Source organism: Solenopsis invicta, chromosome 11 (assembly GCF_016802725.1).
Source record: "Solenopsis invicta isolate M01_SB chromosome 11, UNIL_Sinv_3.0, whole genome shotgun sequence".
Taxonomy (NCBI): domain Eukaryota; kingdom Metazoa; phylum Arthropoda; class Insecta; order Hymenoptera; family Formicidae; genus Solenopsis; species Solenopsis invicta.
This window is the reverse complement of record NC_052674.1, coordinates 13,337,424-13,877,586: the sequence shown is the minus strand read 5'-3', so window position 1 is coordinate 13,877,586 and position 540,163 is coordinate 13,337,424. Positions and strand designations below refer to the sequence as shown.

Below are 540,163 nucleotides of genomic sequence, written 5' to 3'. Positions count from 1 at the left end.
AACTTAATGTTTCTACATACTTCTTATATCGACTTTGAAAACATATACTTTTCTTTTACAAATCTATACGGATATAAATAAAGATGCAGTAAAATTTATTACGAATTTTGCAAGTTTATTTCATGTGAATTATAAATTGCACACAAATGCAAAAGAAACCACTGTTGTTTCAATGTTGAATAACTCAGTGAACAAAATCGTACAACACTCAAATACGCAAATTAAAGGTAAAGGTTGTAAAAAATTTTGAGATTTGATGCATCCCCATTTGAATCCGCGTAACTTCGTAAACAATCTGTAAATCGTTTAATGAATTCATGCTTTCGAACGCTGTAAAGTGCATTTGTGTGCGATTTTTATTTCACGTCGTGAAACTTTGTAAAGTTTGTATAAAATTGTGACATTTGACGGATTTTTTTACGAAATTTGCAAAGCTTCACGGTGTGAACTAAAAATCCTACAGAAATGAAGTTTACAGTATTCAAAAGCGTGAATCTTTATTTTTAATTTGTATACTTTTTGAACATTGTACGATTTTTATTCATCAAGTTATTTAACATTGAAGAAAAAAAAGGCCATTTTTGCTTCAGTGTTGAATAACTCAGTGAAAAAAATCATACAATGAGTATGCAAATTCATATTGCTTTTGAATACTGTAAACCGTATTTGCGTGCAATTTTCATTTCACGCTGTGGAGTTTTGTAAAGTTTGTAAAAAATTTTGAGATTTGATGCATCCCCATTTGAATCCGCGTAACTTCGTAAACAATCTGTACATCGTTTAATGAATTCTCAATCTGGAATCTAGAGATTTCAAACTTTAAAATGCTTTATTGAATACTTTTTTTAACATCATTTTTGACAAAGTTACATTATCTTGAATTTCGCCTATTTTTGGTAGTCAGAATAGGTAATGTTTTAATTTTACTGTCGAGTATATAGAGATTATAAGCTATCATTAAAATGTTTTATCAAATCTCCCAACTTTAAAATTAGTCCCCAAAAAAATTTGAATATTGAAGTTTCAAACGTTGTATCTTTGGAGAGAGAAAGAGAGAGAGAGAGAGAGAGAGAGAGAGAGAGAGAGAGAAATTAAGGTGAAAATTCAAAATCTTCTAAATCGTTGTAACGCAAACAGATATGCTAGAACTCAGTAATATCAGTAAATTATCCCTAAAATAGAATCATCTGATGGAGACTGTTAGTGAAGTGCTCACGATGGAATATTAAATATTATAAATTAAAATTAGAATTTTAAAATTATAAAAAAAAATTGGATAATGAATACTTGTGATTAATATTAAAGACAATTTTAGTAAAAAAAGTAATTTTCTTACTCAAATACATACATAAGTGTATTCGATCATATCAAATTGTAATTTAAATTCATTTTAGTTTGACGTAATTTCACTAACAATAAGAAATTCACATAAAATTATGACGAAAATACACTACAAAAGTATAACTATAAATATAAAATATAAAATATAAATTTACAAAAATTTGGAGGTATTTCAATACTAGTATTTGCATGATTTTTATAGCATTTTTTTGTGTAGAATTTTGTAGAATCTTTTTTCAGGAGAAAACATAAACGTTCTTTCAACATATTAAACTACTTCTTCCCTACTTTTTGTTCCTTTCCTTATTGTTTTTATTGTATTAGCCTTCATTTTTGCATTCTTATATTTTCTTGTATTACTATGGCAAATATATAATTTTAATATTAAAGCCTAGTAATGAAAGAATTATATCTTGTATATACATTTTATTTTGGTTTGACGAGCAATTTTGTGTGTAATTATTATTTACAAAAATACATCTACTCAATAATGTTTCATATTAATATTTTCTGTTTAAAAAAATATATATTTTTAAGTATTTTATTTTTATCGAGTTAGAGTCGATTAAAAGTAATCACTTATAATGTATAAATTCTGCGCAATCAGATTTGTATATGTAGACCAGTATCAACTGCTTGTGTTACCAATTTCGATTTCATTTTCAATATAAATTAAAAATTTAACACTATTAATTACAATAATTATTGTAGTATTAGTACAGTAAATTATTTCATTGTATCTGCACCTTTACACTTTCTTACAAATATATTATTTTTAATCACAATAGTAATAAATTATATAGTATATATACATATTTATTTTGGTTGATGCATAATTTTGTAATATCATTACTCCTAAAAAATGGATCTACTCAATGATATTCTAATATTTTTTTTACATTAATATTAGTATTAATATAGTTATGAATTTGAAAATACATACTTGGGAATTTACTTAATTGTAGTTGAACTGATTTATAGGAAAAGGTCGAGAGGGGAAAGAAACGTTTTTTTCAAGTAAAAAACATAATATGTATTTTTTATCTTAGTACGTACGTATATATACACTAATAAAAATGGAAACTGCCTTATAATCTAATGCAATGTAACATTATAAGCAATAGTGATACAATATTTAAGAAAAAATATCAAACATTTTTTTAGCTTCAAACTTTAAATTATAAGCTACTTAAATACATGTAACTTTAAAACAATAATTGCATAAGTATTTGAATTTGCTGTTGCAGATGATTTATCATTTGTTATATTTAAGCTATTTGTGCACATTGATGTTACAGTTGTAATTTATTATTTGTAAAATTTTCTTTTTATAGAAATTACATTGTTTTAGATAAATATCCAATTATAATCAAATACTATTATTCGATTGAGAAATTTGAAGTAACTATCCAGCAAACCATTAATTCAACCATTTACTTTTATTCATGCGCAAGGTTATCATATTATTAACATAGAGTTACTTTTTCAAAATGTACACAAATTTCTTGGCTTTTATTGAAGAAAAACACCAATAATTATATAGAAGGTTATTTTTCGCAATTTTTTGGAATTATCTAAATATATATATCGTGTGTACTTTTCTTCTCCATCTTTTCCAGGTACTACATTTATCATTTAAACTGTTGTATAATGCTAGTTCACCGAGTTATTTTTTAACAGCAGCAAATAATTTTTCACATCACTTCCATTCCACCATTTTGCGTATTCTCTGTAAAACCTAATGTGGACGTGGGTGCATCCTGCGACGTATCTTCTAACGCTGGCGCATCCATGCCCTCAGGAAGATTGTTCGCCGTTCCAGTTGGACAGTCGTCCCAATTGATTTTAAATCTAGTAACACGAGGTTTATCACCTAGTATATTCCTCTGAACTTTATCAAATTGTGGCTGTGGAGGAGGATTCTCCCGGAGTTCTGGATCCGTATATTCGTTATTTATAAAGTAGCCTACGCGAACAAATTCGTGACCTCTGTACGAACAAGTCAGCAACACAACGGTTACACCTAAAGCATCATTGACGGGGATTCTGCTCACATCAGGTGGATCAGCCTAATGACAGAAGAAAAAAAGAAACAATCAGAATGCCAATCATTTAAGTTATTAAATTAAAGAAATTACAATATGAAACACATTTATAATATACCTGCTGATTCATATCTTACCTGAAATACAAACATATGTCTCCCTTCAGGAATCGGCCCAACATAAATAGTATCTAGGACTTGATCAAATTCCTCTGACTCTGCACTGCCCACATATATCATTTTCCATTCCAAATCTAAAAGAATATCAATGTTATATGTATATTAATATGGCTTATCTGCATATGTATATATAAAAACGTTGCTCGTATTTATAAAAATAAAAATTTCTAACTATTTTGACAGGCAGTTTTCATCACATCATGCATCTGTAAAAACGTTTCAAATAATTATAGATATTTTTATGATACTTTAATTTTGAATTAAGCTCTACATCCACATGTTTTCTATTTATGTTTGTATCACATTGAACATAATTTGCAAACAATTTTATTGTGTAAACAAAAAACGACTCAGGTACAATGTATGAAAGAGATGTTAATTTGTGACCAAAGAAACAGCTACTGACAAGTATTAAGTTTTTGGAAACGTCAGTTTCTTGAGATAATGGAAAACTATCATTTAATTTCTTTACAGACTGACTAGATGATATTCATGTTGTTTGATATCTTCCTTCATAGAGCAAATTTTATAAATGTAACTGTTTGACGAAATCTAAGCAATTATTTCTCATATAGTGATCATATTTTTATTATGTTTGTTAATTACAACAGTTTTATTATAGCACTCATATCTTTTAATATTGTTACTCTTGGATAATTTTATTATGTAATGCAATTTATTTTTAACTGATAGCTGATAAGAATCAAATAGGTCCATCTAGTCAAAATGGTCTGTCTATATAAATATTGAAATACAATTTTAAAGTTTTAATAAATTGAGTATAATCTAGTATAAAAATAGTTCATTAATTTGGTCTGGATTAAAAATTTTTATTTGTGTATATTCCAGACAACACAATATTTATGGTAAATATAAATATTTATTTACTTTTTTAAATATTATATAAATATTTTATAGAAATTTTATATACACAAAGAAGTCATAAAATCTTTGTTTAAAATGTTGTTAAAACAGAGACTACATATTTTATATAACATTGATAAGTAAGATTGATAAGTAAGATTAACATTTATATTTTATAAATATTTTTATATATATTTTATAAATATCTTTATATAATATTCATGATAAATCTGAATGATCTAATTAATCTAAAATCACAAAAATGTTTACGAAATGTTTTTGTAAATATTTATAAAATATTCAAACAATTATTATAAATATTTCTTAAATTTTTTTATAAATATTGTGTGCTGTCTGAGATATAGAAATAATATATAATATTAAGTGTTATATAAAATTGAAACAGCTGAAGTACCTGAGTCTACTTTATCTTTTAAAAATTTTATTTATAGAAATATTGTAATAAATAAATAATAAAATCTTTCACTCATAAAAATAAAATATATTTTCTATATGAAATATTTATAAATAAACAAAAGATTATTTTTGAAATATTGGATCTTATTATATAGTTATGTATATAACAAGAAATAAATTGAAAATAACAAAGAAACATTATCTTCTAAATTAATTTTAAAATGATTATTAAATTGAATGACTTTTATTTTAAGATCATTTGAAATGTTTTAAGATACTATATATAATATAGTTTGATAATATTTTAGGATAGTACTTAAGACAATCTTAAATATAAGAATTGACTGTGAATATTAGTCTTAATCACAAAGATAAAATGCTTTAGCACTCTTGAATATCACAAGTATTTTTAATTTGATCTTAATATATTAATCTTTGAAAATTTCTAGTCATTTAGGTATAATTTTATCTTTTCAATAGTTAACAATATTGAAAATTATTATTCTGATATAAACCCCATACATAACAATGGATACATAAGTGAGCCTTATTTGAGAAATGCATTGTTTCTAAAAAGTTTTTGGAATAAGTTTTATATATACATAATTATATACAAATACATATAAGTTAGACATGATTTTTATAAAAATGGCAAAAACCTAATTATATTTTTGTTGTATTGCTAAATATGGTCTAGTTTACACGTCACCATTAATCGAATTTAATAACATTCATACTTATGAAATTGATTAATTACAAATATTCTTTTAAAGAATGAAATAACTGTGATTGATCAGTTTCATAACTACAGATGTTATTAAACCCGAAAAATGATGCAGTGTAATAGAGATCTATATTACTGCTGATTCTAATTTCCCAGATCTTTTTTCCTACTTTCTATAACCTATCTTTTAAGTACTTATTCCAAGCACAAAACATGTTTTTAATTGATAAATTCAACAGTGAGTCTTATTTATGTTAGGTACTTAATAATAGAAGCTCGACTGATCAAAATTTTGATTACATTAGAACATTTAGCATTCTTTCAATCATAAATAAATTTTAATATTTTATGATTAAGCACATCTTATCAACGTATCTATATTATTGCTGGCATGTTGCTTACAATAATGTGTTGCTATCAGAATTACAACTGAATCTGTATGCATTGGCAAATTGATATCTTTATAATGACAGCTTTGGATAGTAACTTGTCCACAAAAAGGTTTTTTTAATTCATTAATCATGTTATGTACAAATGCAACTTTGATCTGTAAAAACTGCATTTGTACATATGATTGATAAAAGAAACTTGCCTCAGCTTGCCGGCAACTTACATTATAATCCAAAATTGTTCATCAAAATTTGTTGCTGTAGCTGTTATATTGTAATAACTTATAAAATCACCCAATGTTATTATATTGCTAACAATACAAGATAATTTTGTTAATGATATCTTGCTATCGTTAAACTGTTGGCAATACATACATTGTTGCCTGCGTGTTGTTTCAATACTGATATATTCAAGATTGTAGAAGACTAATATATGACAAAGTTATCAGTGTCATAAGCAATCACGGATTTGCATGATTTTAAAACATGCTTGATTATCTAGAATAAAATAGTTCTGCATCAGTGGCGGTTGTGATATTGGCGGGTGTGACTATTGCGAAATTAACCTTAAAGGAATGGATGTGCATGTGAAGGTCCTGCACGAATGAAACAACGGTATCAAATCGTCATATTTACAAGATCAAAATTCGCACCTTCTTTCAATTCCTCGATGCACTCGAACGTGACCTCGAACTGGAACGGATTTAGAAACGGCGAAGGATTGTCTAGCACAGCAACATTCGCCAACTGTACCTTGGCCATGATATAACCCACAAATTCGAAAAGTTTAAGTCACGAATCGAGTCCTAACAAACACGCGGAAAAACAATTCTGTGACACAACGTAATATAACGTGTAACGTATGCACGCGTTCGGCGTGATTTTCTAAACTACAGTCGTAAATCCGTAAGCCAACCGATAAACAACTTCATCGCAGCACGCAGGATAGTTTGGCGGCAAATGAACCAAAGTACGCTTCCGGTGATACTACGCCATTAAAAAGCGACTGTTTATTATTGAAATAATATAATATACATTACAACATACGCTAGTGCAGCAAAAAAATTATGTTACGATTATAGAACAACATGCATATAAGGTATTATTATATTTTCACTTTATGGTATTGGTTTACTTTACACCGAGCACTTGACACACGTGTTAACTAGTAATTTTCTGTTAAATTAGGCCTGTTCGTGTTGCTGCCCTTTTTGAATTAATTTCTTTGTCGTCTCTCTCTTTCTTACGATCGAATATATATTTATCTCATCTCGAGTGCAAAAATTTTTGGAGATTTCAAGCAACTAGAACAAACCTAATATCTTAATTTCAGCAATGAATTTAAAGAAGAGTATACACTAAGCTGGTATAATATTATGAATCGAGATAATTAAATATATGTATCATGTATACACGCATCATCGAAAGTAAGATAATTTAATAGAAAGTTACGAGTTAGTACGCGTATCAAGTGCTCGGTGTAAACTAGGCCATTGTTTACAGTGCCTTGCTGATATCATAGGCTTGTTTTCTATTCCTGCACTAGACTGCACTGGAACGTTCTTTCTTACTTTCGTTAACTTTGAAACATCTATTTATTTCATTTTAAGTGTACACTTATTTAGAGAGTTCAGGAACAGAAAACAAACGGCATGTTTTAGATGCATGTCATATTTAAATGATAATTGAGATGTTAAAAAATGTATGTTTATACTATTTGAAAATGATATTGTAAAAATGAGATTTACAGACAAGTAGTTATATATATTCATGTTATTGTAAATTTATTTCGAATAGTGCAAGCGCTTATTTTATGCGACATTCATTTGCAGCGAATCACATGTTATGGCTCCTGCGCACAGAACGCACCTATGTTCATCGCGGAGCGGAAATCGACGTAGTAGCCAATCAATTTATCGCTTTTTCATAAAGTCCGTTTTACAATTGCATAAACAGCTACGATAAGCTACGTTCAAAAATTCTACCCGTTGGGTTGAGTAAGGTCGGTATTCATAGGTCAGTATTTATATAGTGTTTTTGACTGCAGCGGGTTTTAACCTAGAGTATATTCCGAAAGTAGAGTCCGGGTGTTTACGATAACTAATCGGATCTCGGATTGGATTGAACAATGGTACTCAACGTAAGTATAGAAAATTTCCCTAGGCTAATCGGATTGACGATTGCTGTCTCAAATGTAATCCGATTGATGACGAAAGCGTGGAGACCGAGAAGCATGCTTGAAAAGTAAGTCTCTTTATTTTTTTAAATAATAACACAAAAAATCAAAGATTAAGTTAAAAAGAATGATTTGAATTTAGATTTATTGTAATTTTTTTTGTCTAAACACTGGATTTCGTTTAAATTTCTGTTTGTAAAAATTAATTAATCTATTCTAAAGTTTGTGGTTATATCGGAAACAAATCAAAATTAATAAAACAATTATTAATTATTAGGTACATATTAAAGCATATAATATTTCAAGCATATCATATAGAATTCCTGTTTATTGATGAATTATAAACTTAGTAAACATAACTTTGAAATTATTCAACTACATTATACATTAATCAATATTAATTTATATGTTAAAAATCAATAATGTTTCTAAAAATGTTCTTTTTATTCTTTTCCAGATCGTAAATAAACTTCAATTCTATGAATAAATAAAAATTACTGGAAAATGGATTTATATGAAGAGGGCATTATTGAACAATATATCAATTTGTGCTAACTTAAAATTTGTAAAATCTACTTTTCTTTATTAGTTGTTTATTAGAGAGTAATAATATAAAAATGTAATATACGCATCATATATGCATACAATTATTTTAATTTTATTTATGTATATTCCGTTCTTGTATTATTACTCTCTAATGAACAACTAACAAAGAATAGCAGATTTTACAAATTTTAAGTTAGCACAAATTGATAATGTTCAATAATGCCCTTTCAATCCATTTTCCAGTAATTTTTATTTATTCTTGGAGTTGAAGTTTATTTACGATCTGGAAAAGAATAAAAAAAACATTTTCAGATATATTATTGATTTTTAACATATAAATTAATATTGATTAATGTATAATGTAGTTGAATAATTTCAAAGTTATTTTTACTGAGTTTATAATAAACAGGAATTCTATATGATATACTTGAAATATTATATGCTTTAATATGTACCTAATAATTAATAATTGTTTTATTAATTTTGATTTGTTTCCGATATAACCACAAACTTTAGAATAGATTAATTAATTTTTACAAACAGAAATTTAAACGAAATCCAGTGTTTAGACAAAAAAATTACAATAAATCTAAATTCAAATCATTCTTTTTAACTTAATCTTTGATTTTTTGTGTTATTATTTAAAAAAATAAAGAGACTTTTCAAGCATGCTTCTCGGTCTTCACGCTTTCGTCATCAATCGGATTACATTTGAGACAGCAATCTTCAATCCGATTAGCTTAGGGAAATTTTCTATACCTACGATGAGTACCATTGTTCAATCCAATCCGAGATCCGATTAGTTATCGTAAACACCCTCCTATATAAAGAGAGAAGCGACATCGAATCCCCACCACAACCTTCAGTATCCAATTGAGTCCTCCACCGCCATTTTGGGACCGCTTAACTTCATCAAACACCATTCGTATCCACTGAACTCAATACATACAGGAAAGAGCCGTCCTATAGAAATCGTGTGTAAAAGGCCGGTCAGAGAGAGAGGTTTCCATTAAGTTGGTTGTTTCTTTTCTTCTTAAGCTCTTGAAACCCGCCATTTTTGATGGTACAATCATATCTAAAAGTTAGTTAAACCTCCTAAAGCCCCTCTGAATCGTTCTCTCTTAGAACATATAGTACTGGAAGGAGCGTAGCTCTATCAGCCCCGTGCATTTGATTGTCCGAGAGTAGATTGACAAGGATGGAGAGATGATGGTCCTAACTTGTAATGCGCATGCTCCATACAGATGCGTGCACGGTCGCCATCCAAGACTGCGTTCGAAAATTTTACTCGTCGAATAGAGTAACTTTGAGTGACCAATCAGGATAAAGAAATCTAAGAAATCTCAAAATTTTTTCATCCTGATTGGTCACTTAAAGTTACTCTACCCGACGAGTAGAATTTTCGAACCCAGGGCATCTAAGCTAACCTTTAATTGAGCTTTGTAAGTATTGAGTTGTATTGAGTTCAGGACGCGTAATCAAAAAACCCCTTTGGAAGAATTGAACACTATTCTACGAAATTGTAACAATAATGTATTGCTACATTTGCAAGGAACAAGATCGAGTGTCTACATATCACATGTAAGTTTAATTATTTACAAGATCTGTTTTTTAATCACAAAACAGAAATGATTAGATTGATTATTAAACAATATTTAAAGATTCGAATTCATCATACGAATAAGCAACTTTGCGAAAAAGATAATTATATCAGGCACAAATATACGAAACTTGTACTGTTTGATAACCAATAAATAAATATACAAATTATTATTCACATTTGAATGCGTTTTTATTCAGTTAATATAAATTATAATTTGTTACTTGTCACTTCAATATTTTTTTATCATAAATTAGTTTTTTATTGACCTTTATACATATACCGTTTTGTGCTATAATTCATTTGCCCGCGCTTCCCTGGTCATGCGCATTACAAACTAGTATCATCATCTATCTATCTCTGTCAATCTATTCGACGACACTTTCAAGAGACTATGCTCCTTCCAGTATTATATGTTCCAAGCGTTCTCTGAACTCATCAGTCAGCATACTTTTGACGATGCTTGTACCGCTAAAAAAGAGACAGAAAGAGACAACTAACATAACGTAACCCTCTCTCTCTGACCGCTTTTTTCCGGCCATGGCTTTTTCCTGTATGTATTCAGTTCAGTGTTCGTATCATTCTGCAAACAGTGTGGTCACAATATGGCTGCTCGCTTAGCCAATCAAGTATCAATCAGATTACCAATCAGAGCTTCGGACATCAATGTCGCTTTTCTTTTTAGGACTCTATCCGAAAGTTTTATCAAAAATATCTCTTTTAATAATAAAGTTGGTAACACTGTAACTAACTACGCTGTGTTCCGTAATAAAAGTTGAGTTTGTGATTTTGTTAGCTTGCAGAGACCATCGGAGAAGTTAATTTAATTTCTTGTAATTTAATTATTTATAAAATAATTTTAATAACGTATTATTTATTAAAATAATTCTATTCATGTATTATTAAAATAATATTTACTAACAATAATTTTTATTTTGAAATAGGAATTAAGCAAAAGATGGATTTCCAAAAATTCCGTGAAACTAAAAATTGCAAGTTCTGATTAATTTTAAATTATTAATTATAAGTAAATTAGATTATATCCGTTTGTGTGCACTAATGGTGCATGATAAAATTTATTTTGTTTAAATAGTTTGAGAGGCTACAGTAGCTTAGCTAGCATGCTTATAAATGTTAGACTTTTATTAAATATTATTATAATATAATTTCATATTTATTTAATACAAAATCAAATAAGATTTTTAAAAAATAATATCAATATCGGCAATATCAAAAAATTTATCCTACAAACAAACTTTAGTTAATTTTTTGCAGTTAATTTTCAGTCTTTGGAAGTTCTTGTGCTTTTTAATTTCTATTTTAAAATCAAAAGTATTGTTAGTAAATAATATTTTAATCAATAATACATAATTACAATTATTTTATAAATAATTAAAATACAAAAAATGAAACTAACCTCTCTGCTGATTTTTGCAAATCAACGATAATTACAAATTCAACTTACATTACGGAATACAGCGTAGTTAGTTACAGTGTTGGGAGGGTTCCGATAGCGCACACCCCGATAGCCCACCAATCAATCATCTTGATTTATTTAACCTAACCTACGGAAAATCTCTAGGCATCTGCCATTGTGAGTGGTTTGTATGCTATCGGGATGTGCTCTATCGGGACCCGCCGTACTGTGTTACCAACTTTATGATTAAAAAGACTATTTTTAATAGAACTTTCGAAATACACCCCCAGGTTTATCGCCGGACGGGATCCGATAGCGCACGGTGCGATAGCCCACCAACCAATCATCTTAACTTATCTAACCCAACTAACGGAAAAACTCTAGGCATCGGCCACTGTGAGTGGTAGTGGGCTATCGGTCCTGTGCGCTATCGGGATCCGCTTTTTATCGCCATTTGCCGGAATCGTCCAATTAGAACGGACAATCGTCAAATGGCGATAAACCTGAGTTAAAATCCACTACAGTCGAAAACGCTAATAGTCGATTTTTATTTCAAGACCGTTTTAAGTAACGTCTTAAAATACTAATACAGCTCTCTGATTGGTTGATGGATCTTAAAGTGATACTTAAGACAATCTTAAATACAGGGTGATTCAGAACGACCCATGTGTCCCTGTAAAGACGTATTCTTGAATAAATTCTGAGATGATTTTTCCTATACGAAAAATTTGTCCGATACTTACTTTTTGAATAATAAGAGGATAAAGTTAGCGAATCACGGGTCGTGTACACATGGTAGACAAAGGCGGCGCAACTCACCGTTAGAGTCCCTAGAAGTAGAGAGTCTGGACATCTCGGGGTTCCATGTGATTGGATGCATGTGATTGTGCACCTAAAATGGCAGCACCAATACGGATCCCTATTTAATCCTCTTTAGCCAATGCGATAACAGCATACAACACGTTCGAGTGCACACAATGATAAACATGCACACACATAAAGCTCACGTACATACACTGCATATTCATCACCGACATTTTAGGGGCAGATGTTCAGACTCTCTACTTCTAGGGACTCTACTCACCGTCCGACGCGGGCGCTTACCTGTGTCGGACGGTGAGTTGCGCCGCCTTTATCTACCATGTGTACACGGCTCGTGATTCGCTAACTTTATCCTCTTATTATTCAAAAAGTGTCGGACAAATTTTTCGTACAGGAAAAATTGTCTCAGAATTTATTCAAGAACACGTTTTTACAGGGACACATGGGTCGTTCTGAATCACCCTGTATAATAGCGTTTTCGATTGAAGTGGGTTTTAACCCAGGTTCGTCGCCATTTGTCAGAATCGTCCAATTAGAATGGACGATTGTCCATTCTAATTGGACGATTTCGGCAAATGGCGACGAACTTGGGTTAAAATCCACTGCAGTGGAAAACGCTATAAGGCCGGTATTCATAGTCGATTCTTATATTTAAGATTATCTTAAGTATCATCTTAAGATGCCATCAACCAATCAGAGAGCCGTATTAGCATCTTAAGACGTTACTTAAGACGATCTTGAAATAAGAATTGACTATGAATACCGGCCTAAGACATTATTTAAGACAATCTTGAAATAAGAATCGATTATGAATACCGGCCTAAAGCAAAGACTTTTATGGTGCGGTCTCATAGACGAATATTTTTCTTTTAACACGTATTGCGTAACCAATCAAAGGCGCTGCTTCTGGCGTATGAAAACTTGGAACACTTCTGATTGGTTACACAATACGCGTTACGCGAAAAATATTCGTCCATGGGACCGCACGATTAGCGTTTTGGAGTAAAGTGGGTTTTAATCCAGGTTTGACGCCATTTGCCGGAATCGTCTAATTAGAACGGACTAAAACTCACTGCACTTAAAAACGCTATTTATATATGCGGTGAAGCTGCGACAAATGATGCGATGACCAATCAGGAATCAGGCGCATACCGGAGCTTACCCTACGTCCAACGTGCGTCTGATTCCTGATTGGTCATTGAACCATTTGCCGCAGCTTTACCGCATATATAGGGTGATTCAAAACGACCTATGTGACCTTATAAAGACGTTCTTGGATAAATTCTGAGACGATGATTTCTGTACAAAATTTTGTCCGATGCTTACTTTTTGAATTATAAGAGAATAAATTTTACCGAATTACGGGCCGTGTACAGCCGTGAGCTAAAAGGTTGCAACACATTTTTTTTGATGGTTTTTGGAATGTAGACTTGCTCATCGAACGGTGAACGTAATTGGTTCTTACCTGTGAATCCAACCAATTACATTCGCCGATTGATGACATCAAAGAAAATGTGTTGCAACCTTTTAGCACAGTATAAAAAAGAACAGTAGGTCGATTCGGTGTCGGCACCTTTGATATGATGACTACAAAATCGCCATGTTGCTGGTTGTGCGTGGATTCAATAGCGTTTGCGAGCGCAGTGGTTTAACTTAACCTGGGGGTCAATCATGTAATTTCACGTGGAACTTTTCACGTTTCACTTTTCATTTTTTCATTTTTCACTCATAGAGAGTTCACGTGAATCTTTTCACGCACAGCGATTATGTATGGATAAAGCGCGGAAGTTTAGGTTGCGTTCCAAAATTTAGCCTTTAGAGGCTCGAATCTGTCATCGCTATTAAACGGTCGTGAAAAAGGTTTCTACCTGCTTTTATAGTATAACTTTTACTGTAAAAAATTAATTATATAAAAAAAGAAATTGTAAAAAAATATATTTATAACTAAATAGCAATATTTCTTAGTTAGATTGCATAAATTTAATTTACAAATATAATATATATTACATTTATTTTTGATGATCCATATATTGTAACAACTATTTTATTATGTAGTAATCTAATTCTAAAAATTACATTGTAATTTAATACAATGTTTTTCAAAAATAACTTTAATTTAGTTTTATATTTATGCAAATTTTAAAGTAAATTAATTTTATTAGTCATTAAATTTAACTTTGTTTAATTAAAAAATATTGAATAATTTAGAATATGGACTTTGATCAAAACTGAATTCTTCGCTCACATGTATTTTCTAAATTTATAAGTTATAAACACTTACATGATTGATTAATATTCTATTTCACAAGACGCACCTTTTTTATATCATTGTGTATCAAAACGCGTTAAAGTATATTTTTATCTAAATTTGCATTTGATGAAGCCTCATTCTATATAATTATCGAAACATCAATTTGTCAAATATAAATATCAAACTTAATTATATCACAAAAGCATTATTTTTATTTATGTATGTACATTACTTTATCCTATCAATGTAATACAATACCAAAAAGATTAACCTTTTCAATAATATCTCTTCAAACTGTTACCACACTGTTACCACACTTTCATTCTTATTTCAAAATACATACAATTTATTAATTCCCTAAATTTTCACCTTTTCGCCATCACGGCTGATGGCGAAAAAGTTCATATTTCCGCTCATGAGTGAGTTACATGATTCCGTGGAATCGTACATGATCGTACACTTAAGGACTTTGATTCTGTCCATGAGGAAATTTTCCAAATTGAGAAGTCACCACTTTCTACATACTCGCAGTTCATGATTAATGAAACGACTAGAGCTTATTGGTCGTTACGTTAATCATGAACTGTAAGTATGTAGAAAGATAGCGACTTCTTAGTTTGGAAAATTTCCCCATGGACAGAATCAAAGTTCTTGGGTGTACAGTTCACGTGAAACTTTTCACTTTTCACGTTTCCGCCCTAGGGGAAATGTTACATGATAGACCCTCTGAGGCCCAGTTTCACAACTTTGGGTTTAACCCGAGCTTAGTTGAACTACCGTCAAGTTTAACGCCACGGTTAAACTTCTATCGCGTTTCACAACCAGATTTTAACTCTAGGTTACGTAAACCTATAATCTATGCGAAGAAACTTCAACAGACTTATCTTTCTTCTAGAACAAGTAGTGTGATTGGTTGTTACCGAAGAGTAGGTAATGGGATATTACAGGTTCTATACACCAAGGTAAAAAATAATGAACAAATTTAAAAGTTTTAAGGTTTTCTTCTTACATGTTTCCAAATCAGTTTGAACTAAACAATTAAATTCAATTGTTACTGTAAAAATTTACACTTTATTAAGTACATTAAACATTGGAACACTAATTAGAAAAAAATTTCTCATAAAATAAAGAACAACAGATTAGAATAAAAAACAAAATTGAGTTTTGAAAAAAATAAATAAATCTAAAAGACAGCCACTCGAAATAAAAAAAAAATTGTTTTTTGGAAAAACACATATATGGTCATCGTAATTATAGTATGTAATCTATAAGTACTAATTTAATAATATTACAAAACTATTTTTACTGTTCTGTTTTATGAGAAATTTCTTCTTTGATTTCTCTTAAGACTGCAGTAACAGATTCCTTGGTTAAGCGAAATCGAGCATAAAAATCAATGTCATCAAATTCTTCAAAATATGACGGTCGTCTTCTAATTATTCTCGGGCGTCGATTTATTATTTGCACAAAATCTTCATTGTCAGATGACGATAACATATATTCTAGAGCCATATCTTGCAACATAACCTTTTTACAATTCCGTGGAGATATCAGCCATGAAGTACAATTTTCGAAAGATTACTGAAAGCAGTGGCGCTGCAGTATTAAACCTCGGTTATCTACCTTAAACGCCCGAATTTCGCCGTTCAACTTTAACCGCAGTTTAACAACGTTAACCGAGGTTTAAGCAGGTTTAAGACAGTTGTGGGACACAATATTTACCGTAAACCAAGTTTAAAGGCTTAAACTCCGGTTAAACTAAGTTGTGAAACTGGCCCTGAGGGTGTATTCCGAAAGTTCTATTGAAAATAGTTTTTTTAATCATAAAGTTGGTAACACTGTAACTAACTACGCTGTGTTCCGTAATGTAAGTTGAATTTGTGATTAATGCCTGTTCTACAATAGCAGTAAATACAAGAGCGTAAGGTTGTAACGTAAGAAATGAAAATTTTTCATTTGCTTACGAGCTCTTAAAACCACGCCTTACAACCTTACGGTCTTGTGTTTATGCTATTGTAGAACAGGCTTAAAGGGCCTCGCATATGAAACGCATAACATAACATAAGCATAACATAAAACCTATGGGTCAATGAGCATCCAGCATAAAGTCGCCATATTGATTTACATAACATTTTCATTGGTCCGTTAATCTTATGTTGTGCTTATGTTATGTTATGCATTTCATGTGCGAGGCCCTTAAGGGCCTCGCACATAAAATGCATAACATAACATAAGCACACATAAGACCGATGGGCCAATGAGCATTCAGCATAAAGTCGCCATATTGATTTACATAACATTTTCATTGGTCCGTGGGTTTTATGTTGTGCTTATGTTATGTTATGCATTTCATGTGCGAGGCCCTTTATCGTTGGCTTGCAAAGATCAGCAAAGAGGTTAGTTTAATTCCTTGTATTTTAATTATTTATAAAATAATTGTAATCATGTAATATTGATTAAAATATTATTTACAATAATTTTGATTTTAAAATAGGTATTAAAGAGCACAAAAACTTCTAAAAACTGAAAATTAACTGCAAAGTTTATTTGTAGCATAAATTTTTTGATATTGCCAATATTGATATTATTTTTTAAAAATCTTATTTGATTTTGTATGAAATAAGTATGAAATTTATATTAAAATAATATCTAATAAAAATCTAACATTTATAAGCATGCCAGCTAAGCTACTGTAGCCTCTGCAACTACTTAAACAAAATAAATTAGTGCACACAAACAGATATAATTTAATTTACTTACAATTAATAATTTAAAATTGATCAGAACTTGCAATTTTTAGCATCACGGATTTTTCGGAAATCCATCTTTTGCTTAATTCTTATTTCAAAATAAAAATTATTGTTAGTAAATATTATTTTAATAATACATGATTAGAATTATTTTAATAAATAATACGTCATTAAAATTATTTTATAAATAACTAAATTACAAGAAATTAAACTCTTTGCTGATCATTGCAAGCCAACGATAATCACAAATTCAACTTACATTACGGAACACAGCGTAGTTAGTTACAATGGGTGCTTTCCAACAAGAGTGCCACAGAGTGACACAGTGTCACACAGAGAGACACAGTGTAACATAGTTGTGTAGTCTAATTGGAACAGATAAGTTACCAAACACGGTGCTAGAGTGCGTAAAGATTGACTTACAAGGAAACATAGGGAAGTGTTGTAGGGAAGTCCGCCTCAGATTAAAACGAGTTTTTAATATGTTGTAGTACAGATAAAAATAAGGGACACGTATTTTTTTATACGTGCCCATACGCACTTTAAGGGGGTGAAACACCCCTTTGAAGAAAATCGGTTTTTTTTCTTTTGAAGCGTATACCGTCGAAACTATAAGAGATAGAAAAGAATGTTTTAAATAAAAGTTGAATGGCTCGAAGAGTAATTTATAACAGCAAAAAAAAATTTTTTAAAAAATTCTTTTTAATACTTTTCCCCACCACTTACCTATTTTTTTTCAAAATTGTTATTTTTTTTATAAGCAAAATAAAGCTTATTTTATTATGAATTCAACGGTATATGATAAAGTTACGATACAACATTCCCATTTTCCAAAAATAATTAAAAACCTTTCTATACGCACGGTACGCGCACCCGTTCGCGCGTTCGTGCGCTATGGAAGTGACTCCCTCCGATTTCGACGTGCCTTTCCCAGCCAGAAATGATTAGTCGAATCGACGTCGATTCGACGTCGATGCGTCGATAAATGGTCGATGGTCGAAAACTAGTCGATATTTTTATCATTTTCTACTTTGTCATAAAAATTGTTTATTGAGTAATTGCAAATATTTTTGTAAAATTTCTATTAACTTTTATTCAATTTTACGTAGATCAACTAATAAATTGGAAGGCGAAGTATATATTTTACTTTTTTATTACATTAATTGTTTTTATGCACTAAAAAATCGAGATATCGGAATGCGATATGTGTTCTTTTGCATACACAATTAAATCAACATATAATCTGTATATAATCTTGATCTGCAAATTGTGTAGAGATGCATACATCATTTGCATGATTTAACAACTTTTTAATAGCAATAAATGGATCTTAAAAATTGTTACATTTATTATAAAAGAATGACACTCGGGAAAAATTTTTTTTATATATTATTATTATATAATTATGTACACTTATATGTAAAATATGTCCGTATATATAATTATATTATATGTAATTATATACAATTTTATATAATTATATGTATATTTATTTACATACAAAGATACATAACACTAATATAAATTACATGTAAGTATATATAATCGTATATATTTATGTTTGGACATATTTTATATATAAAATATTTTTCCCCGGGCATTTAAAATGAATATATCACTAAGCTACACTAAAATTTTTCATACTCATGTAGATAGATAGATATTTATTACTTCGGCTTATTTTATATGCCAAGAAGGGACTTGGTTTACAATGAGTTCCTTACCACACGCATCCTTCAATAACCCATACTTTCGCCTCGCGACCGCTGCTTCCCTAAACTAATCTTTTACTCCCTCTTTAACTATACTTTATCACGCGCTTATGCGCATTTCTTTCCTTTCTTTGCGCTCTTGGTGCTAACTATACCTTCCTATACTTTTTTATTTACCTATCCTAGGTACAGCATGGCGCAACAGTCCGCCCAGGCAAACAAACACCGTACCATATACAGCAAGTCTGACCACTCGAACGAACCCCAGAACCACACCGTCCTCATTCCTATATCTATACCTATGCTTATGCCAAATTCTGTTTCTATCTTAACTCCTAATTTACATTCTTCTTCCGTGTATCCTTACAACCTTCTTTCTTTGTAACTCCATTCCTTAGTTCCTTCTTTCCTTCTTCTCGGTTCTTCTTCCCCCCCCCTTTTTCTCTCCTTTCTTTTCTTTTCTGCTTCCTATACCAAATATCTTTAATAATCCTTAATAATCCTTGTAGCCTCCTTTTCACCCAGTCTTACAGAGATTACTTAATATCTCCACGCAGAAATGCAGAATTTCAGAAATTACGCATCTTATCGGATCGTTCCAGTACAACGTGACAAGAATTACCCACAGTGTGAACTTGTTGCTGCAAGGGAGATCCACGGCGCTCTTCCGTCTCTTCTGCATCCACCTCTGTTGTCTTATTCCATACTATCCTTCTTCAACCTCTGTAAGTGCAGTCTCCAAAGGCGAAAGATTCGGCTCCGTTTCTCCTTCTCTTTTAATAATCCAACAGCCTCCTTCTTTCCAATTCTTACTAAAATTCCGGTTCCTCTTTTCTTTTTGCTTACCCCCTCTGTCGCCTCCTTATCCTATATATTTATTCTAGTTCCTTTTCCTTTTTCCTTTTTCTTTTTCTCCCTATACCACTTTTTCTATCCTTTATGCTTCATAACCTCAGTCTCCTGTATCTTTTTCTCCATCCTTTATGCTTCTTAACCTTAATCTCCAACGGCCGGTGATCAGAGTTCCCTCGGTCTCCTTCTTCCTATACCAAGCCATCCAGAGTCCTTAATTAACTAACTACTTATACAATTCAACTATACCTTTACATTTCCTTTTCCTCTACGTTTACTTTTACTTTTACAATTACAATATCTATATTTTCCTATAATATCACTCTTCTCACCGTCTCCTTACATTCCTTCCAATCTCCTTTCTTTTCATTCATTCATTCTCTCATGTACCATATGTCACTCATTCTCCATAAACCATTCTGCCTAATTCCTTGCATTACTTATCGCCTTTTCTTTCCTATAGCTGTTTCTGCCTTTATTTCTAACCTTTTGTTCCTCTAACCTATTCTCCTTACACTCTTTCTCTTTACCCTTTTTATTTTCCTTACCTTCCATGTTTAATTCCTACCTTACCGGCCCTCCCGGATTCTCCCACCTCATTGTCCGCCCTAACCTATTCCTGTTCCTTCCGCTTATGTCTCATAATATCTCCTCAATTCCTTTTCCCCTACATCCGCCTCCAATTACCCATCTTCTCTACCTTCTTATCTCTCTAATTCGTACCTCTTTACTTTCTAAAACTTCCTAATATACTACAAACACTCATACTCGGCCTCACACTATCTCCATCCACATCCACCATCGCGCCATCTAACCAAGTCTCATACTCATGTATATTTATAATAATTTTCATATCTTGTAACATTTATAATTATTATAAGAATTCATCATATTTGAAATTTTTCTAAAGGAATTTTTAAAAACCTTAAATATTGTCAAATTTTATAAGCTTTCTATGTAAAATGAGAAATGTAGAAAAAAAGATTTTTTTATTATTTTTTTTATTATTATATTATTATATTATTATATTATTATTAAATATATTCCCGAAATGCGCCCACATCGATCATTATCGTGCAAACAAGGTTGATAAATTACGACTATTACTATTATCGAACGGCAGTGTACGGTAATATAAATATGCATCACTTACGCTACGCTTTTAGACTTGGCGCGAATTGCAATTGTGTCCCTTGAATGGTTGCGTCTTACAGTTGAGTGAGCGCTCACTGTTATTGGTGTATTCTTCAAGAGCTAAAGGTCTGTTTGAATATTTTACTATGTTGATTTGATTTTATGTTTTAATTGTGAAATAGTTTGTTCTAGTTAAATAATGTTTTTTTTTATTTACATTATTATATTAGGTATATTATTTTTCACAAATGAAAGTAAAAGCCAAAGAAGAATTTAAAATGAATGATAGTGAAGTATTGTATTCAGTTATGGCTGCAGCTATTAGTAATTCTCTTGCATGTAAATACAATTTTCGAAGCGATGGCAATCAAAAGAGACCTTTTTGCAAATTACTGTTGTGGGAAGTGATTATAGGTGAATACATATTACTTTATAAATTTTATTTGTATTTTTTATAATAGTAGGAAAATACTTTGCCTTCAAATATTTCTTATTTGTGTCTAGTAATTTTACACAAAACATTTTATTTCTAGGCGCAATTCATAACAAGAGACCTAATGTATTTGTTACGGATTTATCATTATGCATAAGACAATGGTTAAAGAATGCTCTATATCAAAAACAAGATGATGAAAGTTTTGGAAAACGTGATAAAAAGTTCAAAGAAACAGATAAGCATTTCTAATTATATTTTGTTTGGCAAATACACATATGCATTTATATTTTCACTCAACATTTTATTCACATATTAAAGTAATATATTACAGTAATAAATAGCATTTTGATATTACTCAAGTTCACATTAATATTACCTGTTATAATCTCATCTCTAGATATTCCCAGTGAGAAATGATGACAAAATCGACGTCAATTCGACATCGATTCGATATCAAAATTATCAAAATGATATTATTTCGATGTCGATTTGATAGGTCATTTCTCGCTGGAAATTAGTATTAATTCGACATCAAATCGACATCAAATCGACTTGTCGATGATTGGTCGAAATTTAAGCCCATTTTTAAGTCGAATCGACTACACATTTCGACCGTCGATCGACCAGTGTTATCAACGTCGAATCGACGTCGATTCGACTAATCATTTCTGGCTGGGCAGGTAATTCTTTTTTATTATAAATGATATATTATGACAAAATAAATCAATTAAATTATTACTATTTAAACATATCTTTAATATATGATTGTTTTGTATCTCTTCAATCGTTGTTACTATCTGAAATTGTTATTCTGTTGCAAACTATAATTATTGTTTCCTGTAAAAAAGAAATTGAAATTAAGTTGTATGTTTCGAAACGTAGTCGCAACTATAAGAAGCTGGCTAATGTATACCACGTGTATCTGCATATATTGCTTTATCACAGGTAATCCCTTGTTTTATCATAAATTATATATTGTAACAGAATAAATAAATTAAATTATTACTTTTTGAACACATTTTTAATATATGATTGTTCTGTATCTCTTCAATAATTGTTACTATTATGCACATATTTAAGGTTATGTGTTTTCTATTCTAATGTGAAATTATTCTGTTGCAGACTATTGTTTCCTGTAAAAAAAGGAATTGAAATAAAATTGTACGTTTCGAAAGATAGCCACAACTATAAAAGAAGCTGGCTAAAGTATATAACATGTGTGCCTGCATATAAGTGCACGATGTCAGAGGACGATAAGCCTGTAAGTATTTTTTCCAAAATTACCATTATTAATTTTATTATCATGACTCTACTCAAAAGGTTTCTCTCAAGTGGTTTTTAATGGCCGTTTTACAATGAGTACTTTAGTCGTAATTCAACAGTATGGCTATTTGGGAGTCATAAGTCATTAATCGTAGCAAATTTATATCTAAAATGAAATAATGTAGTTTATAATTACAAATAACACAGTTGTATTTGCCTTATAACACGATTATAACTTAATTCCGTTGCTGATATCTGATCAACGACTAACAACTCATTGCAAAACGACTACATATAAGATTTATACATATACTTTGAAATAATAAATAATATAATATTTATGTTATCTAATAAAACTGCAACAAAAATGTATTGTGTGATGCAACTTTTCTTCCGTTGACTGTACACCCTGCTAATTTAATCTAACTGTAATTGGTAAAGTATACCTGATGAAGTATACCTTAGTTAACGTTATTTGTCGATATTTTGACGTCAAAACGACGATAAACAACGTCAGTTTGTTACTTAGAATATTTATGATTTCGGCGTCGAATTAATGTCAATTTCATTATTATTTTTTGGGTAGTGATCATGTAACTTTCCTTAGAGCGGAAAGGTAAAAAGTGAAAAATTTTGCCATTAACTTCAATCAAGGTCCGTGGATTGGCGTTGGAGGGGAAGGAAGGTCGTTGCATCCACTTCAACGATGTGGAACGAAAATGGCGGCGGCCATACTTTTACTGCACACTCGCTCACTCACACAACTAATAGCTGTAGTACCTTACTATCTACGTACATACACTAACACTGACTCGCTGTCTCGAAAATGGCGGCTATGCAACGACCTTCCTTCCCCTCCAACGCCAATCCACGGACCTTGACTTCAATGGCGAAAGATTTTACCTTTCCGCCCTAGGGAAAGTTACATGATCGATACCTGGCGGGTACACCCAAGGACTTTGATTCTGTCCATGGGGAAATTTTCCAAACTGAGAAGTCACCACTTTCTACATACTCGCAGTTCATGATTAATGAAACGACTAGAGCTTATTGGTCGTTACGTTAATCATGAACTGTAAGTATATAAAAAGATAGCAACTTCTCAGTTTGAAAAATTTTCCCATGGACAGAATCAAAGTCCTTGTGTGTACAATGAAACATTTTGTTGAATTGACATCGATTCGACGTCGATACGATATCGATGATTGGTGTCGAATTGACATCGATTCGATGTCGATGATCGAAACTGTGACCACCTGAGTATCGAAATCGATGTGAGGATCGATATCACATTTCGATATCAAATCGACATCAAGTTGATGTCGATTTGATATACTATTTCTCACTGGGGAGTGCGCACTAGAGTCTTATATAAAGAGAGAAGCGACATCGAACCCCCACCACAGCCTTCAGTATCCAATTGAGTCCTCCACCGCCATTTTGGGACCGCTTTAACGTTATCAAGCACCATTCGTATCATGCTGCAAACAGCTGTGGTCACAATATGGCTGCTCGCTTAGCCAATCAAGTATCAATCAGATTACCAATCAGAGCTTCGGACATCAATGTCGCTTCTCTCTTTATATAGGACTCTAGTGCACACTAATTCAGGGAGTTCAAGAACAGAAAACAAACGGAAACTGCGCGCATAGTGAGTTCACGGAGCGCGCATGCCGTGCGGATTATCGGCATGGTGTGAGCTCACCGCATCCGACAGATGCGTCATCATCCGTTTGTTTTCTGTTCTTGTACTCCCTGAATTAGTGTACACTTGAAATGAAATAGATATATATTTGAAAGTTAGTGAAAGCAAGAAGAAACGTTCCAGTGCAGTCTAGTGTAGGAATAGAAAACAAGCCTCATATGAGACTCATATTGGTCGCACGCATGCGGTACTCATGCGTGCAAGCGATATAAGCCTCAAATGCGTTTCTAAATGAGACTCATATTGCTCGCATGCATGCATACGGCACTCAAAAATTCTAATCATTGCCCATTTTTTTCACGTACTTTTAATGCATTATATATCAATATTTTTATTCATTTTTTTCTGATTACAATTAAAAATTAATATTATTATATCCTATACAGCACAGAGAGATTCCAGGAACATTGCAGAATGATTTCATTGAAACATTGTAATATTGCATTTTGATTGCGAAACATTGCTGCAACATTGTTGGAAGATTGCAGCAACATTAAGATGTCTGCTTTTTGAAATATTGCATTGAAACATCCCATTTTTCCAAAATATTCACATATCATTACCACATAATTCCAATGAACAAAACAATATTTGTGTAACATTTTAAAAAAACATTTTTTGCAAAAAAAAATCTTTCGAATTTTTTTCGGAAATTTCCAAGCGGTCACCCATCCAAGTCGCGACTCTAGTGAACGTTGTTTGACTTCCGTGATCGCTGCGAAATGATCCCTCATGATGACCTGTAAACACTTTATGCTGAAATGTGTATACAACTGGTAGATCAGGTCAATATGCGTTATCGAAAAAATGAAATATGTATAATTAAAGCTCAATATTTATATAAACAAATATAAAATTATAGTTCTTTTTTACTAATTTCGCAAATACAGAATAGCATTTGGAATAACTTTTCTGTTATTTGTTTAAATAAGAATGTAATTAGAAAATATATATCAATATAATACAATAATTAAATTAAATATAAAAAAATTTTTATTAAAAATACAATTAAAAAATATTGTTTGTTCATTGGGCTGTAGATCGAGGTTTCTTCATATAAGGACCTATTTCGTCTATTGATATAAATATTAGGAGTACAAATTGAAAACCGCCGTTTTCCAGTAGATGGCGCCAGCGGTAAATGCTGGCGCCAAACGTTAGATCAAAAATTTTAAATGTAAGGTTGGACATCTGGCAACAATTCCTTATCATTGCAGTTGTGAATTTTTATCGGCGTTATATATTTTTTTGTGATCGAAAATGTCGAAATTTGTGCCCAATAAGCGTCATTTGCGGGAAGTTTTGCTTTTTGCCTTCAATTCGAAAAAATCTGCGGCTGAGGCGCGTCGAATGATTGTAAAAACTTATGGTGAGGCTTCCATTAGTGAAAGAACGTGTCGAAAATGGTTCCAACGCTTCAAAAGTGGTGATTTCGGCGTAGAAGACAAGGAGCGTCCCGGACAGGTGAAAAAGTTTGAAGACGCACAATTGGAAACATTACTGAATGAAGATTCATCTCAAATGCAACAGGAGCTTGCAGATTCATTGGGCGTGACTCAACAAGCTATTTCACATCGTTTGAAAACCATGGGAATGATCCAAAAGCATGGACACTGGGTGCCATACGAATTAAAGCCGAGAGACGTCGAACGGCATTTTTTCGCGTGCGAACAGCTGCTCCAACGGCAAAAACGGAAGGGTTTTCTGCATCGTATTGTAACCGGCGATGAAAAGTGGATCCATTATGATAATCCAAAGCGAAAAAAATCGTGGGGCTACCGCGACCATGCATCAACATCGACGGCCAAGCCAAACATCCATGGCTCGAAGCTCATGCTGTGTATTTGATGGGACCAGCTCGGCGTGATTTATTATGAGCTGTTGCAACCGGGTGAAACCATCACAGGAGCTCGCTACCAAACACAATTAATGCGTTTGAGCCGAGCATTGCAGGAAAAACGGCCACAATACGAGCAAAGACACGAAAAAGTGATGTTGCTGCACGACAACGCTCGGCTACATGTTGCTCAGGTCGTTAAAACCTATCTGGAAACATTGAAATGGGACGTTTTACCTCATCCGCCGTATTCTCCTGACATCGCCCCTTCAGATTACCACTTGTTCCGATCAATGGCGCATGGCCTGGTTGAGCAGCACTTCCATTATTACGAAGAGGCCAAAAACGGGAGGGTCCCAGATGCGCACAGACCCAATTGGACATCACCAATTATAGCGGCCGATGCCTAGAGTATTTCCGTTGGTTGGGTTAGATTAGATTACGTGATTGGAGATGTCCGATTGGGTCCGTGCGCATCTGGGACCCTCCCCCAAAAACTGGGTCGATTCGTGGATCACCGCAAAAGACGAGCAGTTTTTTCGACGCGGGATTCGTATGCTGCCCGAAAGGTGGGAGAAAGTAGTGGCCAGCGATGGACAATACTTTCAAGAATAAGTATGTAACCATTTTTCAACAATCAATCCTCAAATTTTGACAAAAAACGGCGGTTTTCAATTTGTACTCCTAATATTAAAAAATTATGATATTTCAATGTTTCCGGAATATTACTGGTATATGCCATGAGACGTTGCAGGCATATTGTTAATTTATGTTTCTGCAATGTCTCCGTAATATTACATTGCAATCTGCAACATTGCAACATTGCTGCAATGTTGCTGCAATTTTCTGTGCTGTATGGGATACAATCTTTAATAAATTAGCATTAAAATTATTAAAAGCATAAAAAGTACTTGAAAAAAATGCGCAGTGATTGGAAGTTCATATAGTATTTTGTAAATTTGTTAATATATGGGAGGGTTTTGTTTTATTACGTTGCAATTGACTACTGCATCCATTCACAGCAAACGGTGTCTAGAGACTTTTTACTGTTCAAGCACTGCAGTGAATGGCTGGTGGTCACTCGCAACGTGGTTAAAAGAAAAATTAACATGTACACTATTAATACTTTGATATTATTTTCAAGTGAATTTTACTTTAATGAAATTCTAATTCAAAATTTAGTTACAAAGATATTGAAAGTTAAAAATACATACATTTTTGTAGAATTAAGCCTATAATAATTAGAGATTGTATATTCTAAAATTTTAATTTAAATGTAAGTAAATGAGAGTTTTTTCAATTAGCAATATCTGCAAATATCTAACATATTTTATATATGTTCATAAAACAAACCGTCCATACACCTCTTCAAGAGAACTTGTAAAATGAAATATGCGAGGTCTGTCAACAATAAAGTATGAAATGCTTGCTCTCGTATTGTTTCCAATGTTTGGCAATATTATTCCACAATTTCCTAGAAACAAAGAAAATAATATATAAAAATTAAAACATTTACAAAGTATGAAAACCGAGTTTGATAATTTTACAAGTATTCTACAAGTATCATTTCGTTATAGTCAACGTTGCAAATACACTGTACTATGAAATTAAATTCTATCTTCATACTTGAATCATATGAGTAATAAGTCAATATAAAATTAAAAAAGAATTAACAAATTGAAATTGTTTTATCGGTTTTATTACAATTGCTTTTGTAATATTATAAAAAATATAAATACTTTAATTATTACCTTTATACTTTATGACCTTGGTAGTAGCCGTTGAACCAGAAATTCTAATTTACCAATGTTTGGCAATATTATTCCACAATTTTCTAGAAACAAAGAAAAGAATAATATATAAAAATTAAAACATTTACAAAGTATGAAAATCAAGGTTGAGTGTAGAATTCTACAAGTATTCTACACACTTTATCATTTAATCGTTATAAAAAATTAATTTGCCCTTACAAAAATTTAATAAAGTTTAATAATAACAATAATAATCATAATAAGTAAAAATTTCGTAATAATAAAAAATTAGTACTTATAAACTATTTTGAGAAGAAAGCGTTTAAAAATTATTGATATAGAAATGCAAATTAAAAAAGTTAGCTTATGTAAAATATATTATACTTATATCAAGTAATAAACTACACATAAAAGCAAATTCAAGACCCAGACTTTAATTAATTACCTGAGGTTTTTTTATCCACGGAGATCCGATATTATGCAAAATACTCCAATTCAATGTAAAAATATTACATATAAGAACACGGGACTTGCAAAGTATTACACCACTATCACTGACCATGAAAACTACACTTAACTGACTCAACTACACTGCACTGTTACGATGACGAGTCATGATGACCATTACGGCATAGAGAACCATGTACACTAGGTTCCACCGATGCCTTAACACATGAACTTGTACGCGTGTCAAGGCATATCGATATAGTAAATTCGGCGTGTTCCGACTCAAGATATTTTTACATTTCATGCCTGTTATCTGACGATTATACTCAATTAAATTATTAACAACAATTTACCTCTTTTTAGTTTTAGTTAAATTTTTCTTACATTAAAGTATATAATCAATTTTTAAGTCGAAATTAAATGTAATTGGTTTACTTTAAGAAAATTAATAAATATTGATAATAATATAAATGTTATATTGAATTTTAAAATATATATGTATTTTATATGATTTTTAAATGCAATTTAAATGTTATTTAATTTACCTAATACTCTGTAGATGCTTGAATTTTTTAATCGATAGATTTTTCTATAAATTCAAGATAAAAACATTAAACTATTTTTCAATTTATATGATTCCATAACATAAGGTTTTCAATTCATAAATATGAAATTAGACTTGGACCTTAAAATATTACTCTTAGACATTAATAAAAATATTTTTTACATTTGCTTTCAATGCAAATTTCGATTTTTAGAAAATGAAAATAACTTTTAAACGTTTTTTCTACCGTGATTTCGTTGATTTACTACCTTGAAAAAACTACATGTGTTGTCTTTGTTCCCAACTTCTACAAAATATAGATATTTTTATCAGATTTTTTTAAAAGGTGCGCTACAATAAAAAAAATTAAAATAACATTTTTCTTATTAATTTTCTTCAAAAAATGAGCAGATAAATCGTTTCTACCAGCTCTTTAACGTTTTATTTGTCTATATTCCATATTGTAATGTTTTGCTGATCACAAGTTGAAAGTTAGCGATAACTAAATAACTTTAATTTTTATAATTCCACAACATAAGCATTTATTTCATATTTATGAAATAAAAACCTTATGTTATGGAATTATAAAAATTGAAAAAAAATTTAGCTATCATTAATTTTCAACTTGTGATCAGCGAAATATGTCAATATAAATTTTGTAGACAAATAAAATATTAAAGAGCTGGCAGAAATAATTTACCCGCTCATTTTGCGATAAAAATTAACAAAAAATGTTATTATTTTAATTTATTTCATTGTGGCTTACTTTTTGATAAAAATCTGAAAAAATATTTTTTGTAGGAGTTGTGAACAGAGTTTCACATGTAATTTTGTTAAGGTGGTCAATCAACGAAATCAGGGAGAAAAAAATGTTTAAATGTTATTTTCATTCTTTATAATCGAAATTTACATCAAAAATAAATATAAAAAATATTTTTATTAATGTCTAAGAGTAATATTATTAAGATCCAAGTCTAATTTCATATTTATGAATTGAAAACCTTATGTCATGGAATCATAAAAATTGAAAAATAGTTTAACGTTTTTATTTTAAATTTATAGAAAAATCTATTGATCAAGCATCTACAGAGTATTAGGTAAATAACATTTAAATTGCATTTAAAAATCATATAAAATACATATATATTTTAAAATTTAATATAACATTCATATTATTATCAATATTTATTAATTTTCTTAAAGTAAACCAATTACATTTAATTTCAACTTAAAAATTGATTATATACTTTAATGTAAGAAAAATTTAACTAAAACCAAAAAGAGGTAAATTGTTGTTAATAATTTAATTGAGTATAATTGTCAGATGACAGGCATGAAATGTAAAAATATTTTGAGTCGGAACACGCCGAATTTATTATATCGATATGTCTTGACACGCGTACAAGTTCATGTGTTAAGGCATCGGTGGAACCTAGTGTACCATCGAAATGTATGCGCAGAAGAAATCTTTGCTGCGATTTGTTGGCTAAAATCTCTAACTTCATTGACAATTTTAAATTAATGAATGCAAATAAAAATCAGAAAATATCAGAAAAAAATCAAAATATCAAAATTAAAGGTAACATATGTTATTTATTTAATTATATAATGATCGTTTTCTCACTCATAAAATGCAATAAAAATATAGTTTTACTAATAGTTTTTCTTCTCATAAGTTAGATTTTCTCTTTGTATAATATTTTTTTATATTTTATCATACACAGTATATTTAATACATTCTCAGATAGTCTCATATACAATATATTTTAATATTTTTCAGATTTTCTATTTGCTTATAAAAAAATTGTCATTTAAAAAAAATTAAGAAGAAATTAATTTTTCTACAATTTTTACTCTATTTTTTAGATTTTCTCTTTTTACATATTATACTTAAATCGTGTTTTTTCATACACAGCATTTTTATGTCTTATACAATTTATTTCTTCATATTTTTATTTTTACTTACAAAGAAAGATTAGATTTTTTCATCCAGTTCTGTGATTTCACGGTTCTTGAGATTTGTAAATCTTAAAAATTCCGTAAAATTACGGTAAGTTATAGATGAAAATTTAAAAAGATATAATTTGGAAAATTAAAATAAAAAAATCAGAAAACACGGTATAAAATTGTTTTTATAATTATTTTTCAAATTATTTTTTAATTTTTATCTATAATTTATCGTAATTTTATAAGATATTAAATCTGCAAACTTTGTAATAAAATTACAAAAAAAGTTAGTTTTTTTATAAACAAATAAAAAAATTCGAGGATTGTGAAATAAATTTTATGAGATATTCTAAGAAAATATAATACTAAATGCTGTGTATAATAAAATCTAAAAAAATACGATATATTTAAAAGAAAAAGATCTAAAAATGAGAGAGAAAAACTTATACACTATATATTTTCTTCATTTATTTTTATAAGAAAATGATCATTCAATGAGTAAATATGGTATATTATTTAAGAAATTACAAGATATTTTTTAATAAATTATAAGACATTTTTTGAAAAATTATAAAAAAATTTTTTTATCAGAGTTACGCGTGCCTCCATCTTATCGTGAGGGTAGCGTGATACGTTTTTGTGCGCACGGCGGGATTATCACGTTACCCTCACGCCGTATAATGTTTCCATCACGGCGTGATTGCACTAATAATAATGCGAGCTTTTACGCGTATACGCGTGCGCCCATCACATTGTGAGGGCACTGTGATGCACTTTTGCACGCACAACGTGATTACAACCATGATGTAAGAAACAAGGTGAAACAACGCGCATCGTCGGCGGCTCGATGCGCGGTAAGAGGCGTGGCTCGATGTGGTGAGCCAATGAAATTTGGGTCCAAATATATCCGCGCAATTTGAATACAAAATAATCATATGTAGTCACACGTACTTAAAATGTAGATGTTGTTAACAAAAATAAATATAAAAATGTAAAAATACTTGAAATTTATTATCTTTAACACAAATTACTGTTTCAATAAACACTGTTGTTATAAACATAAAATACAACAATTTAGCCAAACACATAAGCTCATTCTTATAATTTTCCAAATTTTTTCTAATTCAAGTTTAAAAAATTTGAAATAACAATTATCACAATTTTCATTAATGTACAAAGTCTCAACTTTACCTTCACATTCTTCCTTTTTTAAGTAGCTTTGAATTTCTCCGATTCACCGATTATTTCTGATTCACGTATAAATACAAGTATAAATACGCCCTACTACCGGAGCCGTAGCCATATTGAATCTCAAAATTTGGACCCACTTCTGATTGGTCTAGAGTATGGTCTACTGCGCATCTGGTTACTTGTTTCACCTTTCTTCTTACATCATGATTACAACGTCGTGAGGATTATGATGTAAGAAGAAAGGTGAAACAAGTAACTAAATGCGCAGTAGACCATACTCTAGACCAATCAGAACTGGGTCCAAATTTTAGATTCAATATGGCTACGGCTCCGATACTGAGACGTATTTATACGTGAATCGGAGATAATCGGTGAATCGGAGAAATTCAAAGCTACTTAAAAAAAGAAGAACGTAAAGGTAAGGTTGAGACTTTGTACATTAATGAAAATTGTGATAATTGTTATTTCAAATTTTATAAACTTGGATTAGAAGAAATTTGGTAAATTATAAAGCCCGTATCAGACTACGAATTGAAGATTGAAATTGAAGATTAAAGATTGAAATTTAACCAATCAAAACAAGGAAATTTTAACTCCTTTTATTTTGATTGGCCAAAGCTCAATCTTTAATCTTTGATCTTCAATTTTTAATTCGTAGTCTGATACGGGCTTAAGAATAAGCTTATGTGTATGGCTAAATTGTTGTATTTTATGTTTATAACAACAGTGTTTATTGCAACAGTGATTTGTATTAAAGATAATAAACTTCAAGTATTTTTACATTTTTATATTTATTTTTTTTAATAACATCTACATTTTAAGTACGTGTGACTACATATGATTATTTCGTATTTAAATTGCGCGGATATATTTGGACCCAAATTTCATTGGCTTATCACATCGAGCCACGCCTCTTACCGCGCATCGAGCCACCGATGATGGGCGTTGTTTCACCTTGTTTTTTACATCATGGTGAGGATAACGTGAACTCACGAATTGTTATCTGGGTCCTTAGCGACAATTCAGTATCGTTAAAAAGGTGCCTACCATCGACATACAGAATGGACTGCTGATGACCGTGGTGGGGGTAGAAAGACACATAGAGTGAGAGGCAGACAATACGAAGAACGTTCGTTCTCTGTCTACTAAGTCTGATTGGTTGCTGGGGCCACAACAGAGGCAGACAATACAAAGAACGTTCGTTCTCTGTCTACTACGTTTGATTGGTTGTTGTGGCCCCAGCAACCAATCAGACTTAGTAGACAGAGAACGAACGTTCTTCGTATTGTCTGCCTCTCACTCTCTGTGTCTTTCTATCCCCACCACGGTCATCAGCAGTCCATTCTGTATGTCGATGGTGCCTACTAGGCTTGTTTTCTATTCCTGCACTAGAACTACTGGAACGTTCCTTCTTGCTTTCACTAACTTTCAAATATATATCTATTTCATTTTAAGTGCACACTAATTCAGGGAGTTCAGGAACAGAAAACAAACGGACTGATAGACGCCCAAATGCCGCGCGCAGCAACGCAGCAATTCAGAAAGAACTAGATCTAGGAGCTTCTAATTCTGATGCCGCTAGCCGTATGAACGCGGCGTTGTTGAATTTGCCGCGTTGAAATGAAATAACATAAACTCAATTTTTTAGTTGTAGTGAGATACAAACTGTAATAAAAAATATCTCAATTGTAAATATCTTATTGTAGGGACTGTAATTAATTTAATCAGCAAATCATGTCTGTGAAAATGAAAAATTGATTCGACAATGCGATGATGCATAAAGAAATTAACTAATTGCATTTCTACTTAGGTAGGTAAGGTAAGGTACTTTATTCCTTGCGGAGTGCAGATTGCATTTCTACTTACATTCCTACTTTTTCATCGTTCATTTTTATTATTTATTACATGAAAGAAAAGTAGAATGATTTTTGCATGTAATCATTCAATTTATAGAATCATTCGACATCGATTTGAACAATAATCCCAGTCGGCACAGAGAATTAAAAAAAAAATTCAGATATATGTCATTCAAAATTCAATTTTAAAACTCAATTTCAATGCAAAAACTCTTAAAAAAAAAAAAAAAATTTTCTGCATTTCAAAATAAACACTAAATTGATGACATAAGTCTGAATTCTTTTTTAATTCTTTTTGAATCTGTGTGCCGACTGTGATTTTATTAGTTAACTGAAATTTTTTTCAGAATTTTTATATAAATTTAAACACTTTAGAAATATTGAGAAATCCATATTTTTTTCTCCGAATTTTTCATACATATGTGTATTTTTACATATTCTAAAGTTTACATTAAAAAATCTGAGAACTATTCTAAAAAATATGTTATGCAGAAAATCAAGAAAATTTCAAGAAAAGTTTTCATCAAAGTATATAAATTTGTCTCAGATTTTAAATATAATTTTCAAAATTTTTAGATATTTTTTAGTCATTTCCAGAATTTTTTAAAATTTCTGTAATATTTTATAGTTTTTAAAAAATTTTTTAGTTTTTTTTACAGAATATTAGAATATTTCAGAATTTATGCATACATGAAAAATTTAAAGAAAAAACTTAATTATTTAATATTTTTGAAAAATGTTCTGTAATGTGTAAAAAGTATATCTCAGAAAAATTTTTATCAGCAATAGAGTTAATGATGTCTTTCTTCTCAAACCGATTTTTCTAGTTTTATCTTTTTTGTATACCAAAATTATTACATACGTTTATAAACTATAAAAAAAAGAAATTTGAAAAAAAAAAGAAAATTGTAGCAATATTGCAGCAGTGTTGCAATGTTGCAGATTGCAATGCAATATTACGGAGACATTGCAAAAACATAAATTAACAATATGTCTGCAACATCGCACAGCATATGCCAGTAATATTCCGGAAACATTGCAATATCATAATTTTTTAATAAAGTAGTGGCAATGAAAAACCAAAGCAAAATTAAAAAATTAAAAAAGGTAAAAATAAAAATAAAAAATTAAAATTAAAGTTAAAATTAATTATTAATTTTATTAATTATCCATCAAAATTAATAAAAATTTCAAAAAGTTTTGACTTGCATTTTTGACATCAAAACGACATCGTTTCGAGAAACTATTTCTGACTGGGTATATTTAACCTTTAATCTTGATGATTATAAACAATCATATGTATATATATATTACTTTCCTACCCACAAAACACATGAACGTCCCCGGACGTCCAATACATGTCCACAAAAGTCTTTGTAATGTCCTAGTATCTCGTACGTCCATAGGACGTTCCAAAGACGTCCGAAGGACATCCTGGTTTATCATAGCTGCAGTATGACGTTTGTAGGACATCCGCAGGACATATTTGGGATGATTCGTAATATTTAACATATTATGTATATTAAACATGTTTCCAACATACATAATAAATATGCATTCGAAAATTGCGTTGTTCTTTATATTAAATAAGACATTTTGAAGATGTTCTAAGGACGTCCTTTAAATATCTAGCAGATATTGGTGATACGTTCCGAAAAGGTCCGCTATATACATATATGTCAACAAAGTTGAGTATTTTTATTATTATCATCATTATCATTATTATTATAACACAAGAATTTTATAAATTATAAAATTATAAAGATAATTTTTCGTGTTAAAAAATATTTAACAAAAGATATATTTAACCATATATAAACATAAACTACAAATTTTGATAATATGAGAAGCTTTAATATACAGTATATAGCTTTTTAATAAAATATATTCGTTAATATTTAATATTTTATTATATATAATATTTAAATTATGTAATATTTAATACATATGTATAATACTATAACGATTAATTTAATATGCTATTTAATGGTTATTTTATTTGTGAGGAAAATCCTACTCAAAATATAAATAAATAATAACGTATATTATATCAAGTAAAATTTTTCTTGAAAAAAACGTTTTGAAACGTAAACTTAAAATATAAAGAAAGTAATTATACATCTAGCAGCAAGGTATATATATTTGATTTACAGAATCATATCTATTTACATGATTCTGTGAATCAAATACATGTATATATTAAAATTCGATTTAATTATAATTTATGAAATCCTGTAATTTTGGATTGAAATGAATTTAACAAGTGAGTGCTGGCACCATCGCTAGGCGGCCACGCCGCGAGAGATCTTCTCGTGAGTCGAATGCGGCCACGTTATATCTAGGCGCCACCGCGGCCGACTCCCCAGCTCGTAACTTCAGTAAAACTTTTAGGAGCTGTTTGTTGTAACCTCGAGACGAATACTCGCTCTCAGTCTTTTCAAATGTGACGTGTGTGTGGAGCGCTGTTCCACATAAATTTTTATAATTTTTACATGTAAATAACAATTTGTATTGTTATTTAATCTTGTACAAAAATTAAATATTTAATTCAAATTTAATCTTTTTTTAGTCCTTTTTAACGAAAAGGATACAAGAAATATTTTTTTGTAAATTAAACATTTATAACGTTTTATATTAATGTATTCTGTTTTAATAAATCTATCTGGATTCCGATTTTATAATATTTTCAATCTGTCTTAACACCATATTTTCGGTGCAGAAATCTCGATCGATTCGGATTACTTTTTTTTTAATCGGTTTTAATCGCACATTTTCGGCATGGTTAATACTACTTTTACTAATAAATATCATTTTTTACTAAATAAAGTCCTAATCGCGCAATATAAGATAATGTCCAAACAACGTCCATAAAAGTTCTTTTTATATCTTGCTGAGACATCCTAATGACGTCCATTTGACGTCAAAAGGTAGTACATTGTACGTCCGAAGGACGTCTACAAGACACAATTGGTATGTCATCTGGACGTCAAGACATGTCCGACCGCGACGTCCATTAGACGTCCAAAGGACGTCCTTGTGTTGCGTGGGTAATTGCTATCTTAACTAACATATTAGTATGAAACTCCATATTACACACAAATATAGAACAAATATAAACATCTACTAATCTTTGGAATCTCCATATCCACTTCGGCTATCGTTACAACCTTTCAAATTTCGCTCTTGAAATCACTTTTGCGATGCCGCAAGCGAAGTTAGATTAATCCAACTTTATTTGCGGCAACGCAGGAGGATTCAGAAGCCTCTAGAGCTAGTTCTTTCTGAACTGCCGCGTTGCCGCGTGCGGCATTTGCTGTGTCCATCAGGCTAAAGTCCCATGGACTGATATTTTCCGCGTAACGCGTAATGCGTAACCAATCAGAAGCGTTCTGCGTCTTTTGTTGAGCCTTTTTATAAAGTTGATTGGTTACGCGATACGCGTTACGCAAAAAATAGCAATTCATGGGACTTCAGCCTCAGTAGGCACCTTTAAGCGTCGTTGTGCAGATATTATACATGGTAAAAAAACTGCGCAACGACACGTAACGATATCCCTAGCTGTCATTAAAAGTTACAGAATTCCGCTACTGTAGCAAGATTCTGTAACTCCTTAACAACAATTCGGTATCGTTACAGCGTCGTTACGCACGGGAGGGTTCCGATAGCGCACATCCCTACCAACCAATCATCTTGACTTATCTAAGCCAACCGACGGAAAATCTCTAGGCATCTGTCATTGTGAGTGGTTTGTGTGCTATCGGGATGTGCGCTATCGGGACTGGCCGGTTGCGCACATATTATACATAGTAGAAAAGCTGCGCAACGACACGTAACGATATCCCTAGCTGTCGTTAAGAGTTACAGAATACGCCTACAGGGGCCAAATTGTTCCATCATATCAAAATTTTATAATTAAATTTGCAAAGAGCTCTATTTTTACCTATTTTGTCAGCTGGTTGAAGTTTGGAACGTTCTTAGAGCGAGTTTTTAACAATTATTTTTGAAGATTCTACTTTATTATACAATGACTTCTAAGTGCTATAAACTTGAAAACAAAACACATTATACAAACATAAACGTCGGAAAGCACCCTTATGCTCGAAAAACCACCTTTCAAAACACTTAAAAAATTCTCTTTACTCTAAAATTAATTTGTACCATTTGCCCTTCCGCAAAGAGGCATTACTAATTACCAGCTAACGGATAAAAAATACTCGGACCGAATACGTGCGTCGGAAGGCATCCTCATGTTTGAAAAACCGCCCTTTAAAAGAATCAAAAAATTTTCCCTATTCTAAAATCGATTTGTACCATTTGCCCTTCCGTAAAGAGGCACTACTTAACAACTAACTACGGATAAAAAATACTCGGACCGAATACGTGCGGACATAAGGGTGCTTTTTGACGCAGGTATTTGGTCCGTGTATTTTTTATCCGTTAGCTGGTAGTTAATAATACCTCTTTGCGGAAAGGCAAATGGTACAAATCAATTTTAGAGTAGGGAGAATTTTTTGAGTGTTTCAAAGGGCAGTTTTTCGATCATAAAGGTGCTTTCCTACATTCGTATTTGTACGATGTGGTTTGTTTTCGAGTTTATAGCGCTTAAAAGTCATTGTGTAATAAAGTAGAATCGTGAAAAATAATTTTTAAAGAATCGCTCAAGGAACGTTTTAAACTTCAACCAGCTGATTTTTAATTCTCAAAAGAAATTTTTGGTATCGACTATGGTTAATAAGATATTTATGACTAAATGAGGTAAATTGCGGAAAGCTTCGAATTTAATCATTGATAACTTACTATAATTAACATTAATTTTATTTCAACAATTTAACGTTTTTAGGTTTTTAGGTTGTTGAATATAAATCTGATGTCAAAGTTGACATATTCAAAACAAATGTCAGAACTGAAATACCTTCAGATTGTTGCAAAAATTTATATATAGATATTTTTATGCCCGTTTCCTCCAATGTGGTTCAACTCAGAGTTCATGTAAACTTCGTTCAATTTTGAACGCAGTTTAATCTTCGGTCAATTTGTTTTGCTTTCCTTCAACTTTACCTTTGTTCCGATCAACTAAACGTACACTTTGTGCATGTTAACTCAAATCAAATTTGTGTCAAGTAATGTGATTGGTGCACAGCTAATGATTGTGACGGAAAGAGAGAAAGGTTGGGCAAAGTTGGATAACTGGCATTGAAACCGCGGCGGCATAGGTAACGAATTCCGGAAAAAATCTAGACGGCAATAAGTTTTGAGGTAATTAAGTAAAAAAGTTGAAAAATATTTAAATAATCTTTAATATTGTGAAATATTAAAGATAAAAATTAAAGATATTTTAAATTTTATTTCGTTTAAATCCTGGAAATAATTCATACGTAATTTAAACCTTTTGGTCTCCTATTTATATATCTTATTATATCTTCATCATCAGATGATGATAAAATATTATATGCCATAATGACTTCAAAACTAAGAATAAATACAGATGACAATATGCATAACTTCAAACAATCTCAAATGTCGGCGTTTTGCGTTATCTTCTGCTTAAACGCCGATCAAACCAATTAACCGGCCAAAAATGAGCGTTCAGAGTGAACGCCATTTAACTAATTTGAACCTTTAGTAAAAACTTGGTGGAACACAAAATGTCGTTGATCGGAGTTTAAACTGGGGTCAAATTTTGAACCACGTTGGAGGAAACGGGCATTAATAATACTGAATACAAATTTGATGTCAAAATTGACAAATTTAAAATAAAGAATAAAAATGAAATTATGTTGAAATAAATATAATTCAAAGTTAAATTGTCAACGATCGAATTCACAGCTTTCCGCAATTTATCCCATATTTATGAATATCTTATTAACCACAATCGACATAAAAAATTCTTTTTAAGGGTTAAAAGTCCTAAGTCTATACTTAATTTAATTGCAATCAAACTTCTCTAGTGCGTTATACTTTTCATAGTTATAATATGACAAAATAGGTAAAAATAGCCTTTTCTTTTTGCAATTTTAATTGCAAATTTCTCGAAATTGTGACGTGATGGAGCAATTTGGACTGCAAATATGTTAGCAACCAAAAAAACTGTAGAAAACGGCTAGTTTTATTTCGGGTTTCTTTTTGTGTCTTGTGTGTTAACAAGATACATAATTGTATCTCTTGTTTCGATATTATCATAAGCCATACTCAAGTAGAACAAGTTATAATAATGTTAAAATGACATAAATTTATTGATTAATAAATTATTATACTTTTAATAATTATTTTGCAATTATTTCGACATTATTTTGATTTCATGATGATTTTTTGTTTTGCTTCTGTATGTTTTCAAATTCAAATTACTGCATGTGATAGATTTTAAATACATTTTATATAACATTTTGTAAATTGTTTTTCAAAATTGTTGTACGTTAAATAAAAGGTGAAAATGTAAAATGTAAAACCTTTTTAAAAATAAGTTTCCATAATAATTCAGTATTATGTACATTAAAAATACATTGAATAAACTTTGAATCAGTATATTATATAATGTTTTTAAATGTTGTATTGTAATATCTGTAAAACATTCACTAAATGTTAATTTAAGAAACATAAGACGTTTCTGAAATGTCTTTCTGTTTTAAAACGATTCAATATTTGCTATGTTATAATTTAATGTTTTTGAAATATTAAATCAATGTTTTATCTGTGCTGTATGGGATATTGACTTTCGCTGTTTAATCGGTCATCTATTGTGAGATTTGTAAGAGAAATATCTTTTAATAGAAACAATCATAAATAATAATATCTAAAAATCAACGCAATATCTAAGAATTTTCGCAATGTTAAAAGGTTTCTAATTGCAACCACCAATTGGGTGCAAGAAGTTTTATCGATTTCCGACCTCGACATTTCACGTAGCCTCAATACTATCATTACGTGCGTCGTCACCAGTGAGTAAAACTTTCAAAAGTCTAACTGATTCCTGGAAGGTTGCCCAATCCGATTTTGTCTGTCTAAAAAAAGAATAGCAGAAAAGATGAAACAAGCTACCTTCACGCACACTATTTCACATTAAATCCTGGCCAATACTCTTTGATACTTCAGCTTATTGCAACGAGAGAAAAAGGAGTCTAAGGAACAATAAAGAATTGAGATAATGATATGCACTCTTCTCCACCTGTGATTTATTGTTAGCAACATTAGTTTTTACGGTATAATTGTCGATTTCCGCGTATCGCACATGATCGAGACCCGGTGCATAGAATATTTCAAATCCTTATCAGTCGGTCGAGCTTAAAGCGACCGTGACCCATGCAAAAAAAAGAGAAATAATCCGAAACTTACTGGAGTTACGGGCGTAGTTATCACGGGAGGAAGAGAGAGGACCGACAGGTAACCCAGCACCAATAAATCCTTCGAGCGTGGCGCGCGCAACAAAAAGCGTCCGGCAAAAAGGGAAAAAGTAAAGTGCGCTTTATCCCTTCCTCCCGCTCTGCAATCCTCCGGTCCAGAAGGGAAAGGTAACCACTCCATTCCCTCGTCTACGTTTTCTCTGCGATGGGCATGAGAACTAATAAAAGGGAATGTTTATCCCAACGGTGACCATGACTGCCGCGCATGCCGGAAGTAAATTTGCGAGTTTATTTGTTTGGCATTAAGCCGCCATAAATTAAGGACTGAGTATAGCTGCGTTGGGTTGCGTATCGGATGCGCGCCGTTTTGCCGGGTGTAGCTTACATAAACCGCGACCATTGTTTGCGGACCGTGTTATACTCATTTAAGCGGACGTATGACCGAAAAAGCGACCTTTCCACCTTGCAACTGGTCCCAGTTTCGATGTTATACGGTGTTTGTTCATTTTAATGGAAAAGTAAAAGAATAGCCAGTAACCAAGATTAATGACCGCTCTATTAGTTCCGGACCCTGGAGATATGTAAAGCAATTGAATTCAACAATAACGGATACAGCAATGTTCACGGAGATATATCATGCATTGAATATTTTTCAAATAGTTTGTGTTGAAAAATTGAAAACGAATAAGAATATCTTTTATAACTAATATTATCACCTAGGGTTTGGAAATAAACAAAGGTTAACGATCATTAACGAGCATATTAATAAGAATTATTTGATGTGTCATAACATTTGTTTATTCAAAAACATATAGGAATTAAATAATATCAAATTCTAAATTCATCGAACGTTTGGAGTTTGGAAATAATGCCATCCAGAGTACATGAAATGATTTTCTCGCACAGTTTGGCTGAACAATATCCAAATTCAAATATACTTTCAAAATATATTTTCCATACGCGTGTTGGCAAGTGTTTTTTGTTACAATAGAGGAAAAGAGAATGGGCACGCTTTATTCTCGAAGTACCAGTTGCAATGGTGCTGATAATGACATATTAACAGAGTTAAATCTCAATTTTGGCATTACAATTTGCTGTTTAATTTAGAGAGAAATTTCGTGCTTCTGCATCCCCTGAGAAAGTGATTACGACTTCGAATTTATGAGAATTGAAGTAAGGGTGAAAATGGAGAGATACTTGTTGCGTTTGTTGCGCTAATTAGTTGTGACGTAACAGTAGCAAGTTGTACAGTGGCTTACGTATGATACTTTGTATTGCAAGAATGCGGTTTTCATAATGAATCTTGTGAATGTGCGTGAGTGCGTGCGCGCGTGCGCGCGCGCGCGCGCGTGTGTGTGTGTCTGTGTGTGCATGTATATATTTACCATTGTGTCTCTAAAATAATAGCAAAGTACCAAGATGGAGGAAAGTTATCGAGTGTATACTGACCGCCTAAATTATATCTCATATCAGTATCTCTAATTTTTACTTAAGGATATGTTATCATTATTAAAATATTGATTTTCTTTTTATGGATTTTATGAAAGTACATTTAAGAATTTTCTCTTAAATTTTTATCAAAAAGTTCGGAAAATTACAGAAGTTGCACTATATTATCTATTTGAAACGGTATGCAGGTTAAAATCAAAGCGCTCACTGGGTGTCTTCAAGTTTCAATACAGTCGACGATGTCCAAAAAACAGGTAACTGTGTTTTGAATGCTGACTGAAACCTGTGTTTCGTGCGCGTGCGTGCGCGTGTGTGTGTGTTCAAAGTAAAGTCATAAGAAGTTCGTGTTTTTGAAACTTTGCTGAAACTTATGTATACATATACTAGAAATATACTATCAAAGTACTCATATGGAATAAAAATTATCAAGTGATTTTTCACTTTACAACTACAAGATTAATAGAGCATACATCCAAAATGTTTAAGAATTCGTTTAATTTAATATTTTTAATAGAGGAAAGTCATCAATATTAGTATATTTACTATTTTGTTTTAATATTTCGTAGATAAAAAATAAAAACTTTAAAAAAATATAAAGTAGGAAGTGTCTTCTATCAGATAATGTAACAATTTTTGTAATACTGTTTTCATAATATTATTTTGCATATTCTAATAATCGTTTTCATAACGTAACAAAAATAAAGATATTGGGTGCTAAAATTGACATAGTAGTGACATATAATTCAAACATAGTTCCGTAGAAGAGTTAAATATAAAATAAATGGATAAACTAAAAGTAATAAAATATATTTCTATGTATTAAATAATAAAAAATATGAAAAAAAATTGTACAAATTTTATTCTCGCTTTTCAAAAATTTGTTTAGTAGATTTTATATAGATTTTATACATAAGTCAATGTATCAACTATGGGCTTTTACTTTCTTAATTAACTAGGTAGATAGTGTTTTTATCAGCATTAATACAGTAAATACAATGTTTAGTTATCAAGAAATGAAGGAGTGCTGCTTTAGAAGATCTGTGCCAATATTAGTGACCTTTCTCTAATTAATTTGGAGTATATTTAACATCTATATCAGTTTACCTTACAAAACAAATACGTACGCCACTATATTAGTGTCAAATAGCTTGAGTTACTAATGATAACGCAAATGCTAAAATTTGTCTCGTTCTTGTACACAGAGCAGTCCAGAGAAATCCAGTCAATCTCATGATGCGGCTGCGAAGTCGCCCTTAATTGACGCCAAGCACCTTACTAACGATTCTTTAATTCCAGAACATGAGCCTACCAATACTAACGGAAAATATCATAACAAAGGCTGAGCACATTTCAACTAATTTTTAGCTTGCTTTTCCCTTACCTCACTATTCCGCGTGCATTCCAAATGTCAATTGATATTTGGACGCGCGAGTTAGTAAAGGAAAAAGCGCTAGCTAAAAATCGATCAAAATGTGTAATTCGTACTGAGCTCTGTCATACAGAATAAAAATAACGTTTGAAGTCTCGTTGATACAATCTAATGTACTTATTTTGAAAATCACGTAGTAGCCTGAGTCGAAATTTCATTCTATTTTCAATCTTAATTAGACCTTGTGAATTTTTATTTTGTATTACAAAATGATAATTATCGGAAAATTTTTCACTTTGACAGATTTTTCACGACTTGTAAAAATTTTTTAAAACTTTCCACAAAGACAATAGTCAATAAAAGAAGTTGAAAAGGGATCAAATAGAAGTCGAAAGTAGAAGTCTTTCGACTCGGAATCATATGAGTTCAGCGCGAACATAAATCAATGTATCAATATACAAGTTTACAAAAGTTTACAATATTAATACAAAAGGCGTTAAAAATATAAATGTTCAGATACGCATATGCAAAAACGACAAATCGCACGGACCTTTAACGAGGTCCACTGGAAACCGCTGTGCAGAAGACGTCAGGATTTTTAGATCTAGTGGCAATGATTGTAAAATTAATGTCAGATCCATTTAAGCAGTTAGAATACAAACAACCAAAGATCTGTAGCTACCAACAAGTGCCTGCAGGAAAGCCAAGAACATTTGATACTAATACACTATATGCAACAAATATAACCTATATGTTGCCATATAGGTTTAATCCGCCTAAAAAGAGATATTAAAACTCTACAAAAAGCGACAAGTATATCTTTTTCTTAATATGCAACAACTGCAATATTAATATAAATGTCGCTAAGAATATGAACGTTCCATTGTAAATATGCATATGCAAAAACGACAAATCGCAAGGATCTTTAACGACAGTGTCGACTGGAAAACCGCTGTGCAGAAGACGTCGAGATTTTTACATCTAGTGGCTGACTTCACCTTTCTCGGGAATGTAAACCCTGAATCCTTGCTCTTCAATATCATATCCAACAAATATGCCTCGACTACTTTTTTTGTCTAACCTTTTGCGCTGCTGTTCTGAAATTAAGACGTAACATTCATATCTAAATAGTTTAAATTTCTTGATGTCGACACGACGACCAAATCACAAGTCAAGCTGGGTTCTTTTCTTTCTGTTTGATTTATCGTAAATACTGAATAACTTAGAGCTTCCGCCTATAGTTTTTTATTCAAATCTTTTGCATATATCTGCGTTCGTGCATCTTCTACCAATGTGCGCATTTCCCGTTCAACTCTTCTATTCTGTTCGGGTGTGTATGCTGCTGATCGTTGATAAAGAATACCTAGCCTTTCAAATATGTCTTTACATTTAGTGTTCTTAATTTCAGTTCCATTGTCAGATTTTAATACTTTCATTTAACGATTAAATTAATTTTCGACCAGATTTAGATATGCTTTTAACTTATCTATTGCTTCAGACTTGTGTTTTAAGAAATAGATTGTTTTAAAGTGACTATAATCATCTTTAAAGATTAAAAAATATTTAGAACCTCCTAAAGAGTATTCATTCATCTCGCCTAGATCTACATGAACTACGTCCAAATATTGTTTAGCCACTATTGGATTCAACTTGTGCGAAACGACATTGCTTACCATACATACAGCATTGACATACATATACATTCCAATTATCGATGTAGGTTATTTTATTTCTTTTCAAGATATTTCTGACATATTCAACATTCTGATGAGCAAGACGTTTGTGCCATACCTTTATCGAGACTGCAGACAGACTGTACTCAGTTTCTTCAAGAAATTTCATGCGAAATAGATCTCCGCATCTTTCAGCGACTGGCTTTTCATCTTCTAAAATTATTGAAGTCTTAGCATCTGCTTGCTGGGTATAACCTTTATCCAACACAGTAGTAAGTGAAAATAAGTTAAACGACAAATTTGGTACAAATAATAGTTCACGAAGAACAATAGGATACCACTTTTCTCCGTCATAGGTTGACAAGTGGACATCACCTGTACTTACAGCTTCTAATTCAGTCAAATCACCAATCTTTACTGATATTGTTTCTTTCAAGGACTTTACATTTGTCATTCAATTTAAGTTGCCTGTCATGATGAGTGGCTCCACTATCTTTGTACCATGAATTTTGATCATGTAAAATGCTTTCTATTACCGACAAAGACAGACTTACCGAAATGAATCTTTTGCAACAGCTTTCTTTTCATTTGTGCATTCTTTCACAAAATGACCAGTCTGGTTGCAGTTGTTGCATTTATAGTTATTCTTACAGTCAATATATGCTTGGCAAGGTTTTCCATGACACATTGTTTTCTTGTGACCTAGTTTTCCACATTTGAAACAATTATTGTTATTTCCTAACTGCTGACTTGCACTTTGTGTCTCTGACATCGACTTTTTTTTATTTTTTTGACTTTTCTTCGCTTGAGACTTTCCTTTTCCTTTAGTCATGAAAGCATTTGCAGTGTTTTGATAATTTTTTGTACGCTGTTCTTCTTGCTGAAGACGTTCAATCAATTTTGGAAGAGTCCTTTCTGTCTCTTGCATCGAGTCCCAAACTGTACAAAAATGTTGATAGGATTCTGGCAGACTACTTAATATTTTTGATACAACCCATTCTTCTTTAAGTTCTTCACTTAAAGCTCGTGCTTCTTGCGCTAGCCCGTCTATTGCTAAACAATTATCTGTCACTGTTTTATTGCTATCAAAAATATATGTAAAGAATTTGTCACGCAGTCCTTCTTTCGATGCTTGTGACTTATTACCATATAACGTTTCTGATCCTTGTATCATTTCTGATGACGAGATGCACATGCTGATTTTCAATGCTATTTTCTCTTCAACATTCAGACCAATAATAGTTTGAGCTTCCATATCCTTATCACACTATTCTCCGTACTGGCTGTCAGTTTGAGCTGGTTTTGCTTTTGCGTCCGTAGCAATATCATAAATTTTCTTCATACGTAACAGTAAATCTAATTTGAAACGCCAGGCAGTATAATTACTCTTGCCACTGCTCTCCGACAACTCTACTAATTTGTCCAGATGTAGTTTTGTATCCATTTTACGACTTTCAGACTGCTTGTACAAGACTAATACGATGCTGCAAACACGTACCTTTTTCTGACTTAACCTTGCTTGAGGTTATGTTGCTGATTTTCAATTGACAATATTTAACCTTTTGCACTCCTGGGCCCATAACCTGATATAATTTGAACAGTTTCCAGCAAAGGTAGAATGAATAATGATTGTTTCTATCAAGTAGATATATATATATTCTCATGAAATTACATGTGCAACCACGTGGCAGTTTGATATAAAATTTTCTTAAATAAAACTATATTCTTCGAGTTAGCGCCTTACTGAGCTTATTTTACAAAACGCTTTTATTTAATAAATTCTTCCAATTTTCTTGAATTAAGCAGATGCTCTCGTTCTTTCTTTTATCTCTCAATCTATGTTTATACGTTCTCACAGATACGCAACCATACAACAAAAGAAACTACTCACTCTTACTAGCTCCCTCTTATTTTAAATCCAACAATGATTCCTTACATTTTTAATTATTTTAATTTACAAATTCAATACTTTTAAAATTTCTGAATAGTCGCAACGGTCATATTGATCACAAACAATTGATGTTTATTTCATGACGCCGTAAGCAAGAAGTTACATGTAAAAGTTTTTTGCGTGCCATTTGTAAATAAAGAGAATTTGGATAAAACAAAATTATCAGGTGGCTTTAAAATATTTATAAAATTGAGCTTTAACTATTCTTTTTCTCCTCGACAGTCAGTAAGTAGTCGTAGAAAGCATGTGAAGTGAAGCCTATTCAAGTAAGAAAACACACGAACAACTGTTAAAAGAAGTGAAAAATATGCTTTTATATATAAAATTCAAAGGTATATAACTTTACTTGCGGCACATTTTTACAAATTTGATAAGTACAAGACAAGTCACATTTTCACAATGAAACACATAACAAAATAAAAGGCCAGACAAAATTTCATCATTAACACATGTTACGTTTCACGTTTATTAGTTTTAATTTTTTTCTCGATATTACATTGTCATCGATCAACGAGAAGTTCTCGGACATCTTCTCAAGAATCTTAAAGGTAGTACGACTCAGAAGAGTCAGGTACGATTTAGGTTGCAACATGTTGCAAAAAGGTTTACACACACACACACACACACACACGCGCGCGCGCGCGCGTGTGTGTGTGTGCGTGCGTGCGTGCGTGTATACATGTATACGTGTGTGTGTGTGTGTGTGTGTGTGTGTGTGTGTGTGTGTGTGTGTGTGTGTGTGTGTGTATGTATACAGGTAAATTAATTTGTTATTGAACAATTAAACATTATAATAATAGAAATATCAAGCTACGACTTCTACCATTTTGTTGCGTGTAAATTAGTATATCAAATAAAAAATATGACAAGAAATAACTTAAGTGATACATATTTGGCAATTTTCTCCTATAATATATAATTGACAAAATATTATTTAAACAATATTAGAATATATGAATCTATTCTTAAAGTACACACTGTGATAAAGATTTGTTATAATAAATATTCGTTGAATATTCAAATTACCAAATTGTATTAGAATTATCAAAAATTATAATGAGAAATGGAAAAGCTATCATGCGTACATATCAGAAGAAAAATATTTTTAATTGTTAAAATATTTTCTATAGTTAGAAGAGAGTAGAAAAAAAGAAATAATTCTTACTTCTCTCAGGCTTGGATAATAATTAGTTAAAAAGTTAATAACTTTTAACTTAATCCATTTTAAATCAATTAATTTTTAACTTTAACTACTTTTCTTTTTCTTTTTAAAATACAAGAGCTATAATGTAGTCATTTTTTTCCTAAATTAAAAATTTATTTATGTAAAAGTAAAAAATTATAAAAGAAAAAATACAGTTTTATGTAAAAAACAATATTTCTTTGTTATTTTATATGAACTTAATATACCTACAAATAAAATACTTTTGTTTGGTGATTCGTATTACAATTGTTTTGAGTAATTTAACTTTAAAAATTTACGAATTTCTAATTTAATGTGAATAATATTAAAAAAAAATTACTTTTAATTTAACTTTAGCTAATTTAGTCTCAACATAACTTATAACTATTTAGTTTTATGGTTTTATAACTTTTTAAGTAACTTTATTAATAAAATTAATTTTATAAGCCGTTAACTTTAATTTTAATTTAATTTAGATAAAAAATATATTTCATGAATTAGTTCGTGCTCTTTTGTGTAAAAACAATCATTAATCATTAAAAGGTCCAATAAGAGCAAGAATAGATAAGATGTCAATAAAATTCTATAATTAGATATTTACATAAATGAAAAACGCTGGACGTTTCGGGCTAACTTGCCCCTTATCAACATAAAATTATTTACATAATTAAAACGTTCGCGGTGTGAATGGGAACGCAATAGATGGAACGTTGATGTGATGTCGTCCGTACAATGTCATCTCTAATAGTTGGATGAAAACGAGAGACGTAAAGACGGTTATATGTATCGTTATCCTAATCAACATAGATTTAGTAAAAAAAACTTAAAGAAAAAAACGCGATCCGATCAGAGAAGAAAAAAGTAAGAACTTACATGAGATATGTGTGTATATAATAAGATGTCTTATCCATGGTCAAAGTTTTTCAAATTCACGGAGCACATGACAAACGAACCGTCTCCGAGGAGAGATATAGCAGAAATGAGTTTAAGTATCGGTTTCAAAATCTTGTAAATGTATTGAAGTGTGTATGTGACTTTCGTATAGATTGTTGTGGTGTTGAGAGGTTATTATTCTTATTGTGCAAACTTTACGAGAACGTTAGAATAAGATTTATCTAGAAATTCAGTATCTTTCATTAAGTTAATGCTATTCTTTTGCTCTTTTATATGTATCATTTCGGAGACAAGTCGTTTGTGATGATTAGTTTCTCTGTCTAAAATCCTTACGTGTTCCCAGTCGAAAGTGTGATTACATGCAATTATGTGTTCAGAAACTACAGAATGTTTGTCGGGGTCTAAATTGATATTCTTCCGATGTTCTTTTATACGTGTTTTTAATTGTCTCTTAGACTGACCGACATATGTGGCGTCGCAATTTTTACAAGATGTTTTATAAACTATGTTGTTGTTTTTAGTAAGCGGGATATTATCTTTATGAACTTTTATAATGTTGTTTAATTTGTTGAGACAGCGGTAACCTATCGAATGATTATGACCTAGTTCATTAGTTATCGCATCTGTAGTGTACGGTATGTAAGGAAAAATTAAACGAGAAATAGTTGTTTTTTTATCATCATTGAAATTGTCATCTATTTCATTACTTGCGCTATGTATCCCATTGTTGATCAATTTTTTGATTCTACGGTTAATTTCGATAAAGATGGTATCAAGAGGGTATCCGTTGTCAGTTAGGATTTGAATACATTTCTCAAGATTTTTCTTATGATGTATAGGATGTGATAGAAGTAATGCGCGGTCGATTAAGTTATATAAGTATATGTATAATGACCAGGGTTGAGTAAATAAATATATAAAAATATATTTATTTACTCAACTCTGGTCATTATACATATACTACAGATACAACATTTTATTTGTCAAAAAGCGGAGAAAAGAAAATTAAATTAGGAGTTATGATGGAATTCTTATCGATCAGACCGTTTTGCGAAATAATTGGTATGTGAGTGAGTTCAGGTTCACTCTACAGAGACATTGGAAAATGGATTTCAATTTACGTTATTCGATCCGGGTTAAATTCTATGTATGTACAACAGATGGAGAAAAATGTGGAAGAATAAGGTTGAATAGCTATGTCAATATTAATTTTATGTAACTGCGTTCTGCAATGTTTCTTGTTTATTGAAATATACCGAAAAAGAACAGTTGTACATAGTGATGCTTATGATGTTACATTCTTGCAGTATTTTGCTTTAGCATAACAAAATTTTACATTTTACATAAAAATGACACTCAAGATTTTATCATTTTTTATAAAAAATTAGTAATCGTTAATAACCAAGCAATTATTAAAGATAAAAATAAATTAAAATATTATAATTTATTCTCTCCCTTCAATATTAACATTTTATTTTTGTTTTTAAATGGGATTTTATTTTATTATATAATTAATATCTGAATCTAAAAGTTATGAATAAATGGCATTCGATCAAATTTGTGTTGGGATAATTTTGTAGTCGATGCGGTGATATTGCGAATAATCAGATTTGCAAACACATCGGGAATCGCACGAGCATCCTTACAGTTTCGGGCAAAGCGGAGTATCCGATTAATATATCGCTGTGTGTCGTATTATCTGGAAAACGTTCCGCAAACATTTCTGCTTGTATTCTATTACAAGATGTCTGCAACATTATCTCTAACAGGAATATCGTACAGCAATGATATCCGTATATTTCGTTCGCAAATAGAATCCGTATAGATTGCGATATCGGGACAATAGCCCGGAGATTTTGTTTGAAAAGCCTACTGTTGGTTGCAAAGCATATGGGAAGATATGGTTTATTCAGTTCCACTCGATCATCCTTTTTCACATTTTTCGTCGATAATCAGAATTAATTGACGCGATTAAGCGCGAAAACAGCGCGTGTGCGGATAACGCTTATCGAAAAACGAAAACAGAAACACAGCGGTGTCATAACTTCAAATATCATCCGTGCGAAAGGTACGCATAGAAATGATTTTTATTTTGATTAAAAAAAAGAGGTGGGAGGTGATCGATGTTACAAACGAATGTACTCGTGTTTCCGCACGCCATATCTACGATATTATCTGTTGCGCCAGAATTGCGGAACTGCCGCACTCCGTGTTTGTACCGCAAACAGAGATCGAATTGATTCTGACGGACACGTGCTGTACACGATGGAAAGCAATTTAAACCTTGTTAAATATGATGCAAAACAATAGGTAGACGAGCAGGTGAAACCTCGTTTCGTTTTTCCAAGCTTGGTTCTCATTGCACTTTTCATTGAATTATAGATCGTGATTGGTAGCGATATAATTACTTTATCAATTTTATTGTTTCTTGTATATATCAATTTTAATGTATGTTTCTTGATAGGAGTTCCTTGATATGTTATTTGGCAGAATTTTTACTTTTTCTTATTTCTTAGAAATAATAATAATAATATAAATACTTGTAGTACATAAAATATCTTTCTTTTATCGAAGAATCCTCTGACAACTTTCAATCAAAATTATTTCTCGGCAAACTTCTGTTATTACAAATTTTTTTGAAGCAATTTTGTTATTAAGCAAAGCTGTATCGTTAATTTACATGCACACACGCGCGCATTCATACATACAAAATTAAATTTTGTAAAAATAGAATTTATTGAAAAAGTTTTGTTATTAATACACTCATTTAAACTTATAAAAATATTTAAGCATTGGCGTTTTGAAGTTTTGTGACTAAATTAATATCAAATTGGACAGAAAGCAGAAAAAGAAGAACATTCTTTGAGAACGTCTATATTTTTAAATTGTTAAATATTGAAAGGAGATTGTACGTATTATAGCTTTCAACAGACATAACTTACTTTCATGAAAAATTTTGTATAGTTTTATTTAAAAAATATATTTTCAACTGTTCAATAATAATTTTTATGAAAGGGAAAAGTATCAGATAGAAAATAATAATACTTTCAAACCAAAAATAAAAATTGTTTAATATTATTATTAGCAAAATAATGACGTAATATTATATTTTTTAGATGACTTTTGTACAATAATATTGTATAAAATATGTTTTACTAAAATTTAAAATGATTCTTAAAAAAAAAAAATTATGTAAACGATATAATCGTTATTTTATATAATATGTATAAGCAAGAATATAATTTCCAAGGAAATATTAAAATAAATAAATATGTATAAATAAAAATGTATATAACTTTTAGGATTTAAAATAATAAATTGCAAATTAATATTATTTAGATTTAATTTTCATATAGATTTGGTTAAAATATCATATTTTACTTAAGGTCAAGTATCAGTCGCTGAATAATCACTAGTAAATGACTATTTAAGAAAAATATTAAAATGAGATTTTAAAATAATAAATTACACATTGATTAATATCTTTCAAATCCAATTTTCATACAGACTGAAAATGTAATTAAGTTATTATAAACAAAACTTATACCACTTGCTTATATATGAAATAATGATTGTAAAATATAATACAATAATTTTATAATAATTTGATACAAATATTTTTTTGTGCATGAAATTTAAATGCTGTATGTATATAATTTCATATAATTTATAGAACACTGCTTGAGAAGCAGTGTGCAGATGTTTAAAAATATCGTAAATTGTTAAAATACAAAGTGTTAAATATGAAAAATCTAAAAACGACTTAACGCTTTAATCAACTAGACCAAATTATAATCATTAGTTTAGGAGCTACTGTTTTGCGGTAGATAACGAGTCAATGGGGAGTTGCTATATTAGAATATCCTTATGTTACTAGCATATCTTAAATACGAAGCTTTTAAGAAAATTGAAAGTACAATTTTTAGTACTAAAATAATAAATTATGATGTTTTTCTTATAGAAGATTATTTATTGTTTGTTTATAATAATTTATAAAGTTAACGAATATACTTTCAAAATGGTTATAGATTATATTATTTAAGAACGTATGAAAGAATGTGGTAAAAATTAAATTTGCATCTATTTTATAAGGTAAATCTTGATAAACAGAATACTTAAATATTTCTATTAGTAAGTTCAAAGATAGAATAAAATATTTAAGAAAAAAGTTGTGGTGTTTAAATACGATACAAATTACATCTGTTCTGTAAAGTTGTTTTTAAAAATGTATATTTTAACAACTGTCATTTAATTTATTTGTATTTCTAACTTTGTGTAACTTTCAAAATGCGAATTTTGAAAATTCCAGACTTTTGTAAGAAAATTCTTGCAACTTTATCTTTTCACTTTCTAAATATGGACAATTTTGATAAGGTTTTTGTAGGGTAAATTGAGGTATTATGGCCATAGTCTTTAATTTCTCCAGTAATTGCTAAACAGTGTATTTTTATAGTCATTCTGAAAAATAATCAATATTTACAGTATTTTATATGCATACACTATTTGAAACAATCTTATTTTTAATATTAAATAATACTTTTACTTTTGACTACTTGCAAAGTTTTGCATGTATCCTCTAAAAGCTGCTTTAACGTCGAATAAATTACTGTTAAGCTATCATAATCAACGTTACATATATAATGAAGGAACTTAAATTGTAATGTGACTTATAATTTGTGCTTTTATTTACACTATTTATTTAAATACATTATGATCATCTTTTTCTTACAATTCGGCCAAGATGGTCTACTTTGTTTTTTCATACATTATTTTTCTTTAAATTATAAAAATCTGTTTTTTTCCTTACTTTAAAAGACTTATAATTGTTATGTTATTATCGCAATATCAAATTTGAAAATTTTCATGTTACTATGGCAATATTATAATTACCATATAACTAAGTCATATATAATTATATATATAATTATATATAAATTATATATATATATATGTACGTGTTTATACTAAATATATAAAATTATAAGTTTTATTTATCACTTTAGAAAATATTACATTCATTTTTAATATGAAACGTGTATAGCCAACTGTCCCATAATACTGTGGCCATCTTTTCCTTAAAATTTTGATAAGATGGCCAATGCATGTTTTATAATATTTTGTTAATATTAGATTTCTAATAAGTGTTTTCTTTTTAAATTCAGTAGTATTATTAACTTTAAGATTCAGTGAAGTGATATGTCAAACATTATCAAAAAATAACAAAAATTAAAATATGTTTTTTGCATTCTAAAAAACTATGGCTATCTTACCCGAGTTTACCCTAATCCATGATCAAATGAGAAATTGAACCAGTCAACAAATAGAAATAATTTAATGTAATCATAATTACATTTTCAAGTAAAAAATTATATTTTAATCAAGTCTGTATGAAAATTAAATATAAAAAATATTAATTAATTTGTAATTTACTATTTTGAAATCTCATTTTAATATTTTTTTAAAAATAGTCATTTATTAGTGATTATTCAATAATTGGTATAGTGACCTTAAGTAAAAATAAGTCTTACTATAAAAAGCTTAGAAGTATTGATATCGTAACATATCGTTAGGAGCCACATCAGTCAAAAAGTAGTACAGCTAAAATATAGTAGATATAATTAATCGTCAATCTTAACTTGATCAATTACATATATCACACATGTCCATCTGGTCCATCATCAATCTACTTTTCTTGTATATAACATCATATCATTCGCTTTTCGTTCGGTTATTAGGCTTGGAAAAAAGATATAAAGCATGAATCGTTGAATCTGTTGAGAAATAATCGTGCCATTGGCTGAGGTTCTCATACGTTAAAAAAACACATAATTCGTCGCCGTGAAATGTCTTTTATTTCTCCCGTCGGTATCAAGAGACTATTTCGCTTTGCAACTAAAGTAGTCTCAAGAGGATTGAACACTAATTACACCTCTTAAAGCAATAAATGGTAGTAAATGAAAACTTCAGCAGCATTGGGTGATCATTTGACTCAATTCTTGTGGGTGTGTGTGTGTGTGTGTGTGTGTGTGTGTGTGTGTGTGTGTGTATGTGTGGGTGTACGTGTGTGCGCGTGCGCTTGCATGTGCTTTGCGTCGCCAATAACCGTTACACGTATTAGATTGGTATTAGAAAGGGAGATAGAATGCCTTTAACTCAATGGAGCAGAGTGCTTTTCAAACTATATTTTACGGAAATCTTAAATTCTGTAATCCATTACGGCAGGATAATTTGTGGTAGGTATAACTATTAATGGCAGGAACTTTCAGAATTGTGTCACTTGAAATCCTCGGGGCTTGGGATTTACAGAATTCTGATATTTATATGTTATCAATTAACAAGTGAGTATGTGTTTGTACATGTGTGTGTGTGTGTGTGTGTGTGTGTGTGTGTGTGTGTGTGTGTGTGTGTGTGTGTGTGTGTGCGCGTGCGTGCGTGCGTGCGCGCGGGGCGCGCGGATGGGCGGGGGCGCGTGCGGTGCGCGCGTGCGCGTGTGCGTGGGAGTGCGCGGGGGGGGCAATCACGTGTGCGCGCGGGTGCGTGGTACGCGGGGGTGCGCGGGTGCGCAGGTCGCGTGCAGTGCGCGTGTGCGCGTGCGGCGCGCGAGGCGCGCGAGGAGCGCGTGGGGCGCGCGGGTGCGCGGGGCGCGCGAAGCGCGCGGGCTCGCGCGGTGCGCGGGAGTGCACGGGCGCGCGAATCACGTGTGCGCGCGGAAGCGCGCGAGCGCGCGGGTGCGTGATACGCGGGGGTGCGCGGTGTGCGGGGGGGCGGATGCGCGCGGGTGCGCGGGCGCGTGCGGTGTGCCTGTGCGCGCGAGGCGCGCAAGGCGCCCGTTGGGCGTGTGGTGCGCGGGGCGCGCGAAGCGCGCGCGGGCTCGCGCGGTGCGCGGGAGTGCGCGGGGCGCGGGAGTGCGCGGAGCGCGCGAATCACGTGTGCGCGCGGAAGCGCGCGAGCGCGCGGTGCGTGGTACGCGGGGGTGCGCGGTGCGCGCGGGGCGCGCGGGGCGTGCGGGGCGCGCGGGCGCGCGGGTGCGCGCGGGCGCCCGGGGATGCGCGGTGCGCGCGCGGGGCCCGGGGATGCGCGGGCGCGCGTGTCGCGCGTGTGCGCGCGGGGCGTGCGGGGCGTGCGGGGCGCGCGGGTGCGCGCGGGCGCCCGGTGATGCGCGGGTGCGCGCGCGGTGCGCGTGCGCGCGGTGCGCGCGGGTGCTCGATTGCGTGTGTGCGCGCGGGTGCGCGGGTTCACGCGAAACGCGCAGATGCGCGCGTGTCACGCAAGTGCGCGCGGTGTGCGCGTGTGCGCGGTTGCGCGCGTGCGCGTGGGTGCGCGCGGCTCTACCGTGCGCGCGCAAGGCGCTCGTGTGCGCTTGTGCGCACGGGTGCGCGAGTTTGTGCCGTGTGCGCGCTTACGCGCACGGGTGCGCGTGTGCGTGCGCCGTGTGCGCGCTCGGGCGCACGGGTGCGCGTGTGTGCGCGTGAAAGATAGAATGAGTAGGAAGAGGGGCAAGAGAGAAGAACGAAAATAGGAAAAGGAAAAGAGAGAAAGAGAAAAAAGTAGGAGAGGGTAGAAGAGATAGAGAGAAAGTATTACTGCATAGAGAGAAAGTGTTTGATATTTATCATTATAATTGAATGTTAAAATAATGATAAATGTTAAAATTATGCCAAATAACTCCATTTTTATATGACTACTGTAATGTTGATCATATCATGACAATGCGAAACTACACACAAGTTTGATCACTTGTCAAAAATTATTAGAGCTTGGATAGGATGTATTGCCATACCCACTATATTCGCCTGACCTTATGTCGTCATACTTCCACTTGTTTCGCTCTTTTCAAAACACTTTGCGTTGTATAACATTCAATTTAGATGAGGTTGTAAATCAACACCTTATTCAGTTTCTCGCCGATAAAGACAGATCTATGAAGGATCTATGAGGAATTATAAAGTTTATTGTAAAATGGCAAAAGGTTATTGAACAAAACGGGCAATATATTATTGATTGATTTTTGTTCTTTATATAAATAAGTGACCTTTGAAAAACATAGAAAAAAATGCGCCATGATTTTTCTGACAACCTATATAATCATAAAGATTGTAAAAATTATAATAGGTTTTCGACATTTCAGGCGGAATGAAGTCCATCTTATTGTTAGTATTATTCCACATGGGTTTGCGACTTTTCCACGCGCGAAATGAGATTTATCCCCCCACACCCTTTCTAGCTTAGGCGAAACGAAGTTTATGATTGTACTGTTTCACATTAGTTTGTGACTTTGTAAGCAAAGCGAAGTTTACTCCACCTCCCTCCTGTGAATGCATTATTTGTGATTTTAATGATAAATAAATATATCTATTAAATTGTCGCTTTCTATGTAAACTCCTCTATATCATGTAAATTATAGAGATTATTTTTACAAATTTTAGGATTATTACTTTTTATCGGATAACGGTCGAAACAACGGCTAAAACCTCTTGGTGGTCACTTAAGGGCATTATCTTGACAACATATATCAAGGTCAAGGTGATAGGAACTGCTTCTCCTAAAGTAAATAATTACTTTTTCTTTATCTTTTTTCTTTATTTTATTATAATGTTAGTAATAATAACTTATAATGTTATACTAATCGTAAAAAAGAATAATTATAATTATCATAATTTAAATAATTGGTTTAAAAAATGACTCTCATTTATAATCATTTTTGATATCAACTTTATTTAAATTATAGTTATAATCACTTTTTGCCAGCATAATATATTGCATGTTGTTATTAATATTATAATAAAAATAGTTATAAAAATAAAGCTCTTAACCAGAATTATTTTAACATTCAATTATAGTTATAAGTATCAATTAATTTTCTTCTAATGTTTGATTTACATAAAATAATGATCTTAAGCGGTTTGTTATAAAATAAATTGTTCTTTCATTTTTAGCATCAAGAGACATATTTTTTATTTTAAATTAAGGTAAAAATTATATAGAATTTACCAAATGTAATTAATATTGTACAATCTTACACTTGTGTACTAGTTATAATTTGTATACAAATGTATCTGTACATATTTATAGTGGTAGCTAAAATTAATCCACATATATAATATAATTCTAAACCACAGAATTTAGAATTAACTCAATTAACCACAGTATACCAGATTAATCTTGCCATGAAGTATGTATATAAGTTTTTAACAATTCCTTTAATTATATATAAATTTCATAATTGAAATGAAGATATATAACAAATAAAAAAGTCTAGACAAACATAGGAAATAGATGCATTTGAAATTATACGTAAAACAGATTACGGATTTTAACTTTAATGAAATACATTAATAATGATGATGCATATACGATTTCTAAATCTAAAATAATACTTTTACTATTGCACTAACTCTCTTTCTTTACTTCTAATGTATGGCACTAGCGCTTTCCTGAAGCTTTGCAGTTTTAACTCAGTTTTAATTTCATTTGGTAAATTGTTGTACATTTTAAACCCATCGTATAACAACATTTTTTGCTCCTCTCCGCTTAAGGGTGAAGTACCTTTTTGTCTAGTTTGTACTCCTCCCTCTATTCACACTAACCCTATTTTGTTCTTTAAGTAAATCGGACACTCTCCAATTACCATTTTATGTATAAAAATACAAACACTGTATGCAATACTTTCTTTAACTGATATAAATTGCAATGCCTCCAATATGTCTTTAATTCTTGTTTTAATATTGCATCGTAATATAATTCTCATGCCCTTGTTTTGCAATTTTTGTATGTGTATATATATATATATATAGAGAGAGAGAGAGAGAGAGAGAGAGAGACTCTTACAATCATTCGTTGTACATATATCTCTAACTGTATTATGTCGCGCGCATATTTTGTAAGATACTGGGTTCTACTTTAGGGTGGATTTACACAATAAGTTGACCGCTTAATAAATACAAATGCACATACTTTCAGTAAACTAAAAATAATACTCCCATCTCCTCAACGAGCGCCCATTTTGCCCGTAAGTACGATAAGAAATAGCTGCTCCTGGGGAAACGTCATAATTGTGAGGTAAATCGGCGAATGAAAACGTGATACCGTTTTGAGGGTGGATGTAGAGATCAATCGTGCTCTGTTTCACGGCTAAATACAAGATCAAAGCAGAATAAATTCTGTGACTGTAATTTTTCTCCTCTTTTTACATTGCGTGAAGATTTTTGCGACATTAATAAATAGCTATTGTTAACGAGTTTTGTAAAAAAAAGAAAGGGTAGACGAAAATAACTCCAATGTTTACAATACATCATGCAAAATTTAGTGTCAAAATATGTAATTTCTAGCGTGTTTGCTGCATAAACTCGTTAGAAATCCTAATTAAACCACACACGAATGACAAATCTGTCCTGAGGCGCTTCGGACCACCTTACGGTAACAAGTTTACTAAGTTTCTTCTTGCATACTTGGTAAGGAAGAAGATTATCGTCGAGTTATTATAATTATGGACCTTAAAACGTTTCTCTACCTTAGTAAACATGCGACTTGCATCGATAATTATCCAAACTAAAATCTTTATTCGGATAAGGTTTTATTTGTTATGGCGATGTAATTTGTTACTGTATTATTGCATAGCTTCATTAAAATGTAACAGATAAAATGTAATAGATAACGTGATTTGTTCTATTTAACAGAATGCGATATTAGTTTAAAACGATAATATCTTACATATTTCAACTGATAATAATACAACTGCGTAAGATATATACTCAAAGGATGCGGATTAATTTTAAAGTACGTTTGGAAATTCAAGAATGTTTAGAAAGATGAAGGGCTGGCATTGCAACTGAGACGTTGGTACGGCTAGTAATTTCAAGAATCCGAGAATAATTTTCAGACTCTGTTCACTGTACTACAAATAATACTGCCGAAAAATAATGCAATATTGCAAAACTTGCCTCAGTACGAATAAAATTACAATTATGGATTTGATATCTCCCATATTGTTAGATATTGTTTTAAAAACTTTAGAATTACGCTCACTTAAAGAACTTTCCGTCAAGTTTTATTAAAGGTATGTAGATGATATTAGATATCTAGCTTTCGAATAAACACATACAATACAATATTGATTACTTTCAATGCATATCATCTTTAGGTGAAATTGACATTAGAAATGGAAGGTGTGAGAGTCTGAACTTTTTGCTGCCTTGATCAAACGATGAAACTTTTTTATAATTTAGTATCACAAACCTTTCTCGAGGCGATATTTCTTCTGTTATCTGTTTTGCCAAAAGATAGATGTTGTTTTAATTTTTCTTTTATCGTGTTCTATTTTTCATTATAATTTATATAGAATTATTAAAATTTTTCTTTCTAATCAATATCTATTAGACATAATTTTTGATAATATCAGAAAAAAAAAAATTTTAACAACATAACAATAGTTACGGTTCAATAGGTAATAGACTCAAAATAAAGCGGAGAACTAGAAGGTGCTTTTTATCATTTTATTTATATTATTTCAGAAAAATAAAAAATTTTTTTAGTAAGTTTACAGTAAGTTTGACGTATAAAGATATAAATAAATAAAATACTTATATTTATTAAAGTGTAAGGACAAACTTCTTATTCTCTTTTGTTTGAATATAGTCTGCGAGATTAAATTGGAGGTATAATGGACGTCCACTGCAATGTTCGAATCTCCATGGCAAACGTCTAATGGATATCCATTGGAGGTTTTTGTTCTATTAAGATTAATGGCTTTGATTTTGCTTGAATTCTTTTTTTATCTTCTTATGTTAATTAACTACTATTCATTTGTAATTTTTTTAAACTTCTTTCGTTAATGTATTTTTGTTTTGCTAATAATTGTATATTTATAATGCTCAGATATGGTTTTAAATCAGTTTTTTACTGTCCTATCTGCCTTATGCACATTATTTACATAAATTTTTTTCTTTTTGTATGTATTTATCTCTGAATAATTTTATTTGTAATCTGATACACTCTGTAAAGTTATTATTATTATTTCAATGCCGCCAATAACAATGTGAATTTCGTTTTTAAACGCGTCGGTGATGATTTGCGGACTGTTGATATACGCTTTATTTTATATGTAGTTTCAAAAAAATAATCCAACAGCATGAAGCTGCAGAGGAGGAAGTAATATGATATATATATTTATTTTATTGGTTTGTTAATAATCTATATTTTATATTAAAACTTAAATGATTATATTCGTCAAAGTGTTGTGTAACAAATTCTACATTCAAAGTAATGAAATATTTATTACTTAGGATGTGATTTATAAAAAAATATAACTCATTGCATAATTGGTGGAGAAGAAAAAATATTTAATTTGATCAAATACAGATGCTCATTTGACTAGTATTATTACATATCCTTAACAAAATCCCATGTTATTGTTTAACTTTGCGTAACTTGATATGTGTATATTTGAATAAAAAGATAAATAAAAAAAAAACACTGAAATATAGATACATTCGAGTGATAATACGACGTTCAAGTTTAAAAACACTGAGGAATTATGTGTAATTAAGTACTAAAGTGTACTTTGAAAAAGTTTTGAAGTGCTTAAAAGTAAAAATGTCTTATAATAATTGTTAGCTATTGTATATTGGCATATTAATGCTACTAGAAAATGGCGGGTTATTAAACGAATAATTCCATAAGCAATTATTAGAATTCATCAACTAATAACGCAAATAATAGGAGTAGCCATAATGTCCATAATACTCTGTTCTCTACAATTTTAGCAATCAATTGATATCACCGTTTTGATTGCAATAAAGTTTTTTACCGATAATGTTTGATAACGTTTTCGTTAAAAGAAAAAAATAATAAGGTTTATAAAAAAAGTCTTCAGCACATAAACCGCCCTAAACAGTGACATGTGGTGGATGCATTTCCTGATTAAAAACACCGATAGAAAATGATAGAAAGTGTGAGAAACCTGATTCAAAGTAATAGAATTCTATCGTTTTGAATCAGGTTTCTGACACTTTTTATCGTTTTCTTTCGGTTTTTTTATCAGGGTTGGCTATTAGATTTTTTAAAAATTTTTATTGCCTCAGAACAATTTTTCTTCTTATCGTAACTATTAATATAGAAATAGACTTCGTGCTAAAAATGATTTTTTTGCACATACTGTTATTAACTTGTTTTCAAGCACTCAATCAACAAATGCACGACACTACCTACGATTTATTGGTTTTAATTCTTCTGTCAACTAAATTTTGTAAGGGTGAAGAACCAAATGTTTCGTTAAAATTTGCCATGTGATTTGGGCAATGCTTAATTGCTGAATGGCATGGAATTGGCATTCTTGGAGCTTCAACCATATTTTTACGAGCCGCGGCAATGTTTTCAGCTGAACGATTTGAATGCACAGGCCTCTGTATATTTAATTGTGCATAGCTTCCTCAAATTTATGCATTACACTGCAAATTTTTTTCTCTGTTGAGCGATTATGCGGATTAAAAAAAATCATGAATTTTATGAAATACGAGTATATTTTTCACAGAAGACGAATTTCCGTAATAAGTTTTTAATATAATTTCATACACTTGTTTTACTGTGTATTTTTTACGATTAAAATTATAATAACCTACAAATGACAAAGGTGAAATACAATTATTACAAATGTGTTGACTTATGGTAAACATAAATAAATTATAAACGTTTGAAACATTCTGTTGGAAAATCTTGAAGCCATGAATATATGAACTATGGATCTTTACTTTTTTAATTACGTAAGTAGGTCATGTTTTTATTAACCTAACATTAATAAAGTATAACGTTTAATTTTTTGAGAAATGAGGGATGCAGTTTTCAGAAATCTATCAGTATTGACGATTTTCCTTTAATTCTTTGATAAATTATAATTATGAATATAAATGACAGTTGTCTTTATCTTATTAATATAAGATAATATAATATAAAATAAAGATAATAAAGCATAGGAAGTAATTGATGCACACTAAATTATTTAAAAAAAAATCTTGTTTATTAGTATTAATAATCCGGAAAATTTAATATAATCTTAACTCCCCACACAAGGGTCTGACAAACATTATGCGAGTACCCATTTTTTGCGAGTTTGTGCAACACAATTTAAAAAATATTGTAATTACTTGAGAATAAAATATTTTTGATTTAGGTCTCGTTTATCGTCTTTATCAGATTCTCATATACCGATTTCATATATTATAAGCTAACAAATATGCTTTCTGTTCAGAGATAAAGTATGTCAAAGTTATAGAGTTCCATAAACTCATAAATAAGGAGGGAGGTAACCAAAAATATATGTGAAGAGCTAGGGTTAAATATCTATAAAAAATATTCTTTTATGCCAGATTAATCTTTTATTCAAAATATAAGTATGGTATTCTCAAGAATGTCAAACGAAATCCATTAAACGGCTAATGACAGTAAAACGCGGTTAGTAAAGCGTAAAAATTGTTACATTAAGTTTATTTATTCTTCACAACGTAGAACGTTCTGACTATATTTCGAGTCATCCTCAACTACAAACTTTTCACACAGAATCACTTTATGGGAGTGTACGGATGGGAAGTGTACTTCTGCGGATTGCTCTCCGGTCAAGCAATTCTCTGGTTTCTAAGTCAAGGATAGCATCTTTTTCCCTGATTGACTGATGTAGTGAACAGTTTTTTTTTAACCACTATATAAATTCATCATAAAGTGATTTTTGACTCCATACATGGATCTAAGATATTCGATACAGCGTAATATCTTTTTAAGTTACGTTGCAAAAAACATGAATTATTACAAACTACAAAACAATATTATGAAAACTGCTATACCGTTTGATAGAAGACACTTTCTACTTTGTGTTTACGTATTAAAGTGTATTCCATTTTGCCAGGGGAATATTCTTAACCTACCTGTAGGGCAAAATGGGGAGAAATGCCTTTTTTTTTATTTCTCTTAAAGTTTATATTTTTTTTAACGCGTTGTTTTAAATAGTCATATTAAAAGATAAATATCTAAGGAATATTGTACAAGTAAAAATAATTTGTTAATTATAAAAAGTTTTTATTTATCATCAAACCTTCACTCCCTGTTTTATTCTACTCTTTCCTATATTATAAATTACGTTGTTCCATATACTCAATAAACTTTTACTTATAGGATGATTAGTAGAACTCTATAGCTAACAAACTAACGTTGATAAGAATTGTATCGCATTACTATTTAGTGTTATTTTAAAAAAACAAATTAATATTTTACTACCCTCATTCTTCTTTTATACATAAGAATGTAGACAAATATGCAAGTATAAGAGTTATTGGAGAAGCTTTTCGAAGTTCCGCCATTTTGAATTAATAATTTCGTGTAATAGCGTGTGTATTCAAAATTTACTCAAAATTCTGGCGTGCTATACAAATTCTGACAATGATATGTTGTTCACTGAAGAAGAATTTTGGAAACATGTACCATGGCGGAGAGAATTTTGGCGTTTGAGTAGTGTAAAATAGCTGTTTTTCTTAACTTTTTGTTCTTCATTTTTTTGAAGAAACTGCAGTATTCTATTTTATTTGCACACTGTTTTGCTTATTAAATTAAAAGTTTGTCAATGTCAAATTAGTTTATTAAAAGATTGATGCTTATTACTGTTCATCGGTATCTATTGTATCAATGATATTTATCGGTTTTTATTTAACCTTACAGTTTTCTTGATAATCTGATTCCACACAAAGACAAATAAATATTTGGAAGAAGAGGCTGCTTCGTAAAGCTTACTAAAATCAATGGCATGTCGTCCCGCGGATGCGCATTATTAGATACGCTGTCCTATATGAAAGCAGTATCTCAAACACTTGATTTGCATATCAATTTCGGAACGGTCCGATAATTAAAACATCAATCGACCCTGCCTCGCGTTCACACACTCTATATGTATATAGGGTAAATACTTAATGCGTTTATTCTGATTAGTTGTTTGCATCTCATAAAAGTCTCAAAGAAGAGATTTCACTATGTTAAACACATTGATTATTATTATGTGAAGGAAGAGGGACGGTTTTTAATTAAATTATAAGTAATGTTGGATTTAGTTTAATTTATTTACATCAGCTTTATGTGTTATGTTTAGTCAAATCAGTCTTGTTTACGAAAATTTTTACTGTTTGTGAGATTGATTCAATAGGTATTTAATATAATTTTGTAAAATATTGCATTTTTTAAATTCTTATTACTATAAGAAAATCATATCTTATTTAGTTCATAATTATTTATATTTCATAATTATTTGTATTATTTTTGTCAGAAAGTATATTAAGAAGAACCAAAGTACTTTTTTGAAAAAATCGCTAAAGAAAAATTGCTATCGTGTTTATTCGAGTTTATAACAAAAAGATTATTTTATTAAAAGAGTTCAAAGAATGTCGGTATCTTTTTTTTAGAAATAGTTACTGGACGATTGGGTAGTCATATATTTCTTTGTGCTATTGAACAGTATAATACTGAAAAAAATTTAAAGAGTAACACGGATGCGTTATAAAACGCGTAATGGATGTTATATAGTAAATAGGAAATAAAAAGGAAATAGATGGTAATAAATTTACGCTCATGAACTATGTACTGACTATATTGATTATACTGAGTTTTGAATATTAAAATTACTGTGATTAGTTGTTTGTTGCAAATTCTGTTTAAAAATCCAAACGCTAAAATTTTTTTTATAAAATAAATTTTCGTTTTTAATTGATCAATCATATTTTAAAAAAGACCGCAATACAAATTGATACGTCCGCCGATCAATAAACGTACGTTTATTTGGTACTTTATTTGTATCAAATTTCCGAACATTTTACATCTTGTTATTCGAAACAGAATTATATTGCCAGCAGTACCTTCCGTTAACTAAACGTCAATCACCTTCTTGACTTGAAAGCGGCGTATATATTCGGTAAAAAGTATAACTCGAGTAACTCGATTAAATGACTAAATGGAGTAAATACCGCTATAAAGATATTCGTAAAACTAGAAAATGGATCAAAATGTTATAACTACATTTATATTCTCAGCGACGGAAATTTATTCAAAAACTTTTTAACCGTGCTTTTTCGTATTATTTTTGCATTATCTTTGTTTGCAAATGTACACAGAAAATTTTATATCTATTTAACTGCTTACACGTTTTTATCAATTTTAACTGGATTCTTTTAAGAATGTAGTAAAGGTAGGTAATATGAAATAGGTTTCCAAACAGCACCGAGTCGACTATAGCTATTAATCGGCTGTCAGCCGGCACAAGGAGTCTAATGTCGACTTCAAAATCAGACTAATGCTAACTTTGACAAATGATCCGACAATAGTCGGCTAAAAATCAGCCTATGACAGTCGACTTTAAATTGACTTCATGGCTACTATAAACTGACATTTTTTTGAAGTCCGAGAAATAGTCGGCCGAGAAATAGTCGACATTAAAAGTTGACTTTAAGTTGACTGAAAAAAGTTGACTATTAGTCGACAGTCATTTGTGCTGTGTTGGCTACTAATACTAATACAAAATAGTGACTTACTTTTTTAAAGAACGCACTATGTTAAAGTAGAAATCGCTGAAAGTTGTTGCAATTATTACAAAATGTATTATAAAAAATAGTAAACTTTGTTCAACAACATCTTTTTTCTAAAGAAAGATGGGGTAAGACAGGGTAGTTAAAGTTTGATGATGAAAGCTAAATTTTTATAACTAACAAATCATCTTTACTTTTTAAACTTACGTTGAATTCATTTTAACCCTTTAACGCTCGTTTTTTTCGAGAAAAATGATCTAAAATAATAAATTTTTTAAATAGAAGATAATGACATTTAAATAATTCTTTATTTGAAAACGAGTATGTGAGCTCACATCAATTCTTACAAGGAAACCCGCGACTTCGGTTCATTGATTTTAATAAAATTTTATGGGTATGTGGTACTCATACAAATATTTATTGTTAAGGCGATGCTGGAATCGTTTGTATACGCCGATTGATAAATCTTTTTATTGAAGACATGGATTAAAAAATCCTCTTATAGAATTAAAGTGTAGACAATGACAAAACGTAGTGGACACAATTTGATATAAAAAACAAAAAAAATTATAAAAATATAACATTTGCAGAGAAATTTTAGATTTTGTATGAATAAAATAAACATGTGGCGCCATGGAAATTACAATAAGGAACAATACTGTGCTCTTAAAATGAGCTTAATAGCTTTAGTATAAGAGAATTTCCACTTCGGGAATTTCATGTGTAAATTGGTGTGCGGAAACAGTTTGAATAGTAACAGAGCAGTAATTGTGTAACATGGTAGTTGAGAGATATTGCATTAGATGGTGCTAAAGTCGAAAAACAAGGACAGATTAATACGTTTGACAAAGAGCGTTAGCTTATTCCCTTTACTTTTCGCCTCGCGCGCGATCACGAGTCGCTCGACTTTCCGTCAAAGAAAAATATGTAGTACCGACGTCGAGTGAGTTTCATCGTTACTCTAGCATCGCCTTAAGAGGATGCTAAAGTAACGGAAGAATTTCCTCGACATCGATACTGCAGATTACTTTTCGAGCAAGACCAGGCTATCGCTTTTTGTCTAACGCATAGATTTGTCTTTGTTTTTCGATTATATCGTCATCTGCAAAAAGACCTATCAAGCACTTGAACACTATTACTGTTTTGTTTATGACAGTTTAGCTTCGCTGGACAAAATATGCATACGGTAAATTAGGATATCTTTTTTGTTAGCTATTCAGTCGTAATTGCACACGGTCAATGTTAATCGTGCGTGTTTTCTAAAGCGTGCTCTACTCTTATTTTGTACGTACAAGCTACACAACTTCTGTATTAAAGTTAATTTCAGGTGACGGCTATACTAATTTTTAATGATTTATTAACTTATGGTCAATTTTCATGTAAAATTTATTTAAGTACTTGTTCTTTTCACGCGTATATAAATTTCTATAAAAAGATTTTGTGATTCTGTAACGCCAATTTGAAGACATTTAGATGCTGTAAATGTCAATAATTCGTTGTACTTTAGCATCCTCTTAAAGTCATAAGTTGCAGAAATTAGGCATTCTCGGAAAAATGACGACTAAATATTTCCAGTATCTCGACGTCGAATCAATGTCGAAATCATCATTTTAATGTCAATTCGATGTCGATTCCATTATCGCTGGAGTATCGAAGAACAATTGTAGAGTCAACGGCGTAGCGTCCGGCAATAAAAAAACCGTTATGCCCGAATCACATTAGCGATTGGTGATTGCGTTTGCGTCTATGATTATTTTTGAATAGACGGATGGCTAAACGGTAATCGCGAATTGCAATCGCCAATCGTTTCTTTCTGATTGGTCCAGAAATATTCGTAAACACAAACGCAAACGCAATCGTCAATCGTTAGTGTAATTTGGGCATTATACCTACGTGGTGCGGTAAGGAAAGAGAAGCTGCCATTGTCTACTGGCCAGCGCGCTGGCGCTCGGCTGTCACACACGCGAAGCCGCGCACGTGTCTCGAACTTTACTCATTTTTATTTCGGTAACTATTGCGAATAATGAAAAATGGTAAAGAACATTTCTTCTCAGTTTTACTTGCTCTATCAACCCATGAGGATATGGGCAGATTTGCTGAGTCACCCTGTATAACATGTATAAAGCCTGCATTATTTTTTTTATTTAGTTTTTAAATTTTTTTATTACTTAATTTTTTGTTTTCTAATTTTTTGGTTTTTAAAGTTTTTTTGTCTATTTTTAATTTTTATTTTCTTTATTTTTATTACCCTTTTTCGGAATAAATTAAACAAAAATTTTTTAGGGGCGAGAGAGGGAAAAAGGTTTCTCACATTTAGATGCTTGTCAGTATCAGTTATTATTAAATTGATTTTTAATTTAATATCGTAATATTGTTATTTTTTTGTTCTTAGAACTGTGAACTTGAACTTAGAACTGTGTTTTAAAACCGAAAAGTTATTTAATGCTCAGTTTCGTGAATTTGAAAATAAATATATCACACAATTATTAGTACTACTTGTAAGATCTAGCTATGACCTGCGCTTGATCATGGAAGCGGACCTAAGTCTCGATATATATTGAATGTTGGATTATTTCTTTATAAAAGAAAGTAGGATGATTAGCAATCGATACTTATAATCAAAAGTCACTTGTAATAAACAATTCCCCGCATTTCTTGCAACTTCGAGCGTCGAGCTGTTCTATCTCACTGCCCTCTTTTGGCGAGAATCAGTAATTTTTAGTAATATCTCGTTAATTATTGGGCAATTTGCAAAATGGTAGAGGAGATTTTTGCTCAGTTTGATCTTACTCTATCAGCTTACGAGAGAGAAATGATGCAAATACTTTGTATATATTTTCAAACTGTTGCAATTATTTAAAAAAAAAGTGGTATGTATTTTTGTATTCCTATTAAATAAATTTTATATTTCATTAAAATGCATCACTTGAATTAGAATAAAAAAATTTTAAATACAAAAATACATACTATTTCAATTATTTTTGAAAAGTAGCTGTACAATAGTTGTATTTCAAGAAGAAAAAAAAAATATATATATATTTAAAGATTTCATACGATTTTTTGAAAAATACATATTGAGTACAGTTAGATTACACAACTTTATGATATCATTATTTATCTTTTAATGTTTTTACTAAGGTAAGTTTTTACTAACGTATCATTCGAGTTTTATTTGTATAAATAATCAAATATATAGTATAATATTTGTTTATGCAGTTTTTTCTTAGAGCTATTATACTTGATTTTCATACTTTTTTTAAATATTTTAAAACAGGTAATTTTGTTTCATTTATTAAATATAAAATTCAAAAAATGTAAAAACCACGTTACGGTTAAATATATATTTTACGTAATGTCATTATTTTTAACAACTTTTTCAGTATTTCCAACATAAATTATTTTAGTGAGTAGAAATTATTAAGTTATATACGTAAATTGTGATGGAACGTAAATAGAATTGATAAAAATAAAGTAATATATTTTATATATTTATATTTTATACTTTGGATAATAATTCAATTGATGTTAATTTACCGAATCTACATTTTGTATAGTTGGAAAAAGTTCCAAGTGAGATTAACGTATTATAATAAATGAATTTAAATACATGTCACGCTACACGACAAAGTGTTAAAAAGTGTGATATATAAATATATATTTCTCGCTTCGTTGGCTTTCGAGTTTTTGCACATTTCGCCGAGAATCTACCCCTGTTTCACCGACATGCTTTACACATATACGCAGATGATGCGCATGCAGGCACTCTACAGTGAGTGTGTATAAGGGTATCTCTATTGCGACTGTGGCAGCTGTTCTCTCATAATTTCCATCTAGGATATTCGTAATACTGTGTAAACGTACGCATGTTCTAAATAAACTAAAAAGAATAGATACGTATGTTAGACATAGAGACATTTTCATTTCACTAATTTCTCTTCTGCTTTTTTTAAATAATATATCGACTTTTTGAATTCTAATTATTTTTCACAAATAAACAAGGATCACAGTGTCATCCGCTTTCTTTTAAGTAGTGGATTTAATATGTAACGATTATATGATTTACATTACCACTTAAAAGTTTCAGCACGCTTGAGATTTTCTCGTATTTCACGAAAAATTAAAATATAAAAAAGTTTTTCAAAAATTTGAAAAAATACGCAAATGAAAAAAATACATTATAAGAAATATTTTTCTTAATTTCTTTACAAATTCTTTAGTTTTAAAAACTAAAAAATATTTTATAAAAAACTATATTTTTACACAAAAAGTTCAATATTATTCGAGAAATTATCGCGTCAACTTTTACAAAGCATTCCCATACAGCACCAAAAATTTTTAGAGATGTCTCAGAAATAATTCAATAAAAAAATATAAAACATTTCAGAAAGATTTCGAGATATAGGTGCAACGTTTTAAAGGTTTCTGGGATAATAAAATGTCCGTGATTTTTATACTTGAAATATTGCAGAAATATTGCTAAAAAGTTACTGAAAAAAAATTCTCTGGTTACTGAAAAAAATCTGAAATTTTTTTGAAATACTACAAAAAGTTATTGAAATCTGTCAAATATTGCAAATCATATTTCTCTGAATATAATAAATTTAAACATTAATTTTGAAGTCTGATACTTTAAATTTAAAGTACTTTAGAAATTATATACTTTATTATGTATACTTATAGAATTTTACATATTAAAAAATTCCAATAAAAATTACAAATAAAATGCAATAAGTGTTTTTATTTATTATTTGCAATCTAATTAATATAATAAACGTAAATCTGATTTCTGAAATATTTAATAAAATAAATGCGCTATACATATACAAGAAAATAATATATTTATTAATAATATTTTATTTGCGACAGTCCGCACTTATCCACTTGATAAAAACAACACTACGCGAGAGCTGAATTGTTGAAAATTTATTGCATGTGATAGAGGTTAGAAACATTTTTGTTGCAATACTTCATATAACATTTTGTAGAATTTTTTCAGAAACATGAAATATAAAAACTTGAAATCTTTCTAAAAGATATATTTAAAGCTTAGGAAGCCTACTTTAAACTAATTTTTTGTTAATTTTGTATGTTTTATCAAATTACAGCGTTTCAAAGTATAAAATAATATTGAAAAAAACATTAATTTTTAATTTTATATAATTTAAGAACAAAATATTGTAGAGATAAAACTAAACGACAAATTCAAAGTTTTACTTTTTTTTAAAGTATTTTTGAAAACTATTTTTTTTAATTAAAATACTTGATTTTCCGAGAGATGCGAGAAAATTTTAAATTTGCTAAAATTTTTGATCCATAATGTATATTATTTAGAAAGAATTATTCTAAGAATATAGATTCTAAAAATATAATTTGCTATTTATAATTATGCATATAATTTTCGCATAATTTATTTCAAGTAAATTGTGTGGAAATGTGCCGTAAAACATTATATTATATTTTACTTCGATATAGGATATAGAATTAAGAAAAAAAACTAATAATTGCAGTACAATGTAAAATTGGAAATTGTTTATTTTTATAAAATCTTCTCACTAATTTAATCTATCTATTACATAGGTAAAAAAACTGAATTTGGTAATGATTTAAAAAATTTCGTTAATAAAATTTTTGTTTAATAAAAATATTACTTCTTTTCCAGAAGAATGTTTTCAAAAGAATAACTTTTTACGGAATATGTGACATAATATTCCTTTTATAGTACAAAGCGAGCGTTAATAGCGTAAAGAATCAGTCGGCAAACTTCTTGCCTTCATCTAAATTCGTTTTGTACATTGTGCTATATATATATCTGTGAGAAAAAGAATTCTGGAAGAAGCATTTTCTTTAACTTGCCACAACCATATGGCACCGCATAACGGCTTTCTTATCAGCGTTTAATTTTCTCAATCAGTTGGTATGTGCCGTCGATACCTCGTATCGATATTGCTCGAAAAGCAGAAAGGCAACGTCTCACAATACACTGATACAGCTTTTCTCCCTTTAGGATCGAAAAATCGAAACAAGACGTATAAGTCGCGGACTCATCCTGGGATGAAAAAAATTACCGGTAATAAAGCGAAGTGCAAACGGTACGAAGTTTTCGCGCTTTCATCTCACTGGAAGGCGTCCCCTGAAAAGGACGCTCATGGCCACATGTGTACAGTGTACACACTGCTCGAGACGTCGGCAATAGTGTGATGACACGTCAGTGAGGACTCCTATAACTGGGTGGTGCGGTGCAGGGATGGTAGAAATGGATGTATCCAGGAACGTATCCCTTGGATTACACCCTTAAAATATCCACGCTATCCTATTACCACGAAATTCGAATCACCGACGACTTGTCATTAATCTTATTCTCTCTCTGTCTCCTTCTCTCTTCAATTGATGGGTGACGATCGCGCGCGAGTGATCTTTTCTTTCTCGCATAGGCTGCGTTCAGATTTCCCACCCGGGTGCACCCAAATGTCGTTTTATCTTTGTTGTTTACCGAATGTTAAACAAGGATAGAATAATGTCTGGGTGCACCCGGGAGGAAAATCTGAACGCAGCCATATATCGGTCTTATAACCGGCCGCGTGCTCGCGCGTCACGCTCGAGCTTTCTCTTTCTCATAGTCTATCTGTGACCGCGCACATCCCCCCCTCTTCACCTCTGCCACACATCGATTCACCTTTTTATTCTTACTCTGTCTGTTCGGCAAACCTAGCACGATTCACGCTGGTCCGCTGCGCAAAATGATAAATCTACGAACGATGAGCGAAGTGTTTGCTCGCTTTCGTTCTTACGGATCGACTTTTATCTCGAAGGCTGCCGGTTAGAGCACGACAGTTAAGGACCAGATAGTCAGTAGTGATAGGAAAGGGAGAATTTATTGGCGCCGAAGACAACATCTTTGAAGACGTGTGATCTATTGCCTCATGAATATCTGTGTGCGTAATGTCAATAAATTTAGAAAAAATATTGTACCAACAAAAAGCTTGCGCTAATTATCTGTTAACTTTCAACAATCAAATATTCTGTTTTCTTTTCTTTTAATATCTGTTAAATTCTGTTTGTCTAGTACATCTACATACATTTACGATTCATAGAATGAGAAAAAATAATAAGGAAAAGAATTTCTCTCTCTCTCTCTCTCTCTTTCTCTATTATATTAACAGCATTGCTTTTTATAAATATTTTGTTACTAATACTTTATTTATATAAAGATTTGTCGATGTTTATATTTTATTGTATTTTTGCAATTATAGAAAAGATGATATTATGATCTTTATAGATATTATGGCCACTTGTAATATCTTTATTATTAGGTGACGAATTCTAGTGATTACTTATGAAATTATTTTTTTAGTAGCTCGCCGTTATGCAGTAGTGTTAATATGTCAAAATATAATAATCGACATTATAAGGCATTTTTACTTTTGAGCATTTCAAAAGTATACTAGGCGTTTTAAAAGTATACTAGGCAACAAAATTATCGCAACACTTATTTATATCAAAATTTTGCACAACTTTAAATAATTATAGAGTTTTGGTGTGTTTACAGTTTTTATGGGAATTAATGTAAATCGCTACATTTTACAGCGTTTATCTGAAATGCAAAGTTTATGCAAAACTGTAAATATCAAAACTCTATATACGTAAGCGTAAATTTATTCTTTACTGTATCACTTAAGAAGCAAACGATAAAGTCGTAACAATGCCTCGTTTGAACGAAATTCAATGTGCGCAAATCATTGCTCTTTTGGAAGACGGATTGAATGGAGGTTATGTTGCAAGGAGAATTGGTGTTCATCGATCTTCTATCTCTCGAGTTTGGGCTCGTTATCAAGAAACAGGTGCATTTCGTCGAAGGAGAGAACAACGTCGAAAACCAATAACGTCAGTTAGGGAAGAGTGCCTCATCATCAATGAGGCAAATCAAAATCCGGGTAATACTACTAGCGGTAATTGACAAAAATGCATACATAACTTTGATACATCTAAACTTCTCGACAAAAAATCATACGCATCTGTTTTTTTTTAATTTCTAGGAAAAAATCCAAATTTTACGATGTCCATCGTGACATTTGCGAAAAAAATTTATCCTACCCCGTTGAATGCGTCAAGCAATTCAAATGTTTGGAAATAAAACACGTCTTTACTTTTAAAGAAACGGAAAGAGGAAAGAAGAAATTCAAAATTGACCAAATGCATCTTAAAGGAGAGACTTTAAGTTTTAAGTTTTTTTAAAATAAAAAAAAAACTTTCAAGTACGATAACTTTTAACAAAGTTATGATTATTTAAATGTGCGAAATTTGGGTATAAATGCGTGTTGCGATAATTTTATTGCCTAGTGTATATAGTATATATGTGGGTTATTTGATAAATTTCGGGTTTGAAGGTAACATTATTGATCGAAAACTGTTACAAGATATAAAAGTTGCATGTTTTTAATGGCTGCTATCAAATTTTTAACTATATGCAATGTTTAGTTTAGTTTGGATTCTCAGTTGTATTATAGTACGTATGTACAGTTTATTGTTCAATGATGGAAAAAATCAAATCTTGTTCCATATGATTATTACATACTTGAATTTGAAAGAAAAAAATCTCAACGGAAATAAACGAGTTTTGTTTACAATGCTCTTTCGTTTTTAATGGTTGCAGAAGTTCTATATAGCGTTTAATTAAATATAAGATAAGTTAGTAATATTAATATGTAATGTGAAAGTTAATTGTATTAATAATAACTAGAAAAAAATTTTATTAACTTTTACCGTACCGTTTAGAAATAATTAATTCTAAACGTCAATTTTTTTACATTACTAGTATATGTAAAACTCTTATTCCACAGGCACTTTCTTTAAATTTGAGACGTTTACGTATAAAACAGAAATTTAAAAATTATTTTAACTACAAAGTAAACATTACAGTTTGATCTAGTACAGTTTTGTTCAATTTATTAGAGAGTTTATTATTTTATTTGGTTGTACATTTAGTTAAGCAAAATTAAACATTAACATAGGATTTTACTAATATCATTTCTAATTTTGCTAATGTAGATCTCAACAGATTTAATACGATTTTTCTTTCGAAATTTTTATATTAAAGTAATTATTCCATAAATTTTTGTAATTCTACTGCAAATTTATTTAGTTTACATATATTTAGATTACTTAGTTAGATATAAAAGTTGCATTTTAATTCTATTAACATTTTTCTCTAAAAGTATTTTTAAAAATTAGTCTTTTCTGAGATCCAAAGTAGAATACCTGTTCAATATTAATATTACCCTTCAAAAGGTACACTTTACTTGAGTCTAGTAATGGTACACAGGTGCAAATTGGAATTTGACATTTTGAATTGTAAATTTATCCATGAGGATTTAAACAGAATTTGAATGATTTGTCAATAAATTTTACCCTGGAAAACACCTTTTCCGGAATAAAATTTTCTGACAAATTCAATGGTATCACTCAAATTTATGAAAAAATTATTTTGCAATTGAAAATTCATTATAAGTAAATTATAGTTTTGAAAAAAATCATTTTTTTTAAAAAGCGGTTATTTTTTGTAATTTAATAAAATTAAGTAAAACTTACTAAATTCTTTAGTTAAAAAGATATACTTTAATGAAAACTTATTGTTGTTGTCGAAATAGAAGACGAAATATTTCTTTATGTAGCCAGAAGAGTGAAGGTATTTTCTGCTTATTTATTATAATAGTAATTTTTCTGTCTAGAATCTTTTAATAATTTCAATGAAAATTAACTTTTTTAATGAAAATATAATACCGCTTTATAGTCTTTTATTCAATTTTTTTTATATAATTCATGTTAAAAATCAAGTTTTTCCAAAAATAATGTTTATTATTTTAAAATAATTAATGAACAATCACTATACAAAAGAATATTTACTTTAAATAACAATAGCATCTGCGAATAGCAGAAAGCGGCACCGACTTAACAAACTGTATTAGTAAGTGTTGATGCACATCGCAATAAATCCGCTAATAGTTCAAATAGTTGAATGGGATTGAGCTTTACATGTTTATGCTTGAGAGGGCAGGCATATTTAACGCAATAAGAATAAACCGCGGCAATTGTTTTTGTGTAACTGGGCCATAGAAAAACTTAAGACAGTAAGACGTATGCAGTAAGAAAATCAACGTGCTGGATTTGCTACTGCTTACGTTATGGTCTTATATCTTCGACTGTCATTGGGTAATTCGTTTATTGTCTAAGTTTTACTGCTCAAGTTTTTTTTATGTCATGGTTTTTAGCAAGTTAAAAATTTTCGTAGTGCAAATGCGTATCAAAGTAACATTTAAAGATTAATAATATTTGGAAAGCTTAAGGCCAACCGATTCTTATATGTAAAAACGTTTTAAGTATCAGATTAAGATGTCGTCAACCAATCCGAGAGTCGTATTAGCATTTTAAGACGTTACTTAAGACAGTCCTGAAATAAGAATTGACTGTAAATATCGGCCTAAGAATATTGTTATATTTTATTAAGTTTTAATAGAACATTTGTGTGAAGAAGGAAGAAAAGGGGGTGAAAAGCGCAAAGCTCTTACTTGAAATTACTTTAAGGCAATTTCGAGATATTCACGATGAATGTTTGATAGTTTCAAGGTTTTGAGATTTGATTTGAGAGATACAGATTTTTCTATAAAGATTGGTTCCGTTTGTGAAACTTTAGACTATTCAGCAAAGATTTCGCATTTTCTAACATGGAAGACAGAAAACGTGATAGTAAGCAGTTGGTTACTTGTATGTGATGCAAAATTTACAGTCCGTTAATTTGGCGAGAACATAAAACATTCTGCTGGGTTAATTGCACGGAGCATTTGCGCGCGTTACTCCTAATAAAAGACCTATCTTTCGCTTTTTGGACTGCGTGATGAAAGAGTGAACGTCGCCAGAAACATTAATAAGATACGCACGGGCAGAAGTTTCGCGAGTTCGGCTTGCCTTCCTTCGTGCGAGAGAAAGTTGTGGGAACTTATTACTATCGGAGCGCGTACTCACTTATCGCGCCAGACGTATTGCGTTTCTGATGATAGGCGAAGGTTCCGGGGGATGGTGTAAGGGAAGGCGGATGGTGGCTGTTAAAGAAAGGGCGGATAAATCTCGACAGAAAGAACGGATAAATCGCGCCCATCCACTAAGCACCTACCTATCCGCAATAAGAGAGTACCCCTCTTTTCCCACGTAAGCCGGCTGGTACCCGAGTCCTCTTATCTCGTGAGTGGGCGCAAAATCCTTTGCAATGATATAAGGGCGCGGTAGAAATTTTTGATATGAAAAATAAAAAAAGTTACAACCGCGTGACGTATAAATAAAAGAACCCCATCTCATAAGAAGGGAAACGTGCGTCATCGTACCGGTGGAATTAAAGCGAGGGTAGATCGAACGATAAAACAAGGGCGATGGAAATTGTTCTGCATTGCTTGTTCATAACGAGTTCTTTTCTTGTCTACATGAACTTCAGCCATCCCTCAACATGGCTCATTCTTCCAGAAATTTACAAAAGCATATTGATTAGTTGGCGCGTTGCTAAAATTTCCATCTCTAAACGCGTCAGGCTGATAAAACATCAGTTTTATTAATGTTACAAAATTCATAATATGTATAATATGAAAAAATATAATAAAGATTTTTTTTACTTTTTTTATTGTAAAATTAATATATTAAAAAAAATATTAAAATAGAAATATGTACAGGGTGCATCAGCAAAATCAACAAAACAAACAATTTATTAAAGCACTTGTTTATTTAGTTAAAACTTGAATTTACAAAAAAGATTTATACGTTACTTAAGGAATCCTTCTTCAGTCTTGTTATTCAATATAACCTTTTTTGGCTGTGATCACTGCCTCGATCCTTAGTCTAAAGCGCGAGCACATGCTCTTTGGACAACTGCTCTTTATCCAAATTTGCGAATGCTGTTTCAATAGTGGTCTGAAAGGATGCCATGTTGGTGGACTTGTTAGATACCCTTTCAATTATGCCTGAAACATAACAATCCAAGATGAGGTTTAAATCTGGATTATTCGGAGACCAGAATTCTTTGGATTAGAACATGTCCACGTTGTCAGAAAACCAGTTTTATACTAAATAGCTCGCGTAAACCGGTGCATCATTCTGTTGAAAGATGTCTCAGATCCTCTTCAGCGTTTCGACGTATGATAGCCTGACTCATCTTTAAAATCATGGATGCTAATTTCTTAACTGACATTTTTGTGTCTTCCGAAATGAGCACTTTGGACAGCAACCGGGATCCTTAAAGTCTTGTCTTTCGAATGATTTTGTCATAGAGTATTAAGAGGGAGTAAATTCTCCATAGAACGAGCACCTTAAAAACGATCCCATTTCTTTTTATCGACAGAGGGCACTGATAGTCATAAACGCTATCTTGAACATCTGGTTAACGCGATTTTTATTCTTTGTTTCCAGCGCTTTATTTGTTTTTCTTGTGCGTTCCTGTCCGTTTCAATAGTGCAAAACTGCACAAACACGTTTTACAATTATAACTAATTAGGATACTAATCATCTATCAAAATACTGTAAATGGCGTCTCATGATGTCTGATGCATAACGAATAGTGCGCAGACGCTGACGTCACAAACCGGAAGGATGGGGACACCTTTGACGCCATTTTAAGTATCGATAAGAGGATCGTTTTTATAAGTGGAGATTTTACTTCTTCTTAATACTCCACAGATTTTGTCTCGTCGGGTTAGTAGAATCTTCCTTGGACTTTTCCGTGGCTGCATACTTTTTTGCAATGTCGTAAACGGTCGGTTTAATCCAGTTATCCAAAGAACTAAATAATTTCGGTCGGCGATAGTTTGACGCGAAGCGCTTCAATTATCGCCTCTTTTCAATTATTCTTTCTTACTTGATCTTATTAACTCAGCTATTTTGAGATTATGCACGTCTTTTGATACAGTTTTAGGCCATTGTCAGCATACCAAGTACAAAAAACGTGGATCTTTAAATCTCCATAGCGAAAAGCAGTTAGGGTATCTCTCTGATATCCATTCAGTTGATATATTTAAATGGCAATAAACAAAATGAATATTAACTAAATATTTAGTTAATATTCTATATACGATAAAACATTATGATAAACTGATGAATTGCTCAAGGACATGCAGAGATAACTCACTACGTTTGCCAAAAAGTATTCATTATAATGTGACAAAATATTTAAAAATTTTGTTGATGTCAATTTGTATAAAAATTCGCTAATGTCAATTGAAGTGAAAGTGGAAAATTCGCAACACGAGTTAAAGTGAATTGTTTCCTACAGCAGTTGAACAAATAAATTGCGCGCTGGTAATGTATAATTTTAATTGTGCAGTTAAATGATCTTAAGTGAAATTAATAATAATCACAATAAATAGATAAAAATAAATAATGAAGACATTATTACAATGTAAACATTTAGCCTTAAATTATAAGTCTGTTTTTTGATTATTATATATGTAGGAAGAGATATATAAGCATGATATAAGAACTCTGTATCTAATTGTTAATTAATATAGGGTTTTTTTTACTTTTGGATGCATAGCATTTAGGAAATTTTACTATTTACATTTATATAGCAACGGTTCACTATTTAACTACCTTTCTCAATTGAAGTATATATAATATAGTATACATGTATATATTGTAAACAAAAGAAATGTATAAACATATTTAACTTTAAATTTAATTTATTATATTTGAAACGATTAAAATAATTCTAATAACAAAGAATAAAATATTGGTAAAAATTTAAATCTTTTTTACATAATATTCTCTATATTCCATTTGCAAAGAATCAAAATGGTATTATCTCGAGGAGAGAAAATGCATGAATGGATTAAGCTCAGTTTACGATACGCATGAAATCTTCGCTGAAGCGTATGACGTACGATAAAATCCGCCTGGTTAGCTCGTGTGCGCACCGTTCTCGATTCGATTTTATTCCTAACAGTCACACTGAAGAATTAAAAAGACGATAGAAAGTCTTGCGAGGAATAGCGAAAGAGTCGCAGACGTTCTGAGAGTTTATATGTTCTCAATAAGATGAGATCCATCCTCTCGCTTTCTCTCTTACTCGCTTCCATCCCTACGACTTCGATTTATCGAAAATGTGTGCGCAAAGAACCTCCGCCTGGCACAAAGGGTGGGCGCGAGGAAAAAAATAGTTTGAAGTCGATTAAAAAAAGATAGCGGAAGTTTCTCGGTGCGGCACGATGAGCGGGCGGCTTGGAAAAGGATTAAAGAATGGGTAGATAAATCTCGTGAGAAATAGCGGATAAATCGCGCTCGTCCACTAAGCACACACCTATCTTCAATAAGATCCTGTCTCCCTTGCCTCTCCTTCTCGCGTTGCAAAACTCGATTTATCTCGCGCGCGGGCGCGAGATTCTTTCCGCAATATGAAGCTTCGCGAAAGAATTCTCAATGACATATAAGTGAAGACAGTTTTATCCGTGCGTATGAATTTTCCACCTTGAAATTTTTGCTAGTTAAGAAGTTTATCGCGGCGGTGAGAGACAGTGGAAAGAAAATGCATTATACATAAACTTGGGACGATAGTAAAGTGATGCAAATTAAATAATGAGTTAGCGCAATATCCATGACACGCTTTGACACGATTTTGCAGCTGCAACATGTTTTGTTTAATGGTGATAATGCATGGAGATTAAAACACATGATGTTATGCTGTATGCGTAGACATGATAATAGTCATAGCAATATTTAGACGCATGTACGTACGAATAAACTTATATACCTATTAACTTATAATATTTTTATATTTTTTGCAATATTGCAACGTTGGTAACAGTTTATGTCAGCCGAAAAACAAATGGAAAACATATTTTATTATTGCTAATTCTGTATATTTTCAATATTTAATAATCTCTTGGCAAAATATATGACAGAATAGCAACTAACAGGAAGCAGATGTCGAACATATTGGTGGTAGATTGATGGCAAACGCCATATATGCTGACACTATTTGCAATATCATTTGATATTGCAAATAGTATCAGCAAATATTTCGTAAAAATGCAATAGCGTCTGTTGATCAAAATATATGAGAGATTTGTCAGTCGATAACAAGCAGATCCATCGAATGTATTGACGACAGATTGATGGGGCAAAAATTTAAAAGATCTGTCTTCATTGTGGAAGAGTCAAACTCAGTCAAAAAGCTGAAAAATATGTGATCTTTGGAAGTTCTTTTTGGAAAAACTATGAGACTTTTCAAAAATATGTATATAAATGTAAGAGTATATTTTCATAAATTAAACATAATTTTTAATAAAAATGGTAATAAATAAAATATATATAGCCTTTTAAAAAGATTATTTTAAAAAGTTATTTTGTGACTACTCATAAATGTTAACGCGACAGGTACAAGTTCATTGAACATAACATGTAGGACGAACATAATTTATAATTTATTGAAGAGGGAATAAAGGATGCATTTTTGAGATAGGTGGAAGGTTGTAGCATATATAATTAATGTCATAAAATGCACTTTCAATAAAAAAAAATTATTAATTAATGATTTTTCGAAGATCATAAGACACTAATAAATATCACAGTAAGGTCGTATAAACATTTTATAAAATATATTTTATTTAAAAAAAAATTTGAAAAATAATTATCCAAAATACTCCCACCACTAATTTTGACAAAATTAGTCTCATTTGATGCGTTTTGTACAAAACGAACTATGCTGCAAGCTCAGTAATTTTACATTAAAAATTATAAGCTATTTTGTCGGAACCAAATGACAGTTTCTTCCATTTCATATAAATGAAAGCTCAAAAGTGAGACAAATATTCTTCAAAACTTTCTTCATCCATCCGATGATAAAATATTAAAGTAAAATTATCGAAAACTGAATGTTTTATAAGATATTTTGAATTTTATGTCAAAATACTGTAACTTTTGAGTCTTATAACTCATAAAATACTTAATGAAAATGAATTTCATTATAATGTTTTGAAAATTCTTAACATCAGCAATTAGATTCAGGAATAATGAGATGTTTTATTTAAAAAAATCGGTCTTGACTTAACCTTGGTTATGGCGGCCAAGATCAAATCAAAAGTATATACTTTCATAAGTATCCCTCCGAGCCATATAACTTTTGTCTGAAAATTTCTTTTCGAAATGCTTAGTTTCCGAAATATAGGAGGTGGGAATGGACTTTGTGGACAGGTGTATACATATGTTGCATTTTTACAATAACATGAAAGTCAAATACTTTTATTAACTCTTAGACACATTCTATCCGAAAAATTACGTTAACACGAAAATTGCGTTCTTGTCACTACTAACTACCAGCTATGGATAAAAAATATATTGACCGAATACGTGCGTCGGAAGGCACTCTTATGTCCGCACGTATTTGGTCCGAGTATTTTTTATCCGTTAACTAGTAATTAGTAATGCCTCTTTGCGGAAGGGCAAATGGTACAAATCGATTTGAGAGTAGGGAGAATTTTTCGAGTGTTTTGAAGGGCGGTTTTTTGAGCAAAAGGTGCTTTTTGACGTTCATATTTGTACAATGTGTTTTGTTTTTGAGTTTATAACATTTAGAAGTTATTGTGTGACAAAGTAGAATTGTGAAAAATAATTTTTAAAAAATCGCTCCAGTTTTTAAAAAAACGTTCCAAACTTCAACTAGCTCAAAAATCCACTCTTTCTTTTAAAAATTATATTTTTACAAAAAACTTTTAAGGACTTTATAATACGGCATATTAAAGCTAGAGTCATACTTTAAAAAAAAATTATAACATTGTCATTTTTTTAAAAAGTATAATGTAACAAAGAGAATATTTTTAACTAATTTAAAGTGTTTAAAATTGAAAATTGATGTGTTTGACATATTTTATTAATGTATATTTATTAATGTGTGTTGGAAGAGCACATTTGATATATTTTTGCCATGTGGTTTTGGCACACGCGCGCGTACGCGCGCGTGATAATATGTACTTGCCGTAATAATTTCGACCAGGAACCTCGACAATACAACACAAACTCTCTGCAAGATTGAACTTCAACGAGAAACTGCACATCTTCCGATCGGACGAAAACTTGTATGCTTTGCACGGGCCTCGCACAGAAGCCCCCTTCTCCACAGCACTATATAGTATTCTAACTTTAGACAAAGTATATGCGAGTAACATACACGTACGGACCTGTTCGAACGTGTTTTGTCCGGCAAATTCCTATATCGGATTACTCCAGTGAATTATAATTGGAATGCTAACTGCCATACTCGAGCCCGGAACAGATACGTAAAAAGAAATAGATAGTTGTCGTACATCGGCAACTATCTCTTTTTTTCGTCTAGCGGATTTGTGATTGTTTAAAAGCATGTTCCCGTCTCTTTGTAGTCTTTTTTCTTTTTCAGTAGAAAGAGACGAAATGCATTTCTTTTTCTTCTTTCTTGTCCCGCATCTGTCTCTTTTTCTTTTTATTAAATTTCAATATAGATTATACAGTCTGTTAAATAAGAGCGTGAGTCTTATTAACAACTGGTAAAATTACCGCTCTCAATTTTTTGTGAGCCGGTAGAGAAAACCTTTGTCTTCAATGCATTTTAAAGAAAGATTTGTTGTTGTTGATTTTTTATAAGAAAAACACAAGCGCCATGAGTGCCAAATACGCGACGTGCTACGAGGCTGTGTTTCTGTGCAGCCATCTAAAAGGTTTGAAAATGTCTCGAGATATTATATGCTTGTTGAAATTGACTAAATTTGTTTGAAGCTACCATATGCTCATATAGAATATTTGTTAGTAAAAATTACGTCATTAAAATCTCGATTGATGTTCTAGCTCGTGCGCCCAAGCGGATCATTTTTCATATGTTTTTCACTCAACAGAAGTTTATTGCACTGCGACATTTCATGCTATGAGCACGGATATGAGTTTGAATAGTTACATACAATATATCTAAACTTTTGCTTTAATTTTGCTTATTTTTGGCGCAGTATTAGGCTATAATTCCGCGAAAACAAATTTGCGATTATTTTATCGTTTTTTTCTTCAATTTTCTTATCGATCCACGTTCCGATAAATCATCAACAATTTTTGTGACCTTATATCGCTGAACCCACTTCTGCACAAACTGTTTCAACTTCCCCATATATTTAGCAATCGCTAATTACAACATTTTTGGACTTTTCGGATGACTGCACAGAAACACAGTCTTGTAGCATGTCGTGTATTTGGCACTCATGGCGTTTAATTTTCTTACAAAAGACCAACAACAACTGAATCTTTCTTCAAAGTGCATCAAAGACATAGGTTTCCTCTATCGGCTCACAAAAAATTGAGAGCGACACTTTTATCAGTTGTAAATAAGGTTGACCAGTCTCTTATTTAACAGACTGTAGTTAATTAGATTATTCACAAAAAAGTTACATTGACACACTATAGGGGTTTCATTAATCCCAACAAAACTTTGCTGTTGTGTTGAACTTTAGTTGACCAAAAATTTAATTAATCATATCAATCAAAAAAGGAGACTTCAATTTTTTTTTATTCCTTAGTCTGAATCTCTTATCTCATTCCGTCTTCACATAGCAAGCGATCGAAATTTTATAGGGGGTCCCTCAGATTCCTTAATGTGTTTAAGGATTAAATCAAGATTCCAAGGACAGTGCTTTTCTAACACAAGAAAATAGAAAAGTTCTTGGATGGCATCAGAAATTAAGATATCTTAAAAAAGAAAATATAAACTATTGACCACATCAAAAAGTATGATAATAAAAGATAAGACAATAATTAACGAACACTTGTTTGCCTAAAAATAGAATAATAATAAAAGAAAGGTCATAGATGAGCTATTTGAGGACGTAAAACGTATATTCTTTAATCAATTTGATTAAAGAATATACATTTGACATCCAAATAGCTTGTCTATGACTTTTCTTTGTTATTTTAACAGATAAAAGCTTAGACATCTTAAATAGTTTATATAAGACTTGTTTTAAAATCAAACAAACTTAAATATCTTTGTGTATCAATAGATCTTGTTACTTGAAACAAGAAGGAATATATAATAATAATAATTTATATCGGACTGTCGAAATTAAAAACACATAATAAGGAAGCCTTTGATAATTACAATGGTTCTTAGTGCTGAATAATAATTTTTAATTTTTACAATCTCCAACTTAAGCTGTGCGTCGCATATTTATTGGACTTGAAACACTGTCATGAAATGTCGGCATATATAATATATAATATCTTTGTTAATGCTTGTAAAAGCATATATAAGATCCCTTTTATAACTTTCATAGATGACTTTACACATTTTGTTATGATCTATCTTATCAAAGAAGAATATGAAGTAGTTTATGTAGTAAAAGAACACTATGTGGAAACGAAATAGAATCTAAAGATTTCGAAATAAAGATGTGATAATGGACGTAGGACGTCAACGAAGATCTCAAAACCTAGCGCACACGAAAAGGAACAATTTTGTGATGTCATAACACGTTATGCTCAACAACTCAATGGAAGAGTGGAATGAACGAATAGAACGTTAATTGAAAAAAAACGAGAGTCTTACTTACAGATGCTGAAATAGATAAAAGTTTTTAAAGAGAAGTAATTTGCATAGCTGCATATTTAATAAATAGAAATCCCATTGATGCAGTCCAAAAAACACCGTTTGAAAATTAGACCTCACAAAAGTCAAGTTCATCAAAAATACATTTTTTTGGATGTAACGCTTATATAAGAATATTAACATCATTAAAGAAGCTATTTTAACTAAAAAAGAAGAAACACACTAGAAAATATGTTTTTGTTGATTATGTTCTAAATGAGTACTGACTGTATAATAAAAAAAAAATAATTTCAAGAGATGTAATGTCTTATGCTAATGGAAGAAAATAAATCAGAAAACAAATGAGCTAAAATAAATATACATATATACAGAAGAACAATAAAATGAGGAATTAAACGAAAAACAAGAGAAAGTTGAAAATAATTTCCAAAATTATTTTCAACTTTTTCCAGAACGCATTTGGAAGCTAATAAGACTCTTTTAAGCTGCGTCTTCACTTGGGTCACTGTATTGTATCAAGATAGAGTACCATGATCAGCCAAGTGTGGACGGGACGCCGTATCGTATCTACGTATTACTTTGATACGCAGGTATAATACGTGTCTGCGTATCATTTTGATACATAGGTATAATACGACCATGATCCACTTGATGTCAATATTTTGCGGAAACATCAAAGAAGTGATACGTGATACGGATACAGTTAGGTGGACGTATTATTTCCTGTTCTAATTGACTTCTTCTGACAACGTAGCATTGCTCACTTTATTACAGAGATTCAGTCGCGTTGACTCGTAAACAAAAACTGCATAGAGAAAAACATTATCTCCATAGCAGGCAATTTAAGATGCGGATGTACGAACTAAAAATACCGACGTACTAAGTGGAAAAAGATACAGATACGGAATACGAATAGGGGTTGAAAATAAGATCTTGGCGTATCATGATATAAAGACACGTATCTGTATCACGATGTGATTATGATACGATACGGTGATACAACAGTGAGGACATGCTTTTAAAGAGTGCCAAGATGCAGTTGCAGACTTAGAGACTGAAAAAGAGGAAACAAGAAGAACAAGAACTTGGTCATAAAAAGTGGATAAAGAAGATTCCTAATAAATTTAAAGATTATGTACAGGATGTCTTATTTTAAAAAACGCATCTCGATAAATTCTTCAACGAAGCATTTTTAGCAAAATGTTTCAGACAAAAGTTGTATGGTTTCAAGGGGGATGGTGTCATTAATTTGACCTTGAATAGTTGCTTGAAGGTTACGCCAAGGTCACCTTCAATTTTTTAAATGGAATTGCCCATTTTTTATTGCATATTCTTGTAGCTTATCTTAAGGCCTTTCCAAAACATAATTAAATATTTCTTCGTTAAGTATTCTTCGAGTTACAAGACTTGAAAGTTACAGTACTGCCGGCATTAGCATCACTCAAGGTATACGTAGAGGTTGCCCGATCGGATTTACATCTCTTTTCTGTTCGAAGAGAGATCGGAGGATGATCCAACTAGTCAAGATAAGATTGGTTGGTGATTCAGTCAGTTCGTTGAATCACTGATCAATCTTGTCTTGACTGACTGGATCACCGACTGATCTTACCTTGACTCCCACATAGAACTAAAACCTCCAATGGACGTTTAATGGATGTCTACCGTGGGGGTTCGGACCTTCCAGTGGATGTCCCATGGACATCCAATGGACGGCCATTAGGCATCCACAGTTCCGCATTCCATTGGACGTCCATTAGACGTTAACAATGGATGTCCATTAAACGTTACGTGGATCAATAATAAAGGATTCATAGAGCCTTAGTGGATGACAAACCGACGTCACGTGGATTATTAGTAAAGGCTTTATAGAATCTCAGCAAACGTTACATGGATTATTAATGGACGTCTGCCGTGGAGGTTCGGACTTTCAGTGGACGGCAAAAAAAATTTTTTTTTAACAGATTTTATTATTTTTATAGCTTAATCTGTATTTACTCTTTTACATATAACATTTTAATTCACTAATTACAATTACGTATTATTTTATAAATTTTTGAAACGCATCGGCGCCGGCGGGATTCGAACCTAAGATCTTCGGAACGATAACCTAGTATCTTAACACTGAGCTAAACGTGCACTTGTGAGATTGTTAATAAAAAGTTATATTTGAAGTAAAGCTGATTTGAACAAGGAGAAACTGGCGTCTTGAGTATCGCGCAAACACTTTTATTAACTCTTTGTTTATTTAGCCTTAGATATTTTTAATATAAATTATATAAATAATTAAAATCTGTTTCTGCCCATGGCCAAATCGGTCAAAAAACAACAATTAGAAATAGTATCGGAGCATGAAAAAACATTAATGACGTAAAGAACTCGTTGCCAAAGTTAATTTTGCAATTCATTGTTATAATCAAATTGTCAAAAATGACTGTAGAGGAGAATTGATTGCGCCAATCGATTTACCGGGAAAAATTACTAAAGAAACATATATGACGCTTTTTTAATTGTCATAGTTATTATAATTGTTATAAACAAATTAGTTGCATAATTGTTTTGATAAAGAGATAATGATCAAATTCCGTAAAGAGAGCGCATGATGTATGTAATATAACATTTTATCTTTGTTTAACTTTTGGTGATCAACAAGGATTACGTCATGCGCATTATACGTTTTTAAGAATCTATCTGACTTCTATGATGAAAGTAAAAATCTCATAAAGCTATAGAAATTTTATGGACTTTTAATGGACGTCCATCTGACTTCCACGATGGAAGTAAAACCCCATGGAGCTATGGAGGTTTCATGGGCTTCTAATGGACGTCCATCTGACTTCTATGATGGAAATAAAATCCCATGGAGCTATGGAGGTTGGATGGATGTCTAATGGAGATCTATTTGACTTCCATGATGGAAGTAAAATCTCATGGAGCTATGGAGGTTTCATGAACTTCTAATGGACGTCCATCTAACTTCCACCATGGAGATAGACGTCCCATGGAGCTATGGAAGGGCGATGGACATCCACTGGAAGTCAATTTCTATGTGGGCTGGTTGGATCATCGATCAATCTTGGCTTGACTGACTGGATCATTGACCGATCTACGTTGCCTTTACGTCTCATTGATCTGTTTGAAATGCGGAAAACGCGGATTTTCTTGTAGAGGGAAGGGGGAGAGGGAAAGTACGTTTACGGTTGAAGAAGATAGAGTTCATGTCAAGCGCATTTTGCGCTTATATCTTCTTCTATTGATTCTAATCGTTTTAGTTGATGCGTGGCGTATTTTTTCCTTTTAAAATTTTCAATTTTCTGAGTCATAATTTAAGGAAGTAAGAGAGAATTTTGATTTTAGAATTGAAGTTTAGAATTTCTTTTTTCGGTGTTAAGATTGCTTTTCAGAGAAGAGAGGCAAGCGGTTTAAAGTTTCCTTGATCTTTCTTGAAGGATGTTGGATCGGGAATGTCGTGGGTGACGTTCGGTAACTCGTGGCAGGAGCCGGATAGAGCAGGAAGTCGTCGTGTTTTCCTGAGAGTCCTCGCCTTAAAAGATGGGTTCAAAGGACTGTTCTTTCGTCGGAAACTGGGAGGAAGCTTCAGCCTTGGAATTTCTTCATTCAGCTAGCTTAAGTTTTTCTTTCAGCGAAGAGAGGAGTCAGTCTTTTAGTTTTTTTGGATTTTTTGGAAAGGCAAAGGATTGGGATTGCGGCGGACGACGTTTGGTTACACGTAATACTACTACAGGAACCTGTAGTAGAGCAGGAAGTTTTATTGATTGAGATTGTTGCGGATGACGTGGCAGGAGCGCGGGATAAATCGGGAAATCGTATTGGTTTGGATTGCAGAAGACGATGCTCAGTAACCCGTGGCAGGAGTTCAGAGTGGAGTAGAAGAATGTTGTATTTTGTTTAAAGTCCTAGCTTTAAAAGATGAAATGAAAAACTTCTTTTTCTACGAGGCTAAGAAAAAGATGTTTGTTTTTGTATAAGAATAAAATTCTTCTTGTCACAGATGCATTGAAATAAGGTCATGTGCGAGAGGGTTTTATTTTGGAATTCTGCTTTAAATGGAGAAAGGGTCATAAATATCAGGGTTCAGAAAGAAAATTATTCGAGATATTCTCCTGCGGAATTTTATTGTTTGAAAATGAGATACTGGTTAGATGTTTTAATTTGTTTCAGTCTGAAAGTTCATGTGAGACAATATTCTGGGTGCAGGAGAAAATTCGTTTCTAGCAGAGTTTAACTTTTTTTTAAAAAAGAAGATCGCTTTGCCATGGTTTCTTTGACACGAGTTTTTTTCGTGGGCCTTAGAGAAAATGTCGAGGCGGGGACTTGGAAAGCCTTAATGGCATTGAGTCCTTGGTTAGTTAATCTCCTCCCCTCGTCCGAAGCGTTAAAACAAGGCGAGCAGGCTAGTGCTCTTCATCAAACGCACTCATGAGTATATTATTTGTTTTTGTCTTCGACTTCAACGTTATCTAATACAAGATCTCTCAACTACTACGTTACACAATTACTGCTCTTTAATCTATCGATACTGCATGAAAATTTACACCTAAAATTTTTAAAGCATTATTTTACTAGACATACTTTTATTAAAACTTCTACTCAGTGAGAAATGATAAGTTAAAAAGACGTTTATTTGACGTCTATGTCGTTGATAGTTGATATTATAAGTTGAAAAGACGTCTATTCAATGTCTATGTTGTTGATGGTTGATATTAATAAGTTGAAAAGACGTCTAGTCAACGTCAATGATTAATATTAATAAGTATTTCAATTTTTCAACCACTTAAAAATTTCTTTTCTATTAAATGTAGTTTTGCAAATATATAATTAACAAAAATAATTAACGTCACTATTTTCTTCTTTTATCCAGATAACATAAAGTTGAAAAATGGGACATGCAAGACGTTTTTTAGACGTCTTATATAAACCTGACTTCCTAAATTTTTTTTATATTTAATTTAATTATTGTATTATATTAACACAAAATGTCTAGTTGCATTCTTATTTAAACAAATAACAGAAAAATTATTCCAGATTCTATTCCGCATTTGTGAAAATAGTAAAAAAAAACAATAATTTTATATATTTTTTTATAAATAATATTCTTTAATTACACATGTTTCATTTTTTCGATAACATATATTGATCTGTTCTACTAGTTATTTACACATATAACTACAAAATGTTTACAGGTCATCATGATGGATCAGTTCGAAGCGATCACGGAAGTCAAGCAACGTTTACCGGAGTCGCGACTTGGATGAGTGACCGCTCGGGAATTTACGAAAAGAAATACCTGAGAATACTTTTTACAAAATATGTTTTTTAAAATGTTACAAAAATATTGTTTCCTTTATTGAGATCATGTGGTGCAATAATATAATAGTTATGCGGATATTTCAAAGAAAATATTTATAAAGAGTTTATGCAAGACGTCTAATAGTTGTTTAATTTTGATGACACAAAAACGTCTAATCGACCAAATTTTAAATGTCTATATTAACTGGTTTATTAAATGTTGATTAGACATCTTTTCAACCTGTCATTTCTCACTAAATAGGCTTATTTTTGAAAGCACAGTATTATTCTTTTTTTTTTAAATCTGAGAACGAGCGCTTTTATACGTACAGAGTCTAAAACTTTTATGTGCAACAAATGTTGTCACGAATCGACTGCAGAAGTCGACAGATAATTAAACTGTAATTTTATACTTTTTTTGTGTTTTATATAAAGTTGTTGCCATCGTACTTTGTTATTATTGTGTATGCTTAAATTCTAGAGAAGGATTTTTTAATGTGTGTCTTCAATAAAAAAATTTGTTGCTACAAAAATATTTATATTTAAAGACCGATCCATATCTCCTTAAAGAAAATTTTAAAGTTTGTTTTATCGATTAAATGCAATAATTTTGTGTCAACTTTCCGTAACTTTTATAGATTTGGAAATCTTATTCCAGAATTAAACCATATGCATTAACATATGTATGGATATATGCAGAGTATGGATTTATACTCTGCATATAGTATGGATTTTATGCAGAGAATGAAAAAAGTTTTTTAATTCAGATCTTTTTTGTTATTTCTCAAATAAATATGGCATCCAGAGCTATCAAGTTGTCACAATTGGCTTGATATAAAAGCTCTGCAGTTTGTATTTACGAAATCGGAGTATTAAAATATGCAGATTACATGAAGAGATAATGTTTAACTTTTAGAATCAGATGTAGATACTTCATTCAATACAAAAAGATTTTATACGAAAATTTATCCGTATGTGTGTGTATGATATCAATGTAGTAGTAACCAGTCAGAAATGTCTAGTTGATACAACATTGAATCAACGTCAAAAACCAAATGTCGAAATTCTGGTCAATTCGACATCGAAAACGTAACAAATATCAATGACTATTCAACTATCGTTTCGACATCGATTCAATGTCGAAGTAACCCGATAAAAACAAGAAACGTTTTTTTTCACGTGGATCGTCCAAGTAGAATCGACGTGAGCAAAACAATATTTTTATAATATTTTAAACAATTTTTGCAAAATTTCCATTCTTAAGAATTTTTTTATCGGAAATTCCCAAGTAGTCACCCATCCAAGTCGCAATCCCAGTGAACGTTGCTTAACCTCTGTGATCGTTGCGAACTGATTCCTCATGATGACCTGTCAACAGTTTGTGCTGATACGTGTATATAATTGATAGATCAGGTCAATATACGTTATCAAAAAAATGAAATATGTATAATTAAAGCACATTATTTATATAAATAAATATAAAATTATAGTTCTTTTTACTAATTTCACAAATGCGGAATAACATCTGGAATAACTTTTCTGTTATTTGTTTAAATAAGAATGCAATTAAAAAACATATGTCAATATAATAATTAAATTAAATACGAAAAAATGTCGGGAAGTCGGGTTAAAGATGTCTAAAAGACGTTTTACATGACCCAATTTTCAACTTTATGTTATCTGGATAAGAGAAGAAAATAGTGACGTTAATTATTATTGTTAATTATATCCCACATAACAAAACTTGATTCCAGGGATATCCCGCGGATGTATGTCAAGGGATTTCTAATATCCTGAGGATGTGCTTAGATAAACTTAAGAGGTCCTAAGGATATCCTGTGGATGTCTGAATGTCCGCTATATAGAGCCCTAGGATATCGTAATTCAGATATCCTCAGGATGTCTTTGGATAATCAAATTCGATCCTGAGGATGTCCAATGGATGTTTTAAAATAACTTTTAGGACTTTCTAATTCTATGAATTTTTCCAAAATATTTACATAAATATTATTGCACCACATAATTCCAATGAACAAAACAATATTTTTGTAACATTTTAAAAAATATTTTTTGCAAAAAAAAATCTTGGGAATTTTCTTTCGAATCGGGTTGCTTCATCAAGTAATTTTAATTTTTTTAAATCTTTATTTATAACAGAAAAGTTATTCCAGATGCTATTCCGCATTTGTGAAAATAGTAAACACAATAGTAAAAACAATAATTTTACATATTTTTATATAAATAATATTCTTTAATTATATATGTTCCATTTTTTCGATAACATATAATTGAACTGATCTATCAGTTACTTACGCGTATCAGCACAAAGTGTTCACAGATCGTCACGGAGGAATCAGTTCGCAGTGATGGAAGTGAAGCATTGTCCACTGCGGTCACAACTTGGATGGGTGGCCGCTCGGGAATATCCGAAAAAATACCCAAGATTTTTTTTTACGAAAAATGTTTTTTAAAATATTACAAAAATATTGTCTTGTTCATTGAGATTATGTGGTGCAATAGGTGTGTGTGTGTGTGTGTGTGTGTGTGTGCGTGCGTGCGTGCGTGCGTGCGTGCGTGCGTGCGTGCGTGCGTGCGTGCGTGCGTGCGTGCGTGCGTGCGTGCGTGCGTGCGTGCGTGCGTGCGTGTGTAGGCGTGTGTGTGCGCATGCTACGTGACTACAGCGCATACTCAAGTCGCTACATTTTGTCGATATGACAGGTATTCTAACCTCAATAGTCGTCAACTTTGGTGCTTGATATCTCGATTTACAGGACAGAGCAACACTTTTTTTGCCAGATTTGTTAGTTTTATGTGAAAACGCGTCAAATGAACTTAATTTCATCAAAATCGGAGGTAGTTGGGGTATTCTTTACATTTACCGTGAAATAATATAATAGTTATGCGGATATTTTAAAGAAATTATTCATAAAAGATGTTTAATAGTTGTCTAATTTTGATGACATAAAGATGTCTAATCGACCAAATTTGTGACATTTATATCAATTGGTGTTGATATGACGTCTTTTCAACCTGTCATTTCTCACTGGGTCATTCCAATGGGGAAAAAAATTTATAATCATGCACATAATGATATATAACTATTACTTAATACATATTTTATTAATATATTTACATTTCTAATTAATAATTATTTAAAAAATCTTTTTACAACATTGCTGGAACATTTAAGCATAATATTGATATCGTATTTTTTTGAAATCTCTATGCAATATTATATTGCAATTTGCAATATTGCAATGTTGCAATGTATCTGAAATGTTACTAAAAGCTTCTGTGATGTATGCGAGATGAAGATTATCTTCTCATATGTATTTATATATTATTACTATTGTTTTTATAGACGTAATGTTTGCAACAAAATTACTACGAACAACAAAAATGTTACTTAATGATTAAAATAATTTTGTGTTATTAATAAATATGATGGCAAATAATAATTGCCAACCTAGTACACGCAAACAAACATTTCCGAATAACGCTGAAAATATGATCCGTATTGATGTAACTTCTGATAGTGACATTTCAGATACATAAGATACAGGTAAGTTCAAGTAATACCCTGGCAAAAATAGTATTAGATGTTTGTTTAAGTGTTGAGTAGAAGTTAAAAGACCCATTGAATGTTTTTCAAGATTCTGATAGCATAGAACATTTTTAATAAAACATGCAAAACATGTACCCAGCAAACATCAAATTACTAATGTTAGTTATTATTTCCTACTCAACAACGCAAGTGTTATATAACACACTTATTATATAACAGTTACATTGTTGAGTGGTAAATTACAATTAACATTTGTGTTACATGTCATTTTGTGTTTGCTGGGTAGTTGTAAAGTAAAATATAGTAATTACTTTTTCCACTTTAGAAGTAAAGAAAGAAAAATGGAAACGTAGAGCTATACTTCTTATATGGTTATACAAATCATATATGTTGGGGAAAGGTAATCAGAAAAAAATGTGGACAAAAATTTTAAAATATATAAAGGAAAAATGTCCAACTTTACTAGAAATCAGTGTAATAATAAAATGGATTAAAAAGACAATACGTCAAATTATTGACCATAATGCACAAAGTGGGAATGTCAGAAAGGAATGGATATACTTAGATGTAATATATTTATTGTCACGTACAATAGTAATTGCAATGCTAATTAATGCTTAACATAATGTCAACAATAATTAATGTTTTAGGTATTACATGACATATTTTAAAAGAAAAATTGAATAAAACCAGAGAATGGAAAGTTACTTTTTAAAAATAACTTGTTATCGTTACTCCTTACCAAATCAACAAAGTAACTAGTTACCGTTATTTGTTAATGACTCTCAAAAGTAACTCGTTACCGTTACCGTTACATAAATAGTAACGATTCGTTACTTTTTTAATTTTAAAATAAAATTAGATTATGTTTAAAAATTTTTATATAATTCTAAACCCACAGTTCTTAAAATAAATAAAACTACAAAAATTATATAAGATTTTCTCAATAAGATTCATATAGAATTTATTAAATATAAAGTACATACACTTTTATCGATATTTTTAATAAGAAATTAAATAATTACGTTACAAAGGTTAATTGTGTCACAAAGTTTGACTTTTGTCTGAAGGTTTTACTTTGTAATGTAAAAGTTAAACCATAAAAATGTTTTACTTTAGTATTACAGTTTTATCGGTATTAATTTACTATTTACTTTTAACAAAAGTTGACATCTGTAAAGTTCTTTTTTGTGCTAATACAATTCAACGATTGGTTTATTTTATAACTATTCTTCAAAACAATCTAAAATATAATATAATAATAAACTATGAATATTGATTGAAAAATAAAGATTAAAAATTATATTATAAATTAAAAAGTAACGATAAAAGTAACCATTAAATTTGTTACCGTTACTAGAAAAATGGAACTACGTTACCGTTACAGTTACAAAAAAATAAAAAGTAATGCCGTTACTAATTCGTTACCAAAAAAAGTAACTGTAACAATAACGGCGTTACAAGTAACTCGTTACTTCTAATCCCTGGATAAAACCATTAGCTGTAACAGGATCGAGTATTAAAGAACCTGAACATTCACTATTAAGTGATGAAAATAATGATGAAAATAAATCACCAATTAGTAAATAACTATAAAAATCTATTTACTCAAGTATATATATTTTATTGATTAACATTTCTATTATATGATTAAATATATTTTATATATAGAGCAAAGAAAGATCTCATTAAATGAAGCAAGAGCGAATTATTTGAAAATTTCATTGGAAAAGAAAAATTTAAAAAGAGAGAAAACTGCAAAATTACAAAGCAACAAAGTTGCAATTATTATTATAAAGAAATAAAAGAAGCATTAGTAAACAAGGACAACAGTAATTATTTTTTTTTCAATGAACAGCCAAAGGGTTAATATTATATTATTTTCTAATTTAGTAAGAAAGCATTGTATGCAGGATTATATAACAGAAATTAAGTTTTATACATAAAAATTCAAATGTGAGTTTTTATATAATTTAATTTAAGCATTAAATAAAGTGTTCATGTTAATAATACAAATATACAAACATAATAAATATTTTTAAAATTATGAAATCCATATTGCTCTTTTAATTCAACTTTATATTAATATTTATAATACAAGTTAAATTATATTATAATTATTTGCGAATAAAAATATACGAAGAAAATGATTTTGTGTCAATTGTTTAAAGTAAGAACTAAAGGTTACAATAAAATTATTTTTAATACACATATTTTATAATAGGTTTTTAAATATATTACATATTTTTTATTATTATAAAAAAAAGATTATAATATATATACCGAGGATAAGGCGAAAGAAAACATCAATAATTTCTTGAACAACTGAGAGAAATATTAAGATCGGGCGGATCCCGATAGCACACGGGACCGATAGCATACCACCACTCACAGCGGCCGATGCCTAGAGTTTTTCCGTTGATTGGGTTAGATATGTCAAGATGATTGGTTGGTGGGCTATTGCACCCTGCGCTATTGAATCCCGTCCATTAAGATTAGTGAAAACACACAAAATTAACATGATTATTAGTGACTTCAACGCTAAAGTAGGTAGAGAGATAACTGAAGGAGTAACAGGTGGATTTGGCTTGAGATCCAGAAATAAAACAAGAGAATTGCTCGTCCAAGTGTACAAAGAGGAGAAACCTTGTCATAAAAAATACCTATTATTACCTTCCCCCAAGACGGTTATATACCTGGAAGTCTCTCCAAGATAAGGACACACACATTGTAAGGAATCAAATAGACTACCTAATCATAAATAAGCGTTTCCAAAATAACATCAAAAGAATGGCAGCCTACCTAGGAGCCGACATAGGATTGGACCCGGTGATCGCCGATTTTAGGTTTAGAAGAAAGCTAATCACACAAAAAACAAAAGGTGCGCTGCTAAATATCCAGGCATTGAGAGAAAACGGATATAAAGAATAAGTAAAAAACAGGATGGAGAGGGCGTGTCAACGGAGATCGGACATACAGAGGATGAGCGTGAAAAAAGAATGGGCGAGCATTAAATTGAATATACAAAGATCCGCAGAGGAGGTGATAGGCTATGAGAAGAGAAAAAAAATCATGGATGATTGAAAGCATACTCACTTTAATGGAGGAGAGAAGAAGAGCAAAAAACAATGAACAAGAATATAAGGAAATCTATCAAAAAATAAGACGAAAAATAAAAGCAGCAAAAAGCAAATAGCTAGTCAAACAGTGCAAAGAGCTGAGTGCATGCACGCGGTGCATGGTTCTTTTCACTTTCATAAAAAATTGAAGGAAATAACAAACATCTTCAGGAAAACAAGTATAATATTGTTAAAGAAGAACAACAAGATACTAACACATGCACAAAATATTCAAGACACATGGAAGGAGTGCATTCAGGACCTCTTTGATGACAACAGAACGCAACCAACGGACAACAATAACGAACTGTCTGGCCCACCAATGATTCTGAGGTAAAATATGCGCTTTCAACGTTAAAGGATAGGAAGGCACCTGGGCAAGACAACATCCATGCGGAAATACTTAAGCTATTTAATGTGGAACAATTGTGTGCTCTATTCAATAAAATATATAATACCAGCGACATCTCCTCGGACTGGTTGGTTTCGACCTTTGTTGCTATCTCTAAAAAAGCAAACGCTACAACATGCGAAGAACATAGAGTCAACAGCCTCACGCCCTTAAAACATTCCTTAAAGTTATACATGGTCAGATCTACAGGAGATGCGAAAAAAATAGTGGAGAAGCACAGTTTGGTTTTAAGAAGGGACTAGGTACGCGGGAGGTCCTTTTCTGTATGTAGTTGCTGGTTCAGAAGTGTTATGACCAACAGAAAAATGTGTTCATGTGTTTTATCGCCTACCAAAAAGTCTTCGACAGTTTGCGTCAGGATTTGTTGATGCCGCTACCGAAGGAGATTGGTCTCGATGGTATGAATATCAGGATAATCCATAGACTATACTGGGCGGATTGGTGAAACGCTAATCACAGACAGAATTAAGGTGTGCAAAAGAGTGCGGTAGGACTGTATCTTTTCCCCATTGTTGTTCAACATATATGTAGAAAAGATCTTTTAGCAAGCCCTCAAGAACAAAATAAAAGGAATAAAAATTAATGACATCCCCATCAACAACTTGCGGTACGCGGATGACATCGCCATTCTGGCGGATAATATACAGGATCTCTAAGACATGATAAATTCAATAAATAAGGTCGGTAAGGAATACGGACTTACTATAAACATCAACAAAACCAATCTCATAATTGTCAGTCGTGGAGAACGCAAGCGCAAATAAAGATCGATAATCAGATCATCCAAACAGTAAACAGTTTCAAATATCTCAGGATTACTTTGAATAGCGAATGGGATTGTGATGCGGAGATAAGAAAACAAGTTGCAATGGCCAGGAACACTTTCACTAAGTTCAGCAAATTCCTACTGTGTCGAGAGGTGGCGTTGTCCTTAAAATTTTGAGTGGTGAAATGCTATATCTGGCCAATTTTGTTATATGGGATGGAAGCGTGACCATTCAAAGTGCAATCGTTGAATCGCATAGAGGCCTTCAAAATGTGGACATTAAGAAGAATCCTAAGAATATCCTGGACACAGCATGTAATCAACAATAGTGTTCTAGAAAAAGGTCACTGAAAGAAAGATCCTCAATACAGTAAAAAAGAGAAAGATAGCCCACCTGGGACATATACTCAGAGGACCGAGATACGAACTCTTAAAGCTGATACTAATGGGAAAAATAGAAGGAAAAAGAGGAAAACAACATTCATGGTTCCGCAACATCCGTGATTGGTGTAACGAGAGGAATGTGGAATCAATCTTCGGCGAGCAGCCGATCGTCTACACGCTGACAAGCGTTTGGCATTAGAAAAAAAGGATAATATATATCTTATTGTTTTATACTAAATCTTAATTAGGTTTTTCAAAATTATTATGAGCAATTATTTGCATCAATCTATTCCTTTTAATATTTCCTTCTTCTTTTATGTCAACGATACCTAGTAGTTTCATTTCGTATATCATTTCAGAATTTACAATAAGAAGAATTTCAATACGATCATTCCGTAATAAACATATATTATGCAATGTGTAACAAGTGATTATATAATAAGGATTTAAATTTGTTTTGTCATAGCTAATTTATCTAATAAATATCGCCATCGTTCTTTTAATAATCCTATTGCTCTTTCAACAGTTTTTCGAACAGATGACAACAAATGATTAAATTTTTTTTGTTCTCTCGTTAAATGACCGTTATTATGAAATGGCACCATAACATTTTTTTTTAATAGTATATGCTGCATCGCCTAATAAATGACTGTTGTCAGGAAAATATTCCGGGGTGCAATATCGTTGAACTCCAGAAAAAAGGAACACTCGCATATCATGGACATATCTCGGCATTCTAGCAAACATAAATAATAAATCATTTTTACATATTACCTAAACAAAATGCAATTTATTGTGTACAATAGTTAGCCAAATGTTTAACTAAAATACTTCAAACTTTGTAAAATATATTTTATGCAAAGGAAGCATGTTTCTCACGACATTCTGGGACAGTTGGTAACATGGCCGTAAATGGGCAATCTTTGGGGTGGGGGATATTGCCGTTCATGGACGGCAAAATCAATATTTTTGTACGGTTTGCATGCGCAACCGTGTTTTTGTCAAGAAACTGTGAATGTTTTGTGGTGCATGCGCTAAGTGTAGGATCGAATGCACGAGCAAAAGTATACTGATCTCTCATAACCTATAATCAGGACAGGCAGTGATAGGAAAACGTGCTTGTTCTCCCTTAAATGCCGCAAAAAACTTACTTTCTTTGTATAAAATATCGTATGCAACAATGGGGTCAAGCGCGTAGCTGTGTCTCGTATTAAAAACATTGTTTTCAATCGAGAACGACAAAGCTCGGCCCAATGTTGTATGATGTACTCCCAAAGACTTTAATTCTGTCCATGGGAAAATTTTCCAAACTAAAAAGTCGCTATTTTTCTACATACTTACAGTTCATGATTAATGTAACGACTAATAAGCTCTAGTCGTTTTATTAATTATGAACTGCGAGTATGTAAAAAGTGATGACTTCTCAGTTTAGAAAATTTTCCTATGGACAGAATCAAAGTCCTTGGGAGTACAGTGCGCGCATTAAATGCCTTCCAATATGGCGACGTCACGTTCACTGATGAGTCACCGTGTTTATCTCTCCGCGTTTATCCTCTCAAGTTTATCCTCTCATACTAGTAGTGCTTAGTAGTATTGTTCTACAAGGGGTACAGATCAAAATAAGGGACATGTATTTTTTTATACGTTTGTTTTTAATTATAAGGGGTAAAACACTTCTTAAAAAAAATTGCTATTGTTTTTTTTGAAGCAAATATTATCGAAATGAAATGGAAAAACATCAAAACTATGAAATGGAAAAAAATGTTCTGAATGAAAGATGAATAGCTTAAAGAGTCATTATTTTATAACAGTAATAAAAGAATTAAAAAATTTTTTTTGAAAATAAAAATTAGCAAAAATTTTTTTTATTACAGTGATAGTGTACTTCTGTAAAAGTGAAAACGGGTTTGTATAAAAAATATGTGTTCTCTATTTTGATCCGTATTAAAGGCTCATCAAAATTAAAAGACAAGACTTTCTTTTCTTGTAAGTTGAAAAAGAATTAGTAATATACTAACATAACAATATTAAATTAAAAATCAATTTAATAATAAATAATGTTAAGAAACATCTAAATGTAGAAATACTTTCCCCCTTAAAAGGATGTTGGATCTAAGGCCAAATTTACATGACGTCGGTATTACAGATTCTTTTTTTTGAGCAAAAGCGGCACGCGATAGCGCGCGGGATGTAAGGTCACAGGCTCTCGCTCTTTGTTCAACATACTCATTTGTCCTTATTCTTCAAATTTATCGCTATCTATCACGGCACCCAGGAATTAATCTCTGTCCATTTTTATAGATACAAGCATACCATTCTGCCTCTATTTTGTGTGCATGTATGTACGTATATATAATTTTGTTCAAGTAAAATCTTTTTTTTACAAGTTTTTGATCTAACAATAAGTTTCAATGATTTAGTGTTGTTCTGTCGTGCTGTCCAAAATGGGGCAATGTTTTGTTTTGCCCAGGATATTAGTACAACTGTCAAATTAACCTGACATTGTCGTAGCTTGACAACTCTGTGTGGATAAGTGTAGATGTAAGTGATTATTATTGTAATTTTTTATTTTTTTGTTGTTATTAATATGAAATTGATCCCTCAAGATTAATATGTATATCTTAATCGTGTAAAATTATTTTCAATTCTGTAAATTCAATTTGAAGAAAATGATCGGAGAAAAAATGTTGGTAATTGTCAGTCTAGTATTTCCTTAAAAAGCTAAAAAATTTGTTGTGAAAAATAAAACTTTAGGCTTCAAATCTGGGACTTTCTTTTTCGGAGCGGGTGTTAGCTAATTCAAAGCATGTGGTAATATTTTTCGCAACAACCGATAATGTGTAATAAAAACGCTAAGAGTGTGTGAATAAAACAAATTAAATATAAGACAACAACCCGTATGTGAAAACACATTAAACGAAACGTCTTATAGATCGTAGCTAGATCTTCATGCTGATATTTATTGTACGAGTTTATATACATTTTCAAGTTTTCACGAAACTGCACGCCAATTAACTTTATAGTTTTGTAAGGGCGAAAGGATTCTTACATTTAGATGCTTGTTAGCTTTCGTTATTATTAAATTGATTTTTAATTTAATATTGTTGTATTACTAATTCTTGTTCAACTTAGAACTGTTTTAAGATCAAAAAATTATTTGACGCGCAATTTCGTGAACTTGAAAATGTATATAAAATTATAATAGATATCAGAACAAAATTTTAGTTACGACTTATAAGGCAGTTCGTTTAATGTTGTGCTTTTACATATACGAGTTGATATCCTATATTTAATTTGGACAATTCTTTTTATTCAATTACTACTTCTGTGAATAATTAAACTTGAACGATAACATTATAAAATTTGCAGTTTTTAATGAAAAATGAGTATTAGTAGATTGTAAATACTTAAATGCAACTACGAAACATCAAGTTAATAATAAATCATAAAATTAGTATTATATTATCTGTTTCTTACTCTTAATCACTTAAGTTTTAATAGTCACGTAACTCCCGTAAGGTCAGTAATCTTTAGTAGGGGAAAGTAGGTAAATTGCACGCACCTAAGAGAAATTTATCGCAGTGAAGTGATTTTTGAAGTTGAAATCGATACGAGTACAAAAATAGAAACTTAAAACATTTTTTTATCATTATGTATTGTCATATTGAACAATTTTTCATTTGGTAATGTTATATTTAGGAAAAAGTCTCAAATAGATAAACAAAAAAATTTCTCGCGCCTTGAGTAATTGTACGCGCGGTTGGATAAATGTACGCGGAGGAAAAATGAGGTTATAGTCCATTCTTTTAGCTATACTACACTGTACTACACTGTACTAGTGGCACTATAGTTGGTCTCACGTCCCAGCAAACGAGAAATAATTGAAAAATATTTAGGATTATTAAATAGAACAAAATCAAATTCAGTTTTTGAATTTTTTGAATCCGTTTTCTATCCGTAATCCATTTGAATCAATAATTACGGATTGGCTATTTGCTTTCTGTATCTTATTCAATATACATAAAAGTAAAACGTGCGACCTATTTATTTGAATCCGTAATTGTGGATTGGTTATCTGCTTTTGATATCATATTCAATATTCAATGCAATGAACGTGAGTCTATTCGTTTGAATCCGTAATTGTGGATTGGCCATTTGCTTTTGGTATCTTATTCAATGTACAATGCAATGAATTATATTTAACTACCCTAACAGCACAACCATCCATATGTCAATTGTAAATCGACTTTTCTAAGTCAGGCTTTCGGAGTTGACTGCAAGTCGACTTTGCATAGACGTCTGCAGACGTCCTTCAAATATTGACTTCACGACGTCTAGAAAAAGGCATGTAGTCCTGTGTGCATCATGTATTGTTGAAAAACATAAATACTCACATCAATAGACAAAATAGGTCCATATATGAAGAAACCTTGATCTACATTCCAATGAGCAAACAATATTTTTTAATTGGTTTTTTAATAAAAATTTTTTCATATTTGATTTAATTATTGTATTATATTGATATATATTTTTTAATTGCTTTCTTTTTTAAACAAATAACAGAAAAGTTATTCCAGATGCTATTTTACATTTGCGAAATTAGTAAAAAACCTATAATTTTATATTTGTTTATATAAATAATATGCTTTAATTATACATATTTCATTTTTTCGATAACGTATATTGACCTGATCTAACAATTATATACACATATCAGTATAAAGTGTTCACAGGTCATCATGAGAGATCAGTTCGCAGCGATCACGGAGGTCAAGCAACGTTCACCGGAGTCGCGACTTGGATGGGTGACCGCTTGAAAATTTCCGAAAAAAATTTCTAAGAAATTGATTTTTTTTGCAAAAATTGTTTTTGAAAATATTACAAAAATATTGTTTTACTCACGTAGGTTCTATTTGAATGATTTACGTAAAAAAAAATGCAATGAATTATATTTAATTAGAGATATAGGAAATGAATTCAATGTGTTCAGTTTCTATAAAATTCAATACTTTTTCGCGGATTCAGAAACATGATTCATATGGATTTATCCAATCTAATCATTTCTCGTTTGCTGGGGTGGTCTTACGTCTTTCAAGGGGGTCGATCATGAAACTTTTTCCCTAAGGCGGAAACGTGAAAAGTGAAAAATTTCTCCATTAACTTTAATGGTAAAGATTTTCACTTTTCACGTTTCCGCCCTAGGGAAAAAGTTTCATGATCGACCCCAAGATGGATGCGTAAAATTGTCTACGGCAGACTTGATTTGATAAAAAAACAATTACTTGCTGATGGTTTTGATTGGATGTTGACTATAGTTTGTTTTGTGAGATAAATGTTCCTAGCAAGGCGTTGTTAGTGTAACTTAGGGTACTAGATTCTGAATAGTTCATGACCGAACTCTCTCTCTTCGCCTCGCTACGATCATAAGTGGCACGAAAAGCAAGCTCTCCTGTAAAACTGTAATAAAGCAAGTTGTACTTAACACAGAGCCCAGCAAACACAGTAAAATAACATATACATTTTATATACATAACAGTAGGTATCACTAGATAACAAGTTATGTAGCAAGTAACATACATGTACGTTACATGTACTATTAAATATCAGCAACAAAATTACGTCTTTGATCTATTTCAGATATGTAGCAGAACACTTTAAAAGTTATATCTATAATATATAACCGTGCCAATACTGCGATGTAACATATTTGTCTTTAAAACATATATGTTACATTAATGTGATGGTAAGTTTTTGTTCTCTTTGCTGCTCTTTTATTTAGTGTTTGCAGAACGCAAATTATATTTTGATATACACTGCCGATACACTGAGAAAAGAGAATGGTTGCAATTACCATAATTCAATTTTATGTTTATACGGTTGTAATATTGCAAGTTTAAAAATGTTAGTTTTAATCATTAGTAAATCAAAACATCTTTCACTTGATTTCATTTTCAACTCATCAGAAAAATTATTTTACTATAACAATACCAATATTCTCATCGGTGAAAAATCTCATAAAGCTCTGCCTTTCATATCATTTATGTGATTCCTTTCTTACGAGAAATAGAACGACATAGTAGCCATCTAGTGACGATTTTGTGTACTATCATACGCAGAGAAAAAAGTATGTAATATTTGTGACTATAATTGCATGGTTAAAAAAATAATTATATTCACTATGATTGTAGTTGCGTTAACAATATAAAAATAGTTATTTTAATTTTTATATATATTTCGATATTTTACTATATTAATAGTTGTGATTATCATAATTTAAGTAAAATATTTTCACAATTGACACAACTATACATATACGAGGGCGGTCCGATAAGTACGTAGCCTCACCGCCCGATGGTGCCAGTATCGCAAGAAAGATTTACTATCGTGTAGTACATTCTCGTAGACGGCTATTGTCAAAATTTCAGCCGAATCGGACTTATCGGACTCGTAGGACTAGTTTTGTTTTGACCGCGTGTGGAAGCGGGCGTGTCCGTGGATTTTAGAAAAATAGAAAAAAAGCAATATTGGTCGGTGATTCGAATCTTGTTTTTGGAAGGGAAATCGCGCAACGAAATCAAAGAGCGCTTGGATGCTGTTTACGGTGACTCTTCTCTTTCGATGGCGACCGTCAAAAATTGGTTTAACGAGTTTCAACGTGGTCGCACGTCGGTTTTTGATGAGCCACGCCCAGGTGCCCCAAAAATGGCTATCACGGAGGATAACGTGACAAAAATCCACGATCTTGTATTGGCAGACCGCCGATTGAAGGTGCGCGAGATAGCTAAAACAGTAGGCATCTCAAAAGACTGCGTGGGTCATATCCTGCATGAAATTTTGGGCATGAGAAAGCTGTCGGCGCGATGGGTGCCGCGTTTGCTCACTCCGGACAACAAGCGCAACCGTGAGACCACTTCAGAGCAGTGTTTGACGCTGTTTAAGCGCAATCCGAAGGAGTTTCTGCGTCGTTTCGTGACCGTCGACGAAACATGGATCTACTGGTACACATCAGAGACCAAGGAACAGTCGAAACAGTGGACTTTACCCGGCGAATGTGCTCCGAAGAAGGCGAAAACTGTCCTATCGGCCAGAAAGGTGATGGCCACCGTTTTCTGGGATTCACAAGGTATGATTTACATCGACTATCTGGAGAAGGGCAAAACGGTCACAGGGCTCTACTATGCAAAATTATTAGGCCAATTCGACGCCGAATTGCAGAAAAAACGGCCCCATTTGGCGAAGAAAAAAGTGCTCTTCCACCATGACGACGCACCGGCTCACACCTCCGCCGTCGCCACGGCCAAATTGGTCGAATTGCACTATGAACTGCTGCCCCATCCACCGTATTCTCCAGATTTGGCCCCGTGCGACTTTTTTTTGTTTCCAAACTTGAAAAAGTCACTCGCCGGACAGAAATTTGAATCGAATGAGGAGGTCATCGCCGCCACGGAGGCCTACTTTGCAGACCTCGAGAAAACGTATTTTTCAGATGGGTTAAAGAAGTTGGAGCATCGCTGAGTCAAGTGTATCGAGCTAAAAGGAGACTATGTTGAGAAATAAATTGCCACTTTTCCTAAATTTTTGTTTTTCTTTTGTAAGCTAAGTACTTATCGGACTGCCCTCGTAAGGTTGTTCTTATTAACAGTAACTATAAAAATAGTTCTTTTAACCATAATTTTCCAACTATGCAATTAGTTACAAATACTACATACATTTTTCTCTGTGTACTAAAAATTTATATATGAACTACAGATTTTTAGTACCAACATTATTTATCGAAAAACACTCAACACATAGTTGCATAATTATAATATAATTAAACTCATATGAAGAGTTGCAAAAGATGTTTAATTCTCTTGGTAACTCAAGCATATCTTTTAGCAAAAAATTAAGCAAAAAATTTTTTCATCGTTTGCATATATTTTATGAGATTACATTTTTACATTATATTATGAGTTATATACGTAACAAAGAAATATAATTTTGTTCTTTTAGAGTGCTCTCAAATTTATATAATATTTACGTCTCATCCACATAACAGTGATATATAACATTGTTTTTTTTATGTGCTCTCTCAGTTATGTAACAAAAAAATATAATTTGGTTCTTTTAGAGTGCTCTCAAATTTATATAATATTTACATCTCATCCACATAACAGTGATATATTACATTATTCTTTTCATGTGCTCTCTCAGTTATGTAACAGTTATGTGTTGGTTTATTGGGAGAAGTCTACAAGATTATTCGTCTAAATGAACAGCTTCACTTCAGTCAAAAACAATTATTTACAATGACTATTTAATTAAATTTAATAAACAATAGCTCAAAGAACGCAGGAAAAAACGCACTTTTGTTAGGTATAACAAGATTAAATGAATAAAGTAAAAATACGGACTTATTGCCTTATTTTTGAACGCCGAAATCGCAACAAAAATTATGATTTTACTTTTTTTTATTTTTTCAATTAACTACGTTTTTAAATGATATAACGTATAGTTATATATTAAAAAAATACCTTCAACCTACAAATATCGTCGTGTTATAATCTCTATTCATCGGGAAGATACCAAACCACGAAGCGTACAATTACTCAGTGTGTACAATAACCCTACTTTTCCCTAGTATCTTGTCGGTGATAGTAGCTATATTACGAGCATACATAGACATAAGATACTTAGTTTACGCGATCAAAGAGTAGGAATAAAATTCAGATAGAAAAGAACATATTTTGTCTGTTACCGTACGTTCTCTCTCGTTTGCATATGCGTACATATATAATGTGTGAGGGAGTTGAAAGAAGAACGAGGAAGTAAAACAAATGTATGCGCGCGTATTTATACGCATGCGCGAAGAGAGAGAGAGAGAGAGAGAGAGAGAGAGAGAGAGAGAGAAAGAGAGCGCACGGTCACAGACAAAGTGTGTCCTTTGCTACCTGAATCTTTATCTTCACTTCTTAGAAAGTCAAGGATTGCGCAGTCTAAACTATGTTTATGCGAGTACTCTTAGGTAGCCATATTAATAAAATGCTATGCTGTTAAATAATTTTGTATAATTTTGAATGTTTATAGCCGAATAAATAACAAAAAGAGTCATTCAAATTTATATATCATATTCATGTGATAATACACTATAATTTAAAAACAATAAGAAAGTATGTGTAATTAAATATAAAAAGAATGTTAAATCATCGGGAATTATCGACATATTTAGAGGAGAAGAGGATATTATAGCTACTGTCGACAATATGGCTATTCTTATTATTTCCGTTATTAGGTGACGTATTCTAATAATTGCTTATGGAGTTATTTGTTTATTGGCGTGTTTTAGTGATGCTAATATGCCAATATATAATGACTGACAATTGTTATAATTTTTACTTTTGAGCACTTCTAAACTTTTTCAAGGTACACTTTTAACCTTTAATTACATACACTTCCTCATTATTGTTGTCAAACAACACTCTGACGAATGTAATCGTTCAAGTTTCAATAGAAAGTATTAATTATAAACAAAGTTATTCAATAAAATGAAAATAGATGTCATATTACCCTTTTTCTTTCTAATATGGAATTTTGTTAATATGCTTAATAGAAATTTTTATATCAAAATATTTTTTTGATAAATTGATTGTCATTCTAAAGAGCGGTGTTTAAAAACATTGGAGACATCATTTTATGCTTGTTGTTTAATGTTAAACAGGGATAAAATGACATTTTTAATGAAATTTCTAATGGTATTTCTAAAGCTTCTGAACGCAGGAAAATTCTAAATCAGGAAAATTCTAAATCAGGAAAATTCTAAACAATGAAAAATTAAAAATATATAATTTTGTACTGTGTTTCTTTTAAACTAAACTAATATTTAAAAACTATTTTTATGAATAGCCATAGTACAACCACTTTTTTTCCATCGATTATGCAGTACATTAGATTTTTATAAATCACGTCTTAAATAAGAAATATTTTATTATTTTGAGTATAGAATCTGTCAAACAATACTCTGACAAATGTAATCGTTTAAGTTTCAACAGAAAAATATTAATTATAAACAAAGTTATTCAATAAAGTTAAAATGAATGCCATATTATCTTCTTTTTCTCTATATTTTTTATTTTTTTAAAAATTGGTTTTACACATCACAAAAGCCTTTTATATAATAAAAATAGGCGCAAAAATATATTGAGTAAGATTAGATTTATGATAAAATCGGAAGAAAAGAATAAAAATTTATTTATTTTTGGCTTGTGTAGCAGTCACCTGACATTATAATGCTTATGCTATTGAAAATCTTTAGTTTGTATGTTCAAAACAAGATACTCTCCTCAACCGTAAAAGAAAACAGGGATAAGCTTGAGCTGTGGAATTGCGATCAAAGGTCTAATAAAAAAGATTTTAGTTAATATTGTATCACGCGTATACGTTTAAGTTAGAGGAGATAAACAATGGTAAGTAGAGCAGTAATTGTGTCAAACAGTATGCGACAGAACTTGCGTTAGATGGCGCTGAAATCGAAGAGGAAGGACAGATGATAATATATTTATAAGTACGTTGAACAAAGAGCGCTGGCTTTGAGTGGCTTTAGCGTTATTTCCTTTATTTTTTGCCCCGCGCACAACCACTCAACTCTCGAAAATTCCCAAGCGGTTACCCATCCAAGTTGTGACCGTGGTGGACGATGCTTGATTTTTGCGACTGTTGCAAACTGGATCTCTCGTGATGATCTGTGAACACTTTATGCTATATGTGCATATGACTAATAGATTAGGTGAATATATATTATCGAAAAGATGAACCACGTATAATTAAACTATATTATTTATATAAATATGTATACAATTATAGTTTTTTTATTGATTTTTACAAATGCGGAATAGCATCTGGAATAACTTTTCTGTTATTTGTTTAAATAAGAATGCAACTAAAAATATGTCAATATAATACAATATCTAAATTAAATATAAAAAAATTTTTATTAAAGAAATATTAAAAAAACATTTAAAAGTATTGTTTGCTCATTGGGATGTAGATCAAGATTTTTTTCATTCATGGACTTATTTTGTCTACCGATAATATTTATGATTCTTAATAATACTTTGTTCAAGATAGAAATCTTGATCTTTAAAATCAAAAGAGCACAAGCATAAGTTTCAAATAGTTAATATGCGCTGTTCAGAAACATATGTATTTAAAACTAAACGGAATAACTCTGCAGATGGAAGAATCATAGGTGTTATCAAAATAATAGGTTCAATATACGTGTTTGACGTGTTTATAATCTACACGGAAGCCTCCTAGGGACGTCTTAAGGATATCCATAGGATGGTGTAACGCTCTAAACCCATCCCATTCATGTCCCTGGATATTTAGAACGGATTCAGGATCGTCCTGAGCACGTTTTGTGCTGTTAGAACTTAGAACTACTTTACAATGTATCTTGAAAAAATGTGAAGTGTTGAAAAGAAAAAAATGCTTTATATCATAACAATTGTCGGCTATTGTGTATTAGCATATTAGCGTGACTATATAATGATAGGCTATTAAGTAAATAATATTTTAAATAATTACTATTGATTTGTCACTTAATAATGATAATACAGACATAATATAAATAATGTACTGTAATATTATATTTACAGTGGCTATAATATCATCTTTTCTTCTTATTTATGAAGTTAAAACTTTTTTATTAAATTCTGATAAGGATCTTATTAGATAAAAATGAGAAAAGCTTTTTTATGGCATTCCTAACAAGTAATGATCGGGACCTTATCAGATTAAAATAAGAAAATCTTTCTTATGGTATTTTTATTAAATAGTGATCGATGCCTCATGTTATATAAGACCATTCTCCATAAATTTCTACATAGGATAGTTTAGGTATTGGCAATGTGAATATAATTGTTGCTAATTTGTTGACATATGCACTACAGATATTTCGTTAAATGACATAAATCGTATACATAAGAAGGATCACAATATATACTCTTTACTTTATGTCAAATCTTGTAAGTTGATGTTAATATTGCTGCTTCCTATTTTATTGCTGTAATGAAATTGAACTCTGAGTGCTATGTAACTATATCTTATAGATCTCTCCAATTATTGTTTGTTCTGTATACCACATTAGAAAGATAGCAATAATCTTTCGATTCGGCATCTATATATGTATGAGGATATTCCAAGGATGTACCAAATGTTACTTATTGCAAGAATTATGGTTGACAATCCTACAGATGAGTATATCTTAATAACTGTATTTAATGTATCAACATAACATACATTTTTTTAAATATAAAAAAATTGTAACAGTAAATAGCAATTTTTTTCAAGTATGAATGCTACAATTACATTTATATTTATATTATATTTATATTATTATATTTATGTTTATTACAATGTTTATTACAGTATACTGTAACTTTCAAGCCTCACAACTCGAAAAGTATTTAATGAAGAATGACTTCATTATAGCGGTTGGAAAAACTCTCGAAATCAACTGCAAGAAAATACAATAAATAATATAGAGTGTTAAGAATGTATCGGTACCTCTTAATATTTCCGATTAAGAATTTCTGAAAGAAATGTTTTACATAAATGTTATAGGATTTGAAGTGACGCAGTATAGACAAAAATATCCGTGTGACCCTGGCTGACGCTGTTAAGATCATGTAAAAATTATCTTCACAAATTTTCAAGTAGAAACTTCTATCTTTATTGCATTTTGTTATAGTCAATTTCGAAAACTTTTCAAAACATTATATTTAAAATTTTTTAATTTTCTTTTAAAACTTTCCAACATTTATAAGTGTATGTAATATTTATACATTATATACTTTGAAATTGGATTCTACATCAAACATCATTGTCAATTCATATTGAAAATAGAGCCATTTACCAATACACAATAGAAAAATACAAGAGATAAGAATACGTAGTAAGAGAAACCGTATCCAACATGGTGCAAGATAAGCAAGTGAACACAAGTCTAATATCGATTAATGATATTGATCAGTTTAATCTCAACGTCTCCAACCCAAATTTTCGAGTTTTCTACGATAGCGGCGCCGCGAAAGAAGAATGTTCGATGGCAGCTGGAGGGAATCAGGCGCGAGAGGAGGGAAAAAATTCTCGTCGACACCTTCTTGCGCGTCTTTTTCGAGGACGAGCGTGTCGGCGGGTAACGTACCACTCATAATAAACGATAAAGGAAATAAAAGTACCTTCGCCCAACGGAGAAGAGGAGGACCGATGCGGAAAGCACGCGGACACAAGAAGGATGGCCATAACGCGGCGCGTGATGAGGGATGGAGACGTAGGGGAGCACGTCGGTGTGTATACGAGTCCGTTTCCAGCGACACGGCGTGCTTTCCTATGCTTTTTGTTTTAATTTTCTAGAGGCCACCGGCTCCATCTCGTTCGCCTCTCTGTCCTCCCCCTTTTTTTTCCTCTTTGCTCTCCCCCCTAGTCGCGTGTTCTCCTATCCGCCGCGCCGTCACGGCTTCCGCCGCCACTGCTCTCGCCGTCGTCCCTCGTGGGAGCTCCGCGAAATGTACCACGGTGGTTTTCAGCACTGTGGATACTGCTAGGTATATATCCTCATCCTCCCTCTCCCGTCCAACCCCCATCTCCCTCACGCCTGCTCTTCTCCATCCTCCCACGCCGGTCCCCCACCGTCCCCACCGCGCCCTGTCTCTCGCTTTCCTTTCCCTCCCATTCCGTTTATCCCTTCCTCGCGACGTGCTCTCTCATGCCGCCCCTCTGCCACGGAGTAAAGGGCTGAACCAGCCAGTGCAATTCCCGACGAGATCGGCGTCGAATCCGCGCTCCCGGCCGGCTCGCACACGTCGCTGTGACGTCGCGCGTTATCGTTTTATTCCGAGCCATCGGGGGAAATCATCTCTCTTTCTTTCCGTGTCTGTCTCTCTTTCTCTCTCTCCCTCTGTCTCTGTATCTCTCTTTCGCGACAAGTCACCGTTTTAATTCAACTGACGAAAAGTGACAATCTCTCCGAAATGTCATCGGGACGTCGCGGACATTCCGAATTTGAATGGATGGGTGGAGATTAGCGATAAAAGCGATAAAGCGGTACGGTTAAAAAGTGAAGTACTGGTGTCGGCGGGTGAACGGCGCAGCTCCGGGGAATATAGACTCGCAACCGGAGTCAGGCTCATACTCGTATACACACGCACACACACACGCAGAAGGGATTAATAGCCGTAATGTCAACACCGTGCGACGCTCGCCGCAACGTGCGGAACCGCGATCCAGCGATCCGATCCAGCGACATCGTGCCGCGACACGTAAGTTCCGTCCCGTCCCGTGGCAGATGATCCTCCGGAGGAATTGGGGGAGGAGGATCCTCGCCAGAATCCGGTGGGCGCGTTGCGGTCTTGTATTGATCGGATCCACATTGTGGATCGCGGGCGATGGACTGTTGGATCCTGGCGCGGGTGGGCTTCCTCCTACCTTCCTTCCGGCTGAAAGTTATTTTCGGCACCCCGCTTGTGATGGACGGCATTCCGAGATTTCCCGCGGTGAAATTTTCACGGCGCAATTCCATTCCCGACGTTCCTGCTAATTGAACACGCCCGCGAATCGACCGATCGACCGAATCCGCTTAACTCACGAATCTGGGATTTGGCACCCCTCTTCCTCATTTTTCGCGGAATCCTTACGACTGTCGCCCGCGGGCGCAGACGCGCTCGCCTGCGGCGATTAATTAAAATGATCCTTCGCGCGCGCTGCGCGTGAATTATTCCGGGGATACTAGCATGTGTGTCCGAGAAGTTCCTAGGACCGAATGAATGAAACGAGGAATCAGAGCGGACAGGAAACGTAGATTGATATTGGCACAAATGCCAATCAATTGTTCGGAGATCAATTTTTGCCGAATCTGAATTACATTCAATTCGCTGCCGAACAATAACTATCACCATCCTGTTAAATCAATCTCTGAAAGAACATAACATAGCCGTTGTTTAATTTCAATTCAGCGTTATTTAATTTCTGTATCTTGTTACATCGGACGCTATTGTGCTAGAGGCTATCATCGTGACGTTACTTTTCGTGAAAACTTCGTCGGAAAGCATTCATCATACTTACACAGACTCGATTGACTCAGTTTTAATAATATTTCATGACTGCGTTCGAAATTAACGTCAAAAGGAATAAGTTAGTGCATTAAAATATTACGTTTTTATATCATAAGCTATATAATAAAGCGTAAAAGAATATATTCGTAATTTTATTGTGTATCAAGAGCAATCGCGCGCGCGCAAAAAAAAAAAATAGAATGAGTATGAATCATAATTAGGAATAAAATAATTTGTGTAAAATAATTGTCCGTCACAGTATGAGTGTCGAAAGCTATTTAATGTTTTAATTTGCTTTTTAACGAAAAAGATTATTAAAATTTATGAAGCGTTATTAATATTAGACATATTATAATGTACTTTAATCAATAATTAAAATATTTTATATTATGTTAATTTTAACTAAAATGTATAATAAAATATCTTTTTTATTTTCATAAAAATAATATACATTATATTATTTTAAATTCTTAGAGTCTACAATTGCAATTAAAAATATGATAAAAATACACTCCGTACAATATTTTTAGAACAAGTAGGAAACATTAACATCAAACAATTATTGATTACAATTATTAATGTTTTTTTATTTTAATATCGCGCTATGTTATTTACTTTTTAAAATACAAGAGAAAAATGACTATAAATAAATGATTAAAAAAATATATGGAGCATAAGAAGCAAAAAATTGTTGCTTTATGGAATATTTATAAGAGTTTCTTGAGGTCTTAACACATAGTCTCTGTGGTAATCAATAACTGTGCATTACATTTCTGCAGTGAGAGATTTTCGATGTTCCATCCGACAAGTCCTGAAACTTTTATTGGGCATACCTTGTAAAGCCCCGTGACATGGACGTTCGTCGTTACAATACGTTGCGCTTCTAGTGGATGTCGGAATCGTTGCTGCTGTATTAATTGAATCTCGAGGTAGACGAGACCTTCCTGATTTACATCCTGGGGAAATGGCTTGATTCCTTTTGACGACATTTTACTTCGGTTTTTCCTACAATGCATATAAATATATGTGTGAAATATTTGCATTGGACTACAGATAATTCTGTATAAAGTATATTATATATGAAATATAAATATATCTAGTTAAATATGTTGCAAGAGTAATTTAAAATTTATTAACTCCTTTATGAAAGTCTTACTTAATTTTTATGTCACAGAATTATACATATTATAGAAATTTTTATTTATTTTATAATTGTTATATTTTAGCTGATGAAAAAATAAAAAAATATTGCTTTTGGCTTTAAACGTGTTATTAAAAGGAAGAACAATCAATAATTAATTATTAATTAATAAAAAATTAATTAAGATATTTATACTGATCTTGATATAATTGTATGTAATACGTTTTCAGATATATCTTTTATGGAATTACATATTACATATGTATATAATTAATTTAATTTATATTATTCTTTCTTTTTATTATAATAATAAATCTGTAGATAATTATGCCTCAAATGAATAACTTTGAGTTTCTTTGCTCAATTTTGAATCAATTTTTGTATTTTCAAAAAGTAACAAAATCTTAATTAAATTTTATGTAAACAAATAAAAAAAATTATAGAAAAACGGCTTTAAAATATTTTTTATAATAAATAGGGATAAAAACTTAAACTAAAGTTGAGCCTAAAATTTTTTCAGGCTAGCATAATTATGTGTGATACACATATATGTAATAAATATAATTGTTATGTACAGTGATTGAGCCAATTATATTTTACAGAAATGTGATTTTTATTATTGCCCATTCGTGATACAGATTGCGTCGCGTACTCGTCCGTTCTTGCTGCAATGAATTCCAGCTGATTGTTCAGGCGTATTAATTGAATCTCGTCGCGAATTAGAATCAGCCTGCTATCATTAATTCAGAACGTATTTAGGAGCCGCGGAAAATATTCCGTTCGTTTCCTCAATATCTGCTTGTTATATCATTCACGTGAGCATTTAATTACGTACGTTTATCTTTGCAATGTCGTTGGAGACGTGAATTTCAGCCGCTCGGTGAGGTGTACTAACAAGATTTTATCGTAGATCAGGATGGACTAGATCGCATTAATTCACGTGAAGCCTGTAAGCCCTAAAAGATGCTGCCGCATCTTCCGCCTTTCTCGTGTTCAAATTTTTACAAAGATTTATGGAAGATACTTGTCAGACAGATTTGTCGAACGGCTTGACACTTTTTGGAATAATTTTCTTTTTTAAATATGTGTATTTTTATTCATTACGATCATGTACACGTTTTCTTCTAAAATAACGATAACATATACTTTGATGAATCAATGACTTTGAAGTGAAATAATTTTTGTTTACTAAAATTTGATTTATTTTTCAACATAGTTGCCTTTTAGCTCGGTATATGTTATTCAATTCTATTCCAACTTCTTTAAGCCTTTCAAAAAATACGATTTCTCGAACTCTGCAAAGTAGACGTACGACTACACGAAATTCAGCAAATCACTTGTGAATCATTCCATGCGGAGAAAAGTCCCCATAATAATTTTTAATTTTTTTTCAGTTTTCTTTTAATAGTATTTCCATTTTAAAAAAAATTAAAAATTGCAAAAAGTAATACTTTATCAATACACTTTTTCCTTTTTTTAGCAAGAAAATAAAAATTTAATTGCTTTTAAACGCTGTTTAAAACTAATCAATTATTACTTAATGGAGCTACTTGAAATTTTGTATATGCCTAAAATATATGGCAAACGTCAAAAATAAAATCAAACTCGCAAGTACAATCTCTTATCAAAGTTATTGATTTATCAAACATCCTACGTATATATTATACATAATATACAGCATTTATAATGCCGTATTAATTATTTAAGTTTACTATTTAATGTAATTTTTTGTATTATAGATTGTTAAAGCCCCGAATTTAATATTTTATCGAATTTATATAAATTTTTATATGAATTTATATGAATTTTCATAAAGTTTAGAGTTTAAATTTTTTTTATTTTGATTTTGTTAGTTTGATCTTATGACTAGAATAACTATAATCATTTTGAGAGAATTTCGAGTTTGCAAGCTAATTTTAAAGCATCAGAAAATTTAGTTATAATCAAATCTATTGAAACGTTACTTATCCATAGTCCAATTATTTTTTTGTATTAATGAATCGACTTACAATTTCTGCATCTTCTACCTATTTGTTGTATAAAGAGAATATTTTATGCGTAATTGAAATGTCGTATATTTGCATATTTCTTTGTAAAACTTACTATATTATAGTTTATCTGACAATGAGTTTAATATTTAATTATGATTTTTTATATTACAAATTGCTAAATTTATTAACATTTTCTAAATTTTTATATAAAGTTCAGAGATTAAAATTCTTCCGTAATTTCATCTTATACAATTTTTTTTTTTTGAGAGAAAATTCAAGATTGCGAGATAATTTCAAAAGTCAGAACATTTATTTATGATCAAATCTATTGAAATATTACTTATCCATAATCCAATTGTTCTTTGCTTATGACGTTATAATTTCTCCATATTTATAGTATAAAGAGAATATTTTACGCGTAATTGAAACGCCTCGTGTTTGTACGCATTACAAACGAATTCCATACGGGATTGCCATTTGTTTGTGAGCGCGGGGAACCGCGCTAATGTAATGTACTTAATCATTTATTCATCTGTGTGATGTGGCCGCTAATTAAATTGTTATTTTAAACAACATTTTAATTTAGCATTTCTATAGAAATAATAAACGCTCATGCTTTCCTGTAACAAGCGTATTTCCTCTCTCGGTGAGTCCTTTGTCGTAACGGGCGTTCGTCGAATTTTGTCCTAGAAATATGGCCGTCGCGCGACTGTAACGCGGTGCTGCACACACTTCACCGTCGAATTATTTTCTACCCTCATGAAGGTTGCACATAAGTTCTCCCTGGAGTTGCGTAAGTTTTTTACATTGCCGGGTCGTGCTCCTCTGTGCTGTCTTTAATAATTGCCCCACTTGGATTTGCGCTGAACCTCATGATGTGTGGCATTTTATATCTGAACGAGTTAATAATTTCACCGAATCAGGGTAAAACTGATATTTCCTTTTTATTTCTCGCAATTTCTTCTTTAAGCACGTACTCGCCCCATAAGTTCGTTCCGAGACTATACACGAATTATTCCGTTCTCGCATAGAACGTACAAGATCTTTTCATACATATATCCAGTTGGCTTTTTTAAAATTAAATTCCTTGTTAGTTTTTTTTTATTTTTTTTTTTAGTAAGATTAAATGGTGTCAGATTTTTTTATATCTGCTTTCCTCCAGTAATATATGAAATGAATATTAAACTTGCTACGTAACGTGAAGTTGAATAATAATAGAAAAAAAAAAATACGGCGTAATTGGAAAAAAATCTTATGTGAAGGAAATATTTGTAAGTAATGTGAAAATTATTTCTGAGGTTAAAATTTATATGTATTACAAATATATTGAAAAATTAATTTTATTACAGAAAGCCTGGACTTTTTGCAAAATGTCGGCATAATTATAATGTGCAATAATAATTTTACAATTTGACTGAAAATTTTTAAGTATTTTTGTAAATATGTTTTGAAAGTATTTTATAATTTATACAGTTGAATTGTAATTAAAATCCAGTTTCACACTTTTAACGTTCTATGTAAAGTGAAATTCATTTTATATTATCTGGTACTTTTATTGCTAAACGAATTCTATCATTTAGGCAGTTCCACTTTTGGGCTTTCAATTTTACATGGTCTATCAACTTTTCATGAAATGATTGGTTATTTTTGGAAGAGATTAATTGTTTAAATAATAGATACGCTTATGATTTATGCACGAACATGCATTGTGCATGGATATATATGCCTAAAATACAGTGCTTTACAGGATAGCTAATCTCGAATCATATATTAGCAAATTATTTGATTACTTTATATTATGTCCTCGATAACAATTTTCTAAAGTTACTTTAAAAGAATGCAATTGCATATATTACAGTTTTATTTACAATTAATTTATTTCATTATTTTGTACATAAAATATTGAGATATGGTTACGAAAAAATTAACAGACAAAATATTTATATGTCAATATACAAAGCACAAAATTTTTCGTAAATTATTTATTTTTTGATAACTACGTTTTAATATTTATATACGTAGAATAACTATAATTAATGTCACGAATGATATCGAGGAAAGGCCAATGTCGATCATAGCAAGATCTTAGTATTCCACTAACATTTCTTATGTGATTTTATATACATTTTCTAATTCTTTGAATAGCGCACTTGGCTGAGCTAATATTTTTCGCAAGAAATTCTTTATAGATTTTCGAGGATACAAAGGAATTTTATAGATGCTTGTTAATATTAATATTATTAAATTGATTATCGATTTAATATTGTGATATTGTAATATTTTGATCCAATTTAAGAGCTGCATTTCAATATAAAAAATAACGGTGTATAGTTCAATGAATTAAAAAATATAAAGAAAAATCGCTAATATTAGTATAGGTTTTCTAAAACAACACCCTTTTATTTCTTGTAAACTAAATGTTGCACTGTATTAATACTGACAAATACATGAGTCGCCTAGATAATTACAAATAAATAAGCCATAGTTTATCATTTATGGTTGTTTTTTATATAAAATTTGATAAAAATAAATTTTTGAAAAACAGGAATATACTTTTTATGATTTTTTTTGCAAATTGAATAATTTAAATAATACTTTATCAGAAAACAATATTTTTTTAAATGATTTTAAATATTTAAAAAACTTTATAATGACGAATAAATATTTAAAAACCATTTAAAAAACATTGTCTGCTGATAGAGTAGGGAGTATGTTGAAAATATTAGTTTATTTTACATGTTTGTAGCTTTCTAAAATTGTTTTGTTTATACTATTCTCTTTCCATATTTTTCTCATAGTGCAATTTGAAATATAAAATCGCTGTGCAGAGAAAACCGGTACACTTCTCTGTGAGAATAGCAATAACTACGACATCTTCAATTACAACGTTGACAGATGTCTTATGAATATTTTCACATTTTTTTTTAAGGAAAAATAGCGTCAGCTGCGACAAATTCATGTAGAGTAGACCGAAGTAAATTGGATCACAGAGCGAATTGGATCGTTGTAGGTTTTCAGACAGTTATCATTAGTTTTTTATTTTATACGATCTGTTTTATTATGCTAGTTACTTTTACGCATTCTTTCTGCAGTGGACAATAATTTTGTATCAATGTCAGTCGATGATGCTAGCACAGAGTTAGTGCAAAAATTTTGTCTCTAATGTAAAAATCACGATCCCAATTTTGTGAGTTTGTATAGAAAAAATAATAGATTCTTTCAAAGAATTTATTATTTATTTATTTTAGATTTTATTTCGTTTAAACTGACGATTTGCTTTGTTACCAATATTGGAGCGCGAATCAGACAATTTTCTTCTTTTCATTTTTTTTGTTGTGTAATAAGAAATATAATATTTATACATTATTTTGATATATAAAACTCAAGTCAAAGATGTCAAAATTAAAAATTTATAGTAAAATTTAATAACAAAATTAACTTTTTATTATTTTTTTATATTATATAAAAAATTTATATAATTTTATTTAAAAAGTGGTGATAATCTTTATTTGTTTAAAAAATCGATTTTATCATTTTATTTTATCATTTTTTGTCTCTTTTTAGATTATTTTTGTTTGAAACGTTTTTACCTGACGGAGTTTTCGAGATATTTGATTGAACTGTTTAAAATGTGACACTCTATACATTATCTGTATTATTATATAATAAAGGGTACGATTTTTGTTAAATATTCTTATTAATTATTTTCAGTGTTTCTTAATTTTTTTCAACATTGGAATATTTTTAACAACGTAGATATCTTTTAACCAAGAGATATTCAGAATATTGCCTAATTGTTTTGATTGCAGGTATGCTGCATTTACAAATTAAAATTATAGTATATATAACACGGCACATAACTTTCAAATACTAATAATTAGCTTTATTTCTAAACTTGTCCTTATTTCTCTTGAAGTCTTTTATTTCTATTGCATTTATTATATTTTTTTGTAAGAAATGGTTTTATCTTGGGTAACACTATGATTTTCTATAATATTTTCTGTAATATTATTTTATTGTAATGATGACATATATTAGTACGCCCGTACAATACGCGACATAACTATGTGCACATTAGGATGCTACAATCGCCATAGTCATTATATGCACAGTTGGACGGTATTCGCGATGTTAAAGTTTGGTTGATATAGCAGCACGTGATATGTTGTTATTTGTATGAGAAACTGATTTCTATTTACAGAACTATTCAATATCGCGAGGTATAATTTGGAGCTGCTTCTGAAAAATTGTTTGATAGTGTTGCAATTTAGAGTGCTATTTTTCTCATATATTAATATTATCCTGAGTGGATGAAAATTCACCCACAAAATTAAAAACTTTTTTTACACTTTCGAAAATATTTTACACTCTTTTATTTTATAGGTTGTAAGGTATTAGAATAACTAAAATAACGAAAAGACTATTTTAATTTAAACAAAATTTGATTAAACTTTAGTTCACTCTATTAAAATTTTAATAACGAAAACTTACTAAATTTGATTAGCACTTGGATAAAAATTCCCCCGTCAAAAATTAAACGTAATGTTTTTCTTTTATTAATTTATTGACTTAAAATATATTAGTTTTAAAAATTGTGTCTGTAAATCTTTGCTTATAATTAATAAATTTTTTCTAAATATTATATAAACATAAAAAATTTAATTTTACAACAAATTCCTTATCTTTTATTATAAATAAGTATTATAAATAAATTTCTTATTACGACTCATTATGTGTGAGCTTTCAAAACATATAATTTTCAAGTTACTTAAATATTCTTAACTGTAATTTAACTTTACACTTGTTATTCACAATTACGAAAATAAGAAAAATAAACAAATAACATTTGTTTAAGTACTTTAAATAAATAGATATAAAAAGTGAAACATAGCAAACTACTATAAAAACTGATTTTCTTTATTCTCAAATAGTTTAAAATACTTTAATATTAATTAAGAAGTAAGTTATTTTTATTGTCATTCTTAATGCTATAAAATTGAAAAAATATTTACTTTGTAATTTGAAATTAAATTGTTGTCTAGTATTTTGACAAAACATTTTGAATATAAAAGATTTTTATTTTGTTCATTATTTGCATATATAAATATCGGTAAAATATGTTTTGCATAAAAAAAAGAGTATGGATGATTTGGAGACGAAAGTGAACAGTAAAAGTGTATGTATGTAGATATATGCAAGGCAGGAAGTCGTGATTGAATTTAGTAGTAGAGGCCAAAGTCAAGGAAACATTTTTCTTACTATTTATTTTATCGACTTGTTTTACTACTACAAGATAAGCTGCACTTGGATTTCGCATTATTATCAAACGATCGCTCGGAAAAAACTTTAGAAAATAATCGTATCCACAATCATTTAAAGTGTCCCCACAATTTGGTTAGCATAATGAGAAAGTAATGATTATTAAGTAAGGTTTTATTTATCGTTGTTATATTCGCTAATTTTAAAATAAATTCCTTACTTTTTATTTTAAATAAAAAATTTCTTAATACAACCAGTTATAAGTAATAGCTCTCATAACGTATAATTTTCGAGTTAATTTGATTAAATGCTTTCAACTGTAATTTAACTCTACACTTTTTATCCACAATCACGAAACTGTTTCGCTATCACGAAATTGTCACGCTCGTTTTAGGGAAATAGCTCTTAGTCCTTAGTCGTTTCACTTTTTCAATATTCCAACTTACCCGACACCTTCCACCAACCCAAATCATCTACAACATTTCACAGCTCGCAAATTACGTCCCGAAATTACCTCCTTCATTAACCTCCCTGCCTGATTGCTCAAGATAACTTGGATGCTTTCCACTCTTGGGAATTTATAACTCGATTTAAAATCCACTTTTGGGTCGATTTTTTACGCTAAGTAGACTTTAAACGGAAATACGAGAATAACCAATATCTGAATAGCATATATATTTCTTTATCTTCTCGCCTGTTTATTTAGAAGAAATCATATATACATGCAAATTTAATAGAACGTAAGAATTAGCGCCTCGAGCAGTAAATATTATTTTAATGTAAAAACTTATCTTTTATATTGTAATTATTTTAGATATTTATATAACTTACACAATATAAAAAAATATAAGATATTGATAAAAGTATTTCTAAAAATTTTACTCTTATATATAAAACTCATTATATTAAAATAATAATATAAGAACAATAATATCTAATATGGAGCAAATTTTGCGCAGTATCATTTCACTTTTGTTTATGTTTTTATTAAATCTTAAAACTTTATGGTTCTCTAGTTAAATGTTTATAACGTCGTTAAAATTTATAAAAGTCATATAAATATTTCAGAAATATATATATATTTTTAAATTGCTTTTTTAACATCTAAAGCTTGATGAAAAACCCAAACAAAAATATTAAAAGTTTTGAAGTTTTTTATGAGAAAAGTCCTTTAATACTGATATTTCGTGTGCTCTCTCTCGTCTTCATTGAAAGTAATAACAACCTGCGACAACGTCGTAAATGGACGGGCAATTATATTGGAGAGGAAAAGAATTTCGCGGAGAAATTTCGCTTCCGTTGTTTCTTTTGTCCTCTGTATTTCTTGTCGCTCGCGCTTTTTTTCGTCGCACGAGTGGAAGATGCGCACGGGGGGAGTTCGGTTACACCGTATTTTACAAGATTACGCGCCATAACCGGACGGGTCGTTCGCCGAAAAAAGTTCCCCTGAAGGCCGCGGTGAAGGGGACGGACGGGAATATTGAGGGTGGAGAATACGCGACGACGGGAACTCATTAATCCCCGTACCTTCGCGCTAGATAATACTAATTCGTCGGAACTTTCTTATTTCTTCCTTATCCACTCTGTGCGCGCGAGTCAGCAGTTGAACAAGTCCCGACGTTCTTTCAAAACTAAAAGAAGTTATCATTTGATGGCGACGAACATCCGAAAAGAGAAAAAGCACGGAGGGTAGAAGTAATTAAATGCTAATAATTGCGGTAATTACCATCGATTCATCGTCGTTATCGGCAGCTTCGTTTAGGGCATTAATTTCTCTGGAATTGCACAAAGCAGATTTGTAAACGATTATTTGAATTCGCGGAGCCGCTTCTCCTCGGGATAATTGTCCGTGAGCGTGATAATATGTAACAGAAATATCACGGAAGTGGCGAAGGCAACGTCAGGAAGCTAGGAAAGGGCCGACGAGAGTCTGAAGAAGAGGTCGAATCGTTTAATATTTGCGCAGGCGGTTGTGAAAGATAAAAGGGAAAAGCCAGTCCGCACAAAAGAGGGAGTTCTACCCCTACCGCACCGGACAACACGGTGGGGTTTGCTACATTATAAAAGGAGCTGATTGTTTGAACGGACTCCAATTTTAATCGCACGCGACTTTGCGAAACTATACCGCGGATACGTTGTTTGTGTGCTCGTTCCTCCTCTAAATAGTAGATTAAAGGTGCACAATGCTGGCTTCTAAGGCATAATCTCTTCGTTGAAGGAAGAAAAAATACAATGCACCATTGGAAATGGTTACTGCCTGTTTGTCGAAGTTATTTTCCCAGAAGATAGTACGCGACCAGATCTCGACAATTTTCTGTTTCTTTTTTTTTGTTTATCCTATCGGATACGTTTCGGTTGGATGCGCGAACAATCGCGCCGCACAGCGGCTCTCAACTCTTGTAATGGATGAACTGCATATTCGTAAAAGCGTGAAAAATTAATAAATGAATAAATGAATAAATTTCGAGATCACAAGATAAAAATAATATTTTTATACTGAAAGAATTTTACGGCACTGTTTAAAAATTTAATTAGATACGGATTAGAGTATAATTTCATGTTGGATTATCAAAATAATTATGTAAGAGTTTAAGCATAATATTGCTGTAAAAAGTTTTGGTGTTTTAGCAATCAGTTTAAACGTCTAATATAAAAATATTAATTTCAATACTATGACATAATTATTTTCAAATCTGTTTTTCAGCAAAGTCTTTCTTTACGTGTGCAGAAAAGTTGTAAAAGATTTTTAATTTCAACGTATATACTATTTTATTGATACCTTTTTTTTCAAGTGCAAAAATTAATTTAACTATTAGAAACTAATTTACCATGCCAAAATGTAAAAAAGATAGTATTGAATCTTACGCAACCAATGTTTCGCGTTTAAGACTTGAATGAAATCGGACAGTTAACATAACGAAGGGTATTTGTATAAATAGAGAATTGGGAAACACTGATGTAACATATGTTTTTTGTGGTGCTCATCGGCTTGTACATTTTATCGCCTTTAGTGGCGCGATATTTTCTACATTCAATGCAGGAAGAACCGCAATCTCTTGCACAAACCCGCACACATAATAAACTGTACGATATATGTAGATTTTTGTTATCTTGATATATATTTTTATAAGCGTAAATTAATACAGGCTCGATAATTTTTTTACTAAATATTTATAACGATGTTTAAAAAAATATATTCCAATCTTTTTTTTTAAATACTCTCAATCGATCTTTTATGACTGAAGATCATGATCTTCACTTGATGCATGCTCTTTGGTGACTATCTTTTAGCAAAAATACTCTTGGCAATTTGCTATTATTTTCTAAGAAATGGTGATCAATTACAAATCTGATATTGTTATGGATGGATTTAAAACTGTATTTTTGGCACAGAGGGCACACAGACGCGCAATTCAAAGAGTTACCGCATACACTTTCCATAACCGTAAGACATGGGAATTAGCCAATCAAAACTGAGAATTTAGAAATAATGATAGTTTTAATAATTCTCAACTATATGATTGGCAAATTCTTATGGTACGTGTTACGATTTTGTTAATGAACACAGTTGATCTGTGTTATATCAACAAAGTCTTGTAAAAGCAAAAGAATGAAATGCTCGATTTATCGCTTTGTCACAATAAATTAGAGATGTTAGATAACAGCACGAGGCGTCGACTGTACGTATTTGTTCTCGTCATAAACACCATGCTTATACACCGTGCTTATATGTACCGCACGTTAATACTTTCAAAGTCTTTAATAAAACAAAGTAATTATTTCAGGACTCTCAAAATTTAAAACATTTAGCAATTGAAAATAGGCTACTGAGAGTCAACGCGGGTAAAAGTGCGCAGTTATAAGTATTAATATTATACCAGTTATTTATTTATTTTTTAAAATTGAACGTCTCGACTCGCTTTAGAGTCATCTTCAGCGTATCAATAAAAAAATATAAAAAATTTCTAGTCGTTTTCAGTCACCAAAAAACGGGGAGATATATTTTTTATTGATACGCTGAAGATGAATCTAAAACGAGTCGAAACGTTCAATTTTAAAAAAATGAATAACTGGTATAATATTAATACTTGCGCACTTTTACCCACGCTGACTTTATTCACTAACTTATTTTCAATTACCAAATCTTTAATAAAAATTGTATTTAGCAAAATTATCATACCAATATAGTCTAGAAGATTGTAAGTGAGAAATCAAAAGTTTTACAGTCAATTTTATGCAATTATAAAAATTAGATGTAATCTGAACTTTCGCCTCATAATGGGACAATGGAGAATTAAATACCACGAGATTGTATAGTAGAGCTTTTTTTAATTGAAAAATTCTAATTCTATGTCCTTTTCTGTTTTTCTCTCTCTTTCTCTTTGTCCAAACAAAATTATGAATCCGGATTTGGAATTTGAATATCCGGGTCTGAAATTTGGGTATCCGGATCTTAGATCTGGGATTCGTCGCAGAATCCACTTTCCTAGAGTCTACAGTTTTACGTGTATAATGAAGATAAGGAATTTGCATTTATATATTTTATATATTTATATCGTAAAAGCCTTGTAACGTTGTTCAACAAAAATGACTTCTTCGAGCATAAGAACAAACAATAATTAACACAGCATTTTCTTTAATGGAAAAAAGTCAACACATTAAATTTTGATTCCAATAAATTTTTCCAATACATTATATATTATTGTCATAATATATTTATAAATCCCTTTTTGAAATTTTAACTACAAATTTCTCAAATTACGATGTAAACAATTTAATAAATAAAAACGTTTACAGCAAAAAACTACGTGAAATAATTATTTTAATCTTCACGCGTTTATTATTGAATAGTATAAATAATAAAAAGGCAATATTTATATTAAGAAGCAATTGCTTATTATTAAACGGTTGAATATTAATCACTATTAGTTATAATTATTTAAAAATTTTTACATTTCCTATAGTCATACTTCACTCAGCTTTGTAATTTGTCTTGTAGTGAGAGAAACTAGATTGATGAATTTAGATCTCAACGGATCTAACTTACTTATTGGTTAGATTCAACGAGTAAGTTAAATTTACTCGTATCTACCGAATCCGGCTTATCAAATTTGAACATTTGCGCGTTTTGACTTTGAAGTACAGAATTATACTAATATTACTCTATGTGATGGTAGAAAAGATTATTAAGATTTTGTAGAGATGTTAATATATTTGTGGAAATAATATTTAAAACAATTCCAGACACAAAGCAACAGAGACCTTATTGATAATATCAATAAGTAACATTTAGAAAAGCTAAGTGAGTCAGGCTGGTTTAAAATGTCAAAATATAAACAATAAAAATAAAAATACTAAATTTAATAAACAATTGATGTTTATAACGCAACGTCAGACGTTTTGATCCTTAAAATGAAAGTCATCTTAAAGTGTTACAAATTATCATCCTAGATGTTACAAATTCAAATTAATAAAACAAACAATTATATTCGCTCTAATTGCACCTGAACAATTTGGCAGCATGTAGAGAGAATGTAATTGTTTATTTTGTTAATTTAAAATTATTTAAATTAATAAAAAATTTAAAATTTGTAACATTAAGAGACACTGAAGACGATTTAAATGTTAAAGGTCAAAATGTCTGTCATTTTGTTATAAACATTAATTGTTTATTAGATTTAGTATTTTTATTTTTATTGTTTAGATTTTGGCATTACCAACCGGCCGGGCTCACTTAGCCCTCCTAAATGTTAATTACTGAAATAATATTTTACTAATTAATAACTATACCGTTTATATAAAGTATGTATATTAATATACTAAATTATTTTATACGATCAATCATGTAATATTATACATACAATCAATCATGTAATTTAATGGATTTTCTGTATACGTTATACAATGATATATTTTATATCAACAAATTAAACTAGATTTACCTGTTTATTTATAAAACTTTGTTTATATAAAATATAATTGACTAAATAATTTAGCTTCGGATTTTATTTAAATAAACTTTTTATTTTTTATTTAGTTTTAACGGATGTTCTAAATAAATTAACAAATTTGATATTTGCAATAATAGTATGTGTTACAGTTTGTGTTTGTTGTCTTCTTTGTCCATTTTGCGCGCACGCGCAAAAATAAAATTTACATTATTTTTTTTACAAATTGCATAGTTTGAAAAATGTGAACATATTATTGATAACTTGGGTCATTTTATATGTTTGTAGACTCCTAAAACTGTTTTGTTTTTTCTTTCTTATTTTGGTTCTAATGCGGATTTCAACATAAAATTGAGGTACAGAGTGTACTGGCACATATGTCGATAAGACAAACTACAATGAAAACTATATAAAATAAAAGATGGAACATTACGAAATCTATAACATATATATTAAGTTAAACACCTAATGTAATCTTTATGTAATAACGCACTACATGCTGCGTTTTGCAAAACAGTACAAAGTATTTTATATCAAAGTAAGAAATTTCTAGAAATTCTTAAATACATTAAGTTGTACGGAAAAGAAATACTTTTATGTTCCAGTAAATAAGTTTAATATCATTTTCTTTATCTGAATAAATATTGGCAAGTGTATAAAATAATTTTTTTTAAACTTAGGAAATATTTTTTTAAATCAAGAAAATAATGTAAAAATAAATATATTTACTTGAAAATAAAAATTTTTTTTCGGTATATATTTTATACAGATAATGTTAGAGAAAAAGGAAAAGAAAATATATACTACAACGATTTTAGAGATCATTTCATTATACTTATTTTCGCTTATCTTTCGAAAAATTCAATTGTTACAAAATTTGAAATACTACGTGTATTAAAATTGTTATATTATTCGATAGAAGTACTTTTGTAATTTTTATTTATATTTCTAAAGTTTTATTTTTAAATGTTGTTTAAGAAATGCAAAAACTAATTAAAAAATTAAGGATGTAACGAGTTATGAGTAACGCCGTTATTTTTTTGTAATAACGATTTGGTAACGACGTTATATTTTTTCGTAACAGTAATGATAAGGCTAGGGTTGGAACAATTACTTTTAATAAGTTAGTCATTACTATAATATAATATTACGCGTTACTGAAAAAAAAGTAATTTGAAACTTTATTGTTTACGTATCAAGTCAATTTCAGTAAGAAAGATAATATCGAAATCATGTCGAAACAACGTCTTGGATATTGAAAGTAACTCGATAGTGCTGGCAAGAATAAAAAGACTAGTTTGTTTGAATTTCGACTTGTTTTCGAGTTGTTTCAAACTATTTGACGTAAATGATGGATAGCTACCTTTGTTACTGCTTTGTTCAATACTTTTGTAACTCTGTATACATTCGTTTATACGTAAAATCTTCATTCAAGATTGAAATGATATAGATATGATACTTTGATTTGATATTGATATGATTTATCGACCGACATTAATTTGAGATTGATTTGAAGAATCAATCATTAAACTTATTTTTTTTAACTGAACTTTTGTATGAGTCATCTTTTTTCTTTTTTCATATTAGAGAAAAAAAATAAATTATACAAGAAGTTTAGTCCTAGAGTGTAAAGAAAGAACAAATTTTAATATAGGAGTTGGAAGGTAAGGGAGAGAAAGAAACGAGCGAAATTACTCGCCGATTCGACATCGAAATAATGTTGAATTGAAGTAAATTTAATGATTTCGATATTGATTTGATAAATTATTTTATACTACAAAGAATTAAAAATTAATGATTTCTGAAGATGTTACAGATTCTTTCAAGTTTCATAGTCATTGTCAAGTTTCATTGTAATTTTAACATAAAAAATTTCTCGAAATTTAGCTGCTGTTGATTTCAAAGATTATTCAAAATCGAGCTGTTTTCGAAAATTTCTCGAAACTGAACCTGTCTGAGAATAAATCTCAAACTGATTCTGGATCTCTTTTCAATAATCAAATTTCGATATCGTTTCGACTTTTTAGTTCTCTCATTGAGATGTAATGTGTTAGTTACACGTTACGCTTATTTGTTACATAACGAGTCAATAAGTTACTTTTTTTAATGAGTAACATGTAATGGTAACGAGTCACTTGTTTAAAGTGATTGTTCCAACCTAGACGTTATTATTGTCGTATCAAAAAGTTGTTTTGTCGTTAACAAATTGTCATTAAAATTAAATAAAAGTGACTCTCGCTACTTCTCATATTTGCTAAAAAAAAAAATATGTCACAACCTACATTTTCTCTACATTTTTTTTAGATTTTTATATATTTATATAATTATATATTTATATACAATATATTTATATATTTTTATTATTATGTATTTTTAAAAACAAAATTACTTATATAAGATCTTATATATAGTACATAAGGTATATAAGATTTTATATAAGTAAAATTTTATTAGAGATTCAAGATTAGAGATTCTTTTAAAAGATTCAAAGGAGAAATATTCAAAGCAATATAATAGTGTCGTGCCAAGTTCATATGCAATGAAATTATGTGGAATCACAACGAAATGCCCGTGGCTATTTACGCGACGAAATAAATAAAATTTGTATTTTCATATCTTAGACCAAATTAAGATTTTCTTAAAAAAATAATCATGCAATTTGCAATGTTTTACTTACATATATTTTTTGAAAAGCAATTATATATATGTGTTTTCTTCTACACTAATTAATTTATCTCATTAGTCTGTACATAAAAATAATTTAGGTACAATTGTCAAAAAATGAATAGCTTTCGAAATATATATTTTGTATCAAAATATACCAGAATAAAATAAAAAATATTTCGTGAACTATTAATTTTTTGATAATTCTACTGTAATACTGCTATTATGCAGAATTACTATAGGAATCATATTATATAAACAAAACTATATAATTTCAATTTTAAATAAATGAAACCTTCACATGACTTGAAAAATCGAAAAAAAAAATTGATTTTACCGATTACTTGTGCTCATCTTGAGATCATATAACTTTTATCTCAATCTTTTTTGTAAATCTAATTGGTTTCGTGTTTATTTCAGTAGATCATTTAAAAAAAGTCTATTCTGTCTATACTATTTGATAAAAACATAACCTTCTGTTTTTGTAGCTATATAAATAAACTTATGAATTAAATAAATTAAAACATTTCTCGCTTTTGTTCGACAAATATAATCGAGGAATGTCCTTATTTGATTGATTAAGTAATGAAGATAATATAATCATCACGTGCAATACTTGCTATAAAGTGAAGTGCATTGTCGAGTTATTACTTGTTTCTGACCGACCGCCCTTTCGTTGTAGCCACATTACTCTTTACTACATTTTAGCGTTTAACTTGGTTATCGGGGTCGACTCGCTTGAAACTTTAATGGCATCTTAAAAGCGCGACGTTTTATACCATAATTAATGTACATATATGTATGTGTGTACGTGTATGTGTGTATATACGTAGATATTTCTAATTTGTTCTTTCATTATTTACTTAGCATCACCATTTTTGTCGAGCAAATATTCGTCAACTCGGATACGATCGGAACAAGGAACCCCTCGGTTGTACATTTTATCGTTTAACTTGGATTGTGGAAGATTTCATTACTGTTAACAGCATTTTCTATGTTTGCCATTGACATAGACAACACAGGAACACGCGGGGTTCGTCGGTGAGATAGATCGAATGTCCTCACTGATTGCTTCCTTCAGTTGCCTTGGCGTTTCACGATGATCAATGATACTGTCGATAATGATGGACGACATATCAAAGCCACATTTTTCTGTGGTCTGCACCCTCACAAACTTCCCAATCGAAATTTCATAAGCTGCTTAAAAGAAAAGTAAAGATTTGTAAATGCCTCGTAAGATTTCAATGAAGCTTCATATACAGGGTGAATCGAAATACCCTTCATAATACCGTTCAAAATATCGTTGCAATAACGACAAAATCATAAAACAAAGTTTTCAGTTTAAATGTTTTAAATTATTAAAATTTTGTACTGTTTTTAAATGCAATTTTGACGTGATGGTTTATTGATTACTTAGAAATAAATATATCATTAGATTTTATTTTTAAGTAATCGCTAAACCAATTAGATATTAGTATTGAATTTTTATCAGTATTTTTTTTTCAGGAAATTGAAAATTATTAGCTTTTTATTCAGTGTGTAGAATTCTTATCAGGATTGTTTTGCAGGCAATTAAAAAACGATTTTTTAAGTTGTGATGTTAAATAAGCGATATGTGATACAACTGGAAAGAGGATGATTCGGCTTAAAATAAATTGAAATGATAGAATACGTTTTTTTTGGAATAAAGCTTCTCGTTAAAAAAAGAAACTTTGAGGAAATAAAAGGATAGAATACGATTAGGATCCAATCCATTCCTATATCATACAGAATATTGAATGTGAATATTATTGCTTCAAACGTTATTAGTCAAGTGACATATACTCCGTTAATTGTTCAAGTTCCTGTTTTCAAAAACAAAGTCTTATTAAAAAAAATTTGTTCTTTTATTTTGGCTTATTTTGATTTTCTTTTTCACATATTTCGATTCTGATATTTACGATAATTCTTAAGTTCTATTGGAAATCTAATGAGGCTATTGGCCATTGTCAAGTCGCTGTAGCATAATAAATCTTAAAGATTTCTTGGCTCTGTAGTAATAGCCAAAAATTATCAGAATATAAAAACTATAAATAACTATAAGTAACTATAACAAATAATTTTGATTAAACATTTGAATTTTTGTCCTAAACCAATTACAAAAGAAGACAATAAAAAATTTGGTTTATATAGACTTACAAGGAGAGGCCGCGAGATGCGGGTCACCGATTTTAATAAAATTTTATGGGTGTGTAGTATTTACTCACACATTTACTGTAGTAAAGCAGTTTGTTGTGGATATTGGGTATTCTCGAGAAAATAATTTCCTTTTTTTCTAATTAAATCTTATGTCTTTAAATTGTTATATACAATTTTTAGACCGTTTTTAATTATTTAATATAAAATATGTTATTAAAAAAAGAATTAAGGAATTTAAAAATCTTCCCCTATTATTAAATAAATTAAAATTTCTCATAAACATAAAAAAAATATTTGCAATAAAAATTTACAATCACTGTTTTACAACTTATTGTAAACTTATTTACAACTTTTAGGGTGGTGCTCATCGTAAAAACAATTAAAACGTAATGGTTGCATCATGCACATAAAATTATTGACATTTTATGTGCACAGTCTTTACATTTTATTTGATTAAGAGAATTTGAAAAATAAACTTAACGTTTTAGAAAAGACTTCTTTTATTTGTTATTTGAGATGCAACCCATGCATATTTAAACATATAACAAAAGATTGGTACGCTTAATCAATTGTGAACTAAAGAATGTATTTTAATAATATCCTCACGATTAGCTATTTCTCTGTCGTTGTTAAAGAGATAGATACAATTTTGTAATTTTTTGATAAAATTTTTAACTTGTCTGTAAAATTATACATCGCAAGGCTGGCATAAAGGAATATATTTTGGCGGAATAATTTTTATTTGACAAGTTGGAATATCATCACGTCGATTACAAAAATTTCATTGTACATTTGTGAACTTGTTTGACCCAATAATCAATTATTAATAAAAACATTTCTTTTTTTACATATGGCTTTAATATTTATTTTAAGAAATACGGACATATGAAAAAAAAGAAAAACAATTATTTTCTCGGAGAATGCCTAATATCCGCAACGAACTGCTTTACTACAGTAAATGTGTGAGGAAATACTACACATCCATAAAATTTTATTAAAATCGGTGACCCGCATCTCGCGGTCTCTCCTTGTTAATAAAAATAACATTAGTTTGAAGTATTATAATTTTTAAACGATTAAGTGGATTTAAATAAACTTTTGTATGAATATTTATTAGAGTTTTATTAGTATGTATATTAACAAAATTTATTTAATTTCGTAATGCTACTTTCTTATCAGTTTTGCAAATAGATATAATTATATAATGCATTTTATATAAGAATTAAAAGCAAACAAAAGATTAAAAAAAATAAATTTTTAATTAATGAGATGATAATGTTCAAAGTTTACACAGATGTTCAAATAATAGAACATTATAAAATTAAAAAATTTTTGGTTATACTTTGAGACGAGACACATTTTTTTAATCAGAGTTGCGACCAAGTAAATAATAATAAAAAGAAAGATCTATATCTAAAAACAAAAACAGTCTTTAAATTTGCAGACAGATTTCAGTTTAGAAGATAAATGAAAAAAAACTCCAAACGAGTGTACGGAGTAGTTTTTTGACTAAAGGGAATGTTTAATCCATGATTGAAACGTTCTAGTTCTTTATTTCTAACTCGTTTGAGAGTTTATTCACAAAAAAATGAAAACTTTTGTAGGGCCAACAAAAAGATCGCCGATCGGCGAACGTGCGCAATCGGCGACTTTGAAGGGGCACCAATAAAGGTGGCCGGTTAGCGTGTTAAGTCGCGAGTTGTCGTCGCGAGATTGAGATAATTTCACAGATTATCTTAATCTCGCAGACATTTTCCGCCAAAGCGCCGCCTTTTGGTGCGCGAAAGATCGCTGTTCTTTCGATTTCGCCGTTTTTTGATTTAACTGAAAAACCGCTATATAAATCGCGAACTAACGGGTTCGAGAGCTCAGTCTTTCGCTGCTTGTAATCACGTTAAGTTCTTTCCTACAACTTTGGGCGCTCGTCCTAACTTATCCGTCTGTGATATTTCTTTAATTAAGTTGGTACAGTAAATGTTATACTGTGAAACTATGGCAGAAGACGAGTTGGACATCGATGAACTACGCGTTGACAAACTGAAGGAGGAACTAAGAAAATTAAATCTTCAAATTAGTGGCAGCAAAGCAGTACTATGCGAACGAGAGCGGCCACCTGCAAAATAAGAACCTCAGCGGAAGAAGAAGACGAAGGGAAATCGAAGAATGAAGAAGAAAACGAAGGGGACGGCGAAAGAAGTGAAGAAAAAACCTGTGAGGAAGATATTAATAGTGACGATGTTGATAGTGATAGCGGCGATAGCGACGATGATAGCAAAGAATACAGTAAGAATAACACAACAGTGACAAGAAAGAGGACAATGTGGCTACCACTCTCGTTCAAGGACGTTGGAGATTTGTTACAAACATTTAGTGGCGATGGAAAGCAGAATATCCGGAAATGGATGGAAGAGTTCGAGGAGACAAGTAAAATTTGTCGGTGGTCTGAAGTTCAAAATATAATATACGCCAAGAAGTTGCTGCGTGGATCAGCGAAGTTGTTCGTTTCATAAAAAATGCGCTACTTCTTGGAGAAAACTAAAGTAACCTCTAATCAAAGAAATTGCTAAAGTAGTCAGCAGCAAATCAGTATACAAAGAGTTAGCACGCGCAAAAAAAGAAAACACAATGATGAATCATATCACGAGTACACGTATCGCATGATGGAAATTGTTAGTCATGCCGATATCGAACTCGAAGCCAAGATTCAGTATATAATCGAGGGAATCCCAGGTGAACCTATGAATAAAACTATATTGTACGGCGCAAAAAGTATCAAAGATTTGAGAAAGCGACTAACGCAGTACGAGGTTATCAAAAACAGCCAGAAGAATCAATCCACAAAACCAGGCAAGGAGATGCGACGGGAAACATCGCAAACACAGGATGGCAAATCCGTAGACGTCAGAAGATGTCACAATTGCGGAGGAATAGACCATAAAGCGGCAAAGTACCCATTCAATAACAAGGACATTGAGTGTTTCTAATGCAGGGAGTTTGGTCATGTGGCAGTCAATTGCGGAAAGCGTGCGAACGTCAAACAAGTTAATGAATGTAGCGTTCCTGTTAAGTACGATCAGAAAATATTTATAAAGTTGTAAGTATTAAAAGAAAACCGATAGTTATTAGATACGGGTAGCAATCTGCATTTAATAAAAGCAGAAGAGTACATACATTAGGATTTTCTCCGCTACTCTCTGGTCCGTTCATGTAAAAATTTGAGTAAAAATTGCGTATCAACAGTAGGAAGTTTTGCAATTAATGTAATAATAGACAACAATGATTTTCATTTAACAATATATATAATTTTAGATACGTATTTAAATTATAGTTCAGTTACTTCAGATTTGTTAAAAAACGCAAACATTGAAATGATTGGAAAAAATGCAATAATAATCAAATGCGTTGATGAAGTAATTGACACATTCAAAACTTTTGAAATACCTTCAAAATTTTAAAAATTTTTCGCGTAAATGTTGAAGAGTTTATATGCGAAACCAGCAATCAGCAACTAGTAAAAATTCATGACATTAAAAATTTAATGCAAAATAGAAGACATGATAAAAAATTGCATGCCGCAGAAATTAAAAGAAACTACCGTCAAAATGCAGATTGTACTAAAAGACGGAATACCCGTATATCAGCGTCCGAATGCTCGCGTCGGTCGATAAAGTTCAAGTAAACAATCAAATCAACAATTGGTTGAGCAAGGAAATTATCAGACCTAGCACTTTAGAGTTTGCTAATCCAATAACACTCGTTAAAAAGAACATAATAAAAGAGCAGATATCTCCCGTTAATAAACAATCAAGTAGATCATTTGCAAAATGCAGTACGATTTAGTACTCTCGATTTAAAAGATTGTCTCTTTCATGTTTCCGTAAGCAAAAATAGTTGCAAATACACAGCGTTTATTATACCGGATGGGCACTTTGAATTTTTAAAAGCTCTGTTTGATCTTTGCAATTCACTCACAATATTTTAAAAATTCATAAATACCACATTTCAAGAATTAATCACTAATGGCACCGTTTTGACCTATTTAGATGAGCTGATAATTCCTTCGCGCAACGAAGAGGAAAGCATGCGAAAATTGCGAGATGTTTAATCCGTGGCGAGCGAGCATGGTTTAAATATTAACTGTAAATGTTGTTTCCTTAATGACTGAATCGAGCACCTAGGTCTATTATTATTGAAAATGGACAGATCGAGCGTATCAATCGAACTGTGATCCCGATTTTAACTAAACTTTCTGCTCCACATTTCAAGAAACGGCATAAATTTGTAGATTGTATAGATCAAGAATATATTAATGTTTCTGTGTCTTGCCGTACGAGCCAGTCACTTTCGAATTACTAATCAGAAAAACCATGCTTTTAAAAGATGATCTATAGCTAAAGAAGATAACTGAAAGTGAAACAATTCGATTGCTGCAAGAAAAACACTTATTCTTACGCGAATAAGCAAAAATTACAATAGAAAATAATATAGAAAGAAAATCAGCGTTATAATCGTAAGAAAAAGCGAACCAATATTTATTCGATAGGCGATTTTGTTGCAATAAAACGCATCTAGATCACATCCGGCAGTAAACTACATAAAAAATTTTCGATTCCACATGAAATCACTTATATTTAGCGTGCTAACCGGTATGTAGTAAGTAAAGTAGGAGAACACGGAGGACCCCGGTCAACAACCACTTCAATTGACAATATTAAACAATAGCTGCAGTCCATTTGATGCTACAAATACTTCGTAGCATTTGATTAAACAATCGGAATAAAGAATTTTACAAATTGACCAATCAAAGAATGCTTCGAAGCATTTGTAGCGTCAAATGAGCCGTAGCCAATGGTTATGAAATGGGTGTGATTTGAGTGACTTGGATGCCGAATCATTACCAGAGAATAAAGATACAGATGATATAGAACTAGAGCTCTATATTATAAGAGAATCGCAAACGCCGCCCTGTTGGACTTAATGCTAATTGGCTGAAAAGTGTGGAAACTAAAATCACTGAATGTGTGTGTGTGTGTGTGTGTGTGTGTGTGTGTGTGTGTGTGTGTGCGCGCGCGCGCGTGTGTGTGCGTGCGCGCGTGTGTGTGTGTGTGTGTGTGTGTGTGTGTGTGTGCGTGCGCGCGCGTGTGCGTGTGCGTGTGCGTGTGCGTGTGCGTGTGCGTGTGCGTGTGTGTGTGCGTGTGCGTGCGTGCGTGCGCGCGCGCGTGTGTGACCTCTGTGAAGTTGGCATCCGACTTTTACGAAATCAGATTTCAAAGTGTGTTTCTTGTAGGATTTTGTCTGTAGATGATTGTAGTAAACATTATTTTGTTTGTAGTTAAAAAATAAATGTTATCGGTTTTTAAAAAACAGTAAGAAATTATTTAATAGCTACAGCTCAAATGGCATCAGATTTCAATCTGAAATCGTTTGTAGTTGTTTGTAGTTCAAGAATTTTTGTTTATAGTTTAAAAATAAGAACATTATCAATTTAAAAAAAAACAGTTAGGAATTATTTTATAACTACAGCACAAATGGCATCCCACTTCTATATAAAATTGTTTGTAGTTGTTTGTAGTATCAAATTTTTGTTTGTAGTTAAAAAATATGTTTATAATTAACTTTTAAATAACAACTGGATATTAAATTACAATAAAAAAAAAAATTACATCATATTATCATTAAAAATCGTTTGTAGTTGTTTGCAGTGTAAGAGTTTTCGTTCGTAGTTGATTGTAGTTCAAGAATTTTTGTTTGCAGTTGAAAAATAAATATGTTATCGGTTTTTAAAAAACAATAAAAAATTATTTAATAGCTACAGCTCAAATGGCATCAGACTTCAATCTAATATCGTTTGTAGTTGTTCGTAGTTCAAAAAATTTTTTATAATTTAAAAATAAGTATATTATTGATTTTTAAAAAACATTTAAGGATTAATTTTTAACTGCAGCACAAATGTTATCACAATTTCTGTTTTTAAGCATGCTTACTTTTAACCTACAAAAAAATTCTTGAATTGCAAACAATTTCTACAAACAATTTTAAAAGTATAATACCATTTGAGCTATTGTTATATAATAATTTATAACTGGTTTAAAATAATCGAAAACATACTTATTTTTAAACTATAAACAAAAATTCTTAAACTACAAACAACTACAAACGATTTCAGATTGAAATTTGATACCATTTGAGCTGTAGCTATTAAATAATTTCTCACTGTTTTTTAAAAACCGATAATATACTTATTTTTTAACTGCAAACAAAAATTCTTGAACTACAATCAACTACAAACAAAAACTCTTTCACTACAAACAAATGATTTTTAATGACGATATGATGTAATTTTTTTTTATTGTAATTTAATACCCAGCTGTTATTTAATAATCAATTACAAACATGTTTTTTAACTACAAACAAAAATTTGATACTACAAACAACTACAAACAATTTTATGTAGAAGTGGGATGCCATTTGTGCTGTAGTTATAAAATAATTTCCAACTGTTTTTTAAAAATTGATAACGTTCTTATTTTTAAACTATAAACAAAAATTCTTGAACTACAAACAACTATAAACGATTTCAGATTGAAATCTGATGCCATTTGAGCTGTAGCTATTAGATAATTTTTTATTGTTTTTTAAAAACCGATAACATATTTATTTTTCAACTGCAAACAAAAATTCTTGAACTACAATCAACTACGAACGAAAACTCTTACACTACAAACAACTACAAACAATTTTTAATGATAATATGATGTAATTTTTTTTTTATTGTAATTTAATACCCAGTTGTTATTTAAAAGTTAATTATAAACATATTTTTTAACTACAAACAAAAATTTTGATACTACAAACAACTACAAACAATTTTATATAGAAGTGGGATGCCATTTGAGCTGTAGCTATTAAATAATTTCTTACTGTTTTTTAAAAACCGATAACATATTTATTTTTTAACTACAAACAAAATAATGTTTACTACAATCATCTACAGACAAAATCCTACAAGAAACACACTTTGAAATTTGATTTCGTAAAAGTCGGGAGCCAACTTCATGGAAGTGCGTGTGTGTGTGTGTGTGTGTGTGCTCGTTGGATGAGAGATTTTTAGGTCCATCAGTCGGCATCGCTAAAAGATAAAAAGATTGCGCTACTCTTATAATATAGAGCTTTAATAGAACGGTATCAGAGACTAATGGCTTTGCAGAATGGCCGAGATGTAGGGCTGACAAAGAGATCGCCAATCAGTGCACGTGCGCAATCGGCGGTTTTGAAGCGGCATTAATAAAGGTGACCAGTTAACGCGTTAAGCCGCGAGTTGTCATCGCGAGATTGAGATAATTTGACAAATTATCTTGATCCCGCAGACATTTTCCGCTAAAGGGTTGGTCGCCTTTTGATGCGCAAAGGTCTCCTTCCAACTTCGCCGTCCTCTTTTTGACTTAGTCAAAAAACCGCTATATAAACCGCGAACTAGCGCGTTCGAGAGCTCAGTCTTTTGCTGCTTGTGAGCACGTTAAGTTTTTTTCTACACTATATGTATAAAAATTTTTATTTTATTTGACCTTTTTCGTCTAAGACATCTATGCTAAGCCGTATATGCGTACAGTACATACGTGTGTGTGCGCATTTGTACGTGTGCGTGCGTGTGCTTGCGTGCGTGTGCGTGCGAGTAGAAATTTTACTTAAAATTCCAAATAAAATTAGAAAATTTTTTAAATACAGTTTTAAAATAAATTTATTTAAAATAAGAATGACATATGGATATGAAAATTTCTCAATTTTATTCCAAGAGCGAATATATGTCCACATGTATATCTTATGAATATCTTTTAAGGTCGATGGACGTCCGATAAAATGGATGTCTATAGAATTCTGTGCTGTCTGGGCTATCTCTTCTCTTCTCTTTCGTTTTTCAAAAATGTATGAAGTTATCCAAAAGTGGAATGGGTCATAAATAAATAGAATCAAAAGACTGGTAATCTTGTCGCAATTCTGATTAAAAGATAACTCTAACAAATTTGAAATGCTTGGAACAAATGCTGCAAACTATGACAACTTTTAAAAAAATTATTATTCGGCTTTAAGAATTGCTATGACTGACATAGGCCTACTAACATTATGTTTAAGATTTTTGGCAGTCTGGATTTAACTTATTATTGTACAAGGTTTGTCTAGCACTCTTTTTGCGATAATCCATATTCGATTACTGTCAAACTTATGCCTTGTTTATCCCTTCCTGTGAAAGTTGGCTATCACATATCTAACACCTAAAGTAAAACATTCGTTAAAGCTACGCAATTATAGATTAGTCTCCAAGGCACTTGAATGAATAATAGCGGATCACATTATTAACACGGAAACGACTTATTAGATCCATTTCAATCAGTATATAAAAAAGGTTTTTCAACACACAAATTGTGCTCATTAAAGTATTAGATCAGACATCAGACATGCCGCAAATATGAAGAAAATCACTACTGTGACATTTTTTGACTTTAACAAAGTATTTGATTATGTTAATAGTAGTATATTTGTTTACAAACTAAGACACCTTGGCTTTTCTTATTCAAACTAATAATATGTATCTCAGGAATCTCGAAAATTAAAACAACAAACAATGAAGAATAAGGCTAATGAGAGTCAGCGCGGGTATAGGTGAGCAATTATAATAAAAAGATTAATGTTTTTATAATTATTTATTTATTTTAAGTGAAATAACAAAACCAATCAAACAAACGTTTCAAATCGCTTTGGAGTCATCTTCAGCGTATTAAAATATATAGTAAAATATATAGTAAAAAGCATAGTAAAAAAATATAATAATTCTAGCCGTCATTAATTACCAAAAATGGGAAACGGTTGAATGACCAACGGTTTGCCAAATCCACAGTGGCATCTTTACCAGTAGCAGTGTCGCAGGAAATGATACTTCTCTGTATAACAATCCTATATTTTAGAGAGAGATAGTGAATAATTATCTTATTTAAAACTATATTTCCGCGACTCACCCATTTGAACTGATGAAAACTAAAGAAGCCTTGGATAATTTTGTTGATAAGGAAATAAATTTCTTCTGTCAAAATATACACTCAAAAGTTTATCATTCCGCAATAACGCGTGCTCTCTGTTTTTTCTTATTCATTTTTATGCTATATTTGTATCTACAGAACAGAAAACGGGCTGTTCGTGACCTTACTACTAGTAAAACATCGATAGGGAATTCCGCTTTGATCAGCGTTCCGTAAGACTCTGTCCTAGGTTTACTACTATTTATTTTTTAACTGATCGACTTTAATAAAAATCTACATTATTGCAAATTTTTACGCAGATAATCTTCTAACATTAGAAGTGTTATAAATTGGATAACCACAAATGAATGCTTAATCCACAGAAAATTATGCTCATAATTCTCGGTACATTAAGGTTCATAAATAGGATTTCTTATGATGATTCATTTGTTTTGTGCGATAGGGCTGTTACTTTTGACTTACTTCGAAGATTCAAAGCTTCGAAGCTTTGAAAGAATTCGAAGCTTCAAAGTTAACTTCGATCTTTTGAAGTTTAAGACGTCTTCGAAGCTTTAAAATAACTAAAAAATGTTTTTTCGAAAGTTTTTAGTTACATCTATAATTGTTTGGCTCGTAAATTTGACCGGTTATTAAATTATTATTGTAATTGTGTTATATCTTGTTGCAAATAATGTTTATTTTACATTTTTTAAAGATTTAAGGATTTATTACATTTTTTATTATCTATATGCAATAATGTTTTTTTTTTTTAGTTTATTATTATATCAATATTACATCTCATTTTTTAAATTCTTACACTTAGACTTTTTACTTTCATATGTTGATACTGTGAAGTTGTAAATTTTGAAAAATTTATTAACTGTGAACATTATAACTAATATATTTTTTAAGATTTTTGCATTAAAAGTAAAAGTTTAATGCATTCATATTAGAATAATGTTTGTGTGTGTTAATTTAAAAACGGATATACCTGCTTTTGCCTTACGAATATAATATAACGCATATAGTACATACATTCTTAGATTATATATCATTAAAGTTTCCTTATTAAGAATAAAATAAACATGTGAATTACTTTTTTTCCTTAAAAATTAAAAATTTTTTAAACAGCAACTTTGTTATTGACACTGTTTCGTGTACAGTACGTTTTGACATGTTAGTTTAATTTTGTGTGTTCTTGAACTTTTTACAGCTTTTCCATCGATCATGTTGACTTTGGCTCATGCTTGGTTTCACCAAAAATTTTCAAAAAATTTGATCGCAGAGACGTGAAGATAAAAAAGAAAAGGGCTCCTACGATACAAAAAGCGAAATATAGTTAACAGGAATTTTTCTCCTGGCACTTTAATTTCTGTGCCACCGACTCGGTGAGAGATTGCCGTGAACAAAAGGAGAGTATATCAAGGTCTAATGGAAAAAATAAGCGCGGCGATGATATATATGGCGTTATTTTCTGCGAAGCTTTCAGGAGAGATGATAATGCCAGAAAAGCAGAGTTAAGCAACGTATAAGCAACTTACTGGTTGTTACGACAACGTTTTTTTGTGCCGATCTTAAGTAAAAAGATAGTGAGGATGTTTCCATTTTGTTTCGTATGATAATGCATCAAACGTATCACATATTTTTCTGGCCATTTTCATGCTCTTGATAGAAAGTCTCAGGGTACTCTTTAATGGTTTCTGCTTTTATGAATAAAATCAAAAATTTCTATATCGTCGCTGTTAAAATGCGTTGAGGGGAATTGAAAGAAATAATAATTAGTGATAAATTCTAAATTCTCGTATTACGTTCATATTATAGCTGAAATCATTTATTCTGTGCACAATTATTACAAGATAATAACCGCGTGGTAATGTAATTACAAAAATTATTAATACGCTACCAGTGGATACCTCATCAAAATACTTACATAAATTAATGTGAATTTATCTTGCTGTAACCAATATATGTGTATATATATATGTATGTGTGTGTGCGTGTGCGCGCGCGCATTATGTGTGTGTGTGTGTGTGTGTGTGTGTGTGTGTGTGTATATATGTATACAGGGTGTCCCAGTATAAGTGGCCACCCCCCTTTATCTCGTAAGCTAACAGAGATAAACTCAATAAATATAATATGAAATTAAATGGTTTGAACTAAACTTTATTGTGAGCACAGTGGTTACTTAAAGAAATTATCTATGTTAAAGAACGAAGAGATATGCACAACTTTTGCATGATAAAGTGAATATTTTTCTATAATAAAAGTTGTATCGTTTTTTCTAATGAATACAATGATGTATGATTTATCAAAATTATTTTACAAATTATAGAAGTTATGTTGGTTTAAAGTTTTGCGGGTGACTAATACCATTTCAGTTTCGCCCCTGCGGTGTAGCTAACTTCCGACTCCCGCTTTGGCGATTGTGTAACATGTTGACATTTGATTATAATATTCGTTGTATGTAAAATGTAAGTAATAGGAATACGAAAATCTACAGATTTATAAAATTATTACATCAAATATTATAATTTCAGTAAAAAAATTAAATTGTTTATAATTTGTTATTAAGTTTAATTTGAGTTTATATAATTTAAATTTAATTTAATTAGGTTAACTTAGTTTTAGGTTTAGTTTCTAGTTTTAGTGTTGTTCAGTTTAAGTTCAGATTAGTTTAAATTTAGTTTTACTTGCTAATTTTTATTTAATTTAAGTTTACATTACCGTTTTTCGAATAATCATTAGTCATAATGCACGAATATTTAGAAAGGAGCGTGTGTTTTGAACTTCTCTCGATACTCATACAAATTCAGATGGCTAGGCATTTCTGTCTTCGTATACAATATTCTTAACGCGTCGTAATAAAAAATTTTATTTTACATTGAAAATTACATTTTTTTTATTAGAAGCATCTTCTTAAAAAATTTTGACAAGGGATAGAACTCTTATCAAAACGTATAAGATTACACATAATATTTACATAAAAAACGATTTTTTTTTGCTTATAAATTACTTCAAAATTATTCTTGACAAATTCCCTGTGCGTTCTTTTACATAGAAAAGATACATAATTTTTTGCTTATTATTTCTTATTTAAATTATACTTTAAATAACTTTGTAAGCAATTCTTTCATAAAATTTGTTCTCTATGTATTGTAACTACAGATGGCTTTATTACATTAAAAATTTATTTCTGAAACAGAAGATTCTACAGAAAATGTAGGAATATTAAAAACCATACAATAAAACAGAAAACAAGACAAACTTTCTTATTATCAACATATGAAGATTTGGATAAGCAAAAAATAAGTTTTGTTTTATGTTGAAATTTTTTTTAAATAATCCATTTTTTATATAGAATCTTCGTATTAACACTTAAATCCCGAAAACACATCGTGTAATGAATATTCTCGCATATAGTTTCGTCCAGTCAGTCTAAAATAATGAATTTTTTTTTAAATTTAATATAACAATTTCGTACAAAAAAAAATAATCTTAAAATACAAGAAAATCATAAGATATTAAAAAAGAAAAAAAAAGAAAAATGGATTATCTAAGAAATATTTCAATATAAAATAGAATTTATTTTTTTGCTTATCCAAATTTTCATATATTGATAATAAGAAAGCTTGTCTCGTTTTTTGTTTTATTGTGTGGTTTTTAATATTTCTACATTTTCATAAAAACGTCTGTTTCAGAAACAAATTTTCAAAGTAATAAAGCCATCTGTAATTACAATACAAGGAACAAATTTTATGAGAGAATTTCTTAAAAGATTACTTAAAGTATCATTTAATGTCAAAGGACACACAAAGTTTTAAATTTATAAAAACTAATTTTAAAATAATCTATAAGCGAAAAAATTGTAGGTTTTTTATGTAAGCGTTATGTACAATATAATCTTATATGTTTTGACGAAAGTTCTATCCCTCGTCGAAATTTTCTGTAAAGAGATGCTTCTAACGAAAGAAATATAATTTTCAAGGTGAAATAAAATTTTTTGCATCATTACTACGCGTTAAGAATATTGTACGGTATCGGCAGTGCGAAGTTGCGAGACAACGAGCGCTCACGTATACTACCAGACGCGCGATTCACCGACGTATGTCTAAAGGACGGCACTAATTGAATTAGCTTTATTCAATAATTACTGTTTTATTAAGCATTATAGAAAAAAATGGTTCAGCACTTTTCGATTCAGTTTTTAGCAAGGAATAACACTATATAATTAGTGGGCACTTTTTAAGATACACCTTGTATATATGTTATATATATATATATATATATATATATATATATATATATAACAGTAATATTATATGTGTCTACATATAGTGTATTCTATTCTTAGTTAATACAATATGAGTGTATTTTATATTATTAGATTTGTCTCCTTAATCTGCCATACATGATTTAATTAAAGTTAATTATTTGTTTTGTCTTTTATCTTTGTTAATTCCACATGTTTAAGATTTTAATTAAAATGCTTTTATCTTATATTTTATTATGTTGCTTTGCTTTTTCTTAGTTTGAACATTTAGTCTGAAGTTATTGGTATCATCCCGAAGAAGTTTCATTGACAAAATGGAAAATTTGCAAGAAACAACATCAAAACAAAAAAGTGCTCTACAATCTTAAAAACACCGACTTTTATTTTTTACTTAATTATTACGTCATGGAAAAGTTTTTTTTGCCAAATATAAAAAAAAAATTTGTATTGAGAACTTAAAAACTTTCACGATTACGGAGTTTCTAACTTCTTTTGTTTTACATTTACCTTTTTTTCTTTTGTTTTCTTAATATAAATATATTTGTATATGTTTAAGTAATGTATATACATATAATTAAATAATATATAAATAAATTTATATCTTTAAATATAGGAAAGTAAACTTTTTATACATATAATTATAAATAATTATATGTAATTATAAATAGTTATATACAGAATATTCCAAAATTTGAGAATCAAAATAATATTGCAGATAATTCTCAAAAAATTAAGTAAAGAAATAGTTATTTGTTGATTTTGATTTTAAGTAATTTTTGAGGTATAAGAAATTAAGTCAATCAGAGATTAAGTTCATTTAGGCGGTCGCCACGCAAACACTACTGTTCTCCGTGATAGTAGTGACTTACGACTATCTAAAAAGCGCTTGTCTAAACGTAATTTATGATTAGCCAGTTATAAACTTTTATATCTTTTTTATATCTTAAAAACTATTTCTTGAAATAAAAATCTACGTAAAAAAACTACTTTTTTAATTTAATTTTTGAGAACTTTCTTACTATAGTATTTTGAATCGCAAATTTTGAAACGCATTTTATATAATTATAAAAAAAATTATATATCAAATGTTCATATACAATAATTATATATATATTAATGAGAAACTTTAGTGAGACTTTTATATTACTTTGACGATTGCGGAATATTCTCTGTCATGAGAAAAATTTAAATTTGAATCGACGAATGTTCGTTGTTACCTAATTATTTAACTTTGTGTCAATAAAACATGTTGGACAACAAAGAGATTTTCAGCCATCTTCAGTCATGGGAATTATGAAAATTATATTTGCTTATATAGAAGAAGATGGCACTATATGGCCAATAAAGAATTAATAAAATTGGTATATGTATTTCATCAACAAGAATTATTTGCACATCGAGTACCACGTGGAAACTCTCATTAGTCATTTTATTATTTCTTAAATTCGACAATTCTAAGAGTTTTTAATATTATTTATTCATTCCTTATGGTTTTTGAGTCGAGAAACTCGTTATTTAAAATTATGTCATGTGACGGCAATATATAACAAAAATTCAATTAAAATTGGTAAAACGCGTGATGTCACAGTTATTTGCAAGATCGCAATATTATATCGATAGTACGGAGAGTGATGCATCAGTTTTGACAATACAGTTTTTAAAAATATAAAATATTTTATAAAAATATTTATGATTGCGGTTTGTACCGTTAAATCTGGTGGAGTGAAAAATCACTCGAATAATTGCACAACTCAATTTTCACATTATAGGAGTGAATTTTTGCTCTTATTAGAGTGACAAATCACTCGAAAAATTGCACAGGATCAATTTTCACTCGTTTAGATATTTCACTTTATCGTTATCGGTATCGTTTTATTTTACGAGAAAAAATATAACAATCATGAAAGTTAAAATTTTAATTAATTTATACATTTTTAACGCATAGAAATAAATACAATAAAACATAAACTATAACTATTAATTGTAATTAATAGAGAATAGCGAATTTATAAATAAATTTATATTGATTAGTAAATATATGAGAAACAAGCCAAAAATACAAAACTCATGAAGATTTTTATTATAAAATAAAATTTTCTTGTTATTAGCTTTTTTTTGTATATATTCTTGATAAATTTGTCTATAAGTTTAAATCATGATCCGCAAACAAGAGAGTATGAAATAATTATTATATTTCTATTGCTCCGTTTTATCATGAATATTTAATGTATGATAGACATCTATATATTCTATACCACGCACACATACAGATACTACAACTCGTTAACTTACGGCCACTAGTAAATCTATATTTTTGAAGTCAAGTAAATGGTAGCGACAGATGTATTAAGTGCAGATATGATCCCGTCACTAACACTAGTGATAGAAATCACATATAACAACATCATATATGTATACTGTCACCGCCATTTACTTGACTTCAAAATGAAACCGAATATTCGGCCAAAAATAGTTTTTGACAATACAGTTAGCGATCTATACATGATATCGGTGTGTGTATATGTGTGTGATCCATAGTGCTCTCGCATTGGATGACCAATCGTATCCCGATTACACGTAACATAAAAAATAGTAAAATAAAAAAATAAGTGATATGTGATTATCTATATTGTAATAAGATGAGAAATGATCAAAACTTGTCCCTCATTTGTAATATGTACGTCTTATTGCAAAAGCAACATTAAATTTTTTCTAAATGATTAAAAAAAAATTATTTTCTCATCACGAATCATTAATGGTACATGCGTCCCATACGTTACAATTAATGTTCAGATAACAGAATTTGGACGTTGTTTCCTAGATATGAGAGATATGGGTAACAAAGTAACGTGTAATACTATAATGGTTGTGTACCAATCTAAACATTCTTAGGGATTAGCTCTAAGTCCTAAGCCCTGAACAATCGACTCATGACACCTGGTGATTTATGGTATCTTGGTCTCCCTTCCCAAAGCATATATATGTACATGTATTATATATACACACATACGTATACATTTTTTGTAAGAGCAATACATTGTTTAATTTTTATCTCTCAAATCAAGTTTTTCATCGATTAAATTACTTATTCCCCGTTGTTAAGTTCAATAAAATCATGATCAATTTAAGTAAATTAATAAAGAAATGGTCTCCATTTATTAGAAACGAGTGAAAATCAAACTTGACACCGAGCTTTTGTACGTGCTTCGTTCCGAAGTAGCGTTTTTTTCATGGCGCCAACATTTTTCGCTCTCTGAAAACCTCGAGCATGAAGCGTTTCACGTTGAGGCCAACGTTACATACGCAGAAGGCTTGATAATCGAATGCTGTGCGCACGAATTTTTTATCAAAAGCATCTTTTTTCCAAGATCTCAAAACGTTTTACCGGTATGCATTTTTTAAATGTACCTATGCCCGTTTGCAGTGTTAATTGTAAAATTTTTTTTTGCATTAACACTTCTGCGGCTAGCTCATTTAAAAAGAATTTCCAGAACTACGCCGGTTATACTTTGAATATCCGTGCAATTAGTTGGCTTTTGTTTTCTATTTCAAAAAGAATACTAAAGTATTTCTTTGAGCTACAATAACGGCGATATAAAATTAAAAATTTTAAATATAATTTATTTAAATATCTTTTTTTACATTTATATTATGCATATATTTAGAAAGAAGTATTTAGGAGAAACGAAGCGTGTACACTTGATCTCCATTGTTCTTATTCGACAAACTTTTGCATGAGCGCCGCCTGTGTATGCGTGCCACTGTTTGGTACGTTGCCATATATTAGTTTCTTTCCAGATCACATGGAGATAATTGTTGAAAGAAAAAAAGAAATAAAAATAGTAAAAGCGTACACACAAGGATGAAATTGGCATTGATTCGTCGAATATTCGCAGTAAATCAACAAAATAGGCAATAACGTATCGATAACGTGCAAGTCGCGTCGATGTATTTGCTTTTATCGTGATTGCCGCTTAAATATAATATACCACATGTTAACATTTTCAAAGTCTTTAACGAAAATTGTACCAAACAAAATTGAAAAAAAAACAACTCTGCAAATATACTCGAAAAGAAGTAAAAATAAAAAGGTAGAAAGTTTCAGAGTAAACTTTTATGCCACATCTGTGTAAGTAAAAAAAGTCAAATGTGAACTGAGCGTTTGTTTCTCACAAGAGCAATGGAGAGTTATTTTTTATTATATTTCTCATTTGATATTATAATTGTATATACATGAATGTTGGAAATTATAGCTTGATGTTCTAGGTATTTTGCCTATTATAACGTTTTCTTTCATTAATAACAAATTGATTTATTATAAACCTTTTATAGTAATATATTATATAATTTATATAATATTTATTATATAATATATATTAAACAATCTGTTGCATGTCTCTTAAACTGTATTGCTTCTGGAAGTATCGAATTTATGAATGAAAATAATTAAAAATATTAGAAATCGTTAATTAATATCTCCTTCATTAATAATTCATCAAAAAAGTGATAAAATATTTAATATTTAATAAGTAAGATTAATTAGTAGTTAATAAAAAGATAATAGTAATAAAAAATAAGGATGTTGAAATAAAATTGTCTTAAATTTATTTTTGCATTGATCTATTTTCATATTCATCGTTAGTTCATATTAATGATATTATTCATATTAATTATTATTTTTATTACTAGCTTTATCATTTATCAGATTTACGTTAGTATTATTTATTATAATAAAATTTGAGATGGTATTTAGGAAATTTTAGATTTTATAAAAATATAAGATTTAATCTTTATAATAATTGCAACTGAAAATGTGAAAAATCTTTTACAATAAATCTTTTACAAAAATATAAAAAATTTAGTAAAATTCAGTAAAATTGCACGATTACATTCCATTGGCTATACAAATTGATCTAATGTTATTGTCTTGTATATTAATAGTTGTATTTGATTTTTAAAAATATTATTAGAACGTACAAAACAAGATATAATTTGTTAATTTTTTTTATTACATTACCTATTTCTTATTCATTATACATATATTTTTATTACTAAATATTGCTTATATTAAGTAAAATGTTGATCAAAAAGCGATTTAGCCGGTCGATACTCTTTGGAGTGTTTATTTATATTTATAATATATAGTTGAAAATAAGGAAATTGAATTTAAATGCAAAATTGAAAATGATTTATATGTCTACGTTTTTAAAGTCACTGATAAATATCATTAGTTATAGCAAGATAAATTTGTAAAATATATTTTTTATTATATTATACTATTAAGATATATATATATGTATATATAAATAATTTAATATTTTCTGGAAGCGCTTGCCTCGGAACGCTTCACGGAGAATGAATGTCAGTCCTATTAGCAAAGCTTGTAAAAAACGAGAAAGAGAAGAAAAGCGCAATTGTTGCATGGAGGTAATCGTTACTGTATTCCATATCTTGTTTGGTATAATACAGTACTTTCGGGATTAATTGTGAATTACGCGGTATGACATAAATCTGAATATTTTGCGAATACCTGTGATAATAAATGCAGTAATATTATTACTAATACTTTGTTTTCAAACATTTTGTATTATTTTCGGTATAAAATAAATTTACTTGAATTATTTATTTAAAATGTTATATAACAAATTAAAACTATGTTCGCATTACATCTCTTGAAATTTAACATAATAATATAGAATTTATTTCTACAAATTTTATTTATTAATTTATCAAACATATGTTTTTATAGAGAAAAATATGTAATTCTATTTTTATTATATTTTTAATATTTATTATAACTCTTTTTAAAATTGCTTTTATAATTTATCATTTTATCTATGATATTTTATTCTGCAACAAGTTGTGAATTTTTTAGAACATGTTCGTATAATTCTGTCAATGAAAGCTTAAATAAAAAATTAAAAGATTTTAGTTTCTATCAGATGTGATAGAAGTTTCAATTCAAAATGTTTTACGTCGTTTTATTTCGCTTAAAAATTTCCAATTAAAGTTGTAACGACTAATTCTATACAGAAAGGGTGAAATCTTCATGACTTCCTCATGAATTTCCATTAAAATTACTTATGAACCATTAATACATGTTTCATGTATGTCTACTAGATTTTGCATAATATTCGCTGATTAAAAACAGGACGTCAGCGAGACGCACAGCATTTGTGAGACAAATTATGCACATATATAATACAAATCGATATTCCAGTGTATGAGATCGTGTAATATGAATGAATATTGGATATCAAGAATACAGGTTTTCAATTGATTACTTTTGTATGCATTATGAAGTTTATAAGTTGATACGGTATAATTGATAATGTTAGTATAGGAAAAAATACTTTCAGTTTTTAATGTTACTTTGAAACGCACGCGTAAATGGGCGCGTACATGGGCGCGTGCGCGCGCGTGTGCATATATACCTGTGTATTATTTATAAATGTTTGAGCTAATTAAAAAAGCCTTCTAACGAATTCAAAGAGAGGCAGAAATGTAATGTTTTAATCCCTCTGGTAGCTCATAAGCTTCTAATTAACTGAACGAGTGAGAAGAATGGGCGACAATGAAACAATATACAATATATGATAATATTGCTACATGGTCACTTGATTATTTGTTTTATTTAAACTATATTAATAATTGCTTTTTGTTGTAAATGTGTGCATTTATGTGTAATTTGATCGTTAACACCGTTGGATGCAATATTAATTGCTAGTTAATATTAATATTTTAATATTAACTTACCTTAGTCACGTTTAAACCAGTAGCAAATTCTATTGGATTATATTAGTGGACTTCAAAATCATTGTACTTTGATCTAATTTAACAAGGGGAAAACTAATCTGATGGGTTTCGCTAAATTTTTAATATGTTACACTTTATTCCTACTAGTAGGCGGTAAAACAATTCTGTCCAACGTACAATTTGGAGAAATCGTTGATTAAATTTTTTTGTATGGTGTACCGAGTTTGTAAATTCGATTTGCAGATAGTAAACGTGATCGAGAGGCCAGAATGCTGGACGTCACACGTTCGAGTCCTACTTTACCCCAACCTTGTTGTTTCCCCCAGTTTTTCAAATGTACAATAAATCAAGTAAATCATTACTGAATTTATTTGCATGCTTTAATAAAATAGTTTAAATCAATAATTGTAAAAACAAAGTAATTTTTTATTAAATAAGGAAATATACAATTATTTAAAAATACCAAAGTTTATTTATTTAAAATTCTCGAATTTAATTTTGACAATCAAAATCCTTTGTAAATCAGTGTTCAGTTTTATATGTTTTTATGATAATTATTATTGAAAAACTTGTAAAGATTCTCGTTTTGATTGTAAACGAAATTGACGAGTCTGATTGTAATCTCGAAATTGATACGATTAAAATTATTATAATGTTTTATGTAATACATAAAACATGATAAAATAATACTTCCAAAAGACTAATTAGAGTCAAGGCGCAGTTACAAAAGTGCAATAATATTTAAAAATTATTTTTTTATCAGATATCAATCTTCTTTTTATTAGATATCAATAATGAACGTTACAACTCTCTTTGGAGTTATTCTCAGTATACAATATTGAAGGATTCTATAAATAAAACATACATAAAACATACATAAAACATGCTAAAAAATGAGTGAAATTTGTCAAAGATTGGTTTCCTCTTTATAAATGTGAAATGCAGATATCTTGAATGATAAAATACATATTTCATGAAACGTCATAATAAAGTATATTGAGGAGTTTACAGTTTAACTCGTTTATCTATTTAAAAAGTTTCTAAACTAAGTTTATTATTTTTTTTAAATTTAATCTGTGGCCATCAAATCTTCTCTAATAGTGTCACATTGTGAGTAATTTTGGTAAGAATTAAACAGAAAATAAAGTAAATATAAAATTTCCGAAAGAATGTCATGCACGTACGCACGCACACATCCAAAGTTTTTTTATTGTATTTCTCTGAATAAATCCTCAAAAAATTACTTAAAGATTAAACCTTCGTTCTTACATGTGCCTCTATTCCCATATTTAAAGAAAAATTACCATATTTACGCAATCGGCGATTTAAAGATTATAGTAAAAAGTTTTTTGTTTTCTAAAAATTTAATATTTTTGACTTACCTATTTGGCTTTTATAGGAAAATTTTTATTTGTATTGAGTACATGTTTTTACATTGAGCTGTGTACGACGGTTTTAATGTATTAGTGCACACTAGTGGTTCCAATTGAATTTATAATATTTATGTAGGGTGTAGTGCTTTAGATTTAACGTTTATATTTGTTATCTAACGCAGCGTAGTTAAAAAAAACCTCTTTAGCAATATGTCATAAAAAGATAGATTTATCCAATATATAAATTAAAATGTTAAAAATCAAAGTTAACATTCAAGTGGATAAACATTATTTTTGCTTTTAAGAAAAAAATTACAATTTAAATACTGTTAAGAATTTTTAGCAAATAACGTTATTTGTAAGTACTAGAGTATTATATTTCTTTAATACAACGTAATTTTTAATTATACATATAAATTATTATATTAATATATTAATCGATTATACAAGTATAATATTTATTTCATGTAATTGAAATAATTTTTATTTTTGGAAAAATTCTTGACGGTGAAAAATCCTTTTGTTGGTTCTTACATGTTAATATAACTTTCTAATTACGTTTAACGTAAAATCTAATAATTAATAATTAATCTTGAATACAATTTTTGTAGGAATGAAGAAAAAATTTGCTATTTACATTAATTGAAAACTAAAAGATCCGTCGTTACGCGGAAGAATCTTTTCATGTGATATTTTAACTTTGCAAATTATAAATTAATTCTTAAGAAACAAAAATAAGATTTTGCCAAATTGATATTACTGAGTCGTTTAATTTATTTTATTTTGTTTACTTGAAGCATCGTCGTTGTGAGCTAAACAGTACAATTTTATTCCTGCTTCTTTTGACCGCACATAAGTCACCCATTAAACCGTGTCATTCGATGATGATTGACTTTGATCACTGATACAGAGCCGTAGCTTAAATTCGTGCTTGGAATCGCTGTGTCTTTAATCGATGTGAGCAACCGCAGTGCAATTTCGCACACAGGCGCGGAGACACGAGACGGAATTCAACTCTAGTAGAGCAACGACGAAATACAATTTCGGTTGGATGCGAAGCGGTACATTCAGTAGACTCTCGATACTATCGGATTAGAGAACGGGATATTTTATTTGCCTCTCGCGCATTACGAGACAGGACTTGTAGAATTTTCGCTTATCGCAATACAAATCGATCCAATAATTTTGTGTTACGGGCCACTGCGTTTGAGGAATCTCACGATTCCTCTGTTCACTGCAGGTGTTTCAGATCTGAATCCCAGGCGCGTTTAACTTTCGAGTACGCGATGCTGCGCTTTGTAATTCAAAATGTTGCAAACGTAATGCCAAATATTTAAACACAACAAAATTTATTTAAAACTTGTCTTTTTCTGCATATTTGTATTTTATGTATATTTTCTATATGCAAGTAGATATTTGATAAATGTTTTTAAATGTTTTAAATTGTAAAATATAAAATAACAAATTAATCAAATAATATAATAAGATTAAAAATTAACGGAAATTTTTAAAATTTATTCAAATGCATGTTAAAAAACTAGATTAGAGGCAAGTGGAGCAAGCATATGGAACAATTCTAACAGACTACTGATATGGAATAGCTAGGGACTTATTTTTTAAAGAAAGCACTGCATTCAGATGACAATCGCTAGAAGTTGTTACAATTGTTGCAAAACATTTTCTAATCATCAACAAACATTGTGTGATGCGCGCGCGCGCGCGTGCGCACACACACACACACACACACACACACAATTGCGCGTGCACAACAGCTCTCTTTTATATAAATACTTATTTATTTTTATTGTTTCTGGAGATATTATAGCATTGTCTTAAAGCGTGTTCTCACAAGTTTAAAATAAATTACCGAGCAAGTACAGCTGTACACAATTCTTTTCACATCTATAAAATTAATTTGAATGGTCAACCAATTAATTGGTTATTCTACAGTACTGGATACATAATTTTGTGCGCGGCTATACAAAAATGAAAAAAAAACGATGAAGATAAGAATCAGAGAAAATTGAAATAACTGTCCTACAGGAATAATGAGATTCGCAGAAATCCTACAGAGAATTCCGAGAACGCTACTTATACGTAATCGCATGTAATCCGCAAAATTTATGTATGTATAAAACTGGCATTTTGTAAATTATTAACGACTGAAATGGTACTGAGGATGATCCGATACAAGGGTCGAAACGTTTGCATTTGAACATAAACATGTTGCATGTTTAAAATTATAAATAAATATTATTATTAGCACTAACATCCAATTAGACTTTGACGATCGGTTGATTATTTTTATTTTTATTTTCAAAATAAATTCTTCAGGTTGTACATATTTTAATAAACGCTTTTAATAACGTAGTATAAATAGTGATATACTGTTTAATTGTAACTCTCAACTATTTGTTAACGCGGATGATTTTGTTTGTCATATTAAGACAAGTAATGTGAAATACTTCAAGGATAGAGAACATCAATTTATAACGTTATATTAATATATACATTATACATTTAGATACTATATTTTTTCAATTTTTTAAAATATAGTTATACAATAAATATGCCGTTGGTGACTCATTTGATTCCCGGTAACGGACTGATGACGATTAGAATAGCTTCCACTTGTAATTGCGTTGAAGATGACGATTAAAATAATTTTTTTCCTTTTGTAATTTCGCTGAAGAGGGCTCCAAAGAGAGCCGAAACGTTCGATACTTCTAATTCATTATGAATAAATAACTATTTGAACACTGATTGTGTTTTGCGCTCTTATACCCGTGCTGACTCTCACTAGCCTGTTTTAGCTGTTTAATTTGCAATAAATATGCATTGGTTTTTAGTTTATACGTATAAACTGTTATTTTAGATTACTGTTGTACAATTATATTTTTTTGTTGTGTTATGAATAATAATATTTATTTTAAATGATAATGTTTCTTTTACGTAATGATTTAGTGAGAATTTAACTTTATGTTTTTTGTTTCCAATATAGTATTATTTTATTTTTTATATGCAATTGTATAGACAAGATAGAGATGAACTAAATTTAACTATTCTGATTAATTTACACAAACAAGTTTGCACTTTATTTCTTGTGTTAATCATTACTGTTTCTGTTTGGTTCTATATTCTATATTATATCTTATTTTTTAGATTCTTATTTTACCCTTTTTACCTTTTTGTTAATATCGGAGTTGCATTTAAATTTTAAATACTTTCATTAATTGAACGTTACAGCTAATATTTTTTATAAGAGCTTTGCATAAATTAGAAGCCTTAACATACATTTATAATTTACATAAATTAGAAGCCTTAATATACATTAATATTTTGCATAAATTAGAAGCCTTAATATATATTTACATCGGACTGATATGTTAATTTAAAAACAAGTATTTCATGTTACCTGTCTTTATTTTACAAATAATTTTTTAACATATTTCATAGATTTATTTTAAAATACTTACAAAGAATTGCTCGCAATTATTCAGAACCAATTTTATCTTTCTTAATATGTCATTAAACACAAAAATTGAAAACATGAATTTTTTTTATATTGGTTAAATTTGATTTAAGAGATGTGAATCAATCCCTCAATAACGAGTTATGATAGGTCCCTTGTTAATCCATCTTGCTACAAGTTTAAATAAATTCGTAGAAATATTTTATCTTAATTTGTGCATCATTTCTTATTTTAAAGCAAACTGACGAGCTCTTTTCGCATTTTTCAAAAATAGAATTGGAGATATTGGAATATCCTCTTCGCATTCTTGATCTTGTCCTTCTGTTTGCTGCTTCTTTCACTTAAAAGTGTTTTGAGAATTCGTCGAAACTGTGCATAAATGGATTGTTTCCCAACTTAAACTTTTTTTATACAAAAGTTAGCGACAAAGTAGATCAAGTATTTTGAAAAGTTAAAAACTATGTTAAGAAAAGACGTCTTTGTTCTTTGAGGAGATTTTCCAGTAAAAAAGTGAAGGGGAGTTATATGACTTTTCATTAATATATGTATATCTTTTAACAAAGGACCTTTTATCAAAGGAGCTGTTGCTGTCGCCAAAATAATAAACAATAAACAAGCAACAAGAACAATTTGTTATTTAAAAATATTTTTTTTATAATATTGAAAGATTGTAAAGAGAAATTATCATAATGATTTAACTTCAGTAACAATTAAGTGCTGTTTCATCACATTTTTACGTCGTACATTTAAAAGTGTACAGACTATAGATAAAAATGGTGAAAAATTAATGAAATTTATTTGGAAGATAGATTTTAGGTACATATGAGCATATATGTTCAATTTCAAAAGGGTTTATAAGCTTCTTTCAAAATAATGATAGGTCATTATGATTTCTTAAGGAGATTCGCTAATATCTACGACATGTTAAACTAAATCTCTAAAAAAAATGTTTAATAAAATAGTGATTGGTTTTCAAAAATTTTTTTAATTACTCACCAAATGTTAAAAATAATTAAAAAAAACATACAATTTAGAAAACATACTTGCAATTTAGGAGAAAAGATACAAAGATAATTAAAAGCTATGCAATTATAAAGTTCTAGAAAAAGTTTATTATTGAACCGTAGCAATGTCTCAGGTTTCTAGTTGCGCAATACTTCAAATTCGTTTCTTTCAACATGGGGAAACCTTGTATAGATCTCTCTTAGTTTCCGGGGAAAGACCGAGGGGTATGTGAGATTTTTATTCATTAAAACCCCAGGAGAGTCCTTCCCTGATCTTAGCAGGGGCGCTCAGGGAATTTCAACGGAACACTTCTTGAGTGCCCTAAGTGCCACAACTGAAAATTTCCAATCTGCTGATGACGAGGAATACCACCGTCTGATATTAAGGGATTTCGTGATCCAAGGTTTCGTGATTCCTCAATTTCGGAGTGAAGGCAATCGGAGTGAAGGCAAGAGAGCTCACAAGGTGCCAATTCGTCCCGTCGCGTACTTCAAATGATTTGATTATTTCTGTTAAAAATTTATTTTATAATTGCAACATTTTAGAAATATTGAGAAAGTCTATATTTTTTCTTAAAATTTTTCATATAAATGAAGTGAATTCTGAAACATTCTAGATTTCTAAGAATTCTCATCCTTCAATATATATATATAATATTTTAAACTTTTCTAATTTTGTTTTGTTTTTTCAAATTTGTTTTTGATTTTGTAAGATTTTAATGTAAATCATAAATGAGAAATCTTAGAAATCATATGATAAATTCATATCTATGAATAAATTGAGAAAGTCATTTCTAAAATTTTTTATATCTATGTATGTATATACATACATATATATATATATATATATATATATAGATTATAATTAATTTGTATATATATATATATATATGTATAATTTTAAACAATTAAATTGATATAATCGATGAAAAATATTTATTGGGTTCATATCCGAACAATGATGAATTAAGATAAACGAATGGTGAAAGAACGACGAAAATACGCGTTAACATTTTTAAGCGCATTCTGAATTACTGACCGAAATAATAGTAGGTTCACTATTTGCAATCATATGTTCACTGTTTGTATCTTCATTTATATTCTTAAAAACATATGGCGGTACTTGATACTGTTCCTTAAAAATATGTTCTAACAATGCTGCATCATTTAGTGAAGCTAACAGTCTAAACATTAAGACTGCAACTTCTTCAGAAATTAAAAAAATTTATAATATTGATACAAAAAGTAAAATAATCTTAAAATCAAGGTATTATTTTCAAAGAATATATTTGATGCTGCAAATTATGGACGTTTTGTTAGGTACAAAATATATGCTTTCGAAGTATTTTATATTGATTTTTAGATTAAGTTTAACTTTTTATGACATGATTGGTCGTAGAAAACTTTTGATTATGAAACGGGTCAGATCATTGTTTTAAAGGGCATAGGCATTTCGAATAGAAAAATTACAAAGAAACTTCAAAGATCCTTGTTATCAATGATTTCGTAAAATTAGACGACAAATATGCCAGTAAAAACATTAACGGACTCTCCAAGAAAGCTTTCTAAAAGAGATAGAAGAAGAATTTTTCAAGAAACTCGAAAAAAAATAAACTTAATGCAAGTCAAATAAAGACTAAATTAGACGTGACAGTAACTATACGATATGTTCAACAAGTTTTAAAATTGAGTGGAACTCTTCAGTATAGAAAACGAGCAAAAAGTCTTCTCTAACAAAATTTCATAAAGCAGAACGGTTGAGATTTACCGAAGACTAACCTACATGGCGTGGGTTAAAAAATAAAGACTTGTGATTTCTTCCAATAAAAAAATGTTTAACTTGGATGATCTAGATGATAAGCTTTTAATACTACTGGCACGATCTACGTGATAAAAAAGAAAACAAGTTGCATGGAGGAGATAAGAGTATGGCTTGCGTTGGGATATAATGGTAAAATTCCGGTAATATGGTTTCCGCCAAAAGCAAATGCTTAAAAATATCAAGAAATATTGGAATTTGTGTTAGACGAATATGGTGACAAAATTGGAGGACAATAATTTATATTTCAACATGACATGCAGCGGTTCATCGTGGAGGAGGACTTATTAAATATTGAATTTTTCTTTGCTTTTATGTTTTAGCACTATTGTTTTGTTACTTTTTAAAATTTTTGTTCAATGTTTATTAAAAATACACAAAGTAAACCTATGTTTATTTCGTATAAAAATAGCAATTGTTTGTAATAGAAAATTTCTTATTAATGTTAAGAATTTTTGGTAAACTTTTACAAAAGAGGAGTAGCCTCTGACGATCTTGACCTTGACATATGTTATAGAAGCGAAGATACTGAATAACTTTTTCTTATAAATTAATCGGCGCTCTTGTACAGTTTTCGAGATATACTTAGAGAAAGAAAAAAACAGTTTTTCTGAATTATTTCAGAAAATATTCATTTTACAAAAAAATGTGTCAAACAAAAAATGAAATTTGTAATAAGCTCTATAAAAAAAGTTATATACATATTTCACCTAGTTGTAATACTTTTGTCGTTATAGTAGAAAAACTGTTTTAAAATAATGTTTTTTAATTTCCAATAGTTTTGCGTGAAAAGTAGATGCTTGGGGGGCGAGGGAGGGGCGGAGCCCTAAAGTGACACAGGGTTGTGTTACAAGTTCGCAAATTGCGGCGTCACATTGGTTCAGACGTTTTAATTATTAAGTCGATAATTATAGCGAATATCCTAAAATGGTGAAAGACTTTTTATTCCTCTTGACCGCTTTTACGTTCAATGTGGTTCATACCTTATTTCTGGGACACTGTATAATTTGCAGAAACATCTTATGTTCCTAAATTAATTTTTATACAAAAGAATTAAAAATTTTACTCTTAAAATGCATCTTAATTACTTTCATTTTCGAATTTAATTTTGGAGACTTGTCCTATCAAGAACTCATTTCATTAAAGGGCGGAAAATTTCATAATGCTGCGCTTTATTTTATGTTGGGTAGTTTCCTTAGAGGTTCCTACATTACCAATGTTCTTTTATATTAGAAATATATTTTTAAATTATATTCACAGAAACTTTTTGCGAAGTCTTTGCAGAAAATAAAAACGGATACAATTTTGTCTTTCCAAAGAAATTTATTTACTTTTCATATTTTATTATATTTAGGCATTTTTTTAACTTTTAATTTAAATTATAATTGTGTCTGACAAAATAATCAGTAGCAAATGTTTATATCAAGAATAGGTAACATATATTAAACACAAGCAGAAGTATTATCTATTGAAGAAAAAATCGTGGTTGCTTTCCAGCTAACACACAACAAAGGCAACACTGTAATACAGTAAATTATTTTATTCTTGTTTAATATTGATAAACAACAAGGATAAAATTATTTACTGTGTTACACAATGTCGTAGCTGGAAATCATCCTATGCCTAATTTCCTATGCCTAATATACTTCAAATATTCAATTTTTAAAAATTGCATCTTATCAAGATTGTAAAATTTATGAATAAAATATAAGTATTTTTAACATTTTTTACTTTATATCACAATCATTATTCTTTGATAATGAATTTTTTATTTTATTTAGATTTATTTAGATTTTGTTATTTTAAGTTGGATTAAGTGTATAGTTCGACATTTTTAATGGCTAAATTAAAAAAAAAAAAAATATATATATATATATAAAAAGTGTGTAAAATTGTTATTAATAATAATATCAAGCATTTTGATTCTTATATTGTATATCGGAACTGGAACATAGTAGCACCGGCCGACTCGGTCAGGAAAGGACCCCGGGCCCAGCCATAGGGAAAATGGATCCCGGTCAAATTGGTTGAAACTGTAGTATGTTGTACTTCATAACCTCCTGATCAAAAGTGTTAATGGGCACCAAGTCCGAAAACCATCTACCTTTCGAGTTATCAGACGTTGAACATGGTACAAATGAGGATATTGGGGATATTCTATTTTAGAGTATCCACGACAATAATTCTTTAGAGTCACACTTTTGTGTGTATGTGTGTGTGCGTTTGCGCGCGCGCGCGCGCGCGTGTGTGTGTCGGGGGGGGGGGTACGTCTGTGTATGCGCATGTGAATGTAGGTGTGTGTGTATATTCTTGATCAGTGCACCAAACCAAATAATCGAATCCATTCGTGATTCAGCGAACCGACCGCAGCCACGTAACATCAACGAGCGACCCTAATCATAGACCCTAAACATTGACCGGTCTTTTTCAGGGCCAAAAGATGTACAAAATCCGATCGCGCAACCTCCACGCGGTGTACATTGGGTGATGCTAATGCCGACGGTGCACTGATCAAGAATATACACACACACCTACATTCACATGCACATACACAGACGTACCCCCCCCCCCGACACACACACACACACACACACACAAAAGTGTGACCCTAAAGAATTATTGTCGTGGATACTCTAAAATAGAATATCCCCAATATCTTCATTTTTACCATGTTCAACGTCTGATAACTCGAAAAGTAGATGGTTTTCGGACTTGGTGCCCATTAACACTTTTGATCAGGAGGTTATGAAGTACAACATACTACAGTTTCAACCAATTTGACCGGGATCCATTTTCCCTATGGCTGGGCCCGGGGTTCTTTGACCGGATTTAGAAATATTTTAATAAATAACTCATTAACTGTTATAAGTCATTAAATTTGGAAATTTGGAAATTTATTAATTATTGATTTCAATTCATAATATACTATTTAAATTTTCTTAAATTTTTTTTTAAATAAAATTTGTATTTTCAATTGCTCGATTTTTACTCAATACTAAAACAAAAAATACATTAAAATCTTGAAAAAAATCTAAAATACTAAAAAAAAAATAAAAAAATAGTAGTGTTCTATTTTGAACAAAAAGTGGTCCAATTTGCGAACAATGACTTCAATATAATTATAGATGAAAACAAGTGAGAAATACGTCAAAATGGTTGCAGCAAAAATGAAAGAAATTTTATTGTCTTTCCAATAATAGCTTCAGCTTAACGATCGAATTTTATTTGCATCTTATTGAGAGCAAATAAGTCTGATATAGACCATTTTCTCTGCGTTACTTTTTGTTCATCCCTAAACAGAATTATTGTATACAATTAATGAGTTATTATACATTTATGTTGTACACAACAATGTTAAAATCTCATTTTTTTTAATTCCAAAATGTTTTTTATGTATAACTCCATTCCTTTGTACAAATATAATTTTTTAAAATTTTTATTTTTGTTTGCGAATTACTTGAAATTCTTTTCTATAAGACTTGTTGCTATTTTAGAAAGATATGTTTTAAATTAAAAAAAAAAAAAATTAAAATATACAATGTCGAAGAATAAAAAAATCTTCAAGAGAATGCCTATGTAATAATTATAAACTTATTCTTTAAATTTGAAGTTCTTATATTATGTATATAGAAAGATTAGAGAATTTCTTTAATGCTGTATAAATTTTGAAATACATTATAAATGTATTTTGGCTTACCGTTTATATATAAACATATATACATATATATCTGATTATAGAAATGTTTATGAATTTAATTTCTGATATATTAACGATAATCAATGATTTAATTTCATTCTATTCGTAATTGGATTAACAATAGCGCTTAAATCATAGGTATATCATCTGGAAATTACCCAGAGATGATAGCTGCGGGGATTAATTTGATAAAAAATTCGGTGTTCGCAACACTGTGGAATACGCGAGGAAATGGTTAGCGATCGAGGGATTTAACGCTTTGATGCAGCTTTGTAGGTGATGCTGGAGTTAATTGCTGGCTGCAATTTCCAGATCCACACGGGCAACCTGCATGCAGCGTGCGTGTAGTGCAAGGACTCCTTGTTTCAACATCAGGGTGATATTATGAGGGTGATACGTTTTACTATTTCTATTCAAAGTAACCAGAATTCTTTAAATTCAATATACTTTTCAATTGTGTTTCTTCTTATGTACACGCGACGTCTTAAAAATTTTTGTAGATTTATTATTTATTTCATTGTATTTCAATTTTTAAGTTAGGAACAAATTGTAATTTCATCATGTAATAAAATTACTTGAATTATTATTTGTACATATTATATGAAATAGATTATACATATATGTTGAAATCAAGTTAGAATTTAATTTCAATAGTGTGATTGCTCGGTTACTAGTAAATGAAATTTATTTTATTTATTATTGATAAATGTTTAGTTTTTCAATTTTACTAGGTTGTCATAGTACTCAATTTACTATGTTGCTAAAGTTATCTTGTTTAACTGATCAATTACAATTTTTTAGCACGTTATTTTTCTATCATTTTGTATTTACAGATTTAAAAATAATCACAAAATTATCATTCTTCTAGTGTGCTTTTTAATTTTATAATAATATATGAATTGATGAGAGTGAAAAGGGAAAATTACATTTTGCCTTGTACATAGTAGTGTGATTGTTCATTTTATACGTACATTTAATTGATGTGCTCGTTGAAAACCTTATAAACTATGCTGCTTTATTATCTAAATTGGCATGCTGCTGTAATTTAAATTAATGTCCAAATTGTAAATAATTATTTTTCCAGCTTTTTGCTAAATTTAATTTTAAAATCGAATTGGCGTTGATTTTATAAACATAGCTTTAAAGATTAATTTGAAAAAAGAAACTAATAAATAAATAAATAAATAAAATAAAAAATCATATAATTTTGCTGTATTTTTGAAACTTGGTTTTATTAATAAAATTACATTTGTTTAATAAATAATTTTATTTTCTGCCTATTAATAAATATTAATAGATATAAAAAATTAGATAATAAAACATAAAATATTAATGGGTATAAAAATTTTAATGATATAGCTTAAGCAAAAGATATTTGTAACAAAAATAATATTCTGTTTGAAAAAGATTGCAATTAAAAAAAATTATAGACGTACATACTAACGTATATTATAACTGTTTAATATACATGCATTTGAATATCTAGTAAGATATTTTTTAAAACATCAAAATGTATGAAAATATTTAAAATATTTAGAAATATTATAATTTTGCTTTTGAATAAGAAATTTTTTTATTTTTCATAAACAACTGCAGTCTGTACAAAATGAATTTCAAAAATATTATTGCGGTGTACATTTACTACATAGAAATGAATATAAATTATTCTGTAAATTCAAGCAAATATACACGTCAGTAAAATTACAGGTGTAATGAGGTAAATTGAACACTGGAAAATTGAACAATTATAAAAAAATGCATCTTTTATTTTTTGCTTTGAAAGAACGTGAATTAAAAATTTAAAAATGTATGAAGTAGCAGCTAGTAGAATGCAATTTAGTGCATTCGGGATAAGTATTTTCTACAATTTTTGAAATTTTAATTAATTCTTTACGCTTGAAAAATATATCAAATAGAGGAGGAGGTGGCCACCCTAGAAATTAATTTAACAAATTAATGTTGCTTAAAAAATATGTAGTATTTTGTTACAAAATTATTGTTGTACTCGACGAAACGAGTACACAGTTCTCGCGCGCAAAGACACTCGTTTTCACGATGCAAAAGGAAAGAACACTCTTTTATAAAAAGGAACACTAACTTTAATCTAATAACTTTGTACAAATAAATCGTGGCGGAATTATTCTAAATATCTCGTGACAGCTCTCCGCGTCTCAGAACAGAACGAAAGCTGGCCGCGCTTCTTCCGTCTAATCGATGTTCCTTCGGCCAGCTTTTCAAGCTCAGCCGAAGAACGGGCATAACATTATATATTTTTTAAAAAATAAATTGTTAAAAACAATTACAATGTAACTACAAAGTTTTAATATAGATAGAGATAAATATTGACTTACTTCAACTGAAAGATAGACTACCGACAAACTATTGAAAGAACAAATGTTTAGACTTTTAATTATAAGAAAAATTTTAGCTATAGAAAAAAAGAATAAAATAAAACATTACACATAACTTCCTACTGTCGACATTACAAATCTATCCCAAGTAGAACAAAAAGTTATCACAATCAAAATGCCATCAAAATTATTGTAAAATAATGTTTGAAAGTCTTTTTAAAAGTCTTTTTGATCAATCATAATTCATTTTAATGTCATTTTGATATCATTGTAACTTGTCGCCATCTGCTTGAGTATGCTCGTCAGGTGCACCTGAATACATTTTATTCTTGTTTAACGTTTGTTAAACAACAAAAATAAAATCTGTAATGTTTCTGTGCATAACCCTTTAGAGTGATAATCGATTTATCGAAGAAACACTTACCTATTGAATAATTTTGCATAACTCAAAAAATATTGATAGCCAAATAAAAAGTTAAATAACAAAAAAACACTCAAGTGTACATACATTCGTATGATAATGCGCTCAAGTTTAAAAACAATGCGAAAGTACAGTCGAATCTCAATAATTCGTACATCTATAACACGAAAACCTCTATAAGACAAAAATTTTGTTTATTCCCTTCCGCTCCGCTGCGGGAAATCTTTATAAGTTGAAATAAAATTTACCTGAACTGGAATTATTTGTCAGATACTTAGATATATTATTTTATCTTTATAGCTCGAATTAAGTAGCTAGATCTTCACAAGTCAAAGTTTACTTTTAGAAGTTAAACTTTTATTGTCCCTACCTCTGTAACTCGAAGTTGTAGCTAAGGGTGCGTTCCACTTTATCTTTGTTGTTTGCCAAATATTAAACAAGAAAAATTACAGATTTTTTAAAATAATTATGAGTAACATATTTTGGTATTTGTTTTATAATTACATTTATTATATATATGCAATAAATAATTCATTGCCAAAAATTAAATTTTTTTCCTTTATAATCGGAAAATTATTAATTCTCCTATAAAACCTTCATAAGTCGAATTTTCATAATTAATCCTTTTTTATTCGAAAATTTCGATAAGTTAAAACCTCTATGATTCGAAGATTTTAGTTTTTCCCTTTAGATTCGAGTTAAATAGCACTTAGCGAAGTAACATGCAATTACATCTTCTAAACTAATTGTAAATACAAATATAAAAAAAATAATTGGTAGACATGCAATGTTTTGAAATATCATAATCACGAAAATGGAAAACTTCAACAATCCCGAAAGTCAAAATTCTGGAATTTAAGTAACGTGACAACGAAAAGTCATAATTGAATAATCGTAATCCCGAAATTGTAGAAATGAGGTAATGTCCCGAAAAATTAATCTTGACCAGTTCGGAGAAATTATTGATCGAAGTGAACATATCGAGATAGCAGCGCATCTCGAAATTCAAAAGAGAGAGAATAGACAAGTATTTCAGAATTGTTTTGACATTTCTGAAATTCCTTGTCTTTTTTTCAGAAAGTTTTCAGAAATGTCACAAATTAATTGTTACATATTACATCATTTCAATACATTACAATTCTTATAGTAAGAAAAAAGAAAGGAAATATATGTATGAGTGCGTGTGTGTATATAAACAAAATATCTTAAATATTTTAACTATTTAATTAAATTATTTATTATTATTTGATAATTTTTTTATAATAATGCACTTGTCAATAACAAAAAATTATCTACAGAAAGGCTATTGTCTAATCCGTCTATTCATATATGCACTTCTGAATATTTTGTTTTCTCTCTTTCTTTTGAAATTTGAAATACGTACGGTACTCAATATATTTATTTTGGTCAACAAATTTTCCGGATCTTATCCTATTTTTCCAAGATTGTTTTTTTTCGGGATTTTGATTTTTGGGACAATATACGTTTTCAAATTTCAGAAACATTTTTTTTCGGAACATCGCATGCCCACCAAATAATGCACTTCTTTATTTTTATATACATGTCATGTGTTTGGCTCTTTCCCATTTTGCAAAACCACGGATCTCGACAATATAAATCCACATTTCCGCAAAGCCGCTTGCAAACGGGCGTTCCACACGAGCTGCTACACCTGCAATGCGCTCGTAACTATGAGGCTAAAAACGTATTCAGAAATTTAGTTTATTAAAGCATTTGTTTGTACTCGTAATCATATGAAATACATAATGCGCATTACAAATGCTGAATCAAAAGTGCAACCTGGAAAAAAATTTGTTATATATAATAATTATGTATAAATAGTCATGTGTGACAAAGTATAAAACAAAGTTTTATATAAAATATGTTTATATATAATTACATATAGTTATTAGGGTATATCAAAAGAACCGAAAAATGTATTTGAAGAGAGGGGGGGGAGGGTGGAAAAGTTGTGGAACTTTGATACTAATACATGTAAAAAATTAGTTCAAACGAATAATTCTTACTATCCCCGATTGAGCCTCAAAGTTTCGAAATTTTATGTAAAATTGTAATGTACTAAAAGATATTTTGGATGGATTCTTTGGGTGTAAATTCAAACCAATTAGTATGTACTGGTCACAAAAATGGAGGTTAAAGGCCGGTATTCATAATTGATTTTTATATTTAAGATCGTCTCGAGTACTGTCTAAAATGCCATCAATGAATCACAGAACTGTATTAGCATCTTGAGACATTACTCAAGACAGTCTTGAAATAAGATTCGATTATAAATATCGGGCTATAAGTATACTTTGAACACAGAATTGAATTTTGGAGGGATGTAGACTCCCTCTTAGAGGGAGTTCTTATCTCCTACAAACATTTCTAAAAGCTTCTAGTTTTCATTTAAATTCGAATGTGGGTTATGTCTACGGCATTGATACAGAAAGTACAAACTCCTATTCAGAGGGTGTTTGAAATTCGGATTTTACTTCTGTTAATTTTGATAACTATGAAAAATTCTCGATTTATATCTCTGTTCTTTTTTGTTCCACTTATTTTCCGACATGTTTTATTCTTGGTTTACTGTTATTTTTTCTAAACTCAGTACTTTAATCTGAGTGTTTACACTCAGGAGACGTTGAGACAAATATAAGTAAATTGATATATTTGAATTTAATTTCAATTAAAAGTTTAATTACTTGAATTGAAAAAAACAATAATGCTATATAATTAGCGTTAATATAATATTGATTTATACATATGTATGATTCATATGTACAAATATTATTATCTTTAAACCAATTATAAAATCTGCATTTGTATGTTTACTTATTTAGTAAAGATTTAAAGGGACAAGTCAACAACTTGGTGGTTCCTGATGGTAACGGTGAAAAGAAACTATACACAACATACAGAAAAAACAACACATTTACGAATAAGGAATGTTCTTTCCAAATACTTCAATAACAATAAAAATTGAATCTTTTTCTTCAAAAAAATCTGATTCACTCATCGCCGGGGTCGCGCCTATATAAGTAAGCTTCACTTCATTAACGGAAAGGATTGCCACGTAGCGACAAGTACGAGATTTGTGCAAAGCAATTTCTCAAGTCATATGTGTGTAATTGGTTCAAAGATAATATTTGATTTGTATATACAAATAAATAATATATTAATGCTAATTATGTAATAACATGGTTTCCTAATTCAAATAATTAAACTTTTAAAAAAATTATATTCAAATATATCAATTTACTTGCTCCAATATCCCAATTTTTCTGGATGTAAACATTTTAAAGTTAAGAAAAAAATAACAATAATCATAAATATGTCATATTAAAAGAAAATTGATGAGATGTAAATCAAGAAGTTTTTATAATTTTAAAAGTTAACAAAATTACAATCGGAATTTCGGATTTCCTCTGGACGAGGTTTGTATTGTACTTTCTGTATCTACGTCATGGATACAACCAAATTCGAATTTATAGATAACAAATAGAGATTTTTGTAAATTTTTGAAAGGAGTAAGAGTATGTGCTAATTTATCCGAATTTACATCCGAAGAGTCTGTCCAAAAGCGTCTTTTAGTATATTTTACTCCTAGATATCTAGGACATCCAGATTTGGATTCAATCTAGTAACTTCAATCCATAAACTTAGTACGAATGCTTTAAATATTTGCATTAATCAACTTACAAAGTATATACATTTGGACATTTAAAAAATATTCATTTTATGCAAAAAATTTTTTAAGTCTACTCGTGACGTATTGCTTTCGCTAACTTGATAAGCGAAATTTTTTTTTAAGTCCGCACGAGTTTTGTTTTTGTTACCTCCGAAAATTTATCAAATTTGCCTCAGTTGTTCGATATGAGTTAAATTTTGCTGAGTAATATCAATATTTTAAAACGAGACTCAGCAAAAAATGCGTATGTTGGCCGATTATCAGCTAATGCTGTTCCCCTTACTTTACCATAGCAATTTGCACGCAGTCCAAATGTCAATCAGCATTTGGACTGCATGGAAAGTAGTAAGGTAAGAGAAAAGCTCTCTTTAAGCTGAAAATCGGCCGAAATGTGCACACCAAAAAATTACGCACAAGTAAATGCCGTAAAACAAAGTTTTACTATCATTTCATAAAATATATTTTATTAAAAAGAAATCTCTTTAATAATTTTTTGGTTAAAAAATTTTTTAAAGTGAAACTTAAAACTTCTCTTAAAATAACTTTCTTTGCTTCTAATAAATATTATACAACTACGATGAGATTGTAAAGTCATAAAGAAGAAGCTTATAGCGAATGACCATATTCCACTTGCTTATATATAACATAGCTTATATATAACATAACTTTACTTGCAGAATTTATACACACTTTACGACACGCATTAAATTCAACAATGTTATTGAATATAATATAGTGTGTTTGCATATAAAATATTGGACAAATTGATATAGAATAAAGGCCAAATTAACGAGCAATATTACAATTTTAATGGATCGTAAGTTTAATTTTAAATAAATGTTAACAAAAAATCTCGGGATATGTTTTGATCTAACTTGATCTTCCTCAACCGACGTATAAAAACAAGATAAATATTAAACAAAAAGGTAAATATTGTAATTACACGTATTAGGCGCAAGAATTATTGACAATAATCGCATTTACTTTGGAACGGCTGAATAAGTGGACCATAATTACAGATAAAGATAATGGTATTACCCAGCTTATCAACGATGTTTGCGGACTCAATTTATTTTATGTCGTTTAAGTCCATTGCGTTAAAAAACGCTGATTGGTTGACATTATGTCAATAAATTTTCTTTTTTTAAAAAAATTTTTAATGTAAGTCAGATGTATAAAATGTCAGAGTATTAAACTGTGATAAGCTTTATGTCACAATTTAACATTCTGACATTTTATACATTTGACTTACATTAAAAACTTTTTTTAGAAAAAGAAAATTTATTGACGTAATGTCAACCAATCAGTGTTTTTCAGCGCAATGGACTTTAACAGCATAAAAATGGATTGGGACCGCAAACAACGTTGACGAGCTGGATAATACCATTATCTTAATCTGTAATTATGGTCCACTTATTCTGTCAATCGTTTCAAAATAAATGCGATTATTGTCAATAATTCTTGCGCCTAATACGTAATCACAATATTTACCTTTTTGTTTAATATTTATCTTGTTTATAGGCATCGATTGAAGAAGATCAAGTTAGATTGAAACAGATGTTTCAACAAGATTTTTTGTTAACGTTGATTTAAAATTAAACTTACGATCCATTAAAATTGTAATATTGCTCATTAATTTGGTCTTTATTCTATATCAATTTGTTGTTTACTTAAACGAGTTTGTCTATTTGTTATAATATATTGAATATAATATATTATAGAATAAATAATAAATAAAGGCAAATGAGAGTCCGGCGCGGTCAGTGATGCTCAAAAACAATTATATTTATTAACCATAACGTTTTCATCATTCGATTCGATTCGTACGTTTTGAACTCTATTTTAGAATCATTTTCAGCGTGACTAATAATTGTTTTTGCGTAACATTAACAGCACCGGACTTTCATTTGCCTTTATTTATTATTTGTTAAATCTTGAGAGTCATTTACTGCTTCATATTATTGAATAATATATTGGGACTGACTGAACAAACATTAAAGAGATCGCGAATAATCGAACTTAAAATGATATTCAGAGAAACATTGACAAATAACATTTCGTTTATCACTATGTAGCATAATCATGACTTTGACTGGGAAAATATAAATATTTGAGACAATAAACGGTTTCTTTATAAATACCGTATTTCTGAAATGTTGCATATTCAGATGCAAAATAACGGATTAAATTTGCAATCAAATACAGATTTCTTATACTACGATTATATTTTTATTTTAAATAACTTAAATTGAGAGAAATTTTATTTTTGAACGACATGATTTGTATATGAAAATTAAATTAGGAAAGGCTGTGAAGAAGTAAATCAAAATATGAATTAATACCGTGAGAACCAACACAAGATGTTCATGTGTGAATTAATGTAATTATCAAGCAATTATTATTACAGTACAGATGTTTCAATCCTCAGTTTTGGATCTCCTTCAGTGTAAAATTATTACTCCATTTCACATGGTTGATAAAATCAAGCTTGTGTAGCGCAAGTACAAAAAATTGGTATGTTCGTAACCGAAAATGATGCAATACAATGTGTAGACAATGTGGGTGTTTTTTTTAATACGTTATAGTCCGCGTCGTTGCATAAAACGTTTTTTGAATAATCATAAAACAATTATGCACAATCTTTTTCTAAGAATAGCAAAAACATCGAATGACAGAAAATGAATGAAGAAGAAATAATAATTTTGCGGAGATAATAAATTAACTTACACGATAAAGACCGTTGTTTAACAAGTAGAATTGGATGAATAAAGTAACAGCGATGATTTGTATATGTAAGAGCTTGACAATCGCGCGCGCGTTTTATTTATTTATTTATTTATTTATTTTTTATGCGTCCTGATGTTATTGATTTCCTGTTTCTGTCTTCAATCGGTCCGTGTGTCAGTAACAAATTTGTTTCCCATTTATATTAGTTGTTTTTATATTATATTACATGGAGTTCTTAATTTCTCTCAATTAGTGCGGTTGTACAATGGTTTTTGAATTTTTTAGTATGCGCCTCCATGGCATGGATCGGTGAGTTCTCAAGTTTTTTTCGTCCACGATCTCTAAATTCATCAAAATTGAACTTTAGAATCACTAAATCCGATTTGTTGTCACTGGTCCTTTCAACCATGTGCCAACGCAACATCATGGACTCATTGAGAGATACTCGTTGATCCTGCCACGGACATTACAATCAGAATGTATATTGTTACGCTGAGGATGGCACGAAGCGGGGTCGAAACGTACATGTAAAGAAGTTGATTAAACGAAATTTTTTGCGCACCAACTATCAAGCGTGTACTTTCATTAGCCCTTTAAAGTTTAATTTTTGACAATTTCGAGAGTTAAACATATTTGTTATTTTTCAATAATATTATTTAAAATTTACATTCAAGGTCTTCAAGTTAGACTAAAATAAAAAAATTAATATGCAACATACTTTTCAAAATTAGATAGTATAGATCTCTGAAAATTTCTGCTACTTTTGTAAAACTGAAATTCAGATTTTATAAAAACAAAGCGGACACTAATAACCAGTAATTATTCTATAATATCTGAATAGACCGTATTAATTTAATTTTAACGCTTGCTTTTAGAATTCAACACGAATTATACAAGATATAATATTCCACCACTTCAGGTATTAATATTCCACGACCGCCGTTCTACTAATGACTAAAAATAGTCGAACTTGCCCAATCTACTGGCAAATACAAGATACGCCAGCTTAGCACTCGTTGCTAAGCGCTTGGGAAGTTATTTTCTTCAAACGGCATCATGCCGTTTGTGTATTGGTGTTTGTAATAAACCATTCTCCGTACGTCTCTTAGCTTCGAGCAGTCCTATTTTGCTGCGCGCTTGATTTTGCCGGTACAGAACCATACTTTTAATTATATAATTGTATATAACAGCTATGCAGATAAATGTCTTATATTTTGTATAAATCGTAACTATTTATATATAAATATATATTGTGTAATGGGGAATTTATGTATAATTATGTATGTATAAGAATTAATCAGCTAAGAATTAATCAGCATTATATAAAATTATAATCATATAACGAAATATATTTTATATACTTCTCATAATTTTATGTAATTAAATATGATCATATGCAAAACATTTTTTACCGGGAACACATATATAAATACCCATTTGTTTGTGCATTGCAAAAATATAATTACTATAGTTTTAAAGGTTCAAGGAAAAACCTATTTTATTTTCAATTTTTCCGCAGATTTTTTGGTTTTTTTCTCAAGGGAGAGAAAAAGTCAAAAAGTATTGTGGTACATCATCAATATCAAAGTTACTTGTTTTACGATATGATTTCTTGACTCTAGCTTGCCACATTTATTTTCGAGTTTGTAGTTCGCTATATTCCGATTCGTGAGATAGCTCGATTTTTTGTCTCTTGTCACTTTCGTACTAGTTAATATTTCAAAGCTTGTATTATAAAAATTAAAAAATATGTAGTCTAAATTAGAGCTCTATATTATAAGAGTAGAGCAACCAATTGCTTCTTGGACCTAATGCTGGTTGGCTGAAAAGTGTGGAAACTAAAATCACTGAACGTTTATTGGATGAGAGACCATTAGGTCTATCATGGCGATTGAAGCCGGCATCGCTTAAGATAAAAGGATTGCGCTACTCTTATAATATAGAGCTCTAGTCTAAATACCGTGCTCAGAAGGTAATAGTAGGTTGAGAAAATAATTTGAAATAATTAAATGTATAACAGCATACCGGAAAAAGTAAACCGTGAAACGAGTAGACTTTAAAAGATTAGGATATGGCGAATTAAAGTTAAAAATCTGTTAAGACGATGCTAAAGTAACGCGAAAACTTTCTTGACATTGGTACTGCAGATTATTTTTCGAGCAAGACCAGGCTATCGCTCTTTTTCCAACACACAGATCTGTCTTTGTTCTTCGATTATATCACCATCAGCGAAAAGATCTATCGACTATTGTTGGACACCATTACTTTTCCGTTTATGACAATTCAGCTTCGCTGAGCAAAATATATACGTGGTAAAAGCACATTAGGATACTTTTTTTGCTAGGCGTTCAGTCGTTATTTCACACGGTCGATTTTTTTTTGTAAAATTGATCTAAGCACTTCTTCTTTTTACGCGTATTTCAATTCTATATAAAGTTTGTGTGATTCTGTAACGCCAAGTTGAAGATATTTAGATGTCGGTAATTCGCGGTACTTTAGCATCCTCTAGAGACCCTCTAATAAGGCTACGTTCCGTTTCATGCATAATGCGCATGGCACATCAATTTATCCTTGTAATTCCCCACATGTTAAACAAGGGCGAAATGATACATTATGCACATCATGCGTGAAACGGAACGTAGCCTAAGAGTCGCGACACAAGGTGACTACTTTTGATAGGTGCGACATATTTGAACGAGAGATATGAATATAGACAGAGATGTGTATATTAAAAACAAAAATATATTTCCTTCTCTGTCTAATATATTTCTCTCTCTGTCATGGATTTTTGAACAAACTACTACCCTGCCTACAAAAGTTAGCTTGTGTCGCGACTCTTTTTAGAGGGTCTCTAGCATTCTCTTAACTATCTGGAAAATAATTAAAAAATGGGGTCCTAATAAAGTTAGCAATCTGGTAAAAAGAAAAAAATGATTTGAAATGGATAAAACTGAATTCATTTCGACATTTTCGAATTTGTGCTTTACATTCTTTGAATTTAGTTGAATCTAAAAATAATATAGTCGAGATTATATTATTTTAATATTAATCCATCCGAATTCAAAATGATAAATAGTGCATTTCGTATTTCCGTCAATTGAATCCAAAATATTCCGGAACATTAAAGCGTGACCTCGTATAAATTAAAATGAATTAAAATGAATTACAATTTTCAATTCATTTTAATTCATTTTCGTTTACTGGAAATAAAATTATAATTTGTTTCTGACTTGAAAAGAGAAATGTAATGAAAAAAGTTACATTTACAGTAATTTTTGTGATATTATATGAGTAATAAAGAATAGAATGGAGAAAAAATATAATTGAAAAGTATATTAAATCTGAAAAATTTTAGTGTAGCTTTTAACTAAAAACATAATTGAGATGTGATAACAAAGGATCTCATGCGTATTCACTCTACGTGCAGCTTGACGGTTTGACATTGAGGTCGACAATTCTTTCTACGTACGTCACTTAACGAGAAAGTCAGAAATATATAATTTGCTAGATAATATGGGCTTGTTTGCGCATTACGACCGTTCTTCATATCTTCCTCACGAGGATATTTCTTTTCAATGAGGTCCTACGGGATATGACGGGAGCGTCCGGTTCCGATAAAGCCGATAAATTTCCACAGCAAATGTCTTCTCCGATAGCAATTAGTATTCATAAAGTGCGGTCGCGGGTACCCCTAGGGAGGGGCTTCGGCTGAAACTTAATCCACCGTATTGCCGGACAAATGTCCATCGGTTAATCTAGGCGGCGCTGTGCCTGATCTACCGTGTGTATCCGTGCCACGTCATTACTTTTAGTGGCTGGCTGCTGCTGCTGCTGCGGCGCTGTACTGTCGCCACTGCCGTAATGACGATCGCATCCGTTCCGCCTCATTTTTTTTTCTTTATTGCTTGTTCTTATACTGTCTACCTAAGTCGCTCGTTAAAGTTTGTGCTAGATGCTCGTCTTCCGGAGCTTAACGCTCGCCCGTAATAGAGATACGAAAAGCCCAGCTACTTGTCGTACGGAAGCTCCCTTTCAAGAATAGCCGTTGATATCGAGACGTTTCAGAATGATTAACACATATCGGAAAACCCTTCGGCGGGAGAGTCGCTGGTTGGCCGTGTACCAGTAAGCGTGTTTGTAATAGAGCGAAAAAGCGCGGTTAGGATTGCTGACGCAATCCTCCTTATTTTTTGCGCAATCATATCCTGTATTCCCATTTATTGTTTCGTATTCCACATACTAATTTTGTTTAATGGCCAAATTGTCCCCCCCCCCTTTCTTGATTATTGGGTACGGGTCCCAAATCAATCAAAAGAAGAAGAAGAAGAAGAACCCTTCGGCGGTGCGCGCGCGAGTACCACTCACCGTTTTTCGTCTGCTTAAATCAACGAGAGAGCGGCTACGATAACGAACGGCCGGATTGCGAAACGCGTTTCTTGTCATACGAAACGTGCACCAAGTTATTCAAGTCCTTGAATAATCGGCTCAAAAAGAGAGGTTTTGAATAATCCGCAATTGTTCAAGACAGAAATGTGTCGCTCCTTCGTGCTTATCTCGCATCACAATTACGAGGAAGTTTATCTTAATTTATCTTAATTTTAACGCTGTCAAATTACAGTTAATCTAAATTTTGCTTCTGCGTCTCATTGATCTAATTAAAATCAACCATTTCTACGAATAGCATATATGCAAATTAAATTGTACACGTACAATGCTACTTTTATCACTTGCCGTTGCTTCTTTTTATCATCACTACACTACGTTGTTACTCCGATATATGTGACATACTTATAAAAGACATAAAAATTGCACAGAGCCCGTTGTAAAAGGAAGTGAATGTTACAAAGAAGATTTCTCGAATATTGAAATGTTTCTAACGTATCATCTCACATTGTTCTTTTATCGTTGTTTGACATCGTAAACTCGTTAAGAGAAAATGGCTTTGAAAGCTTTCCTCCTTTTTAGAGGAGGCAAGAGATTTTTCGAAAAGCTTATCCGAACGCGTTAATTAAGTTGAAGCGTTTTATTCCTTTCCTACGAAAAGCTTCTTTTACAAAATTAATGTGTAAGTAATGCCCTTCTTAAAAGATATTATAGAGTAGGATCATTATAATATAATAATAAAAGTATATTGACTGATATTAGGTTAATTTGAAGGACACTAATTAAAATATACTTTGGTAGTATTAGCTACGTAATAGCTAATTATAAGTAAGCGTGAAAAATTTTTTTCCAATAATTATATCACAATTTCAATTCTAATATACCATTTTTTTTTGTAAATTTATTTCTATGGACAATGCGAAAATTTCGGTACATTACTTGAATATTTTAATTAACCTTTGATGAAATAATAAGGGTGTGACACACCCCAGCAGGATTTAAACTCTTATAACACTTATTTATTGTTTTAAAAAATTAAAGAGTTTATTCCCTTTTTATTTTACTTTATTATATCTTAAGTGACAAGAATCGATGCTGACAGAAATTGCTGTTGTACTAAATTAATATAGTGGTAGTGATCAAGTATAATATGGGTCGCACGGAGTATAAGATACTCTACACGGTTTGACATGTTTTCTTCACTTTGCGGAAGTTTAGAGGATTTTCTATGAAAATCAAAATCAAACTAGTTTATTTTCTTAAAAAAGTCTGGGTTATTGCGTCAAATTATTCACTGTAAGTAATGTTAAATTATAAACAATTTTTTTTTTAGTAAGAATTAAATAAATCTATAGAGTCTCTTTTTATATTTGTTTTTTAAAATAAAATAAAATTGAATGGATCCTCCAATATTAATTAAAATCTGAAACGTTTTTATACTTGTTTTTTTTGTCCTAAGAAATATTACTATTTTAAAAGAAAGAAAGGGATTGTGAAAAACCATTTTATTTTTTGACAATAATTCAGGAAATATTAACGTGACACAATTTTAACCAACGCTAGTTTATTAGTCATAGAGTTCTACCGATTACCTATAGGTTGCAGTTTATCGGATACAGAGAACAAACGTAATTTATAATTTACTGAACAGTGAAGAAAGAATGCGTTTGTGGAATAGCAGAGGGAGGATCATGGAATATTAACAACAATGTTATAAAAAACTTTTATTTATAAAAAAACATAAATTAATGATCTTTCATAGATTTTACGCACAAATAAGTGCCACGAAACAAAACTTTACGAACACATCATAAAATATATTTCATAAAATATATTTTACAAAAAAACTTTGTAATAACTTTTATGGCTTAAAAGTTATTTTAAATAAAACTTAAAACTTTTGAAAATAATTTCGTTGCTTCTGATAAACATTATTCAATCGTCCATAGTCTATATTGTCTATAATGAGATTGTAAAGTTGCAAGGGAGATGCACATGGCTGATCATATTCCACAACTACAGCTCACATCATGATTTTATTTGCCGAATTCATACGCATATTACGACACACTTTAAATTCAATAATATTATTTGAAATTCAAGGTCTGTAAGTTAGATTAGAGTTAAAAACTTAATATGTAACATACTTCACAAAATTCTGTTGAGAGTACATATTAGTAATTTCTGCTATCTGCAAAACTGAAATTCAGCTTTATATAAACACAGTGAACATTAATAACCAGTAACCGTCCTACAATGTCTAAATAGATTGTACCGAAATAATTTTAACGGCTGCTCTTACACTTCAACGCAAATTATAGATATTATGATATTCTACCACTCCAGATATATTCCACGACCGTCGTCTTTCCTCTATTACAAAGAAAACAAACATGAGGATTTTATTAAGAGTAATTTGTAAAATTTCATATATAAAAAGTAAAAAATTATTGCTTCACATTTATTACTTATCACAATTATTATTATAAATAACATTTTTTTTTCTTTGCCATCAGCATTATTAATGTTATAAAAAATATAAATGTAAAATAATAAATGGTACATAAAAATTCCCGCAAGACCCAAACAAGTCCAGATAAAGGTTTTTTTAATGGTTCTTCAAAATATTAATTGAAACCTATTATTTTTTTAAAAATATTTATTATGCTTTCAAAGAAAAATACCATATTCATTGAATAAACAATTTAAAGATAAAAAGTTTAAAAATAAACCTTTTTGGATCTGTTTGATTTTTATGGGAATCTTTTAAATTGTACATAAGTAGCTCCACAAGTTTCGCAAAATAATATTGGGCATCGTGTCACATCAAGATTCTTGAATATGTTTGTTAATTTATTTATTTAATAACACTTTGCCTTTTAACGCATTAAAAAATATTTATTCGTTCATCCGTAAGACATGTTCAAAGTTAACACTTTCGGAAAAAATAAATTTATCACAAAAAAATGTCTGTGTTATGATGTTTTATGACTTTAAGAAGTCGCTAATTCCGTTAAATTGCGTCGAAAGTCTTTGTTCAATTTTTGATGAAATATCATCCTAAAGGACTGTTTATGAGTGATACGTAAACTTCAAACGCGGTCGAGTTGAACTTATAATTAGTGACGAATTCCGTGAAGGCCGTCCTGCCATGAGAGTTCACGCCGATACTGTGTACAATTTACTGCAGGAAGACTATCGTACGACCTAGAAAGAAATTGAAGCATCCAAGAATTCGTATGACAAATCGAAACAATTCTGCATGAACATCTTGGCGTCAGAAAGATGTACGCCGCAATATTTAGCGAAAGCCGAAAAAGAATGGCGCGTGTCAAATAAAATAAAATAAATGCTCAGAAAGTACGATCGCGATTAGTCCAGAGCAGTGTATGTAGAGGAGAAGAGGGTATTATGGCTACTGTGTACATTATGGCTACGCGCATTACCTCCGTTATTAGGTGACTAATTCAAAGAATTGTTTATGGAATTATACAATTAGTAGCCCGCCGTTTTTTAATAGCGGTAATATGCCAATACAATAGCTAAATATTGTTAAAAAGCATTTTTACTTTTGAGCACTTCTCAACTTTGTCAAGGTACATTTTAGCACTCTTAATTTTACATATATTCTCATGTTGTTTTTAAATTTGAGCGTATTATCACACGAGTGTATGTGCACTCGAGTGTATTTTTTTTTGTCATTTAACTTTTTATTCGGCTGTACACATTTCGAGTTATGCAAAGTTAAACAACAACATGGGATTTAGTTAATGCGGTTTTTTAAACGAAATTTTTATATCGAAATATTTCTTTGATAAATCGATTGATATTCTAAAGGGTGATATTCAGAAACATTAGAGATATTATATTTGATATTTAAAGTTAAACAGAGATAAATTAATATTTTTCAAGATATCTCTAAAGTCTTTAAACGCAGAAAAATTTTAGATTAGGAAAACTCTAAACAATGAAAAATTAAAACTATATTATTTTGTAACAAAATACTGTGTTTTTTTAAACTAATCTGATGTTTAAAATAATTTTTGAACTAGCTATATTGTAGCCATACACTTTTATTTTCCCACCGATTATGCAGTGCGTCACAATTTTTATGAATTACGTCCTAAGTAATAAATATTTCAGAGTAATAAATATTTCACGTCCTAAGTAATAAATATTACTAGAATTTATTAAATAGCACTTTGACGGATATAATCGTTTTAATATAAAATATTGATTATAAACAAAGTTATTCAATAAAATAAAAATGGATGCCACTCTTTCCTTTTCTATATAAAAAATGTGTGGTTTGAAGTTTAATATGGCAAATGCGGCGGTAGAGGTCCAAAAATCTGAGGTGCTTTCAGTAAAATAGACACAATTCTTTGACGATTGGTTTCATCGAATGGAAAAATACATATTAATTGTAATGGAGAGTATTTTGAGAAATAAGTAAAGCCAATTTTAGAAATTATTTATGTTTTTATATGATTTTGGTTTCGGAGCAACCTACGTATCGATCCTATATATTATTAGTAAGCGTATCCTTTATTAAACTTGTCAACATTTTAACAAAAGATAGATTACTTTCAACATTTTAATACATTAATAATATTTTGATCAGTTATATAACATACCATGTTACATAAACTGTTGTGATTTGAGATTTGTTATAAAACGGAACTATTATTTTAATGTTTATTTAATGTCGAATAAATGCTTTGATTGGTCGAATTGGCAGACCTTTTCGCGAATATTCTTCTTATAAAGATAACGTCTCCGCATTTATTTTATGTATATCGTAAAATTCTTCTTAAGTTCAGCAATTGTGAATATATATTACGATAAATCGCGCGTGATGTACGCGCAATTATATTTTTACGAGGAGCTCTTTAAAGTTAGCGCCGTGTCGTCGTCCCGAGAGCGCATCCCTTACATACCAAACTCTCCAGGCTTTCGACAAAAAGCAGCTTACCCTCAACATTTTACGACAGCTCAAGCATGTCCCGGCTACAGTGCGAGGCCGAATTGCCCCCGCGAACTATATCCACTTTGCTCGAATTTCAAGAGAGACGATGGGATCCTTAAAGAGGTAACTCCCTCGTAATCCCCGAAGCCGCACATTCGAGGAAGGCCTTAGTCTGGGATATCTTTCACAAACCTCGGCTCGAATTCCACAAAGACGTGAACTGGCCGCGACTTCGGATCGACTCAATAAAGACACTTGTAATAATGTCTTCTTTCAGCGCGGTGAAACGCACTCCCTTGATGATTTACTTTATTTGTTGTTTCGATGCTTCGATCTTATTTTTAGTATTTCAGTGAATCATCTACATTGAAATTTGATAGATATTTTTAAAAGAATTCTGCTGTCGATAATGTGTTAATAAAGCATTTTTTCTCTGATATTTAAAAAAGTGAAATTTAGGAACATATTATACTGTATAATGCAGTTTCATTAATATTGTCGAACAAGTGACAGAAATTTAAATAATTATTTGCAAACGGTATTTGCATATGGACAGCGAATTGCTTACGAAACGTTAGTGGATTATTCACATGCATGTCCCTTTAATACTACCTTTTTTCACGTATAAACAAAGTAAGAAAGAAAATGTTTTTCCACCTGCAATTTTACCCACGTGTAAAAGTAGAAAATGTCTTTCCGCACGCTTACCTCTGAATTCTCCTCGATTTTCCACGCTTTTTTTTCGCGAGCAATTCTGCCTGTGCGAAAAGAAGTGTGAGTTTTTTTATGATTAAGGATAAATTATAGTAATGATAAAAAAGCTGCTTCTAAGTATATATTCAGACGATAAAAGATTACATGGGGGAAATCAGAGAAAGTAACGGTTTTGCTTCTAACGCCTAAATTATTACTTACGTTCAGATTTTTCTTATTTTGAATATTTATTTAGTTATTATTAAAGATTAAAAAATAAAAAAAGTTTTTTTTAAATAAATAACTAAATAAATAAATAAATATGCTTGTTTCTTATATAGTATTATTGCTACTTATGTCCTTACCTTTAAAGCCACTTGTAATAATGACTAGGAACAATTATATCATATTTCCAGGTTTTCCGAACTATGTATTGAACGCGTGATTTGAAGAACTCGAAAGTGTATAAAAATTTACATAATTTTTAAGTAGAGGAGAAGACTAGGTACTATGGCTACTGTAAACAATACGACTACCTCTATTATCTTCGTTATTAGATGATGTATTCTAATTAACAATTACTTATGGAGTTATTCGTTTAGTAGCTCGCTGTTTTTAGTGATATCAATATGCCAATACATAATAACTGACAATTGTTATAAAGCATTTTTACTTTTGAGGCACTTCTAAACGTTTTAAAGGTACACTTTTAACCTTTAATTATACATACTTTTTTATTATTTTTAAACTTGAGTGTACTATCACACGAAGGTACGTACACTTGGGTGTTTTTTTTTTGTTATTTAACTTTTCATTTGGCTGTACACATTTCGAGTTATACAGCTAAAACAATAACATGGAATTTTGTTAATATGGTTTTTTAACCAAAATTTTTATGTCAAAATATTTCTTTGATAAATCGATTATCATTCTAGAGGGCTGTGTTTAGAAACATTAGAGACATTACTTTATGCTTGTTGTTTAATGTTAAACGGGGATAAAATAATATTTCTAATGAAATTTCTAACAGTATAGCTAAAGTTTTTAAACGCAGACAAATTCTAAATCGGGAAAATTCTAAACAATGAAAAATTAAAAATATATAATTTTGTAACAAGGTACTGTGTTTCTTTTAAACTAAACTAATTTTTAAAAACTATTTTTATGAATAGCCATATTACAATCACTTTTTTTCTTCCACCGATTATGCAATGCATTAGATTTTTATAAATCACATGCTAAATAATAAATATTACTTTTAGTCTAGAATCTGTCAAACAACACTTTGACAAATATAATAGTTCAAGTTTCAATAGAAAATATTAATTATAAAGTTATTTAATATTTTGAAAATGAACATCATATTACCCTCTTCTCTTCCAGAGACTGAAATGTTACATAAAAATTTGATGTTGAAGTAACTTTTCGGCACGTACGCATAATCGGTTTAACGTCTCGTGCATAACCAGAGTAGAGCGGGATCAATCAAAGTTAAAATGCAAAAAGAAATTCAAATTTTTGTATTTATTTTATACATGTTTGCAACATTACAATTATTCTGTTACTTCTATTTCTGGTCTTTCCTAGAAATTAGTGTTCATATATTTATTTATGTCTTATTATCATTTTCAAATGATGATTGTAGGATACTCGTGAAATGAAGAGCTCATTTTGTTATCGCAGGATGATGCATGCAATCATATTTTTATGCTAAATCACGAACAATTTAAACAAAAGAATGAACTTCTTACGTTGAAACATGAAGATATTATTCATTGTCATGAAATATGTGGAAATTATTCACTTTCTAGGATCTGGAAGTCAGGAAAACGATATTTTAAGACAATTGAATTAAATGGCACTACGTGCAATTAATATACCTTCACAAATGAAGAAAGAGTTAAATAGAAGAGTCATTGCATTTAATTATTCTTCTTAAAGTATTTTTTTTGCGTTTTTTTAAAATTATTATACTTATAACTTATTCATATATAAAAATTGTATATCTACGATAAAAATTGAAAGATCTGTATACTTACATCTACTTATATATATATCGTGATGACAGTTGACAAAGTTAGGCTCGAGGATACATACGATACCTCCCTGAAGGGCATAACGTTAACTGCGTGTTCTAGGGGGCTTCTGCTAAAGCGTAACTCGTGCCTACACTCGCGCAATATCTCCAAAACTTGCACAATATCCGCGGGACCGGGAGGAGGTCCACGCGGATCTTCGAGTTTGCGTCTTCCGTACTTCCGAGAGAGGAGAAACTTTGAAACGCTATCCGTAGAAGAAGTTTCCATGACCCAGAGCGCTTCATGTCTCTTGTAATATTCCGACAGACGTTGCACGCTCCCGAGAACATCTGCGATGGTGGTGTGTGAAGTAATGAGCGAGAATTAATATTAATTACGTGATTGTCAACGCATAGTTGACTTTCGGTAACTCGCTCGAGTACTCGTCGGACTACTCAAAGTCCCAGTCTCGAAAGCGGAAGTTTGACTTTCAGTCGAATGACAGGAACTTCCGCGCGAGTCTGTATGCTCAACACAAAGATGTACAACCTAAATAACGAAGTAAAACACGTCGTTCTGAATTATCCATTCATTTTACACGTTTGGTGTTTCAAAAAAGGATATGGAAGGCGGAAGTTGAAGCCTACGGTGGGGGATGGCGTCTATTCTCTCGACAGATTTGCCTACTTAAGCATCGTTGCATCTCTCAAGCGACGTTTGTTTCCTTCTAAGTTACGCGTTGTTGTACGTGTCTTCGCTCACAGTTATCTTTGCTAAGTTAGAATAACGCAACGTAGCTTACGTTATGCAAATCACATCTACTGTTTGCTTCGGGTCTCTCTTGATGTTTATGTTCTTAAAATACATTCTCTCTCTCTCTCTCTCTCTCTCTCTCTCACACTCTCTCTCTTTCTCTCTTCTCATGACTTGATGTCACGGTTCATTCGCGGCACGAAAACGTAAACTACTATCGATGCTACCGCGAGTCGCAGTGACTTACCGTGACAAAGACAAGCGTTGACAGTTAGATCACGTAGTTAATATCATGCCTCTGCAAGGAAACGTCCTAAGTGACAAAGCTAATGGCATCCCATAAGCGCTTTCTTGCTCAACGCGCCGTCTGTCTTTCCGATGTCGCGAATGAATGTCTTTGAGACATTCCAGGATGGCGTAACCTCAGTGTGAATATTATGAGAAACATGAAATGCTGCAAACTACGGAATGCAACCTTCCGTATAGATAATTGCATAGTCGATACGCGAAATGTCATCATGCATTTCTCAGTTACAAAATAATTTTGAGGAAAATAATATGACAATTTATACTTGGAATTTCTGAAGTTTCCATAAGCTGATGCAGGATGATCGTCGATTACTATTTGTTTAAAAAAAAGTTAGTGTTTTTAGAAATATTTGAAGGATTATTTCAATGTCAAATTTAACTTGAAGAACTTGCATACGTCTTATCACAAAAGAAAATTTATTAAATTTATTTTATATGTACATATAACTATAATATCTGCAACATCGTTATTTTCTATATTTTAACAAGCCATGATTTCGCGCAGACAATATCATACCGTAAATATAAAAAGTTCGAGAACAGTAGTTTGGGAACTTTCTTGAGACTGTTAAGACGGTTCGGAAAGAATCCAAGAATAAACGAATTAGTCAAAGATATGGCTTTGCTTATTGACAAGATGCTATTTATTTCGTAAATAACCTTATTTATAACCTTATATAGATCTAGGTTTCTTTTATATCACATATAACACTTTTTTATTCAGATGCTTAATAATCGAATAAAACAAGTACTAAATTGTATAAGTATGTGTACATGTGTAATTTTACATGTGTACATGTATTGAAGATCATCTCAAGTATTCTGACATATTTTAAGAGATTTTGATAAATAAAAGAATAAAAAACATTATTTATATTATATATATTATAGTATTTGTATCAAACTATATATGTATATGTATATGTATGTATGTGCGCGTGTGCGTGTGCGTGTGCGTGTGCGTGCGTGCGTGCGTGCGTGCGTGCGTGTGTGTGTGTGTATGTGTATGCGTGCGTGTGCGTGTGTGTGTGTGTGTGTGTGTGTGTGTGTGTGTGTGTATATATGTATGTATATATATGTATATATATATATATATGTATATATATAGAGAAGAGGAGAGATATACCTACATAATAAAAAAAATAATTATTATTTTATTTATTACATTTAGAAGCACTTTTTTAGTGTAATTCTACGTGATTTAAATTATAATTCATTACAATTATCTATAAACTGTGATAAGAATATTGAATAATTCTGAAAGCGTATGCTAACGCTTGATGAAAAATAATGAAAGTATATGTTTATGATTTTAGCAATTTTTCATATACTCTATTCTTAATTAAATTTTTTACGTATCGAAGACCCTCTGAGGATACTATGACATTTCATTTTATTAGAATATTTTGGACTTTGTTTTTTTTCTTTTTTCCTTGATTTTCCGTATCACGAAAAAGTACGTTATTGCAATATTAAAGTTTCCGTTCTTTGAATCTTACGTGACACGAATTTGAAGAGTCGGCTCACGTCATATCGTATATAATAAGCGTGGAAGTGTTGCGTATGTCGAAGAAAAAAATGTTATAATTGAATTACGAATTTTTACGTGAACGTGTTTCTTAGATAAATTATCTTTTCTAAATTGTAAGTTATCGTGTATTTTGTACTTTCACATGCAATGCCCATAATTTCCTTTTAAAAAGATCTTGAAGACGCGCGGTAAGCCAACTATTATTCTCCTTAAACTGTCGCGAGGCAAGAAATATGAATACTTGAAGGAGTCTCAAAAATCCTCTTTCCACTCATCGTTTTGCTCCCGCATTATTTCTTCATTCGAACTCTCCTAAAACATTCTTTCTTACGGGGATTCCGAGCGATGGTAGTGCGGTGCGCGCCGCAGCGTAGAGTTCCTTCAACTCTTTACTCAGTAACGATGCTGCTCCTCGAAGCGAAACATCAAAGTTCCCGGCTTCCAGGGTGAAACGCCAGGTGAATGCAAGCTGCCAAATGGAAGATCCGCACGCACAGCATCCGCACCGCGGCATCGCCGCTGCAACGGCTTGAAGATGCACCGCTGGTGAACGCTCCGGCGCACGCTGGAAAGCTTCTGGGTCACAAGCGAATGTCGACAGGAGGTGTTACGCCCCGACCGACGTCTGCTCCGTTATTTCCAACGCGCGTGAGAAATACACTTGGGCAGAGAGACGAAGCGGCGCGGCGGAACGGAACTTGGAAGTTTCTTTCTCGCCTCACGGAAGTGTCTGCGCGAAGAGGGCTGTGCGCTTGTAATGAGCAACCAAGATCCGGTTGCAAATGTAAACGTGCGGAACTTATCGAAGTAGTCGACGAAATGGGGGAGATCATAGAAGCGCTGTTCCTTCACGGTCTCGGAAACGAGCAAAATGCGGTCTGTAGACCAGCTGCACGCTGCCGGAAATCTTACGATTATGGTCATTACGCCAGTTTGGACACCGTATCGCCGCTGCGAGTGCTGGGATAAGACGTGCAAAACCCACCCCGAAACCCTCGCCAGACCGTTAACGCGGTTCAGACGGCGCTTTAGATGATGAAGTTATCATTGCGCCGAAGGTGACGAAGTTAATATCGCGCGTCTCGAGCGAGACATCGTGATTGCGTAGCGACACGGTCTACTAATCCAAGCTTGAAGATATTCTCAGAAATACCTCCGGATCTGGAAAACGGAACGTCTGCCTTTCCTACCGTCGATTGTCAAGTTTCGGGAGGAAACGGTTGGATTATATGTCGTTGTATGTCGATGAACTTGTTGAACTTAAATATATCAAGATAGTTGAACGTTAAAGTTAAACAATGTTCCAAGTACGCGACCAATTCTAGCTAACGTTGTACCTACGAGAATTCGTTGTTCCCGAATTTCAACTGACAAAGTTGACAGTATCTCTTCGACTCAATCTTTTCGCTTCGTATTCTAGGTCAAGTTTACATTGAACTTGAGTTAGGTCAGCTGTTAGTGACTATTTACTTAACGTCAAACGCTTACGTTGCGATTTGCTGACGTTATTTTCGGTCGTAGAGCAGGGCTGACTCAGACTTATCGTAGTTACTTTACACGGGCAAGAACATTTAGTTTTGCTGCGGCTTCTTACAAGGACTGGAAATGCGCTTTTGAAACGCGGTTTACCACATAAGTTCTTCGCACCCATATCAAGACTCTTAAACCTTAACTTTATACATTCCTTAGTTTTCTAAAAAATTAACAATAAATATAAAAGTTTCGAATTCATTGAATCAATGAACTACTTGGCAGGATAACAGATTTTAGAGAAAAGAGAGAAAAAAAGAGCATCATAATATTCTAGAATTAATCGATCTTTTTACGATACATGTAAACATAACTTTGACAATGTAAGTCCAGATTTTCTGAGCACTAATGAACACTGCTACTGTTGTACTATCAGGATGATGAAGATCTAAACTGTATTTATATCTGTGCATTTGAAAACGTTGAATGGTTTTAGAATATTGTAACGTTTAACTTTTTTCCTCCTTTCCTTGAGATCTAGGATTTTATTAAGTTATTAATCTATCCAATGATTTAAAAAATTTTGTATTTATTGTTAATTTCTGTCTAAAAAAATTAAGGAATAAACTTTTGTCTAAAAAAATTCAGAGATTAACTAAAGTAACGATCAAGGCTTAAAGAGGTTTGCTCTTTGTATCGAAAATCCGGGTTCAAACCTGACCTGGAAATATCTGATTTTTGGTCGATCGTTACCTCTTGGAAGGTAATGGCAAACTACTGAGAGTATCTTGCCATGGAAACCCCTCTAATTAGGCCATTCGAAATCGGCGTTTAAACTGTATATCTGTGTAAATTGTAAAAAGCACACTCTACAGAACTACGTTGAGGAATCACGTTTCTGATAAAAGACTAAGGATGAGAAAAAAGTCTGAAGATAGGAAGTTCGAGATCTTTAATATAGGCACGAAGGACTATCTTTTGCAGTAAATTATATTAAAAGTGTGTTTCCTCTATCCCCTTTCTCTTATCAGGCTTCTCATAGTACTTTGACAGGCAAGAACATTTGGCTTTGTTACCGTTTCTTGGGCAAAGTTGCCTTTTCTTATTTGCTTTTATTACCACAAAAGTGAAGTTAGTAAGAGTGACAAGTCGACTCGCGAACGAAGATAATTTAATACTTACAAGGAACGGCCTCCAACTTGAAAATTTAAAAAATCGTGTAACTTTGGCAGTATATAAAGGATGTCTTAACATGTAATAAATAATTTTTTTTTACCCAAATTTATTCTAGAGGTAAAATCGACCTTCTGAAGATTAGCCCATTTTTATTTTTATTTTTATTTTATTATTTATCAACAAAAGGAGACGAAACAAAATTTTTGAGACAATTAATTTTTTTTGATAAGATTTATCGATTGGAAAACTTATCAGTTGTTTAAAAAATTATACAACATATATAAATAAAGACTTAAATTGTTAAAATAATTTTTTAAATAATAAGTTTTTTGATTTATAAGTCTTCTAATGAACAAATCGCTTTAAAAGAAATAAATTTTTAGTAGAGAGATAATCGACCGATAATGTGACAACACAAATTAAAGAAGAACGCCTTTAACTGCCCCTCGTGGGCTGGATCTTAGTGCTTATAATTATTTGTGTGACTTTATATACTTCTTCAAATTCAATAAACTGCGTGCCGAATTACTTTTCCGGTCATAGCACAACTCTAAATTGAACATGAATTAGTAATATCACGTTTTTATTAAATTGAAATTAATTTAATAATACTTGATGCTAATAACTAGCATCTAAATTTTAACCCTTCCCCTGCTGAAAAAACTGTAAAGAATTTATTGCGAAAAATATTACCCCAGCCAGGGTGCCAAAATAAATTTTCTCTCTAAAATTTTGTTGCGTTTCCCTTTGTTGATGAATAATAAAAATGAAAAATGAACTTCTTCAGAGGTCCATTTTACTCTTTTATAGAATGAATTCGAGCAGCAGAAAAATGGTTTACTACATACTCTGTGTTCTATCAAAGTTTCGTAATATCACGAATTTTCGAGTTTGGGGATCTTTCCCTCTAAGAAAAAGAATAATGACCAATAATCAGGATGCAGGAAACACGGGGGAAATCTTCGTAAAGGTACAATGATGCTTTTGACTTTGCTAGAAGCCGACCGGAATAACGCTCGAGAGGGAGCGGAATACGAGAACAGAGGTTTGCAAGATGTAACGTTAACTCGCACGTGATTCGCCCGGTCATCAGAATAGAAGCGCCGCAGCAAAACGCCCGCCCGACCCTTTCATTCGACGTTTCGCATTCGAAATTAGCAGAGGAGAACTTTGATGTTCGAGTCGCTGGTAGGTTGTCACGTTGTCGGTGCGACGGTGGTCTTCGAGTAATTGCGTTGGTGGAAGGTCGTTCTACGTGACGTCGATAGACGCCGCGAGGCAGAAAAAAGTCGTGCCAGAGGTTCGTAAGGAATTCGTCTCGTTTCTCTCTTGGATTTTATATTAATTTTCTTCGTAAGCCGCTGAAATTATGATTATATTGGGTAAATGAATTGCAAAAATATTTGATTTATATTCGGAAAGAGCGATTAATTACTGAACGTTCGGTTTGTCGAGGCAGACTTGTTTCTTCTTGCATTCCGACTGAAACACACGGAAAGAATGCGCAGAAAGAGCCAAGTGACAAAAAACATGAAAAAAAGCTTAAGTTAAAGAAATTAACTCTTTTTCGTTTTAAAGAAAAGTTTTAAATTGAGATATTAATGATGTATGAAACATCAAGCAGAAAATCTTATCAGCATTCGATGCTCGATGATGCGTGAATGAATGATTCCTCCGCCAATCTTTCTCATTGGCGATTTACATAATTTAATTCAATTTTCTTAAATTGATATATTACATGTATTTCCTGCATTGTACACTGTTATGCGTTGATAAAGCCACAGTCGACAGGAGGTAGGTGTGAAAGAAGATTTAGGTAAAGATCTCCGCTCGTCGAGGTGACGCGTTCCAAACACGCTCTTACGCAAACGAGTTCTGATATCTTTTGTTCTACGAGAAGAAAACTTTGGAGTTTACAACTCGGAACTCGGTTTACGCCACGTATTTCCTTAACGTATAAAGGATGCAATACATTGGACTGATTTACATGATATTAAATAACAACTTAAAAGCGTATAATATCCCATAATGTTAATATTGAGAAATTTCAAATTATTTTTAAATTTGAACTACTTTGTTGTACATGGTAAAAAAAATATAGTATTTGTTAAAATCAATGTTTTATAAAATTTTTGTGTTAATGAGAAATAAGAAGTGTCATTTTTTTCTGGTCAAAACGAATCTCATTATTTAATAATGTTTCTATATTAATTATCAAATACATGTGTTAGTTCTGCGTGGTTGTTAGACTTACGACGTAACTGTTTTTGTGTTGAATTTTTAATGTACTTATTAATTTAATATAATGTAATTGTGATATTTGAATATTTTATATTAAATTGACATTCAATATTTTTTAGTATCAAAATAACACAATGTACGAGTAATAAATAGAAAGATAATGTCATTTTTAAACGTAATTTTAAATGAGTAAAATTTACGTGTAATATATAAATGTTTATTTTACTGAAGAAATATGCTTTTACAATTTTTTTATTTCAAAATATTACATTCTTTGTGCAAATTTTTTACGTAATATTTGTCTTATTCACTTTAGCAGGTCTATGTTAATCATAACGCTTCTTATTGTTGTATATAATAAGATAAATTTATTGCGAAAAATTATTTTAAACCGGACAAGATGTTTTTTGGAAACTATGCTGCAAACCAAATTTCACTAGCACGTCAAGTTTCCAACATAATCAAAGTTAAATATAAAAAAAATGGCTTTTTACGATATTTGAGATTATTTTATAAAAAAGATCAATATTGTCTGTAAATTCAGTGATCAAATGTGATAAATGTATTGTTCATTTCCTATAATTTTTAAATTTTTTAATCTTATTCTTTATCCATGCTATATGAAAGATTAATGTTGGGAACTGTTTCTGCGGTTGCGTCGTACGCACGATCGGTTCAGCCAGAATTTTTATATTAAATATAAAAACACATAAAGCGTTTTGTGTAAAACATTTTATGCTTTATTTAATGTTATATTTCAAGTATTTTAAATATTTCAAACGCATTATTAGAATACACTTCACGCTTTTTGATTTAAAGTATTATAAAACATAAAATATTTTACAAAAAACGCTTCATGTATTTTTATATTTAACACGTTTCTAAAAAAGTGTATTAAAATAAAATATTTAGATTTGCAGTGCACACGCCCCAGTAATTGAATTGGAAGGAACCCGCACGGAATATAAGAAGATCCGTGTTCGAATACTGCTATCTTTTCGCAATAAAATTGTTTACAGTTTTTCCGAGGAAGGAAATTTTATAAATGTTTCTCTGAAACATTAATATTCATAACTGTGTTTCAAGTCCGACGAATATGCGGCGCGGAATTCGAATAAGCTGGAGATTGTAAAAACTAAAAAATTTTATTCAGCACTAAAAACCGCAGTGAATGACATAAGCCTGCTTTATCAGTTTGAATTTAACTTATTGTTTATTTATTTTGTCTAATGTTTTGCATTGCTCAATATGTACTGCGTGGAGGTTCTTGCGATTGACCTTGAGTAGCGTACGTGAAAGTCGTGTCAGAGTCGACTTGAATTTTTACATAATAATCCTTATTCTTTACTACACATTTTTATTACACATTTTTATAGTTGACAATTTCGAAACTGCATACAAACTTTTCATTTGAGATCTTCCTGAGTTATGATACTTCAAAATTTAAGTACCGCCGGCGTTAGCTTTACCTAAAATGTACGTGGAGATCACACATGGTCGCATTTACATCTCTTTGAGGTGTTTGATTTATGTGATCAAAGAACGATATCAAGATAGGACGAAAAAATGATGGCTGATTTATATTGGCTGTTTAAAAGAGACAGAGAATCAACTAGAAGGAAGACGATTTGTGGATTGTTTGAAAATAAAAAAGTCGATGATATAAAGTAAAATTTAAGGGAACATGAGAGGGAAGGAAACTCACGTAATCAAGCACCTCAAAAGTGAGAGGCAAGGAGACTCACGTAAATCAAGCACCCTGAAGAGATGTAAATCCGACTGTGCGACCTCCACGCGATACATCTTGGATAATACTAACGCGCGCCGGCGGTACTTAAAGTTTGAAGGACTCATAACTCAGGAAAATCTCAAGTAAAAAGAGTTTGTATGCAGTGTTTCGTAATCATCTTGATGTTCACTATAACATATAAACGTGCAATAAAAAGTAAGTTCCCATTTCAAAGTTCCTATTTTTATTAAAAGTTTTTATTTAAAAAATTCAAGTCGACCCTGACTTTCACGATGCTATTTAAGATCAGTCGCATATGTCCACGTAATATTTTACTTGACCTTCAATAACTTTTATCTGAAACTTTTATCAAAATAATCACTTTTCATCGTTTTTAAATGGGGTCAGTTTTCCATAGTTTTCAAGTACGGATGGTCTGAAAAATCCTGTATATATATATTTATACGTTAATTACCAAGGATGGAAAGTCGTTACTTCAACTCGTTACTTTTACTTTTTGAAATAAGGATTTGATAATGATGTTACAATTTTTCTTAAAGATAACGATAACGCTAGGATTGCAGAACAATTATATTTTTAACCACTTGTTGCCATTATGCATTACTCATTGAAAAAAGTAACTTGTTAGTTGACTCGTTATGTAATGAGCAAAAGTAACGCAAAAAGTAACGCGTTACTTTAACTCGTTACGTAACGATATTTGTTAGTAAAATTACAAGTTAGTATTTTTAATGCATAATGATAACAAGTTGTTTGTCCAAAGTAACTATCGCAACCGCAGCCTTATTATTGCTATTATGAAAAATTGTAATATTATTATCAAATTATAAAAAAAGTATTACAAAAATGTAACAAATAATGGCATGTCTTACTGTAACTCGTTACTTTCCATTCGTGTTAATTACATTACTGTATATTTGAGTTTTAGGCTCAGTTTCAGTATATCTGCCAAAATGTATACATAATAAACAGATGAATTTTTTTCAGAACGGTATATATTTTTTTCATGGAATCATAAATTTAAATGTCCTTAACTTAATTAAAACAAATCGTACAGACAATATCAAAAATTTATTTGAAAGGTCTTTTATAGTATTCTTTAATTATACCTTTAATTACGGAATTATGAAGGAAAATTCGGTTATGCCGCAAATAAATCGCGAATATAAACGAAAATGCCATTTTCGGTCCATTTAACCCCAAATTACATAAAATCCTGACCTGACCACAAATTTAAACGTCGAATTTGTTTTTAGTACCCTAAAATAAGGATTAATTGGCCAAAATACGAGATATGACTTTTATTTTGTGATCCAGTGTAATTTCCTAAGAATTTATTGATACATTAGAAGCTCCTCCAAACAATAGACACTTTTTATAGTTTTCGGCTGAGAGGGAATCATAGAGATACTATATAGCATACAAATTATTAAATTAATTAATTTCAATTTAACTTCACGATATTATATTATTTAACAATTGCGTTTTAAAAGTTCAGTAATCAGTTGCGTGCTGTATATTACGAAATTAAATTGCCAACTAGCTTAATAATTTTGACGCTACTTTATATTTCTGTAATTCCGTTTATTCCGAAAACTGTAAAGAGTAATTATTGAAAGAGAATTTATTATAAAATCTTCACCTGCTAATTTTAGTGCATAATTGTTAAATGAGTAATTGTTATAATTTCGCTGGAATTTATATGAATATGTTGGTGACCCATATGTTCCATGTGTCCATTCTATAGATATGTAATAAAATAGAAATATTATAATAGTGTAGGGTTAATTTGTATAATTATCTTGAATGCGTTGTGTGAAGTTATCCGTCGATATGATTCTCGCTCTTCGAGCAAGCGAAGACGGCGTTAGAAAGCGTCGTTTAGCAACGAATGAAAACTATTTAGAAGAGAGAGTTTGAGTTTTGTTTTTGTTTTGATCTGATCTGTGAGTCAGACACAATAAATTTTAATTACATTTATGCTTGTATTCTTTCCTTTCAAATATTCTACAATAGTTTAAATTTTTATTGATTCTAAACCACTTTACCATCCAAAAATTCAAATTTATAATTGGAATTGATATATTGAGTAACTCTAAACCGAAACGTTTTTTGCATTGGCAGAAATTAATCGGAGAATTTACTTATCTAATATCTCGCGACGGAATTCAGAAATTTCGAGATCGACGAACCTGTTTACTCACATTAATAGGCGTTATCGGTTTCCTTCGCGGCACATAGTAGGATGATCACCGAACTATACCGCATCTCAAATAGCCTGATGCGTTCCAATCGATTCTCATCCACCGCAAGTAGAATTGGGTGATCAATACCCACTATTCTCTTGAAGACTCGAACATCAGCAAATTAATCTCAATCAATTTATATATTTCTAGCACATCAGTCTTATATGTACAATTGGATAAATCTTACTTATAAAAACATATCACGCATAGTGCTAAAAAATTAAAAAAATGTAGAGAAATAAAGTATAAAAGATGTTCAAAAACCTGCGTATTTTGTCGAATAAATTGTAATTCAACAGTGATTTTATTAGTCGGTTAGAATTTATAAGATTTGAAATGTCTTATAATTCGAAATTGTTGATACTTGTTATATCGAGAGAAAATTATTTGAAGCGAAATGGACGCATAAACGTGCAATCTCTCTTATTTGAATAAACATCAAATTAATTGAGCATATTATATAGTTAATGCAATCAATACGTAGTTAATTCAATAGATACGATTATTAACACAATTATAACAACAAAATGTGTTGCTATATCAACACAATGGTTTGATTGTTAAATTAATAAATTATTAATTGCCTCCTTCGCAATGTATATTTGCACCGTAATTGCACCTTAATTTCTGTTACTGTTCGGTATATGCGCCATTATACAATCTCTCTAAATAATGTTAATATTTTTATCCAACGAAAGAAAACGTTAATAATTCCCATAAATTCAATGTTCCATTTTTTTACAAGAATAATCCTAATATATGAATTCAAAAGTCGTCCTTAAAATAATCTATTTTTATTACCCCTTGAATAAAATGTTGCCGTTAAAATCCATGTTAGGATACGAATCAGATATAATCAATAAAATAATATGAACATCTGAAAAAATATTATTTATTTTATTAATAAAAGATTGGCTCGTAATTTTTCTTTAATATAAATTTTATTTTTGTTTGGATAAAGTAATAGAATGTTTGAATAGCCTACGGCAATCTTATATCATATTTTAACAGAGCACCTTATAAAGATATTGGAGGATGCTCAGGAGATATTAGAAAAGAAAATGTTTTTCACTCACAATCTGTCCTTCAAAACTACTTAAAGATTCGATGATATTTAGATCGGGCAGATCGGTCAGGAAGAACGTTGAAGTTTTAAAAAACAGAGTAATTTTAGAATAGTTTGAGAAACAAACTTTCTCCAACATCACTTATATTAACCTTAAGATTTTGTTAAATAAACAGCATTTTATTGGTGACCATTCAAGCGTATTATGATTTAATTTCAACAAAGATAGAATCTATATATCAGAAACAAATGGTTGATTGCTCTTTTATTAATGGAAAAATAATACATTTCCTAGATATTCAGGTTATTTTATTTATCTCCCGTAGAGTAAGTAAGGTTGCCGAAATTACCACTTTTGACGTAAAGGTTTATAACTAAACATAAGAAATTATGAGAAATATTTTTAATTTTCCTACGTTATAATAAAGTACAACATTTTTTCTTTCATATTTATTTCTTTTCAGAATTTAATGTATTGTTATAAATTTTTAAATAATAATTTTTAAGAAGCCTTTAAACAGTGCGATTTAGGCAACTAGTCTCCTAAATCGCATCACAGATTAATATTACTCTTTTTGGGGTAAAACGACACTTTTTCTGCTAGATTCTTTCTTCTTGAGCAAAAATGCGTTAGAGAAGCAAAATTTTATTAATATTGAAGATAAATACCGTAAAGTAAATATAATTTCCGTCAAAGTTATCATTTCGATAACTTTTCAGTAATATTGCAATAACATTTCTACATTAAGGCAATATTGTTACAATGTATGCTCTGTATGATTATTATATTTGATTTTATATGTATAACCACGATCAAAGCAATAGTGCGATTTAGAAGACTAAGACATGGTGCGATTTAGGGGAATCGAGCATTTCGTAAAACTTTATTTATTTAATTTACAAATAAGAACACAAAGTTATTTGAACTTTGTTAATCTAATTTTAATAATATCATGATCATTACAAATTATCAAACTTTAGATTATTTATTTTATCCTTTTTGCAATCAAGCTACGCGAAATGTGTTGAAAAAGCAGCAAAGTTACGATTCCTCTATAAATATTAATAACAAAATTTCTAACGTTCTTAACATGTTGACTTCAATGAAGGATGACGATAATGTTAAGTTCCCAAATAATTTTGGGACAAATAACAAAGAGTGTACAAGTACTGTGCTTGAATTTAAACGCGAGATGGTGCGATTTAGGAGCCGGTGCGGCAACCTTACCTTATACATTGACGTAATTATAGGAATTCGAGCGTCTCAAAGCGACGTTACGACTATCCCATTGTTTCTCTCGCAAAACGAACGTCTCGGTTCGCGTCGTATTGCGGTACGAAAGCTCGACGTAGATGCGGACGGAGACACGAAAAAAACTGAATAACACATCCGTGTTACATCATTTGATGTTTACTCTGTTCGTAGAGCGCCGGTGAATGAGGGCGCGTGAGACGCACACGCGGGTCGACGACGGCCTTGAGGCAGACTCGAACGGAAAAATATGGTGCACGAGGGCACGGGTTTATGGCACGCGGCGGGATTCAACGCATCGAAGTGGCTGATGATCATAATACATGGGTACCGGGTCACCACCCTCGTCCTGTATATCCTGCTCAACGTGCTGGTGCGCACCGGTGAGTATAACCATCTTCCGGCCCCCTCTTCGGCACAGGGCATGTTTTTCCGCGGATTGTTTGCGCACACCCTGTCCCCGTCGTCAAAGCCGAGCGGATTCCGGCGCTACGTAAAAGTAGAGGCTGCTCCCAGCGCTACTCGTATTGACTGCTTCCTTTTATTTTATCCACTTGACATTCGCGTATTCTCTCGAAAGTTTATTCTGCAAATATCACGCTTCTTTCACTTTAAATATTGAATTAAAATTTTTTATTGATTGATGACCACGCGTGAATTATTGTCATAACAATGACGACGAAACGAATAAAAAATTAATTTGGCATTGCATTGATTAATTAATTTTGTTTAAATGTAAAAAAGAAACACAGAGTTCATTTTTGTTTTTAAGTCTGTTTATTACATTTCGTGAAGTTTATGCTTTCTAATGAAAATTATACATAACATTTAAGTGATTTAAAAAAAACCGAGCTTTTAAATATATTAACTACTGTTCACAGTAAAATCATTTAAGTGTTTAAAGATTATAAACTCTTTGATTTTCTCAATCCTCTTAGGTATAAAATATAAATCTTTAATCTTGTTAACCATTTTCGTAAAATAATCCTTATATAATAAAATTAAATTTCTTTGGTCTGGTTTGGTATAATGGATGCGGTTTTTTCGCTTAGTTTAGCTGTATATGTATAATTCACAGGCTCCGCCTGTCATGTGCAGCTTTAGGGTTGTTTTATATTTATAGAGGGGTGGCTTTCTTTTCGTTCTTTTAACGAATTTTATGAAAATTCATGTATATGTGTTTGGATGAAACGGGTTTATTTCCATTTCCTTATAACCGTTCCTTTATTGCATTTTAAACTTATTTGTGATATAATTTTCATATACTTAATCTTTAGCTTTTGATTGAAATTTATAATCCGTAATTATATTTTAGATTGTTTTAAGTATAGTTTTAATATAAACGTAAAATCGCATTAGCATCCCAGCATAGCATTATGCTTAAAATAAAAAAATTTATTTGAACTTTTATCCAAAAAAGAATTTTAAAACATTTTTTAAAATAATTTTGAAATAAGAATTTTTATAAATACTGACCATCTAATTTGACGAAAGTGATTTCACGCTATTTTGTTATGACGCACGGCTTATTTTCCGTCTTCAACTATTGTATCATCGTAAGTTTACGTGCGAAAAATGTGAAAAGCATTTTCAATAAAGTGTTTTTCAAAAAGAGATTATTGTAGTAAAAATTCAATTTAAAATGGAAACTGTGAGAATAATTATAGACGAGTGCATCTTAATTGAGTGAAATAGAATATGTTGAGTGCCGTGGCTAATGTCGTAAGAAATATTTACGTTTGAATCAAAACTAAATTTTTTTTATTTACATTTCAAACATTTTAAAATGTTTCTCTTAAAACCTTTTACGATCTTGCGGATTAAAAATACGAAATTATATTTATATTTTATCAAAATATTTTATTGAAATTTTTTATTAATAGTTTAATGGATTTTTATTAGTATTTTAATGAAATGCAGGAGAGTAATTTTTTATTTGATTCGACCTTTGTTTTAGCATTAAAAAATAACGAAAAAATTAGCAAACACCAATATTTTTTGAATAATGGCATTTTTAAAAAGTGACTTCTTTAATTCTGCTTATAATTTCATACAGATTATAGTTCTTATGCAATTATATGTGTATAGCTATTGATACGATTAGAAGAACCATACGATATACTACAATAGATACATTGATATGATTGACATTTTATTCTTCTAAATATCATTAGTCCCTTTCATTAATAATTGTCAACGCTTATAAATAATTACATGCTTATAATCTGCAAAAGTTAATGATTACTCACTTTTAATGGGAGTTTAACGAAATCTCGTTTAAAATTCAAGTATTCCTATCTTGTTTATCTCTCGAATGTTGCAGCAACGACGATAAATCGATGTTGGCACTCCAGGCGCACGCATGATATGACGATACATCATAGTTCGCCACTCAAAGGATTAATGCATTTAAATTACGTCCTAGTATGCGCAGATATACTGCTGCATATCGATACGAGCATTAAAAGTGGTATCTGGCGGCATGCGTGTATCTGTCATATTATGTTTTATGAATTCGATGTAACATCATTCGTAAACAAAACATGATGGCATACTTGCCACTTAACTACTGTAATAAAATTTATAGACACATTTTTATACGAATAAGACGTTATCGAAGGGAACTGAAAGGACGATGGGTAAAATTGACTGATTTTGGTTTTAAACATAAAACGTAATCTTATGTATTTTAAGTCGTCTGAATATGATGAATAAATATGACGAATGCGACATTTTTCCATCTAAATTTAAACTCCATCTAAATGGGAAAATGATCAAATAAAACTGCGTTTAAAGAAGTTATTACAATAAAATAATGTTTTAATGGTAATTCGATTAGAGATGATTTTGTTTCAATTATTGAAATTTTATAATTATAGTTTTATAATTTTTATTTACTGAAAACTAGGCACTTGAAAATAAAATGTTAAATTAAACATGTTTAATCTATTCTAGCAAAATCAGTATACTACAATTAAAATCGAGATACACTATTTTTTATTCAACGAATCTCAAGTTTCACCAGATGTGTACACATCTGCATATTGTGCAGTTTTGCGAATGTTAAATGGATGGATTTCTATATCATAATAGAGATTTCACTTAAAGGTGTGTTTGATTTTTCAATATAAATTTTCACTTGGAGCCTTTTTGTAGTATTTTTTATTTTATAGATATTGTATAGCAATGATCGGTACGATTTGCAATTTTCGGCTAGATTCCCAAGTTGACGCCCACTGCTTCATTCTTTGCCGGTTATTTGGCAGCAGCAGCTTGCTGATTGTGCCTCTAATGATTTTCCTCGAGAGCAGTGGTATTACACGAATATGAACTGTACTTTTTGTCAATCCGTTATTAAAAATAGTTTTCTTTTCATTATTTCTATTTTCAAATTATTAAACATTATATTATTTATTATTATTGAAATAAACATTTTCCATAGCAATTATATAATCGTTGTTATAACGTTTAATTTAATATAATTAAAGTTTTTCTGCAATTGTATTAAATTTTAATGTTAATTTATTTTAATTATTATACAATTATACAATATTATTATTATAATTCTATAATAATAATATTATGTAGTATATGATTGTATGTATGAGTTTTATGCACAAATCTATATATATATATATATATATATATATATATATGTGTGTGTGTGTGTGTGTGTGTGTGTGTGTATATTATTTATATTTTTTATTTATTGTAAAAATAAATTAAATTTTACAAATTTATTTGTCATAAAAATCTGTGAAACTTTGATATGAAATATATTATTAAAATATTTACCCAGAATAAATATCGATATCAAAATACGAGCATGAACGAAAAACCAAAAAACCGTAGCTACATGTTAGCAAATAGTCTTGTACACATTGTACAACAACTCTACAATTACATGAATGAGATACTATAACTGAAAGACTAGATGTATTTTTTGCCTTATTACTTTTAATATTTAAACAAAACATTTAATTGATTTGAATGACAATATCGTATTTTTCATAGAAAAACTTTAATAGAATGTAAAGGACGTTTTGACTATACAGTAAGAGTTAAAAGTTATCAAAATTTGAAAACTGAAGGCTTCTTAGGTTTACTTGTTTACTTTTTTTAAATCAACAACAACAAATTTTGGTCGCAAATGGTCTGAATTTTAAATGCATGTTTATAATGTAAATGAACATAATTACAGTGTATTAATTATAAAATATTTTGCAAAATTGATGACATTTTTGACGTTGATCGATATTTTACACGCTCCTAATTAGCTTTTTACAGTCAAGTAGTATAGCACTGTGTCACAGTTAGAACATTTTGTGTTGGACACAGTGTTACACTGTGTCATCTGTGCACCTTGTTGAAAACAGTTATTGCCTATTCTCATGAAGAAGTGTACCGGTTTATGATGAATGGCGAGATGAATGAATTTTATGTTTCAAACTGCACTACGAGGAAAATATGAAAGAGAAAAATATAAATAATATTGTTTTAGGAAACAACAAACATGTAAAATCTAATATTACAAATAATGTACTCACTCTTTTTTAAACTAGACAATTTGCAAAAAAACATCGTAAACATAAATTTTATTCCAAATTCTTATTTTCCAAAAAATTTGTTTTTAATGGATTTTATATAAGAAAGGCCATAAACTATGAATTTTTATTTCTTTAATAATCAGATCATGTTTCTCAATACAATATTTAATTAGAAAAATAAGAAGGTGCCACTTTAGATCTATGCATTAATAACTTTTCTTTATTATAATAAACAAAGTATGAATTTTTGGCATAAAGATTACTTAAAATATTTACTTAAAATATTTGTAATATAAATCAAAATATATAATACGTAATTTTGAAATTAAAAATTAGTAAAAAAATTAATTATGTCTAAGAGTGAATATACTTATATGTGCCATCTAAAATTTATTTTAATACTATAATATAACACTAATTCATAACCGTAGTTAACATTTGAAATCCAGTTTAGCGATGATCTTACGCGTTACATTAATGGTTAACAATTGAACAATGTTACCAGACAATCGTTTCGGTTTCTGAATCAAGCCCTCTTCAATGGATAATCAAATTCAAATCTACGTTGCTATTGTGTTACGCATTCTAGTCGGTTTTGCATGAATCTGCAATTATCTAATTTTAAATTGTGGTTGAGATCGGTGAGAGTCGTCGGTTAAAACTTTTAAATCATCAGAACTTAAAATAAACGTGCCAGTAATATAGAAATTATATAAAGGTGTAGAAACGGTGAAGGTGTTTAAAAATTGATATTTATGCTTGTCAGTTGTAAAGGATAAATAATAATAGAGCTTAGATAGTACGAACGACCAGCTTGTCTCTTTGCTTATAATTTATATCTTTATTAATTTACAAAACTTGAGGAAACAAGGGTAGTAGAATATTATTTCGTTTTTTAAAATAATGCAGTAAATATTAATGCAACATTTTTATCAACACAAATTTGTTAACCATAGAGTTCTACCGATCATCCTATACGTAGAACTTCATCGGGTATATATGTAGAATGAACGTAATTTAAAATTTAATGAAGAGAAAAAAAGTGTTTGTGAGGTAACAAGAGGATTTAATTACTAATATCATAAAAGGCATTTTTAATTATAAAAAATCGTAAATCAATGATTCTAAGTAGATGTTGTATACATATTAGTAAATGCCACAAAACAAGGTTTGATGAACATTTTATAAAATATATTATTAAAATATATTAAGAAAACTTTTTTAAAATAATTTTTTTGCTGCCAATAAGCATTATGCAACATCCGTTATTAGATTGTAAAATCGCAAGAAGGGCTTGACGTTCCTAATGCAAATGGCTCACAACCCTTCTCACTACATAATATAATTTATTTTGTTGAATTCGTACATATGTTACGGAACACATTAAATTCAATTGCTTTATTTGAAAGCCACATTCAAAACATTCGAGCTAAATTAAATTTAAAAAATTATTATCTAACATCTTCTCGTCTTTCTAATAATCTTTCTAATAATAAATACATAATACTCTTCCTAAATACTTAAACACTCTTCTTAAAATTACATAGTATGTACATCTAAAATCTCTGCTACTTGCAAAACTGAAATTCAGCTTTTGTAAAAACGCAAGTATGTAACACTGATGACCAGTAACCATCTTATAACGTCTAAATAGATTGCAACAAAGTAATTTTAACCGTTGCTTTTAGAATTCAACGCGAATTATATGTGATATCATAGTATCTCACCATTCTATACGTATCTCACAATTCCCTCGTTTTATCTCTAATTTTGGAAAGTAAATCTTGTTTAAATTATGTAAAACACATATAAACAAAGAAATATGTGTGAATATACAATATGAGAATCAGTATTCTGAGCTTGCGCACCGCTTAAAACATTCATTCAAAAATGTAAAATTTCGTATATAATATATATGTATAAAATACAATTTTTAAAATCTGTGCTGCTTTATTTAAATATTATGAATTTGTCTCCATTTATTTTTTTTTGTTATTTAAAATATATTTAACTTGTAAATGTTGTACGAAATTTCTGTGGTTTTTGAAAATTTTTAAAAGAGATATCTGAATATTAATTAGTTCTCTATTCATGTGCAGAGCAATTTGTGTTAACCAATATTCATTCAAATATTGTATGCACCCATTTTGAATGTAATCTTAATGAATCCATCGTGTTTTGCATTAGGTTCATTCGCATTAGCAAGATAGAGAGTGTATCTGTGCGAAATGGCAATTATACTTGAGAGTATAATTGTGATAATCTAGGAATTTACTTTTAAAATTCATTAAAAATTATAACCGTGGGATAACATGGATTTCGAAGAATTTTATTAGAATTTTAATAAAATTTAATAGATATAATCATAATTTAACCAGTTACAATGGTAGTTGAAATTCAGTGTATGAAATTCCATTGCGTGAAAAATTCAGCTAACAATATTGTTTGTTGATCATGCTTATTATCGTTTGCTATAAAAATTATGTTTGATCTCTATTCTTGCAGAATGATAATTTCTGAATCTCATCAGACAGTTCAATTACTTTATTGGAAAGAGAAAAAAATCTTATGACCCTTGTACACTGGAATAAGCAATGAGTGATGAAAACTCAATTCAATAAGAGCTCTCTATTTTACCATCAAGTGGCGATACGACGTTATGTGAGTAACCACAATGTCAAGAATACCAACAATTACTGTCGCAACTGGTTAAACTGCTATTGTTTATAATTGCTATAAAATAAAATTTAAAAAATTTTAGTAAAATTTAACAAAATTTTATATTTTAATAAAATTTTTAGTTTACATTGGTTTAGTTTACATTTAGTGTATTAAATTTTTAATTTAGTACAACTTTACTAAATTGTACTAAAGTTATAATAAAATTCTTCATTAGAACGAAGAGTTTGATAAGTTTTGGTAGAATAATTCTAATTAAATTGTTTGATTAATTAGTATAATTAGTATAACCAAATATAATAATAATAACAACCAATTACTTACTAAACAATTACCAAACAATTATTAAGTATTATTAAATATTTGGTTATATTAATACTTAATTGAAATTATTTCAATAAAGCTTAGTAACTATCATCTAGACTTAATTATTATTACTTGACATTTTTTCGATGTTTGAAATTTATGTTGCTCCACAATTATCATGATTTTAGAGGTCAATTCTAAAAGATAATTTTCTTTGTGCACTTAAATTTCGATTGAATTCGTAACAGGTTTATTACCCGCTCTTTCTATTACATTATAAAAGTTGCATTACTTTTTTCTATGTGTACTCTGAATGCTGATTAAAGATGTAAGTTACGAAATTTTCATTTAAGAAACGTCGTACTTGAAAAAGTACTACTATCTATAATTTTTTATTAAAATAATAATGGAGGAGCTTACAGGTGGTATTAACTATTATTACATACACAATAAAAGGTTATAAGGTTTCGTGCAGGATACGAAAATATTCTGGAAAGAGACGGAAAGAAATAACGCAGTGGACAATCAACCTTTACGGTAAATTAATGATTAGTGCATCGTGTAGGTTTACAGTTATTTATATTTTGATAGCACAAAAAATCAGTTACCGATAAGGTAATCAGTTTATTGTAATATTTTATCAGTTTTAAGAGCATAAAAAATGTGCCAAAAATGTGCCTCATCAGAACAAATAATTTCTTGTTAAATTTCTTGTTAAATTTCTCGGTTTTAGACAACTGAGACATTGTCTTGCAAAATTCTACGAGTTGCTCCGTTTTAATAAGAAATGATGTTACTATTTTGTAAGAATGTAGTTTCTAAAAACTTTATAGAATCCTATGTAGCGAAGATGTAGAGATCTCAAGTACTTGAGCTGCTTTTTTAATAAAAAAATTTTCTTCGAAATAATTTTCTACGTTGTCTACTGTTTTCTCCGTTATTATATTGTATGAAGATTCCGATACATCGTGCTTACAGTCTTGAATAGTATCGCATTACATATAATAAAATTGTCGTTTTCTCTACCTACAAAAAATGCATATAAAATTATTTTAATAGATTAGAAATAAAACAAAATCGTATTAGACAAATAAAATACACAATTGTACACAAATATAATCAAATAAATTTTTTAGATTGTTTTTACTTGCAATTCTGCACGAAATGCTTTACATGCATTAGTATGTACACTTTTCCTATAGAAATTTTTTTTAAAGGAAAAAGTTTTCGATAACATAACTTTTTTTCTGTTATGAGGTTATTCATTTTTTAATGTACATTTTGCTTCAAAGAAAGTTTGAATAAAACTTCGCAGCTTCAGACATAAGACTATAGACAACAGAATATCTACGTGAAGAGGAAAAGTATGCTTTTCGGCAACTTTTCGTAGGATACCCTATATAACATTAATGACACACACGTTTATATAAATATTATAATGTTTTAAAATATATTCACAGTATTATATAAATATAGCATTGATTACATGAAATTTTCAAAAAAATTCTCGTGTTTTTGCATTTAAATTTGCAATAATAAATTTAGATAATAGAACATATATATCCTTTATAGGTCACATCTGCGTTATATAAAATAAAATAGCGTGAAAAAATAATATTATGATATAATACGAATGTGCATGTTATATATTTGGTTTAGTAATACCAAGTTTCTTCTATTAAATATTATTTTATTGTAACCTGTTTTGTTATCATTCATTTTATTTAAGTTTTTTGTTTTATTGAAATACACATATTTGATTGTTTACATCTTTAAGAATATTTTATAGAAATATCTTAAAATGTCACATATTTATAAAAAAAAATATTGGTTTTATATTTATGTACAATGCAAAAACATGTTATACTATATTGGATATAGTATTTTTAATGTTAAATTCTGGCGTAGAACCTGTTAGAAGTTCGCTGAATTCCTTGAAATTCGTTGAATTCCTTGAAGTTAAATGAATTCCACGTGTTATGTCACGAGTTTTTGGTCGAAATCAGTTACCAGAGATTACTCGATGCTGTCTTTAAAAAAAAAATGTCATTAGAAGTTTTGATTGTGCCATTTTGCAAAGAATAAGTCATTTAAAATTTTTCTAAAAGATAGTACAATCAAAACTTTTGATAACCTTCTTATTAAAAAAAATTATTATTAACCGTGATAAATTCCAATGAAATTCTATGGACTCTAATAAAGTCCAATGAAGTCCAGCATAGTCTAATAAATTTCACCGTAGTCCAATGAAGTCCACGTAGTCCGGTAAAGTCCGGTAAAGTCTTGAACTTTGCAGTCCAGTGTATACCTATTTTCTGAGTGGTTACTCCCTCGAAAATTACATACAATACAATATACGACGTATAAACTTTATTTTAGTCATCGCACTAAATTTTTTAATGTTTTATTATTAGTAAAAATTAGTAGAAATAGATTACTAGAAATTGGATAGATATTTATTGTTTTCAAAGATTACTCATATGTATCTTATATACGAAAAGGTAAAACTGCTGTTCTTTTTACTGTTGTTTTATGATTTATATATATGCATTGTATTTATACGCAAAGCGTCTTGTTGATTATCTTTATTGTTCTTAATTTTTCAGAACAATAAAATTGGTGATAAATATCAAGTGTCTCAGCTTTTCCTTTTTTTTTTAGAAAAATATGAAATGAAACTTTTGTAATAAAATAAGTGTTCTTAATTTTCCAGAAAATTGAGGAAAAAGACCGAACGTTTTTCTATTTTTTTTTTTAAATACGAAGAAATACGATTGTGACAGTAATAGAAAGCTTTATTGATTATTTATTAGAACTCTTAAACGTGTAAGAAGTCTTAAAACCATTAATATAGGATGCAATAAAAGCGAGATTACTTTAAAAGCAAAAAAAAAGTAAAACTACGACAACAGAAAACTATTCTTTTTCTGGAAAATTTCTGAAAATTTGTCCAGATGAGAAATGTTGTACTATTCAATACGGGTTAAGAATGATGTAATCGTAGTTTTCACATTTTTTAAGGGTTAAATAATAAGATTATAATTTATGTGTTTTACTTTAATACTTTTATTTAAATACTTTAATACTTTTATTTTCTGCTTTTTAATGTTTTCAAATTTATTGTTGCGTATATTGGACAACTTCCTACAATATTTCTAAGATAATAATTATTTTTAAATATTTTTTTATATAGAAGAATTGTTATTTTATGCATTATTTTATTTTTATTTTTAAAACATTTTAATTTTATATATCTTTTAAAAATAATAATTAACATTTTAAAATTGTATAAGCGGTATAATTGTATATTGATAAGGATAATGTTTATTACAATTTTAAAAATCAATTGATAATTGTGTGTGTAATTTTTTCTTATATTAATTAATATAATCGCTTAAGTATCGTTGAAACAGAGATTTCTTAAAATTTTACACATGTAATTTTTGAAAATATAGAAAATATAAAATAGAAAAAATTAATATATCAAATGTCCTCGGAACCATTTTTCCGTACAATTCTCGCGATGACAAATGGACAAGTCACCTTCTTGCTCGCGTCTAAAAATATCGCCCAGCTGGTTATAAGGCGTTTCTTCTTAAAAAATAGAGTCTATAAATCGACATAAAAAAAACAAGTCTTGCGACGCGATAATATCCACAGTAAAAACTGAAAAAAAGGATAAAATGTAGTTTTATTGATCTCTAGAGAATTTTGATGGAATGTGCTTAAATGCATCGTGCATAATAAAAGTTTTACGGCTAATTAAATCTGAACTTTTAAAATTATTACTTTCTGGCGATAGCCACGAACTTCCGCGTCCGATAATTATTCTAAAGTCTTTTTAACAGAGACAATATCTATAAGAAAGATCCGGTAAGAGCTGCGCGCCGTTTACTGCCGAGTCAGTTCTTAGCGGGCGCGGCAGCCCTACAGTCAACCTGACAAAGCAACACGATTGCATCCATTCGGATACACGCCTCGGTAGCGATGGCTGCGATCCAATTATCGGCCTGTAAGTTTCAATCAGTTCTAGCAGAAAGTATTCGCATCCGACAGTTTCGATCAGAATCTCGATCTGAGGAAAACTTTCGAACAGGAAATTTCCGATAGTAACTTGGATATTCACAAGAGCTCTATCTATAATCAAGTCTATCTTTCGCAGAAAATTGAACATAGATTAATGTATAATGACTGTCTCTCTCTCTCTCCTTTTTTTCGCTGTGCGCGCGGGCATCTACGTGTGCGCGTGATAGTAAACTCAAAAGATTTGTCAAAAATTATCGATTTATGTCGCGTACGTAATTCTATTTATGTAACTTTATTGAGATATATAATAATATGAAGATCCATGTATAATAAGCGCAGTAGAAAACATTTTGTATTTATGTTAAAATCGATCTTTGTTAAAATTTTTAACACACTTGAGTGTCAATTTAACATAATGTAATTGTGTTACTTGAACAATTTATGTTAAATTTAATATATCCTAATAGTGAAGCAATTGTAGACATAATTTATGGATAAAGAATCAAATCATAAAAATAATGTAGTTTTGAAACGTAAATAATTAAATGTGCGCATCAATATATTATGAATGTCAATTTTACTGAAGAGATATGCTTTTGAAATTAGTTTACAAAGTGTTATTTTTTTGCGTTGATTTTCTATGTAATAAAAAATTGCATTACTTTCTAAGATATTCATCTTATATTTTATTGACACAAAAGTTTGAATGGATTATTCGTGACATGTGCTATTATTTGCAAGATATTTTAAATTTGACAAAAAATTTTTAATTGTGTGGTTAACGATTTCGAAAAATAGATAACGAGTCTCGTTTTCTGCGTTACGCAATGAGAGAATAAATGCTTCGTATCGCGTTCATCAAGATTATATTATTTCTTGGATGCTGAGTTGATAGTTCCAGGGAAACGTATTTTCCGCGAGAAATGGTGAAAACTACAAATCTTTGCGATATATGGAACTTGAGATATTTGAGATGTCGTTCCCCGTAAGTGTGAACGAATGAAGTACTACAAAGATGACGTCTCGTTTAGTAGAAATGACGTTCAACCTCCATTTCTCGAAACAATACGTGTAAGAGAGATTTCGGTGATAAAAACGAGAATTATTTTTGTAACACTTGTTTAAATTCACGTGCACGTTTATCGGTTGTACTTGAATATCAGCTTAGAGTTACGATACAATTAATTTAGTTTTGATATTTTAGACAACGTGTAATTATTTGTTATTAATATCTGTTTGTCTTCAAACATTTTCATCTCTCTCTAGTCGGTCCTTCAAGACTGAAGATCGTGGTAAAGTTTTAATCTTACGACTGCTTATTGGTAAGTTGGATGTAATGTCGACACTATAATCCATTTGATATATGCCCATGCATGCTTTATGGTTAATGTATCGGAAAGAGATTTGCCATCTGAGAAGTGATTAATTAAAAATCCAATATGTTCAGGATTTGAACTCGGATCTTAGACGGTGAATGTAGTTCGCAGCTCTTACTGTCACGATCATCACGATCATTTCAAATATAATTGTTAGATATTAAAAAAGTTTTTCTAATAACGAGGAAACTGAAGTGACTCCTTCTCTCCTTCGAACAAGCTTTGAATTTGTTGAAATACAAATAAAATAAAAGAGATAGGTATTTTTTTAATAAATGCTTTCTCACGTGTTGAGACATTCCTTTGAAAAATATCGGTTATTTTCTTTCGTAGCGAATATCGTCGAAACTATCAAATAAAAAAAAATTTTTACAATAAAAATTGAGTAGTTTCAACAGCATTTTATAATAATAATAAAAAAATTTTTATACGTTTATAAAAAAAAAAAAAAAATTTTCAAGTATCATTTTTATAGAACACTTTTGAAAACATTCAACTGTTATTTAAAAAATGTTTTCTGTGTGTTATAATTTCTAGAGTATTTGTTTCATAAGAAGAAAATAACCAATTTTTTTCAAGGTATTTCACTTCTTAATGTAAAAGTTAAAAGCTTGCTTATAAATCGTGAAACTTATAAAAAAATGCGTGGTTCTTATTTTTATTTATATTTGAATATATTAAAAGCTTATTAAAATTGAAAGAAGATACCTGATTGTGACTCCTTGTAAGTAGAACGAGAAATTATTTAAATGATTCTTTCATCACATAACTGTATGCAATTTGTTATGGTTAAAAATAAAATTTTCATGTTTTGTTGCGGTTTTGTTACGAGAAGCGATTTTACTATTAATCTTCAGTGACTTACACAAACTCTGTTAAAAGAATAAAATGACCTTTGGGCTGAAAAGTTATCATCTAAAAACATAAGTGCCATAAGTAGTTTAAGTTTGAGTAGTTGAAAACTTCGTCCAATAACCAACCCCGAAGTAAATGGCAGCTGTATATCCATCATTAAAGACCCCATGCAGTTTTTATCATTTACGCAAGATAAAACTATCTCAAAGAAATAAATATTTATTCACAAAATTGCTATCGAACCAGATGTTGGAGCACACCTCATGTTCTCAAGTGACGAACAATTTTATTGTAAGTGAAACAATTATTGCGAAAAAACTATTGGCTCTTCAATGATATACGATTTTAATCAGAGGAGATTTCAAAGCTGGTAAGGATATAATATATCAGAGTTTCCCAACTCTCTTATGTGAACCGCGACCCATTATTTAAAACGGGTAAACATCCCCGTAGGGGATATGAAGAAGCGGAAGGGAGAGTAAATTGATAATTTTTTTATACCACTTTATTTTTCTTACTTTTTAATTTTTACTAAATATAATTTTGTTCTCTCTAACTTTATTTCTCTCTCAAATAGTCGAGGTTTGAAAGTGTAAAAAATGCGCTTATTTCTTACTTCTGTTGATGACAGCTTTGACATCATATTAATATGAATTATTTTCATGTACAAACAGTTTGCTAATTGTTCAGTTTAAATTTGATTTCGATTTCTATCGCCGGTGAAAAATTTTTTGCTACTTATTAAAAATAGGCTTGCAACTCTATTAGTCGGTCCATATTTGGAAAATCCCTGACGTATATATGGTTCAATAAATATTACGCCCTTTACATCCCTTTAAGTACCCCTATCTTCTACGTGCTCTATCGTTCATTTACAGTTTGCTCGCACATAAATTATGAGTTCTAATTTAGTGGAAGATATATCTATTTTGGGTGTCATTGTTATTTCAAGCAATAAATTATTTTAACATCAATATTTAAATGACAGCTTATTCCGAAATGGTTTCGAAATTTCGGGCATTTACTTTTGATTTATTTAGCCGGTGGATGCATAATTATTTTGGTATTCCACAATTTAGTTTACGCTTTTCATTATTCTTGCACTTGACGGGCATGTAATTCACTTTAAACCGATTCTTTTTTCTTCCGCGTTACTCTTTTTTTCTTACTTAATATTTCCAAACGTAAACTCCAACTTTCTATAAATTCATGTATTCATTCGAAAAACGACGAATGCGTCCGAGACTTACTTGCATAATCACACATTTCCATATTGCCACTTGTAGTTTTAGTAGCGCATAGCGAGCGAACGCTTTGCGTTTCTTATCTCGGCTTTTACCGAGTTCGGCTCCATTTTATTATATGACTAAAGATATAAAGAAATAAAAAAATACATAACGCTTACTTTTTAATTAAGAGATTTTTTATTAGCAAATAAAAATGATTCGTACACATTATAAGTAGCAACTTTCTTAGAAGTTTAAGATTAAAAAAAAATGAAACTGTAATTAACTGTTTTATTCTATGTATTACTAATATCAACTGAATAATGCACATGTTAACTTTGTACCCGATAAACGAATATAATTTTCTAAAATAATTTTCTAAAATAATTTTCCTTGAAATATCGATTAGGACACTACCAATTGTGAGAACTTTCTCTTAAATGTGATTGTTGTTGATTACAAAAGAAAATTAAAATGATAGTCACTTAAAGTGATCAGTGCTTCCTTGTACTTACTCTAGCGTGATATCGAAAATTACAATTGAATTACAGATTGATTGTTGCGAGCGATATTTAACAATCTAAACTATTTTATTCTTAAACCATTTTCGATTTCGTTAGCAGATTTTGCAGGTAGCTCACGTGTGAGTTGAGTACAACAACCAGATACGCATTGTGCGCGCAGGGCTACTGTCTGAATAGAGTTTCGAAAGTACTGCTTTAGTTCGAGAATAATTCAATACTGGCCAAGTGAACGCAACGTGGAGAGTGCAGTGTCATTGTTTTCGATCTCGAGACAAAAAGCTCGATATGCGGACAGCTTCCGGAGTAGTTTATAGTCTAGACAGAAGTGTCAACGACTAGAGTTATATATTATACTATACTTTTCGAGGTTACGAAAAATCATGCAATGCAAAAAAGGATTGAAAGGATTTACATGATTTCTTATATACTATATGCCGTTCATAAATTCGGGATCATCTGTGATCTCTTCGCATCTTACGAAGAATCAAGTATTTCAATAAAAAAAATTATAGAGACGTTTTTAAAAATGCACATTTTAAAGACAAGATACAGAACTATACATTTTGTTCTTTAATTAAATAAAATTGAAAATTCATATTTTTTATTATTTTTATTTTACTTTGAAACGTTATAGCTTGATAAAACAACGAATAAAAATTAACGAAATAGTATTTAAAGATAGAATTTCTAAGTTCTAAAAGAATTAAAAAAGGTTAATTCGATGACTCTTCGTACCTGAATTTTTTATGTATTATAAAAGCTTATTTATACAAAATATTTTTTAACTTTGAAATTAAAGAAATTAAAGAAATTACAGAAAATAAAGAATAAAGAAGAAACATCTTTGACGTAGATGTTTTTGCTTAATATAAATAAAAATTAAAAAAAATTTTTTTTAATTTAACTTTTTATGAGATGCGAGAAAATAGCAACAGTAGTGTATGTGAAATATACAGAATGAGTTAATAAAAGTTTGTTAGCCCGTTTTTTTGGTAATCGATTGATTTGTGCTTAAACGTTGAACATATCGATTTTATTTTAAGGAGAATGTGATAAATTCATCACATTCTGCTGCTTTATTCTCTTGGTTAAAATAGCTATCCCTTGCAAAATCTTAAATGGCAATAAAAATTATTCCATAAACACATTTTAAATAATATCAAAAAAGTTAAGTAAAAGTTTTTTTTAAGAAACCTGTCTGATGGTACTCTACTTGACATGTTTCTATTTAAAATTTCAGACTTTATCCAGGTTTACCCTACATCCGGTAGTTTCCGGAAAACTGAAATGTTACACACACACACACACACGCGCGCGCGCGCGTATAGGGTAAAAACAGGTAATATGGAATACTTGTTTTTTTTTTTAAATTAACATTACTCCGTTATAAATATATAAGACTTTTAGTTTACGCAGAATTCTTGAGAAAAATGCCTATAACGTCTAATTAATGAAAATTTTCAAAATTCAAGTTTAACTGTTAACAAAAAAGTAAAAAGTTAGAAAATGAGAGAATCTATAAAATGGGCTATAATATGGAATATCGGCAAAATTTGAGAAATAGTAATAACACAACAAATAAAATGTAAACTTGTTTATTTATGTAAATTAATGAAAACAAAGTTAAAAATAATTCATATTTTTATGATTCATATTTATATACAATAATATATAGAAAGTAAAGTAATATTTGCATATGGACAATAAAAAACATAACATAAAATTTTATACAATTAATTATATAAAACATTGGAATCTAAAACAAATGTTATTTATACAAGGACAATAACATATTTTATATTATCTAACTTGTACATTTTAATATAAGAAACAAAATCTTTTCGTGTTAATAATAAATAGATTAGATACTGTAATTAAACAGCATAATATTATTCAAACAACAAAGACGTCTGTGTACTAAAAAAGTGTGTAAAAAAGAATTACCTTGAGCTTGTGATACCAATTTTTAGACCATTCTAGATCTTTTTTAGACAAAAATAAATAAATGCTTATATTTTTGGTAATACACGTTGTCGCATCGAGTTTGCTATTTGTTGTAACACATTTAGCAGCAATTATAGTTTTTAGCAATTACCGCGAGATTGTAAAGCTTTATTTAAAAAATAAGCTGCTATTCCGTATTAGTAGCCTATTTTACATAACCTGCCTTTATCCTATCTATTAAATAAGGGTCAGTATCTTTTTTAAAGTGGTATAGTTTTCCTAAAATAGCAGCTTATTTTAATTAAAATTAAACATTGCCTACAATAATACTGATAAAAGTATAATCTGCTTCGATAAGTGAAGGCACAGAAATCCATAGTTTATACATTTGTATCTTTTTTTCTACGTAAAATTTGCTAAAAACGTATTTTTGAAAAGTAAAAATAAAATTTGCACTGTTTTCTTTTACAAATTGCACAGTTTAAGTAATAGTGAAAATACTATATAAAATATTATATCAAATATATAAGTTTGTAGATTCCTAAAACTGTTTTGTTTATATTTGTTTCTTTCTTGTATTCTTCATAGTACGCTTTGGATGATATAAAATGCCGTGCACCGTAAAACGATATACGTCTCTCTCTGTCTTTCTGTGAAAACAGACAATAACTGCGAAATCTTCAACTACAATATTGACAGATATTTCATGAATTTTTTCACATTTTCCGTAATAACTCACGGAAAGAAAAATTGCGTCGGACGCAATAGATCTGCATTAACAATAAGTGCCAAAAATTGTATAAAGTGGGAAGGTTTATTTAGTCTTCTAATTTTATAAACTTTGTTGTTTATATATATATATATATTTTATTAGTTTTTTTATTTTTATTTTATAGTTAACTTTCTTCTTACGGGATCATGTCTAAATTCTATAATCGCCTAATATGCCAGTTTTGCGGCAGTATCTCTCAAACGTTTTTTTTATATTGCTGCGAAAACATTAATTATGGTAAAATACGAAACACTATTGCAAAAGTTGCTATACTATCTAATAGAAGACATTTTCTGGTATTCACTATTCACGTTTGTAGCTTTATTTTTAGCTTTGGCTTAAGAAATATTACGGGAAACAAAGTGGTATGCTAGTATTGGTGACTTTCCTCTTTATTTATATAAAAACATCATGTATTTTGCGCGTCTATATATATCGCGAGACAAAGTTTAGATATAAATCACTATGTAATTCCGAAAGTATTATTATGTTTGTCGCAAACATTGTATCAATCTCCCGCAGAGATGCACTCCACTCTCAAATGCAAAAAGAAAAAAAAACGAGCGAGGCGCGAAAAGCTTAATGGATCGATCACCGTCCGTCACGAATGTATAATAGAACTGCTCGCGCGCGCGCGCGCGCGCGAGGTGGTGAAGAGTTGCGAATTACTTTATCGGAAAAGATAAAAAGTCGGGACGTGAAAGATTAATCGGTGCGCTGGCGCGCGACATGCTCCTTCATCAAACCTAGGTGTGTATTCATCTTCGAAAACTGTCGCGAGTCGGCACGCTCGTCCCTGCGCGCGCGTATTTGCGATTCAAATGAGCGGTGGGACGTGTCGATAGAAGTCTTTAAGTGTATAAACGATGGCGGAGGGTGGGAATGGTTGAGGCAATGCGCCGGCGATAAAGCGTCGGTCGACCGCAAATTACAGAAGACGAAGTCGTTTCGCATCGAGCACTTCGCCGGCCGTGCTTACTGATAATCGGAGGCGTCAATAAAGTAGCGGCTTCACCAACAATTAATTACGGATATCGACGCGGCGCGCACGTAAGTACCGTTGCTAACGTTGAGCTGTCGTTAAATTGGGATGGAATGCGGTGGAGCGCCAAGACGTGGAGTACTCTCATGCTAATGTTGAGAGGGCTGCATGTCTTTGGAAGGACAAAGTAGTAGCAACATCGCAGACGAAGGCGTTCCTCCTTAAAGAAGCTTTTCTATGTGTCAGTTCGTTTTTCATCGCGATACGCTTCAATGCTGATTGACTGTTATTGAAGTTTATCCCTTGACTTACGTTCTCTTTGAAAAATTGTTAGCTTTCTTGGTTTTTTTTTTTTTACATTTAACAGTTTTTTTCCAGAAAAGATTGCAAGTATTAATATCAATCTTTTTGTGCACAGTAAAGTATCAAATTAAAACTAATGTATTTTATTCAACAGTTATTGTTACATATGTATGGTATTATACTTTTTGAAACTATATACAGGAAAATGGAAAGAACCATAGAACAAATTACCAGTTGACGGAAATTGTTATGAGAGTCGTCGAGCGGTCGTGGTACAGCATGCTAATTGTAAGTGCTAGGAATAAAAATCAGGAATCCCGAGTTCAAATTTCGTAGGCGGTTCCGTTAATTTTTTCTATTTACATATATGTACATATTGTACATAATATATACAATATATGTATATATGTATGGAAATATTGATTATTTTGCTAATTTTATTTTCTTTAAAGAATTTGATAAGCTTAAATTTCAACAAAACGTGATATTTACAATATAATATCGATAACTGTGAAGTGCATCACACATACAAATCAAGAAATAGCCTATGCGTTAATGGATGTCAGTGCTCAAATAATTTCCTAGATGATTTTGTATACATTTTCTAGTTCCCTTGAATTGCGCCGCGTACTCGTCGGTCTTGAAACGCACCTCCTAAATAGAGCAAGAAAAACAATATTATGATATTAAATTGCTAATCAATTTAATAATTTTTATGTTAACAAGCATTTATCCGATTGCCCATTCTGAAAGCAAAATAAAAAATTTGTTGAAAAATATTATATCCAGGATTATTTTATTAGAAAAAGGTAAGACAAGACGAAGTAGTTATGGTTCAATGATGAATAAAAGTTAGGTTTTCATCAACAAATCACCTTTATTTCTTAAATATTTTTTGGACAATAATCTTTTAATATAACTTTTTATTATTATTATTATTAAATAATTGAATTTTATTATTAAATAAAATCTTCGGATAATTATAAAATTTATTTTAAAACAATATTAAAAAAAAGCATTTCTTTTCATCTTGCCTCATAGATAAGACGAGGTGTTCCCGCGGGCAAGATGGGATATTCTTTAAAAATATACTATAATTTAATACTAATAACATAAGTAAAAAAAAATGGAATAAAATCACAAAAAAAATTATAAATTATGGTCTAACTCAATAACGCAGCAGCTGACTACTTTGTTGGCTCGTAGGTACCTTCCAATGATAGAGGGATCACATCTAACGCATATGATCGATTGTGATATTTGCATTTGAATCGCGCAATATGGGGAATACCTCGTCGTACCTTACCATTCTGTCATATCCCACCTACCCCTATATATTTTAATTATATTTTACATCAATATTTCATAATTCTTTAAAAAAAAACAAATTTTAATAAAATTACGTTAACAAATATTTTAATTTTTGATTTGAATATACTGCTATTTCCTGATATATTTTTGTTTTTACTTCAAACAATTAAAATTGAATTAAGATGAATATTCTTCTCGGTAAAACTATACAAAATTTCTTCACGTGAGCAAGTTAATCTCTTTAAGATTATCAAATTCTTTAAAGAAGATTTTTGATTCTTGTTTATGTATGACATAAACGATTGATGATTAAATACTAATTTAATTTATTTAATAATAAAACTGTATAAAATTTCTTCATGTAAGCAATTTGCGCTATATAATTAAATCTTGTTTCAATATTGAAAATAAAGATATTGTTAAAATAAGAATATCTTTTTCCACGTATACAAAATTAGAAGCGTTTTCCTTGTTATTTATTTTAAACAAAGTGCTTTTCACGCGGAAAAATATGACAAAATCGTTTGCGTTAAACGTTATAACAGCGAGCTTATACGTTTTTCATATATTCAAGCTTCGTTAATTTAAATAACGTAATTTAAATAATTTGTTAATTTATGCGCAAAGTTAATAACTGATATGGCAATTATAATCTTGTGTATAAATTACAGGTATGTTATAGGTGCACGTGAAATTAATTCATAAATTTACTTGCCGAGTAAATCCCGCGGAAAACCTCCGCTGTAAAAAGCACTTCTGAATGATTAATCCCGTCGCGCTCGAAGCCAGAATATCTTATTAATGCGCATTAGAAGGCGTACGAGATCCCGACAGCAAGAAAGTGGATTTAAATTGCCTGGTCCGTTTAAGAATTAACACTCGGGAGTCATTAAAGTCGGAATTTGCGCTCGTTCGCGAAATTATTCTCACGGGTGTGCTCTGTATTCCTTGAGAGGAGCGTTAATACGATGTAAATCGTCATAATACTTGCTTTACGTGCCTCTTGCTTTACGCTCCGCGATGCAAATAAGACAGCTCGTGCGTGTACATGCGAGAGTAAAAGTTTGTCTGTTTGTTGCGAATTACGTTGCGCCGTTTAACACGCGGGGATCGCACGCAGCGGCGGAATTTCGTCTTCGCGAATTAGTCGTGCTCTGATGCTCACTAAGAAATTCCGTCAGATTCAACTGTGACAGCGCGATATTCATTGTGACTGCGTAATGAAGCGTGGATCGCGATTTTGATACGTCGCGAACATCGATGACTTTCGCGCCGGAGGGAACGACGGGCGATGGCACGGCGACACGCCAGGTGTGTAAACTTCCGTTTATCTTACACATTGATTTGTTTCCGCAGTGGCTTAAGCGCTCGCCTTCGAGCTACGAGCGTTCCGTGTTCCCCTCGGGGGAGAAATTTCGCTGCTCTAAAAAGCTTACCGCCATAAGCCCGGTCCCAAAGAGTTTCAAACGGGTACGGAGTCCCTCGAGCTGTTTAAGGCAGTACGTGGTGCGCGCTGCAGTGGCGATCGGTGGCTTCGGGATCCAACTCACCTCGCATCCTCCCCCTTACCCCCAGAGAAGGGATAGGAGGAATCAGAATTTTGAAGGGACGGCGCTTACTTCGTTAAAGTTACGCCCGCGGCAGACTTCTTGAGATCTCTTCGTGAGTTCGTTTAGAGACTTTCGCTAGTGATTGGTGGGAACGTTAGATTCTAGGGTGGGAGGGGGCGGAGGGGGCTTATCCGGAATGATTTGAAGTAATTGGCGGAAGCGGTGGACTCGGAACTTTTGGGGAAAGTCAGATAAACCAGAAAGATTTGAAATTTCTAATTGAGGATGGTCTAATTTGACATTCGATAATTTATGATGGAAGAAGATAAATGTATTAAGGATATATATGTTATATCTCAAAGTATTATAAAGTACTATGAAAATTTTATACATTATCTTGTTAAACTTGAGTATCTGTAAAATTTAGAAACAATCTTCTTATTGGTTTGAAAGTCATCTAATATTTTTTTTATCTTGATTCTTACATAAAATTACGGTTTATAGTACCTATTTATTTTGTGAGAAAATAGCTTTACGAGTTAAATTAAATTTTTTATAATATCACAATATGACCAAAATTTTATGATCAAATTTTTTATATAAACTAATAAAATTTTACGATTTTTATATGTAGGAAAAGAGGGCATTGTGGCTACTGTCGACAATATGGCTACACCTATTATCTCCATTATTATGGGATGTATTTTAACAATTCCTTATGAAGTTATTCATCTAGTAGCCAGCCGTTTTTTAATGATGCTAATATGTTAATGCATAATAACTGACAATTGTTGTAAGGCATTTTTACTTTTGAGCACTTCTAAACTTTTTCAAGAAACACTTTTAACCCTTAATTACATTATTCTTAAACTTGAGTGTATTATTATACAAATGTACATACACTCGAGTATTTTTTTGTTGTTTAACTTTTTATTTGGTTGTATACGTTTCAAGTTATACAAAGTTGAAACAATAACATGGAATTTTGATTTTTAAAGCAAAATTTTTATATCAAAATATTTCTTCGATAAATTGATTGTTACTCTAAAGAGCGGTGTTTAGAAACATTAGAGATATCTTTTATGTTTGTTGTTTAATATTAAACAGGGATAAAATGACATTCTAATAAAATTTCAAATGGTATTTATAAAGTTTCAGAACACAAGAAAATTCTAACCAACGGAAAAATTAAAAATATAACAATTTTGTAACAAAGTACTGTGTTTCTTTTAAACTAAACTAATTTTTTTTAATTATTTTTATAAATAGCCATATTACAAACTTTTTCTTCTTCTACCGATTATTCAATGCATTAAATTTTTATAAATCACGTCTTAAATCATAAATGTCATTACTTTGAGTTTAAAATTTGTCAAATAACATTTTAACGAATGTAATCGTTCAAGTTTTAATAGAAAGTATTAATTATAAACAAAGTTATTTAATAAAATGTAAATGGGTGCCATATTATCCTCTTCTTCTCTACTAATAAAATACTAATAAATATGCATTGCGTAAACCAATTTATAAACAGAATCATACTGTGACATTTTTAAACCTTTTTTTTAGACCATAAACTAAACAAACTGATTCTTATAGATTTATTTACGGATTTATTTTCAGCGATTTAAAATCTATAAAACACACGTATTATATAACTGCTTTATGCAACATTTATAGTTATTTATAAGAAAGAAGATTAAAAGAAAAATGCATGATAATTATTGGTTTATGTTTCATCAGCTGCACGATTTGACGATTGAATTCATGGTCAAAATTGTCAAATATAATATATAATATGTCAATTATAAACAAATTTTTCATATATTATTTAAACAATTATTGCTCAAATAAATTATATTTGACAATTTTAATTATACGTTCATAATCGGCGATTCCAGAAATCGTTATGTAGGTGAGTATTTAAATTGCATAAGCAAATCATTTTTCTTTTCTTTTAACTATAATTATAAATTTAATTTGCACAAAGCAGTTAATACAACACGTAAAAGAGGTTTGGTCTGTCTTCGCACGTCACTTCGCATGAGACGCGACCGCGCCTCTTGATACGTGAATTTTATAAATTTTAGATTGCTGGAAACGAATCCGTAAATAAAATTATGTGCTCCATCACATTTTTGAGCTATTTTATCTCAAAAGTGCCATTTTTGCAAATTTAAGTAATAAAATTTTTTCAAATATGTGACGTGATACGAATTTCGTTTGCGGATTTATTTTCAGTGACAAAAAAATATTTTGATTAAAAAAAAATCTAATAGTTCCATTGAATCCTACGCGTAAAATACATATAAATATTGCATTATTTTCCGCCTTCTTATTTATGAAACAATGATTATTTATATTTGACATATTACATATTATATTTGACAATTTTGACCATAAATTTAATCGTCGAATAGTGCAGCTGATTATAAACATTAGTCATTAATTATCATGCTGCTTTCTTTTAATCCATAACTATAAATTTTGCATGAAGCAGTTATACAATACGTGTATTTTATAGATTTTAGATCGCTGAAAATAAATCTATAAATAAAATTGTTTTGTTACGTTACATTTTTGAGTTGTTTTGGCTCAAAAGTATTAAAAAATGCTATTTTTACCATCTGTAAATCTAATTTTCACTGAAATGTGACGTGATAGAACAATTTCATTAACGAATCCGTTTTCAGCGATAAAAAATCTATAGGAATCATTTTGTTTGGATTGTGGTCTAAAATTTGTGTCACATAGTATTCGTTATCACAGTTATTTTGTTCTTTGCAGTAGAATAAAAATTCGGGTTTTTATGATTCAAATTATTTGTTTTTGATAGAGAAAAAAAAACACTAACATAATAAACCTAAGAAGCCTGTTTTTTTAACTTTGATAACTTTTAGCTTGTATAGCCAAAACGTTTTTAATGAAGTATGTACATACTTATAATACTAGAGAGTCGCTGAATGCGTACTGGTTACTTAGATCGTATCGCATTAATATTTTATGTACGCATATTATATGTATATGTATATATATATATAACAGGGTAAAGTCGCCTATTATGAAATAGCTTTTTTTAAACGCTTGTAACTTTTTAAGTTTATAACATTGACTTCTATTTTTATATCAAAATTATAAGAAATGTTTAAGTTTTATCACAAATAGTAATCGATAATATCTATACTTTATTTTATATAAATTTTTTTATCCAAATTATCGATTTTGCCATTATAAAAAGGGGGGTTTTTAATATGAGACATAAAGGTTTTCTTATATCAGATGATATCTCATAATAGAAAGCCAAGGAGAAGAAAACTTAGTTAAAACTGGATGCTTACTAATACATCCAGGATGCCAGATTATGATTCCTGGTAGCACGGTCTTATGCCGCAGGAAGTGTGCGTACCGTGTATGTGAATGCTGAAGTGTGCTTGCAACGTTGACTAGCAGAAGACGAACGTACACGGGCACATTTCATACACATACACGGCACATACGCTTGTGTGCAGTATGCGACCTTGCTACAAGGAAGCGTAGTCTGGCATTTTTACATTTCGACAAAATACAGAACTTGACAGGTTACACCGATACAATATGCAATAAATTTATAAAACAACGTGATAAATTTATAGTGCATGTGTATGTACACCCATGAAATTTGATTCTGCCCATGGGGAAATTTTCCAAACTAAGAAATTGCTATCTTTCTACATACTTACAGTTCATGATTAACGTAACGACCAATAAGCTCTAGTCGTTACATTAATCATAAACTGCGAGTATGTAGAAAGTGGTGACTTCTCAGTTTAGAAAATTTCCCCATGGACAGAATCAAATTCCATGGGTGTACATTAAAGCGACAAAAAAAGAACAATAAACCCTTATATAAAAGTATTACTCAAAAAAATTACACACAGACTTTGCTATTTTCTGTGATTTTTTTAGATTGGCAGTAATACAAAATGTACAATATGTGTGTGTGTGTGTACATATGCATACACAAGCAACACATTGACGAATATAATTGTTCAAGTTTCTAAAGAAATCACAGAAAATAGCAGATTTTGTGTGGAATTTTCTGTATGTAATTTTTTCGGCAGTAATACTTTTTTATAAGGGAAACTATGATATGTGAAGTGTTAAATAGATACCTTTAAATCACGATTATTATTTTGCGTTTCCGTGCGTACGAAGAATACTCTGAAGTAGGGAAAGTTTTTTAATTCGTCGATTGATCAATCGCATTATGCGCAAGTGCAACGTTGTTTTGTGAAAGCTGCATTTGCGCATAATGCGATTGATCAATCGATGACTTAAAAATTTGCCCTGCGAGATACAAGCTACAACCGCACCACTTGCGGCGCGACTGTAGGTTATGTTTCATATTAAGAGTACCCTGAGTTTCTCATATTACGCTTCGCGCCTTGAGGTTTCACGATCACCAAATCTAACATTTACAATTAAACCAATCATTATCTCCCAGATTTTCCTGTTACAATCTTACGCTATCGATGTAGAATTTATTATCAAATATTTATTTATTTATTATGTAATAAACAAAGTTAAAGAGTCACCTAAGAAAAATGTCAGTATCCAATTTCATAAATATTTTTTCTAAATGACTACAAACGTGATCTAATAATAAATTTTCTACTTAATAGATTTCACTCCAAGAGTAATACGTTCATGAGAGAATCAATCACGTACGCTTATTAGTTTAACAGAAACGCTGTCTCATATTAGAAGCTTATCCCTAATAAGATTAATGTGTATGAATAATTTTAAAACTATGCATAACACAATTCTTGAGATCAGTGATTGCAAATTTGTTATAAAAAAATAAAAATTTTAAATGTCGGATTTATTGTAACGATCAAAATGGGATGATTAGTTGTTCATTTAAATTGATTACTTTGAAACTGTATCCTGGGATTTTCGAAATTGTTGATTATAAATCTGGTGTCAAAAGGACAAAATACAAGATGGCTAATCTTGTATGATGGATATATCGACAAGGGCCGGACAATGGATCCGTATGAAAAGAGTATAGTCGAAACAAGGAAGTAAACACATACTGGCAGTTGATAGACATGTTTATGTAGTATTTTAAGCTTATAATAAACATTTTTTTTATTGTTATTTAAGTAACGATTTTAATATATACAAAATATGAGCAACAAGCTCGAAAATAGATTGTTTATTTAGATATAATAAAAGAAATGAAAATATATATTGAATCTATTGAACTGCCAGTCAATATCCTGAATACTGTAACCTGATTATTGCCACATGTATATTCATGCATAATACGGGACTCATTTACTGCCGGCAATAATACAGGCTAGCTCAAAATGAGTGTTCCTAATAATATTGCTATCTTAATAAATTAAATTCTAAAAGTAACCTACTACATTTTATGTTTATTTTATTTAAATGTTATTTAAACATTATCATAATTGCTTTGGTAGATATAAAAAAGTAAAAATACCATGTTTCATTGTATTGGTAAAATATGCAGTTCTATTGTACTTTTATTTAGAAAATAATGGCGCGTACATTTTCAGATGCATTACTAACTTTTTTAATTATTTTACAAATATAAAACTCATTGATTTTATATTGTTATGCTTAAGTTTATATAATAATTTTAGTACAACATTAAAACATTTTTAATAAATAACGTTTTCATACTTTTTATTCTAATATTACAATTTAAAAAAGTAATTTAGAACACTGTCAGTAATTAGGGCAGTTATCCTATAATAAATTAATTTGTTACTGGTAAAAGATTAAACATTTTAGTAAAAAGTACCCGATATAAAGTATTTGAAACATAAAGTTATAATTTCCAATTCATTTATTTACAAGTCAATGCCAAATGGAAAATATAAAAACATAACTTATTTGTTGGGATGCATTCGGCAATTCTTTCCTACTTATAATACGTAACGTTATAATACTTAAAATTATTTGCAATTACGTAGAATATTTTGAGAATTGTATATTGAATTGCATTTGTTTGTTTTGCGTTTGTGTACCTACATTTTTTAATCTCTTTCGTTTTACATATGCCTGTGTTTTAAGTGTGACTTTACCATTCTTTTTTAAATCCTTTAAGCACGGCGAGTTAAATGATGTAACAAAGTTGTCTTTTATTCTTTTAAATTTTAAAATAACTTTTAAAACAATTCCACCTCGTATGTGCGAGTCGCATATGGATATGGCTGTAGGGAATTAAGTAGTCGCGAAACAAAAACTTCAGCTTTGGTGAGACTTTTATATAATTACTTTAAAATTAATGCAAATACCTCGACTGTAAAATCTGAAATATACGTAACTGCGAACTGCGGGATTCGCAAATGCGATATTAAGCGAAAACTTTTTCTCTGGAACCCGTTGCAGTTACCTTGCGCGCTCGTCGCAACGAATATAAACGTTTCGCCGGAAAGAGGAGGATAGGAGCGGGGCGGGGAGTGATAAAATTTTATTTTTATCTGGGTTATAAATTAAAATTTTTCACCTCCCCGCTATAATTCCCCGAGCTTCTCACTATGCATTAAATTTCACGTCATGCGCGCCTGTGTGACACGCATTGTTTAATCTGGTTAAACATGAACATTTGCACTGCCCATTGTAAATACAGACAGGAATATTTCCCTTAAAATATATTAAATTTAGAATTGAGAATTTTTTTTTGCGTTTTATAACTTGTTGTTGAACGAAGTTGAATGAAGTGTTTGAATGTCAAACAGGATCGATCAAATTAATCACGGCTTCGACGATAGAGAATTAATGTCCTCTATAAAACAATGGTTTGTTTAACGATATGCCAATAGCGCTAAAATCGTAAAATGTCCTAGGGCACTTCGCGATACATTATACGTAAGCCTCCAGCGAGATTTTGAAACGTAATGCGAACTGAAAAGCAAATTAATCCACAAACTGTAACCGACGTTCTTTTGCCCATCGGCTAAATTTATCGCGATTTATTTATATACGAACACACGAGAAATTCGCAACGTGAGCAAACGCAATTTCGTAACACTAAATAAGCTCCATCGTGGCGAATAGTAAGTCGGAATGATACGTCGTACACATAGAGACGCTCCGTCTGCTAAATATACTTACGTGAACGCTGGCGTAGAGGGATCTGGGTATGTTCCATACTTCATAATATCAGAGACCATCTGCACATCCGCTCAGTTGGGAGTACCCCCGTTCTTTCATTCGTTTTTGAATTCCCTCACTTCTCTACATAAATCATCCACGCAAAAATAGCGTATTTAGGTGAAACAGATTAATAAGACACTTCAAATAAATTTAACTAGATGTACAGTCTTCATGGGGATGAGGGAAAGAAATGGCAAAAATGTGTCAGGATAAAAAAAAAAATATAAATATATATTGGCGATATTGCGCTGTATTCGTTAAATGCACTGTAAAATCGAGACCCCCAGGCGTACTCTTCCTCGCAAAACCGCTGCGACCTCGTTGCAAAAATATCGACAGCATTTTTCACTTCCGATCCATTTTTTATATGGAATAATGTGTCCCATCGGATAACGAATTGTAGTGACATTGCAAATTATTAGATTGAGAAATATCATATTATACATAGAAAAAAAAAATTCTCATTTGAGAATATCTTAATTTTCAAAATGTTGAGCATTGAATTAAACACATGAGTCTGGAAGACTTTCTCAAAAAAACTTTACTTTTGTACCATTTTATTTTAGTTAAGTAATGAAGTTGGTCAATCATAGCAGACGATAGAGGAGACTTCAAACTTTATTTCCACCTAGCCCAAATCTTTTTTCTCATTCCGTCTTCATACAGTAAGCGATCGAAATTCTAGGGGAATTTTCAATATGTGTTTAAAGGTTAAACTTAACTTGAAGTTTTAGCCAATAAGCTTCACCTATAGCATCATCATAGATGAAGCCCATTGGGTAAAACATCAGGTAAAATTTAATCATCAGTTAATCAGATAATGAAAAACCGAGCCTTAGAGAATTGAGCCATGAATAATAAAAACTAGTCAGATTGGAATACATATACAAGAAATATAACCAGGCCAACTTCTTATAACGAAACAAATTAAAATTATTACAATGAATACGTAAATCTCCACAAGAAGGGGGAGGGACAGAAACCTTTCAGATTTGTTTGCTGGGAAATATTCGATTTTTCTCGTCGTTGGCGAGAAAATGCAATCGTGCCTCCTCCCCCGAAACCTTTGTACACCCTCTCTCCGGTATTGGATATCTGTATCGACGGCTTTGTATTGCGAAGTCACACGCGCGAGCCTATTGGTGCTTTTACCAAATTGGTGCTTTTACCTACCTGCGTACAGTTGTGCAATATTTAGGAAACCAATATATAAAACATAAACCATATTTCCTTTAAAACAGCTAATAAAAATCTAGTTCCTCACAACTCCACACAAGTTTTTTTTTAGTTACAGCTTTAATAAGAAAATCCGCTTTCATTGAATCTGTATTAACATAAGATATATAAATACGCCCCTCGGCAACCTCATCTTTAATATATTGAGATTTCAGTGAAATGTGACGTAATTACGTGATGACCTTGCATCTTTGAGTACTTTTATTTCCGATTGACTATTGCTTGCTATACATATACATTTTGGTAACTTATAAAAAGTTTTGAAGCCGAGTTCCGATAATAATCCGATTAACCTTATGTTTTTAGTTATATCTTTAATCGCAAATAATTCTGCTTCGCACGTAGAATCCGCTGCACACTTTTACTTACGACAGTTCCACATTATATGCGATTTACCTAATTGAATCACGCCATCGGAAAAGAATTTCATTTGACTCGATTTCTCCAACTCGCATTACCACTTCCGTTCAATCTGCCCTGTTCTCGATTATCACAAAGCTTATAATTCAAAGTACCTGATAGATAAAGTAAAATTCTTTTGGCCATTATATAGTGACGCTTCTCTAGATATTGAATTGTGACAGATAATTCATCGCGAATGTGATGTCTGATCTAGATCTTACTTAAATAAAGTAATTTCCCTATTTTTTTCTGGAAGTCTTTTGACTCAACGATATTATCAGGTAAATCGGGTTCTTTATCCTGTCCTGGTATCCCTACAGATTTACAATATAATATACCTTGTTTTTCTAACAACGTTTTAATGTAATTCTTGAAAAATTGTTATTTTCTTTTCGGATTCCTTGATTTCCATACCTAAAAATATATCTTTATTTGTAGTTTCAGTAAGTTTGAACACTATGCGTATTTTAATGAATATTTCAATGAATATCACTAGTTTTTGCATTATTATCAATAATAGATAAATTACACAGCTACACAAAAAAAAACAAAAGTGTCATGCGACAGATTAGACCTATGTATTGTATTTTGACGCTCTGAAACCTGACTTCAGAATTGCTCCATCAAGTCAGAATTTTTTTTACCTTCAAAAATAGTGTAATTTAAAGGAATTTTCGCCATTTTTTGAAGATAAAAAAGTCTTGATCTGATGGAGCAATTCTGAGGTCATATTCGATTTCAGGGCGTCAAAATACATAAGGATACATAGGTTTAATCTCTCGGACATAAAACTTTTTTTGTGTGTGTGGCTGTGCATAACTACACACAAAGAAAAGTTTCAAGTTTCCGAGAGATTAAACTTATGTATCCCTATATATTTTGAGGCTTTGAAACCAAATATGACCTCAGAATTGCTCTATCAGATCAAGATTTTTTTACACTCAAAAAATTGCTAAACGTTCCTTAAAATTACACACTATTCAACCCGATAAAAAGAAATCCTGATCTGATGGAGCAATTCTGAAGTCATATTCGGTTTCAGGGCGTCAAAATACATAGAGATACATAGATCTAATTTCTCGCGCATGACACTTTTGTTTTTTTGTATGCCTGTGTTATCAGCACAGACCTTCATACAAATGAATACATTATCTTTGTTATACATGAAGATACAATTATCGCTAGCTAACAGTTTGAGATCTAAGCTTAACAATTCTTTACAAAGTCGTTTAAATCAATTGCGCCCGGATTGTGGATACCATAAATATAATACTTTTTTGCAACCTATGTATTTTGTCAGGACCAACCATTTGTTCAAATCCTGAGGGTGTCGTCATAGGTACAGTTTCATCAATAGATCCATACAGATACGCTGTCTTTACGTCAAAGAATTGCATATGCATGTCTCGTTTAACTGCAATATTCAACAACATTCTCTATGCTTCGATAGTTATTACGAGAGAATATGACTTCTCATAATCCCTATACTTTACTTGATTAAATCCCGCGGCTACAATCACGCTTTACATCTTTTAGCTTTATGTTCAGGTTCGCTTTTAATAAAAGAAACTCATTTACTCTTTATGGTTTTTATATATACCAGAGTAATCATCTACTACCCGGTACTTTATTAACAATTTTCCACATGTCATAGGAGTTCAACGACTCTATTTCATCCTTCATAGCGGTATGCCAATTTATTCATACTTTCTTCTGCTTCTTTAAAATTATTAGGAACTATCTCATTGTCTGTTTCGTTAGTCTCAAAATTATTGGTATTGTTTCTAAGAACATTGCCATTACTTGTACTAGCAATTCGTTTTGACTTACGAGCACCCAATAATGTTGCTTCACGATCACGTTATTGTTCAGATAAACGAGTTTACATTATAGCTTTCATCGTGCCTTCTGGTCTTTTGTTTTTCATTCGTTTATGTTCTGAGGTGGATCAACTATATTATCTATTACATTTGAATCGTTATCGGATCCCGCATCTATATCATCTTCGGGTATTCCGTCTTTATCTTCAATTAACTCATTAGTTTTTTTAAACAACGACTTGACATCAAAAATTTTAAATTGCTCATTAAGTAGATCTTTAGTATTAAGTAATGCAGAACCTATAGTGTTCTCATAAAATTTGACTATTCGCTCTTCTATTATTCTTTGATTTTTAATATTGTAGATGCGATATCCACTATAACTTCTACCACGTCTACCATTATTCCGCTTTCACTTTAGGTTCTAATTTATAGCGGTACTGTTTAAGTATATAGAAAAATGCAGTACCAAATATTTTTAAGTGTTCTAGTGGCTTATGCCTAAAAAATAATTCGAATAGGATATTCTCTTTCCCTTTCCTTGATGTTAAATTTGAGACGGAGGCAATTTGCTACCATTGAGTATAGTACGAGCCCTATCTAACAATACGCAATTCGCCTTTTCTATATTCCAGTTGCTTTGTGAGTTAAAAGGCACTGTCTTTTGATGAATGACATCTGATTTATTTAAATGCTTACGAAAATTTGCGTTAATAAATTTTTGATCGTTATCGGTTCTAATGCTTTTTATCTTAGTCTCTAATCTATTCTCGAATTTTTTCTGAAATTCAATAAAGTAATCCAATGCGTCACTCCTATGTTTAAGAAAGTATACGAAATACATACCAGAGTAATCATCTACTATTACCATTATATATTTTTAGAACTTTTAATCGAATTAGTTGGCATAAGTCCACATAAATCAATGTATATTAATTCTAATGGTTTACTTGTGACTTTATACTCTACTATTTTGTGAGATCTTTGTGTTAACTTTGGCGCGCTACAAGATTCGCATTTAATTTTACCTTTAGAAGTTTTATGAGCATTTTCGACAAGAGATTCTTTGATTGACCTATCAATATATTTAGGACTTAAATGCATCAAGCGTTTATGCCATAATATTTCATTAATCATGTTTTCCTTTATATTTTCTATACCTATGAAACATTAATTGTAATCTCTCTTCTATAACGTATTCAGGCTCGTCTTTAATTCCTTTCTCTACAAGCGTTTTATTGCTATCATAGATTAGTGCCAAATTGGGGCGGATCTTGATAGCATACGGAACCGATAGCACACCACCACTTACAGTGGCTGATGCCTAAAGTTTTTCCGTTGGTTGGGTTAGATAAGTTAATATGATTGGTTGGTGGACTATTGCACCGTGCGCTATCAAATTTCCGTCGCCAAACCGTTACCAAATATCACTTTATATCCCATTATCTCCAACTTTTGTATGGAAAACAAGTTATTTCTCATTCAATTCAAGTACATATAGGGTACCTTTGAGACATACGTTAGTCCGTATTTATTATCAATCTCAAATTTGCTATTAATCGAACCAATTTCTTCTGATTTTTTCACATTTCCTTTACCCGTCAGGAAAATTTCACCACTTGATTAAAATCGTTAAGTACAAATTTTTCTTTAATCATATGACTACTGCAACCGTTATCGAGTACCCAACTCACTATATAACAGTCGTTCGCACAGTATTCGTCGTAGCCTTCAAATGCATAATCATCAGTGGCTTCGTTGGCTTTCTCGCTCCGATCGTTGCGTCCCTCCTGACGATTTTGTTGTGGGTCTTGATGTTGCGTGTCACTGCGCTGATTTCCGCGTCTTCTGTCCTGTCAATCTTTTTTTTCACTATTGTTGCCATTGGATTTTTGATGCCAACATACCTTTGCTAAATGCCCAGGCTTTTTACATACGTGACATTTCTTCCCGACGTTACGTTTTCCATCTCTTGTTGTGTAAGGCATCATTGCGTTTCTTCTGGTTATTCAGCTTTCTTTCCTTTTTTTGTAGATCTTCTAATACGTTGTCGAGTTTTTCATCTTGTTGTGTTTTGAGCGTATTTCTTATACGGTTGAATTTACTATTCAAGCCTCTCACGACGTAATATACAAGCTCGTGATTCAAGATATTAACGTTTAGATCTTTGCATTTTGATGCTAAACCTCGTGTACGTGCAATATAATCCGCTGCTGTTTTCTTATTGTTCATTGTTATGCTGCGTAATTCAACTATAGCGTCGATTTTAGAATCTTCGAAACGTCCCAGTTAATTCTCTCTAATTTTCGTCCATAGTTTCTTTGTGTTAGTTTGGTTTGCAAATTACATGGCTTGATCGTCGGACAAGATTACTTTTATAATACGAGAGGTGATCAAAAAGTAAGGTTACAAGGCTTATATTTCGGGAAAGGACGGGATCCGATAGCGCACCGTGCGATAGCCCACCAACCAATTATCTTGACTTATCTAACCCAACCAACGGAAAAACTCTAGACATCGGCTGTGAGTGGTAGTGTGTTATCGGTCCCGCCCTTCAGGAAGTACATACGTCTGCGTTAAATAAATAAGTGTGCATTTATTTCAGTACATTCGGCTGGCAACACTGCAGAGTTTCCTTCATTTGTCACCTACAACGCTAGCTACAAGTCAAATCAAAATAGCGACTTATTTGGAAAACTGGTTTCGCAAAGAAATCCGCTCAGTTATTCGGTTTTTGTGGGCGAAAAAGGTATCAGCTCCCGAAATTCACCGGCAGTTGGTAGAGGTTTACAGAGAGATTGTAATGTCTTGTCAGCACGTCGCAGAATAGTATCAAAACGCGGCCCCATATGGCACAGAAGATCACTACGCTGTTGGAGCAGTTCCGTTGGGACGTCATCGACCACCCTCTCTACAGCTCGCACCTCGCTCCAAGTGACTTTTACCTGTACCCTTACTTGAAGGAGCACTTAGGAGGTTGACGATTCGCTTCGAACGAGGAGGTGAAAGACTTCGCGACAACTTGGTTGAACGCGCAAGGACAGGAATTTTACAAGAAGGGAATTTTCAACTTCATCCCACGAAACGACAAGTGCCTAAATTGCCACGGAAACTATGTCGAAAAATAATCCTAGGGATGATACTTCAAAGTGACTATATTGGTTTTTCTGAATAAAACATTCCTTTTTCACTTCAAGCTTTGTAACCTTACTTTTTGATCACCCCTCGTAGATACGATGTCATCGTTATTGTTATCCCATCTCTCGCGTTCTTTATCGCTTACAGGTTGTAAGATCGGTCGTGAGAACATATTTTGCCTTTTTTAGACCTAACACTGCTTCTAATTTCATAGCCCATACGTACTAATTTGTAGTCGTAAGTCGTGGAATGGAACTCATTGGTATCTTGTCCATTTTTTTCCGGCGTGGTTGCCTCTTGCCTCGGTCGCTGCTCAAAATTTTTCTATTGGTTTTCGCTCTCTTTCTCGGCAGTTTCTTTTATCAATTGCGGCAATCACGTTCTGCTACCAGAATTGTTGGATTAAAAAAAGAGAGTCGGTTTGATATACAAGCACACAATTTTCTTATAAGCTTGCAATTGTGCACACGTTCTGACGACATATAAAAGTAGTTTGTGATTTTGGGAGCCCTCTCTTACGCCTTGTATACACGATGCTAAAAATAGGTCCGAGATGTCGGACAGAGAGAGAATTGACCAATTGTATTTAAACAATTAGGTCAATTGATTAATGCGTTTAGTCAATTCTCTCTCTGTTCAAAATCTCGGACCGATCTAGCATCGTGTACACAAGGCTTTAAAGACTTGAGTCATGAATAATAAAAACTAGTCAGATTGGAATACACATACAAGAAACGTAACAGGCCTACTAACCTCTTATAACAAAATAAACTAAAATTATTACAATAAATACGCAAATCTCCGCAAGATTGTGGTAGAAGATAATATTTTCAAACTAAGAATTAGAATTTTTTAATTCTGTTATTTAAATTATATTTTGCTCTTTCTCTTTAGACTATTATAATATTGCAATAGTAATATATATTATAAAATTTTAAACATAAGGGTAAATAAGACAATTAAAATTAACGGGCAAAACAGACAAAGATTGTAATTTAAATATAAATAATTATTATTATTTTAATAAAAAAGACAAATTTGAATTATAATAAAAAGATACATTTTGGATTTACCTAGTCTTTTTCAGCCAAATAATTCTTATTGAAACTAACAAGACATTTTTAACAATATTTAAAAGAATCGAATCTCATAACGCTTGTATCTATTCGATACAATAATTTAGTATCATATCGAACATTACAGATATTTTTCCGATGGCGAGCAAACACTCCTGACCATACAAAGGATTTTGGAAACGACATTGCTACTACAGTCAACTGCCTTTATACCTTTATGCCCTTTGATAAAATTATCGATCTTGTTTACGCATCTATAACCTATTGTAAATTTATCTTTGTAAAACAAAGATGCTGTTCTCTTAGAAATATTGCGGGTGTAAGGAATGACAAAAAAATTTTTTTGTTTTCTCCTCTTTTTCTTGCTGATTCTGAGTGTTTGCATCTCTGATAAAAGTTGGCGCGAGTTTTGTATTTAGTAATTTCTTAATTTTTATCCCAACATGGTTGAAGATAAATTCCAGTGGATACCCATTTTTCAAGAGTTCAACTATTAGTTCAACTATTAGTTTTTATATTATTTTGTTAAAAAATGGGGTGACAAAAAACAAATTATATCTGTTTAAGATTATAAATTCTTTCAAAAAAATTTCATATTCTTGCTTATATATGAAATAATAAATTGTTGATTTAATGAATTGTTGATTAACTTTTTTTCTATAATCTGCCGTTATATACTGGTGCTAATATGCGCCAATACACAATAATTGACAATTGTTAAATTTTTTCAAGATACATAACAATTAATCCTAAAACTGTATCATTCAAAAAAATTACACTATTGGTAAATAGCGACCTGACAGACTGCTATCATGTTTCTGCTAATAGTAAAGAATTTTATTCCTTCACGCAAAAAAATAAATTTTTAATGAAATGTTAATATGCTTTAATCCAAGAACATTTTATGCTTAGAATAGCGGCAAGAATAAATAATCTCCGATAAAGAATAAATTATTCTTAAAGTAAAGTGAAAATATATCTTTAATTTAAAACAAATTTTACTTTATTTAAAGAATAGAATTACGCCCGTTCTCAACGCTAAATACGTTTGTATTAGGATTATTTTTTTTTTCAATGCGGACGGATCTGCTGTAGCGGATTCATTGCTCATGTTACCTGTGGGTAGCAGATCTGCTGCGGCAAATCCACCACGGCAGATTCGCCGCTGTAAATCCGTCTGCGTGTACAGGCAACCGGCGTTTCTCTGTCGCTGTGACAAAGTCTGTTAATTATGGACATAGATTAGGTAGGACGAGTTGAACATTATACTTACCTTTGAAAGTTTGAACCACATTTTAGAGGTATGTCCTATGAATATAATATTTCACTTACAAAACTATCCTTATTTACTTCATAATCATTGAATTATCTTGCTTGATACTGGGATTTACTGGGTTGTCATGCACACTGTTGTCCGTGAACGCAAAACAAGTGAGCTTTGAATATATAAATCGAGCGCATTTTCAAATATGTAATTCTTAATCCAAGAATAAATATCTTTCAAATAATGTGATTGAGTTTGTTGTGAGAACAATATGCTATTAGAAACAAGAACATGATTTTAAGAATAAAATATACTTTGCACAGATCTATTTATTATTGATGCAAGTGAACAGTTGTAATTGAAGAGAGCATTTCATACACACTTAAATGAAAACAAATAGCATTCAAAAATAAAAGTATATGTGAATTAAAAATTTATTTTTTGTGTGTTATAAGAAAAAATTTATATTTTCAATTATTCTGAAGATGTTTTAATGTAAAAATTAGCAAAAAAATCTCATATACAAGGTATCTTTAAAATCTGTAGAACTTTACCTACTGTATTGTGGAAATAACAATTTAAAATTATGAAAAATTCCAAAATATATGTTTGATCATTTCGTGGAGCTTTGCTTTTAAGAGTTGTAAAGATTGCTCAGTGTCAGAGCAATTCCTTAAGGGATCCCAACTCAAATATTTCAAATAGAACCTTCCATATTGTAATATATCATTTAAAAGAGCATAAAAAAAAATCTTATATGTAAAGTGGAGGTTGATACGTTGATCAGTCTGGGAGATATTTAGAGTAAACGTTCGAAAAAAGCCAATTTTCAAACAATTGTTACTTTTATTCAAAAAATTTAAAAAATCCTAAATTTCTAAGAAAGTTAAACCATAAAAATTTTTCTTAAATATCACACAAGTGAATAAGAGTTTAAGTGTGTAAATAAGACGTAGATTAAGAAATACATATATGCCCAATATTGCGAAAAAGTAATGTAAACGGTAAACCCTGATCTGTGAGACCGCTACAGTTTTACACGTAACATTACACGTTCCCAGCGAATGATAATGGGACCACTGTAGTGTTTGATGGGGACAGATAACATATAAAGGTACTATTAGAGTCCCTAGAAGTAAGAGTCTTGTCCTGTTTTTAACTGGTTCGATGAAAAATGGTGAAACCAATGAGTGATGACTGAGTACGCGGAAAAATTTAAAAGCCGAAGTGTGAAAAATAAATATAAGAATATTTTTTTTTACAACCTAGCAAAGATAGACAAGTTTGCTCACAGAAGCAAAAATTAATCATACATAAGTGTCGAGCATGTGAGTAATCGGAAGAATCAATTTGATGTACTTACATATGACAAGTGGTTCGTATTTTCAGGAAAATGAATTGGAAACAATATCATGAGCCGATAATTAAAATAGAAAAAAAGATTATTGAAAAAGAATAAAAGAATTATAAGAAGGATTAATCACTAAATATACAAAATACATAATAAGAATATAATATTTATTAATAAAACAAAGAATGAAATACAAATAAAATACAGAGTATGATTTATTGAACTATATTACATTAACAATATACAGTAATACAAAACATACAATAATATTATATTAATCATTAAACTATTCATGAACATTCAACAGACTCGTATAAATAAACATTCAACATAAACATTCAATATGTTGATAAATAATATATTTTTTTTATAAAATGTAATATAATGTGACATATCTTTCAATAAAATGAAATGATATAAATGAAATGTCTATTGAATCAATGAATGCATAGCCATAGTCTTGCTGTTAAAAACGGGTTTATTTAATTGTCCTGGCTGACAACTTTTTTTTTTCGTTGAAATTTGATAAATTGAGTTGTTATTTTATGTAGAAATTATTGTAGTAACTAACACTCCATTTTTAATCGAATTAGAAGATTGGCCACACTCTTACTTCTAGGGACTCTAGGTACTATAAGTTTAAAGCGCCTCTTAAGAATGTCAAGGAAGTTATCGATAAGCAAAGTTTCAATAGTGGTTTGTAAGACAGACATTATAGTTAAAAGTTAATTATCATACTTCACTGTTTTTAAACTTAAGCGTATTATCATATGAATGTATATGTATACACTTAAAATTTTTTTGTTATTTAACTATTTATTTGATTATACATATTTCCAATTATGCAAAGTTATTTAATAGCGTAGTATTTTGTCAATGTTGGCATAGAATATAGGTACTATCGAGATTTTCATATCGAAATATTTTTTTCGATAAATTGATTGTCATTCTAGAGAGTTGCATTTAGAAACATTACAGATATTATTTTATCTATGATGTTTAATGTTAAATAAGCACAAAATATCTTTAATATTTCTGAACGCAGTAAAATTCTAAACCATAAAAAATTAAAAATATATTATTTTGTAACAAAATGCTGTATCTTTTTTAAACAAATTAATTGAAAACTTTTTTTGTGTTACTCCATATTATAATTCCTACCCCTGTAGATCATTATGCAGTGTCGTCAAATTTTTATAATCACGTTTTGATTAACAAATATTTCATAACTTTGAATCTATAATCTGTTAAACAACATTTTGATGAATATAATCATTAAGTTTCTATAGAAAATATTGACAAAGTTATTGAGCAAAATGTAAATAGATACCCATAATATCACTTTTTTTAATAATTTTTATTGAGAAGAGAAAAAAGATGTGAAATAAAATATAACAACACCTTTAAACTAAGAATTATAATTTCTTAATATCAATTTTTTTACACTCGTATCAATAAAATATGAATAATATAAGGTCAAGAACGAGCTATTCTTTGGTTTTTTGAGTTACAATTTATTTTAATCTTGACAATCAAGATATCTTGGTTGCCAAGATTAAAATAAATTGTAACTTGAAAAACCAAAAAATAGCTTGTTCTCGGCCTTATATTATTCATATAATTTTTTAATACTATTATTATCAAAATAATTATATTAAGCTCTTTAAACTATTATAATATTAATATAAAAGTATAGATAGATATTATTTTGTTAAAATTTAAAATTATCAAATTCTTTAAAATAAATTAGACTAATATTTAAATAAAATTATTATTGTTTAATATATAGGATGTCTCACCGCATTTCTTCCTAATGATATATTCCTGAGAAAGTTTTGAGAATGGTAATACAATATGTTAAAGCTATAGGGAAGAGTAAACTAAATCAGAGTAAACTAAATCGGACCGGGCTTCAAATAAGACATTTTAATTTAATTAAATATGATTAAGCAGATTTTCATGCTATTTATAATGTAAAGTTCCTTATAAGACACTGAACGTGTGACAGCAGTTTGACAGTTCTCTAGCATAACATTCATAGAATAGATGCAAATATATATTTTCAGCTAGCGTGAGAAAATAAAAAAAATATCCTTGTAAATCATTATTTAAAAGATGTTAAAATTTTGAAAAGTAATTGATTTAAGATAATTAAATAGTATAGAATTCAAAAATATCAGGCGCTTTGTGATCACTTTTGCGGTTTATTGTATTTGTTTTAAAGTTTGAAAAGACTTGTGTCCAAATTGGACTTTTATATCGAAATTGCAAACTAATTGTAGCACTGATGATCGGCCGACCAAATTCGTTCCTACAAATGTTAAATTAGTAAAATATTATGAGTCATCAAACTCGAAATATTTGAATCTTATTGAATTCAACTCTAATTATATAATAACAATAACATAATATGATCAGGAAACGTCTAATTAAATAAGCTGTCACTAATTTTTTTGTTTAATAAAATTGCATGTTTTTACTATAAAAAAAAAAAAAAAAAAAAAAAAAAAAAAAAAAACTTTTAAAATTCTATCTAAAAGACAATACCAACAGAATTGTTCAATTTGAACTAGGGGATGGTCCGATTTGGAACTAATGGTTTCAAATCAGATTAATAAAAGCGTTTTTACATTTTCCATTATAATTCAACACAAGTGAGAAGTATAAATTCGTCAAAATAATCTGAAGCAAAAATAAAGAAAATCAAAATATCTTTCTAATGGCATTTTTAGTTTTACGATTGGACGTTATTTTGCACCTTATAGAGAGCAGAAACTGCAAATAGGTTCGATTTACCTCCACTCTTCCCTAATACTTTCGAAATTGTTAGCGATTACAGTTTACTAATTGTAGCGACTAATTGTAGTGTAGGCCCACAGTAGTACAAGTGAAATAAAGTTTCTTTTTTCACAATAATAAAACTAAAATTTAACATATGAAAACTTTATGTCTTACATTATAATATAAATTGCCGTCATAAAGAAGACCGTGATAAATAATATTAAACAATATGTTAATTTTCATAAAATATTAAAACTATTTTCTGCTGTGATAAAGTTTAAAGATTAGTTAAAATTTTTTCGTATTAAAAAATTGCTACATCAAATATTATTATGCAATATTTATTAATTTTGAGAAGTAAATTGTTACATGAGAATTTATGCTTAATATAAAAATAGCTAAATAAATTTCTAAAAGAATTGTGCAACACGTAACGGCATGTTTCTCATAAATAATAAATATTGTGTAATAATTGTATATTTCATCGGTAATATTTTTATAAAATGATTATTATCTGTATTTATTCGGATAATAAAATTTTATTATCATTATGTATATAATTTTAATTCTTTTGTATTGAAAAAGAGGCTTTTTTTCAATCATAAGTTTACATCATTTTGAGCTGTATCGTGTTTGAGCGCGAGAAATTAGTCACTACAATTGATAAATTTTAATATAATTAGAAAAGTATAATACTATAGCTTCTACATTTTTGTATTAGAATTTTCCTTTATAAATTACCTTTAGTTCTAGCAAATAAATCGCATAATATGAGAGAATTTCCTAATCTAATGTATAGATGACCTTCGTTTTTTTTTGCGGCATGTGGTCGAGCATTATTGTACATGTAAAATTACTTGCCTAGTCTTTATTTTCTTTTTGAATTATTCCGAGCTGATGTATACGATAGGATATGCATTGGTGGGTAACTCTCAGTTGTAATGTAAGCTTCTGTTGAGTTTGAGCGGAGTTTTTATTCAACAGTTGCTCGAGTTCTACGTTTTCAATTTTTTTGGTGAACCTGAATGTTTTCGATTCGAAAAATCAAAATCTTCATTTTGAAACTTCTGATATCATTTTCTGTACGTTTTATATGTCACAGCGTTTTTATCCAAAGCAGAACAAATTGTTTTTGTAGTTTCAGCGGAATTTTTTTCAATTGAAATACGAAAAGAATGCAATTCCTCAAATGTTTTTCGATCGTCAGCGTAGTTACAGCTGTTTTGTTATGTTACCTGCTTTGTTAAAGCATAGTATAGGTCTATATTTAGAACACATTCATAAAGAATTGGTGCTCTTTCTTCTATATCCTCTTAATGAATAACAATAAGGATAGAATGACAAAAAACGCGCTGACGTATAAGCGCGTTTTGACTAAGGGCCACAGTGTTTTGAGGGACTTGGATAATTTCTTCACTTCTAGAACACTTTATCCATGAGACACTTCTCTTGAAGAAAGTATGATAAGTTCGAATAAAATTTCAATACATTTTGTGTCGAAAGTTAATAGTACGAAGAATATCTATTCGTTATATGTATACGTAACCAGACGTATTAGCGAAGAAAATAATTTTTTAATTATAATTTATGAATATCTTTATCTAGAAGATAATTACCAGGAGTTGAGAAGAAATTGTGGTGCACACTTGGAAACCTCAAAAGAACGAAAAATTGTTTAATTATAAAACGCAGTTAGTCTAGTAAAGTATTGCTCTAACAGAACAGATCTTCCAGGGATGTTCATGGGATGTCCAAAGAACGTCCGTACGTTTTAAGAACGTCTCTGGGACATCTCCTGGATGAAGTGTTAAGGTTGGATGTTAAGGCACCGAAATAATTTGTATACTGTTAATAGTTTTAACTTGGTATTGATACTGTTTCTTTTTCTGTATAGGCTTTACTTTATGATAATTGTTAATTGTTTTAAGATTACTGCTACACAAAAAAATTAATATCAAATCGACTAAAGTTATCGCAATCATTAAGGGAATATAAAATCTGTAAAGAATTTGATAACCTTAAACAGATATAACTAACTTAGGGAAAGTTTGGGAGACATGACTACATGGAAGAGTTGAATCACTTTAAATATCTCGTTCAAATTCGCGTCAAGCGCGCGATTATCAAATCGCGGCGAGCAGGTCATCAGCCGCTACTAGATATATCAGGTGACTATATAACACTCGGAATCCGTTCAGAGAGCACTCTATTACGTCATTCTATTTTTAGGTCATCGTAAAATAAGGATAAAATGACTAATAGCTCCACAAACGCGGCCGAGAATGAGAACTGCGTGTTTAGCACGAAATTTTGGACGAGACATTTGAAGTGGCTCTACTCTCCCACAAGTTTCTTAGATTTCTTCTGCATGAAAACATTTTGCATAGTTTTATTGAGAAGAAACATATTCGACTTTATTTAACAATAATTTTCATGAGTTGAAAGGAAAAAATATCAGATAAGAAATAAAAGTATCTTCAAATAAAGAAATGGAATATTTATACTATACTATAATATTACAATCTATAACAACAAACAATTAAATTATAGGTTTTATCAGAACTTAACGCATTGAATCAACTATTTGAATTTTTTTTTAGCTATTTAATTCTTTTTTACAATTTTATATCTTTGACTTGTACAGCATTTATTTTATTACATTTCTTACTTTTTGTTCTTATTTATTATTTTTTATATCTTGACTTTAAATATAAATAGTTTAATTTATTTGTAGTTGCCTTTTTTATATTTTTTACATATTGTTTTTGCACTGTGTGTAGTTGCACTAGATTCATGTTCCGAAAACAATGTCTCTTTTCACGTTCCTTGAGATTACCAATTAGACTTATTAGAATTAGGCGCTTTCGATACATCTTGTAAGCTTGATTTAATCTTGTACGTTTTTGTAAGCGGATGTCCAAGGTTCATATCTGGTAAGATTTTAATTATTAGTTAATTTGTTATTAGTTAATTTGATGCGTTAAATTTGTGTTAAGACGTATAATTTAATTGTTTATTGTTATAAATTCTAAAATTTGTAATAATGAAGACTGTTTATTAAAAGTCAAAACGTTTGCTTTATTTTGATCATTATTTTTGTTTTGACGCACAAGATCCAGCACGGCTCTTAAGCTTGTCTTTCTTATTTTAAATTGTTATTCACAGGAGCCCCAATTTTTCGTATTTGTTGTAATTTGGAATATTTATTATTTTATCAAAATAATTATATTGTTTTCTCCGGAGAATTATAATATTGAAATAAAAGTATAATATTGTTGACAAATAAATTTTCTTGAAATTTAAAACAATTAAACTCTTTAAAAAAGATTTTATAGTATATATAATTTTGTATATGAGATCGTGATTGTAGATTTAATACTAATTTTTTCTGTTTGTACTTATATTGATTTTGTAACGAAGAGATAACCAGCCAAAAACATGCGAAAACAATTATATTATTACATTTGTGAAAATGTAAATTTTATTAAGATATAAATTTTTAAAGTGTATATTTTATCTCTCCATGATTGTGCAATATGATTTTTATTAAGCACTGCGGGGAAATGTGTTAATTGTATTACTATTAGCAGCTAGAAGAAACAATGGATATATAAAAAAGGTCATAATGCCTTAATGCGATTTCTGTGTCGAGATGGAAATCCAATAAGTTATTTTTTAATTTGGAAATTTTTTTATAGTTTTTATAGGGCAATATGCCGACTTTCTAGTAAAAATCGGCAAAAATTGTTTTACCGTGCAATAATGGTGGCGGTTCTCAGTTGTATGCAGCTGTCTACAGTCAGTTCAATTTAGTATTGTTCAGTGTAAACATATCCATCTTAATTTCAGTGTAAATACATCTGCAACTGTCTCTCTTCAAAAGCACCGTAGGATACTCGCAAGTGGATTAGTTTCTTAAGAGTAGAATCGATTGGTGCTCACAATGAGTTACGAGAATGGAACTGGAAATAACGTTTCATTTACGTTTTACTTCTTTTAAACAATTGCGGCGTTTAAATATTTGTAGTTTAGTGGCGTTAAGTGAATTCGGTAGCCGCCTAATTTTTAAGGTCGAATACAGTTTTCATAGGGCTATTCTTTGGGTTGGCTGTGCAGAAATACAAAAGCTTTTATCGACGAAAGGTACGCGCACAAATTTATCTCGGAAATTCGGTTGAAATTGTATCCGAAATGGAAAACAGAATAATGACAGTTTTGCATATTAGTTTGTAATCCAATACAACTTCAATTATCACTTGCAAAGTAACATGCAAAAATCATAATATCATAATTGTTTTTCATTTTTGCCTCAGTGACAGATTTCCGAGGATGCAGTTGCACACTGCGTTTTTATGGCATAAAAACTTTACAATTTTACAATTTTGTGCTAATAGCGAGAATACGTAATCCTATCGAAATTGTGTATTGTTTAGCAATCTCAGATTAATTAATATTTAAATTTAAATATAGAATTTATATATTTTATTATTTTAATTAAATTCAATATTTTCAAGAATTATAAAAACGTTTATTAAATAATCGACATAACATTTATATAGAATAATTGTCATACTTTATATAGAACAATTGTTATAATACTTCTATAAATGCTTGTTATTAACGGTCAAAAATAAAATCTATCAACTGCTATTATTATTATTAAAACACTATATTATTAAAACACTATATGCTTCTGCTGTGAAAAGATAACGCGTATATTTATATTTATATGTTTTTAGAATTGTTCAAGATAAAAAGTAAGGAAAATTTCTAATATTGTAAGAGAATATTTTCTCTCGGTTTCTATTTAAATATATATTTTTCTATTTTTATTATCACAATGAATATAATTTATTATTATTCAAAATATATTTTTGAAATTTACTGTATATTTTTAAACTTTCCAATGTAAAATAAAGTTATTATTTCTTTAGTTAATATGTTTACGAAAACTTTATGTAAAAGAAAATGAATAAAATTTTTATCTTGCTGCTTAAGGAGAGTCATTTTTATTTTCTTTTGAAGTATACAAAGTAATTACGCTCTTCCGGGCATTGCAGTTTGGACAACTGCGTTTGTATTTTCTGCTGCATGTTGCAAAAGTGACCGCATATCAAAACACCCATGCATAATGTATCTAATTATGAGACAAATTTGAGTGACCGCAATAAAATTCTGAACGCGAGCGAGTGAGGCAAAACGAATGTCCGAGACTCCAATATTTTAGCTCGGCTTAACCTACGCCGAGGGAAAGTTCGTAGCTGAAATTAGTGCGAAAGATGCACGTTACGCGGAAATTCAAGGAAATTACAGTTGCTTAACCGCATAAATTTCCAAAATCTCGGGGTGCATGCGAGCAATAAATCATAATTAACGAATTTTGCAGCGGAGAAAAATTTTTGCTCGCGCGACCTGCGAGAAATTTGTCGAGAGTCCGGTCGCGTTTCTCGTGCATTAGTCAAGATTTAGATCGCAAACGAAAATGAACATTAGTTATTTATATGTTTGATACCCAAAATGCTAAATTTGTCACAAAATGTCACAGAATATATTTTTATAAAAACTTAGTTTTGTTTTTTTATCTTCAAGGATGTGTAATACCTATTTCTAAAGTAATGAAAAAATATGAAAAAGTTATTGATTTTTCTGTATTGCAATTGAAAGTGGTATAAAAATTTAGTAGCAATTTTTAGACTGAAATAAAAATTATTGTAATAGAAAGAAATAGAAATGCACTTTAATGAAAATTTATTAAGAAATAATTTAAAATTCAATATAATTTAATTTATTTTTAATTTAATCCTCACTAGCCAACGTAATTTTTTGTTCTTTACTCGTCAACGTGAGGTCACTCGCGTTTTACGGTTCTATTAAAGAATACACGGCAATGAGATGACTTTCAATAGTAATTTTACTTAATATACTTTCAACCTTCTAATATACAATTAAAAAGTGAAATGGTAATAACAATTGGTGAAACTATGTAATTTTGGCATGTACTGTACCGATGTATGCGACGCAGAAAATTTTGCTCGGACACCAATGACTCTACGTTGGCTAGTGGGGGTTAATAATAAAAACTAAATTTTTTTATATAAGTATTTTAAGAATTTAAAATGATTTGTGTAGAGTTTCATGCAATGTAGGGAGTAATTATTCTGTAAATTAACAAAATTGTTTTATTTATAAATTATTCGAATATAAAGGAATACTAAAGTTATCAGTTTTACTGATTGAACAACAATTTATACACATCTTATCAAATAATACCTATATTTAAATGATGTCAACGACATATCTTAAAGACTGCATACATTTTTATGATTTTACAATACATACATACGATTTTTTATATCAAATATTAAATCAATATGTCATTACATCCACACAAAAGATTTTAGATTCAATGTTATTATCCTTTTATGTTTTATTATAAAATAAAATTGATATAGAGGCAATTATAATTATCATTAGGAAGAAAATTTTTTATTGTTATATGGAAAAATTCTTAAATTTAGCATAAATTTATCTTGTTGTCTTATTAATTTTTTCAAACGGATTTAAATCAGATAATGGGACTTTGTGGCAAATCCTATAGTATTCTTAAGTTAAGGATAAATTGATATGAAGAAAACTTGAAGAATTTTCTTTCTAATAAAATATCATGAAAGCTCCCAAGGAAGCTGCTTGCTTTATAAGTATTAAAAATATTTTGTCTCATAATCAAAAGATTCATAAGGACTTACACTGTATGATTAAGCAAGGGGTATTATCTTCATGAATATGTTGATTACAATGCATCGCGGATCTCTTATGAGAAAACGCTTGTTTGCACGATCTCTTATCGATGATACCCTGAACTTCGCAGTAGTTAATCATCGGGCGTTATAACATTGAGCAAATTCTTATTTTAATGTAAGAATATATATATGCTGAAATTTATATGTGTTATTTTTGCCTCAAAATAATAAGTCAATCTTATTTAATTAATTATGGAGAAGAATAGGAAGTATAGATTTTATCTGCATATTGCTTTATTTTTATATTACACAAGGTAACAATAAGATTAAGTCAAAAATATTTTTAGACTTGTTATTAGAAATCTTTTTTGAAAGTATACGTACTATTATAACATTATCGCACGTATAAAGACACAAATTGTCACTTTCCAATCTTTTATATTATATGATATACTGAATGAAAAAAATTGTAGTGGTGCAATTATAAAGGACTGCCATACAAATTTCGTAATAGAATTATAATGGAATTATAATATTTAGTGATAGAATATTTAGTAATAAAATTATAGTAGAATTATAATTTTCAGTGAACTATATTCTAGTTATTGCAACTAAGTTAATGATTAAGAGAACTAATAAAAAATAGTTGTAATATAATATACAATATAATAATTTCAACAATCTTTTTGGTAGTTTTCTTAACCATTAACTTACAATTAGTTGCAATAACTGTAATATAGTTCACTTAATTCACTGTATATTATAAATCTATTAACAAAACTCGTTGTTCCTTTACAGTTGCCACCACTGTAATTTTTTTTCTCAGGATACGTACAATAAAAATATGCACAAAAATAGATTTTGGAAAATTAAATTTTATGAGGAAGAAAAGTTAAAAATTCAATTACTTTCTGCTCGTGCAGCTGTTATTTAAAGTTTTAATCTGACGTGATGACCGAATTCACTCGACATCGATATTACAGAGCTTTCTTCAACGGAGAGCCGAACGACCCGTGATAAGGCGAGCAGGTTAGCGCTCTTTGTAAACGCACTTATAAATATATTATCTGTTCTTGTTTTTTATTTTACCGCCATCTAATACAAAAACTCACAATTATTACATTACACAATTACTGCTTTGTTTTACTCTTCATACCAATTCCGCATGAAAATTTAGAAATAAAATTTTCAAAGCGTTATTTCTCTTGTATTAAAGCCTTCAAATTCATTCTAAAAGCACATTTGTTCTTTCTTGTATTATATTGTTCTTTCTTGTAAACCTGAGGGTGAGCAATGTTTGTTTTATACGTACTGACTAAAACTTCAATGTACTGTAAATGTTGTCACAACTTGACTGCAGAAGCTGATAATTAGAATACAATTTTTTTCCGCTTTTTATATCAAATTGTTGTCTTTATCTCTCGTTATTGTCTATACTTTAATTCTGGAGAAGAATTTTTTAAATCTATGTCTTCAATAAAAATATCTATGTCTACAAAAATATTCAACAATATTCATGTAGAAACCGGTCCAGCATCCTCTTAATCCCTACATTACAGAAGATTTGTAGCTCATACATTTGTAGTTCAAAATGAGAAACATCCAGGACATGTATAATATCAGCTTGAGTATGTGAAACTGCAATTAAAAACGTAAAAAGAAGATTTTTCTGATTTACGTTTTACGCGTATATATTCAGATTAGTGGAAATAAACAATGTTAAAGTAGAGCAATAATTGTGTTTAACAATAGAGAGATCTTGCGTTAGATGGCGCTGAAATCGAAAAGCAAAAGCGGATAATGCGTTTATGAGTTGGACAAAGAATGCTAGCCTGTTTCCGTGGGCTTAACGCTATTTTCTGTACCCTTTGTTCTGTACGCGACTGCCTGTCGCTTAACTTTCACTTGAGAAAATCTGTAATACCGACGGAAACTCGGTCTTGGTATTCTTTACAAAGTTAATGTAAGGTACCTGAGTCAAATAAGGTCTAGCACTAAATTAGGCGGTAAACTTTTAAATTTCCTATTTATAACGCACTTTATTTCTAGAGTATATGTTTAAAAGATATGTCATAGGTAAAGAAAGGTTGGAGAATTGGAATCGACAGTAACGCATTTGTTTAATGCAACAAAAACTTGTGACGAAAAGGGCAAACAATCGTTTTTATATTTTTATCAAAGTTTATCATAACATGATAAAATATTATTCAACTTTCTGACTATAGAGAATAATAAACATATACACAGATTTTTTGGAGTAATTATTTTTTAAAAGCAATATATTTAATAGAACCTTTTAATGTATAATGCTAGGAATCAATTTGAAATAATACAGATAAAACATTTCATATAATTGAAATAGATGTAAGTGTCTTATAATTTTGGTCAAAACTGTATACATATGGCCCTTATTATGATCGTTGTTATTTGTTTATTATGTGAAACTTTCACCAGAGAATGCTGCTTTCAATTTACTACTCAAGCAGGGAAAACATATTTAAAAAACGTTTTTAAAATTATTTCAGAAATGTTTTTAAAAACGTTTTTAAAAACGTTAAAAATAATAAAATAAGTCCCTTTTTTTCATAAAAAAAACATTTATTTTGATATTAAAAAATGATTTCTTAAAATTAAATAAAGTACAAATAAAAACGTTTTTTAAATCAAAAAAGTTTTTTTTCTTTGCGAAACTAGATACTATGGTAAAATTTTATCATATTTTAATTGCGGAAGTGTCAACTTCGCAGAGATTTTTCCTCAGGAATTTTTTTCCTGAAATTCCCAAGCGGCCATCCATCCAAGTCGTGACTCCTGTGAACGATGCTTAATCTTCTACGATTGCTGCGAACTGATCCCTGATGATGATCTGTGAACACTTTGTGTTAATATCTATATGTCACTGATAGATCAAGTCAATATATGTTACCAAAAATTTTAAAAATATATCTATGAAAAAATTCTTATTGTTTTATTTTAAGTCGTTTTTCCAAATATTTATGTAAAATAAATTAAAACTAAAACGTTTTATAAATAGATTTTAAAATAAATAATAATTGAAAACTAAATAGATTAAATATTAAAATAAACATAATTTTACAAATAAAAAATAAATATAAAAATTATCATTAAATAAATATTAAATAAACATTTACCTAACGTTTACTGAAATAATTTTCTCACATAAGTATTTCATGAAAAAAAATATTTATGAAATATTAAATAAGTGTTAGAAAAATATTGATTAAAAAAACTTTTACCAAATAAATAATTAATGACAAATAAATGTTTACATAATAATAAATAAACATTTAAAAAATATTTTCTAGTATTATTTTCTTAAATGAATAATTAATGACAAATAAATATTTACAAAATATTAAATAAACGTTAAAAAACGTAAACTGAAATTATTTTGTCAAATAAATAATTAATGAAAACTAAATATTGAAAAAAATATTAAATAAACATTTCGCAAATGTTTACTGAAATCTTTTTGTCTAATGTATAATTAATGGCGCATAAATGTTTACATAATGTTTAATAAATGTTAAAAAAATGTTTTCTAAAATCATTTTCTTAAATAAATAATTAATGACAAATAAATATTTATAAAACGTTAAATGTGGGATATTGTTTTTATCATTTATGTTATATGTTTTTAGTCTTTTTTGTTCCTAGAGATATTGATAGATTGCTACTATAGATGGCTGAAGGATGTGTGACAGGAGGCAGCACTAAGAATTACGTTTTTTTTTTTCCCACTTGACAACGCACAGTGTTACTTCGTTGCCCCGCTTACCTTCCTGAGATGTGCACGTACATACATGACTGTTAATATATAATCTGTATAAAAGTACTCTCAAATATATCTCTTATAAAGAATACACGTGATTTGCATTCTTGATTAGCTACAATCAACCACATTAAATAAATGTTTAAAAAATGTTAACTGAAATAATTTTTTGAAGTGTATAATTCATAAAAAATGAATATTTATAAAATACTAAATAAACATTAAATAAATGTTTACTAAAATAATTTTCTCTAATGTGTAATTAATGGCAAATAAATGTTTACATAATGTTAAATAAACGTTAAAAAAACGTTTTCTAAAATCGTTTTCTCAAATGAATAATTAATGGCAAAGAAACTTTTATAAAACATAAAATAAACGTTTAAAAAATGTTAACTGAAATCATTTCCTCAAATGAATAATTAATAAAGACTAAATATTAAAAATATATTTAATAAACGTTATATGAATATTTACTAAAATTATTTTCCGTAATGTATAATTAATGGCGAATAAATGTTTACATAATGTTGAATTTCCAAAGATTAAAAAATTAATTAAAGATGAGATTAAAGATAATTGTAATAAATTTAACAATAAAATGAACCCTAATAAAATGAAGAAGGAATTTTATTTTTGCAGTTAATAACATGTAATTTTAAAACCCCCTTAAAAATATTTGGTTTTTTTGTTATTTTTTATTTATTTTTGATTCGGAGTTTATTATTCATAAGCATATAATAAGGTCCAATGTCAGAGTTTTAAAAAAATGTTTTCCGTTTATTTCCCAGACAACAATACATTATCAAAAAGATTTTTATAAAATATCTAATTTCTGAGCCTGATAACATTAGATTCATTTCAGAAAGATTACATAAAGATATTTGAATGTTATCTAATGCGTCGTTTTTTAAAAGCAGAAAGTTATCACAGAAATAACATCTAAAACATTTTTCGAATGGCACGTCTTTATAATATCTGAACCATGTTAACATAAAGCGTTCTTATTTATGATGTCTAAAAGAAATCTGTTATATGTCAACATATGAATCTCTTATTTATGATAAAAGATAATATTGTAAATATTTCTTACATTAAGAGAAAAAATTACTAAATTTCAATAAATATTTATTCTAATAGTACTAGTGAAATTAATATTTACAACACATAAAGTATTTCTATAACTTATACATCGCTAGATTAAATTGCATCATTAACAGGATTATATAATACATTAGAAAGGAAGGAAGAAGGTTGTTGTTTGTAAAAATAAGTCCATCGTCATTTAGCCGCGTGATTACATAATTCATGAGAGTGACCAGAGTTTGCAAACTGACATCAAACTTTTCTAGATACGTCTAATTCCACGCGGCATGAGGGCGTCATGTTATTCCGGCTGTGTGGGCTGTGTCACTCGGGAGCTAACGCAATCGTAGTCGCGAAGTGGAACGCGCGACCTTAACGTCGCAATTTAACGTGCCGCGTTTCACGGGGAAGTGCATAGTAATCCCGCAGCCGGCACTTTTAACGAAGTCAAAAAGTAATTAATCGAAAAACGCGATGTAATTATGGTTACGTCAAGAGACGCAATCGTTGAAATTGCGTTTACAAAGAACTATAGTTCTAAACTGTTTTATTGCGCTGTATTGTGTTGGAAGTCATAATAACAAATTCAGATAAATAAATCAAAACAAGTTTATTTAAAGAAAATACTCTGACAAGAAAAGGCACGGAAGTGTCGTCTATTTTTGACGAGCCATTAATGTGTTGTAGCACGGATAAAAATAAGGGAGACGTATTTTTTTATGTGCTCGTCTTTATTTTTAAGGGTGAAACACCCCTTTGAAGAAAATCGGTATTTTTCTTTTGAAGCGAATATTGTCGAAACTATAAAAAGTAAAAAAAAATGTTCTAAATGAAAGTTAAATGGCTTGAAGAGTAGTTTATAACAATGATACGATTTTTTTTTATTTTAAATAAAAAAATTATTTTTGAAAATCAAAAAAGAATTATATTTGATAACTTGTATAATGAGCGTTGAATTTCAAGAGCAATTGTTAAAATTGGTTACTATTAATTGCATTTTTATAAAAGCTGAATTTCAGTTTTGCAGGTGATAGAAATTTTTACTTTGAATGTGGCTTTCAAACAATGTAATTGAATTTAATGTGAGACATAATGTGTGTACGAATTTGGCATATATAAAGTTATATTATGTATAAAAGAGGATCGTGAATCATTTATATTACTGATATTATGACCGTATTTGCAATTTTACAACCTCATAGAAGACGTGACATAATAAGCATATAAGCACGAAAGAAAATATTTAAAAAGGATTTTTCTTTTAATAAAATACAGATTATAAAATATTCATCAAACCTTGTTTTGTGGCACATATTAATAATGTAAGTTCTACGAAAAATCATTAACTTTGTGATTTTTCTATAATTAAACTTTTATGTCTCTTATGATATTAATTGTTAGTATGCCATGACCTCCCTCCTATATGTCACAAACGCATCCCTTTTTCCTACTACAATAAATTATAAATTATGAGTTCTGTATACTTAATGAACTTATAGGGTAATTGGTAGAATTCTATGGTAGAACTCCTAACAGTGTTCATAAGAATTATGTCGCATTAATATTTATTGAATTATAATATTTTTAGAAAATAAAATTTTATTACTCCATTCTCATTTCTACTAAATTTAGTTATACTTATTAAATATTTAGAAAAAAATTATTGTTGGTTACACGTAAAAAAGATACAGGAGGAGAGGGTATTACGGCTACTGTGGGCATTATGGCTACCCCTATTATCTCTGTTATTAGGTGACAAATTCTAACAATTGTTTATGGAATTATTCAATTAATAGTCTGCCGTTTTTTAATGGTGCTAATATGCCGATAATAGCTAACAATTGTTATAAGGCATTTTTACTTTTGACCGCTTCTAAACTTCAAGGTATATTTTAGCGCTTAATTATACATACCTCCTCATTGTTTTTAAACATGAGCGTATTATCATACGAATGTATGTACACTCGAGCGTTTTTTTTTTATTTAACTTTTTATTCGGCTGTACACACCTGGAGTTATACGGAATTAAAAAATAACATAGAATATTATTAATACGGTTTTATAAATGAAATTTTTGTATTGAAATGTTTCTTCGATAAATTGATTGTTATTCTAAAGAGCAATGTTTAGAAACATTAGAGATATTATTTCCTGTTTGTTGTTTAATATTAAATAGAAATAAAATAATATTTTTAATATCTTAAAAGTTTTTGAATGCAGAAAAATTTTAAATCAGAAAAATTCTAAACGATTGAAAATCAAAAATACAAAATTTCGAAACAAAATACTGTGTTTTTGTAAACTAAATTGATTTAAAAAAAAAATTATTTTTAGGCTAGCCATATTATTATCATTTTCTTTCTTCCACCAAATATGCAGTTTGTAACATTTTATAAATCACATCCTAAATTATAAATATTTCATTACTTTGAGTTTAGAATCTGTTAAACAACATTTTGACGAATAAAATCGTTCAAGTTTTAATATAAAATATTCATTATAAACAAAATTATACAATAGTAAAATAAAAATGGATATTATTCTCTCCTCTTCTATTAAATTAGTATTATTTTACTTAATATTTGATATCTATTGCTAAACTCTTGTTTTAGAGTATTTATTAAGATAACTCCAGTATTTACACTATATATAGAAATTAGGAAAAATAGAAAGAGTGAGGGTTATTTATACGCAATCTCTCTTGTGTTTTTATGTCATATTAATTTTGTGTTGTGATTTCAGTTTTTTATTGTTAAATATTTTTGAGCATATTTATAAGACAATAAAAAAAGTTTAATTTTGTAAATTTTTTATGATAAAACGAAGTGGAGTTTATTTCATTATAAAGATTGTACTTTTTCATCTTTACATTTTATTAAGAAATAATAAAAAAATGGTGTCGTTGTTAAAATACTTGTAAAACTTGTTTTCAAAAACACGGTTTGTGACTACTGTTATTTGTATAAAACTCATTTAAATGTACAATGGCATAGTTGAAACATAAATCTAGTATTTGATGTAGCCGTTTTTTGAAATATTTTGTTTGAATAAAATTGATAACTGATCAAAGTCAAATAATCGATTTTTCAAAAATTTTGTTGACTTTTGGCTGCGATAAAACCAAGCATCATAAAAAAAATTTTATGTCAAAAACTATTTTTTAATACATACAAAAGTGTTTAAAATTAAAAGTTGAGCAATTAAGGTCAAGTTATCTTCAAGATACAAATAATAGGCACGTGTTTTTAAAATACAAAAATTTCACAAAAATTTTAATAACAATGAAATTTTAATAACAATGTTTAATTATTATTTAGTAAAATATAAACGACAAAGAGAGAAAAATTCAATCTTTACAATAAAATAAATTAAATTCTTCTTTTTTCGTTTCTCCACAAAAAATTTTTGACGTTAAGCATTTGATGTATCTAGTTATTTTATGTGAATATATCCTTAATATTAATGAAATTAAAGTAAGTTGAATCAATTTTTCAACATAGTAAGTCACAATCATTTATTATAACCTTCATAAAATTAACAATTATTTTATGATATGCAAGTGTAGAGGGAAAGATGGAGTACAGTAAGATAGAAATGCTTAGCTCTCGTATTTTTTGTTTAGTCTTTTACATCTCATCTGTTTGAGGTATACGACACCTTTAATGTTGCGGAACTAATGTTGCGGTACAAATGCTCTAATTGGGAGGCAGCACTTGCGTCTGTGCAAAGCATACAAAGTGCACGTACTTATACTCAATTGCTATCTGCACGTATTATCCTTTCTAATGTTACATTATTATTATTTCTTATACGTATTTATTGTTCTTATTTTCTAATAAATTTTGTACACATTTTATAAGTTATTATATTACTTTACGTCTTATTTATAAGTATTTGTAAATTATCTACGCGCCCCATATCCCATATATAAGTGGTCATATATTCTATCTTTATAAAATATGTGGCAAAAATACAAGGGTTTATATAAGTCTCTTATTAAATATAAGAAAATAAATATTTCTAATATTTTCATTTGCTAGTAGTAGATTTAAGTAGACAATACAAAGTTTTTATTGATATAAGGTAAATGTATGGAATTGCGCTACTGACCCGAATGACTTCCGTATTTTATTTTATGCCCATAATAAAATACTTATTAAAAGTATCTGAACATTGGCGGAAAGCAGCCATCACAAGGTATCGAATGGCTCTGTAGTAAGTAAACGCATATATTTTTGTGAAAAGCGATTTCCAAAACCTCATGTCAAGAATCTGTTACTTTTAACTGTTCATGGTTGAATTTATTCTTAAATTGTTACTACGACAATGTAACTTGTAAAATGATAAAACCAAATAATTTTAAATTGTAATACAAAGTATTAGTTTTGCATAATTATGTTAAAAAATGATAAAATAGTAAGATATCACATAATTGTTTTACGTAAAATATAATAGGGGTGGCCCATGACAGGGTCATTTGATATTATATTAGTGACGTAAATTGAAATAATCTAAAATTTCGATGTAGAGTAATTCAAGACTTGCATTTTACACTTAATTTTTTTGTACATAAAAGTATTTGGTTTATTTTCAACTTTTATATACGTTTTCGCTTATTTACAATATTAACTTTAGATAAAATTTTTAGTTTTACTTAATATCACTTTATTTTATTTTTTAATAACCTGTCAAAAAATCTGTGCTTAAGGTGGCTTAATTCCATACATTTACCTTATAGTTAATTTTTTTTAAACATAGTAAATAACACTTGATAAATTAAATTTTAATTAAACTCGATATATATATATATATATATATGTATATGTATATATATATATATATATATATATATATATATACATACTAGAGTTATTCTATATGTATTTATAGAAAAATTCTCATATTTGACACAATGAACCTCTCGAAGATAAATTTTTTATTTTTTTCTGGAAAGTTAACTTTTGGATTTGTTCTTTGTAGAAAATACTTTAATTAATTAATCGAATATATCAATTCAAATTATTTCTATATTTTACGAAAGTTGTTTTTAATCTCATAATGAGGAGCATATTTAAATATAAACTAATAAGAGAGAGAGAGAGAGAGAGAGAGAGAGAGAGAGAGAGAGAGAGAGAGAGAGAGAGAGAGAGAGAGAGAGAGAGAGAGAGAGAAATGTGTGGCAAAAGTTAAGGCGGAAAAAAATACTTTCATGCTAACTCGAAACATAGAGAATTTAGATCGCATAGCTTCTAAATTGACTATATGAAGTTGCACGAGTTCACGTTTCCCATATACGCGGGAAAAAGTTGGTGCAACTTTTGTTCAGGAGTTAACTCAAGCAGAGGTAGTCCTTAAATAGTTAAACGTTGAAAATACGAAATGAATTAAACAATTTTGACTTGTTACAACATCACGGTGTTTAATAATAATGACAATGTAATTATGACATTATTCGATTTATTTGTAATTTTTGTTTTGCAGCTGACAATAACTTACAAAAAATTAAAATATTATTATGAACAATAAAATGGTATTGTTATAAAACGTTTAATTATTAATTTTGAGGTATTTACATTAATTGTATTTACCTTCTCAAAATTCTAACTCTTTGTTTTAACATTACTTCAGTTGTTGTACATTATAATTGAATTTTGAAATTTTTTGACAGAAATACTCCACAAAATATTAAAATCAATTTTTAAAAATTGTTAATATTCTCATGAATAAAAAAATTACGAAATTAAGTTACATGGAGACTGATTAACACTTTATTAACGAATAACCACCCTCTAGAGGATCACTCTCTTTTTATTTTGCTTGCAAGATTTTTATGAAACTTGCTCTGGGTGTAATTTGATAATGCTCTATTTGAATTTAAGATTAACAAATAATTTTAAATGGCAGATTCAATACAGTTAACAGAATTTAAAAAAATCTGATTATCATAAAACTTAGTTTTACGAAATTTGTAATATTGCTAATTGTAAGTAAGCAAGCTTTATTTTATTTAATGCTTATGCCAAGTGGTATAAACGCCTATAAACCCATCAACTTTTAATCTTTGTGAATTCTGTGACACAAGGTACTCCTTCATTAAAGATTACTATTTTTTTAATTTTGATATTAGGATTGCTGTAACACTTTTATGTTATAGCGCTCTTGATATTTTTATGTTACATCGACCTAAGGACTTCCTAAAACTGAATTTTATGATAACATTTTTTTTAACTTCATTGAATTCGGTCGATATTAAATTTTGAATTTTAGAATTCTGAGGCCAGAATCAAATTCAATGACCCCTAAAGTTTAGAAAAGGTTTTCCATAAGTTATTCTGCTAGAAATCTTCGATCCTCAAAAGAATAATACAGAAATTTTATATTTTTTAAATATTTTTTAGTATTTTTTAAATTAATACAGGAATTTTATACTTTTCAAGTAGCAATAACAATAATAGTTACTTTCTAAAATCAGTAATGAGTAACAGTAACAAGTAATTTTTTTCAAGTATTGTCCTTAATATGGACTATCTTTTGTATTTTGGATTATATTTTTTAAACAAAAATTAATAATATAAAACTTTGAAAATATAAATATAAATTAGAAATTAAAGAATTGTCTTCTAGCTATTGCATCGTATAGCAGTTTTTATAATACGGTTTTGTACTTTGCAATAAATAATATTTGTAACATAACCAAAAATGAATGTCTGAGCAATTCTCTCCCAAAATAAATATAATAGGCAATAATGACAGATTTTATACACGCAGTTTTGTAATGGAATAGTTAATTAGAAAACAAGTTGACATACTGTATAATGAAATTATTTCCACATATTAAACAAAAAATTTTATAAAGCTATAAAAATAAAGTTAAATGTTTTAAAAAAGATTATAAAATAAAAATGAATTGCTTCAAAAGTAAACAATTTATTACAAATTAAGTACATAAAAATTATTTGTTATATGTGCACTAACATTTATTGTGGTGCACACGATGAAGTGTATGGACAAGTATATTGATTTACGGCGATTTTAAATTTAAAATTCTGAGAAAATATACATATATGTATACAGGATGTAACAGAGCGACTAGTGCGTGCGCGTGTGCGTGTGTGTGCGTGCATCAGGAGAGATGAGACCCCCTTATCTCTGCTTAGCCTTAGATAGTTCGTCATACACATACGCACGCACACACGCACACAAAAGATGAGTAAATCCGACCGGGCAATCTCCGTGTAGTATATCTCGGGTAATGCTAATATTGGAGTTACTGTAACTTTCAAGTTTCATAATTTGAAAGAAATTTAATAAACATAAGCTTTAATATAGTGTTTTAAACAAAAACTCTTGAGGTCAGCAAGAATATGTAATTAAAAATAAGAATTTTGATCTTTACGTGATCTTGACAATGTTATTCAAGACTAGGTTATACTTGTACTTTGATGTAATGCGTCACTTGAAACCCAACTTTTGTCTGAAACATTTTTCAAGAAAATGCATATTTTTCGAGAAATCAACCTGATATAGTCGTTTGCTACATCTTGTATATATAATTTATACAGGGGATAAATGGGACCGTGTTCCAAATAGGATCTTTTTAATTTAAATGAAAACAGATATGCTGTTTTACGTGCCGTTTGTAATGTAAAGTTCTTATAAGACATCGAATAGGTAACAGCAGTTTGATAGTTCTCTGTCCTGACATTCATAGTCTAGAATAGACGCAAATGTGTATTTTCAGCCATTGTGTAAAAATAAAAAAAAACAAGTCCCAGTAATTTATTATTTAAAAGATGTTAATATTTTGAAAGGTAAAATTGAATTAAGATAATTAAAGAGTGTAAAATTCAACAATTTTAAATGTTTTGTGATCGCTTTTGTGCTTTATTGTAAAATTTGCTCCAAAGTTCGAAAAAACTCAAGTCCACATTGGAATTGCAACCTGATCGTAGCACTGGCAATCAGTCGACCAGATCTGATCCAGTATCCCAGAAATGTTAAATCAGTAAAATGTTATGAATCATCAAACTTGAGATAATTGCAACTCTAATTACGTGAACTGTCACCATTTTTTTTTTGAATAAAATTTCTATTTTCACTGTCAAATTGCTCGTTGTTTCTCAATACTAAGAACAAAATACATTAAAATTTTTTTAAATTCTATCTAAAAATCGACAAAAGTAGAATCTGATTTACAACAAAGAGTGATCCGAACCAGTGGTTTCAAATTAAACCGGAAAAAGCGTTTACACATTTTCCGTTATACTTCAACACAGGTGAGAGATACGTCAAAATGGTTTAAAGCAAAAACAAAGGTAATTAAATTATTTTTCCAACGGCATTTTCGATTTTACGATCAGACTTTATTTGCACCTTATAAAAAGCAAAAACTGTAAATAGGTCCGATTTATCTGTGTATATATACATATATGTATGTATACATGTAATTATGTAATGATAAAAACAGAATTTACTTATTGTTGGATAATTAAAGAAATAAAAGTCCATAATTTATACATGATTTTTATTTCTTTAATTACCTAAGTAGATTATGGTTTATCATATTTAATATAATACGAATACAATACTGAATGTTTAATTTTCAAAAAGTAATGAGGTGTCATCTTAGGAAGCTTATTAGTGGAAGTCAGTATTAACGTTTTTTCTCTGATTGAACGCAGTAGTAATACAGAAAAATTATTGAAAATTTGTATTCAATTTTATATATTGCACGTCTCAAATTTTTGATCCATTGAAATTTTTGTGTCAATTTAAGGAAAAATATCAATCTTGATGCCTAAAAATGATGTTTAACTTTGGCAATTTTTTGCAGTAAATCAATTAACTTAATCAAAATATGTTTTTAAGGACTCTACTATATGCACTTTTGAGAGTACAGAAACATTTTTCTGAATTTGTATCATATAAAATGGTGATGTTATATATCAGCAGCATCAAGCCTTCTTTTTTGGCAAATGCGGTGTACATGAAATTTCCTATACTTTTTGGAACAAAAATGCAAAAAGTTTTCATTATTTACATACTTAAAGGTAGAGTATTACGTAGAATTATTTCCAAATATTCATTTTTGTAACAATGGTGGATGTTTGACGAAAAGTATAATTTTCAACTAAAATTTTCATGTTTAAGTGTTAATAACAAAAAATTTTCATATATTGCAAAAGTTTTAACTTCTCTAGATTAAACATTTGAGAATAATCTGTGCAAATTTTAAGTAAATGGGTTAAGAATTGTAAAAATGTTGTGTATACTAACGTTAAAAAACTCGTTTTGAGAAAAACGTGTTTAAAGTTTTTAGTACTGATTTTTTGTTCATAAGATTATAAATCGGAATTGTATCTTTAGTCTGCAATGCCTGCGCTATACAATTGTACAAGTTGTAACTTCTATAGTTATTTGCCAAAACTTGTTTCTTTGGAACTTAGGTTTCTTTTTACCTGTGAAGCTTTGTTGCGTGACATTGCTTGGAGCAGACTTAACGTCTAAGTGAAGCAATGTAAGATATTGGATTACACAGTTGAGATACCGATTTAAAACTATTGAAAAATTATTCTAGGAATATAAACTGTAAAGATAAACAAAAAAATTTCGACTTTTTCAAATTTCAGGGATGGTATACTCTCTTAATGTAAAATGAATATGTTAGAAAGTATTATAAATATTACGTAAAAATTAACACAAAAGATAAGACGAATAGACACAACTTAGAACAGATTATGAAAGTATATGTTTTATCAGTAAAATTAATATTTATAATATGTTGACACATTCATTTTATTTATTCATAGAATTCTTAGAATTTATATTTTAAAACTATATCTATTATTTCTATGTTTTTCATTCATTTATTTATAAATTGTTATTTTAACACTAAGAAATATTGCTCACGTTAATCTAACACAAAATATTTGAATCATGTATTCTCATTATACTGAATTAACACTCGGGTATGTTAAAAAATTAAAACAAAAAAATTGGTTTTAACGTAAATACAAAACGTTCTCTATAATATATATAATTTTTAGTAATGCTTTAAATATCTACGTGAAAGAAGTTTATCTATTCGTGAAATAGAGCCAATTAGTTGACATTATTAATATAATTTGTCAAAAGATAACTGGAAATCTTTTTTTTATAGGGTAAATTGGGATATTATGGCCATACGGAAAAAATGGCCACAGTCTGTAATTTCTCCAGTAATTGCTAAATAGTGCATTTTTATAGTCATTCTGAAAGATAATCAATATTTACAGTATTTTATATGCGTATACAACGAAACAATCTTATTCTGAATATCATATAATACTTTTACTTTTGACTACGCAAAATTTTGCATGTATCCTCTAAAAACTGCTATAAAATCGAATAAATTACTGTAAAGCTGTCATAATCTACATATATAATAAAGGAACCTAAATTATAACATGACTTATAATTTGTGCTTTTATTTTCACTATTTATTTAAATACACTATAATCATTTTTTTTTACAATTTAGCCAAGATGGCCCACTTTGTTTTTTTATACATTGTTTTTTTTTAAATTATAGAAATCTGTTTTTTTTCCTTACTTTAAAAGAATTATAATTGTTATGTTATTATTGCAATATTATAATTATAACTAAGTCATACATAATTATATATATATATATATATATAATATATATATATATATATATATATATATAATATAAAATATACGTGTTTATACTAAATATATAAAATTATAAGTTTCATTTATCACTTAAGAAAATATCACATTCATTTTTAACGTATATAGCCAACTGTCCCATAATACTATAACCATCTTTTTCTTAAAATTTTGATAAGATGGCCAATGCATATATTATACTATTTTGTTAATATTAGATTTCTAATAAGTGTTTTATCTTTAAATTCAATAGTATTATTAACTTTAAGATTTAATGAAGTGATATGTCAAATATTATTAAAAAATAGCAAAAATAAAAATGCGTTTTTTGCATTTTGAAAAACTATGGCCATCTTACCCGAGTTGACCCTATGCTCGAAAAATTTTATTGTCCTGCAGTTAACGTAAATATTTGAAAAAGTTCTTAATCCTAAGAATTTAAATGCTTTCAAAATGTGTAATTGTTATTCGCAAATTCTAGCAGATACGCCTCTTTTTTTGGCCGTAACTGAAAAACATACGTTTATAAGCTTTCAATCAATAAACAATAAACCGCGCAGAATTACGATCATTTATAGTTGATAGTTTCGTTAAACATTTATCCAGCATTGTTTTAATAAAAATACGCGGCACGTAACCTTTTGAAAATAATGAAACTTTCTCGATGGCCTTAAACTTTTAGTATTTGTTTTGGTGGGTCTCTTGAGGTTTATCCCCGTGTATCTCACGGCAATGTGATGCTTGAGATTTAAAGTTGAACGTGAAAGGAAAACGAACAAAAAAAGAGGGAAATAAGAAAGAAAAAAAAAAGCGAAGAAGGAGCGATACAAGCGATGTATTTCACCGAATGCAATTTTACCGCAATAATAACCTTGTCCTCTTGTAGCTCGTTGTTTGCCACTTGTCAGAATGCAGGTCAATTTTATTGCGACATCGTTATACCTATTGAAGACTGTTCGCTTTTTTTTTTTACCGCGGTCGAGATCAGTGCACGACTTTTTTTTTGTTCTCCCACGAAGTGGGGGAGCAACGGTTTAATAATCCAGCCTGTAACTGAAAGTAACGATCTCTCCTTGTAAAAAGTTACTGCGAGAGGGATGATGTGACTCACGAGTATAATACAACAATAGAATGAAGCTTCCGGTGAATTGTCAATTGAAATCACCATTAAAATTGTTCGCAAAAAGCGCCATGTATCCCTTTCTCCATTACGCGCTGCAATATCGAAAGTTAAACGCAGCACTTTTTTATTAATTAATTTTACGTTATAAATATAAGGTAAAAGCAAATAATGGAATTATCTATTAACATTATGTAGGGATTTTTTTAAAGAAAGCATTTATTTAGTAAGTGATCACTAGAAGTTGCAGAAATTGTTGCATAAACATATGTCGAACAATCAATGTCATGGAACTCTTAAAATTGTCGTTTTTATCACATTGAAATCACTTTTTTCAAAATTCCAACGTGGTAGCCAAATTCCAACAACGGATTCGTGTGCAGTATGCAAAAATCTATAAAAATCACCTAGTCTCATTACATCTGTCGCAAAAATGTCTATTTTCGCAGGCTAGCGTGAAATATTGCTATTTAAGAGATCTTGGAATATTCAGACACTTTGTATAATATGCAAAACAATCTTTCATATTCTCTACCTTTTGGAGCACATAAATGCGCAATTAATTTTATTTTAATAGTATAAAACACTCATATGATTACTTCAGCAATTAATAATAAATCCTGATTTTTTATAACTTTTCCAGGACCTGGGATAAATAATTATTTTCTTCTGCTTTTAGAAGGTCCAATAAACAGCTTCTAATAAATAACTTAGGTGTCGATTCAGGGCGAAAAATGGCTTTCGTTTAACAACCTTCTTTATAATGAAAAATCGTTATGTTGACTTTGACTAGCTACCATTTTGTTCAAACACAATATTTCGAAAAACGGCTATATCAAACATTAGATGTATGTTTCAATTTTATAAATTTTATACCACTTTGTTGTATGATGAGTACGAGGAAGTAGCAGTAATCATCGTCATTTTTAAAAAACGATTTTGAAACTTAAACAGCGATTAATATAAAACGTCATTTTGTGTTAATTTTTAATTATTTTTTATCGTGTAATATTAAACTGTAAACATTTCCTGTTTGAAAGTTATAATTCAATGCCATAAATAAACAATCAGCCTAGCTGGTTCATATAGCCCATTTTGTTTCGTTAATTTTTAATAAAATTTAAATGACAATTATGAGAAAATTATTAAATAAGAAACCTATGGTTTTTTAAATAAAATAATCATTACTTCTCAATCTTTTTCCGTTTTATCACAAATAGTTCGCAAAATTAGTTCTTGCTTGGACCCGTCTAAAAATATATACCCTTTAAGAATTCTACATATAAATTGAAATTTTAATATATATATTTATATCCCTTACAAAACTATTTTACCGTTTTTAGCCCAGGAGAACGGTTAGTTCGAATGAAAACGTGTATTTGGCTCAATAAATATGATCCTTTTCGGCTCAATGAATGTAATGATTTTTAAGTCGCAAACAGGAAAAATGAGTAATTAAAGGATTGTATATGAGTAGTTTCGAGTAGTATTAATGTGTACTAATGAGTATTTTTAAGTGATAAACACTTGATGTATAAAACTGAGGTGTAAAAACATATATTCAGCTATAAGCGCGCTAAATACTCGTTTAGCACTCGCAAGCATTCACATTGCACATTTTGAAATAGCACGATTTGGCAAAAATTATAATTATTATATAATAAAAAGACAAAAGATATCAGAAAGACATTGCACTAGAAACTTTTGATGCAAATTTCTTGTGAATATTTGAATATTGCGTCGCACAATGGTGCCATACATGCAAATCGCGGAAACAATTATATAACTGGTTAACCCTCAGCGTACACACTATAGCGGATTCGACATTTTACCACACATGAGTGTACGTCACCCGATCATTTTCAATTGCGTGTGTCTTTGTATGTAATGCATAGAATTTAAACAATTGTTTTTTTAATCGATGCTCCAGAAGGTCAAGAAGAAGAATAAATAGGTGCGAAAATTGAGGAATTGAATATATTTAAAATATTCAAGAGAGATGGAAACGTACTCGCGAAAAAAAACGGTTTGTTTTTTTAAATTCGTAGTTTTGAAAGGAAAATTATTAGAAAGATTTTTCCAACGAATTTTGAAAGGTAATTGAACTTTAAGAAAAAAATATTGTTATTTCGATTATTTTCAAAAAGTACATTTATTCTGCAAGTTAAGTGGTTTTTTAGCATAAGAAAAGATGAATTAATAGAATAAATTATTTGTTTTCGATTATAAAACTTGAAAAACCATAAAATACAATTATAATATACTTTTTTATTATTTATTAAAATGAAACATTTGCAACAAATTTTTGTAATATGTTGCTTACACATCGGTTTGTCACATTTTAAACACTTACATGATGTTTTTCGGTCAAGGATAGACATAATGAGAATCTTTTTGGTTTGGCCATTTTACTTTTTGCCAACAAATCGCGAGAATTTTGAACTTCGCAAATGTCTGTACAATCTAAGAATCTTTCAATTTGTACAAGCAATACCGTTCGCAATGTTGAAGAAGTGAGACGATGTGTCAGAAATGGTTTGATAAGAACTATATTGCAGTTAGATCTCGTATGTAATTTTTGCGACACTTTTTCGAAGTATCTTTCAGTAAGTTATAAATTATGAATGAATTAACGCTAGCCTGATCTAACATCTTATAAAATTATCGCATATGCCATTTACATATTTTCCTTGCAGTAGTAAAATCGTGACATTTTTTATCAAAACGCAGAAACGAACCAGTCTCTGGTTAGTCAGAACATAAAAATAAAATAAAAAATTAAAGAAAATGTTGTTAATCAACTTATTTTTGTTTGTTAAAGATAAATCTAATTTTTTGTATTGATGATACATACGTTTCTGACACATTGGGTGTAGTGCACTCGTAACTTGAAGAAACACGACTGTGTAAAATTTTAGTCTCGGAGACTGTTATCATGGAGAATTAGTAGTGGGGATATTGATAGAAATATTCCCCGACTAATTTTGTTCCCCTCACTTTTACATTTTATAAATACTAACAATAAGTATTTTTGTAAATTTTCCGGATGTACGACACCCAGTGTGTACGCTGAGAGTTAATTGTGCAATGTTTGTTCATAATATCTTTTCAATGTATATGTAATAATTAAAAAAATGAAAATTTACATATATAAGGTGAGCAAAAAGTATTGGATTGGCAAGTCATTTTGAAAAAAGTGACATTTGAAAAACACAAATTATCTACTGTAAGAATAAAATAAATACCGTTTTTTAAAGTTATTTTGTTATACTTCAAATCTTACATAAGATTTTTAATGATAAAATCTTTAAAAAGTTGTAAAAATGTGTGAATGAAAGCTTTTTCCGGTTATTAATAATACATTCATTCAAATACTTTACAATGAGTACATATTAAAACATACAAGAACAATAAATTACATTAAATAATAACCGTTTAGATATTTCTTTCATATATGTATTATCCTTTAATGAATACTTTTATAAATATGGATTTTTTCCTTTTTGATTGTGCGTTGTGCTATTTCCTCATGAATTAGTGGACGGTAACTACTAAACACATTTAGAGTTAAACGAAATCCGCGGATTGAAAAAAGAAGTTGTTAATTTGGCTGAATTTTCCTATTTGATTAAATTTTATTAGTTTAAGTATTTAACTAAAATATATAAAATACTCGAATTTTAATTTAAATATTTATACATTTAATTTAAATGCGTAAATACTTGAATTGAAAAAATTTAATCAGATTAACAATTTTTTCCTCAGTTAGGTGTCCTGCTTGTTCTTTTTCTTGTGAATAAAAGATAAAAAAAAAATTTTATAATATTTATAATTATTTAACAATAATATTAATTATTATATAATTATTTATAAAATATATAATTATATGTATATAAAATCATACATAAATATATATATTTTAATATATATGGATATATTTAAAGTTTAATTATATATATAAAAATTTTTTCCCAGGGAAAAATGTATTAACATGTTACTCATCAACTAAAAAATGAATATAGAAAACGAGCAATCTACTCAAAAATATACATATGCATACTTGCGTATACTCATCTTATTTCTTCACAATAAATTGCGCATGCTTGCTGACTGAGAGTGCAAGAAACGGGTATAAAAATGATTAAAAACGGTCTACATAAAGCGTAAAAGCAGTGAAACATTTTTGTAAGGAATTAGAGTAATATTAATTTAAAAATGGATATTCTTTCTGTTTGTGTATTATCTGCTTTTGCTTTTTCATCTGTGTCTGATTAATAATCTTATTTAATTCGTAATGCGTTTTAATAATTAGGTTTGAATCAGATTTGCCCTGTTAAACTGACTTTTGAGGACTTTTATAAAGTCTACTTGAAAAGCACTTTTCTATAAAAAATATTACCAGTTATGCGCTACATTAAATAAACTTTCAAAAATAATGTGTGTAACTATCAAGGTAGCTTTTCTTTTGAATATGGTAATCAATCACAACTTTATAGTATAGTTTGAACGTTTTATTTTACGTCATTAATATATAATTTGAAAAATTGCAGTCACTTTTTCAAATGCTAAGCTTTAAAATAAGGATTAAAAAAATAGAAGCATAGTAGATGAGCGCTTGGCATATACGCCTCATAAACCTTAAATTAATAATGTTAAAGCATTAAAGCGTAATGTGTCGCTCGCAACAACAAAAAAGTTCATTAGATGCGCGCTAATGAATTGATGGATCTCACTATAAGAAGGACCCGAGGAAATTCTTTTCTTCAGTATAAATTTGCGCTATTTATTCTTTATTCTTTATTAAATGATATCTCATCTGTTAATTTGTATCAAATTATATACAATTGTACGTACGTATTTGTATCATTCAGAGTATAATTATGGTAACCTATTTTGATTAATCTCGAATTGTTATTAATCATCATGGAATAAGGTTTACCGCAGTTATGTGATAATGAATATGCGATGTATTGGGTAATGCAATAATTGCATAAAAATTAACAATTCAGATTTAACATTTATTTTTAAATTATATATATTTATTTTGATAATAGCTTTAAAATCTCTTTTACAATATTTTTACATAACATATTATATATTTTCATTCTTTGTATAAGAAATTTATAAAAAATTTTTTATAAGGTAAAAAGTATTAGATAGTGTACTGTTTACAATTATTTCAAAATATTTTTAAACATTCTATTTTCGGTGAACCAGATATTATTAAATATGTTTTACAATTAAATTTTGATTTTATCTTTGACTTCTATTTCCTTATTATTATTTTGAAATGTGTAGTTACATCTGCTATGCAAAATTTCCTATGCTTTTAAACTTACAATTTACATATGTATCATTGAGAAGGGGAAAGGAAGTTGTCGATATTGCTTTATACATTTGATGACATTATTTATGTTTGACATCTCGCTTTCAAATGTTGTTTCAAAATTTTGAAGATATATATTTATTTTGTTATATCAATTTTGTACAAAAAGTGAACAACGATAAATTATTTTTAAGTCATCACTCGAAGTTTTCTTTATGCGAATCTCATTTCGCATAAGGCAGTATAATGAATATCGCATATATAAGACATATTATAAATTTTTATTATGTAAAATTAGAAAAAATTCTTTCTTTCTAAATAAAAAATTGTATAATTTTTTTTGATATATTAAATAAAATAGGTTGGAAATTTCTCATTCTAAGCCTTTTATTTAGAATAATTTTATTATGTTAGGGAGCTACAATATAAACTACGAAAAATTAATGCAATATTCTTGAGGCTTTAAACATACATGTTTTATTTATTTACAATGAACAATTAAATTTAAATTATAAAAACTCAAAAATAAGTGATAAAGCATAAATAGGTTACATAAATGGGTTAAAAACCAACATTTTATATTTTCATTTTATATTTTTATTTTATATTTTCTTTACCTGTAAATTTTACAGGTTTAAACAGCAAATTTAAAACGTTTAGAATTATATAAAATATCTAAAATTTTATTTCACAAAGGTGTTAAGTTCGAAGAGTTATATTTTAAGGTATATATATATATATATATAATAATTTTTTTATATAAGATACCCGAGCCGAATATGGCCCACCTAACTTGTTTTACTTTTTATAAATTCTATTTACAAAGATATTGAAATAAAATAAATGAGAATAAAATTTTATTTCAACCACTCGCCAAAATAAAATTATCTTCTATATAAAACATTTTTATGTAAACAAAAAAGAAATGTTTTTAAACTCTGACATTTTAAACTCTGACTTATTAAATTCTTGTGCTTTTAATAAGGCCCAAATTAAAAATAAATTGAAAATAACAAAGGAATTAAGTATTATTTTCCAACTCACTGTTAAAATGATTATTAATCACAAATACAAAATCCTTTAAGATCTATTTTACTAGTAAAACATCACAATTATTTTTAATTTTGTCTATAATTAATATTTTACCTTTAAGAAATTCTGTCTATTTTAGTGCAATTTTAGCTTATGGAAAGTTAGTATCATTGAAAATTGTTATTCTCTGTTGCAAGCCACATACATAATAAACAAATGACAATAGCTATAACAATAAATGTACAAGTGGGCCTTATTTATTAATACATTATTTATAAAAAAGTATATTTATTCCAAAAAATTGATATACATATTTGTTTTTTCCTATAGTTAGAAAGTTGAATAATATTATAATATGTTGTAATAAACTATAAAATAATGTATACTTATTAAATTTACAACACATTTTTATAAAAACGACTGATTTACTCACTTTGTTACAAAGCTTTCGTTGCACTAAATAAACGTGTTGCCTCCGGTATTAATTTTCTATTCAGTCTTTATCTACTTCCTATGACATATCTTTTAAGCATATATTTTAAACATAAAATGGGTTTTTAAATGGTAAATTGAAAAGTGGGCCTTAGTTAGTACTGGGCCTTATTCGGCTCAAGTACCTTATGTGTACTGCTTATATCTTTTGTGTACATTATCGTATATCGTATATAGCGTATATCTTTACTGTACATTAAACATTTTTAACAATTTCTATACAATTTCTATACAAATTTGCAACATTAATTATGAATTTGTAATGTATGTATAAACGTTAACTGGACGCTACTTTACTATGATAAAAAGAAAGTCATTTTGATCAAATTTTTCTACAATTATCAACCTGTATTCTACGAATTTACATTTATGAACAATTCAGTCTTTTGGTGTCGATAATGGTTTTCTTATCTTGAACATAAAAATCTTTATAAGAGACTTGGTCGCGAACGAGGTCGCTTTTAAAAAGGAACATTTTCCTTGACACAATTTTAAAAATATTTTCGGGGAACCGGGCAGGTTGCAGGTTGCAGGTTACCGAATACGCCATCATCTCGGGTGAAAAACGGGTCAAGAAAGACTGGCAAGTTAGATCAAAGGACACGAGCACAAAGCTAATATCTCGAATGCATATCGTACTCATACCTCCGGGGTTGCAAGCGGCAACGTTTCCAGGAAATCGCGAACGGAAATTTCATTGTCACGAAATGCGAACAATATTCTGCAGACATCTCCGCGGAACCGGAATAAGATCCTTCGTATGCCGAAATGTGCGTCTTATATACCTAACCTACCTGTGTTGTGTAATTAATTACACATTTCATAAATTCATAATCACGCACCGTCGAGAAGTGATCGCGGTAGGAAACCACGCAAATTCTTGAACAATTAATCAATGGTAATTAGTGCTTTGGCTCTGTAGTTCCAAACTTTGACACCCGATATTTCGACTTGAATTTCACATGCTAATTAAGAGGATTTGAGGAGATTCTATCACTGAAGTTTAAGTTACAATTTATTGATCGTTATCAAGAAGCTTTCGAAATGATTTAATTTTCCACGATGTATATTATTATTTATGTTGTTTATATTCAGGTAAGGATTAACAACTTTTTTATCAGGCTGCCATACCTTTTGAAATATTTTACACTTCTTCCATATATGTATACCGATTTCTTTCTCGTACTTTTTCTGTATTTTATGTTAGAACTTGGCGTAACTCCAAGCATCAGCTTCCACATTTAAACTTTTTACATTCGGTATCCTTTTTATAAATTTTCGTGGCATTTCAGCCTCGGATGTCAGCTTTAAAGTTATCATTTTTCTAAACCTTCATCCGTCCGGAACGCGTGTGATCGTTAAAGGCGTAGTCTGTCAACAAAGGTCGCCGACCAGGCGGCTTCCTCATGAGCACTTCCCAACCGAATTCACCCCGCCGATTATATCGCCGGCCGTGAGTAAATGCCAGGGCTCTGAAAAAATAGACGTTAAATCAAAGCAGTCGTTACGAGATCGAACAAGGTTTAACGGTTGCCCGCTCAAAGCCTCGACGACGGCACGGCGTGGCGCGGCGCGTCGCGTCGTAGGGATCCTCGTTAAGAGGCTTTCCGCTTGGATTTTAACCACCCTCGCATCACGATCATCCCTCTGCACAAACATTTGTACGCGCGGGACATAGATTTTTTCACTTGGTATCTTCTTTTACGGCGGCAAAATAGATGACGGTCTTGCGGGAATCCGAGTGACATGGACGAATAACCACCTCGCTTTTACTGCTTCCCTCTAACCAACATCGGGAAAAATAAAAATTATTCTGACAAGATGACGCATTCAATGTAACGTAGCCACAAGCGCCATGCATGACTAGTAACATTCTGTAAGTTTTCATGGATGAAGAGTGATGCATCCGGTGGAAAGTACTTTTTAGCCCTGTTCATGGGCATTTTCAGTGTAGTGAGATGTTTGTAGAGTTGATAGGCAAAGTAACGCGGATGCGAAATGCGTAGAAAAAATTTGTTGCGTCTGCAATATTTATTTCCACTTCCAATGATAAAATATATGAAATTTAATGCGCGCATGATAACTAATAACGCGAATAAATTTATAAATACAAGCATTACATTTAAATTAATAAAATATGCAAGAATTTGTATCACGTTTTAATACTTTTACTTAATATTGTAATTAAAATTTTACTGAATAATATTTGTTTTATTATATCTTATATATATTATTTTGTTGAATGTTGTAAAATTCTGTTATGTTTAACAAATAAAAATAGAAATTTTATATTATCAAAAAATTAAATTTTATATTTTTCATAATTGTAACGTCAAAAACACAGGTATTCGTATAAATATCTGGAGTAAATGTGTCATTTGATTTATCTTAAAAATATGTTAATATCTTTTGAATAGTTTATTATTTAAATAGTTTTTAATTTAAATGTAAATTAAATTAAATTAAACGTTGATCATAAATTATTAATTAAAATATTGCAATATTGATATAAATTTATTTTTTCAAAGGAACAATATTTATTTTTCTATTTTAGTTCAGTATATGTTTTTACAAAATTTTTTAACTGTTCTGAAATAGAATGTTTTAAATAATTTTCATTTCATAGGTATATTCGTTCTTCTATTCGTTATTATTACGAAGACTATTAATTACAAGTCATTTAGTAATGAAATTAAATTTTATAGCTGCAGGCAGCATTTTAAAAGTGAAATATGAAACTAGGTGTCCGGCTCATATTCATGCGCAGGCGAGCTCATATTGTAAGGAAGTTTGACTTCATAAAGACCATCGTGATTTAATGCCAATTTCTCGGTGCATCTAACGGTGGTTTCCACGAGGATAGTCGATGACCTCCGGCGCCGAAAACTGCTTTCCTCATCCGTGATAAGAGATTAGATTCGTTACATTGCATGGAAAATTGTTGATGATGGTGAATTAGAGATATATGATTTTATTTTTAATCGTAATTAACATTGCAAAATATCTACATAGACATAATTCTAATATTGTCGACTGATTCAACTTATTTATAAAAAGATACAATATTAAGTTGAAACTTATATATATATATATATGTACATCCTTTCTAAATAGAAGCATATAAAATCGATATTCGCATTTATCGAAGTTTATTAATGTATCAATTTTTAGCAATGTCGATTGGTTCCTTCGATGCCTGACTTTGTAAGCTATTGCGATTGCGGAGTGATTGCAAATGACAATTTGTCGAAATGTGTATTGATAAAATTTTCTAATACAATTTATTTTCAAAAATAAAGAATAAGTAGCTAAATGGTGCGCGCAAAGCGCTCGTCTGTAATGTCTCTCGTGAAAAATAAAACACTAATTACAGCAGAAAGTGGTTACGTAATAATTGACAACCGTCCTAATTTAAACACATACATACACATATAAGTTAATTGTGGAAATTATATATTTATGCAACCGTAAATTTCATTAACGCATCAATTGTATAATAATTATAGAATTAATAATTATTTCTTGCATTAATTACGTACACGTAATTAATTAATTTACTAGATTAAGCTGATACTTGTTTAAATAAGATTAATGTAATTTATTCAAACAGTTTTTCATTCATAACGTTTCTTTGATGTTTAATCAGATGTTTTGTTATACTGCAGATTCCTATGAACTTTTTTTTATCTGCGAATTAAACAAGCCCGCATATCCCTCTATTTATAGATCGTGGGAAGTTTGTTTTTGCGAAAATAATCAATAATTTGTTTCAGAATATCCAGTGGCAGTAACCGCGGAAATAGTCGATGTTAATATGAATTCATTGGACGGCACGACGGGAAAGCCATTAGATGTCGATCTACCACCAACCCTGCCAATGACCTTCGGTACGGAAAATTCAACATCGGTTTCAGCGCAATCAGGATCCACAGCCCTGATGCCATGTGTGGTCCACAATCTAGGAGAGGGCACGGTAAGAGCTTGTTGAAACAACGTAATCCGTTGATTGACGCATGCGAATTTGATGTACAAACAAATGGGTGGATACAATGCTCCATTATTCGTTATTTTGTAGATGTCAGTGAGACATAAAACGTGTCACATTATATACAGGGTGTAAATGATTAAGTGTCAAATTTTCCAGAGACGTATTCTTATCGATCAATCATTAAAAAGTATCTATTTCAAAAACTGAGTGGATCCACATATGAACTTTTTTAATGTTTGATTGATTGGATTGCGTTCGTAGAATTTAACACTAATTTATTATCTACATTCTGTATACATGATTTCTTAATAACGTTCTTTCCTTCAAAATATCAAAGTTTATTCAGTTGTACATACGTAATATAGTAAATATGTATGTATCGCATACATATTTGTAGGCAAGAGAATCGTTTAATGCGTACCGGTCACATAAGTCATATTTTAACCATTTTACGAATTTTTTTATCATTATTTAATATAAATAATATTTAATGATTAAAAGTATAATGTAAATAAACAATAAGAATTATAAACAAAAGTTTCTCAGATTACACATCTTATAATTAGTTTGTGCGTTGTATAAATATAAAAAAAAATATTGTTCAAGAGATGATACTTTTTCGGTCTTTATTTGTTACTTGTTTGAACCTGTCATTATTACTAACTGCGTTGCGACTGAGTAAGCGCTCCTTAAGATATGAGCGAGAATGTAATGAAACACTGCTCATTTGGCCATGGCCGGTGGGAAAAAGAAATTGAGTCTCGGGTTTCTCTCTTTTAAAAAATTTATTTATGTAATTCCTTTTAGCGTTTCTCTGTAATATGCGGCATTTTTCTTTGAAAAAAAAAAAATTGTGTAGAAAATAAATATATATGTATTCGAATAATGATTTCGTATGTCGCTTGCGTATTTAACTTTATCTCTTTATAATAAATCAGTGCGTTTTTACGTGACGAGACACAAATACAGTTTAGAAGATCTGCTAATGGTTGAGAATCATTATTTTTTTTTTTAATAACATTCACGTACGTCAGCATTTTTGCGCGCGCTTGATCTGCTAACAACCATTTTTACTAATTTTTAATTTTCCATCCATCCATCATATGTACATTTTGTTTTATTTTTCAGAAACTTATCAAATGAAACAAGTGCCAGATAGTAACATATCATTATTATGACCCTTAAAATTGTACAACTTTCAACCTTTATATCAGCTCCCCTTGTACCCTCTTATATCTTTTGCCTAATCAAGCAATACGGAAATTTTTTAACATTTTATGGTGTAAATAACTTGAGTACCAAATTTTAACTGGTAATATCCGGACAAATCATGACTTTTTATTTTAGTTAAAATTTTCACATGTTAACGCGAGCATAGTGATCTTTTAGGCTCTCTTGAACAATAAACAGTAACATGTCAGGAAAAAAGCAAACAAAATTTTTTACATCTACAATCATGCGTCATTAATTATAAAATCGCAGGAGGTCTTATTTGCGTTTGCTTCACCTTTAGCACTTAAATGACGAATTAAATTTCAAGCTATAACAAACTGAGATTAAAAAAGTGTCATTTTCTGCACAGGTAATATTGATGTAATTTTTAACCAATTAATTTATATAATCGATAACAGCACAGTTAAAAAAAATAACAGAAAAACGGGATTAGTCAATTTCTGTAATTTTTGAACACCAAATATGAATCCGATTTGCAAATTGCCCTATCATGTCACAACTTTGAGAAATTTACAATTAAAGTTACAGAAAAGGATCGTTATAATATGACATATTTCGTAACGTTATAATTATGACATGTGTTGTGCTGAAGAAGTTTTATTCAATCATTCAATATTAAATATATTGTTTGGACTTTCAACCATCAAAAAGATTTTTTACTGTCGATTATAATTAATAAAAAATTAATTTATAATTAAATATGGAATTTTTGGTGGAAATAAATCGTTGGAAACAATTTTAAAATCGTTAAAACGACAAATAAAAGTTATTAAAATATATTATGAATTCATAAGATAATTATTGAAAATGATGAAAAAATAATGAATAGTGATGCAAAATATATAATATTTTTACAGATTTAATATCAAAATTTGAGCACGTGAATATAAAAAATCAATGAATTCTAAAGATAATTATTAAAAATATTGGGGAAAAAAGTAAAAAGTATTGCAAAATATATATTTTTACAGATTTATTAACAAAAAGTTGAACATTGAAATATATTGAATTCTAAAGATAATTGCGTCTATATTTAAATAAAACTTAGAAATAAATAATACAAATATATATTAAAACATATTACATTATTTACTTCTTTATAATTTTAAAACTACTTTTATTCTGATCCATTCATATATAATATTGAATTTTAATAAATTTTGTTAAATAATTTCATTAAATTTATTTTACGTTTACTGATTTTCGTTGAAACTTTTTATAACTCTTTGAACAATTTGTATTAAATTCTTTTTGAAATTTTAATGATGATGTCATTTTAAACAAGGTTTCATATGTGACTCGTGTCAGTAATATTTCAACGTTACACTAGTTCGGTAAAATACTTCCATTAAGAGTATATTGCAAGAAAGCAGTGAACTAGATTTTAGATGATTTATTAAATAACTTTTAATTATATATTCTGTCAATTTAAGCATTTTTTAGGTTGCTCAACACAAATATAATGTCAAAATTGACAAATTTAAAATGGATTTAATACGTGGTGGATGTTTAAAAAATGTCCGATTGTTTTGCCAAAATTTATATATTATTGAAACTAAACTGAGAAATTAAAAATAATGGAATTATTGGAACAGATAAAAATTAAATCTACTGAATTAAATTTACTGACAAAGTTATATATAAAAATATTTTATTTATAAACTTCATGTTCAATCATAAATGCCTCATTAATTTTAGCCGACACAACAAATTTGTTTTGGGTGGTGTAAAGTTCTGACAATGTAATTTTTATTGAAATAAAATTTCTTTAGTATGTCGTATAATTATACTATCTAAAAGTACATAAATCAGCTTTGTACAAATTTAATTGTAAATTTTTCAAAATTATGATAAAACCATTTAAAAAACAAATTTGTATTTAGTATTCAAAAAGATATAGAAAATAACTAGTATTATTCTGATGTTAAAGTCTTTTTTTGAACTGTGCTATTTAACAATGCGGTTTTATTCCACATGCTAGACAAAAGAAGGGGTGGTGGAATACCATTTTGTTTTTTCTTTTTTTACATAACTCGGTAAATATTAACGTAACACAATTCTTATCAACATCAATTTGTTAACCATAGAGTTTTACTAATCATCTTATAGAAAGAAGTTCATTGGATACATAGAACGAACCTAATTTACAATTTATTAAAGAAGGGAAGATGCGTTTGTGACACAGCAGGAGGGTTGTGGAATACCAATAAGTAATATCATAAAAAGCACTTATATAGTAATTATAAAAAAAATTAAATTTAGTTCACGATATTTTTGAATATTAACAATAAAGAACTGAAATCACAACACAATATTAATATAGCATGAAAGCATATAACAGAGTGGTTATAAGCAAACTGTCTTTATTCCTTCTATTTTTCTGATGTCTGCGACGTACGTCCCAGCGCGGCGCCCGTAAATACCGATTTTACCCTAAATGTGATAGGGAACGTGTTAAGCATGAGTTTTCAAATCATGTTATTCATCATGTTATGGTTAAATGTTAGATTATTATTATTATTGCACGTTTCTTTAACACAATAAAAATAAGTAAAAGACTAATGAGAGTAACGCGCAGCTATTATTGCGTAAAGTGAATTAATCAGTCATAGACAAAAAATCCCTTTATTCATTAAGATAACGTTCGAACGCTTCGACTCTCTTTGAAGTCATCATCAGCGTGAGACAAATTTCTTTAATTTGTTTCTGCAATTTGTCATTGATATCTATGATGTATAAACTTTCTCAATATTTTGTAAAATAATACACAATATAAGAACATATAAACCATGGCTTACGTTTATTTCTTTTTATCTCTCTTACAACATATTATTTTTTAATATTGCCAATATAACTTAATTGAAAAATTATTTAAAAACCAGAAATAGATGTTTCGACCTTTTTTTTGGAGGGTCATTTTTAATGTTTCTACTTTTTGTTTTATATATAAAAAATAATTATTTTGTCTCTATTTATTACTCTATTCATTATTTTATCTGATTATCACTTTAATTATTTTGGAGGCGGTCATACAGTAACATGTGCTTATTTACTCGTCCTTTGACACATTTCTCAAACTATCTCGACACCGTTGCAGAATGTAAATATTTATATAAATTTCATAATTTAATTCTAAGAATTTTTAAAATAAAATTCAGATTGTTTAATTTGTGGATAAAATTTTGTATTATGTTCTTTCACAAATTTATTATTTTTAAAAAAAGAATAAAAACCTAGATAGTTCAAAACAAGGTTCTAACTTTACAAATTTTTGTCAAAAGAACGGAAAGGAAAAAGAAATGATAAAATTTATGTTTATTCCATTTTAATAATCATACACTAAGAAAAAATTTTTTTAGGTTTAGTAAATGTATTTACTAAATTTAAATTTACTTAATTAAAGAAAACAATTTTTTAATTATTAAATTTTGTTCTTAATTATAGTAAACCGTTTTATTAAAATAAAAAAAATAATTTTTTGTTGAAAAATGAAATCTTAGTCAGATTTATTAAATTACGATAAAATATTTGTTGAAATATAGTAAATGAATTTTTAAAATATTAAATCCAAATTTTTTAATTTTAAAAATAACGTTTCAGTAAATATTTGTTTACATTTAGTTTTTCAAAGTTATAAAATTAACAAATAGTTTATTCAAAAGAAGTAAATATCTTTAAATACAATTTGTTACTTTTAAAGAGAGAACGTAAACTTGAATAAAAGTAATATATCCGATAAAAAACAAAAAAAATTTTATTTTCAGAAAATATATTTTTTTAGTTTTAAAAGGCATTTTTTAATCTACAAGTTTTTTTTTCTATTAAAATATTTTTTTTTTTTTGTATAAAATATGAATGATTTAAGATTGAGCCTATATATATTTCTTTAGTAATTTTTTATGTAGAATCGATTGGCACAATCAATTTTCCTCTACAGTCAATCTTTAATAATTTGTCTGTAACAATTAATTGCAAAATTGATTTTTGCAATGTGCTTTTTACATCAATAATATTTTTTCAAGCTCCGGTACTGTTTTCAATTGTTGCTTTTTGACTATTTTACTGATATAGCCATGGGCAGGAACAAGTTTTAATTATTTATATAACTTAAAAATACCTAAGGCTAAATAATCAAAGAGCTAGCGAAAGTGTTCGTGCGGTACTCAAGACGCAAGTTTCTTCCTGTTAAAATCAGCTTTACTTCAAATATAACTTTTTATTAACGGTATCACAAGCGTATGATTAGCTAACAATCAGTGCTAACATATTAGATTATTGTTCCAAAGATCTAGGTTTGAATCTCGCCGATGCGTTTTCAAAAATTGTAAAATAATGTGTAATTATAATTAATGAAATAAGAATCTTATATGCAAAACAGCGAATACAGATTAAGTTATAAGAATAATAAAATCTGTTAAAAAATTAAACAAAATTTTGAATTTTGAATTAAATTCAAGTAAATATTTTGTTCTTTTATAAATGTTTATTAAGATTTAAACTGTAAACTTTTTACATTGCAAAATTGTTTATTCAAATCTAATATATATTGACTATATTGAAGAAACTATTTCTTATAATAAGGGAACCCAGGGCATAACGAGCATAGTTATTTTAAACTATATTTAAATATATTAAAAGTAAACAAATTACATTAATTCTTTACTTAAATATTCCTTGGAATATCTATTTATAAAAAACAAGTTTTATTGTAAAAATATAGGTTATAAGAACAAAATTATTGCTTTATTGAAAACGTGAACTAATCTCATTATGCCCCGTTATGCGGGGTATAATGGGGCACCTCATAAAACTTGTTTATTTTTCAAAAATAATGTTAAAAATTTTATAAAAGTAACTTAGAACACCTAATATAAGTAGAAATATATTATTGGACTTCCAATTAATAATATATGTGTATATTTTATTAATAATTTTGATGATACATTATATTACTGATATTAAAAAATTAATAAAAATAAAAATTTTGTAACATCTATGATTATATATTATATAAAATTTAATGCAAAACATTATGTATATAAACATTTTTACTCGTGACTAAAGTATGCCACCAGCGTATAGTACCACGGCGCACTATTTTGCCCCGTGTTCTAGTACCCCATTATGCCCCAAAGTGTATAAATTTACTTTAGTAATATGGAACATTACAGGGATTAAATACATTTGCATAAATATTTTATTAAAGTGACAAGAAAAGTCATTTAATAACATAAATGTACTTGCGGTAATAAAAAATAGAATTTTATTACTGTTTACCGTACGCAAATATACTCAGAAATTCTAACACAGTTGCGGAGAGCACAACAAATACATTAAATAATTTCTAACAATTATAAGCTAAAAATAATATTAAAACTGAAAACAGCATATGGTAAGATACATCTAATAGTAGTTATTGCATAACATTTCATTACATAGTAGCATCTTTGTGAAAACTTATCAACTATGCCCCATTATACCCTGTGACGTCATTATGCCCCGGGTTCCCCTAAATGAATCATTTTTTTAATAGAAAAATTATTTTCTTAAATTAATGGGAAAATTACTAATTTATAAAAAATAAAATTTATATTGCAATAAATATTTATTGTATTGCATAAAATAAATTTGATAATTAGTGAATAATTCATTAAAAAGAAGAATTGCGTTTTTTAAATTAGTAAATACAATTCCTTATTTTAAAAAAATGCGTTTGCAATACTGTAAAAACACATGATTTACTAAAGTTAAGGAACATTTTCTTTTAGTAAATTTTTTTCTCAGTGTAGTATTCTTAAAAAAGACTATATTTTGTTCATTAGAGGAAAAGTAAAAGACATAATAAAATCTTATAGATTTTGACCTGCTGAATACAATAGTGCTATTTTATTGAAAATGTGAAGAAAATCAACATTTCATAGGTAGAATTCTATTTTTTATTTCTAATAGAGCAAATGGGTACAATTTTGGATATTTCATTTTGAATTCATGTTAGTTATTAGATTTCCATTCAACAATATCAGAAATCTTTACATACTAAGTTTCACATGAAATATTTCACTTGTAAAAAAATCGATCTTTATTCCTATAAAGGAATCGTGCATAAAAAGGGTGAAAAATAGAACTCTAATCTGAGAAATGACTGTGCTCTCCACATTTTCAACGAAAATAGCACCATTGTGTTCAGCAGATCAAAATCCATAAGATTCACTACGTATTTTTCATGGACAAAATGCGGCCTTTTTTTAACCGTCGTTCTCTTTTTTTTTTTAAATAGAGTTGCTACTCAAGTTCTCCGAAATCGTGTTTTCGAAAATGCGTGACCACTAATATCTTGAAGATATATTTGAACCTATTAATTTATAATTTTACTCACATTTTTTAAGCAATAAAGCTAGTTGCTAGGTTAATTTGAGGTTAAGTTGAGGTTAAGTTGAAGGTTAATTTTCATGATGCTTAGTTTTTTGTTGCAACTAAGAAACAAAATTTATAGTGAAAAACTATTATGTTACTGCTACTATTTTATTCAAACATAATATTTTGTAAAACGGATATGTTAAGCTACATTAAACACTATTGCATTTCAACTTTATGAAGTTCGTAACACTTCTGATTTCCGATGGGACTAATTAGAACCAGTGGTCACCATAAACCCCGTTTTTAAAAGCATGATTTAAGAAACTTTGAATAGCGATGCTATATTATATTATTTTTTTAATAAAATTTAAATATCTAATAAAGAAACGTATGATTTTTACAGTGGAATAAACATGATGCCTTTATTTGTCCTTTTCCACAAAAGATTCACAAGTTAGGTATCGTTTTGACCTATCAAGGTGTATATACTTAAAGAAAATACGTTTTTAGAAATCGGAAGGAGTACGATTTAGGATACCAGTTGCTTAAAAACCATATCTTTTGCATAAAAATACTTTTAATTAATTTCATTTATTCTTGAAGAAAGATTAAACACATAATTGATAATAGTATTTTAAATATCAGGCTACAACTTTCAAAATTAACTTACGTGTAAATTAGTGGAATAAGGTCGCCGACCTAAAAATGAAACTTCGGCAACATAAATACATTGTAGAAAGTATAAATAATTGACAAGCCTGAACGGTTATAGATCTTATTGTTAGTGCTAAAATAACGTTTCTTGTGTGATTGATATACAATTTCTAATTTTCTCGAACTATGTGCTGTTAATTTCGGTTTCAAATACAGGTTCTCAAATTAAAGCAGAACTGTAATATCATGAAGTTAAAATAAATATCAATTTAATATTACCGATGCCAACAGGTATTCATACAAACCCCTGAAAATCCTGAAAACTGTAAAGAATATTTTGCGAAGAATATTATCTCGGCCAAGCTTTGAACTTGGATTCCACTGCATTTCGTGTGAATGCCTTAGTCAGTTCAACCACCGAGGCACTTGGTAATATTCGTCGCAAAAACCAGGATTTTTTAAATTTAAAACACGCGCCTTGCGTTTTTGCATTACTGGTTGTTTATATATATTTACACAGTAAAAATAAAATGCTGATTTTAACATTTTTTGCATGTCCCAGAAAGTCCATTCTAAATTTTAAGTTAAAATAACTCTTATTCATTATGTTACTTGTTGACAAATTAAAAATGTTAAGCAATTAGCACAATATTTTACATTTATTTATGTTATTATGACTTGAAATGTGATGTATATATAAATTATGTTAAATATAAATTATTTAAAAACTACATGGAAAAAAAGTTAAAAAACTCAAAGGAAATGTAAATCATAAAAATGGAATATTATTTTGGGTACTCTTAACATTCTAAAAGACGTTGAAGTATCTTTGAATTATTTTCAAATAATCATGTTAAAAGTACTCAAAATAATATTCCATTTCTAAGATACATACACAAAGTGTTAATTTATAAAGTTAAGATAAATATAACACATGAAAGTGTTATAGAAATAATAACATATCAGTGGTATGTTAATTTTACATTGAAGTAGTAATTAAAATGTGGTAACACGAGAAAAATTCAACATATGGACTCACAATTTTTTACTATGTATATATTCACCATTGTTTAAATTACAAAGAGGAAAATCGTAAGATTATTATTTTTGCATTTAAAGTATTTGTTTTTAGCTGATTTTATAAAATAAAGTCACGGATATATGAATTACAGATTTTTATTTTTTTAATTATCTAAGCAGGCCATACTTTTATCGGCATTAGTAAAATGTAGTGTTTAGTATCTGAGAAATACAGAAATACCGTTTTAAGAGACCTGTATAAGTATTGACGACTTTCCTGTACCAAATGAGAAATAAAACAAATTATTATAAGTAGTGTATACCTTGGCATACGAGTATATAATCTCATATATAATTATATTTAATTGTATTAGAAATATTTACATTTTTTACTTGTTTCTTTATAGAGAATTAATAAGAACCGCTTAATTTTTTTCGTCTCATTAACGCTGCATGTGCTATGTGAAAGATTAATAGTTTTCGAACAGAGCGTAACCATATGGCCAGTATGGCTTCTGCAATTAGTACAAACGAGCTTTCTCTGTAACTGATATCATTATCGAGAAGCTATATTAATTAGACCTGATTTTGTGATAATCAATGGTGTTATGGTACGCTAGAAAATCAAATTTTCATTTAAAACGTGAGTAATATGAGTGTGACACTATAATTAATGAAAATAAATTAAAGTCTATTAACTAGTAGTATTTAATGTGATATCGTAACTTTGCAGAGAGTAGAGATAAATGGTAAATTAAATACACTGCTAATAAAAATGTTTTACCTTTAGTGTAAATTAATAATCATTTATTTGAATATTAGATTCTATTATAATTTGACTTTTTGCTTTTCTACGTGAAAATATTACAAAAATGCCGGTGATCTTCAATATTATATCGTTCGAATAGTTGGGGTGGTATTAGTAGCCAAGCGCTCAGCGATATCGATGTAAAAGTCGACAGAGAATCACAATTGGGTCAATAGTGATGTAGGAACAAATTTAACATCGATGTTAGAACGAATGTTATTCTCGACACTTTGCGGTTGATGTCAGCCCGACATTGTCGTACATATCGTTTAATATTTTTCGAAAGTTACGCCGCGTAATTAACGAAAATATAAGTCTGTCAACGATATCAAAATTCCGTAAACTTCTTTGAATAAAGTCTAGGCGATGGATTGTTTCGCCGCGCGCCATTGCACGTTCCTTTCCTAGTTGATCCCGAGACAAAGCAGCGTTACGCTTATTTGCACCTTAATTAGGTATGCAGGACCAACCGACGAGCTACAGCGACGTCTTTGCAATTGTACAAAGTAAAAGCATTAGTGTCATCTAATTTCGGCGCGACGAGATAACAGCGGGGATAAACAAGATTTCGTCGGTCCCAGGAAATTTTCAGCTTCACTGCTTCTATTCATAAATCTTAATAGCAAAATGACAATTTTGTGTAGGTTCGATGATAAATTGCCTAAATCTTTGTAGACGGGAAAGACGCATTCAACGAATTATATCTCTGCAGTTTGCAGAGATATAGTTTACGGACAATTAAACACATATTATTTTTTTTTTAACGAGATGATGTACATACACTAAAAAAAAAGACTGGTAATAACTACCAAATGTATAGTAAAATAGTATCAATTAAATATTTCGCTAATATAACCAAAAATAATTTTGCTTTTCTAAATATTCAGTAACTTACATCAGATTTGATAATACTTACTAAACATTTAGAAACACAAAATTATTTTTGGTTATATTGACAAAATATTTAATTGATATTATTTCACTATACATTTGGTAGTTATAAGTAGATTTTTTTTTCAGTGTATATAGGGTAAGGTTGTTGATATCGCGCCGACTCTTGAATTGCACCACCTCGCGTATAAATTGAACCAGGGTACTTTTGCACTTTTTGTCGGATTATTTGGAAACTACATAACACTATCATCATTCTTGATTGAACTCAATATGTTAAAAACAATAGAAATTTTGTTATTAATGTTTATAGAAAAATCATAACTTTATTGCTATTTTTTAACACACTTCATAGTTTAATTGCAAGAAAGATAGAATAAATAATCTAAATTTTGATAATTTGTAATGATCACAATATCATTGAAATTAGATTAACTATGTCTTAGTCTTCTAAGTTGCACTATTGCTTTGATCGTGGTTATATATATGTAAAATTAAATATAATAAGCATACAAGCATGCATTGTAACAATATCGCTATAATGTAACAATGTTATTGCAATATTATTGAAAAATTATCGAAATAATGACATTGACGGAAATTATATTTAGTTTACAGTATTTATCTTCAATATTAATAAAATTAAGCTTATCTAGAGCATTTTTACTCGAGAAGAAAGAATCTAGCACTATTGCTTTACCCGAGGAAGAGTAATATTAACATGCCGTGCGATTTAAGAGACCGATTGCGCAAATCGCACAATTTAAAGGCATCTTGAAAATTGGCATTTAAAAATTTATGTTAATACATCAAATTCTGAAAAAAATAAATTTGCAAGGAGAAATGTTGTACTTTATTATGACGTAAGAAAATTAAAAATATTTTTCATAATTTCTTAGTTACAAGCCTTTATGTCAAAAGTGGTGCAACTTTGGCAGCCTTACCCTATAAGATTTTTGTAAAAATTGTAGTTTTCTGTTTTTGTATTCTTTTATATTGTTCTGTCATATTGTCTCTTACGAAGGAAAGTCTTCAATTCGGAAATTTAAAAATTATGAAACTTTGGAAATATAGGGAAGATATCGTAATGTGTAATAAACTGTATTCTTTTTGCTGTTTTGAAAAGAGTACAATTAATCCTTAAAAATAGACCCACTTTTTATTTTATCATTTATAACAAAAGAATAAAGTTTTATAGGAATTTTATCTCTTTTAATGAGATTTATTGATTGAAAAACTAAAAAAAGGTAATTGTTTAATAATAAAACAAGAAGAATGAATTTAATTAGAGGAGTTGATTTTATCTTTTCAGGATAAATTTTGCAAAAAAAGTTTATTATATATCTTCTATATTGCCAGAGTTTCATAATTTTTTGAATTTCTGAGTTGGGAACTTTTCCTTGTCAGTTATATTTAATTAATGTTTTAATGGCATGCATTGTTTAAAGTTTCTCACGAATAATAATTTTAATGAGCACGCATTATGTATATTATTCCCGCAGAGCATTAAAAATACGTATTATTTTCTAAAATAAAAGAATGAATAAATAAAATAATATGCATCATCAGCAACATTAAGGTATCACATTAATTATCTTGCATAATATATTTTAATATATGACATAGTGTCTACTGGCTAACTTTTTAACTGCTTTTCCAAATGTAGCTTGTTCCGTCGCAATATTCTCTCTCTCTCTCTCTCTCTCTTTCTCTCTGTGTATGCAAATTGAAAGGTATAATAATATTATTCAAGTTGTACTTAATATTAAATACATTTATTCGCAATATTTCGCACGCATAATATTTTATATTGTACAATTCATGTGTGCGAGATGCAACTTTGTGTCTAAATTGAGTCGCTTATTTGGAAAGTTGTGTAAGTTGTGTCCAGTTTTGAAACATCATGAATTTCAACGAGATGCGAATATAAACCGATACGCAATGTGCCGATCATAGACGGATTTTCGGAGCTGTGGTTGCACCATTTTCAAAATGGATTTGTACGCGGGATACAGATACGCTGATATATTTAAGACATAACAAAATGGTAAACACAATAAAATAAAAGCATTTAGAAAAACTTAACGTAGCCCGCTCACCGCCTTTGCCGCATAAAATTCTGCGGTGTAATCTCGCTTTAGAGAAACGCAATTCGCGGCGAAGAGAATTAATGCAGCGATTACAAGTTTAAAGCGCTGTTTAATTAATCCGATGTTTTCACAATTGCATTCGCGGTTTCTTATGGGCGGTGCCGCGACTTTACGTACATATCTACGAGGCAACCGCGCGAGAACTCCACTCTGCCTGTTCGCTGTTAACGTTGTTATCAAGTTTGTTTTCTTTGTTTACATGATAACTTTGCTCTCGCGTGTATCAACGGCAAAGTTTTTCACACAGCGACGCTGCGGATTTACGGTACCACGGCCGTGCGCGGTATCCAGAAAGTGGGAAAAATCCTTGTGCGCGGAAAATGCGCGAATAATTGGGAGGTCTGTTAAAATATCAAAAGCACAGTTGTCATTCCAGCGGATGGATGTCAGTGTAGCTTGTCATAACTTAATACAACTGGCATTTGCCCGCCGCAATGTTGCGCTGATTTAACATGCGACGCAAACATGGAGCAATACAATCAAATAGAGTTTAATGAACCGTTTAATGAACCTATTGCTTGTTCAACTTCATTCACCACTACACTTGCGCGCGTCAAAGTTGGATAACATGACGTAAAGTATTAATTACACTGGGCGACGTGGTTTTGTTGTTTGAACAAAATTTATCATTTTCCATGTATTGTTCGCTGAACATAAATCTGGTAAGCAAATTGTTCTATCGCGTCGGATTTTTGAGAAAAGTGAGGTTGAAATGGTGCGATAAAAATGATTATTTTTGATACTTTTAACATTACTTTTCTCAAAAATCTCACGCGATAGAGCTACACAAGTGATAAAACTACACAAGGATTAAGTAAAAGAAAAACGTATGGCGTTAAAAAAAAATCTATTTTAAAGGTAACAGTTGACATTTTAAGATGGGCGTAAGCGGAAGAAGAAAAAAAAATTTACTTTGCTAGCAAAAAAATTACGAATATGTTAAAAAATGTTGTTTTTGACATTTTTAAATTTACTTTTCTAAAAACATCTGACGTGATGGAGCAATTTGCTTACCGGATTCGTGCTCAGCGCGCAAAAATACATACGAAATGATGAATTTTATTCAAACAACAGAAGCAAAGTCTAAAAACGGCGCCTGTGTTATCAATTATGTGTAAAATAGTCGGCAATTAATTGACTCATAAAAGTGATGATAAAATTGTGCAATAGAAAGTTAACGATTTAAAAATGTCTGTTCAATAAAAAACAATTAAAGAGTTTTTTTACAAAAGTCAATTTAGTTTATTAAAAAAAATCTGGGCTATGGGCCAAATCATTCGCTCTTAATAGTGTCACATTGTGAACAATTTTGTGCAAAAATCGGGCAAAAATTAAACAGAAAACGGGAAATATAAGTCCAAATAGGTCATACAAATATAATGAATAATAATTGAAGAAATATAAAATTATGCAGTAACTAAAAATGTCCAGATGTTCCTTATTCTTTTTTTTTTTAATGGATTCTCAATATTAGTCAAAGCCAATTTTGTTCTTATATATTTATTATATCTTCTACTCAAAAAGTATTCGGAATTAGTTAAACAAAATTTTACTTAAAGCGATTAAATCGAAAACGAAGGAAAATCGTCAAACAACGGTCAAATAGTCAATAAGAATACTACTTTAAGCGTTAAGCAGCGTTTATATGAGCAATCCGCAAAAAAGGCTCAATTTCTAGATAGAGAATTTATGGATTTTGCACCACGATGATGCATTTAATAAACTTACACATTGATGCTGGTACGCAACTTTTAAGTCGCAAAAAGATTCAACTCAAATATCATTACTCAAGTACAATATTCGCTAGAGTTTGGGCTCTTTGTGACTTTTTCCTGTTGCCAAAACTCAAATTATCACTTCATGGAAAGTGTTTAGAGCCGTCAGCGGCAGTAAAAGAAAATCACCTTATCAAAGATTGACTAATGTAAGCAACTGCTGTAAACTAATTAATACACTATAATACATCGAAACTCAGCATGAAAGTCGCGTAGTTAAATGGTCGCCAACTTAATGGCAAAAAGGAAATATCAATTTCGGCTCAATTTACTTCGTATAAATAGACAATTTCAGGTATATTTTGTGTAAAAGATATATCTAGAAAAATATTATTATATTTATGTAAAGAGAAATATAAAGTGATCTTTTTGTTAAGAGCAATTTGTAAAATTTTGTTAATAAAAAGTGAAAAAGTTATTACTTTGTAGATTAAATAATATTTCTTTTTCACCTTACCATTGTACCTTTATATTTAATATTATAAGAAAAACAAATGTAAAATATTATATAAATAAATAGTTAACACGGCAACTCTGGTATATACGCCGTACCTATACAATGACTTTATTTATCAAGTATTATTTATTGTGATTAAAGATAATGAATTATATCAATAAAAACTTTATACTCTTATTAAAAAATTAGAAATTTGAAATATTTCTTTGCTTATATTTGATAAAGAAATTTTAATAAATTCGTGCATTTTTGCCATATATCCCGCAGGAGTGAAATATAAGGCTACTTGTATGTTGAATATGCGGCGCGTAGATAATTTTCAAATATTTATAAATGTGATGCAATGGACATAATAACTTACAAAATGTGTTTACAAATTTGATTAGAGAATAAAAGCGATAAATATACTGGGTTTTCAACTGTTTTTATAAATTAATAATTCGTTAACTAATGCGAAAATTGTATAATAGTACGAAACTTTTCTACTCAGTTTAGTCTGTTCTACATCTAGTGTTTTGTCAATAATTATCAGACACCATGCATATATGAAATAATAATAATGCAATATTGAAGAGATTAACATGTGAAAATAGCAACAGAGTGTAGATACATGCCTTTTGTGTTCTCTACGCAGGCGCAAATGCTGCTTCTCGATTACGAAGCATCTGTTTTACGGCATAAATCCGCACGGTAAAAATATCGCAAACAGGTAGGATAAAGAGGATATCAAGCTAAACAAAGAATATAAGCGCTAAGCACTTATATTTTGATATATTCCATCCTATACTGTCCCTCTTGCGCCTCGCGAAATAACTATTAAGCCTTTTACACTCTCTACAGTAATCATTTTAATCAGATCGTTATGCATGATTGCTCTATTCACTAGATTGAGAAATCAATTTCACCGCCGATGGTTTCGTTGATATTAACAATAAATTGAAATCATAATACAAAACTAACAAAACATAAAGGCACATAAAAAATGGTTGCTAAAAAATGGTTCCTTTTGCTTTTCTATTTTTTTTTTTTACTTCTATGTTGTAAATTCCCGAGTGGCGTGAATACTAAAGTCCTCCCAAAATTCTTGCAAAAACCGAATAAATCTAGACTTTTATAATTTTTGTCATTTAAATGGATTCTTAAAATATGAATTCAAGCTGCAACTTCGTTCTTATACTTTTCGTATTCTTCTTGTTTCCTATTATTTTTGTTTTCAGATATTTCCAGCGTAACATTATCATATTTATACAATGAACGATTTGAACATAAGAAATTCTTTGTTTTCTGCAAATTTTTGAATAAATTTTTTGAATTTGTTTAGTTTTGCGAAAACTCTTCAATTATTTTATTTTACAATTACAAACAGATTATCCTTTTTGCACACAAATTATATATTATATAAAAAAGAGCATTTCCAAATATAATCATAATTTTAAACGTTAACACATGAAATTTACTTTATGACAATCTATTTGTAGTTCTACGGATATAATAAATCCTCGATTTTCTTGAAGGATGCCTTAAAAAATGGTGCCGCATGGAAGAATGCAATCCACTTTCGTGTAAGACGTTTGACCATTTCCAGAATTTCAAGAATTTAATTAATTAATTTGCAGTGTCCTCGCGGTTGGATCTTATTAGAAATAGTTCCTTTTGCTTCCAAGGGGAAGATGTAGTTACAGCTAGGCGTAAATTGCCGCGTGACCGAAATTCCGAACTGCAGTACTGCATTAACGCAACGATAAATTTAAAGCGCCATTTAATTAATTCAATATTTCTGGCATTTTTATATCTATGTATTCGCGGCGTTATATGTACATAAGTGACGATGCCGTTACACGAATAATGTGTGAAGAATGGCTCGTAAATATTTTACTGCCCTTCTAATTCGGAAAGACATTGGATTGATGTTCTTTGGCGCTCACGTACTCTAAGAAGATATCCAAGAAAAATATATTGGAGTGTTTCATAAGTAAAGACAAATAAGAATTGTGTTTACGTACTATTAGAATGTCTCTGACGTAAGAAGCAAATCCGAGGTGCATTTATCACAAAAATGGAATTAAATATATTGTTTACTGTGTTTTTAACACATATTTATTATTATACACTATTTATTAAAAGAATGTGTAATTTAATCTGAAGAACTAAACATTGTTATTTTTTGACAACTTCGATGGATACTCTTTTTAATACGACTTTATTTCAAAGAAAAGAAAAGATTTCAAATAACAAGATAAAAAATATTCTTGACGTATTTATTCTTATCGTAGTTTTGTGCAAATAAAAATAAATTATTAAGATGATGTCTATAATTCTTGTTCTCCTCCATCGAATTAAATAACATCGATTTGTTATTTTGAAATAAGAGTGATACGTATAAACTTACACATTCTTACATTTAGAATAAAAATTTGCTCGCTGTTATAATGCACAATGATTAAACGCTACGCACTTCGTGATATCATCGATTGGAGACCGTGCGAACAAACTGTCGTAAGAAAGATTCGAAGACATGCGATGATTTATAATCAACGTATCCGCGGAAGCGGCTTTTGCTTACCCTCCAGCGAAAATCCTTATGGACCTTCTGACTATGGGTCGAGGTATTTTTGGTATTTACGAAGCGAGCAGCTCTCTTGTGGATCTTTGTGATATTTTTTATTAAAAAAATTCTTCAAATTTTCCTTAGATCAGTGTATTGTCAAATTAAGAATATAATATAAGGTACACACATTTTCATTTGTTCTTAGCACAAATTTCCAGTATCTAATTTAAATCTGTCTAAGCAAATCAATGGGACAGCACCAAGATTATTTTATTCTAGATATAAGAATTTTTCCACTTGAGAATAAAAAATATTCTAATTCTATATAATAATTATGATTGTCCTTATATCAATCTAATTTCATGATATATAGAAGAGTAATAGAACTGAATCCAGAAATGTTTTCTATGGATGTACAAATGGAAGTCTTCTGATCATGTTGTGAATGACCACTAGCTGTACTTACAATCAGTAGAAAAACTCAAGATATCACCGGCCACTGAGTGGCTGCGGTCAATCGCTCCCGACGTTACTTTTGAAGATAGAAACATACTATTATCACATTCATGTTATACGTTCATGTTTTTTTCATATACAATCGAACAAACGTGATAGATTGTATTCTGGAATTAATATGTATATTAAATAATTATAAACTAAATAATTATAACATGTTTAAATTTTAAATTTTGTGTAGATTTGGGTTATATAAAAAATATAAAAGAGTTGTACACATGGGTATCAATTACAAGAATGTGATATTAACGTATACTACTATTAATGATAATTTTAGAGACATTTATCTTATCAGGAAACATTTTTTAAATATTTAAAAGACATTATAATGAAATATATATATATATATATAAAACATTTAAAAAACATTGTCTACTCATAGGGTAATAATAAATCAAATCATATTCTATTTTTATTTATTCATAATCTGTCATCAAGAACATGATCTGTTATTTGTCATCGTGAACTGTATTATTCTTAATCATGAATGTATAATTTTTGAAATTCTTATTATTTATATTTAGTTATATGTAAACACGAAATTAAATAAATGGCGCGCGCTTAGCGCGCGCTTGTGTTGTTCTAGTTAATATAAAAAAGTAGATTGACTAAAATGTAGTAGGATAGATGGAGAAGTATTATATATACGAACGTAATGAAATGTTAAAGGTAACAATATGCAAAGTTAACAGTGGGTTTTGATTCTTAATTGCTTGGCTTAAAACTAATAATCATTAATAAATACTTATTTTACTTATTTTACTTAATTTAAAGAAATGATAAAACATTTAATAAATAATAAATAATAATGGAAGAACGTCAAAATAAAAATGACTTTAAAAAATTAAAAACAAATACAAATTCAAGGCTTTTATGAATAATAATTCAAATAAAACAAGATGAGCTAAGGAACCATGCTGGGTGTTGTGCGCCAAAAACAAACAAATGCTAAATAAATGTAAACGTTTCAACTTTTAATCAACGGTCTTCCTCAGTACAAGAACTTAGATTCAATGAAAATGCGACATCTCTGCTTACAAAAATCGTGATATGTCGGAAACGCCGTAGTCTAAATGATAATCTCGAGGACCGTGAATAGATATCGTTTTCGGAACATGATCTATGACTTCCGAAAACTACATCTTGCAAAAGGTTACTAAGAATGTTACAACACAAGTGAAAATAACTTTAATTTATATTTATAATACTAAAAGATGTGGACTCTTGAAATTCCAAAATAAAGCAAAAAACAGAGGTAAATAAAAATCAGACGTGAGCGGCAATGCGCAAATTATTTTTAGTTAATCACAAGGATGGGAAGTGACGAACAGTACAGTTACAATAAGTAACGCCGTTACTCGATACTTTTTTATAATTTGGTAATAGCGTAACAATTTTCCATAGTAGTAATGGTAAGGCTAGGATTGGAATAATCACTTTTGATAGTTATTGTAATTTGTTATCATTATGCATTATTTATTGAAAAATACTAACTTGTAATTTTACTCGTTACGTAACGAGTCAAAGTAACACGTTACTTTTTGCGTTAACTTTTCTTCGTTACGTAACGAGTCAACCAACGAGTTACTTTTTTCTATAAATATTGCATAATGACAACATTTGGTATGTGAAAAACGATTATTTTCCAATTCCTTTTATTACTATAATAAAAGATTGTAACGTAATTACCAAACCGTTATTATAAAAAAATAACAGAAACAATAAAGTAACTAAGAAGTAACGACTTCTCATGTTAATCATTAAATACATATCAATATTGAACGAGTAACAAATAACGACTAACAAACATACATTCCGGTTCCGCTTTGAGCCATTCTCAGTGACTTTATGTAATTGCATCGGAGAAAACGAAAGAGAAAAAGAGAAAAAGACAACATTATATAATATCCCGATATCATATCGGCGATGTGAAACGTAATTCACGTTATTCGTTCAGCCGATAAGTGTAAGTTCATGTCCAAACTGTCCAATGTGTGAAATTAGATATCGGTCGTTTTTATTTTTGCAATTTACACATTTTTATTTATATAATAATCTGGTAATTTATTTATTATTAGATGATAAATTCTAGTGATTATTTAAAATTATTTGTTTAGTAGCCCATTGTTGCGTAATGGTGCTATATACAATAACTGTTATTTGTTACAAGATATTTTTACCTTTGCACTTTTCGAAACTTTTTAAAGTAGAGGAGAAGGGGGGGGGGACAAATAATGTCAATTTAAATTTCTCCTTCTTCCCGCGCTTATTCACCACTTACCATCAATTAAAAGATAATTATTGTTATTTAATAACCCTTCTTCTGACATTTAAATTTTTTACTAAAATAAAAAAAAAATATATATATATATTTAGGCATAAAACAAATTTTTATTGATATCTGAATGCATTCACAAATGTTACATGTGCGTACTAATACTATGTATCAATAGATAAAATTATTGCGTATGGCAAAGAAATAAGGTTCAATCAAAACGTCGAAAGGAAGACCGAACAGGGATTAGGAATTATGAACTTTTGTAATTATCACCACTTGCCTAGAGTATTATTGTTTGTTTCTAGTGTGGAGCAAATAGTGACAAATATAGACTTGAGTTTTTTTTTAAATCTAGCCTTTATATAACCTCCAATTATATTTTTCGTATATTTGAAGGTAAAAAGTAGTACTTTTTTTTTTTAGTAAAAAATCATATCTTGTAAACCTAAAATTAGCTTGCAAGGGATAGAGAAAAAAATCCATCATTATTTGACATCCTCGCCTTTATATTATAGAATTTAATAATAAATAATTTAAAAGTATTGAGCTGAGGGAATTAAATTAAATGTATGAAGTAATGCCAAAGAACTTAATAATTATCACTATAATTGTTAATAACTTGTATTAAAAAAATGATCCGAGCTATAGGACCAAACGAATACATTATTAAATTATTGAATAATAATGTTATAGATTACACACAAACAACAAAATTTTTTATTTGTGTGTGTGTGTGTGTGTGTGTGTGTGTGTGTATTATATCTTAAATATATCCATAAGACAGCTGTAATTATATATTTATATAAATAAAACATTTTTTCTCAGGGGTAGTGTCGGTTCTTCATTGGCATACATTTAATTATCGAATTAAATCACATACTTCTTCATTCTTTTTAAACTTGAATAAATTAGCACATATACATATATTTAAGTGTTTTTTTTGTTATTTAACATTTTACTTAGTTTTACACATTTTGAATAATGTAAAATTAAACAATAGCTTTTGATCTTGATAATGCAACCTCTTAAGTGTGCTGACGTCTCAGCACGCTTGACGCAGCTTCTTTTTTAAAGCTTTCGTGTCAAAGTAAAGGAAAATCACTAATACACGAGCATATTACTTCATTTTTGAATAATACATCTTAAAACATTTTATGTATTGAATATTTCAACTGAGTCTACAATTGATTGACTTATCAGCTTTACATCAATATTATTTATTTACTGGAAAAAAATCTTGCCGTATTATAGAAATCTGATAGATTCAACCAATACGTTCAAAAACGGACAAATCAGAAATCTTGCAGGAACTACTAGATTATAGTAAAATTTATCAAACGTTCTGATTATAATAACCAGAATCCTATTATAAAAACCAGAAATTCTGTTTGGTTTCACCAGAAACACTCAATCATACAAATTTTGTTAATATAATCAGATCATTTTTTTCAGTATTGTAATAAAATTTGAAGTAAAATTAAAAAAAAAAATCAAAATATATTAATATTATAAAAGTAATAATTTAATTTTTATAATAATTTTTATAATTGCGAAGATGTACCTAATACAATAAGTATAAAATCTACAATAAATCTAAAACAAATCTTTTATAAAAATACGAAAGTTCAATATAAAAATGCATGTGATTACATTATCAGTTTCATAAATTGATAAAAAATTAATATCATCGATATCTGATTTTTAAAGTATAGTCAGAACATAAAACAAGATGTAATCTATTAAACTTTTATCTGTATTATCTTTTTCTCATTTATTACACACTTTTATCGCTCAGTGTTGCTTGTATTAAGTGAAAATATGAAATATTGATGAGGTACAATTTTAGCGACCGGTACATATTCAGCATGAAAAATAACGAATTACGCGTAACACGATATTACCATTACTGTTTTTTTTTATATGAAAATTATTTGGAAACGACGTTATATAATTTTTTATAGCGGCAATGATAAGTGACTTTTGACAAATAACTCATTATTCAAATAATACATTATTTATCAAACAAAATAATTTGTTAGTTAACTTGCTACGCCACGAGTAAAAGTAACATGTTATTGTTCTAATAAGTTACTTTTGTTTTTTTTTTTCAGTGAGTAACGGCAACAAATTATTTGTTAAAAGTGATTATTCTAATCCTGGTCTTACCCTTACCATTATAAAAAATTGAAACGTCATTATTGAATCGTTATTAAAAAATATGAAAAACAACATTAATATAAAGTGATCCGTTAGTTATAACACGCGTTGTTTTCAATTCCTGACATTCGTAACTCTCATCTAGATGAACGCGTAATATGTAATTTACACATCAAACAACGATAGTATGCAACGTATCGGCACAGAAGTTTAAAAATCGGGTATAAATTGCAGAGACACGTATTGCTCCGAAAACTGATTGAAATCGTTCACGCGGCATCTCGTTTGTCAGTTATGCGGCCGTTCGCGATCGTTCTCGCTATTCCTCGGGCGATGTTCCGGAAGTTATTACGGAATTATTACGCCCTTCCCACGAGCGCTCGAGAATAATTGGCGCGTTATAGGACAGAGGAGAGCAGGCGCGCGTGAGTCAAACGGACGCAGGTGGAAATCGATAGGGGCGGCCTCGTCGAACGACTCGCTCGGCTTGTTATATCTCTACCCGGCCGTTGTTGTTCGATGCTACACGCGCGTATCGTTTCGCGAACATATAAGATTTCATAGCCGCAAACTAGAACGAACGAGATGGCGGGTGCAACGCACCGGGGTAGGTACATCAAGAGCCACAAAGGGAATCGAGAGATGAACCGTGATAATAAGGGTGCGCTTTTCCATTTCATCGAATTGATATTTCAGAGAAAATTAGATTCACGTGGTAAACTCGCCGGTGGTCACGCGGCGGTGGCATTTACTCTGCTACACGACTAACACGACATTGTGAGAGCCCCTCCGTGCATACGTTTACAGTCATGATAGACGTGAATTATGATGCGGCGCGTGGATAACAATGAAGATAATAAATGATCTATCGCACTCGGGATAGGATATTCCTGATATAACTAAAACTTTCTTCTTTCAACCGAATAATGACGTTGCTATACAGTATACAGGATCGGTCAAATTTTTCACTTTTTGAGTGAATCAAATTGTTTTGAAAAAGATATTTCACTCAAATAACGAGATTTTGTTATATTTGAATGTCAAATCACGATTTGTCATTAAACCTAACTGATAGAATTTCTATAATGAGACGAACAATTAACGCATTATATGTAAACTTGAAAGAAATATTTAATCGCTTTGGACAAGAGTTCTTTAACAAAGTGATTTATGGAAAATCTTGTCTCCTAAGGATTTTTGAATTGTTGAATTTGATTTTAGCTTTAGAAATCCAAGATTCAAAATGGTAGACTAAATTAACCCTTAAACACACCGATCCTGTAAAATACGGAAACACATTTTCGGGACTGGGAGACTTTTTTAACTTTGAGAAGCTATAACTTTGATTACAATCAATATTTTTCTACAATTTTTTTTTAAATGAAAGTTCAGAATCTTGGGAGTGTGATTGCATAATCGACATTGCCGAAAAATAATTTATTGGAATGTTATATAGGAAAAACCATTAACTAAAAATGAGAAATTGGTTAAAAATCCACTTTTCCTTTAAAAAATCATATCTTCGCAACAAAAAACTTTTAAGGACTTTCAAATACGGCGTTTTGAAGCTAAAGAGTCACATTTTCAAAATAAAATTTGGCAAATTTTTAAAAAGTATAATTATGTAACATAGAGAATATGAAGTATTTTTGAGTATCTAAAAATCTACTTTTTTTTTAAAATCATATCTTTGCAACAAAAAACTTTTAAAGACTTTACAATACGGCGTTTTAAAGCTAAAGATTCATACTTAAAAAAAAAATTATATCAATGTCATTTCTATTAAAAAATGCACTTATGTAACAAAACGAATATGAGGTATTTTTGATGAAATCGTGTCTAAAATTGAAAATTGATGTGTTTCATGATATATTTCGGAAAAACTCCCTTTTCTACAGCATTTTATAGTATTCCAACTTTAGACAGAGTATATGCGAGTAACATCCGCGACCTGTTCGAACGTATTTTGTCCAGCTTTTTTATGTAAAATACTCACAAAAAAAGTTTCACTTACACACTATATGGGTCGCATTGACCCTAACAAAACTTTGCTGCTGTGCCGTTCAAATTTTAGTTGACCAAAAAAGTTGATAAACCATATCAATCGAAAGAGGAGATTTCCAACTTTTTTTACATCTTGGTCCGAACCTCCTATCTTATTCCGTCTTCACACAGGAAGCGTTTGAAACTTCATATGAGGTCTCTCAGACCCACTTACGTGTTTAAGAGTTAAAAATAAATAATCTGATTATCGTAAAACTTGGTTTTAGAGAGATACATTTTTAAGGAAACGTCAAGTAAATCTCAAAATAATATCAAATCTATATAAATCTAGGTACAAATTAATGCCGTGAGAGCCAACACAAGATGTTCGTGTGTAAGAATCAATATAATTAACGATTACTATATAAATCTGTTACTTGGATGACCAAAAAGGGAAATTCATCATTCATAAGCCTAACCATTTTTATTATAGTGTTTTCGAAACGTTTTGATTTCAGCTACAAGAATATGTAATAATAAGTAAGAGTTTCCGTTAAAAATTTTAAAATGACTACTCTGACCTCGGTAATGTCATCCAAGGTCAAATTGATAAAATCATCAAATAGACATTTTTAAGCCTTACAACTTTTGTCTGAAACATTTTTTCGTATCTTGCGCATTTCTCGAGATATATGTGTATCGGCCCAAGATGATTAAAATACCAGCACGTATTTAATATTTGCTCTAGCTTATATTGTAAAGGTTGAACTTTTGAATGATGAATTTCTCTTTTTGGTCACCCTAGTAACAGATCTACATAGATTTGCCATTATTTTGAGATTTACAGTTGGCATTGTTCCCTTGTCAGAAGGAAAAAAATTGTATTGGCTGCTATAAATTTGAGATCAAATAGAACTACAACTATGTATTATAAAGTTGTATTGTAGTAAAAAATGCAATAAACTATATGAAGTAACAAATATAGTGACATTAACCATTTGTAGTAAAATTGTTGGATAAACTATAGAAAAACAATACAAATGTAGGTGACTTGGAGGAATAATTGAACCGATTAAGATTCGAACTTGGGTTCTTATTCACATAGCACTTAGGGCACCACTGCTATCATAATTATTCTGGTCATACACTTAATCGGCAGTATGTAAATTGGAAGTACCTAATTGTTATAACTTATTTGTAGTAAACTCGATATAACTATGTAATTATATTTAAGATGCAATTTTGTTATAAACTATCAGTTGCGCAAATATTGTTGCTGTAGGGATACAAACTATTTTATAGTTGCTGCAACTAAAACTTTAATTGCAACAAATATAAAACAGTTTATTAAACTATGTACATTAACTTCAAATATAAAACTTGTGCAGTTCTCACTTTTATAATTGCCACCACTAACAATAAGAATTTTTCTCTATAAAGGATTGCTGAATCTGAATGTAACCTGAAAAAATCAAAATTTGAAAACAATAATCCCCAATGAAAGGAAAATTGTATTATAGAATTCAGAATTTAAAAGTTAATGCGCTTATAGGCATCTATCCCACTAAATTTGCAAGAGCTTTAAATAAATCAAAACTGAAAATTTAGTATTACTTTGCAATATTAAAAATGATCTAAAACCGAGTTTAATGATAAATGAAGTATTTTTAAAAAGTTCTCTCCGTTATAATTATCATTTTTATCACTTTATATCTATCATTTTTAATTTTTATTTTGACGTTAGATTTGATTAAAGCATTATGCAGTGGCACAAAAAACTTTGGAATAAAATCAGCCGTTTCCTAATTTTTTTGATTGTTGAATACGCATTACGCTATGCAAATTGCTCTATTACGTAGTTTTTCAGAAATTTGCAATTAAATTTGCATAAAAAGGGTGATTTTTACGTATTTTGTCAGATTATAACTAAAAGATGTGACGTGCTAGAGAAATTTGACTGCAATTAAATAAAATAAATAAAATAAAGTATGTAATTAGGACTTTCAATCCTCAAAAGAAATTGATGTTGGCTATGGTTAGTAAGATATTGATGGTTATCGGAGTAAATCGCGGAAAGCTGCGAATTTGATCATTGATAATTTACCAACTACTAGCTTTCAATTACATACATTTCAACAATACGGTTTAAGTTTTATTCTTCATTTTGAATTTGTCAATTTTGACATTCGTATTGAGTATTATTAATTATGAAAAACTTTTACACATAAATTTTTGCAACAATCCGGAGATTTTTCAATTTTGACATTCACCATTTTGAATCCATCATTTTGAATTTGTCAATTTTGACAAATCGGATTTGTATTCAACAACCTAAGAACCTTTAAGTTGTTGAAATAAATGTAATTGAAAGCTAGTTGGTAAATTTTCAATGATCGAATTCGCAGCTTCTGCAATTTATTCCATATTTAACTACGAATAAATCTTATTAATCAGCCGATAAAAAAATTCCTTTCGAGGATTAGAAATCCTAACCACATTAATTTTGATTTTAATAAAACTCCTTCAGCACATATATATTGTATGACAATATAACAAAATACATAAAAATAAGCTTTTATTGCAACTTTAATTGCAAACTTGAAATTGTGAAGTGATGGAGAAATTTGGACAGCGATTTGTATTCAGCAATCAAAAAACTATAGGAAACGGCTGATTTTGTACCCGGGTTCGAAAAAAAGTCATTTTTTTGACACAGCGTTATCACATTACCTCTTTTATGTTTTTATAAAAGTTGAAAATATAGTTTATAAAATAAAAAAGGTGATCTAAAAAAAGATCGCCCACGCGTTTACAAAGGGTTAACATAATAAAATTAAAAATCTAAAAATTTCTTTGGTTTATTGTTCAACAATGTTGGACAAACGGTATAAGCAGAAAGATGTGTGTAACTATGTGTAATAAAACGAGTATGAACTGTGACATTGATAAGAGTGCGGAATATCGATACTTTCAGTGAAGACTTAAATCCTCGTTAACGCGGAACCCGGATACGTCGAATTCATCGTAAGTTGTAAGCTCACATAGCTCGATCGCACAAACTTGCTCCCTTGCGTCGTTTTTTTTTTTTTTTCACTATTCGAGTGAACGGAAGTAACGATGTTACTATTCCGAGTGCTGGTAGGTTGCGAAAATACAATCACAGCCGAGCGAACTAGGTCGCACCGCCAGCCTTTTTATCTGTAATTTACAGCAATATTTGGAATTCGTTCAAGAGAAATGAACGCCCAAGCATAAATCTAATTATAACGACGTCGGCTAGATTACGGAGCTCCGCAATCCGGAGGCGTCCCAATATGAAAATACACGAATGCACGGTTCCTCAGCGGTGTGTCGGTGATCTTAATGAAGTGCGATTGCGTGTATTCTCCAGCCGGATACAAAAGACGTCAAAAGATCGTAGGAATGACGATAAATCAAGCGGCGCCGGTAATTTATGAAATTCCGCGATTACAGCGGTGCCGACGCTGGATCAGAGAATAAATGAAAGGAGGTGGGATATTCTCGGTTGCATCCTCGATCGAAAGTGTTCTAATTGCTCATCAGAATTTTTTGTGCATTGATTGAATAATACTTCAAATATATGATCATTGTGAGATCAATTATTTATTTAAAATTTCAAGATTTTAGTATACGATACCAGTTAAACGTTATCATTTAAAATTGCAGGCTTCTTAGAATTATTCTTTTTTTTCTACGACAAAAAATTTGAGTTGTGGATACCCGAATTTTGGACCAGAAAGAACAAAACAACGAATAATTGTACCTAAAGTAGTAACTTATAACAGCTTGTAAGTTACTACTCTATTTTTTGCTACAGTTTTGTATAAATAACTTTTGAACGAGTGAATAGATTTAAGTAAACTTTTGCAAAAATATTTATTAGAATTTTATTAATATAAAAATTGTGACGTGATGAAGAAATTTGGACAGCGATTTGTATTCAACAATCAAAAAACTAAAAAAAAAAAATTGATTTAATTCGTAATGTCTTCTTATTAAATTTGTAAAAGTACTGCAAAATATGATTACATAAGAATGAAGAGCAAACGTAAAATTTGATAATTTTTAATTCTCGATTGTTCTCGTTCAACAAACGCTAATGCGTACCGCATTGCGCCTATATGTGTGTCACTGTATTCCTGCGGCGTTGCCACATAGTTTTCTCACAATCAAATCACATAGAGGTGACTACTGAGAGAAAGAAAGAAATTAATAAAAGAAATAGAAATAATAAACAATCAGTCCGTATTACATTAATACAATCAAAAGCGTAAAAGCAAAAGCGTTCATCGATCCATTACAGTAAATCAGTAAAGTTCAGGAGTTGCACGAGCTGCATTGCGAATCGCCATGTACATATTTGATTTCGACACGAACACCACACTCATTGTCAGATATATCAGAGAGTAACAATTTTAATGTTTTTTACAAAAATTGTACTAAACGAAATTAAGAAATTAACTGTGAAATATAATCTGGAAAACTCTAAGTGAAAAATTTCAGAGTTAATTAATCTACATCTATGTAATTAAAAAAGTCAAATGTGAACTGAGCGTTCACCTCATGCGAGAGCATTGGAGGGTTAAATCAATAAAAGAATTGTAATTTTATATAGATACTTAAACGTAGTAATAGAACAATCTACAAAATTTTTATATTTTTGGTAATACTTTCAGATTTGACACATGCAGCCTTAATACATTTTTTTATTATTGAAATATAATTGTAAATGGCCTTTAAGAGCTACATTAATTAGTTTTTGTTTTAGATATAAATATTATTTAATTCCCATGTACGTGCATATATGCATCTTAGTATATTTGAGAAAGTTTCATATATACATATTTATCATAAATATATTTTCTGTTGTTTATCATGCATGTAAAAATAGTTTTTTACTATTACAGAATAATTTTTTTTTTAAATTATATTTGAGTTTTTAAAAAGTTTTGTTTGTTAAAATATACGTATAATTTTTAAAATATTCATTTTATTAAAAGTAAGGAATAAAATTATAAGTAATAATTAATAATTTCAAAAAAGTTAAATTAAGTAAGAAGATTGGAAAATTTGTAAAGTAAGTAAGAAAATATTGAAATATGTAAAGCAAATTTGAAGCAAAAGTCATTTTATATGCAAGAGGTGACCTATTTGACGTCACCATTTTAGGAAACATTGAATATTGAGAAGATATCTACTTGATTTTCGTGATTGTGTAAGTTCAATAGGATAGTACGTATATATCTTTCTCCTTCTCTCTTTCTCTCTCTTTCTTTCAAATCGATCCTTCATGACAGAAGACTGTGATCTTCATTTGATGCATGTTCATGCGTGCTTTATGGCGATTGTATAGACGAAGATACTTTGAGTCCAATATTCATAATTCATGTTTATTTTAAGATCATCTTAGGTCTTAACATGCTAATACAGCTTTATTGGTTGATGACATCCTAAGACAGTATGTAAGAGAGGATCTTAAATATAAAAACAGACTATGAATATCTCATACAGTATACAATATTATGGAATATTTTTAAAATATATTTTTTAATCTTTCCAAAGAGAAATATTTTAAAAAAGTTTTAACAATATTTTAAAAAGGTTTTAAGAAATAAAAATGATAACATTTTTAAAAGCATTTTAAAAATCTGTTAGAAATATTTTCAAAATTATTTTTTTTATACTACGCAACAAATATTATGAAAAATATTTTAAAAATATTTTAACAATATTTTGAAAACATTTCTTCTAACGATTTTTAGAATATTTTTGAAAATTAGAAAGATATTTGACCGATACATGTAACATAGTTACTAAACAAGAAAGCCTCTTTGGTCGTAGCTGGATCTTAGGGCTTTTATGTATTCGTGTGATTTTATATACTTTCTCAGACTCAACCAAACTGCGCACCGTTACTTTCGGTCATATAATCGAAAGTTATAATCGAATAAGAGTTAGTAATATCACTTTTATTAAATTAAAATTAATTTAATAATACTTGATGCTTACTAGCATCTATATTAACCCTTTTCCCTCTGAACAAACTGTAAAGAAAAAGGTTAATATAGATAATCTCAAAACCTATTGTTATGTTTTTAAAACTTGTATACGAATAACTTTGTACATGGGAGAATAGCAAAAATATGTAAAATTATTTTGAACTAATAATAAGTTATAAGCAATAGGAGTCAACATTAATATTTGCACAAAATTTATGCTGGAATAAAAATAATAACAAAAATGTATATCTAGAGATTTTTTAATGTTTTTATGATTGTTGATTTCAAATTTTCATTCGTAATTGAAAAAGTTTCAAAGTGCAGATTCGAATAATGGCCAAAGTGATTATCAAGGAAAAAATTGTTTGATTTTAATGAAACAGTAGGACAGATTGAGGCAATTCAAAAAATGGAAATATCTTTTTATGGGTACGTATTAAAAATTTACTTTAAATACTATAAACGCGTTCTAATGTAACGATGTTGCTAACAAAGTTTTGTTGGTAACGGTCATATTGGAGTCGTACTAGTGAAAAATATGTTTTGCGATAGTCAATATAATTTTTGATAGTCAGCATTTCTTAGAAATTTAAGTAAGATAAATAAGATTCTTTTTGAAAACTTTGAATGTATCATATCCAGTTGAATGTATTTGAAACATTTCGTGTTTACTTTTTGCTGTGTGATGTCTATTTTTTGTCGATCATACATAATAATGCGCACAGTTGATGTCTGGACTATTCGAAACACCAAACGTCGAATCGTCGTTCGGACGACTTTTTTCTTTCATATTTGTGTTCTATGTACCAAATACGCAATTTAATACTCAACAGATGTAATTACACGAACTACGAATAGTCCCTAATTTGTTCCGAAAACGCTAAAATAATAAAATTCTTTATTGTACGTCTATATTCTTTTATTGTATGTAACATTTCTTTATAATACTATATATCCTTTTTTGAATACAACAAAGTTTTAACAATAACTTTTCTTTACATTCCTTTCATCTTAAAGCGTAAATTTCAGAATATTTTCGGACTAGCTTTGAATTATCCCGGGCTTGGGGCTATTCGAAATATTTGGTATTGATCGATATTTTTATATGTACTTCAAAGCAAGTACATTTCTGAGTTCTATCTATAATGGCATTGTAAAGGGTAAGGTTCAACCTTTCAAACCATCCAACTTTTTCTTTTTAATGAATCTGGGACTCAGAAGACGCAAAAGAAGAAAAAAGTCTTCCGAATTGCTCCGGTCTCCCCTATACATTTTTTTTAACTTTAGATTTGTAATCAACAACTCAAACAATCCATATACTACATATAATTCAGCAAAATATGTTAAGCACAAAAATTTATGGGAAGTATTAACAAGCAACGTTTTCTTCATAACTGCATTTTTAAAGATAGCGTCTCTGACAACTGTAAAATATTTTGAATGGATTGTGTCAAAATTGGTCAAAATTCGTTTGCATATTCATATGTTTCCTATCTGAAAGTTTGTTGATGAAATAATCAATTCTTTTATTGACAGTAGTCAGGCTTTTTCGTTATATTTTAACTCTACAAATTTGAAAGCATGTTTTGTTAATAAACTTCAAAATTTTCTTATATATGTATATAAATATTTATATGTTATTATTTCTTGAGTTTTAATTCAGGAAATTTGATTGTATAAATTGGAAATTTAAAAAATTTAGCCAAAAAGATACAAATCAAATATTTACTAAATCTATGAAATATTCTAGCTTTACATTGAAGTAATCATAAATTTAAACACAATAACAAAAAACTTTGATTAATATGACTTTTGAAATAAATTTTGTATTTATTTTTTATTAGTATCGCCAAAACATTTCTCTCAATGAAAGAATGAAAAAAAATTTTGAGTTTTATATTTAATATTAATGGTTAAATTAGTGCTTAAGATTTAATCTAAAATTTAAAAACATTATTTCAACTTTTCTCGAGCATGAGTTTCTTTTAGGAATAATTTTTTTAGGATAGCATTTTATTTACATTTTATTGAAGGTTATTCGGATCGTTGATATACAAATTTGTAATCAAAATTTCAAAATTTAGTTTGACAGACTAAAATATAAAATTTTCTTGAACTTTGGGATTGCAGATTTAAAATGTCAGTTGTTTTCACAGATACTTCTTATTTGAAAATTTCAACTTTTGATTCTTAGATTTTATCAACTTCAGATTCGTAATTAGCGATTCAAATAACATCGGGAAGAGTTTCACTCAAATCCAATTAAGCTTAGTACTTTGATGTGTCATAATAAATCCGCTATTTTAAATTTTGGAATTTTTACTACAGATTCGTCATCAGCGACTTTAAAAACTTATATTTATATATATCAACTTATGTGCAGGGTTGTCAGAAATGTCGGCCGCTGCAATATCAAATGAAAGTAATGGCTACGGATACAAAGCAAAAGCCAATCAGCGTGGCGCTGAAAGCATGGATATGATTTCTATGTAGCTCCTTTGTGATGTTGCAGTGACCGATTTTCGACAATTCTGCTTACATGTGAATGTAACCAAATTTAGCATTTTTGTTCGCAGTCTATCACTTCTGTTGCACATTAAACTTTATTTTTAAATTAAACAATATTTTTTTTATATAATCCTTACATTTACTTTCAAAATAAGCCCAGAAAAAATTCGCTATCTTAATTTTTGTGAAAGATGTATGTATTTTTCATTTTACAAGTATTTGACGAGATATATAGATCAACGAATGAAACTCATACAGTGTTGATTTCTTTTTGTAAAAAGTTTTACTCTTTACTTTTAAAATAAGTTGCTAGAAAGAAGGTATAATATTATCTATATTTTTGTAGAAGATATGAATTTTTAAAGGACAGTGACACATACCCACCAAGCACAAAAGAGTTAAGAAATCAATAACTTTAATATTTTTATATGTTTCAAATTTTATAATGTGAAAAGTTATAGTTAAACTTGTAATAATATAAATCCTTAATATTAAAACAACAAAATGCTACGGCTTTTGACCAAAAAAAGAAAAATCATAAAATTAGTCTACTTTTTAAATAAATTATAGTGATTCATTTTTATACAAACTATTACGATTTTATGAAATAAAAACATATCATGGTTGAAAAATAAGCATACATAGTTTTGTTAGAACTTATACAAATAAATAATAAATAATAAATAATGATAAGCATTAATAATAAGGAAAGGAAAAACGAGAATAAGAAATATAAGGTTTGTTTGTGTTACCTGAAATCCCGTATTTTTTGCATTTAAAACGAGGTAAATATATATTTAGCATCAAAAAGAAGGATAGCGGAGATTTTGAGAGTAAAAAGTGTTAGCAATGCAAACAGATTATTTATATTAATATAAAAATAAGGAAACACTATTGTAGTCAAAGTTCACGAGTAACAAAGTTCGTAAAGAATAACGACGAGATTGTGACTATATTTTCACGAGTCACCGTGATAAAAATTTCTAGTTGTTTATATATTAATAATGGCTGAATCAAGAGTTCTAATTTTGAGTGTTCGTTAAGTTTCATTGAATGTTTTAATTAGCGAGTTCTGATTAATTATAATCGATAGTTGGGATTTAAAGTATATAAGAGAAAAGCGTTTTTTAGTTAAAATTATAATAATATGTGTAGGCTCTTTTTGAAATATTCAAATAATAAATGAAATGAGCTAGAGAGCCAAGATAATTATTGATGTCAACAAATGTGTATAAATAAATAAACAATAATTATTCGCATTCGTGTTAATTAAAGTTAAGCTTGGATCGATCAGGATTGCAGAGCAACGTCTAAATACGATCTTCCTAAATGAGATTACCACTATTAAAGAGTTAGCAATGAGAAACAAAAATTAAGACCACACATACACAGACATTTAAAATGTGACTTCCATATAGAAAAAGATTTGAACTATTTACCTAAAAATGTAGAATATAAATTGAAAAGAGTTGTACAAATAGATTCCGTTTATCATTGTAGAATGCGAAGACATTATACCTACTTTGTAAAAATATATAGAATTTTGATTATTAAAACTGATGAAAAGTCTGTCAGCAAATAGGTTAAAACATATGTTACTTTAGAGAGGAAAGTAGGGCAAGACGGGGTAATTAAGGTTTGGTGATGAATAAAAATTAGGTTTTCATAAACAATGAATTATCTTTACTTCTTAAATGTTCTTTCGATATAAATTTTTAATATAACTATCATTAAATAAAATGTTTAGAGAATTATAAACTATCTTTAAAAATAAAAAGTTCTCCCCATATCGCCCCAGGGGTGGGGTAAGACGAGGTATCTTCGTAGGCAAGATGAGATTCACTTTATAAGTGTACTATAACTTAATAATAATATCACAAGCGGAAAAATGAGAAAATCGTAACGAAATCGCAAGAAAATATAAATTATGGTCAAATTTAATAACGCAGCTGCCTACTTTGTTGACTCGTAGGTAACTTTCAACGACCGAGGGACCACATCTAACGCTTATAAGCTTGATTGTGATTCCTGTATTCGAGTTGCGCGATACAGGAAATATCCCGTCTGATCTTATTACTTCGCCTTAGCCCATTTTTCCCTAATATTAGTTTAATTAGCACAAATGTAAGCAGTTGTTGTTCATTTATTTAAATACATTCGTTTGACATCAACAACGATTTTGGTTCTTTAGTCTATTTAATTTATTATTTAAATGTTTCTAGTTATTTTCTCTGTGTTTTAATAATCAAAGATAATTTTAATGTGAGCCGGGCGTGCAAAGTTTCAATTTGATTTTTACACTTTATACAATTTAGATTTTAAAAATAAACTTTGTAACTTTACACTGCAATTTTATTATGCAATATTGAAATTATGTTAAAAATCAGGTCAATAAACAAGCAAATTATAAATCAGAGCCATATAAAACAATGATATTGAAACTTAATGTAACACTGTTAGATCGAATTTTTTTTAAAATGTACGTTTTAGACTAACTTGTCTTTCTTTAGCATGTTGCTATTGTAATAAATTAACATTAGTAAAACGTATAAAACATATAAAATAAGATTAAATCGCATGTGCAAAATATAATAAGAAGGAAAAGAAAACTACGTAGTTATGATGTAGGCTCTCGTACACGGTCCGAAGATGTCACAAATAACGTGTCATATGGATTCTTATAGGAGATTTTTTCTTGTCATGCGAAATCCAAGACGTGAAATGATAGGCTCTTGGTTATTTATCAGGAATTTTATTTTGTATGTTTCGCCCATGCGTATGCTCCCAGCAAATACCAAGTTACATGTAATACAAATGTTTGTTGTAATTTCTCACTCAATAATGTAACTGTTATACAATTCACTCGTTATGTAACAATTACATTGTTGAGTGGGAAATTACAACTAACATTTGTATTACACGTAACTTTGTGTTTGCTGGGGGTTACTAATTTTCTATAGTTGTCGATCGTTGTTCAGCCCAGAATAGATATCCTTTCATTATAATGATTAGATTCAGTAACAATACAACGTTGACAAATTAAGCAATTAATGTATTTTGCGAAATATTATTCCAATAAAATAAAGTCTTGAGAAGAAATACAAAATTAAAAGTGTAACAATAGACAAACTTTTAAAAAGTTAAACTCGAAACGATTATAATTATAATAAATAAGACAGACTTATTACAATGATAGTAAATGAGAGACTGTCGTGGAACGCCATGTAACGGAACTTCATAGTTATGTTTAGACAATATTCCGTAAGATGATATTCCGATAAAAACAATACGCTTCATAGTCGAAGATATTTTAATCCTGTAGTCTAACTAACAATTGTTATGGAGACAATGCTTCCAAAATATTAAAATATGTTTTATCTGTGTCCCTCATTAGATTGATCTTTTTGTTTCTTAATGTGTATCACCTCCGACACTAATTTTTTTAAATATTTAGCTTTCACGTCTAATATTAAAACATTTTCCCAATCGAAATTATGGTTACGTTGTAAAATGTGTTGTTTGAAAACTACTGAGTGTTTTGATGATGCTAATTTAATATTATTTTTATGTTCCTTAATTCTAGCACCGTTTCTTCGATTGTCCGACATATGACTTTTGAGCCAGAGGATTTCTGTCTCTTTGTATTTTAATAATTTGGTTAGTTTATTAAGGCATGGATATCCAATTCTGATCTATTCCATCTACTTATTGACATAAATCTAAATTTGCAATTTAGATATATTTATGAGATCTAGATATATAAAAAATTACTATCGTTTCGTATAAAGGTATTTTACTATTAAATATATTGGCATGTTCCAAATTGACTACATTTTTTAAATTATAGTGTTAGAAAAAATACCAAACATAGTTTTTCAATAACATATATGTATATTAGTTGTTTACATATATTATACGTAAAATTTTTTAGGTATTACAAGTACAATAATTATATTTGATGTTACTGCAAACCACTACATACAAATTGCTCCTAGCTTTTGTACGAAAGGTGCGCGTATTTGGCATCGTTGTTTTACCTTTTTAAAAATATTTTACAAATGTATAAAGCACGTCTATTATTTGCAAAGAGCTAAAGAGATTAAAATATTCGAAACGCATATATCGGTTCGACAGAGAACAAATAAAAGAAAAATATGAAACAATTATTCGAATAATGCACACGTACTCTGCTCGACACATTTGCATGTATGTAGAGCTCCATCAAATGCAATTTTTCTTCTCTTATTATAATAGCGCCGCACTTGAAAGAGCGATTGATTTATAAAAACAAGAAATTGCGTAATAACTCGTCTGTTTTCCTTTTCCATCTCTCGCTCATTTTTTCGTTCATTAATATCTCGCTGGAACACTGTGAAGAAACATGTGTACGCCATTAAAATATTTAAAAACACGCCGCTTTTGTTGTTCGCATTTCTCGCTCGCAACGTTCTTTTCATCTTCCTCTTCCTCTCCTTTCCTTTTTTCTCACCTCTTTCTCTCTCTCTGTCTCTTTTTCATGCGCGTGAAAAGTCGATTTTCATTTTGCTTCTTCGAGACCTCGTGATTTTCCCACAAGTAATCTTCGGAAATATTGCGATATTTTTGCACTGGCGAAGTTCGAGGTATGTGACTCGTTACAACGAGAAGATATTTCGGCGGCGAGTGATTGACGAGGAGGAGGGGGGGGGGGATATGATTAAAAAAAAATCAGCTACGAGGAATGGTCGCATTGTGCGGTAAAAACTCTTTGGGAATCGCTAACGACCTGTATCCCGGTAATTGGGCTGCCGCATGAGGAACCGTCTGCGCGTGAAAGCGACGCGAGGGTGTAGAGGCGTTGGCGCTAGATATGCCTTTCCAACACTATCCAACCGTATCCGGATACCGTTCAATAAGCGCGAACCGCTTATGGTTCGGAGAGAGATACGCTCTGAGGTAGATAGATAAACATGTATCGGTCCCGAAGGCATTCGGTATTCGATAGGTGCGAGTGCGCACCTGTGCTCTCGCCTGCGCATCCATAAAGACACCGCGGCGTCTTGAAAAATCGCGATGCGACCGATGGAGAGCACGGGGAATAATGCGGACGACTTTCGGAGAATTTTAACTTCACGCGGTTTCACACGGAGGAGGAAGCGCATTGGATGTGCAGCAGGTGCAGCCTTCGCCTGGCAGATGAAATCGCGCACGTTTCCACGTTATCTTTGTCACACTATTTTCCTTGGGCGTTAAATAACGGGTATTATCATCGAATTTGTGCGCGATAACGCCACGCGTGCGTTTAGCAGACACCGTTATGTATTTGCTTATTTATTTAGGCAATTTAAAATCACTCACTCTTGTTAGTTTGCAGCTTTATTGATAAGATAATTGCATTCTGTATGGTTTACCTAAGCTTTGCGATTTTTTTAATTTTTTGCTTAATCCGAAATTAAAAAAAACTGATGGCCAGATTCAAAGTCGGAAACGTTTCTAAATATCAATTTAAAGTATTGGACAATTTCAAATATTTACAGAAGTGCAGTGAAAATTTTTAGAAAAAGTATTATTTACGTAGGAAAGGGGAGGGGGGGGTAAGATAACGATATTGAGGTTTGCCGATTGTTGCTAATTTTTGTGATAATATGAAAATAACAATCTATTTTTTTCAGATTCACTAATTTATCAGCAGTAAAAATTAGAATTTGTTAAATAAACTAGAATTCTTTTTATTTAAATTTTTTTGTGACACGTTGTCTTACTACCATATCCACCAGTTTCGTTATCTTACCACCATATGCGGGTAAGATTGAAAAACAATCAAATAAAGTTAAAAATATACTCTTATGAGAGAAAATAAGAAAGATTTGTTATGATACAATATATAGTCTTATACTATTTTGATATTACAATGTAGTTAAAGAAAAACATGATAATAAATAATCTGTGGTAGTCTCTAATAAATTAAGCACCGGTTTGTCATTTGTTATTAACTTGAAATAATTAATAATTTATCATCTTACGCCTTTTTTTCCTACTCAATATTATAGTCTAGTACGGGTATATGTTTTTCTCTTTTTTACAAAAAGTATTAGAAAAATAGATAATAAAGTTTATTAATATATTGACATGTTCATTGACATATTAACATATAAGAATATACGAAAAACTATCGGCAACAACCTATTAAGTAAACAATTGACTCATCTCAACTTTTCCCCCTTGAAATTATGGCTTATGAATCGCAATTTAGTAGATGGATTAAAACTTATGATCTGAAATAATAAAAATACCAAAGAAACATTACAGCTGATATGTGTGTACTCAATATTGTTGTAGCAGAGAGAAGGGAGTAAGATGACGACCTTAAGATTGTGGATTTATCGATTTTTTCTGTGATAATATAAAAATAACAACCTTTTTTCAAATTCAAACCATTATTACTACTAAAAATTAGAAGCTGTTTTAAATAAACTAGAATTTTTTTATATTTAAATTTTTTTAGAATATGCCAATTTTGTTATCTTGCCCTCATACACAGGTAAGATGTCGAATAGTCAGATAAAATTAAAATTGTCTTATAAGTAAAAAACTTATAATATAATTTATATTATTCTGATATTACGATATAATTGAAAAAATATGTAAATAAAAAAAGTATTTATGTCATTTGCAAAAATAAAATCACGTAGAATCAAATTATATCACACAAAAGTACACTTAATATTATGCTTATCTCAGCACTTATGCTAGTATTTTATTTTTTTAAATGGAATAAAACTAAAAATTACTTAAAAAAAATATTATGTAATATTATATTTATTTGGTTTAAAATCAGAGTCACAGAAATAAAATTATCACGTAGAATCCAAATCATGTCACACAGAAATATGCTTGCTATACTTATTTTCAATCTTATACAGCACAAATTTAATTATTACATTGAAAATCGATTTTGTTTATTTCTTGGCATATTATATGTGTCACACACGATGTTCATCACCTTACTCATAATTGTGTTTATTTATTTTTGTCAAATGTTCCCATACAAAGAAACGAAAAATATGAATACGTTATTGTAGACGTTTTTAGCCATACAATATTGTAATTTCATAGAGAACATAAAAATCTTTACTCTAATTATGTCTTTCTTTATGAAAAAAAAAAACTCAAAAAGATTACATATAGGTACTTCCAAAACATATTTCTTATCATATTATCCACTCTTGTAGACAAATTAAAATGAAACTATTATAGATTATTTATTATCATCTAAAGTCTTTAACAAATAATCACCGCTTTGCCAATTGTTTTTAACTTGGAAAAATTAACAATTCGTAATTTTATTCACTTCGTCATTTTACCTCACTTTTCCCTGGTGATCGTGGCGCAGAGAATCGTGCCGTCTGCTTTTCGTGCCGAAGATTCGAGTTTCCGAAATCCCACTGATCAGAAATATCTGATTTTATTCGATTGCTACTTCTCGGAAGGCAGTGGCAAACAAACATTTTGGCATGAGAACTCCTCTAAATTAGGTCGTTCGAAATCGGCGTTTAAACTGTAAGTCCCATATATCTGTGTAAATTGTAAAATGCGCACTCCACAGAAATACGTGATTACCATGCTTTGATAAGAGCTAAGGACTGGAGAGAGATTATTGATGTAGGTCATGTTGGTTCTACCTTGTGAAACTTCTTTCTTCGGTTATAAGCAGAACGTAATGACAAAAATGTAAATTAAATACAGCGTTGTAAAGCTTAAATATAGAGCTACAATACGATCCGTGAAAATTATTAACCATCACTTGATGATTATACAAAGTAGTAACTTCCTCATCAAATGTTAGATCATGAGAAACACAATCACTAAAATTCTACTTTTGACTTCATTGCCAACAACAGAACATACAAACTAAGCAGTCAACTGTTGCAAACAAGTCACGTTGATAACCCGTATGGTATACTAGCATTATTTGTTCAGTTTATCATGTCACTTAGAAACAGCAAGTAGGCCATTGAGTACTAACAATAAGCAATGTTGGGTTACTTAGATAGCACATTGATAAATATTTATCTTAAATATTTTTCATAAATGTTATAAAAATATTTTATACTTGTTTTATGCACATAAAGAAAATAATTAAAAATCTTTATCTAAAATTATTAAAATATTTATGCTAAATAAAAAATAAATATTTACGAAAATATTTCATAAAATATCTTTGCAAATATTTATGATAAATAAAAAGTAAACATTTTATAGTAATATTTTATAAACTTTTTTTATAAATATTTTGTTCATTTAGATTTTCGAGCAGTACGCAGCACTGCCGGTAGGTGGACACGGGAGTTTTGTATCTCGTAATTAAAAAATCTCAGAACAGAATAAAAGGCGTAGCAGCATTATGTGATCTTTCACTTTTGTATTAAAAAGAATATTTGTTAATGACGAGTCCCCACAATTGGATTTCGGATTAAAAAAAAAATTTAAGCAATTTCAATGGAATTTAAATAAATGACCATCATGGGTATAAAACTGTTTGGAATAAATTCCGATCAGAATTATTTGATACTAAAAAAATTTTATATAAATTTTGTAAAGATTAGATAAAACAGGCGCGCGCTACAAAACTTTTAATATTACCTAATTTTTTATACAAATTACACTAATTTAATGTTACACTATTAACCTTTCAATACACATAGTCAAAATATGCAATCTCCACGATGACAGTCGCTCACGAAGTAAGCGCTGAATGAGAACTAATCAACACATCAGAAAAATGATAACAATAAACGTCGAGAAATCGAGTATCGATGCAATGCACTTTTTCAGATAAATTTTCATCATAACAGTTAATAAACATTTTTAAAATAATTATCATAAAATTTATCATAAATATTTTTGAAACGTTTATGATAAATATTTATGACCTGTCAAATTTAAAATCATAAAAACATTTACTAAATGTTTATGATAAATGTTTCTAAAATTTTAAAATAAATATTATAAATATTTAGCAAATGTTTTATAAATATTTTTTGTGTTATTTGGGTATTACATTTTACATATTGATAATCAAGATGCGTTTTCATCTTATTAATTTAGCAAGATTTCTCAATGACGTTCAACGCAGCTTTTATCGTTTGTCGCTTTATAAATATTAACTAACAATATAAATTCAATTCGGAAAATTTTAGTTCTTTATAAAACATTTACAAAATAAATAGAAATTTTTTAAATACATCCCCGGAATTCCTCGCTTAATAAATATTTACGTTTCTGTTGCGCCGCTTATTGATACATTGCCAGTTTTCTAGTACATAAATCGATGTCGCAGATGACAACCAGATAATTCTTTTTTACGAAGAAGCTTCCGGGACGTTGCGGGGCATCGTGGATTGTGAAGATGGACAACGGGAATTCGTGCTGTGAACCGGAATCACGCGTGGGCCGTTTCGTTGCACATAAATTGTACATGCACGATCGATGCAGCCGATACTTTCAGAGCAATAAGACTCGCGCGCTCTCGCACGCGTATGATGGCTGCGAAAAATCGCTTCAGAGAAGCGTGACGAGGTCGGTGGATGCTGGATATATTTGACGTGAATTTCTACTGCCGCGCGCGCGCGCGCGCGACGAACATGTGTGGCATAACGTGAGAATTGACAAATACCGCGCGAGTTCACTGGATTTCAGGATCTGCGAAATTCTGGCGATGACCGACCTTCGGCCGGGGTAAGAGCTGAAATAGCAGTAAATCGCAGCGGTATAAATCAATTTGCGTGTTTTGCGTTGCCAACTCTGCCATTATCGCGAGGTTTATTCTTCGAACGAAAATATATTGTTTATATTTTCGCGATAGTAGTTGTTAGAACGTTTCGGGTAGGTGAAAAAACAAAATTACAGAGCTTATAGTTTATATATCACTGTTACTTATTATTTGTTAATCATTTTGTTAATTAAAAATATTGAACTTTTATATAGTTTTTTTATTATCAAATATAATTTATTAATAACATGCAGTGTTCTAATTTTTCATAAAAGTGAAATTGAGGAAAAAGTTCGGTGTTTTTGTTTTTGGCAAAAATGTGGGAAAACATAGCTGCGATAGCGAGCTTTATTGACAAATTATTGCACTTGTTATTCGTAAACAAAATCTCGAAACCATATTAACGTGGATGATAATAAAAGTGATATTTGAAAGAATTACAAATTATATGTAAAATAATACAAAGAACATAATATCAACATTAATATTTTGCTATCATATATTAGTTTCTTTGTGTTTGATTGTATTATGTACAAATCGCAGTTTCGATTCTAATATTAATCTTTGTGTATACATGTCAATTTTAAGACTGAATATTATTTGTTGCAATAAATATTGTTAAATGCTTTGGTGATTGTACTGGCACAGACATCGATTCGCACGGAATGTAAAGAGATTCAGGTTTAAATCTTATGGTAATATTTTTCAAAACAGATTTTCTACTTTTTCCGAGGTGGGCGGATCTTAAAGCTGTTAGTTAGCGTTAGTAATATTAAATTGATTCGTCAATTCAATTCTGCAATTTCTCAAAAATTTCTGAGAATTTGTCCGGGCTAAGGACACTAATGACATGTAATAAAATAAAAATGACAGAGGTTAATGTATTGATTAAAAATATAACAAATGCGCTTTTGATAAATTGATACAACTAATCTATACAGATCACTTGTATATTATTGTAAACGTATGATTTACATTAGCCTGATATCATCGCAAGCAAATGTGTGATGCAGTTATTCATGTGTGAAATGCGCACGATACATTTTATACATAAATAATGCATTCAAATTTTACACTCGGAGGAAGTTCACACACGCGCGAAATTACAGTCGCATCCATCACCGCTGTGCCGCCGTGTATCTCAAAATGCATCAATATAATGAAAATGTTCGAAAATAAAATTCCAACGAATGCGCAAGGAAAAAAGAGAAAAAAATATGATGTGTTAGGACAATGAAATATCAACGCAATGATTTCTCTGATATTGTAACAGTCTTAGAGAGAAAAGCCACAATGATTTTGCAATTTACGAGCCGCGGATACGTCAGGATATCTACATAAGTATTCGTTCGTTCTCCGTGTGCATTTGCATTTGCATCGCATACAAACAGATAAAGTTGTGTCGTACTTGCTCGCGCGTATGCATACATTGCGAGCATTACTCGAAAATTCGTGGATGTGCGCGTGGGCGCGCGTGAGAAAGAGGAAGAGATAAAGCACGCGGAACATATACAACCGCACGAATGGCAACCGCGGATTGCGTAAAACTGCGAGTGCACTACGTATGGAAATATAACTGCGCTCGTAAATATAAATAAATATAATAAATAAATAACGAATTGCATAGTAGACCTCCCTTTCGCATTTGGTAAATGCATCAATTTGTGGCACTGATTATTCGCTGATCACTACGACAGCAGTCCGTGTCGGCGAAATGGAGAAAAATAGAGTACACCATAAAAAAAGATTTCTGAATTCAATGCTATTACTCTTTTATGTATCATAAAATATGATTAATATAGACGCAATTAGAATTATTATTAGGAAGAGAATATTATATTATATTAGAAATATTATTAAATTAATACGGAAAAATTCTTAAATCTAGAATAAAATGATCACTTGATGCTATCTCATTAATTTTTTCACACAGATTTAGATTAGATAATGAAAATGTAATTTATGATGAATCTCAAGACATTCTTGATTTAACAATAGATTGATCTAAAGAAAATTTGAATAATTCTTTCTGATAAAATATCACGGAGGTCCACAAGGAAGTTGCTCACTTCGTGAATACCAAAGATATCACGATTATCTTATAGCCAAATGATCCATTAGACTTCATCTAAATGATTCATAAGGACTTATACGTAAGCAAAAGCTGTTACACTAAGAAAAAAAATTTCTTGAAAAACTAAAACATTTAGTCCGATACACGCAACTAAATATTGAGTTGATTTAATTAAGCCTTAATTAAAAAACTTGAAAAGCTGATATCAATAAATTATACCTTTTGTGTTAGTGTTTTTAAATAATTGTTAAATCAACCTGATATTTAATGGATCGTATCGGACTAAGTATTTTAATCTTTTAACAAATTATTTTTCTCAGTGTAAGTCTCCGTAGATACGTTGATTATGATGCGTAGCATGCGAACGTTTTTTACGAGAGAGTGCTTGATCGCAACGTCACTCATTAAGTCACTAGATTGATGAAGTACTGCAATGGCAGAAACATTTTTTTTTAGCATTTCAAGCCAAAGTGGCGGAAAGTACACATAATGCATTATTTTATCTACACAGTTGCTGCAGCAATCCTAATTTGTGCAAAAGTTATGTATTAATCTATGCGTTATCAGCATCGTGTACAAAAAAACGTGAGAAAATATAAAGTATAATGCCTGGTCATTGCGAACAACTACGTGTTCTTTCATTTTCTGAACTGCACTCACATGTATCTTTATTCACTTTAATGCATTGAAATTTTAACAACAAATAAATCCATATTCGATTAAAGAATAAATACATGAATTAAGCATTGGTACATATTTCTTTATTCATAAGTAAACTGATTACAATTAAAAATTTGATTTACAAAATTTGTTAGCTGCTTTATTTTCTCTCACAAAATACGTTATACGAATACACAAGTTTGGAATGGCTGCGTTTGGAGTCAAAATGTTAAAGAGTTTGCGGTACTTTATAAATCTAGTGACTTTACTCTTTTATCAATAATATCCCGAACTGCATAGCGATTATTATAACCGTGCATTACAATATCGAGCGATAAATTTTTATTTTAAATGTAAGAATATATAAGTTAAAATTTATATGTGTTACTCTTGTCTCAAAATAATAGAACAATCTTATTTAATTCAATGGAGGAGAATGAGAATAGACTCTTAATATTATTTTATTTTTATATTGCACAAGGTTGCAATTAAGTACATAAAATTACTTTTAGCCTTGTTAGTAGAAATCTTTTTTGAGAGGATATTGTTCTTAAACCAGAAAAATAAAATTGACGAAAAAATCAATTTTTCCTATTTTTTCCGAAAAATACGAAAAAAATATTATTATTATAATGACAGCTTTATCAGTGAATTAATTACTTATAAGAGCTTCTAAATATAAAAAAGATCTTAAAACTATTGATGTAGAGGACCGTAAAGGTGACGTTATCTTAAGAGAAAAAACTCGGAAAAATACAGTAGGAGAAAACCGTTATTTTTCACATAAACTTCTAAAAAGAGTTAAAAACTACTTAAAACAGAAAATTTGGGAAGGTGGGTGGCCGATATATGCGTTCATTCAAAGGGACGTTTTCATTGGTGTTGGCGGAATCTGTGCAGGTCGATTTAAATTGAGCTCTCATTCGGCGGAGCTCCTAGAACAATGAGTACGCAGTTAATTCATTTTTTCTTAACTGTTGACTCTTTGCCGATATTGCGATGGTCGTAATCCCGGGCGCAGTCCGTAGACACTCATCGATGCGAAAAATCGATGGCGAGCCTGCGCCGTGGAGAACGAAAAATGCAAATACAGAGACGAATAGAATGCATGTATGTTTCGCGTGTACATGACGCTATTAAATATTTTGTGAACGTGCATTTTGCGTGCGCATACTATATCTATATGTCTGCATTCAGCGGGCACATTTGCACATGTGCGTGCCTTTCATACACCGAATAAACGCAGTGCGTTTCGGAATAGTAAAACTGTATGCCTTAATGTACAATATCGTTTTTAATATGAACTTATATGGCTTTCCATTTGTCTCCATTAATCGCACTCACCAAATCGCATAATTTACACCTTTAATACAACTATATATATAAATTTAATATAATTTATTAAATAGAATCAAATTTATACTCATAAGCAATAATAACGTTCCAAGAGAGGTATTAGCATGTATTAATATTCATTTTATTGTTCTCTTCTCCGTTGTATTTTTATTTCGAAGCTTTTCAATGTGCCGCAGAAAAATATAAAAATAAATAAAATATTGACCATGTACTGTGCAAGTCACCATCGGAATGTATTTTTCTTCTTTTTTTATCTCACTGTAAAGGACGGTATTTGCATTTTCGAATTTTAAGTAAAACTTTATAATACAGCACTGGTTGGCCAAAAAAGTGGAACGAGTACAGCATAAAATGCATAAATCATGGTGCAATGTGAATTACGAGTGATCTGCAAAAAAAAAAGAACAGTACACTTGGATATGCATATTATTTGCATCGAGTCAATGAGTTACACAAGTCGCGCATTCAACAATCGCAGCACATATACGCAATAACCGGGAAGAAGTATTAACAAACCGATGAAATGCATATTTTATTGAAGCATAAGTGCACTTGGCTAAAAAAAAAAAAAAAAAAAAAAATGCAGCGGAACGAAAGCGCTAATGAAAATTAATCTTAAATAAGAAAGTGTGTTAAAAATGGCTGCAGAGTAAGGAAGAAAATTCACAAAGCGGAGCGTAATTATCGCCCATTTATATCGGCGATAAAATTGGTCCTTTAACGTTTAATGAAGTGTCACGTAACGCTGTTAAGCGAGGACTGAGCCTTACGTCTACCATCGGCTATTATTTGAAGTACGGTACATTTTCATAGAAGTATATTCCACATACATTATGCTTCTTTATTCCTCGAGACTGCCCCGAGGAAGAAATTGCTCTGAGAGAATATTGGGGAGATACGAAAGAATGGTATTATAGTTAAGCAGCGCGTTACAAGTACGCGAGATGTCTTATATTTATTATATTACTTTGAGAATGGAGATAATTAAGAAAGTAACTAACGCGGCCATAGAAATTGATGTCATGATGGATAATACAACTTTTAATTAATGATTTTATTACTTTGCACGTAACTACACTGCAATAAGCAAAAATCATTTATATAATTATTTGATGATTGTGTCTGACTGTCTCTTTTAGAATATAATGGTTTCTAGATTTTTAACAATAATAATTAACTGCGCTTAATAGAATATTAAATTGTAATGTTATCTTTGCGTAATGAATTACGGTATTGACATCATTACTAATTAATTCGTGAAACAATAAACTAACAATTTCTAAATAAAATTATATTACGTAATAAGAGATGAATTTTGAACATGATACTTATTATCAATTTACTGTGTAATAATATTAAACTTTTCAACTCTTTCTGTTTGGAATCACCTTTCATTTTGCGAACTCACTCGATTTTTATGAAACTTGGAGCAATTTAACAGTACTCCAATCGAATTTGAGGTCAAAAGTAAAAAATTCAAAATGGATCCAATGCAGAATGTGAAAAAATAATTTGATTATTGTGTAAAATTCGATTTTAGGAACTTTTTGACATTGTTTTATCATGTTTCCGGTTTCATGTTATTTGAAGCTCATATTAGCCGAACGGGCACTTGTAAGGACATCAATTTCCAAGCTCTGATTAAATATTCTATTATATTAGGGTTGACAATTATCCGTTTATCCGGATATTCGGATATCCGAGATAGAGATAGATCCGAGATTAAATATCCGATTGAAGCGGATATTTTTTAGATAAGATGAAAAAAAATAATTCGGATTGATTCGGATATCCGGATCTTCATATTCTATCCGAAATATTTGGATATAGAATCCGGATAATATCACTATCCGGATACTCGGATATCCGGATATCCATAGATTCGGATGAAATCGTCAACCCTATATTATATAAGTACCTTCTTCACTGGACATTACTATTTTTTTGAATTTTTGTACTTTTATGTTACAATGATCCTAATTTAAAACCGAGTCACATAATAATCAGATTATTTTAAAAAATTTTGTTCATTGAATTGTGTTGATCGGTCCATATTGAATTCTAAATTTTAGAATTCTCAGACCAGAATTGAATTCAGTGACCTCGAAAGCTTAGAAAACAAAGTCCTCCATAACTTATTTTGCTAGAAAGCTTGGGTACTCGAAAAATTAATATAGGGATATATGGAAAGTCGTCAATATTGGCCTAGCCCTCTTAAAGCAAGACTTCCTTATTTCTCGGAAACTAAACATTGCGTTGTGTTAATACTGATGAAAAAAGTCTGCTTAGATAATTAAGAAATAAAAGTTTATTGCTCAAAAATTATCGGCTACTTCTATATAAAATCTGATACAAATGAATTCTGGAAAAGCAAGAATAAAGCTTTCGCGATTTTATCTTGCAAATTACGTAGTTTAAACAACAGAAAGTACATTATTAATAATATTAGATTATTTTACATGTTGATAGCTTCTTAAAACTGTTTTATTTATATTTAAATAAGATATTTACCTTTTTCGTATTTTTTTATTATACAACGTAAACCGATACAGTTCTCCGTGAGAACCAGACAATAAGTCCATTTGCGTTGTGCTTAGTTGATGTCGTCAACTTGACGAGCTTGTCTGCTAAAAATAGTAAACCATTGTTAACCTGTAAAACAAGATAAGTAATTAAAGTAAGATGCCTAGTTCACAAAAGAAAATATTAACTCTTCAATTGTAAACGTAAAGCGACACGATATTACAGGTTAACGATAAGCTTATCAAAGATGATATTCTGATGTCAGACCTATGGTCTATTTTATAGAGAATTTACCGTCATTTTTCCGTTTACGATGCACAGGAATTTTATGTTTCAATTCCAGCTTTTTAATTTTATAAATCTTGTTGTTTAATACATACAACTATTTTATTATATTGTTTATCAATTAATTACATTAGTTAATTTCTCCATTACGGCTCATATTTAAATTTTGCCTAGTGCTTCTGTTCAGCGTTTTTGAATTATATTACAAAAGCTTTAATCATTACAAAATACGAAATACGAAATAGTATTATGAAAATTGCTATATCATCAGACAGAAAATACTTTGTATTTATGTTTCTGAATTTTACAAATGTAATTCTCTACAAATTTATTTAATATAACTATTATTAGATAAAATTTTCAGAGAATTACAAACGAGAGAATTAAAAAAAGCATTTCTCTTCATCTTGCATTTATCTCATTGGATGAAATAAGACGGGGTAACTCCGTAAGCAAGATGGGATACACTTTAAAAGTACATTATAATTTAATACTAATGTTACGAGTAAAAAAACGAGATAGAATCACAAGAGGAAATCTCAAAAAAATATAAATTATGATCTAACTCAATAACGCAGCTGTCTACTTTGCTGTCTCGTGGGTAATATTCAACGACCGAGGGGTATAAATTCGATTGTGATTTCTGCATTTGAATTGCATGATAGAGGGGATATTCCGTCTTATCTAACTACCTTATCTTGTCCCACTTTCCCTTACTAATTGTAAAATTTATTAGGACGAATTATTTATAATTTTTATTTTAACCTTCCGCAGACACCGTGGGTTTTTCAAAATCTAGGTAATTTCTCGATCTTGAATTATTCGATGATAAATTGAAGTGTTCGATTTCCTTTCTAAAAGAAGGAAATCGTTGTTAACAGTGGGGACTTAACGGCCAAAGAATGTTGTGTTTCGTCATGTGTCTCTACAAGCGACAAATAAAAGTGAGCGTGTGTCGTCAGCGACTGGCAACCAACAAAAGTTGTTTTTGTCAAAGTAAGTCGATTACATTCGTTTTATATTTAGCCTTTACTTTCATGTGTAACGTGAATAAATGGTTATTTTCATTACAGTAGGTATAGAAATTCGAAGTAGATCTATATTTAAGATGGGTAGAGGCTCTGTTGAAGATGCACATTAAAATGTTATTTCTTTCTAAACTATTTATACTTGTTTTTAACAATTATTTTTGAAATAAAGTTTTTTTTCTATTACTTCTTTATTTATCTCTTATAAACCAAATTACTGATTTTAAGAATATCAAAAAGTTATACTTTTTTGGAGCAATCATCGTTACACTATTTTTTCTTGTAAGTACTATTTTGATTTGCTAAAGTTTTCTTTTATACGCATGTATAAAAAGATTATAAAATTTTTACTGCAACAATAAGTTTTATCATTTCTGTTTCAAATTTGGACACGTACAAAAACAATAAGACTCGTTGGATCAAATAACGGTAAGCTCGTATTCCTAAATATTGAAAGAATATATCAGAATTTTTTTAGATTTTTTGAACTTATAAATCTTTGGATACGTAACGTTTCCTCCACGATCTACGATATTTAACTAATTGTAAGCCATGAAATTTGACCGGGAATATCTGCGGAGGTTTAAATAAAACTTTTAAATAAAAAATATGTTGGTATTGTAAAAATTTATCCAGTGATGATAAATTTATGATTTCTTATATATTAGTACATTTTTATTACTATATTTATTAATAACTTGAATTATAGAGTAAAGTCGATACTTACGCACTGGAATGTATGCCGCAGATGTCAGGAAAAATAGAAGGAATAAAGACGGTTTGTTTATAACCGCTCTATTATGTGTCTCCATGCTATATTAATATTGTGTTGTGACTTTAGTTCTTTATTGTTAATATTAACGAAAATATCGTAAGTTGAATTGATTTTTTCATGTAGAAGTAACGCGATCGTGTATTATGATCTATGTAAAATGATTACTGCACGAAATGTAAAAGCTATCATGATTATTTTGTGATATGTAAATGTAGAGCAATAGTAAAGGATGGAATACAAGCAAGATACAAGCGTATAATTCTTGTATTTTTTATTTAGTTTGATATCTTGCGTATCCCACTTGTTTAAAATATACGGCATTTTCAGCAAGCGGGATTTATACCGTAATACAGACGCTGCGTGATTGGAAAGCAGCACTTGTCCCTATGTTGAGAACACAATGTGCACAAATCTGCACTCTGTTGAGGTCTGTGCATATTAATTTTTTCAATATTTTGTATTATTATTACTTTGTATATATATATATATATATATATATTTATTACTCTTATTCCTTAATAAACTTTGTAAACGCATTTTGTAAGTTATTATGTTATTTTCTATCATATTTGGAAATGTTATTTGTAAATCATCGATGCGCCGTATATTTTACACATGGGTAGTCGTAAATCCCACCACTTTTTTTACGCGACAAAAATGTAAGAGTTTCGTCAAATTTTTTCTTCAAGTATAATAAAAGAAATATTTTACATTAAAAATTTTTTTTATAATAGTAAACAGTATGAAGTTTTCATTGGTATAATTTATTTTCCTCACCTTAATTGGTCACGCTAATAAAAAAGTCTTTCCTGGAATGCACACTCGATTGAAAATCAATTGAATTTAAAATCAGATTAAGAAGAAGCAACTCACCATTACTGTTAACAGCGTGTGCTAAATACGCTCCGCCGTTTCCGCCACCCGTAAATGTGTATATTTATCACGATACTTTGGGGAACAAAGGAGAGAATAGAGCTACATTCCTGTATATTGGAACGAATTCCGTTAACCCGTATATATGCGGTAGTTCAAGCGTTATAGTACAGACGGTAGATCGATTTCAATTGGTTGATTGTGCTATGCATTCTCGGATTTCCTTCATGAACGACGAGTTAATTTATTTTATTTTCCGTAACTTTCCGGTCTTCCATCACTACGCGGTGTATCGTATTTGCCTGTTCAACTGAAGTTGCCGACGCATTATATGCCCTGCGACGTGAAAGAATCAGATATGGATCGGCGGAGAAATTATGTAACAAAGGATTCAAATGTGCAGATAATTCCCTCTCCGTTTATTCTCGCTATGCGACTATTTTTGGACCTTTGAGAGATGTCCATCAACTAAATGGACGATGAAATCGATTAGAGTGAGGGCGTGGTTATTTCAACTCCTTCGCCGTGTCGTCGCTGCAGTGTGCTTTGCATCTCTCCTTGTATTTATCCCTTCGCTGAATTTCTTTGGAATAGAAATCTTTACTCTTCTCTAACGGGAAAGTATGTACCGCGATGGATGACATGATATTTGTTTTACCGCCCGAAAGGTCAGATAGAAAAGGGAGGGACGAAGCGAAAGAGAGATTGTATCTGGAAACTGTAAAGTGCACGGGTATTTATCACTTTGCTAAAGCAGCTTAATGATCCGTGGGAGCTCGTACCGAACAGAGAATCCGCCTGCGCGCGTAGCGCGCGCGTCCTGTCCTACTGTCTAAGAGACATTAACATGCCAAGCGCCACTCGCAGATAAAATATTTACGGAATGATAGAATGCTTTTAATCGGAAACTTTATAATAATGTTGCAGGAAATACTCTAATTGTTTGGAGAAAATACAAATATTTCTCGAGGGGTAGCGTTAAAAAGGATTTAATAACAATGTTCATTACGCTTCTTTCAGAGATTTAAGAAAGGGTAAAATTTAAAGTCACTGCGATACGCTATTCACGGATTATAGAATACGGAGCTTTTGCTTGTTTTTACAGAACATCAATTATCCTGATTATCTATATAATACCTATTAACTGCATTTTCTCAATTAAGAAATATAGTTTTATGATCTTTAATGCGAATTCTCTTTTATTTTGCCAATTTAGCCCAATTGAATTTTTCTTGGGAAAAGAATCGTCGAAAAATATTAAGTTACAATTCAAATGTTTCCTACAAAAACCAAACAAATTCGAAGAATTAAATTTTCAAGAAACAAAAACTGTTTTTATCTTCAAATATTTTTATCTACAGTTTAATGTATAAATACGGTAGTTTTTCTCTAGATATATAGTAGATATAAGAACAAAGTTGTAGGTTTTGATTAATATTTTATAGATTCATTTAAAAAGGGAAGAAAATAAAAACTCTCCGGGCCCGTTTGGTTCTTGTAAAAATTTTATATTAACTAAATATTTATGCTATAATATTTTAAATTTATTTTTTCGGGACATAACAATACGGGTTGAGAGTGTTTGAATGCTAAAGCAAAATAATGAATATAGCGTGAATGTAACGTGTTTATGGCGAAGGGTTGTGAATGTTTTCACAGTGAAGATTTTTCTTTTTTGAGAGAAGCGACGAAATGTTATTGCAACGCGATTGGTTACGCGTTCTTAAGAAATAAAACGATTAAAAGTACGTTTTCAGAATTACGTGTGCGACTGAACCATTAATTACGCAATTTAATTTTATATTTTCGATTCTATATTTATAATAAGAGCGAAGAAAGAAATATTATTTTAAGAGATTACATATCTTCTCGACACTAAAAAATTACTGATTTTAAATATATTCTTTTTAAATAATAAATAACTGTGATATCTACGAAAAGGTCATGTTTAATTGATTGTTAGTGTCTAAAAAGTTATTTTTAAAAATAATTTTAACTTATTAAAATAAACTTTTATTGGAGTCGTTCTTGGCCGTCCGACAAAACACCCCTCCAGTATTTGCACCCTAATACTCTGCAAAACAAATGAAAAAAGAAATGATTATGATCTTGTAAAATAAAGTTGCCATTAAAATTTGACAAGCCAGATTTTCAAATTTTGAAAAAAATCGAAAAGTTATAGTATTTTAAAGAAGAAATGTAATCTTTTCGACAAATGTTATGACATTTGGATGTTTATAAAAATTGTTATGATTAAAAATTTAAGAAAATGGTTGGTTAAATATTAGAGAATTGCATTTTACATAAGTGAAAACTTGTTTAATCAAAAAAGATTGAAAATTGTTAAAGTTGCCGTGAAAAGACTTCGTGGCTCGAAAGCAACTTTACTAAAAGTCAATTTAAATAAAATAAAATAGTTAAAAAAAAAATTTTTTTTTACGCATTAATAATGAATAAAACATGTGTTTTTTTTAAAAAGAAATAAATAAATTAAATTTATTTATTTCTTTTTAAAAAAAAATTCACCAAAATCAATAATTTTTCAGCATCGAAAAGGCATGTAACCCTTTAAATACAAAACGACTTTTTCATTTTTTATTTACATAAAATAATAACTTTATTTATGAAAAAGTTATACACAATTGACTCAGAGAAATGACTCTATTTCTAACAAAGTTACAGTTAGATTTATTTTTTTTAATTACTAACATAACTTAGTTACATTTTTTTAGCTAGTAACTAAGTTAATAGTTATTTTTATAGTTACTTTATATATTTTAAATTTAATTGTCAATTTAATGTGATTGCTTGCATCTAAAGGTAAGAACGAATCATAATCGACTTCCATTTAACCGCTTATTATTAGTGAGCAAGTATAATATATACAATGCTGTGCATTAAATGTCATGTATTAAACGCATCTTCTGTGAAAAATTGCCAAAAATCGGTCGGTACAACGTGATTCTCAAGAGATGCCACATTCGTGAAACACTACGCTAACACCTCACACAATTAGAGATATCTTACCTAGAGGGTTTTTCAGCAAACGACGTAAATCAATACAGGAATTGATACAATAATTTTATCTTTATTTCTTACTCAATTTTAAACAAAGACAAAATAATTCTTCTTATAAAAATATTTCACCGTTTTTACACCTAATACGGATTGTTTTTAAACTGTTCTTAATCCTTTTTATGCAAGTGAATATTTTTGAATTGATTGATCGTTTTCAACACTAATTTTTCTGCTGATGAATGACAATACGTTAATACATTTCTCTTTTACTCACAAAAAAAGGATCAAGTAGAATACTTATGGATTTTGCTTAACATATATGTAAGTGCGTACTATTTTAGCATCTAACATATTATACCATCTCCGCTAATTTATAAATAAGTGACACTATGCAATCTTCAGTATTCGCGAAAAATTTGCTTCAAAAATTTCTAATATAATATCTTTTATGTCTTTTGTATCTTTATTGGATTAATTAATCTTTATTGAAGCGTGTTTCAAAATGTGCAATGTGAGCACTTGTAAGTGCTAAACGAGTATTTTGTACTCGTAGCTGAATATACAATTGTTAACATCTTTTTACACGCGTTTAGCAATTAAAAATACTCGTGAGTACGTTATTACCACTTGAATATACTCGTGTGCATTTCACTTTAATCACTCGTTTTTACAAAAAAGTTCTTGTTTGCGACCTAAAAACGGAATCATATTCATTGAGTCGAATGCACGTTGCTCACGATAAAACACCGTTCTCGCAGACTAAAAACGGTGAAATATTTTTGTAAACGTCGATTGTGTCGATTTGTGTCTCTTATTAAACAGCTCTTATAGTAACTTTCAATAGTAATCGTTTTTAAATTTGTGTCTGAATATAAATAAAATTAATCAATAATTTTAGAAATGTGTGTAAGCAATATTTTAAACAGCAATACATTAAGATACTAATTGCAGAATTGATTTTTGCAACGTGTTTTTTATGACAATAAAAAACACGTTGCAAATTGCTTTTGCGCTCTTATTTCAAATTGTTATTCTTTTAACTGTATTTATTGGTCTGGCCATGGGCAGAAATTTAATAATGTTTACAGCTTATTTTTTTACATAAAATAATAATTATTAAATATATATATATATATATATATATACACTCGTATTTAACAACTTTTACCGTAGAATTGATTGTTGCAATCAGTTTTCCTGTACATTCAATTTTTAATAATTTATTTATAATAATCAGTTCCAACATTAATTTGTGCAAAGTGCTTTTTATGTCAATAATAGTTTGTTTTACTTTCCGGTTCTATTTTCAATTGCTACCCTTGTTCGTTTAACCATGGGCTTTAATGGATTAATGTTCGGTACTCAACGTTCTCTTGTAAGGCTGTAACATACAGATAGATAGCGTATGGAAACTCTTTATATGATGTAATTAAACCTGCAACGTTTTCAAAAAACGTTAGTTAAAAAAATAAAAACTTAGTCTCAGGATTATTAATACTCCAGTCGTGTTGTAACATTGCAAATTGAATACACAGGATACCAGGCCTCGCATGACAACGATAAACTCCTGAGATCCTTTCGAGATGATAATCCTAGTATTAAAATGTTGGGGTTACAGTAAGATTTTAAATGAGAAGGGTTTAATGTTGGCAAATCAAACTGTTTGAAATTTGTGCGCTCAAGTACATTACGCAGTAGTGAAGGTATTCTTAAATATGAAATCCATTTTCCATATTGATTTTGCATGTATCTTTGGGGTATGGTTTGCCGCACTCTGAATATTGTACTGAAAATAACGTTTTTGCTTTTTATTTACAAAATTTTACAAATTATTTATAAATTGTTTACAAAAATTATTTATTGTTTACAAATTGTCCTAATAAAAATATTTTTTATTTATTCTTTTGTAAAAATTTTTTCCGAACATATAACAGTTAGGAGAATGAAGTTTTAGAATTTGATTAATGCTTTGAGGATCTATTTAAAGAAAAAGCTAAAAATTTCTGGATTTGTTTAATTCTTGCAAAAATGGTATATTTTCTACTTTTTTAATTTATATAATACTTTCAGTTTTCTGTTTGATTTTTGTTAAAACAAAATTGTTTACCATGTAACAATACTATTTAGTAGAGAATGATTTAGCATAATCGATGTTATTTAAAAAATGGACTTGTTTAATTTTTGCAGGAAACTCTGCAATTATAGATATTTATGTACCTTTTTATATTTTATAAATTATTTATAAAGGAGGTCGGGGCTATTTGGAACACTTTTTTTGCGTCTCCTGAATCCTGTATTAATACACAAAAAATATATATTGGATGGTTTGAAAGGTTGTATCTTACCCTTCACAATGCCGTTATCGATAAAACATGAAATTGTACTTGTTTTGAGCTACATATGAAAATGTCGATCAGTGCAAAGCGTTTCGAATAGCCTCGAGCCCAGAGAAATTCGAAACAAGTCCGGGATTATTCTGAAATTGGTGTTTTAAAATCAAAGAATGTGAAAAACTATTTTTAAGACTTTGTTTTATTAAGAAAATAATATACAGTATTATTAAGAAAAATTGCATACAATAAAAAGAACAAACAGACAATAAAGAATTTTATTGCTTCTGCGTTTTCAAAACAAGTCAGGGACTATTCGTATTTCGTGTAATTACATCCATTTAATATTAAATTGTGTATTTTGATACACAAATGCGAATACGAATAAAAAAATCGTCCGACCAACGATTCAACGTTTGGTGTTTTAAATAGCCCCGGCGTCAACTTTGCGCATTATTGCGTATGATCTACAAAAATAGATATCACACAGAAAAAATGTAGATACAAATTGTTTCAATTACATTCAATTGACACGATATATTCAAAGTTTTTAAAAAAAATTGTATTTAATAGAAGAAATGCTGACTGTCAGAAATTACTTCGACTGTCGCAAAACACATTTTTCACTGCCACGACTTCAATATGACGCCGTCGCCAACGAAACTTAGCAGCGTTATTACATTAGGACGCGTTTACAATATTTAAAGTAAATTTTTAACATGTACCTATACAAAGATATTTGTTTCGAATAACCCGGCGTTCCAAATAGCCCCGGTCTCCCCTAAACATTTAATATAAATATGTATGATATTTTTATCGCAACATTAAGTACAGTCTAATTCTATTTTGTAATTGTTTTTTTCTTCTCATTGATGTGAAGATTTAACCTAGTTATCCCGAAGAACAAGCCCGAAAGAATTTGATCATTCTCGTTTAATATTTATATGAAGAGATCTGTCTTTATACATACAAGATACATACTCTAAGAAATTTCTTTGCAGGCAAGAAAGATTGAAAGCACTCTGTAATAAGCTTTGAAGGTGCTATCAATAATTCTTCCTCCAAGCGCGAATAAAATTGCAGCCGGTGGCTATATAATACTCTTTTCGCGGGTGCATCGTAAGGCAGGCACGTCCGCGTTCGATACGCTTTTCATGGAATGTGCATCACGTTTGACGCGTTAAGCGCGTCTCGATTACTTACTACATCATCGATTCATATCGTTGTCGTAGCTGGGATTTGCTGTAAGCTGCTTTAAATTTCCGCGACGACGCGCTGGTTGATATGGGTCCCTCGCTCACCCACCCCACCTTATCATTGAACCTCCTCTCTTCCGTTGCTCCTCTCTTCCGAACCTCCTCTCTTCTCGCTGATAATTGGTCGGAAATCGAATTTGCTGCTTAATGAATCTCCCATTACGCGCAATACGCTATTAGCGCACTCGCATTTCAATGGCACGCCAGTGCGATGCATTCTCTTCCGAAGCGTTACCCAGTTTCGATGTTCAGTCACGGAAAGTATGCAAGAATTCGCCGATGGCCATTCCCTCGATATCTATTTATCCATCCCTTCTCCGTCATCCAGCTATTCCGCCCGCATCTGCACTACTTCTTCCCTTCCATCCTCTCTATTTTTCTGGCAACACGGCCAATTCTGTTCGCGAACTATGCAATCGTTCTCTTTCCTGCGGTTCTTCTAGACGGCTTTTAAACGGCGCATACCGTCCTCACTCCTAACTTTCTCTATAAAAGGCTCCGCGAAGAAAATATCCGCAGACAGTGAGTAAACATTCAAAGCCTCATCTCGGAAATTGCGCGAAACCGTTCGGGGCATTGCCAGTTTTAGCGTTGTGACGCTAGTTGATGTCGAAACGAGGAGAGATTGGAGAAGAGTAGTTTAGGAAATAAGGCGAATAAGAAGAAGAGTAGGGAGAACGTAAAAGATCTTATCGTCGGAAAAAATGTCTTCCTTTTTCCGGATTTCGCAGTCTATTAAAGCTGCTTGGAAACTATGTCGCGGCAGTCCACCGCTATGGAATTGCGTTTTTATATTTTAGTTAATGAATCGTGAATTAATGAATCGTGAAAGAAAAATGGATGGTACAATTTTTGTAAAGAGATTCTATATTTAAGTAATATGCGATATATTTTAAATATTCATATGAAGATGATACAGTTTGTTTTGGTCAAAAGTTCGTAAATCGATTGAATATTAACGCGAGAAACGTTTAATGCAAATTTCTATGAATAATCATGAGTCTTTATTTCATCCATTTCATAGTTTCTGGAAATAAATATAGTGATGACAGAATAAAAATAATTATACATGATGCGGGAATTGTGTGCGTTAAAACAATAGAGAATTTATAAATTTTGATTAAGGGTGGGAGCTTGGTTTAAATTGCTAAAATGAAGCTTATGTTTCTTTTTTTTCTAAGAAACAACGCGTCTGATCTTTTTAATAATTTTCAGTTTTATTACTTATTTTAAAAAGTAAAAAAAATTGTTTTTGTAAAAAATAATTGGTTTTATAGCGGCTATACATACATACATCTTGATTAGACTCGTCGCTGAAATTGTGAATTGGAGCGAGTTGTAGCGCCTTTATACTCGAAACTATAAAAAACAAAACAATTTCTATAAAATTACTTGTCAATGAACCTATAAAATAAGAAAAATTAAGAAAGTGGTGGTACTTGGAAAAAAGTGCAATTTTAACAAAAAATGTTTTATTCTACTTATGCAAGAAAAATTATTTAAATTAAATATTATATTAAATTTGTCAATCATCGATAAATGATGTTAATAAACTATGACAACTTGAATAGGTTTTGAGTAATTTTTCTCACGAATTTAACAAAAAAAAACAACCAAACATTTGGTTTCAGAAAAAAGCACGTATAATATTTGCGGAAAAGTTATCAAAAAGTAAAACAAACAAGTCAGTTTTAGAAACTTACCATTGGTATTATCTAATCTCCCGTATTCAAGCCTTCAGTTGCTTTGTAGAATTCGTTTAATTCGATTTGTTCATGTCTTCTATTCATTCGATTATCTTTAGTGCTGCTTAAGCTGTGTCACTCCTTTTATTCGCTGTCAGGCATCTTGTGCATTAGCAAAAAAATTTACATCGTTGTCAAATTTTAATTTCTAGCGTTTCTATTACTTTTATTGATGAATAATATCCTTCATTCAAAATGCCAGTTATATAAGCAGAGATTTCAATAATTTTTATACCATAATGAAGGTGTTTTGGAACTAAACGTTAACAGTAGTGTTGAAAATCTTGTTAGCATTTTGTATATGCTTGCTATAAGTATTTTTCTAATAAATCTTTCTGTGACAGATCTTGATTAAAAAAATCATAAATCCAGCTAAGCAAAGAGTTTCAGCGCATCTCGTCAAGCGCTCGTATATCTGCGCAAAAAATAGAGATTTTTTATAAAACTTTTGCTCTATAACTTTAGAAATGTATTTTTTACATGAACTATAATAATAGGAGTAAAAAAAATTTTCAATTTTTTGAAGCGGTTAAACCAGACTCTTTCTTTAAGTTGATAATAAAATTATATAATTAATATTAAGCTTGATTTTACCAAAGCAATAGAAAACACGAAAAGGAGGTTAAAGAATGAGCAATCGGTTAGATAAAAAATGAAAGATTATTATTCAAACGTTCAATAAGGAAATAAGTTTCAACTTTACTCATTATCAGCCGCAAAAAGGAAATAAATAAATGATATACTTTATGAAAATTAATTAGAAATTAAAATATTAAAACAATAATGTCGGATAAAATTAATAAAAGGAAAAAAGAAAAAAGCCTAAAAAATCAGACGCATGAATAATATAAGTAGTTGTAATAAAATAAAATTGAGATAGAATGAAAACGCTGTCCGTGCAAAATTATATAAATTGGACTCGTACGATACATTTATATTATACTTTTTTACATTTATAAATGTTTGCAAATATAAATATTACATTCTGTTAAAGTTAAATATATTACACAAAATATATACATATATAACGTATATTGATGAAACCAATAAATAGATAGGTTAAGTACACGTTAGAAAAAAAAGATTTAGTACCGCGATTGCGAAAGGAAGCGATATCGGGAAGAAAGCTAGAGGAAATAGAAAGAAAGAAAACATTCGTGTAAGAAATAATCTGTAGTAGAGAGCACATAAAATGTATCCAATGTGATACGGAAGAAACAGATACAGGAGAGAAACGGAAGACGAAATAAATTATTTGTTGCATACAAATTCTAAGTTGGGAAAAATTAGAATGCTAAATTTTATACATTTAATTACGGTAGATGCTTTTCATTACAATAGGGGAGAGATGATATTATGGGCCATTCGTTTTGTGCAATTTGCACTTGTGCACTTTGTTAATAATTAATAGAAGAGAAAGTTATACGGTTCCTGTAAATATAATGGTCACTCGTGATATTTCCACAATTAGGTGAATTCTAAACGAATTCTATATTACTAATGAGATTGTGGCAACTGTTCGCCACATGCCCAAACGATAAATTCGAAAAATAATATTCACGGAGACAAATAACTTATTTGGCAGCGTTGAGCAGTTGAGATAAACATGGTTAGCTCGATAGCAAGCAACACGGCAGAAATATATACAAAGTAGAGAAGATTCGAATAGGTACGAAAAATAATAAACAGCTTCGAATTTACGGACCAAACCGGTTATTCGGAGGGTATGCAAAGCGGGCGACAGAAGAAACGCGCTCTCTCGCCAAGTATTCGCTAGCCTCAACAGACATGTATCGTACTTGTAACTCGGGCATCTTAAAATTTCTTACATTAAACCAAAGCGTTTTATTAAACTGATATAAAAAATTACTCGATTTCTTGATTAATTTATTCATTACATCACACTCATAATCGACTTAATCCCAAAACATCATCTATTTAATAGCTCGCCAAAATGTAGTAGCGTTAATGTTACAATATGTAATAACAGACTTTGCTATAAGGAATTTTCGTTTTCGAGAATTTCAAAATTTTTCCAAGATATATGTTAGCATTTAATTGCACATACTTTCTCATTCTTCTTGGTATTATCACAGGAATCTATGTATTATATAATTGAGTATCTTTCTTTCCTATTTGACATTTTATTCGGTTGTATACATTTCAAGTTATGCAAAGTTAAAAAATAACATAGAATTTTGGTAATGCGGCTCTTTCGGTGTGCTGCAAATAAATTGCCATTCAAAGTTCTCTGCTTAAAAAGTTCGATAGAAAAAAAAGTAAAGATTATTTTCCTTTACAATCGTGTTTCTGATTTTTGATTTTCATAAATAGTTTAATGTATTAGTGATAAAAATTCAATGTAGTGTCGATAGAATATTTCACGCATCATACAAATCAAAATTTATGAGACGATTTCACATATTATACGAATAAAGCTTGCAATAAAACTATTATTTAATAGTATGTCATATTTTATAAGAACTTTATCAATAATAAGATTTTATATCTAATAATGTTTAAATAGGATTCTATGCAATGCTATCCAAAATTAAAGAATTAAAAAGTTCTCTCTGCTTGATATATCCGATAAAATAAAGAAAAAACTATCAGATTGAATCGTGTTTTTGGTTCGTAAAGACCCATCGCAGAAATGATGGATTTTTTGCCCATTTTTTAGTTCTCGGTTTTGGAATCGAATTTTATACCAAGAGATAGCTAATGATGAGACATTAATCATAGAAAAGTTTTATAAGCATACGATTGGTTTCGGAGATATACGAGTAAAGAGACAAAGTGGTCACCCCCCCCTTCTCCTAACAATAAGAAAGTATAACATTAACAGCGCTTTATAGTACAAATTTTTGTTTATTTTTATAAAAAATCGGTATCCTTGGGTTTTTTGAGTTGCTGATCACGAATTTGATGTCTGATCACATTAAAAAAAGTTCAAGATCGCGCAATTAATATGGCGGACTCACATATTAAAACAATTATTCACTTTTCTATAAAAACAATAAAAAAAAAAAATATCAATGTCACTGCCTTATAATGTCCAAAACACAGTATTTTGTTACAAAATTTAATTATATCTTTTTATTTTTACATTGTTTAGAATTTTCCTGCGTTTAGAAACATTAGAGAATTTTCCTGTGTTTAGAAACATCATTATTACTTGTCATCATTTATACTTGTTTAACATTAAACAACAACATTAAAATGATAACTCTGATGTTTCCGAACACAGCCCTCTAGCGTGAAAATCGATTTATCAAAGAAATATTTAATTTATGAAAATTTTGCTTAAGAAGCCATATTAACACTTATTATATCGTAATTTTTTGTTCTTTACTAGCCATTGTGGGGTCACTCGCGTTTTACGCTTCTATTAAAGGGTATAATACACCGTAATGCGATGGTTTCCACCGTAATTTTACTTGGTTTCAACCTTCTAATATACGATTAAAAAGTAAAAGGGCAATAACATTCGGTGTAACTATGTAATTTTGGCAAATATGTGAACAAAGTTACGGCAAATGCAGGGTAATTTTTGAAAAATTGCAACTTTCTTAATAATCATCATAGAAAAGTGATTCAAAAAAGAAATTAAAGTTAAATGATCCAATTTTTATATAAAAAAAATGTTCCATTGATTTGGATTTGTAATTTAATGTTAATTTTGCAGCATAATGCTTACAATTATAATATAAAATTACCGGTAATATGGGTAATATTTTAATAATTATATCTTTAGTTCTGTGAGTTTAATAAATTTTAATAAATCGAATTTAATATTAAAAAGTAAAAATTACATCTCTACATTTATATGTATCTTTAAACTATACATATATATACGAGTATACATATGATGCAACATTTCTATAATTAATTAATAACATAAAAATTAAATACTTTTATTAATAATAAGTTAAAAATTACAAATATTGATAAAATAAAACATTATAAAAAATAAAAAAATCATTTGCTTCCAATTTTAACACCTTCACCAATTAAGCTGGAGTTAGTCATGCACTGTGAATTTTTCACACCGATCTAATTATTAAATCACTTAAAAATCCTTTATTATATTGTAATATAAGAACTTCCAACATTTATAACTTTTTTTCTTACAAATACAAGAATAATCATATACAAATTTATAACCATTTTATGATACACACATTTCAGGAATGCTGTATGCTTCTATGCCATATTTATTTAATAATGTTGAATAACATTCTATCAGACTACGGTCGAATTTTGATACCAATGTAAATCAATCCGAAAGTTTCCATAAAGTCTATTGTTTTCTATACGAGTTTTATCATACATATTTTTTATATTCTATTGGATTGTTATATAAATTTGTGCAGATTTTGCGCGTTTACTTTGGCGCCTAGCGAGAAGGGAAAGGTTAGATGAAAGAGAGTTCATTGTTAATGCTGCATTGTAGAGTTGTGTATATTTTAATGTACAGTTTCTTTAATTTAGCAATTTAGTTAATTAGTTTGTTGTAAAATAAAATGGGGGAACAAAATGACATTTTCGGCATATCATGCTATATTATGTTCGGAAAGGAAAAAAACTCGATCCAAGTGGCCGAAAAGATCTGCAACGTTTACGGCGCGCATCTGGAGTTACCGATTGTGTCGTACAAAAGTGTGCCCGGTGCAGGAAAGGTGAGTTTGAATTTAAAACTCGGGAAAGGCCTGTAATAGCCGACACAGCCACAAAAACGACTGTAGTAGGCGAATACCCACATATCTTGTCGCAAGAAATAGAAAATGATGAAGAATACATTTGTTAATAAAAGACTTCTATGTTTTATTAAAGAAAATTAAAGGAAGCAAACGAACTTGTGTAACATTCTCTGCATTCGTATAAAGTACCTACCACACCACGTATGCGAATCTACCTATATAGATTCTATCGTTTTCTATCAGAACAATGCTACGCTGAGTTCTATAATGGTTCCCAGAACGATTATCTACCGTGTTCTATACAAGTACTGTTGAACCTTGGTATCTATGTAAATGAACCTTAACTTCATGACGGCTTATCGCGTTTCATATATGAATTTTATCATATATATTTCTTCTATATTACGTTTCTTGCATTTGCGTAGTTATCATATCACATACGACTCGATCTATAGAGATTCTATGATTCTATGATTTCTATAACGGTTCTTGGAACAGTTATCTATAAGAATTTTATAAGATTACTGTTGGACTTGCATTCGCGTTATTATAACTTCTAAACTTATATTATTTTGTATCTTATTTTATTTAAGTGATAGCACATTTATTTGAGTACCTAAGTTTCTTTATACGATTCTATCATATTATTTTATTTAATATCTATAAAATGACAGATACGATGTTTATAAGAAGGTTCTTATAAAAATTGTATCTGTCATTTTATAGATATTAAAAAAGATAATAATAAGATAATAATTATATAGGTATATAATTTAATCCGTAAATGTCTCTGTACGTTTGAATAAAACACACGTTAGACAGATAAATCATATCCTATCGTTGTCAGCGTTACATTTAGGTTATTAAATAATTATTTCGCAGATTTCAACATATATAAATTGCATAAGTTTTTCATCTGACGTGATATCTTATGATAGGTATGATAGGTTCGTATAAAATCATATAGGATTTGTATTAAATACAGATTTTCATCATTTCGTATTGGACTTTTTAAACAGGGGTGCGAGATATGTATGTAATATTACAGGATACAGAAAATGTGTACGATAAAACTCATATAGAAAACGATAGACTTTATGGAGACTTTAGGTTATTGTATTAATATCAAAGTTCAATCGAATATTATTCAACATTATTAAATGATTCTGATATACAAACGTTATAGTATTTAACAATTTTCTATAAGCCTTTTCAAGCAGGGGTTGCCAATCCTGGTCCGTAGGCAACCATCACCACCATAGCAAAATCTCTTTGACTAGAGGATAAAGCCATTAGTAGTAGGTTTTAGCTTTTTGTTGTCACATTCAGCTCGTTAGTAATCATCTGCTATAGCAATATCTTCTCTATAGAGGATTACGCGCCGCATCGCTAGACTGGTTAATTGTAAGTCTGCCGTGGAAGGAGTGCTGCAGTAGTAGAAGATTGCTGGCGAGCTGAAAGTGGCAACTTTGGCGTGCTGATTCTTCAATAGGCCTGATATAATCTCTTTTTCGAAGTTCTCAAGTACTTACTTCAGTAAATTGACTGTAATTCTATTGCTAATTTATATTTTATATTAGCTACATTCATTATAGATTTTCAGTCTCTATGCAGAAGGAGTTAAATATACGTACGTACATTTGCACTTATTCTGAAATATTTTCTCTTTACTTTAAACAAATATTTAACTTTATCCGAAATAGAAAAAACGAGAAAGAGCCGTGCTGGATGTTGTGCGCCAAAACAAAACTGATGACCTAAATAAAGGTAAACGTTTTGACTTATAATGAACAGTCTTCATCGGTACAAATCTTAGAATCTATAACAACAGACGATTAAATTATACGTCTTATCACAAACTTAATGCATCAAATTAATTAATAACTAGAATCTTACTGGATATAAATCTGTGACATCCGCTTACAAAAACGTACAAAATTAAATAAAGCTTACAAGATGTATCGGAAGCGCCTTAATCTAAGTGGTAGTCTTAAGGTATGTGAAAGGAGACATCGTTTTCGGAATATGAATCTAGTAAAACAGCACGCAGTGCAACATAAAAACATTATTTTCTTACAATTCTTTTTAAGCTGTTTAATTCTTTTTTATTAATTTTACAACTTTGACTTGTGCTGTTTTTATTTTATTAAATTTATTACTTTTTGTTCTTATTAGTTAATTTTGCATCTTGACTTTAAATGTAATTAGTTTAATTTTAGGGTAGTTGTCTTATTTTATATCTTTACATACTGTTTTTATGTTGTTCACTGTGTGTTGTTTCACTAGATTCACCAAAAACGATGTCTCCTTTCACTTTCCTTGAGACTACCACTTAGACTAAGGCGCTTCCGATACATCTTGTAAGCTTGATTTAATCTTGTACGTCTTTGTAAACGGATGTCATAGATTCATATCTGGTAAGATTCTAATTATTAATTAATTCAAAATGATTAGTTAATGCGTTAAGTTCGTGGTAAGACGTATAATTTAATCGTTTGTTGTTATAGATTCTAAAATTTGTATTCATGAAGACTGTTTATTAAAAGTCGAAACGTTTACCTTTATTTGGGTCATTAGTTTTGTTATGGCGCACAACATCCAGCACGGTTCTTAAGCTCGTTTTTCCTATTTTGAATTGTTATTCACAGGAGTCCTAACCTTACGTATTTGTTTTAATACTTAATTTTATAATTATAATGAAAAAAGCTCTGAAGAAGTAAATCAAAAGATGAATTAATGTCAAAAGTGCCAACACAAGATGTTCATGTGTGAATGAATGTAATTAACAAGCAATTATTATTAAAGTACAGACGTTTTGATCCTCAGTTTTGGCTTATTTTTAGTGTAAAATTTTCTCTGCTCTTTCGACATTAATTTATATTTTGATTAATTTTATAACAAAACACTGTGTTTCTTAAACAAAACTAACTTGTTAAATCTATTTTTGTGGCAGAATTACATTATCTGTGTTTCTCTTCCAGTCATTATATAGTGTCGTCATATTTTATTGTATAAATAACATTCTATAAATAACATTCCAAGTAATACAGATTTCATAATTTTGAATCTAGAATAGATTCAATAATACGTTGATAAACGTAATCGTTGAGTTTTTTATATAAATATTAATTATTAATAAAGTTGTTGTATAAAATGTATAAATAGCGGAAAGACGTATATGTAATATCATCTTCTCTTCTAATAAATAAGTTGGTAAAAGTATTGTTATGTTCAAGGTGTTTAGCAAAAATTAGCGAAAGTTTTTATTTAGATTTTGTTAAAAAATGCAGTTGGTACAATCCATTGAACTGTGAAAAGTGATTGGAGAAGCAGCATCTAAAGTTGTTTGTGAAACCAGGACAAGAGATTCATCTTCAATGATAAGATCTTGCAGAGTTGAAGTTCATTACTGAATCCCGGATCTTCGTTAAATAGCTTGAATACCTTTTCCATTTCGGTAGGGATAGTAAAAAATGGTTTCATTCAAAATAAGCCATTTAATTTGTCGAGCGTAATGATGTTCCTTTCATAAATTTTCTTCGGAGATTTATTATTAAATTGGAATTGATTAATTATTGAGGGATTGATCTAAAATATTAATGACTTAAAATCCAATTTTATTATGATTAACGTAAAATTGATTGCTTTAAATTATGCCTTGTATTAAATTAAATAAAAGAATTGAAGTGTTTTTGGAAAAAAACTGAACAATTTTTTTTCTACAAAAAAATGTATCAGACTGTAACAGCAACTTTATTTTGGACATTGCTAAAATTTTATTTTTGTTATTGGAAATATGAATATAAATTATACACATTATATATTGTTATATTGCATAATTTTGAAAAATGTAAATCTCTTTATTTTTCATAACGATATGATTTAACAATAAACATTTTTATTAAATATTTAATCTCAGCTTCTCGCACATATTTTTAGTTAGCTTCTTCCATAGCTATAGGTTTGTGAAAATCTGTAACTTTGACACGCTATATCTTTAAATAGAAAGCATATTTTTTAGCTCATAATATATGAAATCTAAATCTCAGAGTCTGATAAAGACGATAAACAAGAACCAAATCAAAAAATTTTTTTTTTTTTCAAGTAATTACAATTTAAAAAGAAATTGTTGCCAAGATTCATAAAAAAATAGGTACTTTGGATAGTTGAAGTTTTTCTTTGAACCTCAATCCTAGCCTTCAAATTATACTATAAAAAAGTTACAGCAATGTAAAAAAATGCATAGGGTACATCGTGCCCATGTATGGGGCGCTAGGGTTAAGTGCACAAATTAAATTACTTTTTTTAAAGTTTTATAAAGGAGCAGGAGATATTATAATTACCGTCGACATTACGACTATTTTTATTATCTTTGATATTAGGTTCTAACAAGTTTCAACAATTGCCTATGGAATTATTTGTTTAGTAGCCCGCCGTTTCTAATGGTGCTAACATGCAATACATAATAGTATTGTTATAAGGAATTTTTACTTTTGTATTTTGAAACGTTTTCAATGTAAATTTTAGCACTTAATTACACATATTTTCTCATTTTATTTTAAACCTGAACGTATTATCGAACGAATATATGTACGTTCAAGTGTATTTTTATTATTTAATCTTTGTTCAGTTGCGTACAACTTTTCAAATTATGCAAAGTTAAATAATAACATGTGATTTTGTTAATGTGATTTTTTAAGCAAAATTTTCATATTGAAATATTTCTTCAATAAATCAATTATCATTCTAGAAGGTTGTGTTCAGGAACATTAGAAGTTTTATTTTATCCTTGTTTAATGTTAAATAAGAATAAAATAATATCTCTGATGTTTTTGAAAGCAGAAATGTTCTAAGCAATGGAAAATAAAAAATATATAATTTTGTAACAAGATACTGTGTGTTTTTTAAATTAAACCAATTTTCTAAATTTATTTTTAAATTAATCATATTATCACCACTTTTCTTCTTCTATCGATTATGCAGTGCGTCACATTTTGATAAATCATGTCCTAAGTAATAAATATTTCATTACTTTATGTCTAGAATACATTAAACAACACTTTGACGAATATAATCGTTCCAGTTTTAATACGAAATATTGATTATTAATAAAATTATTCAATAAAATAGTAAGGGAGAGGGCATATTACTTCTTTCTCCTTTACATTTTTATTTAATACTTGAAATTTTGTATTGTATACAAAATTACTAATTTGTAAATATCGTAATTATTTTTTATATGATTGCATTGATTAGGGTAAAGTATAAATACACAAATAAGTAAATTGGAATACGTTGAACAGGTCAAATCTAATTGATAATCTAAGCAAGTTAGTGACCGATATCTAACGCTTCACGAACTGAATGGGGAAGTGTACAACAATACCGCTATTCGCTATGTTCCTGTTATACGAAGCGACAGGGCTATGTCATCCAGACAATAACAATTTCTGTCATTTACATTATTACATCTCACGGGCGTCTTCCGACAATTTCACAATCATTAACTAAACGGTCCCTAAACCCACGTCACTCAACTACAACAGTGACTATTCATGTGGGTTTTACAATCATAGTATATAAACTGTAGTTTGCGGTCCTTGAAATGGAGTTTCAAGTTTACAAATGTAAATTAATTTTCTTTCTGTACTTTTAAAATAAAATTAGCATTCTTAAAAGATAACATATTTCTGAATTTTTAATGAATCGGTGAATGCAAAAAAAGGGAATTGTGATATAATGTTTAGTGTTAACAAAATCTATTTAATTTTAGTTCTAATGAAAAAACTAAAAAAAATATTTTTGGGAAATTAAATGAAACATTTAATATTTTTGATACATTTCTAATTTTTAAAATAATTACTTATCAAGGAGCCATTTTAGTCTAGCGAGTAAAAAAATTGAGTTTTTCATATTTTGCAAGTATTTGATATGAAAAATATGTCTGCAAAAGGAGAAACCCGATTCGCAAAGTCACCAAAGTTATAGTTAGTTTCGATTAAGGTCGGAAAACCGTTAATTTTTAAAAGGCACACATTTGGAGTAGGGTCTTTCTAGAAGGTCTTTCTAACAATCGATTTTGACCTTTCTGAAGGAGATATTTGCTTTTTCGGCTCTGGTGACTTTGCATTTTAAAATAAGCGGAACTGTTTATTTACACGTTAAATAATTGAATAAGATATAATAATGGATAAGAAAGGTGTGAGAGGTAATCAAATTCGTGTAAATTGTAAAAAAAAAACTACATTTTCACCGCAACACACAATGAGAGTTAATGCAAATGACGGCAAAAGCCAAAATCGAACGTACATCGGTTCCATAATCTGCCATTTACTGACACGATATTGGAAATAATTCAGTCTATTTATGAGGATTTGTCAATGGATGATTTGCTGGACGTTATTTAGGAGTAAAAACAAAATATGAACGAATCTTTAAATATTGATTTAGACTTTTGCTCTAAAATACCTATATTTTATAGCAAAGCAAAATAGCAATTTTTTAGCAATTACTATCTTGAATAAAGGATTTAATTCCGATTTTAAAAATTATGAATGTGATGGGAGTGACTTTTGGTCAGCACGCGGAAGTGTACGCAATCTTGACGTCTCTCTCTCCCGGAACGAAGCTTGTATCATCCGCTCGCAGCGATGCCAAATGACTTCGCTGAAGAGAAAAGAACAAATCATAGGGAAATAGAGCAGTTCTGCAGGATTTTTATGAGTAAGACGAAGGTGTCCTCTATAATCTTGGACTAGCTGATTGATCGTAAAATTATCCGTGTAATCAGTACGAAAAACTTAAAATACGTTTTTCTCAAAACTACGTTTTTCAAATTCGTTCCCATGATACCTTAAAAACTAGTTGAATAGAGTCGAGTTTGTGCACACATCTTCGACATATGTATGACCCTTACCACGATTAAGTTGCAATATTTTTTTTACTTTTATAACTTTTTAATGGTGAAAAGAATTGCAAAAATCGAAATTTTCAAAATAAAGTCATTTTTTTAAATTTCGAGTATTTATTCAAATTTTTTTTGTTCTGGTACATACAATAATTAAACTTATGATAATTAAAAATTTCTTTTGTCTTTTTGAGTAAAAAATAGTCGGCATCATGGAAACCATAGATTAAATTTTTATGGTCTCATTCAACATTGTATATAAAATGCTATTTTTATAATATAGTATTACCTTCTAATTAGAAAATTTTGAAATATACAAAATTTGAAATATACATATATATTTATTCAAGTATAAATATGTAGCACAAAATCCTGTTCTAAGAAACCTTACACTTTCCTTTTAAAACGATTCGCAAAAATAGTATAAAAATTCGACTAGATTAGAGTACCCGCTTAAATGGAAACTTAATTTTCAAGTTTGGATTTGTCTTCTTCATTTAACATTGGCAATAAAAATCAAAATACAATTACGTTACTACAAATATTTTATTTTATTTTTGAAAACATTAAACTTGTATTCTAAATGTACAATTACAATATATTTATGATGTAAGGGATTATTAGATATAAAAAAGCATACTTAACATTGCATTAAATGAAATTACAAATACAAACACTTTGAAACAGTTCCTCACAAAGATACGAAAACTTTGACACTTGCACTGTGCTTGAAAACTGTAAAGAATTTAATATAAAAATAAGAGAGCAACGTTAAACAAGAAGATAAAAGAAAGAAAACGAGAAGAAAGTGAACGAGAAAGTGGACTAGTATCTTTTCTGCACTCATTTTCAGCGTCTACATTAGGATCTTAAAAACTTAGGACAACTTCTCTATTTGCACTCAAAGCGTATCTAGCTAATCATTTCGAGGTTAATAACAAGAAGAATTTATTTTCGAAAAAAATTGGGTTCATTTTGTGCATACATAGATTCAAATATTTTATTTATAATCTATATGTTAAAGTCAATTTCGTTTGTAAATTACAAATCAAAAATTGTTGAAATACATTTGGCTAAATAATAGCGGTTGCTTTGATTTAATTTTAAATAAGAAATGCTTTTTAATTGAAAGATGCAAAATGATATTTTTGAACATGAAATTGCTAATAAAACAACACTGTTATGTTAATGTTTGAATCGGTTCATACACTTACCATAATATAACTTAATATAATTATTAGGTGTACAACTTAATTTTTGGCATTTTTAACAAAAATATGTTATTTATTACTTTATTATTTATTATTTATTTATAAAATCGAATAATCTTTCAATCGTCAAAATAGTCCCCGCTATTTTCTGCACACTTCCCATATTTCGGGTAACTAGCAAAATCCGGAAATTTTCGGAAGAATGATGCTGGTTTCAAGTAGATAAATTCGTTGATGCTTTAGTTGACCTCCTCGGGAGACCGAAACGGGGATCAACTAGGTGATGTTGCATGGATCGAAAAAGATGGCCATCTGAAAGGGCGAAGTCTGGAGAGCATGCCGCATGAGGGAGAATTTTCCAGCTCATGTCGGAAATAATTTTCAAAATTGTTTTTAGCGTATGGGTATTGTAAAGCAAAATTGTCTTCCTCCATTCAACGCCAGTAAATGGTCTTTTTTCTTCAAGTACGTCAACCAATCTAGTCAATTACTGCTGGTAACGCTTAGAAGTGACAGTTTTATCTGGTGAGTAACTCATGGTGAATAACGCTCTTCCAAACGTACCAAATACACTGATACGTTTTTTTTCATGAATCTTGTTTTACGAGATTGGTCGGGAGCTCATCCGGTCGATGACAAAACCCATGATTTTTGCCTCTTCCGATTGTGATCTTCATACAGTATCTATTCTTCATCACTAGTTATTATTTTGAGTAAAAAAATCGTTTTTTTTTTAATTTTTATTAACAGGAATGTAGCTGGGTCGAAGCGTCTCTCTTTGTTTTTAGGACTCAGCACATGCGAATACTAACGGTCCGTTTTTTCAATCCTACCAAGCTCATGTAGACGTTTCAAAATAGCTCGTTGAATACACTTCGAATGTATTTGCAAGCTCTGATTGAGTCTGACAAGAATTTTCTTCTAAACGTTGTTCCAATTTTTCGTTCTTTAATTTTTTTGATTGTTTAGGGCGTTCTTACTCTTGGAGATTAACATTGCCACTTCGCAACTTTTGAAAGCACTTCTTACATGTACTATAAGACATAGCATTTTCACTTCACTAAGGCTGAGCAAATTATTTTTTTAGTACACTTATCAATATTCTTCTTCAATTTTGAACGATAATCGCTTTTACTATTGTGTTTTGAGATTATATCGGCAACACTGTCAACTATTGTACTCGTTTTAAAGTTGAAAGATGACGCTTTAAAATGACAATATGGTTGAAAAAAAATTTTTAATTTAAATAGGTGCTGTAGTCGGTTAAATATGGTGGCCGAGAATTAAGTTGTACATTTAATATTTATGAAAAACATGCAAGTTAATTGTAAAGAGTATTTAAAAATTATTGTGAATAAGTACTATGTAGATAAAACTAAAGAAAAAAATGATTCACATGACTTAATCGACTCATTTTTTACAATATTGCCGGATAAATTTTATTTCATACTGTTGACAAATTGTTTTGTTTTGATGACAGTAAGAGTAAATGTTTATTTAAAGCTTTTGAAAAAAAACGCAGAAATAGAAAATTGTGTTGTTGTGCTGTTATCAAATATTTTGCAAAAGAAGAAGTGTGATCATCTGAAAATATTGCATATCTGGATAAAAGGTGAATTGCTTAAAGTCGCGTGAAAACAAAATGGAAAGAAGATATTAAACCCCAGCGTTACACACTTTCTTCCAAAGAAGATTCACTCCAGATTCAAATAAAATAATTGTTAAACATTAGTAAAGAAAAAAACCAATATAAATAAGTCAATTAAATTATATATAAACAAAATTTTATTGATTTACTTTAAACCGTCTTTTTAAATTACCTATTACTGTAAAATACATGTTAAATAAAAGTTTTTTAAAACTATTATTTCTTAAAATGATTAATATAAAATAAATATTCAATTAAAGCTAAATTAATGTTAAAAATAATTATTTCTTTAAATCATTATTTCAAATGTAATTAACAAAAAAATATTTAATTAATATAGAATAAATATTATTTTTACAATGTATAACTAATAAAAAAGAAAGCTGTATAATGTATAACTAATAAAAAAAAAAAAACATTAAAGAACATTTATAAAAGTTTATTTGTACATCGGCTGCTCATTGTCTGCTTAAAAGCTTGCGTACTCATTGTCAGATAAATATTCAATCGTGTGAATAAAACGATAGAAATTTATAGCTGTTTTATATATACTGAAACGTATATTTATTCAAACGATGGACATTTTTGTATTAAATCATATACGTTCGTATAACAATTATAACGTTTATTAAATCAGATAATGTGATAGAATCATATAGAGAAGCTTGTATACACACATAAATATTCTTTTGTTTGAATAAAATAAGATAAAACAACGATAAAAATTTATAGCTTTTAATCTGACATGATATTTAATGTCCGATATGCATCATAAATTTAGAAAAAATCATATAGGATTTCTATCAAATTTCTATAAGTTTATATCATTTCTTATCGCATTTTTTAAACAGGAAAGATACTTATGACATCATTACGTTATTCGATGATATCCTGTTATCATTATCACTTCTGTGTTTTAATTAAGTTTGTGATAAAAAATACGAAATGTTAAGTTACATCTAAATTACAATATATGAAATCCTAATATGATTGAAAAGGATCAACGTATTTAATTAACGACTATACCAGTCCAAAGTAGATTTTAGTGTTCAATAATTTTCTAGATGAATTTACAAACATTTACTAAATTCCCCAAATTGCGCGCCGCATACTTGCCGCACTTTAAACACAGTTTTTGAGGAGAACCCAAAAATGTAATATCACGAAAATTAAATTTTTGATCAGTTTAATAATTTTAATATATATGTAAAAGTGTGTGAGTAATAGGTACAGGTATCAGTATTACTGCATAGAGGAGATAGTCATAATTCTCGTTTGAGTGATTCTAGGGAGGATACCTGGCATACGTTTGGGGGGATGTTCCAAAATTTAATGACGGAGAATGTAAATGAGCGTTTGTAAAATTCAGTGCGGCATTGTGATAAGATGAGGGCGTTAATGGAAGTTCTGATATCCTACGATAATTTGTCGCTCCTACGCTCGAGTTTATAGAAGACGGCCTCAGAGATTTTGTTATGCATAAGTAAGTAGGTTAGACAACTGACAAAGTACAAGCGTCTAGCTCTGATCTTAAGCTATCTTAATTCCTGGTAAAAAGGAATAATATTCTTGTCACGCTTCCCTGAAACATGAACCGAACACGGATGTTCAGAGACCTTTATGAACGGAGATTATGTTTACTAGAAATGTCAGCGAGTGCAATATACCAATCAAACAAAAGTAGTACTAAAGTAATAATGAGCTGCAATTCAAGAGAAGGTGGTAACAAGTGTTTACAAACTTTGAGCTGATAGAGAGCTACATAGATTTTAGCACACGTTTAATGACGTGTTTTTTTCATGAAAGTGAGTCTGAAACATGGACACTTGGATATTGCGCAGTGTCGCAAAAGGGAATAACAGAATCATATGGATCCAGAGTCCCTAATTATTCTGTCGATAAATCTGAAGGTATGGTCTTCGTCTTGTTGGGATTAAAAATTAATTTATTGGTATAGGCTTAGTTGTGATGCTGTTGATGTCTTCGTTAACTCTGAGAATGGCTTCTAGTACATGTTTTGATTCCATGTGTAGATAGATTAACAAATCGTCCGTGTAAAAATATTTGTAGTGTGATAGAGCAAAATCGAAGTCTCTCAAATAAAGAACAAATAAGAGAGCCCCTAAAAACACAACTTTGAAAGCACCTCAAAAGTAACCGCACGCTGAGAGAAGTCTATTATAGGATTGCATATGGCTTGTCTTCTATTGTTCAGAACAAAGTCATCGAAGTACTGGAATAAAGAAGCCGATACTTTTATACTGCAAAAATTATTTTTTAAATTGCAACCAAAATATTTGGTACACACATTATAATTGACAATTCAGAATATTTTACTTACACCAATTAAATTTATTATAGATAGAGGAAAATTCACAAATTTGTTTTTATTAGTAAAACCAAATTATTTGCTTAATATTTTTTATTAACATCAATTTAAAATTCGTTATTAATAAAACAATTTATATTATTGAGTTTAAGTATTTCTAAAGGTTTTGCAAATTTTCACACTTGTTAGGATTTGTTTAAAGAATTATTGTATAAAAACTTACACAATTGTTTTATAGATTAAAACTAAAAATATTTTATTTATACTACAATTTGTGTTAAACGTAAGTGTAATAGATATGTTATCTGTTTTTGGTATTATCCATTTTACTTGCTTAAATAAAACAAAAGGTCTATTTTACAAATGTTAAAAATATTTAGTTTTTCAGTGGATTTGTGTGCTTATATTGTTTTATTTTTCAACAAATTAAAAATTGTAAAATGTAATAAATCAACAATTAAAACATGTTGCAACGTTACTTCTTTATTAAAATCGGGTGATGCAGATTATTTTGTAAAAAAATAAAATTTTTTATTAATAATTTAATCTTTTATATTTGCTTAAACTTTTTATTTATTAATACTGGAAAAGATAACCTCAAGTAAGGTATAACTCTACACTGAAATAAGAATTTGGTAACTATTACCAAATTTTTTAATAGGTATCAAATTTCTTTTTTAATGTACTAAAATATTATTATCACAAATATATATTTTTTTAAATCAAGCAAAATATTTTTGTAGCAAAAACTAAATAAAAGGAACCAAATATTTTGAGTAGAATTATTAAACATTTGGTTGAGTCTATATTAACCACAGTATACCACCAAATTTTTACGATAACCAAGTTATTTTTTCAATGTAGCTCGATTTGATTATTACAACGATCGATATAATCAAAGATTTTTGTGAAATCGAAGAACAATAGTTTTTCTGTTAACAGCTCTATTCTCTAACATTATTGAGAATACAGATCAGTGTTGTCTGAGTAGAATGTCCCTTCTTTTCATACCTTTCGATAGGTTTTTTGACAAGGAGTATGATGAAAGGAGAGAAGGTGCTATTTCTGTGGATGCGCAGTAGTAGTAAAGAGCTGACAGACAATCATATTCTATCCGTGTGATGAAAATCCATATGGCTGACAGTGCGCGCTTCAGAATGTAATTGGTTGCCATTTTATGTCCCCTTCCCTCTTCTTTTATGCACAATAACTCACCTTATGTTCTTTCACGATGAACAAAGATCTAGAAAGCAATCGCTTTCGCGATTGATCGTAATTGTCAACCGCGATGCAGTTCAAAGCTTTGGAGACATCGCAAAGAATCAAAATAGGCCTATAATCGTTATACATTTTAAACGGGCATTTCTGACTTTCGAAATTGCAGATACGGCCAGAAGAACACAAGGTAGAGCTAATAAAGCTCCGAGATAATAAAGCTCTTATTGCCTTAGATTTATTTTGCTGTAGAACCCTAATTATATCATGTTCAATGTCTATCCAATAGAATTTCCAGTCTTCATAAGCTTTTTTGCCGAGATAGAATCGCGAATATGTTACAGAACCAAACCTCCTGAAAAGAACTCATTAAGATTTTCAACGAAAAAATAAGTGTTTGGTTGAGAATTTTAAATTTCAGAAATCCGAATTGTCTGAATTTTTTCCAAACTAATTGTAAGATCAATTCGTTCACATTCTGAAAGGTATTCAGTTAGTATTTTTCCTTGGAAGGATATATTGAGGCCTGAAATATCTAAGGATTTTAAACTTTGTGCAGTTTGCCTCATTCCTATTTCTTTCTCAAATTTTGTTCGCCTTGTTTTTTGCTTGAAGATTTAATTTCCTGCATTAACAAAAGGGCAAGCGTTTAGGTTGAATATTTTGAAAAAGAACAATAATAATTTTCCAAGTGACCGATGAATATATGCGACTCGCAATTCGAGGAATTATAAAATGTATATAAAATTACTTAGAAAAGAACCCCGCTTCAACTTTATGGAAATTGACTTTTTATCGGATGTGCTAAAGTTTGAAAATATGCAGTTCTGATCATTCTGAATAAATGGGCACAACTTGATTCTATGAGTCATTTCTGCGCTACAAGCTGTGATACAGTTCAGATTGAAGCCGTTTTTAAAACCTGGGTTTCCATATATTATTGATATTGTACTATTATTAACATATGCGATAGTTATATGTATGTATATATTAATACATATTGTACACACACACACACACACACGGACACTCCCATTTTTATCAACTTTTAAATAGAATTTTAAAAGATTATAACGTATTTTTGTTTAGTATTGAATAAAAACGAGCAATTTGACAGTAAAAAGTAAAAATTTTATTTAAAAAACCAAATTAGTAATAGTTCGTATAGTTAGACGTTTCTCGGTCATATTATGAAATTGTTGTTGTACCATTAAAGTTAAAGTTAATAAAATTTAATTATTCCGTGTCCGATGACTCATAATATTATATTTTACTAATTTAACATTTCTAGGATAAGATTTGATCGGCTGACCAGTTACCAGTACTACGATCAGGTTGCAATTCCGACGTAAAAGTCCGATTTGGACATGAGTTCTTTCGAATTTTAGAACAATTTTTACAATAAACCGCAAAAGAGATCACAAACTAATTGATATTTTTGAATTCTACACTCTTTAATTATATTAAAACAATTATCTTTCAATTTTTTAACACCTTTTAAATAATGATATACAAGTATTTTTTTTTTAATTTTTACACGATGGTTGAAAATGCATATTCGCGTGCATTCTGTAAGTGCTATGACAGAGAACAATCAAACTGCTGTCGCATGTTCGGTGTCTTATAAGAACTTTATATTATAAATGGCACGCAAATCTGTTAAATCGTATTCATTTAAATTAGAAAGATCCGATTTGAAACACGATCCGATTTACTCCATTTTTCCTTATATGCATATGTATATGTATGTATGTATGTATGTATGTATGTATGTACGTATGTATGTGTACACACACACACACACACACACACACACACACCACATACACACACATGCGCGCATGCATACATACATACATACATACATACATACATACATACATACATACATACATACATACATACATACATACATACATACATACATACATACATACATACATACATACATACATACATACATATATATATATATATATATATATATATATATATATACATATACATACACATGGTGTTCGATAATGTTGTATCAACGTTTTACCATAGGAGCATGATTTACCGACGGATATATATTTCTAACATATTATTATAGGGGAAAGTAGGTAAATTGCACGCACCTAAGGGAAATTTATCGCAGTGAAGTGATTTTTAAAGTTGAAATCGATACGAGTACAGAAATAGAAACTTTAAACATTTTTTTATCATTATGTATTATCATATTGAACAATTTTTTATTTGATAATGCTATATTCAGCAAAAAGAAGCAAGTGGTTAAACGAAAAAATTTCTCGGGCCTTGGGTAATTGTACGTGCGGTTGGATAAATGGACGCGGAGGAAAAATGAGGTTATAGCCCATTCTTTTAACTACACTACACTGCACTACACTGTACTAGTGGCACTATAGTTGATCTCACGTGGTCTCACGCCTTTCAAGATGGATGCGTAAAATTGTCGACGGCGGACTTGATTTGATAAATAAACAATTACTGGATGACTATTTAATTAAATTTAATAAACAATAGCTCAAAGAACGCAGGAAAAAACGTACTTTTGTTAGGTATAACAAAATTAAACGAATAAAGTAAAAATACAGACTTATTGCCTTATTTTCTGAACGCCAAAATCGCAAGAAAAATCATGATTTTACTTTTTCTTATTTTTTAAATTAACTACGTTTTTAAATGATATAACGTATGGTTATATATTTAAAAAATGCCTTCAGCCTACAAATATCGTCGTGATATAAGTTTTATTCATCGGGAAGGTGCCAAACCACGAAGCGTACAATTACCCAGTGCGTACAATAACCCTACTTTCCCCTATTAGAAATTACAAATGCGTGCTCCTATGGTAAAACGTGGGGACAACCATTATCGATTATCGAACACCCTGTGTATGTATATATATACACACACACACACACACACACACACACATACATACATACATACATACATACATACATACATACCTACACACGCACGCACGCACGCACGCACGCACGCACGCACGCACGCACGCACGCACGCACGCACGCACGCACGCACGCACGCACGCACGCATACACACACACACACACACACACACACACACACAACACATGTGTCTGCGTGTGTTTGTAATTATGTTTTAATTACACTTTAACTTTACATGTTAGTCGATTCTATTAAAATACCCTTTCTTAGCATGATCAGGTTGAACGACATGAACGTGATAGGGCTTTCATCCCTTTGGGGTGCTTGATTTCCTTGAGTCCCCTTACCTCTCACGTTTGGGGTGCTTGATTTGTGTGAGCCCCTTGTCTCTCTCATTTAGGGTGCTTGAAACGCGCTACGGTCGACTGGAATTAATACGTCGGTCGGTAGAAATTTCGAGCTTGAATTATATGTACGAATATGTAGATGTTATCATATACATATATGTTGATATAAATATAATATACATATATCTATTACGTATCTATCAATAATGATACAATATCAATAATCAATACACGGAAACTCAATTTTTAAGAATAGCTTGAATCTGAAACTTTCAAAGTTTTAACATGGAAACGGCTTATAGAATCAAGTTTTGCCCATTGAGATATTTATTCAAAATGATCAGAACTACAACATATCCAAAATTTAGCATATTCAACAGAAAGCTAATTTCCATAAAGTTGGTGCGGAGTTCTTTAAGTACTACGATCTTTAATTATTGTATTTATATTTTATATATACTGATAATATCATAAGCAGACAAGTTAGCGTAGTTGTTTATGTGAAAATAATTTGTCAGCATTGTTAATGATGCGTAAGTCTAGATATGTAAAAGCAAGTGTGATATGTACGAGCGTATAAAATTAATTGTTAGAAGAGATTTGTCTCGAAAATAGGTAAAATCTGTGTGGAGTTGAAGGTAATCAACACAAGTTAGCTTTAAAATGCTAAAAATTGACAGTAGACTACATCAAACACAAATGCATTAAAGAAATGTGAAAGATATTCATAATAAAGAAGTTCGTAAACTTGCAACAGGTCAGGAGCGCCTTTGAGGTCTCATAAGCCATAACGAGCCTTGCCAAGCCACGCGTCTTAAGGATGTATAGATAGTTATTATAACAATATCTTTTATACCAATAAGAATAAAATAAACATAGTTAATATAAATTATATTTTTTAAAGAAATACACAGATTATAAAATATAAGTAAGTCACCATAATTTACGAGAAAAGTAGAGCAGAAAAGGGTAATATGGCATCCATTTTTATTTTATTGCTTAACTTTATTTATAATCAATATTCATATTAAAACTTAAACGGTTATATTCGTCAAAGTGTTATTTAACAGATTCAAAGTAATAAAATATTTATTACTTATAGGACGTGATTTATAAAAATGTCCAAAAATAATTTGAAAAAAATTGCTTTAGTTTAAAAGAAACAGTATTTTGTTACAAAATTATATATTTTTTAATTTTTTATTGTTTAGAATTTTCCTGATCTAAAATCTCCCTGTCTTATCCTTATTTTATCCCTATTTAACATTAAGCAACGAACATAAAATGATATCTCTAATATTTCTTAACACCGTCTTTTAGAGTAATAATCGATTTATCGAAGAAATATTTTGATATAGAAATTTTGTTTAAAAAACCATATTAACAAAATTCTATGTTATTTGTAGGCGATTTAATCATTTCACGTAGATCACGGCCGTAGATTATGGTTGTAAATAGGTTGAACAGAGATGTCCTGATCAAACTCATTGCGCAGGATCGTTAGCGGACGCTTCCCATTTTGCGATACAATAGGCGATTTTTGAGTAAATCGATTCGGAGAACCCGGCTAATTGTAAGTCATATGTGTTTATTTTGACTCCGATGTTATTGTCGTGGCTCGAGACTGTGAAAAGTGAAATATAACAAACGTTGCTAAGTGAGAACTTTGAATTTAATCGTCTTGCACACTATTTTGTTAAATAATTATCCTAACTCTTTTTTTTATCTTTTTTATTTACCCTACATATTGTTTAACTCTGCGTAACTCAAAGTGTATACAGCCAAATATAAAGCTAAATAACAAAGAAACACTTGAGCGTACTTACATTTGTGTGATAATACGCTTACATTTAAAAATAATGAGAAGGTATATAGTATGTGATTAAGTGCTAAAATGTATTTTGAAGTTTAGAAACGCTCAAAAGTAAAAATGACTTATAACAATTGTTACCTATTGTGTATTGGCATATTAGTGCTACTAGAAAACGACGAGTTACTAATTGAATAATTTCATAAACAATTATTAGAATTCGTCACCTAATAACGGAGATAATGTGGGTAGCTCTAAAGTCCATTGTAACCATAATGTTTATAGTACTCTATTCTTCTTTAATTTCCAATACCTGAATTTAGAGAAAATGCCAACTTTGTTGATAAGTACCTTCTGAAACTTGGCAACAACGAATAAAACGCGCGTAATCTACTATCGCAAATTTTTCTTTTAATTCGTTTGGAGAAGAATTATTATGGGTTTCCATATTTTTCTACACTTTTAAAACTTTTCATGCTTTTTATTCAATGTGCAGTCTCCAAACATTGCAGTAATCAGACCAGGTTTGATAGGTTAGTAGATTATACAGATATCAATACTAGGCTAGATCACTAATTTAAACCAACATCCAATTAGAGTCGGATTTCAGCCATTTTCATGGCATCGATTTAATGGCAGATCAGAAAGTAAGAGAGCGAAAGTAAGAGTGCACCGATGTAGTACCTTGTAACACGTGTAAACGTAAAACAATTTAATCTTAAAAATTACTGAAAAAAATAAACGCGCTATTGCATTTAAATTACAAAAATAATCGGGCTAAGGGGTTTGGTTTATTTAAGAGTTTTGTTTAATTTTTAGTTAATTTTCTATTGTAAATTAAAAGAAAAGAAGCGGGAGAGCAGTCATTAAATTGGCGTGGCCTGCTATTGGCTAGACCTTGAATTAGCAATCTAGTTCAGTATAAACAAATGTGTAGATTATCAAGTTAGAATAGCCACCTTTATTATTTAATTTAAAGTTGTCAAATTTTATTAATAATATAATTTAATTTTTGTGGTAATGTAACTTTTTTTTCAAAGAAATAATGCATACATTTTTTAATATTATATATAAAATAATACGAAAATAAAGTTATAATAACAAATAAATAATAAGATATATAGTATGCTTTTAATTTTGCTGATAAATAAATGATCCACAATACAAGTTTGTACATTATAAATTGATATAAAAATCAAGAGAGCTATTACACTTCATTTTATAAACAAATTTCTTTAAAATTGGATAGTAATTGATAAATGAATAGTTAACTAAAAAATTAACATGATAATTACGTTCAAAAACTACCCTGTTAATTAATAATATTTATATATAAAACTATTATTTTGTTATCCCAAATTTTATCAAATGTAGATTCCCAAATAGCACATGGACATCCATCAAATGTCCGTCTGTGGACATTGGGACGACCTATGGATGCCTAATTAGGGCCCGATAGACGTCCGATAGACGTCCAATTTGAGGTACGCAAATCCGCTGGACGTGCATAAAACGTTCATGCGGGACGTCCATTGGACATCCAAAAAGACCTAAAATGGATATAATTTCAATACCCTTTAAAAAAAAAAAAATTATTTATAAAAATTTATTTTAATATTGTAAAAAACCGTTTTCATAATGTTAAATAAAATAAAAATGTTATTATTTAAAATTTAAAAAATCGGAATATTTTCTCAAGAATTTTTTTTCGGAAATTTTCAAGCGGCCACCCATTCAAGTCGTAACCTCGCCGAACGTTGCTTAAGCTGTAAGACCGCTGCAAACTGATGCTTGGTGATCTATAAACACTTTGTGTTAACACATGTATATCAAACCAATATATGTTATTGAAAAGATGAAACATATTATATAATTAAAGTATATTATTTATATAAACACATATAAAATTATATTTTTTTAAGATTATGATTGGGTGAGCGCTTGGAAATTTCCGAAAAAAATTTTTGAAAAACATTCTCGATTTTTATTACTTTAAAACATTGTTATTTTATTTAATGTTAAGAAAACGTTTTTTTAAAATATTAAAATAAATATTTATCAATAAATATATTTTTCTTAAAAAAAATTGTTAAGTCTGCAGCGAAAGAAACACGTCACGAGCAAACTTAGAAAATTTTTTAAATAAGACAGACATTTTTAAAATGTCCAAATGTAAACATACTTTGTATTTGCGACAAAAGACGCATGAAACATACCTGCGCAGTAATTGCGCGCTTCCCGATTGACATCCAAATACGAGTATTCTATGAACGTCCAAAAATTGGTCATTAATAGACGTCCAAAATCGAATATATGATGGATGACTGTTTCATGTCCATGAACGTGTGGACCTAAAACGAATGTCCATGGGATGTCTTATGCTATCTGGGTTGTAATTTGACAGGAGAAGTGCTATCATATATTCTTAAGGGGACATTGCTCTCACTTTTATTCGTGCCTATTTATTATATCTGAAGATCTGATACCCGTAAAAAGAGATGTGGCCATTCAAAATTTGATTTGAGCCAACTTTGATATTTGCATATAATATGATACCTTAAATTGTAAAAATAGGCACGAAACTTATCGGTAAGTAACCATTAATGATTGACAATTAACAATTGACGTAACATGCATATAAAGACACGCGTGGGTGCGTGCGCGCGTGCGCGCGTGCGTGCGCGTGCGTGCGTGCGTGGGTGCGTGCGTGCGTGCGTGCGTGCGTGCGTGCGTGCGTGCGTGCGTGCGTGCGTGCGTGCGTGCGTGCGTGCGTGCGTGCGTGCGTGCGTGTGTGTGGTTGTGGGTGCGTGCGTGCGTGCATGTGTGTGGTTGTGGGTGTTGGTGTGGGTATGGGTGTGGGTGTGGGTGTGTGTGTGTGTGTGTGTGAGAGAGAGAGAGAGAGAGAGAGATTGCACTTATTCTTGATGAAAAATGACTGGTTTGTGAAGTAAATTTTAAATACAATCTGATCGAATAAACAAGACAAAATAATATATATGGCTACAATATTTTATGTCGTGCAGTTTGGTCGTCATATTTTCATATTGTAGCAGAACTGATCATTTAATGTATACATTTCAATCGTACATTGATAACGTATCAGTGACAAATTTACTTACTATGTTACAAGAGAATAAACAATAAATCCTATTTATTTTATATAAAAGTAAATATATTAATAGTAATAAAAAAATGCTGATAATTTATTATAAATACAGTAGAAGTATAGAAAGTAACTTATTATACTCACTTTAAAATAATTTTTAATAATAGTTTTTAGTTTTTATTGTTCTAAGATCTTCAAACTTCTAAATATTAATATTGTATTAATACATAAGGCACATATATATAAAAGTATTTTCTTTTAAAAGAAATGATCAAATACACTTAACAGCAAAATTAAAACATCACCTATTTTGGTTTCCAAAAATAGGCGAAATTCAAGAGAGTATAATTTTGTTAAAAATCATTGTAAAATGTTCAAAAAAGCATTTTAAAGCTTGAAATCTCTAATTTTGAAGTTGATAAAATTTATTAAATAATTTACAGATTGTTTACACAGGTTTAAATAGGGATGCGTCAAATCTCAAAATTCTTTATAAATTTTGCAAAGCCCCACAACATAAAATGAAAATTGTACGCAAATACGATTTACAGCATTCAAAAACGCGAATCATTACCTTACTTTAATTTGCGTACTTATTGAACAATAATAAGAAGGCATACGTTTCGATCCTCGTTTGTTGTCTTCAGTGTAGGTATTACGGTCAAAATTAGAAATAAATAACGGGTAACTGAAATGAAAACTCTAAGGACAAAACTATGTAAAACCAGAAAAGACTGAATAAGGAACGCCAACATTCGAAAACACATTTCTATAATTATTGGCAGATAAAAAAATGTATGAATTTAAAATTAATTGGTCATTGGATATAGTCAAATTTCACATCTGTGAAATTTACTCGAGAGTACTAAAGTTAGAATCTATTGATGTGAATTATGAAGGGCGTTGTGGGTGGTGCTCTTTTTTTATGCGTATGTGCACGCGCCTTTTCTTTGCTGGGCTTGTGCCTCGGCTACGTGAATGATTATAATGACGACTCTGAGTTGCTTGAGCACGCTTGACTTTATTACGAATACAAACTATGAGCTTCCCAAGCTCTTACGGTGACAGAGTGACAGAGTAAAAATGAGATAAAACTTAATCGTGGTTACAAATTACTGATCGTAATGAATGCTCGTTCGCACATGTCTTGAAGGATAATGGCCGAACGACAGACTCGCAAACCAGGCGAACGCGGACTTGACTTGACGATCGGCAAGCGCAGGCAGCCAACCTTTACTTAGAAAAGCGCGGCAACTAACTCTAGGAACATTGCGTGAATTGGGCTCATCGTTTTCTCACGCGAAAATTTGAAATTAATTTACCATATAGCGTGAACATGCCGCCGCCCTTGAAACAATCATCTTTCAACGAAGAAACATAGAGGATGTGATAAATTAATACAATTGGTACGGCTTTAAAATTAAACATAATGAATATAGAAACATATATGAATATAAAATAAAAAACTAACTGCAAATGTCATGGCTAGCCCTTCTCCTCAATCGGGAGTAAACATAGGCGGGTAATAGGACGTTTGTAAGTTCCACCAGCAGTACGCACAGTAGCAACTTGAGCTATCCCATCATTGCCAAGATGGATCTTTTGGATTCTTCCCAACGGTCAGGTCAATGGAGGACAGTTATCAAATTTTATGATGACCATTTGGCCAATCGCTATGTCGCTGTGTCTTCGCTGTGTCTTCGATTTGCCACTTGTTTTGTGGCATTGTTTTAAATATTCCCGCGTCCAACGACGCCAAAATTGTTGCTGCAATTGTTGCACATATTGCCAACGTGATAGTCAATTTTCTGGTGTCTCCACCAAAGATTGCTCTGGATAAGACGTGATTGGAGCTCCTATTAGAAAGTGTCCTGGAGTTAATAAACTTAAGTCCTGAGGATCCAATAAAATTGGTGTAATAGGACACGAGTTTAGAATCGCTTCGATTTGGATAAGAAGCGTTTCGAGTTTTTCATACTTTAAGTTGGCGTCTTTAGTCATACGAACTACATGATGTTTTGCAGCTTTCACTGCTGCTTCCCATATACCACCGTGAAAAGGTGCTCTAGGAAGTATAAAGTGCCAACGCACTCCTTGGTTGGCCAATTAATTACTGATTTGCTATTGCATTGTTTGAGGCTTGAGGAGTTCTGCTAATTCGCTTAATTTGCGCGCAGCACCTACAAAATTCAGACCGTTGTCCGAATATATGTCCGAAGGACAACCCCGTCGAGCAGTGAATTGCTTAAAAATATTTAAAAATGCCTCTGAAAATAAGCTGTGAGCTAGTTCAATATGAACTGCTTTTGTAGCTAAACAGACGAAAATGGCCATGTAACATTTTACTAGTTTAGTGTTTCGTCTTTTATCCTCTTTGTGAAACAGGGGGCCTGCATAATCTACCCCATACTGGTCGAATACTCTTGTTGGAACGTTGATTCGCGGTTTTGGTAGGTAACCCATAATCGTTGAAGCTATGCGTGGTCGACTACGAAAGCAGATTACATATTTTTGAACAATATGTCGAACAATATTCCGTGCAAAAGTGAGCCAGTATCTCTCATGAATTGCTGCCAGAGTTGCCTGTAGTCCGGCGTAAAAGTATTTTTCATGTTCATGTGTTACAATAAGTTTAGAAAATGGATGCTGTCCGGGCAATAATATAGGCTGTTTTACCGAGTATGACAGTGACGATGCCTTCAAACGCCCTCCCACTCTTAGGATGCCAGAATCATCAATGAATGGGTCCAATCTCAGGAGACAACTGTTTTTGTTCATAAATCCTTGTTTGGCAAAGAAATTTAGCTCATCTCTAAAGTAAGCAGCTTATATTTGTTTGGTTAAACAAAGGATGACCTGAATTTGTTCTTCAGGTGTAATTGACAGAATAACATTATTCTCCTTTGCTGATGTGATTGGAATAATCTGAGATACCCCCTTTCCTTGTCTTGCGTTATTTGCGAATCGAAGAATATTGCCAACAACTCGAATGAGTGTCGTGAACCTCGAGTATCTTTCAAAAATGTCACATTCCAACGATGTCGTTGCCATTGCTGTGATAGTTTTTGCTCGCCGTTCTGGTAAGTCCTTGACTTGTGTAGGGAAGGAGCTCTGAGGCCATTTTTTTTTATTGTGCTTGAACCGTGGGCCTGTCCACCATATATCTAATTGTATTAAAGACTGGCATGACGCCTCTTGACAAAGGGTCTGCGGGGTTGTCTCCGCTGCATATATGATTCCATGATTGAATTAATGTGAGCTGCTGAATTTCGCCAATGCGGTTTGCCACAAATGCTGACCAGGTTCTACTAGAAGATTGAAGACACGACAAGACGACATAGTAGAATCCGTTCAAAGATGAACTGAATTTAATTTGAAGGGCAGACATTTTGAAAACTTATCAGACAGTTGCGCTAATAATAATGCCCCGCACAATTCAAGGCGTGGCAGCGATAAGCTCTTTAATGACGCTACTCTGGATTTGGAGCAGAGCAGACGTGTATGATGTTCACCATTGATAGCGGTGGAGCATAAGTAGATGCACGCTCCGTACGCAGCTTCACTGGCATCTGAAAAACCGTGCATTTCTACTTGAGTGTAGTGTTCTATTGGTATGACGCGGCGTGGAATGAATATAGATTTGAGTTCTTGTAGCTCCGCTTCTATTTAAAATTTAACTCCAAGGAAATTGATTCATCCCAGTTTAGCTTGAGCCGCCAGAGTTCTTGCATTGTAATTTTTGCTACTAATGTGACTGGACCTAGTAGTCCAAGTGGATCAAAGATTAGAGCGATTCGTGACAGAATGCTTCTTTTCGATGGTCTTTCCAATGGTGCCATGAGCAATACTCGCAACCTTGAGCGTGTCGGAATTACAGCTCCAAATGATGCCCAAGGTACGTCTTTTTGATTCTTTGTCGGTGGATAATATGAACTCTCTTTGTTTGATCATCGATTGCTTGTCTTGGAGAGAAGGTGCACTGGATGCCCATTTTCTTAACTCAAATCCTCCTTCGTGCAATAGTTGAATAATTTCTTTCTTTATTGCGAGAGCTTCCTGTTCGGTATTGGCGCCTGTGAACAAATCGTCGACGTAGAAGTCTCTTAAGGCAATTTTTGTGACGATAGACTACTGAATTGCATGTTCTTCGGCGAGCTTCCGTAGAGCCCTGATGGCTAGGAATGGGGCCGCCGATGTACCGTAAGTCACGGTAAGTAGTTCGTACGTTTTGATGGGTTCTTCTGTTGAATTATGCCACAAGATGCGTTGAAGGTTTGTTTGATTTGTATCAATTAATACTTAGCGATACATCTTGCTGATGTCTGCCATGAGGGCAATCGGAAAAGTGAAAAATTTTGTTAATATAGAGAAGAGATCTTCTTGCAAGGTAGGATTGACTAATAATACAACGTTCAAGGATATGCCTGTGTTAGTCTTGCTTGAGCCGTCAAATACTACCCTGAACTTAGTTGTGGTACTTGTTTCATTTCAAACCGCATGAAGCGGAAAGTAAAAAAAGCTTGAGTAGCTGACTCTGGTTTCAAGTGATTAGTTACTTCGCGCATGTGGTTCAAGTCTTTGTACTCGTTCATAAATTTTCTGTATTTGTTGTACACATTTGGCTGTGATACGAGACTTTTTTTTAATGCTATAAAGCGTTGTAGAGCAATTTCACGAGACTTTCTCAACGTGTTTAGTTTGTCTTGTTTTATTGGAAGTTTGACAATCAACCGTCCATCTTCGTTGCGCCTTACGTCTTGTAGAAATAGTTGTTCGCATTCTTAATGTTCTTTGGAGAACTGCTTCTGTGCCATGTGCTCAACTTCCCAAAATTTATTTAGTACACTACTCAAGTCATCTATTGTAGATACATGAAAATTAACTGCGGAAATTGGTTTAGCCATAGCATTCGCAGTAATACCCGATATGATTCATCCAAAATGTGTTTTTTTTTTGTATAATTGGCTGATTCTTGGATTGTCTGATTTGATCTGCGCATATCATTCTCCAAAATAGTTCTGCGTCTATTAACATGTCGATACTCGACAGTACATTAAAATTAGGATCTGCTAACTTAACATTCTTTGATATCACCACATTTTGCATGGGTATAAAATGCTGAAGTAAATTTTGCGTTATTTTTGGCAATATTACGCACTCTAGATTATCGCTAAAATTATTAAATGACGCATACGCTAACAAATTTATTTGCTTGAACTGTACCCTCCATTACTCCTGCGATGGAGATGTCAAGTGATTGTTCTTTAAGCTTCAAACAATTAGCTAATTCTCGTGTGATAAAGTTTATTTGGGATCCGCTGTCTAATAATGCACGGCATGAATACATTGTATTATTTGCATTATATACGTTTACAATTGCGGTTGACAACAAAATACTTAAGGAACGATGACTTGATGTGTTGATATTGGTAAAGGATTGATACTGCCGTCTTGATTTGAAGAAGCGTTTGGATTTGATACAGATTGTTCCGTTTTTGAATTGACTGATGACTTTTCTAAACTGGTTTGATTTGATATGTGTAGCAACGTATTATGCTTCTTGCTACACTTGCGGCAAGTACTAACAGTGCAATCCCTTGCTTGGTGCGCTGTGGATCTTAGACAGTTAGAACAAATGTGAGCCTTTTTTGTAACTTTGAATCTATCCTCAGGTGATAGTTTGAGAACTTCTTCACAATGATAGAGCTGATGGCTCGATTTACATAATGCACAAGAAAGATTAGATGTAGCAATATTCGTGACTGAGTTATTCTTGTACTTACCACCTTGCTTTTGGATCGTATTATTTGTTTGACTAGTGGGCGACCTACTTTGTATGGATTCCAACGCTTGACATCTCTTTAACAGAAACTCCGTTAACGACTTTAAATCCGCAATATTTGCATCAATAATGCAATTCTTACTCCTTGGTGGTAGCCACGTCGAGTTTAGAGACAATTAGGTGTATTATTAGATCGTCCCAATATTCAGTAGGCCTCCTGAGAGCCTTGAGTGCGTAGATGTTTGAGGACGGTATCGAATAGTTCCCTGAGGACTATGTGGTTTTTCTTGTGGAGAGTAGGCACGTCGAATATGGCTCTAATGTGCCTCTGGATGATTCATCTTTTGTTATCAAAACGTTCCTTGACTGTTGCCCATGCATCATGATAATTATCGGTCATAGTTTCTATGGATTTTATCACCTCGGCTGCCTTGTCCTTTAGAGAGGACCTTAGGTAGTGAAACTTCTTTATGTTAGTAAGACTCGTGTTTAAATAAATTAATTTTTTGAAAGTGTTCTAGTACGAATACCAATTTTTGTAGGCACCTGAAAAAACTGGCAACTCTATTTTTGGCAGCCTAACCCGCGTTTTCCTTTCCCTCGTTTGGACCGACTGATTGCTATTGATTTGCAATGTTGTTAAAGCTACGCTTCAATTAAAGTGTTCAAGGGCTGTTTCGTACCGAGCTATCAAATAAAAATACGCGCCTTGAAACTAGCACGTTGTTCAGATTGTTGTTCGAAAAGAGCTTTTTTATCTGTATTCGCGAGTTCTGCGTTTTCCAAACGTTTGATATGTGATTGTACCGTCTCAAATTGAAGTCTTCTGCCTTTTTCATTCGTTCTGCGACCTCATGAGGTGAACCGTGATTTAGACCAAAATTCTTGATAAAAGTTTTTAGCCTTGTGGCTGCTGAGCGTATGGTCGTTCTTTTAGACTTAGTTTTTGCTAACGTTTATATTGAATGCTAATTTTCGTGTGAGAGGTTGAGGTTATAGCGACTTGACTACCTTGTAGCAAATGACTCTTGTGCTCTTGTGAGCGAAATGACTGATTGACGTGCGTTTTCGTTAATTATAACATGTACCGACTGCTACTCATATACTCGCAATGGCTTGAGCCTACCGCGATCTACAACAATGGCTCGAAAACAACACTACTGCAAAATGGCGGAAACACGAATGTGCAAGCTCGCGCAAGATTCAATAGCTACCGCGTGGCGATTTTCTATCCTTGTCAGACAAATGTTCTCTTTAAACTATAACCTTAAATATGCTTGGGCGTACTTACTGCTTATTGGATGAAACTACTGCTTGTTAGCTGTGCTTATATGCTTGTGCATCGACATGTGCTTTATTACCAATTGACCTTTTATGATACCTGTGTATTTGTATATCTCCTTATCCGTTTGCCTCTGTAATCTCTATACCTCTTTATTTGAAACCGGCTCAAAGGACCATGGAATTATGAAGGGCATTATGGGTGGAGCCTTTTTTTTATGCGTATGTGCACGCGTCTTTTCTTTACTGGGCTTGTGCCTCGGCCACGTGAATGATTATAATGACGACTCTGAGTTGCTTGAGCACGCTTGACTTTATTACGAATACAAACTGTGAGCTTTCCAAGCTCTTACGGTGACAGAGTGACAGAGCGAAAATGAGATAAAACTTCAACGTGGTTACAAATTACTGATTGTAATAAATGCTTGTTCGCACACGTCTCGAAGGATAATAGCCGAACGACAGACTCGCAAACCAGACAAACGCGGACTTGACTTGTCGATCGGCAAGCGCAGGCCAATCTTTACTCAGGAAAGCGTGGCAACTAACTTTAGGAACATTGTGTGAATCGGGCTCACCGTTTTCCCACGCGGGAATTTGAAATTAATTTATATAGCGTGTACAATTGAATTTAGTTTTGCAAAAGGCAAAAAAGCAAAAAATGACACTATTAGAGGTGCACATTCTTGACGGATTGATAAAGAAAGAGAGGAACAATAATTATTATTTCAAATAGAGATTATCTTTGTCTTGAGTACTTTATACAAAACTCTACACAAGAACCAATGTGTATGGTAATTAGAAGAGAGCCAGACTGACTCTCTTCATTGTTTTTCATCTTTCATTGTTGTTTCATCTATTTTTAATTATACTTTCAATATTATAAAGATATTTATTATTTGCAGGTAAAAAGAAGTTTTGAATTAGCCTAACATGGTCCATAGATGTATTAAAACACAAGAATTGCCAACAATAAGGTACTTGAGCGGAATAAGCCCCACTTAAAAATTTAACATTTAAAAATGCACTTTATGTTTAAAATATATACACTTAAGAGGATGCTAAAGTAACAGTAAAATTTTCTTGACGTCGGTCCTACAGATCACTACAGATTATTTTTCGATGGACAAAGAGCGAGACCAGGCTATCGCTCTTTGTCCATCGCAGATCTATCTTTGTTTTTTGATTATTTAGCCACCTGCGAAAAGTCCTATCAACTACAATTAATGACCATATTGCTCTGTTTATGACAGTTCAGCTTCGCTAAGCGAAATATGCATGTGGTAAAAGCACATTAGGATATCCTTCTTGTTAGGTGTTTAATCGTAATTTTACGCGGTCAGTGTTATTCGTGCATGTTTTATGAAGTGCGCTCTACTATCATTTTGTACATACGACCTACACAACTTCTGTGTTAAAGTAAAGTTAACCTCAAGTGACGGCTATACAAGTGAATTTTTAATAATTTATAAATTTTTGTTCAATTTTCTTGTAAAATTGATTTCAGCGCACTTTTTTTTACGCGTATTTTAATTCTAAAAAAAATTTTTGTGATTCTGTAACGCCAATTCGAAGATATCTAGTGCACTGTAAATGTCTATAATTCGTGGTACTTTTGCATCCTCTTAAAAGATATGTCATAGAAAGTAGATAAAGAGAGACTTGGGAATTAATACCGCTAGCAACACATTTATTTAGTGCAACAAAAGTTTGTAACAAAGTGGGTAAATCAGACGTTTTTATAAAAATTTTTCTGTAAATTTAATAAATATACATTATTTTATGATTTATTACAACATATTATTATATTATTCAACTTTCTAACTATAGAAAAAAACAAATATATATACATATATATATATATATATATATATATATATATATATATATATATATATACATATATATATATATATAAATTTCTTTGAATAAATATTTTTTTATAAATAATGTATTATTAATTAAGGCCCACTTATATATTTATTGTTATTACCATTTGTATGTATATGGCTTGCAACAGAGAATAACGATTTTCAATGACGCTAACTTTCTATAAGCTAAAATTGCACAAAAATAGCCAGAATTTCTTAAAGTTAAAATATTAATTATAGACAAAATTAAAAACAATTGTGATGTTTTACAGTAAAATAGATCTTAAAGGATTTTGTATTTGTAATTAATAATCATTTTAACAGTGAGTTAGAAAATAATGTTTAATTCCTTTGTTATTTTCAATTTATTTTTAATTCGGGCCTTGGTAAAAGCACAAGAATTTCATAAGGCCCAATTAGAGTTTATAAACATTTTTTTTTGGTTTATTTAAAAATGTTTTATATAGATAATAATTTTATTTTGGCGAGTGGTTGAAATAAACATTTCACTTTCATTTAATTTATTTCAATAACATTGTAAATAGAATTTATAAAAAATAAAATAAGTTAGGTGGACCTTATTCGGCTTGGGTGGACCTTATAACAAAAAAACTTAAAAAAAAAGGTTTTTCTTCGTAAAGTTAAACATCGTAATGTAACTGTTGCGCCAGCGCGAACGGGTACATGCCTGACGGCGCGTTTATCTTGCCACTAAGGCACTAGATATGCAGGTATTCTCATCCGCCATTTTGGTTCCTACTAGATGGACAGGCAACATGGATTTTAATGTAAACTCCGTGTTTACTTTGCAGTAAAGTTGGAAATTAATGATTATCTCACTGTTAAATGTCAAAAAAATACATGTATTTTGCCGATATAACAATTGCCTACACGTTCACATATCCGGGCTCGCGAAATCGTACACATTATTTGAAAAAAATGTTACACAGCAAGCTGTTGTCCGTTCCATAACTTGACAATGTCAAAAGAAAAAGCAGTAAGTGATCGCAACAAAGAATTGTTTTGTAGTGAAAACAAGAAGATTTAGATTAGTTTAGAATTAAATTTGTTATTAACGCTGCAAATTTGAAATAATTATTTAATTCAACCTTACAAACTCAAAAATAAAGGAAATAATTGTCAACCCATCGACAATGACCCTAATAGCACAGTACATTGGCTTTACATTGGTTAACATTGGCGAAACATTGGTTATTTTGGGAATACATTACCAATATTTCCCAATGAAGAGCCAATATTGGTAATAGAATTAATTGCACATGTACTTGTAATATTGCTCGCCACTTAATATACAATATTGCACTTACATTGGAAGTGCATTGGCCAAGATTTGCCAATCAAAAGCAAATATTGTTTTTTTAAAAAACGGTAATGTGCTGCCAATGTTATAAGTCAACAATTGTACAATATTGCACTTACATTGGAAGTGCTTTGGCCAAGATTTGCCAATCAAAAGCAAATATTGTTTTTTAAAGAAACGGTAATGTGCTACCAATGTTACGATTCAACAATTGTACAATATTGCAGTTACATTGGAAGTGCATTGGCCAAGATTTGCCAATCTAAGACGAATATTGTTTTTTAAAGAAACGGTAATGTGCTGCCAATGTTACGAGTCAACAATTGTACAATATTGCACTTACATTGGAAGTGCATTGGCCAAGATTTGCCAATCTAAAGAGAATATTGTTTATAAAAAGACTGGTAATGTGCTGCCAATGTTACGAGTCAATAGTTGTACGATATTGCACTTATATTGGATGTGCATTATTGGTCAAGATTTCCCAATCTAAAGCAAATATTGGCTATAAAAGAAATATTAATGTGCTACCAATGTTACAAGTCAATAATTGTATTGTAAATATTATCAATAAATGAAATAGGTCCATAAATGAAGAAATCTACATCCCAATAAACAAACAATATTTTTCAATTGTTTAAAAAAATTTTTTTTTATAAAAATTTTTTATATTTAATTTAATTAATGTATTATATTGACATATATTTTCTAATTGCATTCTTACTCAAACAAATAACAGAAAAGTTATTCCAAATACTATTCCGCATTTGTGAAATTAGTAAGAAAACTATAATTTTATATTTGTTTATATAAATAATGTGCTTTAATTATACATATTCTATTTTTTTGATAACGTATATTGACCTGATCTATCAGTTATATATACGTATCAGCACAAAGTGTTCACAGGTCATCATGAGGGATCAATTTGCAGCTATCACACAGGTCAAGCAACGTTCACCAGAGTCGCGACTTGGATAGGTGACCGCTTGGGTCCAAAAAAAAAATTTGACTAATATTGCAACTCCAATATTGGTTAAATAAGATAAAGTGTCAAACTTCAAATATTGGACTAATGTTAAAAATCTAATGCACAACCAATATATAATATCGTATTTATACTTTTTTTTCAATATTGGACCAATATTGCAACTCCAATATTGGTTAAATAAGGGTCAATATCATACTTTGCAATATTGGACCAATATTGAAAATCAATTCACACTCAATAGATAATATTAGTTAAATAAAGGTCGATATCATACCCGGCAATATTGGACCAATATTGAAAATCAATTTACATCCAATATACTCGTAGAATATTAGGCTTACATTATTTCTCAATATTGAACTAATATTTTGTGCTACTAAGGGAAATGCTGGTTTTATTAGCTGAAAATCAAGCTATGAAACAGAAACTGAAGAGGTAACATATTTAACTTATTTAGTAATTTTTTAATTTGTTATATTAATATCTTTATTTTTAACTTTATAAAAATTTAAATTATAATTTACGAACAAAAATTTTATCACCAAATTTTACAAAAAATTTATTGTTTTTAAACGTTAATATTATTAACAATATATTACAATACATTTACTAATACAGATATTTGCACTGTTATTACAGAAAATCATTTTAAATATAAAAAAATATTTGTATATACACACACACACACACACACACGCGCGCGCGCGCGCACGCACACACACACACACACACACACACACACACATACAGCACAGAGAGATTGCTGGAACATTGCAGAATGATTTCATAAAAACATTGTAATATTGCATTTTGATTGCGAAACATTGCTGCAACATTGCTGGAAGATTGCAGTAACATTAAGATGTCCGCTTTTTGAAATATTACATTAAAACGTCCCATTTTTTCAAAATATTTTTTGTGAAACGGCGGAAACTTATTTATACTCCTAATACAATAATTAAATTAAATATGAAAAAATTTTTATTAAAAAAACAATTAAAAAATATTGTTCGTTCATTAGGTTCTTGTACGAGGTGTGTTCAAAAAGTAACGGAAATTTTTAAATTTCGCGGTTTGGAGAGTCCGACAGTCAAATTTTTTTTTTGTTTATGTTGGTATACATGCCCCTGAAGTATGCTGAAATGTTAAGCTGTATTCATTGTTTACTTTGTCTGTGGCAGCCGCTAAAGTTACACGTGTTTTTATGAGCTCGGCGATTTTCCTTTCTGAAAAAAAAATGGATCAAAGAATTTGTATCAAATTTTGCGTAAAAAATAACATAAAGTGTAACAAAGTGTGTGAAATGTTAACAAAGGCCTATGGTGAGTCTGCTATGAGTAAAACAAGAGTTTACGAGTGGTATAATCGTTTCCAAGATGGACGTGAAGACGTTGAAGATGACGAACGCCCCAGCACATCAAGAACCGATGAAAACGTCGAAAAAGTGAAAAAAATGGTTATGAACAATCGCCGAATCACAATCAGAGAAGTCGCTAATGATGTTGGCATATCAATTGGCTCATGCCATGACATTTTTTCGAATGTTTTGGGTATGAAACGCGTGGCAGCAAAATTTGTTCCAAAGTTGTTGAATTTTGAACAAAAACAGCGGCGAATGGAAGTTGCTCAGGAGTCATTAAATGAAGTCAACGACGATGCACAATTACTGAAACGTGTTATAACAGGTGACGAAACATGGGTTTACGGATATGACGTCGAAACTAAGGCTCAATCGTCCCAGTGGAGACGAAAAAGCGCATCGCTGAAAGAGCTAAAGGCTATCCCAAAGATCGAGTTTGAGAAGTGTTTCGGGGATTGGAAGAAGCGCTGGCATAAGTGCATAATATCTAATGGTGACTATTTTGAAAGCGACAACATTAATGTAGACGAATAAATAAATATTTTTTTCAAAAAACGAAAATTCCCGGTATTTTTTGAACACACCTCGTAGATCAAGGTTTCTTCATATATGGACTTATTGATATAAATGTTCATGTTTCTTAACAATACTATAATGTACACAACACCACGGGATCGCATGCCTTTTTCTAAATGTCAGAGTCAACATTTAAAGGATGTCTGCAGACGTCTATGCAAAGTCGATTTGCAGTCAACTTTGAAAGTCTGACTTGGATGAGTCGACTTAAAGTCGATATATGGACGGTTGTACTGTTAGGGAATGTAGAGATTCAGCGGAAAATTTAGTATCTTAGTTTGCTAAATGTGGATGAATAATTATGGATGAGTTAAATTAATATATTATTATACGCGAATATTCTGCTTTGACTCTTTATTGCCACTACTTTATTAAAAAATTATGATATTGCAATGTTTTCGGAATATTACTGGCATATGCCATGCGATGTTGCAGGCATATTGTTAATTTATGTTTCTGCAATGTCTCCATAATTTTTCATTGCAATCTTCAACATTGCAACATTGTTGCAATTTTCTGTGCTGTATGTGTATATATATTTATCTATATATTTATCTCTATATATATATATATATATATATATAGAGATAAATATATAGATAAATATATATTCTCACATACAGCATATATATATATATATATATATATATATATATATATATATATATATATATATATATATACAGGGTGTCAGGTAACTACCGCCCGTGGTTTCGTGGATTGATAGATCAAGTAAAACTGTCCAGAAAAGTCCTTTACCATTTTTTAATATTTGCCATAGTTAACAAAAAAAAAAAATTAATATAGTCTGCGAATAAGCGCGTATCACCGCGCGCAAGAACCGCCCGCCGGTCGCCGAGACGTAGGCAGCCGCGGCTGTAGGCGCGGCGCTGTGCGGTGAGGAGGGAAAAGCAGCAGTAACTGTGGCCTGCGAGCGGCACGACAAGGAGGGAGCTTTTCCCTCTTCACCGCACAGCGCCCCGCATACAGCCGCGGCTACCTACGTCTCGGCGACCGGCGGGCGGTCCTTGCGTGCGGTGATAAGCGCTTATTCGCAGACTATATTAATTTTTTTTTCGTTAACTATGGCAAATATTAAAAAATCGTAAAGGACTTTTCTGCTCAGTTTTACTTGATCTATCAATCCACGAAACCACGGGCGGTAGTTACCTGACACCCTGTATATGTGTAATAAACTTGGAGCTGGCAATGAAAATTCTAAATCAATATCAACCTCCTCATTTTTACTACAAAACAATTCTTTGCTGCGATCACTTACTGCTCTTTCTTCTGACATTGTCAGGTTAAGAAACAAGCAACAGCTTGCTATGTAACACTTTTTTCAAATAATGTGTACGATTTCGCGAGCATGGATATGTGAACGGGTAGGCAATTGTCAAATTGGTAAAATACTGTAATGTATTTTTTGACATTAATGGTGAAATAATCATTAATTTCCAACTTTACTGTAGAGTATTATACACACGGAGTTCACATTAAAATCCATGTTGCTTATCCATCTAGTAGAAACCAAAATGGCGGATGAGAATACATACATATCTAGTGCCTTAGTCGCCACTATACGCGCTTGCGAGTGCCAGGCAAGCGCCACGGCGTCACCGATAGATGGCTCGCTCACTCGTAAGCCAAATGCATCTACAAAAGGATATAAGACGATTACGTGTCTTCTACTAACATACCAAATAAAAACGTGTATTGATGCAATACACACAATACACATAATACACAAGCGGTCATCAATGCCTTTCCCAAGGAGGTTAAGCGCGTTCCAGACAACGCGTCGCATCTAGGTTTTTATCACGCATAATTGTCAAATCTAACAACGTTGTTGCTTCCTAATGTATCGTAACGCGTTAAATTCAAATTATGACAGATAATATGTGACAGGTTAAATTAATTTTCAATAATTTATTGAACGTTGAAAGCACATAAAAAAAGAATACTTAAAATCTCAGTCAGAAGACAATTACGCCAGAAATAAATTTAAACATTTTCATTAATAATTTTTTTTTAATTCAGTAAGATAAATATAAAAAAAATTATTTTACTGAACTAAAAAAAATTATTAATGGAAACGTTTATATTTATTTTTGGCGTAAGATAAATAATTAAAAAAGTTGATCTAACTGAACTAAAGAAATTATTAATGAATACGTTTATTTCCGAAATGTAGATTATATTTATCCATTTGTAGCAATTTATATCAGAGTAAATGTTAAACAACATGTTCTTTGATTATTATATAAAACGTGCTACATTTTTACAGAAAATTAGTTTGCTGTTTCGGAGGAAAGTAATTAAGCTCGACATTTCGAAAGAAAGGTATTGTTGCAACGTGAAATCATCCAAAACACTTAATGCTAACAATTAAAAGATGTAAAGTGAAATATATATATATATATATATATATATATTTATTTATATTTATATTTATATTATTAATTTAAAAAATGTTTTTAAAAGTTACAATATATATAAAATATTATTTCAGACACTCGATGACAACGAAGAGATTGTTAGATTTAAAGAATCCAGTAAATAGTGTGATTGAAACTTGTAGAAACATGAAATTATGCAATGAGGAACAATTCGGATGATCGGTTTTATTTAACAGTCTATATACAAAAACGATGGGACAACGCTGTTTTCGAATAAAGTTCATAATCAGAATATATTCTTACTTATACACTAAAAGTAATATGTACACACACACACACACACACACACACACACACACACACACACACACACACACACACACACACACACACACACACACACACACACATATATATATATATATATACACACATGTTAATATGTACAATTAAACATGTGTTAAGTAAATACAGTATAATGCAAATACAGGAGTAGGAAAGCAATTAATTTATTATTAAAGTCATTATGTACGAAGAAGGCGACTATGAATTGTTAAAAGATCATTAAAAAATATATAACGCCAAATCACTAAATAAGTGATTCGTGATAATGAACAAATTATCCAATCGTTGGACGCAAATTCTTAATTTTGTTAGTACTGCAACAATTCTCCAATAATAATATTTCAATTTCTGAAAGAACTGTGACGTCTTGATTGAATGCTGTCAATAAATTTGCATACGGATGCCTCTCGTTCCTCTCCATTATTATTTAACAATTTCTAAATTCTATATATTACTTTGTTTTGCATTATTTTATAATTATCGCGGCAGAGTATGGCGACTAGATGAAAAGCGGAAAGAAATCACGTATTTTGGATTTAAACATTGCCGCAAAAATCATAAACAAATGCGAAGCAAAGTAACATATGGAACTTAGAAATTGTTAAATAATAATGGAAAGAAACAAGAGGCATCGGTATGCCAAATTATCGAAAAGCCAGCAAGGCTAGATAATTGGTTTATATCAAGCAGAAAAAGGAAGACTATGTATTGCTGATATAATAGGCTGCAGCAAAAAAACGGTTCCCCCCTGGGTTCACAAGTATGAAGAAGGAGGTTACGAAAATTTGAAAGATCATAAAAAGTTAAACACAAAACCGAAGAAAACTCTGCCACAACAAACTGAAGAAATTATTCAGTTTATAGACAAAAATCTTTTTGTTAGTTCCGCAACAGTTTTACAAAATAATAACATTTCAATTTCTGAAAGAACTGTGAGACGTCAATTGAATGCAGCTAAAATTCGTTTACATATTCCAGCAAAAAAAGTTGCACTCACAGAAGCTCATCAAAATCAAAGAGTCGAATATGCTCGCCAGCATTTAAATACTTCCCAAGAAGAATGAAACCAGATAATATGGCTAAATAAGAAAGTGTTTTCTTCATCAGAAGATGGTCGTCGCAGAGTATGGAGACTAGATGGAGAGCGTTTAAATCCAAAATACGTGATTCCCTCAAAACACAGTAGAAGAATTACTTTAGGATTTTGGAGGAGTATGACATCTATGGGATTAATGGATATCATAGAGATAACACCGCATATGGATGCTGAAGAATATGTAGAGATTTTGGGGGAAGTATTAAAACCAAATGCAAGACGTATATTTCCCGAAGAATAATATCCGATTCTCAAGATTGTACAGGACAACAGTTCGGTGCATTCTTCAAAAATGGTCCAGGAATAGTTTTATAACAATCCAGATTTTCAATTAATACCTTGGCCACCAAAATCTCTTGATTTAAATGCGATAGAAAATGTTAAATCTATGATGCAAAAATCATACAAATCTGGTGAATTACGAATCAAAGAACCACTTACAGAACATATACATCAAGTCTGGAATAACTTATCATTGAGACCAGATTATACACAACATTTGGTTAATTTAATGTCAAGACGGATGCAACTAGTGATATAAAATCATAGTTACTGGATTCCATATTAGTGAGTAACAAAAATTAAAAAAAAAATTAAAAAGAGAAAAAAATTATATATTAAATTTATGTTTCAGAAATGTAAAACGTTTTCAAGAAATTGACACAACAGCTCAAGCAGATGGGGAAGTCTTCATCTACAAGCCCAAAAATACAACCAAGATTTAAGCCAAAGATATATATATTTAATTTTGTCATTTTTTAGTACTTTCATCCGCCTTAAATTAATCTAATGTTGTGTATAATCCGGTTTTTAGTTGATTCTATTTCTGATAAACATGATTTTTTTGGTGGTTTTTTGATTCGTAGTTTACCAGTTATCTGCAATATTTTTATCATAGCCCGCACAGCACATAGTATTGCAACAATATTGCAACAATATTAAGATATTACAATAACATTACAGCGATATTGTAATATTGCAGTGATATTGCAGAAATATTAAAACGCGATATACAATGTAATATACAATGTAATATTGCTATGACATTGTAACAATATTGCAATATGATATTTCACATTGCAATATTGCAGTAATATTGCAGAAATATTAAAATGCAATATATTACATTATAATATTGTTATGACGTTGCAGCAATATTGCAATATGATATTTCACATTGCAATACTGCAGTGATATTGCAGAAATATTGAAATGCGATATATTGCAATATAATATTGTTATGACATTGCAGCAATATTGCCATATGATATGTCATATTACAATATTGCAGTGGTATTGCAGAAATATTAGAATGCGATATATTGTATTAGAATATTGCTATGACATTGCAACAATATTGCAATACAATATTTCACATTACAATATTGCAGAAATATAGAATGCAATATATCACATTATAATATTGCTGATATTACAGCAATTCTGCAATATGATATACCCAGATAGCATACAATATTTATGATAAATAATAATAAATACTTATTATAAATATTTTTCATAAATGTTATAAAAATGTTTTATACATATTTTATGTACATGACAAAAATAATTATAAAAATTTTTATCCAAAATGTTATTAAAATATTTATAAAATATTTTCTAAAATATTTATGTTGAATAAAAAATAAATATTTACTAAAATATTTTATAAAATATTTCAGAAAATATTTATGATAAATGAAAAATAAACATTTAGAGTAATAATTTATAAATTTTTTCTTATTTAATTTAATTATTGCATCATATTAACATATATTTTTTAGTTGTATTTTTATTTAAACAATTAACGTGACCTGATCTATTAGTTACGTACACATATCAGCACTAAGTGTTTACGGATCATCATAAGGAATTAGTTTGCAGCGATCTTGGAGGTTAAGCAACGTTGACCGGAGTCGCGACTTGGATAGATGACCAATTAGGAATATCAATATTACTGCAATATCTCAGTAACATTACTGCAATATATTATGTCTGCAAAAATTAATCACAGGAATATTATTGCAATATATCAGAAATATTACTGAAATATTGCAGTAATGTTACAGCAATATTACTGAAATATTGCAGTAATATTCCTATGACAATTTTTTGCAGACATAATATATTGCAGCAATATTATAGCAATATGTCTATAATATTTTTTAATATTATCTAATATTAAAGAATATTACTGCAATATCTCAGTAATATTACTGCGATAAATTTTTGCAAACATTAGACATTGTAGAAATATTGCTGCAATATTACTGCAATATATCTTTGCAATATTACCGCAATATTGCAATACTGCAACTATATTGCAGCAATATTACGTGCTGTGCGGGAGTCCAAGCATCAGTTATATTAAAATTTTTCTGGTCAAGATACTAGTTGAAAATTTGGATTGGTATGAAACCATTTTAGAATCATTCTTGAAGACATGCTGAATTTTTACAATCTTGAAAGTCAAATATTACTCTCTGAGATATTACCTCTTGCATTAAGTTTTAATTTGTCTTCTAAAATCTTCATATATTTCTCAGTAATCATATGAAATGATACCATATGATATTCATTGATCCAATAGAGATGTCATATTCTCTCAAAATCCTAATACAATTCTTTTACTGTGTTTTGTGTACAACGTATTTTGGATTTAAATGTTCTACATTTAGTCCTTATATCTTAGGTCATCCGTCTTCTGACGAAGAAAACACTTTATTATCCATAGCTACATTTATTTTGTTTCATTCTTCTTGTGGAGTTTAAATGCTACTGTGCAAATTCGATTATTTTATAATATTTTGATGAGCTAGGAGCATGTGAATGAATTTATCAGCAGCATTCAATCAAGATGTCACAGTCCTTTCAGAAATTGAAATATTATTATTATTATTAGAGAATTGTTGCAACACTAACAAAATTAAGAATTTACGTTCAACGATTGGATAATTTTTTCATTATCACGAATCACTTATTTAGTTTTGCGTTATATATTTTTTAATGATCTTTTAACAATTTGTAGCCGCCTTCTTCATACATAATTACTTTAATAATAAATTAATTGCTTGCTTACTTCTGTATTTGCATTATACTGTATTTACTTAACACATATTTAATTGTACATATTTACATATATATATATACCGGGTGTCCCAGACCACCCGTCCCACCCGATTTTTTCGTAAATGCGACATTTTAAAGAAAAATGTTTCAGACAAAAGTTGTAGGGTTTTAAAAGATCTATTTACTGATTTTATCAGTTTGACCTTGGATGGCGTCGCCAAGGTCAGATCAAAATAACATTAACTTTTTTAAATAGGACACCTCATTTTTGGTTCCAGAATCTAATAGCTGGTGTCAAGACCTTTCCAAAACACTATAAGAAAGTTTATTTTTGTTGAGTACTTTCCGAGTTGTGAGGCTTGAAAGTTACGGTGTACTGTTACCTTCAAGCGTCATAACTCGGAAAGTCCTTAACCAAAATAAACTTATTTATAGTGTTTTGGAAAGCTCTCGAAATCGACTACAAGAAAATGCAATGAAAAATATACCTGTTTCAGACCACCCGTCCCACCCTTTTAAAACGTAGGGATGTGCTTGTACAAAAAAATGGCTCAGACAAAATTTGCATGATTTCGAGGGATCAACCTGATGATGATCTTGAATTCGACCTTGAGATCGATCTTGGGCATAAAGGTATAAGTCAAAGTAACATTTTTAAAATGTAAAAACGAAATAATCGGTGCCGCCTGTAGGTATTAGCGTTACCTAAGGTGTACCACGTGTAGGTAACAAGATCGTACTTACACCTTATCGGGGTGCTTTTTTAAGGTGGTTCCCCTCGCCGTCACCTTTGTCGGGGTGCTTTCATAAGGTGGTTCCCCTTGCCGTCACCTTTGTCGGGGTGCTTTCATAAGGTGGTTCCCCTTGCCGTCACCTTTGTCGGGGTGCTTTCATAAGGTGGTTCCCCTCGCCGTCACCTTTGTCGGGGTGCTTTCATAAGGTGGTTCCCCTTGCCGTCACCTTTGTCGGGGTGCTTTCATAAGGTGGTTCCCCTTGCCGTCACCTTTGTGCATACGCATGTTGTTCAGTCTCGATGTTCAAAATGTCCACCACGTGCATTTATACAGGCTGTTACCCTACTTTGGAAATCATCCGTCGCCCGACGAATTTCGTCAGTATCTAGAGACTGAATGACTTGTCGAATTCTGTTTTTCATATCTTCTGCAGTCGTAGGTCGTTCGCGGTATACAAGGTCTTTTATTCGTCCCCACAAATAATAATCTAAAATTGTAAGGTCCGGTGATCGTGGTGGCCAATTATGTGGACCATGTTTACCTATCCATCGGCCGCGAAATATGCGGTTCAGTTGATGACGAGCAATGACAGACGTGTGGGCGGGACATCCATCCTGTTGAAACCACATATTTAGACGTAATTGGAGTGGAATATCTTCAAGTAAACGTGGAAGTTCGTTTTCGAGTAAATCGGCGTATAAAAAACGGTTTAAATTCTCTTGAAAGAAAAATGGTCCCACGATATGCGTATCAACAATTCCGCACCAAACATTGACTTTCCAGATACGTTGATGATCCATTTCTCGATACCAATGTGGATTCTCTTGTGCCCAATAACGAAAATTATGTGTGTTTATTTCGCCGTCACTTTTAAAGGTGCACTCATCAGAAAATAAAATACTTCTATGGAAATTAGGTAATTGTTGAGTAATCCAATTACAGAATATCAGTCTTTGTCTATGATCGTTCAATGTCATGGCCTGGTGAAGTGACATTCGATATGGATGGAATGAATTTTCACGAAAAATTCGACTGATCGTGCTTCGACTTATTCCACTATCTCTTGCTCGTCGCTTTAAAGAATCATTCGGGGTTACAAAGGCAGATGCAATTACATCAGGTGCTCTTACTGAACGAACTGATCGATGAATTTGCCTTCCCTTATTATGATCCGGCTGAACAATACCTTTTACAATTATTCGACGTTGTAAGCGACTGAAAACTTTGCGCGAATGTGGTGTATGATCGGGATATTCATTTCGCCACATTATTTCAGCTGCTCGAAAACTTCCAGCTCTACCCAAAACTGACATCATTAACGCAGCTTCTTCGTTCGGGTAAGGCATAACTACAAATTACGCTTACGACCGGGTTGCTTATTAGAAAACGTGAATTGGTGACGAGTTGCGTAATATTATGAATTCTAAGCAATGACTTTTAGGAGTGGTATGTAAGGGTGCTTTTTCGTGAAAATTACTTTATTGCTACAATAATCAACATTAAATGAAGATTAATATTAATAAATCAAGAATAAACGGCATCATAGAGCTGTACCGAATGTTAGAGATCTCGGTAATTAGGTATCTTCAAAACTCTACGCGTAGGACTATAGGTACACGCACCGGCAGAAATGGTGTCTCTCGACGCTAGCGCTCGGCTGCCGCACACACGCGGAGCCGCGCTCGTACGTGTGTCTAGGCTGCGCGGCGACGATCGGGGTGCGGGCGGAAAGTGGTGGGGGCTTTACGATAGTGCATCCTCCTCGCTCGACGCTGGGTCGAGAGAGAAAGCATTATTCGACGTGATACCATGGGCGAAGTCGGTGTCCTCTGCTTATATTTTTCATTGCATTTTCTTGTAGTCGATTTCGAGAGCTTTCCAAAACACTATAAATAAGTTTATTTTGGTTAAGGACTTTCCGAGTTATGACGCTTGAAGGTAACAGTACACCGTAACTTTCAAGCCTCACAACTCGGAAAGTACTCAACAAAAATAAACTTTCTTATAGTGTTTTGGAAAGGTCTTGACACCATCTATTAGATTCTGGAACCAAAAATGAGGTGTCCTATTTAAAAAAGTTAATGTTATTTTGATCTGACCTTGGCGACGCCATCCAAGATCAAACTGATAAAATCAGTAAATAGATCTTTTAAAACCCTACAACTTTTGTCTGAAACATTTTTCTTTAAAATGTCGCGTTTACGAAAAAATCGGGTGGGACGAGTGGTCTGGGACACCCGGTATATATAGGGGAGACCGGGGCAAATCGTTAGATCTTTTTTTCTTTTGTGTCTTCTGAGTCCTATATTAATTAAAAAAAAAACATGAGCCAGTTTGAAAGGTTGAACTTTCCCCTTCACAATGCTGATATAAATAGAACATGCAAATGTACCTGCTTTAAAGTACATATAAAAATGTCGACCAATGTCAAGAATTAAGAATAGCCCCAAGCCCGAGGTAATTCGTAACTAGTCTGGGAATATTTCGAAATTTGTATTTTAAGTTGAAAATCTGTAAAAAAGCTGTTGTTAAGACTTTCTTTTATTTAAAAAAGGCTGTAGGTACAAAAAACAAATGCAAACATAAACGTTTGCATGTTCTTTTATGCCATCGGTGTGACAGATTTCCTAACCTCACAAGTGTCAATCTTTAACGCTTTATAACTTTTTACCTGCTTAAGAGCGACGATTTTATATTTATATTCATGTTCTATGTGCTAAAAGATACAATATTATCAAGTTTGAACTAAATCAATGAAGAACTTTACCACAATGTTTAACTCTGCGTAGCGCAGACGTTCGTAACACAGCCGAAGGGTTAGGGTTACCCAACTTAGGTTAGGCGCTGCAATCAGTATTAACGAATCGCCCCGGTGCTCAGTATTACGAATACTCCAACATCAACTGTGCGCATTATTGCGTATCGACAAAAATAGACATCACACAGCAAAAAGTAAATACGAAATGTTTCAAATACGTTCAACTGGACACGGTACATTCAAAGTTTTCAAAAAAAACCTTATTATCTTATATGGGTCATTCCATGTGAAATCGAACACCGCAGGTCCAGAACAATTCTTCACCTAACAACTTCTATCTGGGCGCAAAAAATAGGTATTGATATAGACTTTTAAATGCCGTGTGGCCCGTTCCCGGATTCAAAATGGTTGATCCAATATGGCGGCTGAAAGCAGTAAAATTGCGAAAAAATGTAAATAATTGATTGTTAAACCTTTGTGAAAATGTTGTTCATGTCTCTAGGGGCTTTTTTGGCACGATAGAGATATGATATGCCTTGATGTTCAAAAAACAAGATGGCGGATGCAATATGGCGGACAGAAGCAGTGAAATTGCGAAAATGCAACGACCAACTTGGCGTAGTAGATTTGAAAAATGCTTGACATATTCCCACAGCCTCTTACGGGCACGATAGGGATATTACATGCCTTAAATAATTATAAAAATCAAGATGACGGATCCAACATGGCGGTCAGAAAAAGTCAAAGGTACATTAAAACTGAAAAACGTAACGAAAATTATAGGAAAACAGTGTTCATTACATCAATTGATCAATTTTTTCCGAGATAAAACCATATCGGCTGTCGTCCACATTGTAATGGTCAACATAATGAATTGAAAATGGCGATATTTTACGCAACTATACTGATCACCTTCAAACTTGATTCGTGGTGGTTGTCGGGGTCGCTAATTACGATTTTGATATCGAAATTTCGGATTTCGAAATAGCACAACAAATATGATCCGTCAGGACTAAATGAAAAAGTTAGAGAATAGTGACAAATGATAAGGATCCGAGAATCAAAAGAGGACAAAGTATTTTCAGTGTCTCCATTGATCATTTACGCTTATTCATCAGATTCCCGCTCTTAGCTTTATCCAGGATCAACGACGAGGACGTGGCGGATATCTGATCCCTTTGTTTGTGTGTGCATGTACGTGTGTGTGTGTGTGTGTGTGTGTGTGTGTGTGCGCGTGTGCATGCGTGTGTGTGTGTGTGTGTGTGCGCGCGCGCGCGCGTGTGTGCGTGAGAGTATGAGCATTCTCACTCAATCTCGTTCGGTTTTTTATCTCTTCCTAACCGTTTCTGTTTTTTTTCGATAATATTCTTTAACTTCAAATTTCAAATTCAAGAAAATCATGTTTACATTGTCTTTCGTTTTTTTGTATCATGTTTGGGAAATATAACTTCTGTAGCAGAATTAGAAAATCTTTTGATGACAATCTGCTTGTCAGACGTTGGTATGAAAGAATGACTTTTCTGTATATTCGGAATCGATTTAGCTATGCTGAATCTTTTCTCAAGAGACTGCTTTACTTGTTCATATTCATCTTTCGTATAGAAATATACTTTTATATTTGTCAAATTTTTCTTGGCCCATGTGAAGAGAGCCTTTGAGGTTAGTATAGCATGTGTGGCAGAAGCTTGAAGACTTGCTCGTGTTGCTCCTCTTTTCAGGGCAGCACCCACGCCATCGCATGCTCCTTTTCCGTATGCTGTAGCATGGAAATGCCATTCCGCCCTCACACCGAAGTCATCTTCATGATGTATTAAATTCGCCATATTAAAACGATTCTTATAATGCTGTTTCGCTCCATCTGTGAAATATATTAATTTTTGTACATTACAATCTTTTCTTATTTGCTGCATTATAATCTTCTGGCTAACGTAAACAGCTGCCGTGTCGTGGGAAAGACAGTCTGATAAGATGAAAATGCTGCGATGTTTGACTTCACTTTCCTTCCGGTAATAATAAACAATTGGATGCACAGTGCACTGGTCGTTATTGTAGTGGAATGCCTGCGCTGCATTTTGCACGATAAATGCATAATTTTCGGAAAAGTCGCACTGAACGAGTACTTCCCCATTTTTTAGATTAGTCCTTAGGTTTTCCAAATAAGATGACTGTTCTTTTGCGATAAAGTGATGAGTCTTTAAGTTGATCAGTTTTTCACACAATTCTTGCATGAAATCTTCCACAGGAAAATTATCAGTCCGTAGAGTGGCTCTATCTGTTGACTCCCAAACGCTAAAAAGAACTTCAGTAACCTCAGCTTCATCGAGAAGGCGAGTAAAGAGGTTATAAAGTTTATCTGTTCCAGGACAGGATACACAATTATTCAAATGGCATTCCGATTTCGGTTTCTGGCACATAATAGCCTTGAGACAGTCTTGTAATCTTTAATTGGTTCTTCCAAGTTCTTCGTTAAATAAGCTACATTGATCGCATCAAGCATCAGCTTACAGTTCTGATGCGTAACACAAACGCACACGGAATGAGTACCGCATGCACCAGCAAGAACACAATATTTTGGACGCAATTGGCAAAATTTGGAAAAACCAACAGGATGATCAATATTTTCTTCTTTGTACTTAGCATGAAGCTCTTTCAGATTATAAAGTACAAGACGTTTTTGTTCTATAGTTTTTTCCCATCACTTTTTAAAGAAACTACTTTTTTTTTTCCGGACATGATTCTACTATTTGAGTCATTGACGTAAAATTGTTTCACTTTCTCAACTGTCTCGTCGGGTAAGCTCTGACCAACTTTAGATGTTATTTTTGGTAGAATCCCTTTTGAAGATCTGAGATCTTTCGCTTTTTTAGCCATGTGTATTGTGGTACCGAACTTTGACGCAATCTTTCGAATGGACCAACTTAGAGGAGCGATAGTTAATATGCGCATTCGATCAGGGTCATTGTATGGTAAGCTGGAGAACTTATCTTTCAAAGCATTCAATATCTCTTCCAACTCTTCTTCTCTTGAAATCGTTTTTTGATAACGTTTCCCTTCTGATTGTTCAGTACTAAGATTAGTGGTGTTGAGGTTTTCATCACTGACATCAAGATCGGATGTATTCAATGCATATGCTCTCTTTCTACATGAATGGCAAATTTTTGATTTCGGATCTAATGAAGGGAATTTTTTGAGCAATGACGAAGTAATGGAACGTAAGTTTTTTTCCGATATGATTATCAGCGTCGTTGGTCATAAAAGGATTAACACACCTATCACCATGCCTCAATTTTTGAGAAATAGTGCTCATCGTTACAGATAGTCCTTAAAAGGACTAATTCAAAGAGTAATCTTGAAAAAACTGTTCTGAAGGGTAGTCACAAGAAAGAACTGATTTAAAAAGTATTTCTCAAAAAAAGTGATTGAAAAAGTAGTCCTAAGAAGAACTGTTTGCAAATGTAGAAAGTACTGACATGGAAAATTTGTCAAATATATCCGTAGCTGCGAGCTCCACAGCCAGTCATACTTAAAAACGCAGGGTCGCAATTTCTCTTGCGAGTGCGCCGCTACCTATGCTCGCCTCCTAGCGGACGCGAACGTAACTACACAACACAATGTGTGAGAGCATGATTATATTATTACAATAAGAATTAATTAATTATGATAAAACTTATATAATTAAAATAATAATACGACAATGATTAATATTATTAGAACAATGCTTATTTAAACAAATTACTAAAAATTAGTAAGGTCTCAAAAATAGATTTTCTATCCTTTTGAGTAACGAACTTTTATATAAAACTAATTTTGATGTACCTTTGACTTTTTCTGACTGCTATGTTGAATCCGTCATCTTGATTTTTATAATTATTTAAGGCATGTAATATCCCTATCGTGCCCGTAAGAGGCTGTGGGAATATGTCAAGCATTTTTCAAATCTACTACGCCAAGTTGGTCGTTGCATTTTCGCAATTTCACTGCTTCTGTCCGCCATATTGCATCCGCCATCTTGTTTTTTGAACATCAAGGCATATCATATCTCTATCGTGCCAAAAAAGCCCCTAGAGACATGAACAACATTTTCACAAAGGTTTAACAATCAATTATTTACATTTTTTCGCAATTTTACTGCTTTCAGCCGCCATATTGGATCAACCATTTTGAATCCGGGAACGGGCCACACGGCATTTAAAAGTCTATATCAATACCTATTTTTTGCGCCCAGATAGAAGTTGTTAGGTGAAGAATTGTTCTGGACCTGCGGTGTTCGATTTCACATGGAATGACCCATATAAATTTCGAAGAAATTCCGACTATCAGAAATTACTTCGACTGTCGCAAAACACATTTTTCACTACTACGACTTCAATATGACGCCATTACCAACAAATCTTTGTTAGCAACATCGTTACATTAGGACGTGTTTACAGTGTTTAAAGTAAATTTTTAATATGTACCCATAAAAAGATATTTCCAATTATCGAATTATCCCGTCTAACGATTTGCCCCGGTCTCCCCTATATATATATATATATATATATGTACATATTACTTTTAGTGTATAAGCAAGAATGTATTCTGATTACGAACTTTATTCGAAAGCAGCGTTGTCCCATCATTTTTGTTTAGACTGTTAAATAAAGTCGATCATCCGAATTGTTCCTCATTGCATAATTTCAAGTTTCTACAAGTTTCAATCACAATATTTGCTGGATTCTTTGAATCTAACAATTTCTCCGTTGTCATCGAGTGAAATAATATCTGAAATAACATTTTATATATATTGTAACTTTTAGAAACATTTTCTAAATTAATAATATAAATATAAATAAATATATATATATATATATATATATATTACACACACACACACACACACACACACACACACACACACACAAGGTGTTTATTAATGGTTGTCCCTACGTTTTATCATAAGAGCACGCATTTGTTATTTCTAATATAATAATATGTTAGAAATACATATCCGTCGGTAAATTGTCCTATGGTAAAAAATGGATACCATTAATGAACACCCTGTGTGTGTATGCATATATATATATATACATATTTCACTTTACATTTTTTAATTATTAGCATTAAGGGAGACGATATGCATTTATAACCTATAAAGTGTTTTGGATGATTTTACGTTGCGACAATATCTTTCTTTCGAAATGTTAAGCTTAATTACTTCCCTCCGTGAAGCAGCAAACTAATTTTCTGTAAGAATGTAACACGTTTTATATAATAACCAAAGAACATGTTATTTAACATTTACTATAATATAAATTGCTACTAATGGATAAATATAATCTACAACATTTTGGAAATAAACGTATTTATTTTTATTAATAATTTTTTTAGTTTAGTTAGATTAATTTTTTAAATTATTTGTCTTACGCCAAAAATAAATATAATCGTTTCCATTAATAATTCCTTTTAGTTTAGTAAGATAATTTTTTTTAATATTTATCTTACTAAACTAAAAGGAATAATGAAAACGTTTAGATTTATTTCTGGCGTAATTATCTTTTCTGACTAAGATTTTAAGTATTTGTTTTTTATGTGTTTTCAACGTTCAATAAATTATTGAAAATTAATTTAATCTGTCATACATTATCTGTCATAATTTGAATTTAACGCGGTACGATACATTAGAAAGCAATATCGTTGTCAGATTTGACAATCATGCGTGATAAAAACCTAGATGCGACGCGTGTATCTGGAACGCGCCTAATGTGCCTCTAACTTCCTTAGGGAAGGCATTAATGACCGCTTGTGTTCACCCAAGGACTTTGATTCTGTCCATGGGAAAATTTTCCAAACTGAGAAATCGCAATCTTTCTACATACTTACAGTTCATGATTAACGTAACGACTAATAAGCTCTAGTCGTTTCATTAACATGAACTGCGAGTATGTAGAAAGTGGTGACTTCTCAGTTTGGAAAATTTCCCCATGGACAGAATCAAAGTCCTTGGGTGTACAGTCGTGAGCTAAAAGGTTGCAACACATTTTCTTCGATGGTTAGATGGTTCGATGCTTAATTGGTTGGATCCACAGGTAAAAACTAATGACGTTCGCCGTTCGATGAGCAAGTCTACATTCCAAAAACCATCGAAGAAAATGTGTTGCAACCTTTTAGCTCACGACTGTACAATACGTTGTATTAATCTTGATTTTTTTGTTCACGGGGAAATACATTACGTGCATATAGTGCGATGCAATGATTTGCTGGGTAATAGAAGGTATCTTTATTTACCGATGCTGACTTGATAACGATAAATGCCCGCGCGCGTTTAGAAGAAACATGAATAATATTTGGCACAAAAAATAATACGTCACCGATTCTCTTAGTTACACTCTTAATGTTTCTTAGCACAATTTAAATTAAACGTTTTATTATTTAGATAAGACATAGCATTAGATAAGACTTAGCACAATTTAGATTAAACATATTTATTAATTTACATGTTAAGCTGTATAATAAAATAAAAAGTAAGTTCAAACGAAAAGTAAAATTAAAATTAAACACTTTGATATTTTATTTTCAATGTCAAATGTGAATTTATTCTATTTAAATTAATTATGTTTTTTTTCTACTGCGTATAAACAACAAGGTATTTATGTAATTATATATGCAAAATTATTAATGTCGAAATGCATGAATAATCTCCATTACATTTACACCGCTTTTTAGATCTATAATATCTGTATAAAATAATTCAATACTGTGTTACAAATTATATATTGCATAGATAGATATACACATAATATAACAGAGATAAGCGTGTATTAGGAAGTGGAAAAGGTAAAGAATTAAATCACTTATTAAAATTAAAACTTTGTTTTTTAATATTATTTTTTAACTAATAATAAAATTATGCGTTTGGATGAATGTTCCACCGTTAAATAAGTTGGTGGTTCTGAAAAGAATCATTTAAATTATACTGGAATCAACTTAATAAACAATGCAGAACTCTTCTGACGGAACCACTTGTTGCAATCTTGTATTTATTGGAAATACCGCGTATATTTTAAAAAATATTTTTCCAAAATCTTCCTGTATTAATTATGTCTTATATATAGATACATATACTGCAAAAGAAATATAAAAATGCTAATGTATCTTTATATTTCTTCTTGATTATTTGCGTTTTAACTTTCGTAATTTTGTTAAAAAACTTTGCTGACAGACCCATACAGCACAGAAAATTGCAGCAACATTGCAGCAATGTTGCAATGTTGCAGATTGCAATGTAATATTACGGAGACATTGCAGAAACAAATTAACAATATGCCTGCAACGTCTCATGGCATATGCCAGTAATATTCCGAAAACATTGCAATATCATAACTTTTTAATATTTATATCAATAGAAAAATAGGTCCATATATGAAGAAACCTCGATCTACACCCCAATGAACAAACAATATTTTTTTATTGTATTTTTAATAAAAATTTTTTTATATTTAATTTAATTATTGTATTATATTGATATATATTTTCTAATTACATTCTTATATAAACAAATAACAGAAAAATTATTCCAAATACTATTCTGTATTTGCAAAATTAGTAAAAAAAAACTATAATTTTATATTTGTTTATATAAATATTGAGCTTTAATTATACATATTTCATTTTTTTGATAACGTATATTGATCTGATCTACCAGTTATATACACATATCAACATAAAGTGTTTACAGGTTATCATAAGGGATCAATTTACAGCGGTCACAGAAGTCAAGCAACGTTCACCAGAGTCGCGACTTGGATGGGTGACCGCTTGGAAATTTCCGAAAAAGATTTATTTTTGTAAAAAATGTTTTTTTAAAATGTTACACAAATATTGTTTTGTTCATTGGAATTATGTAATATTTATGTGAATATTTTGGAAAAATAGGATGTTTCAATGCAATATTTCAAAAAGCGGACATCTTAATGTTGCTGCAATCTTCCAACAATGTTGCAGCAATGTTTCGCGATCAAAATGCAATATTACAATGTTTCAATGAAATCATTCTGCAATGTTCCTGGAATCTCTCTGTGCTGTATGGGAAACAACACAAACATTGAATTGATAATTTCTGCAGATTATTTACATTTTTATATAGTAAAAATTTCTTAAATAAAGATTAAATAAATTACGGAACACGAAAATATGCAGCATGATCTCAGTAAAAAATTTTTCTACGCATTTAAAGCTTTTTCATATTAATTACAATACATTTCATACATGTGGCAAAAAATGTAAAGACAAATGTACGTATTTTCGCTTTTTGTAGTTTATTAATGTTATTTTAAAAATTCTCACTAAAAGTAAAGATAACGTGCAAATATTATTAACTATTATTAACCTTATTGATTATACGTAGTAAAAAAAAAACATAATTAATTTAAATAGAATATATTCACATTTGACATTGACAATAAAATATCAAAATGTTTAATTTTAATTTTACTTTGATCTTACTGTTTATTTTATTATGCAGTTTACATGTAGAATAATAAATATAAATAATAAAAATGTTTAATCTAAATTGTGCTAAGAAGAAATAAGAGTATGACTAAAAGAATCAGTGACGTATTATTTTTCGTGCCAAATATTATTCATTTCTCTTCCAAATGCGCGCGGGCGTTATCGATTCAGGGTCGGTAAATAAAGATACCTTCTATTACCCAGCGAATCGTTGCACTGCACTGTACTCCGGGGCTTGTAAGCAAATATAATTATAATAAGATTAAATAATTGATGTACAAAATTCATCACGTTTTTGCACCACACAAACAAATTTGGCAGAAATAAGTCTGTCCCGTAAACCAAGATATTATTGATGATTTAAGTTAGGAAACCTGTCAATCGGCAATCACGAGTGCGGCCATGATATATCACATGGTCGCATCCAAGTTGCACGTGACACGCGTGGGAAACACATTAGTAGAGTTCCTAAAACCCATACAGCACAGAGAGATTGCAGGAACATTGCAGAATGATTTCATTGAAACATTGTAATGTTGTATTTTGATTGCGAAACATTGCTGCAACATTGCTGGAAGATTGCAGCAACATTAAGGTGTCCGCTTTTTGAAACATCCCATTTTTTCAAAATATTTACATAAATAAGATTACATCACATAATTCGAATAAACAAAACAATATTTGTGTAACATTTTAAAAAACATTTGCAAAAAAAGTTCTCGGGAATATTTTTTCGGAAATTTCCAAGCGGTCACCCATCCAAGTCGCGACCGGTGAACGTTGCTTAACCTCCGTGATCGCTGCGAACTGATTCCTCATGATGACCTGTGAACACTTTATGCTGATATGTGTATATAACTGGTAGATCAGATCAATATACGTTATCAAAAAAATGAAATATGTATAATTAAAGCACAATATTTATATAAACAAATATAAAATTATAGTTTTTTTTTATTAATTTTGCAAATGCAGTATAACATCTGGAATAACTTTTCTGTTGTTTGTTTAAATAAGATGCAATTAGAAAATATATATCAATATAATACAATAATTAAATTAAATATAAAAAAATTTTTATTAAAAAAACAATTAAAAAATATTGTTTGTTCAATGGGCTGTAGATCGAGGTTTTTTCATATATGGACCTATTTCATCTATTGATATAAATATTTATGTTTCTTAACAATACTATGATGCACACAGCACCACCGCATGCCTTTTTCTAGACGTCTTAGAGTCAACATTTGAAGGATGTCTGCAGACGTCTATGCAAAGTCGATTTGTAGTCAACTTTGAAAACCTGACTTGGATGAGTCGACTTACAGTCGATATATGGATGGTTGTATTCTTAGGAAATGTAGAGATTCAGCGGAAAATTTAGTAACGTCGCCCGACCTTAGTTTGCTAAATGCGGATGAATAATTATGGATAAGTTAAATTAATATATTATTATACACGAATATTCTGCTTTGGCTCTTTATTGCCACTACTTTATTAAAAAATGATGATATTGCAATGTTTCCGGAATATTACTGGCATATGCCATGCGATGTTGCAGGCATATTGTTAATTTATGTTTCTGCAATGTCTCCGTAATATTGCAGCAATGTTGCTGCAATATTGCTAGAATATTCTGTGCTGTATTGGAAGTAAGAGTCTGGCCAATTTTTTAGTTCGATTAAAAATGGAGTGTTCCCAGCAAACACAATTGCATAACAGCAATGTTAATAGAATAAAATCGAAAGTAACACGCAATATAACATGCGCGTTACATGTAATGTCCATGTTAGTTGTAATTTCCAACTCATAAAAGAAATAACAGTTACATAACAGTTGTATCATATTTGTTATACAGGAGTCGTATTAATAATTCAGTTATATTATTAAAATAAAATGTTTGTTATATAAACCTGATAAATGACAGTTATATGACTGTTATAAGTTATGGTGTTTTAATATCAACAATTCAATTTTACATAACTACAATATTGCTAGAATGTAAAAATTCGTTATATAATGTGACACATATATAACTATTATTTTCTGTGTTTGCTGGGTTAGTTACTATATAGTTACTAAAACAACTCGATTTATCAAATTTTATCTAAGAAAAAGTTGTCAGCTAGGACAATTAAATAAACTCATTTTTAACAACAAAACCATGGCTATGCACTTATTGATTTAATAGACATTTCATTTATATCATTTCATTTTATTGAAAGATATGTCACATCATGTTACATTTCATAAAGTAAATATATTTATGTTTATTATTTATCAATATATTGAATGCTTATGTTGAATGTTTATTTATACGAGTCTGTTGAATGTTTATGAATAGTTCAATGATTAATGTAATATTATTGTATGTTTTGTATTATTGTATATTGTTAATGTAATATAGTTCAATAAATCATATTCTACATTTTATTTCTATTTAATTCTTTGTTTTATCAATAAATATTATATTCTTATTATGTGTTTTGCATATTTAATGATTAATCCTTCTTAGAATTCTTTTATCCTTTTTCAATAATCGTTTTTCCTATTTTAATTATTGGCTCATGATATTGTTTCCGATTTATTTTCTTGACCGAAAATATAAACCACTCGTCATATGTAAGTATATTAAATTGATTCATCCATTATTTACATGTTCGACACTTATGTATAGTATGATTAATTTTTGCTTCTATGAGCGAATAACTTGCCTATCTTCGTTAGGTTGTAACAAAATATATCCTTATATTTATTTTTCACACTTCGGCTTTTAAATTGTTCCGCGTACTTAGTCATCACTCATTGGTTCCACCATTTTTTATCGAACCAAAAACAGGACAAGATTGACCAGATTCTTACTTCTAGGGACTCTACACATTAGTGCTGCGCAGCGCTTTGAAAATAAAAAAAATTACAGATTAGATACACCGATCGCGTTATTTCAAATTACACGAAAGAAATATTATTCGTGTAATTGCTCTTCCAAAGATACAAATACAAAAACGCAATATACAAATATTCTGTTATTAGCTATTACGGAAAAATAACGGCGTCGTCAATTGTTATGACGCATCAACTGCTTTAAGTCAAAATTGATGCAGTCAATGCGCTAAGAGGGGTGCTACAAATTCAGGACAGTTAGTACAATCTAGGGAATCCTTAGCGCGCATTGGTTAACAGTCTATGACTCTTCATGCGTAATTGGAACGCAATCTACACCCACGGAATTTGATTCTGTCCATGGGGAAATTTTCCAAACTGAGAAGTCACCACTTTCTACATACTCGCAGTTTATGATTAATGTAACAACTAGAGCTTATTGGTCGTTACGTTAATCATTGTAAGTATGTAGAAAGATAGCGATTTTTTAGTTTAAAAAATTTTTCCATGGACAGAATCAAACATGCTGGGTGTACGGCTAACTAATGTTATGTAATCGAGCGTCACTCTGTGTCAAAAAGATGAAATGGACATTGCTGAAAAGGGCGATGATGATGACGATGTTTCTTACATAAAATTTTGACACCTAAATTTGTGTCGCGATATACCTATCTTCGCCTTTAGGGCATGGAGAGAAAAAATAAAAATACTTTTATTATGCAATTTTCTCCAATCTGTTGTTTGAGATTACTCAGGATTTGATTGGTTTAGGCGTTACTGAGATTTACTGACAATTATTAGATCTTGTGTGCATGAAAATCGCTGATTCGTGTAAAAGAGACGGTTTGCTAGCTGCGCAGGATCGCTGCACGGGACTTGGCGCAGAGGCGCAAACGCGCCTCTTGATCTTATTACACTATGGTACAACACATTGTAAGAGAAAAATAGTTGTAAAAAATGAAAAAATAGAAGATGTAGACCACAATCGTCCAAGTTTACCTTATATAGGTGAACAACATAAAACAAAATAAAAAAATCTTTAAATTGTGCGAGAAAATCAATATGGCAATTTTATATACGAGGTGTGTTCAAAAAGTATCGCAAATTTTGAATTTTCGCGGGTTACGTATATTCGAATTTCGATCTTTTTGTGGCGTTATGTTGGTACTCATGTCTCTCACTTATGCCGACAAGCTCGGCCATTTTGAATGTTCACTTAATTGTTGACAGCTGCTTTGCTTGCACGTGTTTTGGATCGTCTTCGATTTTTACCTATTCAAAAAAATGGATCAAAGAACCTGTATCAAATTTTGTGTGAAAAACGAAATTAAGTGCGCGGATGCATTCCGAATGTTGACTGTGGCATACGGAGAAGCTACCTTGGACCGAAGCAACGTTTATCGGTGGTACAAAATGTTCTCAGAAGGCCGAGAAGATGTGAACGACGAAGAGCGTGCCGGACGCCCGAGCACTTCAACAACAGACGAAAAAATTAATGAAGTGGAGAAAATGGTATTGGCCAATCGTCGAATCACCGTTAGAGAAGTTGCTGAGGACCTAAACATATCGATTGGCTCGTGCCATTCGATTTTTATCAATGATTTGGGCATGAGACGGGTCGCCGCGAAATTCGTACCAAACGCCCCTGCTCACACATCGTTGCTTGTGCGCGACTTTTTGGCCAAAAACAACACACTAATGATGCCGCAGCCACCGTATTCCCCAGATCTGGCCCCCTGTGACTTTTTCTTGTTCCCTAAACTGAAGAGGCCCATGAAAGGACGACGTTACGCTACGCTTGACGAGATAAAGACGGCATCGAAGGAGGAGCTGAACAAGATAAAAAAAATGATTTTTTGAAGTGCTTCGAAGATTGGAAAAACCGTTGGCACAAGTGTATAATATCTCATGGGGATTACTTTGAAGGGGACAAAATAGATATTCATGAATAAATAAATAATTTTTGAAAAAAACACAAAATTCGCGATACTTTTTGAACACACCTCGTATATATATATATATATATATATATATATATATATATGTACAGTTTAGATACTAAAAGGTAGAATTAATTTTGTTTTATATATATATATATATATATATATATATATATATATAAAATGGTCTTTTTGTTTCAATGTTAAATAACTTGGTGAATAAAAATAGTATAATGCTCAAAAAGTATACAAATTAAAGGTAAAGATTCATGATTTTGAATGCTGTAAACTACATTTCTGTGAGATCTTATTTTACGCTGTGGAGCTTTGCATGTTTCGTAAAAAAAGTCTGTCAAATGTCACAAGATTATATAAACATTGCAAAGTTTCACGACGTAAAATAAAAATTGCACACAAATGCAGTTTATATCGTTCAAAAGCGTGAATCTTTACCATTGAGTTGCGTATTTGTTGAGCGTCTTACGATTTTTTTCACTGAGTTATTCAACACTCTAGCAACAATAGTTTTTTTTGTTTCAATGTTGAATGATTCAGTGAATAAAAATTATATAAAGCTCAACAAGTACGCAAGTTAAAGGTAAAGATTTACGCTTTCAAAAGCTGTAATAGTACATTACGTATCCTAGAGCCGAACTTTGCCGTTCTCGATTTTGGACGCTGTTTTCAGTCCAGACGTCGCGCGCGTAGCTACACCTCGTACTGAAAATAGCGTCCGAAGTCGAGAACGTGCTCGGCTCTATGATGCATATGGTATTTTATGCAAAGAAAGTACGTTTTTTTATGTCACACCGCAGAAGAGTATTGCAACATCTTCAATTATGTTGCGCGAGAAGGTTAATTGATCACTTTAAAGAGTTTCTTGAATTTTCAACTTCATATTAATTTAAATGACAAAAAATTTGCAACTCTGTAGATTTGTGTAAATTTGTAAAATTTTTAATTTTTTAAAATCTTTCTTGAATTTTCTACTTTATTGCCTAGTGTAAAAGAATCTTCGAGAAAAATCAACTCAGATAATCGAAAGGCTTCGCTTTAAAATGAGCACAGGAAAATCGTTTTACAACTTTCTTTTCAAATATCGAAAAAATTAAGTGAGCGTTTAACAGCAGAATTAAAAAATCATCTACAGTTACTCTCCAAAAGAGAGTGTAACATCGACAAAAATAATAAATCATAATAAAATTGTTTACAAACTTTGCGAAGCTCCACGGCATAAAATAAAAATTGCACGCAAATGTGGTTTACAGCATTCCAAAGCGCGCATCTTTACCTTTAATTTGCATACTTGTTGAGCGTTGTACGAATTTTGTGAGTTTATTTCACTTGAATTAAAAATCGCACATAAATGCAGTTTACAGCGCTTAGAAGCGTGAATCTTTATCTTTAATTTGCGTACTTGTTGAGCATTGTATGATTTTTATTCACTGAGTTATTCAATATTGAAGCAAAAGAGGCTACTTTTGCTTCAGTATTGAATAACTTAGTGAAAAAAATCGTACAACGCTCAACAAGTATGCAAATTAAAAATAAAGATGTGCGCTTTTGAATGCTGTAAACCGCATTTGCGTGCAATTTTTATTTTATACCGTGGAGCTTTGCAAAGTTTATAAAAAAATTCGAGATTTGACGCATTTGCATTTGAATCTATGTAACTTTGTAAACAATTTAAATCGTTTAATGAATTATCAATCTCGAAACTAGAGATTTCAAGATCTAAAATGTTTCTTTGAACATTTTTTACGATCACTTTTGATAAAATTACATTCTCTTGAATTTCGCCTATTTTTGGAAGCCAGAATAGGTGATGATTTAATTTTGCTGTTGAGTATTTATAGATCTCTCCATTTCATTGTTTAAACATGAAATTGTTTTTGTAGGACTGAAAGATATATTTACTGTCGTCTTTAGTTATGAGGAGATAAAAAGAACTTGGATACAAATTTGTAATAAAATACGATTTATAATTGTGATTATTAACAAAGCCATATAGGATTAATTGAAGCGCTTTGATTAAAACCTCCTGGTGTCCACTGTCCCAGAATTGGGGGATGGCAGCGTGGCGTGGTGTAGTGCGATCGATTGAATTCAATTTTCTCCGAGAAAAAGTCCTTCAATCTCGCTTTAGCAGGTGCTTAGAACTTTACGGGGAATATAAAAGCATATATGGGCAAAAAGATCTTATCGTCACGGACAGACCACTTTCCGATTTCCACGGTTAGTTCTGTCTACGAACAGTGCCCGTTCAGAGGGCCACGTTTGTCGGATAACTCCCACTGATAGCTGTTCTTGCAATGGCACTGACCGTTTTTAAGCTTCGTACATTTTTCGAAAGAACAAGCGTGCGGATATTGATTGTTATGTCTCTTCTTGTTTCATGTAACCGTCACCGTCGATATCTTCGAAATATTTTCTAACAAGCTAGTAAGAACTTAAGGAGGTTTTAGCGGTACTTCCTAGTCAATAAAGTTTGTTCTAAAAATTGTATAAAACAATTGTATAAAATAGTAATAAGAACATTATCAACAACAATATTTAATTTGGTCTTTATACATAATTATAATTAATATTATTAAATATTTTTTAAATGTCAAAGTAAAAGTTATAAATTACTCATTTAAGTGCCGGTAATAGGAAACAAGATATGAACATAACGTTTATTTATTATTATGCCTTAAAATGTAATAATAAATAACATTTAATCTAAATAAAAGATGTATAACTTGTAGAATTTTTATATCAAAAATTTATTATATTTTTATTTATTACATTAAATATTTGTCATTTTATAATTCGTATTAAATTTAGCAACATCGCATTATTTAAGAGTTGCTAACATTGCACATTAATTAACTAAAAATCCTTGGTGTGCCTTATGCAGTGTACCTTTATCATTTAGAAGAATTAAAAAAGAGAAAATGATTTGGTCAACATATTTCCCAGTCAGAAATATTTCTTTGAAACGATATCGTTTCGACATCGTTAAAATTGATTTTAAATTTACGTCAAAATTACAACATTATTGAGTAACCAAAAGTTGCGTATGTAAATATTATAATGGAAGTTTTATATATTTTTTAATATTTTTGGAATATATGTATATGTAATAAATAATCTTATATTCTGAAAAATTTTCGTTTAAATACCGAATCGATTTCAATTCTACTTTTGCATCGTTTATTTTTATCGTTTATTACATGAAAACAAGTAGAATGATTTCCGCATGTAATGACGACTTGTAGAAGCGACATTATTTGAGATCGATTTAAACAATAAATATTGGTTATCTAAAAATATTTTTTAGAATTTTTATACAAATTAAAACACTTTAGAAATATTGAAAAATTTATATTTTTCTTAGAATTTGTCATATATATGTGTATTTCAAAAAATATTTTAAGGTTTACATTAAAAAATCTGAGAACTGTTCTAAAAAATATGTTATACAGAAAATCAGAAAAATTCCAAGAAAAGTTTTCTTTATTCATTTCTTATTTGTTAAAAAAAATAATCATTTGAAGAAATAAAAGTTGTTTTCATTTTTAAACCTGAAAACAAAGCGATTTCTGAAAAAATAAGTTTAATCGAAAACGTTATTATTTTAAATAAACAAAAAAAAATATCTTCAACAATAATCCTAACTCGAACAATATTGAAATAATCTCGATTTTTAAGTCACTTTACCTAGTAAAAAATAATTAAAAAAAAAAAGAAATTATTTTTTTCGTGCTTGACGGGATGTTCTTGGAAAACATAAAATAGCTCCTCAAAACGATGTTTCGATACCGAATAAAAATTTAAAATTACTCAAAATTGGAGTAAAAAATCCATCGAAATTAATGAAAATTTCGAAAATTTTCAACTCGTATTTTTGACTTTGCAACGACATCGTTTCGAGGAACTATTTCTGACTACGTTGATGCTCTGTGCCGTCTATACCTTGGTGTCAAAATAATATACGACAAAATATACAAATGAAAATAATGTGACATTACAATTATACGATATTTAAAAATTGCCAGTTTAGTATTAATATTTTATAAGTGTATATTTATATATTTTAACCCTCAATAGACTAACCTGAATCATCATTGAATCAGACAATTTTTCCCATTTTGTCCACTTCAAAAATGATATGCTGTTCTGGATTAGCAGATGTTTTAATCAAAACGCATCAAACAATCTCATGTGATTTTGTTAACAATAGCAATTATTAATTGGATTTCATAATAAATATTTGGACCCAAGTTCTTTTTATTTCTTGTTAACTGAAAACAAGAATAAATATTATTTTTTCTCCAGTAAAAATAAAAATGATATGATTCTATGTTGTATATTTATTATATAACTTATTATTATTCACTTTGCATCGGAACATTTCAATTTCAAATTAACAATAAAAAAAGTTAATAAACAAGCAAAAATTACACGTTAGAAATAAACAAAGTATTAAAATGTGCAATTTAATATTACAAGTTTACATTGATATAATTTTGATATGTACGATTTATACAATTTGATATGTACTTATTTATCGTACTTCAGTATATCACAAATTACATTTATGAAATCTAAAATTTAGTATATAAAATAAAAAACAACACTTACGAAGCAATTATTATCTTAATATAAACGCTCGCATAAGGTTCGACAAACATGTCTTAACATATTGCCGTAACTAGAAACGACAAAACAGAATGGATGGACTTAGTCCTTAATCAGGAACTTTGGTTTTTTCTTCAAATGTAACAACCATTATTGTTTCGTTGTCGAATAGTCTAGCAATTATCATTGTCAGAAGTCGGCAAACATTTCTTCTCTGTCTAATAATAATTAAAAAGTATAAGTATGAGGAACAATAGAAAAATATATTTTTCAATTATTCTAATTAAGAGATCACAATTCTGTTGAATACAATAAGATATTTCGTAACAAAAGAAAACGAAAAAATAAATTTATTTTTGACATCACCGGACCTTATACAAATGTTTACTTAACAACCATATTTGCTTTGTAGGTATTGTTCTTTATTTTATGTATTCAATTTTAGATTTTATATATGTAATTTGCGACATACAGAAGAAAGACAAGCAAATCTGAAATGTACGTAGTAAAATTGTATATATCAATGTAAATTTGTAACATGGAATTATTAATTTTTTTTTATTTTTCATGTATAAATTTTCGCTCGTTTATTAATCTTTTTTATTATTCATTTACTTATGTACTGACCTGCAAGCTTTTAAAATGATTTATATTGTTATTTTTAATTCAATTTTATAAAAAATGATAATGTATTAAAATGTATGTTTGGCGTTGAGAGTCACGTGTCCAACGTTACAATACATGTTGTTCATTTAATAAAAATTCTTTTTTTCTTTATTAAAAATATAATTTCTCTCAAACTATATGATCAAATTAGATAAAATTTTACCAGAATAAATTTTAATGTTTATTTTGTAGTTATGATTTTTAAATTTCTGTCCTATATACAAATGTCTTAAATATAGAGAAAGTGTCTATAGAATAAGGGTTTTGCATATACTTGTAATGCAAAATCCACACATTTAGAATTAAATCTAAATGATACGATAAAAGTCAATGAAACATTTTTTAAATTATTTTTGTTATAATTAACTTTTGTAATTTATATATATTATACACCCTCTCCCCCCCCACACACACACACACACACACACACACACACACACACACACACACACACACACACACACACACACACACATACACGGGAAACCGGAGCTATTTGGAATATTTTTTTTTACGACTTCTAAGTCCTGTATTCATATAAAAAAATATATATATTGTACGGTTTGATAGCTTGGACCTTATTCTTCATAATGCCGTTATAGATAAAATACAAAATTGTATTTGTTTTGAACTACATATGAAAATATCGATTAGTGCGAAATGTTTCGAATAGCCCCAGGTCCGGGAAAATTCGAAACAAGTTTGAGATTATCCTAAAATTTATGTTTTAAAATTAAAAAATAAAAAAAAACAGTTTTTAAGATATTATTTTATTAAGAAAAAGATATATAGTCGAATAACATTGTTTTTTTTCTATTTTAAAGAAATCTTGAAGTCTATATCGTGTTTTATCGATTAAACGCAATAATTTTATAATCATTTTTCGTATGTATAATTTTTACAGATTTTAGACAGATTTGAATAGATTGCATGAAAAAACAATACCAAATGTTCAAAATTAGACTTAGATGCTTAATTTCATGCGAACATTTTATAGGTATGTGTGCGTGATATTGTAAGTATAGTATATAATAACGTACTAATATTTCGTAAAGCATACGTACGTATGTATGTATTGATATAAATCGTTGTGCAGTCGCTAAAACTCACGACATTTTGAGATAATAAATAATATACTTTGTGTCGTAACACACACCCGCACACGCACACGAACACGGCCACGCACATAGACAATTATATTTGTTTAAAATATTAATTATAATATTCTATATTCTGAAGTACGATTATGCGAATAAAATATAATCAAATATTAATTATGTAATTACGTTTAAAATACGATGAAAGATAATGATCTGTAAACTTCAAAACATTTGTCTTTTTAAACATTTTATTATTATCTAATTTTCTCGAGATTTTAAGATGTTTATAGAGTTGGGAACATATTATGTACATATGAACCTCTCTCAGGTGCTTTTAATATTTATGTTCTTTGAGTCTGGCGTACTATTTCGGACTGAATTTAGGGTTTCTCGTAACTTTTCACTGCATCGGTCTTGTGCTTCCTCGCGAAGAGATTATGTCAAATCTTTTCATGTAAATCGATTAGAACACACTATAAAGCTTACAATGACATATACTATATTAATGATGCTTTCCGCGTTACACTATTTTGTAAAATAGAGCTCCATTAAAATTACAGGTTAATGGGTATCGGCCATCCAAGTGACACATAAAATATTTTCCTGTTAAGATAAAAGATTCTGGTCTATTAATGTAAAGAATATAAATAACGGATTATTGTGGGCGATAAATCGATTATTTGCTTTTAGACGTTACAAAAAATGGTTTTGTAACTTTGAAAGTGTGCCAGTATTAAATTGTACTGATACACAAACTGCATATCAAGTTTTAATTAAAAAATGATATATGTAAATAGTATGTAATTATTGCAAATTTTGTGCAATTATTGATTTTGCATTTATATCGTACATTCAGCGATAAAACTATCACATTTTCAGTCTGATATAATTTCTCTTTTTGTGAGACAAATAAAGTTTAAATCAAGAATTTATATTCAATTTGAAATATAACACATTTACATATATGTTTTGTCTATAAAAGTTCATATAAATAAATACATTTTATTGATACACACACACACACACACACACACACACACACACACACATCACGCACGCACGCACGCACGCACGCACGCACGCACGCACGCACGCACGCACGCACGCACGCACGCACGCACGCACGCACGCACGCACGCACGCACGCACGCACACGCACACGCATACACGCACACGCACACAATAATCAATTTATAATAAAGAAAATAAAACAATATTAATGTGATAAAAGATGACAACGTGCAGAAGCTGAGAGATTCCATTCGTAGTAAAAAGGGTTAGTTATATTTAATTTTCTTCGGTCGTTCTTCCTCTCTATTTTCCAACATTCCGCGCTACAGGGTTCAACAGAAAAATTTTTACCTTCATTTCTTATGTAAATTTCTTGGTACTTCTTGGTACTTCTCAGTGTATATACATGAATTTATCACAAATATTTCGTTCTGCTATTTGCAAAATATTCTGTGTTTATAGACGTCACCTCGTATATCAAAAGTACGGAAGCGTTCCAGTTCGATTGACGTAAATTTGTCGGGGCACTTTTCAACGTTTATGATCATAAATTTTAATGCGATTCTTTTTTTTCTACTTTAAATTTAATGTTTAGCTGCGTTCTGAATTATGTTCGCTTTTTATGAATCACGATCGAAAATAGATCTTGTTTGGAGCAGAAAATCACTTTAAATCTCTTTAGCGTTTGGCACGTTTAAATGCGCAATAAAGTTAACTAACTCGTGACGTGTGTCCTGTCTTGCAAACGACTCGTTTGCTTGGTTTTATAGACAGATTGCGAACTTCCGTTCGACGAAAATGCGAAAATGGATACTGGCCAAGTCGTATCAACGTAAAATATTTTCTTGCGGAAATACGTCTTCTGATCGACTACGTAGGATATTTCTCTACGGTATATCTCTCTTCTGCGAGCAAATATCACATCGGTTTATGATGCGCCGAAAGATGCGAAACGAACTATCGAACTGGAGCTAGAACAGTAACGGAAGAACATTTCGGAAATGGATACATTTTTAAGCTTTCATTTTCACATTATTTCCTATATGTTTACAACATTTAAATACATTAAAATAAATGTGAAGTCAATTTACATCATGTTGCCCATATTTTCAATGCAAATACTTCTTGGTTTATAAATATCAAATGTTTTATGCATCGCAATATTCTTCATTCATCATATATTTTTCTCTCTATCGTAAAGATATGATAGAGCGTGACAAAGGGGTAAGAAATATGTGGTTATCAAAGGGGATCTAAACGTCTTTGAGGCTCATGATCAATTCCGGTCACGAGCCCTACAATCATCTCGCGGCACAGTCGTCGGATTATTCTGTCTGACGGCGTTTCTTGGGCTTTCAGGTGGTCTGAGTTAGATGGAAGTACATATGATAGTTGCCGCGCGTTATTGACGTGTCGTAGTTACTGACCGTATCTCGTGCATACGTATAAATTTGTAGTAGCTACTGGCCGTTACAGGTTTCATTTACTATGAGAATCCAATACGTAAGGGAGAGTTGTTAAATGAGTACTTAAGTTATTTTTTTATTAGAGTAAAGTTGCTAATACTGGCATAGCCCTCCTAAAACGGCACCCCCCTATTTTTAGGAAACTATTACTATAACGTTAACCTGATCTGGTGACTGATCATTATGATCAACTGTTATAATTGTAAGTCACATTGAAAATTTTGTAAAATTTGTATAAGATATCGTATAATATTTATCACTACTTGATCATTTTTCTATTGAAAAGAATATAAGAAATTATTAACTGTTCAACATATCTTAAAATCATCGAAATTTATATAACTCTAAAGTAACGTACCGGTTTTTGGACATGATCCAATTATTGGACAAAATGACATAAATTTTAAATATTACCCACGTAATATGTAATACAACAGCAATATTGCAATTATATTATTGTGCTATTGCAATGTTACTATAAAATATAGCAGAAATATTGCTGAAATATTATTGAAATGACACAGTAATTATAATGTCCGCAAAAATGATTCACAGAAATATTATGGTGACATATCACAATTATATTACTGTAGCAATATGTAATATTCTTGTGTTATTTATGTAATATTTATGTAATATTTATGTAATATTGTGAGAAATGAAATAAATTATTTTAATTATGTATTTTAATCATTTTGTTTGTGTTGGATTGTTATTCTGAATAATAATTATAAAATTGTTATACATGGAGGAAGGACGGCGGTCATGGACACTCATGGAATATCCTTGGGGAGATGGAATGTCTATAAGTCACATTAATTTCTAAGAGCAATTATTAAAATTACTTCGTCACAGTCCCTTTACAATAGATATTTTAGGATTGGTCATTAGTATTCGTTGGGTTTTTATAAAAGCTAAATTTTAGTTTTGCTGGTAGCAGAAATTTTTACAGGTGTATACTCTCTACGTAATTTTGAGAAGTATGTTACATTAGGGTGGTCCTTATTTTGGATATTTTTGGTTTAAACGCTTCCAAATTAATAAAAAAAAGTTCTCTAAAAATTTGAGCTCTTAATATCAACTCTAAGATAGTCCGCATGACCACCTAAGTTTCTTATGGAAATATTATGTAAAAAACTTCTTTTATTCTTTAAAATTTTATATGTCCTTTACAAATAATCCTAAAATTATGAGAAGTAGATATTTTTGTAGAGAATTTGACGCTCTACAGAAAAGGTCTTACGATTTTTCGATAAATCTTCTGGTTCAAAAGTTATTTGAGGTCAAAGTTCAATTAAAATAAAATCATCAATGTTTTTAAGTATATTTACAAAATAAACAGTTGTACCATTAAATATATTACATTGTAATATATTGTAACATATTACATTGTAATATATTTTATGGTACAACTGTTTATTTTGTAAATATACTTAAAAACATTAATGATTTTATTTTAATTGAACTTTGACCTTGAATAACTTTTGAACCAGAAGACTTACCGAAAAATTATAAGACCTTTTCTGTAGAGCGTCAAATTCTCTACAAAATATCTACTTCTCATAATTTTAGAATCATTTGTAAAGAACATAAAATTTCAAAGAATAAAAAAAGTTTTTTACATAATATTTCCATAAGAGACTAAGGTGGTCATGCGGACTATCTTAGAGTTGATATTAAGAGCTCAAATTTTTAGAAAATTTTTTTTATTAATTTGGAAGCGTTTAAACCCCTGGGAACATAAAAATTCGAAAATATCCAAAATAAAGACCACCCTAATGTTACATATTAATTTTTTAACTATAGTCTAACTTGAAGGTCTTGAATATGAATTTCAAATAATGTTATTGAATTTAATGTAAGTTGTAATGTGTATGAATTCAACAAATAAACTCATATATGGTATGTACGAGCTGTAGTTGTGGAATATAATTGTCTGCCATGTGCATCTCTCTTGCGACATTACAATAACCTCATTGTAGATGTTGTATCATATTTATTAGAAAAACAAAGTAATTATTTTAAAGTTTATATAATTTTTTTTTCAAAAGAATTATTTAAAGGTTTTTTAATAAAATATATTTTATAAAATGTTCGTAAAACCTTTATGGGACTTATTTATGGCACTTATTTGTGTGTAAAATCTACAAAAGGTCATTAATTTATGTTCTGTTTATAAATAAAAGTGCCTTTCATATCACTAGTTGTCAGTATTTCACGAGCCCCCCTGCTATTTCACAAACGCACAGTTTTTACCTATAGGGTGATTAGTAGAACTCTATAGCTAATAACTTGGCGTTAGTTAGAATTGTGTCGTGTTAATAATTACTAATTGTAAGTTATTGTAAAAAAAATGGTATTCTTCAACCCCCTTGTTTTCTATCAATAATTTTAAAATAAAAAAAGAAATGATACTAAAATACAATTTCAGAGAATGCAACTCTAATCAAAAGTTTATCGCAATTATAAATATACAAAATGTAATTTTAATAAAATTAATTAAAATTTTATCAATTTTATAATATAGGTAAAGCTGGGACAACACAATGTAGTTAAGATTTAGTGATAAATAAAAACTAGGTTTTATTAATAAAAGCTAGGTAAAAGCTAGCTATCAACAAATCATCTTTACTTCTTAACTATTCTTCATGTTTTTAGTATACTATAATTACTATTATAAAATTTTTAGAGAATTATAAGCTTCATATAAAAAAAATAAGAAGGCATTCTTTTTGTCCCTGAAACACACTAAAAATAAGAGAGAGTGGGGTAAGTCGGACCTATTTGCAGTTGTTGCTCACTGTAAGGTGCAAATAAAATTTGATCATAAAACCGAAGGTGTCGTTGGAAAGATAATATAATTCCTTTTATTTTTGCGTCAGACTATTTTGATGTATTTCTCACTTGTGTTGAACTGTAAAATGGAAAATGTAAAAACGCTTTTTTCAGTCCGTTGGAACCACCCATTCTAAATCGGACCACCCCCTGGCCCAAATCGGACATTTTTATTTTTAATGACTTTTGGATAGAATTTTAAAAGATTTTAATGTACTTTTTTTAGTATTGAATAAATTGAGCAATTTGACAAAGAAAAAATTTTTATTGAAAAGAAAAAAATTAGTAACATTTTATGTAATTAGACGTTTCCCAGTCATTATGTTATCATTATTATATAATTAGAATTAAAATCAATGAAATTTAATTATTTCGAAATGACTCATAATATTTTACTAATGGAACATTTCTAGGACTAGGTCGACCGATCACCAGTGCTACGATCAGGTTGCAATTTCGATGTAAAAGTCCGATTTGGACACAAGTCTTTTCGAACTTTGGAACAAATTTTACAACAAACCGCAAAAATACTTGATATTTTTTAATTTTACATTTTTTAATTATCTTAAATTAATTTCTTTACACAATTTTAATACTTTTTAAATAATAATTTATAAGAATTTTCTATTTTAAAAAATTTTTGCATGCTGGCTGAAAATACATATTTGCGTCTATTCTATGAATGTTATGACAGAGAACTGTCTTATAAGAACTTTACATTATAAATGGCATGAAAATCTGCTTAACCGTATTCATTTAAATTATAAAGGTTCTATTTGGAACACGATTTGGTTCAAATTAGCCCACTCTCCCCTATTATAATTTAATACTAATATTACAAGTAAAAATAATGAAATAAAGCAAATTGCAAAAAATATAAATTATAATCTAACTGAATAACGCAATTGTCTACTTCGCTGGCTTGTGGGTAACTTTCAACAACCGAGAGATCACATCTAATGCGAATGTGATTCCTCCGACTTACTAAATCATGCGATATAGACGATACCCCGTTTTACCTCGCCGCCCTGTCTCGCCCACCTTCCCCTGTTTGAACATGAAATGTTACATATATTCTAGTTACGGATCTTACAGATGATAAAAAACCGATTTGTCACGATTACCGCATAAAACAGTATACATACGATATTTTTGATATTCTAATATCATATCATTTATTTTAAAATTATGTCAACTCTTTTAAGAATGAATATAACAGTTAATATGACAGCTAATACAAACGATATATTTTGATATCAAGTATCGTCTTTGCAATGCTGATATATACATACATGCGCATAAAGGACGATTATTTCATGTCCATCTTTTTCTGTCACACATCTTGGACACATTTTTGAACCATACGAGATGAAGGCAATGTATGCCAATGTATGCTCTAAGTATACAGTGATGAGTACTTCTCAGTATAAAATTAATTAAATAATATCAAATTATAATATTTGTTAAAGTTAACAAAAATGTTCAAATTAATAAAAAGAATGTCCAGTAATGTTGTGTCCAGTTGTGTATGCACACACATACGTGTAAATGTCCTGGGACAATTGTCCCAATGGACGATTGTCCATGAATAGGCGCACCGCAATTTGATGCTTGTACTAGCCATTGGACAGTCAAGTAAATTGTAATACAAACGGTATTTAAATAAGAAGTAAGAAATAAGAAAGGAAAAAGCGATAAAAAACTTTTTTTTACCAAAAATTGAAAAAAGGTAACTAGAACAATTTGTAATTGAAATATTTTAGTGTCAATTTAATTCTGTGATAAAAATTTTGGACTGTTAAAAATGTAAACATAAGGTTAGCAGATCTATATTAATCACTAATTTTTAGTGGTATTTTACAATTTCCAGTTTATATGACTGCGCACTGCATATTTGTTGAACTTGAAACACAGTTATTGTATAAAGCCGGAATACGTAATTATTAATGCTAAGAAGATTCTGTAATAAGCACTTATAAGCCCAATTAAAAAATTTATTGCATGTACTAAATTTTAAAAATATTTCTTATCTTTATTGCAACATTTTCTATCACAAATTTTAGAAACATTTGCATTTTTAAAAACTGGTACAACATTTTATATGACATTTTATAAATCATTTTAGAAGTGTTGCACATAAAATGTAAATGATTGACGTCTTTCTGAAAGCTTTGCAGCAATTGTTGCAGTATAATCGGATACAAATCGCAGTCTTGATTCTAATATTAATTATTAAAATATTTTAGTTAGCAACTATCTAAAAAACCATATAAATATTATTATCTAAATAAGAATGCAGAAAAATTTGCTTACTTCAATTATGTCTATTTTGTTAAAAACAGATTTTGTATTTACAACAAATAAAACCTTATTTAATTTATTATTCAATTTATTTACTAATTATTTCGGCTTTTTTATAATACTGACAGTGGTGGAATACGATCTTTTTTCTATAATAAAGAATTATTTAACATTTGTACAATAATTGAGTCATATTTATGTAGATACAGAAACATGTTTCTTTGTCCAATAATTAAGACGTATGATTTGTATCATATTTAAGGCTAAGAATAATTTGCAATTAACACGAATAACATATTCATTAATAAATGTAGTTACAGAAAAACATCCATTTTTCATACTGGGCATAATAAACTAAAAGTTTAGAGTTTAGTGAACTTAAAAGAAAATAATTTCGTCATGCAATTCCTTAACTGTCCAAAAACCGGTGCATATATCTTACAGTTTAGTAAAAATACTCAAACACATTTTACATTTTACTGTGTTTAAAAGAAAAATGTATAATAAAAATTAATAAATTATAAAAATTGCATATAAAATTCTTCCAAATATAATGTTGTTTACCACGATTTTCAGGATAAATTTTGTAAGTAAAATCCGTGTAAATCTTGCTTATTGCTTGCATTGAATAAAAACGTAAAATGTTAATAAAATATAATTTAGACTATATTCTGGACTCCTACCTTATTTGTTATTGCTACGGGTCATACAAGTTTTAACCGATGTCTGCTATGAGCATTTGCTACGTACTAATACGTTGTCGACATTGAGTGGGTCATTGACGTCACAACTTTATAATGCCTAATTTGGGGTAGGTGGATAGATATGCACCTCCCGCACCTCACGCGAGACGCTCGTAATTAACCGCAGCGTGATGAAGGCCAGGCAAATGGGAATATTCATTGTTTAAGCTTCTAAGCCGATATCGCACGATAAAGCGACCGCATGCGGAAGTGCGAATTTTACGAAATAATTGACGCGTACAAGTTTTAGGATGCAGAAAAAGCATGTGTTCTGCAAGAAAGCAAGGTTTAAAAAATATGAAACGTATATATTATTTTCATATATAAAAGAAAGTATTTATAGATACAGCGACATTTTTTTTTTTACGAAGAAATGAAAATCCATGTTCAAAAATACAGAAAGCGTACAAAACAAATATTGAAATAGAATAAAAGTTATTAAAATGTTATTAAAACAGTCACTAAAATAGTAATTATAATATAGCGATAATTTAATACTATTTTAGTAGAATGTAATAAAACAAATGTAGAAACTATGTTTTTATGTAAAAATAATATTTGCGTGTTAGATCGTATTTTTGTTTAAAAATATGAAAATTTTATTTGTGTAAATCTGCAAGTCATATGCGAGGAAGTAAGGAAATTGTACTTTGAAAATTAAATATGCACATTACAGTAATATAATGTGATCATGATAAATTTGAATATACTGGATCTTCCAAATATTTCTCACTCATTGTCAGTACTGGCATGAAAAAGGAATAAAACTTACATTCTATATTATTAATTTTTTTTCTAATACTGAGTAAAACATTTAGTATTTATAACAATAATAAACGAAGAAAGAATTATGATAAGCTCTATTTTTACAATTAAAGGAGAAAAGAGGAATACTTTTCTCATAAAATAACTCAGTAGACAAACGCGACATAATTCTTATGGACATAAGTTTATTAGTCACAGAATTCTACCAATCATTTTATTGGTAGAAATTTCTTGAGTATATATGTATAATAGAAATATTTTATAAGTTTTTAAAGAATGGAAAAAGATGCGTTTGTAAGATAAAAAGTGTTGTGGCATATACTAATAACTAATATTATAAAGTATTTTTATCTATAAAGAAATCACAAATTAATGATCCTTTGTAAATCTTAAAAACTAATAAATGCAATAAAAACAGGTTTTATATACGTTTTATAAAATATATTTCTGTTTGCAAAAAAATTTTGTATTACTTTTTTTAACTTAATAAAATAAGTTTTAAAATAAATTTTTGCTGGACTAATAAGAAACTAGTTTTATAATGTCTGTAATGCGGTCACAAAGTCGCAAGAGCGGTCATAATGCATGTGACCTATGGACCTTCTCCCGTACATAATGTAACTTTATATGCCGGATTCATACACACATTAAATTCAATTACATTATTTGAAAGCCAAGCTTCAAGTTAGACTAAAGTTAGCCCTCAATTACAACACGTATTTCATTTCTCTCGTTACAGTATGACATCCTGTCGATGTTCAAATGTTTCCTAATTTTCGTAAAATGTACCGATTAAAGTAATTGTATTATAATAAAATTTTTATTTTGAAGGATCTAAAAAAGAGTCTCGGATAAGTAGAGTTGCTAAAAATTATAAATTACAAAAAAATAATGAACGAAAGTTAATTTTAAGAGTCACAAAAAACACTTTTCTTAGAAAAAAATTAATCATATTTAATGTGGACGTAAAAAGAGTTAAAGAAATGAATACTTGAAGGTGTAATTTTAATAAAAAATCGTGTTAAAATTTAAGTAGGTTTATTTTGTTAAGTAAGTTTATTTTGATGAGTAAAATTTTAAAAAAAGACATGAATTAGCTTTGTACCTCAAAATACTATACTGAGAGAAAAATATGTGATATTTGTGACTATAATTGCATGGTTAAAAAATTATGTTTATGTGGTTATGTCCATTTTTTATAATGATTATTGCTATAATTTTGATACTAATATACATATTATGAATGTGTCTCAACCACATCAGCATAGTAAAATTTCATAAACTTATTAATTGAAACTTACTATGATTAAACTATTAACCTTTTTAATCTTACAGTATTGGAACTATACAAACATAGTAGATGCAACTATACATAAAGGGTAGAATATTATTATTAATGTGAATATGGTTTACTATTATCGCGTATGATATTTCGTTTTCTTACTTATGCTTGTTGTTACCCAATTTTAGTATAATTTACTACATGCAAATGCCATTGAAGTGTAATCATATTATATAGTCGCATCAATGCATATCGTAGTAGTAGTAAGTCTATGCCGATTCAAAGCCATGGGGCAATGAGGGGGGGTGAGGAGCGAGGGGGGAAATGTAGGCGCGGGGGTACCTGCGGTACGTACCGCGGAGTGGGTGGTGACCCGCAGGGTCTGACGTGGGAGGTGGGGGTCAGCCCGCTGAACTGACCCGCGCGTGGGAGTCAGCCCGCGGTCCTACCCGGGAATGATACAGGGAGTGGGTGGTGACCCCCGAGACCTAACTTGGGAGGTGGGGATCAGCCCGCTGAACTGACCCGCGCGTGGGAGTCAGCCCGCGGTCCGGGGAATGATACAGGGAGTGGGTGGTGATCCTCAAGATGCAGAGGGTGGTGTCACCCACTGATCTAGAGGTGGGATTGAAAGGTGGGGGTAAGTCGCGCGGCAGAGCGGTATGTACCGCCGAGGATGATGTTGGGGAGAGAGAGGAATCCCATGGCTTTGAACCGGCATGTATTTTTAAAATACCGCGGCGGTTTTCCGCGGCGTATTTTGCGGCGGTTCTCCGCGGCGTATTTTGCGGCGGTTTTCCGCGGCGTATTTCGCGGCGATTTCGCGGCGCTCCTCCGCGGCGATTTCACGCGGGGCCCGCCGCAGCCCGCGCGCAATTTCCGCGGGTCCCGCCGCCACCCGCGGGCAATTTTCGCGGGGCCCGCCGCCGCCGCCGCCGTCGCCCGCGCCCGCCGCCCGCGCCCGCTGCCGCTAGCGCGCGAATTCGGCGGACAGAGAAGAAATAAAAATTTCTTTAAAAAGAAACTTACCGCTGCAGCCGCCGTCGCCGCCGTGCCACCGTCGCCGCCGCTGCCACCGTCGCCGCCGCCACCGCCACCGCCACCACCACCACCACCACCACCACCACCACCACCACCACCACCACCACCGCCACACTGTTAGTGTATTTGTTCAATATTCGTTCGGTACTATGCGTACCGAACGATGCCCCGTTGTGGTGTCCACCACAACAATGTAGTTTCTGTAAAAAACTACACGTTGTCCGCTTGTGGTGTCCACCACAACGATAAGCGGGACGAATTCCCGCTCTTCCTCCGCGCGACGATCCATTTTTTTTTTCGCGACACGACTGCGCGACGGTATAATTGCGACTGACGAAGGGCTCGCTCAGCGAGAGCATCCTCCGTCGCATCGCGTATTTTGACGGCGGCTAATCACAAAGGTATACGATTACATCGAAGACAAACGATATATGATTACATTGTAGGTGAAGCAAACGCCGCTACTCTATGCTTGCAATTATATTATATTAATTGTTTTATTTTTTTCTACCTAATTTTCGTTATTCTTCCTGCATCCACTTGGAAGACAGTATTCCACTACGTATAACTGTTCAAGTCTCGTAATTTTCTAGCCTTCCGTTCGAGAGATACAGAATATTCTTTATGCAAGTTATATTTGCCGATGCAGCTCTCAGGCCTTGCCGTGTATTTTGACGGCGGCTAATCGCAAAGATATCAAATTACATCGAAGACGAATCGTACGATGTATCAGTAGCCTTGAACACGTATGAACAGGTTCGCACACGCCGCTGCAAATATGCGCGCAAGTCTCTCTCTGCTCGATCGAGATTTCTAATGTAGAGTGTCACACACTGATGCAAATGTATATGAATAATCTATGGGATCTTCTAGTGGTGGTGGTGGGGGATAGATCTTTCATGCCCCCGCTAGATGATGCAATTTTTCGTCAGACAAAAGAACGTATAATAGATATGTAATTAGCGCTCGGACATCAGTAGATGTCTTTGAAGCGTATCGAATCTATCATCGGCGGTTAAAGAGATGGCCAATCGTCACGAAGACAATGAGAATAATTTGCAAGTGAACTTTGACGACAGTAGTGTAGACAGTGTTATCAGTGAAGATCGTGAGAATCGTGTAGTAAAAGTTATACCTAGTGTGGAATTACGCGCTTTGGATGATCGCACGAAACACTGCATTATTCAATTCTGCTATTCGACTGGAGGAGCTCTATCTGTGTGTGCATATTGTATGACTCAACTCAATGACATTGATCTAGGATCTATGAACGCTATCCAAACTCACTGTACAGATTCTCTCGAGCGACTTGACGGTGATTACTGCTCCAACTGCAGACAACCCATGTATGTGTACATTCCTACCAAAATGTGCCCAATATGTAGAAATATATAGACAATATATTTGATGAAAATGGAGTTTGACGGAGAAATGCCCGATGTAGACTTTGATGTAGAAGATATCCTGGAAGTTCTCGAAACTGTGCCGGAAAAAAACGATCAACAAGTATCTGTGGTAAATTTCTTACGCAACAGAGAATTGGGTATACGCGGGACCAATGAACGTGCCGTGAGACAGGGTGTTAGCATTGACTACGTGCCTTGTGGCGATTTGTCATTTACAGCGCGAAGAAAAGTGTATACGTGGACACTAAAAAATTTGTGCACTTTTAACAATTTTGATGATGAATATGATATGTATCGCAATGAATATGGACATACTCGTATTGTATACAATGCTCGCAAAACTGTTGAAAAGAAATACAAGGTGGCAAAGGAAATTAAACGCCATGCCTATTTCCAAGATTATCTGCAAATTACAATTCCCGCTGGTAATGGAAAGTGCACCGAATTACTGGCGATAAACGTATACTCATGGTTCTACAACGACGATGAACCTAAATGGAATCGTGCGTATATGAAGTGGCGTAATGCATACTATATTAAATGCGACGAAATTCCAGTGAATCAATATAATTACTTGTACGACGACGACGACCAAATTCTGCTGGATCGAGTTGATCAGTGGCCGGAAATAACAACTCGCTTTTTTGAAGCAAAGTTCGCACGAGATCAATATCGCGCTCTGCACATACAGCGGTACTGGAAATCATGTAAAGCATTAATTTGCGAGTGCCCCGAGTCAACGTGTGATCTGTACTAATAACGGAAAAAGAAAAAAAATGGAGAACATTGAACGCGAACTGCTCGAGCGATGCTCGCAGATCGCTACTCAAGAGGAGTGTCGTGCATGGGTAGAACGATGCGAAAAGTGCCTCGCACATCTCGAAGAATGTTGTAGCAGTGCCAAACGTCCTCGACTCACCGTTGGCTCCAGACAATCTATAGTGGCGAGAATCGCGCGACTCGCGGGTGCAAAAGCGCAATTAGAAAGACGTTTCGTGCACGTTGGAGGTGGTGCGCACGCTAGCACCAGTGGTAAAAGATCGCTCATCTGGCGCGAGATTGAGACCGCGTTTGAATCACGTATTCTTACGGGTGCTGTCATAAACGCCGATTATATTGAACCGCGACATTTCCTGGAAGACGCTAGTGATTTGGTGATCGAGCAAGTGCGAGACGCTATCGCGAAACATGGAAATGTGAAGGTGAATACCGTATTCAACGGTGAATTTGTAAACATTCGTGACGACCACGATAATAAAAGTCTCGCGACGAAGAACTATGAACTATACAGAGCGTCAAATTTGCGCGAATGGTACGAGCAGCGTGTAATCGAAGTGATATTAGCGATGCTCGACGAGTTTCAAGAACGCGATAGCGGCTGGGCGTTACACCGAATCCAAAACCTGATGGTAAATATAAACAAGCTTAATCCCATGCACGCAGGATGTTACATCAAATTGCCGCTGTCGGTAAGTGACAAGCGTGCAATAATTAATGTACATTCGAAGGACAATGCTTGCTTCGCGTGGTCCATGGTTGCTGCCCTGTACCCCGCCGAAAATCATGCAAACCGAGTGTCATCTTACCCGCATTATTCGACTGTGTTAAAGTTTGAAGACATTCAATTTCCAATAAAAGTAAAAGACATTGGAAAATTTGAACGTTTAAACGACGTGTCTGTGAATGTGTACGCAACCGAATTGGACAAAAAAGAAAAGATAGAATACGTTGTGCCGTTACGACTGACCGAAGATAAGAAGGGGAAACATGTCAATCTCTTCTATGTGGAAGATGAACACGACGTCACCCACGGCCACTTTGCATGGATTAAGAACCTGTCGCGACTGGTCAGCTCACAGCTAAACAAATACGGACACAAGAAATTTATTTGCGATCGGTAAGTGTAATAATATAAAAAAAAACTTTCACACTTTTACTTATTGTTTAGTAAAAAAATAATTTGTTTATTACAGTTGCCTGCATTACTTCCACTTAGAGGAAAAATTGCAATCGCACGAAACGGAGTGCAAGAAAATAAATGACTGCGCCATCATACTACCGAGAGAAGACCAGAAATGGCTAGAATTCGACTCATACAACAACAAGGAGCGCGTACCATTTGTAATTTACGCTGATTTGGAGTGCGTATTGAAGAAGATGGAGAAGAACGAAACAGAGAACACGTCGAGTTTCGCGTATCAACACCACGAGGTATACAGCATAGCTTACTATGTTAAATGCTCGTACGACGATGCGTTATCGATGTATCGTTTTCGCCGCGATAAGGACTGCGTCGCGTGGTTCGCGAAAGAGTTAGAAAATCTTGCGCACGATATGAAAGCTCGAATATCCGCCAATGTTCCAATGGAACAATTAACTGTACAGCAGAAAGAGGCATATTTAAACGCGACGAAGTGTCATATATGTGAAAAACCGTTTATATCAGATACGGGCCTTACCCGTAACGAGTGGCTTGACAATCGGCGGGTGCGTGATCACTGTCATTTGACCGGCAAGTATCGCGGTCCCGCCCATAATAAATGTAATTTAAATTATAAGAATACGTACGTTATTCCAGTCGTTTTTCACAATTTGAGCGGTTACGACGCGCATTTTATAATAAAAGAAATTTCTACCGCGTTCGAAGGCAAGATCGACCTACTACCGATTAATAAAGAAAAATATATTTCGTTTACTAAACACGTCGCAGCTACCGGTGTAGGAACAAAATCGGGCGAGGTACGAAATTGTATACGATTTCGATTCATCGACTCATATAAATTCCTAAGTGCGAGTCTCGAAAAATTGGCGTCGTTTCTAGGTATTGAACAATTAAACATTACTCGTTCCGAATTTTCCACGTTGTCAAACGAGGATTTCGAACTCCTCACGCGCAAAGGCGTTTTTCCGTACGAGTACGTTGATGATGCCGAAAAGCTTTTAGAAACGCGTTTACCACCGCGCGAATCTTTCTACAGTTCACTGAGCGGACAGACGGTATCAGAGCATGATTACGCTCATGCCGAGAACGTATGGCAACGGTTTGCAATTGAAACGCTGGGCGAATACAGCGATTTATATTTGAAAACAGATGTCTTATTATTAGCCGACATTTTCGAAAACTTTCGCGACAAAAGCATGCAGAGTTACGGTTTGGATCCCGCGCATTACTATACATTGCCAGGCTACACGTGGGATGCAATGTTGAAGAAAACGGGTATAAGATTCGAGTTGCTCACGGACATAGAAATGCTACTTTACGTGGAACGTGGAATTCGTGGCGGTTTAAGCCAGTGTTCGGGCAGATATGCGAAGGCTAATAATAAGTACATGAAATCGTACGATCCGTCAAAACCGTCGACTTATTTGATGTATAATGATGTGAATAATCTGTATGGGTGGGCAATGTGTCAACCGTTGCCATACGGTGAATTTAAATGGGTCGAAAACGTTGACAATTTCGATGTAAACGCGATCGCATTTGACTCGGACACCGGATATATACTGGAAGTCGACCTTGCATATGAGAATCAGCTGCACGATCGACACAGTGACTTACCGTTTTGTCCTTCGAGCGATAAGCCTCCAGGGTCAAGGCAGAAGAAATTACTAGCGACAGTGCATGATAAAAAGCGTTACGTCATCCACTACCGCAATCTTCAACAGTGCACGCGTCACGGGCTTCGAATCGTAAAGATACATCGCGTACTTCAATTCGCTCAATCCACCTGGCTCCGTGATTATATAGAATTAAATACAGAGTTTCGAACGAACGCGAAAAATGATTTCGAGAAAAATTTATACAAATTAATGAATAATGCAGTTTTCGGTAAAACCATGGAAAATGTACGTAATCACGTTAATATAAAATTAGTAACGCAATGGGAAGGCCGTTACGGGGCAGAGGCCATGATTGCTGCTCCGAATTTTCATAGTCGCAGCGTTTTCGCAGAAAATCTGGTTGCCATAGAAATGCGTAAACTATCGGTAAAATTTAACAAACCAATATATGTCGGTATGTGTATTCTCGACATTTCGAAAATCTGCCTTTACGAATTTCACTATGATTATATGCTGCCATTGTATAAAGATAAATGTAAGATACTCTATACAGACACAGACAGCCTCATCTATGTCATTGAGTGTGACAATGTGTACATGGATATGAAACGTGATATCGCGAGATACGACACGAGCGATTATCCCGCCGACAATGAATATAATATGCCTCTCGCGAATAAGAAGGTTCCAGGGCTAATGAAAGACGAGAATTGCGGCAAGATTATGACCGAATTTGTAGGGCTAAGAGCAAAAATGTATGCGGTAAAAGTAGAAGGGAAAAACGATACAAAAAAGGCGAAAGGTGTAAAGAATAGCGTTGTAGAACGAACTATAACGTTTGAAGATTATACGCGTTGCTTGCACGACGGGATAGAAATGACTCGTCAGCAAGCGTGTATACGTTCGAAGCTCCACGATGTACACACAATCAAAGAGAGAAAGATTGCTCTCAGCCCGTTCGATGACAAGCGTTACATCTTGCCTGATTCTACTGAAACATTGCCTTGGGGACATTGGCGTATAACATCGTAACACATTTTTTATACTTTTTAATACTTTATTTATAACATTGTGTATTACAATAAGACAATTAATGCGATGCTTATTACTAATTTAAGTTGATTCTGCGTGACTTATTAAACAATATAGTATATAACAATGTAAGTTGATAATATTTCATGACTTAATATTATTGTAACAATAAAAGGTGATACTTTTGTGTGACTTATTGTAAAAAAATGAAAAGTGACATTTTTGCGTGACTTATTGTTGTAATAACAGTTACTGTAGATTAATTTTGCGTGACTTAGTACGAGTATATTCTTTCCGCTCTTTTGTATACGTTTGTGTATAGTTTTAACGCTGCTTGAATTTTTTACAATGTTTTTTCTTACAAATATATATATGTATAAAATCAAACAACGTCTCTTTTATTTATCCACGAATTATGCGATCCATCGAATCCCAGCCATTTCACGTAGACTTTATCTCCTTTCTTTCTCAAAATTTTCTCGACAAGGAAAACGTCCGGATACTTCGCTTGATGTAACTCATGTTCGTAGAAAGCGCCCGCGATGCTTTTTCCACGATAATCTTCGAGGAGGTATGTGACGGGGTTCGTTCTTTGCACTTTAACGATCGTAAACACCTCGGTGGTCCAATTTGGTGTAAAGTTTTTTTCAAAAATTGTCTTGTGCTTGCTCACGCGTACCTTAGCTCCGACCTTGAATTTTGCAGGAGCAGCGATCTTAACGTGACTATACACGGTGTTCAACAGCTTTTTAGCCGACGCCGGCGTTACATCCACAGGTCGCATGCCTATCGTTCTATGCAGCGTGTCGTTGTATTCGGAAACCAGACGCGGTAGCTCGTCGACCCACTTGTAAGATCCTTGCAACGTAAACATCTTCCACATCTTATCTTTCAAAGTTCTATTGAAGCGCTCGATTATCGATGCTTTTAACACCGAATACGTGGAATAATGATTAATATGGTGGTTTCTCAAGAGTTTCTGCACATCGGCGTTGTAAAACTCCTTGCCCATATCCGTTTGCAAGTTGCGTGGACATCTTCCGCTCTTCCGAATTATCTCGGCGATGACGTCAGCTGTCTCTTTTCCGCTCTTGCTCTTCATCGCTACTGCCCATGCGAATTTGCTCAGCGCATCGATCATGGTAAGTATATAATGATGACCTTTGTTAATATTTGAATACGGACGCATCTCGACGATATCCGCTTGCCACAAGTCGTCGAATCCTTTGATTATAACACGTCTTCGTGGAAAATGTCTTCGAGCAGATGCATGCAATTCCTCGACGAGGCGTCGTCTCTCGGAGCTAATTCTCTTCGATGAACTCATGTTTTTTCGGTGTGTAAACTCCCGATGTAATGTATATCAGCTTCGTTTATTTTCTATCATCCTTCAGTAACCATTCCTTGTCTTCCGGTCTCTGTCGATTAGATAATTTTTCATACTCATTCTTCACCCGGTCTACGACCGTTCGATATCCATCCTTTACACGGTCTTGAGTCTTTTCATAACGATCCTGAGCCGTGTGATATTTATCCGTCAACCGTTCTTGAACCGTCCGATTTTTATTTAAGAACCGTTCGAAATCATTCGTCAATCGTTCGTACCCGTCTTTGCAACGTTCCTCTTTGCCACTCATTTTGTATTACAATGCTCGCACGTCCTTCTCAAACAGAGTCAGTCTCTCGTCTGACTCCTTTCGCGGGTACACGATTTAATTTATAATAATGCCGGCCTCACGAAGTTCCTCGATAATGGACAGCATCTCGTTGCCATGGGCGTCATTGCCCGCTCTATATGAAGCTTCGAGTAATCGTAATCGATCCACTAGCTCGTTGGGATCGTCCCAGTGTACGTAATCGATCTTGTTATCGTTTAGTATCATAGCGCGAGGTATTCCCTTTCCGGATTTATTCTTTCTCTTTGGTGTAGATTCACTTGACATCAATGGCGCAATCACGTATTTATACTTGTATCCTCTGTTGCCCCGTATTCGACTCTGCGCGGTGAAATTTTTTCTATGTACGTTTGTAGCCAACAATATGCTCTTGTACTTTTGCAAATCGTCCTCCTTATAGAGAACATCATCGGGCAATCTCTTAAAAATCAACTCATAAAGACCGGGTGTGCCAACGTATCGCACGCCATCGATAATAATGTTATCATTGATGTCTACGTCAAACTTTTTATTACCAAGCATCATTTCGTCCCTGTCGAGACGAACGCCATATATGGTGTCTATACTTTTCTCGGATCCACCACCGCTGAGGAACTCGCCGATGTACTTTTGACCAAGCGGACCCAAATGTTGCGACAACGTTTTTTGACCTTCCAACGTTTGCATTTGATGGTGAATAGTTGTTCCGAATGAATCGTCTGTGGTTTCGAAGACGTCCTCGAGAACCTTATTCGTTGATTTTGCCGCTCCAATCGTAGGTGTTTTCGTCGACGGTCCTGGCGATTCTATCATTGTAGAATGAAGCACAGGTGAATCCAACGCGACGTTAGAACGTTTCCGTTCTCCCGATGGTAATTTTGAATATTTGTGAGATGCTCCATCATCGTCGTCGTCTTCGTCGCTATCCCTGTGTTTTTTCTTAGTATATTTCGACTTTTCCTCCTTGATATCCTTAACCTCTCTCTTAATCGGCTGGGATTCCTCGACAATCTGTTTCAGAGGTTCGACGATAGGCTTGAAACGTCTCTCCATCGCGATATCCTCCTCGATTTTACCGGTTTTTAGTGCGCGATGCTTCTTGCGGATAGCCTGGCTCGTCTTTTCAATTTCTTTCGCGAGTTTCTCGCGATTACGTATATTAGCCATGATGAACGTCTCTGTTCAAGGTATCGAGAACAACTAATCGTTTCGCGGTACCGCAAACTCGTTAAATCCTCTTCTGTATCGTCCATTAGTGAGCGAGCTATCCTTGTCTATCACTAGAAATCCGTATTCGCGCTGCCAACAATCACGGCACAATGCGCAAAATTCGTCGTACGACATGTCGGTGTTCACGTGGTCATTGTAAACGTGTCTCAAGTTGGTACCATCCTGTTTAAACAGGATTAGGAGATTGGCATTATCGCGAATCAGATGTTTCGGTATCCTCGCGTACGTTTGACAAAGGTAAAAGCAGTCGACTGAAGAGTGGCGACCCATTGAAAAGTATTCTCTGATCGCATCTTGCTTATCGCACGCAACGTCGTCGAAGACGAAGATCGAGTTCGGACGAGCCTCGATTGGCGGAACGACATCGCTATTATTTGAGAACGTAAAGTATCCAATTTCGTCGATCGATGTCAACAGATTGTCGAGGAATCCCAGCCGATTAAGAGAGAGGTTAAGGATATCAAGGAGGAAAAGTCGAAATATACTAAGAAAAAACACAGGGATAGCGACGAAGACGACGACGATGATGGAGCATCTCACAAATATTCAAAATTACCATCGGGAGAACGGAAACGTTCTAACGTCGCGTTGGATTCACCTGTGCTTCATTCTACAATGATAGAATCGCCAGGACCGTCGACGAAAACACCTACGATTGGAGCGGCAAAATCAACGAATAAGGTTCTCGAGGACGTCTTCGAAACCACAGACGATTCATTCGGAACAACTATTCACCATCAAATGCAAACGTTGGAAGGTCAAAAAACGTTGTCGCAACATTTGGGTCCGCTTGGTCAAAAGTACATCGGCGAGTTCCTCAGCGGTGGTGGATCCGAGAAAAGTATAGACACCATATATGGCGTTCGTCTCGACAGGGACGAAATGATGCTTGGTAATAAAAAGTTTGACGTAGACATCAATGATAACATTATTATCGATGGCGTGCGATACGTTGGCACACCCGGTCTTTATGAGTTGATTTTTAAGAGATTGCCCGATGATGTTCTCTATAAGGAGGACGATTTGCAAAAGTACAAGAGCATATTGTTGGCTACAAACGTACATAGAAAAAATTTCACCGCGCAGAGTCGAATACGGGGCAACAGAGGATACAAGTATAAATACGTGATTGCGCCATTGATGTCAAGTGAATCTACACCAAAGAGAAAGAATAAATCCGGAAAGGGAATACCTCGCGCTATGATACTAAACGATAACAAGATCGATTACGTACACTGGGACGATCCCAACGAGCTAGTGGATCGATTACGATTACTCGAAGCTTCATATAGAGCGGGCAATGACGCCCATGGCAACGAGATGCTGTCCATTATCGAGGAACTTCGTGAGGCCGGCATTATTATAAATTAAATCGTGTACCCGCGAAAGGAGTCAGACGAGAGACTGACTCTGTTTGAGAAGGACGTGCGAGCATTGTAATACAAAATGAGTGGCAAAGAGGAACGTTGCAAAGACGGGTACGAACGATTGACGAATGATTTCGAACGGTTCTTAAATAAAAATCGGACGGTTCAAGAACGGTTGACGGATAAATATCACACGGCTCAGGATCGTTATGAAAAGACTCAAGACCGTGTAAAGGATGGATATCGAACGGTCGTAGACCGGGTGAAGAATGAGTATGAAAAATTATCTAATCGACAGAGACCGGAAGACAAGGAATGGTTACTGAAGGATGATAGAAAATAAACGAAGCTGATATACATTACATCGGGAGTTTACACACCGAAAAAACATGAGTTCATCGAAGAGAATTAGCTCCGAGAGACGACGCCTCGTCGAGGAATTGCATGCATCTGCTCGAAGACATTTTCCACGAAGACGTGTTATAATCAAAGGATTCGACGACTTGTGGCAAGCGGATATCGTCGAGATGCGTCCGTATTCAAATATTAACAAAGGTCATCATTATATACTTACCATGATCGATGCGCTGAGCAAATTCGCATGGGCAGTAGCGATGAAGAGCAAGAGCGGAAAAGAGACAGCTGACGTCATCGCCGAGATAATTCGGAAGAGCGGAAGATGTCCACGCAACTTGCAAACGGATATGGGCAAGGAGTTTTACAACGCCGATGTGCAGAAACTCTTGAGAAACCACCATATTAATCATTATTCCACGTATTCGGTGTTAAAAGCATCGATAATCGAGCGCTTCAATAGAACTTTGAAAGATAAGATGTGGAAGATGTTTACGTTGCAAGGATCTTACAAGTGGGTCGACGAGCTACCGCGTCTGGTTTCCGAATACAACGACACGCTGCATAGAACGATAGGCATGCGACCTGTGGATGTAACGCCGGCGTCGGCTAAAAAGCTGTTGAACACCGTGTATAGTCACGTTAAGATCGCTGCTCCTGCAAAATTCAAGGTCGGAGCTAAGGTACGCGTGAGCAAGCACAAGACAATTTTTGAAAAAAACTTTACACCAAATTGGACCACCGAGGTGTTTACGATCGTTAAAGTGCAAAGAACGAACCCCGTCACATACCTCCTCGAAGATTATCGTGGAAAAAGCATCGCGGGCGCTTTCTACGAACATGAGTTACATCAAGCGAAGTATCCGGACGTTTTCCTTGTCGAGAAAATTTTGAGAAAGAAAGGAGATAAAGTCTACGTGAAATGGCTGGGATTCGATGGATCGCATAATTCGTGGATAAATAAAAGAGACGTTGTTTGATTTTATACATATATATATTTGTAAGAAAAAACATTGTAAAAAATTCAAGCAGCGTTAAAACTATACACAAACGTATACAAAAGAGCGGAAAGAATATACTCGTACTAAGTCACGCAAAATTAATCTACAGTAACTGTTATTACAACAATAAGTCACGCAAAAATGTCACTTTTCATTTTTTTACAATAAGTCACACAAAAGTATCACCTTTTATTGTTACAATAATATTAAGTCATGAAATATTATCAACTTACATTGTTATATACTATATTGTTTAATAAGTCACGCAGAATCAACTTAAATTAGTAATAAGCATCGCATTAATTGTCTTATTGTAATACACAATGTTATAAATAAAGTATTAAAAAGTATAAAAAATGTGTTACGATGTTATACGCCAATGTCCCCAAGGCAATGTTTCAGTAGAATCAGGCAAGATGTAACGCTTGTCATCGAACGGGCTGAGAGCAATCTTTCTCTCTTTGATTGTGTGTACATCGTGGAGCTTCGAACGTATACACGCTTGCTGACGAGTCATTTCTATCCCGTCGTGCAAGCAACGCGTATAATCTTCAAACGTTATAGTTCGTTCTACAACGCTATTCTTTACACCTTTCGCCTTTTTTGTATCGTTTTTCCCTTCTACTTTTACCGCATACATTTTTGCTCTTAGCCCTACAAATTCGGTCATAATCTTGCCGCAATTCTCGTCTTTCATTAGCCCTGGAACCTTCTTATTCGCGAGAGGCATATTATATTCATTGTCGGCGGGATAATCGCTCGTGTCGTATCTCGCGATATCACGTTTCATATCCATGTACACATTGTCACACTCAATGACATAGATGAGGCTGTCTGTGTCTGTATAGAGTATCTTACATTTATCTTTATACAATGGCAGCATATAATCATAGTGAAATTCGTAAAGGCAGATTTTCGAAATGTCGAGAATACACATACCGACATATATTGGTTTGTTAAATTTTACCGATAGTTTACGCATTTCTATGGCAACCAGATTTTCTGCGAAAACGCTGCGACTATGAAAATTCGGAGCAGCAATCATGGCCTCTGCCCCGTAACGGCCTTCCCATTGCGTTACTAATTTTATATTAACGTGATTACGTACATTTTCCATGGTTTTACCGAAAACTGCATTATTCATTAATTTGTATAAATTTTTCTCGAAATCATTTTTCGCGTTCGTTCGAAACTCTGTATTTAATTCTATATAATCACGGAGCCAGGTGGATTGAGCGAATTGAAGTACGCGATGTATCTTTACGATTCGAAGCCCGTGACGCGTGCACTGTTGAAGATTGCGGTAGTGGATGACGTAACGCTTTTTATCATGCACTGTCGCTAGTAATTTCTTCTGCCTTGACCCTGGAGGCTTATCGCTCGAAGGACAAAACGGTAAGTCACTGTGTCGATCGTGCAGCTGATTCTCATATGCAAGGTCGACTTCCAGTATATATCCGGTGTCCGAGTCAAATGCGATCGCGTTTACATCGAAATTGTCAACGTTTTCGACCCATTTAAATTCACCGTATGGCAACGGTTGACACATTGCCCACCCATACAGATTATTCACATCATTATACATCAAATAAGTCGACGGTTTTGACGGATCGTACGATTTCATGTACTTATTATTAGCCTTCGCATATCTGCCCGAACACTGGCTTAAACCGCCACGAATTCCACGTTCCACGTAAAGTAGCATTTCTATGTCCGTGAGCAACTCGAATCTTATACCCGTTTTCTTCAACATTGCATCCCACGTGTAGCCTGGCAATGTATAGTAATGCGCGGGATCCAAACCGTAACTCTGCATGCTTTTGTCGCGAAAGTTTTCGAAAATGTCGGCTAATAATAAGACATCTGTTTTCAAATATAAATCGCTGTATTCGCCCAGCGTTTCAATTGCAAACCGTTGCCATACGTTCTCGGCATGAGCGTAATCATGCTCTGATACCGTCTGTCCGCTCAGTGAACTGTAGAAAGATTCGCGCGGTGGTAAACGCGTTTCTAAAAGCTTTTCGGCATCATCAACGTACTCGTACGGAAAAACGCCTTTGCGCGTGAGGAGTTCGAAATCCTCGTTTGACAACGTGGAAAATTCGGAACGAGTAATGTTTAATTGTTCAATACCTAGAAACGACGCCAATTTTTCGAGACTCGCACTTAGGAATTTATATGAGTCGATGAATCGAAATCGTATACAATTTCGTACCTCGCCCGATTTTGTTCCTACACCGGTAGCTGCGACGTGTTTAGTAAACGAAATATATTTTTCTTTATTAATCGGTAGTAGGTCGATCTTGCCTTCGAACGCGGTAGAAATTTCTTTTATTATAAAATGCGCGTCGTAACCGCTCAAATTGTGAAAAACGACTGGAATAACGTACGTATTCTTATAATTTAAATTACATTTATTATGGGCGGGACCGCGATACTTGCCGGTCAAATGACAGTGATCACGCACCCGCCGATTGTCAAGCCACTCGTTACGGGTAAGGCCCGTATCTGATATAAACGGTTTTTCACATATATGACACTTCGTCGCGTTTAAATATGCCTCTTTCTGCTGTACAGTTAATTGTTCCATTGGAACATTGGCGGATATTCGAGCTTTCATATCGTGCGCAAGATTTTCTAACTCTTTCGCGAACCACGCGACGCAGTCCTTATCGCGGCGAAAACGATACATCGATAACGCATCGTCGTACGAGCATTTAACATAGTAAGCTATGCTGTATACCTCGTGGTGTTGATACGCGAAACTCGACGTGTTCTCTGTTTCGTTCTTCTCCATCTTCTTCAATACGCACTCCAAATCAGCGTAAATTACAAATGGTACGCGCTCCTTGTTGTTGTATGAGTCGAATTCTAGCCATTTCTGGTCTTCTCTCGGTAGTATGATGGCGCAGTCATTTATTTTCTTGCACTCCGTTTCGTGCGATTGCAATTTTTCCTCTAAGTGGAAGTAATGCAGGCAACTGTAATAAACAAATTATTTTTTTACTAAACAATAAGTAAAAGTGTGAAAGTTTTTTTTTATATTATTACACTTACCGATCGCAAATAAATTTCTTGTGTCCGTATTTGTTTAGCTGTGAGCTGACCAGTCGCGACAGGTTCTTAATCCATGCAAAGTGGCCGTGGGTGACGTCGTGTTCATCTTCCACATAGAAGAGATTGACATGTTTCCCCTTCTTATCTTCGGTCAGTCGTAACGGCACAACGTATTCTATCTTTTCTTTTTTGTCCAATTCGGTTGCGTACACATTCACAGACACGTCGTTTAAACGTTCAAATTTTCCAATGTCTTTTACTTTTATTGGAAATTGAATGTCTTCAAACTTTAACACAGTCGAATAATGCGGGTAAGATGACACTCGGTTTGCATGATTTTCGGCGGGGTACAGGGCAGCAACCATGGACCACGCGAAGCAAGCATTGTCCTTCGAATGTACATTAATTATTGCACGCTTGTCACTTACCGACAGCGGCAATTTGATGTAACATCCTGCGTGCATGGGATTAAGCTTGTTTATATTTACCATCAGGTTTTGGATTCGGTGTAACGCCCAGCCGCTATCGCGTTCTTGAAACTCGTCGAGCATCGCTAATATCACTTCGATTACACGCTGCTCGTACCATTCGCGCAAATTTGACGCTCTGTATAGTTCATAGTTCTTCGTCGCGAGACTTTTATTATCGTGGTCGTCACGAATGTTTACAAATTCACCGTTGAATACGGTATTCACCTTCACATTTCCATGTTTCGCGATAGCGTCTCGCACTTGCTCGATCACCAAATCACTAGCGTCTTCCAGGAAATGTCGCGGTTCAATATAATCGGCGTTTATGACAGCACCCGTAAGAATACGTGATTCAAACGCGGTCTCAATCTCGCGCCAGATGAGCGATCTTTTACCACTGGTGCTAGCGTGCGCACCACCTCCAACGTGCACGAAACGTCTTTCTAATTGCGCTTTTGCACCCGCGAGTCGCGCGATTCTCGCCACTATAGATTGTCTGGAGCCAACGGTGAGTCGAGGACGTTTGGCACTGCTACAACATTCTTCGAGATGTGCGAGGCACTTTTCGCATCGTTCTACCCATGCACGACACTCCTCTTGAGTAGCGATCTGCGAGCATCGCTCGAGCAGTTCGCGTTCAATGTTCTCCATTTTTTTTCTTTTTCCGTTATTAGTACAGATCACACGTTGACTCGGGGCACTCGCAAATTAATGCTTTACATGATTTCCAGTACCGCTGTATGTGCAGAGCGCGATATTGATCTCGTGCGAACTTTGCTTCAAAAAAGCGAGTTGTTATTTCCGGCCACTGATCAACTCGATCCAGCAGAATTTGGTCGTCGTCGTCGTACAAGTAATTATATTGATTCACTGGAATTTCGTCGCATTTAATATAGTATGCATTACGCCACTTCATATACGCACGATTCCATTTAGGTTCATCGTCGTTGTAGAACCATGAGTATACGTTTATCGCCAGTAATTCGGTGCACTTTCCATTACCAGCGGGAATTGTAATTTGCAGATAATCTTGGAAATAGGCATGGCGTTTAATTTCCTTTGCCACCTTGTATTTCTTTTCAACAGTTTTGCGAGCATTGTATACAATACGAGTATGTCCATATTCATTGCGATACATATCATATTCATCATCAAAATTGTTAAAAGTGCACAAATTTTTTAGTGTCCACGTATACACTTTTCTTCGCGCTGTAAATGACAAATCGCCACAAGGCACGTAGTCAATGCTAACACCCTGTCTCACGGCACGTTCATTGGTCCCGCGTATACCCAATTCTCTGTTGCGTAAGAAATTTACCACAGATACTTGTTGATCGTTTTTTTCCGGCACAGTTTCGAGAACTTCCAGGATATCTTCTACATCAAAGTCTACATCGGGCATTTCTCCGTCAAACTCCATTTTCATCAAATATATTGTCTATATATTTCTACATATTGGGCACATTTTGGTAGGAATGTACACATACATGGGTTGTCTGCAGTTGGAGCAGTAATCACCGTCAAGTCGCTCGAGAGAATCTGTACAGTGAGTTTGGATAGCGTTCATAGATCCTAGATCAATGTCATTGAGTTGAGTCATACAATATGCACACACAGATAGAGCTCCTCCAGTCGAATAGCAGAATTGAATAATGCAGTGTTTCGTGCGATCATCCAAAGCGCGTAATTCCACACTAGGTATAACTTTTACTACACGATTCTCACGATCTTCACTGATAACACTGTCTACACTACTGTCGTCAAAGTTCACTTGCAAATTATTCTCATTGTCTTCGTGACGATTGGCCATCTCTTTAACCGCCGATGATAGATTCGATACGCTTCAAAGACATCTACTGATGTCCGAGCGCTAATTACATATCTATTATACGTTCTTTTGTCTGACGAAAAATTGCATCATCTAGCGGGGGCATGAAAGATCTATCCCCCACCACCACCACTAGAAGATCCCATAGATTATTCATATACATTTGCATCAGTGTGTGACACTCTACATTAGAAATCTCGATCGAGCAGAGAGAGACTTGCGCGCATATTTGCAGCGGCGTGTGCGAACCTGTTCATACGTGTTCAAGGCTACTGATACATCGTACGATTCGTCTTCGATGTAATTTGATATCTTTGCGATTAGCCGCCGTCAAAATACACGGCAAGGCCTGAGAGCTGCATCGGCAAATATAACTTGCATAAAGAATATTCTGTATCTCTCGAACGGAAGGCTAGAAAATTACGAGACTTGAACAGTTATACGTAGTGGAATACTGTCTTCCAAGTGGATGCAGGAAGAATAACGAAAATTAGGTAGAAAAAAATAAAACAATTAATATAATATAATTGCAAGCATAGAGTAGCGGCGTTTGCTTCACCTACAATGTAATCATATATCGTTTGTCTTCGATGTAATCGTATACCTTTGTGATTAGCCGCCGTCAAAATACGCGATGCGACGGAGGATGCTCTCGCTGAGCGAGCCCTTCGTCAGTCGCAATTATACCGTCGCGCAGTCGTGTCGCGAAAAAAAAAAAATGGATCGTCGCGCGGAGGAAGAGCGGGAATTCGTCCCGCTTATCGTTGTGGTGGACACCACAAGCGGACAACGTGTAGTTTTTTACAGAAACTACATTGTTGTGGTGGACACCACAACGGGGCATCGTTCGGTACGCATAGTACCGAACGAATATTGAACAAATACACTAACAGTGTGGCGGTGGTGGTGGTGGTGGTGGTGGTGGTGGTGGTGGTGGTGGTGGTGGTGGTGGCGGTGGCGGTGGCGGCGGCGACGGTGGCAGCGGCGCCGCGGCGGCATCGGCGGCGACGGCGGCTGCAGCGGTAAGTTTCTTTTTAAAGAAATTTTTATTTTTTCTCTGTCCGCCGAATTCGCGCGCTAGCGGCAGCGGGCGCGGGCGACGGCGGCGGCGGCGGCGGGCCCCGCGAAAATTGCCCGCGGGTGGCGGCGGGACCCGCGGAAATTGCGCGCGGGCTGCGGCGGGCCCCGCGTGAAATCGCCGCGGAGGAGCGCCGCGAAATCGCCGCGAAATACGCCGCGGAAAACCGCCGCAAAATACGCCGCGGAGAACCGCCGCAAAATACGCCGCGGAAAACCGCCGCGGTATTTTAAAAATACATGCCGGTTCAAAGCCATGGGATTCCTCTCTCTCCCCAACATCATCCTCGGCGGTACATACCGCTCTGCCGCGCGACTTACCCCCACCTTTCAATCCCACCTCTAGATCAGTGGGTGACACCACCCTCTGCATCTTGAGGATCACCACCCACTCCCTGTATCATTCCCCGGACCGCGGGCTGACTCCCACGCGCGGGTCAGTTCAGCGGGCTGATCCCCACCTCCCAAGTTAGGTCTCGGGGGTCACCACCCACTCCCTGTATCATTCCCGGGTAGGACCGCGGGCTGACTCCCACGCGCGGGTCAGTTCAGCGGGCTGACCCCCACCTCCCACGTCAGACCCTGCGGGTCACCACCCACTCCGCGGTATGTACCGCAGGTACCCCCGCGCCTACATTTCCCCCCTCGCTCCTCACCCCCCCTCATTGCCCCATGGCTTTGAATCGGCATAGACTTACTACTCGTAGTTATGATTAAATAATGCATTGTTGAAATAGTTATAATTTTTATAGTTAAAAAGACTATAAATTTATAGTTAGCATCAAAAATAACTATAAATTATAATTAAATTATGGTTATACTAATCATTTTCTTTTTTCTTAGTGTAGAAAAAAAGACATATAAAGATATATCTACGAAAAAAAAAAAAATTTAAAGAAAAGGGAAAGTTAAAAACGATTTCACTCTGCCACGTATGTACAGTTTTGAACAAATTCTGAAACATATTAATAAAACCATATTAAATATTGCAATAGTTACTTAATCTTTTCAAAATATTTAATAAATAAATATATTAGCAACATTTACTTACCTTGAATTTTTTCGTTTTGCTCACATCGTTACCGCACGGAAGCCGTTGACGCATCCATTTTCGCATGTGAAATATGTTCTATGGTTTCTTTACAAAAATGTAACCTAACGCAAAGAAAGTGTACGTTGAACACTTAACTTTTATTGTTCTCACATCCAGTCTCTTCATTTTCCAGTTTCTACAAAAACTACTCGATTTACAAACGCTCTGGATATACTTATATTCCCGTACTATATTTAAGATAAGTAAAGGTTAAAAAATTAATATCTAAAATGCTTCTTAAAATTACGTAAAAAGTATACATATCTAAGAAATCTCTGTCACCTGCAAAATTCAGATTTTATAAAAATGTAACGATCAATAACCATCCAACAATGTCTACATAAACTGTAACCAAGTAATATTAACGGTACCTTAGAATTTAAAGCGAATTATAGACGAGATGTCATGGTATCTCATACAACCCCACATCTATCTCACGATCAATTTTTCCTTTATTACTCTAATGTTAGCAATAATAACATACGTGTAATTATATTAACAAAAAATGATTGTAATTTTTATTTTATTAAATAATTTAAATAGGTATAGTTGATACCGAAAATGATTACAAATTGAGAGTCATTTTGGTGTTAATTATATTTAAATTATAGTAATTGCAATCATTTTTTAGTCAGTATAACACAACGTATGATTTACTAACATTGCAGCAGTAATAATTAAGAATGAAGATCTTATCCAGAATTGTTTTAACATTCAATTATAGTCACAAATATTAAATGCTTTTCTTTCAGTAAATAAATATTTCAAGTATGTGGGACATATGCGTTCTTTGTTTGCGGATTAATATTTTCAAATAAGTATATGTATGTAAAATTAAGATACAAGCAATTAACGTAATAACGAGCATTGCGGACTGCGGAGTGAGCAATAGTTACGCGCAGTAGTTACTGTTTGTATTCTACGGACGCATATCAGTAGTTGCGGATCGCTATGTCGGACAGTAGTTTCTAACCGTTATGAACGGGCAGTGATTACTGTTCATTATACACGGACAGTAGTCACGGACCGTTATGACTAACAATTGTGACAGGTGCGTTGGCAATCAGTATTCCAATTATCGTATCATATGAAAGCCGTAGGAAAATACTCAATTTTATTATAAAAGTGAATGAAGCGACGATGAATGTAACCATCTGTGTTAATAACTAAAAATAATAGGCATGATTAATAATCAAACATTTTTTGCACGTTCCATTTTTTTATATAACCTATTTCGCTTTATTGCATTAAATTCTTTTTTAACAAATCAAAGATAATTTTTTATCAATATGCATACATAAAATCAATATGAATTTTGTATGCGTAGTTTTAAAATACATCATTTTTCATTTTTGAAATTATGGAAATATTTTATTTTACGATTTTTATGATATATTGAATTATCAATTTTTTCATATTTGCGAGAATATTGCTGAATACGTACTGGTCTTTAAAAACGTACCTCTTCAATGTTTTATATTTTTACTTTATATGAGCACCGTTTAGTAGTATAAAAAATAAACAGAAAGAAATTACTAATATGGACAAAAATTTAACAAGTTTTATTTTATTATGTACATGTTATTGACATTTAGAAAATCAGGTATATCTGATCATTTGTATAATTGATAATAACGTAATTGTACAATTTTACTTTGAATTGTTATGTTCTCATAAAAGAAGTTTTATACAATAGAATATTTTATTCATTGTATATACATATTTATAATTATTGTAAAAATTAAATCAATATTTTTATGAACTCTATTAAGTGTCCTAACTTATACCATAAATTTTACTAAAGGAAAAGAGAATAATAAGGCACATTTTTATTTTATTATGTAACTTTGTTAATAACCAATGTTGCATATTAAAACGATTATATTCGTCAAGTGTTGTTTAACAAAATCAAGGCTCAAAGTAATGACATATTTATTACTTGGGACGTGATTAATAAAAATGTGACGAACTGCATAATAAATACATATATAAATAAATTGATTTAACTTAAAAACATACAGTACTTTGTTACAAAATTATATATTTTTAATTTTGCACTGTTTAAAATTTTTTCTGCGTTTAAATACGTTAGAGATATCATTAGAGATATCATTCATCTTTGTTTAAACAATAAGGACAAAATGATATCTTTAATATTTCTGCACAGTCCTTTAAAATGACAATCTACTTAACGAAGAAATATTTCAATATGCGCTTAACAAGTCATATTAACAAAATCTTATGTTATTATTTAACTTTGCATAATTCTAAATGTGTACAGTCGAACAAAAAGTTAAATAACAAAAAGAAAAATACTCGAATATACATACATTCTTGATGATTAAGTTTGAAAACACTAAGGAAGTATGTAATTAAGTGCTAAAATGTATCTTGAAAAAGTTTCAAAGTGCTCAAAAGTAAAAAAGCATTATAAAAATTGTTAGTTATTGTGTATTGGCATGTTAGTGTCAGTAAAAAATGGCAGACTAATAAACGAATAATTCCATAAGCAATTGTTAGAATTTGTCACCTAATAACGGAGATAAAAAAGTGTAGCCGTAATATCTACAGTAGCCATAATCCCCCTTTTTCTGTATAATACAATAATGATAGTAATGTACTAAGTGATAAATGATAATAGTAAAACTAATAATTACTAGACATAAAAATATATTAATTATAAAAATAAATTTAAGACAGTTTTAATTCGTTGTCTTTACGTTTTCATTACTGTTATGTATTAATTACTAAATATTTATTTACTTTTTCGATAAATTATTAATGAGATAAGTACTAATTAATGAATCCTTATTTTTTTTAATTACTTTAAATTCAATATTTTCAAAGATGATACAATATAAAAGATCATACGTTGTGGGCAATTGATTTTCTGATACCTTTTGCAGCACAAACATTTCAGAGAATCTTCTAATAAATTAATTTGTTATACTGAAACATTTAACATATAATAATTTTGTAGATATCTGAAACAAGAAACTATAATTTCGAAGTTTGATTTACATCCGAAACAGTACCAAATGCAAAATATAATGAAAAAATATTTTAAGTGGTTTATCAACTCTCCTTTCCATAAAATAATTATTACGTTTATTTTATAAATATAATAATTTTTATTTGAACATAAAATAATATGTATACGAACAAAATTTTAGGCATTGAATATTTTTAGGAGTCATAAAAAAAATAAAGAATTTCTAGAATTATTTATTTAGTTGTTATTGAAAAAAATTACTACTTATGCCACTTACATTTTTTGTTTTCTATTTGATTCTTGCTGGAATAAAATTGTTCACGATGTGACGCTATTGGTAAAGAGTTTTGGCACAATAAGCAAGATTTTTTTAAAAAATAGACTCGTTTAGTTTTTATGTACGTGTAGGAAACTTTTCAATTAATATAGATGTTAAAATTTTCTAGTATTTAAATTATAAAGCTGATGAAATTGTAATATGCAGTTTAAGGTAATAGTAAGATCTAATTAGAAGAACTTAGGTTTATTATTATTAATAATATAAAAGACTATTTATTAAAAATTCATTGACGCATGAATATAAAGTAAAATCCGTTTTTAAAAAGGTTTCTTTTTTTTCCTAATAATGTGATTTACAAATATTGAATCGCATTTATCGATAAATCTTTTTGGTCGTTTGCAGGTGTCGTGGATTAAGAGGAAGAACGCACTGTTACACGAACTACTGACCGTAGGATTGACGACATATGCCAACGACGAACGATTTCAAGCAATTCATTTCCACCACAGTGAAGATTGGACGCTTCAAATAAAATATGTTCAACCGAGAGATGCCGGACTGTACGAGTGCCAAGTGTCCACTCATCCGCCCACGAGTATATTTCTGCATCTTGATGTCGTTGGTAAGCATGTAAAATTTTATTACAAAATTATATTTATATATTTGTAACTTTTTATAATTATAAATGGTTTGTAATATTTATTTTATAATTCCATAAAATATTACATTATGTTTCTAAACATAAAATAACAAGTACTGTCGAAATTGAAGCAAGTGGATGTAACGATATTAGAGAACGTATTCCTTAGTTTGTTTTACCGCACAAACCAAGGAGCTCTCTAACATCGTTTTTTAATTTGGATAAATTTAAGACTATTATCAAAAACTTACATGTGAAATTGGCTTATTCCAGTCTTAATAGATTAAACAGATTCATTATAGTATATAAGGATAACCTCCCAGCGAATAGTCTCAACAAAAGTGTTTTAAAAAAACGTAGTCTATAAAATTTTATGTAAAGATTATAATGCGTGTTACGGATAAATTTATACAAAGTTAAAAAATTTGAATTTTTAAATATCAGAATCACATAAATTGGAATTCTACTAGTCGATAACAACTGAACACAGGATTGATGGTAATCATAAGTTTAATTGGGATTTGGGAGAATGTTAATATTTTTGATAACGACTGATTTTTATATGAAAAATTAACCTCAGAAATGCTTTATATTAAAATGTAAATTAATTGTCTCAATTTACAGCCTGACATAGTATTTACATCATACTTACTCGATAAGTAAATTATAAAAGCTGTTTTATTTTAATATCTGTTTAAATATTATTTTGATTTTTAATTTATCTGAATCGAATAAGGCCAACCTAAATTATTTTATTTTTTATAAATTCTATTGATAAAGATATTGAAATAAACTAAATGAGAATAAAATGTTTATTTCAATCATTTACCAAAATAAAATTATCTTCTATATAAAACATTTTTAAATAAACAGAAAAGAAATTTTTTTTTAACTTTGACATTGGGCCTTATTAAATTATTGTGCTTTTAATGAAGCCCGAATTAAAAATAAATTAAAAATAACAAAAGAATTAAACATTATTTTCCAACTCACTTTCAAAATGATTATTAATCACAAATATGAAATCCTTTAAAATCTATTTTACTGTAAAACATCACAATTATTTTTAATTTGATCTATAATTAATACTTTAATTTTATGAAATTCTTGCTATTTGAATGCAATTTTAGCTTATGGAAAGTTAGCGTCACTGGAAATCGTTATTCTCTGTTGCAAGCCACATACATACTTAATAAACAAATGACAATGGCTACAACAATAAATGTATAACTAGGGTTTATTTAATAATACATTGTTTATAAAAAAGTATACTTATTCCAAAAATTTCATATGTATATTTGTTTTTTTCTATAGTTAGAAAGTTCAATAATATTATAATATGTTGTAATAAACCAAAAAATAATGTATACTTATTAAACTTACAACAAATTTTTATAAAAATGGTTAATTTACCTACTTTGTTACAGGTTTCTGTTGCACTGAATAATCGTGTTCGTACCGATATTAATTTCCCAGTCCTTTTTTATCTACTTCCTATGACATATTATATTTTTTAAGCATATATTTCAAATATAAAGCGTGTTTTTAAATGGTAAATTTAAAAGTAGGTCTTATTCGACTCAAGTATCTTATATGTTAATATCTTTATATTTATGAATATGTTTGACACAACTCAGTTTTATCTTATTGATTTACTGTACTTAACCTTTAGGCCGCCGGCATTGGATCTATTGTAATTCTCTTAGAAAGTTCCCGACATATTGTACTTATATCTTGGATATAATATATAATGGGAGATCTGATATAGCGTTTATATACAGGGTGTCAAATAAAGTTCGCCCGTGGTCTCGTGGGTTGATAGAGCAAGTCAAACTGAGCAAAAAGGTTCTCTACTATATTTCAATATTCGCAATACTTACCAAGATAAAAATTAATAAAGTCGGCAAATGAGCACGTATTTTCTCTATCTACCGCATGCGGGGACCGCCCGTCGCCAAACCAGCGGCAGCCGCGGCAGGCGGCGCAGTGAAGCGGATAAGACAGCCATTGTTGCTTCTCGTGAAATCCATTTAGTAGAAAATTCCTTAGATCATGCGTGCAGTCGTTGAAAAAAAAATTTTTGAAATTGAATGTTGTCAAGATTTATTGAGATGAGTTTTTAAACCTTGTTTATTATATAAGTAAATATAATAAATGTTTGATAATAAATTCTGCATGTAGTGATAGAGTAAAGTCGTAAGAAAAATACGGGATGTGATGATTTGCTTAATTATAAATATTAGATTTGGTGATCAATGAAACCGTAAAGCATGGAACTCATAATACGAGACACTCAAAAATCCCTATTTATTATTACATATTCTGACTTCAAGAGCTTTTTAAAATGTTTTAATAAAGTTTTTTATTGAGAATTTTCAAATTATGAGGCTTGAAAGTTATGGTTTTCAACATTAGCATTGAGACTTTAAAATATCTCAAAGAGAATAGATTTTGGAGAGCATCTCTATGTAACCCCACTTATCACAAAAAAACTCTAAAAAAAAAAAAAATTTGTTGCGAAAAGTATTATTTTGATCAAAGATGATCATAATGAAATTTTTCAAAAAGCTTAGGAAAGGGTCCTCACATTCAGATGCGGGATAGCATCATTTATTATTAAATCGATTTTCAATTTAATAACGTGATATTCTTGTTTAACTTGAAACTGTGCTTTATGATCAAAAAACTCAGCGTGCAGTTTAGTGAACTTGAAATGATCGTTAAGGTACTTCGTTTACGTTATCAAAAAGCATTTTACAGTTTAAAATCTTTATATTTTAAATTGGCTATATTCAAAAAAACGACTTATTGATTTTTTACGAAGTTTCACGTATGTAAATGAAGATCTATCAAATCTCAAAACTTTTTACCAAATTTGCAAAGTTCCATGACGTAAATTAGAAATTGTAAATACGTTTTATAGTTTGCGAAAACGGATGTTCACCTTTAATTTGCGTCATGCGATTTGTTCTTCGCCGAATTATTCAACATTAAATAAAAAAAGTCCATTTATGCTTCAAACAAGTCATTTATGCTTTAATATCATAATTATAAAAATCAGTGGTGAATTCAATTAAACTGCACTAGTGAGAATTGTTGCACATTAAAGCTGTTACATACTAGCCGTTGATATGATTTAATCTAACAAAGGAAACAGGTTACTGCCTGAGTATTTTGATTTGCGTGTTTTAGATGCTATTCTTGGGTGAAAAATAAACTTTACTTTTTTGTCCGTTTTATTATTTAAAATTGAGTCTAGTTGACTGATGGACGGGACGCTTGATACATTCGATCATCACAAACGACAACAGCAGTAGCGCAATTGGCAAGATGTTGACTTCATATGCAGTAGATTGCGTATTCGAATCACGTCTCGTGCAACTTTTTTTAAATTATATTGGTATATTTTTTGTAAATTAAATTTAAAAATTTTTAAATAATTATTATAACAATTTAAAAAATTTGTATAAGAAAATATTAATATCTTTACAAATTTTACTTTAATTTAATGTTATTAATTTCGAGCACTTTTTCATTGTAATAAAATTTCATAAATTTATAAATTAATAGATAATTAAATAGAGAATAATTTATATTATTACCGTCGTTGCCATTATCGTCGTTAATGTTTTATTTAATAATTATTTCATACATGAATAATTAATTATTTATTAATTTGTATATTTTTATTACAATCAAAGATTAAAATTATTATTAAAATTACTAACATTAAATTTAAATAAAACTTATAAAGGTATTGATACTTTTTTAAACAGATTTTTTAAATTATTACAATAATAATTTAAATATTTTATAACTTTTATAATTTATAAAAAATATAATTAAAAAAAATTGCACGAGACGTGATACGAATAACTTACTGCGAAACCGACGTCTTACAACTGCACTATCACTACTGTTCAATAGTGACGGTCAAACGTCAAATCAAGTTTCCTGCCCGTCTATCGACTGACTAGACTCATTTTTTAAAAACCAATTCCTTCGAAACTATAAGCCAATGGCTGAAACGGTCGGAGACGTAAGGTTGTTTTTCCCTTCAAGAATAGCCTGTAAAAAGTGGATCATATTCCTGGGCCGTAGCCTAGTGCTCTCTTTGTAAGCGTAAGTGCCAAGATAAAAAATTTGAATGTTTGTATTGATGGTGCATCATGTCAGACTAATCCGCTTATCATTGTGCGTTATCTTGGTGATGGCAAGTCAAATGATTTGTTTGAATACCTTTATGTAATAAAATATATGTTTAACCATGTAGTACAATACCATGTAGTATATTGAGGATTTTGGCTTTTAATCAGTTTATATTGTTATGACCGAGTGAGAATACGCTCGGCTGGTTCCCCGTATATGTTGAGAAGAAAATCGGGCCTTGACATTATTATTTTCTTCTGGGTTAGGGATTGACTTGAGTTTCGCTTACATGTTGTCACACGCGGGCTCTTGTAATTTCTGTATATTAAAAGCTATTCAATGAAAGCGCGTCTCTTTCCTTGTGCGAGTGCCGCGAGTGTAACAATATATTTATAATAAACACATAAGGCAAGGAAAATAATATAGAATAGAGGCTCATAATTTAAAGAAAGTATTGCATTCAGGTAGCGCTCGTTAGAAGTTGTTACGAAACATGCAGAATGAATAATGAACTTTGTGCGATAATGTTTTTTTTATACAAATATTTATTTATTTTCGTTGCTTTTGAAGACATAATTACACTGTTTTAACCATCTTCTTACAAGCTCAAATCAAATTCAAATTAAATTTAAATTGGTATTTTTTACATTTATATTTTATAGATGCTTTCTCTCAATAATGCAATATGAATAATGTTATTCTGTTTAATTGTCAATCTTAATTTCTTTATTTATATTATAAAGTTTTGTTTATCATATTAAGATATATAATAACATGAAATATTTTACGGATAAAAAATATGGAATACATTATAACATTTATATATTATAATTACATACATGTACTTTATTTTTATAAAAGATATAATTATGCATATGTATCTTGTATATTTTCCACAATTTGAATTCCTCATTTCTCATATCCAGTGGTTACAATTTTATATTAACTTTTAATTTAGATTACTCAAATATAAAAATATAAATATTTTCATTCTTGTTGTAAATAACAAAGGAGAAAAAGCCATAATATTGCATCCATTTTTATTCAATAATTTTATTAATAGTCATTATTTGATATTAAAACTTGGTCGATTCTATTTGACGATCGTCAAAGTGTTTAACATATTTTAGATTCATAGTAATAAAATATTTATTACTTAGAACATAATTTATAAAAATATGATGCACTGTATACTCAATAGAAAAGTGGTAATAATATAACCAACACCAAAATAAATTAAAAAATTGATTTAGTTTAAAAACACACAGTATTTTATTACAAAATTATATTTGAAAAATTTTCTATTGTTTAGTATTTTTCTGTGTTCAGAAACATTAGAGATATCATTTTATCCTTGTTTAACATTAAGCAACAATGATGAAATAATATTTTTAATATTTCTGAGCAGAGCTCTCTAGAGTGACAATCAATTTATCGAAAAATATTTCATATAAAAATTTAATTCAAAAATCCCTATTAAGAAAAACCATATTAAAAAGAATGTTATTGTTTAATTTTGCATAACTCAAAATGTATACAGCCGAATAAAAAATTTAAATAACAAAAAAGCACACGAATATACACACATTTGTGTGATAATACGTTCAAGATAAAAACAATGAGAAAGTATATGTAATTAAGTGCTGAAATGTACCTTGAAGAAGTTTCAAAAATAGTGTTAAAAAATAAAAAAGCTTTATAATAATTGTTAATTATTGTCTATCGGCATATTAACGCCATTAAAAAACGGCGGGCTACTAAATGTGTAATTCTATACGCAATTGTTAGAATTTGTCAGCTATTAATAACGAAGATAATAAGGGTAGCTGTAATGTCCATAGTAACTGTAATATCCACTTTTCCTCTATTTATTTTAAATGATGATGTGCATGTTTATTTTAAATAATGATTTAATAACATAAGATTTAATTTTATGTTTTTATATTATCCACGTGTAATACTTTTTTCATTTCTTATAAATATAAGATAAAGTTCTGAGAATAATTAAATTTATAAAATTGCTTATTTAAGCCAGCCCTGTATTTTTTGTGTAATATAGACTTAATATTCACAAATAATAACGTTAGTTCAGACATACAATCTCTTTGGTTCAGACAATTTTGTGAATTTAACCGTGCGGAGGTATCTGACATAAAAAATCTGACTGTTTAAACTAATATTTTTTAATATTTTTAAACAGGTTGCTGGTACAACTCGGTCCCAAACCGTAGCTTTTTTAATTTATGCAGTTTTCTTATAAAAACTGTTATCGCTCTCTAACCTTTACCATTGTACTTCTCAGATACATTACGACCGCATAAGCAATTTTTAAGGCTGCCACCCTTTGCAGGGTTAATTTTTACCTTTATATAACACTCTGTACAGTAAAGATATAAACTATGTTTAATTATTTTAATCAGTTTACATAGATAAATAAACCAATTTGCATTTTATTTGTTATGTTATTTATTACTGTTCTTAAAATTTAATCCGTATTCCGTTTTATCACATTATTTTTTAGACCTCCTCATTTTCGTTTTTCTTTTTACTTTTTTGTTAACTAAAGTTGGATTCAAATTTTGCAGAATTTCATTAAGTAGACGCTGTAACTAACATATTCCTTAAGAGTTCTGCATAAATTAGAAGTTTTAATATATATTTACATTAAAACCATGTTAATTCAAAAACAGGTATTCATATATTGCTTATTTTTATTCTATCTTTACGTCGATTTGTGTACAATGGCTTTTATGTACTTATAATGTATAATAACCATTAAAATTCGCTATAATCAATTAGTGAGAGATTATTTTCTCTAGCAAGAAAAAAATGTCCTAACAAAGATCTAAGAATTTCAATTTTTAATCAATCATATTTAAGAGAGAACTTTGACCGATATGTGAAAACATAATATAAACAATCGAGTCCTTAGTGCTGATAATTATTGTATTATTTTATATACCCGTTCAAGTTCATGAAACTATGCGTCGAATAAATGTTCAGTCTTAAGTTCGACAGTCCTTGTTCTAATTGTAAGTTGAACAAGAAATAGTAATATCACGTTATTGAATTGAAAGTCAGTTTAATAATAAATGATGCTGACAAGTATCTAATGTAGCAATAATGTCAATTTTCAGTTTTTAAGTTTCTCTCATACGTTTCCTTATCATCTCTACGCGTTTAACTTGCATATTATACGAAGTAAATATCTAAATATACGATCATAAATATTAAAATGTACGATGCAACGGACGTACAATGTGTGTGCAAACCTGTTAGAAAAACGCACAAGCTTCTCCATATATACATACATATCGTATAGCTTAGCTATTCTATGAAATGAAAAGAAGAGTCGTGAAGAGCCATCGTATATGTGGAAAATGTCGCTATGCTTTTGTCCATTTGCTGATAAGAGCATATCTATGAATATACGGTGACAATTCGCTTTCTCTTCCGTCGTCTGTAACGCCTACCTAGTGGCTTCGACAGTTTATGCACGTCTGCACATTTTCCAGACATTCCACGCGTAGCTTGTCTAGCCCGAAGCGGGGACTACAATTTTTAAGCGTTTCCGCGCGAGACGTCACCCGACGACAGACACTTTTATTTAGATTTTATTAAGCGGGTCAGAAGAGGGAAAAGGATCGATATAGTGCGAGAAATACTTTCCCGTTGTCGTGTCGCGGGAATTTCGCGAAATACGCTCTCGATGTACGCGCGCACCAACCAGCCATCCAGCCAACCACATATTTGCATTTAGATTCGGCTTTTTCCGGCGCGCATCTCTTATGCGCGAGGCTATCTAATTTCCTCGAGATTTCCCTGGCCTTTTTTCGACGTGTCGACGGTGCTACGCGGTTTCACCATCCTTTTTCTCAAGATGTGCTTTCGATATTTATGCTTTCGAAACACGCACTGCTGAGTGTCACCTTTTCACTCAGTTTTTTCTATAACATTCCGTGTGCTTGCACACAACTTGAAGTATCTTGAATTCATCTAAGTAATAATAAACAAATAAGATAAATAATCCATTTATTGATAATGTCCCAAATGCTAGAAATCTAATTTTATATAAATCCTTCTAAATTAAATTAATAAATTAATTTATTTTGTCATATAATTAAAACCAATATTATTTCTAAATTTTTAAGGAGATATTCTTTAAAAGATAGAAGAAAAAAAGATATTTTACTGGCATTTTTATTTACGAAGATGTAAAACTAATTATATTATTATCAATTTTTTATTTCACAATTTGTTACTTCTAACATATTCGTCTTGTGTTTAATTTACACAAAAATTTAAATTGTTTTTGATCAGCAATATACTTTATAACATAAATTTTTTACCTGTGCAAGTATTAATATTACCAGGAAATTAAATCATGTCGCGATTTTTTATAATTATAACGATGCAAGAAATGTGTTATAGTCATGTTCAAATTTAATTAAAAATTTATACAAAATTACATACTAACTAATATTGATATTTATATTTTGTTGAAAGAACAAACAAGAAAAAACAAAATAATTCAGGACGAAAGAGGGAAAGACAATAACACAATTTGAAATATTTATTTATCTAAATGCAAATACTTCTTTTCCTATGTTTTAATGGTTTTCCTATATAAAGTTGTATGTTATACGCTAATAGTCGTATCATGCCAACAGATACTGCCCGGAGCAAGCAATATTTCACAAAGTTAGTATGGAAATCTTTACGTGCAACGAAAACAAAATAACTTCAAAATTCAACTAAATTAGAAGATAGAGAAGATGTAACTTATTTGTCTAGATAGAGTTTTTTATATATGACAATATCTAGTTTGAAATAAACGTAAACGTTTCTGAGTAATAAAAATATTCCGCATCAAACAATAGAATGTTTTATATTATAATTATAATACTTTTAAAAAATATACATTTTTTTTACCAAAAAGCACACTTAAGTATTTCCTTCCTATTTTGATGAGTTCTGAATAAGTTGTGAATATGAATATAATCAAAATAAGAGATGCGTGCGTATCTTTTACATGTTGTTTTGTGTACATTTATGGAATAAAATATTCTCTTGAACATAAATTTTTATATTTATATTTATAAGAGTGTGTCGTTTTAAAATAATAAAAAATAAAAAACGTTTTAAAGTTTTATTGTTTTAAAAATTATTTTAAAAAGTACATTTAATTTTTTTAAATGCTATATTATTCGAAATAGTCAACATGCATCATTGCTTCTGAGAATTAAAAACATTTTCATTATAAAATTAAAAATTGAAAACAGTAAATCCAGCTATGTACAAAAACCTTTTTAAAAACAATAGTAGGACATGTTGAAAAATATGATAAAATGATGTGAAAAATTTGAATGGACTGTTATAAGTTATTTTAAAATTTTTGTTTAAAATATTCTTTAATATTTTTTAACAATGTTTGTTTAAAAACGTAAAAATTAAATTCTTTCAAGAAAATGTTTTATTTCTTTAATGTACATAAATATTCTTAAAAAAAGCAAGAGGCTTTTTTTTAATTAGTATTTATAAAAAAACAAGAGCTTTAGAATTTTATTTATTTATTGCTTGGGTTATTGTAAAAATTCGTACACAATTTATTATTAAAGTTAAGTAATTTACATGTAAACGTTTTTTATTAATTAATGATATAATCGTTTTTAACAATCTTTTCCCAACAATGTTCTGATATCATATGGATACTTTGATCATAAAACAATTGTAATGAAGAAGGAAGAGATGTAGTTTTAACGGCTTTTAAAGATGTGTGTGTGCGTGTGCGTGTGCGTATGCGTGTGCGTCGCAAATTTTTTTCTCTTTCAAATTGTTTTGTAGTAATGGAAACAAGTGGTAATTTGGTGATGCAATATCAGAAAAATTAGATGGAAGTGATATAATCTCATTTCAGTTCTTTCAGTTTAGGTAAGGATTATTTTGCAATATATGTTTCTATGGTAAAAAACAATTTCTTTACGATTGGCCAGAATTGGACGCTTCTCCTGGATTACTGTCTTTAGATTGTTTGATTTTTAATTAGAATTAGTCATTTGTCCAACAAGAAGTATCTAAAAAACCAATTCTCCAAATGTCATCTATTGAAATTGGCATAAACTTTTGCACTTATCTAAAAACATTACTCATTTTCAAATTTTATTCAAATTTGAGGAAAATACTCGTCTGTGTATGTGTGCTAAATTATTCTGTGCTAATATGTTTCTGTATTACATTTCTTTTTAATAAATGTTAAATAAAGAATATTAATCTTATCTAATTTCTTAAAAATTAGATAAGATTTTTTGTATCTGTACAAAAATTCTGTATTTGATAAAAATTTATATTTTGATAAATTAACCTTTATAACACATGAAAAACCCATATAAAATTTCGATTGCTTGCTGCGTGAATAAGAATTGAAAAAGAAAGTTTGGGCAAGAAGAGAAGAGGATAGGAGGATTAAAGGTCTCCAGTAGTCCACTATCGATCGTCACGTTGACCAGCTTTCAGTGCTCAACTAGAATTTAAACGGCATGACAGTTTTTTGTCATATTCTTCTCGTTACATAATTATACCTTTTAAAAGAAATGACAATTAAAAGAAATGCCATAATTATTTTTCAAAGCATCACTCTAATTTTAAAACGCGATATTATAAAATCCTTAAAAGTTTTTTGTTGCAAAGACATGCTTTAATTTAAAAAAATGGATTTTTTATGGAAGTCGTTAAAACTACATTTCTTCCTTCTTCAACGCAAAATTGGAGTGGTTTTATGATTGAGGTATGATATCAGAAACTTGGCAAAAGATTGTTGAAAACAATTATTTCATTAATTAATAAATAACATTTACATGCAAGTTTTTAGTTTTGTTTAATGGTTGCCTTAAGTTTTCTTTTAATAAGTTCACACTAGATTATTTTTCGGCATTTTTGGCAATACCGTCTATTCACTCATATTTCTGAGACTTCTGAACTGTCATAAAAAAAAAAAATTGTTAAAAAATATGTATGGAACTAAAATTATGACTTTTAAAATTTTCATAGGTCTCCCAAATTATATACTGTGTTTGAGTTTGGCGCTGAATGTGCTATACTTGAATGTTAAATATCTGATGTCTGATGTCACATTTTGCGAAAATCAATTTTTTATGAACTATTTTTAGATATTTTTTATTGATTTTTAATTAATTTTTACATACATGGGCAGGATATAAACGTACAAACACTAATTTTTGAAATTTTAATTTAATTAAAACTTTTATTAAAATTTTGGGATACAAAACTATCTCGCGGATGTAGCTGCGTAAACAAGATTTGGCTAGTGTAGTTGAGGGTTAACATTAATTTTCACTGTTACCTGTAACGCTTGTTATAATATTATGTTTATTTTGATATTTTTTTCTCCAGTATATTGTAGAATAGTCTAGTAAATATAATAATGCATTTATTTATGTAATTTTCTCAAACTATTTGTCTTCTTATTCTTTCAAATTACATTTATTATATATGTGTATATCTTTTTCATTATTTCTCTTTCATATTTATGTACCCCCATTTGAAATACATCAGATACATTTCTGCACGATTTTATACCATCCTTAATATCTCCAAGAACAAGGATGAAAACAATTAAAAAAGTTCAAATTCTGTATTGGATCAAACTCTGTATTGATCCAACTGCCATATTATATTAATAATATAACAACGTAACGCAAATATTTGAGGTAAAACAATCAGGTTTGACCTGCAAATTTTCAAATTCAATATCAATTGTTGCACATGGAAAATACATTTGCATAAATTTTACTTGAGCATCATCTAATTAATAAAATTAATTAACTTCTCTATTAATGAAGAATTATTAAAAGAATTGTTTATAAATGATCAAGTATAATATATTATTTATATGACACTTGAAACAAAATGCCAAATGTATCTTTTCTCTTTGTAACTATCAAGTAACATCTCAATTTATTTTTATACGACGAATCACTTACACTCTGATTATGCTTTCCTGTTTATGCACGGAGGTTAATTTATGCCAAGCTGTTTATAATGTGTACTCTAATTCCTGACAGTCCATATTTTATGTATGCAACACCGTAATTTTCTCGAGATGTCGGTCCATGTTTTTGCTTCCGAAGCGTCTTGGCGCGCTACACGTAACTAAAGTCTTTTCTTACGTGCTTTTAATATTTATATTTTTCCCAGAAGTGTTTTCGTTTGGAGAATTTAGTATATTTTCTCATTGTTGACTTTTCATCGCGTTAAAACATTAAAAACAAAAAAAGTCCTGAAATCTATTGCCAGGTAATTGTGACGTTCGGTGAAATTACCTAAAATAAGCTTTATAAGATTGTAAAAGTGCTTTTATTATTTGGATTCTGAAAAGATTTAAACACAACATTATAAAATAAATTTCTTAAAATTTTTGAAATATTTGTATATTTTTTAAATGTTTTTTTAGACACAGTTAATAATTATCTAACACGAATAAAAATTACTTACAATTTTGGTCTTCAGTGAAATTGGTTAAAACTGTTGTATGTAGTTTTTGAATCTGAAAAAAATCTCCATGAAAACAAAGGAAAATTTGAAAATAATTAATTTTTTTGCTACAATCAAAATGTTATATTTTATTGTTACTTATTTTAATAATATTTCAAATTATTTTAGTAATATTCCAGTTTTTTATACTAAATTGTAAAGTGGTAATATTCGATTTATTTACATATGTAAAAACGTTTCATGTGTAGAGAAAAATTATTAAAATTAGCTATTATTTTCCGGGTCATAAGATTTCATTTATATTATTTTGTTTTTATTTAATATTTATTTAAACAGAAGCTAAACATATAAGTAAACGTTCCATTTCTAACAATCGACGAATAATACTGTCGTAATAATAATACTGTCATAATAATAATACGTGTTTTTGTATAGTTAACGTTTGCTACTTTAAATTATCGGTCCATTATTAATTTCTATGTATATAAGAAGCGCAATTGATCCAATTGTAGGTTAAAATTTAAAGTGTACATTTTCATGTTCTGCATCAGATGAATAGTAAATTCCTGTAACCTGGCAATTGGGAATATGACTTGTTTGAAGTGGATTCAGAATAAGTCATAAGCTATAGAAGACTGTATTAATGCTGTATGCATTTTTATATTGTTGCGCTGAAGAGGATTTGAAGGAGGTCGAAACGTACGTCATAATGTAATCGTTGATTTTGATTGAATAAGATAATATACGCAAAATTGATCTGCGTCTGGCGGACTCTTTGATCATTTTAATTCTTTATTTCTAAACATAAAACTGTGTAACCTAAATACAAACTAGAAAATGTTTTCTGTCAGGTGTGTGTGATATCAATTTTTATAATATTTTGTATTTTGTAATAATTAACAACATAATCATAAAAAAGTACTGAAAAATTGGGCCCCAAATCTGGCACGCTAAGCATACTAATGACAAATTCAGACATCGCCCCGTAGTGAAAGATTTAATTATAAAATAAATTAATAAACAAAGTAATAAAATAGGTTTTTATGTATTAAGCAAAGTCTAAAGATTAAGAGATTGGAATTGAAACATAAAATTGCTGTGCATGTAAACAGAAACGTGTTCTGATATATTTCTTCGTGAGATCAGACCGTAGGTCTGGTAACCTTACGAGTCTAAGCAGAATGGTTGACTTATAATTTTAAGACAAGTTTTACAACTTAAACCTTTGTCTTTAGTAACGCACAATAACTGTCTTGTGTCTCAAGTCGTAAGTTATGAACAAAATCTCTTTTTAGTTTAAGGCTTAAGACACAAGACAGTTATTGTGCTACAGTTATTGTGTTACTAAAGACAAAGACTTAAATCACAAAACTTGTCTTAAGATTATAAGTCAATCATTTTGCTTAGGCCCTACCTATGATAATTTTAATTTTCAATGTGTATCGCTAATTTACATGTAATGTTGAAGAGTCAATGCCTTTTTTTGTCGATTTAAACCTAACCTTCATTATGTTCTGCAGGCTGACAAGGATTTACTAGTTTTAGCAGGCAAGCTTTCTTTCGGTCAAGTTGACAATGTTAACCCAAACATGGGGTGATCTATTATGTTTTCATGAAAGAATGTACCGGTTTACGCTGCACGGCGATTTCATGTTGTAAATTACACTACAAAAATATAAAAGAAAAAAATATAAAGAAAACAGTTTTAGGAAGCAACCAACATGTAAGCGATCTAATATATTATCAACATCTAATATTATTATTAATATACTCACTATTGTTTAAATTGTGTAATTTGCAAGAGAAAATCATGTAAATTTTATTATTGTTTTTCAAAAATTAGTAGATTTTATATTACAAAAAGCCGTAAATGTATGAAGTATGGATTTTTATTTCTTTAATTATTTAAGAAATTTGTGTTTCTATCAGTATAATGCAGTGTAATATTTAATTTCCGATAAATATGGGGATGCCACTTCACGAGAGCTGTATCAGTATTGGCAACTTTTTTTTATATGAGTGTTTACTTGAATATATTTATGATAGTGGATGTGTAATGGGGGAGGAAAGCAAGTGGGCTATATGTAGCTCTTAAAGTATATGCTTAAAACTGTGATGTAACAGCAAGAAAGAAACACATTTATTTTCACCTACTCACACATCCGCACACACGCACGCGCGGAACATAGAACGTAGAATATGGAACATAGAATTTAATCCTAAAATGTTAAAAGATTAAAATTTACATAATCGTTACAATCGAGATTGTGTGGCATTATGCGTAAGAACAGTGAATTTATTTTATTCGTGTTTGGTTATTTATTCTTGATCTTCTATTTATTACAAGCTTTAACGAATGTCTGGAGATATATGTATAATGTACATATTTAGCAATACAAATAAGATGATCTTATAACATAAGATGATCTTATGAAAAACACTGAAATGTAAATCGTTCTCGATGTTTAATAATTTAAATTTTGTATCAAATATGCTATAATAAAGAGTAGGTACTCTGTAGTAATTCTGTATCCGTATTGAAATTTAAGTTGTTACTCTTTTTTTTATATGTATCATTTTTTAAATAATTCTTTTAAATTTAAATCAAAATCAAGTATTTTTTGTTGTTCCAATCAAACATGTTTGTGATTTAACATGTTCTGAAATGACAGAAAGTTTCGAGGGTTCTAATTTAACATTGTTCTCGTTTTCTTTCATCATCTTCTTTTAGTTAGCTTTTTTATTTGTTTTACGTATCACGTTTGTTTTACGACTCATCACAACTTTTGCTTTGAATTTTGTACACGACATTGTTGTTAGAGAAAAGCTGAAGTTTATATACGACGTTGTTCTTAGAGAAAAGTTGATTAAGATCTTTAGACACCTTAACGAATCTGTTGAGTTTATTCAAACATCTATAGCCTATGATAAATTCCATTTTATTTATTGAGGATGTAGCTAATTCTGAAATTGTTTTTATGTAAAGAACTAAAAAATGTCTTTCTGTCGGCCTAATTGAGTTATCAACTTCTTTCGGAAGAATTGTATATGTTTTGTTTAGTGCTGTAGATGATTTGCTTAAGCCTATTATTTATTTTTTCAAATACAAAATTTAACGTTGTCTAAGAGTATTTTAAAAATATTATCATCTTATTTTTATGAAACATTGGGTACAAAAGAAGAAATGCCATGTGACCACATAAACAACAGTTCTAATTAGTATGGCTCGCTCTCTAGTAAAAATATCAATGAGTCTTTTTAGTCTTGTTTGATGCGACATCATTATTTAACAATAATCCTTGGATTTTGCAATCGAGGGTATAATAAATGAACAGACATTCAATGATCCACAAACGTGCCGAAAGATGAATTTATCTCCGCTATTAAATTGGTTTTATCTCCGACGTATTTCACATTCAACAATGTAATTTATAAACGAACTTTCGGTACATTGGAGGCTCTTGTTCTCATTTGTTGCCAATTTGGTTGTAAGATTTAAAAAAGAAATCACTAAGGAAAATTAACATATAATTGTTTTCTGTTATCATTACCTAGATAATATTATGTTATCTATCAAATTTTAAAAGTTTATAATGAGGAATTTGGGTCGAATCAAAACTAAAAACCATTACATGATTCTTTTTTTACATAAATTAAACCAAAACTAAAACCAAATTCTATAAATGTTTATAATACCAAAATTATAAACAAATGAATAAAGTTATTATCAATACAAATAATCCTAATATATAGACCAAAAAGTGTAATAACAAATTAAAATAACGAATACGGCAATACCGATCGAAAACAGTTCTGAATGTTCAGTAATTTTTTTTCTAGGTGAATTTACAAACATTTACAAAATTTTTCTAAACTGTGCGCCGCAATTTTATTGGATTTAACATAGATTTTAAGAAGAACCCCGAATGTAATATTACCAAATTTAATTCCTAATTACTTAATTATTTTTTGATGCTTGCACGTATCTCTACTATCTAAAAAACTGTGAAAAAGTTATTGCAAAAAAATTATCTTGTCCAGGATTTAATTCTGGATCTCCCAACTGTCGGAGAAGAGTGTCTTGGTCAGTTTGATCACCAAGACACTTGAAAATATTTGTCGTAACTGATGATGATACATGAGCATTATTTGCAGCCAATACGTACATATAATATATACAAATAATTATTTGTATGGCATGAACACAAAATTGAGTAACAATTTAATTTTGGAAACTAATCATTTTTGAGAGAAACAATTTAGATAAAAGTTGTATGGTTTGGAGGGAGACATAAAACTATTGATTTGACCTTGGGTAGCGTCACCAAGGTCAGGTCAAAGTCAAATTTTTTAAATGGAATTATCCATTCTTAATTCTACAACTTAATAACTGATGTCATAAGCTTTTCAAAACACTACGATAAAGTTTATTTTTATTAAATAAAAAGTTTGAATGTTACAGTACATTGTAACTTTCAAGCCTCATAATTCGAAATATTTAATAAAAAATAACTTTATTATAATATTTTAAAAAATTCTCGGGATCGATTGCATATAAATGCAATAAAAAATAAGATAAATAAAAAACAATTATTTAAATATTTAAAGATGACTTTTATGTGCCCTTAACAGCGCCAATAAAGGTCAGACTGATATTTTTGTCTATTGCATCATTTCGAATCCTATAATTTTTGTATTGAAGATTTCTTTTAAAAATGTTTACTTTTCAAAATATAAAGGAGTTTCTATACTTTTCGGTTACCGTGTATATTTTGTTGTATGTTTTGTTGTATATTTTCTTGCAATCAATCTCGAGAATTTTTCAAAACACTATAAGGAAAATGTATCAAATTATGACATTGACTCAAATGACGCCACTGTAATTTGTTTTGTGTCGAGAATAAAACACAGCTGCTTAAAGTATCTAAACATTATCAGGAAGCAGTCGTCAAAGTGAATCAAATGGCTCCATCGAAGTAAACGCATATAATGTGACTTTTTTGTGAAAAACAGTTCTCAAAAACTCAATTAATTCTTAAATCAAGAGGCGCGGTCGCGTCTCACGGCATAATAAACGCGAAGTGAGAGTTGTTATTATGACAATGTAACCAGTAAAATGATAAAATAAAATAATTTTGAATTGTAATACAAAATGTTAGTTTTGCATAAGTAATATATTTAAACAATGATGAAATTGTAAAAAATCATGTAATTATACAGTTTTGGTAAAATATAATAGCGGTTGCCAACATATAAATAGGGTAACATCATTCGGTACATATTAGTGGCGTAAATCGGAACAATTTGGTAATTCAGGACTTTTGCAGTCCACACTTAATTTTTTTGTATATGTACAAAATATTTTTGTACGTTTACAAATTTTATATACGTCTTCGCTAATTTATAACATTAATTTTAGATAAAATTTATAGTCTTACCTAACATTATTCATTATTTTCTTTAAATAACTTATCAAAAATTAATCCTTACTTAAAGTAGCGTAATTCAGTACGTTTACCTTAATAAAGTTATTTTTCATTAAATTCTTTCCAAGTTATGAGGTTTGAAAAGAGGCGTAGAGAAATATTTTCGTATAAATTTATAAAGTATAAAAATTCAATTTTAAGTATTGGTGACAAGGGTAACTTGAACAACATGAATATTTTGATTCCTCTCTATACGCAGTTTTATGAAGCAAATCAAACGAGACACAACTTCCGTTTAAACTTTTTTTTATACATGTCACTATTGTCGGTAGTTATTTCGCCAAAAATGTACATTTTTTTCAAAGAGTAATTTTATTCCCTAAAATCTAATTTGGTACAAATCAAAATTAATTTCGCGATCTGTTCTATTTGCACGCAATGTTTTAGAGTTTACTGAATTTCCGGATTGTCTAACCATTGTCAATAAAATATGTTGACCGTTGCAATTAGCTGCTCTACAGTCAAAATTAAATAAACGATATTTTATAAAAATAATAATTTCTCTATTCATACCTTGGTTTTAATTGTTCAAAGTATTACGTACATACTTTGAAATTGTCAAAAATATTTGACTGTTTTTAGCAGTAGAGTTTAAAAAACTATTATTTTATTATTTCAATTATTATTATTATCTTTTATAAAAAAACTCTTATTTCAATATTCATTGTACTGTACTGATTTACCTTCAACACTTTCTCGCATAACACGCGGTATGAGACAAATCCGTTTCAGCCCAAAGAATCGAGCGCACAGACAGGTTTGTATAGCATATGTACATGTATAGAGTTTGTAATTATTTTTCAAAAATAGTATAGCGAAAAGACACTTTATTATATATAGTTGAATTCGTATAAAAATTTGATTAAGTTACATTCGTATAAAAATAAGCTTGAATTCTGTCATTGAAATGTTTCAACATTAAAAAAAAAAAATATCAAGTGGTGGGAAAAGTATAAAAAATAATTAAAAAAGAATGTTTTCAAATCATTGTTATAAAGTACTCTTTGAGCCTTTCAACTTTTATTTAAAACATTTTTTCTCTCTCTTATAGTTTCGACAATATTCGCTTGAAAAGAAAAAAACCAATTTTTTTTACAGGGGCGTTTCATCCCCTAAAACTAAAAGATTGCACGAACAAAAAATACTTTTGTGTTACGGATGAATTTCTCTATTTGTACACAAAGTTTCAGAATTTTTTGAATTTGCCTAATCTTTATATATATAAATTTTTTTAAACTACATACATATATATATATGATGTGACATTTCTATAATAATATAAAAATTGCATACTTTTATTAATAAAAAATTAAAAACTTCAAATATCGTTTAAATATATTGATAAAATATTATAAGAAATATGAAAATTATTTACTACCAATTTTAACACCTTTACCCGCCAGACTGGGGTCAGTCGTGCACTGTGAATTTTTCACACCGACCTAACTACTGAAATAACAGCCGTTAAAAAACGCCACTACAGAGCCATATTCCCTTACCAACAAAGTGTTTTAGGCAAAGTATAGGTGCGTGTAGCACATACTGTACCGGTGTATGCAATGCAATTTTACTCGGACGCGAGTGACCCTACGATTGCTATAATAGTAAGAGTTAAATATAAAAAAAAAATTTATTAAAAAGTAAGTATAAGTAGCAAAATGTATTTCTAATATTGTTACGTCCGTGATTTCTGTCAGTCCGGTTTTGTGGATGATATCGATTGACGAGAGGCGTGACAGCCAAAGATCGCGCTTTGACGTCGGCCGTTAAATGGATTTGTTGTTTTGTTCTGTTTTGTAAAACGTTTGTAAAACGATATTTTTTTGTTTTGTATTTTTCTTACAATTAAATCACAGTTCTTGTAAAAGAGTCTTTCTCATTTCCGCGAGTGCCGCGTGCGCATACCACCCGTACAGCACAAAAGCTTGCAGCAACATTGCTGCAATGTTGCAATGTTGCACGTTGCAATGCAATGATGTAGAAACATTACAAAGATATTTTTTTTGCAATATTACTTCAGCAATATTGCAGCATTATTTAAAAAAATATTATGAAAAATATAATGACCTATTCTATTGTATTATAAATGCATGGTCATTTAATAAGAATTACTTTTATAATTTTTAACCTTTAAGAATTTTTAAATGAAATATGTTGTATTATTATGCATACAAATTGACATATTAGTCTTAATATATCAGTAATACTAAAACTTCCCATAATAGATTGATGTGTTTTTTTTAAAACAATTTTAATTACTTTGTGTGTTAAGAATATTATGTCAAGTTGTATATAATCCATGAGTAAGGTCTTGCGTACAATGGAGGAATAGAAATAATTATTAAATATTAGAAACTAAAAAATTAGAAATAAAGATTAATAAGGGAAGATTAGGAAAAAGTAGAAAAAAGTTGATTTTTATAAATTTTTTCCGGCATAAGACTTTCAATAAACTATCTATAACTTTTTTCACATATTTCTTATAATTTGTAGATGTAGAATTATAAGAAATATATGAGAAAAGTTATGGATAGTTCATTAAAAGTCTTGTGCCGCAAAAAATTTATGAAAATCAGCTTTCTTTCGCCGATTACATGATTTTCCCCTCTTAAATGTAAAACGCACAGTGAATATAATATTTTATGCCTTATTTGTATCTATTGTGCGTTTCAGTTAATATTTATTTCTAATTTTTTGTATGTCTGATATTTAATACATACAATAAGTTTGCAGCAATTAATATTTCAATGTTATAGCAATGTTGCTGCAATATTGTTGCAAGTATTCCTCCATTGCTCTACATTGTGTAATGTTTTGCTGCAATATTGTTGTAAGTACTCCTTCATTGTACGCAAAGCATAATATTGCATAAACGTTATATTACAATGTTGCTGCAACATTACGTGCAACGTTTCAGCAATATTGCTAAAGCGGACATTTTACCGTTGCTGCAATATTTCTGAAACATTGCAGCAATGTTTTGCAACATTTCTGCAATATTACAATGTTGCTGCAATATTTTTGTGCTGTACGGGCAGTGTCGCGTAAACGCAACAATATTTTTATAGAATATCAAGGCAACATATAAAAAATAACATTTTATAAAAATGTTATACAAATATTCTAAGCATATCTTGACGACATGCAAAAAATAATATTCTATAGTGATATTATAAAAGTATTCTAAGCATATTATAAATATTATTCGTAAATTTTGCATGAAAACAAAATATTTTTATGATATTACGTTCCGTTAGGGAAGCAATTTATAATAAGCTACGGATTTGATTTTATCTTGCCAAAAACCTTCAAAATTATAAATATTGCCGTTTTTAGATCTAAATCCATGTAGACTTATATTATTAACCTTAGCTGCCCATACATGCGTGTAACGGATCCTTTGCAATTTTTTACATTGTTATAACTTTTTTTATAATATAATTTGAAGACTAGAATTGAAAAAAAAAAACTTTAACTATCCATAAAATATAATAAACCTGTAGGCACATTTTTTTCATTATTCTGAGTGTGAAAATGCATGAAAGTTTAAAAAGGGTACTTGAGATTCTTATGCAAAAAATTTATAAGTTTTCAACGTTTTGCATACCCCTTATAATTAATTTTTTTTAAATATACGTTTACTCAGTTCCAATAGCATAAAAGTAAATACGTGAAATTGTAGAATTAAGAAAAAGTTATTTTAATGTAGTGTATACGCATTATTACGTAGTATGCGTAATATTTTTTTGCTTTTGACATGCTAATGCATGCAAATACTATGAAATTTCCAGGACTCTTCTCGAGATCCGTGTTCATTAATTATATATATAATAATAATATTTATTCATTACAACCTTCATCTATCAATTTATACTGTTCAAATAATGAAATTTTATTTACTAGTGTAAAATCATGATGTGCCGATTTTTCAAAAATGTCGATATTCAATATTCTAAAAAATTAAAGTTTTTGGAACAATTCATATTAAACTATTTTTTTGTTAGTCCAAGGGATCAACTAAAGAACCCTATTGTTATTTTTTATTTTAAATTAAAATTAAAAAATTTGAGATTTTCTTAATTAAAGTACTCATTTTCTGCAAATTTTTGCAACACAATTTAAATAAAAAATTATAATTATTTGAGAATAAAATATTTTTGATTTGAGTCTCATCTTTATCAGATTGTGAGGTATCAATTTCATATATTATGAGTTAAAAAACATGCTTTTTATTCAGAGGTATAGCGTGTCAAAGTTACAGGATCCCGCAAATCCATCATGCAAAGGCAGAGAGCAAGGTAACCACTAATGTGTGGAGAGTTAACTATTTATAAATAACATTTTGAATAATAGAAATAATTAAAAAAATTGTAGAAATTAAAATAAAAAAGTGTTCTCAGAGCAGAGTTAGGAAAATTATTTCGTAAAAGTAATTAGTTACAGTTTTTTCTTTCAAAAAGTAAGTAGTATTCATTACAAGTTACTAAAGAAGAGTAACTTGTTACATTTGCAGTTATTAAAAAAATAAGGAACAGTTACTTTACTGTTAATTTCTTGTAATATTATAATACATTGCTATTTTAAATATTACATTTTTATATTTATAACTAAAAAAGAAAATCATTTTATTTATATTGGAACATGTTTTAAAATTTAGAGACGCTATCTATTAAAGTTTACTATAGGGGCTTTCCAGCAAGAGATATAAATCGATACAATTGACCTTTATAAAAATATTTCATCGTTTTTAGTTCGTGAGAACAATTAGTTTGATTGTGAGTAGTGAAAACGTGCATTCGACTCATTGAGTATGACCCCGTTTTCAGGTCGCAAACAGTAACTTCTCCGTAAAAACGAATAATAAAAGTGGATTGCATACAAATATAATAACGTATTTACGAGCATCGACAAGATACTATTAAAGACCGTCAATCCTGGATAAATTTTTGTGACCACCCTCCATAGCAAAAAATGTTACTGTAATATTGCATAGATGTTATTGTGTAATAAATAATTATGTCACAATAATATCATAGCGATGTCATAGCAACATGCGAATGTCGCTTTGTCACAGATGTGATGTCGCTATGGCATTATTACGATGTGAAAACGTTATAGTGATAACGGGTTTGATCCCAATGAGCAAAACAATATTTTTTATACATTTTAAAAAACATTTTTCAAAATGAAAAAAAAAATTATTTTTAATAAAATTGATAGGATAACTTCCCTTCTTTACATTAAAAGAATACTCGTTTTAATAGTATAAAAAATGTTTTCTTAAGACTGATCAGTGAAATTAATAATGATAGTAAAATTAATAATTATAGTAATGATAGTAAAATTAATAATTAATAGAGGATATTAGCATAGACCTCGTAAAGCGGCATTCTTGTATTGCATTAAGTATACAACTTAATAGTCGGCATTTTTAACGAAAACATGTTGTTTATTTATGTAAAAACGAATAACCTTTCAAACTTGGGAATAATTTCTGTTACTTTTTGTACACTTTGAAAGAATGAGTTGATAAATTTGTTATAGTTTCAAGTTGATAAATTCATGCTTTTGTTGATTTCCTCAGGAGACTTGAAGTGGGAATCAAATAGATGATGTTGCATAGATCGAAAGAGATGGTAATTCTAAGGGGTGAAGTCATGAGAATGAGGAAAAATTGAATGAGGAAGATTTTCCTAGCCCATGTCAGAGATGACTTCCAAAGTTGTTTTCGCCATGTGTAGTCGCGCATTGTCGTGAAGCAAAATTACCTTCCTCCTTCAAGTGTCAGCAAAATGTCTTTTTTCCTTAGGTGCGTCACTTAATCTAATCAATTGCTGCTGGTAACGCTCAGAAGTGACAATTTCATGGGGTTGAACATAATAAAGCCGTTCGATCCCACTAAATACACAGCAACACTCGTTTTGCGTGAATGTTTGGTTTTTCAATACTGGTCAATTCACCTGGATAAACCCACGATTTTGATCTTGTCGTATTGTCATAGAATGCTATTTTTCATTATCAGTTATTATCTTGTACAAAAAAAGATTCTTCTTGAATCGTGATAACAGGGATATAGCCGAGGCGTTTGTTCTCTCTTTGTTTTTAGGACTAAGCATATGCGGAAACTAACGGCTCACTTCTTGAATCTTACCAAGTTTATGTAAACGTTTCGAAATGGCTTGTTGAATCAGTGCAAGTACATTTGCAAGCTTTGAATAAGTCTGACAAGAATTTTCTTTAACAAGCTTACAATTCTGCATATTTAATTCTTTTTGGTTGACCAGAGCGTTCTTCATCTTGGAAATTAAAATTGTCATTTCGAAACTTTTAAAACCACTTCTTACAAGTATTATAAAATACAGCATTTTTACCTAAGGTCGAGTAAATCATTTCTATAGCCGGTATTTTTCTTCAATTAAAATGTGAAAAAGAGGCAGAATCTTATAACAAATTCGCAGATTGGACGCACTAATGTGTACATACTGGTGCACATTAAAGTCGTCGTGCACTAATCGACGTAAGGATATACATATATTTAATATAAATATATAAACAGATTAAATTGTGAAATCTTGAATCAATATTTTATTATACCATTTGATAAAATATATATTTCATCATCAAAAGAATTATATTTTATTTTTAATGAGGTTAGATCACAGTGTACAGCAGCTTCAATGTGCACCAGTGCGCACTTGTGCAGTCCAACCGAATTCACTATTAGATGCTTTTCGGATGGCATCGCTTTCACTATCGTGTTTTGAGATTATATCTCCAGCGCTGTCAAATATTATTATATCCCGTTTTGAAGCTGAAGAATGGCGCTTTAACATAACTATACGGTGGAAAAAAAATTTTTAATTGAATAGGTGCTATAGTCAGTGCATTATATTAATACTAATAAAATCATGATCTGCTAAGATAAATAAAGAAATAAACTTCCATAGTTTACATATTTATAGCTATTTTTCTTTAGAAAAACTGCTAAAAACGAATTTTTGAAAAACGAGGACAAAATATACGATTTTTTGTTTGAATTGTATAACTTAAATAATAATGAACGTATTTTATTGATGATATTATATCATTTTACATTTTTCTAGCTACCTAAAACTGTTATTTGTATTTTTCTACTTCATATTTTTTTCATAGTACGGTTTGAAATATAAAATTGCTACCCATACAGCACAGTTGAACATTACAGCAATGTTGCAAATTGCAATGTAATATTATAAAGACATTGTAAAAACATAAATTAACAATATGCTTGCAAGATCTCAATAATATGATATTAATATTTTGGAAATATTGCAATATTATAATTTTTTAATATAAAGTAATTGCAATAAAGAGCCAACACAGAATATTTGTGTATAATAATATACGTATTGTCTATAATAGAATTACACATAAATGTTTTGATTCTGTTTCACATAAACTCATCCGTAATTATTGGCCGCATTCAGCAAAGTTGCCGCACTCAACAGTTGGGCAACGTTACTAGATCTTCTGCTGAATCTGTACGTTGATTTATTGGTTCTAAAAGTAAGAGCCAATCACGTTCGATTGCTACAAAGCGGCTTGTTCTGCTAAATGCGCCCATTAGTTACCTGTATTTCTTTATGTTGAAGAAAACACTTATTACTCCTAAGGAGTATTATTTGTCCTTTAATATTTGGTAAACGATAAAGAGCAATGTAAGCATATGTAAATGAAACGCATTTTCATTCAATGTATATTATCTTAAAGTGATGCAAATTTTTTAAATAAAAGTTTGTGATTCTAAACAATACTTGTATATTTATACCTAAATAAATTAATACTTAAAATTGCTAGTAAAATAAATAAACACTTAAATATGTTCGGAATTGCTAAAATTTTTTGTATAGAAATGTAATTCAGAATTAGTACACAAAACATTCCAGCAATGTTACAACAACGCTCTGCAAATGTTATTGTTGAAATGTTGCAATATTGTTAAAATGTTATGATGTATCATTAGTGTTTTAGTATTTTAAATACATTATATTGCAATGTTGCTGGGATGTTTCATTGCAATATTTCAAAGAGCGGAGATTGTAATGTTGCTGCAATGTTTCATTGAAATTATTCTATAATGTTTTTGCAATTTCTCTGTTCTGTATGGGTATGCAGCGTAAAGCTGTGCACTTCTTCGTGAGAACAGGCAATAACTATAAAATTTTCAATTACAACGTTGAAAGATGTTTCATGAGTTTTTTCATATTTTTATTAATATCTTAAAGTAGGAAAAATATCGTCGGATGCGATACAGCTGTACACTAATAAAAGATGTCAAACAAATGTACAAAGTGTGAGAGTTTAATTATATCTTCTAATTTTATGAACTATTCTTTTTAATACGCAAAAGTATATACAAATATATTTTATTAGTTCACCAGTTTATTATATAGTTGACTCTTTTCCTACGAGGACATATCTAAATTCTACCATCGCCTATTGCATCAATCGTAAGGCCCAATTTTTTAGACATTGTTTTTAGGTTATCATCCCACATAGTTCTGAAGCTTCCATTAACATTTCAGAATAATCTTATTAATATTGCAAGTTACAATATAATATTGCAAAGACATACAATATTAATATTTTGCCAAAATGTTGTAGAAATATTATAAAATTGTTAGGATATACATGTAAGGTAAGGTTGCCGATATCGCACCGGCTCTTAAATCGCACCACCTTGCGTATAAATTCAACTACAGTACTTGTACACTTTTTGCAGGATTATTTGAGAACTAAATAACATTATCATTATCCTTTATTGAACTCAACACGTTCAAAAACAATAGAAATTTTGTAATTAATATTTAAAAAAAAATGGTAACTTTATTGCTATTTTTCAACACATTTCGTAGCTTGATTGCAAAAAAGGTAAAATAAATAATCAAAATTTTGATAGTTTGTAATAATCACAATATTGTTAAAATTAGATTAGCAAAGTTCAAATAACTTTGTACTTTTATTTGTAAATTAAATAAATGAAGTTTTACAAAATGCTTTAGTCTCTTAAATCGCACCATGCCTTAGTTTCCTAAATCGCACCATTGCTTTGATCGTGACTATATATATAAAATCAAATATAATAATCATACAAGCATACATTTTAACAATATTGCCTAATGTGACAATGTCATTACAATATTATTAAAAAATTATCTAAATCATGACATTGACTGAAATTATATTTAGTTTATAGTAATTATCTCCAACGTTAATAAAATTATGCTTATCTAAGGCATTTTTGCTCGAGAAGAAAGAATCTAGTAACAAAAAGTGTCGTTTTACTCCAGAAAGAATAATATTAACCTGTGGTGCCAATTTAGGAGACCAGTTGCCTAAATCGCACTATTTAAAGGTTTCTTAAAAATTGTCATTTAAAAATTTATGACAATACATACAATTTTGAAAAAAATAAATATAAAAGGAGAAATGTTGTACTTCATTATGACGTAAAAAAATTAAAAATATTCCTCATAATTCCTTAGTTATAAACCTTATGTCAAAAGTGGTGCGATTTCGGCAACCTTATCCTATTAAAACACGCGCTCCGATATGCGTGTAACTTTGTGTGAGAAGGCATTTGTGAGTATTCCCGTGTGTATATCATTTTAGTGAATATATAAATATTAAAAATATAAGCAATGAAACAAAGGATATGCGAGTCAAACGCGATAGTTAGTGCGTATCAATAATACAGTGTAAATATACTTAGTAAATGCTTAATACAACAATAGCACAAATAAATGTCGATAATTATTTTCTGAAACGTAAATAAGCACCAGACGCGTTTTGACTTTCTTTGAAGTCATTCTCAACGATGGTTAGTAATTAAAGAAATTAACTTAGTGGTCATTAAACAAATAAAAACATTATAAAAAACTTCTCAAATTATTATATATTAATATTATTGTTTTATATACATCAAGAGAGAGAAAGAGAGAAATAAAATAACAATGTTTATTACATAACAAAACATTGGGTAATAATTTCCATTCCTATATAAAAATTTAATAATAATTTTCTAATATGTAGGATATTCAGATTTTAATAAATAAACTTTAAGAAAATTATATAATAAAGATATTCAAGAAAGATGAGAAGAAAATTTTTTGCACTTGCATACATTTACAATCTTTTCATTCAAGTTTCATATGCAAAAAGATTAAATTTATACAACTGCAACAAATTTTTCCTTATATATATATTTATATATTCTCAATATCTATCTGTTTTTAAAGCGTTCTACGTATTTGTAACGTATTTCAATATAATATGAGTTGCATTTATAACATTATTATAGTCTTACATCGTAATATTTCTAATTGTAAGACATTTTAACGTTGCTGCAAGCTTGCAGTAACATTGCAGAAACATTTCACCATTTTCATGTAATATTACAATGTTTCAATGTAAGATTTAGACAATAACTTTACAATCTTTCGGCGTTATCGCGAAAAGTTATAATGAAATACGAAACAATATTATAAAATTGCTGTACAATTTGATATGTTGCTAAAGTTGTTAATTTGATTAAATCTTTCAATTTGATTAAATTACTTTAATTTAAGTATTAATGTATTGAAGTTGAATATATAAATGTTTAAACTAAAGTTTAAATATTCTAACAAGGAACGTTTGGCAATCCAAAAATTGAAAAAATTCTAAAATTTTGTGTACACATAGAAGAGTTCATCCGTAACACAAAAATATTTTTTGTTTGTGCCCAAATTCAGTTTTAGGAAGTCAAACAACCTTTTGAAAAAATCGGTTTTTTTCTTTTTAAGCAAATATCGTCGAAACTATAAAAGGTAAAAAAAATGTTGAATGGCTTGTAAAGTAGTTTACAATAATAATTATATAATAATTATATAATACAATAATTACATAATACTTTTGCGTATAGATAAGAATCAATTCATCTATCTAGTTCGCATTTATGTTTTTGATATTTCACTTTTAACTTGTGTTTAAGAAATATTAAAAAAAAAAAATGATTTACATATTGGTGACTTTCCTCTATACAAAAAGTAATTAGAATTGTCTATTTAAATAAAGCGGTTAAACAGGAATTTTTTTCGTCGCTAAAATGGCATAACTGTATTCGACTTTCATGTGTATGTACAAAGTTTTAATAATGTATCAATTAATTTGCTTACAACAGCTATTTATGTTAGTCGACTTTTGATATTTACGGTAATTTTCTTTTATTAGCCTCTGTCGACTCAAAACGCTTTCGAGAAAGTGATAATTTGAATTTTGGGAACAGAGAAAAAGAGAGAGAAAGAGAAAAGTGTCATAAAAGCCCAAATCTATAGTGCTTGAAGAATAATATTTATTAAACTTATGTATACCAAAAAGTTGCATTAGCTTTGATGTATGAAATGGTATACATTATTATAATGCAAAATCCATGAATTTTCTTTCCACAAATTAAGCAATTTTTTGCAAATTGTTTCACGCAAATTTTTTATAATGCTAAAGTACCATTCCTTATTGATTGTTTGGCCGTTGTTTGATTGTTCTTTTTTTATTTTAATCGTTTCGCTTAAATTGATGATTTCGTACTTTTTGAGTAGAAGTTGTAAAAAAAAGAACATGTATTGACAATTACAAAAATAAATTCGACACAGTTTTATTTCGACGTTCTTACTTTATCATTTTTCAATGATTATTACTGTTATTTATTAATTATTAAATATTTTATTTTTCTTTTCGATAAATTATTAATAAAATAAGTACAGTTAAGAATTATTTATATTTTTGAATATTTTAATTCATAAATTCGATATTTTCAAAAGCTACGTGATTTAAAAATTCCACAGAGACGATTTAAGTGATCATTAGTCTTAATCGTACCTTTCATTGCAGTTGCAAATAGGTTTACATTAAATTAATTTATTATTGATAAAAAGTTAAATATTGTAATAACAGAGGACCTGAAACATTAAGCTACAATTTCTTGTTTGTTTATTTGTGTACAAGTCAATATTAAATGGGCGGGGCAAGCTAAACAAATAATACAAAAGCTAAGTACTTGTATTTTGGTATACTTCATCCTTTATTATCTCTCTACATTTATGTATTACAAAATAACCACTAAGCTTATTACACATTCTATAGAAAAAGAGTAATGATTACATTTTATGTAAGTTGTTATTGTCGCTACTCATACATTGGCAAACATTGATTCAACTCATAATAATTTCGTTAATATTAAAAATAAATAATTGAAATTTTAACACAATACTAATAGCATAAAAGCTTATAACAGAGCGGGGTGAGCAAATTACTTCACTTCTTTTTTTATTTCTGCGACGTAAATCTTTGCTTCACGCGGCGTAAATACCGAAATTATCTTAACTGTGACACGCATTCGACAATTCTCCCTATATCTGGTCATTTTTCTAATCACTAAGAGAGTTTGCTTTCTTCACGTTTTAAATAATTATGTAAATATTGTAACTTTCTTATAAATTTCCGATAGAATGCGGTTTTACATGAAAAAAATTGAAATAAATCTATCGGAATGCCTATTTATCAGTGCGCAAGTGAATGGAAAAAATCCAATTGAGGTACTAAGAATGAGAAGAACTCGGAGAGAAAGGTGAATTTAATAAAGGCGGCGAGTCGGAAGGAATCCGGTATAACTTTAGAATCAATATGATCGTGATATTGTCTTTGAAATGAAGATAGTTTTAAACTCGGCCTTAATGAGCTCTCATTAAAATACAATCGGCGCGAGGTGCACTTGTTCTTGTCCATTTGTTCTAACTCTGAGCGTATTTCGTCCTTAACAGGATCATCTTGGTCCTTTTCTTTCTCAGTCAGACGGTCTTGACTTTGATCATCCGATAACGGCATGTTCTTAAGCTAACAATAATTAGCGCGCGAGTACGCGGTCATATTTTCCAAGGCACTTTATAAGCTGTCCAATTCTGGTGCGTAACATCTCGAATTTCTAATTTACACGGGCTCACAGTTTACCATTTAATTACATACGGCATGTAGCGTGTCTGATAAGTCGCGAACGATACCCTCGAGCGCATCGCTGCGCCGTGCCGCGACACGCCGTATCCTTATTAAATGGCGTAACGCTTTTCGCGAGAGACGTTGAATTATTAACCCTCAACGGGCCGATAATGTTCCTCGTGTGATGTAGTCTGCGCTACGTCGCGTGATATTTATGTCGGTTTTATTATGCTTTTATGCGCACCACGGTGGGATAGCAATACCCTCGTACTGCCAGCATTACAGTTTCGCGTTGGGATTTTGTTACGCGTTACGAGAAAAATTATACGCGTGCATCCGGAAGTATAGTAGTGAGCGACAAAGTATAATAGTGAGCGAATTCGTTGGATTTTTTTACGGCAATACGAATTGTTCGTTAATTAACGTAAATTGCAAATTGGTCCGACAGGATTTACAATTAAATTGTTTTGCATATTCATAAGAAATAAATATGAATATAAAAAACTCTAGTTGAAGACACATTCATATTTATCCTAACTCCTGTAAAAATGGACATATTTCAATTAATTTTTTTTTTAATTGATGAAGAAGCAATCGAGGAACAGGCTCGTAATTGGTAATGATTGGAATGTTTTGTGTTCTATTTGGGGTGCTTAAAAAATGCTACGTAAAAAAAGCTAAAACAAATTAGTCTTAAAAAATCGTTTCAGGAACGTTCAAACTTAAACTAGCTTATGTAAAATTAAAATCATTAACATTTATCATTATTTATCTAATTTTTCTTTCTAAATATTAATTTTTTGCAATATTTTGGAAATTTCAGCTAAATATATCAATACAAACACAAAAATTTAATCGAATTTAAAAAAAAATTAAATCAGAGCTTAATATGAACATGCAGATATGAAGTTGAATCCTTTTTTTTTATCATTGAATAGGGAGTACCTTGGTAAAAAACGAAACTAGTTTCGATTGGAGAGTTATTACAGCACAAAGAGTTCAATTGGAAAACGTTAAAAATGCATAAAAGATGTAATTGTATTATCGCACATCTGTACGGTCGTATCGATTTTCTATAATTTTCTATAAACGAGTCAATATTACTTATTAATTAATTTTATATTTATTTATTTATTTCGTCTGAATACTCTGGTCGAAAAGTATTTTAATAGATATCACTAATCATTCTTTTAACTTTATAGAATAATATCTTAGCATCTTTTTGAAAGAATAAATTTTTTACTGGTGACGAGAGAAAACCTGGAAAGTCAAAACTAATTTAAGAAGTGATTGAAATGCACAAAGTGCTCAATTGGAAAACAATTGGTTAAAAGCTTACTTATATTGCATTTGCAGATTTACATTGACTTTGATTTGATATTTTATAATTTCTTACAAATCAAGTAACTTTCATTTGCGTAATGTATTTTGTTTATATCAGTTTTATTTAATTTCGTTTTATAAATTAAATGACATTTTCAAATTTTATTGTTCAATTTTTCAAATATAAAAATTAAAAAAATAAAATGACATTACGAAAAGTGAAAATCCATTATGTAACATCGAATTAAAAATATTTTATGCCATTTACCATTTGAATCATGAAAATCGAAATCTTTCGTTGTTGTAGTAGTAAAAAATCTAAATAGTAGAGAGAAAAAAAATCATCGTGAACCCGCAGCAGATACATATCACACTTTTCAGAAACGACATCGAGATCCTTTGTCGCGACAAAGTCCACGGGGTAGCCTGCGTAAATGCTGGGTAAAGGCTGTCAAAAAATCGTTCAGGCAAACGTCGAACAAGGACTCACGCTCTAGCGATTCGAAACTGCAATAGTTCCCACAGGAATCGACGGCCATTCACTCCGGGGAACCCTCAGAGCTGCGTGCAAACGTTTCGAATCACATCTCGATTATCATTCGCGGCCGCTCGGTCGTGACAGTAGTCGGCTAGTAGTAAAAACGTATCTGGACTAGCTGGTGCGGGTGTTGGCGGCGGGCGTGTTTACACAGTGCTTCCCCTCACACACTTGATCCTATAATGCTCCCGCCGTCGACGCGCGGCGTGTCAGGTCGTGTCGAGTGAAAGGGTGAAACGCGCCCGGGCGTGAGCGGACTTAAAATTTGCGAAGCCTCTCTCGTGCGAGTTACCGCAGAACATGAGTCATCTCGACAGTATTTCTCACAGTCAAGATCAGAAACTCTTTCAAAATTTTCCTGTATCATAAAATGTAGTTGATGTTTATTACAAATGATACTTCCGACGATGTCATAGTATATTATTCAAGGCGATAAGGAATTTCAGAGAATTGTAACAAGTAATGCAATATGAAATAACAGTTTGTATTAATACGATAAAATTAAATAAAAAATTAAAATACAAAGTCTGTACTAATAAGTGGTTAAATTATATAAAAAGTTTATGAAAATAAAAAATATTATAATTGTTTGCTATATGGAGAGAATTTTTTCTCATCATTGGCATTTATCTTTAAAATCACGAAATTATACAAATAAATATCAAAGAATTTTACTATAATTTTAGTAAAATTATAATAAATTTTAGTAAATTATAATAAGATCATAGTAAATTTACTAAACTTTAATGTCAAAATTTACTATAATTTTAATAAAATTATAATAAATTTTAGTAAATTATAATAAGATCATAGTAAATTAACTAAACTTTAATGTCAAAATTTACTATAATTTTATTAAAATTATAATATATTTTGTTGAAATTATAATAAAATATATTATAATAAAAATACATAAATACAAAAATATTCATGTTATGCCACGTTTTCGTATCCCATTAACGTGATTTTAAAAATAAATTTTAATTTCTTTTGCATTCAGAATACATTATTAAAGGTGAAGAGGAGAAATTCAATCTTTGTTTAAATGAAATTAATAGTTCTAACCTTTTTTTATATTCCACGTCTACATAAAAATGGAAACAGATTTATCATTGAGAGAGATAAAAAGAAATTCGTCATTCTTTATGCGATATGCCAATAATATATTTATAAAAATATCAAACGGAACAAGCGCTTTCAAAAATCAATCAATATCCTAAAATGTTTGACATCTAATACAAAGTGTTTCACAAAAATAGATAACCAGCGGCGAGCGTAAATTTTTTTCCGAAATGTGCAGCTGTCAAAGTATCAAGCTCATATCACGTGTTTGTAATCACTTTGAAACGCTACATTCAAATCATGAATTTATCAATCCAATGTTTCCGTAGGGTTTAAATATTTTGAGAGCTTTGTGTCATATGGTACTCAGTGCTATCGACTTACAAATCAATATAGACAGTTCAGAGGAAAGAATAAACGGTTTCAATTTACGATGGAAGCTGTTAAAATTCCATAGAAGCACAACAATCGGTAACGGAAAGATATTAAAAAAAAGATTATCTTTTCGCATGATTGATTCCATTCTCGATTGATTAGCGATACATGATGATAATCTGTGACAGTATAAGGTATTATAGGTATATAGATACACACATACGCGTATATGATTTTTGATCTCTGTTAATATCATTTTTATGTAAATAAAGTAGTTCGATATAATATTTAAATATAGTAGTTCGAAACCTTTTAAATGGTAATAGAATGTATTAAATTTCTTCAGCATAAATGAATATTGAATATCGATTGCTTATCGCGATAATAATATCTCCGAAGTGATTGTTCTACAATATGTTCTAGATAATGTTAAGATTTATGTTACTGATAAAGTAATTAAGGCTAGTCAGTATAATTGTTTATGAATTGGTTATAATAATCTTCTTGATGCACTTGTTTTAATTCGAAATAGCGGTAACTGCCACTCTGCGCGCTAATAAGTCGACGATAAGGTAGGATTTCTATGAATAATAATATTGATTACATATGACAACTATTTTTTGGAGAAAAAGTAATCTATGAAACATATTGTTCTATGGGGCCCTGCTTAATTGAAAGTTATATTAAATTAATAGACAATTTATTCAATGGGCTGAATTGTGCGAGAAATTAATTTGGGAGTGGCTCTTATCGAGTAATGTTTTATTGATTTACATTATATTCAATAAAAAAATTCCTTCGGTTTGTGAAATTTTAAATTTCCTTCAACGATATTAACATAAATTTTTTGACGGTTGAAAGTTTGTAAAATATTTTATTAAAATAAGAAAAATTAATATTTTTGCTTTCTTAATGCGAAACGTTATTTATCGAAAACTCTAATGATATTTTTATGACTGATAGACGAGGTGTCATAAATGCAATTGATCTTGGCAATGGAAAACAGCAACATGCGCAAATCTAGATGAAAGGTTAATTATGCAATTGGAATGCTTTCATAGAAATATGTTTACAAACATGTGTATACATGTACATTCTACGTGTTAATTACAATTCTGATATTATTGGATAAAATATTATTTCTGATAAATTACCCTGTTATGGCAATTACGTCAATTGTCTACTACACCAACCTCATAGATCAAATATTATTAGGGCTTTCCCCGTCAGAGAAATATTCCATACAGTTATTAGCAAATTACGAAATAAGCAGTCATAAGATTGTTAAATTATGAAGATGTTCATAAGTTATATTAATGAATTATTAAAATATAGAAATGAATTATAATATACTAAATCTGATAAATGTATGAAAGTTATTATTGTTTATTTATATTTTTTACTTCGGCGCATTAAAATGGATATTTAAAACATTTAAAACTGTTAAAAAGCATATTTTTATTGGATTGAAAAATGACTGTAATAGATATAAGATTTCAAATAAGTTATTACTTTTTATGTATCAATAATTTTGTTAGAAAAATTTTTACATTTTGTTTATTTTCTTCTATATAACATTTCAAGAAGAGACAATATTTTGAAAGAAAAAATAGCTAAAAATAACTAAATATATCTAAAATGCAACTCGTTGTTGTATAATATTGCAAAATAAAGTAATGTGAAAACCGAATCGTTTTCAGCCTTTGTATTACTTCTAACAGTAGCTTCTTTTTGGAAAATGTTTATGAAAAATAAGAGTATATTAAATTAAAAAGGATTTCTTATTAAATATAGTATACTTTTATTTATATTAAAATATTCTTTTACATAAACTTATTATAAATAATAGTTGTAATAGCTATCGGCGTGGATTATGTTTATGAAAACGTTCTTTGCGATGATTATCGTAATACTTCACAGAAAACATTCTGAAAATAAAAACATTTCGAGAATCTTAAAGAGAATTTCTCTTAAATCTTGCTCTCTACGTAGGTTTTTATACTTGTACAGTCTCAACTAAAATTATAAGACACCTACACTTATATCATTCATTCAAAAATTTTATCTCTATTATTTTAAATTAATTTTCATGGCATCGTACATCAATTTAAAAGAGTTCTTGAAATAAAGGATAATTGACATTTAAATTTTTGTTTAAATCCTTCCGGCTAAAAGTATTTCAAAAATATAAGGTGCCTAATTAAGTTGGCGATAGTTACATATTTTTATGAAAATTGTGATTGTTGAAGCAAACAAAGGCGATTTTGTCTAAAATTTGGGACTATTTTGTTAATAACAAAATTGGACATTTTTATTAAAAAATCTTATGAGAAGAACAAGATTAAGTAATGAAGTAAATGCTGTAAAAATTTTAACCAAACTCATAGTTTTTGAGATATAGATGCCTTTAATGAATAGTTGCAAAGAATATTTTGTGGTAATTAGAGTAAAACTTTTTCCTAATGATTAATTCTTAGAAATAAACGATAAAAAATCTTAATACTTTTAAAAAACGCAAAAATATAATGATTTTTGAAAATTTTTAACCAACTATCTCTTCTTGAAACAAATACCATTTTCAAACATAAATTGTTTAAAGAAAAAAAAAGGTAACTAGCTACGTTGTCAGTTTCCTAATCCCCGTGTTTGAGAAACTCTGGACGTGTCCGAGATCCTGTCGCTCTTATACAAGTTATCCCCTTCTCCTGATCTCGGGAGAAGCGCCCACATACCCACCATAGTAAACAATGCCCCGATGTCTAACCGGGTCTATGAACTGTTCACGTCTCACGTTTCGGTCGTTTGCAGAAGCCAGAGCGGAGATAGCCGGCCCGGCGGAGAAATTCGTGAGGCCTGGTAGTACGCTGCAGCTCCATTGCCTGGTAAAGAAGTCCACGGAAGTACCATCGTATCTCTTCTGGTATCACAACTTCCGTATGATCAACTACGACGTTGATCAAGGCGTCAACGTTAGCACCGACCTCATCAGCCGGGAGAGTTGGCTGGAAGTGCCGAGGGCGTCGGATCGTCACTCGGGTAACTACACTTGTGAGGCCAGCAATGCTCAGCCGGCGCGCGTCCTGGTGCACGTCTTCAAAGGCGACAATCCGGCGGCCATGCAACATAGCATAGCATCGTCGCCGTCGGTGATGGCCTGCACCGCATTGTTCACCATGTTCGTCACGCTTAAGCTGGCTCTGCAGACGAACTGGTGGAGCTTGTGACGTGCGTAAGTGCGAGACTCGCGAAAATACGGAGTGAATGTTAGCCCAATTGTGTAATATTGTCATTTATCGTGTTATGCGCGCGCGCGTGATATCCATATCGTGTGAGAATGTCCTAGTTTCGATCGCTGAAGTTAAATAGAACGGCGGTATGATTATGGTGGTTCCAGTTAAAGATACATCGTTGTTATCGGAATGGTGGCACCGGAACTTTTGGAGTTGCAAGATTGGCTATGATTGATTACTACCCATTTTCAAACGATCAACCTTACTCGAAGCAAAATAACACCGAAAGATCAGCTGTGATTATTTGTGTCATCGAGGGGCAAATCCATTTAATCTATTATATGCACATCTAATCATAGTTCAACGAGGAATATGCAACAACGTAATATGCTAATGCAAAGCAGAATAATTGTCGTCATCACTGTGAGATTAATAGTGATCGATCATCGGTGCGCTCGACGGTCTGTTTACTGACGATTACTGATCAGGAATCGGTGTGTCCAACAAAGAGATCAACATAATAAAAAAAAAATATGTAGCAATAGCTCATCTTCTTTGCGCATATATTCGAACAATCATCTGTTGGTCAACGAAAAAAGTTGAGTGCTGGAATAAAGTGCCACCGTAACTACCATATGAGTCACATTATATCATCCATTCTTTTGTCGATCGATCGCTTACATTCCGTGTCATATGCTGGAACGAAAAATATTAGGTCGTAATGCAGAGGCGGACGACATCGGGAGTGCTGGATTAACTCCCTAGCTAAGATCATATTCACGATCGATTGTGACTATGACTCGCGTGTTCGCAATGGAAACAAACGAAGATGGATAGTTGTCAGTTGGACTAATACGAAAAGTTCGGCGTGCTGCTTTTGATGAACTGGAACTTGTATGCGCGCGTGAATGTGAGTGCGATACATACATGTGAACGTCAGTCGTTAGAGGGACTCTGTACGAGATTTATTTACCCGCTCGTACTTCATCGGGCAACGTGATACGTATATAATTTAGTGTTAAGGTTAAATTGATAGAAGATTCATAAGCGCGACAAACATTCTAACTGTGCGTTTATTCTACTTTCGACGAGCGTAAAAGTAAGATCGATTAAGTGTGAATCTAAATTGTCCGCGATATATCAAACCGCGGATGCACGAGCATTAACGATTACCTTGACGGTGAGTTAAAGTAACGGCGACGATCGTACACTCGTCCCTATGGGTAGCGCCGTTAATCGCACGGTATATCCGCTGCTTCGCTCGACCTGTCGGAAGGTGTCGTAAATATGTTTACATATAACACACGACTCCGCGAAGTTACGAAAGTAACAACTTTTCTCACGGGCGGCCTAAGATACTTTACCGGCGAGTTAACAACGGTTAACGAAAGTCTGTGCAATATTACCTTCCTTCGAAAGTTCTGAGCAACACTTTGATAGGTGGTAAACGAATACGAGTGAAAGTAACGTTGAGACTAAACAAACTAAACTTGCTACTGTGTGTTCTGTAGAGAGACATTCGCGCGAGTCGCACGCGCTGCATACGTACGCGAGCGAATATTTATTATGTTTCAGAATGCGAAATATTATTGTGCCAACATTCTTTTATAATTAAAAATTTGCTGGAAGCCAATACCGAAGAATATTAAACCGTTCGCATCAATAGGCAAAGTGTGTTTTTGTATTTCTAAAAAAATAAAATTCATTAGATATTAAAGGAGAAGGCGATATTATGGGCCCGACGTGTACTACGACCATATGTATTTCTGTTATTAGGTGATGAGTTGTTAGTAATTGTTTATTGAATCATTTATTTAACATAACCTGCCGTTATGTAATGGCGTTAATATGTCAATATATAATAGCCAACGTTTGTTATAAGTTATTTTTATATAAAGTATACTTTCGTGCATTTAGAAACTTTTTCAAACTACATTTACAATTTTAATGTTTAATTACACATACTTGCAATATTATAAAATTTAGCTTTTTTTAATACTAGGACTTTTTTTACTGAAATGTCGAACTAAAATAATCAGAGCAACTTTTTTACCTACCTAGTAAATTACTTTATGTAAAATGATTCTCAAACATAAAGTCAATGTAACTGCGATAGAAATAAATCTGAGAAATAGCATATAGCGGCAAGAACGTTGAAACAGCGTACCAGTCAAACTCAAACAATAGAAGAGAAGTTTTTTTTAAGTTTATTTATAACATTATAAAAAATGATATATTCCAATCTGGTCCTGTAAATATACATATGTACATATATGTATACATGTATTTTTTATTTATTTTTTAAACTTGAGCGTATTATCACGCAAATGTATGTACACTCTAATGTTTCTTTTTGTTATTTAATTTTTTATTCGACTGTATTTCGAATTGGGCAGAATTAACAACAACATGGGATTTTGGTAATGTTAGTTCTTACTTGTACTGATGTCTTAACAAATGTAATATAATTTTTTTTTTTCAAATCAAAGTAGTTAACCGGTAGTTGATGACAGATTTACTGCTACTCTAGAGTTTACACGTAGATTATAGATTTTCAGTAAGGTAATTTATATGCAGAAGATTTTTGTGTATTTGTACTTACATACATACTTTTGCATACATTCTGTAACACTTTTTTTTTATTCAAATATTTATTCAAATTTGAATAAATATGTAGTTTTATAACAAAATACTATTTCTTTATATTAAAATCTATTTTTTAAATTTGTTATGTTTGTGCCATATTATCACCTCTATTTCTCTTTGACCCATTTATACAATGTCGCTACATTTTTATAATCAATATTTAATATAATAAATGTATCAAATTTTGTTTCTATTGACAAACAGTTTGATGAATATAGTAGTTAGGTTTTTAATTTAAATTATTGATTATTAACAAAGTTATTACATAAAATGTAAATAGCCATAATATCACCTTCTCCTTTATTTTAAAAATACTTTCCATTTCGAAGAAACAGCAATGTAAACACTGTGATAAAAATAAGGTACATACAAATTCACGTATAAGTCATATACTTTTCAAATATTACATATGCAACTGAATGAAAAAGCTAATCTACTCAGTCAAAAAATTGAATTATGAAAAACGGCTATTTTATCAATAAATAAAAGTACACCGTATTGCAGAGAAATGCAATCAAGTTTTAAAGTAATAAATATGAAATGTGAAGTTATAGCGAAGATTTTTCTGCAGAGAAGAATTTTCTTTTGTAATGTTTGTTGTTTGAAAAAACGCTCCGGTAAAAGTAATTTGTAAAAGTAAAAAATAATTCAGCGCTATATAATACGGTTTTTTTTATTTTTCTGCAGGATAAATTTACTGTTAGACATGTTGGCCGGCCCTGGTAAAAATTTTTCTCAGAATTTTTTAGAATATATTTCTTTATAGCTTATTCAGATTTTGTAAACGAATTTGAACATTTGTCAGAAATGCTCAGAAAAAATTCAAAACATCTACGGATTTTTTTCAAAACTTTTTATATATGATAATTATGACATATCTTAAGATTTCCATTTTTTGTATAATTGATTTTTCTATAATTTCTAATAAAATATTATAAAATCTAAAATACTTAAAAGTACTTTTCAAAATTATGAAAAATCTCAGAATATTTTAGATTTCACATGTATAAAAAATTTTAAGAAAAGATGTACACTTTCTGAGTATTTCGAAGTATTTCTGAAAAGTGTTCCAATTCGTACAAAAAAATATTAGAAAAATTTTTACCTGGAGAATTTGGTAACCAGTTGCATATACCTGCCGCAATGTACGTGATATGTTTGGAAAACTGAAAATTTGCTTGTTATTTGTAAATTTTAATATTTATATTGTTAATGAGATTGTTATGTAAAAAAACTGAAAGTATTCACAGATTTATATGCAAGAGTATTCACGAAAACGATAAATTTGTGTCTCTCGAACATCGAAAACGATGCGATCGGTTTAAATAACACTATATGCAATTAACAGCGGTAATAAACGCAACGCGACTGCGATGCATGCCGCTTATTTTATCTCCGATTATCCTTAATTAGGTGCGACATGCGTTCTTTGTACATCTTGCTCAATGCTTGCGAAAAAATAACGATGTTCCTCTGTTTAAGTATAGTCGTGAGCTAAAAGGTAGCAACACATTTTTTTTTATGGTAGATGGTTTGATGCTTAATTGGTTGGATCCACAGGTAAGAACCAATGACGTTCGCCGTTTAATGAGCAAGTCTACATTTCAAAAACAATCGAAGAAAATGTGTTGCAACCTTTTAGCTCACGACTATACACGTAAAATTTCTTGATCAAATTGACAGATGGAATCCATATGTATTGAGTGAGTTATTTAATGTGACCGATGCTATGTGTAAAAAGTACGGTGAGTAGTGTGCTTTCTCGATGATGAAGCGATAATTATTGCATCAGTCTATGAATGCCAAGCTTAACCCTTTGAGGACGGAAACTTTCTAACTAAATATTTACGAAAGACTTCATTTTAAAATATTCTGGTGGTCACAAAATTTGATTCTGGTCTCAGAATTCTAAAATTTAAAATTAAATATCGCGGATTGAATATAAAAAGTATAATCCAATTTTAAAACTCAATTTTAGGTAATGTTCAAAAACGTGATTAAATAGTTTGGACAATTCGAACACTTTGAACCTCAAGATTAAACGCCAAATAGTTCGAATCTTTCGAATAGAAAATATGTTACAATTCAAACATAAATTTTATAAAATATTAGTAATATTGTGTACATATATTTAAAATCATTGTACAACTTTTTGGGATAGAATAGATAATTTATAAATAAAATAAGTAATGAAAAAATAAATAAAAATGCAAAATAATATTTTATATGAAGATAAGTTCTTGAAGAAATATATTGTAATGAAATATACATAAAATATACTTAAAAAATGCGAAATTAATATATTTTTTAACGAATTTTAAACATTTATGTAAAACTCGAATTTATAATTCATATAAAGCTTCTATCAATATTTATTTGTCTTTGTAGTATGTACATATATATTATGCACCGTTTTAAGGTATCTTTAAAGTTGTTATATACAAATAAATTTTTAATATTTTTTACGTTATACATTAATAACTTCATACTACATTGAACTTCATTATAAGATTTTCTAAAGTGCTCTTATATTCCATTTTTTCTTTTTGACATTTTTATGATTTTTATATAATTTTAAAGAGAAAAAATTTATGAAAAATTGCTCTTTCTTTCCAATATGTACTGCATTTCCAATCTTCTTTACTATGCGCGAACTATCCGAAGTTTAAACATAAGGAACCGACATTACAAATCGATCACTGCTCAAGTTCAAACTGTTCGAACTGTCCGAAATATTCAAACCGCTCAAATATTATTAGTTCTTTGTACTTCGATCTATTCAAATAGAATAAATGCACAATATATTCAAACCTTTGTTTGAGATTTGGGTTTTAGAGAGTTGCTAGGATCGCTCAATTTGTAATCAGAACGTAACTTGAAAATTTAAAATTTAAAAAGGTAGTTGAACTTACAATGAAGGAGAAAGAACATCCGCACAAAGGGTGGATTTTTCGCTTGTTTTTCGGTCTTCGATTTTGGAATCAAATTTCATGTTAAAAAAATAGCTTATGATGAAATATTAACATCATGAGATATTATATCATAGAAAAATTTTACGTTGATTTTACAATTCGTTTCAGAGATATAGAGGGTCAAAGACGTTAAAATGGTTACCCACTTACTAACAAGGAACCGAGGGGAAATTCACAGCCGGCATTGGTGTACAAAATTTCGGCAGTGGACTGCCGAGAAAAGTAAGCAGTGACCTATAATATTGACGGCATTGTCATCAGTGGTTGGGGAGTGGTGAGCTCACTTCAGAGTCGGTTTTTAGATCATGGGGTTGAGCACAAAAATTTTTTCTTGCATATTCCGAAAGTACATAAATAAAAGAATATTTTAAGCCTATAATCAATTTCATAATTGCTTTCTTTCTGGTAGTTTACTCTTGTACCTGAAGGGTGGGGTGCTCACTTCAGGGTCGGTTTTTCGATCACGTGGTTGAGCACAAAAATCTGGTCTTGCATATTTCGAAAGCACATAAATAGGAGAATATTTTAAGCCTATAATCAGTTTCAGAATTGCTTTCTTTCTGGTACTTTACTCTTGTACCGTTAATGTGTATTCGTACTTTCGGGACGATTTTCTGGTCGAAGAGATTGAGTACGAACATTTATTTATATATCGTTGGAAAGCACATAAAAAGCACTTAATTCTAGTGTATTTATTTTTTTATTTTATTAATTATTTATATGAGTTGGTGCTGGCTTAACGTTAAGCTGGCACCCCCACCTTCAATCTCATTTTCCTGCTAAACCGCTCGAGCACAAAAATTTCAAATAGGGTACATAATTAGCACATAAAAAGCACTTAATTTTGGCATAAGTGGCGTTTCGATTTTTTGTGGTGGGGGTGCTAACTTAACAGACATTGTTATTTTTAGTATTCTATTGTTTGAAGTTAGGTATACCTATGCATAAGACATCACATAATAATGTGCAATTACAGTAAAATGTATAGAATTTTTAAAGAAGAATGTTTAAAATTTATTTTGATTACAAACAAATACAATATCAAGGTCATTATTTTGATTATTTTTATTATTATTTTTAGTGTTCCATTGTTTGAAGTTATATGCATAAGACAGCACATAATAATGTGCAATTACATTAAAATGTATAGATACAGTTCGTAAATAAAATTTTTGGAAGTTTTTTGTATAATTGTGTAGAATACTTCGGGAAAGCTTTAGAATTCTTGTGCAGGCATTGGCGTATGATAATGGGCACGCGGTAGTGTTCATAATTGCATGGCATTGCCTTAATTTTAATATAGGATTGACGACATTGTAGGCATTGACTAACAATAAGCATTGTCGGCAGTGTACAAAAATGTCGGCAGTGTTTTACAGTAATGCCAAAAATCGGCATTGGTGTACAAAATTTTGGGTTGTGAATTCCCCCTCGCAAGGAACCTTTCAGAAGTGTCCCTCTCAGATTTAGATAAGCTTTTAATACGTTGTAGTACAGATCAAAATAAGGGACACGTATTTTTTTATACGTGCCCTAGTGCACTTTTAAAAGCAAAATACCTTTTTCATGAAAATCGGTTTGTTTTCTTTCGAGTATATCGTTGAAACGACTATTATTCTTATAGAAATAGAAAAACTTTTCTAATTGAAAGTTGAATGGTTTAAAGAGTACTGTATAATAGTGATAAATTTTCAAGAAAAGGTAAGTGGTGGGAAAAATGTAAAGAAATTTTTTTATCACTGTTATACAGTACTGTTTGAGGCATTTAACTTTCAATAAAAACATTTTCTTCTATTTCTTACAGTTCCAACAATATACGTTTCGAAAGAAAAAAACCGATTTTCTTCAAAGGGGTGTTTCGCCCTTAAAAGTGTACTAGGGCACGTATAAAAAAATACGTGTCCCTTATTTTGATCGGTATTCTGTAGTACCTTTTAGAAATGTCCATTTCAGGTTTAAACGAGACTTTAATATATTGTAACATATTAAAGTCTTGTTTAAATCTGAGACGGATATTTCTAAAAGGTTCCTTGTAAGAAAGTATGACTAACAACGCTTTATAGCACGAAGTGCTATTTTGTTGAATCTTTTCGAAAGTCAGTACCCATAGGTTTTTTGAGTTACTGGTTACGAATCTGATATCAGATTTAAAAAGTAGTAAAATTAATATGGCGAACTCAAATACTGAAACAATCATTCCACTTCTATGAAAACTGTTCAAAAATGTCAAAAATACCAACGTTACTGCTTCAAAATGTCCAAAATTCAACAAGATCGCAATAAATGCTTGTGTTATATTTTTTTTCTCTAAATGATCTCATCATTGTCACGAGCACGTCCACATATCCCGGTCGCAAAATATGTTTGAAATATCAAATATGTATACATTAAGTATTATCTAATTATCAGAAGTGATTAATCTCGTGCATTCATATTATTATATCATGTTATATCTTATATCACCGTGCAGCTTCGCGAACTCAAGATCTTTGATAAGTTTCTCTTAGACATTTTTCAGATAAATTTTATTAACATCTCGAAGACATCTTTCAGAAGAGAAATAATTTAGATATCTTTACTATGCTTATTGCAAAGATTTCCAAGGTATTTCTTTTCAAAATGATTAATTTACAATAATATACAAGTTGTTGAGAAAAGGCAAAGCGGAACACATATTAGAATAAACTTTTTCACATTATACGAAAACAAATAAAATATCGTGAGCATCTTCAATTGTTTCGAAGACTTTATTTTTTGCAAACAGTTCATTTGAGAGTTGTGTGTATTTGATAAATGAAACTTTTATATTGTTCAAAGAAAGTAGTCACAGCGCTGATGAGAGTGTTAGTGCGGTAATTAGTGCGTAAGTTATTGCTATTTCAATCCAAATGTACTCGTATGTTTCGGCACTATTTTAGTCCATCTTCAGCAAGTAATATACAAAAAATGTAGATCTCAATTAAATTTCCGTAGCGAAAAAATTGTTCAATGTATCTCTATAGAGATATACACATATATATTGTATTCACTCGTAGTAAAAACCTGGTTAAACATTCCAGTGTCGATTAGAAAAACTAAAAATAGATTATATATATATATATATATATATATATATATATATATATATATATATATAAATAAATATAAAATTTTACAAAAATTGATGGAATGTATCAATGACATACAGAGACAACTCACCAAGTTTGTCACAGAATATTTAATATTAGACAACTTATGGAACCGTTAGAAAACTTCGTAATAATGACAAATTTTTCAAATTTGTTCGTAATACCTGAATTAAACAGCAAAAAATAAAATGTCCCGAAAAGTCCACTCTAAATTTTGAGTTAAAATAACTCAAAAGTTAAGTTAAAATAAGAGTTATTTTAACTTAAAATTTAGAGTAGACTTTCTGGAACATACAAAAGTGTTAAATTAGCATTTTATTTTTTACAGTGTAAGTATATCCGCAATATTAGTTAAAGAAACGTTCAATACTATAATTTATTAATGTCTAAGTCAAAAGATAAAAAGTGAAATACATACGCAGTTAAGATAATCGCAAAATGCTCATTTAATAAATAACAATCAATAGACAGTAAAGGGAAGATTAGCAAAATTAAAATATTGTTATCGAGTCATTGGAAATAAATAATAATCAATAGACAATACAGAAGACAAAACTGAAATCATATTATTATTGAGTAACGTTATGTGTTCATTGTAAAATTATTTAAAATCGATATATATGCATGGTGCAAAAATTCAGTATCAAATTGCAAATTTATATTATTTTTGCATCTGGATATGTAACATTTCAGAGATTCTTTGTTTAAAAAAAAAAAAAGATTTACTATCTAAAATATTCGTTATCCCAATCGAAATCATGATTCTCGTGCACCCCTGTGTTCCGTTACGACAGAATGATTGTCATTATTTTTGCGGATATCATTGAGGTATTCTGCTGTTGCTCTAATTTTTAATGTTCTATTTATTTGTCCTACATAGGATACATCATAATCTTTGCAACTAATTTTAGATACTACATTTCTTTTTGCCTTCGTTGGAAGAACATCTTTCTGAGCCTTAATGATTTTGTTTTATTTATTAAGACTGAAGAATGCAAGTTTTACATCCATATCTTTAGAGACCTCCTTCAATTTTTCCAATGTCTTTGCAATGTACAAAATCGTTAACCAATTTTTCCTTTTCTTACCATCGTTGAGTTATTATTCTGTTTCAGAGTTTTTTTTGTATATTAAGGATTTAACCCGTTCGTTAATAGTGTAAAAAATGAATTTTAATGGATAATTGTTGCTCAAAGAGTCTTTATAATGAATGTAATATTCTTGACGTGATATTTCGGATGAGATAACAGGAAGTATCTCTATCAATCTTTTTGAACAGCAATAACTTATGCACTGATAACCGCGCCAACACTCTCATCAGCCCTATGACTACTTTGTTTAAAAATTTTGATAGTTAAACTTCACTAATTAAATTTTATATTATTGGATGTAATGGTATGTGTCGTTATAAAGAGTCACGGAAACTGTAATGAAAACACGTCTACAGTGAAAAAGCTTCTAAACATAACAAGTAAACTATTACGTTATTCTTGATGTGTTATGTAACGTGTCAATTTAAATTTGATATTTTTTATGAAAAATTAATGAAAAGAATGCCTTTTCCACTCAAAAATTGTTGATTATTTTTCAAAATCGGATAGAAAATTCTTAAGCAAATCGAAAGAACTACAATAGTTTCCATAAAATGATTACTTCAGTATTTGTGTTTTGCTATACTTGTATATTTGCCATTTTGATTTTTTAAAATTGGGATTTTAAAAATCTGACATTAGATTCATAATTAGCAACTCAAAGAAACCATGGGTATCGACGTTTGGAAAGATTTAACAAAAATTCGTATTGATAGCGTTAGTATCATACTTTCTTAATAGGGTGATCACTTTGACCCTCTATATCTTTGAAAGCAATCGTCAAATCAATGTAAAATTTCTCTGTGATTAATGTCTCAGCTATCTTTTGACTTAAAATTTTATTTCAAAATCAAGAGCTGAAAAACGGGCTTTTTTACGGATGTTTCTTGCGTTATAATATTTACAATTATAGCTTAAAAATTGATGCATTTATAGGCATGTCCATCCTATAGTGCTAGTTAGCTAGTATGAAATTCGAGTAAAACAAAGCTGAAAACTGAATGTTACTTAACAATGTTAATAATTCCTTAAAATCAAGTTTTACGATATATAATTAAATTATTGTTTTGAAATTTAGTCCAGTATATTGGATCACTATTTTGAATTTTTTTTATTTTTGACCTCAAATTCGAATAAAGCATTGTCAAATTGCTCCAATAAAAGTTACTTCGTAGAACAAATTTTACAAAAATTGAGTGAGCAGTTTACAAAATGAAGGGGGGGATGACCCCAAAAGAGGTTGTCCGTCCATAAAGAGTTAATTTCGATATTTTCGGATCGCTGCGCTACCACTTTGCTGTCATAATTTTCAATGATGAAAGCTAACCTTGTACGCGTGCATCTTTTCGATCGAAAGTGCAAGCGCCGGTTGCCGATAACCCTCCGCCACATGCGTGAGATGCTGACACTGACAAATTACGGAGTTTAGAACTTGTTAATTTTGATTATCACCCCGTCATACTGCGCCATCGTCAATGCACGCAATGAAAAATTGTGGAGATGATCGTCCACGCGAATAGATGAGCGAAGTCGACAAAGTTGCAAAGTATACACATTGCGTGTTTTCGAAAGTTCGTTCTAGAACCGTGACGGTAAACTGCGGACTGTTGGAATCACCGGATTTAATGCAGAGCATCCACCCGGAAGTTGGCACAACGCGGACAAACTTCAGCTGCTGAAGGGAAAGAATTAATTAACTGACTTTACAAACTTTTCTTAGAGCTATGTATTTCGGAAATACGTATATTGTCAAGAATAGCGGCTAATAGTAAGTTTCCGATTTCTTGTATGTTTTATTTTTATATATCATCGACAAGTATTTTATATTCTACTCAAGAAATAATTGAGACTTGTTCTTGCAAAGGCACTTCTGCAGCTTAAGGAGGTTCTCCAGTCTTTTCATATACAATTGTAACAATTTGAGCAAAATTTTTCAGAATAAATATATGAATAATATATTATTATACAATAATATTATATAATATATTATTAATATATGATTAATTATTATAATAAGATAATATGAATAAGCAATCATGAGAATATTTTTAAAACTTTTTATGATGTAATTTTCCTGAAATAATTTTCTAAAATAACACTGCATTTTATGGGAAAGAGAATTTTAGTAATTTAATCACAGACAAGATGTATTTTGAAAAACTACTCATAAAAATGAATGTGTGGAATTAAAAATATCTTTGGAATTAATAAAGTACGTAAAGTTTCACCATATCATTTTCGTGTAATTTTCATAAATTAGACAGTATTTCTTTAAATACGTAATGTCACAATGAAAATGTTGCAATGTTATTACTCGTTTAAATCATTATTCATTAGTATAAACAATTCTCTTTTAATTTTGTCTACATCAATATTTATCAATATTATAAGAAAAAATTTTTAAATAACAAATAATCATTTTTGTCGCTTAAAATAATTAATTATTTATTATTTTGAAGATTGCAATGACAAAAACGCCTATATTAAAAGATATGTATGAATAAAAATATCACGTCATTTCCTTCATTTTTTTTAAGCTGGAGAACCTCTCCCTGAATATTATTAAGGTAAAATAATGCAAAAAATTCACCTATTGGAAGAAAACAGATCTACTGGTAGAATCTCACGAAGCTGCAAAAACTTAGAAAATTATAAGTGCCCGTGTAAATCATATAATGCAAAAAGAAGATTTTTTATTTCGTTTTTAAATTGAACAGTCGAAAAGTATAATCGTTAACGTATTAATTGTTCAAAATATACGGAGTGCAGATGCTAAGCGTGCATACAATTTTCGACAGTTCCCCTGCAATTCCCCCGTCGCGTAGATCGGACTCGACTTCAACGAATTCAAGCTGCAGCCGAATGTAAGCGACTCTCGCAGAGAATAATCTTGTATATTCGGTCTATGTAACCGGCGCATATAATTAATCGCGATAATCCTGGCGTGATGCAGTGCAGCCTAACGATATTATCTTCCGTCGCTGCGCCGCTGACCTTGTTTATAACGTCGAAATTAGTTATACCCAACATTCACGAGAGATCGTGTTTCCGGCTACAAGTTGCGAGGAACATTTCCCAGCGGATTTCAGTGTATCATCGCGCATGCAGCACGCTGTTCGCATTTAACCTTGGGGCGTCGCGTTGGGAGTGAGAACAGGTGGCAGAAAGAATGGATATTAATAAACACCATCGAAAAAAAAGAGGGAAAATCACGCCTCTTTTCCGGTGAGATTTTCATCCGGTTGTGTGTCGGTTCTACGCACGATGCTGCGGTTTCCGCGATTTCCATGAAACGCTACCATTGTTTTTTCTTCCTCCGGCCTGGCGTTTTTTTCTTTCTGCTCTGGTCCCGCATTTTTTTTTGCAATTTCCGTGGTGAAATATCGCGGAAAATATGTCGCGTTGGATTTATTCGCTGTCGAAGCAGTGAGCTGATGCGATCATGCCCCGTTGTTCGTTTTTGATGATTGCTGCTTTTTTTCACGTTTTGCCGAGAAACACAAAATCCGCAGCTAGATCGCTTCGATCTACTAGACTTGTCTCGCGAAATAAAAGTGGCGGTCACGCCGCTGTCCGCTTGTGATGATTGATACTTTTTTGCCGTTTTGTTGAGGAACAAAATCCACGTTGTATCATTTCGATCTACAGCGGACTCGTGTCAGTAGATAAAAATGAAATAGCACGGCAATTCTCGTTTCACGAAAGGCTCATTTTTTCATAACTTAATGTCTATTCCAAATGATTGATCTAATTAAGTGAGTAATCAAATGATTCCGAGTAATTGCAGAAGAGAAATTTATGATTGGATTAAATTTTTTGTTTTGTCAGCGAGCAAATGGAAATAAGCATCGTATTTGGCAGTGTCGCTGGTTTAAATACTTGTTTCATTTACCTATCTATCCTCCATTAATTATTATTTAGCAAGAGAAGTCCCCAGTGACTATGTATCGTGCGCATTTTCGACGGAAATAATCCCCTATAGTGCGAATGGCACTCAACGAACGCATCATTCAGCGCTGTTGAATGAAGAGATTTCGCTGATGTATGAAAATTTGTTTCAAATGGCGTCTCCCTAATATTAACAATAAGAAACACGTTTCAACACGACTGATTGCTTCAAGAAGAAATTGATCGCTCGACGTACGATTTAAAATATCTTTAAGCGGTAATATCTCTGTAACTACGTCGTCTGGAATATTGTTTAATCACTAAGCTACTCTAATAAATGGTTTAAACAATCACTGATTGTTCCAAATGTAATTATTTTCCTACTGTATTTTCAAAACTTGGGGTAAGGTTACCGATATCGTACCAGCTCCTAAATCACACTACCTCGCGTATAAATTTAACCACAGTTAAATTGTACACTTTTTGTGGGGTTATTTGAGAACTACATAATTATTATTATCCTTCATTGAACTCAACATGTTACGAACAATAGAAATTTTGTTAATAATATTTAGAAAAAAATTATAACATTACTGTTGTTTTTCGATACATTTCATAGCTTAATTGCAAAAAAGATAAAATAAATAATCTGAATTTAGATAATTTATAATAATCGCAATATTATTAAAATTAGATTAACAAAGTTTAAATAACTTTGTACTCTTATTTGTAAATTAAATAAATAAAGTTTTACAAAATGTTTATTATGCTAAATAGCGCCATGTCTTAGTTTCCTAAATGGCATTTGGGAGATCGGTTGCCATTGCTTTGATTATAGTTATAAATATGAAATCAAATATAATTATATAGAGCATACATTGTAACAATATTGCTATAATCTATAGCAATGTTATTGCAATATTATTGAAAAGTTATCGAAATGATGATATTGGCGGAAATTATTGATTTAGTTTACACTATTTATCTCAAATATTAATAAAATCATATTCTTATCTAACGCGTATTTGTTCGAAAATGAAAGAATCTAGCAGAAAAAATGTCGCTTTGCCCCAAGAAGAGTAATATTAACGTGGTGCGATTTGGGAGATTGGTTGCCTTTGTATTATTTAAAGGCTTATTAAAAATCGTCGTCTAAAAATTCACATTAAATAAAATTTTGAAAAATATGAAAAAAGAAATGTATTTTATTATGACGTAAGAAAATTTAAAATATTTTTTATAATTTTTTAGTTATAAGCCTTCATTAAAAATGGTGCAATTTCGGCAATCTTACCCTACTAATAATTACAGAATGATTAGTTCTTTAGAAAATATCGTAATCAACTTCTAATTTTAGTAGGGAATTATAACTTTGTTATTACTATAAAGATAATTTTATTACAGGTATACTAGATATACAGGGTGTTCTGTAATTAGTATTATACAACCAAAAACAGAGTAATTCTATTGTAGATACATAAAAAAAATACGTTGAAAATATAGAATAAAATCTTTTTGTTTAATGCAATACTTGATGATTAATTCAAAAACTGGCATATTTTGACATGAAATTTATAAAATATTTTAAAATGCTTTATTATTCATTTTTTGATAACCTTATTTTAATATTTTTATACACGTAATAATGACATAAATTAATTCAGGTAAACAAAACACATATTTAACAAATAAAAGAAAAAAGTGGGTGGTAGAACATTATTTTGGTTTTTTTTTAAATAATTGAGTAAATATTAATGTGACACAATTCATATTAATACCAGTCATAGAGTTCTATCAATTACACACAAAATTTGGAGAAAGGTCTCGTGTTTTAAACTTTGAAAGATGTTTCTATTAAATTTTGATGCACTGAAAACGACTACGTTGTTTGTTTTTTCCATTACCTTTCATTTTTTTAATAATCGCAAAAACAATTTTTTTGAACTTGATTTCTTTATAAAATTTTTCTGATTAAAAAAAAATATGATAGCGAGGTTAGATTTACGACAATTTGTGCAGAAATGTTCCCACAATACAGAAAATATTCTTTTGTAACTTATAAAAATGTTTTATACAAATCGTAAACAAAAAACTTTAACAAAATCATGCAAAATCGTAAAAAAAAGATAAATTTTGAAATATGTATAAAACCAAGTAATTAAAAAAAAATCTTAAAAAAATATTTGACTATTTAGGCTTTTAGCTGTATGTTTCAAGTACAATTTTTTTTTTAAATTAATTTCTGATCATTTGTTAAAAAGTTATTGAAATTAAAGCATAAATGCGCGCGGTGCCAGCTATAGTGTTTGTTCTTGCGATTATTTAAAAAATAGAGTATAATGAAAAAATGGAGTCTAATGAAAAAAAACGGACAACGTAGTCATTTTTAGCACATCGAATTCTTATAGAAACATCCTTCAAAGTTCAAAACACAAGTCCCTTTAAATTGCGTAGACCGTATAAATAACGCTGCGCAAGGGATACATTCAGGTTTTAAATTTAACAACTTTTTAAGTAGTTAAAAATTAATTTTTAAAAAATTTGTATATATTTTTTTTAATCGACCATGAGTTCCATTATACCAATTACTTAATTTTATTTATGAAAGATGAGGTCGTAAAAAAATAAATAGATTATAAAATATTTTATATTTCAGATAAATATATGTCAATTTTTGTCTCGAAAAATGTAAACACAAAAAAATTAATGACACATAAAATTTTATTCTACTTTTTCAAATTATTCTTTTATGTAGAATCATTTTCTATATTATAACGGTTAGGAAACATCATGTATTATTAATATATAATACACGCATACATATACAGAAAAAATATTTTGTATTTATATTAAAATTGGTCCTTATTAAAATGTTTATGTTCCGTTTTTAACAAATCCAACTGTTAAGTTAATGTAATTATGTTATTTGAACTGTTGTTTGTGTTAAATTGATATTCAACATTTTTTAGCATTTACATACTATAATTTACGAGCAAATAAATAAATAAATAAAAATAATGTTGCGGAACGCCGCAATTTTCCAGTTTCTTTCAGAGTCATTAATTCTAAAGCCAAGAAGAATGTTACGAAGCGCTGAGATTATTATTTTTCAGTTTCAGGCGATCGATTCTTGCCTTTGGAATTAACGTGTTATTTTTTGCCGATTGGAGCGAAGCGGTGAGCCCGCATGATTGCGCGCGTGGTCGAGCGATGCGCGCTGTAGCCGACCAATTGGCGTTCGGTGCGCGACGATCTCGCGTATTTTGAACGGCTAAGTCCGGCACGATTTGTTCCCTGCAAAACCGCAAAAAGTTCACGTGAAACCCTCGGGAACAGATCGTGTCGCAAGCTATATAGGCTCCCGCAAACAGCAGGAGCGCGCCTTTTCGTAGTCAGAGTTCGAGGAGCAAACGTGTCATATTGAGAGCGAGTATCTTTGTTTAACAAAATTAAAGTTTTATTTTTTTTCAAACGCAACCAGCGCATTTAATGAAATTTAATCGACATCTCCATCCCGCCAAGTAGCATCGGTGCAAATTTGCGCACCAGTGCCGCGCAACAAACAAATAATTTATTGATTTTAAAACATAAAGTCTAAGATAAAGGAATAATTTATACGTTTGAACTATTATAAACATTAATTTTATTGAAAAATTTTTCCACACTATTTTCAAATTGTGACAAAGTGTTACATTTTTTGTGTTAATTTTGTACATAATATTTATGTAACTTTCTAACATATTTATTTTGTGTTAAATTACGGCAAATATTTGAGTGGGTCGTTTGGGACATGTGATATATAATGGCGTTCAAAGTTTCCGGCCAGTGACGTTTTGTACTCTAATTTATTAAAAAATAGTCTAATAACATTTTTATAATTATTAGTACGTATATAAGATATAGGTAACGAAATAATATAGTAAAACAATGATAATAATGAAAATTTTATTAGGGTGTTTTTTAATAAATGAGAGTACAAAATGTCACTGACCGAAAACTTTTGCACGCCATTGTATGTTCAAATTAATATAATTTTCCAACTTTACACATTTATTATAAACAAGTTCAAAAGGTTAAAATTCAAATAAAATTGTTCATATTAAGAGGATGCTAAATTAACAGAAGAACTTTCTTGATGTCGGTACTGTAGATTATTTTTTGATCGAGACCAGACTTTTGCTCTTTGTCCAATATAAATAGATCTGTCTTTGTTCTTCGATTATATTGCCATCTGCAAAAAGTCCTATCAACTACTGTTGGACATCATTACTGTTTATAATAGTTCAGCTTTGCTGAACAAAATATGCATTCGATAAAAGCACATGAGCATTTCTCTTTTGTTAGGTGTTCAGTCGTAATTTCACACGGTCAGTATTATTCGTGCGTATTTTCTGAAAGGTGCTTTACTATCATTTTGTATGAGCTATACAACTTCTGTATTAAGATAAAGTTAATCTTAGGTGACAGCTATACGAGTGAATTTTTAATGATTTATTAACTTTTTGTCGATTTTCTTGTAAAATATACGTGAGCACCTGTTTTTTTATGCGTATTTCCACTCTATGAAAAGTTTTTGTGATTCTGTAACGTCAATTAGGAGCTGTAAATGTCGATAAATTGCGGTATTTTAACATCCTTTTAAAGCGATGCTGGACTGACGGTGAAACTCACTCGACGTCGGTACTGCAGATTGCTGTAGATTTTTTTTCGACAAACTGTGGGTCACGCGTTAAGAGTAAAAGGAATAGGCTAGCGCTTTTTGTCAAACGCACTCATCTGTCCTTGTTCTTTTGACTTTAGCGCCTCTAGTACAAGATCTCTGAACTACCATGAACACAAATCTGCTCTTTGCACCAATTTCACGTGTAAATTACATAAACAAATTTTATTCAAGCCTGTCTCTCATACTAAAACTTTTAGGATCATTCTGCAAGCGTTGTATTGTTTTTTAATTTAATTCATTCGCCGGAAACTACTTATTATACCATACATATTGTGGAAGGCGGACGAGTCACGCTCACGCGTTACAGTTACGCCACATCTTTTGGTCCTTCGAGCCGGATGCAGCAGAAATCCGTCTCTTCACCGGCGCCACGACAGCTCGGCAACGTGCAGACAAGCACCTCGAACTCGCGAAGGCAAACACATCACCAGAGAGGCCGAGCAGAACGGCTCTCAGAGCGGCCTTCAGCGTAACGTTCGAGCGGCAGTGCCAGCATCACAACAGCACGGCTACACGCCACGCGAACGAGGTATCCCGCCATCATTACGCGGAGCTCATTCGCTGCAACAGACATCTCGCAGTGCAGAACGATTTTCAAAGCGGCACACCGCGGAACGTTCGGTGCGACAGCAGCAGGCGAGGGGTCGATCGGCAACAACACGATCGCGCGCCAGGACAAAGAAGGTATCTCGCCATTACTGCGCGGAGCTTCCATATCGAGGGATATTCCGCCATCTTGAGCGGAACTTCTATTTTCGAGGACGGTATCCTGTGATCATCGCAGAGCGTCCGACCGACGAGAAAGCGTGCCGACATCTAGAGGGCACCTAACCTTAAACTACACACACGGTCGTCGACGGGCGAACGAACGAGCGGTATCACCAGGAGCAGCACGGTGTCACCATCGCAGCTCTAGAGGTGCGCACATGCGCAGATAAGTTCCTGAGGCCAGGACCAACGGAGGATCATTGGACGGCAACGACACTGCGAGTTTCTCTATAAGCACCGCCGCGTACAGTCCCGGTAAGGGAAACTTATTACTTGGCAGTATCAATCAATTTCATTTGTCACTATTATCTTATTACCCATACAGCACAGAAAATTCCAGCAACATTGCAACAATGTTGCAATGTTGCAGATTGCAATGCAATATTACGGAAACATTGCAGAAACATAAATTAACAATATGCCTGCAACATCGCATGGCATATGCCAGTAATATTCCGGAAACATTGCAATATCATCATTTTTTAATAAAGTAGTGTCAATAAAGAGCCAAAGCAGAATATTCGCGTATAATAATATATTAATTTAATTTATCCATAATTATTCATCCGCATTTAGCAAACTAAGTTTAGGCGACGTTACTAAATTTTCCGCTGAATCTCTATATTCCCTAAAAATACAACTGTCCATATATCGAATGTAAGTCGACTCATTCAAGTCAGACTTTCAAAGTTGACTGCAAATCGACTTTGCATAGACGTCTGCAGACATCCTTCAAATGTTGACTCTAAGACGTCTAGAAAAAGGCATGCGGTCCAGTGGTGCTGTGTGCATCATAGTATTGTTAAGAAACATAAATATTTATATCAATAGATGAAATAGGTCCATATATGAAGAAACCTCGATCTACAGCCAATGAACAAACAATATCTTTTAATTGTTTTTTTAATAAAAATTTTTTTATATTTATTTTAATTATTGTATTATATTGATATATATTTTCTAATTGCATTTTATTTAAACAAATAACAGAAAAGTTATTCCAGATGCTATTCTGCATTTGCAAAATTAGTAAAAAAACTATAATTTTATATTTGTTTATATAAATATTGTGCTTTAATTACACATATTTCATTTTTTCGATAACGTATACTGACCTGAACTACCAGTTATATACACATATCAGCATAAAGTGTTCACAGGTCATCATGAGGAATCAATTCGCAGCGATCACGGAGGTCAAGCAACGTTCACCAGAGTCACGACTTGGATGGGTGACCGCTTGGAAATTTCCGAAAAAATATTCTCGAGATTTTCTTTTTTTGCGAAAAATGTTTTTAAAATGTTACACAAATATTGTTTTGTTTATTATAATTATGTGATGTAATAATATTTATGTAAATATTTTGGAAAAATGGGATGTTTCAATGCAATATTTCAAAAAGCGGACATCTTAATGTTGCAATCTTCCAGCAATGTTGCAGTAATGTTTCGCAATCAAAATGCAATATTACAATGTTTCAATGAAATCATTCTGCAATGTTCCTTCAATCTCTCTGTGCTGTATGGGTAGTATCGGTTAAATCTCAATCTGCCGCAGACAGCTTGTCAAAACTATTTTCAAGTTTACTTGTCATAAACAATTAAACCCATTCAAGTCTCTTTTGCGAACATAGCCTTAAGATTAATTTACAATGTCCAATCCGGATATCGCTTCACTAAAAAAGCAACGATCGACGGTTAAAAGTTCGTGTACACTGATCAAAACATACGTCGACGGAGTCACGGTTCCCACTCCGGCCGTTGCAGCTCAAGTCGAGGAGCTTAGACTAAAATTAAATGAACATTGGTCACAATATAATAACCTCCAATCTCAGATCGAATCGCTCGACGAGACTGAGGGCAACGACCGAATAGCCTTTGAAGAAGCATATTATTCCCTCTGTGCAAAAATACGCGAACTTTTTAATCCGACATTAGCCTTTCATGCACCACCGACATCACCGTCTACTTCGAATGCGTCAAATCGTTCAGAAGGCCATATTTCTGTTCGACTGCCCAAGTTGAATCTTCCTTCATTTAATGGTTTCCCTTTTTCGATTCATTTAATTCAATCATTCATTCAATGCCTCTTTGAGTAATGTGCAAAAATTGCAATATTTAAAATCGTCAGTCACTGACGCCAGCAGTGTAATAAGTTCATTAGAAATTTCTGACTTAAATTATAACGTGGCCTGCGATCTCTTAAGAGAACGATATGACAATAAAAGAATTATTATTCACACACACATTAAAGCACTAATGGAGTTGCCGCGTATTTCAAAGGAAGATTCATCTAAACTGCGTCGCATTGCAGACGGGGCAGTTCGACATGTGCAGGCGCTCAAGGCGCTTAGATGTCTCACGTCGCATTGGGATGATTTGCTCGTGTTCATCTTATGATTTGCTCGTGTCAATCTCAAAATTAGATACGCTCACCTTACGTGAGTGGCAGTCTTTGCTGGTAGGCACAGAGCCCCCACTTTTAAGCAATTTAACGAATTTATTTCTCGCCATTGTCAAATGCTTGAGACCATAAACAAATCGAGTACCGCTTTCAAGGACGCTACTAAGCGTTCTCAAAACAATTCAAAGCGGCAAGCGTCGTGTGTGGCCACTGTGAAATCAAAATGCCACTATTGCAAAGGCGAACACGCCATATACTATTGTCAAGATTTTTTAGGACTTTCAGCAAAACAAAGGGGTGCAGAAGCACGTACACGCAAACTTTGCACCAATTGCTTGCGTTCTTCGACACATTCTGCAGATAAGTGCGTTGCCAGAGGATGCAGAACCTGCAGCACAACACGTTGCTCCACTTGAGCGCCAACGCACCAGAAGAACGGAACAGCACCTCAGATAGCACAAAGAGCCCAAAGCAGGAAGGCTCGACGTCAACGGTAGTGACACATGCATCGAGTGACTCCACTAAGGATTTTATGCTCTCCATAGCAGTGGTCAACGCCATTGACGGCAATAGAGCCGCACGGCCTTGCCATGTGTTGCTAGATTCAGGCTCACAGGCCAACTTTATCACAACAGAATTCGCAGAGGCTCTTGGCTTACCATCGCATTCACTAAATGCATCGATATCCGCCATCAACAACTTCACCATGAACTCCACTCAAGCAGTCAAGGTAACATTCCAATCTCGATTGAATTCCTACTCCAGGATATTGGATTGTGTAATTACTGAACAAATAATAGGTAAATTACCAGCATTGACAATGAATCGAAGGGAGTTTAATTTACCTTGCAATATCCATTTAGCAGATCCCGGTTCAACGTTTCCTCAAAAATTGACGCACTGTTCGGAGTAGAAATTTTCTGGGAACTACTCTGCATAGGCCAAATCAAGGCCACTCCAGATCATCCGACGCTGCAGAAAATAAGGCTTAGATGGATTTTAGCGGGACGTCACATCAATGTGACCTCACCCACAAGAACCTTGCAGACTTTCACCACAACCATATCAAATGCGCAGCTGAACGAGCAACTAGTTCGATTCTGGCAAATCAAAGATGTCGGTGAAGTTGTCATTAATAATAAAAACGATGCTTATTGCGAGGAGCATTTTTTAACCAACGTGTCGCAGGACCCCCATGGCAGATATGTCGTAAGAATGCCAGTAAGGGATCACCTGATTGATAAAATTGGAAATTCAAGAGATGTCGCCTTGAAGCGGCTGCGAGGAGTCGAACGGCGGTTTTCTCGAGATGCAACCTTGAAGGAGCAATACATTCATTTTATGAATGAATATCAGACGTTGGGACACATAAAGGAAGTCGAAGTTAATGCTGACGATAACCAACCGTCCTTCTATCTACCACATCACTGCGTATTCAAGAAAGCTAATCAGTCGTCAAAAATTTGCGTCGTTTTCGACGCTTCGTGTAAAAGCGACACAGGAGTGTCACTGAATGATGCCTTGAGAGTCGGGCCAGTGGTGCAACAAGACCTGATGTCAATTGTTATACGCTTTCGGACGTTCACTTATGTGCTGATTGCCGATATCATCAAGATGTATCGTCAGGTACTCGTTCATCCCTCACAAACATCTCTACAAAGGATTCTGTGGCGCAATGATACGGAATCTGACGTCAAGACCTACAAACTAACAACAGTCACTTATGGTACAGCATCGGCGCCGTTCCTCGCAACGAGGTGTCTCAAGCATTTAGCCAATCAGCACTCTTCAGCTTACCCAATCGGCTCGAGAGTCGTCAAACGCGACTTCTATGTTGACGTCAGGAGCCGATACCATCTCTGAAGCTAATTCCGTTCGCAATGAGGTGATTCAACTGTTGAGGCTGGGCGCATTTAAATTGAGCAAATGGGCATTCAATAGCCCAGAGTTATTGGACTCGCTAAACAATAAGAACGAGGAACCAGTAGTCATCAGTGACAACGTGGACACCAATATCCTTGGTATCAATTGGCATCCTAAAACGGACACGTTGCATTTTTCCTATGAGCCTGACCAATCACACAAGGTGATGTCCAAACGTACAATTCTTTCAGATATTTCAAGATTGTTCGATCCTTTGGGACTTCTGGGTCCAACGATCGTTATCGCCAAACTAATTTTGCAAGATCTTTGGCGGTCAAACATCGGGTGGGACGAATCCATACCACAGACCGTCCACACACGCTGGTCCATGTTTCAATCACAGTTAACCGAGCTCAACCAACTGACAATTTCAAGATGCGTCAAATATGGAAGCAATCGTCAGGACTCACAAATACATGGTTTCTGTGATGCCAGTCAATATGCATTCGGAGCGTGTGTGTATTTTCGAACTGACCTTGGAGATGGCAATCTTCGATGCGAACTAGTGTGCTCGAAATCAAGGGTAGCACCGCTTAAGGCAATATCCCTACCAAGGTTAGAGCTGTCGGCAGCATTGCTGCTAGCACGGCTGATGAACAAGCTAAAGATAGCAGCGGATTTGACTAACATCAAGGTATACCTTTGGTCAGATTCAACTATCACGCTAAATTGGATAGCTTCAGAGTCACGAAGATACTCCGTGTTTGTTGCAAATTGCATCGGCGAAATACAACGACTCACATCCGACATGAGTTGGCGACACGTGCCATCTGGCCAAAATCCAGCCGACCTGCTGTCACGAGGATTGAACCCACACGAACTGATCCAGGCAACCACGTGGTGGAATGGACCCAACTTTCTACAAGCTCCCGAAGACTATTGGCCCTTTGTCGAAATGTCATCTCAAGAGGATGAACCTTTAGAACTTCGAAAAATCCATGCACACGTCGTCACGATGAATGATAACATAGTAGAAACACTACTTAACAACCATTCAAATCTCAATAAGGCTTGTCGCATCCTAGCGTACTGTCTAAGATTTCTGCGGAAAAAACCAAGAGCCATCACTCATTTCATTTCACACGAAGAAATCAAATCAACACTGCACCTAATGTGTAAGATTGTGCAACAAACTACCTTTCCCGAAGAGTACAAAGCCTTAGAAGGAAATCAGACTGTCAGTGTCTGCAGCAAGATTTTATCACCCGTTCCGTGATAAGAATGGACTGATCAGGGTGAGAGGCAGATTAAAACATTCGCCCTTAAATCAGGACGCGTGCCATCCAATTCTCCTGCCGAAGAATCATGAGCTAATGCGCAAAATCATCACACAAACACACGAGCGCAATTTACACTCAGGCACTCAAGCCACCATAGCTAGCGTTAGACAGCAATTTTGGCCCCTATCCCTCCGGTCAGTAATGCGGAGTCTTATTCTTAAATGCATCAAATGTTTCAAGGCCAAACCTATCCTTTCCGAAGCCCTCTTCGGATGGCCTGCCAGTCGCGTTACGATCTCCAGACCATTTTCCCACTGCGGCGTGGACTACGCCGGTCCACTGATATTGAGGGAAGGTAAACGTCGCAACGCGCGGAATCATAAGGCGTATGTCGCCATATTCGTGTGCTTCACTACGAAGGCAGTGCACGTAGAATTAGTAAGTGATTTAACCTCAGACGCGTTTTTAGCAGCACTCAAAAGATTCATATCGCGACGGGGCAAGCCTGCTCAAATGAATTCCGACAACGGCACCGCCTTCGTTGGAGCTTATAATCAATTGCGAGAATTTTTTGAATTTTTAAGTAAGGCCAATGTACAGGAGTAGGTCAAATTATTTTTGCGAGAACAACAAATTGTTTGGAATTTTATTCCTACGAGTGTCCCGCATTGCGGAAGGCTGTGGGAAGCTGCCGTAAGGTCTGCGAAAACCCATTTGTATCGAATTGTCGGGAAGGCGCATTTAACATTCGAAGAAATGCAAACAATCCTGTGTGAGATAGAAGCGATATTGAATTCGCGACCTATATCTCCATTGAGCGAGGATCCCAATGATCTCACTTATCTAAGCCCGGGACATTTCTTGACTGGTACTGCCATGAATAGTTTCCCTAATCCCAATCTAACCAACGTCAACGAGAACCGACTTATTCGCTGGCAACGTTTGGAACAATTAAAACAACATTTTTGAAAACGTTGGAATTTAGAATACTTACATACACTGCAGACGCGTTCCAAATGGCGAGCAAGTAAGGGCGATCAATTGAAAATTGGGCAGCTTGTCCTCATTCGACAAGACTTACACCCTCTCCATTGGTTGTTAGGGCGAGTACAACAGGTCTATCCTGACAGCGAAGATGTTATTAGAATCGCCGCAATAAAAACGGTCAAGGGTGTACTTACGAGACCGCTAGTTAAATTGGCGATACTACCCATCGAGCCGACAATCAGCAACGACCCTTAGACATTGTAGCACCTGTGCGTAACTTGTTATGTAAGCAACTTAAGTATTCCATAATCATATCTGTATTTGTTTTTAGTTTAAATAACATTTAAATAACCGGAGGCCTATCTGCGTTTACGTACAAGAAATAGACAATTATGTTGGCTTCGCTTTAATTGTATCGGTTACTTGAAAGTCAAGCCTTTCAAAGGGGGCGGCGTTGTAGCGTAAACATCACAACACAATGTTGCTTAGATAAGTTTCGCAACATTCAGCTCGCATAGGCGAAACATTCGCATTCGCGCGTGTCTACATGTCGCTAGGCAGCGGTGCGTTTCGCTCATTGGCCGGTTGCGAATTGGCGCGAGCCGTGTATCACTGCGCTCGGGTTAGAAAGAGATAGCAGGAGGAGAAATTCAGAACGGTGTGAGCCCCTGCCGAGCGTAGACGAAATTCGTGCGATCTGTTCTGTGCACTCTGTGAGCATTGTACCGGTGAAGAGTTTCAGTAAATACATAAGTACAAATTGAGGTGGATAAGCATTTACCTCTCCCACATCGCTCCCGATAACAATCTTTCCGGTGGTACGTGTGGAAGGCGGAAGAGTCACGCTCACGCGTTACAGTTACGCCACACATATCAAGTCTGAAACTTTTATATTAGTCACATGGTGTCACGAGTCGGCTGCAGATGTCGATAATTAAACTATAACTTTTTAATCAACTTTTGTTTTTCGTATTAAATTATAGTTTCCAGCAAATATTTTTATCACTAGTTTAATCGTGTAAAAGGATTTTGAGATCAATAAAGCCAATTAAAAAAAAAGCAATTTGAATAAAAATAATCGTATATATATATATATATTGTGACGTGGCAGTTTTATCTGCCTCGCCACTTCGTCCTCCGCCTAAGCGTAGCGCGAGGAGGCGCGAACGACCGGGCCGGGCACTCAACGAGAGAGCGAAATCTCCGGCGGGACTGCGTTGCGTGTTATTTTATTTATTCATTCGCGGCTTATTACATGTAACCGCGGGCACCTCGACAAACGCTGCCGAAGGACCAGCAGCGGCGAGGGAGACGGACCGCGACAGGAAAGAGAGAGGGCGATCGTCCAGGGCCGGCGCACAGGAAAACGCCGACGGAGAGGAGGACGAGACCAGACGTGGCGACAGATAAGCGCCACGCAAAGGAGGCTCGCGAGTGTCACAGCTGATGGACAGGCTGGGGCGGACGAACGGCCAGGACGAGGGCCGTCGAATGCCGGCTGTCCATCGAGGAGGGTAGCGGCGAGGAGTCGCCGCTGGAAAAATTCTGCTGCTGTTGTCGTCCGCGAGGACGACGAGAACGACAAGGATGTTGGATGCCAACGGGGACCGCACGACACCTGCGGAGACCCGACACTGCGCTGCCGTGACGTCACGGCTAGATAAGGGCGGCCGCTGATAGGCCGCGCCGCTAGGCGCAAGTATATCGCGCACCCTGTGGGAGGGGTAGCGCTCATCGATCGCGCATTGAGCGCGATCCTCTCGGCTTTTGCGTGCGACCCGGCGATCCCTGCGGTGCGAAGCGTGAGCGAGCGTGCGAGATATCGGCTGGAGATATCGGGAGCGGCTATCGTCGAGTGTGCCAGGCCCGGACAAGTCCCGCGGATCGAGGAGCGGAGGAAGAACCGTGCTGAAGTCGAGGTGACCCGTCTAACCGCTGTGTGAAGCCACGAGCTGTCGGTGTCGACCGGCTCGCGTTCTGAGGTGGAGCCATTAGGTTAGTGTGCGAGTGCGTCCGCCGCGTGGCGATTGAACGCACTTTGCTTTTTAGTGTTTGGCTGGCTCTCCACCTCAAGCCCGAGACCTCGTCGAGGCACCCAGCTGTCGGCTGCCGCGTGTGTTTGAGCCGTCCCGCCATAGAAGCTCGCGAACGACTGGCTTCTCGGGAAGCCGCAAAGCCCTCGCGCACGTGCGTGAGTCGTGTTACGACCGTGATCATATGGTCGTCCGAGATATCGGTGACTTGGTGTATCGCGCGTGGTCTATTAATTTTGTAATGCGGTTCCGGTGACTACGTTGTCGTCGGCGCGAATCTTTTACTGTACGCACTTCCGTCTCAGAATTGCGTTGCTCGCCTTAACGGAGGCTCTGCATATTGTTCTTGCCGCGCCGGTTAGAGCGCGCGTGATTGGCTGCCGCGCTTCGCGCGGGACCAGTCGTCGTGATCGACGCGTGTAGCGTAATTACGGTCTGAGTTGAAATAATTCCCGCGTCTGGATTATTAATTCCTTTGCTCAATGCCTTATCGCTGTGTCTTTCTTTCGTACGTTAACCGCTTTTCTTTTTTTTTCTCTGATTTCATTGTATGCTGTTTCTATTATCTGCAATATATGTGATCTCTGTCTGTTACCTCGGCCTGACGTTATTTAGTTTCTCGCCTACCCGTCGTCTCCCGTAGGAGAGCCGTTTCGTCCCTGTCTCCGCTTCCCCGCCCCTCTACCGGTTAGAGGAGCTAGGCCGCGTGCGAGCGACGATTTCGCGTTTCAGCATGACCCGTTCTCGCGTGTTGTGAAGCCGTGTTTAGCGTGGAAGAGTGAACCAGGAGACGCGACAGGTATTATCGCGTCTGGCGCCCAATCTCGCGATTTGGTGCGAGCGTTTGATGTTGCTCGGTTCGCTCATCGCTCCCGCGCGTGTTTCGCGAGTTATCCCGTTGTTTGATCGCGTACTTCGCCGCTGCTCTCCAGCGTCAGGAAAAGTACGTGACAATATATATATATATATATATATATATATATACAGGGTGATTATTAATGAATGTCCCCATTTTTTACCATAAGAGCATGCATTTGTAATTTCTAATATAATAATATGTTAGAAATACATATCCGTTGGTAAATCATGTTCCTATGGTAAAAAGTGGGGACATTCATTAATAATCACCCTGTATGCTGTCCAGCATCGTTTTAAGGATATATAATGCATATATATGATTTACAAAATATCAGTACGTTATTACATACTATTACACATCAATATCGTACACGTACGGATAAATTTTTGTATAACCTCTTCGTATTAATTAAGGTGTCTATATCTAACTCTAAATGCTCAACGTTGTTTCTTCGTGTAATCTACATGTTTGGAGATTTCAATTTCGTGAGTACAAACTGTAGAGCTTTTATATTAAGCAAATATTATGACGACTTGATAACTCTAGATACATTCGTCTAAAAAATAACAAAAATGATCTAAATTAAAAAACTTTTTTGTTTTTTGCATAAAATCTATACTGCAGACATGTACACCCGCGGTCATCGATTCTGTCCTTCGGAAAATTTTCCAAATTGAGAAATCACTATCTTTCTACGTACTTGCAGTTTATGATTATGCCTAGGGTGTCTCGTCCGGATGGACAATAGTGTAGTTATGTCTCTGCGTGCGCTACGCCCAACAATTTTAGATCTGCCTAAAAATTTCGAAAAAGGCAGAGAGGTCACGTGACTCGTGACTCTGCGCCATGCACCGATACCGGCGCCGCTCCTGGCGCTAACTTCATTAGTTCAGAATTGCAAATCACCTGAAAATAATCTACCGGGTGGGAGAAAGAGCTCCTAGTTGCAGGGTGGGAAGTCCATCCGCACACCCGGCATAATTCAAATCGAACTTCACTTGCCAAGTTTGTTTGATTTATCAATTATGCCTACGGTGTCTCGTCGGGATGGACAATAATGTAGTTGTTTAGATCCCGGTGATTTGCACTTTATTAAATCGTGATATTGTGTTCTTGTTATAAAAAACCGTAATATTATGTTCTTGATATAAACCTTAATTTATAAGAAGACTTAAATAACATGTAAGCTCTTACAATAATATAATGCAACGCATAGGAAATAATGGGGTGATTTTATCGGGCTAACACTGTTTTTGAAAACTCTTTAGGGTTTATTAGAGGACGGTTGTAAAAAGAGGCGAACATTCGCGATTGACCTGTCCATCCTGCCGCGTGTTTAATAGTCTCTAAAGATACACCTTTCTGTGCCGCAGATGAGGTGGAAACATGACGTGTGCTATGTGCGGAAAAGAAATCAGACCTCACTCCACACTCTTCTAGGCTCGATCTTATCCATCGACTAACTGTTTGATGGTCTACTGCTTTATGTGGCCTTGACCAGGAAATAAATAACTTGTCACAGAAAGATGCTCGAAAGCTTTTTGTAGCTTCTAAATAGGTCTTCATTAGAGTAAAGATGCACAAGGCTTCGTTATCTCTAAATGGAGAAAAAATGAATAGGGGTTGAGATCGACCTGGTGCAGATGTTTTTATTCTATCTGGCACCCTGATTATGAGTTTATTTTCGATAGAGATTTGTGAAACTTTGATTGACGTGAGCGTCTGTACTCTGTGGCCTGTACCCAAAGCGAGGAGGAGGGCTAACTTCTTTGTGATTACGTCTAGAGGTAATGTGTCATACGGGTATAAAGTCGCAAGTTTTTCTAGGATTTTCTAGGAGCCGGGTCCCACACGTAATCATATCGAGGACGAGGGGGTTTAAGAATCCCTATTCCCTTACAGAATAGCTTAATTAACTTATGGTTTCCAATCTCGTTGTCTGAGGTCAGAGATATTGCGGATCGGGTGTTATTAATTACCGAGTAAGAGTTCGCTTGGTTTAGTTTCTCCGCTAAGAATTGAAGGAGCTGCGTCGGGGTTGGTGACCATATAGAGGCAGATGCCGCTTTACAAAACAGCCACCAGCTGCAAAAAGGTTTAGTATATTGTTTGATAGTCGAATCTGATAAAGATGCCATAGTGATGTCTGTCGCTCCTGGTGGCACTCCTCGGGCCATGAACGCCTGCCTGATAAAAGCCCTGCTGCCAAGGAAAGTGTCCGCTATGCTGGGTGGAACTGCCTGAAAGGTGAAGAGAGGAGGTTATAAGCTGGATTGAGAATTAGAGGGTCTCCTATCAAAAGGCGGCGGAATAATGGAAACCACGCTTGAGAAGGCCACCAGGGAACGACAACAACTCATATTGCTTGATCGTTTAGAATTTTCTTGAGTACACGAGGCAAAAGAATGAACGGGGGAAAAGCGAAGAATTTTACATTTGACCATGATAATGTAAATGCATCAATCGCAATAGCGCCTGGATCCGGAAACCAGGATATGTAATTTGTACATTTTGCGTTGATAATTGAGGCAAAGAGGTTAATATCGAAAGGACTAAACTCGGAAAGTATCCGAAGGAAGGCATTCGCTGAAAAGGACCATTCTGTGTCTATACTAATTAATCTGGATTCTCGATCAGCTATGACGTTATCAACGGAAGCAATGTATGAGGCAAAAATCATGATATTCCGACTTTCGCACCAGGACCAGATCTGTCTCGCCATTGATAAAAAATGCGGGTACTGGATGGATCCAAAACGATTTATATTTGCGATAGCTGTCGTGTTATCTACTCTGTGGAGAATCTGGCAATCTCGCTGATCCGATGCGAAACACTGAAGGGCATAATAAATGGCTTTAAGTTCTAGAAAGTTTATGTGAAAAGTTTTGTTCTCTTCTGAATGTGGTAACTTTTAATGGCTCGAAGAACCTCGGGGTCTTTTGTTATCTCTATCCATGGGTTACGATTAGTACCACAAGAAGCTCCCCATCCTGATAAGGATGCTTCGGAGAATATTTCTAAGATCGCTACATCTGATCGGATAAAGTTCGCCTGTTCTGTATCTGAGAATATCTTCATCCACCAATCAAACTCTTTATTTAAATGATCTGGAATGTACATCTTGGCTGAGTAGTTGTCATTAGAATTAGATAAAGCTAGAAACTTGGTTCTCTCAAATGCTTTGGTATGAAAGGGGCCATATTGGACCGCCGGACAAACCGAAATTAGTGATCCGAGCATGCGTGCGAAATCGCGAATTGAACATTCTTTTTTCTTTGAAAAACTTAATATCAAATTATATAAATTTTTGCGGCGCTCTGGGGGAATCGTCACAGATTGATGCACTGAGTCAAAGATGAAGCCTAGATATTTGCACTTTTGTGTGGGTGACAGTTGAGACTTAGAGTAATTAATATGGAGTCCCAGCGAAGATAACAATTCAATTGAGGCGTCTGGATTGTCTATACAGTCTTTCTTTGAGGCGTCTATGATCAGGAGATCATCCAAATAAATAACTGAACAGTATCCTCTTGCCCTTAAATAAGCAACTACTGGACGTAGAATTTTTGTAAAAATGAAAGGGGCTGTAGGTAACCCAAAAGGAAGACACGTAGATTGTCTTCCGCCATTTAAAACGGAGAAAATGATGATATTCTTGAGCTACAGGGACTAGCAGATAAGCGTCTTCTAGATCAATTGTACTCATCCAGAACTCCTGGATCATAAGTTGGACTACTGTACGCCAGTCTTCTAGCTGAAAATGCTGTGGACAAAGGAAGGTATTGATATCCTTAAGATTTAGTATAAATCTCATTCCTCCTGACGATTTTTTGATTAGGAAAAAACTGGATAAAAATTGATTTTCGGATGGAGACGTAGCCATTATAGCTCCTTTATCTATTAGTCGCGAAATTTCCTTGTCGCATGATTCCGCCATAGCAGGTGAGAAGTTAGGTTTTTGCAAATACGCGCGGGGCGATGGGGGGTAAGCAAACGAAATGTGGTAACTTTTAATGGCTCGAAGAACCTCGGGGTCTTTTGTTATCTCCTTCCATTTATGAAGGAACAAGGACAGATGTCCTGCCGATCTTACTTGTACTAACGGCGCGTTCGGGACCGGGATCTGGAACGGCAAGTTCGGCTGTGGCTCGTTGGTCGCTTCGCCCCTGTCCGGCGAGCCGAAGATGAGATCCGTTGCACAGGGGCTTTGTAGTTTGACGGCTTCTGCTGGGGAACGTGTTGCCGTATTGGTTAATTGCTAGCTTTAACTGTCTTTGGCTGGGCAAAGATAGACCTTGATATTAACCGACCTGTCTTCTCACATGCTTGAACTGCCTTCAAGTCTTCTGAAAAATTAGCTCCAATGAGCCAGTCGTCGACTTTGGATGAATCGGCTGCCGATTTACCAACAAAAGTCAGACACGGTTTTATATACGCCTGTCTAGCTAGGGATAAACAGAACTGTAAATCCGCCATAAGGTGAAGTCTCTCTGCTAACCTAGCAATTACATTTTTTCCTGGAAAGCAGCTTGATGAAGTTTCAGAAGGTCGGTTATACTGGAACCTAGAGCATTCAAGCAGGCTCCAAGCTGGACTTGCCTGTTGACCTGATACTCGTCTCTTTTTAAAGGAGACTGTTGCTTGCCAATGGCTGCCTTTAGCTCGTTGCTGATTTTTGGCGGGCCTAGACTCAGAAGGTCGCCCTTAAGCTCATATTTTGACAGCAAACGTTGACGCAGAACTTTTTTGAGCCCTAAGCGAGTCTCAGATTTTGTAGACGTAAGGATGATAAAATCCCATTCTAAATTACCTGTCGAGTCCTGCTCTTCGCCAAACAATTCACTAACCAGGAAGGTTATTTCACCTTCCTCCAGATTGGCTGCCTCCTAAGGCTCCTCCGGGATGGAAAAGACAACTCTGTGCCTGTTCGGCACCTGAGCTTCTAGAAAAAGGAAAGAGAAGCAAATGAGGTTTAGATGAGACAATCGGCTATATTTTCTCTTTGCCTTAATGAGAAAATATACCTGGTCCAACGCCCCGGCTTCCGCAAGCCGTTTGCTCATCTATTGCATACTCAAGCTCTTGAGGAATGCTTTCCTCTGAGGGAGGGATAACCTCGCCTACAGGTTGTGGCACGGGGGGGAGGGAGCCTGTTTCCTTCGTGCCTGTCTCGTCCTGCGTGGTATGGCGTTTCATAAAATCCAGGATCTCTCTTAGAGTTTCAGTCAGGATTTTACCGGATGTTTCCTGCCAAAGGGGTGTGTACCTCGAAGATCCCGACGAAGATGATCGCTGACAAGAGTGTTACGCAGTCTCTTGCGAGCGCGGCGTAGGCGACCTAACCTCCATTTCTCGAGCTCGCAACTTTTCCCTATCCCTATGCTTTTTCTTATAGGGGGGATAGTCTGAGTGATTCCTGCGACGATAAAGATGCTTCTCCTTTGGCATCTTGTGCTGGGAAGTGTAAATCTATTAAGTAGAACTGGAACCTTGGTGCTCGTACTGTTGGTTGTTGCACAACAGAAACAGAATGGAGTTAGCGCCAGGAGCGGCGCCGGTATCGGTGCATGGCGCAGAGTCACTAGTCACGTGACCTCTCTGCCTTTTTCGAAATTTTTAGGCAGATCTAAAACTGTTGGGCGTAGCGCACGCAGAGACATAACTACATTATTGTCCATCCGGACGAGACACCCAGCATAATTCAAATCAAACTTCACTTGCCAAGTTCGTTTGATTTATCAATTATGTTGTAATTTGGGGATTCTTGAAGTAAGATTCACTTGGTTTCAGTAAATATAATAAACTTTATTAATTGCAACACACCGGAACGTGCGTGGTGCAAAAGGCAGCAAAAATCAGAGCGCCAGCGTGTTCACAAAAACATACAAAAGAAAATGCGCATTTTTAAACACATAAAAGCATAACGCACCAATCTGCCATTGACTCTTAACAGATTAACGTAACGTTAGAGCTTACGGCTGCGCCGGCCGCTTGGGACCGCATTTGACATAAAGGCAAAGTAATCTTTATGTCAAATGCGATAAATTTTCATAAGTTTATTAGCAAATTCGAGTTTTAAAGATTAATATTTTCTTGTAATGAAAAAGAAAATAAATTAAAGATAAATTTTTAAAAACTATTAAACTATTATTAAATAATTGTATTGTTATTGTTCCAGTGTCATTTAATTAATAATTTCTATGTTAATCATGAATTGTAAGTATGTAGAAAAATAGTGACTTCTCAGGTTGGAAAATTTTCCGAGGGACAGAATTGATAACCGTAGGTGTACATACACTTTAATACATACTAAACAAAACAGACGCGCGTTGAGTGTGCGCTACCAAGCTTTTAATATTACAATAATTTCATACAAATTACAAATCGAATATTATATTATTAACCAGGGAGGTGACACTGCTTATAGTCCGCTATGCTTTTACGCGTCCTTCAAATGTCTCTTTACGATCAGAAAATCCGCAAGAGGCACTAGTTCCTACTGGCATCTTTTGATTTGACGGGAGTGTTCCAGTTGCGCACAGACCCAATTGAACACCACCAACCATAGCGACCAATGCCTAGAATATTTCCGTTTGTTGGGTTAGATTAGATTAAGTGATTGGTGGTGTCCGATCGGGTCTGTGCGCAATTGGGCCTCATCCAATTTTACAAATTTGACTGATTTGACATAGACCTGCTGAACATGTCAGATTAAAACGATTAAAATTGTTAGAAAACTTTATTTGGTTTAGTAAGATTGAATTGTGTTTTTTAACCTGCATTTTCTAGTAAAACAATAACTTTCAAATCGTTTGTAAGGATGCAGATCGACTTATGCGCCACCAAGCAGCTCAATGTTCTTGTGAGACAAAATCTAGACGCGTAAATCTCGACAGTATCACCCCCGTGGTATTAACTCAATACACATAGTCAAAATACGTACGTCCGTTTGGGGCCGCTTACAGGTTCGGACGTGTTCGCCCGTTACCCATATTTTTGTACCAGTCGATTGCATCACAATCGGCCGCCGGGACAACGTCGTTGTCCTTGTGCTTTGCATTCTAAAACTGATTTTGAAGGATAGCCGTATCGATCCCAGTTCTGTGGCGTGGGATCGGGTGCCAATAACCATAAGAAAAAAAAGAAAGTCAAAATACGTGATCTTTGATGACAGCTATTCACGAAGTAAGCGCTGAATAACAACCAATTAGCAGATCAGACAACCGACAACAATAAACTTTGAGAAATCATGAGTATCGGTGTAATGCACTTTATCAGATAGAGAAACTAAACAAAATAGATGTGCGCTACAGAGCTTATAATATTACATACTTTCATATAAATCATCCAAATTTAATGTTACACTATTAAGAGGATGCTAAAGTACCACAAAACCGATATTTACAGCATCGAGACATCTTCGAATTGGCGTTACAGAATCACAAAAACTTTTCATAGAATTGAAATACGCGTAAAAAGAAAAAGTGCTTGGATAAATTTTATAAGAAAATCAAACAAAAAGTTAATAAATCATTAAAAATTCAGTCGTATAGCCGTCCTTATAATTAACGTTACTTTAATACAGAAGTTGTGTAGTTTGTACGTACAAAATGAGAGTAGAGCACCTTTCAGAAAACATGTACGAATAATACTGACCAAGTGAAATTATAACTGAACGCCTAACAAAAAGGATATCGTAATGTGCTTTTACCGCATGCATCTTTTGCCCAGCGAAGCTGAACTGTCATAAATAGAGCAGTAATGGTGTCCAACAGTAGTTGATAGGTTTTTTCAGATGGCGATATAACTGAAGAACAAAGACAAATCTATGAGTTGGACAAAGAGTGATAGGCTGATCTCGAAAAATAATCTGCAGTACCGACGTCGAGAAAGTTCTTCCGTTACTTTAGCATCCTCTTAACCCTTAATACACATAACTGTCAAAACGCAATCTCCATGATGACAGCAGCTCATGAAGTAAACACAGCGGAGAACAAATCAGCATTACGGACAAGTGTTAACAATAAACTACAAGACTTTCGAGATCAATTACGATTACGGTTATCAATTTAATATCCATTTTTTCAGATAGGATGATGATAATAATATTTTAATTCTGAAATAAGATTTCCAAATCTGTAAGAGTAATACATACGAAAAGTTATTTATTTTGTTTTATTGGTAAAACAGAACAGATATTCTGGTAAAAACAGAAAGTTTATAAAATGTTTGTTTAAGTGTTGAGTAGATGTTTAATTGAAGTTTTAAAGCATTGAAATGTTTCTAAGATAGAAATTTAAACATGGAATTGTTTATAAAATATTTATAATTATTTGATAGACGTTTGAGAAGTGTTGTGTTTTCAGAATGCTGCAAATGTTCAAAAGGTGTTTTGCAAAACACATGACATTTTTAAGAAAACATTCCCCGAACATTTCTAATGTCTTTTGAACTTCGTGAACAATCTCATAAACGATTCCATGTTTAAATTTTTGTCTCATAGACATTAACAAATGTTTAGACAATAACAAATGTTTAATAAACGTACCACTTTTGTCAAGACATCAGGTTTTTCCTAATATATACAGTAATATTTCTTAGACATGTAACATATATAAAAATAAAATTTTAGTTTTAATTAATATTTTTGAGGAGAATAAATAAAAAAACTTTTAGATCTTGTTTTGTTCTTGTAAAAAATTTAAAGTAAATTTAAAATTTTTTTATAAAATCTCTCCAATCCACGTTTTTTTAAATGCGTACTTTTATTCTACAAAAAAATTTGTGATTTGTCAAATCACAAAATCCTTTTGTAGTATGAAAGTACGCATCAAGAAAAACTTAGATAGAATAGACTTTACGAGAAAATCGAAAAAAAGTTAAAAGTTTACTTACTTTTGGCTCTAGGATCTGTTACTCGAGGTTAATTTTTGTTTTTTAGTGATGTTCTGTAGCTCGTATATATGAAATGAAAACTTTTCCAAGTGCGTATATCTAACGAATGACACTGACTTGAATGCCATTCCAAATAAAAACTGAAGAAAAACGTTTAATCATTGAACAGTTGTACACGTATTAATTTGGCTTAGCACATATAAATGATAGCAAACAGAACAATGATTATGTCCAACGTAGTTGATAGATCTTATCGCAGATGACGCTACAATTGAAAAACAAAAACAGATAATGTTTTTACGAATGCGTTGGACAAAGAGCATTAGCCTGGTCGCCTGGTCTTAGCGCTATTCCCCTAACACTTTGCCTCGCGCGCGATCACATGCCACTCGTCTCTCGCTCCAAAAATAATTTGCAGTACCAACGTCTAGGAAATTTAGCTTTAGGTTTAGCATTCTCTTAATAGGAACAACTTTGTTAGTTTTTGCAGAAATTTTACATTTACTATTTATTTATATGTAAAAAGTAACAAAAGATAATATAAAATTAGGGAGAAGTGTGAGTCAGCATCGAACTTTGTGTGTAAGAGATATATAAAAATCGCAAGAATTTATTGAGCAATTCTATATATACATATTTAAAATCCGATGCATAAATTTATTTTTTGCCAGACTATTAAGACTCGTTTTTGTGATAATAGCATTATCCTCCGCGCCAAGTATAATAAGTTAACCATGTTTATATTCATGAGGTTGTCCACAAGCTGCTACCTTCTCGCACTTTATCGAGTACAATATGTAATCTACGTATTGTAATCTCCATTAAAAATGGCTTTTAAAGTAAATCGAAACATATCCGGTAGGAGAAATAAATTGTAATTTATAAATTAGTTTTAACTAATATATATGTGCGGAACTGTTCATTAAAATTCTTTAATTTTGTAAAACGCTGGTATATTAAATTTTGCATTGACTCGTATTTCTTCATTTTTATACAGGGTGACCAATGGGAATGTGTTGAAAGTAAATAGTTATTACTTCGTAACAAATAGGCCGAATAAAATGAATTAAACGCCATTTTGTAGAGAAAACTTATCAATTTTATTACCATATATATGAAAGAGAAATATAATAATTTAACAATTGAAATACACAATATTAAAAAAAAGAAAAATTTTGCTTGCGCATATGAATTAATGGTATATGTTTTCAAAGTTGGCCATTAGAATTAGCACAGAACTGCAATCGTTTGCAAAAACTTTGAAATACATTATCTAACATAGATATAGGAATGTTGCGAGTGCATTTTTTAATACTATTTATCAGCTCTGCGGTGTTTTGAGGTTGTACGGCGTAACATTTGTCTTTGAGGTAACCCCAAAGAAAAAAATCACACGGGTTCAAATCAGGTGAATAAGGAGGCCATTCCAGACCTCCATGAGCAAATTTCGGGTATCTTAATCCAATTACTCTGTTGCCATACACTTCATGTATCGATTCAAAGACTTCGCGTATACGATGTGGGGTCGCGCCATCCTGCATAAAATGGAAGTTCTTTACTAATCCGCGTTTCTTTGCATGGGGAAAGAATTTAGTCTCCAATAATTCTTTATAACTTTGACTAGTCACAGTTCCTTCAAAAAATTGCAGGTAGACCCCTTTTACAGAAATTGCAGCCCACGCGGAAACCTTTTGAGGATGAAGAGGAACGGCAATAGACACGTTTGGATTTTCCTGTCCCCAAAACCGATAATTTTGTTTGTTGACATATCCGTTTAACCAAAAGTGAGCTTCATCCGTAAATATTATTTGTTTTTCATCGAGTTCCTCACTTTCAAATTGGTTATCACCTTACAAAACTCAACTCGTTTTTCCATCGCTTTCTCCGTCAGCAATTGATGTGTAGTGATTTTGTAGGGATGCAGTTTAATGACGTCTCTCATTATTTTTCGGAGAGTTTCTCGCTTTAAATCCAAAACCTGAGCAGCTTTCCTAATCGAGGTGTTTGGATTTTTGTCAAAATAATTTCTAACGTCATCAATTGTTTCGTCCGTTGTAACGGTACGAGATGGACCAGGTAAATTATGTCTACGATCGTTCAAAGTGCCATACATACCAAAATTATCAATAATCCTGCCAAAAAATATCGACAAATAAAAATAAAATCTCACCTAACCAACATTGGAATAATGACGCGATTCCAGGGAGAGGAAGCGTGGGTAAAAAGTATCAAAAACATATCTTCTGAGTATTGTTTCGCTTGAAACTTTTTTAGATCCATATTTACTACGGAATCCACGATACGCTTGACTATAGTTTTTGCCTCTACTATAGAAGCACTCGATGAGAAACACTTTTTCTTCGATGCTTAGCGCGTCCATCCTATAACTCGCAAATCGGTTTATACGACGATTCAAATGAAATTGACGGGTCTTAGGTAGCGGACCCTAGTCGGTAAAACAGTTACCGTAATCGAGGAGGGGATATATAACCGTTTACTTTCAACATATTCCCATTGGTCACCCTGTATTATTTATTGTTATTTTTTAAGTACTGTGAATGTTGTGTTAATGACTTTTGTTTATATTTATATTTTTCGTTTTCAGTTTGATTCTCAAAACAAAATTGTTCGCGATATGAAGTTTTTCGAGAATGATTTGGCATCATAACACAGATTTTTAAAAATGTACTTATATAGTTTTTGCACTTGTGGTTTTTATAGAAAATCTTTCAATTGTGAATTATAAATTTTCCATCATGAGATATATGCAATATATTCTAGGATTTAGACAATTTACGTTGCGAACATTCTGATTGGTACCTTCGGTAAGTGTAATTACCACGCTGCAATTTGAAGCTTTGACCTCGATAATATCGGCGTGCTAATGACATTGTTTACCACATTAAAATTGACGTTCCTATTCGACTGACGCAAGTCGATCATTGTGCCATGCTTGAATAGCACACAGGTGGGTAATTTCTCATTAATTTATGAAAGGTGATCCTAGTTGTTAGACAATTATGCTTCTGAGTAGAGATTACTGTTAAATAATGAATCTAAATGTTTAACAACAAGTCTCATATTTATTGCGTAGTTATGTTTATTCACAAATCTATGATTTTGAAATTAAATTCTAAATTCAAGAATTTCTTGTATCTTTACAAAATCATAGATTGTTCCATACAACGATATAATATGTATGTATAAATTGTAAATTTGTACAGATTTTATGCTACTTCTAAATGAATAAAGCAGTATTTTTGTAACATTAAACAAATTTTTTTTTATAGAATCAAATTTTTAAAAACGTTAAAATTAATAGTGTATAAAATATAAACGTTTTCAAAGCAAGAAAGAATTCGGGAATTTTTCTCTCTTCTTTTTGAAGTCTAGTCTTTCTCACTGTACTAGAATTATCATATTCTCATTTGTTTTTAATTGTGGGGGTGCTAGCTTCACAAAAATTTTTTATCAAAAATTTTTTTTCGGAAATTTTCAAGCGGTTACCCATCCAAGACAAAATCGCTACCAACGTTGCTTGACTTTTGTATAAAGAAACTCATTCTTGAGTGATGATTTGTGAACGCTTTGTGTAAATAAGTGTGTATCATTGACGGATCAGTTCAACATATGTTGTCGAAAAGATGAAACATACATAATTAAACTATATTTTGTACATAAACCTATATAAAACATATAGAATTAGAGCGTCTTTACCAACTTATTCCAAATGTGGAATAGTATCTAAAATAATTTTTTTGTTACATTTGTTTAAATAAGAACACAACTCGAAAGAAAAAATGTGATATAATAATGAGATTAAATATGAAAAATTTTTAATGTTTTATTTTAAATCGTAATTTAAATAATTAGAGAAATTAAAGACTCTATACACAAAAATTAACAATATCTAAAAGAGGTATTTTTGACCAATAAGAGTCAGCACCGGATGTTTTTGTAAATTCTTAAATATTTGTTTATTAATTAAAACGATTATAAAGAGGGTGTTCATATAACGCTAATAAAGCAAATTACAATATTTTTGCAAACATTTGGACTCACAGTTTGAATCCTCTTCAGTGCAATTTTGTATCAAGAGCAATGATCACAGAAATCCTATTAGACTGTACAGGGCGTTTGAGATGGGTACTAGTTTTCTTTTTTTATTATGACAGCAAATTTGTCAAGTTGTATTGTATACAGATTAAAAAACGTCTTTGGGTCAGTAAAACTGTTAATTTTGAAAGTGAATATCGTAGTCATATTAAATGTATGTGTCCCGAATCTAATTACAGACATTTTTTACAAATTTAAGTAATGAAATAATTAATGTAAAATAAAAGGTAAATTAATGTTAATTAAATATTAGATAAATATTTTTTATTACTTTAAATGCATAATTAATTGAAAGGAGGTATTAATGTGAAATACGTTTTTATTTGCTACTTCAAATAATGATTAATATAAAAGAAGTAGATACTAAATTAGCGCTAAATTAATATTAAAAATAAATGAACTTGAAAAGGCATATAAAATCACATAATAAATATCAGCACTAATCTAACTAGACTGTTAAGGCACTTCGTTTATATTGTTTTTACATTATCGGTCGAATAAGTTCTCTATTTTAAAAATAAATGTTCCTTTAAAACATTATTTCAAATGAGTAATTAATGTCTTGAGTAATAAAACTACGTACTAAATGCATATTTATTTTCTAAACCATTATCTCAAATAAAGCATTAATATTAAATGAACATGTAATTAATACGAAATAAATATTATTTTTGCAATAAAGCTGTACAATGTATAATTAATAAAAAATAAATATAAAAGATTTAAAAAGATTGTTTATTCATTGGAATTGTGTTAATTGGACAATTCTGAATTAAATCTGAATTAATGTTAAATAAAAATTAAAGTAATATTGAATAAATGTAAAATAAATTTTTTCTCAAAATAATCTCTTCAACAAATAATTAATATAAATAAACATTAAATTATTCTTAAATACACGCACATAAAAAAAAAAGATTTTTTAAAATCATTATTTCAAATAAATAATTAATATTAAATAAATATTAAATTAATGTTGAATAAATGTTAAATAAATATTTCTCCAATTCACTGTTTTAAATAAATTTAATAATTAATATAAAGTAACAATACAATGATAATAAAAAAGCCTTCTTCGGTCGCAGCTAGATCTAAGTGCTTATATTTATTCGTGTGATTTTATGTAATTATATAAAGTAAATTTTAAATTAAATAGATGTTAAAAGTAAACATTTCATTATTATCACAAATAAATAATTAATGTAAATTATTAATATTAAATATATATTTGTTTTAAAACATTTTAAATCATTATTTAAAATGAATAATTAATATAAAGTAAATATTTAATTAATATAAAATAAATATTTTTTCATTCAAGTTGCACAGTGTATAATTAATAAAAAATAAATATTAAAAAAGACATTAAACAGTTGTCTGCTTATTGAGTATAATTGAATAATTTATTGGATATGCTACATGAGATATTGCATAATCTAATATTTTTATAAATTAATGTCATTTTAATGTTCTATTATCGTAAAATACAATAGTTTACAACAAAATTAAGTAATATTTATTTGTTATTATAAGCATATATTTAAATACTTAATTTTGGTAACAATCGAAAAGCTATTGAATATATGATTATATAGTTCTGCTTTAGAAACTTTTACTAACTTATTAACTTACTAGTTCGAATGAATTCAATCATCGTAACATCAACAAGATTTCCCTATGATGGTCTTCTCTCTCTCTTTCTCTTTCTCTGTGTATGTACACATAGTTCAGTTACGATAACTATTTGATCTGTATAGACTATTAGATTGAGGTCCAGTATGATATTCCATAAATGTAAATGTATCGATGAAACAGTAGCTAAGTATTCGTCGATTACCTTGAGAAAATTAAATTTGCAGGATTATGTTCAATGAAACGTAATCTTACTCATAGGATTGAAATTGATATTTCAATTCTTAAATGTATCTACGATCAAGTTCGTATATTTTTATTACGATATTATGTCTACTCATGCGTTGGTTTAACAAATTTGATTTTCAATATATTTACAATGTGTGTTTTGATAATTTGCTTGACTTTTGATGATCTATAATTATCCTCATATTCGCGAAATTTTTTTATGTATAAATTACTCGCATGGGCGCTTTTGACATTTTAATATTACATTCCAATCTTCATGCGGCATGCCGCATTAAAGTATGAGTTGAGTGAGCTATAGCTCAAGACAGTAATTTTGGCATCCAGATGATGTAGATAATCTAATCTAAATAAATAACTATTTTTTTTTTTTAGATTAAAGAGTGGAAGGGGATGGTGCAATACCATTCTTAAATAGAAATATTAACGAGATCAGTAAATATTAACGAAACATAAAACTCTTGTCAATATCAGTTTGTTATCCATAGAATTCTACCAATCACTCTATAGGTAAAAAGTTCATTGGGATATTGGACGAAAATGTATATTTTACCGAAGTGACAAAAAATGCGTTTGTGAAGTAGCAGGGTCGTGGAATACAGTTAATGTTATAAAAAACAATTTTAATTAGAAAAAGATACAAATTAGTGATCCTTCGTAGATTTTACACACTATAAGTGTTACACAACAAAGTTTTATAAACATTTTAAAATATATTTTATTTGAAAAAAAAAAAATTTTTATAATTTCTTTGACTTAAAAACAATTAAGAAAAAATTTTGTTAATAATTTTTTTGCTGCAAGTAAGCATTATACAAAAAGAAGTACAATGGACTGTAGTCTGCGTGCCACAGACGGATCTTCGGCTGAGAACCGTCTCCTTAGTTTATTATTATTATTATTATTATTACTAAGTGTTACGTCCTGCGGAGTAACAATTCTTTCGAAATCGATGCAGCCAAGCGACCAAAGATCGCGAACAAATAGTCCACCTTAACCGCGCAAATAAGCTAAAAATTATTCGATCGATATGGTTGGCCTACGCTTGATCGTGCCGGTTTCACCGGAAGCAAGCGTTGAAACGGACGATTGACCCCTTCGATACGAAACACTTGTTGTGCAATTAATAGGTAACGATCTCCTAAGGAACTTAACCGATAGGATGGATTAGCCAGATGAAAAACAGATTAGAAACCGAAATTCTGAGAACGCGTGGGCAACAATAAGAGATAATACACCTGCGGATTAAAATTATATAAGAATCATAGGCAGAATCGGGTATAAAAAGAAGGAGCTCCGGAGTAGATTGCTCATTTTCGCCATTTTGCCATTTGCTGTTGTCACTCGCGATTCGTAATTTACTTTCTCATACTCCAGTTTGATCCGTCGCACATTTCGTGACATCCCTTACGGAAATGAACTACTGGAAAGACAATAATCACTATTGACTTACAATAGTGATTATTCTCTAATAGTGATTATGTAGCATCTAATGATTAGATTATTCGCAATAATCATTTCCTAATAGTTTCATAATCAGGTTATTTGGAATTACCTTTTCAAAAAAAAAGGTAAAAAAAGCGCCTATGTGTGTTGCGCGCAACTTATTTTGAAATTGTGTAATTTAATAAAAATGATATACGTTTATTAAAAAAAAAATGTGTGAAATCTTTTAAAATGCACCTATTATAAAGAGAATATACTTTTTCTACAAAATTAAAGTAGTCGTTTGTAATTTTATATTTGTAATTTCTTTGAAAAACATTCCTATTCTAACCCAACTGGTAGTATCTTCAATTTTTATACAAAACCCACGTGGTACTATCTCTGTATTGTTATTGAAAAATCTTCGTATTTTAAAAATTCAAGTGATAGCATCTTTAATTCTCATTGAAAAATTTTATTCTAACCCAAGTAGTATTTCCTTAAATATTGTGTAATTTAATTCAACCTAAATGCATTTTTCCAAAAAATCTTTTAAACAATCAAAGTACTATTTTTGTATTTTTATTGAAAAATCTTTCAATTTTAACCCAAGTGGTTCTATTTAATTTTAATAAGTTTCAATGGAATATTTAACATTTAATTTAAAAGATTAAAGAGGAAACGGTACAAAATGAGAAAATTTTATAAAAATAAAAAATTTTTGATGTACAAAAACATGGCGCTGCTAGATAGGAAAAGCAATGAGAAGAATTGAATAATTTCTGTACAAAACCTAATTGCTACTATCTCTGTATTGTCATTGAAAATCTTCCAAACCAAGTGGAATTTCTTATGTCTTTTCTGCTTTTCCTATCTAGCAGCGCCATGTTTTTGTACATCAAAAATTTTTTATTTTAATAAAATTTTCTCATTTTGTACCGTTTCCTCTTTAATCTTTTAAATTAAATGTTAAATATTCCATTGAAACCTATTAAAATTAAATACCACTTGGGTTAAAATTGAAAGATTTTTGAAGATACAAAAATAGTACTTTGATTGTTTAAAATATTTTTTGGAAAAATGCATTTAGGTTGAATTAAATTACACAATATTTAAGGAAATACTACTTGAGTTAGAATAAAATTTTTCAATGAGAATTAAAGATGCTATCACTTGAATTTTTAAAATACGAAGATTTTTCAATAACAATACAGAGATAGTACCACGTGGGTTTTGTATAAAAATTGAAGATACTACCAGTTGGGTTAGAATAGGAATGTTTTTCAAAGAAATTACAAATATAAAATTACAAACGACTACTTTAATTTTGTAGAAAAAGTATATTCTCTTTATAATAGGTGCATTTTAAAAGATTTCACACATTTTTTTTTTAATAAACGTATATCATTTTTATTAAATTACACAATTTCAAAATAAGTTGCGCGCAACACACATAGGCGCTTTTTTTACCTTTTCTTTTTGAAAAGGTAATTTTGTACTGATTTCACGCGTTTTGTAGTGTTAAGCATATATAATACGGAACGTATTTTATACGTTGAAAAATGGTTAATAAAACGCCTGAAATGTATTTACGTTTATAACACGTATAAAAATACTATAAAATACTATCATATACTAATTAAACGTTTCTTAAATATGTTTATGATTTGTAAAAGTTGTCCCTTTAAATAACGTATCAAAAATAGGATTTAACATCCAGGTATGATATAGTTTTTAAATATGTTAATAAAAGTTTAAGCGTAAATTATATTAATACGTTTTTATTGCAGCAATATTTAAACAAATAATAAACGTATTTTATACACATTTGGTATAGCTAATTAAAGATTTATTGAAAACGTATATTATTTATGAAATGAAAAACATTTATAAATTATTTTAGAAATACCGAATACGCTTAAAATCCAAGACTTTCAATTATTAATAGTTATTTTACACGTAAAAACATATTACGGTGCTTTCAAAAATCGAGCGATTTGCTTTGGTTTTGAGTCTCAAACATAAACTTTGTACTATGTCTATGGTCTCAAGGTTTTTTCGCGACGCTAGTCTTCGCGCCTTCGTGGCTTGCGCGGCTTCCACTAGGTGGCCATGCGGGGGATTTTCTCGTGAGTCGAGTGCGGCTACAGGCATTATATCTGGGCGTCACCGTGATCATCATTTTAAATCGCACTTCAGTGAAACTTTTGGGAAATTGTTGTTGTAACCTCGAGACGAATTTCGATATCGTTTTTTTTCAAATGTGATGTGTATATATGGTTCGCTGTTCGACATAAAATTTTATATTTTTACATGCAAAAATAACAATTTGTACTGTTATTAAATCTTGTAAATAAATGTTTAATTCAAATTTAATCTTTATTTAATCCTTTTGAACGAAAAAGAAGAAATATTTCTTTTTGGAAACTATAATTTATTACGTTTAATTTATTGATTTATCATATTTTATATGACTATATAAATTGTAGTGACTATTGGGCTCAAATAATTTTTCATTAGTTCTGTGTAATAGTTCGTCCCAATAATCCGCGAAAAAACTATGACGGAATAATCCAATAGTTTTATTAATAGCTTTACTAATAGTTACAATAGTTCATTTCCGTAAGGGATTATATATCCGAGTTTGTGATGTTCGGATTTGTATTCATTCGTGACACTTAAACTCGACGCGACGTTGTGAAAATTTTCACAAGTTCTGAAGACCCTGAGCGCCAACCGTTGATCAGTCGTCCGCCGTTCTTTCCGCTTCGTCGAACGCCGGATTATTCTCACCTCCATAAAATTCTCAATAAATAGTAAGTCTTTGCCATTCGCTATTTTTTTCCTCTTCATAAGACTACCTTCTTTTTCTAGCACTCTTCATATTTATAATTTTCAAAATATTTATATACCCATTATTACTTCACTACCCTTCCTTTTCTCTCTCTATTACTATTCTTTACTTTCTGCTGGATAAAATCAAGCTTTCTTTCGATTGAATTTGCAACTATCCTTTACTTTATGCTGGATACAATCGAGCTCTCTTTCAATTGAATTCGCAACTATCCTTTACTTTTTGCTGGATACAATCGAGCTCTTTCGATTGAATTCGCAACTATCCTTTAAATCCGGCTGGATTCGATTGAGCTCTTTTTCGATTGAGTTTGCAACTTTCTTTGCTTTGATTGAAAACTAAGAATCCTTTTTTTTATAATCTAATTAAAACTCTTTCCTTTTTCTTCCTTTTCTCTTTTCAAGTAGTTACGATCTAGATTTTATTTTTCTTTATTAGAAAGAGAGAACGTAGCCGTAAATCTTAAATTCATTCTAGTGCGTAATCTAGTCCCTAAATGTAAGTCTTGAAGAGCTATTAAGACTTGTCGGAGTCGTCAAAATAAGAAGGCCTGGAAGCTAGAAGCACTGCTATCTCTTTCCGCGAAATTAACCGAAATACGAGGAGAAAATTCTGTTTCTCCTCTATAATTAATTTAGGAACCATCGACGAATCGACCGATTCATGCCCGTCGGGCCCAAATCCGTCTCCCGAATCGTTCTCTCTTTTCCCTGTTGCCTTCCCTCTCTTACTCCCCTGAATCTCACATAGAAAACCAACATTCCTTCTCGTCATTTACGCTCTAAGAAATAGAAAACATCGTGAATAAAATCCCAATAGAGCGAATCGAAGAATTAGCCAATGAATTGGAAATCTTCAATTCGCTCCAAGAATTAAATTAACAAACCTCATTACTACCTGAATAACTAAAATTTCCCTGACCACAATACACACGCACACCCGCACATTTATGTAAACTTTATTAATCACAAATGTAACCGATTAGAATTTAAGTTTTATAATTAAATTCTCTACAAAAATTTTTTGTTTATTTCTTTTATCACACATGTTTTCTGTGAACAAAATTGTTATTCATAAATTACTTATTATTATTTAAATAATCACAATCTATCAATGTAATCGTTTATTTTTTTTATTATGTTAGAATAAATTGTAATCTTTAATTTTAACCATTTTGTTTATTTCTACCATCTCTAATTCCCACTCCGACAAGATTACACTTGGTCTGATCCCGCGTAAAAGAAACTTAATTCGTTTACGCAAAATAAGGACTACACGAATGCATGAGTTTGAATGAGAGTCATAGGCCGTCATTCTCGACACCTATATTCTAAACTCACCTGACGCATCGACTCGTCGCACTCGCCCGGAAACATGTGTGCAAAAGATTAGGCCTGTTCTGTTTTTCCTATCTCACTAAAATCATTTCCATAAGTTTCTACCTGCAAGTCGACCCGAGAAACTTATTTCGAGAATTCTGGACATAACATAAGCATTATACAATATCCATGCTAGTAAGTATTGTACAACATTATGAGAGTGCAAAATCACAAGAACGCTCTTAAAGTAAATGACTCACGACTATCTCATAATCTCTCTCACTACATGATATAATTTTATTTACCAAAGTCATACACACATTATGAAACACATATAAATTCAATTACATAATTTAAAAGGTCGTACATTCAAGATCTTTAAACTAGTATGAAGGTAAAACATTAATTATAATATATTAAGTGTTTGCATTAATTTTAAAGGATTTTAAAATAAACTTACGGCTTTGCTGTGACGAAATGGTTACCAAATTGATCATTCAAAATATTTCCCATCCCTAGCCACTACTTTTTCCCATCTTTCTGGTAATAGATGGATTCCACGTCAAAAGAATGACATTTTTAGAAGCTATCCACGAATCGACCCATTTTTTGATATCTTCATAATAATGGAAACGCTGCTCTGTCAGACCATGAGCCATCGATCGAAATAGGTGGTAATCCGAAGGAGCAATATCTGGAGAGTACGGCGGGTGTAGTAGAACATCCCAGTTAAGCGCTTTCAATGTTTCCTTGACCGGTTTCGCAACATGAGGCCGAGCATTGTCGTGCTGGAAAATCACTTTTTCGTGTCTTTTCGCGTAGTCTGGCTTTTTTTGCTTTAATGCTCGGCTCAATTGCATCAATTGTTGTTGGTAGCATTCCCCAGTGATAGTTTTGTTGGGTTAGAGCAGCTCATAATACAGTACACCCAGCTGATCCCACCAAATACAGAGCATGAGCTTGGCGCCACGATGAATATTCGGCTTTGCCGTCGATGGTTATGGTTCGGCTGGCCTGCACCATATTTTTTTGCGCTTTGAATTGTAATGTATCTATTTTTCATCACCCGACACGATACGATGCAGAAAACTTTTTCTTCTGTGTCTTTGAAGCAACAATTCACAGGTCATTTTGCGCCTTTCGATGTCCCTTGGCTTCAATTCGTACGGCACCCAATATCCTCGCTTTTGAATCATTCCAATAGCCTTCAAACGTCTGGAAATCGTTGATTGATCAACATTTAATGATTCTGCGTTTGACTCGGGTCTTGTTCAAGGAAAGCTTCCAATTCCTCATCCTCAAACTTTTTCGGCTGGCTTAGACATTCCTTGTCTTCCGTGTTAAAATCACCTTTTATAGCGTCGAAACCAGTACTCGCATGTTGAAATCGATGGAGCATAATCACCATAAGTTTCCGACAGCATTCGTTGATTTTCAGCAACACTTTTCTTTGAATGGAAGCAAAAAAGCAAAACTTCCCGCAAATGCCGTTTTGTTAGCACAAATTTCGACATATTTAATGCTCAAAAAAAACAATGTTGTTTACAATTTGGCACCGTGGCGCATACAGAAAACTTAAACCACTTGATGGTAACTTAAACGATTTGACATGAAGTTAGCAACAATTTGGCCCGATGCGATATAGTACTAGTTACGCCATCTCTTGTAAATTCTTTAAAATTAATGCATACACCTAATACTTTTTTAAATTATGTAGAGAGTAAAGACTAGGACGGGACAAAAAATAATCTCCTTTTTAAAAAAGTGTAACTCGATCAGACATTATCTTTTATTCTGAACCAGAGCCCCAAAGTTGCGATATTTTTTTTCAAAATAGCAAAAAGCTTTATGTTAACAAAAAATTTACCTTAACAAAAAATTTGTCGTTTTTATTGCATTTATTCGCACAAAATATGATTCAGAGTTTTTGTGAAATCCAAATTTGAAATCCAAATTGTTTAGAAATCATTGTTTGACCGAGCTTGAACAGGAGGGAAAGCGTAAAAAAAGTAAAATGTATCAAAATTTCGATTATATATAATATGTTTGTACAACTATTTTAATATCTTCTTTCTTACAAAAAAATTTGTGCAATCTATTGGTTGTACAACTTAGTTCGATTTGTTTTCAAAAGATGGCTATAGGTACTATAAATGGTTGACGGCGACAGCTGATTTTTGCTGTATTGTTAACATCTCTTGACCAAATATTGTTTACAAGACTTTGAGTTTTGCACAATAAGTTTAATTTTTTCTGCGTTGAAAATGTCGAGTTTTATTTCAAATAAGCGCCATCTGCGGGAAGTTTTGATTTTCTGTTCTAATTGGAAGAAAAGTGCAGTTGAAGCGCATTGAATGCTTGTGAAAATGTATGGTGAATCTGCACTATTGGATAAATCTTGCAGAAAATGGTTTCGACGATATAAAAGTGGTGATTTTAGTGTTGAAAACAAAGAGCGTTCGGGTCAACCAAAAAAGCTTGAAAATAAAGAATTAGAAACATTATCATACTCGATTAAGATTTGTGTCAAACGCAAGAAGAGCTTGCAAAAATATTGGAAATTACTTAACAAGCTATTCAAAACTACTCAAAGCCGCGGGATACATTCAGAAGCAAGAAAATTGAGTCCCATACGAATTGAAACCGAGAGATATCGAACAACAATTTTGCATGTCCGAAATGTTGCTTGAACGGTACAAAGAGAAGTTTTTTTCTGCATCGAACCATTACCGGGGACAGAAAATGGATTCACTACGACAACCCAAAACGTAATAAATTGTATGTAAAGCACGGCCAACTGAGAACATCAACGCCGAAGCCGAATATCCGTGATGCCAAGGTAATACTCTGTATTTGAGATCAGAAGGGTGTGATCCACTTTAATCTACTGAAACCTAGTCAAACCATCACGGGAGACTTCTACAGGCAACAGTTAATCTGTATAAAGCGAGCTATAGCCGAAAAACGTCCAAAATATGCGATCAGACACGAGTCCATAACCTTTCACTATAACAATGCTCGGTCTCATGTTGCTGTTCCGGTTAAAAACTATTTGGAAAATAGCGGATGGAAAGTTCTGGCTCACCCGCCTTATAGCCCAGACCTTGCCCTTTTTATTTGTTTTGATCGATGCAGATCGCTTTGACTGGAATACGCTTCACTTTAGAACAGGGTATCAAAAATTGGCTCGATTCATTCTTGGCTTCAAAAGATGAATACTTCTTCCGCGACGGAATCCATAAATTGCCAGAAAGATGGGATAAAGTAGTGGCTAGCAATGGACAATACTTTGAATAAGATATTAATTTATTTTATCGTTAAAAATAAATGCGTCTTTCAAGCAAAAAAACGAAATTAAGTTGTATCGAATTAAGTTGTACACCCAATACATATATATTATATTTGATAAATTGCAATGCAATCGGTAAATTCAAATTTATTTGGATTTAAAAAAAGTCCTATTTGGATTTTCAAAATTTTGTGAGTAATTTTAAAGCAGGGCTGCGTTCAGAATGAACATCCGGGTGCACCTAAATATCATTTTATCCTTCTTGTTTATGGAACATTAAACAAGGAGAAAATGATACCTGGGTGCACCCGGATGTTTATTTTGAACGCACTCCAGCGTTTCGACCGCTGCGATGTGTTGCCGCGGCGTTTGAACATTGTAGTTCGAAATATGTAATTTTTCGACAAGACATCAGGTGTCGTTTTTCCTCACATAAGAAGTAATGTCGTTTGATATATTTGCTAGTTTTGTATTGATATGATTTTTATCTCGAAAGTAATACGTACAATGATGTGCATGAATGAGTTTTTTTTTTGTGTAGGAACTTATTTATCAAATGTGTAAGAAAAAGCTTTAGCTAAAATAACACATTATTTGATTTATGCGGTGCGGTGAATTCAGACTGTCGCGTTGTACCAATTCAGACAACGACTTGTCACCTTTCCCGCCGCGCGCCGTCGCCTACGAGCTAAGCGCGATGACGCGGCGTCACCGCACATTGGCTCAGATGTTTTATTTTATAACTTGATAATTATAATGAATATCGTAAAATATTAGGAGTATAAATAAGTTTCCGCCGTTTCACAAAAAATGGCGCCACTAGTATGTTATGGTTGAAATTGTCTGTTGTAAAACGTTATATCGTAAGGTTGGACATCTGGCAACAATATAACCTTAAAATATTAGCGATTTTGTATCAGCATCATATATCTGTTTTCGTGCGAAAATGTCGAGTTTTGAGCCGAATAAGCGTCATTTGCGGGAACTTTTGATTTACTTCTTTAATTTGAAGAAATCTGCAGCCGAGGCGCATCGATTGCTTGTAGAAGCATATGGTGAGGCTGCCTTAAGTGAGAGAAGTTGCCGTGAGTGATTTCACAAGTTTAAGAACGGTGAATTTGGCGTCGAAGACAAAGAACGTAGCGGAAGGCCGAAAGTGTACGAAGACGCGGAATTGGAAACATTATTAGATGAAGATTCGTGCCAAACACAAGAAGCACTTGCACTCACATTAGGAGTGACTCAACCAGCAATTTCACATCGCTTAAAATCAATTGGGAATGATTCAAAAACAAGGAAACTGAGTTCCATATGAACTGAAGCTGAGAAACGTTGAACGCCGATTTTTCACATGTGAAATGCTGCTTGCCAGGCATAAACGAAAGGGTTTTTTGCATCGTATAGTCACTGGTGATGAAAAATGGATCCACTACGATAACCCAAAAAAGAAGAAATCATGGGGACCACCTGGCCATGCTTCAACATCGACAGCCAAGCCGAACATTCATGGAAAAAAGCTCATGTTGTGTTTGGTGGGATCAGCTTGGTGTCGTGTATTATGAGTTGCTCAAACCGAATGAAACCATTACTGAGGCTCTCTATCGAACACAATTGATGAGATTGAGCCGAGTACTCAAGGAAAAACGTGCCCACTACTACTCCAGACACGACAAAGTTATTCTTCTGCATGATAATGCTCGTCCACATGTTGCGACGCCGGTCAAAACCTACCTGGAAACACTCAATTGGGAAGTTTTACCCCATCCGCCGTATTCACCAGACATTGCTCCTTCTGATTATCTGTTTCGATCGATGACGCATGGCCTCTCTGAGCAACATTTCACATCATATAAAAATACAAAAAATTGGGTCGATTTGTGGATAGCTTCAAAAGATGAAGCATTCTTTCGACGCGGTATCCGTATGCTGCCAGAAAGATGAGAAAAAGTAGTGGCTAGCGATGGACAATACTTCGAATAAAACATTAGGTACCGTTCTTTCACAATAAATGCTCAATTTTTGATAAAAAAACGGCGGAAACTTATTTATACTCCTAATAGTATAAGATTTTTTGTCCTTTTTCATTTCCTCTATGTTCTTAAAACGGTAAATTTCCTAGTTAGCAAACATCCTATATAATTAATATAACAGAATAAATATATGCTTTATTTCGCATAATTACGATGCGCTATTTAAAAGTATGATTACGCGTATATTGTTGCAATTACAAAAATTATGCATAAAAGCTTTATTGTATACAATTTCAAGAGCTTTGTTTTTTATTTGACACTTTTTCTAGGAAAGCATCATGTTCCGAGATATACGTAAAAGAATAAAAAAAACCTGACTTTTACCTCAATTTTTTACCTTGAAGATAACCTCGTCGTTGATTTTTATTATATATTCGTAATTAGCGCACCAAAATGTAATAGTATACCAATTGGCAACCAAATCGGAGAGTTCATTTTTTCGGAACTCTACTTAAACAGTACTTAAATAAAAGAGAATTTGAAAGATTAATACTTATTTCTTATAAGCTAAATATTTTTCATAAACTGTACAACAAATTGAGTCGCATGCATGAACGCGAGTATTGCCTTTAATATATGATTGTATTGCTTTGCCAACGTTAAGTGTAACGGGATTTCCACGCAACACACGTAATAAATTGAGATCTTAAATGCAAGATTTATTGCTACAGTGCCAAGTAGATCAATTTACAATGTTCGTTCGCTCGCGTCTCGTTGAAAGCAAGAGTGTTAACGCTTCGAAGTCTGGAACAGGACTCACTTAAGAAAATGATCGAAAACAATCACCGGCTCATCTCTCCACGCATCTTTATTCCCGGAACTCGCCGGATTTTCCCGAACGAGACGAAGAAAGGAAAAGTGGGGTCACCGCAATCGGTGCCCGGTGCAAGGCGTTATATTGTTCGGTTACGTACCGAACATCCCGCCCCCCTTGAAGGGCATGCCTTCAACGAACGTGAATAGTCATTGCGATCATAATAGAACATGCAATTAAAATAAGGAAATACAAATAGAAATTGAGACGTACTTATTGCGCTGCAATGTATAATTGCTTTGTCAAGTGACACAATAAATTATAACAATGTCGATATCTCGCGATCGATCTACTCGGGGTCAAATTGGTCAAATAAATTACAATAAATAAGTTAAAGGAAAAATTTGAAAATATGTAACACGCGTTAATCGGCAGATGCCTTGGGAGGATGGCTAGTATTGTCAGCGGCCTTGTTATTTGACCCTTGGCGGTCCTCAGTGTAGCCGTCCTTGCAATACCATCAGGGCCCGAATGAAGCTGTTGCACCCAGCCTAATAACCATTGCAGCGGCCCTAAGCCTGGTTGCTGCACTATGGCGAGTTGACCGACCTTTAATTGCTGGCCCTTACTAGTCCTCCATTTCTGTCGCTCAATTAAAGTGTGCAAGTATTCGATGCTCTAGCGCTTCCAAAAACGTTGCCGAAGCTGCTCTACACGTTGCCATCGCAGCAGTTGGCTCGGATTCTCCTCTGTGAGATCTGCAACTGGAAAGCTGTTTAGCGCTGCACCAATCAAAAAATGTCCCGGTGTGATACAATGTAGATTGTTTGGATCTTTGCTTAACGGGGTTAACGGTCGCGAATTTAAAACAGCTTCTATTTCGCATAACACGGTTTGCATCTCTTTATATGTGAGATTCGCGTTACCCAACATTCGATTAATGTGAAACTTCGCCGACTTCACGGCCGCCTCCCACAAACCTTCGACATGCGGAGCGTGAGGTGGTATGAAACGCCATTCGACTTCGTTGTCTCGCATAAAACTCTGTATCGCAAGTCGCGTGTCGTCATTGTTGATCAAGTCATAGGGTCAATGCACACAGGACGCGTCAACGCGTTACGCCTGGCGGATAGCGGATAGCCAATCATTCTTTTGCTTTCTTATTTCTTTCCATAAAAGCGAAAAAATGATTGGCTACCTCGCCCGCGTAACGCGTTGACGCGTGCTGTGTGCATTGAGCAATACAGCTCCTTTATTTGTTTACGCGCGCCGACAAACGTTGTGCCATTGTCCGAATACATACAAGACGGTCTGCATCTGCGCGACATAAAGCGCTTGAAGGCACCAAGCAACGTCTCTGATGTCAAATCAGTTACAATCTCAAGATGTACGGCCCTGGTCGAGAAACAGACAAATACCGAAATATATGTCTTGTGCAACTTGGCATTACGTCTCCTACCATCCTTTAGGAACATGGGTCCGGCATAATCCACCCCGCTATGTGTGAACGGTCTCGAAGCCGTAACGCGTTGTATGGGCAAATCCGCCATCAGTGATGCAGCCGGCCTGTACTTGAAGCAAGTTACGCAACTATGAATTATTGTTTGCACAATTGAGCGCGCCGCCAGAGGCCAAAATCGCCGACGCACCGCGTGCATCGTGGCCTGCAGACCTGAATGCAGATTTCTCACATGTTCTCGCTGTATAATCAAGATTGTCAATCGGTGACTCTTCGGCAATAGCACGGGGTGTCGCGCGTCATATGGCAATGCTGCATTGTGTATTCGGCCCCCCACTCTAATGATTTCGTGCTCATACATAAACGGGGTTAACGGCAAAATTCGACTTCCGCCGTCGACGCTCCGGCCCTTGCTCAGCTGTTTATATTCTCTTAAAAAAGCGTGCTTCTGCACGCACCTTATGGCGACCCGCAGAACGGCTGTTATCTCATGATGCAAAATAAACATTGTCTGATACTTGGTTTCTTGCGAACGCGTCACTCGCAGGCAGTAAGCAATGATTCGAAATGCCTTGTTTACATCGGAATGAATGTCCAACAAATTCTGTACGATCGATTGTTCCAAAGATACCAACGCCGCAGTTACCCTTTTTTGTTCCGATAACTCGCCCGACAAGTCGACAAGCAATTTGGCCGGCCAATGCTCCTCAGTTAATCGCAGGATTGCAGGTCCGTTCCATCGACGATTCCATTAAGGCGATGCTGGAGCCAGTGATGTGAGCTCGGCCCGGTTTTTCGCGCATGCGCGGCGCATACGGTAACAGTAACGTACGTAATATCAAGAAAAAGATGTGCTGTTGATCGCCCGTACATAGTGATATGAAAATGTTTATAGAAAATTTAATAAATTTGCAACTTATTATTTATTAAAAATTAATCTATATTTAATAATAATAGAATTAAAGATACGCTGAAAGAAAGGGAAAGGGAGCTGAAATAATTCAAGAAAACAAATAAAGATTTAAAATAAAATATTTATTTTGGCAGAATTATTAAAGAAAACCAACATTTGTTGCAAGGGTAAGGAAAACTGCCAAAAACCTTACCAGTTTTCAATAAAAAAATACATTTTAAAAATACAAAATTAACATGTTACATTATCACATTTTTAACATAAACATATTTAATAACATAAATAAAAAATAATTTACAAAATAAAATATTGCATCTTTGGCTTTTATCACATACTTATTACTATATCACATTTTTATTGCATATTTTATTACAAATGTATAAATAATGCATAAAAAATAAACTCTGAAAACCAAAATAAAAATGTAATATCTTATAATAATTAAACTCTGAAAAATAAAATAAAAATTAATAATAAAAATTATAATGTGCAGCATGCAGAAAGAAAATATAGGCTAGATGGGCTAGATGTAAAAACCAAAAAATGTTATGCAAAATAATACAAAAAATATTAAGCATTATCAGATGTGCATTGATTTTTATATAAATTTTGCGTGTTATGCAGTTCGAAATGCTTCACGTCAGGTTGAAATGTAAAGCAATTAATGTTTTTAGCTTGAAAACTTGATCGAATTACACAAATTGAGGAAAGAGTATTATTACACAATCGATTTCTTTTTTTACTTTTTACGTCTGTGACAATAGAAAATATTCTTTCAGCCTCGGCATTGGAATGAGGATAACAAAGGACTACTTCAACTAATAATTGTAAATTTGGAAACATCTTTTCCCCGTCAAAATTTTTACATTGCAATACATTATTCCACATTTCATCTATTGGTAGAGAAGCTAACTGTATTTTTTGTTGTTCGTCAAAACTCGTTGGTAATATGTTCCACTCGAAAGCTAAATCTGATATATTAATATGTTCAACTTGCTTAGCAATATGAGTTAAATATTTAATTTTATTTCTACCGTCTTTATAAAGAGCAATTTTAGGATCTAGAAAATTTAATTGTTTAAAAAATTCATCGTTATAAGGTAGACGTTTTAGCATTTCTCGAACTGCCGTAACATAAAAATCCAAACATTTTAATTTAATTTCTTGCGCGCATTCCACAGATAATGTTTCTAAAAAACTATCACATTCCGGTCCTATTCGTATGTTATCTATATGTTGTACATTATTATCTAAATCTGAAATTGAAATGTTTTCTACATTATCGTAATTTAAAAAATTGTCGGCTAATTGACGAATTAATTGTTGACTGCTTTCGTATAATTTATGAATTAAAATGTTACGCGATTGAAACAGTGCGTTAAAATTATTAAAATAATTTAATGCGTATTTTAGAAACAACAAATATGCTTTAACCGAATTATCATTTAAATATTGTAATATATTTTCCGCGGATTTTAATTTATCTTCTACTGTTGCTAACAAAAAATTATTTTTTAAAACGTCCCAATTTTCTAACAATTTAACAACGCACTTTTGTAAGCAAAGCCATCTAGTA

At 31.2% G+C, this 540,163-nt stretch overlaps 5 protein-coding genes and 1 long non-coding RNA gene across 6 annotated transcripts; 2 read left to right on the top strand and 4 right to left on the bottom strand.

Annotated features, from left to right (window-relative positions):
- Positions 1-2,760: 2,760 nt before the first annotated feature.
- LOC105199363 (histone chaperone asf1) lies at positions 2,761-6,988 on the bottom strand. Its single transcript, XM_011166427.2, has 3 exons — positions 6,613-6,988; positions 3,524-3,639; positions 2,761-3,410 (listed from the first exon to the last, which is right to left on the bottom strand). Exons 1-3 carry the CDS (start codon positions 6,719-6,721, stop codon positions 3,036-3,038), a joined length of 600 nt encoding a protein of 199 aa, XP_011164729.1. The 5' UTR covers positions 6,722-6,988; the 3' UTR covers positions 2,761-3,035.
- Positions 6,989-27,512: 20,524 nt separating this feature from the next.
- Positions 27,513-28,983, bottom strand: LOC113003635. The gene is made up of 3 exons (XR_003268602.2): positions 28,657-28,983; positions 28,212-28,294; positions 27,513-27,934 (listed from the first exon to the last, which is right to left on the bottom strand). It is a non-coding gene; the product is annotated as an uncharacterized LOC113003635 (long non-coding RNA).
- An 85,526-nt stretch (positions 28,984-114,509) lies between these two features.
- Positions 114,510-481,521, top strand: LOC105204249 (lachesin). The gene is made up of 5 exons (XM_039455250.1): positions 114,510-115,033; positions 201,630-201,838; positions 278,127-278,326; positions 443,094-443,313; positions 480,592-481,521. Exons 2-5 carry the CDS (start codon positions 201,706-201,708, stop codon positions 481,005-481,007), a joined length of 969 nt encoding a protein of 322 aa, XP_039311184.1. The 5' UTR covers positions 114,510-115,033; positions 201,630-201,705; the 3' UTR covers positions 481,008-481,521.
- A 21,491-nt stretch (positions 481,522-503,012) lies between these two features.
- Positions 503,013-507,018, top strand: LOC120359023. Its single transcript, XM_039455232.1, has 6 exons — positions 503,013-503,433; positions 503,574-504,359; positions 504,478-505,733; positions 506,017-506,378; positions 506,454-506,644; positions 506,879-507,018. The coding sequence occupies exons 1-6, from the start codon at positions 503,013-503,015 to the stop codon at positions 507,016-507,018; spliced, it is 3,156 nt and encodes a 1,051-aa protein (XP_039311166.1).
- Positions 507,019-519,850: 12,832 nt separating this feature from the next.
- On the bottom strand, positions 519,851-520,955 carry LOC105194394. The gene is made up of 2 exons (XM_039455128.1): positions 520,791-520,955; positions 519,851-520,682 (listed from the first exon to the last, which is right to left on the bottom strand). The coding sequence occupies exons 1-2, from the start codon at positions 520,928-520,930 to the stop codon at positions 520,355-520,357; spliced, it is 468 nt and encodes a 155-aa protein (XP_039311062.1). The 5' UTR covers positions 520,931-520,955; the 3' UTR covers positions 519,851-520,354.
- Positions 520,956-531,382: 10,427 nt separating this feature from the next.
- On the bottom strand, positions 531,383-538,182 carry LOC120359022. Its single transcript, XM_039455231.1, has 4 exons — positions 537,634-538,182; positions 536,930-537,259; positions 536,655-536,857; positions 531,383-531,590 (listed from the first exon to the last, which is right to left on the bottom strand). The coding sequence occupies exons 1-4, from the start codon at positions 538,180-538,182 to the stop codon at positions 531,383-531,385; spliced, it is 1,290 nt and encodes a 429-aa protein (XP_039311165.1).
- Positions 538,183-540,163: the final 1,981 nt, after the last annotated feature.

What these genes read in the sequence shown, in the direction of transcription:
- LOC105199363 (XM_011166427.2), bottom strand. Translation starts at nt 6,721, where the DNA reads ATGGCCAAGGTACAGTTGGCGAATGTTGCTGTGCTAGACAATCCTTCG. An exon ending in CATCGAGGAATTGAAAGAAG is followed by an intron (nt 3,640 to 6,612) that starts GTGCGAATTTTG and finishes ATATTCTTTTAG; the next exon opens with ATTTGGAATGGAAAATGATA. An exon ending in GACATATGTTTGTATTTCAG is followed by an intron (nt 3,411 to 3,523) that starts GTAAGATATGAA and finishes TTCTGTCATTAG; the next exon opens with GCTGATCCACCTGATGTGAG.
- LOC120359022 (XM_039455231.1), bottom strand. Translation starts at nt 538,182, where the DNA reads ATGTTTATTTTGCATCATGAGATAACAGCCGTTCTGCGGGTCGCCATA. An exon ending in TGCACAAGACATATATTTCG is followed by an intron (nt 537,260 to 537,633) that starts GTATTTGTCTGT and finishes CTTGCGATACAG; the next exon opens with AGTTTTATGCGAGACAACGA. An exon ending in AACTGCTGCGATGGCAACGT is followed by an intron (nt 536,858 to 536,929) that starts GTAGAGCAGCTT and finishes ATTGAGCGACAG; the next exon opens with AAATGGAGGACTAGTAAGGG.
- LOC105194394 (XM_039455128.1), bottom strand. Translation starts at nt 520,930, where the DNA reads ATGGACGCGCTAAGCATCGAAGAAAAAGTGTTTCTCATCGAGTGCTTC. An exon ending in AGCGAAACAATACTCAGAAG is followed by an intron (nt 520,683 to 520,790) that starts ATATGTTTTTGA and finishes ATTTTTTGGCAG; the next exon opens with GATTATTGATAATTTTGGTA.
- LOC105204249 (XM_039455250.1), top strand. Translation starts at nt 201,706, where the DNA reads ATGGTGCACGAGGGCACGGGTTTATGGCACGCGGCGGGATTCAACGCA. An exon ending in CAACGTGCTGGTGCGCACCG is followed by an intron (nt 201,839 to 278,126) that starts GTGAGTATAACC and finishes AATTTGTTTCAG; the next exon opens with AATATCCAGTGGCAGTAACC. An exon ending in TCTGCATCTTGATGTCGTTG is followed by an intron (nt 443,314 to 480,591) that starts GTAAGCATGTAA and finishes GGTCGTTTGCAG; the next exon opens with AAGCCAGAGCGGAGATAGCC.
- LOC120359023 (XM_039455232.1), top strand. Translation starts at nt 503,013, where the DNA reads ATGCAGAACCTGCAGCACAACACGTTGCTCCACTTGAGCGCCAACGCA. An exon ending in AGTAAGGCCAATGTACAGGA is followed by an intron (nt 506,379 to 506,453) that starts GTAGGTCAAATT and finishes GCATTGCGGAAG; the next exon opens with GCTGTGGGAAGCTGCCGTAA. An exon ending in CCCGGGACATTTCTTGACTG is followed by an intron (nt 506,645 to 506,878) that starts GTACTGCCATGA and finishes ATTGGTTGTTAG; the next exon opens with GGCGAGTACAACAGGTCTAT.